Raw genomic sequence first — 557207 nt, forward strand, 5'->3', positions numbered from 1 at the left:
CTATTAACAAAATTTAGTTCATAATTAAAAAACTACCCCAAAGGGAATCTCTAGGACCATGATTTCACTCCTGAATTCTTTCAAACATTTAAAGAAGAATTAACACCGATTTTACACAATCTGTTCCAGAAAACAGAGGAGGAAAGAATACTTCCCAACTCATTTAATGAAGTCAGTATTACCCTGCTAACAAAAACGAAGACAATGCGAAAAAAAAATAGAAAAGAAAAAAAAAAGAAAATGAAAAAGAAAAACCTACAGACTAGTGTATATATCCTTCATGCATATAGACAGTATGTATATATCCCTCATGCATATAGATGCAAAAATTCTTTTTTCTCTGCTAATTTAGTTTTATTTTACAATTTCAGTTTTATTGAGGTATAACTGACATATAGAATTGTAAGATATTTCAAAAATTCTTAACAAAATATTAACAAAGAGATTTCAGCAATTTATAAAAACAATTATACACCATGATCATATAAAGTTTGTTCTAAGGATGCAAGGTTGTTTCAACATTCCAAAATCAATTAGTGTAATCTGCTATATCAACAAAATCACAAGATTGTATCAATTGATATAGAAAAGCATTTGACACATTTCAACATCTATTCATGATAAAAACTCCTAGGTAACTAGGAATAGAGGAGAACTTCTTCAACTTGAAAGAGAACATTTACAAAAAACCTGTAGCTAACATCGTACTTAGTGGTGAAAGATTAGATCCTTTCCCCTTAAGATCAGGAACAAGGCAAAGATGTCTGCTCTCACTGCTGCTATTCAACATAGTACCAGCAGTTCTAGCTACTAAGTGAAAAAGCAAGGTGCAAGATAGTGTGTAAATTATGTTATCTTTCTGTAAGGAAAGTATGGAAAACAGGAATAAATATATTTGCATTTCCTTATGTTTGCATAAAGAAATATAGAAAACTAATGAAATGATTACCTATAAAGAGGGTGTGGGAGTTAGAATTCTCTGTATATTTTTATACTTATTTTATACCACTTAATGTTCTTTTGACTTTTGAACCAATGTAAACATTCAACATATTAAAAGCCAGTTCAGGTGGTAGGGAGGGAGTGGGAATGGGGAATGACTATTGATGTGAATGGGGTTTCTCTTAATGATATTGAAAATGTTCTAAAATTAGATGGTGGAGATGGTTGCACAACTCTGTGAATATGCTAAAACCACAGAACTCTACACTTTAAATGGTGAATTTTATGGTATATGAAATGTATCCTGATAAAGTTGGAAAAAAAGGGCACACATGCACACCAAAAATTTCAGAAATGAAGAGGAGATAGACTCAAGATAAAGCAAAGACAATAGGAAAATAACATGGAAGATTTGATGCCCTTAAATCCAGAACTTTCTAAAAACATCTAGAAAATACAATTAAACAGCACTGGCTCAAGGAGGAAGAAAAAAACCCTAATAATATTTAAAGAAACTAAATTATTAGTAAACAATACTTTGTAAATGAAACAACAGACTGAGGTAAGTTTAATAAAACTTTTAAGGAGAAGATCATTTCAGGGTTATATAGAATCTGGAAAAAAATACTCTCCAATTCAAATTTTAATACTAAAATAACCGAGATACTAAAACTAGACAAAATTAGAAGAAAAGTAAATCATAGGCCAATCTACTCCTGAACATGGGTGCAAAACCCTTCTAAGTAAAATATCAGCAAACTGAATCAAAGCAATATATATATTAATATAAGCATGTCAAGGTTGTAATATTCCAGAAACTCAATGTTGAGTTAGAAAGTCTACTAGTGAATTCAACACATTAATAGGCTGAGGGAGAAAATAGCAAATGATATTCTCAATACATGCACACAAAGAATTTGATAAAATTCAAAAGCTGCTCATGATTAAAAAGAAACAAAACCCTGGGCTTCCCTGGTTGCGCGGTGGTTAAGAATCCACCTGCCAATGCAGGGGACACAGGTTTGAGCCCTGGTCCAGGGAGATCCCACATGACACAGAGCAACTAAGCCCATGTACCACAACTACTGAGCCTGAGCTCTAGAGCCCGTGAGCCACAACTACTGAAGCCCATGTGCCTAGGGCCTGTGCTCCGCAACAGGAGAGGCCGTGGTGATGAGGGGCCCGTGCACCACAGCGAGGGGTAGCCCCCACTCGGCAACTAGAGGAAGCCCATGCACAGCAGCGAAGACCCAACACAGCCAAAAATAAATAAATAGATTAAAAAAAAAAAACCCTAATGAACTTTTGGCAAATTAGAAATAGAAGAAGCTATATACTATATGGCAAACTTTACACTCCAGGGTGAAATGCTAGAGGTAGTTCTTAGCCAATCAGGAATAAGATTGGATACCCAGTGTGCTCTTTCCATCTGGTATTGTCCTATAGGTCCCAGACAGTGCAGACAAAGAAGAAAAAGAAATTCAACATAAAGGATTAGAAAAAGGAAACCAAATAGTAATTATTGTCTGATGATATGCTTGTATAAATAGACCCCCTCCCTCCATTTAGAGACAGAAGACTGGAATTTATAAGGTAGTTTAGCAAGCTGCTGGATATATAATCAATAAACAAAAATCAATTGTCTTTGTATATACTCCAAAAAACAATGAAAATAAATAAATCTACTAAGGCAACAAAAATATGGGGTGGTTAACAATAAAGTCACAAATATTTTGCAAGGGACTTTTAAATGTCACAGTTCCAACAGCCTTGGGTCCAACCCAGGCATGGCAATGGAGGAGAGAAAAGGTGGAGTCTGGGGCTGTCACCTCAGGCACAGTCTTCTGCTGTGGGATTTTCTGGTACCAGCCTCCAAGATAGAGTCAGAATGTCTTGAGTTAAAGAGAATATTAAGTAGAGCAGCGGTCCCCAACATTTTTGGCACCAGGAGCCAGTTTTGTGGAAGACAATTTTTCCATGGACCTGGTGGCGGGGGAATATGATGGTTCAGGCGGTAATGCGAGTGATGGAGAGCGGCAGATGAAGATTCGCTTACTCGCCCACCGCTCACCTCCTGCTGCGCAGCCGGTTTCTAACAGGCTGCGGACCGGTATGGGGGTTGGGGATCCCTGAAATAGAGGACGTAGGAATCTGCCCAGCAGCGACTATCCTAAAAGCTGGACCACTTCATCCTGCTTTCCCCTAGTTGCAGCTGGTGGCGTTGATCCAGCAGGGGCATCTCCAATCCCACCTAGACCACTCACCCTCACCAGATGTGCCTGCCGGGCCCAAGGGGAACAAAGGGCTTTGGCGGCCGGCCTGGTATGTTCCAGCCTCAAGCTTCCATACATATTTTTAAGATAAATTTAATTTTGTGAATAGGTAATACATTTGTATTGTTAACCAAACCAAACCAAAAAACCTTGGTGATGGGTTACAGATGGGACACAGAGCTTGGAGCAGGAAGCAGCTTATTTGGAGTGAGCATCACTGGCTGTCTCAGGGCTGCTGTCCCAGCATCCCTTTCCTTTGTAGCTATCTTCTGCCTCATTCTCTCACTCTTCCCTTTATCCTTTGACTCTGTCTCCTGTAAAAACTGCATTCTCTGGCAACCTCCTAGAGGAAGGAAGAACAAAGACAGCGTTTCCTTAAACTGCTCTTCCACCTGAGAAGACAGCCCAGCTCCTCCTGTTCCCTGGGCCTGATGTGACCAAGAGGCAGGTGATGGGTCTAGCTGAACTCCAGGGCAGATTTCTCCTTGTGTTCCTGACCCCAGTCCCACCCCGTGAGCCATTATTGCCTTCCCTACATGGGGGGACAGGCAATGGGCGACCGTGGGAGCACGACTAGCCCATCAGGGTTGTCTACACCAGAGATGTGGGGGACTTCAGAATGGAGGTAGTTGATCTTCTTTGGTTGCTGGGGTGCAGGTGAGGGAAGCCACCATGAGGGGTGTAGTCCTGGTTTAGGAGCAGATGGGAAGGGGCATTATGGTCCAACAGCAGCACTGCAAAGGCATGAAGGCAAAATGTGCTTGGGGCCCACATTTCAGACAGGGTTCAAAGCCTTCCTGGTCAGGAATGCACTGCCTGGCCGGCACAGACAGAAGAGGACTACTGCACTCACAGTGTTTCCTTTCCATGTGTGCTCCCTCCTGGGGACCTGGGAGGGACTGGGGAGGAGACCTGTGTGGGTGGCTGAAAGGCCAGGGTCCCAGGATAAGGAGAGCCTGAGAGCAGAGATCTGGCAGAAAGCGAGGAGCCTCCTCCCCCCAGTCACTTGGATCCTGTTTGGGACCCTGGGCAGGGGTGGCAGCTAGTTGTCACCGTGGTCTTGGGACTGAGCCTGGAGCAGGGCTGGGGGCTCTGCTCACCCAGTCCCCTGACCTTGTGTGGCTCAGTGAGTTTCTGAACTATATGCCACTGCCCATTAAAAGCACCCCAAATTGTCCAGAGCAAGAAGGTGGTATGTTGTGATAATAGTCTCAAATTTCTGGAGTGGGCAGTGGCCTTGGGTTGTTGGTCTTGTCATTCCAAGGACAGGGAGAGGGGTTGTTCCTCTGGGTAGTGATGGATTAATGACAAACCTTAGGAGTCTGGGTGTCCTTGCCCTTTAAATCAAGCCCCAACATAGAATTTAGCATTTTCATTCTGATTGGAATTTAGGGCTTATTATTGCCACTAGAGCCATCCCAGAGAGTGTGGCTTAAATGTCAAGATATATTTTTCAGGTGCATAAGACACCAAAGATCACAGCTGTCTGGAAGAGTGAATTTTAATTAGCAAAGGGATCCCATAAAATCTCACCAGCCCTGATGAAACAGCCATGCCAGGCTTTGTTCAGCCCCGGTATTTATTACATACTCAGATGGCTGGTGATAGTATCCAAAGGACCTCGGGACTGTGTTAGTGGGAACCGGTTTTAACTTTCAAACCTTATCTGTCAAGTCCCTTATGCCAAATACCTCTGGAGAAAGAAAGAGGGCTGCATAAAGGCACTCTATGAATACCTAATAGTGTAGTGTTGCCCCTAGGGTCTTCCATGCACTGTGCTTCCTTAGCAGTTAATTTATATGGTCTAGAAAGAATTTGTTCTTTGAGGGCTTGGGGAGCCACTCACATTTGGAAAGGAGCCCCGTTACTAGTTCTTACTTCATTTTCCCTCACACCTGCTTTCTCTACTCCCACTCTTTGAGTCCTCAGCACTGCCAGAGAAAGCCAAGGGTATCCCCTTCTTTGATGCCAGCAAAGACTCATCCAGTTCAGTGACAGTCCAGCCAGCCCTGCCCTGGTAGCTGGGTACTCAGAGATGAGTGGGGATGTCTTATGCTTTGAAGAACGCACAGTCTCCTGATGTGTAAGCAAGCCGACTGTGACACTGAGTGACAAGGTACCCTGGCTACAGTGTGACTGAGGTAGGCAGTGAACACAGAAGAAAACTGAGGAAGGTGTGTGAGTGTGTGTGTTGGGAAGGTGGTGAACTCACTAAGTAAGAGCTGGATTTTACAAGATGAATAAGACTTTACTAAGCAAAAGAGGGGATATTACTACCGACGTTACAGAAATAAAAAGATTATAAAGGAATATTATGAACAGCTATTCGTCAATAAATTAGATAACAGATGAAATGAACAAATTCTAGGAAGACGAAGTGCAAAAGCTGACTCAGGAGGAACTCGAAAATCTGAACAGACCTACAGCACATAAACAGATTGACAACAAAATCACAGGCAGCAAAAGGAAAAAGAGGTAAGTTGTACTTTGTCAAGAACTTTTGCGTTGTGAAGGACACCATCAAACATGTAAAAATATTTGTATATACGATAGGGCCTTGTATTTAAAATATTGAAGAACTCTTACATTTTACTAAGAAAAGACAAATAACCCAATTAAAATGGGCAAATGGGGAATTCCCTGATGGTCCAGTGGTTAGGACTCCACGCTTCCACTGCAAGGAGCACAGGTTTGATCCCTGGTTGGGGAACTAAGATCCTGCATGCTGTGCTGCATGGCCAAAAAAAAAAAAAAAGGACAAATGATCAGAATATACATTTCTTCAAAGAAGATATACAAGTGGCTAATAAACACATAAAAAGATGTTCAACATCATTAGCTATCATGGAAATGAGAGTAACATCGACATATATACTCTACCAATGTAAAATAGATAGCTAGTGGGAAGCAGCAACATAGCACAGGGAGATCAGCTCGGTGCTTTGCGATGACCTAGAGGGGTGGGATAGGGAGGGTGGGAGGGAGGCTCAAGAGGGAGGGGATATGGGGATATATATATACATACAGCTGATTCACTTTGTTATACAGCAGAAACTAACACAACATTGTAAAGCAATTATACTCCAATAAAGATCTATTAAAAAAAAAAAACCACAATGAGAACCACTTCATACTTGGCTTGGCTAGAATAAAAAAGTCACATAACAACAAGTGTTGGTGAGAATGTGGAGAAATTGGAACCTTCATATACTGATGGTGGGAACATAAAACAGTACAGTCATTTGGGAAGACAATATGGCAATTCCTTGAAAGGTGAAACATGGAGTTACAATATGACCCAACAATTCCACTCCTAGGTATATACCCAACAAAAGTAAAAACATGTTCACACAAAAACTTGTACAGGCATACCTTGGAGATATTGTGGGTTCGGTTCCTGAATACCATAATATAGAGAGTCACATGAATGTTTTGGTTTCCCAGTGCATATAAAAGTTATGTTAACACTATAGTCTATTAAGTGTGTAATAGCCTTACATTAAAAAAACAATGTATATACCTTAATTGAAAAATACTTTATTGCTAAAAATTGCTAACCATAATCTGAGCCTTCAGTGAGTCGTAATCTTTTTGCAATAGTAACGTCAAAGATCGCTGATCACAGGTCGCCATAACAAACATAATAATGAAAAATTTTGAAATATTGGGAGAATTACTAAAATGTGACACAGAGACACAAAGTGAGCAAATGCTGTTGGAAAAATGGCACCAATAGACTTGCTCAACACAGGGTTGCCATAAACCTTCAATCTGTAAAAATTTCAATATCCTTGAAGGCAATAAAGTGAAGTACAATAAAATGAGGTATACCTGTACAGGAATATTCATAGTAGTTTTATTCATAATAGCCCCAAAGTGGAAACAACTCCAAAATCCATCAACTGATGAATGGAACAAAATATGGTATACTCATACAGTAGAATATTATTTGGCAATAAAAAGGAATAAAGTTCTGATATATGTGACAGCATGGATAAACCTTGAAAACATTATGTTATGTGAAAGAAATCAGTCATAAAAGACCAATTATATGATTCCATTTATATGAAACGTTCAGAAGAGGCAAATTTACAGAGACAGAAAGTAGATTACTGGTTGTTTAGGACTGGAGGGGAAAAGGGGGTGAAGGCTAATGGGTATGGAGGTTTGGGGGAAAGTAATGAAAATGTTCTAAAATTGATTTTGGTCATGGTTCATAACTCTGTGACACACTAAAAACCATTGAATTGTACACTTTAAAAAGGTGAACTTCATGGTATGTTAATTGTATCTCAGTAAAATTGTTAATAAAAAAAGAATTCACTAAGCAGTAAGAAGAGCGTGCTGGGCTGGGGAACGGCATTATAAATGGGTGTGTTTGGGAACTTGGAACATTTGATGTGATGATGGCAGCTGGCAGTGAGTTGGGGGCACTGGTGTAGCAGAAAACGAGAGCAGTGGGCATGGGCTGGAGCACATAGGCTGTGGTGCCTGGATTTTCTTTGAAGGCCATGAAAAACATGAACAGGAGGGTGGTAAGCAGAAGAAAGACTACTCCAGAATGAAGAGCATGTGGCTGAGGCCAGGGCTGAACCGGGGCAGTTGGTGTCAGGCATGGGGAATAGGAGGTGGATTTCAGAGCCAGGTGGAAGGTACTAATCTTTTCACAGCTTTCTTGATTTTATTTTAATTGGAAAAGATGACAGAAAAACTCAAAATGGAATTTGAAAACAAACCAACAAATGAAAAGCCTCTGAACAGTCCTCCCTACCTTCAATGAATGCTCCTTTTCCTTGGAGAGTTGTGGCTGGGGATCACCGTCAAGCTACTTAACTCTTTTTTTTAAATTGATTTTTAAAATTGAAGTATGGTTGATTTACAATGTTGTGTTAATTTCTGCTGTATGCAAAGTGACTCAGTTATACACATACATACATTATTTTTTATATTCTTTTCCATTATGGTTTATCCCAGAATATTGAATATAGCTCCCTGTGCTATACAGTAGGACCTTGCTGCTTATCCATTCTATACGTAATAGTTTGCAACTACTAACCCCAAACTCCCAGTCCATCCTGCCCTCAACTCCCACCTTTTGTAACCACAAGTCTGTTCTCTATGTCTGTGAGTCTGGTTCTGTTTTGTAGAGAGGTTCATTTGTGCCATATTTTAGATTCCACATATAAGTGTGGTATCATATGGTATTTGATACCATGTCATATGGTATTTGTCTTTCTCTTCCAGACTTACTTCACTTAGTATGATAATCTCTGGTTGCATCCATGTTGCTGAAAATGGCATTATTTTATTCTTTTTTTATGGCTGAGTGATATTCCATTGTATGTATGTATCATATCTTCTTTATCCTTCATCTGTTGGTAGACATTTACATTGTTTCCGTGTCTTGGCTATTGTGAATAGTGTTGCTATGAATATAGGGGTGCATGTACCTTTTTGAATTATAGTTTTGTCCAGATATATGCCCAGGAGTGGAATTGCTGGATGATACGGCAATTCTATTTTTAGTTTTCTGAGGAACCTCCATACTGTTTTCCACAGTGGCTGCACCAACTGACATCCCTGCCAACAGTGTAGGAGGGTTCCCTTTTCTCCACACCCTCTCCAGCATTTGTTATTTGTAGACGTTTTAATAATGGCCATTCTAACCAGTGTGAGGGGGTATGCCGTTATAGTTTTGATTTGCATTTCTCTAATAATTAACCATGTTGAGCATCTTTTCATGTGCCTATTGACCATCTGTATGTCTGCTTTGGAGAAATGTCTACTTAGGTCTTCTGCCCATTTTTCGATTGGGTTGTTTGTTTTTTTGTTGTTGAGTTGTATGAGCTGTTTGTATATTTTGGAAATTAAGCCCTTGTTGGTCGCATCATTTGCAAATATTTTTTCCCATTCCATAGGTTGTCTTTTCATTTTGTTGATGGTTTCCTTTGTTGTGCAAAAGCTTGTAAGTTTGATTATGTCCCATTTGTTTATTTTTGTTTTTATTTTTACTGCCTTGGGAAACTGACCTAAGAAAATATTGATACGATTTATGTCAGAGAATATTTTGCTTATGATCACTTCTAGGAGTTTTACAGTGTCTTGTCTTTAAGTCTTTAAGCCATTTTGAGTTTATTTTTGTGCATGGTGTGAGGGTGTGTTCTAACTTCATTGATTTACATGCAGCTGTCCAACTTTCTCAGCACCACTTGCTGAAGAGACTATCTTTTCCCGTTATATATTCTTGCCTCCTTTGTCAAAGATTAATTGACCATAGGTGTGTGGGTTTATTTCTGGACTTTCTATTCTGTTCCATTGATGTATGTCTGTTTTTGTGCCAGTATCATACTGTTTTGATTACTGTAGCTTTATAGTATTGTCTGAAGTCTGGGGTTATGCCTCCTGCTTTGTTCTTTTCCCTCAGGATTGCTTTGGCAATTCTGGGCCTTTTATGGTTCCATGTAAATTTTAGGATTATTTGTTGTAGTTTTGTGAAAAATGTCATAGGTAATTTGATAGGGAACGCTTTAATTCTGTAGATTGCTTTGGGTGGTATGGCCATTTTAACGATATTAATTCTTCCAATCAAGAGCATGAGATATCTTTCTGTTTCTTTAAATCATCTTTAATTTCCATTATGAAAATTTTATAGTTCTCAGCATATAAGTCTTTCACCTCCTTGGTGAGGGTTATTCCTAAGGCTACTTCTTGAAGCCTCGGTGTCCTACCTCGGTGTCCTAGCCTACCTGCCTGAGAGCCGTAGTGAATGTTAAATGTGATAGTATATGTATGTCACTTAGCACTGGTCCCAGAATAAAATGAGGGCCAAATAAAGACCCATTCTTGCCCACACATGTGGTTACTTCTTGTATATTTGGAAGGATGAGATGGATCTCATTCTGAGTTCTTCTTTCCCTTAATTGGGCATCATCTGTGTTTTTTTCATACTGTGTGTTTGTCTGTGTGTGTTTCTGTTTGTTGATATTGAGGAGGAGTTTTTTTTTTAAGTGGGAAGATGCACAAAAGAGACTATTTACTTTAAGCTTTTATTTATTTATTTTTAATTAATTAATTAATCCTTATTTTGGTCTCCTGCACTGTCATGGAGAAGAGATGTGAGCTTAAGGTTTTAATATTCATGTGTCTATTATTCTTTATATCTTCTGTAATTTTTGCTTTATGAATATTGATGCTATGTTATTTGTTATTTAGGTATCAGTATCTATGTTGAGAATTGCACCTTTGACCATAACAAAGGGCCAGTCTTCATATTAATTAATGTTTTCCACCATGAACCCAACCTCCTTTATACTTTTTCTCCTGCATTTCTGATATAAGTTGTTCATACTTTTATGTTTATCTTTCCCAATTATTCTGTTTTAGTTATATCTCTTGTACCTAGAGTGGAGTGGGATGTGGCTTTTTGGGACATTTTTGATTGCATAGGTTTTTTTTTTAGAATTACAAAAAAATTATTTATTTATTTTTGGCTGCGTTGGGTCTTTGTTGCTGTGCACGGGCTTCCTCTAGTTGCAGTGAGCGGGGGCTACTCTTCATTGTGGTGCACGGAATTCTCATTGCGGTGGCTTCTTTTGTTTCGGAGCACGGGCTCTAGGCACGCAGGCTTCAGTAGTTGTGGGTTGCGGGCTTTAGAGCTCAGGCTCAGTAGTTATGGCTCAAGGGCTTAGTTGCTCCACGGCATGTGGAATCTTCCCGGACCAGGGCTTGAACCTGTGTCCCCTGCATTGGCAGGTGGATTCTTAACCACTGCGCCACCAGAGAAGTCCCAATTGTGTATTAATCTATGTACTAGCCCACATGACAAGTGTGTTTTGTCTTAGTTCTGTCATATAATTTAGTTTTTTAGGCTGTTAAAAAACTCCGTATATTATGTCTTTTTATGTGTATTTCTTCCGATAATTAGAAAGGTATCTATTATTATTATTGTTTTTATTGAGATAAAATTGACATGTAACATTGTATGAGCTTTAGGTGTACAACATAATGATTTGATATACGTACTACTTAGTCTTTATATCATTTTAAGGCCACATCCGCATTCTATTGTGCTGGTGTGTCATCATTGCTTTTTAGTAAATCTTGTGTGGTAGACTGAGATTGTCTCTAATTTTGCAGAGATGCTCTAAGCATCTCTGTGTTTACTCCTGGTTTTAGTCAGGACTCTTTGGTTGTAAGTGACAAAGATGACTTGAGTAGATGAGGGATATTGGTCCCTAGGCCTCCTGGGGGAAGGGCCTTGCCCAGGAGCCCCATGTGCACCAGTGCACAGATTTCATCATGCCCTTGCCAGCATCCAGAGCTACCATTTAACTTTCCTATTCTTTGCTAATTTAATGGGTGTAAAATGAAACTTCAATGTAGCTTTAATTTTAATAGCAAGGGGTGAAGATATCTATGGATTGTTTGGTGTGGGCTCTTTCTCCTGTGGTGGGACTGTGTTTATTCCTTAGCTACTGCCCATGGGGCTGCTTTCAGACTGTGCCGGAGAATTGGGGCACAGGGCCTGGCCTCCACGTGGTCTTCCCATTTCTCAAGAATATACAGAGCACGTCTCCAACTGTGTAGCAAAGGCCAGTGTGTTCTGCTCCCACCATGGGGCCAGCTCTGTTTCTGTGGGCTGCCTGAGAGGGGCCAAGGAGGTGATAAGTGAAAATCCATCACAACTTCTGGAACCAACTCAAAGGACACACTCGCTGCAGGAACACCAGCAGGACTCAGCCAAGCTCAGAGATGTTGTCAGGAGAATGATTCCATTTCAGCAGATGCAGTCCTTGTGTGGGGAGGTCTTTGGAGGATAGCTTACAAAAAGCCTAAAAACTGTCTGAAAGGTATTTGTGTAGGAGGAGAGAAGGAGAAGGGAATTTGGTCTTTGCTTGAATCCAGTGTCCTTTGTGTTCTTCTTTTGTGGGGTGTCTGTGCAGCAGCTTCACCCTCAATTGTTTATTTTCCTCTTTTGGACAGAGCTGTGAGCAAAACATGACAAGTGGTGCTTGGTGTGGCAGGAGTATAAATCAGTAGTGGGACCTTGGTTTACACAGTGTCTTATACAGTGTCATCTATGTCTTATACATATGTCTTTTACTTGAATAACAACCTTTAGATTTCAGGAATTCCTGAGTGTGCTTCAGTTTTCTAAAATCTTTGAATGGAAAATGGTTTATAAGATGAATAGAAAATTTTATCTGATTAGTAATATTTTTCCTTATTAGAATTTTGGATTTCATCTCTGCAGTGTAACTGCAGGCACATGCCCTGGGTCTCAGGTACGTTTGGGTGTCGGGATCCCTTTGCAAGAGCAGCAAAGAGGTTTGGTGTGAAAAATAAATCCTCACCCAAAATGAAAGTTCCTCTGCTCTGATTTCTCTCATAAGTTGGATCTTATTTGCTTTCTATTTTTCAGAAATTCCTCAAAGTATGTGGTCCATCAAGAGCATCATTTTTATTTCCCCATATTGTTGGGGGGACTTATTCATTTGAAAATGCTGTTTTCTCCTGCTATTTCTTAGCTATTTTGGAAGTAGGGGATATGATATGAATATGGTTCACCATCTTGAATTGGCCATCTCTGTTTGGCTCATTTAGCTTTAAATATTTGATCCATGAGAACATTATTTTAGTGAAAGGAGTATGGTTGTGACCTGGCATTAAATTTTTAGTATTATTTTTAACTGATTAAATTTCCAGTTGTCTTAATGCCTTTTATTGAATGAGCTATGTTTGCCCTCTGATTCAATGGTTCTCCTCTAACACATATCAAATCCCTGCTTGTACTTATACTATTTCTGAACTCCCTTGTCTGCCCTGATTTCTCCTTCTTGGCGGTGGTGCTGGGTGGGTTTATCACATCCAGGAGAGAGTGCTAGTCCTGCTTTGTTACTTTTGGTTTCCAGAAATTTCCTGGATATAACTTTATTTTCCTTCTGATAGATTGGCTTTTATTTAAATGCCAACATTTTATTTATTTTTTAATATTTATTTATTTATTTATTTGATTGCACAGGTCTTAGTTGTGGCTTGCAGGCTCCTTAGCTGTGGCTCGCCAGCTCCTTAGTTTCAGCACATGGGCTTGTTAGTTGCGGCTCCAGGGCTCCTTAGTTGTAGCATATGAACTCTCAGTTACAGCATACATGTGAGATCTAGTTCCCTGACCAGGGATTGAACCCAGGTCCCTTGCACTGGAAGCATGGAGTCTTATCCACTATGCTGCCAGGAAAGTCCCAATATTGGCTTTTAAATCTCTTCCTTTTCCAAAAAAAAAAAGAGAAGAAAAAAGTAGAACAAGATACTATCCTAAACCAGAAAGAAAGAAAGGAAGGAAGGAAGGAAGGAAGGGAGGAAGGAAGGAAGGAAGGAAATATCAAACCAAACCAAACTTCAAACCCAACCAAATCCTGTTAGGATTTTGTTTAGGATTGAATTAAGCTTATAGTTAATATGGGAGAGAATTGAGATCTGTATTAGTTTTCTAGACTTCAATGACAAATTGCCACAAACTACATGGCTTAGAACAACAGAAATGTAATCTCTCACAGTTATGGAGGCCAGAGGTTTGAAATCAAGGGGTCAGCAGGCCCTGCTCTTTCTGAAGTATCTAGAAGAGAATGTGGTCCATGCCTTCCTCTTAGCGTCTGGTGGTTACTGGCAGTTCTTGGCATTTATTGACTTGTAGACATGATTCCAATCTCTGTCTCTGTCATCACATGGTGCTCTCCCTGTGTGTCTCTTGCCTTTTTCTTATGACACCAGTTGTTTTAGATTAGTTGTTTTAGACCCTACTCCAGTATGACCTCATATTAACTAATTACATCTTCAATGATCCTATTTCCTAATAAAGTCACACTCTGAGGATTCAGGGAGAATATAAATTTTGGGAGGACACCCAAACCCTGTAGAACATTTTTAAAATTTGTATCAGTATTGTATTCAAGAACAAGGTATGTCTATTTATTCAGGTCCTCCTTTACATCATTTAATATTTTTTTCATACAGTTCATTCCTAGTTGAAAATTTTTTTGTCCTTTTTGTGAATGATATAGTTTCTTCTGTTACACAAGCTAGTTGGTATTGTTCTATGGGAAATCAATCTTGTTTTGGATATAGATTTTATAACTCAGTGTATTATCTTATTATTTTTAGTAACTTTCAGTGAGTTCTCTTGAGTTTTACAGGTTTGTAATTGTATCATCTACAAATAATGATACTATTGCCAACTCTTTAAGAATAGTTAAACTTTGTATTTTGTTCTCACATTTAATTGTGAGATTCCAGACTTTGGCTAAAGTGGTATTTTGAGGTCTTCACCTTCTAGAGTTACTTCTCATCTGGATGGAGCTTGGGGTGGTGAGAAGACAGCTCAGGTTTTCGGGGTAAGGCAGGCCACTCCTCAGGCCAACCACTGTCAGCATTAGAATCCACCAGGGCCTCTGGGAGCTACTCCTGCACCCCTGGCAGGCAAGTACCAGGGGTGGACAGCTGCTTATGCCTGCCCTGAATCTATGACTCCTACCTTTGTAGGGTAGTAGACCTCACTCCTCCCCCATCCAAGTCCATGTTTTAGGCTGACTCCAGTACTCTAGGTATGGCCAGTCACTGTATTCCATTCCCTGGGAATGGCAATTCACTTGGGGCAGGGGTGGGGGGTTGCACTCGACTCAAGCCAGGGCTGGGCAAGCTAATTTTGGGACTCTTTTTTTTTTTGTGCTACGCGGGCCTCTCACTGTTGTGGCCCCTCCCGTTGTGGAGCACAGGCTCTGGACGCGCAGGCTCAGCGGCCATGGCTCACGGGCCTAACCGCTCCGCAGCATGTGGGATCTTCCCGGACCGGGGCACGAACCCGTGTCCCCTGCATCGGCAGGCAGACTCTCAACCACTGCGCCACCAGGGAAGCCCTTGGGACTCTTTTTTATGAGGAAGTCTCTGCCTTGTGAACCTGAGATGGGGAAAGAGTAGCCCTGAAACTACTAGGGCTACACATGAAGGACAGCCTGCCTGAGGCTCAAACTAGCAATAATGACACCAAGTTATAACAGCATCATTTACTTATCTGGATGCAGCCACACCTGCAACTAGTTACTCTTAGATTTTTAAGGTACATGAGCCAATAAAGACCTTTTCAGTTATGTCATCTTGAGTTAAGTTTTCCACTTTCAACTGGAAGACACTTGAAAGACATTCACCCTATTAATCTCTTGTCTTAAGCTTGGGAGGTTAAACCCAGGGCTGTACTCACCTGCTGTTCAAAAACAGTGTGGTCATGAGACATTTTGTATTTACTCACTCAAATAATACGTGTCGAGCACCTACTATGTACAAGTGCTGTTCAAGCCCTCGGGATACATCAGAGATCAAAACAGAAAATGATTCCTACCTTCATGGAGCTCACTTTTTAGTGGGGAAAGTGGGTAATAAGCACTAAAAATTAATGAATAAATTATCTAAGATGCTAGAATATGATCAGTGCTGTGGGAAGGCAAAGAAGGGTAAAGTAAGGGGGATGAAGATGTGTTTTCGGCGTTAAAAAGGGTGGTCAGGTTAGGCCTCATTGAGAAGGTACTTTTTGGGCAACAGTAGGTGGGGCATGAGGTCTGTTACTGGAACACCCTCCACCCCCTGAACTTGGGGCAGGGAGGAGGTGGTAGAGATGGAGAAGCAGGTGGGTTTGCTGAGGATAATTAGGAGCTAGAGCTGGCAGGACTGTGTGATGAGCAGGACACCAGGGAGGAGGGCAAGGGAGGTTTGAGATGACTCCTAGGTCTGGGCCATTTGTCAGATGGGCCTGGATAGAGCAGGGAACTCCTGTCCTCAGGCAAGAGCTGAGTGTGTTGAATTGCGGTGTCCTGGAGACACCTAGGAGATCTGGACAGGCCCTGCCTCCCATGGGGCTGGTCTCATGGACTGGGCCCTGGTGTCCTTTCCATTATGTCTTGGCTGCTGTGTGCCTGTGGTCAGCATCCCTCTATATGCATGGGTGCTCGAGCTGGGAAGTGGGCTGGACAGTTGTGGGCCTGGTCTCAGGCCTGTCAGCTCCTGGTCCCCTCCCACTCTCCCTGCCCACTCCTGCGCTCAGCTGCGGGCCAGGCTCAGCCGCTACCCTTGTGTCTGGCCTTGGACGGGGACCCGGAGTCTGTTTCCCTCTTGGGCAGGCAAATCCAGAGCACCTGCACTGAGAGTGCCAGGACTGCGCCGGGGGTCTCCCAGGACTCCTTTCCCTCTCCTCTCTCCTCCCTCAGCCAGCACCCACGAAGTCCACACACTCCTGTTCATGTTTGTTGTTCACATTTCTCTGACGGATTTATTTGCCCTCATTTGCATAAGAAATACCACACTCCCCAACTTAATGAGCAGGCCCATCTGGCAGCGCAGGCCTCCTCTCGGCTGAGAGCTGTGCGGCCGTGAGCTGTTATAATTAGGCTGTTCCCTTTCAGGATTGAGGAAGGACTGTCCGAGCGAGCAGGTTCTTGACACAGCCCCTGAACCAGGGCTGTCCGCAGGGGGCCAGAGCCGGCTCCCTGGGCTGCTGGCTGTTTCACCCGTACGCCCATCTGTTTGTGCCGTCTGGGTTGGCCCTGCTTCTCCTGAACTGTCCTTGGCTGGGCCAGGGCTTGGCCACCATCAAAGTAGGCATTTCATAGTAATATTGCAGAATCAAGCTGGTAGCAACCTCATGGCCACTTGGTTGAGCTTGTCCCAGGATGGAAGCACTGGAATCCTAAAATATGATGTCTTGGAAGGGATGCTCTGGAAATTCAGCTCTGGGCAGTGCTTAACTGAGCTATGTCAGAGATGACACTCCAGAGAATGTGCCCTAATCTCTCAGATGTCACTCTGATGACCTCCATACTAACCCCTCACCCGCCCATGGCTTCCATCCACAATGGTTACTGCCCATTCCTCTGTGCCAAGCAGGCTCCGTGCTGGCCTCAGAAGAGGTGAGAGACTCCAGCCTCATGGGGGTGGGAGCTTTAGGACACAGGCACCCCCATGTGAAGATGTACTGCTAGAATCGGGTGAGGGTTGAGGGAGCCCGGCCAGAAGAACGTCTGTGTCTGACTTGAGTGGGTCATGCCTGGTCCAGCACTGGGGAGTGTGCCCCCGGTCTGCCTGCCTGAGTGCAGAGTGCCAAGCCACACTTCTCTGCCCCAGGCTGCCTTAAAGCTTGGCTTCATCATGGCTATCCTGGCTCCACTCCTGCCCCCTGCCCACTCCAGGAGTCCTGTGTGCTTAGTGAGCACTTCTTGCCTTATTTCTAGTACTGAGATAAAAATTCATGCTGCTAAATGAGCAATTTCCAATAAGGGGTGATGGAACCACCAAGTATCCTAGGAGGGTGGGACAGGGGAGAACAGTGGTTGGAGAAGGTGGCAGTGGGTGGCATGCTGCAGTTCATTTTCCCTCCTTTTTGCCTACAGGAAGGCTCAGGGGAAATAGTAAGTCAAAGGGAAAATATGCTAAGTTCTAAGCTGGCAGCTGGAGAGAGACTGAAGGGCTCCTGTGAGTGCTCCTGAAGGCTAGAAGGGGATGGAACTGTGCCTGGACCCCTGAGACTGAAATCTGGGCTTGAGGAGGAGGATCCTGATGCTGGAAAGAGCACGAGGGGCCTGAGCGGTGACCGGTGAGAGTTAGTAAGTTCCTTAGTCTTAGTGTTTCTTCCAACTGAATTCTATATTTGTATTTTTAGAAAATTGAGGTATCATGACAAAGTGCATAAAGTGCACTCATATCATGACCAAGCAGGACCCTATAGGGCCTTCCTGGGACAGATTCACCCCACCCCCCAAACTCCGCCTGCCTCATGTTTGCAGAAAAACTTTAGTCTCCTGGGCCTTCCAAAGAATAAATTTAATCAGAGAAGTGAGAAAATGCAGAAACAAAGGAAAACAGTCAAGCAAGTCAAAATGATATTAGTTTAGCCATTAAACAAAGTCAAGGACATTTAGTTCCTCCTCAAGAGCTATAGATAATATTCTGAGCCATATCCTTTGAGCTGTTTTGCAGATACTGAAACCCCCACCATGTGGAAGAAGTTAACTGTATGCTACTCACAAACACCTAGACCCCAGAATGGTTGGAACTGGAAGGTTGATGATGTTGACTCCCAATTACCTCACCACCAACCAAGCAGAAGAATGTCCATGAGCTGATCACCCACCTCACAACACTCTCCCTCACCCTGCCTTTAAAAAAGCCATCGGTGGGGGGGGGGGGGGGCTTCCCTGGTGGTGGAGTGGTTGAGAGTCTGCCTGCCGATGTGGGGGACGTGGGTTCGTGCCCTGGTCTGGGAGGATCCCACGTGCTGCGGAGCAGCTGGGCCCGTGAGCCATGGCCGCTGAGCCTGCGCATCTGGAGCCTGTGCTCCGCAGCGGGAGAGGCCGCAGTGGTGAGAGGCCCGCGTACCGCAAAAAAAAAAAAAAAAATGCCATCGGGGGTTCAGATTTTTTGAGCATTAGCCACCTGGACTCCTTGTTGGTGCCTGCAATATATGCTGCATTTTCCTTCACCACAACCCTGTATCAATAGATTGACTTTCCTGCACATGGGCAAGCCAATCCAAGTTTGGTTCAGTAACAATATTAAGCAGATCTTTACAGTGAATATCTCTACCTGCATAGAGAGGCTTATCAGCACTCTGTAAGGCTCCTATACTAATTACATTTTTACTTTCAGTATTTTATCATGCTTTGACACCTTCTGATGCTTTGCTGGCTGGAGTGATACTGCCCCTTCCAGCCTAAAGGCAGCAAACAACTTGTCTATAAGAGTGTCTTTTATATGCAAACCAACCAATCCAAACTGCTTCCTTTATCTAACTCACAGGTTAAGCCAATATCCCCCTGCCCTAACTCACCCCCGGGACAGGAACCAGACAGCTAGAGACCATCCCCATAGTCCAGAGCTTGCCAAAATTATTCAAACTATCCAATCCTAAACTTGCCTACTTGCCTCTCCCATTTCTTCCCTGGGAACCACAATATGAGCACTGGCCATGCTTTCCTCTGGGTCCTTCTGCCTCCTGACCAACCTGGTGCTTCCCTAGGTGGCCCTGCATGGCCTGGCATGCCCTCTTCTCTTGGGAACTGTAAGTAGTAAACTTTTCTTTCAAAGGCAGTTGTCTCTCTGTCTGTCACCATAGCATATCTGATTAAAAACAAAATTCCATTTCAAGACAGCCCCCATCATGTCCCTTCCTAGTCTATATACTCCTCCATCCCAAGATGTACCACTGTTGTGATTTCTATTATAACAGGTTTGCCTGTTCTTGTCCTTTATATAAATAAAGTCATTCAGTGTATTCTCTTTTGTGTCTGGCTTCTTTCACTTGGCATAATAAGATTCATCCATGTTACTGAGACTATTCCTTTCTCTCTCTCTGTCTCTCATAGTATTCCATTATATACATAGGTCACAATTTACTCATTTCTTTGTTGATGGGTATTTGAGTTTTTGACAGTTTCACTCCCTCTCTATACCTATTTCTCATAGAGTTTCACACTTCATTGTTATTAGACTCTTTGTCAACTATGAAGTAAATTTCAAGTATCTTACAAGTCACAACTGTGTGTGTTTTGTATTCTGTCTCTTAGAGCCCAGTGCCTAGTAACAGCTATTCTACATCCACTTAGCAAATAGTTCTTGAGAACCTACCATGTGCCAAGGTGTTGTCCTAGGTGCTGGACTACCTCCCACAGGGGGCTGCATTCTAGTGGCGATGGTGGTAGTGGGAAGAACAGATAGCAAATAAGCAAGAAAATAGATCATATAATTTCAAGAAATGGTATACATGAAGGAGAAACTAAAGCAGGGTGAGAGTATTCAGTGTATGTGTGGCAGTGATTATTACAGGCCAGGAAGTCAGGGCAGTGCTCTCTGACAAAGTGCTTTTTAAATCAGATACCTGAATGCAGTGGGGGCGGAAGCCCTGTGGGAGAAGAGCATTCTAGACAGAAGGGAATAGCATGTGAAAAGGCCCTGAGGCAGAGACATACTCTGTTAAGGTGCAGCAAGAAACTGAGAAGGGCTGGAGAAATAGACCTGAGGGGGAGAGTGGTAGAAGTGTGATCATATGGCCCTGGACTTGACAGATTGACTGACAGACACACTAAAAGTTATTCAGACTTAAGTATGTGGAATACATTCTATTGAAAAAGATCTAAGCTTGTCTGTTCAAAGAAAACAACTGATAGTATTTGTGGCTGAAGAGAAAATTTGAACTTTCAAGTGAAAATTAGAAATTTGGGAAACATGTACCTACCACTGTGAGTTTAACAGCTTCTCAATACATAACTTTTCTGATGAGATTAATGATGATTTAATGAATGTGATTTTTGATATTGTTTAAAGCAACGTGTCGACATTTGGAAGCTCTGTATGATTTAGAGAACCAGTGTTTTCCAAATGGCCATGCATCATGTTTCTGTTGAGAAGACAGTCCTCCACTGGGGCTTTCTCCCACTCCCGCAGGTCTCACTGGGTGTGCCAAGAATGCAAGTCCTGATAATCTCTTTATTCAAGCTGTTTCTCGGAATTGTTTGTAGTGAGCTGCCTTGAAGGATGAGGCACTGTCTCCCTTTAGGTCAAAGAGCAGGCTTGCTTGCTGTGTGCTATAAAAGACATCGGTTCCCAAGCTCAGGGTCTGTCACTTGCAACACAAACCCACTGCTAGTGTAGCATCTATCTGGGCTGCTCTGCATCACCTCTGTGGGACTTGAGGGGCGAAGAGAAGTGCTGTAAACAGGTTGATGCTTACAGTGCTTGCTGTAGAAGCATGCTGCGAGTAATAAAGTCCTTTGTCTCTGACAAAGGAATCTCATGTCTTTTGCCAGCATTCATGAAACAGCAACAAGCTGATTTAGTACATTATAAGTAGGATAAAGTCAATCCCAGTCCTGACAGTTACAAAATCATGCATGGGCAAAGGACCCATTCAAAGTACAAGACAGAAAAGTGAATTTTAATGGAACAGAGTACAAAACAAAGCTTACTGCTGAGGTTTCAAAGTTCACACTGCAACCAGCAGGGCTGGTGGTAGGTGGAAGGAATGAAGTGCAGGCACCTCACACCCTTGAGAATGAGTGCCTCCTTGAGTTTGTACCCTGAGTGCCTCACTCACCCTTGTTCTGGCCCTGGCAACTAATCTTTAAGAAACAGCTTCTTTAAAAAAATTTTTTTGAGGAACCTCCATACTGTCTTCACATATATATGTGGAATATAAAAAAATAAAACAAACAAACAAATTAAAGACAAACAGACTCACAGATACAGAGAACAAACTATCGGTTACCAGTGGGGAGAGCACTGGGAGGAGAGGTAAAATAGGTCAAGGGGGTTAAGAGGCACAAACTACTATATATAAAATAAATACAGAGAAAACCATAATTCAAAAAAACACATGCACCTCAATGTTCATAGCAGCACTATTTACAATAGCCAGGATATGGAAGCAACCTAAATGTCCATTGACAGAGGAATGGATAAAGATGATGTGGTACATATATACAATGGAATATTACTCAGCCACAAAAAAAATGAAATTGGGTCATTTGTAGAGACGTGGATGGACCTAGAGAGTGTCATGCAGAGTGAAGTAAGTCAGAAAGAGAAAAGCAAATATCATGTGGAATCCAGAAAAATGGTATAGATGGTCTTATTTGCAAAGCAGAAATAGAGACACAGATGTAGAGAACAAATGTATGGATACCAAGGGGAAAAGGGGTGGGGTGGGAGGAATTGGGAAACTGGGATTGACATATATACATTATTGGTACTATGTATAAAATAGACAACAGATGGGAACATACTGTATAGCACAGGGAACTCTACCCAATGCACTGTGGTAACCTAAATGGGAGGGAAGTCCAAAAGGGAGGGGATATCTGTATGTGTATGGCTGATTCATTTTGTGCAGTGGAGGCTAACACGACATTGTAAAGCATACTCCAATAAAAATTAATTAAAAAAATAAAACAAGTTACAAGGATGTAATGTACAGCACAGGGAATACAGTCAATATTTTGTAATAACTTAGGAGTATAATCTATAAAAATATCGAATTACTATGTTGTACACCTGAAACTAATATAATATTATAAGTCAACTATACTTCAGTTAAAAAAAAAGAATGAAACAGCTTCTTGTTGAGTTCTGGTGTAGAATCAAGTAAGAATATCCGTAATTCTCTGAAAAAGCTATTAAAATACTCCTCTCTTTTCTAGTTGCATCTCTGCGGGAGTCCTGAGCTGCTTCTTATGCTCTAACCAAACAACACATCATAACAAACTGAAGCAGTAACAAAGATGGGAACCCAGCTGCCTCTCTTAATCCAGGCATTAAAGAGATTTGCAAAACTACTAAACAATGGCATACTTTGAGCTACATTTTCTCATTTGTCTCAGAAAATATAGCTAGTCTTTACTAAAAAATGTGTTATTTACAAAACCATGCAACGGGCTTATTATTGTTATTTTTAAACTGAGTTAAGGAATAAATGTTTTTAAAATGTCTCAGTTTAAAATTTTAATGTGGTAAACATTGATGGGTGTAACTCACACAAAACAAAAATTCTTTGAGGTTCTCAATAATTTTTTTTTTTCTTTTGCGGTACACGGGCCTCTCACTGTTGTGGCCTCTCCCGTTGTGGAGCACAGGCTCAGTGGCCATGGCTCAAGGGTCCAACCGCTCCGCGGCATGTGGGATCTTCCCGGACCGGGGCACGAACCCGTGTCCCCTGCATCGGCAAATGGACTCTCAACTACTGCACCACCAGGGAAGCCCAATAGTTTTTAAGTGTACAGGTGTCTTGAGATCAAAAAGTTTGAGAACTGCTGGTCTAAACGTTTAAACGTTATGAATCAAGCTAATGAATTGCTAAATAAAATATGTTGTTGCTCCAGCCTTGAAAAATAAATCTCTAAAATGGCCTGGAAATCCAGATTTAAATTGAGAAATATTTTTTTTATAAGTTAATTTTATTTCCTTTTAAAAAAAATAAATTTATTTATTTATTTTTGGCTGCGTTGGGTCTTTGTTGCTGCGCGCGGGCTTTCTCTAGTTGCGACTATTGGGGGCTACTCTTCCTTGTGGTGCGTGGGCTTCTCATTGCGGTGGCTTCTCGTGTTGTGGATCACGGGCTCTAGGTGTGCCGGCTTCAGTAGTTGTGGCACATGGGCTCAGTAGTTGTGGCTCACAGGCTCTTGAGTTCAGGCTCAGTAGTTGCGGCACATGGGCTTAGTTGCTCCGCAGCATGTGGGATCTGCCCAGACCAGGGGTTGAACTCATGTCCCTTGCATTGGCAGGCGGATTCTTAAACACTGCACCACCAGGGAAGTCCCCTGATTTTATTTCTTACTCAAAAAAAATTTTTTTTTGGCCACGCCACATGGCTTGCGGGATCTTAGTTCTCCAACCAGGGATTGAACCCCTGTCCCTTGCAGTGGAAGTGCGCAGTCCTAACTGCTGGACTGCTGGGAATTCCCCAAATTGAGAATTGTTGAACTCATCAGAGTTCTATGCTGGAGCGTGGTGGAGAGGGGAACTGTGGCCTGGCATCACCCTCTCTCCTCACCCCAGTTTCTAGTCACCTCTGAAAACAGAGGCTTTTTGGTCACCCTCTAGGACAGATCCATGCAAGAGGCCTGCACAGGTCCTGAAAGTGAGCTTGGGCTTTGGGGTCAGGACCTGTGGAGTCTGGGAGACCCAGAGCACAGTCTGGAGGGTAAGGGAGTGGGCTTGGGTGGACACCTCCCCTTGACCCCGTAGATACCTCATCCCATGGAAAAGGACATGGCTAGAAGTTAAGTCTGAAAGGAAAGTGCAGGGTAGGTTCTAACAGGAGTCCTGCTCCCTAGCAGTTGTCTTGGTACTTAGCACCCAGTATAAAGCCTTGCTGACTGATTGGAAGATTCCAGGGCAGCACTGGAGCCTGTGTTCTCTATACCTGCCATCAAGGCCCTTCTTGACGCTGGGCTGGTCACTTCATTTCTCCTGGTCTGCACTTCCTTGTGTTAAGACTTGGCGGGTTGATAGGAGTGTCCCCAAGTGCTCTCTTGGGGGTCACTTTCATTCTAAGAGTCTATGATTTCCGAATTGTTGTTGAGACCCTGATAACCTATACGCTGAATGGATTTAGCTGGTTGATTAGAGAAAAAGTGTTTTTTCTTTTTTTTGGAAAAAAATGAATAGAAATATTTATGAAGACTTCTTTCTTAAATTACACTGCTATCTATTTAGCACAGGAGCCAAGTGAGATAGACTCATACTGAACCGGAAAATAAGACTATTTCTCTCATACATGTTTTTAGTCAGTTACATTTTCAAAGTAAAATTTAAAGGATACAATCATCTTTCAGAAAATAGCTTGGAAGTGTAATCTGGTCGGGGGGATGGCCATTACAAAATCACTCCTACTGATTTTTTCAGATTTTCATACAAATACTACATGGTACAGGTAGGGTCTGAGGGCAATGTCTGGACACAGTCTGTTACAGTTAAGCAATACTTTGTGAAGCCTGTTTTGTGGAATTCACCATGGGCAACAACAAAGAAATAAAATGTACAGAACTACCTTCAGAAAGCTTACTTTCTGCTAAGAGAAATCCATCTATTTATCCATCTGTCCATCCATCCATCCATTCGTCCATTTCTCAATCTTCCCATTTGTTCATACATCTACCTATTCTGTCCATCTATCTATCCATCTACCTATCACCTACTCATTCACTACTCATCCATCCATTCATCTATTTACTTATCTATCATCTTTCTATCAATCTATCTATCCATCTGTCTATCCCTACCATCCAACTACCCATCAATTCATCTATTTATTCCATCCATCCGTCCATCCATTTATCCATCCAGCAGATATTTGGATCCTCTATCTGAGAGGAGCCAAACCTCATATAGGTCATGTTGTTGGGTGATTAGAAAACACCTCTGGGTTTCTAGGAACTGGCTGTGCCCTGGCCCTCTTCATTAAGTTTGGTGAAGGAAGTCACTGTAGCCTGACACAGTAGAGGCAGATGTGTCTGCTCCCTTAGCCAAAGGAACAATGTGGTTATTAGTTCAACAGGTAAATATGTCAATAGGAAAAAAATGTCAGTCATGTGACTAGGAGCAATATTAATTTCTCATATAGACCTGATAATGGTGAATGAATCTTCACTCTGGACATTTTGGAAGTGAGCAATCTGCATCCCAGAGGGGAAGACCCTGTGACTCCCACCCTTTCCCCGCCAACTGGTCCAGAACTACCACAACCCCAGAGTCAGCAGACCATGAAGCAAACATCTCAGCAGGCTGGGAATGCCCAAGTGTCTCTGATCTTGGGTCTCTGCCACTCATGGGAGGGGCAGGGTCAAAAGTAAGGAAGTGGGGTACACAGATGGGCCAAGTTTAAGACACAGTCCACACTTGGGGCAGGAGAGGTGGTAGATTGCCCACTCTCCCTCAACTCAAAGGTCTGAGCAGAATCCCAATGGAATGGTGGAGTGGCCATCCCAAAGAAAGGGACGTTGGGAGAGGACAGCAGATGTTCACTCCCTGGTCACCTATGGGCAAGTGTTCTACCAGCAGGACTCCCATCCGGGATCTGCCCCTGCATCCACATTTGAATACCTATCTCCCAACTGCTAACAAGTGGGCACAGCTTGTTCTACATGCTGCGGTGTGTTTTTGCAGCAGCTGTCGCCTCCCAACATAGGTCACATCCCAGAGGCCTGGCTCTCCCCATTATGCTGGGTCACCTCATGCAGCTGGAGGGAAGCCATGACTTGTTCCTGCTGTCTCTGAGGATGAAGGGCCTGTCAAACCCTCCATCTGCTCATCCCTACAATGCCATGGCCTCAAGAGGGAGACGTGACGGGTAGGTGGCAGAGTGCTGGCATAGTTCTAGACTGGGGCCTTGTGCCTGCTGTCCAAGGCTGGTTAGTATTTACTGAGTAAAAGTCATTGCCCTGGAGACGCGGGGTTTATTGACACTGAGAGATGAATGCTGTCTGGTCTGTGGGTCTGCAGAGAAAGCCTCCTGTGTTTCTGGGCAGAATCTCAGGGAGAAGATGTCTGCCAGAGGCTGGCAAAGCAGGGGGTACAGTGGGTGGCTGGAGGTGGCCTGGGCACAGGAGGCAGGTGGGCACTGCATTTGTGCTCTGAACAGCCTGGGGTCTGGGAAGCTGCCTGCAGGTTTGCCCTGAGTGACAAGTCCTGGCTTCAGGATCTGCCTTCCTCTAATTTTCCTTTCATCTGGGGCCAGCTCTGCCCTGGTCCCTTCAAGGATTTCTGTGTTGGGCTCAGCCCTAGGTCCTGGGAGGGAGGGTCTAGCGACACCCTAGTCCCATACCTGGGGTCTCTGAAATCAGGATCGCTTTTGACCTGGGTGGTTGGGTCTTGCCCTGGGTCCCCCAGGCCCTCCACACTTTGGGGTGCCTTTCTTGAAATTGTCTAAGTGCCTTGGACCAGCTGGCAGATGTGACCAGGAGGTGCTCTCCAAGCCTGAACAGGACTTGTGTGGGCCTTGAGCCCTATTTTTCTCCCTTGGGCACGGTCTGGCCCTGTACCCAAAGTGTGGAGTTGACCATATGCCTCAAGGGGCCCCAGGACTCAGGCTGATGGTCATTCTGCAGGCCCTATGGCTGGGCCCTGGTTCTAGGAAGGTGACCTAGTAAGTAAATGCTTCCCACTGGCTGGTGTGATCTTCATTTTGTGCAGTCAGGTGAGGTTGGGCTGCCAGAATGATGCTGACATGCTGATTTTGGGTGACTCAAATAGTTTACATAGACAGAGTCCCCATAAAAGATATTTTCCCAAGGGCCTGCACACCCTCACCTTCAGCAACTCACAAGCTGTCTGCGTGGTACCAGTAAATGCCTAAGCACCCCACCATCTTCCCCCATTCTCGACCCCTCTTTCCAGCACAACCCCTGGGCAGACTGTCGGTTGCTTGTCCAATGGCTTTTTCTCCATCCCCAACTTATCTTTTGTAGCCATCACCCTGACTTTGATCAGAAGAGTTCTGGTGGGTGCCAGGCAGTCTTCACTCCCCTTGGCCACTCTCTGCTCCACCCGTCTCTGTGCCTGGCATTGAGGGACTGTAGGAATGGTCCATGTCCCCATCTGTCTGTGTCCCATGGGTGTCGGCACCTGCCACCTCCCTGGGCAGCTGCTGGGTCTGGGCATCCCCTGTTGCCATGGCCAGCCTGCCCCAGACAATGGATGTCTGTGAGGACAGGTTCGACGTGTGCAGGGGCCACAGAGTGGAAACTTCACCCGGGTGACAGATGCTTCCTTCCAGACAGCAGATAAATATCGATCTTAAATTCCAGAATAAAAGCATCCACTTATCTGGAAAATGTCAGAAAGAAGAATGGCTGCCCTTTGCCGAGCTGAGCCCTGCAGGGATCGGGAGGGAACTGAGGAGGGCGAGATGCATGCCAGGTTGGCTCAGGGGAGTCCACTTGTTCACTCCGGAAGGAAAGGACAGCGGTGGCCTCCCCCACAGGGTGGTCTTGAGGCCTGGGATCACTGGGCCTGGGCATCAGGGAAGGCGGCAGTGTGGTGGGGAGAGGGAGTGGGTGTGCCAGATCTGGCTGGAAGACTTGTTCTGCTAGATGTCACCCACAGTGATGAACTGCTAACTTGACATCAAAGCCTGGGTATTTGGCACCTCTGAAGAGGGCTGCCCTGGGCTGACATCCTGCTGGCTCATCAGCAGGAGCTGGGGGGAGCCGCTCCTTGCGGGGGCCTGGTATTCTCCAGCTGCCCACAGTCCTGGGCGAGGCTGTCTCCCGGCCTGCTGGCCTGCCTGGCCCCAGTGGGCATCCTGGCTGGGGGCCCAGTACTCTGCTGTGAGCCCTCCATCAGGCCAGGTGGGCTCCAGGTTGGTTCACACCATTCCCACCTCTGCTCCTTTCTCTCGGGATGGCTCCCTTTCTGGAGCTTCTCTCCTTTCCTTTCCGCCCTGGTTCTCACCATTTAACACAGCTCTGCTTGATTCCGAGGCTATGGGCGTTCTTTCTTGCCTTGCTGCAAGCTCCCCACAGTATCTCTTTGTCTATGGATCTTGTTCCAGAGTCAGATTGTGCTGGAAGCCCCACCCCTTCCAGGGCCTATCCCACATCTCAGTCAGGAAAACCTAAAATGCCAAGCAGCCCTCTTCCTGCCCAGTGTCCTTCCCCAGGCAATGCACACGACAGCACATGCTCCGTTACCAGCACTGAAGGCCCAGGAACATCTTCCTCACAGCCCTCCTAGTGTGATTGGTGGTGGCTGCTGGACAGCCCTAGACTAAATTCTGTGAGGGCTGGGCCTGCATGCTCTGTAACCCCAGTGCCTGGAAGAGTGCCCAGGGTAGCCAGGTGCCCAGGAAATATTTGTGGGAGGAACTGCTACAGAAAGACTGCATTAGTCTGCTTGGGCTGGGTTGCTTAGGCAACAGAAAGTTATTTTCTTCCATTTCTGGAGGCTGGAAGTCCAAGATCAAGGTGTCGGCAGAGTTGGTTCCTTCTGAGGGTTGTCTCCTCAGCTTGTAGAGTGCTGTCTTCTCCCTGTGTCTTCACATCATCTTCCCTCTGTGCACGTCTGTGTCCTAATCTCCTCTTTGTATAAGGACCCCAGTCATATTGGATTAGGACCCACCCACATGGCTTCATTTTCACCCATGCAGGTGGGGCTGTCACACACTGCTAGCAGCCACTGCTCTTGGCCCTCAGGGATGGTGCAGCTGACAGACTGTGGGTCTTGTGGGGATGTCCCAGGTGGTCAAAGTGGTGTGGACAGCTGGCTTGTTCATGAACTCCCCCTCCCCATGGGTAAGTTTGCCTGGGGCTGGAGATTCTGCCTGAGCAGGTGGGACCACGAGCCACTGCCTCCAAGTTCACCCTGTTGATGTAACTTCACCAGTGATTTCCTCACTTTGATGAGGTCTGGACATGTCCTTGCCAGTATTCATGATATGTTTGGGTGGCGCCTTAGGTCACCATCACTTACCATTTCAAAACTCATGGATCTCTGTGGACATTTGTGGAGAAAATATTAAACTCCACCCTCTTGAACTTTTTTTTTTTTTTTTTTTTTTTTTTTTTTTGCTGTACGCGGGCCTTTCCCGTCGCGGAGCACAGGCTCCGGACGCGCAGGCTCAGCGGCCATGGCTCAGGGGCCCAGCCGCTCCGCGGCATGTGGGATCTTCCCGGACCGGGGCACGAACCCGCATCCCCTGCATCGGCAGGCGGACTCTCAACCACTGCGCCACCAGGGAAGCCCCACCCTCTTGAACTTTTAAATGAACATGTAGCTTTCACGAGAAAGATGCATTTCTGCCATCATAAAAATTAACGTGTATGTGGACACCTCTCCCTCAGTAAAATTTGAAATGCTGAGCTGACGTGAAAGACAGATGTCTACCCTGTATCTGGTGCCGGCACAAGACGCTGCCTGTATGCCATTTCACTGAATGCCCAAAACAACTTCATGAGGCAGATTGCATTTCCAGTCCCATTTTATAGACAAAGAAATTGAGACCCGGCAGGGTTGGGCACCTTCCTGAGGTCACATGGCTAAAGAGTGCTGGGGCCCAGCCTCAGCCACCAAGCTGCCCTGTGAAGGATAACAAGGACCACCGTGGCCTGGGGAGGCTGAGAAGGAGGAGCTACTGCTGCCACGATTTAGGACTTCACAGCGGAGCTTCTTCTGAAATGTCTGAGGGCAAACCCCATACCTAGATTCTCTTTTCAGGCTCACAGCAGGCTGGTCGTCATGTCAAAGTTCAAGCTGGCAGACAGAGTTGATTAGATTTGACTTTATCTCTGGCTTTGAATTATTCATGCCTCTACCATAATTTCCCCCGGACTAATTTAATAATGCACAGCAGCAGGAGGGTGCCTGGGTGCGTGGCTCTGCACCGTGCTGACCCAGGACTCCAATAATGTCCCCTGGGCAAAGGCTGCCTTGGGTACCTTTCCTTTATTTATTTATTTTTAACATCTTTATTGGAGTATAATTGCTTTACAATGGTGTGTTAGTTTCTGCTGTATAAAAAAGTGAATCAGCTATACGTATACATACATCCCCATATCTCCTCCCTCTTGTGTCTCCCTCCCACCCTCCCTATCCCACCCCTCTAGGTGGTCACAAAGCACTGAGCTGATCTCCCTGTGCCATGCAGCTGCTTCCCACTAGCTATCTATTTTACATTTGGTAGTGTATATATGTCCATGCCTCTCTCTTGCTTTGTCACAGCTTACCTTTCCCCCTCCCCATATCCTCAAGTCCATTCTCTAGTAGGTCTGTGTCTGTATTACTATCTTACCCCTAGGTTCTGCATGACATTTTTTTCCTTAAATTCCATATATATGTGTTAGCATACGGTATTTGTCTTTCTCTTTCTGACTTCACTCTGTATGACAGACTCTAGGTCTATCCACCTCATTACAAATAGCTCAATATCGTTTCTTTTTATGGCTGAGTAATATTCCATTGTATATATGTGCCACATCTTCTTTACCCATTCATCTGTTGATGGACATTTAGGTTGCTTCTATGTCCTGGCTATTGTAAATGGAGCTGCAATGAACATTTTGGTACATGACTCTTCTTGAATTATGTTTTTTTCAGGGTATATGCCCAGTAGTGGGATTGCTGGGTCGTATGGTAGTTCTATTTGTAGTTTTTTAAGGAACCTCCATACTGTTTTCCATAGTGGCTGTATCAATTTACTTTCTCACCAACAGTGCAAGAGTGTTCCCTTTTCTCCACATCCGCTTCAGCATTTATTGTTTGTAGATTTTTTGATGATGGCCGTTCTGACAGGTGTGAGGTGATACCTCATCGTAGTTCTGATTTGCATTTCTCTCACGATTAGTAATGTTGAGCATTCTTTCATGTGTTTGTTGGCAATCTGTATATCTTCTTTGGAGAAATGTCTATTTAGGTCTTCTGCCCATTTTTGGATTGGGTTGTTTGTTTTTTTGATATTGAGCTGCATGAGCCGCTTATAAATTTTGGAGATTAATCCTTTGTCAGTTGCTTCGTTTGCAAATATTTTCTCCCATTCTGAGGGTTGTCTTTTGGTCTTGTTTATGATGTCCTTTGCTGTGCAAAAGCTTTTAAGTTTCATTAGGTCCCATTTGTTTGGTTTTCTTTCCATTTCTCTAGGAGGTGGGTCAAAAAGGATCTTGCTGTGATTTATGTCATAGAGTGTTCTGCCTATGTTTTCCTTTAAGAGTTTGATAGTTTCTGGCCTTACATTTAGGTCTTTAATGCATTTTGAGCTTATTTTTGTGTATGGTGTTAGGGAGTGTTCTAATTTCATTCTTTTACATGTAGCTGTCCAGTTTTCCCAGCACCACTTATTGAAGAGGCTGTCTTTTCTCAATTGTATATTCTTCAGGCACCTTTCCTTTAAAGTGAAGCCCTCTCTGAGTGTGCTGGACTTGGGAACCCTGCCTGGGCATCCCAGAGTTCCAGGAACCTCCATCTTCCTGTGTCCCTGGCCTGAGACTCCCGCCCCCAGCCCTGTGTCCTGTCTCCCTGCAGGACTCCTGTGCTCGGCACCTGGCCGTGCTTCTGGAGCCCTGGACTCTGCTTCCATCACCCCCGGTCCAGGCCACACACCCCACAGCCCCAGAGGTGTGCGATAAACTACTCCAGTCACAATGCTCTCCTGTTCCAGATCCTTCGGGAGCTACCTCCCTATCTTGGGCAAAGGTCCAAGCTTGTTAGCTTGGCATTCAGGCCCTAGCCTACAGGGTCAGCCATTCTCCTGTCCTGCTCCCTACTGTGTGGAGCTGCTTGAAGGGCCAGCATACCTGCTGCTGTATCCCCTGGTCGAGGGCAGCTTCTTCCTTGGGAGGAGCACAAGGCCTGGCTGAGGGCCACTGGTCCTGACCACAGAGCTGACCCCAATCTTGGGCTACGAAGAGTTGGCGGACTGCCTCAGGAGCCCTGCAAGACCCACCCCCCTCAGGCCAAGTGAGGTGCTGCCTGGGGCCCTGGCAGCTGGTCTTCTCATTCTGCCGGGGCTCCGGATGCTGGACCATACCTCCCACCAGCTAGGGAACAGATAGAGGTCCAGAGCCAGAGTGAACGCTTCTCTGTGGCCTTCAGAGGGAACAGAGAGAGGCCCAGGGCATGAAGGGGACAGCAAGGATCAAAGCCAGCATCTTTTCAGTGGTTGCCATTTGCTGGGAGCTGTGGTGAAGGCTCTTCATGGATTGTCCCATTGACCCGACAACCTATCAGGTGGGTTCTGCTACCGTTCCCATTTTATTGAGGGGGACACTAAAGCACAGAGAGGTTAAGTGACTCTTCCAGAGTCGCACAGCATTGCAGCCAGAACCTTGGTGTGCCTGATTTCAAAACCTTTTCTGTTGGTTGTTACCAGGAGGTGCCAGGAGGGAGAGATAACTTCAGTGTCCTCATCCAGAATTGGAGAGGGCTGGGCTGCAAGGTTTCATTCACTCCCATCCATCCTTTCTTCCCTCCTCCCTTCCTCCCTTCCATCTATCCATGCATGCACCATCAAGCATTACTGAGCATTTACCACATGCCAGGTCCCATAATGGGTACTGGGAACCTAGACATGAATTGGGCCCAGTGTCTGCCCATGAGACTCCCAGGATGGGCAGAAAGAATAAAGTCCACTTAGAGCTGGGGACACCCTGAGGGTGCCTTGGTAAAAAGGGGCATGGTCTCCCTGGAGAAGGTGTAGTGGCAGGGCTGGCTCTGACCCTTCACTCTGGGAGGTGCCCAGGTGGTGAGCAGTCGCTAGGCAGGGCCTGGCACCCGTCATTCCTCTTGTCCCGTCCCCCTCGCTGACCCCACCTACAGTCTTGTCCCTGTGCTTGCTGATAGGATGAGGTCTGCATCTGGGGACACTGGTCTCTTTTGTCCCCAGGCTAACCTGGCTGATGGAGAGGATGGAGAGGCTTATTGGATTATGGGGGTGGGGCACAGAGCTGCCTTGAGTGGAGGCTGAGACCTGGTGATGAGGATGCTGTAGCAGGTCATGGGGGAATAGAGGTTAGTGGGAGGTCAGCACAGGATGGGGTGGCCTCAGGCCACAGGGCCATAGGGCATCTGATGGGGGTGGGGAGATTCTCAGTCCTTGTAGGACAGGGGGTTTGTCCCAGGCTGCACAAAAATGGACACCGATAGGTGATTGATGAAGAAGAAACCCTGGTGTGGGGTTGGGGAGGGGATGTCAGGGATGGTGCCCCTGATGGACACAGGACTGTGTTGTGTGGGGATGTCACAGAGTGTTACTGAGGAGCAGAACTGTGTAGTGGGTAGAGAGCAGAGGCTCAGGGTGACTGTGGAAGATGAATAATGGCCCATTCCCCAAGAAGTCCCCATTCTAATCCCAGGAACCTTTGAATGTTACCTTATATGGCAAAAGAGACTTTGCAGATGTGATTAAATTAAGGCTCTGGAGATGGGAAGATTATCTTGGATTATCCACATGGGCCCTAAGTGTAATTATCAAAGTCCTCATAAGAGGGAGGCAGAGGGAGATGTGATGACAGGAGATGTGACAGTGGGAGCAGAGACCGAAGTGCTTTGAGGATGGAGGAAGCCAAGGTAGCCACTAGAAGCTGAAAAAGGTAAGGAATGGATTCTTCCCAGAGCCTCCAGAAGGAACCAGTCTGTCCACACCTTGACTGGAGCCCTGTGAGACTGACTTTAGACTCCTGACTGAAAGAGCTGTAAGAGGATAAATTTGTGTTGTTCTAAGCCACTGAATTTGTGGTAATTTATTACAGTGGCAATAGGAAGCAAATACAGTGACCATGCTCAGGGTGATCCAACTGTGTGGAAAGGTCACATTATAAGAGGTAGAGAGCCAGTACAGTGGAGGGCATGATTATCCTCTGTGCATGCCACTGGGATCTCAGTGTTTGGGCATCAGTTCTGGACTCTACACTCTGAAGGACAGAGACAAATCGGAGGGGAATGGCCACTTTAGTGGGGGTGTGTTTGTCCAGTCTCTCTCCTCTGAGAACTGCTCACAACCCCTCCCAAGGATGGATCACGATAGCTAACTTTATGCCACATGTGACTGTCGCATTGATCACACTTGGTCTGGCCAGGATGGACATTTGACCCTAGCTCGGTCGAGCTGATGTTCTCTTCTGGGAGTCTATAGTTGAAGCAGGTTCTTGTTGAGTCTGGGCTAGTTGGTAAATTGAGGTGAGGTGAACTCAGACCTCTCACACACTCAGAGAGGCAGAGGAAAGAAGGTGCTGATAGTGAGGTGCTGTGAGCTGCAGAGAGGGACCTGAGGCCCATGGCCCTCTGACTCACAGGCATAAATTTGTTTGTGATAACCTCTTATCTTTTTTTTTGAAAGTTTTTGTTAAGACAGAGTTCTCATGACATAAAACTCACTGTTTTAAAGCGTACAATTCAGTGTATGAACAATTCATAATGTACAATTCATAGGGTACAATTCATAATGTTGTGCATCCGTCCCCTGTATCTCATTCCAGAACATTTCCATCATCCCCCAAACAATCCCTGTACCCATTAGCAGTCACTCTCTCTTCACTCAGCCCCTAGCAACTGCTCATGTATTTTCTGTCAGTATAGATTTGGGTGTTTCATATAAACGGAATCAGGTGCTCTGTGGCCTTTTGTGTCTGGCTTCTTAACATGTTTTTGAGGTTCATCCATGTTGTAGCACGTGTCAGTAATTTAGTCCTTTTTATGGCTGAATAATATTCCATTGTATGGGGAGAAAACATTTGCAAATGAAGCAACTGACAAAGGATTAATCTCCTAAATATACAAGCAGCTCATGCAGTTTAATATCAAAAAAACAAACAACCCAATCCAAAAATGAGCAGAAGACTTAAACAGACATTTCTCCAAAGTAGATATACAGATTGCCAACAAATGTATGAAATGATGCTCAACATCACTAATCATTAGAGAAATGCAAATTAAAACCACAATGAAGTAACATCTCACACTGGTCAAAATGGCCATCATCAAAATATCTAGAAACAATAAATGCTGGAGAGGGTGTGGAGAAAAGGGAACCCTCTTGCACTGTTGGTGGGAATGTAAATTGATACAGCCACTATGGAGAACAGTATGGAGGTTCCTTAAAAAACTTAAAATAGAACTACCATACGACCCAGCAATCCCACTACGGGGCATATATCCCGAGAAAACCATAATTCAAAAAGAGTCATGTACCAAAATGTTCATTGCAGCACTATTTACAATAGCCAGGACACTGAAACAACCTAAGTGTCCATCGACAGATGAATGGATAAAGAAGATGTGGCACATATACACAATGGAATATTACTCAGTCATAAAAAGGAGCGAAATTGAGTTATTTGTAATGAGGTGGATGGATTTAGAGTCTGTTATACAGAGTGAAGTAAGTCAGAAAGAGAAAAACAAATACCGTATGCTCACACATATATATGGAATCTAAAAAAAACAGGTTCTTCAGAACCTAGGGGCAGGACAGAAATAAAGACACAGACATAGAGAATGGACTTGAGGACACGGGGAGGGGGAAGGGTAAGCTGGGACGAAGTGAGAGAGTGGCATGGACATATATACACTACCAAAGGTAAAATAGATAGCTAGTGGGAAGCAGCTGCATAGCACAGGAGATCAGCTCGGTGCTTTGTGACCACCTAGAGGGGTGGGATAGGGAGGGCGGGAGGGAGACGCAAGAGGGAGGAGATATGGGGATATATGTATATGTATAGCTGATTCACTTTTTTATACAGCAGAAACTAACACAGCATTGTAAAGCAATTATACTCCAATAAAGATGTTAAAAAAAAAGAGAAACAAATACCGTATGCTAATGCACATATATGAAATCTAAAAAAATGGTACTGATGAACCTAGTAGCAGGGCGGGAATAAAGACACAGACATAGAGAATGGACTTGAGGACCAAGGGGAGAAGGGGAAGCTGGGATGAAGTGAGAGAGTAGCATGGACATATACACTATCAAATGTAAAATGGATGGCTAGTGGGAAGCTGCTGCATAGCACAGGGAGATCAGTTTGATGTTTTGTGATGATCTAGAGGGATGGGATAGGAAGGGTGGGAGGGAGGTTCAAGTGGGATGGGATATGGGGATATATGTATACATATAGCTGATTCACTTTGTTGTATAGCAGAAACTAACACACCATTGTAAAGCAATTATACTCCAATAAAGATATAAAACATATTCCATTGTATGAATAGATCACATTTTGTTGATCCATTCATCCATTGATGGACATTTGGCTTGTTCTCCCTTTTTGCCACTATGAATAATGCTGCTAGAACATTTGTATGCAAGTTTCTGTTTGGATGGGTTTTCAGTTCTTTTGAGTCAATCCCTATGGATAGAATTGCTGGGTCATATGGTAACTCTATGTTTAACTTTTTGTCCTCTTGTCTTTTGAATGTCTGGAAGATCTTTAGTGATATCTTCTTTTCCATTTCTGACATTATTTTCTGGTTCCTTTTTTTCTGGCTCAAGCTCCTCAGGCTTTATCACTTTTATTTTGCTTTTCAATGAACCAACTTTTGGCTTAGCTGATCCTCTTTATTGCATAGCTTAAAATTTTAATTAACATATGCTTATGTTTTATCATCTCTTTCATTTTACTTTCTTTGATTTATTTTCCTGTTATTTTCAGCCTTGTCTTTTGTATTACTTGTGTTTAAAACCATAGTTCCAAGTAAGCATGCCTTCAATTGCAATCTCACAAATTTTGTTATGTGGTATATTCATTAAGTCCAACATATTTTCTAACTTACATTATGATTTTTCTTTTTGATCCATGAATTATTTCAATGTGTGTTTTTCAGTTTTCAGACAGCAGCTCCTTCCCTCTTGAAGCTCTCAAAGTGTCACTCAGGGTCTCAGTAGCGAATGTATTTTTTGTCAAATGACTACAAATTTAGAAGCTTACAGCAACACCTGTTCATTAGCTCACAGATGTGTAGGTCAAAGGTCTGGCACTAGGGGACAGGGTCCTCTGCACTAGGGGACAGGGTCTTACCAGGCTGAAATCAGGGTGTTGGCCAGGTTGCATTTCACTTGGAGCTCAGTGTCAGCTTTCAGTCTCATTCAAGTCTTTGGCAGAATTCATTTCCTTGCATTTGTAAGACTGAGGTCCCTGTTTCCTTGTTGGCTGTCAGCCATGGGCCATCCTCATCTCCTAAAGGCTGCCTGTGTTTCCTGCCATAGAGCCCCCTTCATCTTCCAAGCCAGCAAGAGAGAACCTTCCCCCACAGAGAATCTCTCTCACACTTTGAATCTCCTTTGCCAGAAGAACACTGTCCCTTTTAAGGACTCATCTGATTAGGTCTGGCCCACCAAGGATAATCGACTGATTTGGAAAATCAATCACATTTGCAAATTCACTTCACAGAAGCACCTAGATGAATGTTTGAATAAACCAGAGAAGGTAGGTATACACCAGGGGCAGGGATCTTGGAGCTTATTTAGAATTCTGGCTACCACTGTGGGTAGCAAAGGGGACACCTCTCAGACCTCCATCCTCCCTCAGGTCCTGGCAAGGGAGTTATTTATTATCTTCTTAGCTTTATGATGCAGTCTAACAGATTTTAAAATTTTTGGTTCAGTTTTTCTGCTTTTCCTCAGTGGGATGGTTGGTCCACATTACAGACCCATCATTATTGGAAGTAGAAGCTCTTCTATTCTTGATTAAAAACAACAACAACAAAACCCCCAACCAACTAAACTCTTAGGAATAAAAGAAAACTTTCTTAATTTGATAAAGAATGTCTGCCAGAAATCTAAAGCAAATATCACATGTAAGGGTGAAATATTAGGTTGATTCCTATTAAAAGTCAGGATTGAGATAAGTTCAAGTTCTCCGTCACTGCTTCTAGCTAAAAACTGGAATCTTGGAAATAAAAAAGCTAAAATTGCAAAGGAAGAGAAAAAAACCCTGTCATTATTTGTGGGTAGATATGATCCTCTACCTAGGAAATCCAAGAGCTTCAATCACCTGTCAAATTACTAGAGTTAGAGAGTTCAGCAAACTGGCAAAATAGAAGATCACCCTAAAAATCAACAGCACTCCTAACTGCAGCATTAACTAATTAAAAACATAATAGAAACAAGATACCAATGGCAATAGCTATGGAATACTGGAAATGCCTGGGAATGAATCTAACAAAACTTGAGAGGATTCAAATGTTGGAAATCATAAACCTTACTGAAAAGCATAACAAAAAATTTCAGTCAATGGAGAGAAATGTCACATTCAACGATGGAAATATCCAATATCCTGAAGACTTCATTCTCCTCAAATATAACTTCAATGACAATCTCAATCAAAATCTTAGTAGGGAGGATTTTTTTTGTGAAGCCTGTCAAACTGATCCCAAAATTCATGTGGAAGACACCATGGGTAAGAATGAAATGTTTCTGAAAAATAATGACAACAGGGCTCTTCCAGGTATTTCTAGAGAGTGAGGGACTCTAGAGTGTGCAATAGTGTGGTGTTGGCACAAGAAACAGAACAGCTGTGGGGCTAGGAGGAGGCCAGTGTGATCCATGCACTTATGGGAACTTAGTGCAAAATAGAGGTGGCATTTCCAATCCATGGGAAGAACTTTTTTTCTTTTTTTTTTAAGCAAATAGGGTAAGGTCAATTGGCTCTTTGCATCAGTCAGGGCATACTCAGGAAAGGAAAAGAGTATTCATAATAGAAGGAATTGAATGCAGGGAACTGGTTACACAGTGATGGAAGTAGCTGGGGAGTAGGGGGCAGAGATGCAGCCAGGTCTGGCCTAGGTTGGAGGGATAAAGTGGGTTGGGGTCAGCTGGCAGAGGCTGGGCGCACAGTAGGCTTACCTAGGGAGAGCCAGGGCCACAGAGCAGGTGTGGTTTGTTCCAGAGAGGCTACCTAGGCAGAGTGGGAGGGGCAAAACACCCTGGCTTTCCTTTCCTCCTACTCTCCAATCTCCTGCCAGTGCTTCCTGTAGCCTGAGCCTAGCTGGAAGCTAGGTGACATGGTGGGGCAGGGAGATGCAGTCTGCAGGGTCAGCTCTGCATGGGGCAGGGTCAAGCAGAGGAAGGGCCAGGATGCAGCTGGAGGCAAACAGGCAAGACTGGCAAACTATACTCTTGGGAGAAAAAAAAGTTAGATCTCTATTTCATGGCTTTAAAAAAATAAATTCCAGATCAATCGAACACCTAAAAGTAAGAAACGAAAGAATTGAAGCATTAAAGAAATATAGGAGAATATGGTTACAACCCTGGAGCACACAATGCTTTAAAGAACACACAAATTAAAAATAAACCATAAAGAAAGGACTGATACAATTTGTATTATGAAACTGAAATCTGCCATGGTGGTCTAGTGGTTAAGACTCCGAGCTTCCACTGCAGGGGGCACGGGTTTGATCTCTGGTTGGGGAATTAATATCCCACATGCCAGGCAGCACGGCCAAAAAAAAAAAGAAAGACAAAGGATTAATACTAGAATATGTAAGTAAGCACTTCTACAAATTGGTAATAAAAAGACAACGCAACCCAAGAAGGAAAAGTGGCAATTCCAAGAAGAGAAAATGAGGAAATTCTAAGATGGGAAACTACAAATAGATAATAAAAATGAAATGATGGCCAATTTCACTAGGTATTGGGAAAATGCAAATTAAAACAAGTGAGACACCATTTTAGGTAAACACAAGGGATAAAGTAATAACTGCAGGTGAGGGTGTGTGACGGAGACTGAAACATACCCCATTACCCACATCCCGTTTTTTGACAATGACCAGACCCCACACATTCAGCTTCACACAGGGCATCCCAGAATAAAGGCTGCATTTCAGTCTCCTTTGCAACTAAGTGTGGCCTCGTGGGTAGGTTCAGGCAATGACGTATAAGGAGAAGGGTTGAAGGGCAATTTCTGGAGTCTTCCTTGAAGATAGTCTGTGGGTACCCTTTGCCCCTCTTTTTTGTCCTTTCCTTCTTCCTAATGCTGGGAATGCAGTTGTGATGGCTGGAACTGGAGCATCAATTGGGAGACCTAGGAAAGGGAGGTCAGGTATGATGGAGCCACCAGGTGGGTCCCTGGGGATTTGGGGAAGCAGCCCCAGCCTGCCCACCTCTGGGTTTTGAGAGAGGCCTACACTTCTATCTTGTCTGTTTTCAATTCCTGTTACTCTTAGCCAAATGGATTCCCAACTGGTACAGGGCATAGATGAGGACAGACATTGTTATAGGCTGAATTGTTGTCTTCCCTAAAATTTATATGTTGAAGTCTTAGCTCCCAGTACCTCAGAATGGGACTGTACGAAGTAAAAATGAGGTCACGTGAGTGTGCACTAATCCAATATGACTGGTGTCCTTAAAACAAGAGGAGATTAGGACACAGACACGCCCAGAGGGGTGACCATGTTTGGACACAGCGAGAAGGTGGCCATCTACAAGCCAGGGAGAGAGGCCTCAGGAGAAACCAACTCTGCTGACACCTCGATCTTGGACTTCCAGCTTCCTGAACTGTGAGAAAATAGACTTCTGTTGCTGAAGCCTCCTAGTCTGTGGTCTCTGGCCTGAGCAGACTGACACAGGCACGCTGGCAGGCAGTTGGGCTGTTTATGAAAGTTAAAGCAGCTTCTACTCTTTGATGCAACGATCTGCTTCTCCTAGTGCAGAGGATACTCATGCCAAAACCTGGAGCTGTGCTTGGCTTGCAGCAGGTGCTGACTAAATAGTTGTTTCAATGTGTGAATCGTGCATAAAGCTCTTGGCCACAGTATTATCCACGTGAGCGTTAGCATGTGGACAAATGTCCAGATACACACATATACCCATGCCGTGCTGACAGTGGCACTTACCCCAGCAAAGGGAATGCTGGGCTTGGACTGCTCATGGGTACCTATAGCTTTATCCATTGTGTTTCAAATGGTTGAGAATATCAGATAACTAAGCAGACTTCAACCTCTCCCTCTCCGCTCAGCAGTGGGCAGTGGGCACAGCAGAGGCCGTCCCTGGCTCACAGCCGCCACCCTGCTGCCCTGAGCTGAATTTTGGGCATGCTTGAGTTGGCTTGGCCAGAACTGGGGCACTGGCTCTCCACTGGGTCCACATGCTTCGGAAGGCAGGGTGCCTTCTGACCGGTGCCTGGAGTGGGAAGTTGGATCTTCAGGGCATGGGTGGTAGGTCTGTCCACTGCACCCGGCGGGGAGCTCCCACCTGGTTGTGCTGCTCAGGGTGGGGGTGGGGCAGATGGTGTTGGCCCTGTTGCCCACAGATCTGGCCTCCTCATTGGCTTCCTTGTCTCTCCCCGTCATGGAGTCTGCTCTTGGCAGGCCTGCCTCTGGGCTGCCTCCCTGCCCTTCTGGCCTGGAGTGGCTGGCCTTGCACCCAGCAAAATCAGTGCATGTCTCCTAGAGTTCACGGCCGGATTACAACCCAGGGAGAGTGGCTGGAAGTTTACAGCAGCCCACCAACATCTAAGGGCCACCTCAGCCAGCTATGAGGAACTGACTGAGCCACACGCTGGGGTTTCAAAGAGACTTTCTCAAGCCCCAGTTTTCCTTTGTGCATGATGCAAACCTTCAGGAGTACATGGCAAGTACTTGCTGAAATTCAAACTCTGAAGGTGGGAATCAGAGCAGGCTGGGTGGCTTCCCAGGCCTGGCCCTGAAATGGTCCGGAGGTCTGTGTCCACAGACACCCCTGCCAGCCAGAGGGCAAGTGAGTGGGGACAGTGGTCCCAGTATGGACAGCTGGTGTAGATCGGCACCTGTCACAGGTAGGGGGCTGTGACCGTCCCTGCTGTGCTTACTTCAGTGGGGACTTAAATTACTTTCAGCGACTCACACAGAAAATGGAACCCATCCCAAATCCCCTGCCAGCCACCAGGAAAAAGAATTAAGCAGAAAACACAAATGTTCCCATTATTTCCTTTCTCCTGTGGGCCTAGAGGTCTGGAGGACAGGAAGGGAAATGAATTGCTGTCTCCTTCTGTCCAGAAGTCACTTTTCTCTGGGAGCCTCATCCTGCCCCATCTCTATGCCCTGAAGCTGCTGGGAGGAGAGAAGTCACCGTCTTGGGGTAGCTGTGCTTCTCTTTCATCCTGCAGCATGAATGTGTGACCAGACTCTGCCTCTGTCTCTGCCTTTCCAGACCCACTGGTGACCCCAGGCCCTGGACCCCAGCCAGCCTGGACAGGAGGATTCAGCTGGCAGGGCTGTGGGAGGCTGAGCCCTGTGTGTCCGTGATGCCAGCGTCCTGGGTACCCTGGACTGGTAGGAGCTGCCGCCCTACCTGGGGGTCTGTCCACAGGACCAGCCGCCACCTCGGTTACCAGTGTTCTGATGGCCTTGCGGTTTGCCCAGTGCTTCAGCTTGCTCCACAGTGCCTGGATCTTGTCACTAGCTGGGCCCTATTCTGGTGAGAACCACCTGGGGCACTTTCCAATCCTGAAGGTCCCCCACCCTGTCCCACGGCCTCCTCAGACCCAGCCCACCTCTGCGTTTTGTCTGGGACACTGGGTGGGGGAAGGGTCCCCTCTCCTCATTAACCTGAATAGCTCTTTCGGCTGGATCCTGCCTGGCTGCCATCTCTCCTTCCCGCCAGCTGGACAGGACTGCACAGGGCACGTGCCCTTCTTCCTGGTGGGCTGTCATGGAGGGGCGTGGGACCAGGGCACTGGCCAGGGGCAATATGGCCCCTGGATTCTGCAGCCTGGGCAGTGGGGCAGTAGCCTTCCTGGATCCGACACAAGGTCAGAGAGGCTGCCCCTCAGGGTGATGAGAGGAGGAGTGTAGCTGGGAGCTGGGCTACCCAGAAATGCTCAGAAGAGCTGTTCATCCAGGAAGTAGTGAGGGGCGGGGTCCTGGTGGGCCGGGTGGTGAGGACAGGCAGGGTCTGAGAGCTGCTTCCCGGCTCTGAGTGGGGCAGGCCCAGGAAGGTTCTGTGGGATCCAGGGGAGCTGCAGGTCCTGATGGGGACATTGTGGATATGACTCTGAGGCTGTGTGCAGACCACCTGCTGCAGCCAGAGAGGCAGGCCCGGGCTCTCTGAGCCTCTACTTTCCCATCTGTGGAAAGGGGATGGTAACATTTACTTTGGAGCTGGTGCTGTACTTCAGTAAGATAAAGGCTATGAAGTCCCCAGCACTGGCCCAGGGCCAGAAGGACCCAACCGGCCTTTCAGCAGGGAAGGCAAAGGCTCAGAAATGAATTCCTCACAAGGAAAACCCAAGTCCCACTCAGGCTGACCGTTCTCTTGGGTCCCTCCTGGCATCTCACCCTCTCTGTAATGAACGTTGTTGTGTGTGCCAGGTGGACGCCTGCAAAGAGCCTTACCTACAACTTCTCAGTTGCTCCTTCCACAGCCCTGGGAAATGGGGGCTGGAATGCTCTTGGTTTTATGGATGACACCCCTGAAGGTCAGTCCGGGAGGCTCTGCACCCTGCCCGTGGTCATTTCGTGGGGAAGTGCAGAGGTGAATTTGAGAGCCAGCCACACACTCGAGGAGTTAAAGGCAGGCTAGCCCAGGCAGATTAGCCCAGGAGGAGCCTTTGCCCAGGGGAGGGACTGGGCACCAACTTTTGTCCTGGGAGAAGGGGGTGGAATGGGGAATGAGCGCCTGTGTGTGGAACCCCAGAGGTCCTGTGAGGGCCCCAGAGCGGACGTGTGGGATGTTCTGAAGATATCTATTCTCTAAGGGTCCCCAGAGAGGCTCAGAGACTAGAAGTGATTTTTTTTTTCCCTTGAAACTAATTACTATGTTGAGATTTAGAGATTTAGGGTTCATGGAAATGTTTAAGCCCCTGGGAGTGGAATTCAGGTATCTCTCTTTGTGTTTCCCTCCTTGGTTCCTGTCTGAAGACTTACACAGAGAATCCTTCCTGCTCCCCTTGTGAGGGGCTTTGGCTTCCCGAGCCAAGAGCATGGGGTGCTGACTTAGGAGAGGGCAGCGTGACTGTGCCCAGGTGCCTGGGAGGGATCAGTGCCCACAGTGAGGCCAGAATTCTGGCAAGGTGAGCAGGGAAGGCAGGGCAGGCTTGAAAATGCAAGAGTGGACAAAGGAAAGCCCTGCCTTTTCCCTTGCCCATCTACTTGGTCCCTGACCAACAACCACCTTCATCAGCCTCCTGTGTGTCCTTCCAGTGTCTCTTTAGGGACATACACACAGATGCAGCTGTGTTGTCTCCCTCACCCTCCAGCTTCCTCACATAGCAGGTAACTACTATATACTCTTACTTATATGGCACCCTGGAAATCTTTCCAGATTGATACCTAGAGTGCATCCTCGTCCTTTTTATAAATAGCTGCTGCATCAGTCAGGGGCCTGGCAGGAAACAGATGGCTCACTTAAATTGGGCAATTTGAGGAGTGTTTACTGAAAGAGATTCTTTACAGAGGTGAGGGCAGGACATAGGGAAGTCATAAGCCTTCATCCTTACCGTCCAAGGTCAGAGGGGTGAGGGGAAAGGGGGAGAGACAGGTGAATAGGGCCGCCTGGCAGGAGCCATGACCTTTGGTTAAGGGTGCAGCCAGGCTTGGTGACCCTGCAGGAGGTAATAAAGACTCCTACCTCTCTCTTCCTGCATCCCCTCCCCGATGGCTGAACCAGACCTGAACTTAGAGGGCAATGCAGCCATTGTCCCATACCACAGCTTTCAGGGGCCCTGAACAGGGTGAAGGGTGGACAGTGAATCTGAATGGGCAAATGGGTTTTGCATGTTCTTCTAGTTTGCTGGGCCATACTCATTTTTTTTTTTAAACAAGTAGCTTTGCTTAGATTTCCAATCTGTTGCTCTTAACACATGCAGGCATATGTAAAAGATACATTTCCAGAAGTGAAATTGCTAGGTCAAAGGGTAAATGCATTTGCTGTTTTGATAACCATCGTCAAATTGCCTTCCATGGGGAGGTACCTCTTCCCACATAGTTTCCCCAGCAAAGGGTATTGTCAAATATGTATTTCTGCCAAGCTGATAGTGAGAAGACACCGTAGGGCTAATTTGTATTTCTCTTAATGAGTGAATCGGGTATCTTTCTATGTCTGAGGTCCCTTTGTATTTCACTGTCTGTTCCTGTCCTTCGTCATTTTTTCCCTATTGCATTATTGATCATTTTCTTATTAGTTTCCAAGAGCTCTTCATATATTAGGGATATTAGCCCTCTGACAGTGATCTGAGCTGCAAATAGTTTTTCCCAGATGGTCTCTTGACTTTGCTTATAGTGATTTTTGCTCTGCAGAAGTTTTTGATCTTTGTGTTATCAATCTTTTACGGTTGTTCAATTTTGAGTCATAGTTTTTTTTTGCTGTACGCGGGCCTCCCACTGTTGTGGCCTCTCCCATTGCGGAGCACAGGCTCCGGATGCGCAGGCTCAGCGGCCATGGTTCACAGGCCTAGCCTCTCCTTGGCATGTGGGATCTTCCCAGACCGGGGCATGAACCCGTGACCCCTGCATCGGCAGGCAGACTCCCAACCACTGCACCACCAGGGAAGCCCTTGAGTCATAGTTTGAAAAGCCTTCCTCGCTTCAAGTTGTAAAGCTTGATTATTCCCACATTTTTGTGGTTTCATATATACATTAAAATTTTTGATTCATTTAGAGATTGTCCTGATGTATGGTGTGAGGGATGGATCTAACCTGATCTTTTTCCAGAAAACTGCCAATCTCTCCCAACATCATTTATTCAAGAGTTCATCTTTACTAAAGGAGATGCTACTTTTATCATTGACTGACCTCCTGTGTATGTTTGGGTCTCCAGCTGCTCTCTTGGTCTGTCTCCATTGTATCTGCATATTGCCACACCGATTTGATATTAAGGTGTTACAGTGTTTTAATATCTGATAAAGTGGTTTCCTCTCATTGCTTCTTTTCAGTGTTTCAGGTACTTTTAAAGCTTGCATTTGCAAACTGAAGATTGATTAGGCATATACTTTCCTCGTTTCCGTGGGCTGTGCCTCCCTGCCCTTCTCCTCCAGGTGGATATCCAATGGCAGAGGGTACCTTTAATCGGCAAGTTTATTTTTCAGCTGCTGTGTGTTCAAAATTGAATAAGGAAGAAGAAAATAATGTTTTTGGACACCACATTTGTGATGTAAGATGTAAGCCGGCCACACCATGTCCAGCCCTGCTCTTTCCCCTGCCTGTCCTCACTTACCCTGGCTCTCTTTGGGCACTGTAGATGTACCCTGTACCCTCCTCCACAGGCCTGCTTTTCCTCTGTTTCCAGGGCCTCATCCCTCCTCACCTCCCTCAGCAGGCCTCTGCCTAAAAGCCCTTCTCTCAGAGGTCACTGTCCTTTATCTACATGATTACTAGATAGATGTCTGTGTCCCTAGGTGGGGGTTTCCTGGGGGCAGGTCCATGTCTCTGGCCCAGGGTGTTGCTAGGTGCCCAGTTATCTAAAACTCAGTGTGCCTACACTAGCTCACTGCCTTTCTTCCCACACCCTGTGGCCAGGCCCCATCGATTGCTCTTCTGTGGCCCTTGTCTCCCCTAGGGGCACCTCTACTCACGGGCAGTTCACACAGCCCACATGCCTCCCTCTTCTGTCCTCTGTCTACTGCTCACTCCATGTTCCACCCTCCCAATTCCACCTCTCAAATGTGTCTTGTATGGGTATCTCTCCCTTTATCTGCGTGGAACTTCCGCCAACTGGCCAATTCCTCTTCCTTCTTGAATTGCTCCTTCCTGGCAAGGACCCTTCTGGTCTGCTGTCCAGAGGCTGTCAACATGATCTTTCTAGAATGCGCATCTATCAGGGTCATTTCCCTGACTAATGCTGCTCATGGTCTCCCCATGGCTTTCAGGATGAAGCTCAAACTCAGTGGCTTGGCATCAGTTTACCTCACCAGCACCCCAGGCCATCTTCACAGAGGCTTTCTCCTAACCCTTCACCTGACCCGCAGCCCCTCAGCCTTCAGGTCTCAGGATCTGTGTTACGTTCTCTGGGAAGACCCTTCTGGCCCACAGGTCTGGGTTGGAGGCCCACAGATCTGGGTTGGAGGTCTCCTGAGTGTGCAGCATAACCATGGCCTGGGAGGGCCGATCCTTACTGGACAACCTGGATCCTAGTGCCTGGAATGTTGGAGGAGCTTATTCTTACCTAAATTAAGAAATTAAAGCCCAGAAATCAGGACAGCAGCAGTTGATAGAGAAGTATAATGTTTTTTAGGAACATCTTTGGATCTGCCCCTTGGCACTGAAATGCTCTCTCAGCGTCTGAAGGGCTTAAGGAAGAGTGGGCAACAAGCCAGCCCTGTAGACAATTGAAATGAGCCCAGGCAAAAGCTTCCATAATGCGTGTGCCACACTGCCAGTCCCCAGAGATCCATGAAAGATGGATTATGTTTTCAGCAGGAAGAAAAGAAATTTGTCATCTCCAGTACTGGGAGCCAAGGTCACCCTGACTGTGGAGTTGCCTTCTTGATGACACCAGGAGTGTCCCTCAGGTGTTGGGAGAGGCGGGGGGTCTTGGAGGCCAGAGGGGCAGGCACTTCAGATTATCACTACCTCCTGGGAGGGGTGACACTTCTGGAGGGTCCCTGGCATGACTGAGGAGGGGCCCAGGGCAACCCTCTTCCCAGGGGGCCTCCCCGCATGCATGCCCCTCACTTGTGGTGGTGGCATCTCCAGAGAACCGTGGCTCCCACCCACCCCAGCCCCTGGTGCTCCTGGGGTCTCCAGCCCCGTCCCTGAAGACCATGCTCCCATCTCTCCTACGGGCAAGAGTTGCCAACACACAGTGACCAGAGAATATGGCCTAAAAAGGCAAAGGCTGGACAGTTATTGAACGTGGTATAAAATACTGAGATCCATTCTTTTTTTTTTTGCGGTACGCAGGCCTCTCACTGCTGCGGCCTCTCCCATTGCGGAGCACAGGCTCCAGACGCGCAGGCTCAATGGCCACGGCTCATGGGCCTAGCCGCTCCGTGGCATGTGGGATCTTCCCGGACCGGGGCACAAACCCGTGTCCCCTGCATCAGCAGGCGGACTCTCAACCACTGCGCCATCAGGGAAGCCCCTGAGATCCATTCTTAAAGCCCTGACATTACTGTCCACCTAGCTGCTCCTTGTGCCCCTTCCTCCTTGTCTGTCAACTCCAGGGGCTTTACCCTCTTCCCCACCCGGTCTCAGCTTCTTATAGAGAACACGCTCAGCTGGGAGTTCCACCTTCTTGCAGCCCAGGGGAAGATACTGCTCCATCTTTGAGGCTCAGCATCCCCATGAGAGCTGGCAAGAGGGGGTACAAGCCTGGGTCAGACACTCAAAGCAGCTGTCTGACAGGAGGGGGCTGTCCCTGGTACTCACGGCTCCCAAGAGGCTTGGGACAGGGAGGGAGTCTGAGTTAGCCTGGGAGCACTAACTGGGCAGTAGATGTCCAGGAAACGTTGTTTCCCAAGGATCCTTCAGTGGGGACAGCGGTTGAGCCTTGGGTGTGAGGGGTAAAGTGAACAGTTGGTGCAGACGGCGGGGTACAGGCATGCAGGTGGTGACTATAAGCAGGACCAGAGCAGCAAGTGCCCCAAGCCAAGAGTGTAGGAAGTCAGGACTGACTGCCTGGTGGGAGGGCAGGGCAGGGTACTTGACCTTGAAAGATGTGAGGATTTTGACAGCTGCGCGTGTGCAAGGAGGGCTCTTCAGGCCTGAGCAAAGAGGAGGAGAAGGAAGGTGCTGGGTTTGTATGGGTACACAAACGGGTGATTTGTGTTAGAGGTGAAAACGGGCAAGAAACACACAAAGAGGCCTCAACCCAATTATAATCAAAGGATGCAAATTAAAGCAATAAAAAGATGCTTTTCCCCTGCAAATATTAAGTAGGCAAAGATAAAACCAAATTAGAATGGGAGTTGGGAGATTGACCCTCTCACCAGTGTAGGCTGAGTTGATGTGGTGACGGGTGTAGAAAGCCGGAAAATGTCTATATGCCTTACCCTACTTCCAGGATACTTTTCTAAGGATATAATTAAGACTGGGCATCAACATTTAGCTCTACAAATTTTCATCAAAGCACTGTTTATGACCACATAGAAGTCTCAGTGTTTAACAGAGAATTGGTTGAGTAAACTTTGATCATTAAAAATCTTGCAGTAAAAGAACAGTTATTAATGGGAGAAAATGTTCCTGATAAGCTGTTAGGTGGGAACAGCAGGCTATAAAACAGGGTGAACAGAGTGAGGTGGGTTTTGTAGAAATGGACATAGGCACGTATGTGTGTGTGTCTTTCTCACTTCCAGCAACAGGACGCGGGGCTCTGTGGGCTCCTTCCTCCTTGATTGTCCTCTAGTGGGTGACTCTCTGAAGTGGCCACAGGTGCCCACTGAGCAGGGCCTGCCTCTTGGACTGCCCCGCCTTGCCTCGCAGGCGTTTTGGAGAACTGGTGCCTTGCCTGGGGGAACTGGGCACACACCCAGCTAATAATAAAAGGGGCACTTTGATTTGCCATGTACCACTGTCCTCCCCTTCCTATGGCTTCCTCGAAAACCTTGTGGGCAGGGGATGGCTGGCTCAGGAAAGGTTCTAGTGTTTCCCAATCCTGCCATAATTTATGCTTATATTTTTGAATACTTGCTTTCAATTTTAAAGTTTAAAAGGCACAAAAGGGTGCAGAGTGAAAATACGATTTCTAACCATGTCTTCTAGTCCACCAGAACCACCCAGCATTATCAGTTTCTTGTGTAGCCTGCCAGAAATGTTTTAGAAATCTGATGAATATTCAGACAATTACATGTATGTAACCTCCCCTCCAGCGGCTTTCACATGACTGATAGTGCATTGTACCTGCTGCTCTGCAGCTGTCTTTCATTTAATGATGTGACTTGATGATGACTGCATACCAGTTCATGGAGAGGGTCCTTGATTGTGGCTGCATAATATTTCACGACACGCAAGCACCATTATTTATTTAACAGTACGCGTTTAGGTTGTTTCCCATCTTTTGCTATTACAGTGAAGAAGCCTTTGCACAAGCAAATTTGAACATCTGTGACACTCTGTGTAGGATAAGACCACAGAAGTGGGCAAAGCTTTGTATCTTGGAAAGTTGGGTCAAAATTACCAAAGTATCTTCCACAGAGGATGTACCAATTTACACCCCACCACCATTTTCCACCCCGTTTGCCATCACAGTCAGTCCTCAGACTTTTAAATTTATTTATTTTTGGCTGTGTTGGGTCTTCGTTTCTGTGCGAGGGCTTTCTCTAGTTGTGGCAAGCGGGGGCCACTCCTCATCGTGATGCGCGGGCCTCTCACTATCGCGGCCTCTCTTGTTGCGGAGCACAGGGTCCAGACGCGCAGGCTCAGTAATTGTGGCTCACGGGCCCAGTTGCTCCGCGGCATGTGGGATCTTCCCAGACCAGGACTCGAACCTGTGTCCCCTGCATTAGCAGTCAGATTCTCAACCACTGCGCCACCAGGGAAGCCCAGTCCTCAGACTTTTTGATCTTTGTAAAATAGTTTAAAATTGTTTCACTTATTATGGAAGGTGAATATCTTTCAATTTTTAAAAAGAATTGTGAATTATAGCACACATACAGAGAATTATACAAAACATTTATACAGTTAAAATGAATAATTATGAATAAACGCTCAGATAACCAACAATTAAATCAGGAATTCAAAGAGACTAGCACCCTAGGATCCACTCCCACTGTGTGCGCTCTCTCCTGTCTTAAGGTCCTCTTCACCCATAGGTAGCCACTCTCCTGAATCCTGTGATGGTTCTATTCTTTGAGTGGTCCCCCCAGAAATCACTGCACATCCTTAACTTATCAAAGCCTGTGGTTAATCAATACCTCCATCTTCCTCTGAGATGACACAGACCATTGAACACTTGTGTCGTTTACGCCCACCCCCAACTTATACATTATTGTGGTCATATATTTTAACTTTACCTCAGCTCTTTTTGTGTATTAGGAAATTATCTCTTTTTTGGTGATATGAGTTGCAAATATTTCCCTCCAGTTTGTCTTTTTAAGTTTTTATTTTGACCGTAGTAGTTTTGCCATGAAGAATTTTCCCAACTATATATGTATTAATCAAGAGAGACTAGCAGGTTTTTTTCACCAGAATGAGAGCAGCCACAACCAATGTTAGTGGTGGAATTATGGCTCATTTTTTTTGTGTTTTTCTTTTGCCTTTTTAAAGTTGCTGGGTTGTGTGTGTATTTTTTTTTTTTTGTATTGAGAATATATTACTTTTGTAATCAGAAAGAAATATAGCAGGTGCCATAAAAGTAGAGTTGTTCATCTATAGCAGGACTGTCCAGGGCCTCGTGAACCTGGGGTGCTGATGGAGTCACTTTGCATCAAGGCTCAGGTGGGTTTGGGTTCTGTCTTCCTCCCACCCTGGTCACTGCAGTCCCCAGGGTCTTGGTCTCTCCCATGATCTCCCCAGCTGTTTCTGGCAGATCCAAACAGGGCTCTGAGGGGTCTTCACCTGTCAGTCCAAGATGCCCCATGCTGCTGGCATCTGCAACCTCAAAACTCCCTACCAGGCTGCCCCAACACATGCCAGCACCCCTGGTCCTCAGGGGATTGTCCTGAGATGAGTCACGAGAGCTGGGTGGCCCCTTGACTCTGTGGCACCTCCTGAAAGCCGAATAATTGCAGGCAGCTTTAGTTGAAACTTTTCTCTTTCCCTCTATAAACTTTACGTCCCCATGCTACACCCAGTAGGTGCTTAGTTAATGCTTTCAGACTAAAGGTATGAGGGAGTGAAGATCTGAAGATCTGGGCGTTCAAAGCAGGAGTGGATGGAACTTGCAAGGTCCAGGGACATCCTGAGGAGGGCTTGCTGGCATTCTACTCCACCAAGCAGGAGGGGCCCCTGGGACATAGTCATTGGAGATCTCTCCCCAGAGCGGGGTGGGGGGTGCTATTCTGAGGGTATGAGCAGGAGCAGGAGAGGCTGGGTGCCATTCCCAGGGCGAAGCAGCTATACAGTCTCCTCATCATCCAGGTGTGGGAGCAGGGGGTCTAGAACCTTTCTTGTCCCACCCACTCACTCCCCCGCCCCTGCTTCCAAGCCCACAGCTCAGGAGGAACACCCATCAATCCTTACCTCCCATTGTCCTTGCATTGCCTTTCCTTGGGAGACGTTCCTGGGAAACATACCCTGGGATGTCTCCTGGGTAATCGTGTGTGTGTGTGTGTTTTTTTTTTTTTTTTTTTTGCGGTACGCGGGCTTCTCACTGTTGTGGCCTCTCCCGTTGCGGAGCACAGGCTCCGGACGCGCAGGCTCAGCGGCCATGGCTCACGGGCCTAGCCGCTCCGCGGCATGTGGGATCCTCCCGGACCGGGGCACGAACCCGTGTCCCCTGCATCAGCAGGCGGACTCTCAACCACTGCGCCACCAGGGAAGCCCCCGTGTGTGTGTTTTAATGTAACCAACCCTGAAACTTCCAGCAGACAGGTTTCTTTTTCTGGTGAGCTGCTAGAAAACGTTGGGACACATTTGTGGCTCGCTATAGCAAGCTTAGGGCTCATTTGGCCTTTGTTTTCAAGTTAGCCTTCTTTCTTGTTCCTCTTTATGTCCCTACCCTTGTTTTTCTTTCATTTTTGGCTCCCACATTTAATTTATGCGGTCTTGTTATATATGTGTATCCTTGTAAGCACCTTAAATCCTTTCCAGAAACGTTGGGTAGAAATCATAAATACCATTTCTATCTTCATCCGGAGTCTGGAGGTGGGTAAACATCTCAGTGACAGCCCGTCTTATTAACCCTTACCTGGGCAGGCAGAGCGATTACTCCTGGGCAGAGCGGGCCGTGGGGTCCAGAAGCTTCCCCTGAAAGCCACAGAGAGGTCCTGAGGAGGGGGCTGGTGGAGGGGAAGATCCGCTTTGGGTTGAGTGAAGGTGCCGGGTTTACGTAGGGGCCGTGGAGCCTGGGGGTGGTGGTTGGGAGCCAGGCACATGTGCTGCCGAGGGCCATTGGGGACCCTGGGTTTCTGTGGGGTGACTCTCCAGCCACCTCAGCCCCCCGGGTACTTGATTTTCACTGGTCTGGGATAGGCTTGTTTGGCAGTAGGATGAAAAGAAAGGTTGCTATGGGTGCTGACAGGAGAGTAGCTGAAGGGCTTAGCCACTGTTCCAGGCTAGGCAGGGCAGGAAGAGAGGTTGGGGAGTGTTGATAAGACCCAGTCAGGATGGGGGGAACCCCATCGGCTGGGATGAGGAGTTCAGGATCACTTCTTAGTGGTGGTGCTGTCCTGGGTGGTGAGAAGTTTTCGGGTTGGCCTCAGGAGAGGCTGGCTGAAGTGGTGTGGCAGGAGGGCCACTGGCTGCATGGATGGGTCACCCCTCTGGACACTGATCTCTCCTTGGGGGTGGCAGCGGCAGGGTGGGTCAGTGAGGAGGGGTACAGGGTGGTAGAAGTGCGTGGGCAGCCCTCCCAGGCTGGTGGAAGGACATTGTGGTTGGGTCTATGGCTTTTCCTGTCCAGCAGCCATTTTCCCCTTCTCCCAGGGACAGTGCTGAGATGCCTCTGGGAACCCGCCTCCCCTCTCACCTCCATTCTCAGATCACATGGCCTCAGCAGGGCTCCACCTCTTTTTCACAGCTTCAGTGTGAGGCCCTTCCACCAAGTTGGTTCCGTTGTACTGAATCCTGTGACTCATTTGGGAACTTCTGGGAAGAGATGCTTTCTTTCTTTTTGAACTTGAATTGGGAAGATGAGGCCCTGAAACTACTAGTAGCCACATTCTCACCATGAGGATGCTGAGGGCACAACCATCTGGAGTCGACTGGAGACAGGAATATAGAGACTAGAGGAATAGCAGATGTTTTGAGTCCCCAAATCCAGCTGCACCTGAAGATCATATTTTTTCTTTTCCTTTCTTTTTTTTTAAATTGAAGTATAGTTGATTTACAATGTTGTGTTAGTTTCAGGTGTACAGCAAAGTGAGTCAGATTATATATATATATATACACACATATATGTGTGTATATATATATGTGTGTGTGCGTATATATATATATATATTTTTTATTTTTTTTGCGGTACGCGGGCCTCTCACTGTTGTGGCCTCTCCCGTTGTGGAGCACAGGCGCCGGATGCACAGGCTCAGCGGCCATGGCTCATGAGCCCAGCCTCTCTGCGGCATGTGGGATCTTCCCGGACCGGGGCACGAACCTGCGTCCCCTGCATCGGCAGGTGGACCCTCAACCACTGTGCCACCAGGGAAGCCCCATCCATGTTTTTATGTGTATTAGTAGCTTAAAAAAAATTGCTGAGTAGTATTCCATTTTATGAATTATCGTGTCATGGACATATGAGTTTTTTCCAGTTTGGGGCAATTATCAGTAAAGATGCATTAAACATTCTTTTTTTAAAAAAATTTATTTTATTTATTTTTTTTATACAGCAGGTTCTTATTAGTTATCTGTTTTATACATGTTAGTGTATATATGTCAGTCCTAATCTTCCAGTTCATTCCTCCCACCCCACCCCCTGTTAAAGACGCATTAAACATTCTTAAGCAAGTATTTTTGTGGAAATGTTTTCATTTCTCTTGGGTAACCACCTAAGAGTAGAATTGTTGTCTCATAGGATATGTTTATGTTATACAGTTTTCCCTTGGTATCTGCAGGGGATTGGTTCCAGGACCTCTGTGGATACCAAAATCTGAAGATGCTCAAGTCCCTTATATAAAATGGAGTAGTATTTGCATATAACCTACGAACATCCTCACATATACTTTAAATCATCTGTACATTACTATGCTATGTAAATAGTTGTTAATACAATGTAAACACCATGTAAATACTATGTGGACAGTTGCTGGTGTGCGGCAAATTCAAGTTTTGCTTTTTAAAACTTTCTGGAATTTTTTTCCTGAATATTTTTGACCTGTGGTTGGTTGACTCCTCAGATGTGGAACATATGGATATAGAAGGCTGACTGTGTTACAAAATGCCAAACGGTTTTCTAGAGAGCTTCCACCATTTTCACTTGAGCAATGCATTGGAGTTTCTGCTGCTCTACATCCTCATCAACACTTGGTGTTGTCAGACTTCTAAATTTTAGCCAACTTACTGGGTGTGAGGTAGTATTTCCTTGTGGCTTTAATTTGTGTTTCCACAGATGGCTTTGAACACTGGAATGGCATGCTTGGACAGGACCTTTGACCGAGTCTCTACATTAAGGATCTCCTGGAGTGAATTGGCCTGGTTGCCCCACCTCTTTCTTTTGAGATCCTGGCTCCCAGCTTCTCTTCTCTCCCCTGTTCTCCCCAACTCCCAGTCCCTCTCAGAAGGATGTGTGGCTCCAGCACCTGCAGGTTGGTCTGCGTGTCCATTGAGAAATGGGGGCCAAAGTCCTTGTCAGAAGCTTCTCAGGGACACAAGCCAGGGGACGCGGGGACTCAAGGCCAGCCCAGTGCAGTAGTGTCTGCCCTTGGCAACTGCCGGCCCCCGGAAGTGGGGGCTGGGGCTTGTTTTCAGAGACAACTTCTCAGGGTGGTTTCTGCTGGGGAGGGCACTCCATACCAGGGCCACCGTGGTCACTGTGGGTCCCAGAGTCCCCTCCCACTGCCCCAGTTTCTAGATGTCACGCTCTCCTCGCTCTCTGCCTTCCTCTCTTTCAGGGCCCCTGGCTCCTCAAGCCCCGCATGTAGAGCCTCCTCTCCTTTCTCATCTCTCTCCCCTTGGTGGTCTCAGCTCTGGCTCTGGGTTCCGAGGGCCTGGGGGAGCCAGCAAGTCCTGGCTCCCTCACTCGGGTACTGGGGGTTGCTGGGCTATGTGCTTGGCTCTGGGCCTTGGTTTCCTCGTCTGTAGGCTGGGACAATGACAATCTTCCTCATGGGTTGGTGTGAGGATTAGAAGGGGCGTCCCACCATGGAGAGTGCACACAGCTGGGCCACTTCTAAACTCAATCTGTCCAGACTCAGGACACCTTGTCGTCTGAGAGGGGGAGGCCAAACACTGAGGCTGCTCTCAGGGTGTCTCCACTGCGGGCTGTGAGGGGCATCCCACTTGGCCACTCATGGTGATTTCCTGCATCCATCCTGTGGTGTCCTCTGGAATTGCAGCACTATCTCCTCACCCCCCCACAGTGTCCTTCTCACTCACTCTCACTTCCTGACACTTGCCTGTGTTCTCCCTCCTGCTTCCTCTTCTCTTCTCCCTTTCCCACCTGTCTCACCTGACCCACCTGTCTTTCCTGATCCACCTGTCACACCTGAGCCAGCTCACCTGAAATGTCCATCTCCGTGCCTGCCAGGCTGAGCTCAGTCCACTGCGGTCATGGAGAGTGCAGGTACCTGGTGCATGGGTGGGGCCTAGTCTGAGTGTGTGTCCCCAGCACCGGCTCAGGAGCGTTCTTCCCTTGTCCACCCTCAGGTCCTAGTTCAGTGACAATCGGGAGGCATACAGGGGGGCATCTGTGGGGGCCTGCAGGGCCCCAAGGGGCCGGAGAGCCCTGCAGAGAAGGGGCGTGGGGGCAGCACAGTACCACAGTGCACTGACTTTTCACAATTCATCTTTTCTTTTCCATCTCTTCACAGAGCCTCAGAGGACAGGACCATGGCAGACAATGGGGTGCCTCATTTCTTGGAGAACTGCCCCAGAACCTGCTGGAGGGAGTAGAACTTAGGGCTCCTCCCCTGACCCCCACCAAGCACACTGGCCTAGGCAGGCTCCTTTCTGCTGGCCCCTATCCCAGCGCAGGGCCCTCCCAACTCTGCTCCTTTTGGGTCCCCAGGGCAGAGGCTTTGGGGGCCAGGGTGGGAGTAGAGATGGGCTGGGGTGGGGCTGGGCAGGAGTGGATTGGCCCCTTTTTATTTACTAGGATTTGTGTTTTGAAATTGTGTTGCAAGGCCCACTAAGAAGACCAGCAATGCCAGGGACCAGCATAGAATTCCTTTGCTGACCTGACTCTGAGTCCTACCCCCACCGCGAGGCCGGATAGACCAGGAGCCCCGCAGTGGCTGTCCTGCAGACCTTGCTGGGGGTGAGGGCTATTCAGGAGGAGGTGCATGAGAAGGTGGGCAGTGTGTGGCCTGACCTCAGGCACTGTCATCCTGCTGGGGATACGGCTGTGGCAGATCGACTGATGGACCAGGCCTGCCCTTGAGACATTAAACTGTCCGTCAGGCAGGGGAAGCAGACACTGTCTGTCCTGCCTGAACGGCCAACATTTGAAAGCCATGGATTGCATGGTGTGAAGACAAGAGTCCTGGTGGCTCTGCCAGGGAATGGGACAGGGATGGGCCCAACCCTCCAGAGAGCAAAGGGACACTGCCAGTCAGACAGAGCATGGCCAGAGTCCCTGCAATGTCACCCCTGATGCTGTTCGTCCTGGCTGGCATGGGCACCCCAGGGCGTCAGGGCCATCCTGAGCTCTGCCCCAGTGAGAAGCCGTGAATCCCAGGGATGCATAGTGCTGTAGCTGGGCCTTCACTCAGGGCTGAGTGGAAAAGTCAGAAATGGGGAGGTTGTTCTACAATGTAATGTCAATAAAAGACCCCCCTCCCCATCTCACAAGGACATTCAAAGTGCAAAGACATACAGCAAAGGCCCCAGATGCTGACCATGGCATTTGAGAGGTGGGGCAGGAGCGGGGATGCAAGGGGACAGAGAAATCACAGAATGAGTCATGGGCCTGTGGACCCTTATGGGATGGAAGCCACAGAATGAGGAATCTGAACTCAACCCCTTCTCTCTAAAGCCCAAAGCATGATGAACAAACAAGCAAGTAATTGTAGATCTCACAATTGCTTGGAGGAACTCAATGTGGAGAGAAAGGGATGGGAAGGAAGCATGTGAGGTGAGGCCACGGTCAGTGGGTGCTCAGGGAGCATCTGGGTGGGGTGGAGGTGAAGGGTCCCTCTGTTGGGAGCTTCCATGGGTCACAAGCAGCTGGGAAGGTTGGCTTCTCCCCATCTTGCGTGCACCCCCTGCTTCTCCCAACTCAGGTTCCAAGTCGGAATTGTTATTTAATCTTCCCTGACTCCACAGGTGGGGCGTAGGCCTCAGCATAAATGCTGTTGTGCATTTGGGTCTCAGAGCGTTTTTCTGTGAAATTAGGGTCAGGGCTCAACCTGGGATTCAGCATCCAGGAGGTGGCTCTGTCCTGTGACTCTGCCCCCTGTTGATGAGGACGGCCTCTCTCCATTTGGTTCTGACTTGCCTGCTTTCCCAGAGCCCACCCTCCTGCCTGCTCCCCAGCAAGGGGGGAGGTGGGTCCTTGGGTTTCAAGGTCATTAGGTGGGTCAAGGCCTCAGAGCTGTGGCAAGCAATAGCTTTGGGGATTGCCATGGCTTCTGATAATACCAGAAATTGGACTAACACCTCCTGGGGCACTTCCATTTGTGCCATTACATTTGGTGCTCATTCCTGCCTGTGCATTCATGTCCCCATTTTAGAAATGAGGGAGCTGAAGCTTAGTGGGGGAGGGCACTTGGAAAGGCCACCAAAGCCAAGGGGCAGTAGTCAGACTGGGTGTGGGGCTGCTACTGTTCCCTTACCGATGGCTTGTCTGTCCCAGGCTCCAGGCTTAGGGCCTGTGGGAAGGCTGTCAGGCTGCCAGGATCCCAGGAGTGGTGATGAAGCTGTGATGGAGCCGCGTCCCAGGCCTGCTGTGCCCAGAGCCTCTAATTGCTGGGAGCTGGCCAACTCAAAGGACAGGACGGTTATTGCAGATCTGGCGGAGTGTCCTATTCCTTTGGGTGTCGTTTTTTTCCATTGCAATTGAAACGACTTCACTCCTTGCATGACTGGGGCTGGCCTCTCCTGGCCTTGAGCAGCTGAGCTGGCCAAGGGAAACTCTGACTTGCTTGGGCTGCCTGGAAGTGTGGTGCTGTCACATCTTCAGCAGCTGGGTCTTTCCCTGGTGGTGACCTCAGGGGTGGGCCCCAGCCAAAGCCCTGGGCCCTGGGCAGGCGTCTGGGTCTGGCTTCCTGGTCCTGAATTTCCTGCCAGGGCCAGCTGTGGTTCTCATCTCTGCCTTGGGCCACCCGGGAGGAATGCGCAGCCTCTAGTGTCAACCTGACCTAGACTCCCACCCTAGTCGAGGGATCTGGACATAGGGAGCTTCAGCCAGGGCCTAGCTGAGGCTGCTGGACCTGCGTGCTCGGTAGTCTGAGCAGAAAGTAGGACCCCAAGTCGGGAGCATGAAGAGAGGAAGAGGCACTGGCTCAGTGCAGTCCTTCCTGGGACTCAGTGCAGTCCATCCTGGGCACAGTGCAGTCCATCCTGGGCGCAGGGGTGTCAGGCTGGGCTCCTGTTCCTGCACGTGGGACAGCTGGCATGGAGACGTGTGCTCTCACTCCTGCCTGGCACAGGCAGCTGAGTGGGGCTTTCCTGGTATCAGGGAGGATCTGGCCTGCCGCTTGCTCTTGTGTGCCACCTCTTAGAGGTCTTGATCCTTGGGCTCCCCGGAGAAAGCAGACCCGCGCTGAGCTTCAGCCATAGCAGGGCCTGGGAGTCTGGGGGATGATGGGAAGGTCTGAGCTGGCTGGAGCTCTGCCACCAAGAGCCCAGGGAGAATCTGCAAGGGACCACACTACACCCCTGAGCCTGCCTCTGCCATCTCTGGGACGTTCCAAATGGACACTCAGGCCTCCTCTGAGGGCCTGTTTGGAGCAATCAGTCTTCCAGCAGGAGGCAGGGTCCACTCAGGTGGAGCAAATAGAGGGAGGGAAATGAAGGCACCCTTGGGAGTAGGGAGGATTTGGGGCCGTAACAGTGAGGGGGTGGTACTGTCCTGGATGAGCAGGGCCAAGAAAAGACGCAGGCAACTTTTTTTTTTTTGCGGTATGCAGGCCTCTCACTGTCGTGGCCTCTCCTGTTGCGGAGCACAGGCTCCGGACGTGCAGGCTCAGCGGCCACGGCTCACGGGCCCAGCTGCTCCGCAGCATGTGGGATCTTCCCGGACCGGGGCACGAACCCGCGTCCCCTGCATCGGCAGGCGGACTCTCAACCACTGCACCACCAGGGAAGCCTGGCAATTTTTAATTAAATGTACTTCTAGCAAGTTTGGATAACGGGTTTCTAAAAGGGTATAGTAGAGAAGCAGCAAATTCATGTGTGTGATTGTGTGAGTGTGTCTGTGAGGTATGAGTATGCAGGCCTGCGACACTCTACCCCAACCCATACCCTCTACTGCCCCACCAACGCTGTCATCCTCGTACTGGATTAAGGCACTGTGTCCTTTAATTCCTCTATGCCTTCCCCAGGATCCTGCACATAGGAGCTCATCTGAAAATACCTATGGAGTAAATGATTCAATGAATAAATACGTTAATAATTGCAGCAGAAAGGGAAAAATGTCAGTCTGATATGTAAGAAAGGAAATAAAAGGAAAAAAGCCAATAAAAGCAGATGAGAGAAATATAAAGGCATTGCAATGTGGGACTCATCAGAGCAGCAGCCACGCATTCTATACAGCTGGAAGGATCCCGAGATGGGCCTCGTTCACCATTGGACTGATGGTCAGTTGGAAGCCTTGTTTCATCTCCTCCTCTGACTCTCTTGCCATTTTCATTCCGGTTCCCAGACACACTCACTTCTTCCTTTTGGTCTGAACATGCCAATAGCTTCATGTCATTTGGCTTTTGCTCATGCTGATCCTTCTATGTGGAATATCCTGCCTCGTTGACCTTATAAATTCTTCTTCAAGGTCAAGTCAAATGCCTTCTCCTTTGTATAATACAGCTCCCACTCCCAATTTATCCTCCCACTGGGACCCCACCGTGAGCTAATTACCTTATTCCCACTGCAGCAACTCAGACAGGCTTCTAGCCAGTCATTTCCACGGCTCACTGTGATGGTCTGGTTTTGCGTCCTCCTCTCCCATGAGTTCTTCCGGGGTTAAGAGCATTGTCTAATTCTTCTTGTAGAAACTCAACAAATTTGTTGAATCAAATCGAAGTTTGGGTATTTAAAGTCTCAGGTCTTTCAGAAATATGGCTAGTGAGAAAATCACGCCCCAAGGATCCAATGTATTTGAAGTTTTCTTTCAAAGTTTTAGGACGTAAGACCCATAAAGGTAGAGAACTGGCTTAAACCATTTCAAGGGAATTTGTCCAGCATTAGACCAAGATGCCTTATAGGACAGAACTATTTTTCAATAGCAGGAAGTTGAACTGTTAAACTGGACATGCTGGAAGCCCAAGGCTGCTCATGTCAATTTTACTTTCTTCCTCTCTCATTCCCTGGCTTTTAGAAGTGTCATTCGTTATTGTTTAATTCAAAATAGTTTCCAACCCTCAGGCCGCTGAGTTCAGCCAGTATTTACTGGGCCTGTGCCCTGAGTCAGGTCCACTCTGGATGCTGAGCTTGGAGCTGTGTGAGGCCCACTTCCTGCAATGGGCTGCTCACCCTCGGTAGAGGAGGTGGGAGCAGTGGTGAGAGGGGTGGGTGAGCACAAAGGCCAGGGTGTCTGGGAGGCGGAGGCTGCAGGAGGCAACACGGGGGTGTGCATGGTGCAGAGGTTGGTGCATGCAGGGAGATGAGGGTTCAAAGCCTGGCTCCCAGGCTGCTGGCTGGTTGAGGTGGCTGCTCTCCTCTCCGTGCTTTGTGTCGTCATCCGTAAAGAGAGTGAATGTCATGGAGTGCTTAGCATGGGGCTGGCACCAGGCGGGACTCAGGACATGGGGCTGTGCTTATTATGAAGCTGTCTGGGATTACATCACTGTGAAGAGGGAGGCATGGGGGCCTGAAGACAGAGGCCACATGCTCAGCCTCACTCCATGACCCTGCTCAGTCCTTCTGCATCCTGCCATCGGGCCCCCTGCCACCAACAAGTCCTGCTCTGCTGCTAGGGCTCTGGCGCAGGGGCGAACCTGGTGGGGTCCAGGGTGTCGCCCCAAGGTGAACATCAGTCTCTGAGTGTGTCCGTGCTTTGAGCTCTCTGGTGCTCAGGCTTCAGGGGAGGCTGTGAGGGAATCCAGATACGCCTTCAGGGAGGGTGAGGAACAGGCCAGAGCTGGAGGAGTTCCTGGAGATCGGCTTAGTGTCTGTCACAGCCAAGACTTCCCTCTCTGAGGAGTGATCTAGAGCCCAGAGCTTCTGCATCATCCCAGACCACGCTTGCTCACAGGCCCTGGCTGTCTTCTTCCCTCTCCAGAGTCCATGCAGAGCTCAGACCCAACCGGGGGGCCCTACTGTCCCTGCCGCCTCAGTGTCTCAGGATTCCCGTGGGTGGAACCGATGCTGCTGCCGTCCTTGCATGCTGGGGCTTCGGGGACCGTGGCCTTCCCAAGATAGGCCTCTGAGGGCGGCTGTCAGTGACAGAGAAACTTTTTTTACAGATGGAAGCACTAATTAAGACATTTGAATGTCTTCCATATTCCTAATTCTTTGTTCTTTTCCTTTATGTAATAGAGAAGATCCTGTCTAGCTCATTACCAGCTGGTCTAGTAAACATCTAGAGACTATAAGCGTATTTTATTTTAATTCCCTGAGCCTCAGGATTATGGAAACAAGATGGTAGGGGGAAGGGCTCTGCAATGAGGCTGGAAAGAAATGCTCTTCGAGAAGGGGTCACTTGGAAGCAAGTAGTCGGTTTACTTTGATTGTTGGAGCGATTTAGAGTTTTTGACTGGGACCCAGGAAAGATTGAGACCAATTTGGAGGAACAGATGGGCGGAGCCTGAGCTGCTGCCTGGTTGACGGGAAGGCAGGTTTGAGCCAGTCAATTAAACACATTTCTCCTTAATAAACGTGGCAAAACTGCATGAAAATATGAGTTATTTTCTAAGTTGCATGAATCAAAGTCTGGCAAGGGGCCTGAGAGGCAAGAGCTGTTTGCTCTGTGACAGACATGCACACAGACTCCTGATGCCGGCTCTGGGTTTAACTCATACAGGGAATGTGGCCCGCTTTCCAGAACAGGGCTCCCGAGCCAGCCAGGGTAGCAGCAGTGGATGCTGACCTACAGGCCGGCAGGAGAAGGGCAGGTGCCACGGCAGGGGTGAGGCCGCCCACTGGGAGGAGCTGCGGATGAAGGGCCACAGGCAGGCCGGGCCCCAGCTCAGCTGCGTGGACCCCATCAGGGTGAGGCCTTGAGGCTGCCTGCCCTGGGCTCAGGGCTCCAATGTGTCCGAGTGCCCCAGCTATTTTAGCGTGGACTGAGGTGGGCCTGCAGAGGCCCAGTGAGAAGGCTGAGGCTGGCAGCTTCCCCCGTGTCCTCCCAGTGGGTCACTCCCAGGTCTGACCTCTGTGCTGGAAGAGCAGGGTCTGGCAGCAGCCTGCTCTGCTAACATCCAAGGTGTGTGGGGGTGGTGAGGCCGTCCAGCTTTCCAGGGTCCAGCAGCAAGGGCCCACTCCATGATCTGGCTTTTGGAAGGTTCTGGTACCTCCGTGAATAAGCCTGACATGTTGTTCTCAAAGTGGGCACCCCTAGGATGTCACTACCTAGAGGGGAAGCAGAGTCAGCATCTCCTGGGGCCGTCCGTTACATGCCTGTCCCACCTCCCACAAGTGCTCCCTAGAGACGTCCTCTCCACCCCTCTGCACTTGGCCCGGTGGCTCTAGGAGGGAGGTGTGGCTGGGACTTCTGCCCACACAGCCCTGGGGGCGGGGCTGGCCACCCTGGGAACTAGGCTGAGGATACTGCCTGGATGGGAGAAGCCAGAGCTGCTATGTCCTGTCCCCACTCCCCACAGGTGGCATTTCTCTCTGCTTAGCTGGCCTTAGAGTGCCTGCTTGGCCTTATTAAGAACTGGGATCCACCATAAGTGCTAATTCCCCACTCTTAACCCACAGTGTAGCGTTTACAGTGAAGAGAAACTCATTAGGGCCGAGCACTTCCCAGGCTGAGGAAGTGCTGGGCTCATTAGGGAGGCCAAATCCATCCTGATGGTTCTAATGAGCTGTGAAAACCACTCAGGACAAGGAGGATTAGCAGAGAGGGTGTCTTCAAATTCCCAGAGGAGAGTTTTCTGCCTAATTTTGGAGTCCACAGGCCCAGGCATTTCATGGGAAGGGGGCTAGCAAACCAGGCCTTATCTTCTGCAAATCTAAATTGAGCCTTGGGGACAAAATTCTCCCACAGAGGAGGTGCCACTGTCCTGGATCTCTCAGCTTTTGGTGGGGAAGGAGAAATGAGGTGGGAGGGGATGGGGGCCAGGCTGTAAGGCCGCCAGGTCCTCAGAATAAGGTGGGGCGCTCAGGCACTGGGACTGTGGTACTTGGGTAGGGACATGGATGGTGGCCATCAGGAGTGCAGACGGGGCCTGGCTGGCCAGACTGGGGCTCTGGCTAGCTCCTGGTTCAAGGAGGTGGGTCCATGGGGAGAGAGGTCCTGAATGGAAGGGTGTGAGATCTGTGTCAGTTTATTCTCAGAGACCTATCCCTGATGGGCTTAAGGGGGAAACATGAGCCAGTAATGGGAGAGGCTGGTGCAGTCAGGCCCGGCTCCCATCTTGTCGGCAGGGATCAGTTCCCTGGTCCTTCTCAGCCCCCTGAACCCTGAACTCTCTGCAGCTCCTTCTGCAGGGACATGCTCCTCTTCCAGGACCTTGGCAGTTCTGGCTCCTGTTTCTGCCTTACTCAGCCCAGTGGGTGGAGAGGGCCTCTTGCTTAGAACTTCAGGAAATGCCCCAACCATGAGACTCATCACACTGGCCGTGCCCTCCCTGAGCTGGGGGCCAAGTTCAGTCACATTGTTGATTCTCATATGGAAGTGAGGAGGCTGTGGGCACCGGTAGAGCCAACCCCAAGTGACCCTTGAGTAGAAACACTCAAACCCCTGCAGAACATCTGGTTCTCCCACCAAAAGTTTACTGCAGGTACGGGAACACAGGGACCACGGGGTGACCAGGCATGCAGGGGTTGGGTCCTCTTTCTGGAAGGCAGGCAGCTACTTTCCAAATGCTGGCAGCCTCCTCCCCAACCCAGGATAATGATCCGTGCCCCTTGGTTCAGGTCAGCATGGTCAGGTGTCTGTGGGTCTAGTGGCCTGAAGGCCGTGTGCTCCCCCGTGTATATATATAAGTGATGGCAAGTCTCCAACTCACAGACACATCTGTGCCCTCTTGTTTCTCAGCTCATAGACCCTCCATGGAATTTCTCAGCTCACAGACCCTCCATGGAATTTATCAGCTCACAGACCCTCTGCAGAGTTTCTCCCTTCATTCTCTTGGCGTCCCTGACAGAGCAACCTCCTATGTTTCTTTCTACTCTGTTGACTTCTCCTTCTCAGTCTCCCTTTCTCCCTCTTCCTCTTTTACACAATCTTTAAACTGAGTCTCAGTCCTTGGCTTTCTTTCCTTCTCACTTTGAACCATCTCCAGGCAAAGCTGTCCAGCTGTGACTGTAAGACGCTTTATAGGCTGACGACCCTCGACTCTGTATCTCCAGCCTTGAGGTTTGGACTCACCCACTTGACATTTCAATTGGTCCCAGACTTGCACTTGCTTTCTCCTGTCCCATCTGCTCCTCCTCCTGTCCTCCCCGTGTGAGCAAATCCTTCAGTTGCTCCATCTAGAAACCTGGGGCAAGCCTGCACCAGACACCCCTGTGAGCTGGCTGGGGCTGCCAGCCAGGAGCTGAGTGCTGCAGTGTTCCCAGGCTTTGCACAGGCATGGCCCAAAGCAGACTCGCTCTGGATTGGAGCTTTCCATGGGTGTCCCTCCTAGTTCCTATTATCTTACTAGCACCTCCAACAAGTCACCGAGGAAGGGGATTTTGAGTGCCAAGCGTCTGGAACAGGAAAAAGGAGTCCAGAGTGTTGGGGGCTTCTTGGCACCCAAGCAAGGAAACATTGATTTGGAAGTGCTGGTTCTTCCCCTTGCTCTTGTCACAGAAGCTGCCAAAGTGTACCAGGAAGTCATTCTGGACATCTCTTTGCACAACTGCCCATATCCAAACAATCCCAAGTGCTGTTTGTCTTACCTCTCAGATGGATCTCAAACCCACACTTTTTCCTCCCTCTCCCTGTGACCTCTGGGCCAAGTCATCATTTTCTCTCTCCTGGACTCTGTAGTGGCCTCTAACTCATCTCCCTGTATCTTCTTCAGTCTGTTCTCCACTCAGCAACGATCACAGTCCCTGGCACCTAGTAGGTTCTCAATTAGTGTTTATGTTATGGAGGGAGGAAATTCCTCTCTGTGGGTCAGCAGGACCAAGTGGATGAGCTTTGCTTCTAAAGGTATATTTCATGCCCCTGGATGGTGGGGATTATTGCTACTATTTTTTGCCTTACTGGGAAGAAAAAGAACAACTCTTTGTTATCAAAACCGGAGAGGAACTACTGTTTTGTCAGAGCAGGTAGGAATTACAATGAGGACAGTTGATGTGTCACCCACAGGTCCACCAACTTCGTGATTGGAATGATCTCTACTCATCTCTGCAAGTCTTGTCCTGTGCTTTTTTTAACTTTTAATTTTGAAATAATTAACAGGAAGTTGCAAAAATTGTATATAGAGTCCCTTGTAGGCTTTCCCCAGCTTTCCCCAATGGTGACATCTTATATAACTGCAGTACAATATTAAACCCAGGGAACTGACATTGGTATAATACTATTAACTAGACTACAGACCTTATTCAGTTCTCACCATTTTTTAATGATGAGAACTGAATAAGGTCTGCAGTTTTAATTTTTTTTTAAAGAACTTTATTTAAAAAATTTTTTTTTAAAGAACTTTATTTTTTAAATTATTTATTTATTTTTTGATATGGACAATTTTTAAAGTCTTTATTGAATTTATTACAATATTGCTTCTGTTTTATGTTTCAGTTTTTTGGCCGAGAAGCATGTGGGATCTTAGCTCCCCGACCAGGGATCGAACCTGCACTCCCTGCATTGGAAGGCCTAGTCTTAACAAGTGGACCTCCAGGGAAGTCCCAGGTCTGTAGTTTTTAACTTGCAATAATGTATGTGTGTGTGTGTGTGTGTGTGTGTGTGTGTGTGTGTGTATGTGTGTGTGTAGTTCTGTGCAGTTTTATCCCATGTATAGACCACCACCACAATCAAGACACAGAACTATGAGATGCCAGTAGCTGTAGTCTTGGGCATGCAAAACAAGTCACCAGGAGGAATTTTCTCCATGTTAACATTACCAAGAAAAACCACAAGCTACATCCTGTATTAACATAATTGCCAAGTTTGCCTGAGAATGAAATACTCATTTTCATGTTGTTTTTCAGGTACTCATACTCTCTTCCTTCAGTTACATCATTTGATGCATAGCTAGAAGATGTGTGTATGAAAGAGAAAAAATACATGGTAAAAATATCTTTATTGTAATTATTGTGAGAGAAAACACCCTATAAAAGAAATAATACTAGCAAATACCTGGTAGTGTTTACTATGTGTTCAGGCACAGTAAAGCTTAAAAAAAAAATCCATCATCACAAATGTCACCTTGTGTCACCTCTTTGTATTCACACCCCTGCCTCCCCTCTCCCTGTCTCTGTCCCCAGCTACTACTGATTTGTCCTCCATCTCTATAGTTCTGCCATTTTGAGAATGTTATACAAATGGAATAATATAGTGTGTACACTTTTAGATTGACTTTTTTTCCACTTAGCATAATTACCTTAAGACCCATAAGGTTGTTGCATGTATCAATAATTTATTCCTTTTTGTTGCTGAATAGTGTTCCTTTCTATGGATGTACCAGAATTTATTCAATCATTATGAATAAATGTTCTATGAATATTCATGTACAGGTTTTTGTGCAAACATCAGTTTTCATTTCTCTGGTATAAATGTCCAAGCATGCAAGGACTGGGTTGTGTGCTAAGTGCATGTTTAGTTTTGTGAGTAACTGACAGTTTTCTAGAGTGGCTGTACCATTTTATGTTCTCACCAGCAATGGATGAGAGGTCCTGTTTCTCTGCATTCTTGCTAGCATTCGGTATTATTGCTATCTTTTATTATAGTTGTTTTAATACGTACATAGTGATGTCTCATCCTGGGTTTTCTTTGCATTTCCCTAATGGCTAATGATGCTGAACATTTTTTTCATGCTCTTACTTGCCATCTTTATCTTTGGCGAAATATCTATTCATGTCTTTTGCCCATTTTGTAATTGGGTTGTTTGTTTTGTTCTTTTACCATTGAGGTTTGTTTTTTTTTAATAGTAAAATATGCATACCAATAACCAGTAAACTTCTCTTCTTTCTTTTGATATTTTTCACAGTAATATAAGTTGATATACACCCAGAAGTCTGTGTAACATACCCATATCAGGGATTAGTTAGGGTGAATATGGTAGCTGCTATAATAAATAACCTCCACTTTGAGAGTTTAAACACAATAAACATTATTTCTTGCTCACACAAAGCCAGAAGTGTGTTGGGTGGTTCTTTTCAGCAGCTTTTGCTAAGCAGTGACTGTGGGATCTGGGTACCTTCCATCCTGATACTCTATCAGCTGGATCACATGGCCTCCAAAGTAGCTCTGGATAGGTAGAGAGAGAAGGGAAATACACAGGATTTTATTTTTTATGACCAGTTCTAGTGGTGGTATACATTCCTCCAGCTTACATCTCATTGGCCAGAATTTAGTGACCTGATCCCAAACCAACTTCAAGGGAGACTAGGAGTGTGCTCTTCTGTGTGTCCTGGAAGACATAGTAGGTTGGGTGAACACTGGGCCCATTTCTGTCATTATTGAGGCATAAGATGGAGTGTTGTGGAGCACACCGTGTTTGCTCAGGTGATACTTGGCTCACAGCTCCAAGGTGCCTTCGGCATCAAGCCTTGGATGAAAGGGATTATCACCACTGCATCTACTACCTTTTTAAAATGCTTCTATCCATATAGACTAAAATATAAGCCTATATTTTATTTTATTTTTAAAAAATTTATTTTGTATTGGAGTATAGTTAATTTACAATCTTATTTTCAAGTGTACAGCAAAGTGATTCAGTTATACATACATCTATTCTTTTTCAGATTCTTTTCCCATATAGGTTATTACAGAGTATTGAGTAGATTTCCCTGTGCTATACAGCAAGTCCTTGTTGATTATCTATCTTATATATAGTAGTGTGTATATGTTAATCCCAGACTCCCAATTTATCCCTCTCCCCCCACCTTTCCCCTTTGGTAACCATAAATTTGTTTTCTAAGTCTGTGAGTCTGTTTCTGTTTTGTAAATAAGTTCAGTTATACCATTTTTTTAGATCACACATATAAGTGATATCATATGATATTTGTCTTTCTCTGTCTGACTTACCTCACTTAATAAGATAATCTCTAGGTCCATCCATGTTGCTGCATATGACATTATTTCATTCTTTTAAATGGCTGAATAATATTCTATTGTATATATGTACCACATCGTCTTTATCCATTCTTCTGTTGATGGACATTAAGGTTGCTTCCATGTCCTGGCTATTGTAAATAGTGCTGCTATGAACATAGGGGTGAATGTATCTTTTTGAATTATGGATTTTTTTTCTGGATATATGCCCAGGAGTGGGATTGCTGGATAATATGGTAGCTCTATTTTTAGTTTTTAAGGAACCTCCATACTGTTCTCCATAGTGGCTCACCAATTTACATTCCCACCAACAGTGTAGCAGGGTTCCCGTTTCTCCACACCCCTCCAATATTTATTGTTTGTAGATTTTTTGATGATGGCCATTCTGACTGGTGTGAGGTGATATCTCTTTGTAGCTTTGATTTGCATTTCTCTAATAATTAGCGAAGCTGAGCATCTTTTCATGTGCTTTTTGGACATCTGTATGTCTTCTTGAGAGAAATGTCTGTTTAGATCTTCTGCCCATTTTTTGATTGGGTTGTTTGTTATTTGACATAGAGCTGCTGAGCTGTTGTATATTTTGGAAATTAATCCCTTGTTGGTCACATCATTTGCAAATATTTTCTCCCATTCTGTTGGTTGTCTTTTAGTTTTGTTTAGGGTTTCCTGTGCTGTGCAAAAGCTTTTTTTTTTTTTTTTTTTTTTTTTTTTTTTGTGGTACACGGGCCTCTCACTATTGTGGCCTCTCCCGTTGCGAAGCACAGGCCCCGGACGCGCAGGCTCAGCGGCCATGGTTCACAGGCCCAGCCGCTCCGCAGCATGTGGGATCTTCTTGGATCGGGCCACGAACCCGTGTCCCCTGCATCGTCAGGCGGACTTTCAACCACTGCACCACCAGGGAAACCCTGTGCACAAGCTTTTAAGATTAACTGGTCCCATTGGTTTATATTTTTTTCATTACTCTGGGTGGTGGATCCAAAAAGATATGCTGCAACTTATGTCAAAGAGTGTTCTGCCTATATTTTCCTCTAAGAGTTTATAGTATCCAGATTTACATTTAGGTCTTTAACCCATTTTGAGTTTATTTTTGTGTATGGTGTTAGAGAATGTTCAAATTTCATTCTTTTACATGTGGCTGTCCAGTTTTCCCAGCACCACTTATTGAACAGGCTGTCTTTTCTCCACTGTGTATTCTTACTTTTTGGTGTAGATTAATTGACGGTAGGTGTGTGGGATTATTTCTGGGTTATCTATCCTGTTCCATTGAACTATAATTCTGTCTTTGTGCCAGTACTGTACTGCTTTGATTACTATAGTTTTATAGTATAGTCTGAAGTCAGGGGGCCTGATTCCTCCAGCTCCATTTTTCTCTCTCAGGAATGCTTTGGCTATTTGGGGTCTTTGGTTTTCATACAAATTAAAATTTTTTTTGTTCTAGTTCTGTGAAAAATGCCATTGGCAATTTGATAAAGATTGCATTGAACCTGTACATTGCCTTGGGGAGTATAGTCATTTTGACAATATTGATTTCTCCAATCCAAGAACATGGTTTATCTTTCCATCTGTTCATGTCATCTTTGATTTCTTTCATCAGTGTCTTATAGTTTTCTGAGTAGAGGGCTTTTGGATCCTTAGGTAGATTTATTCCTAAGTATTTTATTCTTTTTGATGCAATGGTAAATGGGATTGTTTCCTTAATTTCTCTTTCTGACCTTTTGTTGTTAGTGTCTAAGATGCAAGATATTTCTATGTATTAATTTTGTATCCTGCAACTTCATCAAATTCATTGATGAAATCTAGTGGTTTTCTGGTAGCATCTTTAGAATTTTCTATGTATAGTATCATGTCATCTTCAGATAGTGACAGTTTAACTTCTTCTTTTCCAATTTGTATTCCTTTTATTTCTTTTTCTTCTCTGATCACTGTGGCTAGGATTTCCAAAACTATTTTGAATAAAAGTGGCAAGAGAGGACATCCTTGTCTTGTTCCTGATCTTAGAGGAAATGCTCATCTTTTCACTACTGAGTGTGATGTTAGCTGTGGGTTTGTCATATATGGCCTTTATTATGTTGAGGTATGTTCCCTCTATGCCCACTATCTGGAGAGTTTTTATCATAAATCAGTTTTGAATTTTGTCAAAAGCTTTTTCTGCATCTATTGAGATGATCATATGGTTTTATTCTTCAATTTGTTGATGTGGTGCATCACACTGATTGATTTCCAGATATTGAAAAATCCTTGCATCCCTGGGATAATCCCACTTGATTGTGGTATACAATTCTTTTAATGTATTATTGGATTTGGCTTGCTAGTATTTTGTTGAACATTTTTGCATCTATGTTCATCAGTGATATAGGCCTATAATTTTCTTTTTTTTGTGTGGTATCTTTGTCTGATTTTGGTATCAGGGAGTTGGTGGACTTATAGAATGAGTTTGGGAGTTTTCCTTCCCCTGCAATTTTTTTTGGAACAGTTTCAGAAGGATAGGTGTTAGCTCTTCTCTAAATGTTTGATAGAATTCACCTCAGAAGCCATCTGGTCCTGGACTTTTGTTTGTTGGGAGTTTTAAAATCACAGTTTCAATTTCAGTGCTTGTGATTGGTCTGTTCAAATTTTCTATTTCTTTCTGGTTCAGTCTTGGGAGATTGTACCTTTCTGAGAATTTGTCCATTTCTCTAGGTTGTCCATTTTATTGGCATATAGTTGTTTGCAGTAGTCTCTATGATCCTTTGTATTTCTTTGATGTCCATTGTAATTCTCCTTTTTCATTTCTAATTTCATTGGTTTGAGCCCTCTCCCATTTTTTCTTGATGAGTCTGACTAAAGGTTTATCAACTTTATTTATCTTCTTAAAGAACCAGCTTTTAGTTTCATTGATCTTTGCTATTGTTTTCTTCATCTCTATTTTATTTATTTCTGCTCTGATCTTTATGATTTCTTTCCTTCTATTAACTTTAGGTTTCATTTGTTCTTCTTTCTCTAGTTGCTTTAGGTATAAGTTTAGGTGGTTTATTTGAGATTTTTCTTATTTCCCGAGGTAAGATTGTATTGCTATAAACTTCCCTCTTATGGGATGCTTTTGCTGCATCCCATAGGTTTTGGATTGCCATGTTTTCGTTTTCATTTGTCTCTAGGTATTTTCTGATTTCCTCTTTGATTTCTTCAGTGATCCACTGGTTTGTAGTAGCATATTGCTTAGCCTCGACATGTGTGTGTTTTTTGCAATTTTTTTCTTGTAGATGATTTCTAATCTCATAACGTTGTGGTTGGAAAAGATGCTTGATATGATTTCAATTTTATTAAATTTACTGAGGCTTGCTTTGTGACCCAGCATGTGAACTAGCCTGGAGAATGTTCCATGTGCACTTGAAAAGAGTGTATATTCTGCTGCTTTCAGATAGAATGCTCTATAAATGACATTTAAATCCATCTGGTCTAATGTGTCATTTAAGGCTAGTGTTCCCTTATTGATTTTCTGTCTGGCTGATCTGTCTGTTGATATAAGTGGGGTGTTAAAGTTCCCCACTATTACTGTATTACTGTCAATTTCTCCTTTCAGGACCGTTAGCATTTGCCTTACATATTGAGGTTCCCGTAGGTTGGGTACATATATATTTACAATTGTTATATCTTCTTCTTGGATTGATTCCTTGATCATTATGTAGTGTTCTTCTTTGTCTCATGTAAGAGTCTTTATTTAAAGTCTATTTTATCTGATGTGAGTGTTGCTACTCCAGCTTTCTTTTGATCTCCATTTGCATGGAATATCTTTTTTTTTTAACGACTTTATTGGAGTATAACTGCTTTGCAACGGTGTGTTAGTTTCTGTTTATAACAAAGTGAATCAGCTATACATATACATATATCCCCATATCACCTCCCTCTTGCGTCTCCCTTCCAACCTCCCTATCCCACCCCTCTACATGGTCACAAAGCACCAAGCTAATCTCCCTGTTCTATGTGGCTGCTTCCCACTAGCTATCTATTTTACATTTGGTAGTGTATATGTGCCCATGCCACTCTCTCACTTCATCCCAGCTTACCCGTCCCCCCTCCCCGTGTCCTCAAGTCCATTCTCTATGTCTGTGTCTTTATTCCTGTCCTGCCCCTAGGTTCATCAAAACCATTTTTGTTTTTAGATTCTATATATATGTGTTAGCATATGGTATTTATTTTTTTCTTTCTGACTTACTTCACTCTGTATGACAGTCTCTAGGTCCATCCACCTCACTACAAATAGCTCAATTTCATTTCTTTTATGGCCAAGTAATATTCCATTGTATATATGTACCACATCTTCTTTATGCATGCATCTGTCCATGGACACTTAGGTTGCTTCCATGTCCTGGCTATTGTAAATAGAGCTGCAATGAACATTATGGTACAGGACTTTTTTTTTTTTTAAACTTTTTTATTGGAGTATAATTGCTTTAAAATGGTGTGTTAGTTTCTTCTTTATAACAAAGTGAATCAGTTATACATATACATATATCCCCATATCTCTTCTCTCTTGCAGCTACCTCCCTCCCAACCTCCCTATCCCACCCTTCTAGCTGGTCACAAAGCACAGAGCTGATCTCCCTGTGCTATGCGACTGCTTCCCACTACCTCTCTATTTTACATTTGGTAGTGTTTATATGTCCAGATATATACTACTACTCTCTCACTTTGTCACAGCTTACCCTTTACCCTCCCCATATCCTTAAGTCCATTCTCTAGTAGGTCTGTGTCTTTATTTTCATCTTGCCCCTAGGTTATTCATGACCATTTCTTTTTTTTTTTTTAGATTCCATATATATGTGTTAGCATACAGTATTTGTTTTTCTCTTTCTGACTTACTTCACTCTGTATGACAGACTCTAGGTCCATCCACCTCACTACAAATAACTCAATTTTGTTTCTCTTTATGGCTGAGTACTATTCCATTGTATATATGTGCCACATCTTTTTTATCCATTCAGCTGTCAATGGACACTTCGGTTGCTTCCATCTCCTGGCTATTGTAAATAGAGCTGCAATGAACATTATGGTACATGACTCTTTTTGAATGATGGTTTTCTCAGGGTATATGCCCAGTAGTGGGATTGCTGGGTTGTATGGTAGTTTTATTTTTAGTTTTTTAAGGAACCTCCATACTGTTCTCCATAGTGGCTGCATCAATTTACATTCCCACCAACAGCGCAAAAGGGTTCGCTTTTCTCCACACACTCTCCAGCATTTATTGTTTGTAGATTTTTTTGATGATGGCCATTCTGACCGGTGTGATGTGATACTTCATTGTAGTTTTTTTTTTTTTTTTTTGCAGTACACGGGCCTCTCACTGTTGTGGCCTCTCCCATTGCAGAGCACAGGCTCCAGACGCGCAGGCCCAGTGACCATGGATCATGGGCCCAGCCACTCTGTGGCATGTGGGATCTTCCCGGACCAGGGCATGAATCTGTGTCCCCTGCATTGGCAGGTGGACTCTTAACCACTGCACCACCAGGGAAGCCCTCTCATTGTAGTTTTGATTTGCATTCCTCTAATGATTAGTGATGTTGAGCATCCTTTCAAGTGTTTGTTGACAATCTGTATATCTTCTTTGGAGAAATGTCTATTTAGGTATTTTGCCCATTTGGGTTGGGTTGTTTGTCTTTTTGATATTGAGCTGCATGAGCTGCTTGTAAATTTTGGAGCTTAATACCTTGTCTGTTGCTTCATTTGCAAATATTTTCTCCCATTCTGAGGGTTGTCATTTCATCTTGTTTATGGTTTCCTTTGCTGTGCAAAAGCTTTGCAGTTTCATTAGGTCCCATTTGTTATTTTTATATCCATTTCTCTAGGAGGTGGGTCATAAATGCTCTAGCTGTGATTTATGTCATAGAGTGGTCTGCCTTTGTTTTCCTCTAAGAGTTTTATAGTGTCTGGCCTTACATTTAGGTCTTTAATCCATTTTAAGTTTATTTTTCTGTGTGCTGTTAGGGAGTGTTCTAATTTCATTCTTTTACATGTAGCTGTCCAGTTTTCCCAGCACCACTTATTGAAGAGGCTGTCTTTTCTCCACTGTATATTCTTGCCTCCTTTGTTAAAGATAAGGTGACCATATGTGTGTGAGTTTATCTCTGGGCTTTCTATCCTGTTCCATTGATCTATAGTTCTGTTTTTGTGCCAGTACCATACTGTCTTGATTACTGTAGCTTTGTAGTATAGTCTGAAGTCAGGGAGCCTGATTCCTCCAGCTCCGTTTTTCTTTTTCAAGATTGCTTTGGCTATTCAGGCCCTCTTGTGTTTGCATACAAATTGTGAAATTTTTTGTTCATTGTGAAAAATGTCATTGGCAGTTTGATAGGGTTGCACTGAATCTGTAGATTGCTTTGGGTAGTAGAGTCATTTTCACAATGTTGATTCTTCCAGTCCAAGACATGGTATATCTCTCCATCTGTTTGTATCATCTTTAATTTCTTTCATCAGCGTGTTATAGTTTTCTGCATACAGGTCTTTTGTCTCCTTAAATAGGTTTATTCCTAGGTATTTTATTCTTTCTGTTGCAATGGTAAATGGAATTGTTTCCTTAATAGGAATAGGAATTATTCCTATTCCTTGCATTCCTTAATAGGAATGCAAGAGGTTTCTGTGCATTAATTTTGTACCCTGCTACTTTACCTAATTCGTTAATCAGCTCTAATTGTTTTCTGGTAGTATCTTTAGGATTCTTTATGTATAATATCATGTAATCTACAAACAGTGACAGCTTTACTTCTTCTTTTCCGATTTGGATTCCTTTTATTTCTTTTTGTTCTCTGATTGCCGTGGCTAAAACTTCCAAAACTATGTTGAATAATAGTGGTGAGAGTGGGAACCCTTGTCTTGTTCCTGATCTTAGAGGAAATGGTTTCAGTTTTTCACCAATGAGAATGATGTTGGCTGTGGGTTTGTCATATATGGCCTTTATTATATTGAGGTAAGTTCCCTCTATGCCTACTTTCTGGAAGGTTTTTTGTCATAAATGGGTGTTGAATTTTCTCGAAAGCTTTTTCTGCATCTATTGAGATGATCATATAGTTTTTCTCCTTCAATTTGGTAATATGGTTTGTCACATTGATTGATTTATGTATATTGAAGAATCCTTGCATTCCTGGGATAAACCCCACTTGATCATGTTGTATGATCCTTTTAATGTGCTGTTGGATTCTGTTTGAGAGTATTTTGTTAAGGATGTTTGCAACTATGTTCATCAGTGATTTTGGCCTGTAATTTTCATTTTTTGTGACATCTTTGTCTGGTTTTGGTATCAGGGTGATGGTGGCCTCATAGAATGAGTTTGGGAGTCTTCCTCCCTCTGCTATATTTTGGAAGTTTCAGAAGTATAGGTGTTAGCTCTTCTCTAAAAGTTTGATAGAATGCGCCTCTGACGCCATCTGGTCCTGGGCTTTTGTTTGTTGGAAGATTTTTAATCACAGTCTCAATTTCAGTGCTTGTGATTTGTCTGTTTGTATTTTCTATTTCTTCCTGGTTCAGTCTCGGAATATTGTGCTTTTCTAAGAATTTGTCCATTTCTTCCAGGTTGTCCATTTTATTGACGTATAGTTGCTTGTAGTAATCTCTCATGGTCCTTTGTATTTCTGCAGTGTCAGTTGTTACTTCTCCTTTTTCATTTCTAATTCTATTGATTTGAGTCTTCTCCCTTTTTTTCTTGATGAGTCTGGCTAATGGTTTATCAATTTTGTTTATCTTCTCAAAGAACCAGCTTTTAGTTTTATTGATCTTTGCTATCATTTCCTTCATATCTTTTTCATTTATTTCTGATCTGATCTTTATGATTTCTTTCCTTCTGCTAACTTTGGGTTTTTTTTGTTCTTCTTTCTCTAATTGCTTTAGGTGTAAGGTTAGTTCGTTTATTTGAGGTATTTCTTGTTTCTTGAGGTAGGATTGTATTGCTATAAACTTCCCTCTTAGACCTGCTTTTGCTGCCTCCCATAGGTTTGGGGTCGTCATATATTCATTGTCATTTGTTTCTAGGTATTTTTGACTTCCTCTTTGATTTCTTCAGTGATCTCTTGCTTATTTAGTAGTGTATTGTTTGGCCTTCATGTGTTTGTATTTTTTACAGATTTTTTCCTGTAATTGATATCTAGTCTCATGGCACTGTGCTCGGAAAAGGTACTTGATACATTTTTAATTTTCTTAAATTTACCAGGTTTGATATGTGACCCAAGATATGATCTATCCTGGAAAATATTCCGTGAGCAATTGAGAAGAAGGTGTATTCTGCTCTTTTTGTATGGAATGTCCTATACATATCAATTAAGTCCATCTTGCTTAATGTATCATTTAAAGCTTGTGTTTCTTTATTTATTTTCATTTTGGATGATATCTCCATTAGTGAAAGTGAGGTGTTAAAGTCCCCTACTATGATTTTGTTACTGTTGATTTCCCCTTCTATGGCTGTTAGCCTTTGTCTTATGTATTGAGGTGCTCCTAAGGTGTGCGCATAAATATTTACAATTGTTATATCTTCTTCTTGGTTTGAACCCTTGACCATTATGCAGTGTCCTCCTTTGTCTCTTGTAATCGTCTTTATATTAAAGTCTATTTTGTCTGATATGAGAATTGCTACTCCAGCTTCTTTTGATTTCCATTTGCATGGAATATCTTTTTCCATCCCCTCACTTTCAGTCTGTATGTGTCCCTAGGTATGAAGTGGGTCTCTTGCAGACAGCATATATACAGGTCTTGTTTTTGTATCCATTCAGCCAGTGTATGTGTTTTGGGAGGAGCAATTAATCCATTTACATTTAAGGTAGTTATTGATATGTATGTTCTTCTTACCATTTTCTTAATTGTTTTGGGTTTGTTATTTTAAGTCTTTTCCTTCTCTTGTGTTTCCTGCCTAGAGAAATTCCTTTAGCATTTGTTGTAAAGCTGGTTTGGTGGTGCTGAATTCTCTTAGATTTTGCTTGTCTGTAAAGGTTTTAATTTCTCCATGAAATCTGAATGAGATTCTTGCTGGGTAGAGTAATCTTGGGTGTAGGTTTTCCCCTTTCATCACTTTAAATATGTCCTGCCACTCCCTTCTGGCTTGCAGAGTTCCTGCTGAAAGACAGCTGTTAACCTTATGGGGATTCCCTTGTATGTTTTTCCCTTGCTGCTTTTAATATTTTTTCTTTGTATTTAATTTTTGATAGTTTGATTAATATGTGTCTTGGCATGTTTCTCCTTGGATTTATCCTGTATGGGACTCTCTGTGCTTCCTGGACTTGACTGACTATTTCCTTTCCCATAGTAAGGAAGTTTTCGACTATAATCTCTTCAAGTACTTTCTCAGTCCCTTTCTTTTTCTCTTCTTCTGGGAGCCCTATATTTCAATTGTTGGTGCATTTAATGCTGTCCCAGAGATCTCTGAGACTGTCCTCAATTCTTTTCATTCTTTTTTCTTTATTCTGCTATGCTGTAGTTATTTCCACTATTTTATCTTCCAGATTACTTATCCATTCTTCTGCATCAGTTGTTCTACTGTTGATTCCTTCTAGAGAATTTTAAATTTCATTTATTTTGTTGTTCATCACTGTTTGTTTACTCTTTAGTTCTTCTAGGTCCTTGTTAAACGTTTCTTGTATTTTCTCCATTCTATTTCCAAGATTTTGGATTATCTTTACTATCATTATTCTGAATTCTTTCTCAGGTAGACTGCCTATTTCCTCTTCATTTGTTTGGTCTGGTGGGTTTTTACCTTGCTCCTTCATCTGCTGTGTGTTCCTCTGTCTTCTTATTTTGCTTAACTTACTATGTTTGGGGTCTCCTTTTCACAGGCTGCAGGTTCGTAGTTCCCGTTGTTTTTGGTTTCTGTCCCCAGTAGCTACGGTTGGTTCAGTGTGTTGTGTAGGCTTCCTGGTAGAGGGGACTGGTGCCTGTGTTCTGGTGGATGAGGCTGGATCTTGTCTTTCTGGGGGCAGGACCCTGTCCGGTGGTGTGTTTTTGGGTGTCTGTGACCTTATTATGATTTTAGGCAGCCTATCTGCTAATGGGTGGGGTTGTGTTCCTGTATTGCTAGTTGTTTGGCATAGGGTGTCCAACATTGTAGCTTGCTGGTCATTGAGTGGAGCTGGGTCTTAGCATTGAGATGGACATCTCTGGGAGAGCTTTTGCTGGGAGAGCTTTTGCTGTTTGATATTACGTGGAGCTGGGAGGTCTCTGGTGGACCAATATCCTGAAATCAGCTCTCCCACCTCAGAGGCACAGGTCTGACACCCAGCCAGAGCACCAAGACCTTGTCAGCCACATGGCTCTTCTTTTGGGCTTAGTGTAGTTTCATTTGCCTGTAGTGGCTGTGTGAAGAAGCCTCACACCTAACACACGGGATTAGTGTTCCCAGCGAAGAACTGCTGCGAGCAACATCACAACTTGGCGTGCAGCCCTGTGGAAGAGTGCTGCCCAGGACACCTCAATTCAAGATGGCCTGCATGGAATATCTTTTTCCATATCCTCACTTTCAGTCTGTATGTGTCCCTAGATCTGAAGTGGGTCTCTTGCAGACAGCATATATACGGGTCTTGTTTTTGAATCCATTCAGCCAGTCTCTGTCTTTTGGTTGGAGTATTCAATCCATTTACATTTAAGGTAGTTATGATATGTATGTTCTTATTGCAATTTTGTTAATTGTTTTGTGTTGGTAGGCCTTTTTTCTTCCCTTCCTCTTTTGTTTTCTTCTCTTGTGATTTTTTGTTTTCTTCTCTTGTGATTCTTCTCTTGTGATTTTCTTATCTTTACTGTTGTGTTTGGATTCCTTTGTGTGTGTGTGTGTGTGTGTGTGTGTGTGTGTGTAGCTATTGTAGATTTTTGGTTTGTGGTTACCATGAGGTTTTGATATAGCAGTCTGTGTGTGTATTTGTGTGTGTGTGTGTGTGTATATATATATATGTGTGTGTGTGTGTGTGTGTGTGTGTGTGTGTTAAGTTGCTGATCTCTTAATTTCAAATTTATTTCAAATATCCTACGTTTATACTCTCTTCTTCTCATGATTGTTGGTTTTGATATCATATTTGTGTGTGGATGATTTCCTACCTTTACTGTATGTTTGCCTTTACTGGTGGGCTTTCTCATTCATAATTTTGTTGTTTCTAGTTGTGACCTTTTCTTTTCCACTTAGAGAAGTTCCTTTAGCATTTGTTTTAAAGCTGGTCTGGTGGTGCTGAATTCTCTCAGCTTTTGCTTCTTTGTAAAGTTTTTGATTTCTTCATGGAATCTGAAGGAGAGCCTTGTTGGGTAGAGTATTCTTTTTTTTTAAACATTTTATTTTATATTGGAGTATAGTTGATTAACAATGTTGCGTTAATTTCAGGTGTACACCAAGGTGATTCAGTTATACAAACACATGTATGTATTCTTTTTTCAAAATATTTTCCCAGTTAGGTTGTTACATAATATTGAGCAGAGTTCCCTGTGCTATACAATAAATCCTTTTTGGTTATCCATTTTAAACTAACGCATATATATGGAATCTAAAAAAAAAAAATTGTACTGATGAACCTAGTTGCAGGACGGGAATAAAGAGGTAGACATAGAGAATGGACTTGATGTTATGAGGTGGGAGGGAGAGAATGGACTTGATGTTATGGGGTGGGAGGGTGAAGATGGGACAAAGTGAGAGTAGCATCAACATAGCTACACTACTGAATGTAAAATAGTTGACTGGTGGGAAGCAGCAGCATAGCACAGGGAGATCGGCTTGGTGTTTTGCGATGACCTAGAGGGGTGGGATAGGGAGAATGGTAGGGAGGCTCAAGAGGGAGGGGATATGGGCACATGTGTATGCATATGGCTGACTCATTTTGTTGTGTAACAGAAACTAACACGGTATTGCGAAGCAATTATACTCCAATAAAGGTCTATTAAAAACAAACAAACAAACAAACAAACAAATAAATAAAGCAGTGTGTACATGTCAATCTGAGACTTCCTAACTATCCCTCTGCCTCACATTTCCCCCCTGGTAACCATAAGTTCATTCTCTAAGTCTGTGAGTCTATTTCTATTTTGTAAATAAGTTCATTTGTATCATTTTTCTTAGGTTCTGCATATAAGTGATATCATACGATATTTCTCTTTCTCTGTTTGATGTACATCACTCAATATGACAATCTCTAGGTCCATCCATGTTGCTGCAAATGGCATTATTTCATTCTTTTTAATGGCTGAATAATATTCTATTGTATATATGTACCACATATTCTCTATCCATTCTTCTGTTGATGGACATTTAGGTTGCTTCCATGTCCTAGCTATTGTAAACAGCACTGCAATGAACATTGTGGTGCATGTACCCTTTGAACCAAGTTTTTCTCTGGGTATATGCCTAGGAGTGGGATTGCAGGATCATATGGTAGCTCTATTTTTAGTTTCTTAAGGAACCTCCATACTGTTTTCCATAGTGGCTGCACCAATTTACATTCCCCCCAACAGTGTAGGAGGGTTCCCTTCTCTCCACACCCTCTCCAGCACTTATTATTTGTGGATTTTTTGATGATAGCCATTCTGACTGGTGTGAGGTGATATCTCATTGTAGTTTTGATTTGCATTTCTCTAATAATTAGTGATGTTGAACATCTTTTCATGAGCCTCTTGGCAATCTGTATGTCTTCTATGGAGAAATGTCTATTTAGGTCACCTGCCCATTTTTTGATTGGGTTGCTTGTTTTGACGATATTAAGTCACAAGATCTGTTTGTAAATTTTGGAGACTAATCCCTTGTAGGTCACATCATTTGCAAATATTTTCTCCCATTCTGTGGGTTGTCTCTTCATTTTGTTTATTGAGTCTTTTGCTGTGCAAAAGCTTTTGAGTTTAATTAGGTCCCATTTCTTTATTTTTGTTTTTATTTCCATTACTCTGGGAGATGGATCAAAAAAGACATTGCTACAATTTATGTGAGAGAGGGTTCTGCCTATATTTTCCTCTAAGAGTTTTATAGTATCTGGTCTCACATTTAGGTCTTTAATCCATTTTGAATTTATATTTGTGTATTATGTTAAAGAATGTTCTAATTTCATTTTTTTACATGTAGCTGTCCAGTTTTTCCAGCACCATTTATTGAAGATACTGTCTTACCTCCATTGTATAGTCTTGCCTTCTTTGTCATAGATCAATTGACCATAAGTGTGTGGGTTTATTTCTGGGCTTTCTATCTTTTTCCATTTATCTATGTTTCTATTTTTGTGCCAGTACCATACTTTTTTGATGACTATAGCTTTGTGGTATAGTCTGAAGCCAGGGAGCCTGATTCCTCCAGCTCCATTTTTCTTTCTCAAGATTGCTTTGCCTATTTGGGGTCTTTTGTGTCTACATACGAATTTTAAGATTTTTTGTTCTAGTTTTGTGAAAAATGCCAGTGGTAATTTGATAGGGACTGAATTGAATCTGTAGATTACCTTGGGTAATATAGCCATTTTGACGGTATTGATTCTTTCAATCCAAGAACATGGTATATCTCTCAATCTGTTTGTGTCGTCTTCAGTTTCTTTCATCAGCATCTTATAGTTTTCAGAGAACAGGTCTTTTGTGTCCTTAGGTAGGTTTATTCCTAGGTATTTTATTCTTTTTGATGTGATCGTAAATGGGATTGTTTCTTGAATTTATTTTTCGGATCTTTTGTTGTTAGTGTATAGAAATGCAACAGATTTCTGTGTATTAATTTTGTAACCTGCAACGTTACCAAATTCACTGATGAGCTCTAGTAGTTTACTGGTAGCATCTTTAGGATTGTCTATGTATAGTATCATGTCATCTGCAAACAGTGACAATTTAACTTATTTTCCAATTTGGATTCCTTTTATTTGATTTTGTTCTCTGATATCCATAGCTAGGACTTCCAAAACTATGTTGAATAAAAGTGCGAGAGTGGACATCCTTGTCTTGTTCCTGATCTTAGAGGAAATGTTTTTAGCTTTTCACCATTGAGTATGATGTTAGCTGTAGGTGTGTTGGATATGGCCTTTATCATGTTGAGGTACGTTCCCTCTATGCCCACTTTCTGAGGAGTTTTTATCATAAATTTGTGTTGAATTTTGTCAAAAGGTTTTCCTGCATCTATTGAGATGGTCATACTGTTTTTATTCTTCAGTTTGTTGATGTGGTGTATCACACCGATTGATTTGTGGATGTTGAAAATTCCTTGCATCCCTGGAATAAATCCCACTTGATCATGGTGTATGATCCTTTTAATGTGCTGCTGGATCCTGTTTGCTAGTATTTTGTTGAGGATTTTGGCTTCTATATTCATCAGTGATATTGGCCTATACTTTTCCTTTTTGTGGTATCTTTGTCTGGTTTTGGTATCAAGGTGATGGTGGCTTCATAGAATGAGTTTGGGAGTTTTCCTTCCTCTGCAATTTTTTGAAACAGTTTCAGAAGGATAGGTATTAGCTCTTGTCTAAATGTTTGATAGAATTTGCCCCTGCAGCCATCTGGTCCTGGACTTTTTTTTGTTGGGAGTTTTAAAATCACAGTTTCAAATTCAGTACTTGTGATTGGTCTGTTCATATTTTCTACTTCCTTCTGGTTCGGTCTTGGGAGATTGTACTTTTCTAAGAATTTGTCCATTTCTTCCAGGTTGTCTGTTTTATTGGCATACAGTTGCTTGTAATTGTCTCTTATGATCCTTTGTATTTCTGCGGTGTCTGTTGTAACTTCTCCTTTTTCATTTCTGATTTTATTGACTTGAGTCCTCTCTCTTTTTTTCTTGGTGAGTCTGGTTAAGGATTTATCAATTTTGTTTATCTTTTCAAAGAACAAGCTTTTGCTTTCATTGATCTTTGCTATTGTTTTCTTCATCTCTATTTCATTTATTTCTACTCTGATCTTTATAATTTATTTCCTTCTACTAACTTTAGGTTTTGTTTTTTCTTCTTTCTCTAGTTGCTTTACGTGGAAGCTTAGGTTGCTTACTTGAGAATTTTCTTGCTCCCTGAAGTAAGATTGTATTGCCACAAACTTCCTTCTTAGAAGTGATTTTGCTGCATCCCATAGACTTTGGATTGTTGTGCTTTTGTTTTCATTTGTCTCTGGGTAGTTTTTGATTTCTTCAGTGATCCATTGGTTGTTTAGTAACAGATTGTTTAGTCTCCATGTGTTTGTGTTTTTTACAGTTTTTTTTCCCTTGTAGTTGATTTCTAACCTCATAGCATTGTGGTCAGAAAAGATGCTTGATATGGTCACCTTATCTTTGATAAAGGAGGCAGGAATGTACAGTGGAGAAAGGACAGCCTCTTCAATAAATGGTGCTGGGAAAACTGGACAGGTACATGTAAAAGTATGAGGTTAGATCACTCCTTAACACCATACACAAAAATAAGCTCAAAATGGATTAAAGACCTAAATGTAAGGCCAGAAACTATCAAATTCTTAGAGGAAAACATAGGCAGAACACTCTATGACATAAATCACAGCAAGATCCTTTTTGACCCACCTCCTAGAGAAATGGAAATAAAAACAAAAATAAACAAATGGGACCTAATGAAACTGCAAAGCTTTTGCACAGCAAAGGAAACCATAAACAAGACCAAAAGACAAGCCTCAGATTGGGAGAAAATATTTGCAAATGAAGCAACTGACAAAGGATTAATCTCCAAAATTTATAAGCAGCTCATGCAGCTCAATAATAAAAAAACAAACAACCCAATCCAAAAATGGGCAGAAGACCTAAATAGACATTCCTCCAAGGAAGATATACAGATTGCCAACAAACACATAAAAGAATGCTCAACATCATTAATCATTAGGGAAATGCAAATCAAAACTACAATGAGATATCATCTCGCACCAGTCAGAATGGCCATCATCAAAAAATCTAGAAACAATAAATGCTGGAGAGGGTGTGGAGAAAAGGGAACACTCTTGCACTGCTGGTGGGAGAACAGTATGGAGGTTCCTTAAAAAACTACAAATAGAACTACCATATGACCCAGCAATCCCACTACTGGGCATATACCCTGAGAAAACCATAATTCAAAAAGAGTCATGTACCACAATGTTCATTGCAGCTCTATTTACAATAGCCAGGAGATGGAAACAACCTAAGTGCCCATCATTGGATGAATGGATAAAGAGGATGTGGCACATATATACAATGGAATAGTATTCAGCCATAAAAAGAAATGATATTGAGCTATTTGTAATGAGGTGGATAGACCTAGAGACTGTCATACAGAGTGAAGTAAGTCAGAAAGAGAAAGACAAATACCGTATGCTAACACATATATATGGAATTTAAGAAAAAAAATGTCATGAAGAACCTAGGCATAAGACAGGAATAAAGACACAGACCTACTGGAGAATGGATTTGAGGATATGGGGAGGGGGAAGGGTAAGCTGTGACAAAGCGAGAGAGAGGCATGGACATATATACACTACCAAACGTAAGGTAGATAGCTAGTGGGAAGCAGCCGCATAGCACAGGGATATCAGCTCGGTGCTTTGTGACTGCCTGGAGGGGTGGGATAGGGAGGGTGGGAGGGAGGAAGATGCAAGAAGGAAGAGATATGGGAACATATGTATATGTATAACTGATTCACTTTGTTATAAAGCAGGAACTAACACACCATTGTAAAGCAATTATACCCCAATAAAGATGTTAAAAAAAAAAAAGAAAGAAAGGGAAAATATAAATTTCCAATCTAAAAAAGAAAGAAGAAAAGGTGCTTGGTATGATTTCAATTTTCTTAAGTTTACTGAGGCTTACTTTGTGGCCCAGCATGTGGTCAATCCTGGAGCATGTTCCCATGTGCACATGAGAAGAATATGTATTCTGCTGCTTTTGGATGGAATGCTCTATAAATGTCATTTGAGCCATCTGGTATATTATGCCTTTTAAGCCCTGTGTTCCCTTATTGATTTTCTGCCTGGATGATATGTCCGTTGATGTTAAGTGGGGTGATAAAAACCGCATCTATTATTGTGTTAATGTCTATTTCTCTCTTTATGGCTGTTAATATTTGCCTTATATATTGAGGAGTTCCTATGTTGGGTGCATATATATTTACAATTGTTATATCTTCTTCTTGGATTGATCCCTTGATCATTATGTAGAGTCTTTTTTGTCTCATAACAGTCTTTATTTTAAAGTCTGTTTTGTCTGATGTGGGTATTGCCACTCCAGCTTTCTTTTGATCTCCATTTGCATGGAATACCTTTCTCCGTCCCCCCGCTTTCAGTCTGTATGTGTCCCTAGATCTGAAGTGGGTCTCCTGTAGACAGCATATATATGGATCTTGTTTTTGAATCCATTCAACCAGTCTATGTCTTTTATTTGGAGCTTTTAATCCATTTACATTTAAGGTAATTATTGATATGTAAGTTCCTATTTTCATTTTTTCCCTTTTTTCTTTAGAACACAGTGAATTGCTTTTATTTTGGTATGCATCCACATCTCAACATTTAGTGGTCCTGAACAGAAAAGTGGAAAAACACAGCAGTTTGCTAGGAATCTTGGGGATCTGCCATGCACACCGAGTTCTTTCTTAATCTCTGGTGAGGGCCATGAGAAGCAGCAGCACCAAAACCAAAGTATGCACTGAATTCAAGTTTCTTTTTATTCCAGTTCTCAGATTCCAAAGTAGATCCAAATGGATTGCAAGGATGACCAAATGAGAGCCCTGCTTAAAATTTCTTCAATTCTTAAAAGCAAAAGTAATTATAGGAAAACATTTCAGAGAGGTCACATGTGCTTACAGGTGTCTTCTGTGGCCTTTCTCCAAGTTTAATTACCAAGGACTTTGAGAGCTGGCAGGTCTGAGTAACACTGGTGGCTTGCTCTTTTTACCTTAGCAAAACCTGAGCTAAAAAAACACATCAGCTGATGATGACAGCAGAGGGTGGCAAGGCTGAGAACCCAATATTCATTTCCCAGGTGGGTGGAAAGTAAATAAATGTGGTTCCAAAACTAAATGAGGGAGGTCAGAGACTCTCTCCAACCTTACCTGATGGCTTCTGGCCAAAGCATGGAAGTGTCATGGAAAGTGTTGGGTGGTGCATGGGCAAAAAGTGACTTGAGGAGGTTAAAGGAAAAAGTGGGGGGAGAAGATTTGGGGAAAGCCCTGAATTCCTCACCAAAGTCCAATTTCAGAGGGGAGAAGTGGGGGTTACAATCTATGCTTCAGCCAAGGGTGGTAGTGGGGAGTGGGGAAAAGGATGATGGCTTGGAAGGAGAGCACCATTTAACACACTTAGAAAGAAACCAGGGATGCAGACAAACCACCCCCACACACCCAGGAGTAGTCCCACAGGCTGTGACATGAAACCTTCACATCTGCTCTAACTAGCCACTCCAAGATGGAGGGCTCTTGCAGGGAAGGAGGGAGGCAGAGGGAGGGAAAGGGGGAGAAGGCAGAGGCCCCAGGCCATGTGATCAGCAGCAAAGTGATTGTGTGATGTGTCTTTTCACATTTGAGTTAGATATGCCCCACCAGTTTTGATGGGAATCAATTTAAATATACTTTCTTGATCCCAGAAGTTCAACTATTTGGACAGTGGTTACACTTGACAGGTTGGTTTGTTATAGCACAACATATATTTTAAATGGGCAAAAATTTAGTACCATTTACAGTATCTTAAGATAAACTGCCTTTGAATGGGAGCTTCCTTTCCAGTACTTTGAGGTCTATAAGATGTATCTAGAAAATTTACTACTGTGGAGAATGAAGACTGCTTAAATCAAATGGGTGGGGGTACGGGAGGGCCTGTGGCTTCCTTCTTTTTGATTAATTGCTGTAACACTGTCCTTCAGGCAGCTGAGGGAGTTTCATATTTTATTTAGACATCATTAAGCACTGAAGCTGTTGCAGGAAAACTTTGATGTTCTATGAGTTCTGTCATTTTGTTAGCACTGATATGGCTCTTGGGTTCACCACTCCATTAGAATTATTAACTCCATTCATATTAGTTTTTGTTACAAATCTTACAAAGGTGGGTGCTTCTGGATATTTAGGTCCACATTCTATTTTAAGGCTGTATATTCGGTTTTCATAAATTGTTCTTGGAGTCCCAATTATCATCCCTGTCCATCTTGTAAGTGTCTTGTCTTCATCATCTTCTAGACCCCAGCTAACTGTGCCATCTCCTACTCCTTTCTGACCTTCTTTGAGCTCTTCCAACAGTCGGAAATTGTGAGGGACTTTTACTCCTGAGCCTGTGATGGCTGCCATCTTGCTTCGCTGTTGCTCCCTATTGCCATTTTCTTAATTGTTTTGGGTTTGTTTTTGTAGGTCTTTTTTCTTACCTTCCTCTCTTGCTCTCTTCTCTTGTGGTTTGATGACAATCTTTAGTGTGGTGTTTGGGTTGCTTTTTCTTTTTTGTGTGTATATGTGTTGTAGTCTTTACGTTTGCTGTTCCTATGAGGTTTTGATATAGCAGTCTAGTCTATATATGTACAAGATTGTTTTACGTTTCTGGTCTCTTTTCCGCCTAGAGAAGTCTTTAGCATTTACTGCAGAGCTGGTCTGGTGATGCTGAATTCTCTTAGCTTTTGCTTGTCTGTGAAGCTTTTGATTTCTCCATCAAATCTGAATGAGAGCCTTGCTGGGTAGAGTATTCTTGGTTGTAGCTTCTTCCCTTTTATCACTTAAATATATCATGACGCTCCCTTCTGGCCTGCAGAATTTCTGCTGAAAAATCAGCTGATAACCTTATGGGAGTTCCCTTGTATGTTATATGTCATTTTTCCCTTGTTGCTTTTAATATATTTTGTTTGTCTTTAATTTTTGTCAGTTTGATTATTATGTGTCTCAGTGTGTTCCTCCTTGGGTTTATCCTGCCTGGGACTCTCTGTGCTCCCTGGACTTGTGTGACTGTTTCCTTTCCCATGTTAGGGAAGTTTTCAGCTATTACCTCTTCAAATATTTTCTCAGGTACTTTCTTTCTCTCTTCTCCTTCTGGGACCCCTAAAATATAAATTTTGGTGCAGTTAATGTTGTCCCAGAGGTCCCTTAAACTGTCCTCATTTCTTTTTTTCTTTTTTCTTTATTCTGTTCTGTGGCAGTGATTTCCACCAATCTGTCTTCCAGGTCACTTATCCGTTCTTCTGCCTCATTTATTCTGCTATTGATTCCTTCTAGTGTATTCTTCATTTCAGCTATTGTATTGTTGAACTCTGTTTGTTTGTTCTTTAGATCTTCTACCTCTTTGTTGAACATTTCTTGTATCTTCTCTATCCTTGCCTCCATTCTTTTTCTGAGATCTTGGATCTTCTTTACTATCATTACTCTGAATTCTTTTTCAGGTATATTGCCTATCTCCACTTCACTTAGTTGTTCTGCTGGGGTTTTATCTTGTTCCTTCATCTGGGGCATATTCCTCTGCCATCTCATTTGTCTAACTTTCTGTGTTTGCAGTCTCTGTTCCGCAGGCTGCAGGACTGTAGTTCCTCTTGCTTCTGATGTCTGCCCCTGGTGGGTGAGGCTGACCAAAGAGGCTTCTGCAGGATTCCTGGTGGGATGGACTGGTGGCTGCCCACTGGTGGGTGGAGATGGGTCTTGTCCCTCTGATGGGTAGGGCCGTGTCAAGGGGTTCATTTAGATGCAGCTGTGGCCTCAGGAAGACTTTAGGCAGTCTGTCTTCTGATGGGTGGGTCTGTGGTCCTTCCCTGTTGGTTGCTTGGCCTGAGGCACTCCAGCACTGAAGCTTTCAGGCTGTTTTGTAGGGCTAGGTCTTGGTGTCATAATGGCGGCCCCCTGGAGAACTCATGCTGATGAGTATTCCCCAGTATCTTCTCCACCTGTGTCCTTGTCCCCACAAAGAGCCACAGCCACCCTCAGCCTCCCCAGGAGACCCTGCAAGACCATCAGGTAGGTCAGGCTCAGGATCCTATGAAGTCACTGCTTTCCCCCTGCTTCCTGGTGTGCACAAGACCTTGTGTGCACCCTCCAAGAGTAGCGTTCCTGTTTCTCCCAGTCCTGTGGAGTTCCTGTGATCAAACTCCACTGGCCTTCAAAGCCAAATGCTCCGGGGGCTCCTCCTCTTGATGCCAGACCCCCAGACTGGGAGCCTGATGTGGGGATCAAAACTCTCACTCCTTTGGGAGAACCTCTGCAATATATTTATTTTCCAGTTTGTGGGCCGCCCTCCCAGCTGGAATGGGATTTGATTGTATAATGAATGTGCCCCTCCTACCATACCATTGTGGCTTCTTCTTTGTTTGTGATGTAGAATATCCTTTTTTGGTAGGTTCCAGTATTTTTTTTCCAATGACTGCTCAGCAGTTAGTTGTGATTTTGGTGTTTTCGTGAGAGGAGGTGAGCTCAAGCCCTTCTACTCTGCCATCTTGTCTCCAACCTCTGCATCTACTGCTCATCACACTAGTTTCCAGAGAGGATGCTGGGCCCTGACAAGGACCTTTATTTGGATCAAATAAGGAGTTGGAATGATGGTAATTGGTGTCATTGTTTTCTTCTTCTTTTTTTTTTTTTCTAGCATCTGCATCCAATAAAGAGCCTTAAAAATGTATCTGTTCCTAAGAACATATAATGCAATTATCCCACTGGGTGGGGTCAGAAGGGTTGGGGAATGGTCGTCCTCATGCCATGGATTCTCTAGCTTGGTTTGCAAACTGGTAGCACATAAGTGTCATGCAGTTAACAAGAATGCTGCATTTGCCATATATGGTGTTTTTATATACATGTAAAAAACCCAGAAATAGAAAAATTAGAATCACTGGATCAGTAAAATCATATTTAGTAAGAGTTTATTGTGCATGTAAGAACAGTTTGTGAACTGGGAGCTCTCAAACCAGCAGTGGAATGAGGCACAGAGGTATGTTATAGGTCAATTTATATAGTGAAAATGCAGAGGCTGCTTATGTTTTACAATGATTGGTTATATAGCATTAGAGTTTTCTTAGTGATAAAAGATTGGTTAAAAGAAGATACCTCATGCCAATTTTGGGCAACAGTTTATGTTTCATTTATGATTTTCGCAGGCCAGAAGTGGCCCAGTGTTTTGTTTTGTTTTGTTTTGTTTTTTTGCGGTACGCGTACCTCTCACTGCTGTGGCCTCTCCCGTTGCGGAGCACAGGCTCTGGACGCCCAGGCTCAGCGGCCATGGCTCACGGGCCCAGCTGCTCCACGGCACGTGGGATCCTCCTGGACCGGGGCATGAACCCGTGTCCCTTGCATCGGCAGGCAGACTCTCAACCACTGCGCCACCAGGGAAGCCCTGGCCCAGTGTTTTTGCTTACTTCTTTAGAATAAGCTAAATTGTTTCACTTATGTGGCTTAGTGTTTTTTCTGCTCAGGAAATTTTCAAGTTTGCTTTCCATTTTGTATTTTACTTTGTATCTATCTGCAATTATTGTTTATTTATTTGTTTATACACCCATGTAACTGCCATCTCAAGATAGAGGACATTTCCATTATCCCAAACAGTTCCAAGGTGCCACTTCCCAGTTAAGCCCAGTTAAACTCCCTTTCTCCAAGGCAAGAACTGTTCTGACATCTACACCACAGCTTAGTTTTGCTGTCCTAGAGCTTCATGTAAATGAATTGTAGATACTCTTTTGTGCCTGACTTCTTTCAGTCAGCATAATGTTTATCATCCATGTTGGTACATGTATCAGTACTTTGATTCACTTTATTGCTGAGTACTATTCCATTGTATGAATATACCACAATTTATTTGTTTACTTGATGATAAACATTTGGATTGTTTCCAGTTTGGGGCTATTATCAATCAAGTTGTTATACAACTTTCTATGCAATTCTTTTTTTTTTTAATTGAAGTACAGTTGATTTACAATATTGTGTTAGTTTCAGGTGTACAGTAAAGTGATTTGGATATATATGTCCAATTCTTTTCCATTATAGGTTATTACAAGATATTGAATATAGTTCCCTGTGCTATACAGTGAATCCTTGTTTTTTATTTTATATATAATAGTATGTATCTGTTAATTCCATACTCCTAATTTATCCCTCTCTCCCTTTCCTCTTTGGTAACCATAAGTTTGTTTTCTATGTCTGTGAGTCTGTTTCTGTTTTATAAATAAGTTCAGTTGTACTATTTTTTAGATTCTACATATAATTGATATCATATAATACTTGTCTGTCTCTGTCTGATTTACTTCACTTAGTAGTATAGTCTTTAGGTTCATCCATGCTGCTGCAAATGGTATTATTTAATTCTTTTTTTATGGCTGAGTAGTATTCCATTGTGTGTGTGTGTGTGTGTATATATATATATATATATATATACATCACATCTTTTTTTTTTTTACATCTTTATTGGAGTATAATTGCTTTACAATGGTGTGTTAGTTTCTGCTTTATAACAAAGTGAATCAGTTATACATATACATATGTTCCCATATCTCTTCCTTCTTGCGTCTCCCTCCCTCCCACTCTCCCTATCCCACCCCTCTAGGTGGTCACAAAGCACCGAGCTGATCTCCCTGTGCTATGCGGCTGCTTCCCACTAGCTATCTATTTTATGTTTGGTAGTGTATACATGTCCATGCCACTCTCTCACTTTGTCACAGCTTACCCTTCCCCCTCCCCATATCCTCAAGTCCATTCTCTAGTAGGTCTGTGTCTTTATTCCCATCTTACCCCTAGGTCCTTCATGACCTTTCTTTTTTTTTTCTTAGATTCCATATATATGTGTTAGCATACGGTATTTGTCTTTCTCTTTCTGACTTACTTCACTCTGTATGACAGACTCTAGGTCCACCCACCTCACTACAAATAACTCAATTTCGTTTCTTTTTATGGCTGAGTAATATTCCATTGTATATATGTGCCATATCTTCTTTATCCATTCATCCGATGATGGACACTTAGGTTGCTTCCATCTCCGGGCTATTGTAAATAGAGCTGCAATGAACATTTTGGTACATGACTCTTTTTGAATTATGGTTTTCTCAGGGTATATGCCCAGTAGTGGGATTGCTGGGTCGTATGGTAGTTCTATTTGTAGTTTTTTTTTTTTTTTTTTTGTGGTACGCGGGCCTCTCACTGTTGTGGCCTCTCCCGTTGCGGAGCACAGGCTCTGGACGCGCAGGCTCAGCGGCCATGGCTCATGGGTCCAGCCGCTCCGCAGCATGTGGGATCTTCCCAGACCGGGGCACGAACCCATGTCCCCTGCATCGGCAGGCGGACTCTCAACCACTGCACCACCAGGGAAGCCCTATTTGTAGTTTTTTAAGGAACCTCCATACAGTTCTCCATAGGGGCTGTATCAATTGATGGTTTTCCTTTGTATTATTCTTGAGTTCCTTTCTGTTTGGTTTTTGTGAATCTAATGTATGTTTTGATTTGTGGTTACCCTGGCTTTCAACTATGTTAACATAACTATACTTTCTTTAGACTGGTAGTCATATAAGCTCAAACACATTCTAAAAGATCTATATTTTCTTACTCCCCTCCCCCACATTTTGTGATTTTGATGTTCTATTTTAAATCTTCATGTTTATCCTTTTGCTGGTCATTGTAGTTATAATTATTTTCACAGAATTTTTTTAAATATATGTATTAGCTTATTTAAATGATCTTAAATCCTTTTATGTATTTGCCTTTCCCACTGTAGTTTACCCCTTCACATAGATTCTTGGTTCTTTTCTATTTAGAGAAAACCTTTCAGTATGTCTTTTAGGATATGTTTATTCTATATTCTTTTAGCTTTTGCTTATCTGAGAAATTCTTTCTTGCTCTTTTTATTCTAAATGGTGATCTTGCTGGGTAGAGTACCCCAGGTTTCAGGTTTTTTCCTTTCAGGATTTTGAATATATCTTGCCACTCCCTCTGGCCTGCAAAGTTTCTGTAGACAAATCAGCTGATAGCTTTCTGGGGGTTCCCTTGAAACTGACTCTTTGTTTTTCTCTTGCTGCCTTTGGAATCCTCTCTTTAACAACTTTTGCTATTTTAATTATGATATGCCTTGGTGTGTGTCTGCTTGGGTTCATCTTGTTTGGGATCCTCTGTGCTTCCTTTACCTGGATATCTTTCTCCTTCTTTGGGTTTGGGAATTTTTCAGGCAAAATTTCTTCAAATACAATTTTTTTTTTTTTTTTTTTGCGGTACGCAGGCCTCTCACCGCTGTGGCCTCTCCCGCTGTGGAGCACAGGCTCCGGACGCGCAGGCCCAGTGGCCATGGCCCACGGGCCCAGCCGCCCCGCGGCACGCAGGAGGCCCCCGGACTGGGGCATGAACCCGCGTTGCCCCACATCGACAGGCGGACTCTCAACCACTGTGCCACCATGGAAGCCCTCTTCAAATACATTTTTAATCCCCTTTTCTCTTTCTTCTCCTTCTGAGATTACTATTATGTGTAGATTGTCATGCTTCATATTATCCCATAAATCTTGTATGTTGATTTCATTTTTTAAAAATTTGTCTTTCTGGGGAATTCCCTGGCAGTCCAGTGGTTAGGACTCCATGCTTCCACTGCCAGGGGCCTGGGTTTGATCCCTCATTGGGTAACTAAGATCCTGCCAGCCACTCAGAGCTGCTAAATGTCTTTCTGTCTGTTCTGTTTTTAAAAAATATTTATTTATTTATTTAGTTGCACTAGATCTTAGTTGTGTCAGGCAGGCTCTTTAGTTGTGGCTTGTAGGCTCCTTAGTTGAGGCACATGGGCTCCTTAGTTGCGGCACATGAACTCTTAGTTGTGGCATGCATGTGGGATCTAGTTCCCTGACCAGGGATTGAAGCCAGACCCCCTACACTGGAAGCGTGGTGTTTTATCCACTGCACCACCAGGGAAGTCCCCTGTCTCCTGTTCTGATTGGGTGATTTCCATTATTCTGTCTTTTAGATCACTTATTTGTTCTTCTGCATTATTTAGTTTGCTATTGCCTTTAGCTCAGTTTTCATCTTGGTAATTGAGTGGTCTAATTTTGAGTGGTCTTTATAGTTTCTAGTTCCTTGTTACAGTGGTCTGCATTTCTAACAATAGTCTTTCTTAATTCCTTCAGCATTTTTATCTCCCTTTTGAACTTGGGGTCTGGTAGACTGGAGAAGTCTGTTTCTTTGTTTGTTCTTTCAGCAGATTTCTCTTGTTCTTTTAATTGGGAATAGTTCCTCTGCATTTTCATTTTACTTATATTTCTCTGACTGTGAATTTAGGAGAAACAGTTATCTACTGTGGTCTTAAAGGGCTGTTTTCATGTGGGAGCAACCTTGTGTAGACTGTGTGCACCCAATATTTTTGGTGTGAGGGTTGTTTTTGGTGTGGCTGTTTGCTATGTCTTTCCTCAGGGTGTGCTGTCCTTGTCCCCTTGATAAGGGGTGTGTTGGCATTGTGGTGACCAGAGCCTGCACTGGATGTTGGGCAGGGCCTCCTCTTTGCTCTGTGGTTGTCACATCCCCATTGGGGGCAGGATCTGCTCCCCAGCTGTTGGAGTAGAAGCCCCCAGATCTGATTCTAAGCTGTAGTGTAAAGTAGGTGGTACTGGACTGCTCCCTCTGGGAAAGGAGCCACTGTGTATTCTTCCCCAGGAGGTGTCTAGTGGGATGTGCAACTCTGTGATGCCACCTGCCACCCGGTGTGCACACCCACAAAGATCACTGTTGCTGGCGTTGCCCTCGGGGGCCACCTCCCCCATGGTAGTGCCAGAAATTGGCTCAGATAACCCTCAGGCATATGTGTGCACTCAAAAAGCTGAGGAGGAAACCCACCAAAGCCATGCCCCTGCATCCACATAGGGATTGCCGGTAATCAGCTCAGATTTCAGCCCCTCCTCCAAGTGTGTATGCCCACAAAGTTCGCAAAATCCATGGTGGCCAGAGCCATGCCCACTCTGAGCATGCTGATAATGAGGCTGCTAAGGTGGACCTGCCCCCTCCCTTTCCTTGTTGACAATGGGGCTCCTACGGCAGACCTGTGCTTGTCCTGTGTGCACACCCAGTTGTCACCCTGGCCACACTTCACGCCCTTTGGACTGTCTCTGTGCAGCCAAATCAAATCCTCTCCCTGGGTCTGTTCCCTGAAGCCCCAGTCACTGTGCACACCAACAGGCACATGTCTTGCACTGGGAAGGGTGGTGATGTGACCAGGACCATCTGTGCTGGCCTCTCTTTACCCTGTGGAGCACAGGCCATCTCCCACACTCTCCTCTCAAGCCTCTGAAGCTCTCTATCTGTCTGAGTGGACCTCTCAGCTGGTGAAAGAGATTCCTAGGGTTAGGGAACATTTCCTCTTCCACAGCTCCCTCCCAGGGGCACAGTTCCTGTCCTGATTCCTTTTCTTCTCCCTTTCCCCTTCATCCTACCTGGTTATGTGGGGATCGTTCTTGCAGTTTTGGTTGTACGAGATCTTCTGCAGGTTTTCAGTAGGTATTCCATGAGAATTGTTCCACATGTAGATGTATTTTTGATGCATTTGTTGGAGGAGGCCAGCTCCACATCCCTCTACTCCTCCATCTTGATCTACACCTATGCAAGTCTTTTTATGGACATATGCTTTATTTTTTTTTTGGTTGAATACCTATGGCTAGAATGTTGGGTTATAGGGGAGGTATACGTTCAATTTCCTAAGAAATTGTCAAACTGTTTCTCAAAGTGGTTTTATAATTTTATATTCTCACCAGAAATGTATGACAGTCCCAATTGCTTTATATTCCCTCCAGTATTTGGGATTTTCAGTCTTTTTAGTATTAGCCATTCTAGTGGGTGTGTGGTAATATTTCATTGTTGTTTTAATTTGCATTTCATTTATGAGAATGTTGAACATTTTCATGTGCTTATTGGATATTCATGTATCTTCTTTTATGTAATGTCTATTCCAATCTTTTGCCCACTTAAAAACTGGTAACCATTGTAATGGGTCATTTGTCTCCTTATATACTTGTAAGAGTTCTGTATATATTCTGGATATAAGACCTTTGTCAGGTGAATAAATTACAAATATTTTCTCCTCATCTATGGCTTTCCTTTTCACTTCATTAATGGTGTCTTTTGGAGAGTCTATGTTTCTAATTTTTATAAATCAGTTAAAAATTTTATTGTTAGTGCTTATTATATTCTATCTAAGACAACTTTAATTATCCCAAGGTCATGAAGATTTCCACCAACGTTTTCTTCCAGACGTTTTGTAGTTTCTTTTTTTTAATTGACAGAATTCAAAATATAACAATAATTCAGTAAATTTTTTCAATACAGGTATACTAATGAGAAAATGGAATTTTATTTTGGGGATAATATTTTGCTTATTGTGATTCAAAGTTATGTTTCTTATCAAAATCTGTTGCAAATGCTGATCAGTAGTGATATTTTATGTATTTCATTTTTGATAATGTCTCTTCACGTAGATAGGTACTGCTGAGTACTGATACTGTCCATGAGCATATGATTTTTTCCCATTTAATATTTTTATTGAGATATAATTCACATAACATAAAACTCATTATTTTAAAGTGTACAAGTCAGGGTTTTTCAGCATATTCAATATGTTGTACAACTATCAGCACTATCTAATTCTGGAACACTTCCATCAACCCCACAGAGAAACCCTGTACTTAGTAGTCAGTCTCAATTTTCCCCTCTTCTCATTCCTTGGCAACTACTAATCTACTTTCTGTCTCTATCGATTTACCTATTCTGGACATTTCATATAAACAGAATCATAAAATCTGTGGCTTTTTATGTCTCGCTTCTTTCATTTAGGATAATGTTTTCAGAGTTCATCCACATTGTAGCATGTGAAAGTACTTCATTCTTTTTTATGGATGAATAATATTCCATTGTTTGGATATGCTATGTATTGTTTATCCATTCATCAGTTGTTGGACATATAGGTTTTTTCCACTTTTTGCCTATTATGAATAATGCTGCTATGAACATTCATGTACAAGTTTTTGTGTGAAAATATGTTTTAAGTTTTCATTGGTATAGTCCCTGAAATGATTGAGTCATATGTCAACTCTGTGTTTAAATGAAGAAGTACCACACTGTTTTCCACAACAGCCAAATCATTTTACATTCCCACCAGCAAGACACAGGATTCCAGTTGTTCTACATCCTTGCCAAAATTTGCTATTTCTTTCCCTCTATCCTTCCTTCTTTTCTCTTTCTTTCTTTCTTTCTTTCTTTCTTTCTTTCTTTCTTTCTTTCTTTCTTTCTTTCTTTCTTTCTTTCTTTCATCATCTTTCTGTCTTCCTTTCTTTCCATCTGAGTGGCTTTCAAGTGGTGTTTTGGTGGTTTGATTTGCATTTTTCTAATGACTAATGATGTTGAGCATCATTTCATGTTCTTATTGACCATTTGTATACCTTCTTATAGTTTTAGTATTCGTATCTATCATCAATTTTATTATTTTTTGTGTTTGGTATGAGGTAAGAGCTGAGATTCATTTTTTTTCTCCACTCATATGTCTAGTTGATCTAGCCCATTTGTTGAAAAAACTTCTTAAGTTGTCCCCTGGGGTAAGCAGAGTAAGGACTCTACAAAGATGTCCACATCCTAATTCCTTGAATATTACATTATATAGCAAAAGAGGAATTAAGGTAGCAGGTGAAATTAAAGTTGCTTATCAGTTGACCTTATGATAAGGATATTATCCTGGATTATCTGAGTGAATTCAGTGTGATCACAGAGGTCCTTAAATGAGGAAGAGGGAGACAGAAGAGGAGGTCAGAGTGATGTAATGTGCTAAGAAATTGGCCTACTATAGCTGGCTTTGAAAATGGAGGAAGGCGCCATATGCCTCTAGAATGTAGGCAGCCTCTAGAAGCTAGAAAGGAAACATTTTCCCTAGGGTCTCTAGAAAGGAATGATGTCCTGGTGACTCCTTGATTTTAGCCTGGTTAGATCCATTGGGACTCTTGAATTGACAAATTGTAAGATAATAAATTTGCATTGTTTTAAACACTAAACTTGTGGTAGTTTGTTATAGCAGCCATAGAAAACCAATATTTTCCCCAAGATTCCTGCCCTCTGGTATACATGCTCTGTATAATCCCTTCCCCTTGGGTGTGATTAAGATTTATGAATATGATGGGTGATCATTCCTGTGATTATGTAATGCTATATGGCAGAAGAGATTTTGCAGATGTACTGAAGGTCTTCAATCAATTAACTTTGGGTCAATCAAAAGGAAGGTTATCTTCTATTGGCCTGACCTTAAAAGAGGTCAGAGAGATTCAAAGTGAAAGAGATTCTCTTGTTGGCTTGAAGAAGCAAACTGTTACATTAAGGAGAACACCACATAACAGAGAACAGTAAGTGGCCTCTAGGAACTAAAAGCTTCAGTCCTACAACTGCAAGGAATTAAATTCTTCCAACAACATGAATGAGCTTGGAACAAGAGTCCAAGTTCCATATGAGAATGCAAGCTGGTGGACAGCTTGATTTTAGCCTTTTGAAAACTTAAGCAGAGAACCCAGGTACCACACTAGGGCTTCTGACCTACAGAAATATGTGAAACATATAACTATATATAAAATAATATATCAGTATTGGGTTTTTTTGTTTTTTTCTACATCTTTATTGGAGTATAATTGCTTTACAATGGGGCATTAGTTTCTGCTTTATAACAAAGTGAATCAGTTATACGTATACATATGTTCCCATGTCTCCTCCCTTTTGCGTCTCCCTCCCTCCCACCCTCCCTATCCCACCCATCCAGGTGGTCACAAGGCACCGACCTGATCTCCCTGTGCTATGCGGCTGCTTCCCACTAGCTATCTATTTTACGTTTGGTAGTGTATATATGTCCATGCCACTCTCTCACTTTGTCACAGCTTACCTTTCCCCTTCCCCATATCTTCAAGTCCATTCTCTAGTAGGTCTGTGTCTTTATTCCTGTCTTACTCCTAGGTTCTTCATGACATTTTTTTTTTTTTTTAGAGATGTGAGATGATATCTCATTGTAGTTTTGATATGCATTTCTCTAATGATTAATGATGTTGAGCATTCTTTCATGTGTTTGTTGGCAATCTGTATATCTTCTTTGGAGAAATGTCTATTTATGTCTTCTGCCCATTTTTGGATTAGATTTTTTTGTTGTTGTTTTTATTGAGCTGCATGAGCTGCTTATAAATTTTGGAGATTAATCATTTGTCAGTTGCTCCATTTGCATATATTTTCTCCCATTCTGAGGGTTGTCTTTTGGTCTTGTTTATGGTTTCCTTTGCTGTGCAAAAGATTTGAAGTTTCATTAGGTCCCATTTGTTTATTTTTGTTTTTATTTCCATTTCTCTAAGAGGTGGATCAAAAAGGATCTTGCTGTGATTTATGTCATAGAGTGTTCTGCCTATGTTTTTCTCTAAGAGTTTGATAGTTTCTGGCCTTACATTTAGGTCTTTAATCCATTTTGAGCTTATTTTTGTGTATGGTGTTAGGGAGTGTTCTAATCTCATTCTTTTACATGTACCTGTCCAGTTTTCCCAGCACCACTTATTGAAGAGGCTGTACTTTCTCCACTGTACATTCCTGCCTCCTTTGTCATAGATAAGGTGAACATATGTGTGTGAGTTTATCTCTGGGCTTTCTATCCTGTTCCATTGATCTATATTTCTGTTTTTGTGCCAGTACCATACTGTCTTGATTACTGTAGCTTTGTAGTATAGTCTGAAGTCAGGGAGCCTGATTCCTCCAGCTCCGTTTTACATTCTCAAGATTGCTTTGGCCATTCGGGGTCTTTTGTATTTCCATACAAATTGTGAAATTTTTGCTCCAGTTCTGTGAAAAATGCCAGTGGTAGTTTGATAGGGATTGCATTGAATCTGTAGATTGCTTTGGGTAGTAGAGTCATTTTCACAATCTTGATTCTTCCAATCCAAGAACATGGTATATCTCTCCATCTATTTGTATCATCTTTAATTTCTTTCAACAGTGTCTTATAATTTTCTGCATACAGGTCTTTGTTTGCTTAGGTAGGTTTATTCCTAGATATTTTATTCTTTTTGTTGCAGTGGTAAATGGGAGTGTTTTCTTGATTTCACTTTCAGATTTTTCATCATTAGTGTATAGGAATGCCAGAGATTTCTGTGCATTAATTTTGTATCCTTCTACTTTACCAAATTCATTGATTAGCTCTAGTAGCTTTCTGGTAGCATCTTTAGGATTCTCTATGTATAATATCATGTCATCTGCAAACAGTGACAGCTTTACTTCTTCTTTTCCGATTTGGATTTCTTTTATTTCCTTTTCTTCTCTGATTGCTGTGGCTAAAACTTCCAAAACTATGTTGAATAAGAGTGGTGAGAGTGGGCAACCTTGTCTTGTTCCTGATCTTAGTGGAAATGCTTTCAGTTTCCCACCATTGAGGATGATGTTGGCTGTGGGTTTGTCATATATGGCCTTTATTATGTTGAGGAAAGTTCCCTCTATGCCTACTTTCTGCAGGGTTTTTATCATAAATGGGTGTTGAATTTTGTCAAAAGCTTTCTCTGCATCTATTGAGATGACCATATGGTTTTTCTCCTTCAAATTGTTAATATGGTGTATCACGTTGATTGATCTGCGTATATTGAAGAATCCTTGCATTTCTGGAATAAACCCCACTTGATCATGTTGTATGATCCTTTTAATGTGCTGTTGGATTCTGTTTGCTAGTATGTTGTTGAGGATTTTTGCATCTATGTTCATCAGTGATATTGGCCCGTAGTTTTCTTTCTTTGTGACATCCTTGTCTGGTTTTGGTATCAAGGTGATGGTGGTCTCGTAGAATGAGTTTGGGAGTATTCCTCCCTCTGCTATATTTGGAAGAGTTTGAGAAGGATAGGTGTTAGCTATTCTCTAAGTGTTTGATCAAATTCGCCTGTGAAGCCATCTGGTCCTGGGCTTTTGTTTGTTGGAAGATCTTTAATCACAGTTTCAATTTCAGTGCTTGTGATTGGTCTGTTCATATTTTCTATTTTTCCTGATTCAGTCTTGACAGGTTGTGCATTTCTAAGAATTTGTCCATTTCTTCCAGGTTGTCCATTTTATTGGCATAGAGTTGCTTGTAGTAATATCTCTTGATCTTTCTGCAGTGTCAGTTGTTACTTCTCCTTTTTCATTTCTAATTCTATTGATTTGAGTCTTCTACCTTTTTTTCTTGATGAGTCTGGCTAATGGTTAATCAATTTTGTTTATCTTCTCAAAGAACCAGCTTTTAGTTTTATTGATCTTTGCTATCGTTTCCTTCATTTCTTTTTCATTTATTTCTGATCTGATCTTTATGACTTCTTTCCTTCTGCTAACTTTGGGGTTTTTTGGTTCTTTCTCTAATTGCTTTAGGTGCAAGGTTTGGTTGTTTATTTGAGATGTTTCCTGTTTTTTAAGGTAGGATTGTATTGCTATAAACTTCCCTCTTAGAACTTCTTTTGCTGCATCCCATAGGTTTTGGGTCATTTTGTCTCCATTGTCATTTGTTTCTAGGTATTTTTTGATTTCCTCTTTGATTTCTTCCGTGATCACTTCGTTATTAAATTGTGTATTGTTTAGCCTCCACGTGTTTGTATTTTTTACAGATCTTTTCCTGTAATTGATATCTAGTCTCATAGCATTGTGGTCGGAAAAGATACTTGATACAATTTCAATTTTCTTAAATTTACCAAGGCTTGATTTGTGACCCAAGATATGATCTATCCTGCAGAATGTTCCATGAGCCCTTGAGAAAAGTGTGTATTCTGTTGTTTTGGGGTGGAATGTCCTATAAATATCAATTAAGTCCATCTTGTTTAATGTATCATTTAAAGCTTGTGTTTCCTTATTTATTTTCATTTTGGATGATTTGTCCATTGGTGAAAGTGGGGTGGTAAAGTCCCCTACTATGAATGTGTTACTGTCGATTTACCCTTTTATGGCTGTTAGTGTTTCCTTATGTATTGAGGTGCTCCTATGTTAGGTGCATAAATATTTACAATTGTTATATCTTCTTCCTGGATCGATCCCTTGATCATTATGTAGTGTCCTTCTTTGTCTCTTCTAATAGTCTTTATTTTAAAGTCTATTTTGTCTGATATGAGAATTGCTACTCCAGCTTTCTTTTGGTTTCCATTTGCATGGAATATCTTTTTCCATCCCCTTACTTTCAGTCTGTATGTGTCTCTAGGTCTGAAGTGGGTCACTTGTAGACAGCATATATATGGGTGTTGTTTTTGTATCCATTCAGGCAGTCTGTGTCTTTTGGTTGGAGCATTTAATCCATTTACATTTAAGGTAATTATCGATATGTATGTTCCTATTCCCATTTTCTTAATTGTTTTGGGTTTGTTATTGTAGGTCTTTTCCTTCTCTTGTGTTTCTTGCCAAAGATGTACCTTTAGCATTTGTTGTAAAGCTGGTTTGGTGGTGCTTAACTCTCTCGGCTTTTGCTTGTCTGTAAAAGTTTTAATTTCTCCATCAAATCTGAATGAGATCCTTGATGGGTAGAGTAATCTTGGTTGTAGGTTTCTCTCCTTCCTCATTTTAAATATGTCCTGCCAGTCCCTTCTGGCTTGCAGAGTTTCTGCTGAAAAATCAGCTGTTAACCTTATGAGGATTCCCTTGTGTGTTATTTGTTTTTTTTCCCTTGCTGCTTTTAATATGTTTTCTTAGTATTTAATTTTTGACAGTTTGATTAGTATGTGTCTTGGGGTGTTTCTCCTTGGATTCATCCTGTATGGGACTCTCTGTGCTTCCTGGACTTGATTAACTATTTCCTTTCCCATATTAGGGAAGTTTTCAACTATAATCTCTTCAAATATTTTCTCAGTCCTTTTCTTTTTCTCTTCTTCTTCTGGAACCCCTATAATTCGAATGTTGGTGCATTTAATGTTGTCCCAGAGGTCTCTGAGACTGTCCTCAGTTCTTGTCATTCTTTTTTCTTTATTCTGCTCTGCAGCAGTTATTTCCATTATTTTATCTTCCAGGTCACTTATCTGTTCTTCTGCGTCAGTTATTCTGCTATTGATCCCATTTAGAGTATTTTTAATTTCATTTATTGTGTTGTTCATCGTTGCTTGTTTCACCTTTAGTTCTTCTAGGTCCTTTTTAAATGTTTCTTGAATTTTCTCTATTCTGTTTCCAAGATTTTGGATCATCTTTACTATCATTATTCTGAATTCTTTGTCAGGTAGACTGCCTATTTCCTCTTCCTTTGTTAGGTATGGGGGGTTTTTATCTTGCTCCTTCAACTGCTGTGTGTTTTTCTGTCTTCTCATTTTGCTTATCTTACTGTGTTTGAGGTCTCCTTTTTGCAGGCTGCAGGTTCGTAGTTTCTGTTGTTTTTGGTGTCTGTCCCCAGTGGCTAAAGTTGGTTCAGTGGGTTGTGTAGGCTTCCTGGTGGAGGGGACTAGTGCCTGTGTTCTGGTGCATGAGGCTGGATCTTGTCTTTCTGGTGGGCAGGTCCACGTCTGGTGGTGTGTTTTGGGGTGTCTGTTGACTTATTATGATTTTAGGCCGCCTCTCTGCTAATGGGTGAGGTTGTGTTCCTGTCTTGCTAGTTGTTTGGCATAGGGTGTCCAGCACTGTAGCTTGCTGGTCATTGAGTGAAGCTGGGTGCTGGTGTTGAGATGGAGATCTCTGGGAGATTTTCGCCATTTGATATTATGTGGAGCTGGGAGGTCTCTTGTGGACCAGTGTCCTGAAGTTGGCTCTCCCACCTCAGAGGCACAGCACTGACTCCTGGCTGCAGCACCAAGAGGCTTTCATCCACACGGCTCAGAATAAAAGGGAGGAAAAGTAGAAAGAAAGGAAGAAAGAAAGAAAGAGGATAAAATAAAATAAAATAAAGTAAGATAAAATAAAGTTATTAAGATAAAAAATTATTAAGAAAAAAATTTTTTTAAAAGAAAAAAAAACGGACAGATAGAACACTAGGACAAATGGTGAAAGCAAAGCTATACAGACAAAATCTCACACAAAAGCATACACATACACACTCAGAAAAAGAGGAAAAGGGGAAAAAATAATATATCTTGCTCTCAAGGTCCACCTTCTCAATTTTCGATATTTCGTTGTCTATTCATGTATTCCACAGATGCAGGGTACTTCAAGTTGATTGTGGAGCTTTAATCCACTGCTTCTGAGGCTTCTGGGAGAGATTTCCTTTTCTCTTCTTTGTTTGCACAGCTCCCGTGGCTCAGCTTTGGATTTGGCCCTGCCTCTTAGCGCGGCTCGCGCCCATCTCTGGAGCTCCTTTAAGCAGCGCTCTTAATCCCCTCTCCTCGCGCACCAGGAAAAGAAGAGGGAAGAAAAAGTCTCTTGCCTCTTCTGCAGGTCCAGACTTTTCCCCGGACTCCCTCCCGGCTAGCTGTGGTGCACTAACCCCTTCAGGCTGTGTTCACACTGCCAACCCCAGTCCTCTCCCTGCGCTCCAACCAAAGCCTGAGCCTCAGTTCACAGCCCTGCTCCCCGCGGTGGGTGAGCAGACAACCCTCTTGTGCTGGTGACCAGTCGGCACCGATCCTCTGTGTGGGAATCTCTCCGCTTTGCCCTCTGTACCCCTGTTGCTGTGCTCTCCTCCTCAGCTCGAAGCTTCCCCGCTCAGCCACCCACAGTCTCCGCCCGCAAAGGGGCTTCCTAGTGTGTGGAAACCTTTCCTCCTTCACAGCTCCCTCCCCCTGGTGCAGGTCCCGTCCTTATTCATTCGTCTCTGTTTATTCTTTTTTCTTTTGCCCTACCCAGGTATGTGGGGAGTTTCTTGCCTTTTGGGAGGTCTGAGGTCTTCTGCCAGCGTTCAGTAGGTGTTCTGTAGGAGTTGTTCCACGTGTAGATGTATTTCTGATGTATCTGTGGGGAGGAAGGTCATCTCCACGTCTTACTCTTCCCCCTCTTTCTCAGTATTGTTTTAAGCTGCTAAATTTGTGCTAATTCGTCATGCAGTGATGGGAAAACAATGTATTTCCCATTGACTTGCCTTAGCAATGCATTGTTGAAAATCAATTGAGCATGTATGTCTGGGTCTATTTCTGGATTCTGTTCTTTCCCATTGATCAGTTTGTCTGTCTTTTTACCGAAACTACTATCATTTGGCTTATCATAGCTTTATAGTACATCTTTAAAATTAGATACTAGGAGTCCTCCAACTTTGTTATTCTTTTTCAAAATTGTTTGGCTATTTTACGTCCTGTGTATTTTCATATAAATAGTAGAATCAACTTTTCATTTGTACAAAAAATGCTTGCTGGAATTTTGAATTGAATTATGGTTGACCATTGAACAACACTCCATGAAGTGGAAAATCCAAGTATAACTTTACAGTTGTCCCTCCGTGTCCATGGTTCCATACTGGCAGGGTCAACCAACTGTGGATTATATATTTCTGTAGTCTGTATTTATTGAAACAAATCTGCATATAAGTGGACCTGCTCAGTCTAAAACAGGGTTGTTCAAGGGTCAGCTGGAAGTTGAATTTGAAGATCGATTTGGGGAATTTTGACAGCTTAACAATATTGAGTCTTCTGATTCATGAACATGGTATATATTTCCATTAGTTTTAGTCTCCTTTAATTTCTTTCTTTTAGTGGGGAGATCTAATTAGCTTTATTCAGTGATTCAGGAATCAGGCAGCATCCCATCTAGTAAATAGAAGGATGCTCAAGGGGTTGCATAAATGGAAGGTTTTATAATCAGAAGGAGGGTAGGGAAGAAGGTATTAGCAAAAGAAAAGAAAGGATTTTTTCAGGCCAGACCATCTTCCTTTAGGGGGAAGGGAACAGCAGAGGTCTTCATGATGCAGATAACCCCACTAGTGTTGATCCTGAAATTTCAGATTACGTGTTTAAAATTCACATTCCAGGGACTTCCCTGGTAGCGCAGTGGTTAAGAATCCACCTGCTAATGCAGGGGACATGGATTTGAGCCCTGGTCCAGGAAGATCCCACATGTCACAGAGCAACTAAGCCCATGTGCCACAACTACTGAGCCAGTGCTCTAGAGCCCACGAACCACAACTGAGCCTGCATGCCGCAACGACTGAAGCCCGTGAGCCTAGAGCCCATGCTCTGTAACAAGAGAAGCCACTGCAATGAGAAGCCTGTGTACCACAAGGAAGAGTAGCCTCCGCTCGCCACAACTAGAGAAAGCCCACGCACAGCAATGAAGACAAAACATGGCCAAAATAATAAATAAATAAATAAATAAATAAAATAAAATTCACATTCCTAGCTCTCTTTGTGCCTAGCACAGCCATGGCTCATGTCTCCCCTAATCATTTTCCTAAGGAACAGACTTAAGTATGCCCTAACAGGAGATGAAATAAAGATCTGCCTGCAGTGTTTCATTAAGATTGATGGCAATGTCTGCACTGTTATAACCTACCCCACTTTTTTATGGACATCATCAGCATTGGAGAGACTGGAGAGAATTTTCGTCTGATCTATGACACCAAGTGTCGCTTTGCTGTCCATTGTATTACACCTGAGGAGGCCAAGTACAAGTTGTGCAAAGTGAGAAGGATCTTTGTGGGGACAAAAGGAATCCTTCATCTGATGACCCATGGTGCTTGCACCGCCTGCTACCCTGATCCCCTCATCAAGGTGAATGACACCATTCAAATTGATTTGGAGACTGGCAAGATTACTAATTTCATCTAATTTGACACTGGTAACCTGTGCATGGTGACTGGAGGTGCTAACCTGGGAAGAATTGGTGTGATCAACAACCGGGAGAGACATCCTGGTTCTTCTGATGTAGTTCATGTGAAAGATGTCAATGGTAACAGCTTTGCCACTGGGCTCTCCAAGATTTTCGTTATTGGCAAAGGCAACAAACCATGGATCTCTCTTCCCCATGGAAAGGGTATCTGCCTTACCATTGCTGAGGAGAGGGACAAGAGACTGGCGGCCAAACAAAGTAGTGGATAAAATGATCTCTAGGTGACATGATTGGAAAAGCCTTTGTACTTAATTAAAGATAATACCACATTAAAAAAATAAAATTCACATTCCTAGGAGAGGCTGAAACTGCAATGATGTCTTGGTTTGCTGTTCTGGGAGCAAATTACTCCATTTTGGGCTTTTTTTAAAACAATGCCAATTATATCTCAAGAAAAAGTCAGTATTTCCCTAATTTTAATGTGTGAAGGAAGGTCTCCTTTAATTTCTGTTAGCAGTGTTTTATAATTTTCAGTATGGAGATCTTAGGTATCTTTTGTTAAATGTGTTTCTATGTATTTAATATTTTTTCATGCTATTGTAAATCAAAAAAAATTTATATTCCAAGTTTTATTGCTAGCATATAGAAATACATATATTGTTAACATATAGAAATACAATTATTTTTGTTTTTACCCTTGTATCTGTGACTTTGCTAAATTTGTTTCTTAATTTTAGTAGTTTTGTGTAGATTCTTTAGGATTGTCTATGTAGACAATCACATTTTCTATGAACAAAGGCAGTTTTATTGACTTCCTTTCATTCTTTTTGCCTTTTAGTCATTTTTCATGCTTTATTGAAGTATACAGGACCTCTAGCATAATGTTCAGTAGAAGTTGTGAGAGTGTCATGCAGTATATCACATAGTATGATACTAATTGTAGTTTTTTCATAAATGCCATTTATCAAATTGAGGAAATACATTTCTATTTCTAGTTTGCTGAGAGTTTTGGTCATGAATTGGTGTTAAGTTTTGTCAAATTCTTTTCCTGCGTCTATTAAAATGGCTATATGATTTTCCTTATTTATTTCACTAACAGGATGAATTACAGATTTGTTTTTGATTCAACATTCAAAAACTTGCATTTCTTAGAATCCACTTGGCCATGATATATAATCATTTTTATATGTTGCAGGATTCTATTTATTAATATTTTATTGAGGAATTTTTCTTCTGTGTAAGATTGGTAATTTTCTTCCTTAAATATTTGATAGGACTCACCAATGAAATCATCTAGGCCTGTAGTTTTCTTTGTGGGAAGTTCTTGGTTATGATTATTTAACAGATTTATGTTGTGGTAGATGATCTCCAAAGCTGGATGTCATCCAATTCTTCCCTTTCTGTGTGCATACCTCTACATGCATCACCCTCACTTGAGGCTGGGGTGGTCTTTTATTTATTTTTTAACATCTTTATTAGAGTATAATTGCTTTACAATGTTGTGTTAGTTTCTGCTGTACAATAAAGTGAATCAGCTATATGTATACATTTATCTCCATATCCCCTCCCCCTTGAGCTTCCCTCCCACCCTCCGTATCCCATCCCTCTAGGTCGTCACAAAGCATTGAGCTGATCTCCCTGTGCTATACAGCAGCTTGCCACTAGCTATTTTACCTTTGTTAGGGTATATATGTCAATACTACTCTCACTTTGTTCCACCTTCCCCTTCCTGCCCTGTGTCCTCAAGTCTGTTCTCTATGTCTGCGTCTTTATTCCTGTCCTGCCACTAGGTTCATCAGTAACATTTTTCTAGATTCCATATATATACGTTAGCATACAGTATTTGTTTTTCTCTTTCTGACTTACTTCACTCTGTATGACAGACTCTAGGTCCATCCACCTCACTACGAGTAACTCAATTTTGTTCCTTTTAATGGCTGAGTAATATTCCATTGTATATATATGCCACATCTTCTTTATCCATTCATCTGTTGATGAAAAATTAGGTTGCTTCCATGTCCTGGCTATGCAATGAACATAGTGGTACATGTCTCTTTTTGAATTATGGTTTTCTCAGGGTATATGCCCTGTAGTGGGATTGCTGGGTCGTATGGTAGTTCTATTTTATTTATTTATTTAATTTTTGGCTGTGTTGGGTCTTCATTTCTGTGTGAGGGCTTTCTGTAGTTGTGGCAAGTGGGGGCCACTCTTCATTGCAGTGTGCAGACCTCTCACTATCGCGGCCTCTCTTGTTGTGGAGGCTCCAGACGCGCAGGCTCAGTAGTTGTGGCTCATGGGCCTAGTTGCTCTGCGGCATGTGGGATCTTCCCAGACCAGGATTCGAACCCATGTCCCCTGCATTAGCAGGCAGATTCTCAACCACTGTGCCACCAGGGAAGCCCTATTTTTAGTTTTTTAAGGAACCTCCATACTGTTCTCCATAGTGGCTGTATCAATTTACATTCCCACCAACAGTGCAGGAGGGTTCCCTTTTCTCCACACCATCTCCAGTATTTATTGTTTCCAGATTTTTTGATGATGGCCATTCTGACCAGTGTGAGGTGATGCCTCATTGTCATCTTTGATTTGCATTTCTCTAATGATTAGTGATGTTGAGCATCATTTCATATGTTTGTTGGCAATCTGTTTGTCTTCTCTGGAGAAATATCTATTTAGCTCTTCTGCCCATTTTTGGATTGGGTTTTTTTTTTTTTTTGATATTGAGCTGCATGAGCTGATTGTATATTTTGGGGATTAGTCCTTTGTCAGTTGCTTCTTCTGCAAATATTTTCTCCCATTCTGAGGGTTGTCTTTTCATCTTGTTTATGGTTTCCTTTGCTGTGCAAAAGATTTGAAGTTTCATTAGGTCCCATTTGTTTATTTTTGTTTTTATTTCCATTTCTCTAGGAGGTGGGTCAAAAAGGATCTGGCTGTGATTTATGTCATAGAGTGTTGTGCCTATGTTTTCCTCTAAGAGTTTTATAGTGTCTGGCCTTACATTTAGGTCATTTAATCCATTTGAGTTTATTTTTTATGGTGTTAGGAAGTGTTCTGATTTTATTCTTTTACATGAAGCTGTCCAGTTCTTCCAGTTCCACTTTTTGAAGAGGCTGTCTTTTCTCCATTGTATATTCCTGCCTCCTTTGTCATAGATAAGGTGAACATATGTGTGTGAGTTTATCTCTGGGCTTTCTATCCTGTTCCATTGATCTATATTTCTGTTTTTGTGCCAGTTCCATATTGCCTTGATTACTGTAGCTTTGTAGTATAGTCTGAAGTCAGGGAGCCTGATTCCTCCAATTCCATTTTTCTTTCTCAAGATTTCTTTAGCTATTCAGGGTCTTTCGTGTTTCCATACAAATTGTGGAATTTTTTTTTCTAGTTCTGTTAAAAATACCATTGGTAATATGATAGGGATTGGATTGAATCTGTAGATTGCTTTGGGTAGTATAATTTTCACTATGTTGATTCTTCTGATCCAAGAACATGGTATCTCCCCATCTGTCTCTATCATCTTTGACTTTTTTTTTTTTTTTTGGCAGTACACAGGCCTCTCACTGCTGCGGCCTCACCCACTGCAGAGCACAGGCTCCAGACGCACAGGCCCAGCGGCCATGGCTCACGGGCCCAGCCGCTCCATGGCATGCGGGATCCTCCCAGACCAGGACACGAACAAGTGTCCCCTGCATCAGCAGGCAGACTCCCAACCACTGCACCACCAGGGAAGCCCTATCATCTTTGATTTATTTCATCAGTGTCTTACATAAAGACAAAAGACAGGTCTTTTGCCTCTTTATGTAGGTTTATTCCTAGGTATTTTATTCTTTTTGTTGTAGTGGTAAATGGGAGTGTTTCCTTAATTTCTCTTTCTGATTTTTCATTGTCAGTGTATAGGAATGCAAGAGCTTTCTGTGCATTAATTTTGTATCCTGTTACTTTACCAGATTCATTGATTACCTCTAGTAGTTTTCTGATAGCATCTTTAGGAATCTCTATGTATAGTATCATGTCACCTGCAAACAGTGACAGTTTTACTTCTTCTTTTCCAATTTGCATTCTTTTTATTTCTTTTTCTTCTCTGATTACCATGGCTAAAACTTCCAAAACTATGTTAAATAATAGTGGTGAGAGTGGGCACCCTTGTCTTGTCCCTGACCTTAGAGGAAATGTTTTCAGTTTTTCACCATTGAGAATGATGTTTGCTGTGGGTTTGTCGTATATGGCTTTTATTATGTTGAGGAAGGTTCCCTCTATGCCCACTTTCTGGTTAGTTTTTATCATAAATGGGTGTTGAATTTTGTCAAATGCTTTTTCTGCATCTGAGTTTATCATATGGTTTTTATCTTTCAATTTGTTAATATGGTTTATCACACTGATTGATTTACGTATATCGACGAATCCTTGCATTCTTGGGATAAACCCCGCTTGATCATGGTGTATGATCCTTTTAATGTGCTGTTGGATTCTGTTGGCTAGTATTTTGTTGATATTTTTGCATCTATGTTCATCAGTGATATTGACCCTTAATTTCCTTTTTTTGTGACATCTTTGTCTGGTTTTGGTATCAGGGTGATGGTGGCCTCGTAGAATGAGTTTGGGAGTGTTCCTCCGTCTGCTATATATTGGAAGAGTTTGAGAAGGATAGGTGTCAGCTCTTTCTAAATGTTTGATCAAATTCACCTGTGAAGCCATCTGGTCCTGGGCTTTTGTTTGTTGGAAGATTTTTACTCACAGTTTCAATTTCAGTGCTTGTGATTGGTCTGTTCATAATTTCTATTTTTTCCTGGTTCAGTCTTGGAAGTTTGTACTTTTCTGAGAATTTGTCCATTTCTTCCAGGTTGTCATTTTTATTGGCATATAGTTCCTTGTAGGAATCTCTCAAGATCCTTTGTATTTCTGCAGTGTCAGTTGTTACTTCTCCTTTTTCATTTCAATTCTATTGATTTGAGTCTTCTCCCTTTTTTTCCTGATGATTCTGGCTAATGTTTTATCAATTTTGTTTATCTTCTCAAAGAACCAGCCTTTAGTTTTTTTGATCTTTTCTATCATTTCCTTCATTTCTTTTTCATTTATTTCTGATCTGATTTTTATTATTTCTTTCTGCTAACTTTAGGTGTTTTTTTTGTTGTTGTTCTTCTTCTTTCTCTAGTTGCTTTCTTTAGTTGCTTCTTCTTTCTCTTCTTTCTCTAGTTACCTTTAGTAAGGTTAGGTTGTTTATTTGTGATTTTTCTTGTTTCTTGAGGTAGGATTGTATTGCTACCAACTTCCCTGTTAGAACTGCTTTTGCTCCATCCCATAGGTTTTGGGTTGTTGTATTTTCATTGTCATTTGTTCTTAGGTATTTTTAAATTTCCTGTTTGATTTCTTCAGTGATCTCTTGGTTATTTAGTAGGGTGTGGTTTAGCCTCCATGTGTTTGTATTTTTTACAGTTTTTTCCCCCTGTAATTGATATCTAGTCTCATAGCGCTGTTGTCAGAAAAGATGCTTGATACAATTTCAATTTTCTTAAATTTACCAAGGCTTGATTTGAGACCCAAGATGTGATCTATCCTGGAGAATGTTCTGTGTGCACTTGAGAAGAAATTTTCTTCTGTTGTTTTTGGATGGAATGTCCTGTGGATATCAATTAAGTCCATCTGGTCTAATATGTTATTTAAGGCTTCTGTTTTTTTATTTATTTTATGTTTGGATGATCTGTCCATTGGTGTAAGTGGGGTGTTAAAGTCCCCTACTATTATTATGTTACTGTCAATTTTCCCTCTTATGACTGTTAGCATTTGCCTTATGTATTGATGTGCTCCTATGTTGGATGAATAAATATTTAAAATTGTTATATCTTCTTCCTGGATCGATCCCTTGATCATTATGTAGTGTCCTTCCTTGGCTCTTGTAATAGTCTTTATTTTAAATCCCATTTTCTCTGATATGAGTATTGCCACTCCAGTTTTCTTTTGATTTCCATTTGCATGGAATATCTTTCTCCATCCCCTCAGTTTCAGTCTGTATGTGTCCCTAGGTGTGAAGTGGGTCTCTTGTAGACCACATATTTATGGATCTTGTTTTTGTATCCATTCAGTCAGTCTGTGTCTTTTGGTTGGAGAATATAATCCATTTACATTTAAGGTAATTATTGATATGTATGTTCCTATTACCATTTTCTTAATTGTTTTGGGTTTGTTTTTGTAAGTCTTTTCCTTCTCTTGTGTTTTCTGTCTAGAGAAGTTCCTTTAGCATTTGTTGTAAAGCTGGTTTGGTGGTGTTGAATTCTCTTAGCTTTCCCTTGTCTGTGGAGCTTTTGATTTCTCCATTGAATCTGAATGAGATCCTTGCTGGGTAGAGTAATGTTGGTTGTAGGTTTTTCCCTTCTGTTAATTTAAATGTGTCCTGCTACTCCCTTCTGGCCTGCAAAGTTTCTGCTGAAAGATCAGCTGTTAACCTCATGGATATTCCCTTGTATGTTATTTGTTGCTTTTCCCTTGCTGCTTTTAATATTGTTTGTTTGTTTAATTTTTGTTAGTGTGATTAATATGTGTCTTGGCATGTTTCTCCGTGGGTTTATCCTGTATGGGACTTTCTGTGCTTCCTGGATTGATTATTTCCTTTCCCATATTGGGGAAGTTTTTGACTATGATCTCTTTAAATATTTTCTCAGACCCTTCTCCTTCTGGGACCCCTATAATTCGAATGTTAGTGCGTTTAACTTTGTCTAGAGATCTCTGAGGCTGTCCTCAATTCTTTTCATTCTTTTTTCTGCTTTGTGGCAGTTATTTCCACCATTCTATCTTGCAGCTCACTTTTTCCTTCTTCTGCCTCAGTTATCCTGCTATCGATTCCTTCTAGAGTATTTTTAACTTCAGTTATTGTGTTGTTCATTACTGTTTGTTTGTTCTTTTGTTTTTCTAGATCCTTGTTAAACGTTTCTTGTATTTTTTCCATTCCATTTCTGGGACTTTGGATCATCTTTACTATCATTACTCTTAATTCCTTTTCTGGTAGTTTGCTTATTTGCTCTTCATTTATTTGGTCTTGTGAGTTTTTATCTTGCTCCATTGCCTGCAAGATATTTCTCTGTCTTCTCATTTTGTCTAATTACAGTGTTTGAGGTCACCTGTCCCTAGGCTGCAGAGTCGTAGTTCTTCTTGCTTCTGTTTTTTGCCTTTGGTGGTGAGGTTGGTCCAGTGGCTTGAATAGGCTTCTTGATGGGAGGGACTGGTGCCTGTGTTCTGGTGGGTGGAACTGAGTCTTTTCCCTCTGATGAGTAGGGCTATGACAGGTGGTGTGTTTTGGGGTGTCTGTGAGCTTATTATGACTTTAGGTAGTCTGTGTATTGATGAGTGGGTTTGTGTTCCTGTCTTGTTTTTTGTTTGGTGTGAGGTGTCCAGCACTGGGAGCTGCAGGCAGTTTGGTGGAGCTGGGTCTTGGATTCAGATAGAGGCCTCCGAGAGAGCTCTCAGTGATTAATCGTCCCTGGGGCCATGAATTCTCTAGTGGTCCAGCATCCTGGACTTGGTGCTCCCACCCTAGAGCCTCAGGCCTGACTTCAATTTGGGGAATGAAGACCCTGCAAGTTGCTCATCCCAGTAATAAAGGGGAGTAAAAAAACTTTTTTTAATTAAAAAAATGATAACAAACCCCCAGACAAATGGTAAATAGTAAAATCAAACAAACAAAAAGAAACAAGGAAATATGCACACACACAAAAGAAACAAAAACAACCAAATAAAACAAAAATCAAGAGAACAACCAGACAAACAAAAGAACCCAAGAACAAAATCAAACAATTAAAAAGAAAACTAACAAAAACACAAAACCAAAAAACAAAACCAAAGCAGAGTGAGGCTGGGGTGATTAAGACTTACTTTGACAAATGGAATACGGGAAAGCGATGCTGTGTCAGTTCCAGATGTATCCCTTAAGAGCACTGGCCACTCATTCTTTCCCTCTCAAACTCAGCCACAATGTAGAAAATATGACTACTCTGAGGTTGCATTGCTAAGAGGGAGCACAAGAGGAGAGACCATCTGAAGGAGCACTGAGGTACCGGACATATGACTAATGCATCCATGGACCTTCCAGCTTGGCCCAGCTGCTGGCTGAAAGTGGCAGGGTGAGTCATCCCAGCCAACACCATTTGGAGGAGAAGAATCACCCAACTGAAGTCAATTATTTTAGCAACAGCTAAATGATTGTGATTTTTGTTATTTTAAGTTGCTAAGTTTGCGGACTGGTTATGAAGCAATAGGATACTGAAAAGTAGGGCTTTCCATGTTTTCTCATTTTTCGTGTGTCACTTTTGGTTGTGTTTCAAGGAATGTGTCCATTTCATCTAAATTGTTGAGTTTATTATCATAAAGTTGTTTATAATATTTCCTTATTCTTTAAATATCTGTTGACTTTGTAGTGATATCTTCTATTTTTGATGTTTTGTAAGTTTTCCTCTTTTTCTTGATTAGTTTTGCAGGGTTTTTAAAAATTTTTGTTAATCATTTCAAAGAGCTATATTTTGGCTTTATTTTTTTTTATTTGCTTGTTTTTTATTTAATTGATTTTGGCTTTTTATCATTTCTTTCTCTCTACTCATTGTGGCATTAATATGTTCTTCCTTTTTAGATTGTTAAGGTGTAAATTTGAACTACTGATTCTTTTATATGAAAATATATTTTTAACATCTTTATTGGAGTATAATTGCTTTACAATGGTGTGTTAGTTTCTTCTTTATAACAAAGTGAATCAGCTATACATATACATATATCCCCATACCTCATCCCTCTTGTGTCTCCCTCCCTCCCACCCTCCTTATCCCACCCCTCTAGGTGGTCACAAAACACTGAGTTGATCTCCCTGTGCTATGCAGCTGCTTCCCACTAGCTATCTATTTTACATTTGGTAGTGTATATAAGTCCATGCCACTCTTTCACTTCGTCCCAGCTTACCCTTCCCCCTCCCCATGTCCTCATGTCCATTCTCTACGTCTGCGTCTTTATTCCTGTCCTGCCTCTAGGTTCTTCAGAGCCTCTTTTTTTAGATTCCATATATATGTGTTAGCATATGCTATTTGTTTTTCTCTTTCTGTCTTACTTCACTCTGTATGACAGACTCTAGGTTCATCCACCTCACTACAAATAACTCAATTTCATTTCTTTTTATGGCTAATATTCCACTGTATATATGTGCCACATCTTCTTTATTCACTGTCGATGGACACTTAGGTTGCTTCCATGTCCTAGCTATTGTAAATAGAGCTGCAATGAATGAACTATTGATTTTTAATCTTTGCTTTTTTTCTATTATAGACATTTATAACTGTATATTTCCTTGTAGGCACTGCTTTAACCTCATTCCATAAAATTTGTTATTTTTTGTTTTCATCATCATTCAGTTAAACTATTTTCTAATTTCCCTACTAATTTTTTGTCATGAGTTATTTAAAAGAATGATGCTTACTTTCCAAATATTTGGGAGGATTTTCTAGGTATCTATTGTTCTTGATTTTTAATCTAATTCCATTGTGCTCAGGAAACATACTCTGGAAGATTTTAATCTTTTGCATTTTACTGAGACTTGTTTTATTACTCAGCATATGGTCAATTTTAGTAAATGTTCATGTGCACTTGAAAAAAATGTGTATTTTAAACTTGTTTAGTGAAATATTCTGAAAATGTCAGTTAAATCAAGATTGTTGATAATGTTGTTCAGATCTTTTATATCTTTACTATTTTTTTGTCTCCTCATTCTGCAAATTACTGAGGTAGAGGTGTCAAAATCTCCAGTCATGATCAGGAAATTGTCTATTTTTCTCTTTCCTTTAGTCAGTTTTTGCTTTATGAATTTTGAAGCTCGGTTATTATGTATAAAGTTAAGATTTTAATGACTTCTTCCTGAGCTAACTCTTTTGTTATTATGAAATGTCCCCCTTTATCTGTGGAAATACTCTTTGCCTTGAAGTCTACTTCATCTTATTTTAATATAACCATACCAGATTTCTTAGTTTTACCATTTTCACCTTTTTCCATCCTTTTACCTTCAATCTGTGTCTTTATATTTCACATTCATGGAGTTGGGTATTGTTTTTAAAAAGTTTACTCTGACAATCATTTCCTTTGAACTAGAGTATTCAGCTCATTTTTACTAAATTATATAGTGGATTTTAAGTCTAATATCTAGTTTATTTTTTTTTAATTTTATTATTTTTGGCTGCATTGGCTCTTAGTTGTGGCATGCAGGATCTTCGTTGAGGCATGCGGGATCTTTCGTTGTGGCATGTGGGCTCTTCATTGTGGTGCATAGGCTTCTCTCTAGTTGTGGCATGCAGGTTTTCTCTCTCTAGTTGTGGCGCCTGGGCTCCAGAGCACATGGGCTCTGTAGTTTGCAGCACGCAGGCTCTAGTTGAGATGCGCGAGCTCAGTAGTTTTGGCACACGGACTTAGTTGCCCCACGGCATGTGGGATCTTAGTTCCTTGACCAGGGATCAAACCTGAGTCCCCTGTATTGCAAGGCAGATTCTCTACCACTGGACCAGGGAAGTCCCTTGTTATTTGTTTTATATTTTTTCCATCTGCGTTGTGTTCCTCTTCCTCTTTTGTAGGCTTCTTTTGGATTAATTGAATAGTTTGTATTCTTTTTTCATCTCCTTTATTGGCATCAAAGCTATTCCTCTTTTTTATTTTTTATTAGTTGCTTTAAGGATTATAATATGTGTTCTTAATTTATCACAGTCTAATTATAATTATTATTGCTTCACTTCACACATTATTATTCACACTTCGCAAATATAAGAAACTAATAGCAGTATAACTTCATTTTCCTCTTCATCCTTTGTGATATTTTCATAATTTTAATTATATGCATATTATAAATCTCAATTTGTAATGCTATTATTTTCACTTTAAATGGACATTTGTCTTTTAAGGAAATTAAGGGGAAAGCTAGTGTTTTTAATTTACATTTAACATTTTTCAGTATTTGTCATTTCTTCCTATAGATCTGTGTTTCCATTTGGTATCATTTATCTTTAGCTTAAGAACTCTTTTTAGTAGTTCTTATAGTGCAGGTCTGCTGGTAAACAATTCTTTCAACTTTTAAAAAATCTGAAATGTCTTTATTTCACCCTCATTTTTAAAGAATATTTTTGTTGGATACAAAATTCTTAGATTACAATTTTTTCTTTCTTCATTTCAGTGTTATTCTGTGATCTTCTAGTCTCCATTGTTTCTAATGAGAAGGTGATTGTCTTTGTGTCAGTGCTTCTGCGTATTTATTTTGTCATTTTGCCCTGGTTGCTTTCAAAGTTTTCTCTTCATCTTTGGTTTTCAGCAGTTTGATTATAATGTACTTACTTGTAGTTTTCACTGTATTTATCCTGTTTGGGGGTTCGTTTAGTTTCTTGAATTGGCAAGTTGATGCTTTTCACTACATTTAGGAAAATTTCAATCATTATTTTTTCAAAAAATTGTTTCTTTCCTATTCTTTCTCTGCTTTCCTCTGAGACTTGAATTGGACTTAGACTATTTAACATTGTCCCACAGGTCACTGGGACTCTGTTCATGTTTTTAAATTTAAAAAAAATCTTTTTCAGAGTGGAAATTTTTATGAATCTATCTCTAGTTCATTTACTCTTTCTCTTGTCATCTTATATTTGCTTTTAAGCCAATCTAGTACATTTTTGATTTCTGATATTTTCTTTTCAGTTATAGAATTTCCATTTGTTTCTTTTTCATAATTTCTGTTTCTCTGTGGACATTTCTTATATGTTCACTCATTAGGACAATATTTTTCTTTAAGTTTTTAACATATTTGGAATAGCTTTTAAAAAAAATCCTTGTGTGCTGATTCTAACATCTGAGTCATCTCAGGATCTGTTTCTAACTGTTTTTTTTTCTTGATTATGAGTCATATTTTTTGCTCTTTGCATGCCTAGTAATTTTTTACTGTATCCCTGGACATTGTAAGTTATACATTTTAAGGAATCTGGCTTATTTTTTTTCTTTAAAGAGTTTTGAGTTTTGTTCTGGCAGACAGTTAATTTACTGGTAGCTCTCCTTGATCCTTTCAAGGATTAGTTTTAGGCTTTGCTAGGGCAGGGCTGTTGTATTTATCTGTTGCTCTGTAACAAATTACTTGGGGTAACTTAGCACTTTAAAACAACTTTTATTATCACACCATTTCTGAGGATCAGCAATCTGGGAGTGACTTGGTTTGATGGTTCTGGCTCAGGGTCTCTTATGACGTTGCAATCAAACCATCATTTGGGGCTGTAGTCATCTAAGGCTCCATCATAGTTGCAAAATATGCTTTCAAGAGCACTCGTGCTTATTGGCAGATCTCTTTCCACTGCTGGCTATGACAGAGGCCTCTGTCCCTCTTCATTTGGGCTTCTCCATGGGGGGGGACTAGACAAAGGTATGAATAACAGGTGAGGATCATTGGGGAGGGGCTACCAGCTGCTACAAGGGTCTAGAGTAGCACTTACTCTAGGTTAGGGTTTCTCAACCTTGACAATATTGACATTTTGGGCTGGAAAATTCTTCACTGTGTGGGATTATCTTGTGTACTGTAGGATGTTTAGCAACATCCCTGGCTCTACACACTAGATGGCAGTAGTGCTTCCTATCATGACAGTGAAAAAAGGTCTCCAGACTTTACCAAATATCCTTTGGGGGAGGGGCAAAAATCACCTCTTCCCTCCAACTGGCAGCTACTTCTCTAGGACCCGAATCTTATTTGTGAGATGTGGGATAAATATTCTGTCACAGATGAATGTCTTAATGAGGTCTCTTTAATCTGGTTGGGCTAGAACTCCAGTGACTCCTAGCACTGTGTGACCTTTAGTATTGCAGCTCTGCTTTCAACCATGTGTCAACTGCTTTCTGCTGTGTCTTTCTGTCTTTCTCTGTACATGTGCAGCCCAGGTCTCATCCAGTTCCCTTCTCTATGCTACTCAACTTTTTTTTGTAAATTAATTAATTAATTAATTTTTTGGCTGCATTGGGTTTTCATTGTTGCACGTGGGCTTTCTCTCATTTCGGTGAGTGGACATTTTACTCTTTGTTGCAGTACACGGGCTTCTCATTGTGGTGGCTTCTCACGTTGTGGAGCATGGGCTTTAGGTGCGTGGGCTTCAGTAGTTGTGGCACGTGGGCTCAGTAGTTGTGGCTCGTGGGCTCTAGAGTGCAGACTCAGTAGTTTTGGCTCATGGGCTTAGCTGCTCCACGGCATGTGGGATCTTCCTGGACCAGGACTCGAACCCATATCCCCTGCCTTGGCAGGCAGATTCTTAACCACTGCACCACCAGGGAAGTCCTGCTACTCAACTCTTCACGTTTTGGGTGCTTCAACAGCCCCAAACTCTTATTTCTGCCTTTTCAACTCAACATTTGCACTCTCTCTGCTATTTGTGCTCTCTCTGCTATTTGTGCTGGGGCTCCTTCTTTGCCGTGGTCAGGAAATTGTCCTAGGTCAAGAGCCAGACAGCACATGGGGCTCACCTGATATGCTTCCTTCTCTTAGGGGTTGCAATCCTGAGCTGGCTACAACAATGCTTTACAGCATTTTCCTTAGGTATTTTGTCCTGTTATATCTATTTATGGCAGAATGGCAAGTGTGATGACAATTATTCCATTGTGGCTGAAGGTACACATTCTCAACATATTGTTGTTGTTGTTTTTAAAGGAACCAACATTCGAAAATCAGAAGATCTCACTGCTCTGGAGAATCACATGGGACTGACAAATGACAGTATTTGTCCAGACTGATGGTTGCTGTTCATCTTCACATTTATGCTGTTGTTTTTCTTATTTCTATGAATCCAAGTGCCTCCACCTCTGTGTCTCACAAAAAATGGAAAGATGTTCTGAGTGGACAGTGTGGTTTTTCTCACACATGTCCAACCTCACTTGTTTTTGTCATCCACACTTGAGCTGGTAACCCATTTTCCTGAAATTTAGGGAAAGATGAGATCCAGGGGAAGAAAACATTCTGGTGTCATCTGTCTTGTCCATAAATAAAGCTTGGAGACTGTATGATTTGAGCCAGTGCATCTCCCATGAATTCATTGGGCTGGGGTTATCCACATGGTCACCACCAGGCAATTAAATGAACAGACTTCCTGAGGGGTTGGCTCTGATGTGGTTGTCTGAGTCTACTCAGAAGCTATTCATTTTCCCGAGGGCTCTGGAAAGAGACCCTTCAGTAGCACGTTACTGAAAGAAAACTCAAAGAGGAGAATAACTGTGCTTCACCATATCAGGGTCATCTTCTGAATCAGATCCCATTTCACCCTGTCTAGGGGTTCTGAAGGAGCAAGAACAGGCTCTATCCTAAATGCAGACCAGTGGCGTATCCCGCAGGAGGTCCCTGTGCACAAAATCAGGACAATCATCACTGAATCCATAAAAGCAGGAAGAGCGTTAAACTGCACTTAAGTGGGGTTTGTACACTTGAATGCCCAGAGGGGCCAGATATGCAACATAAATGAATCAAGCTAGATGTCGAACAAAATATAGTGGAGGGGTCTGTGGCCCCTGGAGGGCACCTTTCCTGGTTGGGCAATCCATTTACAGAAGTTTAAAACATGGAGCCAGTCAAACAAATCCACACCTGGGTTTACAGATCTGGTTCACATTCTTTATTAGTTCAGTGGAAGACACTGTTGCCAGTTTTCCCTGGGGGCATCAGCTGTCTTGTCGGGATGTGCACAGTATGGAGGAGGCTAGTTTCAGTAGCTTGGGCCATTCCTGGGGGATTTGGGTTGTGCCCAAGGGCAAAGAGCCCAGCATGAGCTTCATGGTCTGGACTGGATGGCTACTCTGAGCTGTCCCCTGACGGAGGAGTCCTGCCCCTCAGGATCTCATGCCTTAGGGAATGCACTCTTCTGAGAACTTTTCTCTTTTTGTTGGAGTTGTGTGATGCTCAGTGAGAGCAGGGCTGCGGAGGGGAGTGGAGGGGAGTGAAGGGAGCTCCAGGTCATCCAGTCATTCACCATGAACTGACACTTTCCCTCAGACCATCCTAGTGGGCCTGACCCTAGCCTGCCGAGCTATGGTACACACCAATGCTGCAGTCTGAGTTGCACAGGGAGGAATGGGGGACAGGCCCACCTGAGCCCATGGGGCCAGGAGGAGAGATCACACTGAAATCCCTTCACCCCATTTCTTGGCCACAGCAAGTAGCCCTCCTCCACCCTGCAGCCATCTCTCCTGTGTACACAGTCAGAAAATCCCTCTTTTCCCTGCAGTCTCACTTTAGCTCTTCACATGCAGAGGTGTCTCCACTTTTTCTGCAAACAGTTCCCAGCAGGGCTGGGATAGAGCTAGTGGCCCAGGCTAGTTTTTCATCCTCCCCACCTGATTGGTTACCTTACAGTGTCTTCCTGGCTTCTCTAGATTTTTCTTGGTGTTCATGAGAAAACTGTGCACACTAGTCTTTTAAATATTATATTTTTTATAAAGTGCTGAACTTAAGTATTTTACTAGGTTCAGAAAAAACAGTCCAATGCTTACGTAAGATTTTTAAAAAATGATCAGAAAACTAGGAATAGACAGAAACTTCTTTAACTTCATAACAACTTTTATATTTCAAAAGCCTTCAGCAAATAGGATACTTGGTGAAAACATATGTACTATGAACAAGGCTGGGTGATAAGGCCCATCCCCACTGTTAACACCACATTTAAGGTTTTGGCACCAATGCTCTGTAGAATGGAAATGTCATAAGACCTGTCAGAATTGGAAGGAAAAAATTAAATCCTCATTACAAGAAAAGAATAGCATCACATATATATTAAACTCAGCCCAATCAACAGACAAAATAATAGAACCAACAAGTTGCTTAAGCAATTTTCTGGATGCACAATCAGCCTACAGACAGCAACAGCCTCCCTCTATATCAGCAACAACCATCTAAAAAGTAAGAAATCATTGAGCTTCCTGGTTGGTGACCATGTCGAGGTGCTGGGAAGGTGCTGCACCTGGAGAAAGCATGGAAACTCTGTGCCCTTTCCCCACACATCACCTAATGCATCTCTTCCATACAACTGTTCCTGAGTTGTATCCTTTATAGTAAACCAATAAACAGACTGAAGGCAAAGCCTATAATACCTTTTCTAAAACAGAGTTCTCTTTTTATTGATTCAATTTTGGGGTGGAAAATACAGAAGCCTCCTTGGTTTATACATGACTTTGTAAGGGAATCAGTACTTACAGGGCTATTGAAATTCCAGGTATTGAAGCAATAGCAGAATTACACCTGGACTACAAATGAACAGGGTTCTCTTCAAACAATCCAAAAACAGCTGGCTACTAGCCAGATCCTCCATTGGTCCTGTCAAATGATGAGACATTGCGAACCAAATAAATTATCTTTACTGAAAAAGAAATGAGGAAACATATATGCAGCAAATGTACTGGACAGATGTTGATATTCAAAAAATACCATAAAGTGCTTTATAGGAACAAATTCTTAATGAAAAATGACCAAGAAATTTTAAAAAAGTCACCATTTGCAATAGCAAAAAAGCATCCAGAAGTCAGCCTAACAAAGAATGCAGAGGACTTTTCTGTAGAAAAATGGAAACTTCTAGTAAAGGACATAAAAGGAGACATTCCTACATGGAGAGATTACTGTGTATATGGGTGAGATTTCTTACTGCTACAAGGCTTTCAAGTCTCCCAGATTCATCTAGGTATTGAATGTAATCCAGATCAAAATTTCAGCTGGAATTGTTCAGGAAAGCAACAAACTCATTGCCAAATGTATATGGAAGAATCAAGGTATAAGAAGAGGTGAGTCACTCCACGCCAAACACATGTAGGTTTTTCCACTGCTTCTCATGTGATGAGGTTTCCAGACCCTACACTATCCTAGGCCTCCACCTTAGTATATTCCAGTTCATCAAAATCCTTCATAAATTGCTTTTCCAAGTAGCAAATTCAATACCATTATGGTCACCACAAGATAGAGGAGGGCCACGAGCCTCCAACTAGGTACGCTGGAGTAATGGAAATGGCAGAAGCCTTGGAGTCTGGTAGCTGTGGTGGGACACCCCCCAGCTCTGATCCAACTTCCATCTGTCACTCAGCCTACACTCTAAGGAGGTGAATTTAACAAGCTTACCATGATTGGGGCATTTCCATCCCTTCTTTTCTTTCACGTTCAATCCTTTCCTACTCTTTGTCTTCACATATTACTTGGTTCTTTCCTTCTATCCTCTTTATTTTTAATACACTGATTTAGAACCAGTGTTCTTTTTTTTTTTTTCTTTTTGGCTGAGTTTGGGTCTTTGTTGCTGCTCGTGGGCTTTCTCTAGTTGTGCCGAGTGGGGGCTACTTTTTGTTGTGGTGCATGGGCTTCTCATTGTGGTGGCTTCTCTTGTTGCAGAGCACGGGTTCTAGGTGGCGGGCTTCAGTAGTTGCTGCATGTGGACTCAGTAGTTGCGGCTTGCGGGACCTAGAGCATGTGGGCTTCAGTAGTTGTGGCTTGCGGGCTCTAGTGCGCAGGCTCAGTAGTTGTGGTGCACAGGCTTAGTTGCTCCACGGCGTGTGGGATCTTCCCGGACCAGGGATTGAACCCATGTCCCCTGCATTGGCAGGTGGATTCTTAACCACCGCGCCACCAGGGAAGTCCCTATCCTCTTTATTTTTAAAAGAGGTGGAAATATAAAAGCAAAAATGGAGGTGAATGAGAAAGGAATCTGTGCAGGTATGAAAAAGTTTTTTATAGCAATTTTATAAAAATTAGGCACACAGAGTATTTCCAATTACTAAATAAACTATAAATCAATCTAGTTTGCTAATTGGACTTCTCCAAGGGCATTGCGAAAGCCCAAGAGAAAGAACACTGAACCCATTGCAGATGAAAGGAACAGACCTGCTTACCACCCAGTGTCCACCAGTGAAGCCAGGAAAGGTCTGGAGAGGGGAGGAACTTCTGGAGGATTCCTGGCTGGAAAAACCGCTTAGACAGGGCAAGGGTTACTGAGGAGATAGAGGGCCTGCAGGTTAACGGTGCTTTCCTCAAGGTCACTGGCCCTCTGCAGCACTTGAGAGGTGAAGGTTGAGGCATATTAACCAGAGGAACTCGTGATATCTTAAAAGAATTTGAGAGCTAAGTCATATAGGTCTCAACTGTTGTAGACAAATAATAAATCAGAATGTCTTTCAAAATTAAAAAAAAAAAAAGAAGAGCTAAGTCAATCTTTCAAAATTTCTCCGTCACAGCATGTCATGGAGGCTGTGGTCCTGGTCATGGGATAGACTTGGGATGTCAATAGTATGAAATAGAGAACTTGAAACAGGCCTGGTATTCATGGGAATTTGGTATACAAGTGACACCACAAAGAAAGGGGGAAAGGACAAGTTGTTCAGTGGATGACGCTGGGAAAACTGGCTCACTTTAAAACTGGACTCTACTCCAATATCCCATGTGGTCTCTGGATGGATTAAAGGCTGACAGATGGAGGGCAAAGCTTTAAAGCCGGCAGAAGATTATGCAGGACAACATCTTTGAGATCTAGAGTGGTAGACAGACTTTGTAAACAAAACTCACCACAATGCAAACCCGAGGTGAAAAATTGATGCTTTTGGCGAAATCAAAATTAAGTATATCTGTTCAGTGAAGAACTCCACAGCCCAAGTCAAGAGAGGGCAGACTGGGAGGAGACATTTGTGATGCCTGCAACTGCTAAGGGATTACTTTTTAGAATACAAGAAGGTCTTCGGCCAGTCAGTAAGAGAAAGGCATGCAACCCAATAAAAAAATGGGAAAGGAAAGGAAGAGGCATTTCTTATAAGGAGATGATGCCCAAATGGCCAGCAAGTGTCTGAAGAGATTTAAACACATCAAGGATCAAAGAAAGACAAAGCAACAGTAAGATGCCACTGGACATCCAGCAGAGTGACAATATTGAAAAGGTGGATGATACCAAGTGTCAGTGGGGTGTGTGCTAGGATTTTCAGGCATGACTGGTTGGGGTGTGGTTCTGGCAACTATTACACAGAGTTTTGTGGACATGCCCTTTGACCCAGGAATACTAGAGAAGTGTTCACAGGGATGCCTGAGGGGACATGCATGGCTATGTTTATTATGGCATCGTTTCTGAGGCAGAATGCTGGAGATAGGCTCCAGGATCCCAGCCAAGAGAACGTTACATGCTCGATGTAGCAGATGCAAAATGCCATGTATGAAGCAGCACGAAGAAACACTGAATGAGTTATTCATACAGTTCCATAGACAGAGCTCAAAAAACGTGTTAAAAGAAGAAAGTAGGAATGGAATGGAGTTTGTAGCCCAAAATTGTTTATGTAAGGCAACATGAGGAGGGTTCCATGCACACTTCACAGGGAAGCCTGCCTCTTTAAGGTCGGATCAGACATGTTAGAGAATGTGCTTATGGAGGGAGGCCGCGGAGGGGGGTTAGTAAGTAGGGAAAAATTAAGTGGAATAAAATAAATCAGGGGCTTGCATGCATCTGTGTTAACAGAGCTGTGATCTGAGGAGTATGGTTTTAGCACAAATATCTGAAGCTGAAGTTCAAATAAATGAGGAAATGAATAGGCAAGCAAGTTCCAGGTTTTAAAATAAATTCACAAGTCATCTGTCCCTATGTGGAGGAACCATTAAATAAATGTAGGTGGGGAAATTGGCTTTTAATCTAGGGAGAAAGGAAATCTTAATCCAGTCGTATCCCAGACATCATGATGAATTCCTCATGCTTTCAAATGTAATTAAAACAGTGAAAAGGCAAAGTGCTTGCATGTTGTCTCAACTCCGGAAGGAAGAAAATGCTGAGTGACAGGGGTGGTAATATGAGGATATAGATTTTAAACATGCTTACTATGTGTTAGGAACTATGTACTGTGCAATGAATTTTACATGGATGGTTCTTTTTATTGCTCATGATCATCAGCTGCTATCCATTGTACAGATGATGCTCTTGACTGGAGAGTTAAGGATCTTGCCTGAAATCATGGAGCAACGGCTTGACCAGCTTGGAACTCAGCCCGCCAGCCTCAGAGCCTGTGCCTTGACCCCGTGATGTGACGAGCATTGGGATAACAGCAAAACAGAGGTGGCTCTGCAAATGGAACACAACCAAGATAAAAAGCAGGAACAGATGGGAAATAGCGGGTTCCATAACGATGATAGGAAAATTAATATAAACATAAGGGCTTGTTACAACTCTCATCCTCCAGGACACAGTGTCCAAAGCAAGTGAAAAAGGAATTTACTTAAACGGAAACTAAAGCAGTAAACCAATGTCTCAAGAGGTTTCACTTTAAGTCATTAAAAAATGCCAACTAATAATGTATTTTCCCCTTACCCAGTTATTGTTATAAAAAAATAAGCACATGCCATAAAACTTTGTGTTACTGAGAATGTGGGGGACAGGCACATCCACGCACAGCTGGTGGAAGCCAAACATGTATGCAACTAATTTGGGGAGCAAACACCGCTTGAAGTGGAACGAAAATGCAACAGTGTTTCTCTTCTACTTTCCCCTTAATATGTATTTGGTTGGAGGACGTCTTGCCCTCTACACATGTGGGCAGGTCCCATGCCCTCTTAGTTCTCTCTCAGGTGACAGGTCTCCCGCAGACTCCATTCAGAAATCAGCACGACCAGTTCAAGGTTGTGACTAAACTCTTAATTCGGCAGAATGTTCCATTTTCTGCCTGTCCCCAGGTTGGGCTGACTTCTGGTTGGAGTCCTACCATGGGAAGCTGGTGGGGTTGCCACCTGCTCTGTTCCTCCCCCTGGAGCTTCTCTCCCAACCTTGCCAGTCAGGGTGGGTGGGCTGGCTGCCTGTTCTTGGCCTGGCCGGTGTTGGGCTGTATCTCTCACGTGTGCTGTTTGATGGTTGCTGGAAGGTTCCAGCTCTGTGACCATGGGGTTCTTGGGATGGAAAGTCCCCTATCCCACGGGTCCCTCAGGAAGAGACAAAGCTTTCCTCAGGAGGGGGCAGTGTAAGGGTGGGTGGTCGGGCGCTGCTGCAGTTGTTCAGCAGGTGAGCCATGTGCTTTTTCCTCTGCCAGCCCCTCCTCTTGTCTTCAGCTTCTGGTTCCTGCAGGTTCATTGTGTGCAGACTCCCCCTGAGCTCCTCATCCCCTCGGCCTGGGGGTTCTGTGTTCCACCACATCTGGTCACCAGGAACATCCTTCATCCTTGGTCCTGATGCAGCGGGAGGCAGGCTGTTCCTAGTACAGCAGCCCCCTCCAAAATCTGCTTCTATGACCATGATACTGGGCCCACGATTGGCTGGCACTGGCTCCCAAGTGGGAGTCAGGCATCAGTCCTCAGTGTCCAAGGCCTCCAGGTGGCCTCATGGAAGTGCCCTCAGTAGACTAGAGGTGAAGGAGGTGGCACTCCACACCCCTCCACCTTGGAGGGGGCAGCATTCATAATATGAAAGTGGCTCCAAATGTACTCCAATCCTTCAAAATCCTCTCTCAGCACCTTTATATTCTTCTAGTTGGTGAGGAGGTTCCGTAGGAATTGGGATGCAGGCTGAATTTGGGGTACCCACCTACTTTTGAATTCCTCATTGCTTCCATCTGGGACTGACCATTAATTAGGCTTACATGTTGGAACACTAGTGTGTGCTGGGCATACCACCAGAAGGTTCTGAGTATACAAATGTGCCTATGATATGGCCTTTGTCTTGAGCATTCAAGGAAGCAGACTGGATGCGGGGGGTAGGAAAGGACCAAGGAGACATCTGCCTGATGACACCAGGATGAAATTCATGGAGTTGATGGCATGTGTACCAGGCCCATGTCCAGGATTGGGCTATGGGGTCCACTAGGAATTTCTGTAAGTGACAGAAAATCCCACTTAAACTGGCTTAAATTCTAAAGGGAATTTATTGGCTCATGTTACTGACAAGTCCAGAGAGACTGGCTGCAGGTGAGGTGCAACTCACCATTCCAGTGACATCACTAGGAACCAGCTCCAGTCCTCTGGGATTCTCTTGGCTTTGCTCCCTCTGAATGCTGGGTTCATCCTTAGCCTGGCTCCCACCATGGCAGCTCCCGACCATACATTCTCACACCGCTCCCTCCTGCAGAAGAGCTCTATCTCTTCCTAAGGTACCCATGGGATAGAGGGACTTTCCATCCCAGAACCCCGAGGATCACTCTGATTGGACCCACTTAGGCCAGGGACATGCAACGTGCTGGCTCTCTTAAGTCCTAGTTTCCTGCTTTGTCCTGGTCAGGGGCAATTGGGAAAAGGTGACCAGCAAGGTGAAGGGCAGAAGCAGCAGTGGGAAGCCTGCTCATGTTGCAGCAGAGTGACTTTTACATCGTGGCATTAGCTCTCCACCTTACAGGCAGCTAACTGCTTTGCCTAAGGTCGCATCAAGAATTAGTGAATATGGACCCATGTCTGAAGACTCTGAAGCCCAAGTTCTTGCTACCCTTCTGCCTCCTTCTGGGTCCAGGGGTGCCCTCTGGCCTGGTCAGGGACTGGGAGGTACACAGACCAGGGCATGAAGCTTCTATTCTTGGAGGACAGGAGGGCATGTGGAGCTGGGGGTGGTGGGGAGCCCAAGAAGGGTGGTCTAGTCTGGATAACAGGCCTTGAAGGTCAGGCTAAGGCAGTTGCCCTTTATCTTGTAAGACTTGGGGAGTGATGGGCAGGTTTCAGTGAGGAAGTAGAGGGATTGGCTCCAGGTTTTGAAGAGAGCGCCAGGGCTCTGGGCGGATGGATCAGAGGCAGGATGGGCACTAAGACACAATGGCTGTGGTGACACCTGGGACTATATACCTGGGCTCTTCCTCCCGCAATTCCTGGTTATTGGCGTCCATGGCAGCACCTCCAGCTTTGCCCGAGCTCGATTTGGAGGCAGAGCCTTTGCCCGGATGCTGAGCTCTGGGAGAACCAGTCACCATCGTGTCCCTGACAGTTCACATCCTGTTGATGCTGGAAGGGATACCTATTCTCTGTTACTGATCAGGGGATGTTCTGTGTCCATCTCACGCCCTACCTCCTGGTCCTGCGTCCTCTTCTCTCAGCCTCCTCTTCGTGCTGCTCACCAGCCTGAGTAGATGAGAATTTTTCCCCAAATAATCATATAGGATCTAGTATGTCCTTTCCTAAAACAATGGAGAAATTGTGGCTAAATTGAGGACATCCAAACCCTCTCCTGAATTCCTGACAAAAATCTACCCAGAGTGATGTCCAAACCCCTTAGACTGGCTGAGTCATTCCCCTTCTCCAGCTTCACCCACAGCCCCATGCTGCTCCATGTCAAAGGCATTCAACTCAGCTCCCCTCCCTTACCAGGTCACATGCTTCGATACCTGCCTGGCTTCGCACAGGTACCCCACAAGACAGGGACCCTGCAGGGGCTGCATGTTTGTTCTCTTCTGAAGTTGCAGGCTGTTTTATGAAAACCCGCCTCCTCCAGGCACATCTCTTGCTCTGTGATGAAGGTCTCCCTCGGTCACATAAATGGGAGGTGAGACATTTTCACAGTTCTGGGACTCAGTAACTGGGCTGAAGTCCTCCCCTTCTAGACCTGCCCCCGTCTGGGCTTTTCTCTTTTCAGACCTAGCTCAAAGGCTCTCAGAATCAAACTATTGCTGTACCCAAGGGACCCTGGACCTAGGAGTGGCATGCCCGGACCGTCCTCTGTCTGTCTGTGGGGTCTCCCTCAGACCAGCTTCTTCCCCAGAGGTACGGCTATCCCCTTTTTTCATATGAGGAAACTGAGGCTCAGAGACATAAAGAGACTCTAAGAGGCCAGGTCACCAGCCTGCAGAGTCAAATCTGGGTCAGGGTCTACCAGGCTCCCAAACCTGAGTTCTTCCCTCCAAAAATGCCATTCATTACCCATGGCCAAGACCATTCTTGGAAATCAAACAATAAATTGTAAAAACAAGATAAGGGAAGCATGCTAGATGAAATGAACTGACAGCTTCCATGATAAAAGGCTGAGATAAAACAGGAAAAGAACTACAAAATTTTTTTAAACTTAAAAGTACAAGAGTAAATGACATTGGCTAATGGAATAAACAATACAGAAGAAATAGTAAAATAGGGTAATTAAAAAAATGTGACTCTGGTTGGGAAGAGGGGAATGGGTTGGCAGCACAGTCCAGATGAGCCTGGGGTGGGCTCCTGCCATCTGCCTCCTTCCCCAGGGCCAGTGGCTGGCAGCCCCACCTGGCAGGGCACCAATGGAAGGTCTCACTGCTGACCAGGCTCTCTTTGCTCTGGAATTAGGTACCCCAACCACACAAGCTGATGTCCAGTAGCAGTTCTGACCAGACAGGGAGGGGATGGCCCAGAATCTCCACTGGGTCTGGGTTAGCACCCACTTCTGTAGCTGGTCTCTTTGCAGGATGATAATACCTTCCCGATTCAAGTAGCTGCATCTCCATAAAACATCCTGCACATATTTACAGACTCATATCTTAGCTGCTCGCATTTCAGACAGGACTCCCTGCAGTTTACCCTGATCTAAGAGGATTCACTACCTGCTAGGAAGGCAGCAGAACCCAAGCGCCCCACTCGGTGGGCTCTTTGGCCTAGACACCTTTCTCAGCCTTGCCTGCTGGGGGTTGGTCTCTGGCCCAGGAGGTGAGCCCAGGGGAGCCCTGAGTGTAGGCTTCAGGATCAGTGGCTCCAGCCCGAACTGGCTGGACTCTGGTGTCTGAGAGCAGCATCTTCTCAGTAGCCTGCAGACAAGAGGATGCGCGTGTTGTTGCTGGGATACGGTGGAGACCGGGGAAGCAAGGCCTGGCTGATTGTCAGCCAAAGCATTGATTTTTAGCAAGGGGCTCTGCAGGCTCCTGTGTCTGGGCAGACCTGGGGCTGGCTGCCAGGGGGCTCAGCTCTGAAACAAGCTTTGAAAGAGAAACCTGTTGTGGGAGGCTTCAGTCCTTGGAGGGCAAGGACCAGTTTAGCCCGAACATGCCCCTCTTTGGTTGTCACTTCCTCATCCAGCACCTTCTCTGTGCTGGCATCAGGGAGGGAACAATTTACTCCTACCTTCATGAACCCTGCTTCTAGTGGGGGGACCAACAAGGCCCAGGCAGTGCAGGTGCTGAGAAGGTGGTGGAGAAAATAAGCAACTGCAGTGATGGGAGGCAGACAGCACTATGGCTGGGTGACCTTGGATGGTTGCCTAACCTCTCTGAGCCTCAGTTTTCTCATCTGTAACATGAGGATGATAAAAATGGTGTGTGCCTCAGAGGGTTGTTGAGAGAATTACATGAGATAAGGGGTAAGGCACTTCGAATATTGCCCACACATAACAAGTGCTCGACAAGTGTTATGGGCTGAATTGTGTCCCCCAAAATTCATGTGTTGAAATCCTAGCCCCCAGTACCTCGGTCGGAATGGGACTGCATTTGGAGACAAGGTCTTTAAAGAGATGGCAAGTTTAAAATGAGGGTGTTAGGATGGGCCCTAATCCAGTATGACTGGTGTCCTTATAAGAAGAGGAGATTAGGAAACAGAGGAAAGATCATGTGAGGACACAGGGAGAAGACAGACATCCACAAGCAAGGAGAGAGGCCTCAGAAGAAACAAATCTTGGCCACGCTTTGATTTTGCACTTCCAGTCTCCAGAACCATGAGGAAATAGATTTCTGCTGTTTAAGCCACCTGATCTGGTACTTTGTTATAGCAGCCCTGCGAATTAATACAAGTGTTAACTACAAGCATAGGTTGTTTTATTGCAACTTCGCAGTTACTGCAGTTTTTACAAATTGAAGGTTTGTGGCAACCCTGTGTTGTTGGATTATAGTTAGAATTTTTTTAGCAATAAAGTATTTTTTAACTAAGGTGTGCACATTTTTTAAATACAATGCTATGGCACATTTAATAGACTACAGTATAGTGTAAATGTAACTATTATGTGAACTGGGAAACCAAAAAATTCGTGGGACTTGCTTTATTTCAATATTTGCTTTATTGTGATGGTCTGGAACTGAACCCTCAGTATCTCTGAGGTCTACCTATACTGTTGTTATTTCCTTGCCCCAGCACTCAGCCCAGGGACACACAGCAGGCGTTGGGGAGTTTGTGGATGGAACCCTCAAGAGTAGATGAGCCTACAAAGTGGCAGGCTGCAATGAGGTGAGCAGCACGGGAACCCTGGTGAGCCAAAGGCCCTCCTTGTAGTGAGAGTGGCAGGCTCCCAGGGGCGTGGCCCCAGGGAAAGAGAAGGAGGTGGGGAGGAGGGAGAGGAGGGGGAAGAGGGGGAGGGGAGGGGGGAGGGGGAGGGGAAGGGGGAGGAGTCTTCTGTTGTTGCTGTCTATAAATGGCATCATCTGCACTGCAGCACTGTGACTTGCATTCACCACATAGACAGTGAGAGCAGAAATCTGTGCTGTTGGTCTGCAGGTTCTCCCTCTCAGTGTGGGGGGCAGCTTATTCAGCTGGTCTACTGTTGATTGGGCATCACTGTTGTTCCCATTCTTCTTCTCTTACACACAACGCTGAAGGGAGCAATCTTGCACAGCCCCCCTTGGGCACATGGGCAAGACTTTTCTCATCCAGGTGGGTATGAAGAACTGCTGGCTTGTAGGGCACATGGATTATTTATTTTAATTTTAATAGATTTTTCCTTTAGACTCATCTTTTTAATGGTAACCTAAAAGTCAAAGTAAGGGGGCTTCCCTGGTGGCGCAGTGGTTGAGAGTCCACCTGCTGATGCAGGGGACGCGGGTTCGTGCCCTGGTCCGGGAAGGTCCCACATGCCACAGAGCGGCTGGGCCCGTGAGCCATGGCTGCTGAGCCTGCGCGTCCGGAGCCTGTGCTCTGCAACGGGAGAGGCCACAACAGTGAGAGGCCTGTGTACTGCAAAAAAAAGAAAAGTCAAAGTAAGGGACCAGCAGGGTCTGTGTTCAGAAGCTTGGTGGGGCCCTGACATCCCTTAAGGCAGGTCACTGCAAGAAGGTACTATGAAGGGGCTACAGGCCCCTCCACCATTTTTTCATATAGTCTCAGTGGTTGGGGACCCTGTGGGTGACAGAGGCAGATCATTGCTTCCAGCATATGGATAGATGCTGGGAACTGGGGGAAAGGAACTGCTCAGTCCCCCTAAAATCTGCGGGCAGCTCCTCCACTGCCTCCACTGCATGCTCAAGCCTGCTCCTCGTCTCCCTTCTGGCTGGTACCATGTTTATGATCGTCACCCTGGGTGATGAGCAACCCAGAAGAGGGCCTGGTCACTGCTTTCCTTGATGACCATCGTATATCAGACCTGGATCCTGAGACCCTCCCCCTCTTCCCTCTCCATGTGGGGGATGCTGAGGTGGGCACGCATCAAGTACTCCTTGCCCCCAGGAAGGACTTAAGACTCCAAATGAACTCAAGTAGATTCAATAAGCCAGGCTGCCCTGATTTATATTCCCGCAGCAGCTTGGGAGAGGACCCATTTCCTGCGGTCTGGCAATGCCATTCCCGGCTGAGGAGTGACAGATGCTGGCTGGTGGTTTTTCTGCACATCCCTGGCTATGGGTGAGGCCCTGCATATTTGCCCTGGTTTATGTGGGCCTCTTCTCCTGTCGAATGGGTAGGATTGGGGCAGAAACTAGAGGTGGGAATTCCAGGTGGAAGAAGAAGCCCAGGCAAAGCAGAGAGGCAGGGTCATACGAGGTGTCTTCCAAGAACAGGGGCAGTGCTGAGGGCTGGAAGGTGAGGCCAGTTTGAGGCACAGAGGGCGGGTGGGGTGGCAGCCTGCAGGTCTGGAAGTGCAGGGAAGGACCTGGGCCCAACCCTGAGGGCGGAGGGAGTCAGGAGGACGAGGGAGGAAGGTGGGCTCCCAGGCTGCTGCAGGGTGGATTGGGAGCTGGGGGTGAGAGGGGGGAGGCAGCAGCCTGCCTAGAGCAGCCAGAGTGTGGCCAGGCAGTGGGACCAGTGAGGGGAGTGGCCTGAGAGGCCATGCAGGGGTAGCCCCAGGGGACAGTTGACTGACAGGTGTCGAGGTAGAGGTAGGGGGTGCTGAGGCTCTGAAGTGACAGCAGCGCCCTGCAGCACTGGCCCAGGAGACCACTCAGGGCTTCCTGGACGTCAAGCCTGCTGAGCCATTCCTTCCACTGGCCCCAGCATGGCCTGCCGGTAGTGGCCGGCAGCTTCTGCAAGCAGCTGGTGCTATGCCCAGATTGACTGGTGCCCCATGGATGAGGCAGCCCTCATGTTTGCCCCGAGGAAGGGAGTGGGGTCCCCTCCAAGCCACCTCAGGCCTTCTGTTTGTCCAGCGATAGGAAAAGAGGGCTGAGCCTGCTCCAACTGCCTCGGGCTCTGTAAGTCTCTCTGACTTGCAGAGAGGCCTTGTGGAAATAGCCCTGAACCAGGTTCCTGGAGCAGCCAGTCTAGGGGGCCCCTGGTGCTCACCAGTGAGCCGTTGGGAGCATGGGAGGAGAAACTGTTTGGGGTGGGAAATGTGGCTTTAGAGCCTGACAATTGTTGGTAGCAGACCAGTATTATCTTGGGAATTCTGTGTCAGGGAATTCACCAGGGTCATTGCCTTGGGGATGGGGAGGGACCATCTGCGGAGCTGTCCCGCCCCTCGCACCTGTGATATGCTGGGAGGTGGGAAGGTCAGCAGGAATGTGTTTCCTGGTTGGCTATTTGCTCTGTAACTTTGTCCCACCCTTCACTGGGGTGGGGTCACAAACTCAAAAGTCCCCAGGCCAAGTGGCCCTGCAGGGCAGTGGTGGGGGAGCTCAAGCCTGGTGGAGAGGGAGTGGCGTTTCTTTTTCTTTTTTGTTTTTCACTATTAAAGTCTTTTATTTGAATAACTCTTTTTTTTTTTTTACATCTTTATTGGAGTATAATTGCTTTACAATGGTGTGTTAGTTTCTGCTTTATAACAAAGTGAATCAGTTATACATATACATATGTTCCCATATCTCTTCCTTCTTGCATCTTCCTCCCTCCCACCCTCCCTATCCCACCCCTCTAGGTGGTCACAAAGCACCGAGCTGATCTCCCTGTGCTATGTGGCTGCTTCCCACTAGCTATCTACCTTATGTTTGGTAGTGTATATATGTCCATGAAGAACCTAGGGGTAAGACAGGAATAAAGACACAGACCTACTAGAGAATGGACTTGAGGATGTGGGGAGGGGGAAGGGTAAGCTGTGACAAAGCGAGTGGCGTTTCCTGGCTCGGGGCTTCAGCTGGTTACTGCATCAGGACATGGGCCCTTGGATGCCTACTCTTGATTTTTCAAGAGAAGCTGCAAATCCAGATTTCCATGTGAAATCCTTTTGTATTTATTTGCCAGGGCTGCCATAACAAAATACCATAGACTGGGGAACTTAAACAATAGAAATTTATTTTTTCATCGTTCTGGAGGCTGGAAGTCCAAGATCCAGGTGGCGGCAGCCTTGGTTCTTCCACTCTCCTTGGCTTGCAGGTGGTCTTCTCACTGTGTCCTCACATGGTTACCTGTCTATGTGTACATCCCTGGTGTCTCTCTGTGTGTGCAAATTTCCTCTTCTTATAAGGACACCAGCAAGATAGGATTAGGGCCCATCCATATGACCTCATTTTATCTTATGTCTCTTTAAAGACACTATCTCCAAATACAGTCACTTCTGAGGTACTGAGGGTGAGAACTCCAATGCATGAATTTCTGGGGAGACACAACTCAGGCACCACATTCCCTAACGGTTAAATGTTGGCTTTCATTTAAAAAAATTCAAAAGCTCTGTAGGGGCAAACGAACTTGCCCGTGAATTGGATTGGGCTTGTGAATGGTCTTTTTGAGGCCTCTGATTTCAGGTCTGACCTCAGACCCCCAGGAGCTCCCAGGTGTGATCCGGACTTGTGCACAGGTAACTTTAGCCCCAACCACAGGGTGCTGTGCATTTGAGCTCTGGGGATGAAGATCCTGCCCCCACTGCTGAATGAGCTGAGGAAGGAAAGAGCTGCAGAGGAAGGGAGATAAACTGAGCACCTATTATGTGCTGATGCTGTGCCAGGCACTGGTGACCCAGATGTGCGTCAGACACCCCTACCCCATCTGAGGGGCACACAGGGGCTTCCCTGGAGGCCTGCACAGGGCATGGGTGGGTGCTCAGATGAGCAGGAGCCTAGTATGACCTTCGTGTGGGGTTGGGATGAGGGCGGCAGGATCGTGGGGCAGCAAGAAGTCTGGCTGGATGAAAGGCAGGATGGTGCATCTTCTCATGTGTTCTGACCCGTCCATTGTGGGCTCTGATGTCAGTCTCAGAGCCTCCTGATGTTCTAGTCCAGCCTGCAGAAATGAGGGGCTGGAATAGACTTTCTCTAGGTCCCATGGGCTCCTCTCACCTATCTGCGCCGGAGTGGACATTGGGAAGTGGAGGGGAGTGAGCGAGATGGGCCTGAGCGGGCTGAGGGCGGGGCTGAGTATCACCCATCTCTCTGCACCCTCCCTGTGAAACCGAGAGGGATCATCTGTTAGATCCGTTACCCCTGTAACCTGCCTTCACAGATCAAGCTCATTTTAATTTTTGCTACCAAAAAACTTGCATGTCCTCCAAGAGCTCATGCAGCCTAAACAATGTTTGCCTGAGTTGTTTTCCAGGAACTTGGAGTCAGCTGTGTCTAGTTTGAGCTCCAGCCAGTTAAGGCTGATTAAGACCACCGACCCTGCAACTGGGCCCCTGCGAATGTCCACTCAATGACCTTTCGACATCAGAGGGCTGAACACTCCACCCTCAGTGTGCGCCACCCCTGCCACCTTCTGATCATGCATCCCATGGAGAAGCCTGTCGCTAAGTTGCACCTGCGCAGAACAACGATTATCTCACCTTTTTCTTATCTCCAATAAACTTTCCCCACGTTCTTCATGCCTCAGACCAGCCTGATTCTTTATCCCATAAATATCCCGAACCCCTCACCTTCCAGGAGGCCAGTTTGAAATTTCTTCTCCCGTCTTCTTGCTTGGCTGCCTCATGTATAAACTCATTCTCTGCTTTAGCGTTTGGCTTGCTGTGTGTCGGGTAGACACACCTAGTTTCATAAAACTGGGGTCTCAGGCCCGGCGAGGTCCAGGGCTGGGCCATGCAGAGCCATGGGAAGGAGTCGTTGACTCCAGCCAAGGGTACATGAGGCTGCGCCTGGGCAGCACTGCACAGGGCTGAGAAGGAGACGCACGGGGATCATCTGCTCACTTGGCCTTTCACAAACCAGTGTTTGGCTAGCGTGGGAGAATGGGAGACAAGGTGTGCTTTCCTTACCAGAAGCGAGCGTGACTCGGGAGCTTGGAGAAGTGGACCACTTCCTGCAGGACGAGGGCGCTGCATGGGTATGGGCTGGGGGCCCATGGACACTTCCCAGTACTTTTACAGTGTTACCCTGAGTGTGTGTCACTGCACTGTTTGTGTGTGGTTACAATAATTCTGGGTCCCATATCCTCAGAGAGAGTGACTGGGGACAGGTACCCCAGGCCCTCCCTGCTCATGGGGGCTCATATAGGCTCTGCTCCCCCTCTCTTCGGAGGCCTGAGCCTGAGGTGCTGCTGCCCCAGGCTGGCGGCTCCATCTTGGCTCATTCTACCTTCCCTTGCATCCTCCCCCAGCCCCTACCCAGCCCGAGGGGCGGCCTGGGGAGCTTGCATGTTCAGAGCTGTGGTAGACAGACTGCTTTCCTCACTATCTCTGCATGTCAGCCTGAATGGGCATGAGGCCCATTTGTCAGGTGGGGAAAGTGAGGCTCAGAAGATTTCTCATATGGTATCAGCAGAGCCCACGACCCTGCCCTGCCTCCCGTCCCCAGCTGAAGGCAAAGGTGGAGGGGGCTGGTACACTGGCCCAGAGAGGAGAGAATGCGGGATGGCGAGGAAGAAGAGAATGGCCTGGTCCCAGAGGCAGGATGAGAAAATGCCCTGGAGGAGGCAATGAGGCTCAGCTGGGACCTTCCAGTGAGTTCCAGTCCCTCGAAACCCAAGACAATGTTGATGGTGCTGTGCTCGCCTGGCTCTCTGTCCTCTGCCCACACCAGGGCTCCTGGGCCACCCCAGCCTCTCTCTGCTGGTGGCCTGTGCCTGTATCTCTCCAGTCTGAGCAGGGGGACACAGGGAATATGGACAGAGGAGAGCCAGGGCCCTGAAATTTCCAGGCTGTTGGCCCAGTGTGGGATCCGTTAACCCTTTCATTGATAATCTGGGCAGCGAGGAGGGGGATACCTCCATTAGAGCCGGAATTAACCCACTGGAGGCCGTTTCACGCATCTCATCAGAGGAGAAATGCCCAGAGGTGCTGAGGCCTACAGGACGCAGGGTGCCGGTTTGAGAGTAGGAGCTGAGGGGTCTCCTCTTGGGGAGAACCTGAGTCTTGAGGCCTCAGGGCCCCAGCATGGCTGACCCATCCAGTCTGCTGACCTTGTCTGTGTCCTCACCTAGGCTGGCCCTTTGGTAACAAGCAGTCTCGTGGTTACTTTCCATGTCACATACTGTGTCTTTTAAATACCTTTAGGTGTCCCGTCCAGCGTATTCATCACCATTTCTATAATAAGATGCCTCCTGCCCTGCTGGGGTGCTGTCTGCCTGGGGAAGGGGTTGGGTTGTCTTCCTCTCTCTGTCACTCACTGGGCGGTACAGTGGTGGGGAGCTGGGCCAGCTGGGAGCGTTCACAGGTGAGGGCCACTGCTGAGAGATGGCCCTGCTGTTCACCGATTCTTGGAATCTTTACCCCAGCCCCATGGCCCCCCCACTCCTTGTTGCAGCAGGGAGTCTCCAGATGCATACTCCTGACCCCCTCTGACTAGCAGGCCACCCTCTGGGGCAGGACTCCGTGTGAAAGGACCCCCACAGGGGTCCCACCCCAGTCTCGAGGCTCTACTGCTCTGAGGCCATCCTCTCGCATTCACACCCTGGAAGAAAGTGAGGGGCCCAAAGTCAGAGAACTGGTTCATAGGAATTCCCTTGAAAACCTGCTCTGTTACGTGGCTCCCTCTTGGGGCTCCCAAAGCCTTTAAACATGTTTTCTAATTACCGTTTATAAGATGGAGCTGCTTGTTCAGGCTTTTACTGGACCACTCAGATTATCTTAGAGCTAAAAGGACTTAGGGAGTCGGCCCAGTTGATCTCCTAAATTTACAGGTAGGGAAACGGAGGCCCAGAGGGGAAGGGGCATGCCTAAGGTGATGGCTACTTGATGGCAGAGCTGGGCTGGAATGGAATCCCTGTCGAGTTGCTTATATGAGCTCAGAGATCCCTTTTTTTGTTTGTTTGTTTTTGCAGTACGTGGGCCTCTCACTGCTGTGGCCTCTCCCGTTGCAGAGCACAGGCTCCGGACGCACAGGCTCAGCGGCCATGGCTCACATTCTCAGCCGCTCCGCAGCACGTGGGATCTTCCCGGACTAGGGCACGAACCCGTGTCCCCTGCATCGGCAGGCGGACTCAACCACTGTGCCACCAGGGAAGCCCAGGGATCCCTTTTAAAGGCATTTAAAGGCCACAACCCTGGTGCTGTTCACAACCGCTGGCCGCTGCTCTTCCCACCCTAGTCCTCCGGTCACTCCATCCACACGGCTCTCCCTGAATCAGCTTGAGAGCTGTTGCTGAGTCCTCTGTGTGGCCTCTCCTGCTTTTCATCCCCTCCCCTCCCCGCCCTCTTCTCCAGCCTCATTCAGTTAATGCATATCCAGAGCTCATGGCCTCAGGAAAGCCTTCTCTGACCCCTCAGTCTCCATCGGGTGCCCCAGGGGCCTGTACACACACACAACCACTTCAGCCTCCTCTCTGGTGGTCAGGAGGTGCTGATTAAAACAATGAGGTGCCATGGTCACATATCAGATTAGCAAAAATGATGTGGGAGAAGGGCCACTCGTGCACACAGCTGATGGAAGTGAGAATTGTTCGGTCCTTTTGGAAAAGGCTAGTGACATCTGTTAAACTTAAAATACACATTAACTTTAACTTGCAATCCCACCCTGGGATTTTATTCTGTAGAAATAAAAGCACCAGCCTACAAGGAAATAAGGCTGTTTATTGCAGGACTGCTGGTAGAAACACAGACACACACACACACACACACACACACACACACACACACACAGCCTGCAAACAACCTAAAGATGTCAATAAATTTGGAAGTGGTTGACAAACTGCAGCTATGGGCTTTCAACCAGCTGCTAAGAGAAGGCAAGAAGGCAGTAGGTACCTCGAGTTACCAGCCTGGAGGGATGGCTATGATGTGTCAGCAAGTGAGAACTGTTAGTCGCTGATATGTATGATGTGATTCCACCTTTGACAAACCTTCAAAGACCCTTCCATGTCCTTGAGGGTGGGCTGTGCCAGAGCTGGGAGTCACCAGGGGTGAGGGTGTAGCACAGAGAGAGGCAAGAGAGGCAGGTGGCTTCGATGGGGCAAGGAGACCCCCAGGTTGGGATTCTGAGACTGGACTCTAAAAGGAGGTGAGTGCAGCCATTAGGGCTGGGGTCCAAGGCCAGGGTGGACCCAGCACCAGCTGACCTGCCCTTGACTGCACCAGAGCTCCTCTCTCCCCCAGGGTGATGGTGGTCCTGGAGCAAGGCTGGGCTGGCTGGTGGTGATGTGAGGGAGGAAGAATTGTAGGAGTTAGGAGACAAAGTCAAGGTCATAGCCCTGACCTTTAACTCCTATTTGATCTGGGACAGCTCCTTACTTGCTCGCTAAGTTTGTATTTCATGGGATTTCATGCCATGCTCATAAAGGATCCAGTCGAGATACACAATTAGCTGGTTAGTTGGACCATTATTCTGGATGAATTGTGTCCCCCCAAATTTCAGGTGTTGAAACCCTAACCTCCAGAGTGACTATTTGGAGATAGGACTTTTAAGGGGGTAATTAAGGTTAAATGAGGCCATAAGGGTGAGCTCTGATCTGATAGAACTGGTGTCCTTATAAAACAGGAACAGACACTAGAGACAGATGTGTGTGTGTGTACAGAGAAGAGGCCATGTGAGGGCACAGAGTGAAGGCAGCAGTCTGCATGCCAGGAAGACAGACTTCACCAGAAGTGGACAATGCTAGTACCCTGATCTCAGACTTCCAGCCTCCAGAATTGTGAGAAAATAAATACTGTTGTTTAAGCCACCCAGTCTGTAGTATTTTGTTATGGCAGCCTGAGTAGACTAATACAGCCATTAAACCGGGCAATTCAGGATTAACTTCTTTTGTGACTTAACAGGCACACTCTAAGTCAGAACTGTTAGGGTGGTACAGGGGACATTTACTGTTTTGTGGCCACTTATACCCCTTTACTATGGGTCATATAATTAGGGTGAAATTGACCCAGCCCTGGCTTAGAGGGTGAATCACATGGCCCAGTCCTGGCCTCTCAGTGAATTTCACCATCTTTACCATGGGGTGGATTCAGGAATGGGCATCTGACCCCATTTGGGCCCATCGGATACTTGGGACTCAATCTGAGCTCTTGGGGGCAGCACCAGTTTTCCCTCAGTGTTTGAGGTTGTGAGAATGTGAAGCTACAACTGCAGCAGCCTTCTTGGCACCATGAAGAGACTTCTTGCCTAAGAAGGGAGTGACCCAAAGGAAGAGGGGAAGAAAGTTGTAGGGAAAAAACCTGGGTTATGGGGACATAATTTCATATGTCTAAGGCCAAACTATCCCTGGATTTTTAATTTTGTCAAGCAATAAATTCCCTTTTTGCCCGAGTCAGTTCCTGTCACTTGTTATATAACCATGACTGAGCCACCAGTTCTTCTCAACCTCTGATCCTTCCTGTGGTTGGGTGGGACCCCTCTGCTGTCCTGACATGGAGTGGGCTCCCTACTTATCTAGTGACTAGTTTTGGTACACTAGGTGTCTTTCTGACTTCCAGCCCTAGAGCTGAAACAGCCCTGTGGGCGAGAATTGCACCCAACCTCTGAGAACTTTGCAGGAGGAAGATACGTTGAAAGGCGTATCAGAGCATTTCCCTTCAGGAAGGCAAGCCGAGAGCTGAGTCTCCATGGCCCAACTTTAATTTAACTGACAATTTTAAAAATCAAAACCAGCGCCTGGGCATTTAGAATGTCTGTCTTCCTGGTTTAATTTCATGGGGATTGTGTTAGGGCTTTTGATAAAATGTTTCATTTTGAAGGGCTGGTTTCATCAAAGCAGGGCTTTCCTTTACAGGGTCAGCTCCACCCATAAAAGACATTTTCATTACAAAAAAGTGGCGCCTGGCTTGGAATTAATTGTAGGTTCAGAGAGCAGAGAGGAAATGCCTGTGCCCTTTGGTGATCCCTCATGGTCCCTGAGGAGGCAATATAGCTGAAATCTGGAGTAATTTCTTGAACACATCATGCATGGTCACACCTCCTGACTTTGTCCATGCTGCTGCCTCTCCTTGGATGTCCTCCCTCTGCTCATGGCAGGCAAAATCCCATGCTTGCTGGCATACCTCTGCCAATTCTGGGTGTGGTCTTGAGCAGCTCCCGTGGTTTGCCAGGGCTGGTTGGTTGCAAAATGGTGTAAATATGACCTTATTTGCAGGTATGATTTAATTTGAAGACTTCGAGATGAGGACATTGTCCAGATTTATCTGAAGGGGCCCTAAATACAATTACAAGTGTCCACATAACGGGGAGACTGAGGGAGTTTTGACACAAACACACACAAGCCATGAGATCAAGGAGGCAGAGACTGGAGTGATGCAGCCACAAGCCAAGAACTGCTGGCAGCCACGAGAAGCTGGGAGAATTGAGGAATGGAGTTTCCCCTAGAGTCTCTGGGGACAGCTTGGCTCTGCTGATGCCTTGATTTCGGCCTCTGGAACTGGGAGAGAATACGTTTCTGTTATTTTGAGCCACCTGTTTGGTGTTGATTTGTTGTAGCAGCCATAGGCCACTAATACAGAAGGGAAGGCCATCTGAACTATCTTGAGCAAACCAGGGACTTTGTGTTGAGTATGGTGGAGGGGGTAATTCGTGAAACCCAGAGTGGAAAGAGCATTCTACCCTCCTAGGGCTGGAAGCAGGGCCAGAGAGATGCCGGTGACCTGACAGCCCTTTACCTGCTTCCGTCTATCTCCCCCTCACTCTCCCTGGTTTCCTCGTGCATCATATGCTCCATTCTTTTCTAACCAGAAGGAGAAGAAAGTGGGAGGTTCACAGGGAAGAGATACTTGCTTTTTTTTCACATGATTTGGAATTGTTTCACTTGTTACGACAACTGGTACTTTCATAATCTGAAAAATGTCAAATAAGGAAAATTGAATCTAAGATCTTTCCCAGTTCCACGCCCATCTCTTTGTCCATGCCTTGTGCTACATCACTTTGCAACTTCTCCCTCTAGAATGGAATAGGTGTTCTGTCCCATTCATGTGGCTTTCCTGGCCCATGGAACATGGGTGGAAGTGACCGTGTGCTGGTTTGGAGCCCAGTCCACAAGGGGCATCGTGCTCTCACGCTCAGCCTCCTGGAAGCTCCTGACCTCCTCCATGAGATGGGCTTCCCCTGGGCCCCAGGGTGCACATACAGGGAGTAGAGCTGTGGGCCTGAGCAGACATTATTGTTGTTCTAAGTTTCCAGGTTCTAAGGTGGTTCAATATCCAGTGTTACTATGGCAGTGGGTAACTGCTACAGAAATTGGTACCTTGATAAGAAACCTGCAATATGTGGCATTGGCTTTGGAACCAGAAAGTGTTATAGGTGGCTGGGAAAATAATGGCATGTGTTATGGAGTAGCAGAACATTTGCTGAAAGGGAAAGTGTACCTAATACACTTGTGGCCTTGGGCTGGGACTGTCCAGGTAGAATGTTGCAGGCACGAGCAGGCTCCTGCTGTCTGCATTTAATATGGAACTACAAAGAAGAGACAGCTCAGGAAAAACCTGGCCAGATCTCAGAAAGAATTATAGGGAAGGAAGAAAGTTTGGAAAATCTGGGACTTACTGGGTTGAAAAATAAAACTATTTCTAATCTCCAGCTTCTCCATTCAATAAGAGAGTCTCAAATTAAGCACAGCCTGAGAGAAAAGTCAAATCAAGGGCATGGCTATTAAGATATAGCTTGGGGGTCTAGAGTGAATCAAAGGCATAGCACTTGCACTCATGTGAAGGCCTCTGGAAGGATTAAATGGTGCCAAGAAGTTACTAAAAGATCAGTGGTGTGGTCCCGCAGCAGCCTGAGTTTCCCACAGTACCTGTAATTAAATACAGAGAGAGACATGTCTTACAATGAATTGTGAATATGGCTTTTGGCACATGATATCAAATATATAGGAAATCCACAATTTTTGAGAGGGCTGTATTGGCAAAAGCCCACCAATCCAGACCAAAAGAGACTCAGATTATTCAAGATGGAAAAAAAAATCTCTGGGCCACTAATTTGTTATGGGCAAGATGCAGGCTGAGAAAATATTCAGCTGCCATGAAGGGCATATTTTGGAGTGTCCTTCTCAGAAGTGACCAAGGAAAATGATGGAGAAGGAAGGATATCCTAGAGAGTAGAGCCAAGAACCACTGACAACAAGGGACTGAGGATCCAGGCCCAGGGAGTGAACCTGGAGCCTAATCCCAGAACATTCCCTACTCCAGGGTAGCAGTTCCTGGCAACGTTTCTCCAACAGGACGTAAGAACTGCTGTGGACCAGTGACTGTTTGGGGCCTCCTGTCCTCCTCCTTTTTGAATGGGAGTGTTTTTTCCGTGATCTGTCCCTGTTCTACCATGGCGTATCGGGGCTGTGTGTGAGACATTGGAGGGGAGGAGGGGTGCAAACAGCTTCTCCTTTTGTTGCATAGGTCCCAGGAGCAAGGCGAGCTGCATTCAGATCTGACTTAGACTATGAGATTCTCATCTTCAAGCTTGACGCCATGATTGGGTGTCTTGGGTGAGAATGAGTGTATTTTGCAAGTGGGAGGGTCTTGAGTAACTATATCCAAGAGGGCAGTTTGTGGTAGATTTTATCATTATTCCCAATTCCTCACGCATCCTGTAGTGGTTTCCTAGAGTTGCCATAACAAATTACCACAAACTTGGGTGGCTTTAAACAACAGAGACATTGTTTCATGGTTCTGGAGGCCAGAAATCTGAAATCAAGGTGTCAGCAAGGTTAGTTTCTTCTCTGAGGGAGAATCTGTCCCATGACTCTCTCCTAGCTTATAGTGGTTGCCAACAATCCTTGGCATTTCTGCCTCTACTGTCACATGGCGTTCTCCCTGTGTGTCTCCATCCCCTTGTCTCTTCTTATAAGGACACTGGTGACATTGGATTAGAGGTGGACTCTGATTCCTTATGACTTCATCTTAACTAATTACATCTGCAAAGACCCCATTTCCAAATAAGGTCCCTTTCTGAGGTTCTGGGCAGACATGCATTTTTTTGGGGGAACACGATTCAGTCTACTACACGTCCCTATATTCACACCCTTTGCCCTGTGACTCTGCAGCTTCCCTCTCCAGGATGGAGAGTATATCTGTGTCATTCACGGGGCTTGTCCATGTGTCTCACGTGACCAAGAGACGTGGGTGAAACAAACTGTGGGCCAGTTTGGAGCCCAGGTCTTAGAGGCATCGTGCATTCATGCTTATCCTTCTGGAAGCCTCTGATCTCCTCCGTGAGATGAGCTTCCCCTCAGAGCTGCTGTCCCTGCACCTTGGCCTACATATAAGCTGCCCCAGCTGGCCCGCAGACCTGCCCTGTCAGGAGAGCTGCCTTGGCCAGGCTGAAGAGCTGTGAGCCAGGGGATAACCCTTGTTGTCTTTCTCTACTAGGTTCTAGGGTGCTTTGTGAGGCAGTGTTCTTGGGACAAGAGTTAATCAATATGGTGGGAAAGGGGCAGCTTTTTCCAAGCCCTGCTCTGGCTACCATGCTGAAATGTGAGCCCAGTGTTGCCAGAGTATATTATTTTATCAAAAGGAGACAAGAATCTAGATTTCAAATCCATAATCTCCTAATTTTTATATGTGTGTATCTGATTCAATTAAAAATATCACTGTGCTTTCCCAACCAGACACACCTGAGGTTAGGATTCCGCCTGTAAGCTTCCAGCTTATGGCCTGGGCAGACTGGCCTGGCCAGGGGGATCCCTTTGCTCAGCTGCTTCCTGTCAGAGGAAGCATCCTGGGCAGATCCTGACTCGAGGAGGAGAGGGTCCTTCTATGTGACACAGAACCCAAGTGGGCCCAGCAGCAACCGAGGATTCCCATCAGGAGGAAGTACAGAGCCTGTCTCTGCAGATGGTCGTGCATAGGATGATAAGACCATTTAGGGGATCTGTCATCTTGGTGCCTTTCTGCCCCTTACAAGGGCATCTCAGTTTATGCTGTTAAGAAATATTTGGCAAGAAGATGCCCATGGTATTTCTTTTACAAAAATGGTGGAGTTTCAGGGATTGCTCTAAAAAACCAAACCAAACCAAATAAAGCCAAAATAATTACTGGAGAAGGGGGGAAGTCAAACACCACCAAGGTGAAGTTGATTTTACTGGATGAACATCTCACTTAAATTTAAATTGAGTCCAAGTTCATTTTCTCTCCCAGACTTCTAGAAGGTGGCATTCAAAATGTTTACACTTGTTTCATCTGCCTTTTTACTTAGCCCTGGTCCCCCACCTCCTTCCCTTCACTTCACACTTATCGTTGCGTTGCACACATATGCTCCACTTTATATTTACATATATCGAATTTTTATATATGTCTTGTGAAATATGCCAGACGAAGAATGAAACGGTCCTGAAACAGCTGGAAAATTATGCAACAGCGAGGAGATTGGGCACATTCACATTCTGTACTGCAAAGTTGCACAACAGACCAAGTTTGTTACAAGTGAAGCTGGGAGGTTTTTATTTTTTCTCCAGGGTGACAGCTTGCATGGTGGAGTAGGCTTTCTGCAGAAGGCATTTCCTCAGGAGCCTCAAACTCCCCTCGAAGGGAGAGGCGAGGCTGGAGCTGCACTGGGAGCACAGAGGCTGCAGCCCAGGGGAGGCTATCGAAGGGCTGGAGGCAACTCCAGTGGTCTGGTGAGGTCAAGGCCAAAGGTCCAGTGAGACTGAAGTCCAAGGTCCAGCAAGACTGAGGCCCAGTTTCTAGTGAGAGAAGGTCTGGCCTTTTGGAGGCATCCATGTCCCTGCTGCCTTGTGCTGGGAAATCCTGGGGACAGAGAGCCTCTGATGGATCTGGAGCCAAGTGGTCCCTCACTGCCTGCTGCTCCCAAAGCTCAGGGTCTTCGGCTGCCCAGCACCACCCTGGTTCTGCAATTCTCAGGTCTCTCCCATGCCCCAGGAAGATTCAGGAGAGTAGGGCCTTGGGCCCTCAGACCAGGGCTGGGTCATCCCTGGAGCCATCAGGTCCTGCAACACTGCTTGGCTGTGTACCTCGTCTGTGTCTCACAGGTTAGAGCCAATGAATCCTGCAACTGAGTTCAAAATCTCCATTGCCGACATCCAGTGGTGGGGGGAAGGCTTTACTATGTATACATTAAAAAGATCCTAGGGTCTCAGTCAACCTCAGGTATAACAGGGTGACCGGTAATGTAATTTGGCTGCTCAACAATTTAAGATAACATTATGGTCAGCAGTGACCTTCTGTCTGGGCTCGGTCTGACAGCCTGTGTGGAGTAGGGAGCCTGGCACGTGCTGGAGGAGGGACTCCCCATCAGAGGGTCTGTGGTGCAGGTCAGGATGAATACGGACACCACAGCACAGCCCCATGGGGAAGGGAAGAGCCTCTGTGAAGCTGGAGCCCAGCCCTTGGCACAGGGTTTGAATTTACCCAGAGACATGGGCAGGGCTATTGGGCTCTCCCCAGTAATGATGGGGAAAATCAGGGGTTCTGTGCTCTGAGGGGGACTGAGAACAGAAAGCCTGTTGGGGGCTTTGGCTGCCCCAGCAAGCAGGCCAGTGGCTCCTGGGTGAGCTGGCAGGTCCTGTTCACGGCCTTCGTGGCCAGGGCAGGCCAGGACATGGCAGAGCCCGTAGGCCGGCCAAGGCTGGGGACCTGCTACAGTGTGGACCCTGCGGAGGGTTGCTAAAGAGTCTGGGGCTCAGCTGAGAACTTGGGCTGCCGCGGCCACTCAGAACGGAGATGGGAATTGCCGTGGGGGAACAGTGCTGCTGGACTCATTCAGTTTCCTCTTTCTCATTTTCAGAAATGCAATTAGGGAGGCCAAGGCCCTGCGTGGGCTCTGGAGCAAGTGTCTGTGTATCTGGGTCTGTGCGTGTCTGTGGGGTCAGCGTGCGTCTGTGTGCTTGTTTGTGCACATGTATCACTCACTACATGTATGTGGCACTGTGTGTGTGTGTGAGAGAGTATGTGTGTGTGCATGCACACGTGTTCATAGGTGCAAATGAACACTCTTGCCTCCCATCTCTCGGGACAGTCGTCTATCAGGTGCCTCGAACTGGCTTCCTGCTTTCCATTCATATGAACTTGTTGTCAAGTCCCCAGACCTTGAAGTGACAGTTCTCCTGCGGCGCTCCCCAAAACCTGCACCCCCAGGTCCCCTCCACCTCTGCTCCCAGTATCCCACAGTAGCAGCCTGTGCTTTCAGACTCATCTTTGGAGGGCCCTGTATTCTCAGCCAGGGGGAACAATCTTGGTGGGCAGCAGGGGGCCAATGGTGCCAGGTGGGGACCATGAAAAAGAGTGTCTTGCAAAGTTCCAGCAACCTGAGGCCCTCGTGGAGGTCCTGAGTGAGCATAGCAGAGAAACCTGGGATGGGGAGGGGATGCAAAGGCAATTTGTGCTGGAGAGCTTCCCCCATAGGCTGCAGGTGCCTCAAAGGCCATGCAGGGGCTGGTTGAGCACAGAAGCCCTTGTTCTAGCCTCCCCATCTGAAGAAACCAGAGGTGGGCCCTGCAGTGCAGGGTGGTGGCCCTGATACTCCCTTAATGAAGCCAGCTGGGTGGAGACCATGACGTCAGGAAAGCATCTAAAGGCTGTGCTGGCCCTCAGATCTGGCTCAAGCCTGCCTGTGGCCTGCCTTACGGCCTGCCTTACGGCCTAGTGTGGCCAGATGTGCTTTTTTTTTTTTTTCTCCAAGAGAAGCGAGAGGTGCATATTTTAATGAGATATCTTTTGATTTTTTAAAAAATCTTAGCAAATAGTTTGAGTTAACAAACAAAACCCTGTGGGCTGCTAGTTGGCAGCCCCTTATGCATCAGTTATGATACTTGACTTTATAAGCACTAGCTAATGACTCCACTGCTTTAGGCAAAAAACAGGGGCTGATAGGAAGGAGGCTCCGAAGGCCTCAGAGGAGCACTCAGAGAAGCTCACTTTGTGGGTGATGAGTTCTCTGGCTCTGGAGTGAGTCATGAGGTCTGGTCTGGCTCTGTCCCTGGGGGCTATCATCTCTAAGGCTCAGCTTCTTCATCTGAAAGTGGGAATGTTGCATTTCCACCTGGTGGGATGTAGTAAGGATCAAGGGAGGTAGTTTATTTAAGAGCTCTGCTAATTCACCAACAGAGCTGCGGGCTTGCAGGGAATACTGTGATTGACAAAACACAGCCTGGTACATAGAGGTGCTTCCCAAGGGCACACTGCCCCCGGTGTCTTCACTGGGAAGAGGAAACTGTGGGGCCCATGTTGGCCAGTCATATTTGACCAGGGCACACAGGGATGGTCACGGGACATGGATGTGTGAGATCCTTGTCCTGAAAAGGGAGCCAGGAAGCCCCAGGACTCACCATTGTCCTAGTGAGTGCTCCCAGCTCCCAGAGCATTTTGAGATGAACACGATCTTGCTTCATTCTCCTACTTAAATCTCCCACTTAGAACAAAATGCAACCTGCAGGCCAAGGCCCTGCCTCATCTATGATCCCCTGGTTGCCTCTCTCTCTTCATCTCTTCCTTCTTTCACTACCTTCTGGCTTCACCACTCTTCTTTCCCTGGAGCAGTAAAAGCTCTTTCCTGCCTTAGGGCCTTTACGTGTGCTGGTCTCTCTGCTTGAGATGTTCATTGCTTAGATTGCCCTTTTCTGGTTACTTCTCTCTGATCAGCTTTCAGCTTTCCTCCATCTTCCTCTCCCTTGTCCCATGCATTCTATATCATGAACCTCGTTTTATTTTCTTCATAGCATCTATCTTTCAAATTTATCTTATTTTTTTAAAATTCACTCTGCAAATATTTACTGAGTGCCCACTATGTGCCAGGCTGTTTTTTGTCAATCACAGTATTTCCTGCAATTCTTCAGCAAGGTTCCTTATTAGGCCATGGCATCCCAGTCACCCATGTCCTGCAGTACAGCCAAGGTTTAGTTCTAAAGTCAGTGATGATATGAAAAAAGCACGTGGTCAACATACTTTGGAAAATTTCCAATCCACACAGCTTTGCATCTATAGGCCAATGCTGAACTACGCACAGCTGGGTACAGGGAGTGATGGAGAGCAAAACTAGCTAAGGTATGGAGGGCTTCATATTGTGTTAAATCATTTAATTCTCCAAGCCACTCTGTGAAGTAGGTGATATTACACTGCTCATTATACAGTTTAAGAAACTGAGGCATGGGGAGGATAAGTAAGTTTCTCAAGGTCACATGATTGGAAAGTGACTGACAGAGCCCGAGCAACCTGTCGCAGGGCTGCTATGAGGAGTTGAAATCAAATATCCTGGAGAGCCATCATGAAATTCCCCTCCCAGCAGCCCTCAGGGAGCAAGGCCTCCACTGCCCAGGATGGCAACACTGACAGGGTATGGGAGGGAACACTCTCATTAGGAGATCTGCCTTGTTATTCTAAAGTAATACCTATGTTTTCAGCTGCCAGTGTGAATTGAGGGCTCTCACGTTCATCCTGCATTGAAAATGAGGGTGTGCCAGGCCCCAAGCTCTTCCTGACCCTGGGAGGAAGGCGTGTGGTCCCAGCCCTGCAGATGAGGAAACGGAGAGTGGAGAGACTGGGCACCATGTGAGATCACAGTGTGCAAGGGGCTGGAGATGCTCCATCTGACTTTTGGGAGAGAAAGTCACTAGACTCAACAGCTCAATTTCAGGCCTGATCCTAAGGGTGTTGCCACTGTGCCAGAGACAGGTGGCCAGGTCTGGGCTAGAGGGCGTGGCAGGGAAGAGGGGCAGATTCCTTTTCCTAATGAGAGGGTAGATGGAGCGATGACTGCTTTGTTGTGGGGGTAAGGGAAAGGAGGGGCCTCAGATGCCCCTGGGGCCCAGGAGGGAGAAGAGGTGCCAGATGTGAGCCCAGGAGGCTGCGGGTGGGGTGGAGGTGGGGGCTGTGAGGAGCTGGGTCTCTGAGACACCTCGATGGAGATGCCTAGGGGTTACTGTATTTACAGGTGGATGGACCTGGCTGGGGTGGTCTGTGAATAGACTCTTGAACCCATGGGAAAGGGTAAGATTGCCCAGGATGGGTGGGGCTGGGACATAGGTGAAGAGGAGTCATGTGTATGAAGAGAGAGTGGCATCCATTGGGACTGGCCCTGAGGAGTGGCCAGAGGCTTTGGGGACAGTGTGAAGGGTAAAGCCCTTTCCTGAGGGGCAGCCTGGAGCCAGATTTGTAGAGAGCATGCAAGGGATGATTTATTTTACCCAAAACAAAAAAAACCTTTAAAACATTGCAGAAAAGATACAGGTATATCTCTCTTATTTATTTATTTTTTGAATGATCAAAAGATGGGGACACTAATTTGCAGGGCTCCACTTTAAATATCCTGCAGACTTTGTGTCGGGTCTCAGCATTTCTTCAGAGGAGGAACCATCTGAAACTGGGAGGGAGACAGTCAAGAAGCACCCTCCTGTTAGCGATGGGGACTTTGCTAAGGGAGAGGCCTCCTAGCACCCCCCAGAGGGGCAGAGGGTCCCCAGGGAGTCTCCAACAGCAGCAGTGATGGCCAAAGGCCCTCAACCCTGCATCCAGAATTTCTTCCCACTGGGTCTTGGCCTTTGGATTCCATGGTTAGTGCTACTGCCAGCCCCAGCCAGAAGCTTTAGCCTCTTTAAGGCCCACATCCTAGATGCCGTGAACCCTGCAGGGTTAGGCAGGACTGCAGTGGAAGGAACTTGACAAAAAGAGAAGGCAATCGAGAGAGAATAAAGCTCTGGAGGCCAGGGATCCTGGGGTTTAGCAGGGCATTGGCCAGGGCCACCCGTTGACATGCCCCAGATTGTAAGTGAGGAAATGTCCAGTTAAACTTACAAAGGATTTGAACACAAAATACCACAATGTAATAGGATTGTGTCCTTCACAAGTTACATACAGGATTTATATGTAAAGAAATTAATTCTCCAGGCTCTGTAGATGATGTCATCTGGGAATGGGATAAACAAAAAGTCCAGTGAAGAACATAGTCTTTCAACAGACGGGGTAAGCCGGGGACTGTGCCATGCTCTCATTTGGACATAAGGGCAAGCGAAGTGCTGGGGGGCATTGGGGCTGACCCCTAACATGTTTCTGTCCCAGATTGTTACACCCCCGCCCCTTGTCAGCAGCTGGTTCAGCAATGGGCATGTGAGCCAGTCTTGGCCCACAGATCAGAGGGGAGTCAGCTGGTCCAACTGGGAGAGGGGAGGACACCTGCATGTGGTTTGGTCATCCTGCTACCTGGTTGAGCTCCGGAGCTGTCATACCCGCAGACCTCCCGCATTTCCTTATGGTTTAAGCAGGCTGGGTTATTTGCATCCAGGGGCATCTTAAGGGACCCAGAGGCCTTTCTCAAATGGGAAGCCTGGACCAAATGTCCCTCCTGACTTCTGTGAGAGGCCAGACACAGCTAGACCCTGATCCAAGTAGACCCAGCACCTCACTACCTGCCACATCCAGACATCTCCTTGAAAAATCTTGGGCCTTGCTCTCTCTCTGCCATGTTGAGCACTTGTTGACAGTCACAGATGGGCACTGAGCTTTATCTTTCCCCAGGTCGTTACTGCTTAGATTGAGCCTGAGCCTCCAGCTTGTGTCTCCCTGTAGAAGTGTTGAATGAGCCAGGATCCCCAAGCCTCCAAACCTCAAGCACCTTGCTTTTTACTTCCAGGCAGAACTGACTGCAGTGGGGGTGGGACACCTCTGTGTGAAACATGGCAATGAAAACAATTGTTGTCTGGACACCACCTACATTTCCTCTTTTGCCTGACACAGATCCCTGTCCGGGGATGCTCAAGAAACTGCAAGAACCACACCCCCAAAGGCCACCTGGCCACCATATTCTGCTTAATTAGCATTATTGCTTACCAAGGCCGCTCCTGGCCAGAACTCTGCCTGTGCATCTGACGGGGCCACTGCACCCGCTGTTTGCCAACAGCAGAGGGGGGCAGAACTGCTGTCTTCAGAGGCCCTTTGACAAGGTCGCCAAGTCCTCACGGCTTGTTATGCTCAGCATACGGGTCCCCAGAGGACTAGAAAAGTCTAGATCCCTTCCCACAACCCCCGGGAGCTTGCTTCTCGGGAGAGAGGGCAACGAACCCTCACTACTTCCATCTGCTTGTAGCCTGCAGTGCGGGCAGGTCCTGCCAAGGATGGTGACCTCGTCAAAGGGCAGAAGCACTTCTAGTTTCCATGTGGCCGCCAGGGGACAGGAATGGCTCTGATGAAGTCTGTGCTGGCACATGTGGCCCGGAAGTCAGAGATGGGCTGAGAGCCCCGCTTCTCCTTTTCAGAATAACGCAGGGCACTGCTCCCACCAGAGAGCTTGGGCAGGCACAGGGCAAGAAACGTTTCTTAACGTTCCTGCTTGGAGGCATGTGTGGTGATTTATGACACCCAAGATGACCAGGAAATGTGCCCATCTCTTTCTGCTCCTCACGTTGTTGGGAAGATTTTAAAGGGGCTGGAGGGCTCAAGCTCACCCTGAGTTGTTCTCATCCCTTCCCCACAACATGGGGCTGTTCTAGATCAGCGTTGCAACTCATCCTTCAGGGATCAGACTGGTAACAACCATGAACAAAAGGCAGGTATAGGACAATAGGGAGTGGTAGGGACTGTCAAGTAGGAGCGTGAAAGCCAGACCTAAGGACACTCAAGTTCAATTAAAATCAAATACACATGACATGCACTTAATAAGTGTTCCAGCTGAGTTTGTTCTGTGGTCCTTGGGTTGTCTTTGGGATCTAGACTGAATAAGTAGACTTGAACAAAGAACCACTGGGGATTTCTGTGTTCCACTTTCACCTGAAGTAGAAGAAGGGGGAACAGAGAGGCAAGCACCAGTGGGTGGGGTAGCCTTTTCCAGAAGAGGAATAAGAGAGATCTGAACCATGGAGGTTTGAAGAAGTAGGGGTGACTCTTGTTTTTTTTTTTTTTTGAGCTGAGGACAAGTGATCAGGAAGCTGGGATGAGTCCACAAGGGCCCCCCACATGGAGGATTCAACCATAAACTGTGATGCATGTGTGCTTGGTTCTTCCACTCAGCCTAGAGGGGTGTCATTGTAGGGACTAAAGATGGGATGGTTAAGGGCCGTGGTCTGCCTTCCACTCATGAGGGGTCTCTGTCTGGGTGGAGCCCCAAGAAGCTGGGAGTAATTTGGGAAGGAACAGTTGCCAGGAGTGACTCAGGAGTGTCAGAGAGACAAACCTTCTTTCCAAAAAGATATTCTAGAGCTGGTTTTCCAAAGTGTGCAACATAATTTTGTTACATGGACCCATCAGAAAATATCATCAACTTGCGAAGTGAGAGAGTCGGTCATTTTCAATTCTCCTTTTGTCCTTCTGATTGCATCAAAGGAAAGGGCTTTGCTTCTTCTAGTCTGTCTCACCACTTTTCCAACACTTGTTAATCAGCTTCAGCCTCCGTGCCTTTTGCAGGCAATAGTATTTACAATTTGATAACAGCTTTTTGTTTCATGTATTTATTTTTGGCAGTTATCTTTGATTTATGGCAAGATGTTGGCTTTCCCATTTACGGTAGTGATTTAAAGTCTCCTTTAAAAACTTAAGTACAGTATAAAGAAATAATGGTGGTGGTAGGAGGATTATGGTAGTCACCATAAACCTGGCAGGGAAGCAAGTGAGGTAGTAGAACATCACCCTCATCAAATAGGTGAGGCTGCTGCTTGGGTCTCATTCATCTTTTGAGGCGGATGAAAGCATGACAGCCACAGGGGGAATGAGTGGAAGTGTCGTGGATTCCAAGACAGCACCTAGCTGGACCCAACTCTGGGCTGCCTGGCTTCCTCAGCCTTCAGGGTTCGACCCATGCCACTTCTTCTTCGACCCATGCCAAGTCCTCCAGGATACCTGGCTCTGGAGTCATCTCTCTTCCCATACACTGATCCCCATCCACTTTCTCTGGAACCATCAGAGGTTACAAAAGTGGATGCCTTCTGTGGGTAAGGGAAGGGAACCTACAGCAACCTGCAGGGCATTTGCCCCACTTAATGGCTGATAAGCAGAAATGCAGGCCCAGTGTGGTCACACTTTCCAATTTCTCAAAAGAAGTCAGAAGTCTAAATTCTTATGTGAAATGTTACCATTTTTAACACTGACAACAGATGTTCACCATGCCTGGGGGCTGGATCCTGTTTGGGCACCCTCAGGGGTCACAGAGGAAAGCTTCCAGGTGAAGATGGCCATCAAGCTTCAGTGCCCTCTGAAAATGATGGGTCCTGAAAATGATGGAACTGAGAATATGAAATCACAGCTAGAGCAAGTTGTGTAAGTCATGTGTTATACCCATAAGACTGGGCCCTTCTGGTGGGCAGGGAGGGACCTGAGTCATCAGGCCCTGCCTGACCAAGGCCAGCCCCAAAGCACTGGCCACACAGGCCTGGGGCAGAGTGAATGAGAAAATCCAAAAGGACAGGTGTCCACCCTCCAGGGAAGTGAGGCAGAAGTCTGGGGTCACATAGCAGAGGTGTTCCCACAGACACATGCTTGGGAGTGGGCTCCCAAGGGGAGGGAAGGCCATTGTGCTGGGGGACAGTAGACTTGGTGGGACAGGCAATGAGGATTGTGCTGGAGAGGAGTCCGGCTGGGAATGGGCTTTGACAGCAAACTGGCTCCAGGGTGGAGAGGGATGCCTTGGATGCTGAGTTGGGAAAGGTGGGCAGAGTGTAGAGAGGCTATTTCAGGCAGAGCCTGGGGGTGTGCAAAGACCAGGCGTCTAGACTCCCATGTAGGATTCAGGACAGGTGAGGGAGGCAACCTGACTGAGCTCTAGCAGGTGGAGCCCAGGTCTAGGTGGAGGAGACTGTGCTCAGAGGCTGCAATGGAGGGTTGGGGAGGCAGACGGAGGGGGAGAGGGACTTCAGGCAAAGAGGAGCTGGAGACTGAGGGAAACTTGCCTCTCTCTGTAAGGGTAAAAGTTGATCTTTGGGGTGGCTCTTGTGGTGCATGCACCCTCCTGGTAAAACTGTTTTTCAGCCTCTGGGGTCTCTAACTGGTCAAAAGGCCTGGCTCAGCCCCATGGACCAGTAATCAGGCCTCCCCACCCCTTCCCAGCTCTGCTCCCTATCCTGCCCCCAGGGCGCACAGAGAGGGAGAGGCGGCCCCTCGCGCCCCAGGGCTGACGGTTGGGACCCGGGTGCTCCGAGGACTCTTTGGGTGGGGATGCTCGGGCGGGCTTTAGCTCCTCCGAGGTTTCGCGCCACGAGTGCGCGGGGCGCCGCAGAGGGTGGCCAGCAGCGGGGCTCTCCCGACCCGGCCCGCGGCGTTTTTACGCCGCCGCCTCGGGGTGTCTCTGCTTCGTTACGAGCCGGGAACCGCGGCGGCGACGGCGCGAGGAGGGGAGCGGGCGGTGGCGGCGGTGGCGGCGGTGGCGGCGGCGGCAGCGGCGGCCGCGCCAAGAAGCGCCGGGTCACCGCAGGCTGAGGCGCCCGCCGTCCCCGCCCTCCCCCTCTCTCGCCTTCTCCCTCCCTCCCGCCTCCCTCTCTCGCTCGCTCCTTCCCTCTCCCCGCCTCCCTCCGCTCTCCCCCGCCCTCCTCTCCGCGCCTCGCCTCCTCCGCCCCGCGCCCTGCGGTGCTGCAGCTGCGGGCGGCTCCAGCTGCCCCCAGATGTGGGCTGGGCGGCGCGCGGGGAACTTTCGCGCCGGCTGCGAGTGCGGGGCCCCGGCTGCGGTCCGGCTGCCATGGATCCGCCGGCGGGAGCCGCTCGCCGCCTGCTCTGCCCCGCGCTGCTGCTGCTACTGCTGCCGCTCCTGCTACCGCCGCTGCCCGCGGACGCCCGGCTCGCCGCCGCCGCCGACCCCCCAGGTAGGTGCGGCGCGGCCCTCACGCTTCGCGACCCCAGTCGGCCGGGCTCCTCCCCGCCCTGCGTGCCTCACCGCCCCCTCCCCAGGCGTCGTCCAGCCTGACTTGGGCAAACTCCGCGCGCCCCGCCCGGGGCCAAGTTGGCCAACTTCGGGGCCGGGTTGGTCGCGCAGGGGGCGCCCTGCGGCGCACCTGGGCGTCTCGGGTTGCGGGGAGCCTCGGAGCGCTCGCGGCTCCCGGGACGCGGAGCGTGGAGACGGAGGGCCGGGAAAGCCCCGCGGCGGAGAGCGCAGCGCCAGCCCCAGCGTGTCCGGGGGAGCCAGGGAGAGGCTGCGCCCCGGCTCGCGTCCGGGGACGCTCGGGAGGAGTCGGGTGCGGAGCGCGCCGCCTTGGGCCCTCAGGATTGGCTGGGGCGACCCGGAGGGGATCCTCGAAGATCTGAGGGACCCTCCTTCACCCTCCCTGCCCTCGGGCACGCGGGGAGGGTGGCCGGCAGCGGGCTAACCCGGAGCTGTACACGGAGGACTGGCCGCCAGTGCCCGGGGGAGCCGAGTCCTCGCCGCTCCGGAGGCGAGCGGTGAGGGCAGTCGGGCGGCGGGGACTGCTGAAGGGGTAGAGGCATACGGGTAGGGGGCCAGCCGGGAATGGCTTCGGAGCAGCCCCACGTACTGCCGAGGACGGTAGGTTCAAGGGGTGGAGGATGCTCTGACCGGGCCGTCCCTTGGGGAACTGCGAGGAGCCGCGGAGCCCCAACCCGGAACGGGGCAGAGTGCAGAGCTCTTGGCTGGGCGGGTTCTAGAGGGGGTCGGCCCGGGGTCGGCGGGGGTCGGGAGTGGCGGCCCTGTTAACGCCCCTTCCCGGTTGGAAGAAGGCTAGTTTCTGGGGGTTGCCTAGCGGAATGCCCTTCCCTTCGCAGTGGGGGAGGGGTTTGTGAGGATGCTGGACTCGGTGGCGGGGCCCTGGGGTTCCCAGGTCTCGACTGGTCTAACGTCCCTTCCCATTGCAGGCTGGCCCCAGGGGCACGGAGCGGAGCGCATCCTGGCGGTGCCGGTGCGCACTGACGCTCAGGGCCTCTTGGTGTCCCACGTGGTGTCGGCGGCGACGGAGCAGGCTGGGGTACGGGCCCGCAGGGCCGCCCCTGTCCAGATCCCGGGTTTCTCTGGAGGCAGCGAGGAGGACCCTGGCGGCCGCCTCTTCTACAATGTCACGGTCTTCGGCCGAGACCTGCACCTGCGGCTGCGGCCCAATGCCCGCCTCGTAGCGCCCGGGGCCACGGTGGAGTGGCAGAGCGAGTCGGGCGCCACCCGCGTGGAGCCCCTGCTTGGGACCTGCCTCTACGTCGGAGACGTGGCCGGCCTGGCTGAAGCCTCCTCTGTGGCGCTCAGCAACTGCGACGGGCTGGTGAGTACGCACTTCTCTCCCTTCTTTCTGTCCATTGCCCTCTCCTGGGCTTTGGAAGCTGTTTATCTGGGAGGCCCCTGGGAGGGCAAGGCCTGTATTGAAGACCTTCTCTGCACCCTTGTGCTTAGGGACCACTGGGTGCAGACTGAAGGGGTTGGCTCTAAGGCAAGTTGTTTCAATTGGACCGAGAGGGTGATTTATGCAGAGGGAAGGCCACATTTCCAAAGCACTTATCAAGTAGCAAAGTGTGGTCTCCCTTATGCCTGCAGGCACAGGTCTTCATCTTGCATCCAGGTGTGTGTATATCTCTGTGAGTGCGTGCGTCTGCACATGTGTTTTGGAATGGGTACTAGTATCTGAGTACCTGTGTACTTGTGTGAACATGTGAATGTGCCATTGTGTCTTGTCCACATGTGTATCTGCAGGTTTCTGTTCATTTGTGTGTCCGTGTGTGTTGCTGTGCATTGTGGCATGTGTGACATTTGTGTGGGGGCATGTGTGCTGGCAGTTGGTCTTCTCGTTTCTGTGTGTGCAAGTGGTGCCAGCCTAGGGACCAGGCAGTGGTGCTGAAATACCCAGTTATCCCTCTGCCCCCTGGCTGACCGGGAACCACTGATTTTTATGCTGTGGTTTCCTGTTGGACTTCAGCTGGTTATTTGAAAAGTTGGTTTTCTCTCTCTATTTTGAGCCAAGGGGAGCATTTGGAAATGCAAGCTCTGGTGCCCATGGGAAGGCCCTGAAGGACAGGAGAGGCTGGGGAGTGGGTCCCTTTTGGGACTGCCTGGGCCACTTAATGTGACCAGAGCCCTGGGAAGTTCTCCTGCTTCTGAGGGCCTAGGGGGACCATGGCCTGGCATAAGGGGTCCTTGGAGGAAGCCTGGATCAATGCTCAGGGAGGAGGCTGACATTGGCAGTGCTCCGTCCGGCCACCCTGAGGCCTGACACGTGGCAGAAGCCACTGCAGTTTTCTATTTTGGATTGGGTGTGTGGTGGTCAGGCTGGCTGTGCTGGCCAGACATCTGAAGCCGCCCACCATGGGTTCCGTTCTAATTGCTGCTCAGGGGACTCCTACTCTTAGCAAGTGGCCTCTCTCCCAGTCCTGCTGGCCCCTAAGCCCCCTGTCCTCCGTCTCGCCCTGCAGGCTGCAGAGCCAGCAATTACACGGAACCCCACAACCGCTGGCGTTCTTTTTATGGAGACACAGGAAATGTCACTTGTTGCTTCGGAAAATCACTGCCTTTGGCTGGATTTAGTTAGAACCTGGGTGTACTGCAAACAACTATAAATGTCCTTGGAGGAGTTGGGTTAACACGGTGCAGCCCTTTATATCCTTGTTGCCTCTGAGGCTGCCCTGGACCTCATACGTGTGTCTCATTTTACACTGGAGGTGAATTTCCTAAATAAAAGGAAATTGGTGCTGGGGGCTCGGGGGGGTGGCCTGGGCTGGGGTGGGGGAGTTGACATGGAGGTAGTCTGTTGCTGGGCCAACTCCTGTGTGCTAAGTAATACTTGATGGAGAGCATTTCAGGGAGGCTTTGTACATGCATCGTTCATTCTGTGATTTGTTTGTTCAGCCAGCACCTCCAAGCGCCATTGTCTACTGTGCTGGTCAGAGATGTAGCTGGCCTGGTGCCCACCTGGGGCACACATGCTCAGCTGATGGGCTGGGGCCCACTCTGGTCAGGGCTTGGAAAACGTGCTCCTGGCGGCTATTTGAAGAATGAGTTGCCGGGGGCAAATGCACATAGAGAAGAGCATATGCAGAGAAGTACCAGGTGTGTATCGGCTTGGTCAGAACAGGTGCAGTGAGATGTCACGTGTACTGGACACACACCGGCAGAAGTGCAAGACACAGCTGGAGAGAAGACTGGAGTTGGAAGAGGGACTGGCGTCTACCTGAGTGGCCTTGAATGTTGTCAGTGAAAACTGGCCTTGAGATAGTGGGGCAGCATCATTAGTTCTTCTTCTCTTTTTCCTTCTTTCTTTTTCGCGTGTGTGTGTCTGTTCTGATCTTATACACTTAATTCCTTAGCCCGTGAAGTCCCTCTGTTGCATCAGTGATAGGCCCACTTGCTAAGGGCCCGGGGTTTAAACATCATGTTTCTGGTCCTCAGAGACCCTGTGGGGGAGGATTCTTCATCCCTGGTTTACAGATGGGCAGCTGAGGTTCTGGGAGGTTGAGTGACTTGCCCAAGGCCACACAGCCTGTGGTGGCAGGAGTCTGGCCTGGTTCTGTCCAGCCCCTTCTGCCATGGTGCTCCCAAGTCTGGGTGGGTAGAAGCACCTGAGGTGTAGTAATAGAAGCTGCAATCCCTAGGCACTCCCTCTCAATAGTCATTACAAGGCTACATGCATCTCATCCTCCCAGCAGCCATGCCACACAGTACCCCTTCCTCTGCAGCCCTACTCTTCCTTCACAGATAGTGAAACACACTGAAGCAGGTGTGTCAGGCTGCAGTGTGTGCAGATCCCCAAGGATCTTGTTAAAATTCAGATTCTGAGTCTGTATGTCTGGGGTGGGGTTCAAGGTTCTGCATTTTTAATAAGCTACCAGGCTTGTGCTCCTGGGCTTTGGGACTGCCCTTTGAGAAGCAAAGCGCTACACCCCCATTGCTGCAAAGGAGTACTACAGGATTACACCACAAGTTTCTCTGGGCAAATGCGGTTCAGTGGACAACTGGTGTGGGAAACGCTGCACCTTTGCTTTCAGCCTGGGAGATTTAAGGAGGCCCACTGGGTTCTCTGAGAAGTTCTGTAATAAAGAAACCTCTTGAACTCCATGTAATGCAGTACTTCCCATGCAGATGGGACCATCAACACCTTCTTTGCAGAACATGTGGAACTAGCCTTCCTGGAAGACGTGTGGAGAAACCATGGAGCAGGGTCACAGCAGGCAGCTGTGGTCTTACAGCTTAAGTTTAGATGCTTAGGTGGGACAAGCCTCTCCCAAGAGCCATAGGCCCTTTCAGGCCTATCGTCCTGCTCCTGGCCTGGGACACACATTTGCTCATATACTTGCTTGGTCCCGAATTTGTTTCTCTGCCTTAAAGGAAGGCGGTAGTAGCTTTGTTTTCTGTGGACTGGAGTCTCCTAATCTATTCAGCCCGAGGGGATTCTTAGGATCAGCATCCTTTCAGTCACAAGCGAAGGAAAACTCAAGTCAAATTAGTTTAAACAGAAACGGGCAATTAGCAGCTCACATAATGGTCAGTCTTTAGGCATGGCTGGATCCAGGTGCTCCTGTCATTAGGACTCTTGCTGTCTCTTGCCTCTGCCTTCTTATGTGTTGGCTTTGTTCTCAGGTGGAGTCCTTCTGTGGTAAGTCAAGGGGCCCCACCGGTGCTGGCTGACATCTTTTTCTGATAATTCCAGCTGAGTCCTGGGTAGCACTCTCTTCAGGCTGGGGCCAGATGCTCCCATGAGAATCAGGACATGAGGTTTGCAGAACCCCATGGATGGAGAGTGTAAGGGGTTCTGCTCCCTATAATAATATGAGGTTGGAACCTGGGTGTGCCAAGGTGAAAATTCTACTAGAATCAGGTAGACGTACAGATTCAGGAAATGCCACATGCTTCATAAGACATACCATATACTTTATTTCCAGAGAGGTTGGTAGGTGTAGTTTCCAGGTTCTTTTACGGTCACTAGACAGGTATTGTTCATCATATTCACAGGGAAAGGTTAACATCTGCCTTTTCACAATGGGTGAGAAAGTAATGCTTAACAAAGGATTCTTGTATATCTCATTGCTATGGAAGAGTTTTCTAGTACCTCTCAGGCCACATGATAGGTGTACTAATTTCACATCATTCTTACATGCTCATTAAAAACCCAATGAGAAGCCTGTTGACATAAAAAGTAATAACAGAACTTCACAGTTCACTGTGCCCTTATTATGTGCCAGGCTTTCTTCTGAGCACCTTATGCTGTATCACCTTGATTAATCCTCACAGCACCCTATGGTATATGCTGATATTATCCCCATTTTACAGATGAATAAACCGAGATAGCTTACTTCAAGCTTTGCAGTCTGTATTTAAACGCATGTCTGTTTGGTTCCAAGCCCAGCTCACTACATGTTATTGCATTTTTTGCACACCAACAAAAAGAATAAAAATGAAGAAATGCATTTCTTTAAAACATTTCTAGTCAACTCCTGGAGACCTTCTCAGTCAGCGGCATTGACTGTTGTCAGTGTCAGTGAGTGGGAGCTGAGAGCAGGTCTGGTGGCCAAGTGTCTTGGTGACTTGGCGCTGACTTGCTCTGGACCGCAGCTCCTTTCAGGTGGCCTGAGTCCTCATGGCTAGGTGATGGCAGTGGGGACTCCAGTAGGATGGAAGCACCCAGCCATACCTCTGTCTCCTTCATGCAGTGCAGCTCAGGGGACCTCTCTGGCCTGATGTTTCTAGTTGGCAAGGCCATTGGTGGAAGAGTCCATGGGCTGGGCAGTGACTCTGTGAGGCAGGCTCAAGGGTTGCTGCCTTGTGGGCTGGCGCTCCCCTGCTGGGCTGCCATCCTGGCCAGGCACCTGCTCTGTATAGTCTTGATGGGCATTAAAAGTCACTAAGGGCCACAGAGAGAAGTCATTTCCTGGACTAAGGGACTGAATTAATTGAGTTTCATTTCTCCTAAAAAGGCTGCTATCTTTTAGGCCACACACTGGGCTCCAGCTGGTTCAGGTGCTGGAATGTGGAGGGCAGGTGCAGCAGGCTTGAGCTGCAGGGCTGGGGGTGAGAGGTATGTGGGACTTGCAACTGCCCTTTGTAGGGTCTTCCTACCTTTCACCTTGCCTTGGCAGTGCCTGGAGGGCAATGGGAAGGTCTCAGGAACACCAAAGAGGGGCTGCGGGAACGTCCGGGTTCCCTGGGTGTTGGGGCTGCTCAGGTCAGAGGAGCAGAGGTACCTGCTTGGCCCCTGTTCTTGGCAGTCTACACAGCTGCCCAGGGTGGTCTCAGCCTCCTCCATGGCTTATTATTCTCCTTGTTGTTTAAGACTCATTCAGTTTAAGTGGCAGAAAACCAATTTGGATGAAACAAACAAGGGATGTCATGGGCCCAGTTATCCTTGGGGTCCTAAGGAGTTCCAGCTTCAGGCGTGGCTGGATCTAGCGGATTCAGGGCTGCTTTTAGAACATGCTTTCTGCCTTTCAGCTCTGTCAGTGTCTGTGTTCATCTCAGGATGGCTCTCCCCATGTGGGGTCCACCAGCAGCTCCTGGCTTAACTTGTCTTCCACGGTAGCAATGTCTTGGAAATGGAGAGCACTCCTTTTTGGATGGTTCTTGCTAGAGTCCTGGAGAGGGTTCTGTTGGGTCCTACTTAGGTTATAGGCCCACCTTTAAATCAATCACTGTGATGTGGGCCTGGCCAGAGTCTCTTGCCCCTCTTTGGGGTTGAGAGTGAGGGTCAGGTCCCCAAACTCTGGAATGGATTGGGGTTTTATCATAAAAGCAAGAGGAAGGACCAGTGTGCTGGGCTGCCACTCTCCACCCAGACTTCAAGCCCTGCATCTGGCCCGAATCTCTTTCTGTGCTCCAGACTTGCCTGCCCAGCTGCCTTGGGGGCTCTTTCCCTGAGTGACCCCATGCTTCTGAAATGGAACACAGGTCTCTCTACTCTCTTCCAGACCTCACCCTTCACTTGGGCAGGAATCCCAGGATCGCCCTTCCCCTCCCACTCCATGACTGCCACATCCAGCCAGTCATCGTCCTAGACATATCCGGACGTCATCCCAGTTCCCATCTTTCCACCACACTTAACTCCAAGCCCCGACTTCTGCCCATGTGATCCTTAGCCACTCCAAATTGGAGCAACTCTTTCCCACCACAGCTGCCAGACTGATTTTTGTCACTCCTTTGCTTAAGACCTTTCTTAAGTGGTGGTCTTAAGTCTTTCTTAAGTGGTGGTCTTAAGTGGTTCTTATTGCCCTTAAAAAAAATCCAAACCCAGAAAAAAAAAATTCAAAACCTGACATACAAGGCCTTTCATGACCTGACCCAGTAGCCTTCAGCCTTGTCTGTCACTGTGTCCCGCCTCATGCCTGTGCTCCAGTCACATCAAGCTTTCAGTTTCTCCACCACTGGACACTCCCATCCTAGGGTCTTTGCACAGGCTGTGCCCTCGCCTGGACCACTCTTATCCCTCCCTCTTTACCTGGCTCACTCTGTAGGGCTCAGCTAAATGGCACTTCATCCAGGAAGCTGTCCTGGACATTCACATGCCACGTTGTACCCCATGCTTCTTCGGTAACTTGTACTATGAGCAACTTGTACCTGGGCCCACAGGGCCATGCTGCACCTGGGTGGAGCTCAGCTAGGGGCCATGAAATGAGTGTGCCTGGGGAGTGGGGGCTGGAAGCCTGTGAAGTTCCTTGCCCCCTAAGACCCTGTGCCCCATGCCCAGGGGTGGCCCACCTCTCCTTGTATGCTTTGCTGCAGACCCCAGAATGTCCACACTCAGTGGGGTAGGCCCCCTTGGAGAACGGCCAAAAGCTCTGCTTCCTTTCCCGCAGGAAAGCACTTGTGCACACGTGTGGTTTTGCACAGTTTTCTTGCCCCCACTTTGGGGTTCATGAAACGTGAGTTCAAAACCCGTGGTCTAAATGAAACTAAGTAAGGAGGGAAGCCCCTCTGGGCCTGTTTGGAGGAGGGTTGGAGGTGGTGAAGAGACCTTGGACTGGGCTCTGGCAGGTCATCATGCAACTCTGGGCAAATACTCCCACCATGAGCCTCGGTTTGTCCAGTGACAAGTGGGGCTGCATCAATTATTTCTGAGACCCTTCTAGGGCAACTCTGGGTTTCTTAGGGGCCAAATGGGGACAAGTTGAGGGATCGGGCTGATGGAGAGGTGGGGACCCTGGCTAGTCTATGCCCTGCCTCCCTTGATAGATTGTTGGCCCTCAGGAGCATGGGCTCCTTGCTGCCGGACCTATGGATGTTTCTTCAGAGAAGCTGCATTTCTGAGTCGGTTGATATCACGTGGGCAAATGACTCCAGTGTGAATCCAGTGAGCTCTGAGGTCCCCTGACTGGGCCTCCAGAGGCATATGTGGAAATGTTGAGAGCTATGCTGGCAGCAGGATCATTAGATGGGCCTGGGCTCCCTGAAGGCAGGGGCTGTCTTCGAGAACTTGCTGAGAACCCAGCCTTACTTCATCACAGCTACCCCATGCCCTCTTCTGGGGCATCCACAACTTCCTGTCTGGCCTCCTCACCACTTCTCACTGAGTGCCATTTGGCGGGAGGGAAGCGGCTTCCCAGGGGCTCTTCCCTGCTGGGACTGGGGAGGGATGTGCACTGACCTGTGGCTGCCATGGTGGAGGCTGGCTTGTCAGGAGTTTGTGCTAGGGATGGCAGAGCAGCAGCCCACGGCCCCTGCCCACCTCATGGTGGCCCCTCAGAATGGTGTAGGCATGTCTGTGGTCTGAAACCCAGACTCAGCAGGCTTCAGCAAATATGGCATCTGAAGGCACTTACAGTTGTCCAAATCTTAGAGACAGGGGGTAGAGTGGAGGTTGTCAGGGGCTGAAGGAAGGAGATGGGGCGTTGTTGTTTCGTGGATACAGAACTTCAGTTTTACAAGAAGGAAAGAGTTCTGGAGATAGATGGTGGTGATCGTTGCACAACATTATGAATATATTTAATACCACTGAATTGTACACTTAAAAGTGGTTAAGATGGTAAATTTTATGTTACACGTTTTTATTTTATTTTTAATATTTATTTATTTGGTTGTGCCGGGTTTTAGTTGCGGCTCGTGGGCTCCTTAGTTGTGGCTCACTGGCTCCTTAGTTGTAGTACGTGACTCCTTAGTTGTGGCAGGTAGGCTCCTTAGTTGTGGCTCGTCGGCTCCTTAGTTGTGGCATGCAAACTCTTAGTTGCGGCATGCCTGTGGAATCTAGTTCCCTGCCCAGGGATTGAACCCAGGCCCCCTGCATTGGAAACGCGGAGTCTTATCCACTGCACCACCAGGGAAGTCCCTGTTATATGTATTTTACCACACACACACAAAAGGCATCTGAGGACTGGTGGGATTGGGTAGGTAATTCAGGGGTGGAGTGGTGCCCCTGCTCACCCAGCTCCCTCTCCCCAGTGTGACTCTGTTCCTTGGTGGACCATTGGCTGTAGTTGCACCCACACCCTCACATTCCCCAGGTATAACCAGGTGCAAAGGGAAACAGACTACTTTTTGGAGGTTCCTGCTACAGTTCTGATTTCACTCTGAATGGACAGGCTTAGGTCATGGGACCTTTCCATAGCCAATCACTGTGGCCCAGCAATGCACAGTGCAGGAGCATAGTGAAGCCTGACTAGACCCCTCATGAAGGCCAGCATAGCTGGTCACCGATCTCTGAGCCTCAGCCCAAGGAGGCCAGCTCTTTCTGGACCGTCTTCTGTCACATTGCCATCCCTGCCCTGACTCCACTGCCTGGTTGTGTGTTTATGACATTGGTTCCCGAGTGTAAGGATGCTGCTCCTTCAGGTGTTGGCAGGTTTCAGGTTTCCCCTGCCTGATGGCCAGCCTTGACTGCCTATCCCCCCATATCCCCAGCACTTAGTGAGTGAGGAGTGACCCAGCATCAGCTGGGAGGCGGGGGAAGGCTGGGTCTTCACCCAGGCCTGCTGTGAGGACCACAAATGCCACAACCTGCGTGAGTAGAGAAGTCATCGAAGGGCTCATCTGCTCTGAGCCACAGGGATGCCCCCTGTCCCCCCCACCATGGCCTGGTGTGTCCACTCAGCATAGAGGATGGCTTTGCTGTGTGGTGGCCTGAGCTGTGGCCTGGGCCTCCTCATTCTGGTCTCTGAGATCTGTAGGGTCAAGTATGCATGGGGCCTCTCTTGGGACCATGGGTCTGTACTGGCAGGCAGATGTGTCCTTGCTTATCCCTACTGCCCTCCTGCACTCGGGCAGGCTGGGGGGTTTTGTGTTGCTGCCAGAACACAGCAGGCTGCTGGTGTGTGTGAATGTGTGTGCATGTTCCTATACACGGGATGTGTGTGTATATGTATGTGGAAATGTGTGCATGTGTATGCATATCTGTATGAGTATGATGTGTGTGCCTGTGAGTGTGTGTGGGTATCTGTGCGTGTGCCTGTGTGCATTTAAGTAAGCACGTGTGCGAGTGTGTGTATTCAAGTGTGAGTGTGCATGTGTGGTCATGTATGTTCTTGGCAGGGGTTTCCTGCAGGGGAGGGGACTGAGGTGGGATGGAGGTACTTAGGGGACGACTCCAGCCCCCTGAATCTTGGTGCCGCCTTGAGCCCCCCCTCCCCACAGTGGCAGGCATTCTGGAATGGGAGGGCCCAGGTAGGAACCTCTCGCTCTGCTGCCTATGTTTCGTATTAAATGTCAGCTGTCCATTGGGTCTGCTGTGCTGCCATTAATATGGAGCAGTTATTACTGAGCCTGGAGCCGGCTCCTCAGGCTGATGCGTGAATTTCAGTTACACTGCATGTCTACTCCAGGGCCTGTGGAGAGGGGCACACAGCTTCTGCTCCGAGGCAGAGGAAACCCTAGCGTCTAGGACCAAGGCTCAGGCAGGCTCTGCACTGCCCTACCCTGCCCTTTACATTTCAGTGTTTGCCATGGTGAGCAGTGGACTTATTGTGGGCTGGAGGCTGCCATGTCACATGGTCAGCTTTTCCCTGCGCAGCTGGGCAGCCTGGACAAGGGCCACAAACACTGCCAAATATCAGTTCCTTGGATTGCCAACCTCACTGGGCTTTGGAAGGGTGGGTGCACTTAGCCCAGGCCCCGGGTTTGGGAAGTGTTGGCCGTTCCTGTGTTTCATTGCATCTAAGGTGCCATCAATTATAGGGCGCCACAAGAAAGAGGGGACACTCCCAACTAAACCACACCACTGCACCTTAACCGTAGTCCCGTGAGGCGTAGGCATCAGCCACCCCGCCTCTAGTTGCTCTGAGTGGTGGGCTGTTTTTCCTGGCTTGCTCACTTTGCTTACTTAGTGTGTGACTGGCTTCGTCCACTTCTGGGTGTCTTCCTCTCTTTGGCAAAGGAATGAGGTTGCAGTCCTTCCTCCAGGGACATTTCTCATGATGCCAAAGCTATACACTCTGTTGTCTCCGTGCCTTTCTGCATACACTGTAATTTTTTACATCACAGTGTGACTTCTTGAAGACATTTTGGGTGGGAAGGGTCTCAACACAAGAAATGCTGACCCTACAAGTAACTCAAGCGAAGTAACGGCAGTACGAAACACCGTGGCAGAGTTGGTGTGTGCCAGGCAATGCCAGCCACCCCATGGCTGCTGCCAGCTGCTGGCAGTGATAAGACCCATTGATTTCATCCTGAGTTTAGATGTGGTAAATGTGAAAAATGGGTGTCTTAGAGTCCCAGACACATAGTTTTATTATGATGATGATGTTACAAGTGATTTCAGGACCTAAGAGCCGGCACGTAATTCCCATGCTGGGGAAGCAGGGCAGCGGCAGAGACTGGGCTGTTCAAACTGGAGGGACAAGCCCTTGCCAGCTCTGTGAGCAGAACATTCAAAGATTTATCTTTGAGGGACTTCCCTGATGGGACGCGGGTTTGATCCCTGGTCGGGGAACTAAGATCCCACATGCCACGGGGCAACTAAACCCGCGCACCACAAAGAGGATCCCGCGTGCCGCAACGAGGATCCTGTGTGCTGCAATGAGGATCCCGCGTGCCGCAACAAGGATCCCACGTGCCGCAACTAACACATGGCACAGCCAAACAGTAAAAACGACAACAAGAAAAGATTCATCTTTGAGCCTGGATATTTCTCCTTTGAAGACAGGGATTGGAACCACATGGCAAATAAGGTGTATTTATGTTTCACACAAGGTATGTCTAAGGCTCAGCGGTGGCCAGTCTGATTGACACAGAGCTTCTGGAGGTATGATAGAAACTGGCTCAAGAGCTGTGAGTATGTATAATTTTTTAAATGAATTATGCCACATACTGTCTCCAGTCAGTTGCAAATGAAACCTCAGGTCTGATATCACAGATAAATTCTTTTTTTCTTTCATCCTCTTCTTGTACCAGTACTGAATTCTGTTCATTATAAGAGCTTTAAAGCTCTAATATCTAAAGTACTGGCTACTTGACAGCTGTGCTGTTCACTACTATGGTAGCTACAAGCCACTTGAAGCTGTTGGCTATTTGAGATGTGGCTGGTCTGAACTGAGAGGTGCTCTTGAGTGTAAAATATACTCCAGAATTCAAAGACTTAGTACCCAAAAAAAGAATAAATAAAATATCTAATTGATAAATTTAAAGTATTGATTACAGGTTAAAATAATAATAGATTGGATGTATTGGGTTAAGTAAAATATATTGCCAAAATTAATTTCACCTTTTTTTTTTAACATGGCTACATGTGACATTCTTATTACATTTCTGCTGGATACTGATGCTTTGAAACATCTGGCTGGATACTCCCCATTTCGCTGTTATTCTTTTGCAAAATTTTCTTGGCTGGTCACATCTGTTTATTTTTTCAATTGAATTTTAGAATTGTTTTGTCAGGTTAGAAAAATCCCTTGTGAATTTGATTGACATTAAATTAAACTTAGAAACCAATTAAAGGAGGAATGGACAAAATTTGTAGTATTTACCAGGAACATGGTGTGTTTTTCGATCGATTTAATTCTGCTTTGATGTTGCTTAGTAAAGTATTAAACATTTTTTATATGGGTCACCTATTGTTTTAAATCACGGCCATTTCAAGGATTTTTTTCTTTTTGCCATTGTGAATTGAATCATTTCCATCTATCACTGGTATACAGGATGGCTATTGATTTTTTTTTTTTTTTTTTTTTTAATGTTTATTTTTTATTAGAATATAGTTGATTTACAATGTGTAGTTGATTTACAGTGTTTTGTTAGTTTCAGGTATACAGCAAAGGGATTCAGTTATATGTATACACATATCCATTCTTTTTCAGATTTTTTTTCCCATATAGCTTATTACAGATCATTGAGCAGAGTTCCCTATGCTATACAGTGTGTCCTTGTTGATTATCTATTTTACATATGGTAGTGTGCGTATGTTAATCCCAAACTCCTAATTTTATCCCTCCCCCCGACTTTCCCCTTTGATAAGTTTGTTTTCAAACTCTGTCTGTTTCTGTTTTGTAAATAAGTTCATTTGTATCGTTTTTTTAGATTCCACATATAAGTGACATCATAAGATATTTGTCTTTTCTGTCTGACTTATTCCACTTAGTTATGATATTCCCTAGTTGCATCCATGTTGTTGCAAATGGCATTATTTTGTTCTTTTTATGTCTGAGTAATATTACTCAGGCTATTGATTTTTATATAATTATCTTTTATCAGGATGCTTGATTGAACTCATTAATTTTTTTGTTTTGAACTCATTAATTCTAATACATCTTTGTGAATTCCCTTGGGTTTTCTGTGTATACAGTTGTACTGTCTGTAGACTATGGTAATTCTGGAGGCTCATTTTCAATCTGTGCCATCTAGAACCTTTGGAGTAACGTTAAGTAACAGCAGCGGCTTTGCGTATCCCTTTCTGCACCTGACTCTGATGGGGACACCCCTGGCGTTTCTCTGCTTGCTCGTGGACTAAGATGGATTTCATGCGAAGGCAGTATCCTTTGAATTCTAGTTTTCATCAGCAAAGGAGCTGAAATCTAGATAAAATATGTCTAACCCTCACACTGCCACCACCCTCCTTAAAGGCTAAAGGCATTGCAGCTCCCAGGGGCTGTGTCTCCTGCTGTCCTGGACCTCAGAGCTGTTGCCAGTTCTCCTCAGTTGCAAGCTTGCTGGCCCAGAATACAAGCCAGCCCCTGTGTACAGCTGTCAGCCACTCACAGGAAGCGTTTGTGGGGTGTGGGGAGCTTTGCCGAGGAAGGTGGAGGAGGCTGCACCGCCCAGCCGTGCAGGTGGTTCCCTGTAGAACAGGGACAGGTTCTTAGAAAGCCCATCGGTGGGGGAATTGTCATTTTGAAGGCAGGTTCCCCTCCTCTCAGTGATGTCTCTCCCATCCTCCAATTTCTCTGGGGCAAGCCTCCTGGCTTCTCCTCTCCTGAGTCTTACAGAAGACTTTGTCCCCCTTTCTGAGTCACTGGTACCTGCCGACCCAGGCCCCCTACGTCCCGCTGTTACCTTTATTCCCACATGCTTCTAGAAGGTCTTTTTCCAAAGACTGTTGCCCCCTAGAGGATATCTGTGGCCTGTAAAAATAAATTTGTTTTCCATCATGTTATCTGTCTGCCCACAGACAGGCATGGGTTTTGGGCAGCTTTGAACAATGCCTGTGCCTAGGTCTCACCCTGAGAGATTCTGACTCATCAGACCTGGGCAGGACCTGGGGGTCAGGAGGTGTGAGGACAGAACCAGGTTCAGGACCCTGCACTTCTTTTGCTGGCCTGTGACCCTCAGTTTCCCTACTTGCGATGCCACCTGCCTCAGAGGGCGTCTGTCTGTGAGGGAGTGACAGGGAATGAGGCTGGCTGGCCTCAGTCCAAAGGAATGTTGTGGGGAGATTGGGGCGAAAGGAGATGATGGCCAAGAGGGACGGCCAGGCCTCCAGGTGGCCTGGGACCAGGGGAGCTGCCTTTGGGGTGGTGGCTCCTGACCCTCTCTGCCCTGGGTCCCTCACCTAGGAATTCAGAGGGAGGACACCCTGCCTTTCATGGCCATTCCAAAGGCTGGCTCTGCACGCTGCAGGCACGTGGAACTCAGTGGACACTGATGCCACAGATCCTGTCAGCAGGGTAGGCACAGGGACGTCCTGCTCCTTGAAGCCCCCCCAACCAGACCACAGGCCCTATGAGGCTCCCAACCTTATCCCCTCCCTTCTGCTCCCTGCACCCGCCGGCTGGCCATTAGCCACTGGCCTGAGCTCACTAGCTCCAAGCTGGGGTCTGGGCAATCCGGGTGTGTGGGTCCATCACAGCCTGGAGTGGCTTGTCTGAGACCCGCATGCACAGAGCAAGGAGAGGTCCTGGCTCCGGGCTCAGCTCAGCTGACAGAGGGCGGACCTGTGTCTCCTGAGCAGCTACTAAACAGGGAGAGGTGGAGGGTCTGGGGGTAGTGCTGGATCCTGGCTCAAAGGCCCCTGGCATCCCTTCTCTCCCTCTCTCTTCCCCGCCTTACCCTTCCCTCCCCTCCCCTCTTGTCCCTTGCTTCCCCTCTGTCTCCTTCTCTCTTCCCCCATCCTCCCCTTCACTCCTCACTCCACCCCTCCCTCCCTCCTTTTTTCTCCCCTCTTCTCTTTCCTCCCTTCTTTCCACTCCCTCCCTCCCCCTCCCTTCCTTTCCCTCCTCCCTCTGTCCTCCCCTTCTTTCCCAGAGTAAGGGGAGCCCCCTTCGTCACCCTGGATGACCCTTCCTGGGTGACCTTCCTGGGCAGTGGGCTCTTCATCGCTGGCCTCAGGCTGGCCTGCATTGTCCTATTTACAGTCACCTCCTGTGATGCTCACAAGCTCCCACCGGCATCAGGCACACTCAGGGAAGGCGACATTATCCCGCCGTACTTGGAGGAAAGCAGGGCTCAGAGAGGCGGGCAATGACCTAGCTCAGGTCACACAAAGTCCAGAGCCTGGGCTCCTTCTGCTGTACTTGGAGCTCTGGATCCAGCCCCTGTGATCCTCAGAGGTGCACATCACCCCCGCCCCCCCCCCCCACACCATCCACACAAACAGGGTTAATTGCAACTGGGGGAGGGCTGAGTTCTTGGTGCACTTCCCAGCAAATGAGGTCAAGGCCTTGCTCTGCCTTGCTGGAGCAGCCCCCACTTCAGATAGTGTGGCCTGGCCTTTGGGTGCCATCTTTCCTGCCAGGGTGCCCAGGCCCTTGCTGACTGTGTCCTTACTAGGGAGGCTGGTCAGACCAAGCTGTGTTCCTGCCCCAGGGGTGCCATAGAAGGTTGTGCAGGTGGTGTCCTGCACAAGGGCATCCGGGCAAGGGGACGAATGAGGTTGGCTTCTGCTCAGTGTCTGGAGTAGAAGGCAGAGGGTGGCCAAAGCTGAGTGGTGGACACCAGAGGGACAGGAAGGGTGTGCCAGACATCTGCCCCCACCATCAATGTCACTGGAGTTGCTGCATTCTTCTCTCTGAGGAGCCCCTGGGTCTGCAGGATTTGGAGTACAAGAACCAAAGCCAGGGCCAGTCGCAGGGGGCTGCTCTCTGTGGATGATGGCTCTGGTGACCTGGGTGGATATTCTGGGACTGGGCATGATGGGGGAGGGCAGATGGTAGGCTCTGTCCAGGGGTCAGCTTGTCCAGCTTGGGGGCAGGGTCCTCGAAGTCCTCCCCAACCTGAAGGTGCTCCTTGGTTCCAGTGGAATGAGCTCGGCTCCTGAGTACAGGGGTTGGGCTGGGCCCCTCGGCCCTGGGCATTTGCTTTGGGTTAATTATATGGGTGTGGGTATGATCCTTCCTATTGTTGCTGAAACTTGTATTTCTGTGATAACTGGTGGTTGCTCCTCACCAACCCCCTCCCCCCTCCCCCCTCCCTCACATGCCTTTTCCTCTTCTGAAGCTGGCTGGTCCTCCTTGGGGCTAAACATTAACCCTTTGTTATCTTGGGCAGATTTATATTCATGAAGTTTCCTTTCTTATTTTACCTTGATGACTTTCATTTCTTCTGGTCAACTCTGCCAGCCCCTTCCTGTTGATTTCTTCTGTTTATTTAAGCTGTAGAATATAATCAGCCTTTCAAAGAAGTGCTTCAGAGTTTTTGATTTTTTTCTGATTTGAATTTAAAATATTTAACTTCTTTAATTCCAGTGAAGTGTGTTTCCTGTACTGTATAAGGTATTGGTGTTAAGTATTTATTTTTTCTAAATTGCCTCTCTGGGGTCTCAGCACCATTCATTTACTAATTCACCCTTCCTCCTGACTTTGGGGTGCATATTCCCTATCTATGAAGTTCATGGAAGTGATCTGGCTTATTTCTGGCCTTTCTGCTCTTCTTCTTGCAACAGGACTAGGGTCTTTTAATTACTTTTGCTTAACAATATGTTGTGATACCTAATAGGGCAAGTATCACCATCCTGGTGCTTTGTGACCACCTAGAGGGGTGGGATAGGAAGGGTGGGAGGGAGGGAGACACAAGAGGGAAGAGATATGGGAACATATGTATATGTATAACTGATTCACTTTGTTATAAAGCAGAAACTAACACACCATTGTAAAGCAATTATACTCCAATAAAGATGTTAAAAAAATGGCTATTTTTGTCCATTTTTCAAATGGATTTTGGGTTTGTTTTCTTATGGTTTTAAACAATATCATAAAAGGATCTTTATTTTGGATGATATTGCATGCTTAAATTAGTGTCCAGCATGCAGCAGGGCCTCAGCAAATCTTTACTGAACAAGTGAATGACATCTTCATGATGGTTAATTTTCTCAGGGAAATAAGAACATTAATTCAAATCTTTTAAAATATATCCCTTATTTACTACCAAGAGTTAGAATTTTATTGCCATTGTGAACAGGATCTTTTCCATTATATTTTATAGTAGGTTATTATAGATGTCTAGGAACATTTTTAATCTAAGATACAGCAGGTGATCCTTTACTCAGAACAGCTGGGACCTACTTGTTCCAGATTAATAATATTCTCAGAGTTTAGACACTTTCATTCCCAAAGAGCCAACGGAAATAAAAACAGTATGTGAGTACAAATTATGTATGCATTTACACAATTGCAGCTAAACACACGACAGCCATTGTTGACCTACCAAACTCAAGCTCCATCAGGCTTCACTGGTTCCTTCTCATTTGCTCCCAATGACTTGAATCTTCCTCTTGCACTTCAGCAAAATCAATCTTCCATTATCATAGTGGCACAGATGCAAAACGTGGATAATCACAAAAAATCCTTTTAAAATAAATCTCTCGATTGGATGTTTCCCATGTTTGCACTCTAGATATGCAAGTTTCCATATTTATTGCGCATCTAGGCATTTTCATGAACTTCCATATTATTATGTTTGTCCTTTTTGGTGGATTATTTTTGCAGGAGAGGATTTTCTAAGTATGCAGTTATTTCTGCAATTCATAATATTTTCGCATCTTTTTCAATATTTATTCATTTTATGTCTTATTACGTTGGTTAGAGTATAAAATTGAATTTTAGTAATTTTGTGTGGGAGCCACAACCATGTCTTCAGATCACCTGGCCTGCCGCCATCTACGGGAGAGCAGGACCAGGTCCTGCTTCTCTTTCTGCGAATGCTGCAGACAGTGGACCTAAAGTGGACAAGTCTGGGTGGAAGTGATCTCCCATCTTCACTTACCCTTGGTGGAGCAACTTTTCTTTTCCTGGTCTGTTGCATCAAGTAGAGCTTGAGCATAGAACATGGACGTGTGGTGGTTTTGCGGGGGATGAGTAGAAGTGACTGGTGGGCCCCCATTAGGCCCACCATTAGGTCAGGGAGTCTCTCTCAGCCCAGTGTGGCCTGTTAGGTGTCCCCTACAGCCAAGGAGCTGTGCACCCGGGCAGAATTGTTTGCAGGGCTGGCAGGAAAATGACTGTCTTTGAAAGACTGTCCTGAGTTTCAGCTGGGGAAGTGGTTCAGTGAGACACTTTCAGGGGAGGGCTGGCAGGTAGATCCAGATGTATAACCTGAAACTCTGAAGGGAATGAATGAATCTGAACTTTGAAACCCTGTTTTGAGTCCCTGCCTTGCCCCTTAGCAGTGTAATAATTTCTGAACTTCAGTGTTCTCATCGTGCAGGGCGGAGTTTGCAAACTGGCGGGCTGTGTGCCATGTCCACCCACAGATGAGTTTTGTTTGGCCTTCCCAGTGTTTGACAAATTTCTCACAGAGCTCCAGATTTCCAGTTTCTCTGGAGGACCTGGGAGAGCTGTTAGGCCTGTATTCCAGAGGGCTGGAACTGAGCAGGGCCAGAGCCCTCCAGAGGGATCTCACAGCCTCAGCACCACGCTCTCTGCTGCCCCCTGTGGTCCCCCCCGCCCACCGCCCCCCGCCCTCCCGTCTCAGTCACTATCATTTCCTGCGTGGGCCTTGTGTCGGCACCTGAGCATTTCTCTTATGCTGCGGTGGATGCTGGAGTGGTTCTGCAGCTGGTCGTCTCTTCCTCCCACCTCTGTCTCAGGATTTCGGCTTACAGACCATTGTCTCTGTGTGAGGCCGAGTGCGCTAGTCAGATGCGGTCCCGCCCCATGTTTGATTCTGGCTCCCTTATTCGCAGAGCCTCCTATTTCTCATCTGTGAAAGGTAAATTTGATGGCAGCAAACAGTCTGGTGGGTTATTATGAGGATTCAGTGAAGTGAGGCCCACGGCTGGCACTTAGTAGCGAATGGCCCTTGTTACTACGAGGTAGTATTTTCCTTATGGTGCTGTTAGGAAGAACCAAAGTGTGAAAGTACTTGGAGACGCATGAAGTGCAGTGCAGATATTCATCACTTCTGAGTGCTCCGTGGGCTGGGCTTGGGCTGGGTGGGCGGAGTGGGGAGGCAGGGCTGGGGGCCGGCAGGCCCCTGGGTAGGATGCTCTCCCTGCCCCAGGCCATAACCAGCCTGGGACGGTTATGTTGCCAGATGAGGCCGTGACTATTCTGAAATGGAATTCCTGGGTTAGAATAAGGAGAACAGATGTTTACTGGACGAGGCCAAGAGCCGCTGACATCACTGAGAGCCCGTCAGGACACAGACTGCAGCCCAGTATCCTCCGTGCCTTCCTGCCGACACAGCATTCCTGGGGCAGCTGCCAGGGCTGGGGGTGGACACACACACACACACACACACACACACACACACCCACACACACACACCCCCCAAATCCTCCCCACCTGAATACAATTAGCCAGGATGTGGGAAAGATTTCCAGCCTGGAAGGAGAGAAGACTGTCTTGTTGGCAGGCAGACTGGGGAGGGGAAATTCAGGGCAGGTTGGTGAGTAGACTCTGTAAGACAGAGGAGCAGGTTTTGGGGGTGAAGAGCTGTCTGGAGCCACTGGACAGGGAAGGGGGGGACATGTCCTTTCCTCCCACCATCCCCTGAGGGGGAGAGCCTGTCCCCTAATTTCTTCTTTGGACGTGAATCTGGAGGGTGTGACTGAGAGGCTGAGCCGTCGCTCCTGTGCTTTCACCAACACCTGTGCAGCTGGTGCTGCTGCCCTGTCCCTTCCAGAAGGCCATCCCCAGGTCCAGACCCCTGCCACTGCAAGTACAGAAAACCCAGTGTGAACCAACTCAGGCCAGAAGGGGATGCTCAGGCCTTCTGCCCTGTTTCAGCTCCACTTCCCTCCTCCTTGGCTTGGCCTCAGCAGGCTCTCCCCAGAAAGGAGCTGCAGGCTCACCTTGCACCAACTGCCGGCCCAGCAGAAAGACCTTCTTTTCTCCTGGGGTTTCAGCAAGCATCCTGAGTCTGTTTCTTATTGGCTTAGGCTAGGTCATGAGTCAAGCTTTGAGCAATCACTGTGGCCAGGGCAGGGAGCAGGGCTTCCACTGGCCAGGCCTGGTCACTTGTCCGCTGGCTCCAGGGGGTAGAGTCTATGGTCTGAAGCGCTGGGACACAGACAGGGAGCACTGCTCCGCCCTCCCATTTCTCCTGCTCTTGTCTGCCTTGCCGTGCCTTCCCCCTGAGTGCCTCCAATGGCTTCTTCATCCACTGGGTAAAGCACAAGCCCGGAGACCAGCATTTAAGACCCCTCATGACCAGGCAGCATTTCTGACTTAGTTTACCCACCTCCCTCTCTTCCATCCTGTGGGCCTGGGACAAGAGCTTTCAAAGATCATACATTTCCATCAAGGTATGGGAATGTAGGCTCTGCCCATGTTGAAAATAGCCCTTGTCGCAGCACTAGGAGGGAGCTGATTGTCTGGGCTGCAGTTAAAACTAAAAACAATATGAGGGTGAGAAGTTTTAACTGGGGCCTAAGACAAGTCAAGGGTGCGATTGGGCAAGGAAGCTGGGATTCTGTGGGCCCATCTGGGGTTGCACTGGGAGAGCAGATGGAGTGGGGGGGGTCTCCAAGGACCTCTGTGCCTTTGTCTTAAGTGCTGGGAATCCCACATGCCTGGCCGACTCCTCACCATCCCTGTTCCAGGAGGCCTTGCCTGTTCTCTGTGTCATGGCAGGTGACACAGCTGCATCACAGCACCCATTTTCTGGCCTACAGACTCCTTCTGTGTCATGAACCTTAGCAGTCTGTTGAGGCCCATGGACCCTTTATCAGAATAATGTTTTGGGGACTTCCCTGGTGGTCCAGTGGTTAAGAATCCGCCTTCCAATGCAGGGGACGAGAGTTCGATCCTTGGTCGGGGAGCTAAGATCCCATGTGCCTCAGGGCAACTAAGCCTGCGCCATAACTACTGAGCCTGCACGCTCTAGAGCCCACGTGCCACAACGAAAGATCCCGTGTGCTGCAACTAAGACCCAACGCAGCCAAATAAATAATTTAAAAAAAAGAATAATGTTTTTAAGGCATAATTTAAAATACAAAGAACACCAATACTATTGAAATAAAGCTGTTAACATTGAAAACAATTTATAATACAGCAGTACGTGTGCTTTAAAATTTTTTATTGTCATCATGCTTTTTTCTTTTTTTTGGTAATGGTTTATTGAGATATAATTCACATACCTTACATTTCACCCATTTAAAATAAAATTCAATGGCTTTAGTATGTTTACAGAGTTGTGCAACCATCACCCACCAGTTTTAGAACACGTTCGTCACCCCCAAAAGAAACCCCATACCCTTTGGCTATCGCACCCAATTGCCCTGTCCCCCCAGTCCCCGAGAACCACTAATCTACCTTCTGACTCTATAGACTTGCTTATACGGAACTCTCCGTATAAATGGAATCACACAATATTTATCCTTTTGTTTTCAAGGTTCTTCCATGTTGTAGCATGTGTCAGAACTTCCTTACTTTTTATGGACAAATAATATTCCATGGTATGGGTAGACCTCAATTTTTAAAATTGATTCATTCATCGGTCAGTGGACATTTGGGTTGTTTCCACATTTTGGCTCTTATAAACAGTGCCACCATGAACATTTGTGTGCCAGTGTTTCATGTGCTTTTCAATTAATGCATGAAATAACAAGACCCAGCTGCATGTGTCACAACCTCTGTCATTTGAATCGTGCTGTTGTGTAAACGCCACTTGGTCTCATCCACACCAGCGGGAGTGAGAGACGCATAGCCCGGTCATGGCTGTCGTGATGGGCACAGGTTCTGCTACTTCTGCTGGGCTTGCTGCCTCCGCCCAGGGTGGAAGGAAATGTCAGTTGCTTTAAGAGCCATCCGGGAAGCTCCCCGAGGGCAGTGGTAGACTTCTTGCTGTGGCTGCCCAGTGCCTGGCACCTGGTACAGTGGCACAGAAAGACCTTGGTGAGTGCTGTGGCCTGTGGCGGGATGGAGTGTCCAGATCAAGGTGGTTGCTGTCCTGCTCTGCTCTCAGCCTGCTGTGAGGGGTGATGTCCTGCTACCGTTTCCTCCCCCCAGGTGTTCTCTGTGACTCTGGCTTGGGAGTCCTGCAGCTGGAAGGTGGGGGGCCCAGGCCCTCCTCGACTGCTGGGGACCCCTTCCCTTCACTGTCTTCCCGCTTGCCAGGTCATTTCCCTTCACAGCTGCTTAGGAGGGAACACCACCACAGGCTTGTCAGCAGGGGACTGCCAATGGATTGTACATCAGACACACAGACCCAGCTCCCTGCCACCAGCTGAGGGCACTGGGCCTCTGTCACTTCTTGTGCAGTCCCTGCCAGCCACGGGGCTGCTGAGGGTTCCTCGGCTGTGTGGTGGCCATGGCTCCTGCCTCTGGGGTGGGCTCAGCCTGGGAGGCTTGGGTTCTGCCTCCTGCTTACGGGCAGGATCCAGTCCTCCTGGCCCCATGCGGGCACTGAGGAGGGAGAGCACCCATGACTGGGAGAAGCCTTGCCAGGCACCTTTCCTTGGGGACACCTGCAGTTGAGGATCAGGCTTCAGCCTATGTATGAGAGACCAACTCTCCCCGTGGCGCTCCTTCTCAGGCCCCCGCTGGAAGGAGCTCTAACCACTCCAGCTCCTCAAATGCTGTGCTTGGGTTAATACCCTGCCTGGCCTGGGCCCCACCTGCCTGTGGAGCTGCCAAGGTCCTTGTCTCCCAGAGGGGCCTCCTGTCCTGCTTTTTGTATTTCAGAGGCAGCCAGAGGCTTCTCTGACTCTGTGGTTGGTAGCAGCCTTGCTGAGCCATCTAGAATTGGCTCCCGGCCTCCCCGTGTCCCCTGGGTGTCTTATGTGGCAATGCAGCTCTATTTCAGGGACTGCGGGAGCCCTGGGATTGCTTCAGGGGTTGCCCCAAATTGAGGAGATAGCTCACAGCCTGTAGTGGGGACCTGGTGGTGGAGGGAGGACTGGGCTCCGGGCTCACTCCTTTGTGACCTCAGGCAGGTCACTTCACTTCTTGGAGCCTCCGGGGCTTCAACCATGAGGCTGCAAGTGAGGACTAATCCAAGGAGGGGTTGGGCTGGGGGCACAGCCTCTGGTCCTCTCCCCACGTGTACATCTCCCATCAGATCTTGGGAGGCCCGGCACCAGCGGTATTGGAATGGTTTTAAGTGGTTTACAATGTTTTTTTTTTTCTGTCTGTCTTAAATCCAAGAGTGCCTGTGCATTGAAAACAGAATGCATAAATAAACCAAAGGAAGAAAATTGAAATACCTTGTAATCCCATCAACATTTTACTGTGTGTTTTGCACATATATGCACATGTGTACAAACATACTTATAAAAAAAGCCATATTGTACATCCTGTAATCTGCTTTTGTTCTCTCTCTCTATATATGTATATATAAAATGAACATATTTCTGGATCATTTTATGTTCTGCCTTAATGTTTGGGCCAGAGGCAGCAGAATCTATTTAGGAAATGTGGAGAGGCCTGGGTGCTGGCAGATGTGGACCCGGTAGGTGAGGGAGAGGATGAGGAGAAACACTCCCAGGCCTCTGACTTGGGTGGGTGGGAGGAAGGGTGAGAGGCGCGCTGGCTGGCAAGGAGGAGCAGCTTGGAGGAGAGCGTGTAGCTGGGGCAGTTTCCCAGGAGGCGTCCTGAGGCAGTTAGAAGTGCAGGTTCTATGTGCAGGAACAGAGTCTGGGCAGAGCTCACGAGGGAGCTGTCTGTGCAGAGGGCTGAGGGTGCCATTGCCTAGGGAGGGTGAGCACCAAAGGAGAGAAAGGCAGGAGGAGGACACTGCCTGGCCCTTCACCACCTCGGGGACAAGTGGGGGAGGCAGTGGACACCTGAGACACACAGGGTGCGCTGCTGTGCTAATGGATGAGAGAGATTTAAGGGCGTGGGGCTCGGTGAGGCAGGAGGCTCCCAGATGCAGTGCGCGCGAGGTCCATCATCAGAGAGGGGGCTTTGCAGATGTCAGGACCAGGGTGTGGGGAGCGGGTGGAAGTGAGACTGACCAGGGGAGGGGCCAGGGAGAGGTAAGGAAATGGAGGAAAGAGGGTGCATCATGGGGACAGATGCTGTAGCCGGGGGAGATGTCCGGGTGAAGAGGACTTTTCCTTTTTGAAAGATTTGAATGTACATATGTGCATGTAGTAGTCACATGTGCACATATGTATATGTGTGTTTGACCTCTGCCTCTTTGTACAGAGGAATTTGTTTTTGGACACTTAAAAATTTTTTTTAATTTTAATTTTTTTATTGAGGTATAATTGACATACAATATTATATTAGTTACAGGTGTACAATATAATGATTCAACTTTTTATATATTGCAAAATGATTATCAAAATAAGTCTCATTAATATCTGTCACCGTGGTTACATGCTCAGAGGATTTTAGTTGGCTTAAGTTTGGTCATAGATGGAGGACAAGGATTTAGGAGAGAGGGAAAGTTTGAAGATATGGAAAAGAACGGGTGTATTAGTCAGGAGTTATTCTGCAAGTGTCAGAAATCCAAATGAAATTGGCTTAAAGAAAGAAGAATTTATTGGTTAATAAGTCTGAAAAAAAATACAGGGCTGACTAACTTCAGGTATGGCTGGATCCAGGTAACCAAATAAAGTTTTGGTCTCTCACTTTTCTCCAGCTCTTGGCTCTACTCCCCTCAGTGTTAATTTCATTCATGCTCTTTTATTCATGTATGAAAAAAAGGCTGCAGGCAGGGTCTACCTCACATTCGTACAGTTTAACAACCCCAGGGGAAACAGCTCTTCTTTTCTAATAGTTACAGCAATAATTTCTGGATTTAATCTGATGGACTAGTGTCAAGTCCTCATCCCTGAGCTGTGTTTACTGCGGTTGGGTTGGCCTGACCTGGGTCATGTGCCCCCTTTCCCCCCATGTGACCTGGGGGGAGGCAGCAGGGAGTGGCTTCTGACAAACACAGGGCTGTGTTATCAGAAGGAAGGCCATGGACTCTAGACAGGCCTGAGGTCCCCAAGCAAGAGGCGGGGCTGGGATCGGGAGCCCTAGATGGCTGGAGGAGGCAGTTGCTGCCCCACAGGATGGAAGGAAAGAGAAGGATGAGGATAGAGGGCAGGAGGGAGTTTCCTTGTGGCCTCCCCTCACTCACTGGGCAGGGCAGGTACACCGAGGTTGCCAATGAGGCTGTGCAGCTCTCCTGGGAGTTGGCTGGCCCTAGAAGGAGAGTATTAGGCTGGGGGAGGTTGACCGACCACTGGCCACCTTGGGAACCTTCAGGCTGGGCAGCTAGAGTGGGCTGAATGCAGAACAACACGCACCAGGGCAGGCAGGGCTGTCTGCCTACCTCAGGAACCAGAGACCAGGAATTATCAGGGCCAGTCCGAGGTGGGGTACATTGGATAGGAAGGTGCTGGCCAACAGAGAGACAGGCAAGAGTGCCGGGGAGCCAGGCGTGACCAAGCTGCCCAGGAGAGGCTCACGGGGGCTGAGCCCATCCTGCAGACATGCTTTGTGTGACTGTCACTGAAAAGACGGGCACAGCCCTGCTTGGCAGAGGGTGGGGGGTTTTATTCTGCTGGATGAATGTGGGCAGGGTAGAGGTGGGGAGACAGGATTGAACATTTCAGAGAGTGGTAAGAACCGTGAAAATAGGTAAGCAGATAAAGAGGCCAAGAGCAGCTAACAGGGTGAGCGTATGTGCATGCGAGTGCATGTAGGTGCATGTGTGACACCTGTGCAGGAACAACACGTGCATGCACTTGTGTATGTGTAAACACATGTACGTTTGATGGATGTGTGCACACGTGTAATGTGTTGTGTGGGTGCACATGTGTGCATGTGATACATGTGTACAAGTGCCTGTGTGGTGCATGTGGATGCATGTGTGAGGCATGTGTGAGTGCACATGGGTGTACATGCATGTATGTGGTGCACGTGTACGTGTCAAAGGGCATCGCTGCTGGGCACCTGCAGTCGTAACTGAGAACAACCTATAATCTTTCACAAGACCTCACTTATGGCTGGAGGAAAACAGAAGAGAAATAACATGCAGGGGGAAAGCAAAGTCAACATGGCAAACATCGACCCTTTCCCCAAGTGCACAGTTGAAGAAGGCTTTCCTGCCCAGTGGCTGGTTCTGTCTGTGACCTGCTCCTTCGGGTTGTGGTCTGACCTTCCTGGATGGCCCTTCAGCCCTCTCCCCGAGAAGAGGCCAGGGCTCAACGTCTCAGGGCCCAAGAGAGTAACATCAGTGCTCCTCCCAGGAAGTTGCCCTGGAGGACAGCTCCAGCCTGAGCCAAGGGGCCTCAGGGTTGCCCCCAAGCCCGGGTCCAGGGCGGGAGCTGTCCTCTGCTGCATGGGAACGAATGCCAGCTGCTGGGCTGTGCCCCTTGTCTCTCACTGTTCAGTTTCAAAAAGAGGAGGCCCAGTGTTGCTGGAGCACCTCCAGCATGCACTTGGTTTATTCCCCCCTTGCAATCTTGTTGAGAAAGGACTGGAAGCAGCTGTAGCAGGCACATTCTCCAAAAGGGGTCTGTGGTGGGGCCTCTCCCCGTGACAGGGCCCATGGCCTTCCTGGCCCTGTCTGCCCCATGTCTCTCCCTCACGCTGTCTCTTCCTGTCCCCATCTCATGTCTGGCTCCCCCTCTGCCTCTGCTCCCTCTCCTGGCTTCAGTCTCATGCCGTTTTAATGAGGGCTTGGCCTCCTGTGTGGGGAGGCTCAGCAGCAGTGCATTTAATTAATAATCTTACATTGCAATTCTTCAGAGTAAACGCTGCCATTTTATTCTTCACTAATTGGAAGAGGCTAGTTAAGCTCAGAGATGAATGGCCCTTTCTGCTGGGGATATGTTAGCCCAGGATCTCCGTCTGGGTGGCCATGCCAGGCTGGGCCCTGTGGGCCCTGGGGTGGGGCTCTGAGCTAGGAGGGCAGAAGGGCTGGCCTGCCTCACCTGCCTGGTCCAGGGAGGGCCGTTTTCTAGTGGCCAGGGCAGCCATCTGGCCCAGGATCAGCCTGCTCGAGACCTGGGGAGGGCTTGCAAGTGGGGATCCTGCTGGGGGGGCAGGGCTTGGACTCCCTGTTGCCCATTCTTCGTGTCCCAGCTCTGTGTCAGCCCTGGGCAAGGCCCCCAAGGACCCCAGAAAACTTCAGTCTACACCCGCCTCCTGCTCACTGTGACCCAGCCCTATCTCCACCCTGCGTGCCTGCACCACTCTCCTCACCTGGCCAGGGCGTCCTGCCTGGTGCTGGCCACATGGCAGGTCCTCAGTGAGATGTGTGCTGAGATGGACGTTCCCCTAACAAGCATAAGCTCCGAGTTGCACTGGCTGTTAGAGAAACATCAGTTACCCCAGTGCTGCGGTGCTGCCGGTCACCTGTGGGGAGGCAGCAGCGAGGAGGCTGGTCTGCTGTGTATGCGGGCAAGGAGCACCCACTGGGTGGCCGCCCACCCTGTGCTCCAGGCCTTGAGATCTCCCCGAGACGCAGACGCGCAGGGCACCATCCTGCGAGATAAGACGTCTTAAAGTACCACCATGTCCGTCTGGAGGAGAAAGGTCAAATGAACTGCATACCCCGTGTTGAGCAGAGCAGCCTCGAGGAGTGAGGTGGAGGCGTGGGCACAGTGGTGGACAAGGGTGCACAGGTAGAAGTGGAAGGGAGGAGTGGACGGCAGGCTGACACACCAGTGATGCCCAGGAGAGTATGTTTACGTAATACTTGTGTAATTAATGCAAGAAAGTAAGTGAGGTTTCCCTGTAATTATTGGGGCACGTGGTGTTGAATGCCACCAGCACTCCTGGAAAGTCCCAGTGTGCGTGTCCAGCCAGTGAGCCCAGTGGTCCTCGATGGCCACAGAGCTCTTGGCTGTGGTCCAAGGCGTGAGATCCTGTTTCCTTCCCACAGTTGGCCTCCCCTCTGGACAGTTGGGTGGCAGCAGGGTGATGTGAGAAAAGTGGGGAGGGACGCCCACTCAGCTCCTTTGTGTCCCTGGGGTCTCCCTCCCTGTGGATGAGGTTCGCTGCGGACCAGTGTCATCGCCTCCTTGGACATCCACCTGTTTGTGTGTCTCTCTCTCTATGTGAAGCTGTGCTCTGGGCTTTTGGGGTCTTCATGCTCCCTCCCTGTTGCGTTGGTGACAGAAATTGGGGTCAGAAGTGCACCACCTGAGCAGGCTGGCCCCGCGGTGTGATATTGTATTGTGATGTCAGCTGCCCTGCCAGGGACTTCAGGGACAAGGACGGCTCAAGCCAGAGCCCAAGCACAGGTTTATGAGGAATTATCAGGTAGCCATCAGGAAGAAAGAAACCAAGGGGGAAGAGCTGACAGCTGCTGGCTGCAGGCTGGCTCCAGTGGCCCACAGGTGGCCTCTGGGCAGAGCTGGCAGGAGGGTGGGGCTCTGCTTTTGTCCTTGCATTACTGCACTTGTATGTTGCTGAGAGTTAGCTGGAATTTCTTTCTTTCCTTCCTTTTGTGGTTTCCTCCTTCCCTCTTCCCTCCCTTCTTCTTTCTCTTTCCTTCCTTCCTCCCCCATCCTTTATTCAACCTCATTTCTCCATCCTTCCTTTGCCCAGACCTTGTGGAAACTGTGAAGAGGCAGTGTTCTCTGGGAGCACAGTGTCCTGGAGACAGCATCCGGCGGGTCTGAAATCCCAGGGAGTAAGGGGGTGTTCTGTGGGTGGGAACCCCTAAGGGACTTAGGCAGGAACCTCACGTGCTCACGGTGGTGTGAGTCCTCTGACACAGTGGCTGGGACTCTCTCAGAGGCCCCGCATTCCACCTGCTAAAGTGTCCCCCAAGATGCTGACCCCCTGGGTCACTGGGTCTCTTTTGCTCTGGTGTGGCCTCTGCCACTGCCCACCCTCCTGAGGGGACTTGGCTGTTCTCTGCTGCCTCTGCTGTTACCCTGGCCTCAGGGAATGGGCTGTGTCCTTCCTCCCCACCGCCCCGCCCCCCACGAGACCCTTTTCTTGAATTCTTTGCAAATATTACTTCCTGATACTTGTCTCTTGTCTGTCACCACTGGTGCTTGGTTCTGATCCTAGAGTCTCATGTCTGAAGATGCTTTCCTCTGTATTGATCTGCTCTTTCTCTCTGGGAGAGCTGTCAGAACTTTCTCTTTGTCTTTGATATTCTTGGGCTTCATGATAATGTGTCTAGGTGGTTTTTTTCCTTAGATATGTCTTGATCAGCTAGCTCTCTGTGAATCCACTGAAGTTGAAATCTTTCATCTAATTTTGCGAAATTCTTGGCCATTATTTCTTCAAATGTTTCTTCTTTCTCTCCCTTTTTCTACTTCATGTGGACGATGTGGGTTCATCTACATCGTTTAAGTTTTCTCATATGCCTTCTCTGTCTTGACCCCTGAGCATCCGGAGTGAGTGCTCCCACCACACCCTCAGCTTCTGACTTGGTTGGTTGGCTCATTCTTTGTGCTATTCTGTGCAGTGACTAGGTCTTTTTCTAATTATAAACATTTGTCCTAACCAGGTTTTTTTGTAGCTGCTCGTTCCTGCTCTGTGTTCCCAATGTTGTTTGTTACCTCTTTGAGAATACATATTATCTTTATTTCAATTTTCCCTCATCAGTAGGCTGTTCTGGGCATGGCTTTTCTTTTAAAGCAGTACTGCTCAGATCAGATGGACCTCTTATTCCCCAGGGAGTATGACCATGGCTGGTTATGTGGGTGGAGGGCTCACGTCCTTTCTTGTGAATGGGACAAGGGAGGTGGGGAGGAATGTCCCCGGACCTGGCTTTCTTCCCACCCCTGTGTGCACCTCCTGACCCCAGCTCCCATTTCCTGACCCTTGATCCCGGCTCCCTGGATTAACAGTGGCAGGAATGAATGCACTTGGGGACACCTCCACTTTACTGACAGGAGTGCAGTCAGCTGGCCTCAGGACCTTGACATGACCCTTGCACAGTGATCTGGTCTCAGTGCATTCCAGAACGTGGGGTATTTAGTCTTATCCATGGTCACCTTGTGATGTGCATCTTGGGAAGAGCTCTCTGGGGTGGGGTAGAGGCCGTGCCAGACAGACAGGGCGTGGGCTGAGGCCCTTGGAGGAATAGGAGAGAGAGATGTGAGGCTAGTGCTGAGGCAGGGACAGGGAGAGGAGGGGTGGTTGTGGTGGTGGCAGATAATTGGGAAGTGGTAGGGTTGCGTCTTGGGGACATGAGTGGGAGGGAGGAGGAATCCAGGACAACTTCCAGGCTCCTGGCTCGCATGACTGGGAGGAAGGCACACGGCTGACTGTGATTAGGCTCCCAGGGAGGGGAGGAGCAGAGTAGAGAGGAAGAGGAGAGTTTCTGTCTGGATAGGCTGGGCTTGAGGCTCCTAGGGCCATGCTGAGGGAGCGTCCTGTGTTCCAGTGGCTCTTGGTTGGCCCTGGCACAGGGAGGTGTGGGGACCCCGGACAACTGGGTGGAGAGTCGGCTGTCATGGAGGCTGGGGCAGGACATGACCTGGATGTACAGAGGCCATGAGGACCAGGTGGAAGGGAGCAGCCCCCAGAGCTGGGGGTTGGGTTCTGGCCGGGGTCACCCCCGATGGGCTCTGTGACCTGGCAGGCACATTGGCCTCTAAAGGCTTTGTTTCCCTTATCTATAAAATGGGGCCATAATCCATGGAGATGTGGCAGAGTACACGCCATGAGAGGAGGGACATGGCCTGGGGCCTGCGGAGGGGCAAGCAGACAGGAGGGCTTGTGAGCCCGGGGGCTCTGAGTAAAGCTCGGTGGACTTATTACTCTTATTTCAAAAGGGATGGGAAAACAGTGTCTGTGCTGGCCACGATGAGGGAGGAGGAGCAGCCCTGTCCCTGCCCACTTCCCTGCACCCCCCTTCCACTGCCTGCACTCACTTAGCTCAGAGTTGGCACCTGCCCAGCTCTGAGTGAGACGTGGCAGCCAGGAGGCTGAGGCCCAGCCAAGCCCCAGATGGCTGGTGAGAGGTGCTTCCCAAGAGCTGAGTGAGACAAGGACAGGGGCCGACCTGGCGGGGACAGGAAGGGGCCCGGAGCCCAGGAAGTGCCATCCCTGGGCCTGGCTTTGGCATAGCCCTGACTGCTCTGAGTGGGTGCAGAAGCACGGCACTCAGGGGTGGGCCATGGGTGGCAGTGTGTGTGTTGCGTGCAGGGAGCCGTCATCAGGTTCTGGTCGGGAACCCCGAGTCCCAGAGCTGACACCCTGGCTCTGGTCAGGGACCCCTCTGGCTCCCCCTCTGGCTCTGTGTGGTATATGAGTGTGTGTGTTCACGGGTGGGTGTGAATGGACGTGAGGATACGTGCAAGCGTGAGAATGCATTTTGAGTGTATGTGTGTGTGTCTGTGTGTCTGGGTGTGTGAGTGCATGTGTGGGTGTGAGTGTGTGTGAATGTGAGGATGCCCATTAATATAAGAGTATGCGAGGGAGGTCTAGAGACCTCCCTTAGTGTGATCAGGGTCCCAGTGCCCCTTCTGGCATCTCTACTTCTTCTGCATGGCAAGGTGTCCACTGTTCACATTCTTCTCTGTGGCTGGACCTTTGCCGACAGGTTTATGTCTGATTCTTTGTGTGTTGCTCACAGCTGGCTGACCCTGGCCACTCACTACGTCTCTGTGCAGGGCCTGTGCCTGCCCTTAGGTTACTGAGAGCAGTGAGAGCACTCGGAGAGGGGCTGGGCTTACAGCCCAGCTCAGGACAGTGCAGAACCAGAGGCGTGTTCAGCCAGAGGCTAGCTCCTCCTGGGCCAGGAGGGCTGGGCCCTGAGCGGAAGTGGGCAAGGCTTTCCTGATCAGAGGGGTTGGGGAGGATCGGCATCTGGGCAAACATCTGTTGAACATATGCATTTTTTCCTTATATAATCTGGTTTGGAAGAATTGTTTCCTGTTGTTGTTGAGCCGGTGGACAGCAAGCACTGGTCCTGCTCTCAGGGGGGTCCTTGGCCCTACCCCAAAGTGGAAGAGAGGGGCCAAAGGCCATGAGGAATGAGCTAGCTGGTGGGCGGCAGTGGACTGGGGCAGGTGGGTGGCTTGGTCCTGGGTGCTGTGTGGTGAGGGTGGGCAGCCTGTTCAGGATAAGGCCTCCCTGACCCCACAGTGTGGCCTTGGTGTGGTGTGTTGGCCCTCTTACCATCACCAGGAGGCCAACCAAGGCCCTGGGGCTCCCGCTTCTCCAGCTTCCTCTCCCTTGGGCCTTTGCCAGCCCGAGAGATTCCTCTCATTTTACTGCTGGGGTAAGTGAGACTCGGTGAACAGGAAGAGCTTCACTACCCAGGCCACACAGCTGGTAAGGCGGGGTGTGGTTCAGCAGCCCAGGCTCCTCCAGGGGCCCTCTGCTGGTCTTCAAGGGGCCCAGAAGAGTGTAGAGTGGCATGTCCCAGACTTATTTTAAATTAAATTTTATTTTTTTAAATAAAAATTGTATATATTTAAGGTATACATGATGATTTGATATACATATACATAGTGAAGTGATTATTCCAGTAATCATACAGACAAATGGATGGATAAAGAATTGTGACATATATATATATATATATATATGAGAATATTATTTGTTCTTAAAAAAGAAGGAGATCCTGCCATTTGTGACAACGTGGATGAACCTGGAAGACATTAGGCTAAGTGAAATAAGCCAGACAGAGAAAGAAAAACACTGCATGAGCTCACTGATATGTGGAATCTAAAAAAGTCAAATACATAGAAGCAGAAAGTAGAACAGTGGTTACCAGGGGCTGAGGTGGTGGAGGAAATGGGAAGATGTTGGTCAGAGGTGTAAAGTTGCAGTTATGCAGGATGAAGAAGTGCAGAGATCTAATGTACAGCATGCACATTATAGTTAATGATACTGTACTGGGATTCCCTGGTGGCGCAGTGGTTGAGAGTCCGCCTGCCAATGCAGGGGACATGGGTTCGTGCCCCGGTCTGGGAAGATCCCACATGCTGCGGAGCGGCTGGGCCCGTGAGCCATGGCCGCTGAGCCTGCCCATCCGGAGCCTGTGCTCTGCAACGGGAGAGGCCACAACAGTGAGAGGCCCGCATACCACAAAAAACAAACAAACAAAAAAAACCCAACTGTACTGAATGCTGGAAAATTGCTAACAGGGTAGATTTCAGGTGCTGTCACAAAACACACACACACACACGCGCGCACACACACACACACCCTTAAAGGTAACTATGTCGCAGACTTTAATAAGCATCAGATCACCTAGGAACTTGCAATAATGTAGGTTCTGGTTCTCGGGTCTGTAGTGGAGCTGGGATTCCTCATTTCTAACAAGCTCCCAGGTGACACACTGTGGTCTGGGGCTGCTGACACACTCACTGGGCCCACCACTCCCAGGAAGAGGCACTTCTCTGGGAGGGCTCGAGGCTTCACCCCCTCCCTCCCCATTGATGCACATTTTGAGAGAATTTATTCTGTGAATACAGTTAAAAAATTCCTTCCAAGTATTTGTCTAGAAAAAGAAAATGAGGTGATCTATTGCGTGGGGTCTGCAGTGGGTGATTATCACATCACAGGGATTTCCAAGGCCCCTTGCCCTCCTGCACCCTTGTTCTGGGAGCAGTGGTGGCTGCCTGATGCCCACCTTCTGCCTGCTCGTGGGGCTACGCAGCTCCCCTGCCAGCTGGTGTGCGTGGCCTTTCCAGCTGGCATTTCAAGTGCTTTCTCCCGGTGCTGCTGAGTTCTGCGGATCCCCGAGGCGGTCATTTGTCAGATGGTCCTGGTGCCTCCCGACATCCCTTCAGATTCTCCTGCTGCTAAGATAATCCATGTCAGACAACTCCCAGTGCCTGTCTTCCCGCCTCCAAGCAAGCAACCCGAATGTTTTATACACCAGAGAGAAATCAGAGCACCAGAATTCTCAATATAAACATTTATTTTACACTTCCTCTTGTATATGCCCTGCTCATGCCAGAAGGCAGTGAACTTGGCCCATTGTGTGAGACGGTGACCTTGAGAAGGAAGCCCCATGCAAGTAGGGGAAATGGAGTCTTCAAAGGTGAAGCGACTTTCCCATATTTATTGACCACCTCTGAGGTGCTAGGCACTGGTCTGGGGGCTGCGGGTCCAGCAAGGAAGACTCCACTCTCCTGGGGTCTTCTGGTTGGAGGGCAGACAGTGACCCAGTAAAGAACCCGCATGTCGATTATTGGGAAATGGTGTTATGAAAAATATAGAACAGGATGGCAGAATAGAGTGTGACAGGGAAGGAGCACTTATAGCCAAGGTCCTTCTGCGGAGGAGATATTTGAGTTGAGACCTGGACTTCCAGGTCAAAGGAGCAGCAGGTGTAAAGGCCCTGGGGCAGGAACTAAGTTGAAGCGTGCTAAGGACAGAAAGAAGGTATCTGTGGCAGGAACTTTGAGTGAAGGAGAAGTCAGGTGACAGAGCAGTCATGTTGTGGGAAGCCTCTGGAGGATTTGGGGACAGGTCTGATTCATGTTTCAGAAATTCCATTGGGCAACTATGTGGAGAATGAGGTCACATGGGCTCAGTGTGCCCTGGCTCCCAGCCTGGAGTGCTCCATGGCACTGTCAGCAAACAGTGCAGCCTGCCCTGGGAAGCCACTGCAGATTGGTGGGCTCCAGGACTGGGCTCCTTAAGCTGTTGAGCAAAACTTCTGCTGTGTCACAGAGCTTTCCTCGCATGATGAGCAATGTCTCCCCTGGGCCAGTCTGGTGCTGGAACCCTGGGATGGCTGATGGGCTTCGTGGAGGGTAGTGATACCCTCACAGCACCTGCTGGGGTGGACGGCAGTGCACAGCAGGGACAGGTGACCTGGAGGCAAAGGTGCTGTGTGGGTGCCAGTGTTTGCCCCATACTGGCAGTGGGAGTTTGGGCTGGGCTCAGGCTGGCTGGCCGCTGGCTCATCTCAGGGTTCACCTCCCTTTGTTGTCCCTGGTGAATGCTCATCCTCTGCTATGTACTGGGCTCTCTCACCAGCCCCAAGGACTCAGGCCCAGGGTTGAAGCTTCTGGGGATATAACAAGGGTGGGACTGGCTTCCTGGGATGGGCTTCTCAGCTCATCCCCCACCTGGCAGCTGGCTGACCCCTATATGCCTTCTGGCCTCTTGCCCAGCTATGCTCCCTGAGGCCCTAGGGCCCTAGATCCAGTTGGGCCTTGTCCCAGGACAAGTGCTGTGTCCTCAGAGGGGCCCTTCCTGAGAGTCTCCAGTGCAGAATACTGTCCCAGCACCTGCAGGAGTACTTGGTGCTATAGGAGACCATCTCACAGCTTTGTTCCTCCTGGAGTGTCAGTTCCAAGGTCAGGTTCATCTGCATGGCTTTCTGCTAGCATGGGGCCTGGCTGTAGAGATGAGCAGTCCAGCAAGGCTGGAGGATGGAGCAGGGGCTCCCTGCTTTCCCTGCAGCTTGTTCCCTGGGCATCTTCCTTCCCGCAAGAACATAGGCTTGGAGGAGAACTCTGGGGCCTCTTCCTGCCCATAGGCTGCCCTGGCCCCAAGGGTCTGTGAGTGTTGGGTGTGTGTGAATGTGTGTGTGAGCAAGCATAAGTGTGGGCCCTGAGAGAGTGTGCAAGCATCTGTTTGAGTGGTGTGCTTATGTGCCTGTGAGTGTGTGTTTGCACATGTGAGTGGTGTGTGAGCATAAATTTGTGGTGTATGTCTATGTGCCTGTGTTTAAGTGGTATGTGTGTGAGACTGTGCACTGTGAATGTGTGTGTGTATGTTTATATATGTACATCCATGTGAGTGCATGTATTTGAGTATGTGTGTATGTGATTATGATGATATGTATGTGTGTGGTGTGTGTTTGTATGTATGTGCGCGTGAGTGTGATGATGTGTATATGCACATGTGAGCGTGTGTGCATGTGTGTGTTCTAAGCTGCCAGGCCAGCTTGCTCCCAGACAAATCTAACTGTGCCCTGTGGCCTGGGTGGGGCCCCTGCATTGAGCCTTCGTGTCTCCTGTGCCAGTGCCATCTCATCTCATGAGGGCGAGGATTGGGAATCCTGTGTGTGCAGCCCGGCCTCACCCTACGGGGCCCTGACCACCAGGGTTAGCCTTGGAGATTTCACGGCAGGGTTTTCTCTTTTGAAAAAAATTCTAATTGCAGTGAATTCATCTGCTCTCATTATATTTTAGTCACCCAAATCATTTGAATATGTTCTTTTTGTAAAGCCTACAGCTGTGCAGATTAGGCCAAAGCCCTGGCTGGTCCGCCCAGACTCTTAGCCCCCACCCCTTTGAGAGAATGGAGGCCCTAGAAAAATATCTTTCTAGATCTTTTTCTATGTGTTTACATGCTCCTAAATGCACTTTGAGAAAAATACATAGAATTGTTTGTATATTTCTCTCCTCCCTTTAAAAATATTACATATATATTTAAAACACATTCTATAATTGTCATCCTGTAATTTGCATTTTTCACTCAAAAGTATATCCCGGGGACCTCGCCATGTTGATATGCAGAGATTGAACTCATTTTATAACCCCTCACCCAGCATTGTATCAGGTGGATACCTCACAGAATATTTAATGGGTCCCTGTGGTTGGGTACTTGGGTCACTTCCAGCTTTTTGCCATTAAAAGCGAAGCTCAGTGAGCCCGTCTCCTGGTGCTCTGAGGTGGCAGTTGTGTCTGTAGGGTGGATATCATGAGTGGAACTGCTGGAACAGAGCCTGTGGGTGTTTTAATGATCAGAGATTCGGTGTGGTGGGCTGGTTCTTGCAGGTCTAGCTTTCCCGTGCATGGGGAGTGGGGGCACTAAGGGGGCTGTTTCTAGCCTCTCCCACAGCACATTATTTGCTCACTGAATTTTCTCCTTACTGCCCTCCTTACCCTGCTCTTCCTCCCACTTTCTGTCTAGGCCCAAGGTTGTGTCTGTAGAAGGAAGAGGGGGACATTGGAGTTGGGCCCTGAAGGTTGTGTAAGAGTTTGACAAGTGGGGATGAGCGTCAGGGTATTCCAGAAGCTGTGCAGAGGCAGCCAGATTTTTAGCTTTCTGAACCCCAAGTGTGGAGGGGTGTAGAATGTGATAGGGCTCGAGAGGCAGAGGCCAAGCACACAGGCCCTGGGTGTGAGCTATGGGAGACCTGGCCCTTCCATCCAGTGGTTATCAACCTCCTGTCCCTCCTTAGGACACTAGTGAAGCTCACAGACAAGGTTCACTCATGGGCATTTGTAAGCACAAGTTGTATTTTCCCTGGCCTCACTCAGGACAGTTGCTGAGAAAGCCAACCAGTGAGTGTGGTAGGATTCCAGAGGCATCTCAGACCTATCTGCTCTGGCTTGTTGCAAATCAGAGTCAGCACCACCCTCTCTGTGCCATGTCTCTCACTGCTAGCTGCACCACCTTAGAAGCTGTGGCCCTTGGCTGAGGTGCATGATTACAGTTTTCTGGGGACATACACCTGGGTCCTGGCCATATTTGCTGTCTGCAGAACCCCCATCGACCTCAACTTCATGGATCTATGTGTCTATCCTTTTGCCAGCACCACACTGTCTTGATTACTATAGCTAAATTGCCTATAGCCTAATGGCTTTGATATTGGGCAGAGTGATTGGCCCCACTTTATGCTTCTTTTTCAAAATTGTCATAGCTAATTCTAGTTCCTTTGCTTTTCCATATAAATTTTAGAATAATTTTGTCTATATCTGTAAAAAGTCCTGCTCATATTTTTGTTGGAATTGCCTTAAATCTATAGACCAGTTTACAGAGTACTGACATCTTCACTATTTTGAGTTTTTCAATCCATGAACATAGTATATATCTTCATTTATTTAGTTCCTTTAAAATTTCTTTTTATAAGCATTTTTTAGTTTTCAGGATACAAATCCTGCATATGTATTTTAGATTTATATCTAAGTTTTTTTTTTTTTTTTTTTTTTTTCCGATATGCGGGCCTCTCACTGTTGTGGCCTCTCCCGCTGCGGAGCACAGGCTCTGGACGCTCAGGCTCAGTGGCCATGGCTCACGGGCCCAGCCGCTCTGCGGCGTGTGGGATCTTCCTGGACCGGGGCACGAACCGGTGTCCCCTGCATCTGCAGGCGGACTCTCAACCACTGCGCCACCAGGGAAGTCCCAGTATTTTGTTTTTAAGTGTTGTAAATGGCTTACTTTTTTTTTGTCTCCAAGAGTTTATTGCTAGAATATAGACATATGATTGATTTATTGTGTTTTGACCTTGTATCCTGTTACCTTACTAAACTCATTTGTTATTTCTAGAATTTCCTATTATAGATTCTTTGAGGTTTTTTACATATACAATCATGTTATCTGGGAATAGGGACAGTTGTATTTCTTCCCTTCCAATCTGTATGCCTTGTATTTATTTTTCTTGCCTTACTGCACTGTCTAGGACTTCCACTACAATGCTGAATAAGAGTAGGGAGAATGTTGCCTATCTTAGGGGGTAAAATATCCAGTCCTTCATGATTATCATGTTAACTTTAGGGTTTATTGGTAGATGCTATTTATCAGGTTGAGAAAGTTATTTTCTAAATTAGTTAGCTGAGAGTTTAAAATTTTTACTAAAAAATGAATGTTAAATTTTATCAAATTCTTTTTCTGCACCAGTTGATATGACAATGTGTTTTTTCTGTTTTAGTCTGTTAATATGGTAGATTACATTGACTTTAAAATATTGTACCAGCCTACATTCCAGGTAAAATTCTTCTTGTTTGTGATGTATTATACTTTTTATTCATTGCTAGATTAGATGCACCAATTTTTGTTTCAGACTTTTGCCTCTATGTTCTTGAGGGAAATTGGTCTATAATTGTTTTCCCCTGAACTTTCTTTGTCTGGTTTTAGTATCAGGGTAATGTTGGCTTCATAAAAGGAGTTGAGAAGTGTTCCCTCCTCTTCTATTTTCTAAAAGAGATTGTGTAGCATTGGTGACATTTCTTCCTTAAATATTTGGTAGAATTTGCCAGTAAAATAGTCTGGGCCTGAAGATTTCTTTTTTGGAAGCTTTTTGACTGTGAGTTCAATTTCTTTGATAGTTATAGGACTTTCAGGCTTTCTACTTTATCTTGGGGTGAGTTTTGGTAGTTTGTGGTTTTTGAGGAAATCATGAATTTCGTCAAAGTTGAATTATGTGCACAGATTTGTTTGTAGTGTTCCTTTATCTTTTTAATGCCTATGAAGTCTTTAGTGATATCCTTTAAAAAATTCCTGACTATTGTTAATTTATATGCTCTTTGCTTTTTAAAAAAATGTTAGGGCTTCCCTGGTGGTTGTGAGTCCGCCTGCCGATGCAGGGGACGCGGGTTCGTGCCCCGGTCCGGGAAGATCCCACATGCTGCGGAGCGGCTGGGACCGTGAACCATGGCCGCTGAGCCTGCACGTCCGGAGCCTGTGCTCCACAACGGGAGAGGCCACAACAGTGAGAGACCCGTGTACCGCAAAAAAAAAAAAAAAAAAAAAAAAGTTAGTCTTGATAGAGATTTATCAATTTTATTGATCTTTACAAAGAACCAGTTTTTGGCTTCATTGATTTTTCTCTATTATTTTTGTGTATTCAGATTCATTGATTTTTTTACTCTAATTTTTATTTCCTTCCTTCTGCTTGCTTTGGGTTTATTTTGCTGTTATATTTCTAACTATTGAACATTTTTTAGTATTTAAACTTATCTTTGTGTTTGACTGTAACTCTTTGTGTAGTTGTTTTAGTGGTTGCTCTAGGGATTACAATAAATATACTTAACTTTTCACTGTCTACTTAGAACCAATATTTTTACAACTTCAATTTGAATGTTGAAACTTTAGCATCATATAGGTCCCTTTACTCTACCTCCTCTCTGTTCTAGTTGTATTTTATACAAATACATACAGCGACCTCGCCATTAGACAATATTATAATTCTTACTTATAATAGTCTATTATATTTTTCCAGATATTTACTGTTTCCATTGTTCTTCCCTTATTCCTGATGTGCAAAATTTTCTTCTAGTATCATTTCCCTTCTGTCTGAAGAACTTCCTTAGGCAACTATTTTAGGGTAGGTCTACTGGTAATAAGTTCTCTTAGTTTTTCTTCCTCTGAGAATGTCTTTATGTCACCATAATTCTTGAAGGATATCTTTGCTGGAAATAGAATTCTGTGTTGGTAGTTCTTTTCTTTCAGCATGTTAAAAATGTTTTCCCACTTCCTTTAGACTCCATGGTTTTGATAAGAAATCTGTGCTAATTTGAATAATTTTTCCCCCTATAAGTAATGTACTGTTTTTCTTTGGCTGCTTTCAAGACTTTCCTTTTGTCTATAGTTTTCAAAATTTGATTATAACATGTAAGAGTAGAATTCTTTGGATTTATCCTGTTTGAGGTTCACTGTGCTATTGAATCTGTAAGTTTGTATCTTTCACCACATTTGGGAAGTTTTCAGCCATTATTTGTTCAATTATTTTTTATCACTGTACTCTTTCTCTTCTCCTGAAACACTGATGACATCAATGTTAGATTCTTTTGGTATTTTATCACAGGTCCCTAAGGCTCCTTTCATTATAAAAATACTTTTTCTCTCTGCTGTTCAAATTGGATAATTTCTGTGAATCTGTCTTCAAGTTCACTGTTGACTCATTCCTTTGTTATCTCCATTCTGCTGTTGAGCCTGTTCAGTGAGGTGGTTTTTTTCTGTTTGTTTGGGTTTTTTTGGTTATTGTATTTTTCAGTTATAAAGTTTCCATTTTGTTCTTTATTTTATATCTTATATTTCTTTCTGATACTATCTTTCCATTCACAGCAAGAGTTTTTCCCCTTACATTATAGAGACTTTTTATGACAGCTGCCTAAAAATCTTTGTCAGATAATTCCAACATATGTGTTATCTCAGTGTTGATATCTGTCAATTGTCTTTTCCTATGCAAGTTGAGATTTTCCTGGTTCTTCAGATGCCAAGTTATTTTGGACTGGATCCTGGACATTTTGATACTATGCTATGAAACTTTTGGTTTTATTTAAATGCTATGGTCTTATTTAAGTTCTATGGAGAAGGTCGATATTTTTATTTTATTAGATAATTGACCCAGCTAAGTTCAGACTGCAAGTTGCAACCTGCCTTCTATGGATTGTGGTTTCAATGTCAGGTCCATTTTTGAAGCCTCTGCAGTGCTATTTTTATCCATCCCATGTGTGCACCACCCACTAGCCAGTCTGGGACCTGGGCATTGTTTTGTTTCATAATTCAGTTCCCAAAGCCTGTAGTGTGTTGTTTAGAGTCAGATCCATGGATGCACAGCTCAGGGGTGAGCCCAGGAGATTATAAACAACTTATGACATCAGTTTCCCAAGCTCCACTTTGTCAACCATCTCCCTAGTATTTTCCAGTTTCCTGGTGCTCCCTAAGCCTTTCTGGCCAGAAAGTTGGGGCTCTCTTTACCCTGCTCTGTTGCACACTTCCTGCAACTGCATGAGAGGACACAGAAAGAAAAGAGCAACAGGTGTTTGCTTCACCTTCCTAGGACCACAGTTACTCTAATCAGAGAGTAAGGCTCCCCTCTCTCTTATTTTTTGAGTGTGCTGCCAAGGACTGGAATGTGAGAGAATGGAGAAGAGAAAAGGGAAATAAAAAAGAAAAATGGGGGATTTCCCCCACTCTGAGTATTAGGAGGTCCTTTCTGTCTCCTTGACCCACAACTAGAGGGCTTCTCTCAGCTCTTTCTGTCTGCAACCCCGTGCCCACTTCTGGGGTTTCACCTGCCTCGTATCCAGACTGAGAGATACTGGAAGATTAAAAAAATAGTAAACTCACTGTCAGTTTGGTGGTACTTCAGATTCTGGTCTTCTTCCTCCAGTTGCATGTTATTGTTTACTTTTCAGAGTCCTCAAATAGTTGCTCCATGCCTTCAGTCCATATTATGTAGCTGCATTCAGCGGGAGAGACAAGGCGAAGTGTGCTTACTCCATCTTACCTGGAACCAGAACTGGAACCTCACTCTTAGGAGACCTTTTGTGTGTTGGGTAGTTTATAATCTGGGGTGGGACTTTATCCACAGAAACACAGGCATGACTAGCTACCTGGGTAAGGGCATTTCATAGAGAGAGGGGAGGGAGGCTTTGTACCTCTTCCTCACTTACCCCCTGCTTTCGTACTTGCTGCCCTGCAATTCTTACAGCACGCCCAGAGCAAATGAGATGGGAATCAGATCTCATCAGGCCCTGCCTAAGACCTCCTGGGGGCTTCCCACTACAGAGAGGAGAAATGGGAACTAACCACAGCTGATGAGGCTCTACTCCATCTGTCTGGACCACTACTCATGACCTCATGACCTGCCCACCATCCAATCACATTGGCCTTCTTTCCCTTCCTCAAACATGTCAGGTTCATTCTGGCCTCAGGGCATTTGCATTTGCTGTTCCCTCTGCCTGGAACCTGCTTCCCTAGATCTCTGAATAGCTGGCTCCTTGTCATTTGGGCCTCAGCTCCAATGTCACCTCTTCTGGGAACCTCTCCCTGCCCCCATTCCCACGACATTGCCCAGCACTGTTATCTTCATGGTTCTGTCACTCTCTTATATTTCCCTATTTCCTGCTTGCTTGTTTGCTGCCCATTTTCACCACTAGGAGGTGGTGCCCATGGTCTGCATCCAGCTCCAGGTCACAGATGTTGGCCATGTGTGTGCATGTGTGTGGATACATCTATATGGTGTTGCTGTCAAGGTTGGTTTGGGGAGCTAGATGCCCTGGACCCCAGGCCCTCAGGGATCCTTCCTGGTCCAGAGGACCCCAGTAGGAGGCAGCTCTCCTCTGCTGAGAATCTTGGTGACCTCAGCTTGGGGTGCCCTGGCCTGACCACCTCATTTATTTTCATAAATGTGGTTGGGTAAGAGGCAGACATCCTGGCAGCCCAACCTCTGCTGAGGGCTCTGCCCCAAGTGATGCCTGCATGGGTTTTCAATTCACTCTACACTTTCCTTCCTAAAACTGGCCACAGGCTGGCTGAAGGGCCATGCTGAGTGGGCCTGACTTTCCAGGCTCCTTTCAGGGAGTCCCTGAACCCAGAGCCTGGGTTGCTTCAGAGGGTGCCGACAGGCTGGGTGTGTGGGCCCAGCTTGTCTGGAGCTGTAGGAGGCTTTTTCTTTCTCCTCTCCCCAGCATCCCCCACTGTTGTCTAGGTCTCTGGCTGTTCCCTCCCTCTTAAAGCCTCCACTGGGTACGAGGACACTTCCAGGGGTTTCTGTCTTAATTTGTATTCCTTTCCCAGGAAGTGGGTTGGATTCAAGTTCTGCATCAAATCCAGAATTCAGCATACCCAAACCCAAAGCATTCATGAAGGAGACACTTTAAATTCACTTCAGTCCCTCAGTTACTCAGGCGCTATGCTGAGGAGGGAGAACTCTGTACAGCTTTGCATCTGGGTGGCATCCATGAGCCACACGGCAAGCCTCTGGGGACCCCTGTCACAGTGTTTGGTGGGGGAAGAGTCAGCTTTGGGGTCAGCAGACCTGGGTCGGCCAGTCATTAGCTGTCTGACTCTGAAAGAATCATATAACCTTACTTCAGCTTCCCAATCTGTAAAATGGGAATAATGATGCTGAGCTCACTAACTTTGCCTTCATCATCTTGTTTTTATTCCTTAACAACTCTGTAAAGTAGGTAATATTGTTCCATTTTACATGTAAAAACACTGAGGCTAAAAAAGGTCAAATAGCTCAGAAGTGACAGGGCAGGGATTTGATCTAGAAGCCTCATACAGGTCTCAGCGGGGCCCAGTTTGCTCTTTCTTCCAGCCTGGGGGATTCGGGGATGGCACAGCCAGGTTGAGCCTCTGAGCAATGCCCTCTGCTTTCTAGGGCTTTTTCTTGTGGGGGCAGGGATAGGCTAGGCCCCCAGAGCCTATCCCAGGTCACAGTGGGGTGTTCTTGCAGTGGGACCAATGTGTCCTTTTTGGCTAGGCTGAGGAGTTAAGTGATTTCCAGAAGGCTTGTGCTCTGTGGGGCCTTCTGGCTTTTAGCATCTCTATTCTGGCTCTGTACAGAGGAAGGGTTTTTTTCCAGAGTCCAAGCAATAACACTTTCTCTGTCTGCTGGATTGTCCTACCCAGATTGCTTCTGAATTAAGTTTTATGTATGAGGCCTTTTCAATAATATCATTGTGTTTATTTGGATCTTGGCTTTGAAGTGCGTTTCTGAGTGTGCACATCATTCCCCCAGAACCAGAGTCTTTGATAAAGGGATTTACCCTAAGTTCAAGAAACATTTGCTTAAGCCTGCTGTGCTAAAAAAAAAAATGCCTTTGCTTGGTGCTAGGGACACAGAAGGGAAAGGGTCTGCCCTGTCCTTAGGCAGGTCACAGTCAGGGGAGGAGGACAAGAAAACCAGCCAAAAATGGTGTTGCAAAAGCAACATCACTGGGGCCTGTAAGAGGATGTTATTATTTCTTTTTTCTTTCCTTTTTTTTTAGTTTTCTATTATGTTCACCATTAAAAGTTTTTTTTGAGCATATAAATATATGCTTATTGTAAACCAAAAACATCAAACAGTGTAGAGAAGTATAAGGAAGAAGATTAAAAACATGAAATCCTACCATTTTGACACAGCCACTATGGGAAGCAGAATAATAGCCTCCAAAGAGCCCATGTCCAAGTCTCTGGGACCTGTAGACATGTTCTGTTATGTGGCAAGGGGGAATCAATGGTGCAGGTAGAAGTGAGGTTTTAATCAGCTGAGTTCACGGTAAGGAGGCTCTCCTGGATTGTCCAGTACCCCAATGTAATCACAAGTCTTTTTAAACGTGGAAGAGGGAGGCAGAAGAGGAGATCAGAGTGAGAGAGAGATTTGAAGATGCTGGCTTTAAGGATGGAGGAAGGGACCACAAGCCAAGGAATGTGGTAGCCTCTAGAAGCTGGAAAAGGCAAGGAAACAAATTCTCTCCTAGAGCTTCGTGAGGGAACTTAGCCCTGCTGACACCTTGATTTTAGCCCAGTGAGACCCATGTTGGACTTCTGACCTCTAGAACTATAGAATAATAAGGTGTGTTTGCAGTAATTTGTTACACCAGCCACAGAAATGAATGTAGCCACCATTGATATTTTGGGGACCATTTTCCTTTCTTTTTACATATATGTATTTTTTCATAAATGGGATTCATATCACACATGTTATTTTAATTATTTACTTTAGGTTCGTTTTTCTTCTTTCTGCCTTCTTGAGTGTCCACTTCATTTATTATCATTCTGTTCCTATAATTATGGAGCATTTGAGGCTGTGAATTTGCTTCTGGTGGCAGCTTTGTTCTCACCTACTAACTTTATTATGCTGAATTCTCATTGTCATTTAAAAAAGTATTTGTGCTTTTGATTTGAATAACCTGAGTTATTTAGGGGAAAGTTTAAAAAACTTCCAAGTGGTTGGGTGTTAGGTTGTTCCTTTAATGTTACTTCCTAGTACAAGCCAAGTGTTTTTAGATCTCAGTTCCTGCGGGTTTAAATCAGGTTTCTTCACCCATTCAATGACACCCACCTCTAGCCATCCCAGACTCAGTTTCCTGCAAGGGCCTGCTTCTACTTCCACCCCAACACGATCAAACACTTCTGGGCATCTCTGGATTCTATCTCAGTTCCAGAGAGCCTGTCTGCGCCCTCCTGCCAGGTGTCTGGACATCCATAGTTCCCAGCCAGCACCCCAGGCTCCATGGAGCTTTGGGCACCTTCCTCAGCTGCCAAACTCCAGAGGAAGGAGAAGAGCCAGTCTCCATGGAGACTTGGCAGAGACGCCCTGGTCCAGGCCAACACATTCTGAGTTATGAGCATGGCAGACAACCTGGGTGCTATGAGCCTTTGGGAATTTCTGAAATTGCCCTTGTCTCTGGTGTTTGCTCAGCTTTGTAAATGTTAGGGGGCTTTCAAGGCAATGCATATTCTATGTTACAAGACTAATGCAGTAAGAGGGAACCTGTAGCCTCTGGTGCCATGGAAACCAAAGGGGACCAGAGAGAAGCTCATAGAGAGTAGTGAGAAGTCCCTGAAGGTTGGGCAGAGGACATGGGTGTTGGACGTGCAGGGTAGGAGATGTAGATCTAGGGCCAACACAGGCCAGCATGCTCGGAAGGGTGGGTGAGGGGGAGCAGAGGTTTTGGTGGTAACTGGAGGGAGAGGCAGGGTTTTCTTGCTTAGAACTGGAGAGACAGACCCTAGAGTGCTGCTGGCCTGAGAGAAAGGAGTCCTGGAGTAGAGGTGGCTGAAGATGCAGCTGGGCAAGGGACAAGGAATGCCATGCAATTCTTGGGCAAGTCAGGGTGGTGGAGCATTGTGGGTTGTCTTGGCTCAGAGGAATTCCTCCTCCTATGAGACTGCATAAAAGGGGGTGAGGGGGCCATGCCACTAGCGGTTTCATCAGTTGGTGGGTGGAGAGTTGGGCATTATGCCCCATGATGCCAGAGCAGGGGCTCTTGAGAGAGGGCCCTAGGACACAGTCCAGGCTCTGAATGTTGGGGCAGTGGGTGTGAGGAGGGCAGGTAAAGAGACAGGCCTCGCAGGCCCTGCTGGGGGGTGGGAACCTCTGGCCAGGGAGCGTAGGCAGGAGAGGGGCCAGGTGGGGACAGCCCCCTCGCCTCTTGAGAAGCAGCATCTGGTGGGGGTCTAGGTTGTGGCTTTGTGAGGCGGCAGGTTGGGAGGCCGAGGATGAGGGGCTTGGGGGGCCAGGGTGACAGATCAGGGCTTTTAGCCTGGGCTGGCTGGAGCAGCTGGATCAATTTTTGTAAATGCTTCCATGTGCTTTCAGTCAGAAGTTGTCATGTCCACTCGTAAATCAGCCCTACTTGTTTTGTTATTAAAATAACCTGTGCCTCTCTGCTCCTGTCAGAAGATCTGTCATCAGCTGAAGCATGCCATGGAAGTCCCACCAACACTGTCTTTTGGTCATTCTCTCCTCATATTTCTAACAGTGGCAGATGTTGCATTACTTGCTTTGCAAACTTTGTGGCTATTTTCACCATGAATTGTCAATAAAATAGGGGTCTCAGAGATATTTCATGCTTCTTGATCTGAATTCTCTGTTTATGATATTAAAGATCCCTTGCTTTCTCTGAGTACATTTTCTTTGTCTATCTTTTGGCATTTTTACTTATATTTTAAACAGCATTGTCATTTATTTTTTAAAACTTAACCTAATTACAAGGAAAAAAATTTTTATAACTATCGGGGCTGGCCAAAAGTTTCATTTGGGTTTTGCCATGAGATGTTACGGCAAAACCCGAACGAACTTTTTGGCCAACCCAATATTTGAGGTAATGGATGTTAACCAGACTTATCGTGGTGATCGTTTCGAAATTTATGTATGTCAAGTCATTATGCTGTACACCTTGAACTTGTACAGTACTGCATGCCAATTATATCTCAATAAAACAGAGAAAAGACCCCAAACTGATCGATCTTTAACCGGAGGGTAAACCCATTGCTAGTTATTAGTGATCCACGTGGTCTTGGTGTTTTCATTGTTTCTTGGCCTGTATCTATAAGTGTGACTTGTCCCCCAACCCCCAGGAGCACACAGGGGAGCTGGTCTCACCAGACACTGCACCCTGACCCTCACTTTGCAGCCGCCCCCCCACCCCCTTACCTCCGTCCTGCCCTCTCAGGACCCTGTCCGCCCAGCCCAGCCCAGCTCCACCTGCCCTGCCTTCTTGTCCTTCCTCATCCAACCTGGATGCCCGCCACTGCTCCTCTTTATGCTTAGGCCTCCCCGGTCCTTGTCTTCTTTAATGAATCACTGGGCCAAACCCTATCCCACCCCCTCACTTTCCTGCCTGTAAGCAGGAGAAACTCTCCAGTCTAGCTGAAGGCTCTACCTTTAAATTCCTGACTGCAGGCCTCAGGCTGGTAGTGTCCCCTCCTGGTGGGACGGCCCTTCCCGCTGCTCCGGGACCCTGTCAGCCCACCTGCTCAAAAGCTGCTCTCTGTCTCTCCCTTAGTTCCCCCTTGAAGGCCATTTCCCACTTCAGGGCACATTAGGCCTGGTACTGCTGCTAAACCGTAGCCCGCCAGTCCCTGGGGTTACTGGCCAGTTCCCCGCTCTCTCAGAAGTGTTGCCTCCATCCTCCACTTCCTCCACTGCCCCCTTGCATCATCGAAAGTGTCCAGACACGGTCCCCCCCAACCATGGGGTGTGGTCATTCGTCTGTCCCATGTCTCAGGCCTCCCATGCTCCCTCCCTGCCATCACAGTGTTGACCTCGGCACCCCGTCTCCTGGCTTTCTTCCCACTCCACTGGCCCTCTTCTACCCCCCTGGCCATGGCGGGAGTCCTGGAGGCTTGACCCCTTCTCCTTTCCCTGCACCTCCTCCCAGAGCCATCGTGACCATCCTCCAGCATTTGATGGCTTGGCTGCCTTTTCCCTGAGGTCGGTCTTGACTCTATGTGCCTGCTCGCCCACTCATGAGGGCAGTAATTCCAGAATGGAAGTCTTGACTCCTCCCACCCAGCTCCTTCAACCTCAACCCCCAAATCAAACCAAAAAAAGGCTCCAGTCCTGCCTCCAATCCTGAGCTTTTACCATCTCGGTAATGGCACCCCCATGCAGGGGCTTCCACTGGGGGGCTTGGCCTTGGTCTTGATCTCTACCGTCCCTGCCCTACCACTGGTCCTTAGCAAGTCTCCTCATGCTGCCTCCAAAGGGTGCCTCGAAGCTGGCACTTCCACAGCCGCGTCAGATCACCCTCCCCTCCTGAACACCCTCTGTTGGACACCACTGTTTTCAGAGGAAATCCCACAGCTCTGGCCAGGGCCCAGCAGCCCTCCCGCTGTCTCGCCTCCCCCTCCCCTGCCTGCGAATGTCACAACTCAGCTTGGCCCAGCTCCTTTCTGCCCTGGGCCTCAGCCTGCATCTTCCCTTCCTTAGGTCTCAGCAAAGATTTGTTAATTCATGGTTTTTAAATTCTTTTCTTATCTTTTGTTATCTAGACTATGTTTTCGACTTTGTTCCCTTCTGCAGTGACTTCTTATAAGATACACATCCTGTTATTATCCTGCTAGCTATTATCTTTCAGTTTTTAAAACCTTCTTAAACTTAAGTTGCCTTAAGAATTAAACAAAGCCATGGACTGTTTCTGTTCAAAAGGACGGGAGCATCTCACTTCCAACCATATACAAACCCAACTGATTTCACTGTGGATAGAGTATGGATTTCTTATACTTGTTATCACTACGTTTTAAAAAATTAATATGCATCTTCTATTTCAATAGTTGTCTTTGATTTCTGTGTTAAGTTTCACAAGTGTTCTAGGATGATGTAGACCTGCATAGTCCTGGGCAGTTGTTTGCATTGCTGCTTCTGGCTTAAGCCTTCCCTGTCTACCAGTTCCTTCTCCTTCCTCCCCGGCTGGCTGGGGGCCCTCCTGGTGGCAGGGCATCCCTCTTGTAGCCAGAACGGTGACCCTCTCCACGGGGCGTGATATCCTCGGCAGGTCTGTGAGCCACGTGTATGGTCCCCAGACCACTGCCCAGCAGGGTGTTTCCTCCTGAGATGGGGTGTCCTGGGTTGGAGGGTCCTTCCCTCTTCATGGGGCAGCCTCCTCCCTAGGCCCGTGGTCTACACGCCCCCTCGTTCCCAGCACAGATCTATCAGGTTGTTTCAGTTGGAAACAACTGAATGTTTAGGGCCTGTGTGTGGAGGGTGGCCTCAATGGGCCATCCCTAAATTCCTTTCAGAGCACCCAGTCATCCCACTCTGACTCTTTCCTCCTGTCTGGGACCGCCCACAGCAGCAGTGGTGGCGGGGGCGGGGGCGGGGGCGGGTGAGGTGGGGGGGTGCATGCCTTGCTCAGAGTGTTCTGGGCGGGTCTTGGATTCTGTGTGCCTGAGTCTGTCATGGTTGCGGGGAGCAGGCTAACCCTGTGTGCTTCAGGGCGGGAACGGGGCTGGCGTGGTGGAGTCCCATCCTGAACCGGAGAGATGGGACCAGCACCGTGAGACAGTACGGCTCTGTGGGAATGCCTATCAGCCAGGGTCCCGGAGGACCCGGGAGTCCGTTGGCATACCTCATTGAGTCTTGGGCAGGATTAGGGAACCCACAGGGTGGGTGGAGCTCAGGGACCACCGACAGTGGGAGCCGGGACTGCTGCTGGACCTGCAGGGCCAAGCAGAGAGAAAAGCCTCTCTCCAGCCGCTGACTTCCTGTTGGCACCAACTTTTGCCAAGATAGCCGGGGAGAGGCCACCCACCCTGTCAGCCTCCAGCGCAGGACAGGACAGAGGTGAAGCGGGTTGGGTGGCAGAAGGAGAACAACCAGCCCCGAGTTTCAACCTGAAAGGAGAGAAGCCGGGGCCACATTCTCTCTGTCTTTTCAAAGTTAGCTTTCCTTCCCAATCCAGAGCCTATTTATTCAGCACCTTTTGCTGGATGCTGTCACATTGTGAGGATGACAAACCAAACAGCAGCCTCCAGGAGGGTGCTAGAGGCCTGGTTTTGGAGCAGAAACCAATGCACCATGCAGCCAGCAGGAGCCCTCCCAGCTCCCACCCCTGCCCTGATCACCTGGGAGGCAGTAGTGACGGGCAGACAGAAAGGGTAGCAGCACTGGACGTCTGCACATGGAATTTCTTTTCTTCCTTCTTTAGACGGCCTCGGTGGGTCTCCACATTTGTGTGAAAAACAGTTATCATATTGAGTGTCTACAAAACCCACATCTATTCAACCTGATGGGGGAATGGAGGGCTATTCAGGGATAATCTTAACATTTCCTGCTGACTCTATATCCCTCCCCACTCGGCCAGCAAGCCTGCCTTAGAAGCTGGGGCGCTGTGCTGAGGCCACCCTGTGGGTTTGGCTGCAGCGATGTTGCTGGTGGGGACAGGGCCAGGGCCTGGGGCAGCCCTGCCACTTCCCAGAGCCTGTGGTACCATGGGTGTACCGGGGTCACCACTCCTGAGCTCCACAAACTACCTGCCTGAGGTTATGCCGAGCAGATCAGACTGGCTGGGGCAGCTTGGCATCCCTGGGCCAGGCTGGGCCCAGCATCCCCAGGCGTGTTCCTGCTAGGACCATGCTCAGAACATAGGTGGAGCTCCCAGTCAGGGTCGCCTCATCCCTGTTCATTGGATCGAGTTGCTAAGGAAAAGAGCATTAACTGAAAATAATTGGCCGGATGGATGTGTTTCTGGGCTGTCAGCTCTGGCTACAGGCTACACACCTCCATCAGCACCACACACCCGTGTCCCAGGGATTAGGCTGAGTGCTCAGGATGCACCAACACCTAAAGAAACAAACAACTATACAAAACAAGACAACTCTGGAAAGCAACTTCTATTTCCCATCCTGGCCTGGGTCCTATCAGGCCATTGGCACATCCTGGTCCACAGCCATGGAAAACTAATGTCCCTCCATGTCATGGCCTGTTAGCCATTGCCACACTCTGGTCCACGGTGAAGGGAAGGTGATGTCCCACATATGTCTGAGCCCAGGGCCCTGAGAGACCATATTATGAGGGAAAACACTGTTCACGCTGAGATGTCAATTTTCGCTTCAAGTCTGATTTCTGACCTGTAAACCAAGCCTGCGAGAACAAGAGGGTCCTCATGTGTGAATTGGCTAATTAATCTGACTTACTTAGAGGGACTCATAGCGCCCCGGACTCTTTTGTGAAGATTAGCACTTTTCGAAGAAGTGCAAGTTTGTGAAGATTAGCACTTTTCGAAGAAAGCAACACCATGAATGTCGTGCCCCCTTTTTCGGGAGAGCAGAGGGATGAGGGGCCAGACTATTTTCCCGCATCTACCTGTCTGTAAACAAGGAGGGAGGCTGTGGTTAGCATTTAGTCCGTGTGTGTGAAAGAGGAGCCACGGGCCCTCACCTGGTGAGGTCACAGTGCCAGGGGCTGCAGGGGCCGTGGCTGGGGACCTCTGGTGCTCAGAGCTCCTGACAGCCTCTAGGAAGACGACGGGAACAGAGGTTGGCAGTGTCAGGCAGATCCCACCTTACTTAAGCAGAAGGGAATTAAAGGCAAGGCTTGGGGACTGGTGGTGGAGACTTGGAAATGGGGTGCCTTGGAGATCCCCAGCCAGAGCCTCAGGAGCTGCGTGGGCAGTGGTCAGGGCTCCAGGGTGGGGCTTGGGGCTCGGGTTGGCCACACTGTAGTTCTTCTGTCTCAGATGTACATTCCAGGAAGAGAGCGTCACAGTGGGTGAGATGGCTCCCACCTCTCCCCACCCAGGGTCCTTTTTAACGATTCTTCTAGACTGTTTCCAGAGGTATGGCTGTCTCTAGGGTGTCCAGGGGTCCTGGGAAGATATTTTTTTCAGGGCCCTTGTCTATATAAACAATTTGATTAAAGTATATTCCAAGATCCACGAGCTCATGTGGGGTGTCGTGATATATTGATGCAGATGTAGAGGAATGGGGAAGAAGGGGTGCCAGCCTGTTTGTTTACTGTCCAATCCATGCAGCAAAGATCCTTCTTAGTGTGTACTCACTGTCTCTTCCTGTTTGGGTCCAGGAAGCATCTCTTTGTGTTCTTTATTGTCGAGTGTTCTGTTCCTATCTAATTTCATGTATCTCCGACAGTGAGGGGAAAAATAGCAATGTGGTTATTACTTACAGTGCATGGCTCTATGGAACCTGCTTATGTAGAGATGCCAGAGATCTCTTGATTCCACATTCCCGAAAATTCTATGTATTTAGTGCTGGTTACGTATGGTGTTTCTGCTGACTCAGTTTCATCCGTCCATCTGGAAATGCTGGCTTCTATGGCGCTCTCATGCTTTGTTGATGATGACCACCAGTTCAGTTCTGACCCAGGGTATGCAGGAAAATGTGAACCATTGTGCTTTTCTGGTCATATTAAATTTACCGTTTGGAACTTTATAGTGTAAGCAAGGAACCACACATCCAGCCACATCTTCCTGACAGTCCTTGGGCTGTTATCCCGCACCCTAGACTAGGATCTCCTCCCTGCCTTCTGCACGCTGCCACCAGCAGATAGAGAGAAGAGCCGCCCCATCTGTGCAAGGCTTGCCGTCCCTCGGCAGACCAACCTGTGAGAGTGTGGCATTCAGTGTGGCTCAGATGCAAGAGAGGACTCAGGGCAAGAGCTTCCAAAGCCCTCAAAGCTGATGAGTGTGGCCAGCCCCCGAAGCCTGCCCGCACGTGGCCTGGAGTCTGTGAGCCACCACCCTGGGCACACAGGGCAAAGGATGCCTGCCGCTGGGTGCTGGGGACTGGAGGTGCCACTGAAGCTGAAGCACGGGTGGATGAGAGCCAATGCCCGAGCCTACACATGCATCTCAAATGGAAGGCCAGGCCATTGGCACCAGAGCCTAGAGCTCTGGACTCACTCTGTGTCTGATGTGAAGGAGAGTCACCAAAAGGAGACTGTCAGCACTGCTCTGGTGGCTCAGCCCCATGCACGTCCATGAAGGAAATACCCCTTCAGCTAGTGGGAGTGACTTGCTTGCCCGGGACCCTGGGACAACCTCTCAGACACGAGTCCTGGAGTTCCTGGGGCACCTGGTGGGCTGCGTGTGCATGACAGAGGGTTGGAGAGTGTCCAGAGGGCAGCAACAGGGCGCATGTGGGTACTGGTCAGGTGTAGGCCTCTGCCTGAGAGCACTGCTATGGCCACAGAGTTTTCCTTGGTGTTTGTGGAACATGCCAGGCTTACTTCCTCCTCAGGGCCTTTGCACTCGCTGCCCTGTCCCCTGGAACTCACCACTCTGGCGCGGTCCATTACTAGACTCTGGATGCCGCAGAGAAGCCCAGTATGCCTGTTCCAGGGGAGAGGCAGCCAACACACACCCAGCAAGTGTCTAGTGATCAGTGAAGAATGAACTAGCCAGAGGGTGCCAAGAACGGCCTGGGGTGCATGCCATTTTATGTGTTTAAGCTTTTTATTTTAAAATAGCTTTAGACATAGAGCAAAGTTGCAGAAACAGCATAGAGATTTCCTGTGTGCCCTTCCCCCAAGCTTCGCTATGTTAATGTGTCTGTGACCTGGAACGATGATTGAAACCAGGAGGTTCACCTTGAACAATGTTGTGTCATCACTTAGAAACCAGACTGCGTCTGAATTTCACCTATTGTCCGACTCCTGTCCCTTTTGTGGTTTGGGATCCCATGCAGAATCCCATGTGGCATTCAGTTGTTGTGTCTCTGAGGTGTTCTCCTGACTGAGATAGTTCCTCAGTCTCTCATTCCTGGCCCCAGCTCTTTTGAAGAGGACTGGTCAGTTATTTTGTATAATGGGCCTGCGTCTGGGCTTGGCTGGTGTTTCCTCAGGTTAGACTGAGTTATGCGTTTGGGGCATCAATATCACGGAAGAGTTGTTGGCTCCACATCGTGCCACACGATGTCGAATTGTCTTGCTGCTGGAGACAATAATCCTCATCACTTTCAGAACTCCCTCTGCTGCCCTTATCTGTGGGGTTCTCCTCTGTAAACTTACTGGTTTTTCCTTTCGAATTCATAAATATCTTGTGAGGAGGTACTTGGAGATTATGCAAGCATTCTGTTTCTCGTCGTATTTTCACCCACTGATTTTAGCACCCGTGGGTGATTCTTATCTGCGACGATCCTTACTGTGGTATTTACCTTTGTGATTTTCTGTCTCCATCATTTCTTCTACATTTATTAATTGCATTCCACTGTGAGGAAGAACTGCTGTTCCTCCCCATTTATTTATTATTCAGTTATTTATTTATTTTTACATCTTTATTGGAGTATAATTGCTTTACAATGCTGTGTTAGTTTCTGCTTTATAACAAAGTGAATCAGTTATACATATACATATGTTCCCATATCTCTTCTCTTTTGCGTCTCCCTCCCACCCTCCCTACCCCACCCCTATAGATGGTCACAAAGCACCGAGCTGATATCCCTGTGCTATGCGGCTGCTTCCCACTAGCTATCTACCTTACGTTTGGTAGTGTATATATGTTCATACCTCTCTCTCGCTTTGTCACAGCTCACCCTTCCCCCTCCCCATATCCTCAAGTCCGTTCTCCAGTAGGTCTGTGTCTTTATTCATGTCTTACCCCTAGGTTCTTCATGACATTTTTTTTTCTTAAATTCCATATATATGTGTTAGCATACGGGATTTGTCTTTCTGACTTACTTCACTCTGTATGACAGACTCTAGATCTATCCACCTCATTACAAATAGCTCAATTTCGTTTCTTTTTATGGCTGAGTAATATTCCATTGTATATATGTGCCACATCTTCTTTATCCATTCATCCGATGATGGGCACTTAGGTTGTTTCCATCTCCGGGCTATTGTAAATAGAGCTGCAATGAACATTTTGGTACATGACTCTTTTTGAATTATGGTTTTCTCAGGGTATATGCCCAGTAGTGGGATTGCTGGGTCATATGGTAGTTCTATTTTTAGTTTTTTAAGGAACCTCCATACTGTTCTCCAAAGTGGCTGTGCCAATTCACATTCCCACCAGCAGTGCAGGAGTGTTCCCTTTTCTCCACACCCTCTCCAGCAGTTATTGTTTCTAGATTTTTTGATGATGGCCATTCTGACTGGTGTGAGATGATATCTCATTGTAGTTTTCATTTGCATTTCTCTAATGATTAATGATGTTGAGCATTCCTTCATGTGCTTGTTGGCAGTCTGTATATCTTCTTTGGAGAAATGTCTATTTAGGTGTTCTGCCCATTTTTGGATTGGGTTGTTTGTTTTTTGGACATTGAGCTGCATGAGCTGCTTGTAAATTTTGGTTATTAATCCTTTGTCAGTTGCTTCATTTGCAAATATTTTCTCCCATTCTGAGGATTGTCTTTTGGTCTTGTTTATGGTTTCCTTTGCTGTGCAAAAGCTTTGCAGTTTCATTAGGTCCCATTTGTTTATTTTTGTTTTTATTTCCATTTCTCTAGGATGTGGGTCAAAAAGCATCTTGCTGTGATTTATGTCATAGACTGTTCTTTCAGTTTTTCACCATTGAGGACGATGTTGGCTGTGGGTTTGTCATATATGGCTGTGGGTTTGTCATATATGGCCTTTATTATGTTGAGGAAAGTTCCCTCTATGCCTACTTTCTGCAGGGTTTTTATCATAAATGGGTGTTGAATTTTGTCAAAAGCTTTCTCTGCGTCTATTGAGATGACCATATGGTTTTTCTCCTTCAATTTGTTAATATGGTGTATCACATTGATTGATTTGCATATATTGAAGAATCCTTGTATTCCTGGAATAAACCCCGCTTGATCATGGTGTTTGATCCTTTTAATGTGCTGTTGGATTCAGTTTGCTAGTATTTTGTTGAGGATTTTTGCATCTATGTTCATCAGTGATATTGGCCTGTAGTTTTCTTTCTTTGTGACATCCTTGTCTGGTTTTGGTATCAGGGTGATGGTGGCCTCGTAGAGTGAGTTTGGGAGCGTTCCTCTCTCTGCTATATTTTGGAAGAGATTGAGAAGGATAAGTATTAGCTCTTCTCTAAATGTTTGATAGAATTCGCCTGTGAAGCCATCTGGTCCTGGGTTTTGTTTGTTGGGAGATTTTTAATCACAGTTTGAATTTCAGTGCTTGTGATTGGTCTGTTCATATTTTCTATTTCTTCCTGATTCAGTCTTGACAGGTTGTGCATTTCTAAGAGTTTGTCCATTTCTTCCAGGTTGTCCATTTTATTGGCATAGAGTTGCTTGTAGTAATCTCTCCTGATCTTTTGTATTTCTTCAGTGTCAGTTGTTACTTCTCCTTTTTCATTTCTAATTCTATTGATTTGAGTCTTCTCCCTTTTTTCTTGATTTGTCTGGCTAATGGTTTATTAATTTTGTTTATCTTCTCAAAGAACCAGCTTTTAGTTCTATTGATCTTTGCTATCCTTTCCTTCATTTCTTTTTCATTTATTTCTGATCTGAACTTTATGATTTCTTTCCTCCTGCTAACTCTGGGGTTTTTTGTTCTTCTTTCTCTAATTGCTTTAGGTGCAAGGTTAGGTTGTTTATTTGAGATATTTCCTGTATCTTAAGGTAGAATTGTATTGCTATAAACTTCCCTCTTAGAACTGCTTTTGCTGCATCCCATAGGTTTTGGGTCATTGTGTCTCCATTGTTATTTGTTTCTAGGTATTTTTTATTTCCTCTTTGATTTCTCAAGTGATCACTTCGTTATTAAGTAGTGTATTGTTTAACCTCCATGTGTTTGTATTTTTTACAGATCTTCTCCTGTAATTAATATCTAGTCTCATAGCATTGTGGTCGGAAAAGATACTTGATACAATTTCAATTTTCTTAAATTTACCAAGGCTTGATTTGTGACCCAAGATATGACCTATCCTGGAGAATGTTCCATGAGCACTTGAGAAAAATGTGTATTCTGTTGTTTTTGGATGGAGTGTCCTATAAATATCAATTAAGTACATCTTTTTTAATGTATCATTTAAAGCTTGTGTTTCCTTATTTATTTTCATTTTGGATGATCTGTCCATTGGTGAAAGTGGGGTGGTAAAGTCCCCTAGTATGAATGTGTTACTGTCGATTTACCCTTTTATGGCTGTTAGTGTTTGCTCTGTGTATTGAGGTGCTCCTATTTTAGGTGCATAAATATTTACAATTGTTATATCTTCTTCTTGGATCGATCCCTTGATCATTATGTAGTGTCCCTCTTTGTCTCTTCTAACAGTTTTTATTTTAAAGTCTATTATGTCTGATATGAGAATTTCTACTCCAGCTTTCTTTTGGTTTCCATTTGCATGGAATATCTTTTTCCATTCCCTCACTTTCAGTCTGTATGTATCTCTAGGTCTGAAGTGGGTCTCTTGTAGACAGCATATATATGGGTGTTGTTTTTGTATCCATTCAGGCAGTCTGTGTCTTTTGGTTGGAGCATTTAATCCATTTACATTTAAGGTAACTATCGATATGTATGTTCCTATTCCCATTTTCTTAATTGTTTTGTGTTTGTTATTCTAGGTCTTTTCCTTCTCTTGTGTTTCTTGCCTAGAGAAGAATCTTTAGCATTTGTTGTATAGCTGGTTTGGTGGTGCTGAACTCTCTCAGCTTTTCCTTGTCTGTAAAGGTTTTAATTTGTCCATCAAATCTGAATGAAATCCTTGCTGGGCAGAGTAATCTTGGTTGTGGGTTTTCTCCTTCATCACTTTAAATATGTCCTGCCAGTCCCTTCTGGCTTGCAGAGTTTCTGCTGAAAGATCAGCTGTTAACCTTATGGGGATTCCCTTGTGTGTTATTTGTTGTTTTTCCCTTGCTGCTTTTAACATGTTTTCTTTGTATTTAATTTTTGACAGTTTGATTAATATGTGTCTTGGCATGTTTCTCCTTGGATTTATCTTGTATGAGACTCTGTGCTTCCTGGACTTGATTAACTATTTCCTTTCCCATATTAGGGAAGTTTTCAACTATAATCTCTTCAAATATTTTCTCAGTCCCTTTCTTTTTCTCTTCTTCTTCTGGAACCCCTATAATTCGAACGTTGGTGCATTTAATGTTGTCCCAGAAGTCTCTGAGACTGTCCTCAGTTCTTTTCATTCTTTTTTCTTTATTCTGCTCTGCAGTAGTTATTTCCACTATTTTATCTTCCACGTCACTTATCCGTTCTTCTGCCTCAGTTTTTCTGCTACTGATCCCTTCTAGAGTATTTTTAATTTCATTTATTGTGTTGTTCATCGTTGCTTGTTTCATCTTTAGTTCTTCTAGGTCCTTTTTAAATGTTTCTTGCATTTTCTCTATTCTGTTTCCAAGATTTTGGATCATCTTTACTATCATTATTCTGAATTCTTTTTCAGGTAGACTGCCTATTTCCTCTTCATTTATTAGGTCTGGTGGGTTTTTATCTTGCTCCTTCATCTGCTGTGTGTTTTTCTGTCTTCTCATTTTGCTTATCTTACTGTGTTTGAGGTCTCCTTTTTGCAGGCTGCAGGTTCGTCGTTCCCGTTGTTTTTGGTATGTGTCCCCGGTGGCTAAAGTTGGTTCAGTGGGTTGTGTAGGCTTCCTGGTGGAGGGGACTAGTGCCTGTGTTCTGGTGCATGAGGCTGGATCTTGTCTTTCTGGTGGGCAGGTCCACGTCTGGTCGTGTGTTTTTGGGTGTCTGTGGCCTTATTATGATTTTACGTAGCCTCTTTGCTAATGGATGGGGTTGTGTTCCTGTCTTGCTAGTTGTTTAGCATAGGGTGTCCAGCACTGTAGCTTACTGGTCGTTGAGTGAAGCTGGGTGCTGGTGTTGAGTTGGAGATCTCTGGGAGATTTTCGCTGTTTGATATTACGTGGAGTTGGGAGGTCTCTTGTGGACTAGTGTCCTGAAGTTGGCTCTCCTACCTTAGAGGCACAGCACTGATTCCTGTGTGCAGCACCAAGAGCCTATCATCCACAAGACTCAGAATAAAAGGGAGAAAAAGTAGAAAGAAAGAAGGAAAGAAAGAGGATAAAAGAAAAGAAAATAAAGTAAGGTAAAATAAAATAATTAAAATTAAAAAATAATTATTAAGAAAATTTTTTTTAAAAAAGTAAAACAACAACAACAACAAAAAACGGACGGATAGAACCCTAGGACAAATGGTGAAAGCAAAGCTATGCAGACAAAATCACACACAGAAGCATCCACATACACACTCACAAAAAGAGGAAAAGGAGAAAAAATAAGAAATCATGCTCTCAAAGTCCACCTCCTCAATTTGTGATGATTCGTTGTCTATTCATGTATTCCACAGATGCAGAGTACATCAAGTTGATTGTAGAGATTTAATCCACTGCTCCTGAGGCTGCTGGGAGAGGTTTCCCTTTCTCTTCTTTGTTCGCACAGCTCCCGGGTTTCAGCTTTGGATTTGGCCCCGCCTCTGCGTGTAGGTCGCTGGAGGGCGTCTGTTCTTCGCTCAGACAGGACGGGGTTAAAGGAGCAGCTGATTCGGGGTCTCTGGCTCACTCAGGCCGGGGGGAGGGAGGGGTACGGAGTTCGGGGCAAGCCTGCGGCGGCAGAGGCCGGCGTAACGTTGCACTGGCCTGAGGCGCGCCATGTGTTCTCCCGGGGAAGTTGTCCCTGGATCCCGGGACCCTGGCAGTGGCGGGCTGCACAGGCTCCCCGGAAGGGAGGTGTGGAGAGTGACCTGTGCTTGCACACAGGCTTCTTGGTGGCGGCAGCAGCAGCCTTAGCGTCTCATGCCCGTCTCTGGGGTCCGCGGTGATAGCCGCGGCTCGCACCCGTCTCTGGAGCTCCTTTAAGCAGCGCTCTTAATCCCCTCTCCTCGCGCACCAGGAAACAAAGAGGGAAGAAAAAGTCTCTTGCTGCTTTGGCAGGTCTAGACTTTTCCCCGGACTCCCTGCCGGCTAGCCGTGTTGCACTAGCCCCCTTCAGGCTGTGTTCACGCCGCCAACCCCAGTCCTCTCCCTGCGCTCGGACCGAAGCCCGAGCCTCAGCTCCCAGCCCCGCCTGCCCTGGCGGGTGAGCAGACAAGCCTCTCAGGCTGGTGAGTGCTGGTTGGTACCAATTCTCTGTGCGGGAATCTCTCCGCTTTGCCCTCCGCACCCCTGTTGCTGTGCTCTCCTCCACGGCCCCGAAGCTCCCCCGCTCCGCCACCCGCAGTCTCCGCCTGCGAAGGGGCTTCTAGTGTGTGGAAACCTTTCCTCCTTCACGGCTCCCTCCCACTGGTGCAGGTCCCATCCCTATTTTTTTGTCTCTGTTTATTCTTTTTTCTTTTGCCCTACACAGGTACGTGGGGGCGTTTCTTGCCTTTTGGGAGGTCTGAGGTCTTCTGCCAGCGTTCAGTAGGTGTTCTGTAGGAGTTGTTCCACGTGTAGATGTATTTCTGATGTATCTGTGGGGAGGAAGGTGATCTCCATGTCTTACTCTTCTGCCATCTTGCCCCTCTCTCCACTGATTTAATTTTATATGATTCTTTTTGAGGATATAGGCTTGGTGAACCTGCTACTGTTGGAGGGTCTCCTGCAGAGGCGGGGGGAAGCTATGGCTCACCAAGGGACAAGGACACTGGCAGCAGAAGTTCTGGGAAGTACTCCTTGGCTTAGGCCTGCCAGATCGTGCCATGAGCCGCACCAAAAAGCCAGTTATTTATTTATACCAGTATGGACTTGTGGATATGTATTTTATTCTATGGGTTATAACCTGTTACTATTATTATTTGTTATTTTGTTAAAGTTATCCCAGATTTGGCAAATGAGAGCACCTTCAATTTGGATCCTCTATCCTTTTGACGTGCTTGGGTATGATTTAAAAAGTTGTTTTTTCATTATGGTAAAATACACTTAACCAAAGCTTTGCCATCTTAAACCATTTTTAAGAGCACAGCTCAGTGGTGTTAAATACATTCATATTTTTGTGCACCTATTACCATCATCCATCCCTGTAACTCTTTGCATCTTGTGAAACCAAAACTCTATACCCATTAAGCAATAACTCCCCACTTCCCCGTTCCTCCCATCCCCTAGCAACCACTGTTCTGCTTTCTGTCTCTAGGATATCAGTGAATTCATACAGTATCTGTATTTTTGTGATTGTCTGGTCTCACTTAGCCTAATGTCTTCAAGGTCCATCAAGGTTGTAGCATGTGTCAGAATCTCCTTTTTTTTTTTTCCGGTACACGGGCCTCTCACTGCTGTGGTCTCTCCCGTTGCGGAGCACAGGCTCCGGGCACGCAGGCTCAGCAGCCATGGCTTACGGGCCCAGCCGCTCAATGGCATGTGGGATCTTCCTGGACCAGGGCATGAACCCACGTCCTCTGCATCAGCAGGCGGACTCTCAACCACTGTGCCACCAGGGAAGCCCTCCTTTCTTTTTAAAGCTGAATAATATTCCATTGTATGTGTATGCCACATTTTGCTATCCATTCATACGTTGAGGGACACTTGGGTTGCTTACCCATTTTAGCTATTGTGAATAATGTTGCTGTGAACATGGGTGTACAAATATCTCTTTGAGACCCTGCTTTCAGTTCTTTTGGGTACATACTCAGAAGTGGAATTTCTGAGTCATAAGGTAGTTCTATTTTTAATTTTGAGGAACCGCCATACTGTTTCCTACAGTGGCTGCATCATTTCACGTGGGGTGGTGAGACAAGCTGTCTTTGAAGACGGAGCATTGTTGTGAGTGGAGCCGTGAAGGAGGGGAGGCACTCCCAGGGCTGTGAGAGATGGCTGGAGCAGCAGTCTCCTCTTAGGGTTGGCCTGGGGTACATGTGGTCTGTACCTGCTTGGAGCTGCTGTCAGCTCTCCTGCCGGCTTCCAGTGGAGACCCCAAGAGCCAGGCTGGGCGCTGCCGGTGGGCAGGCTATGTTGCCGTGTGTGTGTGCCATGCCATGCCATGCCCGGGTTTCCATGGGTGAATTTGGAGTAGGGAGGGGACCAGACATCTGTCTGATGTCACCTTTTATACTCTGGGACTCTACCACTGTCTCCCAGTGCAACACATGGGGGTCCCCTGTTGGGAGCAGGAGCCTATGGGGCACTTGATTCCATGTGGGAACGTCCCCTGAATTCCCCGCGGCATCCAGTGACAGTGGGCCCACTGAGCCTGCCTTTATTTTGGATGTAGTGCCTTTGGTCATTGTTGGCCCTGCTGCTCAGGCCCCATGTCTAGGCAGTGATGACTCACAGAAGGGCCCAGGGGCATATGGGCTGCCATCCTGGCTCTGGAATTAATAAACATCTCAAGGTCACTGGTGCTGGGACCCATTCCCTAACCCAAGACCTCAATGCTTGACGAGGGAGGATGCAGCGTAGGCAGAATCTGAGGGCCTGTGGAGTAGCCTGGCCACAGCCCAGAGAACCTGGCCCTTATAGCCCTGTCTTTCCCCATAAATAAACCAGACAAGATCCTTCATCAGATGGTGTGGCCTGATTTTTGTTTTGGGAAATCTGGACAAGAAGGGACAGTGGAAAGCCTTGGGCCCTGGCAGGGCTGCCCACCCAGGAGAAGCAGCTGGACAGGCTGACAGAGGACGGTTGGCGGTCAGCCTGCCCCGGATACCACCGCAAGCCCTAGAGATCCGAGCAGGAAAAGAAGCCGGATTCCAAAGAAACCAAAGTCAGGCAGGGCGCCAGGTTCTCTGTGAGCGTGAGGCCTGAGGTGCCCGGAGAGGGGCTGGTTGCCCAGAGACCCAGGGAGGCGATGGCCTGTGGTGAACACGGAAAGCCAGGCTCCTCTGCCCGGAAAACTTCACGACCTGGGTGCCCAGCAGGTGTGGGCCCATAGGACACCCCCCAACCTCACCCTTGTGACATTGCCTTCTACCTTTGGGGAAACTGAGGCTCAGGAGGAGGAAGGCTGAGCCAGCACCGCAGAGTGAAGCACAGGGACTTGCTTTGGGGTCTGAGTGGTAGCCTGCGCTTTCCCTGCCAGGGTTTTTGTGTCTCTGAGGGACACATCCGTTGGGCAGTGCATCTTCCCCTTGCTGCTCTGAGCAAGACCTAGTGTCCCTGCTTCCTGCTGTGGCCCTGGCTGCTCCCACCCTGCCCCCACCCCAACCAGATCTGTGTTAAGGGGATTCTGGGTTGAGGCTGTAGGCTTCCCATGGAGTCTAGCTGCCCCACAGCAACCTGGGTAGCAGCCCGGCCCACCAAACCAACTTTCGTCCATCAGCCAGGCCACTGGACCATTGGTGAGCCCGTGTCTCCCCTCTGGCCGAGTGGATCCTCCTGGAGCAGCATCCCACGTGGAAAGGAGCAGGACACTGCCTCCTGGGCCCCTGGAACTGAGGGCTTCCTTTCTAGAAGGGGCGTTGCATCTTCAGATGTTCTGCCCATCTAGAGTTACATCCCCATGTCTTCCACAGCTGGGTGGGCTCAGCCTTGGGAGCCCATAAAATTCTGGGATACTGTGGACATGTGGGGAGCCCCTTGCCAGGAGCCTTAGCTCCTCTCTGCAAGAGTGGAGGACTGATGCCAGCCTGGAGCTGCCCCAAGTGGGGCTCTGGAGCAAGGCTCCCTCTGGTTCCCAGAAAGGGAGTTGGGTTGGAAGGCAGGGTCCTCACATGTGCTTATCTGGCTGTGCAGCATTCCCATCCCCTTGGGCCTGCGCTCACTGCTCTGTCTCATGGGAGTGAGAATGTCCACTCTAGAAGGAGGGAGTGTCAGGAGTCCCATGAGGCCAGCCTTGGGTGTGCTCCAACTTGCCTGAATGCTGGCCCACTTGGGTGTGACTCAGGGGTTGACCCTCCTTTCTGCTGCCCAGAGTCACTCTCTGAGCAGCAGACCTGCCCAGCTCTGTCATTCTGGGCCCAGGGACCACCTGGCACCCCTGCCAGCAGCCAGCTCTGAATCTGGGCAGCATTGGTGCATGGAGGCTGTTCTGGGCTAAATTGTGTCCCCTCAACCCCCATTCAAATGTTGAGGTCCTAACCCCTGGTACCTCAGAATGTGACTCCCAAACAGGAGATAAGTTCTTTCCAGGTGTTAACTAAGTTACATTGAGGTCATGTGGGTGGGGCCCTAATCCAATGTGACTTCCTGTTTAAGAGGAAATTTGGACACAGACAAACATAGAGGGGTGACCATGTGAGGACACAAGGAGAAGATGGCCCCCTAAAAGCCAAGGAGAGAGGCCTCAGAAGAAACCAGCCCTGCTGATAACCCTCCTGATATCTTGATCTCTGACTTCCAGCCTCCACGACTGTGAGAAGATAAATTTCTGCTGTTGAAGCCACCCAGACTGCAGTATTTTGTTGAGGCAGCCTGAGCAGACTAAGGCAGAGGTAATGGAGGAGGTGCTGGCCCTGGCATCTTGTGGGAGGATGTGTGTCAAAAGCTTTTTCCTGGAGCATCGGAGCTGGCAGGTGTGGAGTGAGCCAGTTTGAATGCCAAGGGGTAGTCCTGGGGTTGCCAGGCACATGAGCCTTGTGGGCTTTGCTTGCCAGCGTGAGTCTCCAGGAGGTCCAGGATGACTGAGTGAAAGTGTGTGCAGAGTCTGGGGCTTCATGGGTACAGGTGGTTGGTGACACCTTCGCCCAGGGCCCCTGCCACCAGTAACATTGCTTATGGGGATATTAGCCCCTTCATAGCAGTCCTCAGCACCTCAAATAACACACATCTAGGGAAAAAGCAGACATCGGTGCTGTTAGGCAAGTGCCCCAGCTCCCCAGCCCCCGACCAGACCCTGACTGGACCAAGCTGGGGGTGGTGGTGGGGCTCAGACATGCTGGTCCCAGCCAAGTCGGAGGATGGGAGGAAGGGCAGGGTGTGCATGGCCTCCAAGGAGGCAGGGAGGCCTGCTGGGACAGCAGTGCAAATGTGTTGGGTTCTAGCTGGTGGTGTGTGTGTTATGCAGGCTGGGATGCCCTAGGGTTGGGTGCCAGCTCAGGGGAGTGTCTGTTGACAGACCTTGACATTGATCAAGGAACTTGGACCTTATCCTGTTAGCTCACTTCCAGCTTGAGTCTCAAGGCCACAGTCTGCTGGGGCCCAGCTGGTGAGATATGAGAAAGAAAAATTCCACTTTTTGATATTTTGGCAAATGTTCCTACAGCAAGAGTCATTTTTCTTCTCCAGTGGCGAGCTCCCTGTTATTTATGTGAATGTTAATTTGTGACTGGGGACATTCCCCGACACGGTCTTCATGCTGAGCAAGACCTGGGGAATGTCAGCCAGAGCATCTGGCAGGGATGGGTGTCAGGTCTTGTGATGGATGGGCAGGCCTGCTGTGGTCCTGGGGTCTGCGCCTGACCTGCTGACCCCTGTCTCTTGGCCAGGCTGGGAGACCAGCTCCTGGAGGCCCTCCCCGGCACTGGTGTGGACTCTCACAGACTGGACAGGCCAGCTCCCGTGGGAGCCATCCTGGTGCTGCCTGATTTAGTGAGAACACTGACTGGCCAGGCCCTACTTTGGTCTCTGTGAAGGGTTCTTGTCAGCATCTTGTTTATCCTATTTTTTTCTCCCTTATCTTTCTCTCCCTGCCCCTTTCCCCCTTCCCTGCTCCTTTCTTTAAACAAATTGTCTGTTTTGATGTGTGCCTTTTGTTAAAAAATCCAAAAAAACAAAAAACCTTGAAAACTACAGAAAATACTAATAAAAAAGCAAAACTCACTCCAAACCTTGACACTGTTAACTCTTTGTTATATGTGTGTCCAGACAACTCTCATTTCATCTTACTAATAATGATGATGTCGGGCTAGTTTATTATGCAGTGTGCCAGGTGCTTTATCTGGTTTAACCCTCAAACCAACTGTGCAATTACTTCTATTATCCTTGTTGTACCCTGGCAACACTGAAGCTCAGAGTCCACAGTTAGCCAGTGCTGAAGACAGCATTTGAATCAAAGCCGAGTGACTTGGTGGACTTGCCCTGCATTGTTAGGCTGTGCTGGCATTAGGCACGGAGACACAGATGACTTTACATAAGTGCATCATAATACTGGAGATGGGCCTGCCTTCCTTAGTCAACAATATGACATGGATATATTTGTTCCTTAAGTGGTGAAAAGCCTCCCCTGTAAAACTCTTTTGGCCTGGCCTTTTTTGTCGTTTTTTTTGGCAAGTCATAGAGATTTTTGGAAGTAATCTGACCATTTACATTTATTATTATAACAGATATATTTATTGTTACTTTTGTCAACTTACTTATTTTTTTTGTTTTTATGCTTTTTTTGCTGTTTTTCTATTTGCTGTATGATCTGTTCTCCATCTTCAGTTATTCAGAAGGAATATATTAATTTTTCTAATTGTGACTTTTTTAGTATTCTTAAACTTATGGCTATCAACTTTAGCTGCTTGTCAGTAACTATTGATCCTTCTATGGAAATTTAAGAAATTAATGCAGTTAACTACTTCTTCTACCTCCTCTACCCTTTTCTTTCATTTTTGCTGACTTGTTTGACAATTTTTGCCCCACGTTATTAAAGTCAAATTATGAATTATTTTTACATTGCATAGATTTCCTTTCCAGAATATATGGTAAATGACTTCTGGTTTGTAACCATAATTATCACAGCAGAATGGATGAAGAGGTCAATTCTGGTATTTTAACCTGTGATTTCCCTATTTGTGGGGACTAGATTTTAGATTTTTAATTCAAGTCTGGGCTGCATTAAGTGGCAGGTGAGGAATGATGGAGAGAGATGTAAAGTGGAGCTGAGGTGGATGCTATTGAGAGGATTCTCTCTAGCAGTAGAGGTGAGTACAGTGCCTCTATACACCACAGCTTCCTAAGGCTCTGATTTGCTCAAGGTCACATATCTGGTTAGTCTGCAGAATTAAGGTTCCCATCCCAATCTCTTGGTTTCTAATGCAGTGTTCTCTCTAGGCAAGCATTCCTCGAGGGTTAGCATAAGAGGTGAATTAATGTGACACCAAACATGAGATTAAAAAACATTGTATTCTGTCACAATCCCAGTTGGCTTCTTGTCAGGAATTGACAAGCTAAAATTCATATGAAGATACAAGAAATCCAAAATAGTCAAAATAATGTTGAGAAAGAAGAATGAGGTTAGAGAACTCACTTTCTGATTTCAAAACTTACTACAAAGTTATAGTAGTCAAGACTGTGTGGTACTGGCAGAATGATAAACATATAGATCAATGAAATAGAACTGAGAATCCAGAAATAACTTCACATTGATTTTTGACAAGAGTGCCAAGACATCAGTGGAGGAAAGAATAGTCTTTTCAACAAATGGTGCTGGGACAACTGGATATCCACAAGCAAAAGAATGAAGTTGGATCCCTACCTCATACCATAGAAAGATTAACTCAAAATGGATCATAGATCTAAATATAAGATCTAAAACTATAAAACTCTTAAAAAATGTAGGAGTAAATCTTTATTATTTTGGTTTAGGCAAAGCCTTAGATATGACAGCAAGAGCACACAAATGATAAAAGAAAAAATAGATAAGGTGGACTTTATGAATGTCCTTTATAACTTCAAAGAACACCACCAAGAAAGTCAAAAGATAACCTACAGAATGATAGAAAATATTTGCACATTGTATATCTAATAGGGAATTGTATCTAGAATATATAAAGAACTCTCACAATTCAAAAAGGAAATTAATCCAATTAAAAGATGAGCAGTGAGTCTAAATAGTCATTTTTCCAAAGAAGAGAAACACATGGCCAATAAGCGCATGAAAAGATGCCCAGCATCCTTAGTTATCAGGAAAATTTTAATCCAAACCGCAATGGGATATCACTCCATACACATGGGGATGGCTAGGAGAAAAAAGGTAGATAATAACAGCTGTTGGTGAGGACGTGGAGAAATTGGAACACTGCTGGTGGGAATGTAAAATGGTGCAGCTCGTTTGGGAAACAGTCTGGCACAGAGTTACCATATAACCCAACAATTCCATTCCTAGATATGTGCTCAAGAAAAATGAAAACATATGTCCACACAAAAACTTGTGCTTACATGTTCAAAGTGGCATTATTCATAAAAGCCAAAAAGTGGAAACAACCCAAATGTCCGTCAACCAGCGAATGGGTAAATAAAATGTGGTATATCTGTAAAATGGAGTATTATTGGACAATAAAAGTGAATTTAAGTACTGACCTTATTTGGAATCTTGAAAACATTTTACTAGGTGAATGAAACCAGTGACAAAAGGTCACATACTATATGATTCAATTTATATGAAGTGTCCAGAATAAGGAAATCCATAGAGAAAGAAAGTAGATTAGCGGTTGCAGGGGCTAGTGCGTGGCAGCAGGGTCGGTGGGGGTATTGGGAGAAAATGGGGAGGGACCGTAGATGTGTACGGGGTTTCTTTTTGGGGTGTTTTGAAAATATTCTAGAATCGATTGCGGTGATAGTTGAATTGTACAGTGTAAGTGAATGAATTGTATGATATGTGAATTATAGCCCAGTAAAGCTGTTATATATTTTAAAAAGCATGAGTTTCATAGTGAGAAAATTATTCCCTTTTTAACTCTATTTTAAGCTTTCTGATTGAGTCAAGGATAGTCTCAGTTTGATACTAACAGATCTTTAATACCTCTGTAATTGTTTATAAGGGGAGAGATCAGGATTCAGGCTCAGAGTCTTAGCAGTTAGGAATATCGAGCTAGAATTTAACAAAGTTGAGTAAGGCAAAAACTGCAATGGTGGTGAAGAGAATGCTGGGGTTTGGTGCCCTCCCTGCTGGATCTGCTGGGGGCCAGTGTTGGGAGGGCAAGGCTATGTTCCCAAGACTGTTCCTGCCCCGCTGGGAAATCTGAGCAGTAGTTTAACTTCTTTGAACCTTAGAGTCCTCTGGAAATGAAATGTTTTGCCTTAAAGAATTTTAGGGGGGTTTGAATTCACACTGTATTTGAAGGCTCCTGTAGAACACCTGGCTTACAGTGGGGACTGAAGCCCAGGGGTCACACAGGTGGCACCACGCCCCTAATTTGCAGGTCATCTGGCTCCGCTCCTCACTTTGCAGTTAAGGGGGCTGCAGAGGGAACAGGGCTGGCCCAAGACCAGGATTTGGAGCCAGGTCTCCTGGCTCTGCATCCAGTGATTGCTCCCTGTGGCCATCTCTCCCTCCACCTTGCCCTTCAAAGTGGGGTCTGGCCTTCCTTAGCACCCGGCTGAGCACAGGGCTTAATGGTTTTGAGCCTCAGAAACTGACTCTGGCCATCTTAAGGCCAAAGAGGGACTTTCTGGAGCAAAGGATCCAGAGGTCCTGAAACCAGTTCCAAGAAGGGGCATGACCTGTCAAGTGAACTTGTCGGGGCTCTGTGGCGCTCAGGGATGACTCTGTTTGTGGTCACTCAGCTCAGTAGAACCCTGCAAGGCCCAGTTCCAGCCATAGCTTCCCCTCTGAACTGGGAGGACAGGCTGTGGCCTACACACCAGGAGGAGGAATGGCTTTCCAAGAGGAAGGAGGGGTGTGGATGGCACATGGCGAGGCCCCGTGGATCCACCAAATGAGGCAGAGAGCAGGGGAGGCAAGGGCATCCATAGACAGACCGCTCCAGAAGGTGATGTTCTGGAAGGGTTAGAACAGTAGCTGACAGAGACACAGGGGAGAAGACAAATGACTCCATGGAATTGCTGTCACTTGCTAGTGGCCAGTTCACCCCAAGAGATGGCTGGTGCTACTTTTGGAAAAGTGGAAAAATCAATATGCAAAACATCTGCTGTGATGCTGAACTGTGAAGGAGCCCTTAGTAGCTAGGATGGAGGGATGTAAATCCAATGGGATTTGGTTCTAATTCCTATGAGGGGTCAGCGGTTGGGGTCCAGTCCCCTCCCCATCAAGCTTCCAGGGTTGCCCTTGTCTTCCCCAGGGAGCTGGGAGGGGAAAGAGTGCCCAAGCAGGCTGGGTGAGATGCCCTGGAAGTGGCAGACCCCGTTTTGGCAGTGTCACCACTACACCATCATCAGACCAGGCCCCGCCATGTGGCCTCTCTCCCTGCAGGGGAGGCTGGTGCCCAACTGAATCTCATGGGTTCATTACCAAAAGGAAGAATGGAAGAAAGGATACAGTTCTCTTGGAGCTAAAATATCTCCAGGAGTAGGAATCTTACCAGATGCCAGCATTTTGGGGGAATTCCTGTGGCAAGAGAGTGTGTGTGTGTGTTTGTGTGTGTGTGCACATGCATGTGTATCAGAGCAAGGTTGAGTCTGGGGCAAATGTGAGCTGATGCAGATGCATGCTGTCTTGTCCTCTATCAAAATCTAGATCCTTCTGTTTTTGGAGCAACTTCTTTTTTTCTCTCTATTCTTGATTGTCACTTCTGCAACCTTGACAGACACCTGACAGTCTTGGTGCCGGAGGTTGCAAGAATGACAAGGCTGAGTGACAGACCTGGTCCCCATCACACACACGCAGGTGCCTGCCACATGCTGCAGCCTGTGGCTTCCACTGAAGGAGCCAGTGGGGATGGCAAACTGGGCACCTCACACATAGGACCAGGATGCACACTTGCTTGCCTGTGAGACCCCAACACTGAGAGTGTCAGTATCTCTAGTGCTTTAAAATTCAAAGTAACAGAGGATATCTGTCAAGCCTCTTGATTCTGATAAATGTTTAACTTTTAGTTTCCATTTCTAGTGACTACTTCATCAAAAACCAAACAGCAGGGAATTCCCTGGTGGTCCAGTGGTGAGGACTTGGTGCTTTCACTGCCAGGGCCCAGGTTCAACCCCTGGTCAGGGAACTAAGATGCCACAATCCGTGTGGTGCAGCTTAAAAAAAAAAAAAAAAAGTAAAAAACCAAACAACAAAGGAACAGGGCATAGAGGAAGGAGGAGGTAGGGCAGGCATCTTATAATTCACCAAGATCTGAGAACTAGTGATTTGATTTGATGACCAAAGAACTGCCAGATTCCAGGCCTCTGTGGAGCCACCTGAGGTTCGAGAATAGAGTCCTCCCATGAGCCTCCCTCCTGGCCACGTTAGGCTGACAGTCACAGAGTTCAAGAGCAGAGTGGATTTCAGGTGAGAGCCAGGGTCTGGGTGTCAGCCCCTCCGTGGAACACCAGTCTGGACAGACACGGGCAGGCTCCTGATTGAATGCCCTTCATCTCAGTGTGCTTCAGAGACTTCTTTAATATTTACCAAGTGGGGAGAAGAAACTGATTCTTATTAATAAAAATTACATGTAAAACCAGATATACTTACCACTGGCAGCAGGAAAATCAAAGTCCTGGAAAAAACTCAGCAAAACATAGCCCACGTTCTGTACCTTGTCCTCTTGTCAATTTTCTTTTGCAGTTTTTCAGACAGATTATTCCTGGCATGCATACTAAAATGCTTGAAAATCAGGCAATAAAAGGAACCCTGCTTTCTTTGTGGAGGGCCCCTCACCAGGCAGTACTCTGGCCAATGGCCTTGAGGGGTGATCAGCCGCTGGGCTCAGGTGGTCATCCATTGCTCCTGGGACGGTCAGTGCTGGTCTTGAGGTGGCCTCAGGGTGACCGAATGCTGGTCTGGGGTGGTCATCCACTGGTCTCGAGTGGTGACCTTCTGCTCTTGGGGCAGGTGCCATCCATGTTCATCAATGTGACCCCCAGTTATGTTCCACAGTACCTGTCAGAGACGGGCTGTTGCTGGTGAGGGGTATAACTTCTCCATGAGAGAACCGTCAATTTGAAGTCTCTGGTTACACGAGGAAACCTGAGTAAACTGGTGCCATACTTCCGATTTATCTCAGGGCACTTCATTGCCCTTCAGATGGGCCCTTGGGAGGTTCCCTGCCAGGCATCTTGACCAACTTGGGCCCTGGCTTCCTGACAACAGCAAGGTAGAGGTCAGCATCAAAGAGATCCAGTGTCCGTTCGTCAGCCCAGCAGCCTTTCATCATAAGGCCGGTCAAGGAGAAGAACCCGACTCCTGTGTACGGGGAGACTCCAAATTGTCCTGGGGTCTCTCAGGCCAGAGAGGACTGCTCCTCACCAGATTGGCTTCTGGGTCATTGTCACGCTGGGTCCCTCCAGAACAACCCCAGGATGCTGGGCCTGTGGCATAGATGGCTCTAAGCCTGGGGTACAAGTGTCCCTCCAGAAGAGGGGGCTGCCCTGCTGGACCCTGATGCCCCAGTGCCCTGCCTTAATTGTCAGGATAGGCCTGGTCTCCACCCAGGAGATACTCATTCCATTTGGGGCAGGCCTTCCCGCCCCTCAGTCTCAGTTTTCTCCTTTGGAAAGCAAGCAGGTGGATGACATCACTTGGGTTGCAGAGTACTTCTTACGTGTGCCCTGGTTCTGAGTGCCTCCCAGGCTGCATATGCTCCTGCAGCAACCACATGAGGGGAGGGAGAACCGCCCCCCTTTACAGGCGAGTAATTGGAGGCCCAGGAGCTTTGGCACCTGGGCCGAGGCAACCTGGCTAGACAGAAATGGTGCCGGGAACTCAGAACACCAGACTCCCAAACCGTTCACCTGCTGCCACCCTGCCACATGTCCTTGAATGGGTTCCATTAATTAGAGGGGTTTGAGACACCAGTCTTCCCCCAAACCACAAACATGGGAAATGTCAATGGCTGCGTAGAGAAATGTTTACTATTGTAAACACTTTTTTTTTAAACATCTTTATTGGGGTATAATTGCTTTACAATGGTGTGTTAGTTTCTGCTTTATAACAAAGTGAATCAGTTATACATATACATATGTTCCCATATCTCTTGCATCTCCCTCCCTCCCACCCTCCCTATCCCACCCCTTCAGGTGGTCACAAAGCACCGAGCTGATATCCCTGTGCTATGCGGCTGCTTCCCACTAGCTATCTACCTTACGTTTGTTAGTGTATATATGTCCATGCCTAACCATGTGCCAGTAGAAGGGGATGGCCCACAGTATACTCACCCTGCCATCTGTCTCTCTCTCAGAGAACACGTCCTGCAGTTTTGGGGTCATTTATTTACTCATCTTGCAAACATTTGCTCACCCTCTCCAGGCCTGGAAGGGCCCTGGGACCCAGGGATGAGTCAGAGTGTGGGGGCTTGCAGGGTTCCCATGGGTCCTTCCTCTCCTGTATCTTCCCACAGTCTGGTGACCTTGGTGTCCCAATCTTGGCCCTCATCGCTCTGGCTCCTGCCCTTCCTCTTTGTCCTGGACCCCTTCCCCAGAAGTCCAAGATGCCTTAAACCTGTGTCCCCAGGGGTCTGCAGCTCTTGCGCCTCATTCTGTGCTGTTCAGTGAATGGCCACCCACTTCAGCCCACTACCCACTGGGACCATGTATTAATTTCCTGCAGCTGTTGGAAATTACTGAAAACAATAGAAACTTTCTCTCTCACAGGTCTGGAGGCCAAAGTAGTTGCTGGCAGGGCTGTATACCCTCTGGATGCTCAAGGGGAGAACCCTAAAGGGGACCTCTGGCCACTGCCAGCTAAGCGGATGGACAACAGGAAATGCCGGCCTTTCTGATGTTTTGAGAGAATCTGGAAATCTGCTCATTTACGTGGAACCCTCTGATTCTTAAGTCGGAGCAACTAATTCAAGCTTTTAAAACCCCCTGAGTGAAATCACTAAGTTGATGTGTTAGGGGACCCCAGCCTCCATCCCCCAACAAAGATGATTAATTAAACAGCTATCCATGAACAAAAACAACTCTAGGAGAGCTCAGGAGTCCACTTAAGGAACTTCAGTAACACAGTGGAACAAAAAACTTGAGAATAACTACACAAGAAGAGAGGGAAGATAGCTTCATTCTGCCTGCATCATCCTGTCATCCCCAGCAAGAAAGAGTTTCCCTCACTGGGAAAGGGAGAGTGGGGTGAGCGACCAGTTTCCCTAGCCTCTTTGGGCACCGCACAAAGGACCCACTTTGGTTTCACCCCACCCAGAGACCAGCAAAGGTGAGATGAATAGAAACAGCTAGGAACAAGGAAGAAGGACAGGGGCTCCCACCAGCCATGTAGTGGGAGCGACCATGGTTCTTTGTGGCCTGCTCTGCAGAGGACCCCAGCAACTTTCACTACTGAAGAAACCAATGGCCAGCACAGCTGCTGCAAACCTCCTGCAGATTTTAGAGCTGAGGTTTTGCTCTACAGGTTTTTGCATTCACAGATACCAGGCACCTGAGCCCTCTTGCTTCCTCCATCCCCACCCCGTCCTCAACAAGGATCTGCACGGGCAACTGGCCCAGGCCTCTGCAGCTGCATAAGTGCAAAACGCCAGACTAGACCACTATGGTTGACCCCTACCACTGTGCATACACTCAGGACTAGCCTCCAGCTGTGCACAGGTATGCCATCAACCTGATTCCCATCACCAGCCTCCACTGCCATGTGTGCCCCCATGGTGAGACCCTGCAGCCCTAAGAGTGCACATCAACAGCCAGGGCTCAGGTAGCTGCTAGTGTGCCCACAGTTGACACTTGTCCTTCCTGCTGGCCCTGACCCTTGTCATGAGTGTGTCTGCAGCTGGACACTGCTACTACCCAGGCACCTGCAGCTGGCCCCTGAAGCTGTGTATGTGCATACCACTGGTTCTGACCACCACCACTGCATAACCTGGTCTCTAGCTGCTGGACCTGGAGGCCCCACTGAAGACCTCGAGAGTCCTTGCAGCCATTGTGGACTCCCTGCAGCAATTGTCACCAAGGACCACACAACTGTTGATGTCATGGATCTAGCAGCCTGAGCCAATGAGACATCACCTCTCCTCTGGACCCAAAGCCACCATACTCCCCACACTTGGTGCTCTGCATCACTAGATCCAGTGTGCCCCCCACCCCACTGCAGGTGAAGGTCTTTCTTACTGAAGTCAGTCCATAAAATCTGGAAATGTGCAGAAAGCTATGCAAGGCACAGAGATTTTGAAGAATTGGGGAAACATCACATCATCAAAGGAACACAGTAAATTTCCAGTAACTGACCCACAAGAAATGAGATACATGAATTGCCTGACAAAAAAATCAAAATTATTGTTCTAAAGATGCTCAGAAAGCTACAGGATAACACAGATAAACAATTTAATGAAATCAGGAAAACAATACAAGAACAAAATGAAAATTTCAACAAAGAAATATAAAACATAAAAAGAACCAAACAAAATTTTGGAGCTGAAGAATTCAATGGCTGAAGAATTCAATAGAGAGCATCAACACCAGCTGGACCAAGCAGAAGAGAAAATCAGTGAACTAGAAGACAGATCATTTGAAATTATCTAATCAGTGGAGCAGGAAGAAAAAAGAATAAAAAGGAATGAGGAAACCTATGGGGCTCATTAAGAGAAACAATCTATGCATTATTGAAGCCCAAGAAGGAAAATAGGGGGAGAAAGTGGCAGAGGGTTTATTTAAAGAAACAGTAGCTGAGAACTTCCCAAACCTTGGAGAGAGATTTAGACATCTAAGTTCATGAAGCTACTAGGTCACCCCAAAATGATCTTCTCCAAGACACATTATAATAAACTATCTAAAAGCAAAGACAAAGAGATCATTTTAAAAGCAGCAAGAGAAAAAATTTCTGTCATACAAGAGAATCCCAATAAGGCCATGAGTGGATTTCTCAGCAGAAACCTTGCAGGCCAGGAGAGAGTAGAATGATATATTCAAAGTTCTGAAAGGAAAAAACTACCAACAAAGAATGCTTTACTTGGCAAAGTGTCTTTCAGAAATGAAGGCAAGATAAAGACTTTCCCACACAAACAAAAAGAGAGCTTATTACTACTAGATCTACCTTATGAGATATGCTGAAAGGAGTTCTTTAAGCTGAAGCAAAATGACACTAATTAGTAATATGAAAACACGTGAATATATATAACGCACTGGTAAAGGTAGGTATATAGTCAACTTCAGAATACTCTAATTCTGTAATATGGTGGTGTGTTAACTACTTAACTCTAGTATACAGGTTAAAGAACCAAAGTATTACAAATAGCTATAGCTACGATGATTTGTTAATGGATACACAATATAAAAATATGTAAATTGTAATGTCAAAAACATAAAATGTGGAGGTGAGGAATAAAAGTTCAGGGGTTTTGCATGCAGTTGAAATTAAATTGTTATTAACTTAAAATAAACTGTTATATCTCTAAGATGTTTCAAATAAGCCTCAGAGTAACCAAAAACCTTTATACACACAAGATAAAAATACACACAAGATACAGAGAAGGGAATCAAAGTACACCACTACAGAAAGTCATCAATTCACAAAGGAAGACAGCAAGAGAGGAAGAAAGGAATTTAAAAAAGTCCAAAAATAATTAACAAGATGGCTTTGGTAAGTCCTTACTTATCAATAATTACTTTAAATGTAAGTGGGTTAAATTCTCCAATCAAAAGATACAGAGTGGCTGAATAGATTAAAACAAACAAACAAACAAAACAAAACAAAAAAAAAAACCAAGACCCAACTATATGCTGCCAACAAGAGATTCACTTCAGCTTTAAGGACACACATAAGCTCAAAGTGAAGGGCTGGAAAAAAATATTCCATGGAAAGGGAAACCAAAAGAGAGCAGGGGTAAGCTATACTTACATAAGACAAAACAGACTAAGTCAAAAAACTGTAACAAGAAACAAAGTAGGTCATTATATAATGATAAAGTGGTAATTCATCATGAGAATATAACAATTGTAAATATATATGCACCCAACATCAAAGCACCTAAATATATTAATCAAATAGTAATAGATCTGAAAGAAGAAATAGACAACAATACAATAACAGTAGGAGACTTCAGTGCCCCACTTTCAGCAATGGATAGATCATCCAGACAGAAAATCAATAAGAAAACATCGGACTTGAGCTATACTGTAGGCCAAATGGCCCTAACAGATATTTAACAGAACATTCCACCCAACAGTAGCAGGATACACAGTTTTCTCAAGCCTGCATGCAACAATTTCCAGGATAGGTCATATATTATTAGGTCAAAAAACGAGTCTTAGCAAATTTAAAAGACTGACATCATACCAAGTAACTATTCTGACTACAATGGTATGAAACTAGAAATCAGTAACAGGAGGAAAACTGGAAAATTCACAATACATAGAAATTAATACACTCCTGAACAACCACTGGGTCAAAGAAGAAATCAAAAGGGAATAAAGAAAATATCTTGAAACAAACAAAAATGGAAACACAGCATACCAAAACTTATGTGACACAGCAAAAGCAGTTCTGAGAGGAAAGTTTATAGCAATAAATGCCTACAATAAAAAAGAAAGATCTCAAATAAACAACCTAACTTTATATCTCAAGGAACTAGGAAAAGATGAACAAACTAATCCCAAAGTTAGCAGAAGGAAGGAAGTAACAAAGATCAAAGTAGCAATAAGTGAAATAGAAAATAGAAAAACAGTGAAAAATATAAACAAAACTAAGATTTGGATTTTTTGAAAAAATAAAATTGACAAACGTTTAGCTAGACTTACCAAGAAAAAGAGAAGACTCATAATAAATGAAAGAGGAGACATTACAACTGATATTACAGAAATATAAAGGATCATAAGAGACTACTATGAATACGTATACACCAACAAGTTGACCAACCTAGAAGAAATGGATAAATTGCTAGAATCATACAACCTACCAAGACTGAATCATGAAGAAATAGATAATCTGAACAGACCAATAATGAGTAAGGAGATTGAATCAGTAATCAAAAATCTCCAAACAAAGAAAAGCCCAAGACTACATGATGTCATGGGTAAATTCTACCAAACATTTACTGAAGAATTAATGTCAACCCTCCTCAAACTCTTCCAAAAATTTAAAGAGGAGGGAACACTCCTAAACTCATTTTTATGAGGCCAGCATTATCCTAATACCAAAGCCAGGTAAGGACACTATAAGAAAAGAAAACTACAGGCGAATATCCCTGATGAATATAGATGAAAAAATTCTTGACAAAATATTAGCAAACCAAATTCAACAGTACATTTAAAAGATTATACACCATGATCAAGTGGGATTCATCCCTGGGATGCAAGTTTGGTTCAACATATGCAAATCAATAGATGTGATATACCACCTTAATAGAATGAAAAATAAAATTTATATGAACGTTTCAATAGGTGCAGAAAAATCACTTGACGAAATTCAACATCTTTCATGATAAAAACTCTAAACAAATTAAGTATAGAAGGAACATACCTCAACATAATAAAGACCATATGTGACAGCCCATAGCTAATATCATACTCAGTGGTGAATAGTTGAAAGCTTTCTGTCTAAGATCATGAATAAGACAAGGGTGCCCATTCTCACCTCTCCTATTCAAAATAGTACTGGAACTTGCTTTCTTGCCAGAGCAAGGAAAAGAAATAAAAGACATCCAAATAGGAAAAGAAGTAGTAAACTTATCCCTGTTTCCTTATGACATGATCTTGTATGTAGAAAATTCTAAAGACTCCACCAAAAAAACTGTTAGAACTAATTAACAAATTCAGTAAAGTTTTAGGATACAGAATCAACATACAAAAGTCAGTTGCATTTCTATACACTAATAGTGAAGTATCTGAAAAAGAAATAAAGGAAACATTTCCATTTACAATAGCATCTAATATAGTAAAATACTTAGGGATAAATTTACCCAAAGAAGTGAAAGATCTGTGCACCGAACACTATAAGATACTGATTAAAGATATTGAAGACACAAATAAATGGAAAGTTATACTGTGTTCATGGATCAGAAGAGTTAATATTGTTAAAATATCCATAGTGCCCCAAACCATTTATATATTCAATGCAGTCCCCATCAAAATTACAAATTCCAATAGAAAAAAAAATCCTAAAATTTTTATGGAACCACAAAAGACCTCAAATAGCCAAAGCAATCTTGAGACAGAACAAAGTTGGAGGCATCACACTTCCTGATTTCAAACTATATTACAAAGCTATAGTAATCAAAACAGTATGGTCCTGACATAGAAACAGACACATAGACCAAGGGAACAGAATCAAGACCCCAGAAATAATCCTATGCATATACAGTCAACTTATATTTGACAAGGGAGCCAAGAATAATTAATGTGAAAATCTGGTCTTTTCAATAAATGGTGCTGGGAAAACTGAATATTCACATGCAAAAGAATGAAATTGGACCCCTGTCCTACATCACTCACAAAAATTAAATGGATTAATTTGGTAATGGATTAAAGACTTAAACCTAAGACCTGAGACCATAAAACTCTTAGAAGAATACATAGGGGAAAAGCTCCTTGGCATTGGTCTTGCCAATGATTTTTTGGCTATTACACCAAAGCATAAGCAATAAAAGCAAAAATCAACAAGTGGGACTACACCACACTATAAAACTTCTGCATAGCAAAGGAACTATCAACAAGATGAAAAGGCAACCTAGAGAATGAGAGAAAATATTTGCAAACCTCTTATTGGATAAGGGATTAATATCCAAAATATAGAAGGAACTCATACAACTCAAAAGCCATATATATATCAATTTAAAGTGGGCAAAAGACCCAAACAAACATTTTTCCAAAGAAGACATACAAATGGGCAATAAGTATGTAAAAAGGTGCTCAATATTACTAATCATCAGGGAAACACAAGTTAAAACCACAATGAGATATCATGCCACATCTGTTAGAATAGTTATGAAAAAGACAAGAGATAACAAGTGTTGGTGAGGATGTGGAGAAAGGAAACCCTTGTGCACTGTTGATGGGAATGAAAATTGGTTTAGTCACTATGGAAACCAATATGGAAGTTCCTCAAAAAATTAAAAATAGAACTACCATGTGACTAACAATCCCACTTCTGGCAATGTGCCCAAAGAAAATGAAAACAGGATACTGAAGAGATATCTGTACTCCCATGTTTATTACACCATTATTCACAATGGACATGGAAACAATCCAAATGTCTATCTGTGGATGACAAATTGATAAAGAAATGTGGTACATACGTACAATGGAATATTATTCAGCCTTTATAAAGAAGAAGATCCTGCCATTTGCAACAAAATGGCTGAAACTGGAGGATATTATACTAAGTGAAATAAACTAGACACAGAAAGACAAATACTGCAAGATCTCACTTACGTGTAGAATCTAGAATGGTCAAACTCATAGAAGTAGAGTGTCAGATGGTGATTGCCAGGGGCTGGAGGGAGGAGGAAATGGGAGGTGATTGTCAGACAGCACAGAATTTCAGTTATGCAAGATAAGTAAGTTCTGGAGATCTTTTATATAGCACAGTGCCTATAACAATATTCTATCAAAAAATATCATATACTTAAATTTTGCTAAGATGGTTGATATTACATGTAGTGTTCTTACCACAAAAAAATGATAACAATAAAAAGGGTGGGAGGATACTGTGAGAGGTGATGGATATGTTTATGGCCTTCATGGTGGTGATGGTTTCATGAATGTATACCATTCCCAAACTCACTGAGTTGTATATATTAACTATGTACATCTTTTTACATGTCAGTCATGCCTCAAAAAAGTGGTTTTAAAAAACCCCTAAACCCCGAGTGGGTCATAAGTGTGTGATCTAAAGGAAATACATCTGCAGGTTGACACAGTGGGGACTCCTAGTGTAAGACTATTGGTTTATGGATAATGGACCAAAAAATCAAAAGTGTGGGAGCTGGATGGGGCAGTGATGGCAGGATGGCCTCAAGGGGAGGGCAGGGCCATGTACCTGCAGTAGGGGCATGGCATTTGGGGGTCTGAGCCAAGCACTGAAGGGAGAATTAGAGTTTACCGGATGGCCAAGGCTGGGGGCAGGAGCAGGGCCTCCCAAGCTGAGGGCTTTGTGGGTTCAGGAGCCTGAAGGCCAGGCAGTGTGCACTGTATTGGATGGACAGGACTGTTTCAACGACTGGTGTGAGGTGTGAGCTGGGGGCAAAGAGGACAGTGGCAGGCTGAGAGCCTTGGATGCCGGAGTACAGAGTAGCCTGAATCCTGATGGGGACAAGGGTTCATCGAGGGCTTTGCAGCATGGAAGAGCCATAGCCAGTTTTGGGGGAGGCTTCGGTTGCTGTAGAGTCTGGGCTGGTGACTGTTGCGGATACAAGGATAGACAGCGGGGACTGTGGCCAGCTGCAGTGGCGCGTGCTCCATCCGTAGTGTCCACTGCTGTGTGCCATGCACTGTGGCCAGAGCCTGCATTTTCCAAGGAAAGATGGAATCCCATTTTTGAAACATGAAATCTCATCATTTTGAGTGTTGGGTTCAGAACTTTGAAAACACTCTTTGGGTCCAACTGAACATATCTGTGGCAGATTCAGTCCTGACAGTTTTGGCCTTTGTCTTGGACTTTGGGCTCCTGGGGGTGAAGGTGGGGGATAACCCAGGCAAGAACCCCTTCCTCAGACAGGGTTCATCACCCCCAAATGGCTCTGGCCTTGGTGGCTGGAAGTGGAGCTTCTGGAATGATGGGGCCTCTAGGCCCACCTGTTTGTGCCCTTCAGCCTGGGGTTCAAGCCTTGCACCTAGCTGCGGTGCTGGGCAGTGTTCACTGGGCCCTGCTCAGCCAGGTTGGAGGTTCTGCTCTCTGCAGCCCTCCTCACTGCTTCTCTTCCTTGGTCTGCTGTGCGCTGGGAATTTGAACTGTCTCATCTTTGCCCTGCAGGCTGGCCTGATCCGTATGGAGGAGGAGGAGTTCTTTATCGAGCCCCTGGAGAAGGGTCTGGCGGCAAATGAGACTGAGCAGGGCCGTGTGCATGTGGTGTATCGCCGGCCGCCCACCTCCAGACCCCCTCCTCTGGGGGGGCCACAGGCCCTGGACACAGGTAAGGCTGCTGCAGGTGGGAGGGTTGCATGGTGGACCCTGAATGTCCCCCCTGGGGAACCCAGGCGCCCTTTCTATAGCTCTGATCCCACGTCAAGGCTGAGACCCGCCCTTGCTGACCACATAGCACAGTGGGCATGCTGGGATGCTGGGTCAGGGACCTCTGCTTTGGGTGTATGTGGGCCATAAGCTTGTAGGTCTGAGGCCTCCACAGCAGGCAGTAAAGGCTGCCTGAGGGTCTTACCTTTGGCTGTCTGAGGGCTGGCAAGTGTCAGGGAAGAGGCAAGACCCAGACCAGGCCTGTACGCTGGCCTGAGTCTCGCGCCTGTGTCTCTGAGCCTATGCCTATGAAGAAGATGTCTGCTGCCCCCTTGCCCCCATCCCTAGCCTCTTTCCCCTGCCTCTGTGCTGTGCTTTCCCTGCAGTGGTGATCACACCTCCCTGGCTGCTCACAGAAAAGGCCCTGAGTGCTTCTTTGGCCCCGATTGGACCCTGCTCCCTCTGGGAGACAGCTCAGATGCCAGGAGAGGAGGGAAGTGCTCCACAAAGACCCCAGAAGTGCTCCCAGCAGCCTCAGCAACCTATGCACAGACTCATATGGTTTTATCTTTTTCAGCTTAGAATCAAAGTGCGCTCTGGGCCCAGGAGCATGGAAGGAGCTACTGGGCAGGCGGTGCAGCCTCTCAGAGCCCTCCAGGAGGACACACCTACCCTCAGCCCAAACCTCCCCAGCATTCTCAGGATCTCAGGTCCCGGGCTTCAGTGAGGCCAGGTTGGGGTCTGGCTGTGGTCCTGGCAGTGCCCAGGCTCTGTGCTTGGCTCTTGCAGGGTGGGCTTAGCCCTCAGTTTTGGGTTCTAGATTCCTGGCTGTGCTCGCCCATCACCAGGGCAGGTGGCAGCAGACAGGGCATTGAGGCCTGGGTCTTGAGTCAGGCTCATCTGCATGTTTACAGTGAGCCCCGGAGGCCCTGCTGGGCCAGCCCAGCTATGCTGTGATTAGCCGAGACACCCCCATTGCCCCAAGTAGCCTTGGCTCATTTAATTTAGGTCTCTCTGAGTTCCCAGCTGGCAGATCAATTGGGTACGGCCTGGCAAGGCACCATTCTAATTTCAAGGAATGGTATCAGATACTTTTGCAAAGGAATTGTCCCATCAGGAATCCCAGTGCTCTTCAGAGCCGATCAATACTTCCAGCTGCCCCTTATTCCCAGATGATGAATCGTAGGTCTCCTGCCAACAGTGGAGGGGGCACCCCAGGCGCTGCCCATCTGGCCTTCCCCAGCTTCAGCCCCTCCTACCTCTTTCCCACCCTTGGGCTTCTTTCTCTGCATGGGGAGGAATGGAGAGTAATCCCATTGGGTGAGGGCAGGAGTGGAAATGGGGCAAGGGAAGTGCCCCAGACCAGGGATCAGGGCCCTGGTGTTGCTCCTCGCTGGCTGTCTGCCCTTGGGCAAGTTTGGGCCCCTGGCCTCTGCCTTCTCATCTGTCCTGTGGGATTAGGAATGCCTGTGTCTCACAGAGCTGAGGACCTGGCCACTTTGGGCTTGATCTCTACCGGAAGATTCAGGGGGTTCCCTGGGGGCCCACTTAGGCTGGGTGTGGTGAAGCCTGCACAGTGAGGCTGCCAGGTACCCTGGGCCAGGGTGCCAATCCCAAATTCAATGTGGTACCTATCTCCTGAACATGGCAGCCCTCCTTCATGGCCTGATGGGCCTTGCCTTATTTCCTGGGCTTCTGTTGGCCTTTGGCATCTTCTCTTGAATCCTTCCCCCAACCTTCTCATCTGGCTATCTCTCGTGAGAGCTTGGAACTCAGAACACAGGAAAGGAATTTCAAACTCAGGATAAGCCCAGAAACCATTGACCTTAGAAGGGGGAAGGCCAATTGCATGGGTCTGGGGCTGAGGCTGCACTGAAATGGGGTGGGATGAGCTCTAGACCTCAGCCCGGGGCTGTGGGTGTGTAGGCTGAAGGCTGTGGGCCGAGGGCAGTAGATCTCGGCCACAGGCCCAGAGTCTGGCGCCAGACCCCCTTTCCTTGACCTCCCTGCCCAGTGTCAGCGTGACCCTGTGTGGGTGACTTTTCCACAGAAAGCACATTTCTCCCTGCATGTGCTTGATTGTTTCCACTGGGCCCAGGGCTGAGGCCCACTCACTGACTGGAGGCGGTCCAGACATATTTTATGCTGGAGCTGGTCTGAGGGCCTGCGGTGACCCCCGACAGTCGTGCTCTCCGTCAGCCAGGCCTTGTCAGGGCCCACGGTGGCAGCTGGGAGATATGTAAAAGGAGTGTCCTTGGCTAAGCATGTTTGCTCTGTGCTCTTTCCTGCAAGAGGACATGGCCTACTGGGCACAGAACACCAGGACCTCCATGCAAAGGCTCTCAGGATGTGTGTGTGAGTGTGTGTGTATAAGGGTAGGAGACCCTTTCTTCTGGTGAATTCTGATGGGAACCCTGATATGTCAATGTGGCTCTGGCCAAAGAAGGCAGGAGGTACTGACTGGAAGTTTTCTCGTGCCCCCGCAGGGCAACTTCTGGAAGCAGGTTTGAAATACCCTGGCCATTTATCAGTGGACAATGGATATAATGGGTCCTCAGAGGAAGGGGAAGGGGAAACACCTGTCCTGGGCCTCCTGGTCTGGGAGATTAGCATCTGGCTGGGTGTGGGTGTGCTAGTTGGGGTGGGGGTGCCTGCGGAGGGTGGTGAGGGTATGGGTGAGGGGACCTGTGGGATGGGGTGTTTGTGGGAACGTGTGTTGTACACAGCTCTTCCAGAGCACTGAGACACGCTGCCATTGCCCTGTTTTCCCTGAGCAGCCAACAGGCTTCCTGGGGTGGTCTCAGGGGCTCCCGGACCCTCAGAGCATCATTGTCACTAATGGTCTCCATCATCTTAGTTCAGCTACTGGGTTGCAGACTGCCCAGGGAAAGGATGGAAAATGATGCTTTTAGCGTGTCTTCCAGGACTCAGGCCACGGTTAGAGGTTGCACTGGGTAGCTTAGCCCACAGCAATGTCACCCTCAGGCCCTGGAGGAGTACCAGGGTGGGCAAGGGACTGAAGGAGACCAGGATGACTTTTTTTCCCTCACTGGACTCACAGGTGTTGCGGAAGTGTCTCTGCTTCGCTCTGCTGGGCCTGGGAGCCTGGCTGGGCCAGAAGGGCAGGGCTCCAAGGCCAGGGTGCCAGTGTGGCCTTTTGGGGAGAGGAGGTTCAGGCATCTCCAGGCCTCTGCTGGACTGGACCTTTCCCCAGCACCCTGAGTCCCTTTCTCAGCCTTCCCCAGAGCCAGCCCTGTGCCCAGGGCCGTATGTTGGGAGGTGTGCTGTGTAACATTGGTCTCTCTAGCGTTTGCACTTGTGTGCATGCATGTGCGTTTGCATTTGTATACAAGCATGGAGAGAGCCTCACTCCCAGTTCTAGGCCACTGCCTGAGCACCACCCTGGCTGCCATCTGTTAACACTGTCTGGGGTTGTTGAGGGGGAGCCAGGGCCAGTGGGTACAGGATAAGGAGCTCAGCCCTGCTCACAGCTTGCACTGGGTGATCCTGGCATGTCATGCCCCTCTGAGTCCCAGGCTGCTATGACACATTACCACCAACTGGGTGGCTTAAAACAACAGCACTTCATTCTCTCATAGTTTGGGAGGGCAGAAGTCTGAAGTCAGTCAGTGTCACTGGGCTGAAATCAAGGTGTCAGCCGGGCTGGTTCCCTCTGGAGGCTCTAAGGCGAATCTGTTCGTTGCCTCTCCCAGCTTCTGGTGGCTGCTGGCATTCCTTGGCTTGTGGCTGCACCACTCCAATCTCTGCCTTTGTGGTCACATCACCTCCTCTTCTTCTGTGTGATGTCAATCTCCCTCTGCCTCCCTCTTATAAAGGATGCGGGTAATGGCATTGGGATTCACCCTGATAATTAGAGTGATCTCCACCTCTCAAGATCCATAATCTAATCACATCTACAAAGTCCTTTTTTGCCATGTAGGATAACATTCACAGGTCCTAGTGATTAGAATCTGGTATGTTTGGGGGCCACCATTCAGCTTATACAGGAAGCAAATTAGCCTCCCTTTCAAGGCTGGCTATGCAATGAATGGGGTACACACCCATGGAGGAGAAACACTATAAGTACCCTTCACTCCTTCTCAGGGGACAGTGCTCAGGCACAGCCCAGGCAGACCCCTTGCCCCTCTTCTGCCTCTGCTGGACCCTAGTGCCATCTCAGCCAGACTGTGAGGCCTGGTGTGCTATGGTTGGTCTGACCCTAAGACCTAGTGCGCGGAGATGTGGCCTTGCTGGTCACACCAAGGAGGACTGAACTTGGGACTCTGGGAAAGTCCCCACTGTGTGGGAAAGACCCCTGGGTCACATACTGGGCATGTGGTCTCTCTGTCAGGCACATTTGCAAGAAGTTCTGCCATCCCAAGACAAGGGCTGCAAACTCAAGAGACCTGCAGTGCCCGGCAGGCAATGCCAATGAGGACAATGGCAGAGGGTAAGAAAAAGAATTACACCCACCCTTGGCCTGGCATTAATTTTCCTGCTTTTCATATAAACACGGACACAGAGAGAATGTCTCTGCTAAAATGGAAACGGCAGTGTGAGTGCAGTGGCACATGGCATTTGGCCCTGGCCTCACTGTGGGCACAGCACAGATGACAGACTTTGTCCACAAGGGCAGCCCCTCCTGAGCTCCCCTGACCAAGACCTGGTGGGACTGTGGGCCTGGGGCAGCCAATCCTCTTACTGTCAAGAGAATCCAGACATCAGAACTTTTATTTGAACCCTCCTGATTTTAAATTGTTGCTTCAAATTTCTGAAAAGCACCACATGGGCCAAATAAAACATGACCCCCATTGGCAACATGTGCTTTATGAGAGGCAGAGGTAGACGTGTCCTTTACCCTCCTCCACAGGCCTACTGAAGTCCCTGGGCATAGCCTTGGGACCAAGGAAGGGCTGTGAGCTCCTGCTAGGCAGGTGGTACCCCGTCCCGTGAGCTGCTGCTGGGCTGCAGTGTCTCCCACCCTGCCTTGCACTTGGCCCTGGGCTGAAGGAAGAGAAGCCAGACAGCTCAGTGTCTGTGACCTTGGCTGCCTCCTTCTCGGAAACAGCCAGTGCCAAGCCTTTGCCCGCTGCTGTCAGGCTGCGGCGTCCTCCCTGGCGGGCAGAGGAGACATGCTGCCCTCGGGAGCGCTCTGCCCTGCTGCTGCCAAGGAAAGCCTGTGAGGAGGGAAGGGCAGGGTGCCAGTGCTGCGTGGCTTCTCCACGTGGCCAAGCATGGCCAGCCCGCGCAGTCTCCACCCGGCGGCCTGTAGCCCTTCCTCCCCTCCTGACCTGCTCGTGTCTCTGCCCCGTCCCATTGCCTTGAGCCACATAGTTTTCTGGGCTGCTGAGGAACCAGGAGTGAAGCTCATGTAGGCCCTCAGGGCAGGAGCCAGAGGGCTGGAGCTGATGCTGGGAGCTCAAAGAGGCTGTGTGGTGTCCTGCAGGCAGCCCCAGCAGGGAAGGGGCCTGACAGATAGTGCTGTATTTCAGCCAGCCTGCTGAAGGAGGCCAGAGTGATGGTGCAGGGAGAGTGCAGCCCTGTCAGGACAGGCCATGGGTGGGAAGTGGGCAAGGCTCCACTTGGTGGTAGTAGGTTGCCAGGCATACCTTGGTGATGCAGTGGGTATGAGTCATAAGGGAGAGGGCCCAGTCAAGGGTGAGGCCTGGTGGGGGGTGAGGGGTGGATAATGGGGCAGGTGATGTGGAGGGGTCACTAACTTGCTGGAAGCCAGATTGGGGAGGCTTTCTGTGCTATAGCGGTTTATGTCGTAGTGTCCTGTTGCCACTGTAACAAGTTACCATAAACTCAGTGGCTTAAAAAAACACAGATTTATTCTCTTATAGTTCTGGAGGTTAGAAGTCCAAAATGGATCTTAAGGGGCTAAAATCAAGGTGTCAGCAATGCTGGTTCCCTCCGGAGGCTCGAGAGGGGAATCTGTTCCTTGCCTCTCCCAGCTTCTGGTGGCTGCCGGCATTCATTGGCATGTGGCTGCATCACTCTAACCTCTGCTCTGTGGTCACAGTGTCTTCTCATCTATAGTAAGTTTCTCTCCGTTTCCCTTTTTTTTATTTTTTAAATTTTTATTTGTATTTTTTTACATCTTTATTGGAGTATAAATGCTTTACAATGGTGTGTTAGTTTCTGCTTTATAACAAAGTGAATCAGTTATACATATACATATATTCCCATATCTCTTCCATCTTGCATCTCCCTCCCTCCCACCCTCCCTATCCCACCCCTCCAGGCGGTCACAAAGCACCGAGCTGATCTCCTTGTGCTATGCAGCTGCTTCCCGCTAGCTATCTATTTTATGTTTGGTAGTGTATATATGTCCATGCCACTCTCTCACTTTGTCACAGCTTACCCTTCCCCCTCCCCATATCCTCCAGTCCATTCTCCAGTAGGTCTCTGTCTTTATTACTGTCTTACCCCTAGATTCTTCATGACATTTTTTTCTCTTAAATTCCATATATATGTGTTAGCATATGGTATTTGTCTTTCTCTTTCTGACTTACTTCACTCTGTATCACAGACTCTAGGTCCATCCACCTCATTACAAATAGCTCAATTTCGTTTCTTTTTATGGCTGAGTAATATTCCATTGTATATATGTGCCACATCTTCTTTAGCCATTCATCCGATGATGGACACTTAGGTTGCTTCCATCTCCGGGCTATTGTAAATAGAGCTGCAATGAACATTTTGGTACATGACTCTTTTTGAATTATCGTTTTCTCAGGGTATATGCCCAGTAGTGGGATTGCTGAGTCATATGGTAGTTCTATTTGTAGTTTTTTAAGGAACCTCCATACTGTTCTCCATAGTGCCTGTACCAATTCACATTCCCACCAGCAGTGCAAGAGTGTTCCCTTTTCTCCACACCCTCTCCAGCAGTTATTGTTTCTAGATTTTTTGATGATGGCCATTCTGACTGGTGTGAGATGATATCTCATTGTAGTTTTCATTTGCATTTCTCTAATGATTAATGATGTTGAGCATTCTTTCATGTGTTTGTTGGCAGTCTGTATATCTTCTTTGGAGAAATGTCTATTTAGGTCTTCTGCCCATTTTTGGATTGGGTTGTTTGTTTTTTTTGTTATTGAGCTGCATGAGCTGCTTGTAAATTTTGGAGATTGATCCTTTGTCATTTGCTTCATTTGCAAATATTTTTTCCCATTCTGAGGGTTGTCTTTTGGTCTTGTTTATGGTTTCCTTTGCTGTGCAGAAGCTTTGCAGTTTCATTAGGTCCCATTTGTTTATTTTGGTTTTTATTTCCATTTCTCTAGGAGGTGGGTCAAAAAGGATCTTGCTGTGATTTATGTCATAGAGTGTTTTGCCTATGTTTTCCTCTAAGAGTTTGATAGTTTCTGGCCTTACATTTAGGTCTTTAATCCATTTTGAGCTTATTTTTGTGTATGGTGTTAGGCGGTGATCTAATCTCATACTTTTACATGTACCTGTCCAGTTTTCCCAGCACCACTTATTGAAGAGGCTGTCCTTTCTCCACTGTACATTCCTGCCTCCTTTATCAAAGATAAGGTGACCATATGTGCATGGGTTTATCTCTGGGCTTTCTATCCTGCTCCATTGATCTATATTTCTGTTTTTGTGCCAGGACCATACTGTCTTGATTACTGTAGCTTTGTAGTATAGTCTGAAGTCAGGGAGCCTGATTCCTCCAGCTCCGTTTTTCATTCTCAATATTGCTTTGGCTATTCGGAGTCTTTTGTGTTTCCATACAAATTGTGAAATTTTTTGTTCTAGTTCTGTGAAAAACGCCAGTGGTAGTTTGATAGAGATTGCATTGAATCTGTAGATTGCTTTGGGTAGTAGAGTCATTTTCACAATGTTGATTCTTCCAATCCAAGAACATGGTATATCTCTCCATCTATTTGTATCATCTTTAATTTCTTTCATCAGTGTCTTATAATTTTCTGCATACAGGTCTTTTGTCTCCTTAGGTAGGTTTATTCCTAGATATTTTATTCTTTTGTTGCAGTGGTAAATGGGAGTGTTTTCTTGATTTCACTTTCAGATTTTTCATCATTAGTGTATAGGAATGCCAGAGATTTCTGTGCATTACTTTTGTATCCTGCTACTTTACCAAATTCATTGATTAGCTCTAGTAGTTTTCTGGTAGCATCTTTAGGATTCTCTATGTATAATATCATGTCATCTGCAAACAGTGACAGCTTTAATTCTTCTTTTCTGATTTGGATTCTTTTTATTTCCTTTTCTTCTCTGATTGCTGTGGCTAAAACTTCCAAAACTATGTTGAATAAGAGTGGTGTGAGTGGGCAACCTTGTCTTGTTCCTGATCTTAGTGGAAATGCTTTCAGTTTTTCACCATTGAGGACGATGTTGGCTGTGGGTTTGTCATATATGGCCCTTATTATGTTGAGGAAAGTTCCCTCTATGCCTACTTTCTGGAGGGTTTTTATCATAAATGGGTGTTGAATTTTGTCAAAAGCTTTCTCTGCATCTATTGAGATGACCATATGGTTTTTCTCCTTCAATTTGTTAATATGGTGTATCACATTGATTGATTTGCGTATATTGAAGAATCCTTGCATTCCTGGAATAAACCCCACTTGATCATGTTGTATGATCCTTTTAATGTGCTGTTGGACTCTGTTTGCTAGTATTTTGTTGAGGATTTTTGCATCTATGTTCATCAGTGATATTGGCCTGTAGTTTTCTTTCTTTGTGACATCCTTGTCTGGTTTTGGTATCAGGGTGATGGTGGCCTCGTAGAATGAGTTTGGGAGTGTTCCTCCGTCTGCTATATTTTGGAAGAGTTTGAGAAAGATAGGTGTTAGCTCTTCTCTAAATGTTTGATAGAATTCGCCTGTGAAGCCATCTGGTCCTGAGTTTTGTTTGTTGGAAGATTTTTAATCACAGTTTGAATTTCAGTGCTTGTGATTGGTCTGTTCATATTTCCTATTTCTTCCTGATTCAGTCTTGGCAGGTTGTGCATTTCTAAGAATTTGTCCATTTCTTCCAGGTTGTCCATTTTATTGGTATAGAGTTGCTTGTAGTAATCTCTCATGATCTTTTGTATTTCTTCAGTGTCAGTTGTTACTTCTCCTTTTTCATTTCTAATTCTATTGATTTGAGTCTTCTCCCTTTCTCTCATGTTGAGTCTGGCTAATGGTTTATCAATTTTGTTTATCTTCCCCAAGGACCAGCTTTTAGTTTTATTGATCTTTGCTATCGTTTCCTTCATTTCTTTCTCATTTATTTCTGATCTGATCTTTATGATTTCTTTCCTTCTGCTAACTTTGGGGGTTTTTTGTTCTTCTTTCTCTAATTACTTTAGGTGCAAGGTTAGGTTGTTTATTCGAGATGTTTCCTGTTTCTTAAGGTAGGACTGTATTGCTATAAACTTCCCTCTCAGAACTTCTTTTGCTGCATCCCATAGATTTTGGGTCGTTGTGTCTCCATTGTCATTTGTTTCTAGGTATATTCTGATTTCCTCTTTGATTTCTTCAGTGATCACTTCGTTATTAAGTAGTGTATTGTTTAGCCCCCAAGTGTTTGTATTTTTTACAGATCTTTTCCTGTAATTGATATCTAGTCTCATAGTGTTGTGGTTGGAAAAGATACTTGATACAATTTCAATTTTCTTAAATTTACCAAGGCTTGATTTGTGACCCAAGGTATGATCTATCCTGGAGAATGTTCCATGAGCACTTGAGAAAAATGTGTATTCTGTTGTTTTTGGATGGAGTGTCCTATAAATATCAATTAAGTCATCTTGTTTAATGTATCATTTAAAGCTTGTGTTTCTGTATTTATTTTCATTTTGGGTGATCTGTCCATTGGTGAAAGTGGGATGTTAAAGTCCCCTACTATGAATGTGTTACTGTTGATTTCCCCTTTTATGGCTGTTAGTATTTGCCTTATGTATTGAGGTGCTCCTATGTTAGGTGCATAAATATTTACAATTGTTGTATCTTCTTCTTGGATCAATCCCTTGATCATTATGTAGTGTCCTTCTTTGTCTCTTCTAATAGTCTTTATTTTAAAATCTATTTTGTCTGTTATGAGAATTGCTACTCCAGCTTTCTTTTGGTTTCCATTTGCATGGAATATCTTTTTCCATTCCCTCACTTTCAGTCTGTATGTATCTCTAGGTCTGAAGTGGGTCTCTTGTAGACAGCATATATATGGGTGTTGTTTTTGTATCCATTCAGCCAGTCTGTGTCTTTTGATGGCAGCATTTAATCCATTTACATTTAAGGTAATTATCGATATGTATGTTCCTATTCCCATTTTCTTAATTGTTTTGGGTTTGTTATTGTAGGTCTTTTCCTTCTCTTGTGTTTCTTGCCTAGAGAAGTTCCTTTAGCATTTGTTGTAAAGCTGGTTCGGTGGTGCTGAACTCTCTCAGCTTTTCCTTGTCTGTAAAGGTTTTAATTTCTCCATCAAATTTGAATGAGATCCTTGCTGGGTAGAGTAATCTTGGTTGTAGGTTTTTCTCCTTCATCACTTTACATATGTCCTGCCAGTCCCTTCTGGCTTGCAGAGTTTCTGCTGAAAGATCAGCTGTTAACCTTATGGGGATTCCCTTGTATGTTATTTGTTGTTTTTCCCTTGCTGCTTTTAATATGTTTTCTTTGTATTTAATTTTTGACAGTTTGATTAATATGTGTCTTGGCATGTTTCTCCTTGGATTTATCCTGTATGGGACTCTCTGTGCTTCCTGGACTTGATTAACTATTTCCTTTCCCATACTAGGGAAGTTTTCGACTATAATCTCTTCAAATATTTTCTCAGTCCCTTTGTTTTTCCCTTCTTCTTCTGGAATCCCTATAATTTTAATGTTGGTGCATTTAATGTTGTCCCGGAGGTCTCTGAGACTGTCCTCAGTTCTTTTCATTCTTTTTTTTTAATTCTGCTCTGCAGTAGTTATTTCCACTATTTTATCTTCCAAGTCACTGATCTGTTCTTCTGTCTCAGTTATTCTGCTATTGATCCCATCTAGAGTGTTTGTAATTTCATTTATTGTGTTGTTCATCATTGCTTGTTTCATCTTTAGTTCTTCTAGGTCCCTGTTAAATGTTTCTTGCATTTTCTCTATTCTATTTCCAAGATTTTGGATCATCTTTACTATCATTATTCTGAATTCTTTTTCAGGTAGACTGCCTATTTCCTCTTCATTTGTTAGGTATGGTGGATTTTTATCTTGCTCCTTCATCTGCTGTGTGTTTTTCTGTCTTCTCATTTTGCTTATCTTACTGTGTTTGAGGTCTCCTTTTTGCAGGCTGCAGGTTCGTAGTTCCCGTTGTTTTTGGTGTGTGTCCCCAGTGGCTAAAGTTGGTTCAGTGGGTTGTGTAGGCTTCCTGGTGGAGGGGACTAGTGGCTGTGTTCTGGTGGATGAGGCTGGATCTTGTCTTTCTGGTGAGCAGGTCCACGTCTGTTGGTGTGTTTTTAGGTGTCTGTGAACTTATTATGATTTTAGGCAGCCTCTCTGCTAATGGGTGGGGTTGTGTTCCTGTCTTGCTAGTTTTTTGACATAGGATGTCCAGCACTGTAGCTTGCTGGTCTTTAAGTGAAGCTGGGTGCTGGTGTTGAGATGGAGATCTCTAGGAGATTTTCACCGTTTGATATTATGTGGTGCTGGGAGGTCTCTTGTGGACTAGTGTCCTGAAGTTGGCTCTCCCACCTCAGAGGCACAGCACTGACTCCTGGCTGCAGCACCAAGAGCCTTTCATCCACACGGCTCGGATGGACAGCTCTCCCTCTTCGTGCTGGGTATGTCCGCTGCCTGCTGCGTGCCCGTTGGCACCTGCACTCCGTGACACCGCTTTCCCCTGTCCACTCCACTTGTCTCTCCCAGGGGTGTTCTGCGCCTGCCTGGCTGCCTCCAAGCCCGTCTTCATCAGCGTCAGTAGTGTGTAGACTTGCAGAGGGTGGCCAGCGTCCGACCCTCCGGCCGGACCTTGGCTGCTTCCCTTTCGTACCCGCCACCTACCCGTGAGCCCCAGCGACCGGCAGATGTTCACCATCAGCAGCAGCGCCTCAGTCTTCTAACCTTGATAGTTCTCGAGCTTTGGTGGTGGATTTCTGTGTGGATTGTTCTTTTAATTAACTTCCCTTGGAGAAGTGGTTTAAGTGTCAGCCGAGGGCAGGAGTGAAACCCTAGACGAAGTGCTGCTGATTTCCTTTGAGTTTGTTCCCTGTTTTCCTTTTATAAAGACACTTGTGATTACATTTGGCTCACCGGGATAATCCAGAATTTTCTCATTTCAAGATCCTTACCTGCATCACATCTCAAGATCCTTACCTGCATCACTCTCTTGAGCAGAGTCTCTGTTTTACTTATAACAGATATAACAAAAGTTTAATATCCTAACTATATAAAGAGCTCCCAGAGATCAATATAAAGAATTACAAATTATCTGAAAAAACAACTGAGCCACAGATATTAAGAGGCAAATAGGAAATGCATTAACAGAGGGAAATACAGATCGTTAATAAGCATCTGCAGTCTCTTTAGCCATATAAGGCTATACTCACAGGTTCTGGGGATTAGGATGTGACATCCTGGGGGCCATGATTCAGCCTATGTGATATCAAAGTGTTGAAGGCTGAGGTCCTGGCAGAAGTGGAAGAGAGGCCCTTGGCAGGCTTTGCACCCTGATTCCCAGATCTGGCCAGAGTCCAAGTGCTGGGACCTCTCTCTGTGTCCCCAACCCAGGTACTTCCTGAGCCATTTGCAGGAGCCTGCGGCCTGGCCTGGCACTTTCAGGTGGTGACCCAGGGGCTCTCCCACTGGACTTGACCAGTGCCCTGCCCAGCCGGCCATTGCCAGCTCACTGAATTGCAGCTGAAAGTCTGGGCACCTCAGTGCTAGATGCCCAGGGCCTTCTCAGTTCCTCTTCCTCATTCCACCCCTGAGCTGTGCCTACAGCTCGGGGATGAGAGGAAACCGAAAGAGAAGCACCGATTGTGAAACCCAAGGCAGTTGGCCCGACCACTGCCGGGGGGCGTGTTTCCGAGCGGAGTGCATCCTTGGCAGAGGCCTCAGTGCTCCCACTGCTTGCGGCCGGCCCCCTGCACAGCTGTTGGAGATGCCATTGTGGTGATGTGGTCACATGCTGGGGAGGTGGGCGAGGGGCCAGTGCTGGGACAGCCGAGGCTGCACATTCTCTGAGGCCTGATGCTGTCTGGGGTCAGACTTAGGAGACCACTCTAGAGCTGTTGGCTGAGCTGAGGGACTTTCTGACTGGGGTCTGTGGCCTGGGGGCTCTTCCGAGGGGCTATGAAGGCAGAGGTGATGCCTGCAACCAGGCAAGGGCTTGGGCCCGCCTCATCCTGCAGTGGAGACTTGCCTGGTGTGCCCCCCTCCTTCCTGCTGCCCAAATGCAGTCTGTGACGATACTGGACCTGGCTGGCACAGCCCACGAGCTCAGCTCCTCTCCTAGACAAAATTCACTGATACGCTTTCTTTCTTCCCCTTGGATTGTGTAGTGAATGTTCCCCAAAGAGCTTTCTGTCGGCACGTGGTAACCACGCCGGGCTTCCAGATAACACAACGTCTCAGGAGCAAAGCTGTGCTCTGCTCTGGGTGCGTCTGGAGTTTAATTAGCAAGAGTGGTGTGCCTGGTTGTCACATCGGCTGTGGGCTCTGCGGGTCTGCTCTTTGCAGGTCCCCAGCACAGCAGACCGGGATGTTTCTGGGAGAGACATGATGTCTCCAGTGGCAACTTTACAGGTCTGTGGCATTTGTGCTTCACGTTTCGGCCGGCCTGCCAGGGTGGGAGCAGCTGGGCCCGAACATCCATCGGGACCCTGACAAGGTTCCCTCCACACCCCATGGGGCAATTGTGAAAGAGATCTGGGCTTTCTGCATGCTGTATCTACATGATGGGGGACAGGGGGACAGGTGTCCCACAATGGGTCCCTGGACAGAGGCCTCTCAGAGAAGCGGTGGGCCCTGATGACAGGTGAGAGTCACTGGGTCCCAGCGTAAGAGGGATCGGGCTGCAGAGACAGCTCCAGGGACGTATGGAGGGGAGAGAAGGCCCTTCCCCAGAAGCAGTGAGGCTGGGCATAGCTCAGAAGCTGGGTTTGGGCCCGAGGTCCAAACTCTGCCAGTTTGGACCAGTCGGAGACCTCTGACCAAGGCCTGTTTCCTCTAAGAATTATCTGCGGGTTGGCAAACACTTCAGCCAGCTCCAAGCCTGAAGCGTTTTCTATAAAAATTTCCAACTTTCCTTGACCTATTTCTCTTTCAGATTAATACCAAGCAGTGCTGTGCACTTGGCCCTGAAGGAACTCTGAGCTGGGAAAAGGTCATGCAATTAGACGGAAGTGTTGGTGTCTGGCTCTCTCTCCCTCCCCCGCTCAGGCTTTATTCTTCTCTCCCTCAGTCTGGCCCTCTCTTTCACCCACACATACTCATGCGCACACGTTTGGAACCTGGGCTGGATTTTTGAGTTGGGATGTTTCTCCCAGAGCTCTTGACCTGGCTCCACTGGCCTGGGCTCAATCTTGGGGTGTGGGCTTCACCTTGACCTGGAGCAAGGCCTCAGGGAGTATGACTGGAGCTCATGGGAGAGCCTGGTGGCAGAGTCCAGCTGGGGTACCTTTCGAGGGGTGTCCAGGCAAGATGAAGGTGCACACTTGGTATGAGGTCAGGGCTCAGGTGATAGCTTGTAGGATGGCACAGGATTCAGGGGAGTCCAGGGCCAGGACCTGGTGGAGGAGGTGGCCTGGGAGCTGGGCTTGCATAGGGAGGAGGGTGGGGCTGACCTGGACTGGAAGGGACCAGGCGCCTAGTGATGTTCCCAGTCGTGGGGGGAACAATAAGAATAACAGTAGTACTCCTTGATGGAGCACTCAGGCTCAAGGGCAGGCACCCTGCCCACTGCTGCAGAGAATGGTAAAGCCATGAACAAAGCAAAAGCCAGGAAAGTGTAGACTGAGTCGGGGGGAGGTTTTCTGGGTCAGAGACAAGATGCACCTGGCTGGTGGGAGGGCCCAGCCTGCGAGACTGATCCAGACAGAGGGGACGTAAACACTTGGCACTCTCTGAGGCAGGAGTCACCCCAGTGTGGCCGAGGGGCAGAAAGAGGGCCACATACCTGGCGCTGGGGGATTAATGGGGAGAGAAGAAGGGCTGGGCCTGGAGCGGTGGGGAGGGCTGGATTGTGTCCAGTCGTGAAGGAGGTGAGTTCTTATTCTCCTCGCAGTGGGAAGCCTTTGGAGGACTCTCAGTGGGGAGAGTGGCTGCAGGAAGGTCCTTGGGGGTCGGGCCCTGGGTGGTCCTGGTGGCCGATGACAGATGGCCAAGTAGATGATTTCAGGATGCTTTTGGAGGTAGGGCTCACAGGACGTGGGCGTGAGGGAAGGATCGAGGACGGCTCCTGGCTTTTGAAAGGCCTGGGCTACTGGGAGGATGGTTGTGACACAGCCTGAGGTGGGGATGCTGGGGGAGGAGAGGCAGGTCAGGCGGCCCGGCCAAGTGCAGAAGCCAGAATTGGGGCCCAACCCTCAGACTTCAGATCTGTGACCCTGAAGCTGTGACCCTCCTGCTGTTCCTTGCTGCCCTGGCTCAGAGGAAGGGATTTCCCAGGAGAGGTAGTGCTGGCCATGGGCCAAGCCCATTTGGCTTCCAGACTCTTGCGGAAGGGGACAGGGATCCCAGACTTGACCCCATACAGGTGGGCAGGCTCTGGGGTGTGCTCCCAGCCGCTCTTGCCCCGGGAGTCAGAGGCCCTGCTCTGTGGGACGGGGTAGCTGGGCATAGTGTAAAGTCTAGAGTCCCTTGGACGTGCATGTGTCCCGGCCTCTATGGTAGCCCAGGTCCTCCTTCCCAGCCTGCCACTTTGGCGAGGGGGCCCGGACCTGCTGGGGTGGATGGCAGCTTGTGAGAGTGGGCATGATGGGCTGTGTGCCTGCTTCTCGGGCCCTCCAGGCAGAGGTCTGCTGTCCACCCAGTGGGCTGGGGGCAGTGCTGACCAGCTGCTCACACAGCCTGGATGGTAGTAATGACCCTGCCCTTTGTGCAACCTCTCTTGGAATTTGAATTTGGGGACCTCCTGGCCAGGGGGCCTCAGTTCTTCTCCTGTGAATACGTATCTGTGGCTGACCCTGCAGGGTACGGCCTGAGCCAGCCCGGACACCCTCGAGCCCTGGCTGTAAACAGGGAGTACTTGCTGTGTGACCGAAATAATTAAGGGATCCAAGCGCGACAGACTCACAGTTCTGGGGCAGAGACAGACTGGTTTCCCACTGCAGCTCCCAGAGACACCAAGTCCTTACCAGCACAGGGGCTTTGCCAGCTGATACTTTGCTGATCCAGCAGTGAAGCAGTGCTGCTTTTTGCTTTAATTTGTGCTGCTTTTATGGTCGGCAAGGACAAATGATCTCCCCGCGTTTGATTACTTTGTGTGTCTCCTCTTCCTGTTTAAGTCCTTTGCCTGTTCATCTCCTGGGGTCTTTTATATCAGAATAAGCCCTTTATCTGCTTTAGATATTGACTTTCTGTCATGTTTGATACAAGCCTTTTCCCCAGGCTGTATTTCCCTTTTCCTTTTCAGTTGTTAGTTTTTGTTGCACAAAAGCCAGTGTTTCCATAGCCCAGTCTGTGGGTGAGTCTTTTCCCCCATTAGAGCCGGTCAGTCGTTTGGGGACACGTACCTTTATTGAGGGCCTGTGTGAGGACAGGCGCTCTGCATCTGTGTGTCATTTAATCTGTATGGCAGCCCTGGGAGCAGACAGAGAACCGGGCCCAGGAGCACTGCTGTGTGAACAATAATGAGAATACAAGGCAGAGGAGAACGCAGCATTGGTGGAGCTCACCTCTGCAGGTGTCCCCAGAGCGCTGCAGGCACATCATCTCATGGATTCTTTTTTTTTTTTTTGGTGTGTGTGTGTGTGTGTGTGTGTGTGTGTGTGTGTGTGTGTGTGGTACGTGGGCCTCTCACTGTTGTGGCCTCTCCCGTTGCGGAGCACAGGCTCCGGACACACAGGCTCAGCGGCCATGGCTCACGGGCCCAGCCGCTCCGCGGCATGTGGGATCTTCCCGGACCGGGGCACGAACCCATGTCCCCTGCATCGGCAGGCGGACTGTCAACCACTGCGCCACCGGGGAAGCCCTCTCATGGATTCTTGTAACGACTCCATGGGCTTGGTTGGTGCCATCATGGTGCTCACTTTACAGATGAGGAAACTGAGGTGCTGACTGTCACAGCTCATGAGTTGTAGAGCCACAGTTGAAGCCAGGCTGTCCACTCTTGTGTGGGCAGGGAGAAGAAGGCTGGGAGCCAGGACTGCCTGGCCCCCTGTGCAGCACCTCCTGTCCACCCCCAAAGCCTGGGCCCCACCTGAAGGCTGGCCATCTTTGGGACACCTGGGGCTTTCCGAGCCCTGAGGCTCTGCCTACTGGCTGCAGGAACTGAGGCCCAGAGAGGGTGAGTGAGGAAGTGTCTCAGGTCATTTAGCACATCAGCTGTGGGGAGAATCTTTTGCTTGCTGCAAAATTCCCAGCATTGGGTGGGTTGCCTGGCACATAGTTGCTGCTTAAATATCCATGAAAAGAAAGAAGGAACTTGGCTGCCTGGAAAGCCTGGCCACACATTTATCATTCCTGAGGGAGCTGTTGTCCCTGGCAGGCACTTGAGGGCTTGCCACTGAAGCCCACTTTTACTGTTCCAATAGCTCTTACACTCCTGGCTTCAGATTCTTGGGTTTGTGCAGGTGGGACGTTGCTGGGGCCTCAGGCCGCCCCTGGGATGTCAGGTGGTTGTGCACCTTCACTGCTGCACTGGGGAGATGAGCTGGGCAACAATGCCTGGGGGCCAGGCGGAGGTCAGCCTCGCTTCGCCCAGTGCACTCTGGCTACCATTCAAAGACCGTGCTGTTGTCTTTCCACATATTCCCAGTGGAAACCATATCCCATGTACTCATTTGTTCAATTCATTCAACTGATATTTACTTATGGCCCACACAGGGCCTGGCACTGGACCAGGCACTGGTACTCTGGGAACCAGACAGACACAGCATCCCCAAGCCCAGTGCCATACAGCTCATGGTGAACTGGTGGGTCTGCAAATGCCTGCACAGTTAGAAACAGTGGGAGATGCCACAAAGTGACCACACAGTAACTGGAGGCTGGAGTTGAGATCTGAAGTGTGGATTGCAGTTCACTAGGAGGCGGGCGGGGGGGCAGCAGGGGTGAGTGTCCTGAGGGGAGTGGACTTAGCCTGTTTAGGGGTCCAGCAGGAGGGACTGGTGAGGGCAGAGGGGTCTGAGGTGGGCTGTCTTGGTGCGGAGGAGTGGTCCTCTACTCTAAGTAGAGAAGCAGCGTGGCCCGGTTACTTTGGAGGAGGGTGAGAGGAGAAGAGGCATGAAGCCAGGAGGAGGCTGCCGCCATGAGCCCGGAGAGAGACTGTGGCCTGGGCAGGGTGGCCCTGGGAGTGGAGAGGGATGGCCAGATGCAACATAGAGCGATAGAGCAGCAAGAGTCTTGTGGGTCCTGTTAGGTATTCCCCATGGTGGTCAGAGGGGATTGCTGCCCACTGGGCAGAACCACATTCCGATCCAGGCTCACAGGGTCCTCCCAGGATCAGGGAGGAGCCAGAACCACAGTTCCCAGCCAGGCCCCTCCCATCCCTACCTCTGCCCAACTCTGGCCCTGCAGATCCAGGTTGGTGATGCTTGCCAGAATCATCTTTGTTGAGGTCCAGGCCTGGGAAGGTCTTTGTGTTTCTGGGCTTCTTTTTATTTTAAGGCTTCTATCCAGATCTCTCTGAACTCATGTTTGGGAGGAGTAAAAATGCCATCTGCGGATTCCTGGCTGAGGAGAAATGCTGCCTTGGGCCAACTGCAGGGACTTTGGCGGGGGGGCATGCCACAGGGGCCAGTATCACCCTCTTTATTCTCAGTGCTTTGGTGGTTCATGGGCCAGGGCCAGGGCTGGACAGGCATAGGGGGACAAGTAGGCTTGGCAGGTGATGGAGTCAGGGAAACAAAGAGCTGGGGCACCAGACCAGTCTGCTGATGTCCAACAGAGTAAGGGACCAAGGGCTGCCCTGGGATCCCCAGAGCCCCCAGGTGCGAGCCCCTAGTGGCCTGTGGGAAGTGGGATTCAGGGGGTCAAGTTGACTGAAGTTCAGTACAGATTGTTTGGGTCCAGGAGCTCAAGGGGGCTCAGGCTGGGGACAAGGGGAATGATGGCTTGCTCGACCCCACCCACCCAACCCAGAGCCACAGTTGTGGGCAGCCACAGGCTGGGATGCAGGCATAGTGTGCCCAGTGCCCAGACTCAGGAGGGGTGGGCTGGGTGGGCAGCAACACAGACCCCGGATGGGCCAGAACCCCCAAGGACAAGAGCTCATCTCCTTGCCACCTTGCGCAGAGCCTGGGGTCAGCTATCTGTGGAGGGCAGTGAGGGGCATATTTCTGCAGGGGTCTCCGATACCAGCATCGCTGGGGTGCAGGCCAATGTGGGGTCAGTCACAGGAGGGATTCCGGTTTCTCAGGAGTAGCCGGAAATTGTGATTTTATGTAAAACCTTTTCATTTTCAAATGTTGGCAGCTAATTCAAAATTTTCGAAAGCTGTGTATGAGCCAAGCAGGCCCCTGGCAGCAGCAGGGGTGAGAGGGTCACAGGATGGCTTCAGTACCAGGGAACCCAAGACCACGGTGACCCTGTGTGGCTGGGACCGAGCTCTTGATGTGGCGGGTGATGCCACGGAGTTGAAATGCACTTCAGAGGAATTTTTATTTTCCTTTCGGGAACGTTGCGAGAGACCTTTCCAGCGGTTCCGTTTCTGTGAGGAGAGATCTGCTGTCGTTGTGTTTTTCTTGGAGGCTGCTGGGGAAGCCCATCTGCAGAGCATTAGTGGGAAGGGCGTGTGGCTGGGGAGGCTCCATCCCAGGCCTCCAGACAGAGTCTGGGTGGGGGGGGGAGGGGTTTGTTTGGGATCAGCCCCCAGACCCCTGGAGATGGGCCCCCTGCCCACCAGGTGCTGGGCCCGCCCCGCCCCACTGGCCAGGCCGCATGGGGCTGAGGGGACAGACCCTGTGCTCATTGCATCTTGGTGCCGAGTGCCAGGGGCCTGAAGTTCTGCTTCCCCAGAATGATCGTCCCTTCTCAGGGTCCCTGCAGCTTGGGGAGCAAAGATCAGTTGTAGGTGCTAGAGGACTCTGGTCAGTGACTTCCCTGGTGGTCCAGTGGTTAAGAATCCGCCCTCCAATGCAGGGGACGCAGGTTCGATCTCTGGTCAGGGAACTATGATCCCACATGCCACGGGGCAACTAAACCTGCACATCGCAACTACTGAGCCTGCACCCCACAACTAGAGAGCCCACATGCTGCAACTACTGAGCCCATGCGTTCTGGAGCCCACGCACCACAACTAGAGAGCCCACACGCCACAACTACTGAGCCTTCGTACTCTGGACCCCACACGACACAACTAGAGAGAAGCCAGAGTGCCGCAACGAAAGACCCCATGTGCCACAATGGAGATCCCGCATGTCACAACTAAGACCTGATGCAGCCACACAGAAAGAAAGAAAGAAAGAAAAGAAAGAAAGAAAGGAAGGAAGGAAGGAAGAAAGAAAGATAGAAAGAAAGAAAGAAAGAGAAAGAAAGAAAGAAAGAAGGAAAGAAAGAAAGAAAGAAAGGACTATGGTCAAATGACTGAGCTCCTCTGTTCTGGGCTGTGTCCCAGAAGCTACTTACATTCTTGGCAAAGTCACCAGTAGGACAAAACAGAGCTTGTGCTTGTCCTGGGACCTTGGACTGGGAAGGACACAAGGTCTTCACATGCAGAGAAGAGAACGCACCTTGGGCTACCTCAGAAAATTCAGTTTGGGCCCTTGGTGACAGAGACAGCAGGCGCCAGGGCCCAAGTCCCCCTCTCTTGGTGTCTTCAGTTCCTGGAACGTGTGGGTGCTCCTCAAGGGCTATGGTGGCCCAGAGGGAGTGAGGGAGCCGAGGAGCTCAGCATGGCCCTGGCTTGTTGGTCCCTGCTCTGGCCCAACCTCAGTTTCCCCATTTATAAAATCAGGGGCATTGGACCAAAGCCAGGCTCATCTGTTAGCTTACAGGCTGTATCCCCATAACCTACCCCCCTCCCCGCATGTGTTATTTGATTTACACAATGTCTTCAAAAACTGTGAGAGTACACTTAAAAGTCAGGAGGTTTCACATTAAAATCTCAATTTTCAGTTTCTCAGAAAGATCAGAAGGCCCAGCAACCCTGGCCCTGTTCCTGAAGACTATATTTATAGGGAGGTGCCAGACCTCTTCTCCCCAGTTTTTCCTGTCTGGCTGCCCGCCTCACGTTGGCCCCACCTGCCCTCGTTGGCAAAGGAGAGAGACTCCAGGACAAAGATGACCTCTGGTCGGTAGTTATACACTCACAAACTCTCTGTCTCTCACACACACATGTACACACAGAGGTGTACATATGCACACACGTGTGCACACACATGCACATGCACACACATATGTACAGCGCAGACACATCTACATCTTTATGGAATGAACCTTGAGACCCTGAGGGGTTTCCCAGGTCCCTTTCCCTTTGGACACCCAAGACCCAAGTGAGGGATCACAGGACTAGACATCCTGGGGCATAAGGACTCACTGTGCCCTGGGCCGAGCTGGCTGCTGGGCCCTCAGCCTGAGCGAGAGGCACCTGTGCTACCACCTGAAGGGGACGTGGGGCTGCAGTACTCTGAGGGCAGAACAAGACCCTCCAGGTCTCTGCAGGAAGAAGGACAGCCTCTGAGGGAGCTCACCATGGTGGGCACAGGCCAAGCTGTGGGAGGCACTGCGGGACAGTGATGGGGAACTGATGGGGTGATTTGCCAAAGCTTATGTGTGGGGACGTAGGCAGCTCCTGGGCCTGCCAGATTGGCCTGGGAGCTTCTGTGCAAAGGGACTTTCTAGGGCTGGTGGCCTGGTGGGTAGAGGGCGATTGTGCCCGCGTGTTCCAGGCCCTGGCAGCCTGGCCCCGCATCTGCTTCTGCAGAGTCACCTGCTCCCCTTGGATTCTGGCAGCAGGAGAGAGGGAGATTCTGGCCTCTTGTGTAATTCGTGTTTGTGTCACGTGTGGCTCCCGCAGTGGCTGAGGGCCAATTCCCTGAGAACACAGTGGTTTTCCCACCTGCTGTGCCTTGAGAGGAGGCAGAACAGGTCCCAGTTGCACTGTCTTTGGGAGCCAGCCCTGCCTCAGGGATTTGCCAACCTGCTCTGAGCTAGGACCTGGCTGGCTCCCAGGAGAGGAAGCAGTAGTGGGGGGACATGGATGGAGGGAAGGTGGGGGAGAAGGTTGATCTAAATCCAGCCCACTCTCAGACCCAGAGACCACATCAGCTGCTCCAGCCCTGTCCCATCTCCCCAGCCTCAGACCCACACCCCAGAGCCCTCCTGGAGGTTTTTGCCAGGAGGCTGTGATGCCCCAGTCTTGAGTCAGACACCCCCAGGCCCAAATCCAAGCCCCAGCTCTGAGCCATTGAACAGTCCTCTGCTCCCTCCTCAGGCTCTGGTTGCTTTGAGTTACTGTGGATTCCAAATTCAGGGACGGAGAGCCCTGCAGGCCTGGCCTAAACTGAGTGCACAGTAGCTGAATTCAAGTTTGAATCTCCCCTCTGATGGGCAGGCTCCTTCTCCTGTCCAGCTTCGGTGACTCCCTTGGCATTGCTGATCCCCAAAGAAGGTGTCCTGGGCTATTATCTTCAGCCCCTCCCTCACCCTCTGGAACTGATCTGTGAACAAGCCTAACCAGTTCTACCCTTAAAATGCCTAGAAATCGCACTACCACCATTTCTGCCCCTGACTTTGTTCCCTGATTCGGTGGTCATGGACGCAAAGAATTCACTTTCCAGTGTCAGAGTCCATTCATTCACTTGTTCATTCACTCATCCATTCATTCACTCATCATTTACTCATTAATTCATTCACTCACTCATTAGTTTATTCACTCACTCATCCATCCATCTGTCCGTCCATCCATCCATCTAACAAGTGTTTGCAAGCACCCCTGTGCCAGCCCTGTGCTGAGCATTGCACATGCACAATCTGGTCTCTGCTTCTGAGGAGTCCTGGTTTAGGGGAGAGGCAGAGAAGGGGATGAACCATGACAAGTGCTGCTAACATGCTGTAGAGGCCCAGGGCGTGAGCAGCTGATGTTACCCTGGTGGGGTGAGCTCCAGGAAGCTCATCAGAGCGTGGCTGCCAGGCCCCAAGGCCAAGTGGCTGTGCTAGGGCTCCAGAGACAAGAGCAGGGTGTGCTAGCTCAAAGCACAGACTCTGAGGTCTTGCTACCTGGTTTAAATCCTGGCTTCTCCCTCCACCTCTGTGCCTCTGTTTCCTCATCAGAAAAATGGAGGTAGGGGATTTCTACCTGGTAGGGTTGTTGGGTGGATTAGTCCCCATTAAACTTGTGAAGAGCCCAGTGTGGGCCTGCTGTGTGCTGAGCACTGAAGTGTTGCCTTGAGCAGAAGGGAAGCCCCACACCTGTCTGTGGCCACCAGACTGTCAGGCTCCTTCTCACAGGTTGCCACCCACACTATATTTTTTCAGCAGATGGTTGCTGGGCTGCTGTCCTGTGCCCATTTCAGGCGGGCTCTGGGTGGGGCAGACTTGGGCCAGACCATTTTGCCCTCCTGCCTTGTCAGGTCAGGTGAGGGGAGCAGGTGCAGTGCAGGGCCATGGGTCCTGATGTACAGGGGGCACTGAGGCCCTGGGGGAGCATTGGGGGGCGTCATTGACTCTGCCTGCTGCACCAAGACAGGCTTCCTGGAGAATGTGGCACTGGGTAGTCCTGAAACATGGTAGAACCTCTCATCAGAGCCTTCCCTGTGCACCCAGGACTTTATACACTGAGCGGAAGATGCGAACTGCCAGCCATAGAGCTTGTCAGACCCCGTGGTATGTTTATCACAGTGACACACAATAAACTGAACAAACTGAACTAATATTTAAGAGGATTTATATACACATATGGATTTCCAGCTTTCCATGAGAGATCAGGACCCCTGGCAGCACCGGGCCTGCACTACGTTCCCTTGTGTCTCCAGTGGGTAAGGTGCTGAGGGCCCCTGGGTGGGGGGAAGTGTGCTCCTTTCCCAGTCCCCACCATTTCTACTGACTCCCTGGCCTGGAGTCTGGGGCTCAGGATCCTTCATCATCGTGCCCTGTTGTCTTTTTTTTTTTTAGTCAAAATATATTTCTCTGGGCCTTTGATGCTATCACAAGTTGATATAGGACAGCCAAGCAGAGAAGGCCTGTGAGAGGCAGTGTGTGCGAGACCTGGTGGCGTAGAGCGTATTCTTAGGGCTTGATTTGCAGCCTTCCAGCTGGTGTCACTCATTTTTGTCTCCCCTGGACTCCTGTTAACATTTGAGTTGCTCCCCCTGGTCTTTATTTTTTTGTGACATAAAATTCATGTAACATAAGATGCATAACATTTTAACCAGTTAAAAATGTATATAATCCAGTGGCTTTTAGAATATTCACAACGTTGTGCAACTATCAGTACCATTTAGTTCCAGAACATTTTCATCCCCCCAGATGGAAACCCTGTACCCACCCCCACTAGCAGTCACTCCCCATCCCCCCCTCCCCTCAGCCCCTGGCAACTATTAATTGACTTCCTGTCTCTATGGATCTGCCTATTCTGGACACTTCGTTTAAATGAACTCACACAATATGTGGCTTTCTGGGTCTGGCTTTACTCCTGGTCTTTGAAAATAATCTGTTTTGCTGGTGTGCAAGCCCGTGGTTTACCCCATCCCGTGCCAGCTCAATCTTGTCCCTTGTGGGTCTCTGATGCCCTTGCCCGTGCCCTGGTTCTTCTGGGCAGGTGGTCGTGCTGTATCTTCTAGAGCCTCGTGCCTGTGACACTGACCACTCTTCAGGCTCCTGGCAGGGGCAGTGGACCAGCCTCCTGGCTCTTTCTTCTGACTTGCCTATGACTATAACCACTTCTCTATTGATTCCAGGTACTCTCTAGAAACAGGCATGAAGAAGCTTTACTTCTTTCTTCAGAAAACATTTAGTTTAAGGCTCTGTCACATACATTTTCTAAGCCAGTCCCCAGGGAGGGTGTGTAGTTCCAGGGCCCCTCTTCATGGGAGTATAAGGTACCCAGTGACATGAATGTAAAATGCTACTACTGCTGCTGCTCTTTGAATCCACAAAGTAGCACTCAGCGGCAGAAGGAAGGCCCTGCTGGGGCAGGGTTCAGGGCCTGCCTGCATCTCACATGCCTAAAATAGGCAGTTACGTGCTTTTATGAATCCCAGGGGCATGACACAGTAGGGAGCAGTGGGGACTGTGGTAAAAAAAAAAAATCCAGCACATTTCCATCAAAGGAGTGGCCTCCTCCACACTCCTGAAATGAGTTCTGTGTTGACTCTGAAGTGGCCCTTGAGGTTCCTCCCAAGAAGACATGCTCACACTGGCACGGATCAGCTCTGGACAAGTTCTAAACCAGGAAACGTGGAATCTGAGAAATAACACCACCAACCCCCACTACACCCCCATTCCCAAAGAGAAAATACCCAAACTATGAGAGCCCCCTACGGAGGCCAACCTGGTGCTGGTATTCAGATCTGGAGCTGGTGTGGACATTGTGTGTCTGTGTGTGCACATGTATGCACATGTCCATGGGCTGCAGTCAGGGCCCGGCCGGCCAGCATAGCCATGAAAGGGTGTGTTAGAGAAAAGGGGGTATCATTTTTTCAAGAAGAGTTAGGAGAACAGGGAAGCCAAAACAATGAGACAGAATAATAGAGGAATATGGGAGAAACAAATCTAAATTGATCAATTATCAGAGTAAATGTAAATGGATTAAACTCACCTGTTCAAAGGCAGATGTTGTCATATTAGAGGAACAAAACCAAACCAAAACCCAAAATCTAAAATCCAGCTCTGTGCTACCACCAGAGCTACGAGTGCAAAGGCAGGAAAAGGTTGAAAGGAAAAGAATGGAAACAAATATCAGGCAACCCAAGGCAGGCTGTCACATCAATCTCAGACTCCATGGACTCGAGGCATTTTCAGGGAAGGATGGGTCACGATCTAATGAGGACAGGTTCATTTCCCCAAGATGACAGAACAGTTTTAAAGGTTCACTCATTCAATAAAGCAGCCTCAATGTATTTGATGTAAACTTTGTTAGAAATAGAGGAATTGACAAATCTATCCTCATTTTGGGAGATTTTCAGCCATTCTTTTCCAATTAGTGTTGGATTAAGTCGACGGAAAATCAACAAAGACAAGAAAAGTTCTGAATAACACAAATAACGAGCTTGATTTAATGGAAGTAGATAGATTTTTCATCTGATGAGTAGAGGTCCCTCATTCTTCTCAAGCACATGTATAACTCCCATGAAAAAAAATTAATCAATTAAGTGCAAGTCTCATGTAAATTAAAAGAATAATTATGATGATAATTATGATGTCCTGTTCCCTCACCATCATGCCTGTAAGCTAGAAATGAATAACCCCCCAAATAAAAATCCCCATTATTTGGAAATAAAAAAACTCAAGTAATTCATGGATCAAAGAAGGAATAATAATGAAACTTCAAGGATACTTAAAACTGAATGATAATAAAAGCACTAAGTATCAAAACTTGGATGGAAATTTACAATAGAAAAGAAAAAAGCTGCAAATTAAAGAAATAAATTTCCAATATAAGAAGTTAGAAAAAAGCAAAAGTTACCCAAAGGAAGTAGAAGGGGAAAGATAATACAAGATAATATCAGAAATCAATGAACCAGAAAACCTCTCTCTTCTGATGACTGTTGCTATTACAAGGATGCAGGGTCAGTGTTGCCAGATCTTTTGGTTTTTCAACAGAAGTCAGAAATTTGTAATTCTGCAAGAAATTTCTGTGTTAAAAAAATATGATGTGGGCCATTCAAAACATGTCGGTAGCCTAAATTGGGCCTGTGCACCTCTTTTATGAGCCCTGCCTTCTTTTAAACAGCCCTTGGAGGGGCTGTTCACCTCATTTAACGGGGGACGACAAAGGTGACTCAAGGAGAATGGCCAACCTGATTCTGGGCAGGAACTGAGCCTCAGCCCCAGGCCCTGCTCCCAGGGACCCGGGAGCCACCTCTGCACACAATACCTCCCCCGGGGCGGTCTTCTCCACTATGAGTTTTTGTGTTGACATATATTTTCTTTACTATTGGGTACAAACCTAGAATTGCTGGGTCATATGGTAACTCTACTTTTATCCTTTTGAGAAAAGTGCCAGACTGTTTTCCAGCATGTCCTGAGCATGATGTCCCCTTTCCTGGGGATTGGTGGGGGGTGGTGTCAGGGCCGGTTACCATCCCCAAAACATTTCTAGGTCTATGGATGTGTGCTCAGCTCACTGTGAGTTCTCAGACTTCATCTCAGGGCTCCTGTGTGGTTGCCTGAGAAGGCCTGCTGCTTGTTCCTCATTAGCAGGAGCCAGCCTCTCCTTGTGCAGGTTTCTGTCTCTCGTCTGAGGACGTGATGTTCTCAGGCCCCGGCCTGTTGGTTTTATCCAGAAACTGGGGAGGCGGCGGAGAAGGTTTGAGTTCTGCTTCTTTTGGCTGGAGAATAATTTCCACATTGGGTCTGTGTTGAAGTGAATCCCTAATTGGCAGAAATACAATTCCTGAGGCTTTTCTGGGATAGCAAGCTCAAATCTTCCCTGGCTGCCGAGCCTTTACACAGCTTTACTTCCAGTATCATGTGGATGTTCTTTTCACATAACACAGTTCATGATGTTTCACAAGGGCCTGGAGAGATAGGAAGAACCCCATAAATGGGTTGGAAATGGGAGGCTCAGAGATGGCACTTGAAGGAGCTGGGACTTGAACCTAGGCCTGTCTGATGCAGAAAGTGGGCTCTTTTTGCTACTCTAGCTTTAGGTACTTCCTGAGCCCCCAGGAGTTGATGAGAGAGAGGACAAGCTGATGAGGTCTTTGCCTCTCCCCCTGACGAACCCTGGATGTCTCTGGGTCTTTCTTGTTCAGTCAGCCAGGGCCCCTCTGGCAGAAGCCACCTGTGAGAGCAGAATGGAAGGTGCCCATGGGCTGACTACAGCTTTTGGAATACAAGCAGAAGCTGTTATATGAGGGAGTTAGTATGGTGAGGAAGAGTGTACTTGTCTCTCACCAGAAGGACTCACCCCCCTTTGTGGTGAGAACTCAACTAACCCAGTGGCCTCCCACGACTTTGCACTGTGCAGCACTGAACAGCCACAAAGCAGGACCAAGAGGCCTTGTTAGCTGGTGCTTGAAGTGTGGGTGGTCATGTGGGTCACCACCAAGTATCACCTGGGGTCTGGTCCTGACTGGGAATGTCTCAGAGAAATCGGAGGTCAAGGGGCAGGTTATTCTTTTACTTTTTCTTTATTATAGGCTTATTGAGATATGATTCATATGCTATAATTCACCCATTCTAAGTATACAATTCTATGAGTTTTGGGGTAGTCACAGAGTTGTGCAACCATCATCACAATCTACTTCTGAACATTTTCATTGCCCCCCAAAGAAACCGCTTACTCATTAGCACTTATTTCCCATTTCCCCCCAAGAAGTTTTACTTTCTTCCTTTCCAGTTAGATACCTTTTATTTCTCTTTTGTGCCTAATTGCTCTGGCTAGAACTTCTAGCATTATGTTGAATAGCAGTAGCAAAAGTGGGCTTCCTTGTCTGCTTCCTGATCTTAGAGGAAAAGCTTTCAGTCTTTTACCATTGAGTATGATGTTAGTTGTGGGTTTTATCATGACTTTTGTCACGTTGAAGGAGTTCCCTACTATTCCTAGTCTATTAAGTGTTTTTATCATGAAGGGTGTTGAATTTTGCCAAATCCTTTTCCTGCGTCAATTGAGATGATCATATGTTTTATTTTCCTCCATTCTGTTAATGTGGTGTATTACGTTGATTGATTTTTGTATTTTGAACCACCCTTGCATTCCTGGAATAAATCTCACATGGTCGTGGTGAGATTTTTTGGAAGAGTTTGACAAGGATTGGTGTTAATTCTTCTTTAAATGATTGGTAGAATTTACCAGTGAAGCAGTCCAGTCCTGGATTTTCTTTAATGGGGATTTTTCAATACTAATTTTGTCTCTTTTGTTATAGATCTGTTCACATCTTCTATTAATCCTTGAGTTGATTTTGGTGGTTTGTGTGTTTCCAGGGATTATTTTCATTTCATCTAGGTTATCTAATTTGTTACTATATAATTGTTCATAGTATTCTCTTATAATTCTTTTTATTTCTATAAAGTCAGTAGTAATGTCCCTGCTTTTGTTTCTGATTTTAGTAATTTGAGCCTTCTCTCTTTATCTTGGTCAGTCTAGCTAAATTTTGTCAGTTTCAAAGAACCAACTTTTGGTTCCATTGATTCTTCCTATTATTTTTCTATTCTATATTTTGTTTATGTCTGTTTTAGTCTATATTATTTCCTTTCTTCTGCCAGTCTTGGTTTTAGTTTGCTCTCCTTCTTGTAGTTCCTTAAGGTGTACGTTAGTTATTGATTTGAGACCTTTATTTTTTTTTAATGTAGGAGTTTACAGCTATAGATTTTCTGATGAGTACTGCATTTGCTATATCCCATAAGTTTTGAGTATGTTGTATTTCTCTCAAGATATTTTCTAATTCCCTTGGTAATTTCTTATTTGACCCATTGGTTGTTTAAGAGTGTGTTGCTTAATTTACATATGTTTGTGAATTCTTCCAGTTTTTGTTCTGTTACTGATTTCTAATTTTATTCCACTGTGGCTGAAGAAGATACTTCATTTGAATTCAGTCTTTCAAACTTTATTGAGACTTATTTTGTGGCCTAACATATGGTCTTTTGGAGAAAGTTCCATTATATATAAGAAGGATGTATAGTCTGCTGTTTGGGGGTGGGGTGCTCTGTATATGTCTGTTAGGTCTAGTTAGTTTATAGTGTTGTTTAAGTCCTCTGTTTTCTTACTGATCTTCTGGATGGTTGTTCTATCCATTACTGAAAGTGGAGTATGTTTATACAAACTATAAATGGAGCATAACCTTTAAAAATTGTGAATCACTATATTGTACATTTGTAACATATAATATTGTACATCAACTATAGTCCAATTTTAAAAAAAAGAAAGTGGAGTATTGAAGTCTCCTCCAACTACTAATGTAGAACTGTCTATTCCTCCCTTCAATTCTGTCATGGTTTTCTTCGTATATTTTGGAACTTTGTTGTTAGATGCAGATGTGTTTATCATTTTTATATCTTCTTGATGGATTGGTCCTTTCATCAATATATAATGTTCTTCTTTGTTATAAACATTTTTTACTAAAAGTCTATTTTGTCTGATATTAGTATAGCTACCTGAGATCTCTTTTTGCTTACTATTTGCATGGAATTTGTTCTTCCAACCTTTCACTTTGATCTATTTGTGTATTTGGGTCAAAATTGGGTCTCTTATAGACAGCACGTAGCTGAATCGTGGTTTTTTAAAAAATCCATTTTGCCAGTCTCTGCCTTTTAATTGAAGAGTTTAATTCATTTACCTTTAAAGTAATTACTGATAAGGAAGGGCTTACTTCTGCCATTTGCTATTTGTTTTCTATATTTCATATCTTTTTGTTCCTAAGTTCCACCAGTACTGCTTTTTTGTGTTTAATTTATTTTTTCTAGTGTACTGTTTTGTGTCTCTTCTTGTTTCCTTATCTGTATATTTTTAAGTCATTTTCTTAGTGGGGATTATAATTATTATCTTAAATGTATAAAAAATTAGTTTGAATGAATACCAACTTAGCTTCAACAATATACAAAAACTATGCTCCTATACACCTTGGTCTCCCCCACATTTTATGATATTATTGTCACAAATTACATCTTTATACATTGCATGCCCTTTAACATAGATAACTGCTGTTTTATGCATTTGTCTATTAAATAACATAGAAAAAAAGAGGAGTTACAAACCAAGAATATGTTGTTCTTTATTTTTCATATAGATTGGAGTTATTGTCTAGTGCCCATTTATTTTAACTGACAGGACTTCCTTTAACATTTCTTGGATGGCAGGCTGATTAGTAATAGATTCCCTCAGTTTTTGTTTATCTGGTAATGTCTTAATTTTTCCTTCATTTTTGAAGAATAGTTCTGCTGGATATAGAATTCTTGCTTGACAATATTTTTCTTTCAGTACTTTAAATATCAATATGTCATCCCTCTGTTTCTATCATCCCTCCATAGTTTCTGATAAGAAATCAGCTGTTAATCTCATTGAAGATCCCTTGTAAGTGTGGAGTTGCTTCTCTCTTGTTGCTTTTAAGATTCTCTTTTTGACTTTGATTTTTGACAATTTGATTATAATGTGTCTCAGAATGTATCTCTTTGAGTTTATCCAACTTGGAGATCCTTAGCTGTGTAGATTCATGTTTTATCAAATTTGGGAATTTTTTGACCATTGTATCTTTAAATATTCTTTCTGCTCTTTCTCTCTTGCCTCTCTTTCTGGGACTCCCATTAAGTGTATGTTGGTGCACATGGGGGTTTCCCACAGGTCTCCTAGATTCTGTTCACTTTTCTTCATTCTTTTTTCCTTCTGCTCCTCATACTGGGTAAGTGGCCTATCTTTAAGTTTACTGATTTGCTCACAACTGTTGTTGAACCTATCTAGTGAATTTTTCATTTTAGTTATTATACTTTTCAACTTCAGAATTTCTTTTGGTACTTTTTCTAATTTCTACCTCTATATTGACATTCTCTATTTGGTGAGACATCTTTCTCCTGGTTTGCTTTAGGTCTTTGTCCATGGTTTCCTTTAGCTATTTGAGCATATTTAAGACAGTTGATTTAAAGTTAAGTCCAGTGTCTGGACTTCCTCAGGGAAAGTTTCTCTTAATTTCTTTTCTTCCTGAGAATGGGCCATACTTTCTTATTTCTTTGCATGCCTCATAATAAGTTTTTGCCGGAAACTGAACATTTTGAGTATTATAATGTGGCAACTCTGGAAATCAGATTTGCCTCCCTCCCCAGGGTTTGTTGTGGCTTGTTGTGGGTTTTTGTTGTTTGCCTAGTGACTTTTTTAAACTATATTTTTAAAACCCTATACCCTTTGTTGTGTGTGGCCATTGAAATCTCTGTCCTGTTAGCTAGTGGTTTGACGGATTTTGGTAAATACCCTGGGCCAAGGGAGAAATAATACTCTTTCAGTCTTTCCAGATGGGCTCTGTGTGGCAGCACTCCTTCAATGCTTAGCCTATTTAACTATTTAAATTCTGTCTTTTTTTTTTTTACATCTTTATTGGAGTATAATTGCTTTACAATGGTGTGTTAATTTCTGCTTTATAACAAAGTGAATCAGTTATACATATACATATGTTCCCATATCTCTTCCCTCTTGCGTCTCCCTCCCTCCCACCCTCCCTATCCCACCCCTCCAGGCAGTCACAAAGCACAAAGCTGATCTCCCTGTGCTATGCGGCTGCTTCTCACTAGCTATCTACCTTACGTTTGGTAGTGTATATATACTAGAGAATGGACTTGAGGATATGGGGAGGGGGAAGGGTAAGCTGTGACAAAGCGAGAGAGAGGCATGGACATATAAACTGTCTTAACCTTCACTTCCTACTGCATGGAGCATAAGGGTCAACCAGAGGTGAAAGCTTTGGGTCTTCTCAGGTCTTTTTGGGCATTTATCTAGCCCTGGGTATGTGTGTGGCCTTCCAGATTCCTTGGTATATGTGGGAGTTTTCCAAAGACCTTATTTCTCCAAGTATCTTCTTCCCCAGCCTCTTCTTTCCCAGGCTTTTTGATTTGTGTATTGCTTGCATTGCCCTGACTGTTGTCCCTTGTCCCAAGTGGCTGTGGCTAATACATTTGCCTTTAAATGCTTTCAACAAACACTGCCCAGGAAGCCACTTCAGCCCTGGGGAAGGTCCAAAGCAGGAGAAACAGAAGCAAGCCCTTGAGCTGATCTTTCAAGGAGCCACCAGATAGGTCAAAACACAAAATCACAATTCTTTGGGAATAGGGTTCATATTGTTCTCACTGGTACCAACAACCTGCCCCAGGAATGTGGGCTGCCTTCTTCATGGCCAGCTTTGAGGTGGGGAGTAGGGGATGGTAAGTGGATAAATTAAAATGCCACAGCACTCTCTTACTGAAATTCAGCAGCGTCTTTCTTCATTAAGCATTTCCCTTGTAAATTTTTTGTCAAATTCTGGAGTTCCAAAAAAGTTGATTCTGACAGATTTTACCAGGTTATTTGTTGCTTTTGTGGAGAGACAGATTTTTGGAGTACCCTACTCTGCTGTTTTAGTGATGTCCTCTCCCTTACCATATACATCTCATCAGAATGGACTTCAGATTTGTTAACAATTCCAGTGAGCTTTGAAATGTTACTCCTATGTAACTCTATTTCTCCTTGCCCTCTTTGAACTATTGTTCCTATACATCTTATATTAATTTTCCTTCTTTCCTTTTTTTAAAAAAATTAATTTTTTTTTGGCTGTGTTGGGTCTTCATTGCTGTGCGTGGGCTTTCTCTAGTTGTGGCAACTGGGATCTACTCTTCGTTGCAGTGCGTGAGCTTCTCACTGTGGTGGCTTCTCTGTTGCGGAGCACAGGCTCTAGGCATGCAGACTTCAGTAGTTGCAGCACGTGGGCTCAGTAGTTGTGGTTCACAGGCTCTAGAGCACAGGCTCAGTAGTTGTGGCGCACGGGCTTAGTTGCTCTGCGGCATGTGGGATCTTCCCAGACCAGGGCTCGAACCTGTGTCCCCTGCATTGGCAGGTGGATTCTTAACCACTGTGCCACCAGGGAAGTCCCTATATTAGTTTTCTACTGCTGCTGTAACAAATTACCACAAATTTAGTGGCTTAAATAATACAGTCTTATTGACTTACAGTTCTGGAGGTCAGAAGTGTGAAATGAGTCTCACTGGGCTAAAATCAAGATATTGGCAGGGCTTTGTTCCTTACAGAGACTTTAGGGGAGAATCTGTTTACTTGCCCTTTCCAGCTTCTGGAGGCCACCTGCCTTCTTTGGCTTATGTTCCCTTGCCTCCAACTTCAAGCCAGTAACACCAGGCCAAGTACTTCTCATGCTGTCATTTCTCTGGTTCTCTCTCTTCTGCCTCCCTCTTCCACCTTTAAGGACCCTTGTTATTACATTGGGCTCACCTGGCTAATCCAGGAAAATTTCACTATCTTAAAGTCATCTGATTTGCAACCTTAATTTCCCTTTACCATATAACCTTACATATACATAGGGTCTGGGAATTACATATGGGCATCTTTCAAGGGCTGTAATTCTTCCTACCACACATTTGTATATTTTACACATAAAATATACACATCTGTATATTTTATAAACCCAACAACACATTATTTTATATAATTTTATGCTTGAAGAAGCTGAGAAAAGAAAGGAGAACAAGTATATATATTTATAGTTTGTTATATTAACCATTTTATTTACCATTTCTTACTCTTTTCATTTTGCTGCCATATGGTATCATTTCCTTACTTCAACATGGCTTTGTTCCCATCTACCTCCTTTGTGCTCTTATTGTCAAATTACATTTCTATATGACACAGAACCAACAATACAATTATATGCATATTGTTTTATAAAATTGCTTTTTAAGTCAGTTAAGGGAAGAAAGAAGAAATATACATTTATACTCTCTTTATAATTGTATAATTACCTTTACCAGTGCTCTTTGTTTTTTTGTGAGAATTTGAATTAATATCTGGAGTCACTTACTTTCAGCCTGAAGAACTTCATTTAAGATGTCTTGTAAGTACTTACAATTTCACTCAGTTTTTGTTTACCTGGGACTGCCTATATTTCATGACTTCATTTTATGAAAGATAGCTTTGCTGGGTATGTTTCTTGATTGATGGATATTTTTCTTTCAGCACTTTGAATATGCCACTCCACTTCCCTTCTGGTTTCCATTACTTCTGACAAGAAGTCAACTGTGAATCATACTGGGGCTCCCTTATGCGTGGCAAGTTGTTTCTCTTGCTGCTTTCACATTTTTCTCTTTGTTATTGTATTTCAGCATTTTCACTATGATGTCTCTGGGTGTGGATCTCTTTGAATTTGTCCTACTTGGAGTTTTTTGGGGTTTTTGGATAGATAGATAATATTTTCCATCAAATTTAGGAATTTTTCAGCCACTATTTCTTCTATTTTCTTCCATGCCTTTCTCTCTGTCTTCTCCTTTTGGTACTTCCATTATGCATATAGTTGTGTCCTTAATGATGTTCCCCCTTTCTCTTAGGTTCTGTTCAATTTTCTTCATTCTTTTTCTCTCTGTCCTTCAATTCACATAAATGTCCTCTGCCAATTCAAATATACTCTTGTGCCCTTTGCTAATTGTACTTTTCAACTCCAGAATTCCCATTTGGTTCTTTTTTTATCATTTCTATCTCTCTCTTTTCTAAAAAATATTTATTTGGCTGTACTGCGTCTTAGTTGCGGCACGTGGGATCTTGTTGCAGCATGTGAGATCTTCAGTTGCAGCATGTGGGATCTTTAGTTGTGGCATGTGGGATCTTTAGTTGTGGCATGTGGGATCTTTAGTTGCGGCATGCGGTATCTTTTAGTTGTGATATGTAGGCTCTTAGTCGCGACATGTGGGATCTAGTTCCCTGACCAGGGATTGAACCCTGGCCCTCTGCATTGGGAGCGTGGAGTCTTAACCACTGGACCACCAGGGAAGTCCCTATAATTTCTATCTCTTTATTGACACTCTTTAGTTGATGAGACATTGTCATAATACATAGCTCCTTTACTTCTGTATGCTTGATTTCCTTTAGTTTTTTTAATGTATTTAAAATGGCTCCCTTGAAATCTTTGTTAAATCTAACATCTGGGCCCTCTCACAGGCAGTTTCTGTTGCCCACTTTTTGTTCCTGTATTTGGATCACACTTTCTCTTTTCTTTGCATTTCTCTCTCTCTCTCTCTCTCTCTCTCGCTCTCTCTCTCGCTCTCTCTCGCTCTCTCTCTGTTTTTTTAAAACTGGACATTTTAGGTAATGTATTATAATAACTCTGGATGCTGATTCTCCTCCCCTACTCTGGGGCTTATTTTGGTTGATGTTTGCTTGTTTATTTGTTTCTTGACCTGGCTAGACTATTGTAGTGAAGTCTAGTTCCCAGCAGTATGAAGCCTCTGATGTTGCTCCTCAGAGGGCACAGCCTTGAGCATGTGCACAGTCACCCTGGGACAATAGTGGCTTTAGTGGGGCTCTTTGACTCTCTCTCTCTCTCTCTCTCTCTCATCTCTCTATTGGCTCTCTGCCTCATTTGGTATCACCCCCAGCTGTTAGGCTCCACTAATTGATGCCTGATTATTATTTTTGACAATGCCTGGGAACAATAAATTGCTTTATAGTCTGGTCCAATTGAATTTTAGTAGGGCTAGTTTTTGAGGCAAGTCTTTGAGATCTCTTCTACCTGTAGGAGGAGGCTTCATAACTGTCTATTTTCCTGATTCTCTTTAGAAAACTATCAGGCTTATGTTTAACTTGTTGCCCATAGAGCTACCAGCCTCATCTTATATGCTTACCACCAAAATCTGTATTGTTGTTGAGAGCATGCTCAGGCTTGAACTTGTCCACACCCTGATTCAAATAAAGTCAGCCTTTTGGGGAGAGTTTCAGAGTGTTCTGTTCTTAGGAACTGTCTTTCTCCAGTGAAAATCTGTGAGCCACTCTGCCCCCATGCTAGGCAGGGGAAGTAGCCTCCGAGCTTCTTAGCTTGCCTTTCCCAACATGGAATCTTTTTCCTACAGACAAGCTGGGGTGAGGATTGGGACCCCAGTATTCTCATTTTGCTGTACCTATAGTAGAGCCTCTTCCCTTTGAGTGAGGGTTGGATAGAGGAAGGGAGCCACTGACCTTTCAGCCAGACTCACCAGGAATTTTGCCTCTGCCACTTGGAGTTGGTGGCCAGCCTATTCCAGTGAGATACTGTATCCGTTGACTGGAATCTGATGGGAGAGGAAGCTCCATCTTCTTGGCCACATCCACCCATCATGGTAGAGCTTCCTTTTGATTTGGTGAGGATGGGATGGGGTGGGGAGAGTAGGGAGTGGGTTATGGTTCAAGTGCCACAGACTCTTGCTGTTCTTACTGAGTTTTTTTTTAAAACGAAGATTCAGTAGATTTCTTGAATAAATGATGTTTCTTCATTTGCTCTATGCCCTTAGGACAATTTCCAGAGGCTTTAGATTACTGTTGTTGGTTTTCTTTTTAACTATTTTTGCCAGTTATTGTTTTGCTGAGAAATGGGTCCATGGGATTTCTCACACCACCATTCTAGAAGTGGAATTTGGGACAGGTCATTCTTAATCTTTCTTAGGGCCACAGCAGTGAGGAAGATAGAGGACCCTGTATCTGTCGGGGTCCTTCAAAGTGTAAGTGATAGAGACACAAATCTAATTAAGCCAGAAAAGGAAATGTACTGGCGCACAAGATTGAGACAGTGTGCACAGCTGGCCCAAAGGACGCTGCCAAGGCTCTGTCTCTCCCTCTCTTTCCTGACTTGGCTGTCTTCTGCACAGACATTCCCTCAAGTTGGCTCTCCACATAAGCAGCCCCAGGCTTGTGCTGTGAACTTCCTGACCCGGGAAGGGGCTCTTTCCCCAACAGAAAGAGGGGTGCTGGCTTGAAAAATTAACAAATAGCCTCTAGTTGCCCCTTTTAAAAAGTGCACACAGACAGGTACACACACAATTTTGTGTACAATTAATTTTCACCTGCTGTAAATCTCTTTCACATACTCAGAACGTAAAAACAAACTTTTTGAGAGTTATAGCTCCTTTAACTGCACATTTCATGCAAAATGATTGGTCACTTCCTGAAACACTGAAACAAATGCAAATTGCACAAGTAAAAGAAAGAGCAAACTTGAATCTTGCCCCAAACTGGTTTAAGAGGCTGCTATCATTCGACTTTAATAAATTGAAATTACAGAATGGCCTTTGACATGGCAATTTTCACGTTATTTTGGACATGAAATTGATTTTGATCTGTTTTGATGGCCATGAGACTGAAAACTCTGACTCACAAAAGTGCAGTATAACAGACCGATCGCCCCTGGCTCTGCTGGAAGAGGGGATGCCTCGCTGGGCTGATTTGCTGTGGCCTCACTTTCCATGAGTGTGAGGTCATCTCTGGCAGGTGTGCCTCACGGAGGCTGCCTGGGGCGCAAGCACTGGCCGCTGGTCGGGGTCACATAGGAGGGCTGCCTGGGACGAGGAAGTGTCCGCACTGTCCTAAGGAGTTTCCGAGTGTCTGCACACTGTCTTGGTTGACATGGTGACGAGACTTGCTGCTCAGCCCAGCCTGCAGCGGCCTGGCCTCTGCCTCTGGAGGGTTCACCCCTCTTTTCCTCTCACACTTCAGTTTCTTCTTGGCCAAAGGACATCATTGTTCTCCAGCAGCTCCCACAAAGGGCCTGGGTTTACCTCATCCATGCAGCCAAGCCCATCTGTCAGCAAAACCAAGACTCAAGCTAAGTCACCCCACCCAATTCTCCTGAGAATTGGGTTTGCTCCTCCTTCACCGACCCTGAGACCCCCCTTCCGACTTGGGCTGAGTGCATCAGAGTTGTGTTCTGGGAAGTCTATCAAGTACTGCCAGGAGTTCCACTTCCCTTTCTGGACAAAAAACCCCAGAAGAGATGGGATGTGAACTCTAAATTTGAGACTGTTTATAGTTTCCACAGCAGTGACCAAGGCTTGTGTCAGTGCCTCTCACAGCAGTGGCTGCCGGGTGGAGGGCAGCAAGGCACAGGGAGCTGGAGCTTCTGCCTCACAGTGCGACAATCCCGCACCATCACGGGAGCTCATCGGACAGAGAGTCGGGTGCCGCAAAACTTCCCGCCGGTTCTCTGATGCCTTCAGACATGGTCTTTACCATCACTCACCCTGGGTGATCTGGCCCCCTTGCCTCTCTGATCCTATTTTCCTCCTGGCCTCCCTGCCCGGCACAGGCTCTTCCTCCTTCCTGGATGCTCTTTCATCAGATGCTCCCATGACTCCCTCTCTCCCCTCATTCAGGTCTTTGCCCACGTGCCCTCTTTCGGTGAGAGCTACCTGGACCACTAGAATATTTTGTAACCTACCTACCCCCACCCCCACCTTCTTGGCCCTGGCACTCCCAATCCTTCTGCTCTCCATTTTCTTTCTCTCCCGGGGCAGCTGCTCCCCCTACCAGAGTCAAGCCAACCCTGGGCAGAGGGCTGGGCAGGATGCAAGGCCCAGTGATACCTGGAAGCTAGGGTGTGGCAGGGGGGCTTCATGGCTGAGCACCATTTCAGGGCTGGGGGCAGAGGCTTTTCCTGTCTGATCTGTGCAGCTGGTACAGGAGGGCAGCTGGGACCAGGACTAGGGCTGGTGGGCACAGAGGTGACAGGAGGCAGGGCTGAGGCTGAAAGATATCTGAGAAGGGCTGAACCAGATGAGGGGCAACCTGTGCCATGGTCGAGCAATCTTGGTTCAGAGGGATCTACTCTAGGATTTACTAGGGACTACTATTGGGACTAGTAAGAGCTCTGCCTGGACTCACATGGTTCATGGGGTTGGATGGGGTGGGGGGGTCCAGAAATAGACAGGACCAAACTGGTGGGTGTCAGTACTGGATTCTTCTTCTTTTCTTTTTTTTAGTTTACTTTTGGCTGTGTTGGGCCTTCATTGCTGCACGCGGGCTTTCTCTAGTTGCGGCGAGCGGGGGCTACTCTTCGCTGCGGTGTGTGGGCTTCTCATTGCAGTTGCTTCTCTTGTTGCGGAGCACGGGCTCTAGGCGTGCGGGCTCAGGAGTTGTGGTGAGTGGGCCCAATAGTCGTGGTGAGTGGGGTCAGTAGTTGTGGCGCACGGGTTTGGTTGCTCTACGGCATGTGGGATCTTCCCGGACCAGGGCTCGAACCCATGTCCCCTGCATTGGCAGGCGGATTCTTAACCATTGCGCCACCAGGGAAGTCCCAGGACTGGATTCTATCTGAGGTTTGGGAAGAGGTGGTCCACCCCTCTTCCTGCCTCCCTTCCCCCTCCCCTTTCCCTGCCAAGGCAAGGCGTGGCACCCAAGCCCTTCCAGTGGCTCTGGGTGGACACCTGGGCTCAGGATGGGAAGAAGGCCCTCTCCTCCATTACCTAGAACTTTGGGCAGCACCAACCCCAACAGGCTGAGACGAAGAGCAGGTGAATTTCTTTAAGGCCTCCCAGCTGATTCTCTTTGGTGTCCATCTGATTTGCATTTGGCCTGGGCCTGTCACAGTTGGCAGAACTTGGACACACACAGAGAGATGGGCACTTGGTTCCATAGGCACGAAGGACCTCTCTCTGTTTCACACACCCTGAGCATTTCATGCTGTCCCGTAACATGAGGGCAGGCTCTTTTTCTTGCTCTTTGTTGATGCCTTCATCCTGTCATGCATAAGTCTTCACTGAGATCTTCCTCTCGGCTAGCGCTGGTGGTCCAGAGATGAATCCAACACACACTTTTCCTTCAGGAGCTCTTGAATTTAACAATTCCTTGTGATCAGTGTTTTAACGGAGGAAAGTGCAGGGAGCTATGAGAGTCTAGAAACGGGAGTGACTTTCTCTGTTTGCAGGGGCGATGAACTGAGCATGGGCCTGGATTTTAAAGACTGAATAGGAGTCTGTCAGAAAAGGCAGGGGTGGACATTCCGGGCAGAGCAAGCAGTGTTTTCTAGGACCCACGGCTGTAAATGCATTGCAGGGCACAGCGTCAGGCCCGTCAGCAGCCCCTGGCCAGTGAGGCTTCCACTTCTGGGGGTCTGGGTTGCCCAGGAACTGCTGCAGGGCCTACAGACATGGGCAGGTCTGTGCAGAGGCTGCTGCCAACCAGGTGGAGGTAATGAGGCGTGACCTCAGCCCCCCCGAGGGGGAGAAGGGGCAGATTATGAGGAACAGAGGGGAAAGGTGCCAGGGATGTGATGACTTCATGGTTGTGGATGGGAGATGGGTGATGGGCGGCATCTGCTAGGATTAGGGTAGGAGAGGCGCCAGTTCTCCTGGGGCTTGTTGACATGGAGATGCTTAGGGGCAGTTGCGCGCAGCTAGGTAGCAGGTCTGGAGCCCAAGGGCAGTGCAGGCTGCAGATGGGCAGGCACCTTCAGCCTTCACATGGTCCTGTAGGTGGAGGCAGCAGACAGGAAGGAGGGGAGCGGAGAGTGAGTGTAAAGCCCAGAGGATGCACAGCCCTCCGTGGTGAACAGATCTGGGTGTGGGGGGCCAGAGTCACCCGAACTCTGTCTCCTGTGGGGATCCAGCTTCACTCCCTCTCTGAGCTTAGCCATGCAGAGCTGGCAGATTTCACCCAGGACTTCCTACCTGGGAGATGAGATTCAGCACGTGCAGAATTCCCTATAGAGTGGGGGTTAAGTCCCTAGGTGCCTGGGCTGTAGGGAAGTGATGTCTCTGGGCGCCTGCTGTGGACAGCTGTGCAACAGGGAGGTTGAATGGTGGCAGACAGCATGAATGGAGTCTGACTGCCCTGGGAGGATGAGACACCCCCAGAATCAGTGGGGAGCCAGGGGGCCAGGCTGGAGAAGGACCTGGGAGCCAGGCAGCTTGGGTCCTCACTGCAGGAGGGGCTCGACAGCTGTGAGCCCTTTTTGGTGACTACACAGCTTTTTTGTCTCCTGACTCGCCTGGTTCAAGCGGGTGTCCAGTGAGAGAGGGATGCCCTGCTAGAGGAAGGTTGTGTGCACATGAGGGACCAGGGATTCCTGGGAACAAAATTGGGGTGCTTCTCCAGGAAAGGGGAGATGCTGATCAGTCCCCCAAACCTTGGTGTCTGGTCCATGGCACCTGCTCAGCACCCAGGGGTCTCTGTGTGAGGAAGGACATGTGTGTGTAGGAGTGTGGGTCCAAGCACAGGGTACATGGCCGTGGACTGGGATGTGCCTGACTCCCTTTCATTTTTTGAAAGCCCCACTGTATTAAAAGGTGAAGGAGTGCCACAGAGGTACATTTTAAGTGTGTGCATGAACTAAAGGAAGTCTTGTACCAGATGCAGACACACTGCCGGGCACCAGTGCCAACCAAGTCCATGGTTTCCAACAGGCAGGGGTTCCAGAGAAGGGACCCCAGGTCTTCCCCTCCAAACCCCACCCTCTCTGTGCACCTGTATGCACAGCCTCCTGGCATAACGTCACAGGTATATATTTGATGTGTATCTGATTCCAGGTCTCCCTCTGGCCTCTGCAGGAGCAGGCCCTGGATAGATCCTTGTGTACATTGCCTCACAGCAGAGCCCAGGGGAGCATTTTAGGGTGCATGCCTTGTGAGTATCTGGTTGAGCACTCATGATGCCCACTGGCCCAGAGAGGGCCAGGCCGTACTTTCTAGTCCCCCCACCTGCCCACCTTGCCTGCTAGCTGGCCCCATCTGCCCACCTGGACCTCCTCTGCTGAACCACTTAATCCTGCAGCGTATTTCCTCCGACAGGCCAGCCCATCGATCGAGACTCTCAGGGACTTGATTACAGTGCTTTCTAACAAAGTCAAAAGCAAATTTCCACGAGAGGTTTATAGTTAAGTAATTATGGTGCTTGGTGTATGTGTGCCAAGGCACAGGAATGTGTGGGGCAAGCATGTCAAGAGAAATCATCAGAAAATTAAACGAGGAAGAAGGAAGGTGAGCATTAGTGAGAGAGCCTGGCAGGCGGGCAGGGGCTCCCAGGAGCCTGGAACAGGGTGAGAAAGGGGAGTTGTAAAAACGAGCCATTTCACGCTTAATTACCATTTCCCATAAAGTACCTGAAGAGTGATGATACGCATTGAACTTGGACAATTAATGTAATTAAACATTCCTGGTGCCTGCGACCCATTTCCTGCCTGGGGATGTCTTTGGAAGCAGAAGTGATTCTTCTTGGAGGTGATTTCAAGAGCAGCCTGGGAAGGAGGGTTTCCTAGAGGGCTGGACCTTGGGGGATGCTGCCCCTGAGCCCCACTTGGGGGCAGGACCCCTCAAAAGAGCTTTTGCTGGCAGCAGTTGGAGGCCCAGGCCAGGTTGGATACCACTGACCGATGGAGAAAGAAACAGGGGTCTGAGGTTTGTGACCAATTCCCATATTTTGCTCAGTTCCAAGCCATTTGAATCTGACTCTGGCTGTCACCTTCTTTCCCTCAATTCTCTGACAGAGGGCCTTTAAGGCCCCCTCACTCCCTGAGCCTCAGCTGTTTTATGTGCATTGAACATGTACTCTGTGGGCTGTTGCCAAGATCATTATGCCTATTTTTCATATGGGGAAACCTAGGCCCAGAGAGGGTGTGGCTTAGCCACGTCTCACAGCTGGGAGGTGGCCTTGCTAGGATCGGAACCCAGGGTGCCTCTCAGGTGTGGGCAGGGAGCACAGGGTCTCGCTGGACTGGCAGGATTTGTCTGGCCAGGGTCAGTGCTCACTGCTAAGACTTCCATCCAGACGACGAGACCCAGTGCTCACCTTGGAAGGGGTACGAGGTTGAGTGGCTGTAGACCTAGAACCAGGTAACAGGTGTGAAGGCACCACCTCTGGGGTCTCCTGTAGATGCTCAGGATCAGCCTGGAGGTGCAGTGAACACCACCTTCGTTTGGTTGGTTGGGATCCTGCTGGTGCCAAGGGCGGGGCCGGCAGACCCAGACACGTCTGGTGGGTGCTTCAGCCATGGGCACGCTTGCTGCTCAGAGAGGCGTCAGATAGCCAGATGCAAGGAAGCAGCCACGCTGGGCTGAGAGCCGGGACCTGTGGCAGGGACTCCTTCCATCTCACACCCAGGCTGGCCTTGGACTGCCAGTGGGTAGAGGGAGCCCCTGCCCGGCCCGTGCTGCTGGAGGCATGCACTGTGGTGAGGCGGCCCCCATCTGGACTGCCAGGCTGGAGAGGACAGGACAGCGGGCTGGTGCCCAGACAGGATCCTGGGGAGTGGGCAGGAGTCAGTAATGATGCTTCTCACTCTCTGTCTGCCTTTGTAGTCACTTTGATGTCCCTTTCCCCTTATGCATCCCGGAAGCCAAACCCCGTGGCTTACATACACCCAGACCCCAGACCACCGTCCAGCCCAGCCCTCTCTCTGTGCCCCAGACCCCTCATACTCAAGTGTTTAGTGGACGTCTGTCTTTGGGGCCCTTCAGGAGCCTCAGGCCCAACATGCCCCGACTGGCCTCCCCTCTTCCACGTGACTCCTCCCAAGGATCCCCTTCTGCTGCAAAGGGCTTCCCAGGGTAGCGGGATGCCCAGTTCAGTCCCCCACTCCCTGCATCACATCATAACAGTGATGCTGCCTCTCAGCCCTCTGTGTGCTTGTCCACATGCCGTATCCACCTGCTGCCCCATTCCACCTCCTTACAGAAGCTGCCACTTCTCTTGCCACGTCCTCCGGATGACACCCGGCTCCTTCACACAGTGGCCTCTCCGATGGCTTCTGCCCCTCTGCCCTCCTCCCTGGCTTCACCCCTCCTTGGCTTTCCATGCCACACCCTGCTTATGGCTTCCCTCACTCACCACACCGGAATATGTTTCCACCAACACGTGCTCCTGATCCACACATTTTAATTTTGGCAATCTGAGCAGGTATTTCTTTTATTAAGGGTGACTTAATAGAGCACTGCTTAATATTAAGCACAATGCTTAATAGAGCATTGACTTGAAAGAGCACTTTACTTTTTGAGGACATCAAGCCTTTGTGTGTAGTGCACATGATGTTGGGTGATTCCTTGGCTGTGTGTGGGACTGAGCCAAGACCCCTGAGAGAGGAACAGCCTGGGGCACACTGAGTGTTTGTTGCTGTGTGGATAACCAGCGGGATATAATGAGTCCTTGTGTGAGGACCCCACAACAAATCACAGCCACCAGAACCCAGCTTCGAGGAGAAAGGGATACTGGTAAACAGTGGATGAAGCTTTGGGCCGGTAAGTTTCAGCCACCATGAGGCTGCGGACTGTAGACTCAGTCTGGCTTGTTAGACCCTGACCATCCCACAGGCTTCGCAGGCAGGTAGGAGGGGCCCCTAGGAAATGGGCGTGCCCGGTACGGAGCTGAGGTCGCAGACTGACCTAGGAGCCCAGCTTTGGCTAGTTTCATCAGGCGGTGCAGGGCTCACATTGTTTTTAATTGCCTTCTGATATCTAAAGAACAGAGACTTCACATGCAAATCCAGATTTCAGACTTCTTTATAAACATAAGGGCCAGTAACACAGACCTACACTCTGCTAGCCACTGCCTTCCGGCCATTCCACCCCCCCACCTCCCCCACCCCTCCCTGCCCCCGCTGTGCCCCCTCATACCTGGCCCAAGACGGCACTGCCACCTGGCTTCTCTTAGGGGAGCAATATTTCTCAGTTAAGAGTGAAAAAAACAAGAGATAAGCCAAGAGGTCCCCCTGTTTCCAGGAAAAATGAGATAACATTTCTTTCTGGAAATACAGACCATTTCTCTCTGTTCGATATGTAAACAAGGTGTGTCTTGGTCAAAGAGAGAAAGGGGACATTGTGACATGCCCAGCCTAGCCACCTGCCGGCCCTGCAGGCACCGAATCCTTGCCGCTGGCACAGCAGGGACCCTGAGGGCTGGGGAGCCCCAGTGAGGGTCGCTTTGGAGTGACGTATGGCCTGTGGCTGGGGCCGGCGGTATGTTCTCAGGTGGCTCCTGCAGGCCGTCGGGATGTGCCAGCAGCCGTGGCAGTGGCTCTCCCAGGAGAAGAGGGAAGGTCAGTAACAGCAGCACCCACTGCACGGCCAAGCTGGCGTGAACATGCAGCACCTCCCAGCCCCTAACCTCCCAGCCGCCCCCGTTCTTTTCTCCCGTAAACCACGGCCAGGAAAGAAGTAGACGCACCTCCCTTCAAGGTGCTGCCTGCACCTGCTCCTACCAAGGAAATGCTGGCTGTGGCTTCTTCCATGCGTGCAGCCCGGCGGGCTCTCCCAGCCTCAGTTGCTCAGACATAGCGTAAGAGAGACAGTCGTTTTCCATGTATCCAACAGGTGGTTTTGGCCCCCGGCTTATTGATTTGTTTTTGCCGAGCCCCTCTGGGTGTCTGGAGACCTGGAGAGAGGTCAAAGGGGGCCTCAGTCTTCCAGGAATTCCCCACAGAGGGTGTGTGTGTGTTGTGAATGAGCATGTGTGCATGTGTGTGTGAGTGCATGTGTGCACTTGTGTGCACGCATGTGAATGTGTGTGTGTCGGGGAACAAGTGAGAGCAAGTCAGCAAGTCTGTGAAGGTGACGTAGCCCTGGAGGGCTGTAGTGGAGGTGATTCTTCAGGTAAAAGGGGCCTGGCAGATCACTGGGACTGAAATACTGGAGGAGTGAATGAACCAATGAATGAATGAATGAAAACATAGGTTTGGGGGGCCAGGGAAGGAGCCACTAACTCAGCCTGGTGGAGGGAATGGGGAGGGGCAGCCAGTCAGGAACTTCCCAAACAGGAGGAAGGTTGGTGCTGGACCTTCAGGGAGGGGCAGGATTTGCCAGGCAGACAGTGGTAGCTGGGTCTGGCACTCTGGCTGTTGCTGCCCCAGGGAGCAGCGTGTGCAAGCTTTAGGGGTGGGAGATGCCAGCAAGTGGAGACGGGCAGGTGGGCCGGGGTGGGGTCGTCTAGGGCTTCCTGTCCTACTTGGAACTGCAGGAGACGGGAGCAGCGGGCCCCAGCAGCCCTCTTGGTGTCTGCCTGCTGCACTGGCTGGGTGCCCTGTGCAGTCCACAGCACGCACAGCTGTGATGGTGGCCCCAGTGTCCTGCAGGGCCAGGCAGGAGCACTGTGGTCCATCAGTTGACTTGCACAGACCCTGGCTGGGTCACATCTGCTTTTAAACCAGGAGAGGAAACCCCAGACATTTTAAAGTAGAATGTGATGTTTCTTGTAGTCTCTGTGCACCCAGCCACTGGCCTGTCCTATGGAGCCCTTGGGGTGTCTAGGGCAGCCAGGAGCCTGGTGAACTGGTCCTGTGCCATCCTGTCTGCAGAAAGGGCAGCCCTTGGTGGCCACGGGACTCGGGCTTGGAGTGCATCCCCCGCACCGCCCCCCAGTCTGTTAGGAAAGACCCATGTAAGGCTGCATCATGGATTAAATTTACAGCGTTCAGCACTTGCTCTGATTTCTCATTTCCTCCCTTCTTTAGAAGGGACTGATCAAATTAAGCCCTATCGACACCGTGGTCTGACAGGAGGCTTGGCACTGTGTAGGGAGCACAGGGAGTGTCCCTCCATGACCACCGTGGAAGCACGGCAGTCCCGGGTCTCCAGGGAGTTCCTCCTCGGTGACTGCAGGCTGTGGCCTTTCGAGGCAGGGAGCATCACGGGAGAGGGACATGTGGGGTCCATCAGGGCTAATCAGTGTCCCCTCCCCAGCCCCACAGGCTTCTGAACCCACCGAGCTCACACAGGAAGACAACAGGAGGAAAACCCAGTGTCTGCGGGCCTGGGTGATATGGCTGGGGCCCACGGCCGGCTGAACCGGGGGCCTCTCAGTGCCATCTCCTGTCTCTGCACCTTGCGATTTACCCGTGGCAGAGGTGGGTCTCTTGCTGGTGGAGGATGGAGAAAGGCCAGAAAGACAGAGAGGAAGGCCGAGCCTGCCTGGGGAGGGAGGGCCGACATCTCCCTGCCGCCCACTGGGAGGCTGGGGGCTGCAGGCTCCCAGTTCCTGGGCCAGCAGCGTGCAAGAAAGGAGGAGCACCAGCCCTCTGCGGAGCGCTTTTCCGGGCAGACCCAAGGTGACCACTCCTCCAGGTGTCCCTTGCCCACCCAGAGGCCGTGGGCGTGGAGAGTCCCATGAATCTCCCCGAATGTCAGTCAAAAGACCTCAGCCTCCAGGGCTGCCCCACTGCCCTTCTGGCCCCAGTCATGAGGGTGGCAGGGGCAGTCCCTGGTCACTGGCTCTGCTCTCTGAGCAGGCCCTGGACAGGAATAGACACGAGGAACATCAGGCAGCAGACCATCTCTCCTGTCAGAAATCCCTGCTCCCTCAGCCTTGCCCAACCTGGGATCTTTGGAATCATTCTGTCCATTTTCCTGCTCAGTCCACGGAAAGATTTTTTTTTTTTTTTTTGGTCACGCGGCATGCAGGATCTTAGTTCCCTGACCAGGGATCGAACCTGTGCCCGCTGCAGTGGAAGCACGGAGTCATAACCACTGGACAGCCAGGGGAGTCCACTGAAAGATTTTAAAGCAGTAGGGCCCCATGCTTGTGCACCCACCGAGCATGCACTTATGAGCGGAGTCCATGCAAAGGGCACCCTCACCCCCAGAACTGTGCAGGGTACCACTGAGTGTGGTGGCCCTGAATATGGGCCCTCGGCATCTCCCTCCTACCGTCCAGCACACACTCTCCTTTAAAATATCTAAAAGTTCCAGTTCAGAGCGAAACACCAACAATACAAAGAGTGAGGCGGGCAGGGATGCTGAGCAGCTAAGGCTACTTTATGCTGCCAGAGGAACGCCGTCCTGCCTCTCTCGGTCCTCGTTAGAGCCCCACACCTCAGGGCTGTGAGCGGACACGGTGAGGCGGAGTGTGGGTCTTTGTGCTACAGGGTCATGGTGGGTGTGGCTGTGGGATGAGGTCTCCAGTTTGGCGGGGTACCCCTGGAGCTTTCAGCTGCCTCTTGTCTACCAGCCCCAGTGCAGCTGGCTCTGAGTGGTGCTGTCCGGGGTTCAGGTGCAGTGGGCTGGATTCTGGGGTCAGACACCTTACCTGCCGCCCTTGATGCCATGAGGCAGTGGCTGGAGCATGACCTTCCTGGGTTTGTCCCTCCATCTTCATAGGAGGAAGTCCAGCCTGGCTCCACGGGACTGGTGTGAAGAATAAATAAGGGATGTCCGTAAAGCCCCGATGTTGCCGATGTCATCTTCATCGTCAACAGTGGGAGACCTTTTCCCATCACGCTGCTGATGGGGGTGTCTGGAGGATTCTCCCTCCTGGAAGGTGGCTTGATGCTACAGTGTGGCTCATCCTGCATTGCCACCCTGGGTCCCAACGTCAGCTGGGGGGAGCCATTTGTCCTGGCCCCAGCCCCTCTGTGTGACAGGCTCCAGGTAGGAAGGACCAGGATGGGTACAGCAGGTGGCAGGGAACAGGGGACAATGCCCCGGGCTGGGGGTGGGGGTATGGGCAGGCTGCTGAGAGTTCCTGCACCCATGATCATGGTCTGGCAGGAGAGGGCCTTGAGCAGGGCTCTGCAGCACCCTGCACCTGCTGCATCTGTTGGCACCAGACCCCTCTCAAAGCACCAGGAACACCACCCTGCAGTGTCCTTGCCCACCCTGCATGACATGGGGCTCAATATCTGAAAAGACGAAGGGCCCAATAGGAGAAACAGTTTGGCAGCTGGAGAGAAATGCTTTGGAACTTGGATTTGGAGAATCCAAAGACTGAGTAGCTGTTTCCTGGTGGAGGCATGAACTAGGGCAATGACAGAGGGATGGAGGTGGGGGCAGGTTCAGAGACGCTTAGGATGAGGATGGAGCCGACTGTGTGGGTTCGGGAGAAGCAGTCCCTCATCCTGGTGTGGGCCTGGTGCCCTGCAGGTGCCATGGCCCCAGGTGGGCACTGCAACTGAAGGGGTGGGGTGGGGCGTGGAGGAGGCATTCAGTCCTGGAATTCTGAGTGTGGGGTGCTTGAGGGCCTTCCAGGGAGCGATGCCTAGGAGGTCGCTGAATGTCCAAATCTAGGACTCTGGAATGCGTGTGGGGCTGACGACAGGGATTTCTCTGTCAGTGACGCACTTGTACAAGCTGTGCCTGGACACAGAAACCATGAGGACTGTGGCCCCTCGACATTGGCCATCAGCGCCCCACTTGCCAGCCTCTCACTTCCCCTACATTCAAAGCGAAATCCCAGGGAATCCTCCCTTCTGTCGGGACCTGTGGGTGTCTGTGTTTTGTTCTGAAGTTCACAGTAAATATTTTCATTAAACGATCTGCCAGCCTCTCCATTGTATCCCGCCATCTGGCTGCTGAGTGCTGGTGAGAGGCAGTATAGAGGTAACTCAGGGGCAGTTTCCCTTCCCTCAGCTGACTGCCGCAGAAAGGACTTTGGTGCCCTGGAGGCTGAGGCCGGTTTTAGGGACCTGCCTGCCTTGGCCGTGTGCAAGAGCTCACCAGGGAAGGACTCTTAGTCCCCGGACCCCAGGGGCCTGGTTACTGAAGGAGACCTCATGTGTCCCTGGGGCTGGGTGGGCTTCAGAAGGCGGCTGGAGCATGGGTCGGGGGGGCGAGCAGGTGCAGAGGAGCCTAGGCCATTCAGCTGGTGCGGGAGTATAGGGCAGGCCAAGGCTGTGTGAGGGCTGAGGACGGCAGGCCCTGGGCCCCGCTGCAAGGAGCTCCTGGCCATTCAGGCGGCTCCGCCGGTTTGGGCCTAACCTCAGTGGCCTCAACACTTCTGCAGGCACCCTCACTTCCCAAGGACACGTATCTGTGGAGGGCTGAACCAGATCCTGGCCCCTTTCTCTCGGCCACATACCGTAAATTCACAGTGGACTTTCTCTGCCCCATCTACACTGGGGTCGCTCTAAAAGTAGGAGGTGCAACAGGGCAGCACCATGTGACACTAACAGTCTGAGGGCACTCTGGCTACAAAACCAAAAGCTGGTGTCTAGCTTAGGCCAGTGCATGAGATGTGTGTGTGTATGTCAGGACTCTTGCAGTTTCAAGACAGAAATCCAAATGAATCGACTCAAAGAGCTGGAGAGTCCAGGGGTATATCAGCTTCAGGTACAGCTGAAATAGGGACCTAAGGGGTATCACCTGTTCCCTTCATCTCTCCGCTCTGCTTCTCCTGGGAGGAAGCGATGTCCAGCAGCCCCTGGCCCACTTTGTACACCACAGCAATCCCAGCAGAGAGAAAGGAGAGGGTGTCTTCCCAGGTACTCCAACAAATGCTTGGCATTGGGGTTCATTGGCCAGTCTGGGCCATGTGGGCACTCCTGGACCTGGGGGTACAGTGGGGTTGGCTCCCTCTGAGCCATGTGAACTGGGAGGGGGGAGTGGTTCACCAAAGGAAAATCAGGGAGCAGCACCCAGAGAAGGAGCGGGTCACCACGCAGCACAGCTCTAGGTGGCTCTGTTCATCTCCAGCAGGGAAGGGGGTTGCTGGGCAGGCCAGGTGTTTTATGTCCACCACCGAGGAGCATCATTGCCCCATCCCTGGGAGGGCATTCCCTGGGCGCAGTTTCTTTCCCCTTCTCAAGAGCTCCCATTTCCCCCTGGAGGTGCTAGAAGTTACCCTTCTAGCAAGCCTGGACTCCAGACAATTTATGCATCTTCCAGCTCTTGTCTCAGATTCGGTGCAGCTGTTACTGGTGTGGCCCTGATGGATGAGTGCCGAGGGGCTGGCCTGGCCCCAGCAGCCCTCCCCCTCCTCCTTTCCACCTCAAGTCATAAAAATGATACTGGCTGCCAGAGTTGCAAAAATTAATTCCGATTTGGTAATAAAGTTAGAAAGGGCTGGGATGAAATAATCCTAATGAGCTTCTTTTAGTAAAGCTCACCAGTGGGGCTCTGTGCTGATGGCCCCCGTGGGGCTGAGTCTCTTTCTGCTCCCAGAGCCTCCAAAGAGACAGCCTGCTTCCAAACAGGGCTTTTGCTGTGTCCTAATTATGCTTCTATGTAAACATATTTTATCTTAATGATCATCTTTAGGGGAATTTGCAGTCACAGAGGGCTTGTTTCTCTGTCGTTAATAAATAGAGAGGATGACTTTCCTCCAGATGATCTCCCCTAGGTGGAGGTGCCAGGGTACTCCTATGGGCTGCTGGTGCCCAGGACCCTGGGCCCGGTCCACTGCCCCTGCAGGGGCCTGCACTGGTTGCGGAAGGAGAGCACTGGCTGCGGAAGGGCTTGCCTCTGACCCTGGTCTAGTTCCATAAGTGTCACTCTCCCGTTCTTCACAATACGGCAGTTTCTGCTCTGCAGGGCAGTTGTAGGGATTCGAGCTTCAGGGGTGCCTGAGCACTGGGGAAGGGAGAGTAATTTGTTCTCATCCACATAGCAGGGCCCTCAGCACACCCACCCATCCACCCATGTGCTTGTCCAGCAGAGGCCAGGCGTGTGAAAACTGCTCATGGGCAATGGGCAGTCGTAGGGGGACCTGGAAAGTGCACTGGCCTTGGAGTTCACAGCTTGCCTAACGCGGAGATCATAAAAAAGCATTTAGCTGAACTTTCTTCTAGCAATTTTATGACTTCATTTTCATCATCCCAGGTCAACAATCGGCCAGGAACTGGTTTTTGCTTAAGGTGTGAAGCCAGGGTTTGACCTTTTCCTCCTTTATCTAACCAGTTGTCCCAACATCATTAAAAAAAAAGAAACCATTTATCTCCACAACCAGCTTTCTCTCCTTTTCCCTTGCAATGAGCAACCATTCTAAGGTGATCAAAAGGTATCCTTTTGTTAGTGTATATTTTTGCAAAATCAGTGTTGGTCTTTGACAGTGTTTTTAATTGACAAATGGTACTGCATTGTATCTCATTCTGACTCTAAGATCCATCTGTCTATGTGGATGTCAAACTTCAAACCTCTGCGTAGCACTGTGTGGAGTGCACATGCCGCATTTGCCTCTCTCGCCCACTGATGACACCCAGGTTGCCTCCAACTCCCCCCAACATACCCAAACAACATTGCCATGAACAGCTCTCAGTTGCCTCCTGAGAGACCTGTGTGAGCTTGACCATCTGCGTGCCTAGTCCAGGGGACAGAAAAATTGCCCATGGGGCAAGGGTAAGTACAGGGAGGGGACTGGGATATCCTAAGGACACCCTATGTCTTTAGGACGTAGAGTGAAATTATTGGGCTATCAGGTTCTTACACATTGTTGAGTAAGTATTGCCAGATTGCCAGGATATCCACACCTGCTCCACTTCCACCATTTACCAAGTCATCCAGTTTACTCACTATTTTATTATTTGATCAGCTATTTAAAATTTACATATAAATGAATATCAAAGGTGATTAATATTATTTTCTTTCACATCTTTATTGGAGTATAATTGCTTTCCAGTGTTGTGTTAGTTTCTGCTGTACAGCAAAGTGAATCAGCTGTATGTATACATATATCCCCATATCTCCTCCCTCTTGCGTCTCCCTCCCTCCCACCCTCCCTATCCCACCCTTCTAGGTGCTCACAAAGCACTGAGCTGATCTCCCTTTGCTATGTGGCTGCTTCCCACTAGCCATCCATTTTACATTTGGTAGTGTATATATGTCAATGTTACTCTCTCACTTCATCCCAACTTACCCTTCCCCCTCCCTGTGTCCTCAAGTCCGTTCTCTATGTCTGCGTCTTTATTTCTGCCCTGCCACTAGGTTCATCAGTACTGCTTTTTTAAATTCCATATGTATGCGTTAGCATACGGTATTTGTTTCTCTCTTTCTGACTTACTTCACTCTGTATGACAGATTCTATGTCCATCCACCTCACTACAAATAACTCAGTTTTATGCCTTTTTATGGCTCAGTAATGTTCCATTGTATATATGTGCCACATCTTCTTTATCCATTCAACTATTGAGGGACATTTAGGTTGCTTCCATGTCCTGGTTATTGTAAATAGAGCTGAAATGAACATGTCTCTTTTTGAATTATGGTTTTCTCAGGGTATATGCCCTGTAGTGGGATTGCTGGGTCGTATGGTAGTTCTTCTTTTAGTTTTTTAAGGAACCTCTATACTGTTCTCCATAGTGGCTGTATCAATTTACATTCCCACCAACAGTGCAGGAGGGTTCCCTTTTCTACACACCCTCTCCAGCATTTATTGTTTCTTGATTTTTTAATGATGGCCATTCTTACCAGTGTGAGGTGATACCTCACTGTGGTTTTGGTTTGTATTTCTCTAATGATTAGTGATGTTGAGCATCATTTCATATGTTTGTTGGCAATCTGTATGTCTTCTTTGGAGAAAAGTCTATTTAGGTCTTCTGCCCATTTTTGGATTGGGCTGTATGTTTTTGTGATATTGAGCTGCATGAGCTGCTTGTATATTTTGGAGATTAATCCTTTGTTAGTTGCTTCATTTGCAAATATTTTCTCCCATTCTGAGGGTTGTCTTTTGGTCTTGTTTATGGTTTCCTTTGCTGTGCAAAAGCTTTTAAGTTTCATTAGGTCCCATTTATTTATTTTTGTTTTTATTTCCCTTACTCTAGGAAGTAGGTAAAAAAGGATCTTGCTGTGATTTATGTCATACAATGTTCTGCCTATGTTTTCCTCTAAGAGTTTTATAGTGTCTGGCCTTACATTTAGGTCTTTAATCCATTTTGAGTTTATTTTTGTGTATGGTGTTAGGGTGTGTTCTAATTTCATTCTTTTACATGTAGCTGTCCATTTTTCCCTGCACCACTTATTGAAGAGGCTGTCTTTTCTCCATTGTATATTCTTGCCTCCTTTATCAAAGATAAAGTGACCATATGTGCGTGGGTTTATCTCTGGGCTTTCTATCTTGTTCCACTGATCTATATTTCTCTTTCTGTGTCAGTACCATAGTGTCTTGATTACTGTAGCTTTGTAGTATAGTCTGAAGTCAGGGAACCTAATTCCTCCAGCTCCGTTTTTCTTTCTCAAGATTGCTTTGGCTATTTGGGATCTTTTGTGTTTCCATACAAATTGTAAAATTTCTTTTTCTAGTTCTATGAAAAATGCCATTGGTAATTTGATAGGGATTGCATTGAACCTGTAGATTGCTTTGGGTAGTATAGTCATTTTCACAATATTGACTCTTCCAATCCAGGAGCCTGGTATATCTCTCCATCTGTTTATGTTATTTTTGATTTCTTTCATCAGTGTTTTATAGTTTTCTGAGTACAGGTCTTTTGCCTCCTTAGGTAGGTTTGTTCCTAGGTATTTTGTTCTTCTTGTTGTGATGGTAAATGGGATTATTTCTTTAATTTCTCTTTCTGATCTTTTGTTGTTAGTGCATAGGAATGCAAGAGATTTCTGTGCATTAATTTTGTATCCTGAAACCTTACCAAACTCATTGATTAGTTCTAGTAGTTTTCTGGTGGCATCTTTAGGATTTTCTATGTATAGTATCATGTCATTGGCAAACAGTGACAATTTCACTTCTTTTCCAACCTGTATTCCTTTTATTTCTTTTTCTTCTCTGATTTCTATGGCTAGGACTTCCAATACTGTGTTGAATAATAGTGGTGAGAGTAGACATCCTTGTCTTGTTCCTGATCTTAGAGGAAATGCTTTCAGTTTTTCATTATTGAGAATGATGTTTGCTGTGGTTTGTCATATATGACTTTTATTATGTTGAGGTAGGTTCCCTCTATGCCCACTTTCTGGAGAGTTTTTATCATAAATGGCCGTTGAATTTTGTCAAAAGTTTTTTCCTGCATCTATTGAGATGACTATATGGTTTTTATTCTTTAATTTGTTAATATGGTGTGTCACATTGATTGTTTTGCGTATATTGAAGAATCCTTGCATCCTTGGTGTAAATCCCACTTGATCATGGTGTATCATCCTTTTAATGTGCTGTTGGATTCTGTTTGCTAGTATTTTGTTGAGGATTTTTGCATCTATGTTCATCACTGATGTTGGTCTATAATTTTCTTTTTTTGTGATATCTTTGTCTGGTTTTGGTATCAGGGTGGTAGTGGCCTCGTGGAATGAGTTTGGGAGTGTTCCTCCCTCTGCAATTTTTTGGAAGAATTTGAGAAGGATAGGTGTTAACTCTTCTCTAAATGTTTGATAGAATTAGCCTGTGAATCCATCTGGTCCTGGACTTTTGCTTGTTGGAAGATTTTTAATTACAGTTTTGATTTCATTACCTGTGATTGGTCTATTTATATTTTCTAATTCTCCCTGGTTCAGTCTTGGAGGGTTGTACTTTTCCAGGAAGTTTTTCATTTCTTTCATGTTGTCCATTTTTTTGGCATATAGTTGCTTGTAGCAGTCTCTTATGATCTTTTGTATTTCTGTGGTGTCAGTTGTAATCTCTCCTTTTTCATTTCTAATTTTATTGATTTGTGTCCTCTCCCTTTTTTTCTTGTTGAGTCTGGCTAAAGGTTTATCAATTTTTTTATATTCTCAAAGAACCAACTTTTAGTTTTATTGACCTTTGCTATTGTTTTGTTTGTTTCTATTTCATTTATATCTGCTCTGATCTTTATGATTTCTTTCCTTCTACTAATTTTGGGTTTTCTTTGTTCTTCTTTTTCTAGTTGCTTTAGGTGTAAGGTTAGATTGTTTATTTGAGATTTTTCTTGTCTCTTTACGTGAGCTTGATTTGCTATGAACTTCTCTCTTTGAACTGCTTTTGCTGCATCCCATAGGTTTTGGATCATTGTGTTTTCATTGTCATTTGTTTCTAGGTATTTTTGGATTTACTCTCTGATTTCTTCAGAGATCTCTTGGTTATTTAGCTGTTCACTGTTTAGCCTCCATGTATTTGTTTTTTACTGTTTTTTTCCTGTAATTGATTTCTAATCTCATAGCATTGTGGTCAAAAAAGATGCTTGATACAATTTCAATTTCTTAAATTTTCCAAGGTTTGATTTGTGACCCAAAATGTGGTCTATTCTAGAGAATGTTGTGTGTACACTTGAGAAGAAAGTGTATTCTTCCACTTTTGGGTAGAATGTCCTAAAACTATCAATTAAGTCTATCTGGTCTGTTGTGTCATTTAAAGCTTGTCTTTCCTTATTTATTTTCTGTCTGGATGATCTGTCTATTGGTGTAAGTGGGGTGTTAAAGTCCCCCACTATTGTTGTGTTACTGTCAATTTTTCCTTTTATGGCTGTTAGCATTTGCCTTATGTATTGAGGTGCTCCTATGTTGGGTGCATACATATTTATAATTGTTATGTTTTCTTCTTGGATTGATCCCTTGATCATTATGTGGTGTCCTTCCTTATCTCTTTTAACAGACTTAATTTAAAGTCTATTTTATCTGATATGAGTATTACTACTCCAGCTTTCTTGTGATTTCCATTTGCATGGAATATCTTTTTCCATCCCCTCACTTTCAGTCTGTATGTGTCCCTAGGTCTGAAGTGGGTCTCTTGTAGACAGCATACATAAAGGTCTTGTTTTTGTATCCATTCAGCCAGTCTGTGTCTTTTGGTTGGAGCATTTAATCCATTTACATTCAAGGTGATTATCACTATGTATGTTCCTATTACCATTTTCTTAATTGATTTGGGTTTGTTTTTGTGGGTCTTTTTATTCTCTTGTGTTTCCTGCTTAGAGAAGTTCCTTTAGCACTTGTTGTAAAGCTGGTTTGGTGGTGCTGAATTCTCTTAGCTTTTGCTTTTCTGTAAAGATTTTGATTTCTCCATCGAATCTGAATGAGATCCTTGCTGGGTAGAGTAATCTTGGTTGTAGGTTTTCCCCTTTCATCCCTTTAAATATGTCCTACCACTTCCTTCTGTATTGCAGAGTTTTTGCTGAAAGATCAGCTGTTAACCTTATGGGGATTCCCTTGTATGTTATTTGTTGCTTTTCCCTTGCTGCTTTTAATATTTTTTTCTTTGCATTTAATTTTTGATAGTTTGATTAATACGTGTCTCGGCATGTTTCTCTTTGGGTTTATCCTGTATGGGACTCTCCGTTCTTCCTGGACTTGATTGACTATTTCCTTTACCATGTTAGGGAAGTTTTTGGCTATAATCTCTTCAAATATTTTCTCAGACCCTTTCTTTTTCTCTTTTTCTTCTGGGACCCCTATAATTTTAATGTTGGTGCATTTAATGTTGTCCCAGAGGTCTCTGAGACTGTCCTCAATTCCTTTTTTTTTTATAAATTTATTTATTAAAAAATTTTTTTTTGGCTGTGTTGGGTCTTCATTGCTACACAAGGGCTTTCTCTAGTTGTGGCGAGTGGGGGCTACTCTTCCTCGCAGTACGTAGCCTTCTCATTGTGGTGGCTTCTCTTGTTGTGGAGCACAGGCTCTAGAGTGCAGCCTCAGTAGTCATGATGCATGGGCTTAGTTGCTCTGTGGCATGTGGGAACTTCCCGGAGTTGCTCTGTGGCATGTGGGATCTTCCTGGACCAGGGCTCGAACCCATGTCCCCTGCATTGGCAGATTCTTAACCACTGTGCCACCAGGCAAGTCCCCATCCTCAATTCTTTTCATTCTTTTTTCTTTATTCTGCTCCCTGGCAGTTATTTCCACCATTTTATCTTCCAGTTCACTTATCTATTCTTCTGCCTCAGTTATTCTGCTATTGATTCCTTCTAGAGTGTTTTTAATTTCAGTTATTGTGTTGTTCATCGCTGTTTGTTTGCTGTTTTGTTCTTCTAGATCCTTGTTGAATGTTTCTTGTATTTTCTCCATTTTGTTTCCAAGATTTTGGATCATCTTTACTCTCATTATTCTGAATTCTTTTTCAGGTAGGTTGCTTATCTCATCTTCATTTATTTGGTCTTGTAGGTTTTTACCTTGCTCCTTCGTCTGTAACATTTTTTTTGTTGTTTCATTTTTTTTTTTGATGGGTGGGGCTGTATTCCTGTCTTACTGGTTATTTGGCCTGAGGCATCCAGCACTGGAGTTTGCAGGCAGTTGGATAGAACTGGGTCTTTGTTGCTGAGATGAGGACCTCTGGGAGGCCTCACTCCAATTAATATTTCCTGGGGTCTGAGGCTCTCAGTTAGTCCAGTAGTTTGGACTTGGAGCTCCCACCACAGGAGCTTGGGCCTGACCTCCAGCTTGGGAACCAAGATCCCACAAGCTGTGTGGCATTGCAAAAAAAAAAAAAGAAAAGAAAACAAAAAGGAACAATACAATAACAAAGAATAAGAAACAAAATAAAATTAGAAAGATAAAAAATATATTAGGAAAAATAAAAATATAATTGAAACACCTGCAAAAAGGTAAAATAAAACCACAACAGAAAAAGGAAAAAATATGGGGGGGGGGGGGGGGGAAACAAGCCAAAAGGAGCAGAACAATAACAAAGTATAAGGAATAAAATAAAATTAGAAAAATAAAAGATTTATTAGAAATACAAAAATATAAATGAATCAACATGGTAAAGCAGAACCCCAATCTAAAAGAGAAAAAAAGAAAGAAAAAAAAAAAAGCCTTGGCTATGGGGGGCGTTTAGTTGGGGGTGGAACTTAGGCAGGGGGGTGACATTTGAGTGTGGGGCGGGGCCTAGGCTCAGGACCCAACCAGCAGGAAAAGGCCTTGGGGGCGGGGCCTAGGCCAGTGATGTTCAAGCATGGGGCAGCGCCTCTGCTTAGGACCTGTGTGGAAGGGGAGAGGCAGCACCTCCAAAGGAGGGCCTCTTGAGTGTGGAGTTCTGGAGTTTGGAGGTAAGGCCCTGAGTGAGGGTGTGTGGGTGGGGTTTAGGCCCAGCGTGTTGGAGGGGGTCTCCGAGTGTAGAGGTAGGGCCCTGGGTGGGGGTGTAGGGGCGGGGCTTGGACTCTGCATGGCAGGAGGGAGGCTCTGAGGGCAGAGGTTTAGGCCCTGGAGCCCAGGAGGCTCCCCCTAAGTGGGCAGGAAAAGTGCTGGCCGTGTGCCCTTCTGTTCCTCCGCCCCCCCACATGGTCTCCCCCAGGGTCTCCCTCATCCCTGCTGGACCCCTAACCATGGGTGGGTCCCGCTGGGTATAGGAACTCCTTCCCTCCCCCAGCCGTTCCTCAGGGGTGCCAGTCCTGTAGGTCCGGCCTTTACTTCTGCTCCCCTTTCCCTCCCTCCCACTCCTTCAGGACCCGCGTGGCTGGACGGGACCTAGGTGGGCCTGGATCAGGCCCTGGATCTCAGCAGGCTCCCAGGGGCCCAAGTGGGCAGGGGAAATCTGGCCACGCTCCCTTTTGATCCTCTGCCCTCCCAGTGTTCCCCCAATTTCCCCCTTCAGGCGTGGGATCCCTTCCCCTCCCCCCAGCCACCCCTCAGGGGTGCCAGTCCCATCCCGACTCCACTTCTCCTCCCTCACTAACCACCACGGCCCACGTCCTACCCAGTCACTGGGGGTTCCTCCCACCCCCTTAGGTGTCCATGGTCCCCCACTGGTGCCTGGTAGGTGCCCTAGTTGTGCGGAGACACGAATTCCGCTATCTTGTCTGCTATCTTGACTCCGCCCTCCCAAAGGTGATTAATATTAAAACAAAGGGCAAGCACACACCATTCATGCAAGGAGTGGGCAGCACTGTCTCCGCTGGGCAGAGGCTCCAGGAGGAGGTGAGTGAAGCAGTCTTGGGTCATGGTCTGACTTCCGCTTCTCTGGGAGGTGACAAGGCCCTTTCTGGGGAACTCATGAGCAAGGTCATGAGTGAGTCTTGGGAAACAGTGGGCTCTCCACAGTCGGGTGCCTGGCAAGACCGAGGTGTAGACCAGGTGCTGGACATGCAGCAGACGTCCGGTCAGTGAGAGTGGGCTGCTCTGTCTTTTCTATATCTGAGCCCACCGTGGTCTACCTCCCGCTCTCAGGGAAAAGCTGGAAACTTCTGTGAGTGATATGCGTGTTTTCAGCAGAGCCTGAGGGGAGAGACCCTCATCAGCACATGGTCAAGACAAGCCAAGTACTGATGAGAATCTGGGCCAAGTTCTCCTGGGCTTTCTGTCCTCGGGTTAAGAAGATGGCCTGATGGAAGGGGGTCTTGGTGATGACAGTCCATATGCTGGGTCACACTGCTGCAGTGAGGCTCAGTTGCCCTCCACAGCTGCTGCAGAGCTGCCACCTTGGGATCACTTTTCACCATCCTCCAGGGGATTCCCTCCTCATCTCTCGTGTTGGGTTTCCTTTATCTCTAGTCTTCCACTTTCTTGGTTACCTCTTTTGTTTTGAAGGAGCACATCCTTCAGTACCTTCAAAGGGGTGCTGGACAGATAAAATTTTAGACAACTTACTTGTCTGGAGATATCTTTCATACTTGTTGAGAACTTGTCTGGGTATAGAAATTTTGAAGGCTTTGCTCTATTGTTTTCCTGCTTCTAATGCTGGTTTGGGGAAGTCTACAGCCATTCTGCTTCCAATCCTTTGTGACCTCTTCTGTAACTGCTTCCCCCGGCCCCCTCTTATTCTCTGTGAAAGTTTGTAGAAATTTCCTTGTGTTCTGAAATTTCATGATGATGTGCCATGGTGCTGGTCTGTTTTCATCTGCTGAGTTGGGTGCTAACTGGGCTCTTTCAGTCTGGGAGCACCTTTTAGTTGTAGGAAATTTTCTTGAGTAATTTCGTTAATTCTTTCCTTTCTGTTTTCTCCTTTTCTTAAAAAAAATTATTTATTTATTTATTTATTTTTGGCTGCATTAGGTCTTTGTTGCTGTGCGCAGGCTTTTTCTAGTTGCAGCGAGTGGGGGCTACTCTTCGTTGCGGTGCGTGGACTTCTCATTGTGGTGGCTTCTCTTGTTGTGGAGCATGGGTTCTAGGCACGGGGGCTTCAGTAGTTGTGGCACATGGGCTGTAGACCGCAGGCTAGGTAGTTGTGGCGCATGGGCTTAGTTGCTCCATGGCACGTAGGATCTTCCCGGACCAGGGCTTGAACTCGTGTCCCCTGCATTGGCAGGTGGATTCTTAACGGCTGCATCACCAGGGAAGTCCCTCTCCTTTCTTTTTGGAGCTTCTAGTATATGGATGATACACCTCTGGTCTGGTGCTCCAATTTTCTTATCTTTTTTCCTGATGGTTCAAGTCTCTTGGTCTTACTGTTTTACTTTCTGGGAGATTTTTCAACTTTGTCCTCCTAATCCTTTCATTAAGTTTTTTTATTTCTGCTGAAATGTTTTTAATTTCAAAGAACCCTTTTGATTGTTCTCATTTTGTTCTTGTTTAGTGAATGCAATATTTCCTTCTACCTCTCAGGGGTCACTAATGATAGGTTTCCCCACCTTCCTAGGTAGTCTTTTTTTCCTCCATTTTCCTCATTTTGATTGTTGTGTTGTATCTTGGTCTCCATCTGTTGAGTCTGGGACTAATCCCAGAGAGCTGGAGATCCTTGGCTGGCTGCTCCTGTGTAAAGTTGGGCAACAAAAGAGGTGACTGGGAGCTTGATGCAGGTAGTTGAGGGAACCATGGACAGTAATATTGCCTTTTGTTCTTTGGTCAGATTCCCTAGAGAAGCCTCCTTCCAACTTCCTGCCTGAGGGGTAAAGGCTTGACTACCAACGTTCTGGGAGTGGATTGTGGGCTAGTGTCTCAGCATTCGTTTCATTTTCCTGTTCTTAGCATAATGGTACCTGTGCTCTCAACTACACCTGGTGCCTGCAGCCCAGAAACCTTCTTTTCCACCTTTTTGAGAGAGAATGAGCTTCCAGACCAATGCAGTGTTAGTTATTGGGCTGTTACTGGGACACAGGGTGTGGGGAGGGGATTTGGCATTGGCCATCAGCTAGTCCTTATTTCAATCCACCCATCATCCCACTTCCAGAGGTACTTGGTGCCTTTGGAGGATTCTGCAGTACAGACTGGAAGAGTCTTGGCCAGCTTCTCAGATATACTAAGTCCATCGCCACATGGCCACCTGCTTTCCAGCTTACAACAGTTCTGTTATTTTCTTCCTCTCCTTCTCCCCCTGTCCGTGTAGGCTTGTGATTAAAAAAAAAAAATCATACCTTTCCTAAAGTTGTAATGGGGTTCCAGGGAGGAGCAAAATTAGATGTATGTGTTCAATGCATTTTTACTCAAGGTCCCTCCTATGCTTGAATTTGTGTTTAGACATTGTATTCAGTTCCAAAATCCGTCTTTTCATGACACTCGTACCACTGTGATCTAATTAATGTTATTTTGTAGTGTCTTCTGAAATTTTGAAAGGTAAATACCTCCTTGTTATTATTCCTTTTTAATATTTTTTCTGGCTATTCTCTCATATGTAGTCTTCCAGTTGAACTTCGGAATTATTCTGTTGGATTTTAACAGTTTTTTGATGGAGACTGTGTTAAATTTATAGATTAATTTGGAGGAAAATCAACCAGCAATCCAGGATAGTGTCATTGTGTCTCCAATTACTGAGGTCTTCTTTTGTTTTGAGGGAGAGCTTTGACTATATTTTATTACTCTCTGTGTAGTCTTCATACATTCCTTATTTTTGTTTATACCTAGATATTTTGTAGGGTTTGTTCCTATAGTCAATAATCCTCTTTTCCCATTCTCTTTCCTAGCTGGTCACTGTTATGTACAAGAAAGGTATTGATCTTTGCATACTGATTCTATGTAAGATGAGAATTAACTATTTCTTGTAGGTTTGGTAAAACTCTTCTATAAAACATTCTGGGCTTTTCTTTGACTGCTTTTTTCCATTTCTTCTAAGGTTTATTCAGGTTTTCTACTTGAGCCAACAGTTAGTGTGTATATTCTCTATTTAGTCTAGGCTTATTAGAACTGTGCTTTTAATTTCTGGTGTTTAGGGTTTGAGGGTCCTCCTTGTTTTCTCTGATTTTGCTCTATGGTAGCAGCTGTGGACATGATTTTTGAGTTCCTTTTTGTCCTAACATACAGTCAGATTTGGAACTTGTTCTGCACGTGCTTGAACAGGACACATTTTATGGTTGTTGGGCTTAAACATTAGGTTGCTTTAGTAATTCAAATCTTCTACAGTAATGCAAATCCTGCCGAATGTTTTACCTAATTCACCTGTTTCTTTCTGGAATAGATGTATTAAAAAGCACATAGCACTGTGGCTTTGCCTATTTCTCTCTGTATCAGGTTGAAGCTCTGTTAGGTGAAAAAAGTTCATATCTTTTATATCTTCTCAATGAATTGTTTATCAGTTTGTACCCTTAATGCCTTGGATTATATTTTATCTCATGAATGTAGTTACGCCTGGTTTCTTTTTGTTGGCAATTACATGGTAACTCTCTCTTCACCCCGTTTGTCTGAACTCCTCCTGGGTAATTTTGTTGTAGTTACACCTTGTATAAGTAACTTACAGCAGGATTTTGTGCCAGCTCCTGCTCCTTTGCCAGCCACCTGACTTTTGCTCCTGCTGCCCACCCCCCTCTGCCGCCCCCAGCCTGGGCTTCCTGGCCCTGCTGTACCTGCCTCTCCTTCCAGTCCAGCTCCCAGCTCCCAAGGGCACCCTCCGCCTCCCCACTGCTGGCCCTGTGCTCCCTCCCATCGTATCTCTGCACTGGCTCCTACCCCTCACAGCCCTGCGATTATCTGTGAGGCACTGAGGCATACAAGACCCTGGGCCCCTGTCTTCTGAGCGGCCTTCCACTCAAGTGGAGAAGACAGATAATGCCCAAGTAAATTCACAGATGACATTCGAACTGCAAATGGTGGTGTGTTCCATGAAGGAAGACACTGGGGGAAGGGAGAGCCTATTTTAATTTAGAATGAAATAAGGCAAGTTGCCCTGAGGAGGGGACATTTCAGCTGACACTTGGAGATGAAAGGGAGGAAGCCCAGTGAGGAATGAGGGGAAGATCATTCCATGAAGAGGGGACAGCAATCTTTCCCATCACTGAGCAGTGGCGTCTCAAGGCTCCATGCCCCTCCTCCCCTTGTCGGTGTGCAGCTGGCCCTGAGCGGGGAGGCAGAGGGGGACCAACACATCTGAGTCCACTGCAGGAGGCAGTGGGTCCCTGGCACCAAGGGCTGCAGGTCCCCTTCCCTCTAGACCTTTTGGGGGGGCTTCTGCTGGACCTGATAGTGTTGCAGGAAGGGGGACCCCTTCCAGGGCCCGAGAGTGGGCTCTTGTCTAACACTCGGAAATGAATTGTCCGACGAGACATACATGCTGACAAAGCAAGAGACTCTATTGGGAAGGGGCAGCCCAGTGGAGAGCAGCAGGATAAGGGAACCCAGGAGAGCTGCTCTGCCACGTGGCTCGCAGTCTCAGGTTTTACGGTGATGGAATTAGTTTCTGGGTTGTCTCTGGCCAATCATTCTGACTCAGGGTCCTTCCTGGTGGCCCATGCATCGCTCAGCCAGGATGGATTCCAGCGAGGAGGAATCTGAGAGGTTGGGAGGACATATGGACTGGCATCTCCTTTTGACCTTTCCCAAATTCTTCCAGTTGGTGGTGGCCTGTTAGTTTTGTGTTCCTTACCAGGACCTCCTGTCATAAAACATCTCATGCAGGGCTTCCCTGGTGGCGCAGTGGTTGAGAGTCCGCCTGCCGATGCAGGGGACACGGGTTCGTGCCCTGGTCCAGAAAGATCCCACATGCCGCAGAGCGGCTGGGCCCGTGAGCCATGGCCGCTGAGCCTGCGCGTCCGGAGCCTGTGCTCTGCAACGGGAGAGGCCAAAGCAGTGAGAGGCCTGCGTACTGCAAAAAAAAAAAAAAAAAAAGGAATTTTTTGCAAATGGTTACCTGGCCAGGGTGGGCAGTTTTGGTCAGTGGTTCCCCTAACAATAGGAAGGTTAAGTTTGGGCAGGAGCAGCAGCAGAAAGGACATCCTAGGAGAGGCCAGTGCAGCAAAGGCCTGGGCGTGGGATTTGCACAGGGACAGCAAACACCCAGGCACCCTTGAACCTACAGAGCCAGCACTTGCTGCATGATGCTCCCATGGCATTTACAGACTCAGGTCCCTGGGGTTTCTCTTCTCGGGAATAAACATGCTTGTTTCTATCAGCTTCAGTTTTCCCACACCATCCCTTGGTGCTGGTGAAGTACACAGGTCCCTCTGGGGCACATTAACAACTTTGGATGACATGACTTGGGCTGGGTTCCAGCCCCTTCTCTGTGGTGTGACTTGTCTGAGTCACTTAATCTTCCTGGGGTTCCTTGATGCTAAAACGGGGACAGTAATGAGGATGGTGTGGAGCCTCCCGTTTGCTGTGAGGATCAGATGGCTGCTGGACATAGCGGAGGTTTGTTACTGTGAGGGGCTGTGCACATGCCCCACCCTGCCCCCAGATGCAGGGGCAGCAGGGGGCAGCAGGTTCTGGCAGGGGCATGTGATTCAGGGGCTGTGGCTGCTGTGACCCACTTATTCCCCTGGAGGGCAGGTACTTCAGGATGCCCTGGATGCAGTTCTGCTTCCCCTATTCCGTCCTCTCCACAGACTGTTATTGACTCTTTGAGGAATTCTGTCCGACCCTCTGTAGAGACTCTAAAATGAGGGACAGCTTTTGGAAGCTTCCTGTTGTGTCATCGTTTGCCTGAGACATGAACAGTCCAGAAAGGTCTCCCCAGCACAGGGAATGCCAGGAACTAAAATCCCTGCGGTTACCCATTGAGAAGATAGGGTCCTGCCATAGACACCTCCGCTCAGGGAAGCCTCGGCCTACCGGGGTCCAGTCTTCTCCCATCTACCATGGATCAGCCACCCAGGGGGGACCAGTGGCTTCTCCTTGTGGGGAGGCTGTGCACAGAGGGCGATTGAGTCAGGAGCCAGGGCAGCATTGTCCTCCCACCTCAGCAGGAGATGGGCAGTGCCAGCTGCTCGTTAGTGGGTCAGTTACAAGCATGCAAGAGCTCCAGGGGGAGGAGGGGAGGGTGACAGAGAGGTCTGAGGGACCGAGAAGAACTGAGGCCTTTAGAGCAAGGAGGCAGCCCAGTGCAGGTGGACGGGCCCTGAAGGCTGGGATTGGTTTCAGAGAATCACTAGGCAGCCAGCTGAGAACCCAAGCAGGACTCAGCCTGAGGGATAGGCCCGCTAGAACCAGAGTGTGGTTGGGATCTCTGCGTGGCCTAGCCTTTAGGATCGGGCCCATTGTAGGGAGAGTCAGGAGACATCCAAGAATGACAAGGTGGAACGACAGCCTGGCTGCTGGGTCCCATCAACACTCATGTGGCCCCAGGTCTGGGTGCCTGGCAGACCCTGCTGACCTTGGAGCTGTTCCCTACGTCCTGCCAGGCCTGAGCAGGGCTTGGGCTTCCAAGGACCCGACTGTAGGGTGGGGCTGTCACCTTCAAGGTGCCCCGAGCAGCCCTGTCTTCCTCCCTTCATCTGCACTTTACTTTGGATTTGGACACATCTCTATAGGGGCTGGGCCTTGGGGGGGTGTTCTAGAACATAATGTCCAAGCCACCCTCTAAAATTATCATGCTCAAGATAATAATGATAACAATAATTATGCTTGTGGTGAAATTAACATTTCTAATGCATTCTTAGAAAACATTGCTGTTTTTAATGGGCTTGTAACATACAATTTAGTTAAAAACTGAGCTTGCGGGCTTCCCTGGTGGCACAGTGGTTGAGAGTCCGCCTGCCGATGCAGGGGACACGGGTTCGTGCCCCGGTCCGGAAAGATCCCACATGCCGCGGAGTGGCTGGGCCTGTGAGCCATGGCCGCTGAGCCTGCGCATCTGGAGCCTGTGCTCCGCAACGGGAGAGGCCACAGCAGTGAGAGGCCCGTGTACTGCAAAAAAAAAAAAAAAAAAAAAAAAAAAACAACACAAAAAACTGAGCTTGTTCAGCAGAAGCAGCTACAAGATGTACCCTAGCCAGCCCTGGCCTGGTGGCAGCCCCATTCCCTCCCCCAGAAAATGTCAAGAGGAGTCACTGCACGGTGACTTCTTGGGTTAGGGTTGGGGGCACACTCTGATGCCTTCAGAGGTTAAGTGGGCAGCAAGGGCGGCAGGCCAGGCAGCGGGCCCCTGTGTCCTGTTTCCAGGCATGGCTGTCACTCCACAGCTCAGTGTAAACTCCCCTCCCCCTCTACAGTGACTCCATTTCTTAATTTCTCAGATAAGCTGGCTATTCTAGGTTTTAACATGAAATCTCCAAATTTTGAAATACTGTCAACCAAATAAGGTATTTAAAAAACACCACATGGCCCTAACAGGCACCCCCATGGTCTGGTTTTGCTCAGGGACCACCTGTCAGTGACCCCTGGCTTGACAGGGGCAGGGGGTAACATCCAGCCTCTTCCCTGGGAAGAGCTTTTTATGGAAATTACCATCTTTCTGCTTCCCAAGGTGGTTCTGAAGGTGAGCTGTCCCTGCTTGTTGAAAATGCAAAGAAATAAATGTGTAAAAATAGAGTAGCAATTCCTCAAACCCACTGTCAGGTTTAAGTAGCTGATGTTTCCCCTGGGAGCAGCAAGGATGGCCCTGAATTACCTCCAGACAGCACAGCAGAAGGATGAGCTCTGCACTGGCGCTCTCCCTGGATTGGTCCTGGGCAGTGCCTGCCGTGTGCATGTGTGTGCGTGTGTGTGGAGTGTGTGTGTGCCTGTGCATACGGGGTGGACATGGGGGACTACAGGGCTGGGGCGGGGGCACAAGGACCCCAGGAGGTAAGGAATGCCAGCAGATGCTCAGCCCTGGCACTAGCCCATTCCTCTTTTCTGTGCAGCCCTTCCCCCTCTGCTGCTCCTTCACTCCCATTTTTCCTTCCATAGCCAGGTTGCAGGTTTGTGCCTGAAACCTAACAGACAGCAGGTGTAAAGAAGAGAGCTTCTGGCTGGCTGGGGAGCTCTCTCAGTCTTGTGGTCTGTAAAATGGAGGCAATAACGCACATCAGAGAGGCCTGTTGTCAGCACTGGATGAGGAGACATACTCGGAGGGCCTGGCTGCCTCACTGTGCCTCCAGAGGAGACCGGGGAAAAGAGCTTAGGGGACAAGTGAGAAGAATTGTTCTGGAAGACTCTTTAGTGATGTCATGATAACCTGAGGTCCTAGGTCCTTCCCAGGGCAAGAGTCTCTGAGACACACCTGTTCCTCCCCCTACCAGGAGTGCCAAGGAGGGGCAGGACCCTAGGGTCAAGGACCTGGCGTGGACACATAGACCAGCGCAGGGTTGTGAGGGGCTTCCAGAGGCTTTGGCACTGGGACTAATTGGACAGTGTGGTCTGTGGCTGCCGGCAATGCTGAAGGTCGGCCTGGCCAGCTCAGCTGCAATCCTGAGAGGTAGGGGCCAGGATTGGTCCATGGTGGGCTCCAGGCCCAGTGGGAAAGTAGAAGGGGATTGAGACAGATGCTGCAGCCCTGCAGATGGTGCAATGACATCCTGGGGTCCTGGGCCTGATGCAATCCAGCCCCTGGCCCCCTCAGCTGTGGCCCCTAAGGCCCCATGCCCCAGATGGTCTGCCCCGCTCTGAGCCAGGTGTTTAGCCTGTGGGGGACGGAGTGAGCCCCTGCCAGGCAGACTGTGGGGGAGTTGTCATAAAAGGGGCTCATCCTGATTCCTGCATGATTCAGTCAGGCAACCTTTCATCTCTTTGGCACTTGGCATCAGGGGCAGGCACAGTTCTGGGGTCGCGGTCACCCATGGCTTGGCCCCAACCCAGGAGTTGAGTGGGCGGGCCTGGCACAGAGATGAGGGACCTAGCTCCAACCAGGGACTGAGCAGAAAGTTCCAGAAGAGGAGCTGTCTGAAAAGACACTGTGAAACACATACCACCTGGGCTGGGCCTCAGTTTCTCCGGTTATAAATGGGGAGACCAGCCTGGGAGACCAGCTCTTTGGCACTGGGTGGCCCTTGGGGAGTGTGCGAGTGTGTGAATGGGTGAAAAGAGTCCACCCTGCCCATTCAGCTTCCCACCCTCTCTGTTCACTGCTGGGTGCCAAACCTGGCCTCTGTGATGGCCGAGCTGTGGATTTGCATGCTGCTGGGTCTGAGCTGACTTGGTACATCACTGCTGCCCTCTCTGAACCTCAGTTTGCTCTCCTTTGAAATGGGGACAGAAATACCCTCGGTTAGGGTGCTGTGATGATGACAAGCTGATGGCCAAGCTGGCACCTGGCAGGTGCCGAGTTGCATCTGAGTGGGGTTTTGTCCTGCTGCGGTGTCCCTGGTAAGCCTGGGCTGCTGCTACAGGCTTTGTCCTCTCTCCTTCCAGGGATCTTCCCGGGCAGCCTGGACAGCTTCAGCCGTGCCCTGGGCATCCTGGAGGAGCGAGTCAACAGCTCCAGGCAGAGGGTGCGCAGACATGCTGCCGACGACGACTACAACATCGAGGTCCTGCTGGGGGTGGATGACTCTGTGGTCCAGTTCCACGGGAAGGAGCATGTGCAGAAGTACCTGCTCACCCTCATGAACATTGTGAGTGGGGGTAGGGTGGCAGGGGCAGGGCACTGGGGGTGGGGCTGGGAGGCTAGGGGTGCAGGTGGGCCAGGGCAGCTGTGCTTGCCACGGTTTCCTGGTGGAGCTGGGGGTGAGTGACATGGTCACAGGGAGGCTGTCTGGGTCTACAGGTGAGAAAAGGTGACCCTCCCATCGATTTTGTTGAACCTCAGTTTTCTCCTCTGCAAAGGGCGGGTGGAGGAGGGTGGTTCTGACTTGGCAAGGCTGTTTACATGCTAAGGCAGCTTTCCAGAAACTCGTCATTTGTGTACCGGTTTTCTTAATTTTTCATCATACCCACATGGTATAGGCTGTGTATTTTCCTGTAAATCAACTGACTTTTTTTAAAACTTAAAATTATTTACAAAGGCAACCTCGCTTTATTGTAAAGGTAACCTAGAAGTAAAATGTAAAGCGATGTTATTCAAATCCAGCTAGACAGTCCTGCCTTCTGCCGGATCTGCACCACAGCCCGCGATGTTCAAATGGGAGATTAGTGTGTGTTAGAGAGGAGGACAGACAGACCGACACCCATCCGAGGTTTCTCCTTGAGGTAGTTAGAGGAAGTGAAGATGGAAGAGAGCATCCGTTTCTCCCTGTGAGGTTGGGCTCCTTAACTGGGTGACTGGGCGCCACCTAAGCCTCCTGTGGCACCACGGGACACCTGCCCTGTCTACCCAATCCTGAGAGATTAAGCTGTTACCCCTCCCCTCATTCCAGCCCCTTCCACCCCAGGAGGTATAGGACGCTGACCTTGTAGAAAATGCAGTTCCTGCCTCTGCCCGGGGTGGTGTGGAGATCCTGCCCCTCACTGCCTGGTGCCTCAGTTGAGCCCTGCTGGGAGAATATTAGGGGTTGGAGGGAGATGCAGTGGGCCTGCAACCAGGACACGCTGTGGGCCCAGCATTGTGGGAGGAGTGGATTTGTGGAAGGAAGCCTGGGCTTGTAGGGGGCTGTTTGTGGGCAGGGAAGCCCAGGGGATAGGGGGCTCTACAGCAGGCAGGGCTGCTCCCCAACCTGTCAGTGAACTGGGTCCTCCAGAGGTCCAGCTGGTGGTGAGCAGTGAGGGGGTAGGACATTTACTCCTGGCCTGGTTCTCAGCTCTGCTTCCTGGGCCATGGTGAGCCCCTGGGAATTCAGCTGATCCTTGGGCAAGACCTCCCAGAGCCCTAGTGAAGAGATAGGTCAGGGGCAAGAAGGAGGATATGAATGAGCTGGTCACTGGACCAGGAGTAAACCCCTGCCTGCCGGCCTGTCTTCCTCTCCACCTGCCTTAGGTAAGTCACTGACCCTCTGGAATGCAGCCATCTCATCTGCAAAGCAGGGCCGAAGTCTGTTTGCAGATGTTATTTTATTTTGGAGAGTGGTGTCACACTTAATCTCACTTATTTTTGAAAAGTAGCTTTAATATAATAATAGTAATAATAATACCATGATGGCTACAAATATTGAGCTCTTAATATGTGAATCTGTGTGCCAGGCTTGTGCTAGTCACTTATCATGCATTATCTTTGGAAATCTTCACACGAACTATAAAATTGGTAGATATAAAATCTTGTCTGCCTTCAAAATATACGTCTTTCCCCAAGTATTATACTGCCCTCCAACCCAGCGGACAAAAGGACTGGTTGTGGCATTCGAGAGTCCTGAATCCTGGTAAACTACTTGTTTCTTCACACCGGAATTAGCATACATCCCACAGAGTAAGAGCTCAGTCTCATAAGATGGGCCCCCCTTCAAATGCCGAGCTCAACTCCCAGGTTGTCAGCTGTGCTTCTTACCAACCAGCTCCTCAAGTTCAATAATTTGCTAGAACGGTTCACAGAACTCAGGAAACCACTTTACTTACTGTCGTCGGTTTATTATAAAGCACACAACTGAGGAACAGCTAAATGGAAGAATGCACAGGGCAAGGCATGGGGAAGGTGCGTGGAGCTTCCATGGCCTCTCTGGATGCACCACCATCCCAGCAACTCGATGTGTTCACCAACCTGGAAGCTCTCCAGACTTCATTGTTTAGGGTTTTTATGGAGGTTTTATTTTGCAGGCATGATTGGTGAAATCACTGGCCATGGGTGATTGAACTCAATCTCCAGCTTTTCTCTCCTCCCTGAAAGCTGGGGGTGGGCCTGAAAGTTCCAACTCTCTAATCATACAGTTGGTTCCTCTGGCTACCAGCCCCCAACCTGAACTATCTAGGGGCCCACCAAGAATCGCTTCATTAACATAAACTCAGGTAAGGTTGAAAGGGGCACATTATGAATAACAAAAGATGCTCCTCTCACCCCTATCCTTAAGGAAATTACAAGTGTTTTATGTGCCAGGAATGAGGGGCAGAGACCAGATATGTATTTCTTATTATTTTGCACCTGGGTTACCCCTGACCCCACCACTACCAGGTATGTCACTGAGAATGGGCTTCAGTCTTCTAAGCCTTGGTTTTCTCATCTTTAAAATGGGCAATAATTTTCACCTTGAGTTGTCGGTGAGGATTGAATGAGATAATGAAGGTGAACGTGCTTTACAGTCTCTAAATAAATGTGGTTTTGCTATCATGACGATGACAATATTTAGTTTAGCGACAGCAGGTTTAGAATTATTCTTGACAAGTACAGCAAAGACTCTGAGTGTCTTCCTGAGGCTGGTGGATCAAATCCGCCTTTTGCCTGGTGTGGAGGGTCCCTCTGTCGCACACACCTTATGCCCATGAGCTGGTAGGAGGAAGTCTAGAACTTTGTCTTGGTTTTGCCAGTTAACTTCAATGTATTCGTTTACACCCCCGTGATCCAACTGTACCTCAATTTTGGATAAGGGTGTGGTTTGGTTAGTTTCTTGAAAAGCATGAGAAATATAAAAATTCTTAAATTGAAACAAATTTGATCATAACAGAAAGGGATTTTAGGAGATGAATCGGAGGAGCTGAGAAAGAGTACTTGGGCCGTGTCTTTTTTCCGCTGCTGCGTCATGCAAGTGGTGCTTGTTCCAGGCACAGCGGCTGGTCCTGCAGAGACAGAAGGCCTGGTGGACACTTCTGGGCTCAGGGAGACACGGCAGTGGGGGGTGTCTGTACCTCCAACCTGAGCTCCCACAGTAAGAGTGCAGTGTGGTTGAGGGAGGTGAGGGCCCCTGCTTGGATCCTGTGTTGCCTTGACAATACCCTCTAAGGCTCAGTGTCTTCATCCAGGGTACATGCATGCCCTGGGAAGAGTCCCTGGGGATGATCTAAGGTACATGAGCCCTTTGGTGGTCTTGGGGAGGAGGGGGATTGAGGAGGCAGGAATATTTGAGAAAAGATAAGCTTCTTTAGCAGTGCTGTCCGATAGAACTTTCTGCATTGCTAGAAATGCTCTAATTCTGCATGTCCAATACAACAGCCACTAGCCACCCTGACCCTTGAGCGCTTTAAATGTGGCATGTAATTGAAGAACTGAAATTTTAATTTAATTACGTTCCAATAGAATTTAAAACAAATTTTAATTATGAAAATATATATAAAATTTACCATCTTCACTGTTTATAAGGGAGCAGTTCAGTGACATTAAGTATACTCACATTATTATGCACCCATCACCACCACCCATCTCCAGAACTCTCTTCATCTTACAAAACTGACACTCTGTACCGTTAAACAATAACTCCCATTGCTCCCTCTCCCCAGCCCTTGGGAAGCACGATTCTACTTTCTGCCTGCTGTGCCCTTCCTCTGAACTTGACCAGCACATGGCGCTAAATGGCAGTGTGGGTGGCCCTGGGTGTGGGGGCCTTTAGACCCGGTAGGTGCTGGCCCACCTGAAGCTGCAGCCAGAGCCCCATGTGACCCTACAAGGCCTGGCCAGGGTAGGGCTCCCTCTTCTTGTAAGCGCACAGCTGGTCTTGGGGCTTCCCAGCATTTGGAGCCAAAGCAGCAACGTGCAGGACAGATGTGGCAGCAGCTGACCCAGACTGTGCTCCAAGTGAGGCATTTGGTCAGCAGTGAGGACAGCCAGGACCAGGATGGAAGTATTCCCAGCTCCCAAGGCTGGGGGCCAGCCCTGGGCGGACAGTCTGTCCCCTGAGGGAGGTCACAGAAGCCCTGGGAGGAGGGTCAGGTGGGGGGTCCCGATGGCAAAAGACCTGGGGAATGTGGGCTCCAAGGAGCAGCAGAGGCCAAGGTGTCGGGCCAGGTGTCGGCGTGGCTCAGCCCTGGCAGCTCTAAGCCAGCTTGGTCTCCCTCATCGTTCAGTTATTCTGCTTGCAGGACTCCCTTTGGGGTCTCTTTGTGGCAGACCCTGGTCTGGGACGTGGGTCCTGGTGTGACACCGACATTTCAGGTTCATCAGATATCCACATGCTCCCCTCCCTTCAATTTCCCAGCCTCCCTTGCACCTCATTTTTGGGGCTGTGTGGCTAGTTTTAGCTAACGGCCTGTGTGGAAGGAAATGACATAGGTCGCCTCTTGGCCAAGGCAGTTGAGAGCCAATGTGTCCACTTCCTCTCTCTCTGTCCTACCACAGTGACCTTGGAAGTCACGTGTCCCAGTAGCTGCAGCTGCAAAATGGGGCAGGGCCGCCCAACCTGCATAAGCCTGTGATGTGTGCAAGGAAACACACACCAGCCTTTACTGTATTAAGCCACTGAAATGTGGTAGATTCTCTGTTAACTGCAACACAGCCCATCCTATTCTAACACACACAGCTCCTGTCCATACAGTACAATCAGCAAATATTTACTGGGCATCAACTCTATGTCAGCCGTGAAATAGGGCCAATGTGGGGAACAAGGGGCCCAAGTAAGAGGGGAAGTTGGAGGCAAGGAAGGCCAGTCAATAGAGGAACTTGGATGTGACTCTAAGGGCAGTAGGAAATTGCTAGAGGTGCTACTTCCTTCCAACATTAATGGGCAAGACATTTAATGCCCATTTTTTCATAGGAAAATGGGAATTAATCCATCCCTCTTTCCACCTCAGACTCTCGAGGGTCAGAAGGGTTGGAAATATTTGCTGAGCATTTCGAGAGAGCCACCTGGATGTAGAAGGGGTCTCATGGTGTTCAGAACCCTCCCACAAACCCATTCAAGCACCTCTTTCGAGGTCCAGTTTCCTTCTTTTCTTCCTCAAGTCTAGAAAAGTAACATTCTTTGTTTATTAAAATATGCTATATTTAACATGTACCATATACTATTTATGATGGAAAATTAGAATATATTCATATAGGTTTGTGAATGTTTTCTCCTATCAATTATTGCCTAGTACTTCATTTTAATGATGGCATAACATTGCACCACGTGACTGTAGCATACTTTTTAGGTAATTGATTATTTATATTACTCATGTAACAAAATTTATTTCCCTTTTAGATGTTAGTTTGGCCACTAATAGTAATGAATATCATTATAGCTGAAACTATTACTCATCTTTACTATTTCCTTAAACTAAGTTCCTAAAAGTACAATTCTTGGTCCACAGTTATGTGCAGTTTAAAGTTTTCTGTGTCAGAAAGCTTTCTGTTCATTTTCACCTATTCATGTTCCATTGAGTAAATGCCCATCTCCTCACCTCTTCACACCACCAAATCCTTTTTAGCTTTGGCAGTTTGATAGCTACAACAGGGATATACTTTTGTTGTAAGTTGTAGGTATTTGATGGTAAGGAGGTCCCATTTAAATATATATATATATATATATATATATATATATATATTTTAAAACAGTGATCATCTTATATTTTTATGATTGGCCTATTCATGTTTTTTATTCCACTGGGACTTTAGCTTCTTTTGTGTTAATCTGAAGAACTGTTATATTAAAATAGGTTAATTTTTTGTCGGATGTTTGTGTGGGAAATGTTTTCCCCAGTTTTGTTGTTGGCCTTTTGTTGTATTTTGTTTGGGGTTGGTTGGTTGATGGCTTACATTTTTGTGTGTTGTCATGTCCTGAGATCTTTTCCTCCCTGGTTTTTCCCTTGGGGGCTGTCTTTGGCATTTCATGCCCTCTCCAGAAGTTAATCTTCTTGGAGTTTCTTTCTGTTTGCCCCCAACAGTGACTCCCATGGCCTGTTGTCAGCAGCATCATTTCCCAAACCCCAGTCCTCACTGACCACCTGACGATTCTTGCTGTGCATTCAGCTGCGGCAACCCCACACCCAGAATGTCTCCTGGGTACAAAACTCCCGGGGCCAAGTGCAAACTGAAAATGTGGTTCTCTTATTCAAAGAGCAGGAAAAAGTGTCATAAGACGTACCTATACAAAGCCTTTTCCTTTCGTATACAGTCTTTCAACTTGTCAAGATTTTAAAATTTTCTATTTATTATCACTCTAAGCGAAGAAAAATTAGGATTTTTAATTATAATCATGCATTTTACCATTCATCTTTATATTGTACAAGGCCTGTTTTAAATGCAGATATTAGAACATTTAACCAGCATGGGGAATCACCAAAATTAAACAGATTTGTACTTTATGGCTTGTGCCCGAAGGGTGCTGCAGGCTTACCAGAAGTTCAGACAAAGCACCAACCAGACTTAAGAAGGTTGGGAGGAGGAAGACAGGCCCCCCCAGGAGTGGAGCCATGAGGGAGCACTCCCTGAGGGCCCCCGGTCCTGGCCAGTGATGCAGGGCGTGCCCCCGGGGCCTGACAGCTGCCTGTCCTGTCTCCCGACAGCTGCCACTGAAAGAACACAGGGCATCTCCCAGCCCCAACCCAGGTCATGCCCTGCCCCAAGATGCCTCAGGGCACATGTGTCCACCTGACCATCCCTGCACCTGCATGCAGGCCCCTGTAGTGGGGGAAGACAAGAGCCTGTCCTGTGGAAGTGGGACCACGTGTGAGCCAAGGCTTCCCTGTCCCAGCGGATTTCACTCACAAAACACAAATTCAAAGATAAAATAATGAATTTCAAGATGGTAACCACAGAGCGTTAAGCCCAAGTGCAGAGCCCTCTTGGGCGTGGGCCCTGGTCACTCGCCCCTGAACCCAGGAACCTGAGCCTGTGCTTCCTGCCTCAGGCCCCGTTCTTATGGCCCCATCCCCATCCTCTACTCATCTGGAGGCTCAGCTCAAACCTACCACCGCTCTCAGCTCTCTGCCCAGATGAAGAAAGCTGGTGCCTTCTGAGCACTGAGGCCAGGCTGTGGGCTGAGGCCTCATCCCTTGGGGTCCTCTGCACTGATTTTTACCTCTCGTACACCATAGCCTTGAGATTGCTGGCAAACCCAGGATGAGGCCCTGTGTCCTGGGCCCAGGGTCCTTTAACCAGGCCAGAGAAGCTGGGACCCCTTGGGGAAGGCTGCCGGAGAGCCTCATCCACATGTTTGAGGGAGGAGGGGTCTCGATCCCACCACCAGTAGGCTGTGAGGATGGAGCGGGGAGCACTGGCAGATGTGCGGCCCCTCCAGCCATGCTGGCTCCTCCAGGGCCCATGCCCCACACTGCTGCTGGGTCCCGCCTTGGTCCCCTACTTAGGTGTGCCTCTCCAGCGCTGGCCTCCCCCTGCCGCCATCCCGTTCCTGCTCCTCCCGAGTCTTCAACTGTGGCTCATCTTCTGACCTTCACCAGGCTCAGCCCTGAGGACAAGGAACTACCCGCTGCCAGGGCCGCCCTCTGCACTGGGAACTGCGGTCCTGTTGACCCCTCTTCCTTGGAAACGGAAGGGGTCCTTGGACCCCTCTTCCCTGGAGCTCCCAGGCTGGGAGGCAGTCAACACTCCTGAATGTGCCTGCTGCTGACTCTGGTACCAGCCCTTGAGCTAGTCTGTGCTTTCAAACTCAGTGCTGTGGCAGTGCAAGCCTGGCACCCCAAGGAGCCATGCAGTGACGCAGCCCTCATGTTCGCGGCACCTCCAGTTACCTTGTCAGGCGTGGACAGTGGGTCTTCTCTGGGCTCAGGTGAATGGGAGGCCAGGGAGGAATGCCTTCGGGGAAGACTCGAGAGCCATTATTAAAGTAATATGTTTACAAATGCACTTTAAAAAGTAAAACCTATTCATGCCAAGACTTCAAGAAATATAAAACTTAGGCACAAGACTAGTGCTTCCTATATGGCTTATAGCATTTAACTAAAGCATTAATTTCAATCCTACACTTCCCTGAGCAACCAGAGGCCTTGGTGGTTGCTCGGGCTCTCAGGATCCATAGAGACCTAGCACTGCTGCCTGACTGAGCTGCTGGTCCGCTTGCACTCCTTCTAGATGTGAGACAGGCCAGTGTGTTGGGTGATGACCTGCCCCAGAAGACGGCTCTTTGCTCGTGGGAGCACATCCTCTCAGCAGGCCTGCCAGAGGCTGCCGAGGCCACGGTACAGATGTGAGGTGTCTCCCCCTAAAGTGCCACTTTTTCCGAATGGCAAGCATTTTAAAACATCAATTTTATATGAAAGTAAACTGGGACATATTACTGAGTTAAAGCAAAATTCGCCTGAATTTTTCAAGATAAACTGGAACATCCAAAGCAGGGTTGCCAAAACTATAGCCCAAATCCGGCCCATCATCTGTTTTTGAAAATAAAGTTTTATTGGGACGTGGCCATGACATTCATTTATGAATTGTCTATGGCTGCTTTTGTACTACAATGGTGGAGCTGAGTAGTTGGGACAGAGACCATACGGCCCACAAAACCACTATCTGGGTCTCAAGAAGTATTCTCTCTCAGGGTGTAAAGAAATCTTCTACTTGCTTAGGGCTCACCTTGAGCTGTGGCCCCAGCGCTTTATAGTTGCATTTGCCTCCCACTGTTGTCAGTGCACACGGGCATACGCGTTAGGGAAGCACTGGGCGTAGAATGAGGACCAGCTTTGGAGTCAGAAGCAGTTGCATCCTAATCCTGGCGTTTACCTACCTGGCAAAGTTCCCGCCTTGCCCTAAACTTGGTTTCTTCATCTTTAAACCTCCCGCACACTCTGATCCATAAAGACTGGCACACTCACTGACAAGAGGTACCCCCCGGAGACAAGCTCCCTCTCTCCCTCTTCAGGCCTCTGAGCCCCGGCAGCTAGAGCAACCCTTTCTTGCTGGCCATTGCAGGAACCTCACACGTGAGCTGAGCTCCACCCTCTGCCTGCTCAGACCCCAGCACACCCCCACCCCAGCTTTGCCAGCTGAATGGGTCTGTGAGGTCACTTTGGGGATTCTTTTTAAAGCAACTGAGTGAGCATTTTAAAACAACATAGTAGGAGGAGCAAGATTTCTGGGTCAGCAGATCTGCCCCTCCCACCTGGGCTAATTGCTCAGGTTCTGGAAGAATTTCTGCCCCCACCCCCACCCCAAGCATCTCTTCTGTCAGGGGCAGACACACTCCTTAGGCTCATGGAGAACATGGGATCCAAAGGGGCTTCTGAGCTTTCAGAGCCGAGGCCATACCCTTTGACCCTTCCTAGTGTGGGATCAGTCCTCTGTACAGTATGTTCTTAAACATTTTTTGTTGAATGATTTCTGTCTGTGCCAGGATTCAGATATTTTCCCTCTTTTCTTTTCTAATTTAATCCAGAAATTGGCCTGGGCTCACCAAAGCCTTGCCAGGATTTGCAAACAATCAGAGGCACATGGGCTCCAGTTCTCATCAACTTCCAAGAATGCTGGGGACACGTGGTGATGGTGGGGAAGGCAGTGACAGGACAGGAATGTTTTCTGCTCTCTCGGGGGTGATCTTGTGAACTGACCACAGAGCTGCAAACCCGCCAGGGGGAAAGCGCAGACCCAAGTCCCATTCACGTGTCTCTGGCTCTGGTTCCTGGGGAAGAGAAAAACATCTCTGAAACTGGACACTAAAACTTGGTTCCCTTAAGCTGAAGGGAAGCAAGCAGCGCTCCTGGGGCAAGAGAGACACATTTGGGTTTGGGCCTGGCCGTAGCAAAGGATGTGAGGATGCGGAGAAGAAGTTCCCACTGTCATACGGCAGCTCCCCAGGCCCCAGGGTCTGCTGGTGCTGTGGCCACAGCCGGACGTTCCTGGCACTGTTCCTCTTCCTCATGCTTGTCCCGCTGGCCTGAGAGCATGGCCCTGTGTGCCACCAGGAAGTATGACTATCAGGGCCAGCAGTGTGTGAGGCTGATACAGTACTTAGAAGAGGGCAGCGCTCTCAGGTGCTGACAGGAGCCAGGCAGGAGGCCTAATCAGGGTGTCCAGGCTGTGGACAATAGGGAGTGGTGGGGACTGGGGCAACAGGAGAGGCTACACCTCTGGAGATCCCCTCCTGGGTTCCATTCACTTGTGGTCATTTAGGAATAAACAGGCACACTCTTGTGAGCTCCCCACCCCACCCCGCCGAGAAGCTGGAAATCCAGCTTTTACAGGATATCTAATTACTTTTCAACGTTGGCAACAAATTGAAATTAAGACCTCACACTGCACTAGTGAATCAGAACATGACTGGCCGGTCAGCGGGTGGATTTTTCCTTCAGGCCTAGAAGAAAGGAAGCGACTGCCTGCCCTGCCCTGCTGTATGCCGTGATGGGGGATAATTAGTGCCACCTCCTAGGGCTGTTGTGAGCATGGCTTGAGTTAAACACCAGAAAAGTGCTTAGTGGCACTCTGGGCACATGGAGAGCATGCCTCAAGTATGAGCTGTCCCCGGTCATGTATTCGCTCCTTGGGCGCTCTCAGAACCCTGGTCTAAATGGGCCCCACTCTGGGCACTGGGGTGCAGAAGCAGGCAGTCGTGTTCCTGTGCTCAGAGAGATTGGAACACGGGAGGGGTGGGGAGCAGGGCAAGGAATACGTAATTTCATCCTGGTTAATATGCCTGCTGATCATGCAAGTACCACAGGGTCACAGGGAAGGGTGCCCCAGATGAGGGCCCCTTGCGCTGCCCCTAGTGCAGAGGCAGAGTTGACCAGGAGGGGAGCATGGTGTAAAGGCTCAGCGGCATCTCCACATCACAGTGCAAGGTTGGGCCCGACTGGAGTGTAGGGTGCTTGGGGAGAGGCAGGAATGAGGTTGGCAAAGCCTTCTGTGCCAGGCTAAGGGGCTTGGGATCCACCAACATACTGTCAGGGGAGTCATGAGTTTGCTTTGGGGTCTAAAGAGACAGAAACATCTCTCTTAGGGAGTTTGGGGTTCATGCGTTTTACTATTGGAAATGCCTCTCCCTATGGCCTAAGAGGCTGAGTTTTCACACATGCTGGCCCCAGGCAAGGAGGCACTTATACGATGGCTCTACGTTGCCCTGGTGGCCCTGTGAGGTTCCCTTTCCTGGGTAAGGTCACTGAGGCTCAGAGAGGCTGGGTGGCACAGGTAGGGTGTGGAAGATGAGATTCCCATACCTGTGTGGCCTGGGTGCGAGTCCTCTCCCCGCTGCCCACAGCCCCGACTGTCTTTTCCATCTATGACTCTCCTGGCTCTTCCCCTTGGCTTCTTCATCTGTTGTGTCTTCCTGTTCTCTCTAGGGTTTGCTCACCTACCCACCCACTCATTCACTTAGTGCATGTCTCTAGAACATCTGCTATGTGCCAGACAACAGTTCTAGGTGCTGAAAATGTCATGTTAGCAGGCCTGAGGCCCTGCCTGCACGAAGTCACATTCCAGTGGGGACGGGGGTGGACAGTAGATGCCCCCTCCTCCCAGGGATGATGATGCAAGCGGAGAACGTTCTGCTGGGGGGAGCCGAGGCCTGTCCTTACCTCTGCCTCTTCTTCCCTGAAGTGTGCAGCACTCTCCTGCCTCCTGGACTCCCCCACACCTCCCTTCCCACTCTGGGAGGCCCCCTGACAGCTGATGAGGGAAGCCTCAGAGCAGCCTGTCCTTGGCCTCCCTGGGGAGCTGGCAGTTGTCAAAGCAGGAGTGAGAGTCCCCCCCGAACGAGGAGGGCCGGGTAGCGTCACTCCTTGGTGACAGCTCTGGGCAGCTGCAGAGCTTGTCTCCCGCAAGCTCCAGCAAGGTGACAGCCGAGCCAGAAGAGCAGAGAGCACCACTTCCCATCTGGCTGTCCCTCCCATCCAGGTTCCTCCTTGGCTGCCCCCTGTGCTGCAGGAGTTGTAGCTGAGTGACCCTTGAGTTCTCCTCCACTGCCCAGGGGGCCCTTTGTTGGCATGTCTCAGGGGGGTTAGGGGTTCACACAAAGATGCCAGAAAGTTAATGTCAGATTCAGAGGGTCTACTTACCTGGTTTTGCATGTTCAGCACCTGGCGACGAGCCAGGCACAGAGTAGGTGTTGAGGAAATGTCTTGTGAATGAACAAATCAATGAGTAAATGAATTCTCATAGAGTGACTGTGGTCCCACCGACTCCCATAAAAAATAGGCTCTATCTGGGACTTCCCTGGTGGTCCAGTGTGTAAGACTCCGTGCTCCCAATGCAGGGGGTCCGGGTTCAGTCCCCAGTCAGGGAACTAGATCCCACGTGCATGCTACAACTAAGAGCCCACATGCTGCAACTAAAAGATCCCGCATGCCGCAACTCAGACCCAGTGCAGCCAAAATAATAAATAAATAAATATTTTTTTAAAAAATAGGCTTTATCTGTCCGTGGAAAAGAAGTACCAGTAGCATAAGTGTTCTTGTCCCTTCTTCCTTGATGCTCAAGGCTGTTTGTCTCCACCATAGATGCTGGAAGTTTGAATCACTAGGTCGTAGGAATGTACAGTTTTAATTTCAGCAGATTTGCCAAATTGCTCCCCAGAGCCCTTTGCCCTGGTTCCCACGCATACTCACATGGGTGAATCTCCCAGTTTCTCTGAGCCTCTGTTCCCCAGTAGGTAAACAGGGGTAGTAATGCTCACTTGCAGGGTGCAGGAGGTGAGAGGTAGTGCTGTGAGGAGGCACCTGGCACAGGTCTGGGAAGGTCAGAGCTGACCAACGAGGTGCAGCCGTTGTTCCTTCATCCACGACATCTGCCAAACCAGCCCAGCTCTTGTCCTCGAGAAGCTTGTCTCTCTTGGGGACACACTGGCTTGCCTTAGCGCAGCCAGGAGGACAAGGGCCTGGCTGGGGAGGTCAGAGCCGAGGTGAGCCTTGAGCTGATTGACCACAAGTTGGCACTTCCGAAGTGGACAAGGTGGGGAGGGTGCAATTCTGTGTAGACCTTCAGCGTGTCCTGGGAATGGGAGGCCTGGAGTGGGACAGACATGGGGGTGCAGGGCAGGGAGGCCTCGGAGGGTAGAGCTGGCCAGAACGGGGGAGCTTGAATTGATCCTGAAGCTTTGGGAGCCAGCTGGGTTCTAGGCATTGAGGATGCAACAGCTAAGGATGCAGAAGAGCCCCCAGCTCTCAGTGGGCACAGACAGGTCCAGCGGAGGGAGGTGGCAGTTAGCAGACTAACAAACAAATGAAGGGATATGAGGCCGTGATGGTGCAGCAGAGGGAACGGCCTGGAGGATCCTCGAGCAGCATCCATGTGAGCCCAGCAAGCTCTGGGGGGATGTCCACTGTACACGCAGAGTGAGTGGGAGGCAGCCAGCTGCGGGGGTGGGGCAGTCCTCATGCCCCTCCCCACCTTAGCCTAGCAATGAGACGGGCCTTGTGGGCTCCCATGGCCCTTCCGACCCTGAAGTGACCTGGGGCAGGTACTTGCGTGTCCAAGAACTCAGCCCTTCTGCCTTTGGTTCTGGGCTCCCTGTGTAGCAGGGTATGTTCATCCACCTTCTCAGCTGCCTATTTGTTCTCTTCTTCCACGTTTCCGGGCGCCTGTTCCCAGCCTGGGCCCAGGTGGTTAACACACCCTGCCCGGGGACAGAGGCTGGCAAAGACAGTGCAGCTGCTCAAACAGAATCTCGTGGTGCGAGGGGCCATGTGCTGCACGCAGGACAGGAGTGTTTCCCACTGTGTTCCGAGGTGACTCCTTACATTCTGGGTGTTAGGAATAGTGCCGAGGGATTTCACTCTGGAGGAAGGATATATTCGCAGCAGACAACTCTGGCAGTGAGCTGTGATGCTGCAAGGAGGGTTGCTCTGAAGCTTGCGAAGTTTTCTGGGAGGCTCACCTTTCCTGGTGAGCCCCTTGCCTTTGCCAAAGGCACAGGTGACAGTGTGAACGGTCAGGGTTTCCTTAGTCTCTTCTGTGTCAGTGCCTGGTAGGCAGGATCCCTCCCTTCTTCCTCATCACGTGGGGGACCCTGGGGCCCTAGTGGCAGTAGGGAGAGGCTGGCCTGAGACCTCGTCATTTTTGCTGTCAGGTCTGGCCCCAGACTCTTTACCTGGACTGCTCCGGTATGCTGAGCCCCACTTGGTCCAGGTCTGGTGCCGTGATGACCCATCCAGTCTGAAGCCTCTCCCACCCTGACCAGTGTAAGCAGGAGCTTCTGGAGCCCACACACACCTCTCAGGGGCTGGGGCTGGGGGTGTTCCAGGCCAGTTTACTCCCAGGAGACCCTCCCGTTTCTCACCTCCTGCTAGAGCCACCTTGGGAGGGGACTCTGCTCTTGCAATGTGGTCTCATCTTAGGGTCCAAGTGGGGAGCAGGACCTGTAGCTCTCAGGATCTGTGTTTGACCCTAAAGGTGTGTGAGGGGCAGCAGCAGGGGTGGGGGGCCATAACCCTGGATCTGACTTCCTGCCTCTCCTCAGCCTCCTCCCCTAACCTACATGAACCAGGGCAGTTGCTTCTCCCCTGTTCCCCTCCCCAGGGACCTCCCAGGTGCCATGGCTCCCCTCTCCATGGTGGCATTTTCCCTCTTTCTTTCCTTGGGTCACATGGTGATAGGGAAGCAGAAGAATATGAATTATAGGAGGGACGAAAAATCATTGTTTTTTCTAATGACATGCTGGTGCCCAGTTGCTCACATCACAGGGGTGGGGTCGTGCTCACAGGCTCTGAGACAGGGATGGGGTGGGGGGCCGGGGAGGATGCCATGAGGTGTCGCCACCAGGGGCCTCCCTGAAGTGCTTCCTCTGGAGGAGACCCCAAGCCAGGCCCTCAGGGCTCTGGTCAGGGAGGGCTGAGGAGCTCATGGGTGACATCCCAGTGCTCTCCAGGGCCAGGGCCGCTGCCAACAAGAATCAAGATCCCTGCCTTCTCTCTTCTCCTTCCTGTCTGTGCCCTCCAAACTGGCCTTGGGGGGACGGTGGGCTCTAGCCTTTGGCCTCAGATGAGTTATTCTGTGTCCTGCGGCCTCAGCAGGGTCCGTCCTTCCCTGTTCTGTGGCATTATCCCTTTCTGATGAGCTCTCGCGTGATGAGTGGGAAGGTTGGGCCCCAAGTGGTGGTGTGGCTGTTGGTTACCCTGTGGTGGAGCTGGCAGGGAGAACCCCAGGTCTGGGTCACACACGGATACCTGGTGAGTCCCAGCATGGGCTCTGGAAAACAGCCTGGCTGTGCACTGCAGTCCAGGCAGGCCTTTCCCGGTGGCCCTGAGGAGAGCCCAGGGTGGGCCCAGAGAAAGGACTCAGGGTATTTGACCTTCTGTCATTTGATGACAGCTCTACTGAGTCTGTGCTGTGTGCCTGGGATTTTGCTGGATGCTCTAAATATAGTGTTGAGGTCGGTCCTCCATACAGCCTGAGAGGCTAGAACTAGTGTTGCCTCCATTTCACAGATAAGGAAGCTGTGGCTCAAACAGGAAAAGTACCAAACCCAAGTCACAGGGTAAGATGGTGGCCGAGCCCACCCTGGAACCCATGCAACCTGATGAAGTGACGAGGTATGGGCAGCTTCTTGGAAGGAATCAGCGCCAACATGGGCAGCTGTTTAAGGCATCTTTGTTCCTTCATTTGCACAGTAAACGTTTGTTGAGCCTCCACCTAGATTCAAGGCACCTACTTGCCTGGGGGTGGAGGAGCCCGTCCCCACCCTGGGGACCTGCAGAGTTGTCCCCAGGCCCAGGAGAGTGTGGCCTCATGCAGGATTGGGGACTGAACGGTTTCACCTTCGTGAGAGGAGTCACAGTGGGGGCCCTGGGGGCTGAAGAAGGGGCTCCACCTGCCTCCCATTTTTGTGCACAGTACGTACGACCTTAGTAACTCCTGTCCTGCCCATTTGCATTTCATGACAGTTTGATATTTTGAGCAGAGGCCAGAGTCATGTTTGTTCTTGCTTTGCCTACGAAGCATTTGCTGAGAAACGAGTGGTAAAGAAGATCTGCAAAGGGAATGTTTATTCTCACAATGAGACTGGGCTTTTGCAGTCCCATTTATGTGTCATGAGATGCACACGAATGAAAATACTCACTGGAAGCCCGCAGACTTTCTGCCCCAGGTTCTACAGCACTTTCTTCACCTCCACCTCCACCGTGGCAGTCCAAGCCTTCTCCTGGGGGGCTCAGAGAGACCAGCCTTCTTCCCAGTTATGTCAAGGGTTCCTGGAGAAGCCACAGAGCAAAACGGGCTATGTGCCTACCTCCTGAGGCCCCACGACAGACTCCTCCAGACCTGGCTTCTCCCCGCAGGGTGCTCGGGCTCCTTCTTAGTTGCCAAAGCTTGGCTCAAGGGAAGAGGTGGTAACTTTCCTGAAAGTTGGACGTAGGGGTTGGGAACCCAAACAGCCTCTCTGCCCCTGCCTGCCTAGTAGGAGCCCCACGACCTGGACCAGCCCCTCTGTCCTGACCTGTCCCTCCACCCTGGTAGGGGAGAAAGTCACCTCTGCCCAGTAGCCTCAGGGCACCTGCCAGGGCTCAGTGGTTGCCCAGGGCAGAACTCTGCCACAAAGAAAGCAAACTTTTACATTATCATGCAGAGCTTGTGTCCTTCCTTATTGTCTATTCCAGAACACAAACTTGGCTGCATCTTTGCATAAGCAAAAGGCGCATTACGATGTATTTCCCCAAACAAGAGAGCTCTTGGCCTCTCTCTGCACAGAGAAGGGCTGCGGCTTTGAACCTTTTCCCCAAGGTTTAAAGATTCCAGGATCAATTTCTCAGACAGGGCTCAAGGACGTTGTCCCTGCTTCCCCTCCTCCTGCGGTCTCAGCAGAGGTGAGCACACAGGCCTCGGGAGGGCAGGTGGGGGTGGGGAGGCACTTGGGCACTTAGCTGGGTCTTTGATCGTTACAGGGCATCATGCACCCTGCTGCTGTCACACATTTTGCCCATTTCCTCTTGTTTCACGTTTACCAACGTTATTCACTCATTCACGCATTCAGAACTCTTTACTGAGCACCTACTGTGTGCTTGACACTGCTAGGGACACAGCAGTGACTGAGGAGGAGGGATGCCTCCACATCAAGTGCATAGTCCAGTCTGGGAACAACTACTTTAAGGGCTCACTTTGAACAGGGGACAGTCGTGCTGGGGGAGGAGGATGAGAAACCAGAGGGCACTGCAAGTGCAAAGGCCCTGAGGTAGGGATGGGCTCCCTGCGTAAGGAGCTCACAGGTCAGTGACTGGACCATGGTGAGCAAGGCGAGGGCAACCTGAGAAGAGGGAGCAGGGCTTTGATTTTATCCCAGTTGCAGTGGGAAGGCCCTGTGGTGGCAGTAGGGGGAGGGTAACTGCCCTCCTCCTTTGAAATACATCTATTGCTCTTTGTTTTTTCAAATGCTCTTGTATGGGAAGCAGCGGCATAGCACAGGGAGATCAGCTCGGTGCTTTGTGACCGCCTGGAGGGGTGGGATAGGGAGGGTGGGAGGGAGGGAGATGCAAGAGGGAAGAGATATGGGAATATATGTATATGTAAAACTGATTCACTTTGTTATAAAGCAGAAACTAACACACCATTGTAAAGCAATTATACTCCAATAAAGATGTAAAAAAAAAAGAATCCGCCTGCCAATGCGGAGGGCACAAGTTCGATCACTGGTCCAGAAAGATTCCATGTGCCATGAAGCAACTAAGCCCGTGCGCCACAAAAAAAAAAAAGAATTCAGAGGCTGGAGAGGGAACTCCAGGTATGAACCATAGCACAAGCAGCAGGAGAGGGCAGCTGGCTTCCGAGAAGGCAGAGCTGTCAAGAGTGAGGGTTCCTGGAGGAAAGTAGCTGAAGTGGAGCTCAGAGAAGCCAGCCAGGGCCAGCTTAGAGAGGGCCCCAAGTGCCAGGCTGAGGGCTGAGGCCTGCTCCTGAAGGCACCGGGGAGCCATTGAGGGTTTCAGGCAGAGGAAGCAGGAGGTCAGACCTTTTCTGAGTGGTGACCATCGTGAAGAATGACCGTGGGGGAGACACGAGGTGGGAAGGTGCTGCTTCCTTGTCTACCTGTGGAGGAGATGGAATGGGAGTCAAGGGACGGGGGGGAGTTGGGAGGGAGATGTTTAGAAGCTGCCTTCTGTCTTTGTGGCTCTTTGTGCCATGTCTGTTAGCTCTCTGCTTGGCGGAAATGTTGTAGCTGTGTCCCTATTATGGAGGCAAGTGTTTTACTGGGCATCTTACTTATTCCCGGGGGTCTCTACACCACAGCGGGCCCTGCTGGCTTCTGGCCTCACTGGCAGCACCTGTGGAGTGGGATGCAGCTGGCCTCAGGGGGCTATGGCAATTTCACAGCCCCCCGAAAAGTTGGCGTGGCCCTGGCGGGGCAGGGCAGGGCCCACTCCTCAGCAGAGCCAGCCTCCTCCATGGCCCACAAGCCCTGCATTCTGCCCTTTCTGTTCCTGATGAGTCGCAACGTGGGGATTGGGAGCCAGACACTGGAGGGGAACCCGTTTGCAGGTGGGGGGATTCTGCCACACCACCGTAATGAGCAAGAAGACGTCCCAGGCCACCTGGTCACTGTGGGGGTCCCACCCGCTTGGGAGGGGGCTGCAGGGGGCCGGGCCTCAGGTGAGGCCACTGGGAGGGCTTGTGAGTGGGAATCCAGGTTGGGAACGACCCAGAAGGTCCAGCAGTTGCCAAGAGGTGCCTGTGCTGTAGGGCGAGGCTGGGGCACACCCAGCTGGAAGCCCTTCCTCCCTAAGAGGAGCAAACTGTGTGCAGCTGTGTCCCTGTGTGGACGAGCAGAGGCTTCCTAGGAGAAAACAGTGAAAGGTGCACCACAGTGGAAGGCTACCAGGGAGGGCGGGGCTGGGGCATCTCGAGAGCAGGCCTGGCCTCCTTGCTGGCTATCTGCTGGGTGTGCTCCAGACGTGCCTTTTCTAGCTCCTCAGTAGTCCCGGAGGCCCAGTTGGTCTCTGAGGGCAGAGTCAGGGTGCCCAGCCCAATTGACAGGAGCTGGTGGCTGATGGGCAGCTCAGAAGACAGTGCTTCCCCAGCTGGGCCCTCGCTCAGCAGCCTGACACCCCCTGGCTCTGACTGCCTAGCCCTCACCCCCAGCAGGAGGTGGGCCTCTGCCTCGCAGAGTCCAGCGCCTGGTGGTGGGGATCCTAGGGTTCTGGCGCCCTCCTGTCTCTCATATCAGGAGTCAGGGTCAGGCCTGTCCAGCATCCAAGAAGGACACAAGACCCCTTACCCGAGATGAGAGTGGCTGCCATCGGCCCCAGTGGTGGGACCAGGAGAACAGGAGGATCCTGGGCCCCGATGGGCAGGGTCTGGGCCAGGAACTGAGAAGAAGCCCTGCATCTCCTTCCTCCCTTGGGGACCAGCCTCAGCTTCCTCATCTCTCAGGAGGGGCTGACACCCCTCCTTCTGGCCTCAAAGGGCTGTTGGGAGCATAAAATGAGGTAATTCTTTGAACTCAGCCCTGAATTCCTTCCAAATAACAATCTATCCTGCCACTGTCCCTGGATGCCCTAGGCATAGCTGGGAGCCGGACTCCATTTCAGCTCTCTGAAGCCACCCCTCCTTGACAAGAACCTGTCCCCTCCCAGGTCCCAGAAAGCAGGTTCAAGCTCTCTCTGTTTTCATCTTCTTCCCAAACATCGGGGCTGTTTTTACCCTCTCTGCCCCGCCCCGGCTCCCCACTCGAAGCATGACCTGGGAGTCAGAGTTGAAGGGAGTAAAGTGAAGCTGGCCATTCACTCCTGTCTCTCTCCCCTCTCTCCTCTCCTGCCCGCCCTCCCCCAACTCAACCCCAGATGCAGCAGGACCTCCCTGTGTCACTGCCTTCTTCCTTTCTACACCACGACTGTCAGTCAAACTCTGTGAGCCAAATCGGCGAGGCTCTGCTTGTGAAAAATAAAGCAATACTGTGGAGACAAGAAAATCCTCTCTCTTAAGAAAAAGTAGTTTTTAGGGCCGTTGTTTCACTGTGGACCAAAAAGTCTAGTTTGACCCTCAAAAGTGGGCAAGGACCTCCGTGTTTAGGGGGTGTACACCCCGTCACCGTGACCTCATGGGAGGCTGCGGGGCGATATGACTTAGCAGCAGTGACTAATACAGTTTTCCTGTTTTCACCAACATCATTCCATCATGCATGTGCGGAAGTCTAGTCCTCACAGAGCTTTGCGACATGGGGACTGTCATTCTTGTACAGAAGGGAAGGTCCGGCAGGGGTGAGTTGGCAGAGCCTCCCAGGGCTCACCTTGTCAGCTGCAGGTGCCACCTTGCTGGTAGGTGGCTCTCAGTGCCAGCGTCCACCCTCTCCAGACCCATGCACCGAGTCACAGTGACCATCCCGTAGGGCTATCAGTCGTCCCTTCCCTGCAGGAAAGCCAGGTCAGGGCAGAGAAACAAATTATAATTGGAAGGTAGATGTGTGGGCAGGAGGCTTCCAGCAGGGACCGCTGGAAGGCTGGTGGCCTCCCTGGACCCCACCGTGCACATTAGCTCTGCCTTCCCATTGGTGCCGTCTCAACACACAGCAACGGTGACAGGAGCCACCAGGCTCCTTGTCTAGCATGCCCCATGTGTCTGCCTGTCCCATCCATCACGAATTGATTTTCCTTGCTAACGCTCAGATTTCCCAAAGGGTTTTCCTACTGTTTATAGGTAGCAATTACCATTGCTCAGATAGAGATTCTAAAAGCTGGGATTCAGGGGGAGGATGGCACTGGCCTGAGATGACAGAGTGGGCTCTGGGAGGCACGCTTGGTGGGGTCTGCCCTCACAAAGGGTAGGTCAGCAGCCTCTGGGCTCGGTCTGCATACAGGGAGGGGTTGCATGGCCAGTTCGTGCCTCTCCACTGAGTGATGGTATGAGTGGATCCGTTCTTTTGACGAGTGTGTCCTGAGTATCTGCTGTGTGCTGCTGCGTCCTGGGTGCTGGAGACATGCTGGGAAAATACAGGTGGCCATGCAACTCACAGTCCCTTTGGGGACACAGAGAGCTCAGGAAGCAATGGACCCTGGTGCTGGCTGGGAAGGAGATCAGACCTGGGGGCCCTTCCAGGAGGAAGCAGCCACGAGGCTGGGCCTCCAGAAGAGTAGGGTTTTGTCAGGAAGCGAACGAATGAAGTGGGTGGCAATGAGGTGGCCGTTTCAGGTAAGATCCCGAGAGCACATGAGGGTGGGAAGGAAGACTTTGTCGGCCCTGAGCCCAGGGTTAACCTGACTAGTGTTTCCAGAAATTCATGCTGGCTGTGCTGTGGGGAAGGAAGTGTTCCTCACCTTTCTTGTGCAGTGGACCCCTTTGACATCTGGTGAGGCCCCTGGGCACCTGCACCAATAATGTTTGTAAATGTAAAATATTAAATACATGATAATAAAAGAGTGAAGAAATACAAATGAAGCCAATAGTATGAGTCGCAGTTATCAAAACAGAACACAATTTTGTGATATAGCAATATCTGTTCTTAATTAAGACATTAAAAATTAGATCTGTTGGTGTGTCTAGAATGACCCCCCCTTTCCAAGTTGTGATGAGTGTAGACGACATTTCACAACCACCAGCAGCAACTGAGGAGTGATTTCTGCCAGTGACAGTCCCGGCATTGCCCCTGTCACTGGGGTTTGTGGCCTGCGTTCTCCCTGAAAGAAAGGCCATGTTGCATTTACAGTGGTCAGTGTCCCCATCCCAGTGTAGGCTCCAGGTGGAGAATCCCTGAGTTGGTGGGAGGGGCTGCTGAGGAGGGAGTGGCAATATCCTGGCAGGGGTTAGAGGGAAAGGAAGGGATGGATTCAGAGTTGGTGGTGATGCCTGGGTATAAAGTGTGGCAAAGAGGAAGGAGTGGGGCTGGGTCCCAGGGTTCTGGCCTGGGGCCTAGCTGGGTGGTGATGCCATTTGCAAAGCCAGAGCTCGTCCTTGGGCCTGTGGTTTCTGCTGACACGTCCCTGGTTGTCTTTCAGGTCAATGAGATTTATCACGATGAGTCCTTGGGGGCCCACATCAATGTCGTCCTGGTGCGGATAATCCTGCTGAGCTACGGGAAGGTGAGTGGGCGCTGCAGGCTGGTGCCTTCCAGACACACCAGAGCCCCCGCCGCTGTGGGATGAATGGGGCCCTCCAGTGAGATGCAGGCCTCCTATAAAAGCCTTTGTGTTGGCCAAAACCACCCTACCTCTCCCTGGCTGCCCTGTGGTTCCTACAGGAAACAAGGAGCTTGTGAGCCACGCCTACTCTGCTTTCAGCCTCACTCCTTTTAAAATTTAGGGTTTTTTTATTTTAAGAAGAAAAATTTTATTTCAAACAGGTTCAGTGGTATGTGCGCTACAGCAAAGGCTGGTTGTAGCAGTTTCCTTTCAAACCTGTGCTGATGTATAAATTAGATGTTATTTGGGAATGATTAATTTCTGGTAAAAGGTAGATTCAATCCAACATTATGCCAATTTTTACACTTATTGTAGACCCTATTTTAGTACTAGAGGTTAAATTTTCATCACCAAAAAATGAGAATAACCTTACAGCTACTCCTAAGGTAATGAGCTATGCAATTAATTCCTCACTATTGCTTGGAAAATATACCCCTAGGTTGTTAAGAGAAATTCCAGCTCCATCCAAATCTATTATTTAATTCTTCAGTCATCACCTACTGTTGGCTTGATTGTCACTCCTCTTCTTATTTGACCCCAACCAATTGAATGTCAGTGTTTCTCAACTCTTTGGCTAAGGGCAATTTTTTCTCCTACTTCTGTGCACACAGGGTTAGTCAAAACGATTTTGTCCAAATCAGCTTTGACTGCACTAACTCTTCCTCCTGTCGGCAGGGATCCTATGTTCACCATAAGCACTTCATTCTTAGACAGCTTTTGCACTTTTGCTGCTTTCTGGTCTCCTTCAGTGCGTACACCTAGAAGCCGTCTAAGCAGGAAATAGGAAATTTCCAATTCTGTGAGGATTTCAGGTAAAGCTCCAACTGCGCCATTCTGTCAGCCCGGCACAAAGTGGGGCCAATTTTTCTTCCAACTCCAATAAGACCTCCTGGAGCAGCAAACTGAAGATCATTATGCTCTGCGAAAAGCAATACAATTTTGGAAAAGATGGGTTTACACATGAGTTTTCCTTCACTATCTTTGGAAACAATACCAGGTCTGACTTCTGTCTCCTGGCCCAACTTTAATACTCCTTTTAGAATACTACCACCAGCTACACCCCCCTTAAGGTCATCAACCTCACAGCCAGGTTTGTTGACATCAAAGGATCTAACAACAATAAGTCGGGGTTCTGAAGTAAAGTCTCTTGGGGGTACTGGAATTTTCTTTACTAGGTACTCGCAGACGACTTCAATATTGTATTTTAGCTGAGTAGAAATTGGAATAATAGGAGCTCCTTCTGCTACTGTACCTTGTACAAATGCAAGCATCTGTTCATACTGTTCTTTAGCCTGGCTTTCTTTTACCGAATCAATTTTATTCTGTAGAATCAGAATATGCTTCAGTTTCATGATTTCAGTAGCAGTCAGGTGTTCAGCAGTCTGAGGCTGAGGACAAGACTCGTTACCAGCTATCAACAGAAGAGCTGCATCCATCACTGCGGCACCGTTCACCCTAGTAGCCATCAAAATATCGTGGCCAGGACAGTCAACAAAGGAAACACGTCTGACTAATTTGAAGTTCCCTTTGGTCCCTGGAATGTCTGTAGGAAACTCATCAGGTGTACTACTTCCACGGGATCTATAACATTCTGGCCAAGGACAACTTGGGTCGTCAAGTTTATATATCTTAGCATTAGCATAGCCAAGTTTGACTGTAATATTTCTTTCTAGTTCATCTTTGAACCTGACAATGTGAACTCCAGAAATAGCTCTTACAACCCTAGATTTCCCATGAGCTACATGACCAATTGTACCTATATTAATTGTGCACTGTCTGCTGATAACTTCATGTGAAAGTGGCATCAACTTGGTAACATCCAAAGTGTTGAGATCTTGCTGAAAAAGGTGCGGCTGCCCTCAAGTCACACAAGCCTCACGCCCCCCACCCCCCACCCAGCCCTGCTATCTTGCCTGGAGGCTAAAATTTAGGTTTTGTTATTATTCAAGTTTGGTGAGACCAACAGATCAGGAGGTGACTGCCATGTGTTTTTTTGTTTGTTTGTTTTTTTGCGGTACGCGGGCCTCTCACTGTTGTGGCCTCTCCGGTTGCGGAGCACAGGCCCTGGACGCGCAGGCTCAGCGGCCATGGCTCACGGGCCCAGCCGCTCCGCGGCATGTGGGATCTTCCCGGACCGGGGCACGAACCCGTGTCCCCTGCATCGGCAGGCGGACTCTCAACCACTGCGCCACCAGGGAAGCCCGCCTGCCGTGGTTTTTTTACCCACAGTTTCTGGCCATGCAGGGCCGCACTGGAAACACCATGGTTGGTCAGGAGGCCTAAGGAAGGAGAAGGAAACTGTGGGCGAGCACCTTTATTGTGGTTTCCTCAGGAAGGACAAGGTAAGGTGGGGTAAGCAGGCTTAGGATTGGCCGGTGTGAATAATTTTCAGCAGGCTCAGGAGCATTGGGGGCTGCCCTAGTTGTTTGGTACCTGGCCCTAGTGATTTGCACAGGGGATAGTGGGCTGGAGTGTGAGAGCCCAATGAAGGAGGGGGCTGGGGGTGTGGACTCTGAATTGGTTGGTTTGCATTTGAAAAGCATATGATCCAGAATTAGTTGTTTACTGTCTCTAGGAATTGGCTGACCCTGGGAGGAGCAGTTCCTCCCAGGTCAGCAAGGCCCTGGATGTCAAAGCATCAGAAACAACCTGTGTCCTGCTCTTCTCATGCCACGTAGCTGCTGTTCTAACTGAGCAGTCTTGTCCTTCTTACTTCCCTTTGTTGTGAAACTTGGAACCGTCTTTCCTAGCAGCATGCACGGGTCTGTGCACCAGGATTAGAAAGCCCCCAGGCACAAAGACCTGAGATGGAAAAATAAGGGGGTGCCTGAAAGGAGAGCTGGTGAGGAAGGAAGGAGCCCCATGGTGATGGCCAGTGTGGACTGAGCAAGTGCCTATGCCAGGCAGCTCGGGAACACTTTACACGAAATTATCTCACTTCGTCCAAGGACAGATGGGGAAGTGGAGCTATGAGGATCCCACTTCACAGATAAGGACACTGAGGTTTAAGGCAGTTCAGTGGCATGAGTAGCCAGTGGTATTTGGCTCCTCAGGAGTCCAGCTTCTCACCCTGGCAGCCAAATTCTGGAGTCCGTGGTCTGACCCCACGCAGTATGAAGAAAGTCAAGTCATAATAAGATGAGGCACATAAGGCATAGTAAATTATGCAAAGGGTTCTGCCTGCCGATGCAGGGGACACGGGTTCGTGCCCCGGTCCGGGAAGATCCCACATGCCGCGGAGCAGCTGGGCCCGTGAGCCATGGCCGCTGAGCCTGCGCGTCCGGAGCCTGTGCTCTGCAACGGGAGAGGCCGCAACAGTGAGAGGCGTGCGTACCGCAAAAAAAAAAAAAGAAAGTTGTGAATTATGCAAAGGGTTAACTCCTCTACTCAAAGAGAGAGAATCTCAGTCTCACAAAATAAAATCGAACTGCACACAATGTACAAGGCCTGCAGTACAGAAATGACAATGAAGGACTTTATGGCTGGTCAAATTCCAGGAACAGTGGACCTTGAGCCCACTCTTCCTACCCTGGGAAGTGTGTCACTCTAAAGTGATGGAAGCGACCACAGTGAGGATAGCAGTCATGGTCCTTCATGCCCCATGGAGAACATAAAGTATACCAAAGTGGACTGTCAGATCAAGGGAGAAATTTGCAAAAACCTTACTGCAGGAGTCTTTCAAACCCTTTTCAAGACCTTTAACAGATCACATTTTAAAAGGCATAGGAGTTTCCCGTACCTCCAGTATCCTTGTTGCTTAAAAAAAAAAAAAAAAAAAAAAGCCTTCTCAGTTCAAGCCTTCTTTAATAAGTTATTCAGTCATTTATAGCCAATAAAAAATTTTCATGATTTTTAAGAGACAGTATCCCTGCATTGATATCTTCTGTCTAGAGCTGCACTGTCCAGTCCAGCAGGCACTAGACACATGTGGCTACTGAGCACTTGAAATGTACTTAGTCCAAACTGAGATGTTCTGTAAGTATAAAACATATGCCTGGTTTCAAAGACTTAGTACAAAAAAAAAAAAAAGGAGAGATGTAAGATACTTTCTTAATAATTTGATATTAATGAAATAATGTTTTGGATATATTGGAGTAAATAAAATATTTTATTAAGTTAAAAAAAGGCATAGGAGTTTCAAGTAATATAGTGGATAAAGTTAAATTAGTAGTTATATCATTTTTTCCCCTTGCCCTATGGAAAAATGTGCCTTCTTTTTGAGGAATCATAGAACACTTAAAAATTACAGAAGTACTTTAGGTCATAAAGAAAATTTTAGTGAGTTTTATTTATTTATTTTATTTTTTAATTAATTAATTTTTTTTTTTGCGGTACATGGGCCTCTCACTGTTGTGGCCTCTCCCGTTGCGGAGCACAGGCTCCGGACACACAGGCTCAGCGGCCATGGCTCACGGGCCCAGCCGCTCCGTGGCATGTGGGATTTTCCCGGACCAGGGCACGAACCCGTTTCCCCTGCATCAGCAGGCGGACTCTCAACCACTGTGCCACCAGGGAAGCCCTTAGTGAATTTTATACAGCAAAAATAGTTTGGGCTATTCTCTGACTCGGTGCTCTAAAACTAGGTGGAGGGAAGGGATATATAAAAAGAATAAATCCAGTCTCTTTGAAAAAAAAAAATCTCCTAGGAAGAATAATATTAGACCCTCAGTTGCAAACTATTGGGAAAACTAATGAAAACAAGAGTACTACAGATCAAAACCTGTGGGGTGTGGCCAAAGCTGTATTCATAGGCAGGTGCTTCCCAAGATCACACAGAGCGAATGAAAACAAGTTAACCCTGTATTCAGCTCGGTAAGTTAGAACAGATGTTGACAACCACCCAAAACCAAAAACCTAAAGAAAGTAAAAATAAGGAAATAGTTCAGAAAAAAGCAGAAATCAATACATTAGAAAATAGAAAGAAACAATAGGATCAATCAAGAGGAGAGCCTTGGAAAAAGCAAATCTCTGGCATATTCAGTCTAGAAGAAAAGAGAGGAAGCATAAACTAAAAGAAAGAGTGCGTATAATGCAGCCCACAGTGGGATGCTTATCCCAGCTGAAGAGAAAGCTTTGGAGGAGGTTGCTGCCCTAGGCAGCTCTTGGGAGATCTCCACCTGGGCCTTCTCCCCATCCCTCGACTCTGACACCCAGTGGTGGTCAATGGAGGAGGAGTGTGCACACCTTCTTCTGCATGTAAGCAGGCAGGTTTGTGGCATGGCGGTGCACTCTGGACATGCAGACACAGTACACAGCCAGGGAAGGCTGGGGTGGCCCAGGCCCAGTGACACAGTTCCAGCCTCCGTCCTTGGAACGTCCCATGGGACTTTGCCCATCCCCACTGGAGCAGCCATCAACATGTTCGCCATCCCTTCCCCTCCTCAGGCTGGGTCCTACCAGTCCCTCCATTCCTGGCCTGAGACCCCCTTAGCATCCTCCAGGGTCTGAGGAATTTTTAGGTGTGTAGTGTGAGGGATGGGCATGATTATATCCAACCCCCTCCCCACTTTCTACCTCTGGAGAGGGGACGTGGGAAACTTCACGTTGTGGGGTAGGAAGGGGAGGAGAGCCACCAAGTGGTCTGAGCCTTAAAAAAAAAAATTGGAGAATTGTGCATGGTTAATTGCTTACCAGCACTGGCAAAGCTTTGGCTCTTATTTCACCTAAAAACTGTCTGGTTCCTTCTCCCAGTGTTGATTACTCAATGGAACAAAGCCTTGTTTATTTTAACTACTTCCTGGCAGGCTCTGTGCTAAATTGCCCCCACCCAAAGCTGTTTCTTCTTGTTCTTCTTTCCTTAAGTGTCACAGGCAGGTAGAAACCTGGTAGAAACCAGGTAGAAAACCTGAAGGTGAGATGTTGAGAACCTCCGTCAGGGACCTGGAAATCCTGGGAAACAAGGATTTCCTGGGGAAATGGGAATATTTCAAAGCTGACTCCAAAAAATGTAGAAAATACCACAATAAGCCTCATAACCATGGTGGGAACTCAAATTCTTCTCTGTTTTCAAAGTTATCCTAAAATTACCTCTAAATAGAGAGTCGGATAATATATTTTTGCCAGTCTATTCTTATTCATTTGCAAGGAATTATTAAGCAAAGATAATGCAATACCACATAAACTGTTTCAGAATATATATATATATATATATGTTCTGAAATCCACCCAATTTATCTTTATAGCCAACATGATTCCTACACACAAAGCTGCCAAAGGTAGCATATCTAAGACAAAGTACAGACCTGTTTCACTTCTAAAAATAGATGTAGGAATTCCTGAGGCTTTAAGCATTTAATTCAATAATGCATAAAGAGAAACTCTCACTATGATAAAATAGGGTTTATTCTAGGAATGTGATGATTGTTTAATATTAGAAAGTCTGTTCATATAATTCATCAGATCCATTTGCCTAATGACAAAGTTCGTCATCTAACAAATACTTTTAAAAAATATATTTATTTATTTATTTGGTTGTGCTGGGTCTTAGCGCAGGGTCACGTGCGGCACGTGGGATCTTTTAGTTGGGCATGCAGGATCTTTAGTTGAGGCATGTGGGATCTAGTTCCCCAACCAGGGATCGAACCCGGGCCTCCTGCATTGGGAGCGCAGAGTCTTAGCCACTGGACCATTAGGGAAGTCCCTAACAAATACTTTTTGAGGGTTTTTTGTGCCAAGCACTGTGCCGTGTCACTGACGTGGTCCCTGACCTCAGGGGCTGCTCTAGAGCAGAGGTGCAGACAAAAAAACAGTTACAACTGAGGGCCCAGGGACTTGGTCAGGGCAAGGGAGGCAGGCAATCTTATTTAGAGATTAGGGCAAGTGACTGGAGGCAGTGACTTTTCAGCCATGGGGAGGGAGTGAAAGGGGGAAGAACCAGCACAGGGAGCGGTGGCTTAGGAGAGGGTGGGAGGCATCAAAGGGAGGACCTTAGTGAGCTGTCCTGGGACCGTGGCCACAGGGTGAAGAAAGGAGAGAAGATGAAAGAGAACTTTAGGAGGCCAAACCAGGAGCGGGTGGGTGCTACACGGGTGAATGTGGAGGGACACTGAGTCCGTGCCTTGGGCAACCTGGTAGATGATAATGCTGACCCCTGAGATGGAGAGCACGGAGCTGGGGGGAAGTGGCATGTGGGGGAGAAAGGCAGTGAGCTCAGGGGATACGTGCTGAGTTTGAGGTGCTTTGTGCCATCCCAGTGGAGATAGCCAGGGAGATGCTGGCATGGGGAACTGGAGCCTGGAGAGAAGAGATGAGCGTGTTTTGCAAAGGCATGGATGGGGGTGCACAGAGAAGCACACCGACTCGGGGGCACCTGAGAAAGAGCCCCAGGGGGCTCTGCTGAAGGCACCAGCAGGGCAAGGAGTGTGATCAGCTCCATAGGAACTGAGAGGGTATCTCATGGTTTTTAAAAGATCTGTGAAACTAGTAACAGATGGTAACATGACAACCCAAATTTTATTTAAAGGTAGAAAAAGAAGCACATTGTCCCTAAAAGTGTTCTGCATAGCTAATTCTCAGGATGTTCATAGATGTTTTCACAGGAGAATAGAGGGGTTCCATGGTCAAATGAGTCTGGGAAATGCTTATAAAACAAAGTAAAACAGGTATTCCTGACAGCAAAATTTCTCAGAGACTTTACTATGAAAATGTGCAGGGTGAATCTCTAGGAGATGGATCAGTATGCATGGTTTCTCCAAACTATTTCTCAACAGAACCCTTTTCCTCATGGAATCAACATTCTACAGAATTTGCTTTGGGACATGCTGCTCTTATGAAACAGTTACAGTAAAATTGGCAACAAGAAAGAGACGCATAACTTTGTTACTGAGGTTTTGGAATTCTGGACAATGTCGTATGACATGAAACCAGTATCAAGGAGAACAGATAAAATTATAATTGTTTGCTAATAATTATGTGCCCGGAAAACCTAAAAGAATCCATCAGAAAACCAAGGAGTTTAGTGACATGGCCAAATATAAGATAATTACACAAAACCCAATAATTTCTGTGTGAACCCACAATGCCCTGGTAGTAAAGATAATAGGGAAAGAAAGTTCCCTTAACGATAGTAACCAAAAATATAAAATACCTGGAATAGTCCTAACAAGACAGCTATAAGACCGACGTATAGGAAGAAAATTGCACATTGTTAATGATAGGAAAAAAATAAAAATAAATGAAGAGACATATGCTATTCCTTACGGGAACACTGGGTATAGTAGTGATGTTGACTTTTCCCAGATTAATAATTGGAAACTTGATGAAATGATTCTAACATTCATCTAGAAGCATAAACAGTCAAGAATGGCTGGGAAAACCTTGAAAGCCAAGCAAATAAAAAGGATTTACTTCAAATACCTTGTAAAGCAAAAATAATTAAAATATACTATATTTGCATAAGCATTAACAGATCAACTGAATAAAATATATAGCTCTGAAAATACCTCTCATATAAATAGCATGCGATAAATATAAATGGAATGGTTATAAAGTGTTATAAATAAATCTGTGATAAATATAAATTTCATATATAGCAAATTAAATACATCAGATGATAAACATAGGCCAATAAAATTCAACTAGTTAAACCATACAAATCAAGAAGAAAATATTCATTGTCAAGGACTTCCTAAGCATAAATACAGTCGAAGGGATTGTAAAGAGGAGGATAGATATATTTGAATACTTAAAATATAAAGTCATCAAAAAACACAAACAGGGGCTTCCCTGGTAGTGCAGTGGTTGAGAGTCTGCCTGCCGATGCAGGGGACACGGGTTCGTGCCCCGGTCCGGGAAGATCCCACATGCCGCGGAGCGGCTGGGCCTGTGAGCCATGGCTGCTGAGCCTGCGCGCCCGGAGCCTGTGCTCCTCAACGGGAGAGGCCACAGCAGGGAGAGGCCCGCGTACCGCAAAAAAAAAAAAAAAAAAAAAAAAACACAAACAAAGGGCAAACCACAATCAGGAAAAGCATTTGCAATATGGAAAAGATATCCTAATATATGAAGAGCCCTAGGAAAAACAGAATTGGCAATGGACATAAGCAATTAACTGAAGAAAAAATACAAATGGCAAAAAAAGAGAAAACATTGAACTTTACTATTAATCAAAGAAATAAACGTTTACCATTTTAAAAGCATCAGCTGTGTTAAGATTAAGACGAGGGATTTACTGCTGGCTTGGGTGAACGCAGCAGTACACTCCTCTGGTACGAGCATAAATGTGTACACATTTCTGGAAAGAAATGTGGCAGTTTGTCATTTCCCTTAAAAATGTTCTTCATGTTTGCCCCCAGTCATTCGTTTCTATGATTCTATTCCAAAGCAGTTAACAGAGCTGTGGATGAAGTTTTAGGAACAAGACAAAAGCCAGGGCCTTATTTCTAAGTGTAAACAACTGGAAGCAATGTAAATTGTCTGCCAATAGGGGTCTAGTTAAATAAATTACACTATGTCTATGTGGTAGATTATTAGACTGCCAATAAATCCCATTTTCAAAGCACGTTTAAGGGCTTGGGGAAATGGTTACAGCATGAAGTCAAGTTTGTTGGCTTTTCGGAAAAAAGGATATAAGCTTACAGTAGTAGGATCTCAATTTTGTTTGCAAGTATCTACACAGAAGGGACTGAAGGAATACATCAAACGTGAATAGTACTTATCTCTGGGTAGTAGGTGATGGATTTTTATTTTCTTCTTTGTACTTTACTGAATTTTCTTAATTTATCATGATAAGGATGTTTCCTTTATAATTGAAATAGTGCATTTTTAATTATGGAAAATTTGTTTATATTTTTAAAAAATCATTTAAAAATGGTAGAGTCCAAGTAATTCTGTGTAACTGAATGCTAGCATCTGGGGAAGGGTCTCCAGTGGCATGCCACAGGGCTCTGTCACGTCCAACATTTTATTTCTGATTTGAAGGAGCATGTAGAAAGGACTTCATGCTTTTGCTTGGCACCTCTTCTCTGTGGTGGCTTGGAGGCACTTGGAGAGGGATCTCTGTTCTTCTGCCTGGGAACTCTGTCACCTGAGTGTCTGTGGAAACTTTGGGTGAGCCATCTTGGCCAGAGGGAGGATGCAGGCTGCCACAAGTATGTGGCCTTACCTACAGGTGAGGCTGTATTACCCAGGTGTTGCAGGCACCTCCCTCATGGCCATGACCAGTCTGGTCCTTTATGTTCCACCTCGTAGGGAGGGGTTCTGCTTTGCGTGACCCATGTTGGTACCCTCCGAGTCCCCCATAGGCAGAGTGAGGGTAAGGGAAGCGGGCATGGACCCCATTGTGAGGCTATGGCCTACTCTTCCTGGGGACAGTATGGGGAGGAGGGCAGGCCATGGGGCTGCCTCGAGCCCATGGCCAACAAGACGGGTGGCCACAGCACGCTTGGGCAAGTGGAGCAGCTTCAATGAGACCAGGACCAATACAGTGAGAAGTGAGAGGGCACAGGGGGACCAACGCCTCCCTCGCCTCCGTGACTTCCCACTGGGAAGGAGTTTGGGAATCCATGATGGTGAGGCGACAGGAAGGGAGAATGTGGAACTGGATGAGTGCTTTCAGAACCGAGTCCAGGCTGCACCCACTGCACCCCAGCAGGGCTCGGCAGACCAGCCTTAGACTTCTGCTGATGACCTCAGAGGTGTCAAGATAAAAGAGGTACCAGGATGTGGAGTTAGAACCCCACATCCATCCCCAGCCCCTGAAGCCTGGCCGGGAAGGACAACATGCTGCCACCCCTCTGCTGGCCCCCAGCCCCTGATGGCAGCGGGGCTGACCAGTCTCTTGTAGCAAAGCCCACCCCACACTCTGCCCAGCTTCTCCCACCTCCCCACCCCACCTCTTCTCGGGAAGCCATGGGGGAGGCTGGCGCCCATCAGGGCCTCTGTGTCCTGGGGGATTCCAGAAAGTTATAGGGCCAGACTTGGTCCTCCTCCAGCGAGTGGCAGGATTGTGAGTGGGGAGTGGAGTCCAGGGTGTGAATCTCACTTTCCCTAGGGAGGACACACTGCAGAAGCACAGGTAGGGGGAGAGTAGAGTTAGGAGGACATGGCTGGCCAACCACATCCAGGAGGGCTGGCACTAGACAGATATCCGGACGCAGAGGGACTGTGGCCCCACCTGCTGGCCCATCGTCTCTGGAACGGAGCATTCTGTGCCTTGCACAGAGCATAGGAGCCTAGGGACAGTGCGGTGTGTTTGGCTGTGGGCTCAGGAGCAACCCCTGTGGGAAAGGAGGGGTCGTTCCACCGACCTGGAGCAATCAGACCATAAGTCTGAACATGACAGTCCGTGGAGAGTAGCTGTCAGGGCCAAGGGTGCCAAGCCAGACACACAGAACGCCTCAGAGCCAAAGGTCGCATCACGGACCAATATTTCTGTAAGTACATCTAAAAGGAATTTTCTAGAAAAGGGAAATGTGACAAAAACCAAGATTATACAAAAATACCGGCCCCTGGGCTTCCCTGGTGGCGCAGTGGTGGAGAGTCCGCCTGCCGATGCAGGGGACACGGGTTCGTGCCCCGGTCCGGGAAGATCCCACATGCCACGGAGCGGCTAGGCCCGTGAGCCATGGCCGCTGAGCCTACGCGTCCGGAGCCTGTGCTCCGCAACGGGAGAGGCCACAACAGTGAGAGGCCCGCGTACCACAAAAAAAAAAAAAAAAAAAAAAAATACCGGCCCCGACTTTTTATTATTAAATTCCACAGACATAAAATCACTCCATCAAACTGCTATAAAAGTTTCCCATTTCTGTGCTTGTGCTTATCTCGTTGTGGGCGATAAGTTTGTGTCCACTGGTCACAGACTCCACTTGGCACAGTGCTGGGGATGAGGCCCTGTTTTTAGGTGTCCGAGGGACCTCAGGGAAGTGGGAAGCATGCCTCCTGAGCAGGTGGATCCTGGGACCTGCCTGCCTGCTCCCAGGACTGGAGCAACAGCTCCCCATGAACTCACCAGTAAACAAGATTGTTTCGGAGTGGTGAGCGCCATGGGGTGCCCTGGATGGGGTGACCCAGCAGGAGACTGCCTGGCTGGGATTCACGCAAATGGAATGAGCTCTGCTTGTTCAAGGAAAAGCCAGGAGGGGCTTCTAGATGGGATTGGGGAGTAGAGTTTGGCTCACGGAGAGGATGGATTCTGATGAGCTGCTCCTCAAGGAGCCACACATTTCCTGTCAGTGAGTGAGGCCCTGTCCCTGGAAGACTTTAAGCATAGCAAGGCCGAGGTGACTGGAGCCAGGAGCCCTGCCAGGAGAGGGGCCTGAGCTGTGTCCCCCAAGGCCTGGCCAGAAGCGCTCTAGGGGCTGTGAGGCCGAGACCCAGACTTGGGGCAGAAAGTGGCCCGGTATTCAGATGCTGTTATTTATTCCAAGCTGTGATGGAAAGAGAGCAGCTTCCGTACCCTGCACTCCCCCTGTGCCTGTCCCCAGGCCTCGCCAAGGCTCCAGTGGGGATAAAATCAGTAGCACTTGTGCAAGTGACATGTTGTTTGTCTTCCAGCTTATGAGAAGCCTCTGAGTTATCTCAAGTTTTGCCTAAAACAACGTTTTTCTCCATTTCTTAAAAAAAAAAAAAACACACACAGCAGAAGAAAAGAGATTATCTTATTTTATACAATATGCCATCAGCCAGGGAGCAGAACACCGGCAACACTTGAGGGTTGCATAGCAACTGGCTTTTCAATTGATTTTTTTTTTTTTGAGAAGGCACCAAAGCTACTGAACTGTTCTCATTTTAAATATTTCCTAAGATGATTAAAATCAAAGCAAATGGAAATCAGAGACTTGGGGACAATCAAAGAACATAAGGTATCTTGTCAGGTCAAGACAAAATATGGAATGCTCTTAGAAATTTTTCAGCGTTGGAGGGGAAGGGTCTGGGAAATTCTGACTGTGAGTCTCTTAGGGGAAGGCAAGAGAAGAGAATGCTGGGGCAGGGCTCAGTGTTCAAGGACCCAGTGCCACCATCTGCTTACTGCATGTCCTGGGCCATTGCCTACCTGCTCTGGACCTCCGCTTCCCTGACTGTGTGAGGGGCAGTGTAGGGGATTCAGAACACCCCAGGGACAGCCCCTGGTTTCCCCAGAGTCTGGGTCCCAGCCCCCAATCAGATGGGGGCCAAGCATGGTGTCCAGCCCCCACCCCCACCCCCAGTCATTGCGGCCCACCTCCTGAGCCAGACTCTCCATGGTCCAGAGAAGAACAGGAAGCATTAGGGCCAGATGTGCCCCATAGGCTTGAGCTGGGAAGGTTCATGTGAAGAATCCTGAGCTGGCTTTCTCTGGGAATAGCTTCCCAGCCTCTGGGAGGATGTCTGGAATGTTCCTTGATGATATGGGGGTCCTGAGCAGAGAAATAAGGATCATGCCTTCCAGCCCTCACTGGTATTGGGGTTGCCTGTCATGAGGTTTGAGCTCCAGGCACCGCCTTGTCCACTGGAGCTGCCTGGAGAAGACCCCCAGCCTCGGGGGAGCCTGTGCTGCACCCAGCCTGGGGCTTGGTGTTAATTCTGGCCCTGTTGATCCTTGTGGGACCTTCAGTGAGCTATTTACTCTCACTGAGCCTTAGTGTCCCCTGTAAGGGGAGTGCACACTAGCAATGACAACAGGAACAAGGGTATTCATACAGTCACAGCCTGCAGTGCCCTCTTTGGCTCAGACCCTGTCTGCAGCCCCTTATGTGATGTCACACACTTCACCCTCACAGCAGCTCTCTGGGGCAGTCACCTCATCACCTTTACCTGCCAGGACAGGTGAGTGGCCTACCGAGGTCACACAGCGGTGAGCAGCTTTGCTGGGCTGTTATTCCACAGGCTGGGGAACATGAGCTCCGGGCTCTTTGGCTATGCTCCCCCCAGAGGGCATTTTGCTGCCTCCCACCCTGGGGATGCTTGTGGCATGTAGCAGCTAGAGGCTGGGATGCTGCTCAGCGTCCTTCAGTGCACAGGACAGTCCCCACCGCAGAGAATCACCTGGCCCCAAGGGCCAGCAGTACCAAGGTTGAGAATTGACCTCTGCTTTCTTTTTTTTTTTTAATTTATTTTTATTTTATTATTATTTTTTTAATATCTTTATTGGGGTATAATTGCTTTACAATGGTGTGTTAGTTTCTGCTTTATAACAAAGTGAATCAGTTATACATATACATATGTTCCCATATCTCTTCCCTCTTGGACCTCTGCTTTCTTGAACCCAGCCGATCTGGACTCCACTCTGTGCACGCTGTCCTGTTTTGTGCATCTTTGGGAGGGCGGATTGGGCAGGAGACGCTCTGGGGTCATGGCAGTTGAGAAGGCTTCGGTGGGCTTCAGCTGGATCCATGGGACATGAGCCAAGGGGCAGAGACAAAGAACATTGTGGGTGCTGATCACCATGGACAGAAGCGCCTGAGCTCCCAGCTCGGTGCTGCGGTTGTGCCCACTTTGCAGATGGGAAGCCCAGGACAGTGAGGTAACTTGTCCAAGAACACAGGGCAGATGACAGATGTGCAGGCCTCCAACCCCAGGGCCCTGAGCTGCCCAGGTGAGCCCCACCTGCCACTTGCAGGTGCCCTGGTGGGCAGGGTTTGTGGTCTGAGGGGCTCCCTGATATGCCCCCAAGCCTGCAGAGCCTCCAGGCTGCTGGTCCCACTTTTCTCCTGTCTCCTTGACTGAGGGAGGTAAGAGCATAAATGTAATTCAGCTCATTCTGGAGCAAACAATGGAAATGTCAGAGAGCAGTGATAGGAGCAGAACTTTCTGCTCAGATCTTAACTGATTTGTTTAATGTGGGACCACAGAGGCTGTCAGGGGCTTCCGTGGTCCCCCTTGAACCCGTGCCCTGGCGTCTCAGAGCAGAGCCCTGGCATCCAGGCGTCCCACCGGCTGAGGCCCCGCGCTGCTGTTCCTGCGGCAGCAGCGCCACCTGGTGGCCACCTTGGCTCTCGCCCTTCCTTTCTTGTCCCGCCTGCCTAGGGGAGATGGCCCTGCAGACAGAACACCTTCAGAGGTGGCGTGGCTTCCAGGCCCACCTCCACCTCTTTCTAGCGGTAGGACTTGGGGTGAGTTACTTCAGTTGTCTGAGACACGGTTTCTCATCCGGAGAACAGGTCAATAACAGCATCTATATCTTAAGGCAATTATACATTTTAAATTAGATGATACGTGTGAACGCAGAGCCCACTGCTACCACCGAGCCCCAGGGTGCATAAATGCCCTGTGTACTGTAAAAACAGTTCCATGCACTATGGACAGCTGGCACCCTTGGCTCCCTCGGGAGGAGGGAGGCTGGTCTGTGAGATGCCGGCTGGTTCTGGGGCCACTCCTTTACTGGGCCTGGGGTGCTGCCCCCTGGAACACCATGGCCCTCTGTGCAGTCCTCAGCCCAGCACAGGTGGGAACAGGCAGAGAAGCCAATGCAAAAAGGAGCAGATAGACAACTTTGGGGCCAGGAGGATGCAGATGACTCCAGTGAGATGGGTGTGAGAATCTTAACTGCAATAGCAACTGTCTCAGCCTCTCTCCATCACTTCTGAAGGAGAAATAGACACGTCTCCTTTCCTCGCTCAGATGAGGACTACAGCTCACGTGCTGTGTGATACATAGCAAAGGCACGGGGTGGAGGCGTCTGAGGGCTGTGGATGTGGGCCGGGTGGCAGAGGAGTATGGGGAGATCTCACTAGAGCCCAAGTGACCCTCGTGGGTGCCCAGACCTCCCTTCTGGGCCCTCTGCCTGGACATCTCTGTCTGTGAGGAGCCCTTCAAGGCAGGCGGAACCTATGGGAAGGCTGGCAGCTCTCAGGAAGTAGGAGAAGTAGGTAGAGGAAAGGCTGAGCCTGGGGTGCTGGCTTCTGCCTAGAAGCTCGTGGGTGGTTGTTTGGAGGCTGCCACTAGGCAAGCCTGCTTCGGCCGTTTTTTCGTTCTTTTGAACCTCAGTTCTACTGACCTAACTTGAGTCCCAGGCTGCCTCTGGACTGTTCCCCCAGGAGCTGCACCCCGAGAAGCAGGAGAGCTCCCCAAAGGAAAACTGCTGAACTTTTACCGAGGAAACAAGCTGGGCCCAAAAGGATGATCCCCGGCCTGTGTCCCGGCATGCTGCAGACCCCACCTTTCCCTGCGAGTGTGTGGTCCTCTCCCCATGCCTCCTCTGCAAGCCCCACTGCCAGAAACCATCCTCCTTCTCTTACCAGGCGACACCTCTCTTGCTCATCTCCTGCCACCCCGTGGTCCTGACTGCTGAGACATTACACCAGACAACACCCCCATCCATCTCAGCAAATGTCCCCCTCCCCTCCCCCCCCCCCTCCTCACTGACTCAGAGAGCTCTTTCTAAAATGCACATGCATCTGGCACCTGCCACAGAGCACAAGGCACACTGCACCCTCCTGAACTCTCCAGACGCTATGAGGATCCCAGCCCTTAGCTCCTTGGTGGCCATCTGAGATGGGTCAGATCCTTGAGAAAGTTGGGACATGAGCAGAGAAATAGGAAGTACAGCAGCTCTGCACCTTGGATGCCGGAACACTGACATCACCCTCCTCCTCCATGTCTCAGGGTCCTGTCTAGGCTGCAGGTCCCAGGGCCCAGCGCATGGCCATTGTTTTCTGTGACCTGCCTCCCCAGGGCCACCTCGTCCTGGTGTAGCCCCTCCAAGCCCTTCTCTCTGCCCCTTCTCTTGGGGAGTCTCCTCAGAACCCAAAAGCCAGGAGGGGGTCCCAGACAACTTCTGCTCTGGACCCTGCAATGCAAACCCCCATGGGGCTGGAGAACGGAAGTGGCAGGCTGTTTCTTGGAGTGGAGGAAGGAAGACGAGGCAAGAACAAAACACAAATCAATATTTCAATAAATTATCCTATCCTGCCGCAGCAGTGAGATCACGGTGGCTGCTGAGAGGGGCTGGGAACCTGGGCTGAACCCAGGAGCCTGGGAGGCAAGTGTCTGGGAGGCAAGAGGTGCTCGCCAGTGTGCCAGTGTCGGGTCCAACCTGCTAAGGCCTTTTCTCCAGGGTTCTCAACCTGGTAACCTGAGAGATGTGTTTTCTTTTGTCCACAGAACTTATTTTAACTTGAGTCCGTGTTTTCCAGGAGGTACGCTTCTTTGTAAAATGTGAACATTGGCCTGAGTAGTCAGATCTGGCAGCCCTGGGCTCTATCCATTGCATGCCATGCCGATGGGACTGGCGCTGAGTGTTGTTGCCCCTTCAGCTGGGCGTAGGCTCCTTGGTTGGCCACAGTCCTCGCCACTCCTTATCCCCCCAACTTCTTTACCATAACAGGGAAATACTCTTCTGGAACCCTACCCCTTCTGAACTGGCAAATGAAAGACAGACTCGTTTTTCCTTAGAACCAACCTGCCTCACTGACGTACATCACCGGCCTTGGCCTGTGGGCATTTGGGTTTGCAACGCCCACCCACACGTCCCACGAGCCCACCCGCTGAGCAGTCAGGCCTCTCTCTGAGTCCCCAGCTTGTTTGTTCTCACCCTGTTTCAGCCTTTGCCTCTGTCCCCAACTCCATGGCCTTATTTCTGCTCTCTGGCCCTGACACAGTGTGTCTTTCTGACTGGGCTCTTGACTCCTTGTCAAAGATGTGACCAGAGCTTCTCTCCCACTGGTGTTGGACATACCAGCTGGACCCTGGAGAACAGCCACTGGCTTTCCTTTGCCAGCCAGTGCCCTTGACTGAGCTTCCCACGATTCTCCAAGGAGGAAGTCCCCTGCTCGTGCTCTTTCAGCTGCAAGTGACAACAACACAACTCAAATTGACTTTCATGGGAGGAATTTCCTGACACACAATATATGAGACACATATGTGCTGCAGACAGCTTCTGGAATGGCCCCTGGTGAGCCCACATCTTGGTATTCACTCCCCGGTGTGGTCCCCTCCCTGTGGGTTTGGGCAGGACTGAGATTTGCATCTAAATGGACTGAGACTTCTGTCTTGGATGTGCCCTATCAGTGCTATCTCTTGGGTCACTCGTGCTGGGGGGAGCAAGCTGCCCCGTGTGACTGCTTTGTGGTGAGGTCCATGTGCCCGTGAGGAACTGGATCCTGCCAGTAACCACGTGAGTGAATGTGGGAGTGGGTCTTCGGATGAGATTGCAGCCCCAGTCTCAGCTGCCAGCACTCTCATGGGAGACCTTGAGCCAGAAGACCCCGCTAGATTGCCTTTGGATTCCTAACCCAGAAGCCATGAGATAAGTGTTTGAGGTTTTTCAGACCATAAAGTTTGGAAGTAACTCATTTTGTGGCAATAGATAACAAACAGGCCTGGGGTAGACTGGCCTCAGGCCTGGGGGAGCCAGGTGGTTGTGTGAAGATACCAGGAACTGACCTCTCTCCACCCCAGGCCCTGCTCTATCTATGCTGGCTTCTTCCTCCCCTGGGGTCTCCTCCCCTAGTGGCAGCTCCAGGCTTGCAGTCTCACACCTTTCCAACTCCTTGGCCCCAACCATCCTTTGCTGGGAAGGTGCAGGGTGGGGTTGGCTGGGCCTGAGCCCTCCCACCCCTGAGCCTAGGGTCAGACCCAGATTAACAGAGAGGATATTTTACCAAAGGGGGACTGGGCTGCTGTTGTCAGAAGAGCCCAGGCAAAAGTAGCCACAATCTACCAGGGGAACAATCCCCTGATGTTTGGGCTGAGAGACATGGCCCTGAGGGAAACAAGGCCCTTTTGTTGGAGATGGACTAACAAGGCTCTGAACTGGTTTGGGACTTTGTGGAGCCGGGGGAGTCCCACTCCAGTGGGGGCTCTACGGCCATCCTTGATCAAGTGGTCATCAGTGGCCTTTGTGATCACCCTCTGATCGGGACTTGGGCTGGCAATCTGAAGCCCAGTGGGGTCCATACTCAAGCACCAAATCAGATCCACCCATGAGGGTCCCTTCCTTCTCATTCCACCCAAAGGTCCTTCCCTAGAAAGGAGAGTCTTTCACTCACTTCCTCCTCCAGAGCTGTGGCCTCTCAAGGTTTTCTGGAGACAGTGATCACCTGGCAGGGTCTTGAGCTACCTGCTTGGATGAGATATAGATGCCACGTCCCCTTCCTTTGCCCTTTCTGTGTCAGGCGGGGTGGGCCGTGCTGTGCTGCAGAAACAAACAAGCTCCATGTCCCCGCAGTTTACAACAACAAAGATTGATTTCCCCCTCACACTTGTATGTTCATTGTGAATTGGCAGAGGACTCTGGTCTCATTGTCACTCAAGGCTTAGGTGACAGAGCAGCTACCATCTCAACATGCTGGTTCACATGCCAACAAGGAGAGATCTCTGGAGGCGCTCACGTGGGCAATTAAGTGCTTGGACCGGGAAGAGACACACGTCACTTTTACTCACAGCTAATTGGCCAGAGCTCGTCACATGCTTCTCCGAATCACAAGGGGGGCAGGAGTGTACCTCCCTTCCCCTTTTCCAGCATCCTCTGGGCTGTCCACCTCTGTGCCAATGTCTAACAGGTCCTGGCCACCAGACCTCTCGCTCCAGTCTATGACTGACTTCATTAGGACTCAACTACATCTTTTTTTTTTCTTTTTTAAAAAAATTTATTTATTTTATTTTATTTATTTTTGGCTGCGTTGGGTCTTTGTTGCTGTGCGCGGGCTTTCTCTAGTTGCGGTGAGCAGGGGCTACTCTTCGTTGAGGCACACGGGCTTCTCATTGCGGTGGCTTCTCTTGTTGCGGGGCATGGGCTGTAGGTGCGTGGGCTTCAGTAGTTGTGGCACGCAGGCTCAGTAGTTGTGGCTCTCAGGCTCTAGAGTGCAGGCTCAGTAGTTGTGGTGCACAGGCTTAGTTGCTCTGCGGCATGTGGAATCTTCCCAGACTAGGGCTCAAACCTGTGTCCCCTGCATTGGCAGGCAGATTCTTAACCACTGTGCCACCAGGGAAGCCCCTCAACTATATCTTATTAAAACAAGTAATCTCATCTCTCAGGAGCAATTGGCTCTGTGCTTAGGACTTGGGAACTGGTCTGCCATCTTTTAAGCCATTGACTTGGGTAACTCACGAGATGCCTGGTAATGACTAGTCCTCCCTGGCCTTGAATCGTTCTTCCTTCTTCTGCAACATGCTGGCTTACTAACAATACCCTATATCTTATTCTCTGCTACTTATACACAAAAAGAGAAATATGTGGCTCTGCTTGATGGATATATTTATGCAAGAGAAGAGACAAAACATCTGCTTACGTGTCTACCAAAGAATGCATAGTTCTACTTTATGGACAGATGTATCCTTAAAGTGGAAAAGAACGTGCCCAGTACTCTCTGCCTAGAGGGAACCACTTTGATGGTGGGAGTATGTGGTGAGAGCAGAAACTGGAGTGTCTGCTGTGAGGATTGTGGAGAGAAAAGGGATGAGTGCAGCTTATAGGAGACTTGATTTTGAGATGATACAGTGTATGTTTTATTTGTGGAGGAAGTTTAGGGCAGTGGATTGAATATAAACTTTGGTTTCAGGCTTCCTAGCTGTGTAACCTGGGGCAAGTTACTTGACCTCTCTGAGCCTCAGTTTCTTGCCTCTTCGGGTGGTTGTGAAGACTGAATGAGAGAGTGAATGCCAATGCCATGGTGCAGATCAGGCTGCAGTGCTGCCAGTTTAGCAGCCAGCCTTGGCTAGTAGGTATGTGTCATGACACAAAATGGAATGTGGTTGCTCCCAGTGGCTTCCTGTCCGTGGATCCTGAGGGAATTATCCCTGTGCTCCTGTTCCTTATGTGGCTCCTTTGCTGTATCTGCTGCAAGGTTTTTCCCTCCCTTGTGTCGTTTTCTGCAAATAGCTTCTATCAAGGGGAAAGCGCAGGTCTCTGGGCTTGTAGTCATACTGGGAGTTCTGTCTCCCCTGTCCTGGAGCCTGCCAGAACGTAAGCTCTTCAGGGTGACCGAGGTTCATTGCATTTGCCTCCTGGCCAGGGCCTGCACAGAGCAGGGGCTGAATAGGATGCAGGGGCCCTGGAGGTGGGGTGGGCTGAATGGACTCTTTGAGGCTTTAGACGGCCTCAGAGCTTGGCTCCCACGTCTCACGTGAAATTGTGCAGTGACTTTGTGTGGAAACTCGTGCAGGTATGTGGAAAGGCCGGGGAGCCTTTCCATCCACTCAGGAGCATGGAGCGAAGTGGGAGGGGGTCTTGAGAACGGACTGGGCTTAGCGCCACCTGGCCCAGGTCCCCGGTAGATGGGGTCTGCTCAGCTCCCATCAGGACCACCAGACGCCAACCCCTCTGTTTGTCTCTCCTGCCCCTGCAGTCCCTGAGCCTCATTGAGATTGGGAACCCCTCTCAGAGTCTGGAGAACGTTTGCCGCTGGGCCTACCTCCAGCAGAAGCCAGACTCCGGCCACGATGAGTACCATGATCATGCCATATTCCTCACACGGCAGGACTTCGGGCCTTCAGGCATGCAAGGTGAGCCCCTGGCCCTGCGAGGGCCCCCTGGCAACTGTGGCCCGGGCTGGGAAGGGTGTCTGGGCAAGCGGGCCTGTGTCGAGGGGGAAGGGTAAGTGCTAGTGACCTCCTAGCTCTTGCAAACCACCAGGAACTCTGACCTTTCCCCCAGGAAACTGCATCTCTGGGAGGGACAGAGAGGACCAAAGGTAGTGAAATGGGCAGAGTCTGGGGCTGGCAGCCTCAACCCAGACAGGATCTGAGGCTGGGTTTCAGAGTTTTTTGCTTCCTCCAGCTTTCACAAAACAAATTTGAATAAATTTTCAATCTTTAACAGTTAAGAAACTTTACTTAAAAATCCAAACTGTATAAAACAGATCTAAAAGAAAAAATTGAAGGTCTACGATCATCGTTGAAGATTTTCACACATAGCAAGGCCGCACACCACACTGTGACGGATCTCTTGCAGTGAATGTTGAGTGAAATAAGCCAGTCAGAGAAGAATATATACTTATGATTCCATTTATTTCAAGTTTGGAAGTGAGCAAAATGAATCTGTGGTGTTAACAGTCAGGAGTGGTCAGGAGGGAGGGAGTCGCTGTTGGAAGAAAGAAGAGGCTTCTGCAGTGTGGGGACAGTTTTATTTCTTGATCAGGGAGGTGGCTACACAGGTGTGATCACTTTGTGATAATTCACTAGTTGTGTCCTTATGATTTGTGCATTCTTATGGCGTATATTATACTTCAAAAGAAAGAGCTTTAACGACCTATATAAAAATGTATATTCAGGGGAGTGGACCCTGTTTCACTTCACCCCCATCCTCTACAGATAGTCGTTTTTATTAGTTTCTAGTTGATCATTCCAGTGATCCTTTTTTTTTTTTTTTTCCGGTACGCGGGCCTCTCACTGTTGTGGTCTCTCCCATTGCGGAGCACAGGCTCCGGACACGCAGGCCTAGCGGCCATGGCTCACAGGCCCAGCCGCTCTGCGGCATGTGGGATCCTCCCGGACTGGGGCACGAACCTGTGTCCCCTGCATCGGCAGGCGGACTCTGAACCACTGTGCCATCAGGGAAGCCCCAGTGATCCTTTTTATAAAAATAAGCATATTTATCTGATATAGGTGCTGATTCCTTCCAGCACTTTCTTCCATGACTTATTTCATATGCACCGCTCTGCTCTCTTAACCTGCAGCTTCTCTCTGCCAACCACTTGTCATATTCACGTAAATAGAAAGACTTCTTAAGTGACCCCTGATCAGAGCTAGGATTAGTTCATGTTAACAGAACACCTCTGAGGCACTACTGTTGCCCCCTTTGCCGTGCAGATCAGCACCACAGTGGGAAGCAGGTGGGAACAGAGGGTGTGACCCCAGATCCCACCAAGCACAGAATACGGCTCCTAGTTGGTGTGGGTGCCTCCCCACTGGGAGGGGGCTGCTAGCTCCCCTTCAAGCCCTACACCAGTGTGGCCAGCTGACAGACAGAGCACCCTGTCTGCCCTTGGTCCAAGTGAGAGCTCTAATAGGGAGCAGAATTGTTCCATAGGAGAGAAGCCAATACAACCTTTGTATTAAGTGACCTCATTCTTCATTTAAAAATGTGAAAGGATAGCCAAGGATTACCAGACATGAAAAAAACGATAGGATGAAAAGGATGGACCAAGATGCAAAATAAAATTATAAAACTGACGCCAGAGGAAACAGATAATTTAAAGAAGGGAAAAGTACAGTTTATAAAGTAATATCCCCAGAATGAGGGACTATATCTGTAAACCCAGAACAGATTGCAAGGAAGAATTAGAGAACAAAGGGTTTTCATTAAATTAAAGATTTGACGGTGTCGACTAAAAAATTAAATGCCCAACCTAAAGGCTGAGTCACAGAAATTTTTAGGACTTCAAGCCCGGGAGGCAGCATCTCAAGTAACCCTGAGAGAACTGCTTCGAGGAGGCGAGGGGGTAGCTAGGATACACAGGAGTTTTGCACCAAAGGGCAGGTAATAAGAACAAAAGATTACTGTTAATTAAAGAATACTAGAAACCTCAAGTTAAGGCGTTTACTGCTTTTCTGTGTATGGGAAAATGCAAGAGTCTGGGCTCACTGAAGTCATTCCTTTGATATGCACCTCAGCTATCTGGAGCCAGTATCCTGTGTTTTCATATCCAGAGTTTCCTCAGGGCTCACCGTGGGGATTGGCTGAAGTCTGATGGCTGCTAGAAGACAGGTATTCTTTGCCTCAGGGTTCACCAGCTCACTGGTGGTGGCTGCAATCGCTGATTACTGTGACATCCTTTGTGGCAGGCAATATTCCATTTCTCAGTGGGTAAAATAGAAAATTCAAAAGCTGAAATAAAAAGTCTACGGATCGGGCTTCCCTGGTGGCGCAGTGGTTGAGAGTCCACCTGCCGATGCAGGGGACACGGGTTCGTGCCCCGGTCTGGGAAGATCCCACATGCCACGGAGCGGCTGCGCCCGTGAGCCATGGCCTCTGAGCCTGCGCGTCAGGAACCTGTGCTCCGCAACGGGAGACGCCACAACAGTGAGAGGCCCGCGTACTGCAAAAAAAAAAAAAAAAAAAAAAAAAAAAGTCAACGGATCCAAAAAGATTAAAATATGAGAGAAAAGTTGATGTAGAGGCTCAATCCAGGAAATACAATATCTATCTAAAAAGATTTCCAAAAAGAAAATAACAGCAGAATAAAATAAGAGGGAAGGATATAAAGCAAATAATACAGATACATTTTCAAGTCTTCAGATCCTAAAAGTTCATGTAACGCTAATGTAGGTGAATGAGAAATACTCATACTGAGGCACATATTCATGTGCAAGCTTTGCATGCAAAGGACAAAGAGAAGACCACAAAGGTTTGCTCTGGCGCTGATTGGAGAACAATCATCTCAAAATCTACAGAGCAAAGAATGCTTTACGACATAGATTTTCCTGTTTATTAGAAGGGAAAAAGACAATACGATGCTTTTACAGACAAGTCTGAAACCAGCACTCCCCCCTCACACTTCCTTCCCTTCTGTGCTTTTCTCTGGGAGCACGTTGCCTGGGACCTCCCTGTGGGGTCTCAGAAGAGTGAGACTGAGTCGGGGGTGTTGACTTAAAAAAGAATATATTCACAACGTGAGAGTTGCGAGTTAAGTTTTATTGGGGGCAAAATGAGGACTGCAGCCCGGGAGGACAGCGTTTCAGAAAACTCTGAGAAACTGCTCCAAGGAGGCGAGGGGAGGAGCTAGGATATAGAGGAGTTTTGCAACAAAGAGCAGGTAATTGGGAACATCAAAAGATTGTTGTTAAATAAAGAGAACCAGAGATCTCAAGGTAAGGAATTTAGCGCTTTTCTATGTATGGGAAGATGCAAGAGTCTGGGCTCACTAAAGTCATTCCTTTGATATGCACCTTAGCTATCTGGGGCCAGTATTTTTGAGTTTCCTCAGCGCTCACAGCAGGGAGTGGCTGCAGTCTGATGGCTGCTAGATGGCAGGTATTCTTTTCAGCCCTGAGTTTCCTCAGGCCTCACCAGTTCATGTTGGAGGGCTGCAATCATTGGTGACTGTGACATCCTTTGTTTATTAATATGGCAGGAAATATTCCATTTATAAATATTCCATTTATCAGAGGACAGGATGGCTTCTCACTTGGTGGGCCACTAGGACGCCCAGGCTTCTAAACAGAGGCCCCCTCTGGCACACAGAGGTCTGTATGTACTTCTGTATCTTGTCCAGGGGCAAGTGGCTAGGCCCTGTTCTCTGGATTTCCTCCATTTTGGGTGGGGTCATCATGTACTCCCATCACCCTCCCCATCCCCATGGGTGAGAATGTTGTCTTGTAAGGCTTCCCTGGGGACATCTTAAGACACCCCATGATCAGGCTCAGCCTAGTCAAGGGGGGTCATTCTTCCACGAACCAGCCATGACACAGGGAGGCCTTCCTGGCCTTCCTGCCTGGGTGGTTCAGGCTCATTCCTCAGCCCTGCCCTCATTCCCTGTCAGGCTCCATTCCCGACTTCTTCCTTGGACCACACACTCTAATTGGGCTGGCAAAACCCACTGTGTCTCCTTACTGTTACCTGTGAATTCAGTGGCTCTTCAGAAGCCCTTGAAGGGGTGGGGTGGGCCCACAGGGCTGCTGGAGGGCCCGTGGCATCTCATGTCGGGGGTTGGCCTGCTGCAGCTGCTCCTCCCCATTCTCCATCTTGCCCAGGACAGACCCCTGGACCCCTCAGCAGGAATGTGGCTCATAATCTCCTCAGTCAGAGTGCAGAGTTGCCGGGCCAAGGGCTCCGAGGGCCCCGTCGTCTGTGGCTGGTCTGCCCCCCAATCCACGCAGCCAGTCCCCTCTACATGACTCAGCAGGGCAGCGTAGCACCTTGGCTATCCTTGCCTGACCTGCCCCGGAACAGCTCAGGGCCACCCTCACTGTAGCCTTCTGTGCACTATGGAAATCCATCCAGTTGAGGACCCAGAGAAGGACCTATGGACCATGAGGGAGCCAGGGAAGGTCCCGAGGGAGTGGGCTCAGGGTATGGTGCCGGGCACCGGGGCCAGGGTTCCTGCAGCACCAGGGGCAGGTGTGGAGACAATGTGCTACCCAGGGGCCAGAAGGCCACCCAGCCAAGCGGGGGGAGGAGCGCGGGAGGTGGCCTGAAAGGGAATAGCGGGAAGGAGGTGGCAGAAAGCCTTAGCAGGTGAGACCTGGGCTCGGGAAACTGAGCTTGCTGCGGTGTGGCCACAGACGGGCAGGGCCGAGGCCCGCTGCCCTGGGGGAGGGGACAGGTCATCTCCTGAGCCGTGCCAGCCACGGGGGCAGTTGGCTCTGCTCATTCGCTCTGGGGGTGTTGGGGTCAGGGCCCCCAGATTTGGGCAGGACTCCGAGCCTGGGACCTGGAGCCACCCTTTGTCCCCTTCCAGGCTATGCTCCTGTCACTGGGATGTGCCACCCCGTCCGCAGCTGCACCCTGAACCACGAGGACGGCTTCTCCTCAGCGTTCGTGGTGGCCCATGAGACTGGCCACGTGTAAGTGGACTCACCATCCTTGTTGTCTGAGGAAGGTCGGGGTTCAAAGGGCCCCGCTTCTCCTCTGTGCCCTGAGAGGGAGAGGCCCTGTATGAAAAGCCCTTGGGATGTGATGTCCTGTCTCCGTGCTGCACAGGACGAGCTGGAGGCCACTTTCTGCTGAAGGCCCCAGGCAGGAGCTAGGGGCTTTCCACCCATCATGCCATTCAAGCACCTGGGCAGGGTGGGGTTCTTCTTACCCCATTTTACAGATGTGTAACTGAGGCTCCGAGGGAGCCTTCCCCAGGAGCACAGAGCTGGAGTTGGGGAAGTTACTCCGCCTGGGTGTGCATGCCGCTGGGTGTGTAGAGAGGGCTGTGGCTGCCTCTGCCTCCACCGCATTCTCATGTAACAGTGCTCTGCCTTGGGGACAGGATACCTGAGGGGGCTGCTGCTGGATGCTGTCACCTCAGAGTGCCCCTGACTTTAAAGTTAGCTGGTAGCAAATGGGTACCACCTTGCTCAGGGCAGACCAAGCCAACTAAGGTGGGGGGGCAGCTCGGGGAGGTTAGGGGTGCCCTCTGAGCATTAGGGTGGGGTGGAGCTGACAGGTGAGTGCGGCCAGGTGAGGGTCCAGTGAGGCTGCCTTGTCTTCCCGCACAGGCTGGGCATGGAGCATGATGGGCAGGGCAACCGCTGCGGCGATGAGGTGCGGTTGGGCAGCATCATGGCGCCCCTGGTGCAGGCAGCCTTCCATCGCTTCCACTGGTCCCGCTGCAGCCAGCAGGAGCTGAGCCGCTACCTGCAGTGAGTACCACCTGTATCTCCCAAAGACGAACCCGAAGTGCCGGTCTCAGCGCCTCCAGCCTGAGGTGCAAGGAAGGGGAGAGGGGGACAGCAGTACGGGACGGGGGTATCCCATTGTTGGGGGCTAGGTTTTGGATGGAAAGTGGTTATGACAGCTGCACCTTTAATGGACGCCTGGTCCTGGGTAGCTTATGCCAAAGAAAACAGGTGCAGCAGGGAAACTGAGGCAGCACAGCCTAGGGCTGGGGTGTGCAGGCAGGCCCACCCCCGAGGCTCCATGAGGGGCCTCAGTTGCCTCCTGGGCTGGATGGCCAGTCCTGTTGAAGGCAGCTTGTGGCACCCATGTGTCCCCTCCCAGCTCCTATGACTGCCTGCGGGATGACCCCTTCACCCACGACTGGCCAGCGCTGCCCCAGCTCCCGGGGCTGCACTACTCCATGAACGAACAGTGCCGCTTTGACTTCGGCCTTGGCTACATGATGTGTACCGCGGTGAGTGTCGGAGCCCACGACACCTCCGAGGGTTGGGCGGGGGGAGTCTGCCCCAGATCGGCCTGGCTTCCTGGGAGGCGGCTGGTGTTGGGTGGCTCCCTGGCACAGAGTGGAGCAGCCCTCCAAAACAGCAGCCTCTCCCTCCATACCCACTGGTCTTTCCCCAGTCTGCACCCAGTGCCCTCCTGGCTGGCCCAGACATGGCTTTAGGAGGGATTGAGGCAGTGGAGTGTTCAGCAGGTGAACAGTGGGTGCTCATGGGACCCTGCAATGACCGCCCCTCCTGCCTGGGCCAGAGGAAGGCCACCAAGCCTTCATGCCAAGCACACTTGTGCCCAGCTTTCTGTCCAGGCTCCGTGAGAGGTGCAGCCACCAAGGTCTGGAGGCCGGGGAGGCCAAGCAGCCTGCAAAGATGTGAAGCATCGTACTGTCTGCTCGAGGTCCTCACAGCCCCAGAATCACACAGAGCTCAGGGCACCACACAGGCCTGTCATGGGTGGACAAGTCATTTCTGGCTCTGCAGCAGTGCAAGAGGACCCTGGGCGACAGGGCGGCACCCCTGGAGGGTCCCTGAAGTGGGAGGTGGCCTGGCTAGCTGCTGATGCTCTCTTCTAGTTCCGGACCTTTGACCCTTGCAAGCAGCTGTGGTGCAGCCACCCTGACAACCCTTACTTTTGCAAGACGAAGAAGGGGCCTCCCCTGGATGGGACCATGTGTGCACCTGGCAAGGTGAGTTGGGGCAGAGGGCAGGCACTGTGACATGCACAGATCTCCAGGGACAGGCCCTGCAGGGCCCTCGGAGTGGGGCCAGGGGTCTTCTCAGGGGACCCCTTCCTCATTTCTAACAACCCCACCCTCCACAGCTTCTGCCCCATGCACTCTTTCTTCTACGGGAGGGAACCTGGTGTCTCAGAGTTCCTCAATGTGCTTCAAGCCCCACTGCAGGAATCCCCTCCTCTGAGGACCAGTTTCAGGGTTCCAGCAGCCTTCCATCTCCCCCTGCACACTATGGGTGACTGGGTCACCTCCTCTTGAGGCCAATATTGGCCAACATTCTGGTGACCACGGGATCCTCAGGCCCAGCATCAGGCTTGGCCTTTCTATCCTCTGGCGCCTTGGTGTTTGGTCCCTGGTGGGCAGACTTGTCCCTGGAGGTAGCTGGATGGCCACCCACCAGCGCCTGCCTGCTGCCCCAGGCCCTCTTCCCACCTTCCCACCTCCTACTTCCAAAGCAGCAGAACAAAGGGCTTCTCCTTCCAGTCCAGACTCGGGCCTGATTCTCATTGGTTCAGATGAAATCGCACTCCCACTCCTCCGCCAAGCACTTGCTAGGGGGCTGGCTTATGCAGGTGAGCCTAAGCCTAATCCAGGAGGATTCAGCCCAGGGAAGACACGCAGACACAGCAGCACCCAGTGAGGCCCAGGAGAGGACTCCAGCACATGTCCCCCAGAGTCAGGCCTAGAAAGGCACCCAAACCCCCTGAGCCTGAGGTTCCTACACCGCAGGTCTTAAATTCTGCTTTATTTTAGAAGCCCTGGCAGAGCTCCTTAAAGTTATGGATTTCCAGGTCCACCCTGAAGATTTTGATTGGGGATGAGGACTGAGAATTGTTTTGTTTGGTTCTTTATTTGTAAAATTATGGTAAAGTTCGCATAACTTAAAATTCATCACTTTAACCACTTTCAGTGGCTTTTAGTACCTTCACAATGTTGTGCAACCATCACCACTATCTAGTTTCCAAAACTTTTCATCACGCCAAAGAGAGACTTCATTAAGCAGTGGCTCCCCATTTCTCTCCTCTCTCCAGCTCCTGGCAACCACTAATCTGCTTTCTCTGTCTATGGGTTTGCTTATTTTGGAATTTCATGTAAGTGGAATGATACAATATGTGCCTTTTGTGTCTGGCCTTTTTCACTTAGCATAATAACTTCAAGGTTCATCTGTGTTGGAGCAGATATCAGTGCTTCATTCCTTTTTGGGGCCAAATAACATTCCACTGTATGGATAGACCACATTTGTTTATTGTTTGATGGACATTTGGGTTTTTTCCACCTCTTGGTGTTTGTGAATAGTGCTGCTAATGAACATTCATGCGTATGTTTCTTAGAAGACATGGGAAACGGTATTTTTAAGAGATGCCCCAGGTGATTTAGCTGTGCCCCTAGACTTAATGAACTGTCAGAAGTTGGAAATGAAATGTTGTTAGAAATACTCCAGGGACTTAGTAATGCCAGAACTGACCTCTTAGCCCTGCTCCCCACAGGAGCTCGAGGGAGGGAACGGGGCCCCCAAACATTTGCTATAACCCCAGTGGGGAGCCCAGTAAGTGCTAAACTGATGAATGAGACTAGCTCAGCATGGCCTCCTTCCCCGGTCTGCCCCTCCAAGTCCAGCCCTGGGTGGAGAGAAGGAGTGGGAGCAGACCCTGCACAGTGTGCTCGCCCAGGGGTGTGTGTGGCTGGTCTTCACCCACAGGACCACTGACCACTACAAAATGTGGGCCAGAGAGTGCCTGACCGCCAGCTGATTGGCCCACTTCTCCTGGGCGGGGTTGGGGGTGGGCGTGGGGTCTGGTGAGGAAGGTGGGCAGATGTGGCCAAAGTACCCTTTCTCACAGAAAACACTGACTCAGTGACGACCTTTCACTCTTTTTGGTGGTAGGACCCTTAGTTCATTTAGCCCAGTAAAAACCCCATCATTTTATGTATTAAAAAACAGTCTTGTGCTGATTGAGGGGGTGGAGATGGGGCTTAGCTCAGCCTGCCCTCGTGCACAAGGAGCATAGGTAGAAAGCTGACCTAGGTGAGGGATTCCTGGTGTGTGTGTGGAGTGGGGCTGGAGGGGCAAAGGGAGAGAGGAGGATGGGAAGGGGGAGAGAGGAGGACGGGAAGGGCACCTCCCGGGGGGCCTATCAGAATCCTCTGCCTCTATGAGTTTCTTATTGCAACGTAATCTTATATTTGGAAAGCAATCATCCTTTGTCTCTCCCTTTCCTGCAAGAACAGCCACAGGGCCCAGGAGAGAGGAGAGGCAGAAGGGAGCAGGGGGAAAGTCTAGGCAGGTTGGAGAAATAGCAGGTCATCTCAGGGACCAGGGCTTTGCCAAGCTCAGCTGTCCCTTTCCGTCCCTCTCTGCCCCCATTGCAAGACCCCTGGCAGGGGGTCACACAGCACTCAGGCTCTGCCTGGGGTCCTCATGTCCACAGTGGGTCATCCCAAGCGCATTCTCCCCTCTTGGCCTCCAGCACTGGATTATATCCCTGCTTACTCACAGTTTCCTACACCCACCATTTCCCAGAGACAGAACAATGTATCTGTATTCCATCCGCAGAGATGACCTGGGGAGAAGGAACAAAACTACAGACGAGCCAACTCCACTGCCTGCCCCTCAGTTGGATGGCTTTTTCATTGTCTGCCTGTGTTCCCACAATGGGGTGTGAAGGGTGCAGAGTGCATGTGTTGGTGAGATCAAGTGGAGAGGGATGAGGGCCAGTGGGCACACGGCTTTCTCATGGAATCAGGAGTTGTGGGCAGGCGTGTTTGGCTGAGAGGGGAGAGGTGAGCTCGTTGCTCTTGGACATAGATGTGGGCAGCGGACCTGAGGATTAGACTGATTAGTCACCTCAGCTTCATATCCATCCATCCATCCATGTGTCAGGCTCCCTCTGCCTCCATCAGACCTCGCTGTCTGTGGGGGTTGGCCACGAACGTGACGAGGCAGCCATGACATGGTGGTGAGGAACGGGTTGGGGAGGGGCCTGTCGGGAGCTCAGAGAGGCTTTCTGGTCAGCGGCCCCAGCCAAATCTCAAAGGGTGGAGAGACGTGGGACCAGTGCTTCAGGCGGGGGGACCTCATTGGGCGGGAGCATGATGAGGACGGCTGGGGAGGGTGGATGAGAGGAGCATGATGTTTTAAAATATAATGTGTCAGTAGAAAAGTTGAGGTACAGTAGGGCCAACAGATCAAAACAATTGCCATTGACAAGATAGTGTGTTCCTCACAAATCCCAAAGGGAGGGGCCACACCACACCGTGGCGGGGGGGCGGGGGGGGGCTGTCGGGCACACAGGGAAGCATCAGGATCAGTTGGAGAGCAGAGGGCGGCAGGAACTTCAGTTTCTGCAGAAAGGAATGGCAAGGCAAGGTAAGCAGGCTTAGGTTTGGCTGCTGTGAATAATTTCAGTGCGCTCTGGGCCATAGGGGCTGCCCCTAGTTGTCTGGTACCTGACTGGCCCTGGAGTGATTAGGATGGAGGATGGTGGCCTGGAATTTAGGAGCCCTGATGAAGGAGGTGGCTCTGTGCGCTCTGGATTGATTGGTTTGCACTTGAAAATTGCACTTGTGGATGAGTTGTTTACTATTTCTAGGAACTGGCTAACCCTGGGAGGGACGGTGCCCCCAGGGTCAGCAAGGCCCGGAAGTTGAAGCATCAGAATCCAGAAAACAAAAGACCCGATTAACACACACGGCTCCGCAGGAGACTGGGTGATGGTGGGAGAGAGGGAAGGACTGATTGAACTGATGATGGCTGTTCCTGAGCCTGCTTCATCACCTGCCCTGTCCAGGGTGCTGGGGACATGGCTCAGATCTGCTCTCAGACAGGTGCACCCTGTGGCCACACAGTGTATGCCCTGGATACCCTGGAGGCAGGGTCAGGCCAAGCACAGAGGGTCCCCCCAGGTGCCTCTACCCTGCAGGCCAGGCTTGTGGGCTCACCTTGCCCTCCTTGCCTGAGCCAGGGTCAGGGTCATGGGCGGGGTGCAGATCCAGCTGGGTCAGGATGGCTCCTGCGTCAGTGTGTCTTGTCAGGGAAGAGTCCTTCACGTGTCTCACATTCACCAGCAGTGTCTTGGGGAAGCAACGCCCACCCTAAGTTTTCATGAATTCAGAAGGACTGTTTCAGAAACATGTGCCACGGTGCTTATCCAGAGTGCAGAGGCCCTGTGATGCCCCATGTTTTGCTGCATAGTCGAGAACTGGCAGGCAGGCCTAGCAACAGGGACAGCGCATGGGCTGGGCATGGGAGTTTAAGCCCTGGGTCCTCCCTCCTCATTGTGTGACCTTGAGCCATCCTTTACCCCTCGGGTGAGTCACCTAAGTGTCCAACTCAGTTATCCTCACATCCCAGGCTCCTGGCACATGGTACCAGCTTGGGACATGCTGGCGGGTGGAGAACGGAAACCCAGGATCACAGTGGTTCAGAAATGCTAAATGTGCACTTCCTGAAAAGAACAGTCTGCCTTTCAGGCTTTCAGACCAACCTGGCAGTGTTCCCAGCCCTGCTTAGGTACACCAGCGCTCTCCGTACCAGAGGCAGCCCTGGTCAGGATTGTCCATGGGTACGTGTGGGCTCTGAATTCACTCATGACATGTGACTTTGTGCTTTTAAATGTTTAAACCTCTCTATTGGATGAAATATTTGTAGGCATTTAAACATACGTTTATAAAGCATTTTAATAATATTAAACATGTTTCTTTTATAATAACACTGAGGCATCAGAGTATAAAATTGTTCATTTGGGATAATTGCACTCTTTTAAATGCTCATCATCATCCAGGAGTAAATAAACCAAATATTAGAGGGACAGCTTCTGCATGGTGGAATTAAGGGTGATTTTCCTGTCTTTCTGCTTTGCCTTGTTTTCATATTTTCTACAGTGCATGTGTGTTGCCTCTGTGCGTTTGGTTGGACCCAAGTCTGCGGAGGAGGTGATCCATCACACCATAGGCCTGTGGAGTGTCCTGAGTTGTCCCATGCCCAGCTCCCCATTTACAAACTGGGGACCAATTTGTTCAGTGGGGAAAGGGGGACCACTATGTGGCCTCCGCCATCCCTCCGGCCCTTGGTTCCCATGCCCACCAGTGATTTAGAGGCTGGACCCCGTCACAACCTTCAGAGGTGCCAGGACCCTTCCCATCCTCTCTGTCTTAGTCGATGGGGGCTGCTATAACAAAAAGCCAGAGACTAGGGTGGCTTAAACAACAGACACTTATTCCTTACAGTTCTGGAGGCTGGAAATCCGAGATCAGGGTGTCGGCGTGGTCGGATTCTGGTGAGGGTTGCAGACTGCCATCTTCTCTCCCTGTCCTTACAATTTGGAGAGGGAAATCATCTCTCTCTTGTCTTCTTTTAAAGGCACTAATCTCATTCATGAGGACTCCATCCTAATCACCTCCCAAAGGCGCCACATTCTAATACCATCACTTTGGGTTTAGGCTTCAACATGTGAATTTTGGGGCACACAAATATTCAGTCCACAGCATTCCCCTGCCTGGGCCCTCCTCCTTTCCTTCCAGCCCTCCCCTTGCTCCACCAGCTGAGGGGGACACTAACAAGAATTTCTGTGGGTCTTTCCCTTCCCTGGTTGAGTGAGGGGAGCTCTGAGGTGAGAGATGAGGTAACTGTGGCCCGGGAAGGATGTGAACAGCATCACTGGTGACCTGGAGCCAGGCCTGCCGGACCCCAGGTAGCTCATGACTGTGCTTGTTGGCCATGTGCCCGGGTGCCCAATCTGGTGGTGGTGGAGCTCTTGATCACTTGCCCAGAGCCCGGGAAGGAGAATCCAGGGAATGGCAGCCTCTGCAGAGCCTCCTGTGGGCTCAGACTGGTGCAAAGGCAGGCCTGGTTGGGAGGAGTGAGAGGCCTGTGTAAGGAAGAAGAGGCAAGGTGGGCTCCCAAGCAGAGAGGTGCACAGATCTAGGGAGACAAGAGCCGAGAACCAGGAGGGATACATGGGAGCAACGTGGGCATGGAGACGGGAGCTTGGCTGCCCTGGAAATGGGCTCTGAGACAGAGATCTGATGGCAAGGTGTTTCCTGCGGAGCATGCTCAGTATCAACACCTGCAGAGAGAGAGAGTCATTGAACAGTGGTGTGGTCAACATAGGTTCAGCCTACCCTGCCCGGCGCTCCGGGCTGGCCTTTCAGAGTGGTCCCCCACCTTGACCTCTGGCCGTGGCTGTCCCCAGGAAAAGGGCATGACTCCGGGCTAGGCAGCTGTCTTTGGCTGAGGGCATCTCCTATAAAGGGATTCAACTGTCAGCCATGAGCAACAAGCAGCTCTCCACGGCTGGGGGAGTGAGCGTCTCTGTTCTGCAGGGGGATCCCTGCATTACTGCAGGGGTGGGGAAGGAAATGGAGCTAGGGCTTCTTTCGCAGAGGAGCTCCCAAAGGCAGCGTGGTCTGTTCAGAGAGCAGTCAGTGCTCCCGTACCTGGTGTGGCAGTGGGAGATGGAGCAGGGTTGGTGTGTAGGAGCCAGGCCACAGGGCTAGTCTAAATCCTGCAGCAGTGGGGAACCCCAGAAGGTTTTGAGAAGGGAGCAGAGATGGGTTTACCATAAAGCTGACGATGTATGAGCTTCAGGGCCCCATACTTGCATAAGCCCCTTCCAGGGCCCTGGGACAGGTCTCGCAATGTGTTCACATGGTCATATCTTTTCACTGACCATAATCAATTAGGATCACTCCTCCTTCCCCTCTGATACATTTCTCCTGTTGACATTAGAGGGGCCGTGGGTGTTTTGTGGCTTTGGCTAAGGATAAATTGGATTTGGGGTATATTTATTGGTTTATTTACATGGTTTTTAGTACCTTATGTGTACGGTTAGGTTGTTGTTTCTATACAGGTGTAAGAATAGCTTCTAGAAATACTCTTACGGCCTCTGTGCCAACTCACCCAGGGTTGTTGCAGAATATGTGCTGTGTTTAGCACAGTCTCCTCAATTGATTGGAGAAAAGGGGCCTCACATATACTAGAGGTTGTGATTACTTCTATCTTTGCAATAGTTTGTTTTCTTTTAGGGTTTGTCTTGTAGATGGGACACTAACACAGATCCACCTTGGATACTTCTTTGGAAATGCTAAGTTTAATAAGATGGTTCGTTTATTTAAAAACTGTCCAGACCTCCAAACATACACATTACAAAACACAAGGAGCACTAAAAATAATTTTCAAAGTCCAGGAGAGAAACCTGAATGCAGATGGGATGCAAAATGTTTATTCAAAATGTTGATAAAGCTGTTACTAGTTTAACTGCAATTTTGAAAGTTGTTTCAGAATGCTTCAATAAAGTAAGGGAGAAACGACAGACTTCTGATTTAGATATATGTATAAAGATACCTTCTTTTACCATTTTCAAATATATTTATTAAAGAAAATTCAGATAAAAATCAGTAGAAAATAAATAGAAGTTTAAAGTGAGTAAAGAAATCAGTAGCAATAAATCTGACTTCAAAAATTTAATTATAACGAAATAAGTTTTCAGATCAAACTAAAGCATTCATTAGGAGGAAGAGATAAATATCAAAGCGAAATAAGTAACAGGCTCTTGAAGCATTTAACAATGCAGTTAATGAAGAGGAGGGAATCAGATGAACACATTGGAAAAGCATTTAAATTTCTTTCTGATTTTGACATGAAATGTTGACAACATCAAAGGCAATGTAAAGCTCAGAATATTGCCCCTACAATAAGAATGTTGACAGCAACAGTTACTGAGTTGCTAATCCAAAAAGCATTTTAAATCAAGCTCTGACCAAGAAAACCTGAAATACCCTGAAATCCATATCCAGAAGCACACTAGATAGCAAATTTGATCATCTACATGTTCACATAACATCACCAATAACTTCTCTAAATTACTGAAAATTAAAAAATATTTTGCTCAACCTTCTAGAGCACACATACCAACCCCACCTGCCACCTGTTTTATTTTCCCCTAACAGTTTCATCAAGATGTGACTCACATATAAATTCACCCATTTAAAATGTACAGTTCAATGGTTTTCAGTATATTCACAGAGTTGTACAGCCATCACAACAATCAAATTTTGGAACATTTTTGTCACTCCAAAGAGAAGCCCCGTAACCATTAGCAGTCACTCCGATTCATCCCCCCTCCCCCTTAATCCTCGGCAATCACTAATCTACTTTCTGTCTCCTTAGATTTGCCTCTTCTGAACATTTCATACAAATGGAATTGTACAATGTGCATCCTTCTGTGACTGGCTTCGTTCAGTTAGCATAATGTTTTCATGGTTCATCCAGGTTGTATTATGTGTCAGTACTTTATTCCTTTTCGTTGCTCTATAATAATTCATAGTATACATATACTGTTTTTTATTTATCCATTTATTAGTTGATGGACATTTGAGCTGCTACCTCTTTTCAGCTATTATGAGAAATGCTGCTATCAACATTTGTGTTCAAGTTATTGCGTGGATGTATCATTTTTCTTGAATATGTGTCTAGGAGTGGAATTGTTGGCTCTTATAGTAACACTATTTTTAACATTTTGAGAAACTGCCAAACTCGTTCCCAAAGCAGCTGTACCTTTTTACATTCCTACTAACAATTTCTCCACGTCCTCACCAAACCTTATTACCTGTGTTTTTATTATAACCATCCCAGTGGATGTGAAGTGTTATCTCATTGTGGTTTTGAGCACCTTTACATGGACTTAATGGCAACTTGTATATATCTTTTTTGGATAAATGTCTATTCATTATCCTTTGCTTATTTTTTAATTGAGGTATCTTTTTATTATCAAGTTATAATCATTCTTTATACATTCTGGGTACAAATCCCTTATCAGACTGCTCAGATATATGGTTTGCAAATATTTTCTCCCATTATGTGGGTTGTCTTTTCACTTTCATGATTGTATCATTTGATGTACAAAAGCTTTTAACTTTGGTGAAGTCCAATTTAGATATTCTTTCTTTTGTCACTCGTGTTTTGGTGTTGTAACTAAGAAACCATTGCCATTAGGTCAAGAAGATGTATTCCTGCTCTTGCATTTGGATCTATGATCCATTTTCAGTTAATATTTGTGTAAGGTGTAAGGAAGGAGTCCAGCGTTATTCTTTTGCATGTGAATATCCAGTTGTCTCAGCACCATTTGTTGAAGAAGCTATTCTTTTTCCATTGAATCACTTGGTACCTTTGTTAAAAATCAGTTGATCATATGTAAAGGTTCTTTTAGGGACTCTGCATTCTGTTCCATGAATAATTTTGTCTGTCCTTATGGCAGGGCCACACTGTCTTGATTATTGTAGTTTTGTGGTAAGCTTTGAAATACAGAAGTCTGAGTCCTTCCACTTTGTTGTTTCTAAAGATTGTTTTGGCTATTTCTGATCCTTTGACATTTGATATGAATTTTAGGAGCTGTTTCTCAATTTCTGCAAAATTCCAGCGTAAGTGTTGCACTGAATCTACAGATCAATATGGGGAGTACAGGCAACCCTCGTTTTATTGGACTTTGCTTTATTGTGCTTTGCAGACATTACATTTTTTTTTTTTACAAATTGAAAGTTTGTGGCAGCCCTGCATTATCAGTTGATGGTTACCATTTTTTAGAGATTAAATATTTTAAATTAAGATATGTACATTTTTTAGCGATAAAATATTTTAAATTAAGATATGTACATTGTTGGGCTTCCCTGGTGGCGCAGTGGTTGAGAGTCCGCCTGCCGATGCAGGGGACACAGGTTCGTGCCCCGGTCCGGGAAGATCCCACATGCCGCGGAGCGGCTGGGCCCATGAGCCATGGCCGCTGAGCCTGCGCATCCGGAGCCTGTGCTCCGCAACGGGAGAGGCCACAACAGTGAGAGGCCCGCGTACCACAAAAAAAAAAAAAAAAATATATGTACATTGTTTTTTAAGACATAATGACACACTTAATAGACTACAGTATAGTGTAAACATAACTTTAACATGCACTGGGAAACCAAAAAAATTCATGTGACTCTCCTTATTTTGATATTTGCTTAATTGTGGTGGTCTGGAACCGAACCAGCAGTATCTCTGAGGTATGACTGTGCTGCCATATTAAACTCTGATCCATGAACATGGGATGTCTTTCCATTTACTTAGATCTTCAGTTTCTTTTGACAATGTTTTGTAGTTTTCAGTGTACTAGTTTTGCATTTTTTTCTTCAATTTATTCCTAAGGTTTTTTTCTTTTTCTTTTTTTTGATGCTATTGTAAATAGAATTGTTTTCTTTTTTTAACTCAAAATACTTCTAATTTCTTAGTTGAATTACAATGTTATGTTACTGCTGTACAGCAAAGTGACTCAGTTATACAAATATATATATATATATATATTCTTTTTCATATTCTTTTCCATTATGGTTTATCACAGGATATTGAATATAGCTCCCTGTGCTATACAGTAGGACCTTGTTTATCCATTCTATATATACCAGTTTGCATCTGCTAATCCCAAACTCCCAATCCAACCCTCTCCCACCCCCCTCCCCCTTGGCAACCACCAGTCTGTTCTCTATGTCCCTGATAGAATTGTTTTCTTAATTTCATTTTCAGTTCATTCATTGCTAGTTTATAGAAATACAATAGATTTTTGTATATTGACCTTGAATCCTGCAATCTCACTGAACTTTTAAAATTAACTTTAATAGTTTTTTGGTGGTTTCCATAGGACTTGCTATATAGAAGGTCAATTCATCTGCAAATAGAGATAGTTTTACTTCTTCCTTTCCAATCTGGATGCCCTTTACTTCTTTTTCTTGCCTAATTGTCCTGGCTAGAACGTTCAGTACAATGTTGACTAGAAGTGGTGTGATCAGACACCCTTGTCTTGCTTCTGATTAGGGGGAAAGCATTCATTCTTTTACCATTAAGCATGATGTTAGCTGGGGTATTTCACTGATGTCCTTTATCAGCTTGAGGAACTTCTAGTCCTGTCTTTTGAGTGCTTTTTTCAGGAAAGGATGTTGGATTTTGCCAGTTTCATCTTTTGAGTCGTGAGGTAATCATACAGTTTTTCCTTTATTCTGATGATATGGTTTATTACATTGATTGATTTTCAGATGTTAAACCTTGAATTCCTAGGATAAATTTCACTTGGTAATGGCGTATAATCTTTTACTATGGATTTGATTTGCTAGAATTTTGTTGAAGAATTTTTAAGTCTATTTTCATGAGATATTGTTCTGTAGTTTTTGTCTTTTGACATCTTTGATTTTTGTATTGGGGTAATATTAGCCTCATAGAATGAATTGGGAAAATCTTCTCTTCCGTTTTTTGAAAGAGTTTTTGAAGGATTGGTATTAATTTTTTTAAGTGTTTGGTAGAATTTATCAGTGAAGTCATCTGGCTTTGGCTATTTTTTGTGAGAAGTTTTAAATCACTAATTCAATCTCTTGTTATAGGTCTATTCCAATTTTTAGATCTTATTAAATCAGTTTTGGTAGTCTGTGTCTTTCTAGAAATTTGTCCATTTCCAGAACTCTGTCTTTTCATGTGGATTTGAATTATTCTCTGGTGTCACTTGCTTTCAGCCTAAATAGCTCCCTTTAGTATTTCTTTTTTTACAATTTTATTGGAGTATAGTTGATTTACAGTGTTGTGTTAGTTTCAGGTGTATAGCATAGTGATTCAGTTATACATATACATATATTCATTCTTTCTCAGTTTCTTTTCCCATATAGTTTATCATAGAATATTGAGTAGAGTTCCCTGTGCTATACAGTAGGTCCTTGTTGGTTATCTATTTTATATATAGTAGTGTGTGTATGTTAATCCCAAACTCCTAATTTAGTATTTCTTATATGGCAGGTCTGCTAGCGATGAATTCTCCCAGTTTTTGTTTATCTGGGAATATTTTTATTTCACTTTCATTGTTGAGAGGTAGTTTTGTTGGATATGATTCTTGGTTGACACCACTACCTCTGGCCTCCATTATTTCTGATTAAAGTCAGCTGTTAATCTTATTGGGCTTCCAGTGAGTCCTTTTGCTTCTTTTGACATTTTACCTTTGTCTTTCTATATTTGACTATATTGTGTCTGGGTGTGGATTTCTTTGCATTTAACTTACTTGGTTAAATTTCTTGGATGTACATGTTAATGTTTTTAATCAAATTTTGGAAGTTTTCAAACATTATTTCTTTGAATATTTTCTACTCCTTTCTCTGTGTCCTCTCCTTCTGGCACTTTTACTGTGCACATTTCAGTGAACTTATGGTCTTCCATGTTTCTCAGAGGCTCTGTTCATTTTTCTTTATTTTTTTCCCCCTCTTCTCTTCAGATTGCATAATTTCTATTGATCTATATTCAAGTTCATGGAGTCTTTTGTCAGCTCAAATCTACTACTGAGCCCTCTAGTGAATTTTTCATTTGTTTTTTTACTTTTAAACTACATAATTTCTTTTTCTTTTTGTTTGTGTTTTTTTAGTTTCTGTCTCTTTCCTGATGCCATTTGGTGAGGCATTGTTCTTTAGACATGGTTTCCTTTTGTTCTTTGAACATATTTATAACAGCTATTTTGAAATTTTTGTCTGCTAATTCTAACATTTGGGACTCCTCAAAGGCAGCTTCTGTTGCCTGCTTACTTTCCTGTGTATAGATTTCACTTTCCTGTTTCTTTTCACGTCTCAGAAATTTTTGTTGAAACTGGACATTTTAGATGATACATTGAAGAAACTCTGGATAGTGATTCCCCTAGACCTTGTTGTGCTGTTGTTTGCTTGTTTACCTGTTTATTTCTTTAGTGACTTGGATGCACTGTTTCAATAAATTTTATTTGCCCTGCAGCATGCAGCTGTTGATATTGCCCCTCAGAGATCACAGCCTTGGGCATATGCATAGTCACCCGGGCCACACAGCTTCCCACCTCCACCCCCAGAACAGTGGGATTAGCCAGGTTCTCTTTGTCTCTTTCTTTGATCTTCCAGCTAAACTTCTGGCTGTTCTGCCTCTATTGTTATCACACCCAATTAGTTTTCACTAGCTGCTAGCTGATGCTGTATAGTTTTTGATACAGTTGCCCTGGGGTACAACTTGTCTACAGCCTGACCTAATCAGATTCTGGACCCTTCACAGAGGCAGGGTGTTACCAATATTTGAGGCTTGCTCAGACTCCAGGAGGGCTCTTAGCTGTCTTTTCCCTGGTTACACTTCTAGTTGGTTTACCATTTCACTTGTTGCTTACTAGTATTGTGGAGCTACTGGCCTCCTCTTAGTTGCTCACTACCAAGATTTCTATTGTTTTTGACAATGCCCTTAGGCATGAACTTCCTCATGCTCTGTTCCAAATAAAGTTAGTCCTCTTAGGGTGAGCTACGGAGGTCTCAGTTCTGCCTCTCCCTCTGGGAAGACTACTGCACCACTGCGCTGGAGCTAGGAGCAGGGTGGTCCACTTACAGAGTGACACTCCTGGTCTACGAATAGGTCACTGAATAGAGATAGTAGCTTCTAGTCTTCTTGGCTTTTCCCTTTCAGCATGGAACCTCTGCCCTACAAGGAAGCCAGAGAAGGGGCTACTAGAGTACTGTATTCTTGGTTTGCCATACCTGGAGTAGAGCCTCCAGTCTGGGAGTGAGGACTGGGTGGGCAAAGGGAGTTCCCTGACTGGAGCAGATTTTCTGCAACACAGTGTTGGGAGGTATGGGAGATGCCAGTGGCCTGCCTTTCCCAGGGTGAAACTATAGCCCTAGACTGGGAGCTGAGGAGACGAAGACCTCTGTCTTTTAGGCAGTAAAGCCTCCATCACACTGAGATGGGGAAGGAATGGGAGAGGGTTGTGGCTCATATGTATAGACTTTTACTATTCTTACCAAAATTTAGTAAATTCTCTCCATTTGTTGTATTGACCTTAGGACAATTTCCAGATACTTTATTTTTTTTAATTGAAGTATAGTTGATTTACAATATTGTGTTAGTTTCAGGTTTACAGCAAAATGATTCAGTTATATATATTCTTTTTCAGATTCTTTTCCATTATAGGTTATTAAAAAATATTGAATATAGTTCCCCATGCTATACAGTCAGTAATTGTTGTCCAGATAATTTAAATGGTTTGTTTAGAAAATAATTTTCACCAGTTAAATAGTTGTTTTACTGAGGAGAAGGTTCACCAAGTTTCTTACAGCTCCATTCTAGAAGTTTCCATTTGCTGCCTGCTTTTGTAAACAAAGTTTTACTGGAATGCAGCCATATCCATTCATTTATATGTTGTCTGTAGCCACTTTCATGCTCTAATGGCAGAGTTGAATAGTTGAAATAGTGAGCATGTAGCCTGCAAAGACTAAAACAGTTACTATCTGGCCCTTACAGAAAAAGCTTGCTGAGGAATGACTGCATTATCTTCTATTCTCCCTATGGAATACAATCCTACAAAATTATTGTCATATGAAGAGGGCATGAAAGAGTATACAGTTAGAACTGCAGGAAATGTTGTGTCCATCAATCAATTTGAAAAAAATCGTTGTTCTCTGTTTTTGGTGGTTTGTGGTATTTGTCAGTTTTTAAATTTTTTGTTTTATATTTTCTAATTCTAAATCAATATTCCATTTTATACCAAACTTAGTATTTTTAATTTTGCAATCTTATTCAAATGGGCCCTAAATTGTATAAGCTTCCTCTCTGGACTAGTGATAGATTCAAGTTGTAGACCTGAGTTTCCTCTACTCCAATGTTCTACTTACTATATTCATGAATTTTTACCATGTCAACATATCACCTATCCTTCGTTTCCATATTTCTTTTAAATTGCTTATTTTTACTTAAACAGTAGACCTTACATGTCTCTAGAGTCACTGGCTTGATGTGCCGCTTACATCTTTATGAATGGTGCTGTGTGGGCACACCAGGCCGGGGGTTTCATCCTGCAGACACGGTGTGGGGTGGGCTTTGGCTGCGGGGACAGAGTAGGCTGAACAAGGCACTGAGGATGGTGGGAGACCAGGGTGGTGGTCAGGGGAAGCTGGGTGGGCCAACACCTTACCATGCCTCCCAGCGAAGTTCTGAGCTTCTAGGGGTGAGTAGGGCCTGTTCTCCCTGTGCCTCGAGGGCCAGGCAGTCATCACGGGCACTGCAGCTGAAGGGTGGGGGGCATGTGACCTTCTGTCTTTCAGCACTGCTTTAAAGGACACTGCATCTGGCTGACACCTGACATCCTCAAGCGAGATGGCAACTGGGGCGCCTGGAGTCCCTTCGGCTCCTGCTCACGTACCTGCGGCACAGGTGTGAAGTTCAGGACCCGTCAGTGCGACAACCCACAGTGAGTTGGCCCTGATGTTTCCCAGCCTTCCTCGGTGGCAGCTGCAGTCCCCAAGGGCCCTTGCTAGCCAACCCTATCCTGCAAGACCCCTGCGGATGTCAGTTCTGGAGACGATGTGAGGGCAGGCAGCTCTGGCCCCTTCTCATCTTCCTGGGAGGGACTGAGACTTAGAGAGTGGAGGGCTCATGCCACATAGCCTGCTGGGGCCAGAGCCAGCTCTGGAGACTTGGAAACCTGGTCTTCTGACCTGGTGGCCTAGGGCCATTCCTCCCACTTGGCCTGCATCCTACTCTAGACACCGACCTCCTCTGCTCTTCTTGGTTGAGGGCATCAGGAATAGGAGGTGAGGGCTTCCCTGGTGGCGCAGTGGTTGAGAGTCCGCCTGCCGATGCAGGGGAAGCGGGTTCGTGCCTCAGTCTGGGAGGATCCCACATGCCTCGGAGCGGCTGGGCCCATGAGCCATGGCCGCTGAGCCTGCGTGTCCGGAGCCTGTGCTCCGCGACGGGAGAGGCCACAACAGTGAGAGGCCCGCGTACCACACACACACACACAAAAGAATAGGAGGCGGAACAGAGATGGGGCAATGGGGTTAAAGAGGAGGGCTCTCTCGGGCCCCAGGATGCCGGGAGCCTGAGCAGGAGAGCAGCTGTTTGCAATCAGGCAAGAGGCAGGGTCAGTGACATGCCACCCATTCCCAGCTGCCCAGGGGAGAAACAGCCTGGAGAGGCTGCCTGAAGGCCCGCTGGATTCCCATCTCCATCCATGCTCCCCATCCTGCCTCCCAGGCAGGCCCCATCCCCTGTGCTATCCTCAGAGCTCCCCTAGGGCTATTACACTTGCCTCAAGATGAGATTGACAAGACAAGAAGTTAGAAGCTCAGAGGCTACAGTGTGCTGGGTGAGGACTTCCAGGTTCTGGTCCAGGGTGCGCAGTCAGAAGAGCAGATCTGGCCTGACAACCCCTCTCTCCCCCCACCAGGCCCTGACTCCTCGTGGTGTCTGATGCTGGGCTCTTGGGGTCCAGGGGACTCACCCCCAGGTCTGGCCCTGGGGGAGATCATGCAGGTTCTGGGTGCTCTATGTTCTGTCCCTCCCCACCTGCGCACTCTAGGGATTTTCTTACCCCTCTGGCTGGTTCAGCCTTCTTGGTGGCAGCAAGGGACAGGGGCAGCAGTGACGTGAGCAAAACGGCCAGAACTGCCTGCCATTCCATCTGTTCACAAACACCGTTGGGCCTGGAGAGTAGCTAACCCCTGGTCAGTGCCAGCATTCCGTGCACATCAGTGACCATCAGACAACACAGATGCGCCACACAGAGCTCTGAGCACGGTTCATTTATGCCAGCCTCAATTGCATCTGTGGGGAATACGCACAGCTGCAGCGCCCAGAGCATTTCAGAACCCACAGGCCCCACAGCAATGCCAGTGAGCCCCGTGGGCCTCCCCTTTCACGTGTCCTCCTGAAGATGACAGCTGGGCCTTAGGCTGCCCCATCTTTAGTTGCTGCTCCCTGGCTCAGTAGCTTTTCCTGGGACACTGTGGCCAGTGTGAAGACTCCTGAGGTTCCCAGCTGGGCCCCCGCTCACTGGATTGAGTTCCCTCTGTGTTCTTTGCCTCGCCACTCTTTTGATTGCAGAACTGCAAACAGTCTACAGCATGAGCTCAAGCTCTTCAATTTCTCTTCCTCCCTGGCCTCCCCTGAATTCTCCAACTCACATTCTCTTTTGGAATTATCATGGATTTCCATTTGAATCTGTATGGCTCCTGTCTGGGCTGGCCGGGGCTCCAGCGACAGCCCGACCCCTTCCTGCTTTTTCCTGCTGCACGATGCCCCTGGGCTCCCCAACCTACACCCAGGGCTGCACCCCCTCCTGGTGATGCTCTGGTTGGTATTGTCATTGGTCTGTGGTCCCATCAGTGGCCCTGGTGTAAATCTCAAAATCACCCTTTCTTTCATGGTCCCCATCAAACACTGAGGCTTCTTAGTTCTTTCTCCACAAATTTCTCAGATTGTTATTTCCACCGACTTCCCCTGAGAACATGGCACTGTGCAAGGAGCCTCATGGAAGCCAGCCCCTTCCATCATTCACTCTACAGTGCTATATGCTATACATCCATCATCACAGCAGAACATGACTTTTGCCCAAGTCTCGGGGGGGGCCTTGGGTTCTGCTTGGCTGAAGCTCCCCAGCTCCTCCCAGGGTGCTGGCCTGCCACACCCCATCACCCTGCCTGCCATGGGCACCTGTTGGCCACCAGCTGGTGCCTTTCCTGTGGGGTTAGTGCTTTGTGGACTGCTGGTGTTCTCAACAAAGTAAGGAAATTACAGAAACACGGCCCAAGTTTTCTTGAGGTGGAGGAAAGCTGGAGATGGAGTGTCCACTGTGTACCTGACGCTTGTTAAGAGCACTTGTAACAAGATTCCACTACTTCAGAATTGCTCTGAGTTCCCAGCGTGTGTGAGGCCCAGGCCCAGGCCCAGATGTAGGGGAGCTCACGCAGCTCCACCACCCTGGGGCTTATGGCCGGAGGCACAGCAGAACCTAAACACCCTGTTACAGCTCACTGTTGGTTCACCGCCACAGCTACAGGAGCTGGGATGGGGGTGGGGGGTGCACAGGGGCTGAGTAGATGCTCCCTTCCCATGGGGTCCCCGAGAGAGGATTACCAGTGCCTTCTACAGTGATGATCCAAGGCCCTGGAGGCTGGGGGATAGCCCAGGTCCTGCGGCTGGGACAGGGCAAGGCCGCGTCCCTTCACTCAGCAGAGCTGCCCCCTGACCCCCAAGGATCATGGATTCCCCCCAGATCCCACAAGTGGCACCCCGTGTGCTGGCCTCTTCCTGGCACCGAGCTGCAAGGCCTTTCTGCTTTCTTCTCCAGCCCAGCCAATGGGGGCCGCACCTGCTCAGGCCTTGCCTACGATTTCCAGCTCTGCAACTCCCAGGACTGCCCTGACGCCCTGGCTGACTTCCGTGAGGAGCAGTGCCGGCAATGGGACCTATACTTCGAGCATGGTGACGCCCAGCACCACTGGCTGCCCCACGAGCACCGGGATGGTGAGCCCTAAGGGGAGTGAGCGTTCAGTGTACAGGCCAGGGCTCACTGGACCACTGATTCTGCATGGGCATGCCAGCAGAGTCCACCCTGGGCAGGGTGGCTGCCGGCTTGGGGCTCACGGCAGGACTACAATCCCAGAAGAGCCAGACAACTGCACCTGGCCAAGGAGGCAGCGAAGAGGGCGGGGCCCAGCTGGCCCCAGGCTCCTGTGCTCGCCACCCAGTGGGCAAGGCTAGCGTTGCACCTTTACCCTGGCTCAGCCGTGAGGCGGAGGGCAGGGGCGGAGCCTGCCAAGGAATCGGGTTACTTCTGACCTCTCATCTTTCAGTGGGAGCTCTCAGTTCCAAGTGACTTGAACTGGTTTAAGCATCAAAAGGCATTTGTTGGCTCCTAGAACTGAAAAGTCTGGTAGTTTCGAGCATGAGAGTGTTTATATTTCATTTGGGTCCCCCTCCCACTAAATGATGGAGAAACAGTTTCTGTTCCTTCCAAGCATTGGGCAGAGGAGGGGAGTGGGGACTGGGGCATGCTCTGCTGTCTCCATCACCCCATGCGTGTCACACCTGCTGAGCACCTGTTGCAAGCCCCACGTGTGCATTCAAAGAGGCGGTGCCGGAGCAGACAGATCCCCCTCTCAGAGCGAGGCTTTGGTCTGGCGAAAAATCAAATAATGACGTGGTGTCATAGTGACCACGGAGGTAAATGCTGAGAAGGGAAGGTGCCAGAGACCCGAGACTGAATCAGGGGGCATCTCATTTGGGGTTTCAGAGGTTGACTGAAAAGGGTCTCCAGGTAGAGACCTGGCAAACAGCCATTTTCCCTTCCCCTCGATATGGGGGTCTCTGGGCAGGGCCTCGGGAATCTGAGACCTGGCTGCACCAACAACAGCCTGGCTCAGTTGGGAAAAGCTCTTCCTAAGTCCCACACAACAGGGTCATGAAGGGGGTTGCAGTTATCTGCCCCCTTTCGCTTTCTCTCCTGGCCCAGGGCAGGCATGTAGGGGGCTGGGTGAATCATAAGAAGACCCTCCTGGGTGAGAGTTTCTCCTTGCAGGGTGCTTCCCTTTAGCAAACTTGGGAAGGAAACTGCAAGCAAAGTGAGCGGTGCAGCTGGCCCTCCTCACCAACACCCCACTGCTTCCCTTCCAGCCAAAGAGAGATGCCACCTCTACTGTGAGTCCAAGGAGACTGGGGAGGTGGTGTCCATGAAGCGCATGGTGCATGATGGGACGCGCTGTTCTTACAAGGACGCCTTCAGCCTCTGCGTGCGCGGGGACTGCAGGGTGAGTGCCACGAGGCCAGTGCGGTGCCACAGGAGCAGGGGCAGCCGCAGCTCACGGCCTCCGCTTTTTGGGGCTTTGGGAGGATTCACTGAGGTTGAGCTTGCAAAGTGTTGCAAACAGCATCTAGATCAGGGCAGGCTCTCAGCAAATGTTGGTTCCCACCCCCTGCTCCCTACTGCCCCGCTCCATGACAAGCGTTCTCAGACTCGAGTCTGAGGAACCACCTGAGGAGCTTGGGGCTCCACCTCAGAGATTCTGCTTATGTAGGTTGAGGCTGTGGCCCAGAGCATGAGTTTTACCAGTTTTACCAGGTGATCTTGATGCACATGGTCCCTGGGGGACCCCTTGTGAAGGACTGCCATGTCCTTGCACTCCTCTGGGCACTGGACAGCTTACCCTCGATCAGGGTGGCCCACCATGGCTCTCGTTGGTTTGGCTCTTTGTAGAAATGCCCTGCTGTGTTTTCTGTTACTTTATTGTCTTTGGCTTCGATCTTAGGCTGTTACAAGAGACAACTGTGGGGCACACTCGGCATAAAATAGTAACATGAGTGCAGAACTGGCCCGTCCCCTAGAAATACCTGGAAGCCTCTGTGTAGATGAAACTGATTGTAGGTGTCCGAGAGGCTGATTGTCATCTCACCTTCCTGAGAAACGAGCATCCTCAGGATGTCCCTGGCAAAGAGCCTGGCAGAATGCCACAGGGCCCCTGGCAGAGACGGAGACAGGTGAGGCTGGAAGAGCAGGGAGGTGGGGTGTGGAGTAGCTGGAGGCAAGCTCAGGGATTCTCTCCAACCACGTGATTTCAGTAGGACTGCAGCCAGCAGGGAGGGCAGGCCATACAGTCTGCTCACACTCCAAACACTCAGCCAAATACTTAAGGACAGCAGTGTCTCCCCTGTACCTGAGGGGTTCTAATTGATGGAGGTGACCAAATGATGACACAGAGAAGTCAGTGCCATTGAAAGAAGAACTGATTACTTACATCTCCTGAGGGAAGGGTATGGCATGCTGTGCAGGGCCACATGGAGAAGCACCAGATTCAGCTGCGAGGCAGAGGGAGCAGGAGAAAGTCTGGGCCAAAGCTTTTATTGGGGTTTCCATGGGAAAGGCAAGGCAAGCAGAGTAAACAGCTTGGGATTGGCCAGTTTGAATAATTCTGGCAGGAGTGGTCTCTAGATTCCTGGTATCTGACCCTGGGATGATTTAGGGCAGAGACATATTGGCTTAGTGTGTGAGAGTTTGATAAAGGGAGGAATCAGTTGGTTTGTGTATGAAAGGTGTGCTTCCATTGCTGTCCCTAAGAACTGGCTAGCTCTTCTTGACTAGCAAGATTTTTAAGATGTCAAAACATCATAACACACAGAAAATATTAAAAACTCTGATTAAGAGAGGCCGTGGAGTGGGAAACATCTAGTAGTGGAAGTAGCTTTAGATGGCAGCTGTGCGTATGGTACAAACATAACAGGGAAGTAGGAACACTAATTCACCCTCTTGGTTAGTGGACGTGTCTAGAGCTTCACTCCTGACATTGACAACTGGAGAAGAATAGGGTATTTCATTAATTAATGGTGACTTTGAACAGATAACAGTAGAATGATAGAGTTTTGCATAATTAGAAAATGTTTACATTTATATATGGTCACATTGCAAAAGTTAGAAAACAAAGGAGACAGAAAGAACGAAAACACACAAAGGAAATGGGAGTGATAAGATGAAATGTAGGAGTCCTCACAATACATGTGAATGTGAAACTCTTAAAAGAATCTAATATCCAAGTGGATGCTGTCAATGAGAGAACATCAAAACACAATGACTCAGGAAGCTTCAAAGAGAAATGATAGCAAAAGACATGGCAGGAGAATAAAGACACACACACATACACACACACACACACCACACACACACAGAGCAGGGAATCAAGAATTAAATGAGGCCATAAAGATTCTGATTCCAATCCCAGTTTGGGGTATTTTCCCCTACCTGTCCAACAAGCAATTCTCTGACACCAGCTGTATGTTGTGGGCTGAAAAAAATTGCATAATGTGAGAGATGTTAGTTAAGTTTTATTTGGGGCAAAATGAGGACTATAGCTCTGAGGAGCTGCTCCAAAGAGGTAAGCGGAGGTCAGTATTATATGTGGTTTTAGTGAAAGCGGGTGCGTGCGGTCAAGCACACATCGTGGCGGAGGCTTGCTGCTGGTCACCAGGAGCAGATGTCACCATTAATGATTTTGGTGCTTTCTTAGATAGAAGATGCAAGAATTTATGGGTTCATAAAATCTTCTCCTGAAAATATCTAACTCTCTGAAGGCCTGTTCTGCCAGTTTTTCCCAGAGCACAAGAGTGCCTCATTCCTGATCTCCACCCTGAACTTTCTGGTGCGTTGAAGGTCAGCGACTGCAGTGGCTAGTGACCTAATCCTTGTAGAAGCAGAAGGCAAGTGCCAATTTTTAGTTGGCAGTGTCCTAAAATTTAACTCAGTTCTGACACTACCTACCCAGAGATAGCATCAGATCCCACAAGTTAAGGCCTCCGTCCTATAAGACGGCCCCCTGCCTTCAGATGCCAATCACAAGTCCAGGTTGTCACCTGTGCTTCTGATTAACAGGCTGTAGACTGGAGGTTCCAACAACCCCTTCCTTGGGTTCAATTAATTTGCTAGAGTGACTCTTAGACCTCAAAAAACAGTGACTAGATTACCAGTTTATTATAGAGGGATATAGCTCAGGAACAGGCAGATGGAAGATGCTTAGGGTAAGGTATGTAGGAAGGAATGGAGCTTCCAGGCCCTTCCAGAGCATGCTGCTGTCCCCAAATCTCTACGTGTTCACCAACCCAGAAGCTCTCCAAACCCCACCCTTTTGGGTTGTTATGGAGACTTCATTACAGGCATGACTGACTAAATAATGGGTCACTGACCACCTACTCAACCCCCCCCCCCATAAAGACAGCTTTATGGCTCTCACCACAGAAAATTCCAAGGGTTTTAGGAGGTCTAGCCAGAAACTGGATGAAGACCAAATATATATATATATATATATATATATCTCATAAATCACAATATCACAACTGCCCTGGCTGGACAGGAGGTTCTCCCCTCCCTCCCTTCCTCTCCCTCCTCCCCTCTTTCTCTTCCCTCCTCCTCAGCATCAGCTTCATCCTTCAGGCAACGTGTGACTGTTTACAAGGACCATATCCTCTCATCTGGGCAACAGCCCTGGCAGGCCTTGCTGCTCTGACTCCATGTCACAAATGTGGAAACAAACTCGAAGTTTCTCTGAGACTGCATTGCCAGGAAGTGGCTCTGTAGCCCCTTCATAGTCTAGAGACCCTGCCCTCAAAGGTTTTTGTAAGACAAAAGTCAGAAATCAAAGAGCAAGACTAACAGAATATTGTGAAGCAATAAAAAAAATTTTTAAAGTGTGTATTTTAAAAAAGCAAAAATAAAATACAAAAAAGATGTATCAAAAAAAATAAATAAACCAAAGAGCAAAGGGAAAGGAAGCAGTCTCACAAGAGGCGGTGATAGGCGGATCCTGAGGGGTGAATTGGCTCTGGGCTTCCTGGCAGCCAGGGCAAAGAGGGAAACCTGTGGTGCTATGGTGCACTCAGATCAGACAGCGAGCAGACCAGCTAGGAGGAGAGGTTGTCTTCCCTGCTGAGTGTGGTCATGGATATGAAAGTGGCCTCAGGCAGTGTGTTCAGACCCAGGGTCTGCTCCCCACAGAGCTCTGGGGCCCTGGGAATGGTGTGCTATCGGCAGGGCTATAGAGAGTAACAGAACCGGAATTTGTTACTGCCTCTGCCAGGTGGCCCTGGGCAAGGAACGTCCCTGCTCTGTGTGGAACAATTTTCAATACTAGAGTGGACAGTGTTGAGAGGATTGGTTGAGAGAATGAAGGCAAAAGTGTTCCTACCAACTCCTGTCACCTCCTTCCCAGACACCCCGAGACAGACTGAAGAGGACATCGTTCCTGGGGGCAGTGTGAGGGAGGGACATCTTGGCCTAAGCTTTGGGTGCGAGCCATGGAGGGACCGCCTCTGGGGCTGCGCTGCGTGGACAGCCGGGAGAAGGGGCAGAGGCCATGTCTGATATGTCCATTAGGACACCAGCGTGCTGTGGCAGGGCAGCTTCAGGACCAGGCCCTGTTTAGGCTATACAGAGCCCTCCACAGGTCACACTGTCCAGACAAGTGGATGAGTGAGGGGGAAAGGCTGGTCCTTGGGTGGGCACACAGGGTCTGTCTTGCTCCAAAGCCCCCTCTCCTTCCCCTGCATCAGGAACTGCTAAGAAGGGGTGCCCTGACCTGGGCTGTGGAGGGAACAGGTAGGGAGAGGGAGTCTCGAGTGTACACTGCACCTCCCCACCCCTCTGCAGAAGGTGGGCTGCGACGGGGTGATCGGCTCCAGCAAGCAGGAGGACAAGTGTGGTGTGTGTGGAGGGGACAATTCCCACTGCAAGGTGGTCAAGGGCACATTCACACGCTCGCCCAAGAAGCTCGGTGAGTGCGCCCCTCCCTCCCCCTTCCCAGGGCACCCAGGCCTGAATGTCTACAGCACCTGGCCGGGTGGCTCTGACCGGGTTCTCAGATGTTTGCGGGAGAGGGGGTGTAAGTCTGGGAGGGTGAGGTGGAGAGAGAATCAGGTCAGGGGCAGCTGCGCCAGGCCCCAGGGTGGGCAGGGACAGGGACAATGCCAGGGTATATGTGCACAGGGTGGGTCTTAGAAGTCTTTACTTGAGGGCACCCTCCCCAGCCCTCCAAGGCTTTCCGGTCGCCAGCTGGCCTCCCTTGCTTGCTACCCCCAGCCACCTGTCAGCAGGACTTTGATGGGCTGTCAGTGCAGCCTGTGGCCTAGGGACATGTAAGCCTGTCCCCACAGGGCCACAGGATGGGGCTGGGGAACTTGGGGTCCCTGGCCAAGGTGGGCTCTGGGAAAACAGACCGCTTGGTGAGCCTCCTTCCACAGTGGTACCTCCGTCTGGCTTCGGTGCTCTGGGTGGGCTTGCAGCAGCGGACTGCTCTACCTCTGTCCAAAATGGTGAGAAGCCACTTTGGTTCACCTCTTTTGGAAGAAGGCCATGGAACAAACCTGCCAGACTCCACTCAGAGCTGGTGCCAGGGTGCCAGGAGCTGACCTTCTGCATCGCCCCACGTGAGCAGGCTGTCTTCAGTTTGCGGATTAAGCCGCCGAGGTCCAGGGAGGGCAAGCAGCTTGCTGAAGGCCTCCCTCCTGGATGTGGCATCTTAGCTCCGTGCCCAGGTGTGACTCCAGGCACACTCACGAGGACGCCCACTAAGTTTTCAATGGAGGGGGCTGAAGGAGCCCCTGGATTTGAAGATGAGCAAAGGGCTGTGGCTGGCTGGGATGTACTAGCTTTCCCGTGGACCCCTCTCTGGGTGGGCAGTCAGAGCCCGTAAAACACTGGGGGCTCTGGAACCACCTTCGAGGGCAAGGCCCTCCTGGCATTGTCTGCATTCGACGGCCTCTCCCTTCTCATTTGGCTTTGTCTCCCCACATCCCAACAAAGGTTACATCAAGATGTTTGAGATCCCGGCAGGAGCCAGACACCTGCTTATCCAGGAGGCAGACACCACCAGCCACCACCTGGGTGAGTGTCGGAGCCCAGGCAGTGCGGTGAATCTGCAGCCTGACTCTTCCAGGGATCAGGGGCCCAGCTGAGAGGCGTGGCTGCAGCCCCATCTCCCCTGTCCCTGGCCTGGCCCACCTGGTGGACGTCTCCTGGAGTCATTTCCCAATGGAGAGGCCAGGGGTTGGGATCAGAGGGCTTCCCTGGCAGCAGCTGTGGAGGGACATGTGTTTAAAACATGCCACACCTCCCCACCCTAAGTCCATCTCGAGGCCAAGGGGGAAGCCCTCTGTCCACTGGAAGGCAGGCAAGGTCCTTAAGCAGCGGCTGCTAAGGCCAGCTTGTAGATGGGCTTCTATGACGTATTTGCATTTTTTCATTTAGTTTCATTTTAAATTCAAGTGATTCTTTTGGAATAGGGATTCCTGGCATCTGTTGAAAATTTGGATGTTCTAACAACTCTGAGTGCCCCCTTCTCACATGGCAGCCCCCTGTGGGGCTGCGCTCCTCCAGGCTGCCTAGGGCTCCTCAAAGGGGCTTCACCCATCCATGCCCCCCACCAAGATGTAAGGCCGAAGGAGGAAGTGAAGTAGGAAGTAGGTCACTGAGGGGACCCCATACAAGTCTCTTCCTCCAATTTGGGCCCTGACCTTCCTCCCTGTGCCCTGGAGGCCAGACTGGGTCAGGGGCTCCATGACTGCCTCCATCTGGCCCCCGCCACTGACGCGAGACAGACAACCACTCTTTTTAATATGAATTTTTCTTTCTTCCTTATTTTAAGAGGAGACTTTATGTTGCTATCCCAAAATGCAAAGCCAGTGGCACTTGCCTTCAGTAGAAGGCAAATATGAAAGTTGATCCCTGAAAAAAAAGACACTTCTATCTAAACACTGTTTCCTGCTCTCCCTGCACAAGAGGAGGGAGGGTTATTGACAAGCTGAGGACCTCCTGGCGCCCGCTGAGGCTCTCAGGGGATTCCAGGAGACTTGTGAAGGGAATGATTTCCTAACTCTGTGATCCCATGATTTTTGTGCCCAGTCTGTGACACCACCTAAAATTTTCCAGCAGACACCTTCCGCTGTGGGAAGCGTGGGGCTTCCTGACCAGTGGATTCTCGGCTCCTAGACATTCTTTGTGGATGCCTAGTGGCCTGAGTGGTCCCCGGGCCAGGTCAGGCCTCTTTTGGTTGTAGGGAACTGGTGGGGACCCAGGCCGAGCCACAGTTACCAGCAGGGTAGGTAGGGAGACATATGGGACGTATGCTCACCCCAGGAAAGGAAGCCCTCACCCAGCCCTGTGCCCTGGTGTCCAGCAGATGCCCCTCACCCGGGGGGCTGGGACAGGGAGGGCAGTGGCTCTGAGAGCCCACTGAGTGTTCCAAGTAGACAGCAAGTAGGTGGCCTTGATGCCTGCCGAGTCCCTTGCCATGTAGCATCTCCTTCAGGGCCTGAGGAGCAGATCCAGGAAAGGGCCCTGGGCCTGGCAGAAGGGCAGGGTTAGAGGGAAACTTAGTTTTGGCTGAGAGACAAAGGGCAAGTCAGGTTCCCAAGGTGATTTGGACTGTCAGTGGGACTGACGGGCCCCTGGCAGAAGACAACTGGGAGACGAGGGGCTCTGCTCCCTGTAACTCCCCCAACCTGTTCAAACCAGCATACCCTGCCAGCCTTCCCGCAGTTCTGCCCCTGGGTGACACTGGCTGTCTTCTGCCATTCTCAGCCGTCAAGAACCTGGAAACAGGCAAGTTCATTTTAAATGAAGAGAATGATGTGGATCCCAACTCCAAATCCTTCATTGCCATGGGTGTGGAGTGGGAGTACCGGGATGAGGATGGCCGGGAGACGCTGCAGACCATGGGCCCCCTCCACGGGACCATCACTGTGCTGGTAAGTCGAGGCAGGGGCCAGGCCCACTGCGTCCTGGCTGCCCAGACAGGGGGCAAGTAGCTGCTAGGGAAGGGATGGAGGGGTGCCTGGGAACCCTGAGCCTCCCTGCATACTTCGGACCATGCTCTGAACGGCCTCTCTGGCCTGACTTTTGGACCAAGGGTCTCTATCTCTGTGTCAGAGCAAGGAACAGACATGGAGCCACCAGTTGGGCTCTGGGCCCTGTATCGACCCCTGGGTGACTAAAGACAAAATCCCCTGCAAGCGATTAGGTTTCCCCCTCTGGGTGACATTCATGACCACTTTTCATCATGCTTATTCATGTCTACCACTGTATCCAAACCCAGCCACTCTCTGGGGGTGAACAATGGGGCTCAGGAAATTGGACTGCTAGACCCAGGTCACGCTAGACTTTGTCCCTGAACAGGACTGGACCCCAGGTCTCCTGAGTCCAGGACCACAGGCTGCTCCTGGTGATGGGAGTACAGAGGGGGCTTGATTTCCTGATTCACTTATTAAAAATTAACTTTAATTGCATACATAATACATTTTATCAGTAAAAAAAGTTAAAACACTACAGGTAAGGCTCAGATGACTTTTGCCCCTCCGTTAAGGTGAGCACACCATGGTTGGGTTCAGGCACCCGGACCCAGCGTCCCACACCAGAGTGCGCAGCTGTGGGGATGGGGTGTTTCATGTGCGCCGTGCTCTGCTCTGCTCACCTCGGCTGCATGTACTCTGCATCCCCAGAAACGCCTTTGGTGCCCTGCCTTTGTCAGTGCCTATACAGTCAGGCTTCAGTATCTGCCATTTCTGTATTGGTAAATTCACCTACTGAAAGTATGTCTAATCCCAAAATCAGTACAGGCATACCTCAGGAGATACTGCAGGATCGGTTCCAGACCACCGCAGTAAAGTGAATATGGCAATAACGCAAGTCACGTGAACGTTTTGGTTTCCCAGTGTGTGTGATAGCCTTAGGTCTAAGGAAAACAATGTACATACCTTGATTAAAAGTACAAAGCAAAAAATCAGTTACAACAATAACATCAAAGATCACTGATCAGAGATCACCATAATAAAAGTAATAATAATGAAAAAGTTTGAAATATTGTGGGAATTACCAAAATGTGACCCAAAGACACAAAGTGAGTAAATCCTGTTGACAAATGGCACCAATAGACTTGCTAGATGTGGGGCTGCCACAAAAGTTTAATCTGTAAATAAACGGGGCTTCCCTGGTGGCGCAGTGGTTGAGAGTCCGCCTGCCGATGCAGGGGACACAGGTTCGTGCCCCGGTTCGGGAAGATCCCACATGCCGCGGAGTGGCTGGGCCTGTGAGTCATGGCTGCTGAGCCTGCGCGTCCGGAGCCTGTGCTCCGCAATGAGAGAGGCCACAACAGTGAGAGGCCCGCATACCGCAAAAAAGAAAAGAAACCCAAAAAAACGTAATATCTGCAAAGCGCAGTAAAACAAAGCGCCGTAAAGCAAGGTCTGCCTGTACTTGCAGTGGAGCAGGGGAAAATGTGAGGAGGCGGAAACAGGCAAGGCCCTGCTTCTTGTTTCAGCTGCTACTGCAAACAAGCGTCTTTTTCACACTCTATTTACTGCCATGTTGTCCGCATTTTTGTGCTTTTGGGGGATGATTTCATTGTTTAAAATGGCCCCAAGCATGGGTCTGGTGTTCCTCTGATCAGGAAGCTGCAGGTTTACCCTAAGGAGAGAGCGCATGTGTTAGATGAGCTGCGTCCAGGCACAAGTAACCAGGTGCTGGCCGTGAGTTCAGTGTTAATGAATCAATGGCATGTACTAATTAAGGTGTCTTTAAACAGAAACGCACATAGAATAAGCTTATGCATTGACTGTTAATGAAACTGTCACGACCAGAGGTTCGCAGGCCCTGATGCCATGTTCCCCTGCGAGCAGCGGTTCAGTACTGGCAGATTCGGTGTTTGCCGGGACTTTCTAGAACCTGAGTACCGTGACTAATGAGACTTGGCCGCGCATGTTCCTCGGGCTGACTTTCCTAACCTGGTCGCCGAGGGAGGGTGGTGGTGGGCAGACACATTCACGTCCGTCTCCGGGGCAGGTCATCCCGCAGGGGGACGCCCGCATCTCGCTGACCTACAAATACATGATCCATGAGGACTCGCTCAATGTGGACGGCAACAATGTCCTGGAGGACAATTCCGTGGGCTACGAGTGGGCCCTGAAGAAGTGGTCTCCCTGCTCCAAGCCCTGCGGTGGAGGTGAGGGGCCTTCTCAGAGTTGGGGCCCCAGAGGAGGTCGGGGCCGAGCGGGAGGGGTCTCCTGGATGAGGAGCTTCCTAAGTCCATGGTCCCTGCTGACCGCCTGGCATGAGGGATGTGCCAGGTATGAGAACACTAGACCCAAACCAGTGACCTTTGCCTGGATGACAAGGGCCTAGCCCCACTAGGGAGGTGCCAGAGGGTGGGCAGGAAGAGCAGGTGCTCAGGGCAGCCAGGGGGCATGTGTGGGGCTTGGATGACACCAGCACCCACCTGCATGGTGTGAGAGGGAGGTTCGGCCTGGCGGGAGGTTGCTGTGAGGGTGTGGCTTGGATGGATTACTGTGACACCACGAGGCAGGTCACAGGAAAGGCTCAGGCCATGCTGGAGACCAATGAAGAGGCCCCCTCTACAGAGATCCCTCCTAAGATCCCTCCTTTCCGAATGCAGAAAGGCCTTGCCTCCCTGGGGCAGGGCTGGGTGCAGAGAGGTCCCACCTGCTTTGGACCTCAAAGAGTCCACAGTTGGGTGGAACATAACAGACAGACAGGAAGTTCTGATCTGCTCAGTGTAGTCACTGCTCCTATGGGGCTGGAGGAGATAAAAGGCAGGAGAAGAGAGCTCAGCCTACAAGAGCAGGTGGCCAGGACAGAACTCCTTCAGGTGCCATGAAGTGTCCCACACCTAGACAACAGAGGGAGTTTGCCCAGTGGGCGGGGCACCCACTGCCAGGCCCAGGCAGATGGAGGGCTCATCTTCCAGTGCTCCTGCCTGGGCGGATGGCACCCCAGGCTTCCACTGAGCCTCCCGGCCCCCTGGATTTTATCAGCACATCCTGTTGAGTCTCCCTCCTGTGTATCTCTTGGACGCATCTGCTGTTACCATCTTCCCAGTCCTGGCACCATCCTCGCTACCCAGCTGGCCCCGTGTGTCCACTCTTGCCCTCAGAGTGACCTATTAAAGGGGCAGATCAGACCATACCCCTTTCTGTGATCACAGTTTTCAGCAGCTCCTTCTGCTCTTGGGATAAAAAACAAAATTCTCCTCATGGCCTCCAAGGTACAAGCAACTTGCTGACTTCTCCCACTGCCGTTGGCACCCCCAACCCTTGCTCACTCAGCCCTGTCCACACTGGCCTTAAGTGCTTTTCCTGGACACGCCGTGCTCCTGCCTCAGGGCCTCTGCATAGGCCATCTCCTCCCCAGGGAGCCCCTTCCACCGCTTTCCCACTAAATCAGCACACCTCCATCCTCTGTTTCCCGGGACACACCCAGATGCCCAGGCTAGATCAGGCTGCCCAGTCATATTCTCTCATGTCTAACCCACTAGGTTGAGGTTTTGAGACTTGGCACTGTTGACATTCTGGAGTCTATCATTTTCCATTGTGGGGGGTAGTCCCGTGCATTGTAGGATGCTGAGCAACATCCCCAGCCTCTACCTGTTAGATGTCGGTGGCCTCTCCTCCCCCAGTTGTGACAACTAAGTGTCCCAGACATCGCCAGATGTCCCCGGGGTAAAATCTCCACCAGCTGAGAACTGCTACACTAGACTGGCTGGAGGAGCCTGGCAGGCTGTATTCCATGTTTAGCCAGGTCCTCAGAGCACATTAATTCAAGGTGGAGTAAATGACTAAACAATGGGAGAGGAAATAGAACCTTCCCTCCTGCCCCAGGAAGCCAGCCAAAGGGCAGGAGAGAAGGGGGCTACTCTCCCTGGCCTGTCACCCTCACTTGGCCTGGGATGCTGGGTAGACACCAGGCTAGATGTGTCCCTGCTCGACCCCCCCACCCCATTAGCAGGGCGGGGAGAACGGGGCTACGTGACCTGAGGAGCCACCCCTCCACGCCTGCTGGAGGGCCCATACTGTCCCACTGAGCCCCCTCGAGCTCTCGTCTTCAGGGTCCCAGTTCACCAAGTATGGCTGCCGCCGGAGGCTGGACCACAAGATGGTGCACCGAGGCTTCTGCGACTCCCTCTCGAAGCCTAAAGCCATCCGCCGGGCTTGCAACCCACAGGAGTGCTCCCAGCCCGTGTGAGTGCCAGGACTCCCCGGCCCCCAGCCCCACTAGAGGAGGGGAGGGAGAGCCCTGGGGCTCCTGTGAAGGGTGGTGCAGGATCGGGTTCCCTGGATGCTCTGAGCCTCACGTGCCCTGAGACGTTTGACAGATTCTTCCTCACTCACCACGTTCTATGGAGTCTAAGATGTTGCAGGCTGTGCAGTGCTCCCCTGCTTCAGACCTGCTAGACGGAAACAATAATGTGCATCTTAGAAATGACAACAAGTGGTAATGCTCAGATGGGGAAACTGAGGCTCCGAGGGTGCAGGGCTTGCTTCTGGTCCGGTGGTAGATGTTTCCCAAGCAGCTCATTCCAGAGGCTGAGGCCTTGGAATGGCCACAGCCATGACCCTTTGGCTCCGGGGTTTGACAGGGCTGCATTTCTGGGCCCAGGTTCCTTTTTCAGGACCCTGAGTGGGGAAGATGGTGGGTAAAAGGCAGGTGGGGGCCGTTCGGGGACAGGTGCTGAGTGTGTCCATGCTGCTGCCCGGAAGGGTTGGTGATGTCAGCGGAAGCTGAGGCCAGAGGGCAGAGCCAGGAGCCTAAGAGGAGACAGAGGCCGGCTGTCCATGGCCACATCCCAATCAGGATCTCCCAGCCGTGGGCATGCTTGGGGTTCATCGTCGGCAGGCCCTCAGGCGGGGGCCCAGCTAGCCTCCAGGGCACCTTCCTGACAGTAGGTAAAGATGCGCCTGGAGGAGCAGGCTGCCTTGCTTCTGTCCACCAGGGCCTCAGCCAGGGTGATTCTCCAGGGGCTGACCGTGTGCTGCTCTGCCCTGACAGGTGGGTCACGGGCGAGTGGGAGGCATGCAGTCAGAGCTGTGGGCGGACGGGCATGCAGGTTCGCTCTGTGCGCTGCGTTCAGCCCCTGCACAACAACACCACCCGCTCCGTGCACACCAAGCACTGCAATGACGCCCGACCCGAGGGCCGCCGGGCCTGCAACCGTGAGCTCTGTCCCGGTCGGTGGCGGGCCGGACCCTGGTCACAGGTAAGCAGTGCCCCGGCCCTGTGTCCTCAGCCCCCAAACCAAGCTTGGGTGGGACTGAAGTGGCCAGGGCGTTGCACCTGGGCCTGGATGCAGTTCTTGCCCTGGGCCACATCCCGTAGGTCTCAGGGCACCCGTGGTTCCACATGGCTATGGGAAACTCAGTGGAATGTGTATCTTCACTCTGCAGGGTAGAGGCTCCCATGCTCCTGGGGACAGGACCCCCAGGAGACTGGGGACAGCCTGGGCTCCAGGAAACAAAGGGAAGCCTGGGCTTTTGTCTCTGGGGGCCAGAGGTGTGGCTAGAAGGCCGGTCAGACTTGCAGGAGGAAACACGGGCAAGGGAGGACTTAGACTTGGACTGGAAAGGATAGTCTCGGGCTGCAGGAGCCGTTCTGGGGTCAGAGCTGAGCTGATGTGAGCACTGACATCCAGCCCCCGGGCCTGGTGGGTCAGGAGTTGCCAGGACCAACCTTGGGCTCAAAGATTTGCTCAGAAGTTGCTGTAGTCATGGTTAGGCTTTATTACAATGAAAGCACACAGCGTAGAATCAGCACAGGGAAAAAGTGTTTCGGTGAAGTCTGGAGGAAACCAGGCACAAACATCTAGGTGCCCAGGATGTTCACTGGGGATCAGTCACATAGGCATCAGGTGCCTGCGTGACTGACATCACTTACTGAAGCCCCAGACCCCAGAGCGAAAGCGGATGCTCACCGTAAATCATCTTGTTGGTGTAAACCAACCGAACAAATTGGTGCAGCCTGATCGGAGGCCTCAGGCACGCAAAAACGCTCTTACCAGACAGACCATTCCATGAACTTGGTTCCCAGGAGTTGCCCAAGGGCCAGCCCTGAAAATAGGCCTTTCTTGGGACTGGGCAGGTTTGAGCAACCCCGTCTGCTGAGTCAACCCTTTGTCACACACAAGGCGAACACTTGAGAATCATCCTTTAGCAGGGCTGGGTTGAGTTGTGAGCAGAGCCACGAGTCTGGGCATGACTGCTCATTCGGGTCCCTCCCAATGTGGTGAGGCCAAGGGGGCCCGAGACTGGAGGGGACAGTGAGGGTGCTGGTGGTGTAGAACCTTGTGTCCAGAGGGAGGGAGGGTCCTCTGCCGAAGCCTCCTGGACCCAGGCAGAGCTTTCCCAGTGGCCCCCAGTGCATAGCAGTTCTTCTGGGCCTTGGGCCTCCTCTAGCCAGAGGAGGGAGGTGCTCGCTGAGAAGCCAGAAGTGCCAGGCCCTATCTGGCCCTGCATATTTGTTCTCTCTAACTCACTCTAGAGCCCAGGAGATTGAAGCAGCTGCCCGGGGCTAGGGCTAGGCAGGGCAGGCCTCTAGCTCACCCTCTACCCTTTGTGCCTCCCCACCTTCCGCGTATTGTGGGGTCACCCGCTTGGGGAGCCCTTTCAGACCCAGCCTAGCATGGGAAGCGGGCCCTGACTGGTAACGCTCTGCCTGCAGTGTTCGGTAACCTGTGGCAACGGCACCCAGGAACGGCCGGTGCTCTGCCGAACCATGGACGACAGCTTCGGTGTCTGCCGGGAGGAGCGGCCTGAGACGGCCAGGATCTGCAGGCTTGGCCCCTGTCCCCGTAAGCCTTCTGCATGCAGCAAGCCCAGGGGAGGGCGGCGGTCCAGGCAAATGCGGCTCTTCCCACAACTGGTCGAACTCAGCATCTGTGAACTTGAAGGAGAAGCTAAGCCCGCCCAGGCCTAGGCTGGGACCTTTCTCTGGCAGGAAATGGAAGGAACTGGCATTTGCCATGCTCATCTCCAGGCCAGGCCCTAGTGAAGGATGGCGTGGACTCAGTCCATCCCTGCCTTCCTGACACTCCCTTTTGGTCTGGGAGACAGAAACCGGATTCACAGTGACTGCACATCGGGGCTCAGCCCATGCCCATGCGAGTAGGGGGTGCCTGTATGAGTAGGGGGCGCCTGTCGCCCTTCAAGGAGAGCAACCAGAATGCTGGCTGCATGTAGATGCCTGGCCAAGTGCTGGACACACGTCAGCTCTTTCGGTCCCCACAACCGTTGAAGACGTAGATCCAGTCATGAGTCCCTTCTGCGGAGCAGGGAGCTCGGGGGGTCAGGTGTGCCTCCCCCAGCTGAGGAGAGGGTAGATCCAGGATTCACTTGTTCCCTGCACTTCCAGAGCCAGCACTCAGGGCACTGCTCAGCCCAGAGCAGGGCACGGTGGGGACTTGGAGGGCAGTACAGACATAAGGAGGTGCTGGTAGGGCCTGCGTGTGGGGATAGTAGCTGAAGCTACTCTGCGTAGCTGAGACCCGGATGCTTGGTGTGGGAGAGGCAGGACTGGGCCTGGACAGGGTGCTTGGGGCCCATCTGTGCCGAGGGAGGCCTTGCAGGCCACACTGGGGAGTTGGGGCCCTCCTGTCACCCCCTCCCTGGGATGCCAGAATCCAGGGGGCCCTTCTGCCTGGGGTAGGTGGGTTGGGTGCCCAGACCTGGTGCCCCAGCAGCCAAGACTCCTTTCTTTTCCCTCTAGGAAACGTCTCCGATCCCTCCAAGAAGAGCTACGTAGTTCAATGGCTGTCCCGACCAGACCCCAACTCACCAGTCCAGAAGACCTCGTCAAGTAACCGGCCCATTTATAACTCTGTCTCTGCCCTCCAGTGCATGCCCTGCGCCTTGTGGAGCTTGCCGTGGGCTCCCCTCCTCTCTTTCTATGGAAAACTGCCCTGACTCTTCCTGAGCGCTCTCTTGGTTGAATCTGTTTTCTCCGGGCCTCTGTGCTCGGCTGTCCCCTTTGGAGCCGCCTGGCCGGGAGGGCCAGTCTCGCAGCGGCACGGCCCGGGGCACCGGCCTCTTGTGGGGGTGCCAGGACCTCGCGGTGATGGCTTTTAAAGGGGCAAAGATCTGTCGCGGTGCTGGAGGGGCCAGAGGCCAAAGTTTGAATGTGACCACTTGGTGACCGCCTTGCGGGGCCACATCCCTCCAGGCTGGAGCTGCGGGTCGGAAATCGAGGCGGAGCCCGCCCGTTCTCTTTCAAACGCCGCTTACCAGCGAGGCAAGGCCAGAGGGGTCTCACGGGTGTGCAGTTTTGTTTCGCCATCCTGGGCGCCCGGCCCGTTTCCGGCAGTGTGTCGGCGGCTCCCTGGCCACCTCTGCTGTTGCTGCTGCTGCTGACCCTGTGCTGTGTGTCCTCCTGACTCGTGTGACTGTGGCCTGCTTCCTGTGGCCTTTGTGTCCAGCTCACACAACCCTTGGCCCCCGTACCCTGTCCCCTTGGGGGTTCAGGTCAAGCAGAGGAGGCAGGGGACGTGTCCCCGCAGTGGGACATCAGGACACACCACCACTTGCATTTTCTGTCCATTCGCTCCAATGGCCTTTCTCATCGTGCACACACGACCCTGTGCACGGGCGCGAGAGAGTGAGAGTGAAAGGCTGTCTCATGTGGATGCGGCCACCTACCCATGTGAACAACTACAGAATTACCTCAATTTTTATCGCTTTTTTGCTTAGATAAAACTATGTAGAAGATGCCTTAAAGTTGAAAGGTAACAGAATTGGCTGCTAGCAACCCAGGCAGGAGGCAGGCAGTGCAATCTAGAGGGAGGTGGCCCGCTCATCCACCTTTGGTCAAGGGTAAGGCTTCCCAGTCCAGTCTGTACAGGGCCCCAGGCACAGGCTCACCTCTGTGGAAAGGAGACCCGCTCCATGGCCTGAGCGGCCCTTCGGCACTGACTGTTGTTGGAGCCCCGGGCACTCTGCTGCCGGCGCTGCCTTACACCAGAGGGCGACTGGCCTGGCCCTGGGCGTGACCAGTGTAGCACTCCCGCCGGTCACCCCTCACTCTCCCCAGCCCCGTCCCCTGTTCATAGCATCCCCGCTGGACAGCTCCCAGCCCTCCCCTGGCACTAGTTACTGTTATGTAAATACTCGGTGTAACCCATACTAATTCTCATGACTGTTAACTTCCAACTTTGACTTAGGCAATGCGAGTGACATGAGTGACTCTGGGAAGGTGCAATACGGAATATGCACTTTGGTTTATCAGGGATATTTTATTAGTGTTTTGTATGTATTCAATGACGTATTATATAGGTTCCATTGTCGTTGCTTTTCTGGTTTTTTTATGAGACAACGTTAGTGTGTGCCAAAGTGACTGTGAAAATGACCTTTTACTCTTACTAACAGTGGAAAGACTTCCTGTCATGCATCCCACAAATAAACTCAATAAAAGTTCAGTGAAACTGGGTGCTTGGGTCTGGCACGCTGCTGCCTCCTTCTCTTCATCTCTGTGACCAACGGTGCTGCAGGGCTGCAGGTGCCGTTCTGGTCCATTACTTCCTTGGTTTCTGATTCCAGTGACTTTTCTGTCCCCCTTACCCTGCCCAACGTAGATACTGAGGGCCCCTCCCCCACTGAGGCATGTGCCCCCTCCTCAGGCATTTTTCAAAATGTGACAGCAGCTCGTGCAGACACCCCACCGGCATTCTGAGTTTTGAATCCTTAGTGCTAAACAAGCACCTTGCAGGAACACCTTGGCTGTCTCCTTGTGGATAAGTTCTCACGGTTGGGAAAAGGGCCCCATGTGAGCTTCTCCCCATCTTTGGGATCCCAGCCCATGGAGTGGGAATATGGGGTTAGTAGCTGAGACAGTGTCCAGGTCACCATGCCCTGAGCCACCATCAGGCCACTACCCTGGCTCCGGGCACAGCTGTCAGCCTTGGGTTACCTGTTCAGGGAGGGAACAAGTCTGTCTTAGGAGAGTCTTAGGAGAGTCTGGGTTGGGAGAAGGGCAAGGCAGCCGAAGGTCTGAGCGCCTGGCCTGTGACATTTACACACGGGTGTGCTCAGCTGTGCCTGCCTTGTCTCCCAAGGCCTACCCTCAGGAGCCACAGGGCCTGTGTGTCCACTCCCCTTGCTGACAAGAACCACACAGCAGGTCAGGGTCCAACCAGGGACCTCCTAATCTGGGGCCTGGGCCATGTCCTGCCAGGGGGCATCTCTCCCTCCCTTTCCCATGAAGGGGTCCTGTTCCAGGGAGGAGGGAGGCCATGAGAAAGGACAACCACCCAGCGCCATGGAGATGGGCATCAGGACACAGGGCCGGGTTCCAGATGCCAGCCTTCGGGTGGGGTCACAGTAGCTGTGGCTGGGGTCAGCCTGCCCAGAGCTCTGATCATTGAAAGACTCCCAACTCAAGAGACGGGAGACCAAGACAACTGTGTCTGATGAACTGCGTCCACTAAGTCTCCTTGCCCAAACAGATCAGGAGAAATACCTGCTGAGGGAACCTTGCCTAGAGCTGTGGGCAGACCACCAACAGGGCTGCTCCGATAAAACTTTGATTACAAAACCAGGTGGAGGGACCGACTTGGCCCACAAGAGTGGTTGGCAGACCCTTACCCTAGACTGATGTGACACCCGCTTCTCGGATCCCAGCCTGGTGAAAGACAAGTGAGGGAGATGCTTGTTATTTGTGTGAAGGAAGAGACACAGGTGACAGGAGAGGGTGTCTGTGTGGCAGGGGTGACCCCAGTCCCAGCAGCACGGCTAGGCCTGGCTGCATCCTTGTTGAGGCCTATGCCTCTGGCCTCCCCGCCCCAGCTGATGGCCAAAGCCTGGGGGAGATGCTGCACCTAGTATTACCAAAGCCCCCTTGTATCTCCTTGAGGGCTGTCATGGTGGTTTCCACACGCTTACCCCAGTGACTGCCAGGGAGCGGGGAGGGACCAGGAGGGGAGAAGGGAGCAGGGGCTCTGAGCATGACCCACCCAGCTTCAAACAGGACTGTTCTGGTTTCATCTGTCTCAGATATTGGATATCTGTGTAAAATTTTATCCAAGGTTTTAAAACCCTGAAAGCCACATCTCAGCATCTTTTAGTCTGATTTCTGGAATCGACCCTCAGCACAAGGCCATCTGCCTTTCCCCTCCACATGTGGGCCTATTTCTCCATCTCAAGGTTAGGAAGACCAGGGCTTTTCCTAAACAGCCTATCTGTCCTTATCTCTTCATACCCTGGGTCCTGCACCTAGTCATGTTTCCTCCTTATTTTGGCTCAGAGTCCAGGTTGGGTCCCTCTCTAATGATACGTGCCTCTGTGTATTCTTCCCTGTAGCACTGACATTCTAAAATCCATGATTTCCTTGTTTTGGACTTGCTCAATTATTCACATTGGTCTTTTTCACCTTTATGCATTCTTCAATTCACTGTTCTAGGCTCTGGTATAAAGGTGCATCCAGATACAGCTCGGGGCTCTGCCTTTTGGAGCTTCAAGATAATGAAAAAGTCAGGCATTAGTTACCTTATCCAACAACTAAATGTGGACTTGGTAGCTGGGATGGAATGCTGGGAAAGGGAGACCCATGGCACCATAAGACCACATACTGGGGGATTTAACCTGCAAGGGAAGTCAAGGGATGCTTGCCTGAGGAAGATGTGTTTCAGCTGAGCCTCGGGGATAAGAGGAAGAGGGGAGGCACAGTATGTGCAAAGGCCCTGTGGCCACAGAGAGCACACTGCAGAGCAAGGCAATCAAGGCCTGAATGAGACTGGAGAGGTGAAGGGGACGGGTCCTCGCCCTGAAAACAATGGAGGAGCAATACAAGGGCTTCAGTCTGGACGGTGACAAGGTCACATCTCCGGCTGAAGAACATCATTCTGCTTGCAGCAGGATAGCTAGATAAGAAGGAGGAAGAATGGAGACAGGCAGGCAGAAAGGAAGCTCTTACCACGTTGCAGCCAAGAGGCAAGGTAGCTTGGCACTGTGGAGGCAGGAGAGAGGGGAGCGTGGACACATCTGAGAGCATCAGGGGAAATACTGACAGACCTGGAGATGACCGCACAGGGGATGCCCGGGGTCTGGCTTGTGCACATGAAGGGCCATTCTCTGAGATGGGTGGTACCAGTGAAGGCCATGGGCTAGGGCCAGACATGTGGAATCCACTTTTGGGACCACAGGAGTTGAGGGGTATCTAGTAGCCTGTTGTGTCCAAGTGTTTGAAGCTCCAGGAGTTTGAGGTTGGTGTCCAACTAAGTAGGTTGCCAGCCTGTAAGGGAAAATTATAAGCTGGAGCAATGGCCATGCAGAGGGCAGATGTCAGAACCACGGGCCCTGAATGGGAGAGGGCCTGCCTGTCTGTTATTGTGAGAACTTTCAGTGAGCTAGCATAGCTTCACATGCAGATGTAGAACGTGCCCTGCGTTAATGCACAGAGTAACCACGTCAGATGTGGTCGCCATCAGTGGCTGCCCCTTCCCTCCCTCCTTCCTTCCCACCTCCCCTCTTTCCTTCCTTTAAATAGATGAGTTCACCTGGGAGACTGAGGGGAAAGGAGGGCACAGCAGAGGTTTATGTGGGAAAAGTTTGAAATGCCCATTATGAAGAATAGAGAGTGACTGAGCAGGGCACATAGTTGGAGGGTTGGGCCCATTGAAGTCAGTGATCAGGAATTTATAATGGACCAAATATCCCCTGTTATACTGTTAAATGACTTATTCTTTTATGTTGAATGAATTTTTGTAAATCATCTCAATTTTTGTGTTGTGTGTGAAATTAGGTGTTAAGGGAAAGGGAAGGGGGTAAAAATTCAGGAAGAAGACAGAGAGTGAGAACAAGAGGAGTTGGATGGGTCATATTAATACAGCTGCAGCCAGGGTTGGAGCCAGGCCAGGGAGAAGACAGCCATGAGAAAAGAGGGAAAGAGAGAGACAACTATGGCCTCTGCAGAGAGTCAGGGCTCTCCATACAAGACAGACCGTGGATGACCAGATCTTGGGTGGGAAAGAAAGGGGAGGATGTGCTGGGCAGAAGAATTAGTCTATGTGAAGGCATCAAGCTCTGGAGCACTTTGGAAAATGGCCAGAAGCTCAATGTTGCAGGGCCACGTGGTGGATGAAGCAGTGGCAGGACATAAGGCTCTCAAGTAAGTTGAGGCAAGTGGAAGAAATCCCAGATAAGTCTGCATGATTTTTAATTTCTATTTAGTCCCTTTTCAGAAACAAAGATCATCTGGAGAGTCTGGGTGAGGATGGGAACAAAATGTGGAGGAGTATGGTGAGGCCACAGCCAAGGCTCTGGGATGCGCTCTTTTGGGTGTTAGGAATTGGTTCTTTTAGGTTTAATTTTGTTAGAGTTACTGCTTAAAGATTACTGTAGAGTCAAACTGTGCCAAAGAATGTCATTGGGGTTACCACTGGGCTATCAAATGTGAACATCTGATAAAGTCCCATTCTTTAAGATGAGCTTGGAATCACTCCCTGAGAATAGACAGGCCTCATTTCTGCCTCAGACTTTGAGAGATACTGAAAAACTTGCACTCAGTCAGGGCCTGCTTGGAGGAGGGGAGCATTGCTCACAGCTTGTGTGGCAGCACTCAAGGGTGGGGTCCCCGGATCCACTCTGCCCAAAGGCTGCCCGATATCAAAACCACACAGGCTTTCTGTGTGAGCTCGCTTGCCTCTGTGCTGTCTCTGGGCTCTTTCAAATGCCTCCTCCAGAAAACTGCTTCCTGTGGGGGAACAAGGTCCCCCTTACCTGTCCTTTTGTTATTTGTCCCACTTTTCTCTTTCAGAGGGCCGCTGCCAAGGTGACAAGTCAATGTTCTGTAGGATGGAAGTCTTGTCTCGCTATTGCTCCATCCCAGGCTACAATAAGCTGTGCTGCAAATCCTGTAACCTGCAAGACAACCTCACCAATGTGGACGACAGGGCAGAACCACCCTCTGGGAAGCACAATGACATTGAAGAGCTCATGCCCACCCTCCCAGTGCCCACTCTAGTCATGGAGGTGCAGCCTCCGCCAGGCACACCCCTGGAGGTGCCTCTCAATACTTCCAGCACCAGTGCCACCGAGGACCATCCGGAAACCAACGCTGTGGATGTGCCCTACAAAATCCAGGGCCTGGAGGATGAAGTCCAGCCACCCAACCTAATCCCTCGACGACCGAGCCCATACGAAAAGACCAGGAACCAAAGAATCCAAGAGCTCATTGATGAGATGAGGAAGAAAGAGATGCTCGGAAAGTTCTAATAAAATGGAAAGATAGCATCAATAGCATTTTTTTTTTCTTGCTTATAGAGATATTCCATGGGATGGCAACTCCTGTGTTGTGGAGATGAAGTCAGATTCCTGATTCCAAAAGATTTGGGGAAAACAAAGAGGGAGAATAATGTAAAAAGGGAAAAAATATATATATATATATATGTCCTGTACTGAGGTGGAGTGTGGGTTGGAGAGGAATATAGAGGTTCTACAACCCCCATTGATGAGGGAAGGCAGGAGGGATAACTCGGAGAGAGAAAACGTTTGCCCCAAGTTTCTGAGCAAGTGATTGGGAATCTTCTTTTCCTTGTGGTGACCACCTTGCTGGAGACACAGGACATTTCCTGCCAATCTGCAGACTGAGACACAAGCCCCATGGGACTCTTGGGAGAAACGATGATTTATTTACTAAGTGACCAGTCACTCAGATGAGTGCGGTGAAGTGGAGGCCATGAACTCCAGTCTTCGAGGTGGTGAGGCAGGTGATGAAGATGAGTGTGGTGGCCAGCTGGCACTCCCAGGCTCTCCCAGGCCTCTTTTATCTTCACTAACCCCGGCCTTGCTTGTCGCCTCTGGCCAGCCTGGCCTCAGACCCGGGGCTCCCCAGAGAGGCTCTCCCCTTCCCCAAGTGCACTGGAAGGATGAGGGAGGCATGCACTCTGCTGGAAAGTCCAGTGAGTGGGCAAGGCTCACTTTTTTGTGTGTGTGAACATGCAGCTTAAACTTCCCAAAATTACAAGACCCAAGCACATTAGCTCCTTAGCTGGGCCTAGCCTGCCATGTAATTCTGAAGCTTTTCATGTCCAGGAAAGTTCTAAAGCCTTTGTATTCTCACCAGTCATAGATCTTAGAGAACTCTTTCTTATTTCATTCCCCATTCTGTGGATGAGAATACTGGGCTCACGATAGGTGCTAAAACCCTTTATCGGAACCTGTGCATGTGTGTGTGTGCGAACCTCTGCAAGAGGTCCAAGGGACAGAGTAAGGGGGTAAGAAACAGTGAAGGGACATCTGGGATGATGCTTAACCTTCCAAATGGTTGAAAACTAGCCTCCCCATCTCCCCAGCATAGCCTACCTCTCTCCCCTCTGCCACCATGTTCCACACTTGCTCATACATGTCCCAGTGTCTCCAAGGAGCTTGCTGGCTCCTAAGAACCAAACTGGAGAAACCTTTCTGAATTCTCTCATAGTATCACTTCTTTAACAAGATGTAGTGTGAAGCACTTCTGCACCCTCGTCTCTTTATCATTAGGAAATGTATCCACGGCTTTCCCTCGTTGGTTGAACCCATGACAGCTGGTGCTACTCACGGGCTGAAGGGCTGGGCAGTGCTTGCTTGGGTCCATCCTAGAATGTCGAGGAAGCTCCGGACTAACCCTAGCCAGAGTATTACTCAGTTTACCCAGCTTGGGGGCCACAGAATGGGAACACTCCCTTCTCAGATCACAGCAGAGCAGGGCTGTGTGTCTTGGGGGCTGGAAGACTTTGGGGGGGGGCCCAGGTGGGACACACCCAGGGGGATCTCTCTTCTGCTGCAGGAAGAAAGATGCCCTCTGGGAACTGTAGGCCAAGTGGGCACGGCCCCATATGCCATACTCAGTGCCTTGGGCCATATATCCACAAAGTTCTCTAGACTAGATGGTCCTCAGAAGTCTCTCTGTGTATGAAGGCAGTGTTCACCCGCTCTGAGACACTGCAAATTTCCACTGAGCTTGAGACAGGTGGAGAGCTGGCTTAGCAACAGTCCGGAGCTTCCAGAGCTAGCTGAGAGGCTTCTGCAGCCTGGGGAAGGCAGAGGATGTCTTTGAGCCAAGGTTTCCCAACACCAGGTTGAGACTCAGAGGTCCTCTTTGTCCACTGCTCTGCAAAGTCAGCTGAGGGGCCCAAGAGTCACTTCATGTTCGTGGGAAGACTAGTGCTGGAGTTTTGGGACCTGGCTCTCTGATCTACTCCTTTTGGAAAACCCATGGAATTTCACATATAAGCCTTTCATGTGTACTATAAAGTTGTTTGTTTGTTTGTCTGGAGTATATTATAAATGGTGCTCAATAGCAAAGTCTTTATCAGATGAAGCATTACGACTATGTACTCCTGTCTGACAGGCAGCTGCCACATGGGTCATTTTGGTGCTGAACTCACATCACAACATTTTATCTTACTGATGATAGCAATCAGTACGTTTGTTTTTCTGTATAGTAAAATTTGGCTCCTTGGTTTTATAACTTATTAAAGTCAAAACGTCTGTGTTTTTGCACATCATGCCTGTGTTTGTTTGTTACCTTGACTACACTTGTCCCCCATTCCCAGCCTAAACTTGGGCAGACAGAAGGATATGCTTCCCTCACAAAGCCAAGAGATGTGGAGGGACACCAGTAGGCAGTGAACCAAGGCTGCACAAGTCAGGATCCCATGAGGGGCGAGAGGTGCCCAGAAGGACCAACCTCCCTCCCAGCTCCCCGTGGAGTCAGTTCTCCAGGCAACACGACTTAGCCAAAGGCTCCCAAGTCAACCTTAGTTCAAGGAGGAGACACCTCCTCCTCCCTGACTGCAATCCCTTCTCTCGTATAATTAGGTTTCCAGAAAAAAAATACTAGATGTTGAGGTAAATTTTAAATTCAGAAAAACAGCAAATAACTTTTGAGTATGAAAATGGAACACACTTATACTAAAAGTTATTTTTTGTTTCTCTGAAACTCACATTTAACCGAGAATCTTGAAATTTTATTTGCTACATTTGGTAACCCTACTTACAATCAGTATTCTACTTTTAAAGACAGGTGCATGCTCTCTGGTCCTCTGATATTAGCAGGTATTGGGGAGGAGGGAGGTTGAAGGACAGAAGAGGTGATTTCTTCTGCTACCCTGACCAAGCAGGAATCAGGCAATGTCACAGTGCCGGGGAGAGGGAACAATCAGAAATCTTATTAGTTTGTACAGGGGTTATACGTGGCTTAGGAATACACAGTATTTCTCCTTGTTCTTTGCTATAATTTGTTTTGACTCCCTTTTTAAAAAATATTTATTTATTTATTTATTTATTTATCTTTGGCAGCGTTCGGTCTTCGTTGTTGCACAAGGGCTTTCTCTAGTTGCGGCGAGTGGGGGCTACACTTTGTTGTGGTGCACGGGCTTCTCATTGCGGTGGCTTCTCTTGTGGCAGAGCACAGGCTATAGGTGCACGGGCTCAGTAGTTGCAGCACGTGGGCTCAGTAGTTGCGGCTCTCAGGCTCTAGAGCACAGGCTCAGCAGTTGTGGCGCACGGGCTTAGTTGCCCCACAGCATGTGGGATCTTCCCGGATCAGGGCTCGAACCCATGTCCCCTGCATTGGCAGGCAGACTCTTAACCACTGCGCCACTAGGGAAACCCCTTGACTCTGTTTTTATAGTACAGTTGGTTATTTACAACGGGGAAGAGGAACTCGGAATGGGTATGTGTGAATGTGTGTGTTAGCAGTGGAGAGAAAGAGCCTTGGGTGAGCAGAAACTGGCTGGGACTAAATACCTGGCAAAGGTAACTCATAACTGGATAACCCAGCAAGGTTATTTTAGAAAACAGGCCCTGGGTTGTAGAGGAAGTGGTAAGGAAGGCCCAATCCATGCTTCCTGAAGAATGTTGATAAATGGTTAGGAGGAGCCAAATGATGCCATTACTGAGGATTTGGCCACCACTCCCTCCTCTGGGCACCGTGTGAGTCCCTGATTTGCATGCACAGAGCAGCCATGCCATGGTCATACCCAGGGGTTTATACTCCACTGTGAATTCTTAGCCCAGGGGAACACAGTACACTCCCGTTTAGAGGCTGTGTAGCCAATTCCCCCCGAACCTCATGACCCCACACTGTTGTTGCTTCATCTTTGGGGGCTCCCTCAGGGACTAACCTCAAATACACATAAAAGTTACACAAAGACAGTGTGTGAGTGCCCCACGGGGCACCGAAGCAACAAATGCCTTGGTTCAAAAAAGATTCTTCTAGTTTCTTTAGGTGAACACTTAGATCACTGATTTTCCACCTTTCTTTTTTAAAACTCCATGCATTTATGGCTATAAATTTCCATCTATACAGCTGTAGCTGCACCCCACAAAATTTGGTATTTCATACATTTTTTGTCATTTCATTCCAACTAGTTTCTAGCTTCCATTGTGACTTCCTCTTTCACCTAAGAGTTATTAAGCATGTTGCTTAATTTCCAAACATTAGGGGGTATTCTGGTTATGGATTGTTACAGATTTCTAGCTTATTTTATTGTGGTCAGAAAACATTTTGGGGCATATTCCAACTCTTTGAAATTGGTTGAGGCTGGCTTCATGGCCCATGATGTGGTCAGTTTTTTTTGTTTTGTTTTGTTTTTATTGCACATGTGCTTGAAAGAATATGCAACTGGTAATTGTTTTTTATTTATTTATTTATTTAGGTTGCGGCACATGGGATCCTTGTTGCGGCATGCAGGCTCTTAGTTGCGGCATGCAGGCTTCTTAGTTGTGGCACTCAGACTTCTTAGTTGCGGCATGCATGTGGGATCTAGTTCCCTGACCAGGGATCAAACCCGGGCCCCCTACATTGGGAATGCAGAGTCTTACCTATTGGACCACCAGGAAAGTCCCACAACTGGCAATTGTTGAATACAGTATTCTATATAGGTCTGTGATGTCAAATTGGTTAATTTATTATTCAGATCTTTTGTATCTTGACTTAGTTTTCTTCTTGTTCTATTAATTTGATAGAGAGCTGTTTTAATACCTCCCACTGATTGTGGATTTTTCTATTTCTCCTTGCAGTTTTATCCATTTTTGCCCTTCTTTTTAAAAAATAAGCTATTTTACTATTTTGAAGTCTCATAATGGGAGCATACAAATTTCTAATTGTATCTCTTGTTGGTAACATTATCCTTTCATCCTTATGAATTGATCAATTTTATTAAAAAAATTTGAAAATTTCCCCCCTAATATTAGTATAGCTATATCAGCTTTTTTTTTTTGGTTAGTGGTTGCACAATATAACTTCTTCCATTCTTTTACTTGCAAATTTCCTAGATCTTATGTGTGCTATTTGTACTTTGTAAACATATAATTTTCAATATCATCTAACACTTTAATCTTTTGATTAGACCATTTAGTCTATTACATTTAATGTCATCACTGACACCAGTGCCCTTCTTCTACCTTCTTTTGTGCTATTTGTGATCTGTAATTTTTTTTTCTCTTCTTTCTTGCCTTCCTTTGGATTGGGTGCTTTTTTTTCCATTCCATCTTAGCCCTATGGTAGTTTTGAAGCTACATACTACTTTTCTCTTATTTTAATGAGTATTCAAGACATTTCAACACACACTTTTAATTTACCATAATCTATTATTCTTCTTAAAGTGACCTTCTTTCCAACAATGCAAATCCTTAGAATAGTGGTCTCAAGCTCTATGTGATGAAAGATAAATTTTTAAAATTTTCATTTCATCATGGACTAATAAAATATAAAGGAATTAATAGAAAAATAAGTAAAAAAGCAAAAAGATATACAAAATACAAGCTTAATTTTAAAATAATTTTGAGGTATAATTGACGTACAATAAACCACACATACTTAGGTGTACAATTTGACAAGTTTTGAAATATATACAAATGGGAAGTTATCACCACAATCAAGATAGTGAATATACCCATCACACCCAGTAGTTTCTTCCCACCCCTTTGTAATCTCCCTCCCCTTCATTCCTATCTCCAAGCAACCACTGATCTTCTTTGTGTCACTACAGATTAGTTTTCATTTTCTAGAATTTCATAAAAATAGAATTAAACAGTATTTACTCTCTCTTGCTGCTTCCAGCCAGTATAATTATTTTTCACATTCATACATGTTATTGCATATATCAGTAGTTCATTCCCTTTTATTACTGAGTAGTATTCTATTGTATGAATACATTACTGTTGGTTTATCCATTCAGCAGTTGATGGACATTTGGGTTGTTTATAACTTGTGGCTTTTACAAACAAAGATCTATGATCATTTGTGTATAGGTCTTTGTATGATGTGTGTATTCCTTTAAGCAAAACACCTAGGAGTAGAATGGCTGGATCATATGGGAGGTGTATGTTTAACTTTTTAACCAGCAGCATATGAGACTTCCAGTTCATCTACACCAAGTGTCACCAACACTTGATACGGTCAATCTTTTAAATTTTAGCCATTCTAAAAGACATCTAGTAGATATCTCATTGTAGTTTTAATCTGCATTTCCTTACTGAATAATGATGTTGAGCATCTTTTCATATCCTTACTTGCCATAGGTAGATAAATCACTCGATCAACAAATAGATGTAGATTGATCAATAGATAGATAGATGATAGATAGAGAGATACAGATTGATCAATTTTCTTTAGTGAGGTGTATGTCAAATCTTGCCAAATTTTCATTGCGTTATTCGTTTTCTTATTTAGTTTGGAGAGTTCTTTATATATTATAAATACAAGTAATTTATCAGATGCATGCTTTGCAAATTTTCTACCAGTTTGTGGCTTATCTCCTCATTCTCTTAACAATGTATTTTGAGGAGCATAAGTTTTAATAAAGTTCAACTTATCAATTTGTTCTTTCATGGACTGTACTTTTCATGTTGTGTCTAAGAAATCTTTGCCTAACCTAAGGCCACAAAGATTTTCTTATATGTTTTGTTCTATAAGTTTTATATTCTTAGATTTTATATCTATAACTATGATATATTTTGAGTTAATTTTTGTATATGAAGTGAAATATGGATCCAAGTTCACCTTTTTGCATATGGATATCCAAATGTTGCAGCACTGTTTTTTGAAAAGATTATCCTTTCTCCACTAAATTACCAAAGGTCATGAAAATTTCCTCTTACTTTTGTTCCCTAAAAACTGAATAGTTTTTGCTCTCACATTTAGGGCTATTCTCCATTTTGATTTAGTATTTGAATGTGGTGTGACATTAGGATCTAAACTCATCTTTTTTGCATGTGGATATCCACCTTGCTGTATCATTTGTTAAAAGACTGCCTTTTCCCTGTAGTCCCTGTTAAAAGACTACCTTTTCCTTGGCGTATTTCCCAAAGTCAGGTTTTTCTCTAAATTCCGTTTCATTGATCTATGTCTTTCCTTACACTAGTACTACACTGTCTTGAGTATTATGGATTTTAGTAAGTTTTGAAATCAGAAAGTGTAACTCCTTTAACTTTGTTCTTTGTTTTACATCTTTATTGGAGTATAATTGCTTTACAATGGTGTGTTAGTTTCTGCTTTATAACAAAGTGAATCAGTTATACATATTACATATGTTCCCATATCACTTCCCTCTTGCGTCTCCCTCCCTCCCACCCTCCCTATCCCACCCCTCCAGGCAGTCACAAAGCACTGAGCTGATCTCCCTGTGCTATGCGGCTGCTTCCCACTAGCTATCTACCTTATGTTTGGTAGTGTATATATGTCCATGCCTCTCTCTCGCTTTGTCACAGCTTACCCTTCCCCCTCCCCATATCCTCAAGTCCATTCTCTAGTAGGTTTGTGTCTTTATTCCTGTCTTACCCTTAGGTTCTTCATGACTTTTTTTTTCTTAAATTCCACATATATGTGTTAGCATACGGTATTTGTCTTTCTCTTTCTGACTTACTTCACTCTGTATGACAGACTCTAGGTCTATCCACCTCATTACAAATAGCTCAATTGTTCTTCTTTTTGAAAATTGTTTGGCTCTTCTGAGTCCTTTGTATATATTTCCACATAAATTTTTTTTTTTTTTTGCGGTACGCGGGCCTCTCACTGTTGTGGCCTCTCCCGTTGCGGAGCACAGGCTCCGGACGCGCAGGCTCAGCGGCCATGGCTCACGGGCCTAGCAGCTCCGCAGCATGTGGGATCTTCCCAGACTGGGGCACGAACCCGTGTCCCCTGCATCGGCAGGCAGACTCTCAACCACTGCGCCACCAGGGAAGCCCTCCACATAAATTTTTAAATCAGCTTATCAATTTTTTCAAAAAGGCCTCCTGGAATTTGAGAGGATTACACTGAATCTATTGATCAATTTGGGAAAAATTGACATCTTGACAGTATTGTGCCCTCCAATCCATGAACACAGAATATCTATTTAGATCTTCTATAATTTCTCTCAGCAACATTTTTTAGTTTTTGATATACAAGTCTTGCATATTTTTTGTTAAATTTATTTCTAAGCATTTTATTCTCTCAATGCTATTGTAAATAGAAATATGTTTTCTTAATTTTATTTTCAGATCGTTCATTACTAGTATATAGAAGTACAATAGTTTTTTGTTATTCTAATCTTGGGTTCTCCAACTTGCTAAACATATTAACTAGTTTTGGTTTTTGTTTTTGTTTTGTTTTTGGTGTGGATTCTTTTTTTTTTTTTTTTTTTTTTTTTTGCGGTATGTGGGCCTCTCACTGTTATGGCCTCTCCCGTTGCGGAGCACAGGCTCCAGACACCCAGGCTCAGAGGCCATGGTTCACGGGCCCAGCCGCTCCACGGCATGTGGGATCTTCCCGGACCGGGGCACGAACCCATGTCCCCTGCATTGGCAGGCGGACTCTCAACCACTGCGCCACCAGGGAAGCCCCCTGGTGTGGATTCTTTAGTATTTTCTACATACAGGATCATGCCGTCTATGAATACAGTTTTACATCTTCTTGTTCCATCTAGACTTCCTTTTTTTCATCGTTGGACTGGCTAGAACTTCCAAACAATGCTAAATAGAAGTGGCAAGAATGGGTATCCTTGTCTTGCTCTTGATCTCACGGGAAAAGCATACAGTTTTTCACCATGAAGTATGATGCTAGCTGTGGGCTTTTTGTAGATACACTTCTTTAGATGAAGGAAGGTACCTTATAGTCCTAGTTCACTGAGAGTGTTTATCATGAGTGGTATCGGATTTTGTCAAATACTTTTTCTGCATCTATTTAGATGGTCATGTGTTTTTTGTCGTTTATCCTTTCATCATTGTATTAACTAATTTTCAAATGTTAAATCAACCTTGTATTCCAGATCTACATCCAATTTGGTCGTGGTCTGTAATTCTTTTTCTCTATTCCTGAATTTGGTTTCTTAATATTTTTTTTTGAGGGTGATTGTACCTATATCCCATAGTTTTCTCATCATGTCTGGCTTTGGTATCAGAGAATGCTGGCCACATAGAATGAGTTGGGAAGTGTTCCCTCCTATTCTATTTTGTAGAAGAGTTTGTGAAGAAGTGATATTATTTCTTTTATTTTTATGTTTGATAAAATTCATGAGTGAAGACATCTGGCCTGAGCTTTTTCTTATACCAAGATTTTAAATTACAAATAAGTTTCTTTACTTATTATAGGTCGATTTCTTCTTGGATCAGTTTTGGTAGTTTGTGTCTTTCTAGGAATTTGTCCATTTCATCTAAATTATCTAATTTGTTGGCATACAGTTATTCATAATATTCCCTTATAATCTTTTTGTCTGTTTCAGAGTCAGTAATGACATCCTCTTTTTTACTCCTTATTTTGGCAATTTGTATTCTTTCTTTTTTTCTTGGTTAATCTAGTTCAAGCTTTTTCAATTTTGTTGGTCTTATCAAAGAACCAATATTTGGTTTCACTGATTTTTCTCTCTTGCTTTTCTATTTTCTATTTTCAGTTTTCATCTAATATATTTCCTTTTTTCTCCTTGCTTGAGATTAGTTTGCTCTTCTGGTTTCTTTTTTTTTTTAATCCAGCATTTTTGTTTTTTAAACTTTATTTTCATAGAACATATTTTCACATTAGAAAGTCCCACAGTGGGAAAATAATAATTTATTACCAATAGTTTTATATTTGTGGACAGGTTATTTTAGGACAAATAAACACATTTGAGGATCAGGTCTTAGTTTAGAATCTGCAATATTTTGACACATCAGCAAGGGGGATCTCTTCCCTAAACGGGACTTACCTATATTTAGAACCTCTCCACACTCTTTTTCCTATGATTTAGAAATTAGTAATGTGAGATATCAGCACTTCCCAATTTTAAAGTTTCCCCAGGACATGTAACTATCAGTAGCTGGTACCAACTGAACAGAGGAGTAAGTTTTCAAAAATTAAACACTGTTTAATTTTCTGCAAAATCTTTACTTATGAATTAACAGTTTTTTCCTTATTCATCATTCTCAAGACAAATGTAGAAACTTGATCATGTATTGATAGTAAGAAAGCTGAATTTACTCTAAGAGGTTGATAAATTAAAAGGCCAAAGCTCATATATAATGTTAAGTTATACTCTGAGTCTTGTGAGAAGCTGGGAGACAACCCCATTAACGCATCGGAACGCAGAACTCAGTCTTACAATTTCTCAGATACAAGTCCTCTCAAACCTTGTCCTCAAAGATTAACCTCTGAAAATAACCATGTGATTAGGATAAAGGTTTGTCTCACCAATGGCTTATATGTTATTTCAGTGGAATGGCATGGCAGAGCAGAGGCAAAGAGTTGTACAACCAGTTCTTAAGATATTAAGTCATAAAGCCCAGGGCTTCCACAGCATGACAACAGCTTTCAGATGCCCACATCATGATAGCTGAAATAACAAGGCACAGCAAAGTTTAGAGCTGAGCATCTGAAAGGCCTGCCTTGGTAGCTTTCTGAGATGTACCGCACAGACAGAGTCAGCAACAACTTGTCCAAGGCCCCAGTGACTACGTAGAACATGGGCTGAAGCCAGGAGTCCATCGCAGAGCAAGGATTCAAATACACAGCTGGAAGCAGGCCCAGGAGCAAACACTGACAACCCTCTCACCAGTCCAGGGTAGAGATGCAGCTTTGGAACCAGGATGGCGGCTGGGTAACAAGTAAATGTGCTGTGCTCCACAACATTCTGGGGTGGGCTGGTCCTGGAGAAATGCTGAGACATGAGTAGGTATGACCACTGGGTTTGAAGGAACAGACCTCAGTCTCCTTGGGCATGATAGAGGACACTCAGCCTCCAGAGAACCACCGTCTTGCTCCCAAGGCCTCAAGGTCATCCAGTAACCTAGAAGCAGTTATCTTCTTCTGGTTTCTTAACATGAAAGCTTACATTTGTTTATGTTATTGATTTGAGACCCTTCTTGTTTTCTAATATAGCCATTTACAGTTATAAAATTTCTCTCATGAGCTATGTTAGCTGAATTCCATAAATTTTGATATGTCATGTTTCATTGCATTCAGTTCAAATATTTTAAAAGTTCACTTGTGATTTCTTTGGTCTATGGATTATTTAAAAGTGCGTTTTAAATTTTCCAAATATTTGGATATCTCCCAATTTTTTAATTCTGTTGATTCTAATTTAATTTCACTGTGGTTAAAAAAAGAACTACTTTGTATTATTTCAATCCTTTTAAATGTATTGAGACTTTTTATGGCCTTGTATATGGTTTACCCATACATAGTTCATGTGTGTCTGAAAATAATGTGTTTTCTGCTATTATTGGGTAGAGTGTTCTGTTGATGTCAGGTCAACTTGGTTGATAATGTTGTTTAAGTTTTCCAGTGGCCATGGTTCACCTCTCTGAGTTCTAATCCTCTCCCTGAAGTTGGCTAAGAATTTCTAAATATCCTTTTAGCTATTTGATACTTTCAAGAGTTTCGTTTTCCTTGTTCAGTCTTTTTAGTTGCTTTTAACAGGATGTTTGGCCTGAATTATCTAATCTGACAATTCTGGAATCCCATTATCAATTTTTAAGACAGGGTTGTCTAGTTTTATCTGTTGGAATTAGGCTAGGTACCATTTCTAATAACATTAGAAAAACTTTTTTTTGTGTGTGTGTGATATGCGGGCCTCTCACTGTTGTGACCTCTCCCATTGCGGAACACAGGCTCCGGATGCGCAGGCTCAGCAGCCATGGCTCACGGGCCTAGCCGCTCCGCGGCATGTGGGATCTTCCCGGACCGGGGCACGAACCCGTGTCCCCTGCATCGGCAGGCGGACTCTCAACCACTGCGCCACCAGGGAAAGCCTAGGCAAACTTTTAACACAAGGTTTTACCGGTAAAAGAGAAGAGAACTCAAAGCCTTTAAATCCTTACCAAAGTGCCCAAATATAACAATTCTTTCTCTATTCCTAAATCAATTTAAACTAAAATTTTTATATATAAAGAATTATAATTCTATGTAGATAGTTGGCTTCCTACTATTAATGTTTCAAAAAACATTACTGGATAAAGAAAGGTCATCATATAAATATTATAAAAATGTAAAATTTCAATTAACCAGGTTAATACAGCAAAAGTTGTCATAACTTCAAGGAGAAATTGACAAAGTCCCCATCCTAAGGAGAACATTGAACATGTCTCAGTAATTAATAGATCAGTAGTGAAAAGAAAACAATAATATATAGAATATTTGAATAATACAATAAACAAGCTTGATCTAAGTAACACACATATATCTCTGTTCCCCCAACAATTGAACAACTCACATTCTTTTCAAATACTATGACATATTTATGAAAATTGATGATATATAGGGCCATTAAGGAAGAATAAGAAATTGAATAGATTTAGTAATTAATCTAACCTAACTACAGGTAATTAAATTAGAAATCAACATCTAAAAATTAATTTAAAACATACATTTGAAATGCAAAAACTCACACTTCTAAATAGCTCACAGGTCGAAAATCATATTGAAAATTAGGAAATACTTATAATTGAATATCACTTACCAAAACTTGTGAAATGCAGTCAAGGAAGTGCTTGGAGGTTCTTATGGTCTTAAATACAAAAATTAGAAAAGAAAAAAGTTTGAAAATAAATTAATGAACTATGTAACAGAGTAAACCCAAAGAAAGTAGAAGGAAATAAATAACCAATATTATTTATAAGGATAGAATTTAATTAATAGAAAAGAAATTTTAAAAGATCAACAAAGCCAAAAGTTCATTTAATATTTACCGACTCTGGTAATAATGATCAAGGATTAAAGACAGGACGTACAAATCAACAACTTTAGGAATAAAAAGCAGAACTTAATATTGAAAAGGTAGAGATTAAAAGGTTTATAAATAAATAATATGAACAAATTAATGCCAAAAAATTGAAAATAATTAAATGAATAAATTCTTAGAAAAATAAAATTTGTCAACATTTACATAAGGAGAAATAGAAAACCTAGTTAGAATTATAATCATGAAAGGAATTGAACTTGCAATTCAAAATAGTCCACAAATAAAATACCAGGCTCAGACAAGCAGACAATTCTAACATCATACATATTCTTCTAGGTAATAGGAACAGAAGGAAGCATTTTTCAGTTTATTCCATGAAGTTAAGATAACTATCTTACCAAAAATAGATAAGGACCAGAAAAAAAAAAAAAAGCACAAGAAAATTGCATGGATGCAAAAATCCTAACCCCAGTATCACTAGACCATATCCAGTCATGGACCAAAAAGATGCTCTATAAGACTAAGTTAGGTTTATTCCCAGAAATTAAGGATGATTTAACTTTAAACCTATTGATTTCCAAGCAAGATGGTGAACTAGCATGAGTTTCCAGCTTCCTCCCCGCTGTAACTCTAGAGTAGGTACAAAACTGACATGGGATTATTGACCTGATGAATGAACATAGATACTATGAGAATGCCTGAGAAGGCTGTTTTGAAGTGGTACAAGTGTGCCTGTGGCAGAGGGTTAGTTTGTTTTCTGTTTTGTTGGGTTTTTTTTGTTTTTTCAAAACTTTGGGGTGTGGAGCAGCCAGTCCCCTCAGTGAGAAGACAGTGTTAGGCGAGAGTTTATAACTTTTACCTCTTTCTTCCCATACCTTGCTTTGGACTGATCATTTTCTGCTGCATTCACCCAGAAATTATTAGCAATAGCTCAGGCTAGATGATGTCAGTTGTGACAGGTCAGGATAGCATTTAAACCCAATGAAAATGAGAAACTGGTGGAAAGAGGTGCAGATTGGTCAGCTCCACTCCCTTCTAACCCTGAGGCAGCTGGACTGAAAGCTAAGAAGAGAGACTTCTGGTCTCAGCTCTGACATGTGAAGAGTTTGGAAGCCATCACTCCCATTCTCACAACCACATAAAAGCTAAACAGACTGAAAATCAATGACTGTTCTTAGATCCATCAGAGAATTGAGGTCAGAGGGCACATTTTGTCACCCTGGAACTCAAGTGACAAGTGACTACAGAGAATTGCAGCCAAGATCAGCTTACTGGGAGCAGAAGCTTCTGGAGCCAGTAACTGATAGAAATATTTAAATGGTAGTTGACAAACTTCTAGAGGCAGTGTGTGGACTGGTTTAAGGGTGGGGTCCACAGTCTTAGGGAGTCCCCCACTCTCCTGCGTTTTACTTCCAGAAACCTCACTGGTTCTCACAGTGAAGATGTGAGAAAAATCCCCTTGTGCTTCTGGCAGCAAGAAGGGAAAAGTAGTCCTTTTGAAATATGCCTAGGAGAAAAGTTACCATTTTAAAATACACGCATAGTGTCCTCTAAAATAGAGGTCTGCCTTCAAGAGCAGTACTTGATCAGAAACTTATCTGACCTGGAGAAAGGCAATTAGACAAAGTCAGCCCCTTCCAGCCTCCTCTCTAGGGGGAGGAAGAAAAGACTAACAATGCCTCTGAAAGTCACAGCCCAGGGACCCAGACCCACTAAAAAACAGACTTAATCAGGAGATTTTATTTATTTATTTGTTTGTTTGTTTGTTTATTTAGGCTGTGCCGGGTCTTCATTGCAGCATGCAGGATCTTCACTGCAGCATGCAGGATTTTTTTTAGTTGCAGAACGCAGGATCTTTTAGGTACGGCATGCGAACTCTTAGTTGCAGCATGCATGTGGGATCTAGTTCCCTAACCAGGGACTGAACCTGGGCCCCCCACATCGGGAGCTCGGAGTCTTACCCACTGGACCACCAGGGAAGTCCCTAATCATGAGATTACAGAATTGCTTCCCCTCCCCCACACCTTCCCACCACATCATTAGGGCCCCAGTATAAAAATCGTGGATTACAACTGAGAGAGCTGCAAGACAGACTCTCCCTAAGAAGAAATTCTGAAGAAACCCAGAGACAACAGGGAAGCAAAAAACAAACAAAACAAAACACACACACACACACACACACACACGTGGAAACTAGAGGAAAATAAAGCCTCTGGCACCTATAGCTACAGCGGATTAGAGGTCTAGGAGCCCAGCTCCTAGAGATTAACACAAAAGCCTGTGTACCTCACTTCCTATTACCATATACATCAAGTGCAGCTTGAAACAAAAAATTACAAGGCATGCTAGGGCTTCCCTGGTGGCGCAGTTGTTGAGAGTCTGCCTGCCGATGCAGGGGACACAGGTTCATGCCCCAGTCCGGGAAGATTCCACATGCCGCGGAGCGGCTAGGCCCGTGAGCCATGGCCGCTGAGCCTGCGCGTCCGGAGCCTGTGCTCCGCAACGGGAGAGGCCACAACAGAGAGAGGCCTGCGTACAGCAAAAAAAAAAAAGATTAAAAGGCAAGAGAAAACAGTCTGAAGAGAGAAAGCAAGTGTCAGAATCAGACTCAGAAAGGACACAGATTTTGGAGTTATCACATAGGGAATTTAAAATAACTATGATTTATATGATAATGACTCAAATTGAAAGTAGACAACATGTAAAAACTTATGGGTGATATAAGCAGAGAGATTGAAACTCTAAAAAAAAAATCAAAAGAAAATGCTGAAATCGAAAACACTGCAGCAGAAGTGAAGAATGCCTTTGATGGGTTCAACAGTAGACTGGACAGAGCCAAAGAAAAGATAAATGAGCTTGAAGATAAGTGAATAGAAACTTCCCAAACTGAAATGCAAAGAGGAAAAAGAATGAACAAAATGGAATAGGACCTTCTTATAAAGTCTTCTTTCTGCATAGAACATGTCCTGCTTCTCAATTGCCTCAAGATCTCTGCCTAAGAGTATTTACTCAAGGAAGCCCACTCTGACCTCATACCATGCTCTGGAGTACTTACAATTTTCTAATCAATGCTTTGTGATAGTCGGTGGTTTTCTTTAATAGCATCTATCAAAATTGTAATTTAAGGATTACTTCTGTACATGTACACTACCATCCACAATTACGAACGTATTACTACGCTAGGCTTTCCAAGAAAAAGAAACTATACCTCTAGAAAAACATTTTTTTTTCAGATTTTGGACAACAGGCAATACAGAACTCTAATCCCCAAGTGAAAGGAAACAGAAGTAAGCCCTTAATAGCCCAGCTTTTTACCTGGAGGCACTTTTCAGACCATGGTTAAGAGAAAAAGAGTCCAATCAGAAAACAACAGTGTTACCGAGCTGAAAAGACATAAATCAAAGATCAGAGCTAGCTGCTGAGGTGTTAGGAATTTGTGGTGCAACTACAAGAATAGAAGGTAGCTGCACAGAGATGTAGCTCCAGAAGTCTGCAGGGGTGCTCGAGTTTTGGGCTGATATGCTGCAGATATGTGGTGAAAAAGTGCCTGAGGAAGGGCAAAAAAAAAAAAAAAAAAAAAAAAATCAAGTAGCTGGGAGATGTGAAATAAATGAAGATTCTGGAGTTGACACAAGGCTGGGAGACACTGAAGTTTCAGATAGCTGGAGATAAGAGACCTTGATGAAAGCCCAAGCATTCAGTTGATGGCTTAGAAGGACAGCCTCAGGAGCTTCTAGCCCTAAGTAAAGGGCACTCTAGACCCAACTCCTAGAGACTGAATGTTTGTGTTCCTCCCCAGATTCATAGTCCCCAGTGTGATGGTATTTAGAGGTGAGGCCTCTGGGAGGTGATTAGGTCATTAGGTTGGAGCCCTCATGAATGGAACCTTATAAAAGAGGTCTCACCACCTAGAGGGGTGGGATAGGGAGGGTGAGAGGAAGAGAGATGCAAGAGGGAAGAGATATGGGGACATATGTAAATGTAAAACTGATTCACTTTGTTATAAAGCAGAAACTAACACACCATTGTAAAGCAATTATACTCCAATAAAGATGTTAAAAAAAAAAAAAGGTCCCAGGGATCTTCTTCAAACCTCCCACCATGTGAAGACACAAGGAAAAGATGGCCATCTGTGAACATGGAAGCGGCCAGGAACCTTGATTTTGGACTCCCGACCTCCAGAACTGTGAGAAATAAATGTCTGCTGTTTATAAGCCCAGTCTGTTGTTGCTTAGTTATAGCAGCCCCAACTAAGACATACCTCTAAAGGTATGTCAGTGGACTAGAATAGGGCCCAGAGATAGAACCACACATACATAATCAACTGATTTTTTTAAAGGTACAGAAGCGGGCTTCCCTGGTGGCGCAGTGGTCAAGAATCCGCCTGCCAATACAGGGGACACGGGTTCGAGACCTGGTCCGGGAAGATGCCACAGAGCAACTAAGCCCGTCCGCCACACTACTGAGCCTGCGCTCTTAGAGCCTGCGAGCCACAACTACTGAGCCCGCGTGCCACAACCACTGAAGCCCATGCACCTAGAGCCCGTGCTCCGCAACAAGAGAAGTCACCTCAATGAGAAGCCTGTGCACCACAATGAAGAGTAGACCCCGCTCGCCGCAACTAGAGAAAGCCTGCGTGCAGCAACAAAGACCCAACACAGCCAAAAGTAAATAAATAAATATTTTTAAAAATAAAAAGGTACAAAAGCAATTAAATGTAGAAAGGATAGCCCTTTTCAAGAAATGGTGCTGAAACAGCTGGATATCCATGTGCAAACAAAAACTAAGCTAAACCGAGAAACAATAAAGCATTATATGTCAATTATACCTCAAGTTAAAAAATTAATGAAGCAATAAACAAACAAGAAAAGCCTTATACCTCACACCCTATATAGAAATTAACTCAAGGTGGATCATAGACTTAAATATAAAATACATAGTTATAAAACTGCTAGAAGAAAGCATAGGAGAAAATCTTTGTAGCATTGGGTTAGGTAAAAATTCCTTAGATATGATTTATAATTTTTTTTTTTTTTTTGCGGTGTGCGGGCCTCTCACTGTTGTGGCCTCTCCCGTTGCGGAGCACAGGCTCCGGATGCGCAGGCTCAGCGGCCATGGCTCACGGGCCTAGCCGCTCTGCGGCATGTGGGATCTTCCCGGACAGAGGCACGAACCCGTGTCCCCTGCATCAGCAGGCAGACTCTCAACCACTGTGCCAACAGGGATTAAAGGATTTATGGACTTCTAATATTGGCTCCATATTTACCACATGGCACACTATATTTCAGATGTAGTAATCTGGAGCACTAGAAAAAATGGTTATTATTACTTATGAAATGTTCTTGGATCTTCTAATATAATCAGTGGATTACTTTTGCTTTGCTAGAGACACTTTAAAAATAAAAAGTGAAGCTGCATAACTGGGATAAGATATTTGCAAATCAATTATTTGACAGAGATTTGTTTGCAGAATATATACAAACTCTCCAGGCTCAGCATTAAACAAAGAAACCCACAAACTGGGCAAAGATTTGAACAGACTCTTCACTAAAGAAGATGAATGGATGGCAAATAAGTATGTGAAAAATAATCAAAGTCATTAGTCATTAGAGAAATGCATTTAAAAACTACAATGGGATAATATTACCAACCTATTAGTATGATTAAAATGAAAAAAAACAAATAAACAAAACAAATACACCTGGACAATACCAAGTGCTGGTAAGGATATGGAGTGATAATGCAAAATGGAACGACTAGTTGACAAGCAGTTTGGCAGCCTCCTGTTAGGTTAAACATTTATTTCCAACATGACCTAGCAATCCTATTCCTAGACAGTTACCCAGTAAAAATAAAAATAACCTCTCTCTCTCTCTCTCTCTCTCTCTCACACACACACACACACACACACACACACACACACACAAAATAGAACAGGAGATCTAAGACTAAGGAGATCTAAGACTAAGAAGATCTAAGATGAAAAGTATAATATATGCATAATGGAAATACCAGAAGAAGAAAGGGAGAATGGAGCAGAAGAAATATTTGAAGTAATGGTGGCTGAGAATTTACCAAAATCAAATGACAGACACTAAATCATAGACCAAGGAAGCTCAGAGAACAGGCAGGATCAATACCCCCAAATCTAACACCTACCTACGCATTCAAACTGCAGAAAACCAACAAAAAAAGGGGGGGGGGGGAAATGCCAGAGAGACAAAAACACATTATTTATAGAAGAACAAGAAAAATGATATCAGCTTCTCACAACAAACCATGAACCCATGGAGAGTGGAGTGAAATATTCAAAGTGCTGAAAGAAAAAACCCCACCAATCTAGAATTCTGTACTCAGTAAAATTCTTATTTAAAAGTGAAGGAGAAATACAGAGTTGCTCAGACAAACAAAAATTGAGATAATTGTCACCAGAAGACCTTCCTTGAACAAAGTATTAAAAGAAGTTCTTTGAAGAGAAAGAAAATGATATAGGTCAGAAACTCAGATCTACATAACAAAAGGCAGAGCATCAGAGAAGGAATAGATGAATGTAAAATAAAATCTTCTGTTTTTCTCATTCTTAATTGATCCAACAGATAACTGTTTGTCCGAAGTAATAAGAACAACAATGTATTGAGTGATTATTTCCTATGGATAAGTGAAATAAATGGCAGCAATGTAATTAGGGATGCAAGAATATTGTTTTAATACTACATTGTGAAGTAGTAGTATAGTATCATTTGAAAGTGAACACAACATTAGTTGTAAACCTATATTGCAAACTCTAGGGCAACCTCTAAAATTTTTTTAAAAGTAGTACAATTGATATGCTAAAAAAGGAGAGAAAATGGAATCATATAAAATGCTCAATTAAAATCAGAAAAGGCAGAAAAGAGGGGAAAATAAGAAATAAAGAACAAGTGCAATAAATAGCAGACAGTTACAAACATGGTAGATATTAATCCAATGATACCAATAATCACTTTCAATGAGAATAGTCTAAATCTACCAACTAAAAGACAGAGACTGAAAATGGACAAAAAACAAGACCCAACTATACATTGTCTACAAGAAACTCACTTTAATTATAAACACACAGAATAAAAATAAAAGGATGAAGCATGATATACATGCTAACACTAATCAAAAGAAAGCTGGAGTAGCCATATTAATTTCAGACAAAGCAAACTTCAGAACAAAGAAAATTATCAGGAACACACAGGGGTATTACATAACGATAAAGGGATCAATTCTCAAAGAAAACATAACAATCCTTAATGTGTATGCACCTAACAATAGAGCATCAAAACAGGTGAGGCAAAAACTGATAGAACTGCAAAGAGAAATAGACAAATATACTATTACAGTTACAGACCTCAACAACAGCAAATGATAGATCCAACAGACCGAAATTCAGTATGCACATAAATCAACTCAACAGCACCATCAATCAACTGGATCTAATGGACACTATAAAATACTTCATTCAAAAACACAGAATACATACTCTTCTCTAGCTCACATGAAATAGTCACCAAGATGGACCACATTCTGAGCCATAAAATGCACCTTGAAAAATTTAAAAAAATAGAAATCATACAAAGTATGCCCTAATGCAAAACTTAATTAAACTAGAAATTGATAATAGAAAGACAGCTGGAAATTCCCCCAAACATTTGGAGATTAAACAGTGCACTTCTATAAAGAGCACATGGGTCAAAGGAAAAGGCTCAAAAGAAAATAAAAGTACTTTGAACTAAATGAAAGTGAAAATACAAGTTACCTGATTTGTGGGATGCAGTGAAAGAAGTGTTTAGAGGGAAAATTATACCTTTCAATGCATATATTACAAGAGAAGAAAGTTTAATAATTCAATAATTCAAGGTTTCACCTGAGGAAACTAGAAAACAAAGAGCAATATAAACCTTTATTGCAGAAGGAAAGAAATAAGAGGAAAAATAAATAATAAAAACTGGAGCAGAAGTCAATAAGATTGAAAACAGGAAATCAAAAAAGAAAATCAACAAAACCAAAAGCTGGTTCTTTGAAAAGATCGATAAAATTAATAAACCTCTAGCCAGGCTGAGCAAGAAAAAAAAAAGAAGACACAGTATTCTTGCTCACCGGGAAATAATGAAGAGAAGAATTTCTGACATGGAATATCTCATCACAGCATAATTTCTTCATGATAATTAAAAATTGAAAATGACACTGCAACATAAGTAAGTTTCTGAATGGATCATTTGTCAGCTAATCAAGGAAATCTGTTTACTGATGATAAGTTAATTAAATCACATTTAATTGCAGCAGCTAAAGAAATATTTCCAGAGAAAATAAACTTGTTTAAGCCTTTCAGTGAGAACAATTGTTCAAAAAGTTGAGGGCATTGTGAGCAATGTCAATAGTCAGTTAAAGATATGGGTTTTTAAAAATAAATTTATTGATTGATTTATTGATTTATGGCTGCATTGGGTCTTCGTTGTTGCATGCGGGCTTTCTCTAGTTGTGGCGAGAGGGGGCTGCTCTTCGTGTGGTGCGTGGGCTTCTCATTGTGGTGGTTTCTCTTCTTATGGAACACTAGGCGCATGGGCTCAGTAGTTGTGGCACACAGACTCAGTAGTTGTGGCTCGCGGGGTCTAGGGCACTGGCTCAGTAATTGTGGCACATGGGCTTAGTTGCTCTGCAGCATGTGGGATCTTCCTGCACCAGAGATTGAACCCGTGTCCCCTGCATTGGCAGGCGGATTCTTAACCACTGCACCACCAGGGAAGTCCCAAGGCATATGGTTTTAAGTGGTTTTCCTTGGCTCTTGATGAATCAACAGATGTCAATGACACTGCTTGATTGTTGTTTATTTGATGAGTCACTATTGCGTTTAAAACAACTGAAGAATCAGCCTCTATAAATAGTCTGTGTGGAACAACTATAAACAAACCAGAATATTTTTAAAGTTGAAAAAATGCTCAGGATAACCTGAAGTGGAATCTGCTGTGTTCCAGCTGATGATAGTAAAAATATGTAAAGAGCAGAAGGAGGCTTAGTTGAACAAACTTACAAAGCTTGTGAAAATGTAAGGTTTTTTTAAACCTGTGGATATTCATCAGCAGGTAACATGCAGAAAATATTTGAGCTTATCATGTCTTATTGAACAAGTAGTGGCAACACTGAACTTTACTTGCTCTTGGGGACTTAACTATTGTCAGTTCCGTGATTTTTTTTTTTTTTTTCAGAAATAGAAGCTGAATACCCTGTCTTGCTCTGCTACATAGCAGTTAAATGTCAGCAGTAGTGAAGTTTTATTGCAATTTTTTTCACCTCAAGGCTGGGGATGAAATTTTTCTGAAAGTGAATTGTATTCGATCACTATTTTAAACACGGCATGGCTTTGGAAATTAGCTTTTCCTGCAAACTTAATAAATGTTCCTCAATGGATTCAATTGCCTAAAATTACAAGGCAAGTGAGAGCTTATATGTAAAAATATGTAAAACTTATTCTGGGGCTTCCCTGGTGGCGCAGTGGTTGGGAGTCCGCCTGCCGATGCAGGGGACACGGGTTCGTGCCCCGGTCCAGGAAGATCCCACATGCCGCGGAGTGGCTGGGCCCGTGAGCCATGGCCGCTGAGCCTGCTCGTCCAGAGCCTGTGCTCCGCAACGGGAGAGGCCACAGCAGTGAGAGGCCCGCGTACCGCAAACAAAACAAAACAAAAAACGTATTCTGCTGTAGCCACATAGCACAGGGAGATCAGCTCAGTGCTTTGTGTCCACCTAGAGGGGGTGGGATAGGGAGGGTGGGAGGGAGACGCAAGAGGGAGGAGATATGGGGGTGTATGTGTATGTACAGCTGATTCACTTTGTTATAGAGCAGAAACTAACACACCATTGTAAAGCAATTATACTCCTATAAAGATGTTAAAAAAATTTATTCTGCTGTAAAGTCATTTCAACAACAATTAATATTTGAATCACAAGTAATGTTAAGGTGCTTTATACATGTTCCATGCTGTCAAAATTTAAAAGAAAAAGTGATATCTCCACTCCCACAAATATTCTCTGCAGATATAGTTTCTGAGCACAAACTTCAGTTCAGCAGTGCTTTTTTTTTTGGATCTCAGTGCAGGTACAAAGGAAATTTCCGTATTCCCAAATCCATTTAACAGTACAATGGAGGAGCATCTACCTAATCTTCTATTGGAAATAATCTTCAGTGTAATGATACGTTAAAAGGAAAATGTCAAACGAATAATCTAACGGATTATAAATGACTTTCAAGCAATGAATATGTGCAATTAAGATCATATGCTCAAATTGGGAGACTGGGATTGACACATATATATTATTGATACTATGTATAAAATGGACAACTGATGGGAACATGCTGCATAGCACAGGGAACTCACCTAGTGCAGTGTAGTAACCTAAATGGGAGGGAAGTCCAAAAGGGAGGGGATATCTGTATGTGCATGGCTGATACATTTTGCTGTGCAGTGGAGGCTAACACAACATTATAAAGCAACCATACTCCAATAAAAATTAATTTAAAAAATTAAAAAAATAAAATCATGTGCTCATGGACTGATATCTGTATTTGGCAATACCTAAATGTGAAAGAACATTTTCAAAGATGAAATACATAAAACTTCATTATAGATCAACATTAACAGATAAGCATTTGCAATCAATTTTTTACAACTTTACTAAGACAGAATTCACATGCCATGCAATTCATCCGTTTAAAGTGTACAATCCAATGCTCTTTAGTATATTTTCAAAGTTGTGCAACCATTAGTACAATCAATTGTAGAACATTTTCATCATCCAAAAACGAATTCCGTATCCATTAGCAGTCACCTCATATTTTTCCAACCATCCAAGCCCTTGGCAACCAATAATCTATTTTCTGTTTCTATGGATTTGCTTATTCTGATCATCAAATATAAATGGAACTATACAATACATGATCCTTTGTGACTGGCTTCCTTCACTTAGCACAATGTTTTCAAGGTCGATCCATATTGTAGAATATATCAGTGTTTCACTTCTTTTTCTTGCCAAATAATATTCCATTGCATGAATATACCACATTTCACTTATTCATTCATCAGTTGGTGAATATTCGGTTGTTTCCATTTATTGACTGTTGTGAATAATGAGTATACAGGTACAAAATTTTCAATGGATGTATGTTTTCATTTCTCTTGGGTATATACTTAGCTGTGGAATTGCTGAGTCATATGGTAACTCTATATTTAAGCTTTCAGGAAAATGTCAAATTATTTTCCAAAGAGGTGACACCATGTTATACTCCAACCAGAAGTGTATGAGAGTTCCAATTTTTCTCCATGATTGTCAACACTTTTTATTACCTCTCTTTCATTCTAACCATCCTCGTGGGTGTGAAGTGGAATCTCCTTGTAGTTTTGACTTACATTTCCTTGATGGCTAATGAGGTTGAGTATATTTTCATGTGTTTTTGGCCATTTGAATATCTTCTTTGGAGAAATATCTTTTCAGATAATTTGCCCACTTTTATTTGAGTTATTTATCTTATTATTGAGTTGTAGTAGTTCTTTATATATTCTAGACAGTACATTAGCAGATAATATAATTTGCAAAATTTCTCTTCCATTCTATGGACTATATTTGTACTTCCTTGATGGTGTCCTTTAGTTCACAGACATTTTAAATTTTGGTGACATTCAATTTATGCATTTTTTTCTTTTGTTTTTGTGGTTTTGGTGTCATATCTATGAAACCACTGCCTAATCCAAGGTCACAAAGATTAATGCCTATATTTTCTTCTAAGAGTTCTATCATTTTGGCTCTTACATTTAGGTCTTTGATACATTTTGAGTTAATTTTCATATATGGTGAGGTAGGGATCCAACTTTACTCTTTTGCATCCAGTTGTCCCAGCACCATTTGTTGAAAGACTATTCCCACTGGATTATCTTGGTATAGTCAATTTTAATGATAGGGAATACTAACTTTAAGCAAAACAGTTATTCCCTCCCACAAAAGATTTGTAAAATATAACAACTGTACTCAATTGTTGTGTTTTGAATTTCATCATTAAAAATTTGTGGAAATTTGTTTCTTTCTTGCAATACAATAAATATAAGTATCTACATAACATCCTTGATTTTGCCTCTTGGTCCACAAAACCTAGAATATTTACTGTCTAGCCCCAGAAGTTTGCTGGTTTCTGATTCCTGATCATTATACAATGTCTTCCATGGTGAATCTTAGATCAGCTACATGCTACAGGACTCAAATTATTGTATAACTTTTAAGTCACTATTGAATTACTTATGACATTTCAGAAACAACTCACATCTACAACACTAATAAATGCTTAGTATGATATACATGCAGTTCATTACAGCACAGCTATCACCAATACTGTTTTGGAGCTCAAGTTGCAGAGCCATACACATTCTAGATCAAGAGGAGGATATTTCATATTGATGCTAGGTTGAGGATCAATAGGGAGCTGCACTGCTTGGGATAGCCTTTCACCCTATAAACTTTTTGCTGTGCTGGGATCCCAGACCCAAGGAGAGTGATATTGCCTTTCTTTTCCTCTGGGAGCAAATTCTTCCCTGGGTTCCATTACACTTGCTATCTCCCATCTCTTCACTTGTTGTAGGTGGGAGCAGATTGCCTCTTTGTCTTATAGGGGCAGTGTTATGCTGACCCTAAGAAACCAATTTTCCTTCCAGAGGGAGCAGCTTTTTCCAAGATAAGCATGGATTCTCCTGCCTTTTAAAGGTAGTTCAACTTTGATCCCAGTCTAGGTTTTCAGAGTGCATCTCCAGTTTCAGCCTCTTCATTAACTTTGTTAAGTATCAATATAATTTATATAATATAGCAATATTATAATTGTGTTATAGCTATAAAACTATATAATAAGTTATTAAGTATAACTTATAACATATTTAACAAATAAAGCCCTTTAAAATATCTGTTAATTCTGGTGTGGTAAATATGACTTCTGTGGTTGAAGGAAGAAATAACTGGGGGAAGTGGGTGGAGCACAATACAAAGCTATCATAGCAAACAGTGTTACAAGTAATCACATGAAGCAAACTAATCTCTCTACAAGTTACTCTCCCAACAAGACATAAAAAGGCCACCAGCACCTTGTTTGGTGTTCATCATACAACTCTTTATCTTTTACACCAGGACCTCCTAAGTACTAATTATAGGGTTGAGAGAAAGCGTTATTTTCATCCTGCATTGATTCTGACAAGGTTTATTCTCACTTATCCTGCCACAGTCTTCTTTAAAGATCTTTCTTATAAGAGGGAAGAGCAAGGGTTGGGATAGGGAATGGGAGAACAAATTCACTAGGGGACACAGGATGTAGATCAATAATAGTGAGAAAGCTTCTTGCATTAAGTAACTAATTGCCGGGGATTCAATGTAGGAACTTCTTGGTACAATAATGAGTGGAAATCACTCAGCAGACACATAGACAGGTGAGGCAGTTTTCTTTGGTTTAGGATATTTCAGTGATATAAATGAAAATATTCTGTCAACTCATCTGGTCCATACCTATATATCTACTTATCTATATGTGTATATAGTTATTTTTACAGATATATAAAACTAGGATCCAGAAAGGGTATCAAACTTTCCCAAGTTCACAACAGTGAGTGGTAAAAACTAGCTCTTTTAACTCGTCTTTTGATTCTGAAAACAATTTTTCTTCTATATATTAGAATTGTGTTTGAAACCAAAACATCTTCACAAAGTTTTTCTGTAGCTTCACTTGTAAACCCTAGCATTTTCCCATATGGGCCGTGATATCCTTCACTTGTAAGATTTCTGTTCTACCTTCACTTTTCCTCATTAGGTGTGGCCTTGCAGGGTTACACGTGAACTCTATACCAACTTCACTTTTCCATTAGCTGTGAATTCTGATATAAATTCAGACTCATTTTTTTTTTCTCTTGGTTGCTTTTGTCATATTAACTGAGGCACAAGATTCACCTCGTTGGTCTTGAAATGCCTAGCTCCTCCATTGTTCACCCATAGTATAATGCAACATCATGCAGACACACACAAACGCACAGGTCCTAAACAGACACAAATGTTTTTCTTGTTTTTAAAACATGTTTAAAATTTACATACAATAAATTTGCATTTTCTTAGAGTTCTATGAGTTTTAACACTTTCACACTATAGATCCGTGTAAGTACTACTAACCAGGATATATAACAGTTCTATCCCCCAGAAAACTCTCTTGTGCTATTGTTTTCTAGTCAAACTCTCTCTTCACCCCTAGTCCCTGGCAACCACAGATCTAGTCTCTGTGCCTATAGTTTTTGCCTTTTACATAGTGCCATATAAATGAAATCATATAGCGTATAAGCTTTGTGACAGGCTTCTTTCACATAGCATAATGCCTTTGACACTCATCCACGTAGAATGTATCAACAGTTCATACCTTTTTATTGCTAAGTGGTATTCTAATATATGGATGTACCACAGTCTGTTTAACCAGTCTATTTCTGGACTCTCTTTCTGTCCCATTAATTCACATGTCTATTCTTTCACCAATATCAGTGTCTTTATTACTGTAGCTTTGTAGTAAGACTTAAAGTTGAGTATTTTGAGTCCTTCAACTTTTTCTGCTTTTTCAAAATTGTTTTGGCTACCCTATTTCCTTTGCCTCCCCACTTAAATTTTAGAATCAGCTTGTCTGTATCTACAAAAAAATTCTACTGAAATTTTTATTCAAATTGCGTTAAATCTGTAGAATAAATTGATGAAAACTGCCATACTAACTATATTGTCTTCCAACTTGTAAACATGGTATGTCTCTCCATTTATTTAGATCTTTGTCATTCATCAACATTTTGTAGTTTGCAGTATTTTTATCTATGTACAATATTTCTTTACTTTCCACTTTTTTCCTTTCAGAGTTACTGCAAACGCAGTATTTGTTTAAATTCATTTTCTAATTGTTCATTGCGAGTACACAAATACAAAAATTTTTACATGTTAATCTAGTATCTTGTGACCTTGTTAAACTCATTAGTTCTAAGAGTTTTCTTGTTGATTCCTTGGGAGAATCACGTCATCTTTGAATAGAGGCCATTTAATTTCTTCCTTTATAAACTGAATGCCTTTTTTTTTGCCTGATTGCATTACAAGGACTTCCAGTATGAAGTCAGTTAGGAGTGTTCAGAGTGGACATCATGACTTGTTCCTGATCTTAACCCCATTCACTTGATCACCATTAAGCATGATGTTAGTTGTGAGTTTTTGGTAGATGTCCTTTATTAGGTTAATTTCTCTTTTATTTGTAATATTCTGAGTTTTTATCATAAATGGATAATTTTGTCAAAATTTTTTTCTGCATCAATTGATATGATCATTTTTTTTTTTCTGTTTCTAGTTCAGTTTGGATATATGTCAACCTATCTTCAGTTTACTGACTCTTTTCCCTGTCATCTCTATTCTGCTACTAAGTCCTTCCAATGATTTTTTTTTTTTTTTTTGGTAAATTTTGTGACTGTATTTTTCAGTTCTAAAATTTCCATTTGGTTCCTTTTAATATGTTATTTTCCTGCTGAGAATTTTGAAGTTTCCATTCAAGAATGCTCACATTTTTGGAAACATTTTTATAACACCTACTTTATAATTTCAACATTTGTGTCATCTTGGGGCACTGCCTGTTTTCTTTTTCCTTATGAATTGTTGCAATTTTCCTGATTTTTATACTTTGTGCAATTCTGCATTATATCCTGTGCATTTTGAATGAGACTCTGGGTCCAGATCAGGGGTGAGTCTGGGATTATATACACAACTTTATGAGATGGCTTTCCTGAGTTTTCTTTTCTGTCACCACCCTGACACATTCCAGCTCCCAGGGGCCACTTCTATGCCTGGTCTTCTGGTTAAAATACCAAGGCTTTAGGTTCTCCTCTCTGGTACACACCTAATGGATATATCTACCTCCAGGTCCAAGTAGCAAAAAGATAGTGAGAGAAGAAAAGCAGTGGGGATTCTTCCAACCTTTTGGCCCACAGTTCCTCTGACCAGAGATAAGGGTTCTCCTCTCTCAGAGGTTTAGATGTCTGTTCAACCACCAGTGTCCTCACCATAGTAATGTCTGGGAGTGCCAGACTGGCCTTATTTCAAAATCTGGTTTCCTTCCCAAATCTGCCTGCTACCATTACTTTTCAGGATCCTCAGGCAGCGGCTCCATGCATTCTCTAGGATTTTTAGTCAGATTTAGTGGGAGATATAAGGTGGTGTGTGCTTATTCCATAAGGTGGAACCAGAACCAACCAAAGTTATTTCCAATGATTATATCCATATGGGATAAACTCTCAAACAGGAAATTTATAAGTACAAAGGAAGAATATTGACTGGAAGTTTCATATTCATCACTTTTCCAATCACATTTTGCCTCAATTTTTTATTAAAATTTTAACATACAGAGAAGTTTAGAGAATGACCAATGAACATAACTATATCCTCCACAAAGAGTCAACAACAGTTGACTAATTTTGACATATTTATTTGAAATATGCTGCAAACATCATGACTCTTCAAACTTGAAAACTTTTGCATGCATCTCCTAAGAATAAGGATATTGTCCTTTATACCTCAATACCCCCATTATACCTAGGAAAATTAAACATACCACATTATCTAATACCAATTCTATCCTCGTATTTCCCCAAGTGTCCCCCCAAATGTCCTTACAGTTGTTCTGATTTTTCTGAATCAGATCCCAAATAAGAGTCACACCTTGCAGTTGGTTATATCTCGAGTGTCTTAATCTAGAAGACTCCATTTTTTGTTTTATTACATTGGCTTTTTGAAAAGTCCAGACAAGCTGTCATGTGTAGTAACTCACATTCTGGGTTTAATTCCTTACTATGTAATTCAACTTGTTCCTCTATTCCTTGTATTTCTTGTGACAGGAAGATCAGTCTAGATAAGAGATTTAATTAGATTTTCATCAAAATTTTTTTGGCAAGAATACATCACAATGATCATGTGTACTTCATACTGCATCTTGTCACGAGTCACATGTCAGGTTGTCCCACTAGTAGAGAAATTAAGTTTGACAGCCAGATCTCTCCATTATAAAGGCATATCCTTCCTTTGCAATTGGTATCTGTGATCTTTTGACATCATGTAAATAATGTTTGTTAATTTTTTTTCACCTAATAGGGTTTCCCCATCAATTGAACATGCCTGATTTAATTACAGTAAGGGTTGTAAGATGGTGATTTTTCTAAATCTATCACTCCATGTACAATGAAAGACATTCTTCAAGTAAGTACATAAAGAGCTTTTTCTTTTCTCTATTTTTTCATTATAGGTTAATTTTATTTTACTTAACATGTTATAACCAATTACTGTGATTATTCTTTTTGATGTTTAAATTGTCCTAAATTTGACCTGTGGGAGCTCCTTTAAATTGTCCCCCAGGTCCTTCTGACATTATCCCATTAGTCTCTGCATGCTTTGTTTCATTAAAAATATTCCAGGCATACCTTACATTTTCCATGTTCCAAATATGGAATCAGCCATTTCTCCAAGGAGCCCTAGTTCCTTTTAGTGGGAAATGGCATTTAGAAACCAAAATCTTCGTACTAAGTTTGGTCACTGCTATTGGGTAATCAAATATGTTTTTATCTAGAATATCTTGCAAATGGCTCTGTATGATGTTAAAAACTGGGGTTTAAAATCTTCATTTTCCTTATAAATATACTTAAATATATAAGAAAACACTTTTTTTGGCCATGTCATGCAGCTTGCGGAATCTTAGTTCCCTGACCAGGGATGGAACTAGGGCCCTGGCAGTGAAAGCACTGACACCTAACCACTGGACCACCAGGGAATTCCCAAGAAAACACTTTCTAATGAACTAAGACAAGTCAAATGCTGAATGCTTGAGTTTAATTCTAAAACCTTTCTCAGATAGAGAGTTCTAGATAATTTTACTAGAACAATTTTTTGAATGATACCAATTGTGAAAGTAAAATATAAAATTGGAGGAAGTAGGCCCAGAGGAAAATGAAATCTTTTTAAAAAACACGGAAAATGTTTGGATAAGCAGTTTTAACTGATGATTAGAATGTTTAATAATAAAATATTCATGTATCACTTTACACAAAAGAAGTCCTAAAAGATGTGTAAACAAAAATAAACAAAAAGGCAATCTTGTACGTGAAACCCCCAAATGCAATTTCACCATCCATACCTCAGCTGGGTTTCAGGATTTATGTAGTTACTAAAACAGCAGGTATAATTAGGGACATATAATAAAAAGGAAAAACATGATTTTAAGTCAATTATTAAGATTAAAGTCAGGGGGAACTTGTCAAACATAAAAATAAAACTGATTAAATTAATGCAATTGTGCCTAACCAGTTTACAAAACAAATAGCTTTGGGACTTGGACTCTTGGGACTTGAGGTTGGAAATGAACCTAAAATTACCACAGAAAACTGAAGACCTAGATTCTAGTCTTAACGCTACTCAATAAGCTCAATTTCTTCATTAGTAAAATGAAAGGCTATAAATAAACTAAATTAAAATCTCTCCTGGCTCTAATGAGCTACCAGGTGTATAATCAGATTCTGGAAATATATCCCTTCTGCAACCTATAAGAGAGTATTTGCATGACAGTCTCTCCATTTGTTTCAGTTTACTCCAACTTCTAAAGACTATTCAGCAATCATATCATATAAAAAATAATATAAGGAAAAGGAAGAGACACCACTGGGCAAAATTTTAATTTTCAAAACTAAATTCTAAGTTAATAAAACCACATTTTTTAATCATCAAAGACTTTTGGGAAAAATATACATATAATCCAAAATTCTGTGTGTGTATATATACACATGCATACATACACATTTATGTGGATATATGTATAAGTATAGATTGCTGGTGAGGCAGTTCATAAAAAGTGAGCTTGATTATTTCCATGTGAAAATCTAAATTTAAAGAAGTCCTTTCTATTTTTAGCTTCTCTTTATGAGAGAAAGCATGTCCTACATCTGTCTGCCATTTTAGAAAATAAGGCTCCATACTTATTCACGTTATTAATAACTCAATGACTATTTTTAAAAGAAAATTCATATTGAAGATTACTGTTAGAAAGGGAATAAAATCTAATGAAGGAAATAAAACTTACATTCCATTATTTTCATGTTTTTTAAACTTAGGACTTTTACATTTTTCTATGAATTTAAAATTTTTATGTTTTTAGAAACCTTAGAATTTACTGGTTCTTATAAAATTTGACAAGTCAGTACTCTTAATATTCGTTGATTAATTTTACCGTTACTTAATGGTAACTATTTTCTTTAGAAGAAGAAGAAAAAAAAAAGACGATCTATCAGAAGTCTGTGCTCTATTTATTATTCTCCTGATTATTCTCCAATGAGAAATCTTAAATTATTTGAGAGATGAATTAAACCTCACAGGGCTTTTCTCCTCTAAGAAATTCTCTGATCCCATATTCCTTCCATTTATAGAGTTTTTCTTTATTGTGAACTTTTTTGTGTCTACAAAGGTTTGATCTGTAACTGTAGGCTTTCCCACATTCCACACATTTATAGAGTTTCTCTCCAGTATGGATTCTCTCATGTTCAGTTAGGAATGAATACTGGCTGAAAGCTTTTCCACACCGATTACACTGATAGGGTTTCTCTCCAGTATGAATTCTCTGATGCCTATAAAGGTTAGATTTGCAACCAAGGGCTTTCCCACATTCTCCACATGTGTAAAGTTTTTCCCCAGTATGAATTTTCTGATGTTCATTAAAGGATGAATACTGGTTGAAGGCTTTCCCACATTCATTACAGTGATATGGTTTTTGTCCAGTATGAATACGCTGATGTTCAATAAGGGTTGAGATGCGAGTGAAGTTTCTCCCACATTCCAAGCATTTACACAGTTGTTCTCCAGTATGAAGCCTCTGATGTTCAGCCAGGGATGTAAACTGGATGTAACTTTTCCCACATTCACTACATTTATAGGGTTTCTCACCTGTATGGATTCTTTGATGTCTATGAAGTTTTGCTCTACAATTGAAGGCCTTCTCACATTCTCCACATTTATAGAGTTTCTCTCCAGTATGAATTCTCTGATGTACAGTGAGGGTTGAACACTGGCTAAAGGCTTTACCACATTCCTTGCACTGATAGGGTTTCTCTCCAGTATGCACTCTCAGATGTTTGATAAGGGTTGAACTACTGCTAAATGCTTTCTCACATTCATTACATTTGTAAGGTTTCTCTCCAGTATGAATTCTCTGATGGGCAAGAAGGGATGATCTGTGGCTGAAGGTTTTCCCACACTCATTACATTTGTAAGGTTTCTCACCAGTATGAATTCTCTGGTGTTCAGTAAGATGTAGACTCTGGTTGAAGCTTTTTCCATATTCACTGTAAATATGAGCTTTTTCTCCTGGGTAAATCTGGAAACATCTCATTAGATCAAAATTCTGTTTAAAATCTCCCCCAGAAGTATAATATATATTGGGTATTCTTTCTATAGGAGCACTTTGTTGTCTAACAAGAACTGTATTTATAAATAAGCCTTTCCCTAATTCAAGACTTGTCTGGTTTCCAGCTTCACTGATGGTTTTTTTGTGTGAGGCCATCATTTGCCTAAGAGGTTTCTTCTGTTGCTCTTGCTGTCTCCTGCCCTCAAATTCCAAAGTTTCTCCAAACGTGACATCCAAGTGACCAAACTTAATGGATTTTTTCTTTATTAGTCCTTGAGATGTTTCTTCTATAGAAATGTCCTGTTCAGGAGGCAATGCTTCTATTTCAGGCCATGTCTTGAAACCTGGAATAAATCAGAAGAATTAATGGCTCCTCTGCTGAAGAGATAAATATGCATCAGTGGGACAAAAACATTGGCAATGATACATATAAAAGAGGTTTGATACCATCTGATCTCAAATATGAACTTGAATCTGGAGAAAAACAAAATGGAATGGAAGGAGAAGTAAATAGGTTAAGGAATAGTGTGGGAGAATACAGTGGACAAATTAACAGTGACAGTGAAGACACTGCCACTTGAGAGAAATAAAGGTAGGAATCTTTTGAGAATAATGAAAGTCTACAAGAGATGTGAAGTTCTGAAGTATGCCCAAGCTCCAAGCTCAGATCTGATTCTAAGTGAAAAGATTTAGTTTGAGCTGATTCTAAGAAACTCTGAGTTAACTCTTAGCTTACTTTAATCAATCCATGATTGAAAATAGATTAAAATTAGATCACTGTAATTAGGTAATTGTATGTACTTAAATAAACTATACAACTTAAGTAAAATATAGGTTATTTATGTTAATAAAATCCATCCAGCTTTAGTATTAAAATATATTTTATTAAAATTAAATAAGAACAAGAAATACAGGCTATAAATCTGTATACAAATATAGATTTTTCTTAATGATCCATGGAAAACCTAACAGTTTGGATTTTCAAGGATCAACCAAGGTACTTTCTTTTTTTATCCTTTCCCACAATATGACCTTCCCTGCCCATCTAGAAACTTACCCTACTACTCTAATCTCATTTACTTACAGAAACTCAATTATTTAAGCCTAAATAATCCACCTCTTTCTTAGAATTTCAAAACACATTTTCAAAATATTTAATTACTTAACATATATATAAAGTCTGTGAAAATAATTCAAGTATTTGTTCCAGGAGAGCAGAGGATATGTCTTATGATGATTTGTTAATTCCTTATTGTGTACAAGTACACAATTAGAATGTCTTAGATTAAAAAAAAAAAAATGAACGAGCACAGGGAATGAGGTGCAAAAGTTATTCTGAAGGTCAGGTGACCCTGAAAAGGAAAAGAGATTCTCTCTTCTCTTACTGGACTCCTGAGACTCAATCAGTCATTTATTGAACAAATACTGAATAATCAGCAATGATAATATGAAATAAATAAATGGCCAAACAATAATAGTTCATTTCTACATGATGTGAGAAGCCTCAACTGCATAATTCAGGTTTGAGGTTCAGAGAATGAAGATACAAATATCAACAATATTAGTAAAGAATGGTTGTATGAAGGAAGATGGACAATAGAGATGGGTTGGATTTCAATAGAAAAAGAAAAGAGGACCCTGTGAGTCAGAAAGAAGGCCTGTCAAAGTCATCTGTGGGTAAAGTAAACCTATTTAGGGGAGGCTTATTGACTAAAGAAGGAAATCCAGGTTGGAATTAGTTAAAATTTTGGTTAAGCACAGTGAGGACAAATATAGAGTTACTGAATAACTAGTAGAAGAATTTAGAAAAATCTAGATAACAGAAGGTGTCATAAGTTCTTAGACAGATAATAATAAGACAAAAGTGGTCATATTTGGTAAACTGAACAGCTTGGATCAGAGGAAGGACAGAATGGAATCTGAAAAATAACGTAGCTGCAATGATCTGGCTGGACTGAGTACTTTGAGCCTCACTGGCACTGAGTTAATCACAGAGGCAACTCAATTCAATTAAAATTGAATTTGAAAAAAATTTTTAAATATTACTAAAGCCAATATATTAGATGCTAGAGGCAAAAATTCAAAGACCTGGCCTCTCCCTTAAGTATGCACAATCTTATTAGAAAAATACCTAATACTAATAAATATAAACACAATAACTATAATTCATCATGATAGATACCATAATAAATGTGCTCAAGGTATGTAGAAAGTGATATATGAACACAAATGATGGAAAATTAATGCTGACTGGGAAGATAAGGAAAACCTACAGATAAGAGTAGCATTTTAGGTAGACAGATGGATCTTGAAGGATAAGTAGTCTTCCAGTGGATAAGATGGAAGAGGTGACTCAAGCTGAAGGAATAACACACAAATGATAATGAGTACACAGATATGGCCAGAACACTGATCTGAAGTGGAAGTGGCCATTGATGAGACCATAAAGGAATATGGAGACAGGCTATGAAGTAGGTTTAATGTCACATTAAGCAATCTTACTTTACTCCAAGGAAAACAGAGAAACAATGAAGTCCCTTGAGGTATAGGGTTAACACCTGAGTTTCAAAAAGATCACTGTGCTGATGGCATGGAAGGTGGGTGAGGAGAGGCTCAGAGACGGTAGGTAACTTTCCCATAGCTCATAAAACTTGTAAGTAGTGGTAAAGTGAAATTTGGAATGTCTAAATTCAAACCATGATCTTGAATGTTATACTGCACTGCTTACTAACTCTTTATTTGTAGAAAACTGTATTTTAATAAAGTTGAAAACTATTTGTTGAGAGAAGAGTGAAAAAAAGATGTTAACAAAAGCAAGAATCATAGATTAAAGGTTAAGCCACAAAGACGGAAGCAAAATATTGGCAAATCTATGTCCTATGGTGAATAGAAATGACATTGGTGATCTATTTAGGTTTCTTTCATCAGATTTCAGCTTTCTAGCTCTGTGACCAAAGTACTTTAAGATCTTTGATACTCTGTTTCTTCAGATATAAAAAGAAGTATATAAATTTGATCATCTTTAAGTGATCCTCCAATCCTGACAACCTACAGTTTTATGATAAAGACCAACTAGATTAGACTAGGCTAGAAGACTGGTCAGCAAACTATGGATCTCTGGACCAAATTCAGCTGCCACCTGTTTTTGTAAAGTTCTATTAGAATACAGCCACACCTATTCGTCTAAGTACTGTCTCTGGCTGCTTTTGCACTACAACCACAGAGTTAAATGGTTGCAACAGAGACCTTATGGCCCCCAAAGCCAAAATATTTACAATCTGGCCCTTTATAGGAAAAGTTTGCTGACCCCTGGACTAGAAAGGCTACAGTGGTTATGTTAATGACAGCTGATTGAATATAATAGTGGGAGATGACAACCCAGTCTCCAAGAAAATAAAAGGGAAATGTTAAGAAATCAGAGACAAAGGAATGTTGACAATACTTTGAAATGTGTGGGTGGTAAAAGAAATGAAAAAAATTATAAAAAATTCAAAATATGGCAGAAGGTGTAAAGTATTTAATATCTATCAGACATGAACATGTGTTAATGCAGATGGAAAGAAAACCATGAAGACCAAGAGGCCAAAGACGGTAGAAGAACATGAGTGAGGCTGCAAAAAAAGGGAAAGGGAAAGAGAATGCAGGGAGTGGTATGAGAAGGAAGATGTCAATACAAGGACCTTCTTGATGCAAAGAAAACCATTACAACCAAGGAGCCTTGTCAAGGGGTCCTGAGCATTTCAATAAGGCTCAGAATTTCCAGGAAAGTTTTCAGAGTACTCCTCATGACCTGCTCATGTATAAAGACACTTGTGCCCACCCCCCAGTCACTTACTCACCTAGGCAGGTATCTTGAGGGATTTCTCTTTCCACCATACAGGGATCTTCTCCATGTTGCAACTTGCAGATCAACTTTGGCATTGAAAATGGAATCCCTGCTCATGAGTAAGGAAATGGAGTTTGAACAAATGGCATGAAGAGCAACCCCAGAACTAACTAACTGGAGCCTATAGGGCAGAGAAGGCAGCATAAGCACTCCTGAGGGGGACTGAGGCCTTTAGGGGGATGGAGGAAACAATATAGGGCCCTGGCTATGAATCCCTCTAAGATGGGAGTCCTACATGTTTTTCAGAATCTAAACTGGGCTCTAGTCATTGGAGTAGGAGGGAACTGATCAGGAGGTGGGCGGGAGGAAGGCAGAGGATGAATAGCAGCATGAAGGGCATCACAACAAACAGGTACACTTTCAATTCTACACCAATTTTTCCTTTCCCAGGGGCACACAGGATAGAAACCTGCAGACTCTGAACCTCAGAGGGAGCTCTAAAGTGCTCCCACGGCAGACTCTCCATGACAAGCAAGGCTCCTTACCCAGCGAGACCAGGGTGCTGTAGTTCTCCAGCATCACCTCCCGGTACAAGGTTCTCTGGGCAGAGTCCAGGTGCAACCACTCGTTCCGGCTGAAGAGCACAGCTATATCTCTAAACGTCACTGACTCCTGTAATGGCAAACCCATTCCTGTTCACCCAGGAACATCGTCTCCTCTGGAAGACTTGGTAAGAAGGTGACACTGGGATGTGTAGCAACCATTCTGAAAATGTCTCAGGATTCTAAATATTTCAAAGCAACTATTTATGTTATTTTTGGAACCACCCATCAACTATTAAACAAACATTTATTGAGTACCCACTTGGAGCAAAGACACATGGCATGTGCTGTGATATGGAAAAAAGGGCAAATTTCCTGCCAAGAGGGAATTTATATCCCACCCTGGGATCTGTCAGAGTAACTGAACACATCCATTTACCTCCCTCCCACTCAAAATCCAAATTAAATGAAAGGAAAAAAATCAGAGAACATTTAGAGTAGTGCTGGAAAACTAGGGAAAATATCATTAGTAGAACAGAAATAAAAAGGAATTTCTGAGACATAAAGCAAATAATAAAAATAATACTAGTTAATGTTTATTGAATACTTATATGTTAGGGACTATGATAGAAACTTTGTATACAGTAACCCATTTAAGTTTCACAGACATTCTATTAGGAAGATAATATAATTAAAACATTTTGCAGATAAAGAAACAGTTCAGAAGGTTACAAAATTTTCCCAAGGTAAAACTGTTAGAGTGGTGGAGCTTCTAACTGAATTCAGATAGACAGGTCTCTAAGATATATTGTCAGATGGGTTTCCATTGACTACGAAAATTAAAAGAACCAAACTACCTGCAAGACTATAGAGGTGCAAAAGGGAACTGCTGAGAAGGTAAGTTCTTCCAAAAGAATCCCAGTTAAACCCCAAAATGTAAGAAAGCAGAGGTTGGACAGCCACCAATTCTTGTATGAAAGAGTCTAAGGGAGTAACAGTACAATGCTTAGTGGGTATTTTGTTGAGAATCTGTCAAAATGTAAAAGGTATATTACTTTAACCTTGCATTTCTAAATACTTCTAGGATTCTACTTCAAGGAATAATCACACACTGTGTAGGGATATTTGTTCAAGGATGTTCACTAAAACATTACTTTTAAGTTAATGGTTATGGTAGGCTGAATAATAAACCTGTAAACATTATACATATGACAAAGGGACTCCGAGGATCTGCTGAAGGGTTTTGAGAGGGGGCGATTATTCTGGATTATTATCCAGGGTGATCTATAACGGTCCTTATAAGAAGAACACAAAAGGAATCAGAGTCAGAAGAAGAGAAGGCTATATGATGATGGAAGTAGAGACTGAAGTGATATGCTTTGAAGATGGTTGAAAGGGCCATAAACCAAGGAACATAGGGGGCCACCAGAAGGTGAAAACAAGGCCAGGAAACAGATTTTCACCCCAGAGCCTCCAGAAAGAAGTAGCCCTGCTGAGAACTGGACCTTAAGCTAGTGAAACTGATTTCACACTTCTGACCTCCACAACTGTAGGAGAATAAATTAATGTTATTTTAAGCCATAGAGTTTGTGGTAATTTGTTACAGAAACAATGGGAAACTAATACAATGGTGAAAATTTGAAGACAACCTACGTTATCAATAAGGGAATTTATACTGCATAAGCAGTATAAGCAATTTATACTGCATTTAGTCCATGAAATGTTATATAGCCATTAAATAGAATGAGATAGATTTGTATGCCTGACATCGGAATTTGACCGTGATATACTACTGATTCATATGAAAAAGCAAGCTGCCAGTCTGTATGTGTTGAAACATTCTTTATCTATATATATATGTGCATACAAAAATATCTGAAAGAATACAACAAGCTGTCCACCCAGATTACTCTTTGATATTTTAGAAAGGGACAGAAAGGCAACCTTTCACTTATGTTATACCATTCAATTAGGCTTACATTTTTTTACAGGGTGTATGCTTGTTTTGAAATTTTTTTAGATTCCACTTTAATTTACATGTTCACCTTTAGCTATACCTCTTTGCATTTTTAGTGGTTGCTGAGAATTATAATACACATTCTTAGTTCTTTATAGTGTATTTAGAGCTAATATATGATTTCACATAGAATGCAAGAACCTCGCAAACATATGGTTCTTCTTCATGCTACAGTTATTACAAAGATTTTCTCAGTTCATATAGTTGACAGGACACATCAGACTGCTCTGAGACTACTCATGGAAGGCAAAGGGTACAATGCAGCAAGATAAACACTGTGCAGGAAAGTCTTTATGGAAGTCAGAGATATTCCATGTGCAATCTCCCCTTATCCGCACGCACAGAGTATGCTGTGTCTCTGGAGCTATATAAGAAATTTTGGTTTAGGGGAGCTCAAAGGAGAAACGCTCGGCAGGGGCCTTTTGTGTATCAAGCAAGGCTTGTCAAACCATATAGGCCAGCTGCAAACCAGCAGTGAAGAAGATGACCCCGGGGGTGGTCAGTGGCATTTAAGGACCACATCCACTTCCCTTATCTTGGCCAGTAATCAAAAACAGCCATCCAGGCATCCCTAGAGACAAAGATAGAGCTTTTCCAAAGATAAAGATAGAGCTTTTCCAGTCCAGACGTAAATAAATTCTATATCTACGGTAGTTATATGCATTACATCCATTTACACGATAAACTCCATAACACAGTATTATACTTTTGCTTTAAACAATCATATCATCTTAAAGAAACTGAGAAGAAAAATTAGTTATATATTTCTATAATATAAATATATTTATCCAGACAAATATAAATATATATATATATTTATATTTATCCATTTCTAATACTCTTCATTTCCTTCCTAAGATTAGGTCTGGTATTATTTCCTTTTAACTTGAAGAACTTCTTTTAGAATATCCTGTAGTGCAGGCCTGCTGACAATGAATTAGCTTTGTTTTCTTTTATCTGAAAATGCCTTTATTTCATCTTCATTCTTTTTTTTTTTTTTTTGGTACGTGGGCCTCTCTCTGTTGTGGCCTCTCCCTTTGCTGAGCACAGGCTCCAGACGTGCAGGCTCAGTGGCCATGGCTCACAGGCCTAGCCGCTCCGCGGCATGTAGGATCTTCCCGGACCAGGGCACGAACCCATGTCCCCTGCATTGGCAGGTGGACTCTCAACCACTGCGCCACCAGGGAAGCCCCATCTTCATTCTTGAAGAATATTTTCATTGGTTATAGAATTCTGGGTTGACAGTTTTTTTCTTTCAGCATATAAAAGGTCATTATTGTTTTCTGGCCACTGTTGTTTCTCATGAGGAGCCAATGGACATTCAAATATTGATTCTCCGTATGTAATGTGATTTTTTTTCTGTCTGCTTTAAAATCTTTGGTTTTCAGTGATTTGTCTATGACTTCTCTGCCTAATATCATAGGCACTAGCCACAAATGGATATTAAGTGCTTAAAATGTGGCTAGTCTGAATTGTGATGTGCTGTTACATATACACACCAGAATATATACTAGAAAATATTTATATATACACAAATAAATATATATACATATGATATTTCAATAATAATTTTGTACTTATTACATGTTGAAATAATATTTTGGGTATACTGTGTTAAGTAAAATATTAAAGTTAATTTATCTGCTTCTGTTTATTTTTTAATGTGACTACTAAAAAGTTCAAAAAAATGTTTTACTTGAAGTATGGTTGATTTACAGTGTTGTGCCACTCTCTGCTGTACAGCAAAGTGACTCAGTTATACACATATAGATGTTCTTTTTTATATTATACACATATAGACATTCTTTTTTTTATATTCTTTTCCACTGTGGAATATCACAGGATATTCAGTATAGCTCCCTGCACTATACAGTAGGACCTTGTTGTTTCTCCATCCTATATATAATAGTTTACATCTGCTAATCCCAAACTCTCAGTCCTTCCCTCCCATACCCTCCTCCCCCTTGGCAATGACAAGTCTGTTCTCTATGTCTATGAATCTGTTTGTTTTGTAGATAAGCTCATTTGTGCCATATTTTAGATTCCACATGTAAGTGATATCATGTGATATTTGTCTTTCTCTTTCTGACTTACTTCACTTAGTACAATAATCTCTAGTTGCACCCATGTTGCTGCAAATGGCATTATTTCGTTCTTTTTTAAGGCTGAGTAGTATTCCATTGTATATATGTACCACATCTCCTTTATCCATTCATCCATCAATGGACATGTTTCCATGTTTAGGCTATTGTGACGAGTGCTGATATGAACATAGGGGTGCAAGTATCTTTTTGAATTATAATTTTGTCTGGGTATATGCCCAGGAGTGGGATTGCTGGATCATATGGTAATTCTATTTTTAGTTTTCTGAGGAACCTCCACACTGTTTTTCACAGTGGCTGCACCAACTGACATCCGCACCAGCAGTGTAGGAGGGGTCCTTTTTCTCCACACCCTCTCCAGCATTTGTTATTTGTAGACTTTTTAACATTGGCCATTCTGACTGGTGTGAGATGGTACCTCATTGTAGTTTTGATTTGCATTTCTCTAATAACTAGTGACACTGAGCATCTTTTCATGTGCCTACTGGCCATCTGTATGTCTCCTTTGGAGAAATGTCTATTAAGGTCTTCTGCTCATTTTTCAATTGGTTTGTTTTGTTGTTGCTGTTGTCGAGTTGTATGAACTGTTTGTATATTTTGAAGATTAAGCCCTTGTTAGTCTTATCATTTGCAAATATTTTCTCCCATTCTGTAGGTTGTTTTTTCATTTTTTAATGGTTTTTTATGGTATCCTTTGCTGTGCAAAAGCTTGTAAGTTTGATTAGGCCCCATCTGTTTATTTTTATTTCTATTGCCTTGGGAGACTGACTTAAGAAAACATTGGTACAATTTATGTCAGAGAATGTTTTGCCTATGCTTTCTCCTAGGAGTTTTATGGTGTCACATCTTATGTTTATGTCTTTAAGCCATTTTAAGTTTATTTTTGTGCATGGTGTGAGAGTGTGTTCTAACTTCATTGGTTTACATGCAGCTGTCTAACTTTCCCAGCACCACTTCCTGAAAGACCATCTTTTTTCCCATTTTATATTCTTGCTTTGTTGAAGATTAATTGACTGTGTGGGTTTATTTCTGGGCTCTCTATTCTGTTCCATTGATCCATATGGCTGTTTTTGTACCAATACCACACTGTTTTGATTACTGTAGCTCTGTAGTATTGTCTGAAGTCTGGGAGAGTTATGTCCCCTGCTTTTGTTCCCCTCAGGATTGCTTTGGCAAGTCTGGGTTTTATGGTTCCACATAAATTTTTGGATTATTTGTTCTAGTTCTGTGAAAAATGTCATGGGTATTTTGATAGGGATTGCATTAAATCTGTAGATTGCTTTTGGTAGAATGCCATTTTAACAATATTAATTCTTCCGATCCAAGAGCATGGGATATCTTTCCATTTCTTTGAATCCTCTTTAATTTCCTTTATTAATGTCTTATTGTTCTCAGTGTACAAGTATTTCACCTCCTTGGTCAGGTTTATTCCCAGGTATTTTATTTTTGGGGGGTGCTACTTTAAAAGGTTTTTTTTTTACATTCCCTTTCCGATATTTCATTTTTAGTGTGCAGAAATGCAACCAAGGGACTTCCCTGGTGGTCCAGTGGTAAAGAATCTGCCTTCCAATGCAGGGGATGCAGGTTCAATCCCTGGTCAGTGAACTAAGATCCCACATGCCATGGGGCAACTAAGCCCGTGCACCACAACTACTGAGCCTGCTCTTCAACTAGAGAGCCTGTGTGTCACAAACTACAGAGCCTACACACTCTGGAGTCCACACACCACAACTACAGAGCCCACGTGCCCTAGAGCCTGCATGCCACAACCAGAGAGAGAAAACATGCATGCCACAACTAGCAAGAAGCCCATGCACCACAATGAAGAGCCCACACACCACAACAAAAGATCCCACATGCCACAATGAAGACCCGACACAGCCAAAAAAAAAAAAAATGCAACTGATTTTTGAATGTTAATCTTGTATTCTGCTACTTTGCTGAATTCATTTATTAGATCTAGTAGCTCCTGTGTTGGGTCCTTAGGGTTTCCTATATATAGTATCATGTCATCTGCATATGACGATTTTACCTCTTCCCTTCCAATTTGGATATCTTTTATTCCTTTTTCTTGTCCGATTGCTGTGGCTAGGACTTCCAATACTATGTTGAATAGAAGTGGTGAGAGTTGGCATCCTTGTCTTGTTCCAGATTTTAGTGGGAAGGCTTTTAGCTCTTCACCATTGAGTATTATATTGGCTGTGAGTTTGTCATAAATGGCTTTAATTAAGTTCAGATATTCCCCTATTCCCACTTTTGTAAGAGTTTTTATCATGGATGGATGTTGAATTTTGTTGAACGCTTTTTCTGCATCTATTGAGATGGTCATGTGGTTTTTTACTTTTCTTTTGTTAATGTGGTGTATTACATTAATTGATTTGCGAGTGTAGAACCATCCTTGTGAAGCTGGGATGAATCCCACTTGGTCATGGTGTATGATCTTTTTTATGTGTTGTTGGATTTGGTTTGCTAATATTTTGTTGAGATTTTTTGCATCTATATTCATCAAAGATATTGCCCTGTAATTTCCTTTTTTGGTGGTGTCTTTGTCTGGTTTCGGTATCAGGGTGATGATGGCTTCATAGAACGTCTTTGGGAGTATTCCCTCCTCTTCAATCTTTTGGAAGAGTTTGAGAAGAATCAGTTTAAGTTCTTCTTTATATGTTTGGTAGAATTCGCCTGTGAAGCCATCCGGTCCTGGACTTTTGTTTGTAAGGAGTTTTTTTAAATTACAGATTCTATTTCACGTCTAGTGATTGGTCTGTTCAAATCATCTATTTCTTCTTGATTCAATTTCAGTGGGCTGTATGTTTCTAGAAAGTTGTCCATTTCTTCTAGGTTGTCAAATGTGTTGGCATATAATTGTTCATAGTATTCTCTTATGGTTTTTTGTATTTCTGCAGTATCAGTTGAGATTTCTCTTTTTTCATTTCTTATTTTGTTTATTTGGGTTCTCTCTCTTTTCTTCTTGGTGAGTCTGGCCAGAGGTTTTTTTATTTTGTTTACCCTTTCAAAGAACCAGCTCTTGGTTTTATTGATTATTTTCTACTTTTAAAAAAATCTCTATTTTATTTATTTCCTCCCTGATCTTTATTATTTCCTTCCTTCTGCTGACTTTAGGTTTTGTTTGTTCTTCTTTTTCTGATTCTTTTAGGTGGTAGGTTTGGTTGTTTACCAGAGATTCTTCTTGTTTTTTTGATGATGGCCTGTATCACTGTGAACTTCCAGCTAAGAACTGCTTTTGCTGCAACCCATAGATTTTGTATGGTTGTGTTTTCATTGACATTTGTCTCAAGGTATTTTTTAAAATTTTCTTTTTGATTTCCTCGTTGACCCACTGGATTTTTAGTGGCATGTTGTTTAGTATCTATGTAGTTGTTTTTTTCTCATTTCTTTTCCTGTGGTTGATTTCTAGTTTCATGCCATTGTGATCAGAGAAGATGCTTGAAATAATTTCTATACTCTTAAATTTGCTGAGGTTAGTTTTGTGCCCTAGCATGTGGCCAATCGTAGAGAATGTTCTGTGTGCGCTTGAAAAGAGTGTGTACTCCATTTTGTTTTGTTTTGGAGGTAACGTCCTGAAAATATCAATTAAGTCTAACTGCTCTATTGTATCATTTAGGATCTCTGTTGCCTTACTGATTCTCTGTCTGGAAGATCTGTCCATTGATGTGAGTGGGGTGTTAAAGTCTCCTACTATTATTGTATTCCCACTGATTTCTCCTTTTATGTCTGTAGGTATTTGTTTTATGTATTTGGGTGCTGCTACATTAAGTGCATATAAGTTGATGAGGTAATATCCTCTACTTGTATTGATCCTTTTATCATTATATAGTGTCCTTCTTTATCTTTCCTTATAGTCTTTACTTTAAAGTCTACTTTGTCTGATATGAGTATTGCAACTCCTGCTTTCTTGTCATTTCCATCTGCCTGAAATATCTTTTTCCACTCCCTCACTTTCAATCTACATGTGTCCTGGGACTTCCCTGGTGACACAGTGGTTAAGACTCCACACTCCCAATGCAGGTGGCCTGGGTTCAATCCCTGGTCAGGGAACTAGATCCCACATGCATGCCACAACTAAGAGTTTGCATGCCACAACTAAGGAGCCCGTGTGCTGCAACTAAGGAGCCTATGTGTCACAACTAAGTAGCCAGTGAACTGCAACTAAGGAGCCCTTGAGCCACAACTAAGGAGCCCACCTGCTGCAACTAAGGAGCTCACCTGCTGAAACTAAGACCCAGAACCAAATTAAATTAAAAAAACTATGTGTGTCCTTTGCTCTAAGGTGGGTCTCCTGTAGGCAGCATATTGTAGGCTTTTGGTGTTTTTTTATTCAGTCTGACACTCTATGTCTTTTGATTGGAGTATTCAGTCCATTGACATTTAAGGTAATTATCGACACATATGCATTTATTGCCATTTCAAACCTGTTTTTCCAGTAGATTCTTTGTTTCTTCTTTGTTCCTTTTTCTTTTTGTGATTTGATGATTTCCTTTTATTTTATGTTTGTGTTCTCTTCTTTTCAGTTTTTGTGAGTCTACTGTGTTTTTGATTTGTGGGTTGTCCCATTTTTCAAGTATGTTAACCCCTTACTATATCTGCTTGCTTTAGACTGATAGTCATACAGTCTCAAACATATTCAAAAAAAGAAAAAGAAAGAAAAAGAATCTGCATTTTCTTACTCTCCTTCCCCATGTTTTATGATTTTGATGTCCCTTTTTACATCTTCATGTCTATCCCTTTGCTGTTGCTTATGTTTAATCATTGCTTTCACAAATAGCTTTTTTTTTTCTTTTTGATCTGTATACTAGCTAATTTAAGTGATTTACTTTCCAATTGTGATCTCCTCCTACCTATATCTTCTTGCTTCTTTTCTAGAGATGACCTTTCAGTATTTCTTTTAGGATAGGTTTAGTATTGTTGTATTCTTTTAGTTTTTGCTTGTCTAAGAACTTCTTTATTTCCTCTCCTATTCTAAATGATAATCTTGCTTGGCAGAGTATTCTAGGCTGGAAATTTTTCTCTTTCAAGCCTTTGAATACATTTTGTTACTTCCTGCTGGCCTGCATTGCTTCTGTAGAGAAATCAGCTGATAGCCTTATGGGGTTCCCTTGTAATTAACTCTTTGTTTTTCCTCTTGCTGCCTTTAGAATCCTCTCTATAACTTTTGCCAATTTTATTATAATGTCTTGGTGTAGGTCTGTTTGGGTTCATCTTATTTGGGACACTCTGTGCTTCCTGGATCTGGATATCTGTTTCCTTCTTTATGTTTGGGAGGTTTTCAGCCATAATAGCTTCAAATACATTTTCAATCCCCTTTTCTCTTTCTTCTCCTTCTGGAATCCCTACTATGCATAGATTGGCCTACTTTATATTATCCCATATGTCTCATATTGCTTTCATTTTTTTTCATTTGGCTTTTGTCTGGTGTTTGATTGGATAATTTCCATTCTACCTTTCAGGTCACTTATTCTTTCTTCTGCATTAATCGTTCTTCTTCTTTGCCTTGAGCTCAGCTTTCATCTCGGCAAATGAATTTTCTAATTTTTCTTGGCTCCTTCTTATAGTTTCTAGTTCCTTTTCACAGTAATCTGCATTTCTGTCAATAGCCTTTCTTAATTACTTATTTTCATTGCCTCCTTTTTGAACTCATTGTCTGTTAGACTGAAGAGGTCTGTTTCATGGTTTGTTCCTTCAGGGGAATTCTCTTGGTCTTTAACTGAGAGTGGTTCCTCTGCTTCTTCCTTTTGCTTATATTTCTCTTACTCTGTGAGTTTAGGAGAAACAAATATCTACTGTAGTCTTGGAGGGCTATTTATATGTGGGAGCTTCCCTGCATAGCTTGTGTGGGTTTAATATTTTTTCAGTGTGAGGGCTGTTTTTGGTTTGGATGCTTGCCAACTCTTTCCTCAGCATGTGCTGGCCATTATCCCCTTGATGGGGGTGTGCAGGTGCATGGACTGCGCGCACACTCCCAGGAAGGCAGGGGTAGCAGTTGGCTCCCGGTCGCGGGTCCCTCAGCAAGGGCAGCTAGCTGCACATACTCCTGGGGAGGCAGGGGCAGTGGATGGCACTTGGCTGTGGGACTCTTGGCAGCTGCAGGAGATTGCATGCACCCCTGGGGAGGTGGGGACAGTGGCACCAGGTCACAGGACCCCTGGCATTGGTGGGCTGCGCATACTCCCAGGAAGGTAGGGACAGCGACCTGCACCTGCTCATAGGACCCTTGGTGGCGGCAGCAGTCCACGCCCACCTCTGGGGTCTGAGATGGCAGCAGTGGCTTGTACCTGCCCCTGTAGCTTGTGTAGGTGGTGCCCTGCTGCCTGAGAGCACTAGGAGAAAGAAACTCCTATGGTGGGCATGCCCCTCTCCTCATATGCCCCCCAACAATGGTGTCTTGCCTCTCTGGTGGGCCCAGGCTTCTTCCTGGATTCCTTTGGTTGTGGCGCACCACACCCTAGCCCCCTCAGGCTATCTTTGCTTAGCCAACCCTTGTCTTCTCCCCAGGGTCTGACCTCCAAAGCCTGAGTGTCAGCACACAGCCCCTGCCCACCCCAACAGACGAGCTTCTCAGGCTGGGGAGTGCCTGTCAACACCAATTGTCTGTGCAGGTCTGTCTCTCTGCTTTGCCCTCTGCAAACCTGCTGCTGTGCTCTCCTCTGAGGCTCCAAAGCTCCCCCTGTGTCCTGGCTGACCTCCCACCAGTGAGGGGACTTCTCCATTTGTGGAAACCCTTCCTCTTTTATAGCTCTCTCCCAGTGGTGCAGGTCCTGTACCAATTTGCTTCTCTCCCTCTCTTTTTTTTTTCTTTTGTCCTATCCAGTTATGTGGAGATTTTCTTGCCCTTTTGGAAGTCTGAGGTCTTCTGCCTGCATTCAGTAGATGTTCTGTGAGAGTCGTTCCACATGTAGATGTATTTTTGATGTATCTCTGTGGAGAAGGTGAGGTCCGCATCCTACTCCTCTGCCATCTGGATCCGCTCCCCCAAAATTTTAAACATGTGACTTGCATTCATGGTTCACATTATATTCCTGTTACACAGCACTGGTCAATGATGTGCCTAGCTGTGGTTTCCCTTGTATTTATTCTGCTTGAGGTTCAGTGAGTGTAGTCAATCTGTAAATATCTGTTTTTGTTTTTTTTTAAACAAATTTGGGAAAATTTTGGCCATTATTTCAATATATTTTCTGTCCCATTCTCTCTCTCTCCTCTTCTTCTTGAATTCCAACTACATGTATCTTAGACCTGTAACATTGTTTTACTGGTAACTGAAGCTTTTTATCCCTATTCTTCAGTTAGGACATTTTCTGTTGATATATCTACAAGTTTACTAACATTTTCTTATGTTCGTTTCCAAAGGTTAAGCCTATTCAGTGATTCTTTTTATGTTTCAGATATTTTATTCTTCAGTTACAAAATTTCTATTACTTTTTCATAGTCTCTAGTTCTCTGCTTGGATTTCCTATTGACTTATTTATTGCATGCATATTCTCCTTTAAATCCCTGCACATAGTTATAACAGTGGTTTTAAAATCTGCCGGCTGCAGAGAAAGACAAATAACATATGATACTGCTTATATGTGGAGGCTAAAAAAAGGGTACAAAGTGAATTTATCTACAAAACAGAAAGAGTTACAGACGTAGAAAACAAACTTATGGTTACCAGGGGGCAAGGGGTGGGGGGAGGGATAAATTTGAAGATTGGGATTGACATATACACACTACTATATATAAAATAGGTAACTAATAAGGACCTACTGTATAGCACAGGGAACTCTACTCAATACTCTGTAATGGCCTATATGGGAAAAGAATCTAAAAAAGAGTGTATATATGTACATGTATAACTGATTCACTTTGCTGTACAACTGAAACTAACACAACATTGTAAATCAACTACACTCCAATAAAAATTTTAAAATATAAAAATAAAATAATATCTGCCCACTAATTCCAGCATCTGAGTCATCTTGGGTTTGGTCTCTGCTGATTGCCTTTCTCTTGAATATTGGTCACATTTTCCCATCTCTTCATATGTCTACCTTATCCTGGACATTGTATAGTTTATAATGTAGACTCTGGATTTTGTTATGTTTCTTTAAGAAGTACTGATTTTTTTTTAAGCAGGTAGTTAATTTAGCAGTGCTCAAATATCAAACTCTGTCATCTCAGTAATAGGCAGCAGCAAAAATCTCTCTTCAGTTCTTTGTTGGGTTACTGTGAGTCTGTCTTGTGCATGGTGTGGTTCAGGGGTCAGCCAGAGATTTGGGCAGAGTTTATGCACAGGATACAGGGCTCCCCCTCTCTGGCTCTCTCCTTTTTAAGGCCCCTCCACTTTCCAGATGCTAAGGTTGCCCCAAACTCTGTCTTGTGATTCTTCATGATAGTAAGATTACAGGTTTCTAATCAAGTTTTAACCATTCTGTTGGTGCTGACTGTGGCCTGTCCCTAGGCAAAAGCTGTAAAAACTAGAATATTTACCCTGTGACAGTCTCTTCAGCCAAATGTAGACAGTTGTCCAATATCTGTCTGCTTTTGGTTTCTCTTCAATGCCTTCAGGTGGTTGTTTCTCATATTTTGTCCAGAGCTTGGTTCTCATCCACAGATGAATTGGTCTGATAGGAGCTATTCTTCTATTGTCAGAAGCTGGAAGCCCATGTATTACTTTTTAAGTATAAAACAAAATATTCAGTGAGTCTAGGCAAGTTCATGAGATATCAAGAAATAACAAAATGACGGAATCCTAGAAATGCAGACCTGAAAGATCTCAATCATCTAGACTTGTTGCTCTCATGAGTGTATGGTATCCTTCCCCTTCCCCAGGTTAAGTTTGGAGATGTGTGAGGGCCTTTTTCTTTCTCACAATGACTAAGGGATTTGCTAGTGGCATTTAAGGGAAGGGATCAAGGTTGTTAATCATTTAAATATGCTCAAGACAGTCCTGCACAATGAAAGATGGCTCCATCCAAAATGCTAAAATGACCCCATTTAGAAACACTGGTGGGACTTCCCTGGTGGTGCAGTGGTTAAGAATCTGCCTGCCAATGCAGGGGACAAGGGTTCAAGCCCTGGCCTGCACGCAGCAATGAAGACCCAATGCAGCCAAAAATTAATTAAGTAAGTAAGTAAGTAATTAAAAAAAAAAAGAAACACTGGTAATCTAAGCTGTATTTTAAAGGTGTAAAATACAACTCTGGGTTTCAGCAGGTAGCTTCATAAGAAGTATATCTGTCAAGTTTCTTCGGTTTCAAGCAACAGAAATGGACTCTGGCTCATGTACAAAGAAAATGGACAGGGGAGCTGTAAGAGCATTGATAGTCACAGAACTAGGCTTGGAAAATGAGCATAAACCAGGGAGGCCAGGCAACATTCTGGACTACAGTCAGGATCACACTAGAAAACCAGACTTGTGAGAACACTATTGCTATTGAAAACTGGACGGTACAGCCTTACCACCACTCCCACACCCAGTAGACAGACTCTGCTTTTGCTGAGCTCCTCCTCCTCCTTCCTCTACAAACTCAATGTTACTGCTGCTGCCACAACCACCAGAGTGCACTCTACATTGTTCCTGTTCCTTTACATTCCTAGCTTCTGTCTCAAAGTCCACGGTGAGTACAACTAAATGACCAAACTTGGATCACACACCTGTACTTGATGTATAATGGAAGCTGGAAAATCAAGTATATGGTCATTTTAGCCTCTCGAATGTGAAGTGGTCTCTTTTTCCTACTAAGACTGAAAAAGAGGAGAATTCCCCAAACACAGGAATATGGTTTAGATATTATGCAGTCAAAAAATATCTGCTGGGGCTTCCCTGGTGGCGCAGTGGTTGAGAGTCTGCCTGCCGATGCAGGGGACACGGGTTCGTGCCCTGGGCCGGGAAGATCCCACATGCCGCGGAGCAGCTGGGCCCGTGAGCCATGGCCGCTGAGCTTGCACGTCCGGAGCCTGTGCTCCGCAACGGGAGAGGCCGCAACAGTGAGAGGCCCAAGTACCGCAAAAAAAAAAAAAAAAAAAAAATCTGCTGTATGCTAACTCCCTATTTACTTAAATTTCTAGTTCTGGGTCATGGCCTCCTTGAGAAAAGCTGCTTAGCTCTGCTGGGACTAGAACAGGTAACCTGGGTGTTTGGAACCAGGGTCAGCCATGGGCTCAGAGATTCTGCTTCAGCCTAGCCTTTATTAGGCTTACAGACCACACACTCTATAATCCAGAGATCACAGGAAAGGCCTTACAGAGAGAGGCCACAGAACTATGTCAAATATGTTTGAATTGAAAGAATGAATGGGATGATAGGAAAAGCAATCTTTCTATAGGACCCAATGAAAGGGCTTAATTATGAGCTGAATTATCCCTCCCACCCATTCATATGTTTAAGTCCTAATCTCTAGTACCCTCAGAATCTGGAGTTAAGGTCTTTAAAGAGGTATTTAAGTTAAAAGATTGTCTTTAGATTGGGCCCTAATTCAGTATGTCTGGTGTCCTTATAAGAGGAGATTAGGACACAGACAGGCACATGCACAGAGGTAAGACCATGTGAGGACACTGAGAATGCAGCCTTTCTACAAGCCAAGCAGACAGGCCTCAGAAGAAACCAAACCTGCCAACATCTTGATCTTAGACTTATATCCTCTAGGACTGTGAGAAAATAAATTTCTTTTGCTTAAGCCTGTGACATTTTGTTACAGCAGCCTGAGCAGGCTTCTTGCTGCCGTAAGCAGAATACCCATGGCAACCCCACATTCTATCTTTACTTCCAGTCCCATTTCCCTGGGCCTTAGAACACTCCCACCAAAATGACATTCTTTTCCTTTTTAAATTTCACTAGCTTTTAAAAAAGTGCACAGATTAAACATAAACACTTTAGAAAAATCTGAAAAAAACTGAAAACAAAAAGAACAAAATATATATCACACTAAATCCTATTACAGACAGGTTTTAAGAACATATTACAAAATTCATATCCAATTGCATATCCATGTGTTCTTTTGGCCATTTATTTAAACAAGAGGAAAACAGACACATGCTAAAGAATATGAAGAGCACAAAAGAGCACACAGTGATATGTTAGCAGCTCCATCCTATAGGTAACTGGTATCAAGTTTTTATTCTTTCTTTCCAGAAATGTTTTGTGCAAATACACATATGTATTCTTGTTTTTAATGGAAAAATTCTGAATGTTTAACTTGTATCTTACAGATCTTGCCACATCTGCATATACACACCTTATTGTTTTTAACAACTACATGATATATGCCATTGTACAGATACCAAAACTTATTTACCATTTCCTTTATTGATGGGTATTTAGATGGTTTCTGTTTTTTGCTGTCACATACAATGCACAATGACCATTCTCATGCAGATATCTCTGGGTATGTGTACATCTATATTTATAAGATAAACTGGTAGAGGTTGAACTATTGGCTCAAAGTATATGTGCATTTTAAATTCTGACAGATGTGGCAGATTGTACTTTCCCAAGATGACCACACCAATATACCTCCCATATCACGTGCTCTTCTATAATGTGACATTGACACTTCTCCCACCAAGAAGTGAGGTCTATGTTTCCTTCCTTTCAATCTGTGCAGGGGATTCTAGGTGCTGTGACCAGTAGAATTCAGTGAAGTAATGTTATGTGACTTCTGAGGAAAGAATACGCTTTCCACCTGGCTCACTTGATGTTCACCCTTGGAATCTGGCCACCATATTGTAAGCCCAAGACACACAAAGGGACTACAAGTGGATGTTTAATCCAACAGCCCTAGCTAAGGTCTCAGCCATGAGCTGGCATCAACTACTATACATGTGAGTGAAAGACACTTCAGATGATTCTAGCCTCTAAACTTTGAGTCTTTCAGCTGAGACCCCAGGCTTTGTACAGGAGAGAGAAGTTGTCTCTGCTGCCTGTCTGTATTCCTGACCCAGAGAAACTGTGAAAAATAATAAATGATTATTGTTTCATGCCCTTAAGTTTCTTATTGATATATCATATATATCCTCCCATGTTAAAAATACAACATTTAAATTTGATCATTTAAAATTACTTGATAATTAGAATACCAGGAGGAAAAGAAAAAGAGAATAAAATAAAAGGAATATTTGAAATAATAATGGCTGAGAATTTTCCAAAATTAGTGACAGACACAAACCACAGATCCAGGAAGTCCAGAGAATGCCAAAAAGGATAAAAACCAAAAATGTACACCTAAGCATATCATATTCAAATGCCAAACACCAAAGATAAGGAGAAAACACATGTTACCCATAGAGGAACAAGGGTAAGAATTACAGTGGATTTTCTCATTAGAAACCACACAAATAAGAAGAGAAATATTTAAAATATTTAAAGAAAATGCCAATCTACAATTCCATATTCAAGGAATTCAAAAGGGATGAGAAATAAACTTTCTCAAACAAGCAAAAACTTCATTACCAGCAGACCTGCCGTGCAAGAAAATGAAGAACCAAGTTCTCCAGGGAGAAAAGAAAATAATGCAGGTCAGAAACGTGAATCTACACTAAGGAAGAGTGACAAAGAAGAAATAAGCCAAGGTATTTTCTTATTCTTAGTTGATCTAAAAGATAACTGTTTGCTTAAAGTAATAATAACAATGAATTGGGTGATTATAGCATAGGATGAGTAAAATGACTGATAGTAATGCCATAAGGGATGGGTGGGAGGAATTGGGATTACTCTATTACAAGGTATTTGTAATACCTAGGAAGTAACATAGTATTATTCAAAGGTAGACTTAGATTAGTGGTAATTTATATGGCAAACTGCAGGACAACCATTAATTTAAAATAAAAAAGAAGTATTACTGATATGTAGAGACAGTACGAAGATTTGCAGTTGCCAGAAGTTTGGAGTGGGGCAGGGGAAGATGGTTGAATAGGTGAAGCAAAGGGAAATTTTTAGTGAAACTATTCTGTATGATATTGTAATGGTGGATACATGACACAAGGCATTTTTGAAAACTTATAGAAGTTTACAACACAAAGAGTTAAACTTAATGTATGCAAATTTAAAAAAATCATTTAGGATGTTGGGGGGGGGGTCCCAGAATGGAACACAGAATCTGACACAATGATCTAAATATAATACAAATGTATGACAAAAACCAGTGAAGGAGGTGGTGGAAAAGGTGCTGACCTTACTAACTTTGGAAGTGAGTGGGGTCTGTAAGACAAAAGGAACTGCACATAAGTACTGTACTCTGGTTAATAAAGTAGTTTTCTGGGCAGTATGGATTAACAATTCAGATACTACTACACATGCAGACTGGAACTGAATGGTTAAAGTCAAAGGATGGCAGATGGTGGGAGCTAGGTTTCTCACTGTTGTTGGAATGGCACGTTATAAGTAAGGAAGGGGAGCAGGCTAGAATGATCCGTGTGGTAATAAATTAGAGTTGGAGACATTAGTATGAACGAATATGTAGCTTAACACAGACACAAGTGGTTACATATAGAAATATACACACACACATACACTCACACATGGTTACATATAAAATATTTATACACACACACAGAGGTTAGTATATACATATATTCCCTTGCTCTGTCAGGTGAGAGAATCTAAAAGCAAAGACACCCCAGTAGCAATGAGTAAACCTAAGGCCTAAATCTTGCTTTCTAATACGATTCTCCAAGAAAAGAAACTAAGGCCACTAGAGAAATAGATGATTTCTGGGCCAGGGAAGACACAAAATAAGCCTAGAGCACCTTACAGTACCAAAAGTAAGGAAGTGCTCCAAAAACAAAACAAAAAACTACACAGTCATAAGGGTATGTCAAAGGGACAGAGGAACAAACTGAAAGAGCTCCCACTGGCCAAAGACGGAACAATTTGAGCAACAAAATAAAGCAGTATTAGATTATAACCCAAAATATAAAATAAGCATCTGTGAGTCTGTACTGATATAAATGGGGGAGAAGCGACAATCCTCCATTTAGAATTCCAAATAATTTATGTAGATTCTCTGCCCTCAAGGAGATGGAGCATAACTCTCTACTCCTTATGTGTGGGCTGCACATAGTGACTTCTTTCCAAAGAGGACAGTGTGGGAAGATGGAAAAAGAGAGGAAGTTTACCGCGGAGAAACCTGGCAAACACACTTCAGTCAGGTGATCAGGTCAATATCAACAGTGATGAGTCATGTTATTTAATATGTAGTTTTGATGCTGTGATGAGAATTACACTTTACCTCTGTGGTCTTCCTCCCCAAAACCTATAACTTCAGCCTAACATTAAGAAAAATATCAGACAAATCACAATAGAGGAACATTCTACAAAACATCTAACCAATGCTCCTCAAAACTGTTATGGTCATCAAAAATGAGGAAAGGCTGAGAAACTGAGAGCCAGGAGGAGCCTAAGGAAACATGACAGCTAAACATAATATGTGATCCTGGATGGGATCCTGCAACAGAAAAAGGACTTTAAATAAAAACTAAAGAAATCTGAATAAAGTATGGACTTTAGTTAATGATAGTATATCAACACTGGCTCATTAATTACAACAAATGTTTCATAATAATGGAAGATGTTAGTAACAGGGAAAACTGGGTGCAGGGTATACGGTAATTATGGTACTATCTTTGCAATTTTTCTCTAAATCTAAAACTATCCTAAAAAATAATTTTAAAAAATAGTGACAATCACAAAAACAAATACTGATTTACTACAAAAAAAAAGTTAATTGACAAACTATGACTATAAATCAATAAACACCAAGTCCTATGTATCTTTTCCCCACAAGGTAAATTATATGCTGCATGGAAACAGAAGAGAATAAAGAATATTTGTAAAATCTGAAAATATCCTGCTTTTTCCAAAAATTGTTTATTTGCTATTTGATTTTTCTAACAGACAGCAGAGAGAAATTCACGTCTGAGGACCGTTAATGAGCAAAGAAGTTGATATTGAATATTACGACTGAACTGATTCAAATGGGGTAATGAGACCTGTGATTGGGTCACCTCGGGGTCTCTAAGAGACTTAATTAAAAGGGTTAGATACTGAATTAGTGGTCCACAAAAACTGGCTCTGAGTTGCAAACATACTTCTCTACATCTTCCTTTAGCTAAAATCAAGTCAGTCTCTCCAGCTTGGGAGTGTGGGAAAGCTCAGACAGTGAAAGCTGGGTTTTGCTTTGCACTGCATTTTGCTGGTTTTATATTTTGGTTTCCTGAAACACCCATCTTCTTGTAATTAAAGAATCAAAGTAAAGTGTAGCCTAGTGAGGAGATATGTACCAAATTTGGCAGGTCCTAAACTAATGCTGCTGTTGCTGTTACTAATGGCAGTGACAGGCAGCATTTACTGAGATTTAATATGTACTATGAGCTGTTCTTAGCACTTTACATATACTTTCTTAGAGCATGTTAACTGTATAGACTGTTTTGTTGGGGTTCAAAAGCCAGCTGTACTACCTTGATTAAGTTACTTGCTTCTCTGTGCCTCAGTTTCCTCATGTGTAAAATGCAGATATTAGCAGCCCTCTTGTAAGGATTAAATGAGGCATGTGTATTACTAACCACACTTACAAATGAGGAAATGAGGCACAGAGGGAGAAAATAATTTGCCCAGTCACATCTCTAGCCTGCATGTGAACTCCAAAAATCAACTTCCAGAGTTCACATTTTTAACCTGTGGGCTACCACTACTTTTTAGAAAAGCAGCCAGTGACAAACAGAAGGAAAGGAAGCTGCTATTGGGGGCAAGATGGGACTTCCATGTGGAAATATTGCATAAGAGTTTGGGAATGACAGACTGGATCTTTAGGAAAAACTTCAGGCCTGGGGAGAGAAATTTGAGAAAGATCCTCAGAAAACTGAGGGTTAAGTAATGAAAACAAATCTCAAAAGGGGGAAGACCAAAAAACAAGAGCCCAGGAGGGGAGTCTGAAGTAGCAGGGAAAAAAACAATCATAGAAGGAGATAGAGGCATCAGTCAGATAGATGAGAAGGACATTTGGACGGCTTAGTATCTAGTTGCACTAGACAGAGGAACTCCCAATAAAGAGGGAGCCCTCTGTCCTCCCCAGTGCCAGTCTCAGAGCCCAGGCCACGTTGAACTCCTTCTGTGATGCCCATCAGGTATCAGTCCTGACCTTTAGTATTAGCTCAAAATAACTCCACTTCTTGAATCTCTTCCCTGAATCCTCTTGGACATTCATTCCTAAGATCAGGACCAAAAACTCCCTGAAGACAGAAATAACAACTTTCCTCTTTGTACCTCCAGTGCCCTACACAGTATCCTGTACATTGTCATGCTCAATATCTGTTGAGGGTGTCTCTTCTGGCCCTTCCATGGCTTTGCTCCAAGTGACACTATATCATCTGTGAAAATAAAGACTCCCTAATACTCCATACTCCTCACCAAGCACTTATCCTATCTGGAAGCCTATGTTCAGAGCTGACTCAATCTTTGGTCATGAAATGACTTTGGGGTGAATTAAGAGTGACCTCTGTCTGGGGACAGAGGATGCACATTCCTCAGCAACCCCTTGATAAGGCCAGGACCATGGGAAAAACCCATCAGGCTCTGGATTCTCAATAGTTTTCACTGGAAAGCAAAGTACCTGGACAAAGAATGGAAATATGTCCACCATCTCTGAACACAGAAGGCAATTCATTAAAAAGACAAAATTTACTTACTGTCACCTGAGCAGGCAGCAAATCCACAGCCATTCTTTCCTTCTTAGTTTTCCTGTCAAGGGAGAGCAGCGTGCTTGATAAGGTAGGTCTGCAGAGAGAAAAAGGTATTGTGAAGAACTCTGGCGTCAAGGGATGGCTTGGAGAAAGGAAGATACAACCACCCATAATGTCCATCAGGTCCCTACAAAGCCACCCCACATAAATGATGCAAACCAAGTGTGTGCCTACTAAGCCAATGAAGTTCTAAGACAATTTGCCAACCTCCACCTCCTCCTTGTATTAACCATACTTCTAATTTCCATAAACTGATGCTTTAACATCCATCTGGGATCTATTAGCTACATCTAAGCGAACTGTGACTCACCACAGATTTCTGGAGTCCTTAAGATAGCTTTAAACTACACACTCAGACAGTCACAGCAAGTGTGAGATTCCTGGGCTCCCACTTTCAAACATAGCTAGCCAATCCTAAGCCCATTTGCCCTGCCTCACCTTTTCCTTCCTGAAGAAACCACAATAAAGGAACTTGCCCACATGTGCCCTCTCTTTCTCTGCGGAATGACCAATGCAGGCGCTCCTGAGTGGCTCCTTCCTGGAGTGCTGTGCTCTTCCTAGGGAACTCTCACACAATGCACGCCATATTGCTTGCCACTCCCAAACACAAATTCCACAGGTGCCACCTCTTGCAGCATCCACAGCTCCAAATAGTCCTTTGCTCTTCATATACAAACCCCAACAGGGAAAACAAGGTAAGAGGAGCAGCCAGACAACCGTCAGAGAAGAGCCGTGGCCACAGCTGCCTGCATTGGCCGCCTAAGTTTGCAGCGGGTTCTACAGGTATAGCACCTGGCATGAAAGCTCAACAAGCTGAGTATGCTGGATAAACTCAGCCAGGGAAGGGAAGCTGCTGTACAAGTATCATAGTTACTCTATGATGCACATCTTCTGCCCGCCAGAAATCTTGCATGCTTTACATGTATTATTTAATCCTCACAACGACTCTAAAAAATATTGCTACTCCGTATTACGGATGTGAGAAAGACTGAGAACCAGGGAGTCTAGTGACCTGTCCAAAGAAACAAAACTGGTAAGTAGTAGAGGCAAAAAGTGACCATGGTCTGAGTCCAAGGCTGGCAAATTACCTCTTCACTCTGTGCCTCATTTTCTTCATCTGTAAAACGGGGACCTACCTGTTATCTGAGGATGAAATGAGTTAATTCATCCAAGGCGCCAGACTAGCGCCCGGCACACATGAAGTCTCCTTAGGCATTAGCTTTTGTTTTCATTGTCTGTTTCATTTAGAAGTCTCAGAAAAGCCAGCCACAAAAGACCCCCACTGACAGCAGTCCCGGGCCCGCCCCAGCTCACCTGGAAGGGGTGCTCCCCCCCCCCGCGAGTCTGGGGGGTAGGGGGTGGGGAGGGAGGGAGCGACGCCCTCGAAGCACCGTGGCTCGGGCCGTGCAGCCAGCCTCCAGACCCACCCGCCCGTGGCGTCTCCCTGGTGCCCCAGCGCGCGTCCCCGCCCGGCCCGCGCACTTGCCAGCCCAGACGGTCACAGGCGCTGGCTCCGACCGCCACCCGAAAGAGGCAACCGGGAGCTTCTCAGTCCCAGGCACGGTGCCCTAGCAATTCCGGTATCACCCGCGCCAAAAGCCCCAGAAAGGCCGCGAGCCGTCCCCGCCGCCCCGCGAACCCAGGAGAACTACGACTCCCGGCATGCCTCTGGCCCCGCGCCGACTACACTTCCTAGGGGACGCCGCTGGCCGGCCACTTCCGAGAGGTGAAAGTTCTCGCCTCTGGGGAGCTCTTGGTCCCACAAAAGAGAACTTGATCAGAATTTTGGAAGACTTGTCCATGATGCTCCCCATTTTTCTAAATTTTGTTAAACATTCCTTTCATTAGCCTGATGAGTAGTAGGTCATATTGATACAAAACAGGGTTCTTGGCCTTCCCCAATCAATAGAAATTGACAAAAGGCCAGACAAGAAATTCAGGCAAGGCTTTATTGGGGCCCCTGCTGCAGCAGTGGGGAGCAAGAACAAGTAACAGGTTTCCTTGCTCACTTGCTTGGGGGGAGGGGTAGCTTGTTCCTTATATGGGGTGAGGGTAGGGGTGTGTCCAGGGGGTCCAGCGGGAGGGGTGGCTTAGGTGGTTTGCCCACCCCTTAGATGGTGTTGTGTGCAGGGGACATGGGCAGTAGCTTGCTTTTGCTCTGGGCTCTTCAAAAGTGGTAGTTGGGTTTTTTGGTCTCTTTATATCTTTTGTCCAGAATTTGCTCCAACTGCACATGCAAGCAGTTATTTTTAGTCCCATATAGTTTCTTTGTACTTTGTTGCTGGAGGAGAGGTGTGCCCAGGTGCAAGCATTGCAGCACTACAGCAAAAGGTCCCAGTCCCAGTCTGTCTCAATATGTATGTGTCCCTAAAACAGTAAGTGTTTACTTTTGCAAGGTGTTTGATATTTATATAAACAGAATCTGCTATATGTTCTTCTGTGACTTACATGCTCAACATGAACACTTATTAGGTTCACCTATCTTGATATATGAAAACTTCATTTTCACTGCTGTATGATTCCATTATTCATTCATTGAACAAAGAAAAGTATATTTAACACCTGTCTTGCGCCTGGCATTGTTGTAGATGCTAGAAATAGACCAGTAAATAAACCTGGCAAAACCTCTGCATTCATGCAGCTTAAATTCTCATGGGAGAGAAAGAAGAAAAATAATAACAAAAATAACTCAGCCATAAAAAAGAATGAAATAATGCCATTTGCAGCAACATGGATAGACCTAGAGATTATCATACTAAGTGAAGTAAGTCAGGCAGAGAAAAACAAATACCATATGATATCATTTATATGTGGAATCTAAAAAATGATACAAATGAATTTATTTACAAAACAGAAACAGACTCACAGACACAGAAAACAAATTTATAGTTACACCAAAGGGAAAAGGGGTGGAGGAGGGATAAATCAGAAGTTTGCGACTAGCAGATACAAACTACTATATATAAAATAAACAAGGTCCTACTGTATAACACAGGGAACTATATTCAATATTGTGTAATAAACTATAAAGGAAAATAATCTGAAAAAGAATATGTATAGCTGCATAGCTGAATCACTTTTCTGTACACCAGAAACTAACACAACATTGTAAATCAACTATACTTCAGTAAAGTAAATAAATAAATAGTATGTGTTTGGAAAGTGATGAGTACTAACAAGAACAAGAAAGGGGAATAGGAACCTTGGTGGGAGAGGAATTTTACAATTTTACACAAAGTGATTATGAAACATTTGACCAACAAGGTGACATTTGAAGAAGAACCTGCAGAAGATGAGAAGTGAGCCAAGCTAAATATCTGGGGAAAGGCTTTCTGATAGACTAACAAGCAGATGCCCTGAGGTGGGAGCATGCCTGGCGTGTTTAAGGAACAATAAGGAAAACAGAAATAAGGAGGGAAAGAGAAGAAGGGGATCAGCGGCAAGAGGACTAGAATTTATAGGCTCTTATTTGTCATTATGTCACTGGATTTTATTCTCAAGAGAATGCTCTGGGCACTGGAGAGACATACTCTTATGTCCATTTTTTTTTAGTGATCATGCTGACTGCTGTGCCGAGAATAAACTAAAAGTTCAAAGTAAGAAGTAGAGAGACTAGGACTAGTTAGAAGGCTATTGTGGTAAATCTGTGAGAGAAAACAGCAGTTTGGACTGAGTAGAAGTTATGAGAAGTGGTTGGAAAAAGTAAAAATTCAAAATATGGAAAAGATGAAGATGTTAAGAACATTGGAATATAATGTTTTTCAACTATGAATTATATATATTCCTTTTAAATTGTCCTGGTAATATTACACTTTAAAAAATATTCTTTATGTTCTGTTTTTCTGGTTATAAAAATTAAGGATTAGCTTATCTCTTGACTTCCTTTTGTTGACCTAAAACAAATAGACTGCCAGTTTTTTCTCCAGCGAAAATGTGTTTATTCAGGATTAGCAAAGAATTGCAATTTGGGGTCTGTAAATATGGTTGTGCAAGTCCTCAGCAAAAATGGAGAGGAGAACTTTTTTATAGAGGGGAAAAGGAAGTTGAGAGGGCTATAAAGAAAGAGCCCATGGCTTTTTCATTGGCTGAGTCCTAACAGACTCTCATTGGCTGAGCTCCTTCCAGGAAAGAAGGGGAAGTCTTTTCTTTTCCTGTTGGGCTCTTCCTATTGTAGGGGTGAGAGCACTCCCTTCTAGTCTCCATTTCTATTTAATTGAGTTTTCTGTTTATTAATTTCTTACACTTTAAACCAAATGCAATTTAATTTTCTGTCCCATTTAAAATTTTAAAAAATATGAGCTAATAGGCCTATCTAATTTTAGTACTTCCATATTCCATTTTCTCTCTCAACTATGAATTTTGGCAATTTCCTTGAGTTTTATAATTTATATTTATTTGTAATTAAATTTATATTTAATCTGTTTCTCTATTGACCATGTCTATACCATCACTTCCTTAATTTTCTCTTTTGGTCTTGACATTTCTGGGTTTTTTCACATTGATACAGCCTAGTTTTTATTTGTGTCCTCTCAGTTATTCCATGGGCCTCTTTTACTTAGTTTTCTGGAGATATCTGAGGCCAATTTCATTTTTCTTCTCTTATAGGTAATCTTCTTCTGTTTATTTATTTCTGTACATTGACTTTTATAAACCCCCCCTTTATTTCCTGTATCTTTAAGTATTTCTATTTTTTTCCCTGTATCTAGCAATTGGTTTTTTCCATTATTATTATTTTTTTTAACATCTTTATTGGGGTATAATTGCTTTACAATGGTGTGTTAGTTTCTGCTTTATAACAAAGTGAATCAGTTATACATATACATATGTTGCCATATCTCTTCCCTCTTGCATCTCCCTCCCTCACACTCTCCCTATCCCACCCCTCCAGGCGGTCACAAAGCAACGAGCTGATATCCCTGTGCTATGCGGCTGCTTCCCACTAGCTATCTACCTTACGTTTGGTAGTGTATATATGTCCATGCCTCTCTCTCGCTTTGTCACAGCTCACCCTTCCCCCTCCCCACATCCTCAAGTCCGTTCTCCAGTAGGTCTGTGTCTTTATTCCTGTCTTACCCCTAGGTTCTTCATGACATTTTTTTTTCTTAAATTCCATATATATGTGTTAGCATATGGTATTTGTCTTTCTCTTTCTGACTTACTTCACTCTGTATGACAGACCCTAGGTCTATCCACCTCATTACAAATAGCTCAATTTCGTTTCTCTTTATGGCTGAGTAATATTCCATTGTATATATGTGCCACATCTTCTTTATCCATTCATCCGATGATGGACACTTAGGTTGTTTCCAACTCCAGGCTATTGAAAATAGAGCTGCAATGAACATTTTGGTACATGACTCTTTTTGAATTATGGTTTTCTCAGGGTATATGCCCAGTAGTGGGATTGCTGGGTCATATGGTAGTTCTATTTGTAGCTTTTTAAGGAATCTGCGTACTGTTCTCCATAGTGGCTGTACCAATTCACATTCCCACCAGCAGTGAAAGAGGGTTCCCTTTTCTCCACAGCCTCTCCAGCAGTTATTGTTTCTAGATTTTTTGATGATGGCCATTCTGACTGGTGTGAGATGATATCTCATTGTAGTTTTGATTTGCATTTCCCTAATGATTAATGATGTTGAGAATTCTTTCATATGTTTGTTGGCAGTCTGTATATCTTCTTTGGAGAAATGTCTATTTAGGTCTTCTGCCCATTTTTGGATTGGGTTGTTTGTTTCTTTGTTATTGAGCTGCATGAGCTGCTTGTAAATTTTGGAAATTAATCCTTTGTCAGTTGCTTCATTTGCAAGTATTTTCTCCCATTCTGAGGGTTGTCTTTTGGTCTTGTTTATGGTTTCCTTTGCTGTGCAAAAGCTTTGAAGTTTCATTAGGTCCCATTTGTTTATTTTTGTTTTTATTTCCATTTCTCTAGGAGGTGGGTCAAAAAGGATCTTGCTGTGATTTATGTCATAAAGTGTTCTGCCTATGTTTTCCTCTAAGAGTTTGATAGTTTCTGGCCTTATATTTAGGTCTTTAATCCATTTTGAGCTTATTTTTGTGTATGGTGTTAGGGAGTGATCTAATCTCATACTTTTACATGTACCTGTCCAGTTTTCTCAGCACCACTTATTGAAGAGGCTGTCCTTTCTCCACTGTACAATCCTGCCTCCTTTATCAAAGATAAGGTGACCATATGTGCATGGGTTTATCTCTGGACTTTCTATCCTGTTCCATTGATCTATCTTTCTGTTTCTGTGCCAGTACCATACTGTCTTGATTACTGTAGCTTTGTAGTATAGTCTGAAGTCAGGGAGCCTGATTCCTCCAGCTCCATTTTTCGTTCTCAAGATTGCTTTGGCTATTTGGGGTCTTTTGTGTTTCCATACAAATTGTGTAATTTTTTGTTCTAGGTCTGTGAAAAACGCCAGTGGTAGTTTGATAGGGATTGCATTGAATCTGTAGATTGCTTTGGGTAGTAGAGTCATTTTCACAATGTTGATTCTTCCAATCCAAGAACATGGTATATCTCTCCATCTATTTGTATCATCTTTAATTTCTTTCATCAGTGTCTTATAATTTTCTGCATACAGGTCTTTTGTCTCCTTAGGTAGGTTTATTCCTAGATATTTTATTCTTTTTGTTGCAATGGTAAATGGGAGTGTTTTCTTGAATTCACTTTCAGATTTTCATTATTAGTGTATAGGAATGCCAGAGATTTCTGTGCATTAATTTGGTATCCTGCAACTTTACCAAATTCATTGATTAGCTGTAGTTGTATTTTGGTAGCATCTTTAGGATTCTCTATGTATAGTATCATGTCATCTGCAAACAGTGACAGCTTTACTTCTTCTTTTCTGATTTGGATTCCTTTTATTTCCTTTTCTTCTCTGATTGCTGTGGCTAAAACTTCAAAAACTATGTTGAATAAGAATGGTGAGAGTGGGCAACCTTGTCTTGTTCCTGATCTTAGTGGAAATGCTTTCAGCTTTCACCATTGAGGATGATGTTGGCTGTGGGCTTGTCATATTTGGCCTTTATTATGTTGAGGAAAGTTCCCTCTATGCCTGCTTTCTGCAGGGATTTTATCATAAATCGGTGTTGAATTTTGTCAAAAGCTTTCTCTGCATCTATTGAGATGATCATATGGTTTTTCTCCTTCAATTTGTTAATATGGTTTATCACATTGATTGATTTGCGTATATTGAAGAATCCTTGCATTCCTGGAATAAATCCCACTTGATCATGGTGTATTGTCCTTTTAATGTGCTGTTGGATTCTGTTTGCTAGTATTTTGTTGAGGATTTTGGCATCTATGTTCATCAGTGATATTGGCCTGTAGTTTTCTTTCTTTGTGACATCCTTTTCTGGTTTTGGTATCAAGGTGATGGTGGCCTTGTAGAATGAATTTGGGAGTGTTCCTCCCTCTGCTATATTTTGGAAGAGTTTGAGAGGGATAGGTTTTAGCTCTTCTCTAAATGTTTGATAGAATTCACCTGTGAAGCCATCTGGTCCTGGGCTTTTGTTTGTTGGAAGATTTTTAATCACAGTTTCAATTTCAGTGCTTGTGATTGGTCTGTTCATATTTTCTATTTCTTCCTGATTCAGTCTTGGCAGGTTGTACATTTCTAAGAATTTGTTCATTTCTTCCAGGTTGTCCATTTTATTGGCATAGAGTTGCTTGTAGTAATCTCTCATGATCTTTTGTATTTCTGCAGTGTCAGTTGTTACTTCTCCTTTTTCATTTCTAATCCTATTGATTTGAGTCTTCTCCCTTTTTTTCTTGATGAGTCTGGCTAATGGTTTATCTATTTTGTTTATTTTCTCAAAGAACCAGCATTTAGTTTTATTGATCTTTGTTATTGTTTCCTTCATTTCTTTTTCATTTATTTATGATCTGGGTTTTTTCCATTATTATTGTCTGGGGCACAAAGAAAGGATAAGACTCTGTTCTATTTTTTTCTGCTTTCTTCATTGGCAACATATTAAACGGTTATTCTTGATGTCTGGCTTTCATGTCAATGTGCAAACCTCACACTTAATTCTTTGTCCTTTCCTCCATTTTCTGGGAGGAATCTTCAAATTTATCTTCCAAGCTTACAGAATCCAGTTTACAAAGTGACTATCCTTCTCCACTTTCTCTTTCTAATGTAGTTTATCCTTTTAAAAGAAGTGACCATCTACTTTGTTTGAAAAAATGTCTGCACTGCATATGATATCCATGAAATAGTAAGTAACCCAATATCCTGACCCAGCAGGTTCCTTGGGTCCATTGTGGTGTAACTGAAGGTGGACTATTTTTTTCCTTCCTTCCTCCCTCCCTTCCTCCCTTTTTCCCTTCCTTTTCTGTACAATGGGGAAATTAAAAGAATAATTTTAGAAAACGGAAAATGGGAATTCTTCCCAAGTATTCAAAATTTGAAAGGCTAAATTGAAGTACATGCATAGTGTTTAAAATTAAATTACAGCTCCTCTTCCATCTTATTCTCTTAATCAGCTGATTATCTTAACAACATCCATCCCTGTGTACATGTGGAATTGAGGTTGATGGACTGGCTAGATTGGGGAGACACAAGGGTGTATACTGTTTAAAATGCCATACAGATACTACTGCAAACCTGAGTGATAGAAACATGCAATAAGTTATTTATATCTTCCTGTCCTGTATGAACTCATAGAAGTTTAAAGGATTTTTGTAAAAGCACATTTAAGAATGACTGCAAATATTTGTTTAGAAAAAATAATCCCATTGACCTAAGTGAAGAAATGTGCAGGCTGGATGGTATTGAAGAACAGGAATCCAAGCTGTAATTCTATCCTGGTTTTTCCATCACAACTTTTATGGGGTGAGTCATGAAAACATACAATTTTTTATTGTGTATAATCTATTTGCTTGAAAGAAACTGAAGCTCTGCTAGCTTGTTTCCCTTTGCCCATATCTTGCTACTGAAGCAGAGATCACAAAGCAAATGTTGGAGCACTGGCTGCTTTTAGACTTCTTGCCACAGGCATGACAAGGTTTTGCTCTGTTACAGAAACAACAAACTTTTTTGGATATGGCACATAATAAGCACTTAAAGAATATTGTTGGAATAAAGAGAAATAAAAATCAGGAAGAAATTCTGTGGAAATTGGATAACAAAAATGTTTCTTCAGGTAATTCTTGGAGGTGAGGTAGCGATGGTGGTATAATCTAAAACTTCCATCATATCCTTTAAAAAAACAATAAAGAATATGCAACAGAAAAGAGAAGAGGTAGTGGTGTTCCTAAAATTGATATTAAAACCACCACCAGAAAGAGAAAGTACAGCCTATGTGTGAAAATATGCAAAAGTTTACAGTGTATAAGAGAACTATATGTAAGTACTTAAAAGTACATGCAGGACATATAAACAACTTCCATAGCTCAATAACAACAACAACAAAACAATGCAATTAAAAAATGGGCCGGGGACTTCCCTGGTGGTCCAGTGGGTAAGACTCTGTGCTCCTAATGCAGGGGGCCTGGGTTCGATCCCTGGTCAGAGAACTAGATCCCGCATGCCTGCTGCAACTAAGAGTTCGCATGCTGCAACTAAGAAGACCGCATGCTGCAACTAAAAAATATGCTGCATGCCGCAACGAAGATCCTGTGTGCTGCAACTAAGACCCAGCGCAGTCATAATTAATTAATTAAAATCATTAAATAAATGGTTAAAAAAAACAAAAATGGGCAAAGGTTTCAAATAGACAGCTCTCCAAATAAGATATACAAATGGCCAATAAGCATCTTAAAAGATGCTCAATATCCCTAGTCATTAGAGGAACACAACTCATAACCACAATGAGATACCACTTCACACCTGTTAGAATGGCTATTATATATAAAAAAAAAATAGCAACTGTTAACAAGTGTTGGTGAAGATGTAGAAGAATCCACATTCAAACTAGAACCCTTGTGCATTGCTGATGAGAATGTGAAATGCTGCAGCCGCTGTGGAAAACAGTTTGACGGTGTCTTATAAAGGTTAATATTCACTTCTCAAATAACTATGCAATCCCACACTCTTAGGTATTTACACGAGGAGTAATGAAAACTTAATGTTCACACAAAAACCTGTATCCAATTGTTTGTAGCAGCTTTATTCATAACTTCCAAAAATCGGAAATAACCCAATTGTTCCTCAAGTGGAGAATGGATAAACAAACTGTGGTACATTCATATAATGGACTACCACTCAGCAATTAAAAGGTGCAAAATACTGATACAACAACATGGGGGAAATCTCAAATGTACTAGCCTAAGAAAAAGCAGCCAGACATACGATATTCTATAAAGGCAAAACTATAGGGAAAGTAATTGAAAGCACGGAGTCAAACAGATACTTGTATGCCAGTGCTCATGGCAGCATTATTTACAATAGCCAAAAGGTGGAAGCAACTCAAATGTCCATTGACAGATGAATGGACAAACAAAATGTGGTCTATACATACAATGGAATTTTATTCAGCCTTTAAAAAAGGAAGGAAATCCTGATAACATGCTACAACGTGGATGAATCTTTAAGACATTACCCTAAGTGAAATAAGCCAAACACAAAAAGAAATATATTGTATGATTCCACTTATATGAACTAGCTAGAAAAGGCAAATTATTGGAGACAGAAAGCAGAATAGAGGTTACCAAGGGCTGAGGGAAGGGGAAAATGGAGAGTTACTCAATGAGTACAGGGTTTCTGTTTGAGATGAAGAAAAAGTTCTAGAAATACATTTTGGTGATAGTTACACCCACATTGTGAATGCACTCAATGCTACTGTACACGTTAAAATGGTTAAATGATACATTTTAAGCTATAAATATTTTACAAAATTTTTTTAAGTATATGCAGGATGCAAGGAGGCATTAGTGGGAAGGTAATGCTTCGGGGGAACATTGTTAACAGAAAATAGAGGTGTGGAAACCATGTTTCAAGGGGGAAAGTAGCAAGAGGAGGAAATATAAGATACTGCAGAAGAAAAAGAGAAAATCCCCCCACTTATTTTTGACCCCACAATTCTTCTCCCCAACCCTCAAGTCATCTAGTTAATAAATCATACTTTGCTACACAGCAAGAAGTAGGTGTACTTGAATTACAAATCTTGGACACAATTCCAAGCTTGTTGTGACAGAAAGGACACAGATACCAGCTTGCAGGGAATCTCAGAGGCTAAGTATGTGACAATTTCAGCATCAAAATAAATAATATTAGCAGATTACAGTCCATTGAATATAATAAGAAACTGTGCTTCCAGAGTCATAGAAACAAATAGAAGATAAAACTCTTCCCTAAAGTAGAAAGCCAGTTAATAAGTGTAGAAGGAATGATGGAATTAGATAATTTCCATTTGGAAACCATTATAATAATAATTGATTACAGCAAGTGCCATCAATAGATGCTAAAACTAGTGGAGGGGAGTTTGACCAGTAAAAATATACATGCATACACTCTAGGATTTCCTCTCAAGGTACTAAAGATTACGATGAGAAAAACGGTAACTTTACAGTGGGAAATTAGGTTGATACCACCTTAACCAACAGAGCAAAGTTAAATTTCCCAGGAACAGGTTAACTCAACATCACAAGCCTCCTAATGTGATAATATAATGTACTGAGATGAATATCATATTACTTTGGTGACTTTCTTACCAAAAAGCAAAATCTAATCATGAGGAAATATTTGATAAATTCAATGGAGCGACAGCTGAGAAATAAAATGATCTATTCATTTCACAGATCTCTTCATGAGAAAACATGTTTGATAATGTAACCCAAAGCGCTTGAAAAGATGAATATTTTAAATAATTTAATCACTTTGAACACTGTAAATATATCAGGCATGTCAATTATCACAAAACTTAAAGCATAGTTTGCTTTTTCAGGCTGCTTTGAAAATGGCCTATTAAGAAGCTATGAAAATGGACATTTTTCTCTTTTGCCTAGATTCTGAACAAGTCTCTGAGAATAAGAGAAATTAGGTAAAGAAAAACCTATCGATAGCTTAATGATGATTGTTACTTCTTTGCCTTGTTCTCTTATGATGCACATGTTTTGGTTTACTACGTTTCCTTACTTGTGATAGGAACCAATATTCTCTTCCTCTGGTGATCTAGGGAGATGAATGAGAAGGGGAAGGTGCAGACAGGAGGGAGATGTTGATGGTTCTGTTAATGAGACACATTTAAATTTAACAGTGGCCTGAAGAATGTTAATCACTTTGGAATAGCCCTTGGTACAACATCTGAGGTCATTACATCTTAAACTTTATCCTAAACTTTATCCTTAAACTATTTGTTCCTTAAACTTTATCTTAAACTACATGTTCACTTTATCCAGGGTGATCAGGCATGAAGATGTCTGCTTTATTCTCTCTCAAATCACGCAGTACAGTGTTGGACCAAAAATTTATACTTAATTATTTTTACTGACATACACACTGGCCATCATTCTAGCTGGCCTGGGCAGCCTCTTCTTGACAAGGGAGCCTCTTTCAGGCATCAAGCAAGCTGAGGAATTCTCTGCTCCTTCCCAAGTCATTTCCTTGCCTCACACCCTGAGGTAATTACCATCCAGAATTTTGTGTTTATGTGGTAGTCACCAAATATGGTCACCCAATGAACCATGCCCCCTGGTATTAATGCCCTTCTATAATCTTCTCCCCTTGAATCTGGGCCAAATCTGTGAATAATTTTTGATCAATAATATTCAGCAGAATTAATGTTGTGACTTCCAAAACTGAGTTATAAGATTTGCCACTTCTACCTACGTCGCTCAGAATGCTTGCTCTAGGGACACTCCCTCTCAGAAACCAGCCACCTTTCTGTGAGAAGCTCAAGCCACACAGAAGCCCAACTATGCTCCCACCTGGCAGTCATCAACAACGGCCCGCCACCTTGGGTATCAAGCCCAGTCGTGCCTTTAGCCCCAGCTGCCACTTGAACGCAAACACATTAGACACTCTAAGTAAGAATTGCCCAGCTGAGCCCAAACGTGGAACCAAGACAGATATTAATAACTTGTTTTTTAAGCCAGTAAATTTTGGGGAGAGTTGTTACACAGTAGTGGATAATGTGGACCATGAACAACAAAATGGAGTTACTTATGTCAAAGGGATCTAAAATGGAGCCAGGAGGCCACTAAGGAAGTAGAACTTACACACATCCACCCCCAGATGCAATACAAACTTTTGACACAGCCATCCTGAGACCATCTGGAACTTTTTTTTTTTATGGAACTTGTTTTCTTTTCTCCCTCGAGACCACAGCTTAGCAACCAATCTGCTGTCCCCAAGTGACTGAATGCCACCAATCGTAGTTCTCTAAAAATAACGTGTATATAATGTTACTGGGATGTTTTTGTCTGTTGTTTTTATAAACCCTAGCCATTTTTTATTTCCCTCCGAACATATTTGAGTGGCTGCTAGAATCTATGCCTCTCGAGTTGCAATTCTTAGGACCTCAAACAAACTCTTTTTTCTTATTTGCAGTCTTCTGCATTTTGGGGGTTAACAATAACTAAAACACTGTCTCATCCAATCACTTGCTGTTTTTATGATCTTCACTACATGTACATATCACTTAGTATAAACTTAATTTTGCAAAAAAATGATATACCACATGTAGCTTCCTATGACTTTAGAATTCAGCATGTTTTACAATTCATCAAAGTTTTGTATATAGCTTTGGTTCATCAATTTTCATTGCTGTTTACCGTGTTAATACTCTAAAGTGTATCCATTCTCCTACTAATGGACATTCAGAAGACTACTTCCAAATATTTGCTATTATGATCAGTATGTCTTTACACATAATTCTTGGTGCTCATCTGCAAACATTTATGTAGCATGTATAGGTGCCTGTGTATTACAACAAGCAGGTGTTCAACTTTGCAAGATGTCATGACCTGTATCAATTTATACTCCCACTAGTAGAGTATGAATGCCAGTTATTCCACATACATTCCAAAACTCAGTATTGTCATACATCTTATATTTGCTCATGTGTACTTTAAAATCATGCCTGTGGTCCTAATCTACATTTTTAAACTAATGAAGTTAAGCATCTTTTCATGTTTTTGGAAATTTGTATTTCCTCTTCTATGAAATAAGTAGTCATGTATTCAGATCACTTTTTTCTATTGTTTTTCTTTTTTGTTGTTGTTCTTTATTAATTTTTTACTATTTATTTGGTTGTGCCGGGTCTTAGCTGTGGCAGGCAGGCTCCGTAGTTGCAGCTCACCAGCTCCCTAGTTGAAGCATGCATGTGGGATCTAGTTCCCTGAACAGGGATTGAACCCACGTCCCCTGCATTGGGAGTGCGGAGTCTTATCCACTGTGCCACCAGGGAAGTCCCAAGTTTTTCTTTTTAATTGATCCATACAAATTATTCAAAATTTCCAGAAAACATATTGGGCATGCTGTGGAAAGATTTCCTTCTGTTTTGTGTCTTGATTTTTCATTTCCTTTTTGGTATATTTTGATAAGCATAAGTTCCTTATTTCAATGTGAGCAAATAATATAAATATTTTATATACCTTATTTGTATCCTGTTTTAAAAAATCCTTCCCTATCTTGAGGTCATAAAGTTATTCCTTACATATTCTTCCAAAATCATATAACTCTTGATATGGTGAGGGTAGGCATCCATTTTTTTTTTTTTTTTTTTTTGTATGTGCATGAACCATTTCTGCTTCTTAGAACCATTATTGGGTAGTTCATTCTTTCCCCATACTCATCATGTCATGAATACTTCTAACCTTTTATTATTTTTTTCAGCAGGTTTTTTGTTAAATACCTTTTTATCTGGTTAGAAAGTTCCTTTCTACTGCTGCTTGGCTAAAAGTTTTTATCATGAGTAGGTACTGAGTATTTTGGGTTTTTTCCTACATGTATTGAGATGAACATATGGACTTCCGTTAATATTAAGGTAGTGCACAGCACCTGTAAGTTTCCTAATGTTAAAATAACCCATGCATTCCCATGAAAATTCTGTATTTATCATGTGTTATCTATGTTTAGGTACTTTGGTTTACATTTGCTAATGCTTTGTTTGGATTTTTACATTTCTGTTGATAGATGATATTGGCCTGCAATTTTTCTGTCTTGTATTTTCCTTGTCTGATTTTTGTACTGGGTTATATTAGAATCATCTGAAAGATCCTGCAAAAGACTTAATCTGTTACACTCAAGTTTGATAGACCTCGCCTTAAAAATAACTAGGCTTAATATTTTGCGTGATTTTATTTAATTTTTTGATGATTTTAGGACTATTGATACTTAGGGAATGCTATTGTCTGAAAGTTTGTGTCCCCTCAAAATTCATGTTGAAATTCAACTCCAAAGGTGATGGTATTAGGAAGTGGGGCATTGGGTGATGATGATCATGAGGGTACCTCCCTCATGAATAGATCAATGACCTTATAAAAGAGGTCCCTGACAGCTCCCTCACCATGTGAGGACACAGTGAGAAGTCACCAGACATGAACCAGGAAGAGGGTTAACCACAATACAGCCATGCTGGTGCCTTGATCTTGGACTCCCCAGCCATAATCGTGAGAAATAAATTTCTGTTGTTTATAAGCTACCCAGTCTCTGGTATTTTGGTATAGCACTCCAAACTAAGATAGGGAAGTTATGTGTTTCCTAGGAATTTTCCTTAGGTAATTAGAGAATTTAAAAGAATGGTTGTTGGGAAAGAGACATTGCAGGTAGAGTACTAAATGACCCAGAAGAGTTTGTTCCTCACAAGTCTGAAACAATGAGACTGATTAGCCCTAGGAGGCAAAGCTGAATTCACTGATTTTTGCTTTGCTAAATCTCCATCCGAAATAATAACATTTTGGAGTTTTTGTTTTGTTTTGTTTTAGCACCTTGGCAAATAGAAAAAAAAACTAACAGTTTTTAAAATGAAATGAGTATTCCTGTCCTTAACTGCTTGTCTACTCCTGATAAAATTGGCAAAACTGGATGTTAACCTCTGAACTTCTGTGAAGCTCAACAATTTTAGTATGACTTGTTTTTAGCTTGCTCAAATTATTGTTCACATTTTAGAAATGCTTTACTGGGATAAATAACTTGTTAAAACACATAGCCCATTTTTTGGAGGAAAAAGCATCTGAACTTAGAGCCTGAATTTTTGTCTAGTGGCCCTCAGAGTGTGCAAGGGAGAGAGCATCACGTGATGGAGGTGAAGGTAGAATTTAAGAGTGAAAGTTATCTTGTTCACTTGACTTCCTAGGACAACCCAAGTTCCATGTTGTTCCTGGGCCTTACTGGTGGCTGGTAACCAGAGAACTCAAGGAAGCAGGTACAACCTGGGGGCCAAGAGTCATACTCCCTATGGCTACATTGCAAGATGATTTTTAACAACATTTATCAGTAAATTAACTTGCAAAAGCAGTTATCTAAACAACCTCTAATTCTCAGCTTAATACAGCAAAGGTAATCAACTTATGAGAAAAACAAGTGAAATATCATGCCTTCCGTGATTTGAAATCATGTGACTTTAGATCTGATTCAGAGTTTGGAATAGTTGGGGAGAAAACTCAAAGGACTTATACCTGCAGTTTACAGAGTGATTTTACTTTCAGGTGAATGGCTTAGGAAGCAGGGGAGAAATAACTCAAAAGTTTTAACAACCACCAAGTACAGAAGTTGCTTTTAAACTCTTACAAAAACAAATTTTAGTGACAGTGAGGTAGCTCCAGGTCACCTGCTTACATTTCCTCTCCAATACATTCTTCTTAGTACAACTGGCTTGCGTAACACTCAAATGCAGTTTCAAAAAAATAGAATACTAGATTAATCTGAAGTCTGGATTTTATGGCTGCACTTTTCCATAAATCAACATGCTTCCCAGTGATGCCTGTGAAAGCTGGTGGCTGTTATCATACATCACTAGAAAGAAAATAAAATACTAACCCTTTGACCTGACAAATTTTCTATTTTATAGTCAGTAATAACTTAAGAATATATGAAAACAACATCTTATAGAAGCTTTCCTAATATTCCTAAGGTTATCTTGCATCATAAAGTCTCTGATGTTTGATGAGGTCTAAATTCTGAAGTTTAATTCACAATTAACTAATCTTCATGATTTTCTCCCCAAGATGAATTCTTTGATATTTCATGTGGAATTAACTTCAGTTGGAAGGTTTTTCCCCATGCATTTAACTTATAGTTTTTCTCCAGTATGAGTCCTCTGATGATTTGTAAGGGATGAGCTCTGACTGAAAGCTTTCCCACATTCTTTACATTTATAAGGCTTTTCTCCTGTATGAATTCTCGTATGTGTCATAAGGGATGAACTCTGTCTAAAGGCTTTCCCACATACTTTACAGTTATATGGTTTCTCTCCAGTATGAATTCTCTGGTGCTGAATGAGAGCTGAGCTTTGGTTGAAGGCTTTTTCACAGTCATTACATTTATAAGGTTTCTCTCCAGTATGAATTTTTCGATGAGTATTAACTGCTGAGTGGGAACTGAAGGCCTTTCCACATTCCTTACAGTTATATGGTTTCTCTCCAGTATGGATTCTGTTGTGTATATTAAGCCGTGAAATCCAGGAGAAAGCTTTCCCACATTCATTACATTTGTAAGGTTTTTCTCCAGTATGAATTCTTTGATGTTGTATAAGAGCTGAGCTTTGGCTGAAGGCTTTCCCACATTCTTTACAGGCATAAGGTTTCTCACCAGTGTGAATTCTCTGATGTATAATAAGAGCTGAGTGGTAACTAAATACTTTTCCACACTCATTACAATTAAAGGGTTTCTCTCCAGTATGAATTCTATGGTGTCTACTTAGCCGCGATATTGAAGTAAAGGCTTTCCCACACTGACTACATTCATACGGTTTCTCTCCAGTATGAATTCTATGATGCTGAATGAGAGATGAGCACTGGCTAAAGGCTCTCCCACATTCATTACACTTGTAGGGCTTTTCTCCAGTATGAATTCGCTGGTGATTATTAAGGGATGAACTACCTTTAAATGTTTTTCCACATTCATTACATTTATAGGGTCTCTCTCCAGTATGCATTCTCTGATGTCCAATGAGAGATGTAGTGAAACTGAAGGCTTTTCCACATTCACTACATATATAAGGCTTCTCTCCAGTATGAACTCTCAAGTGCTGAGTTAGAGATGAGCTTTGGCTAAAAGCTTTCCTACATTCCTTACATTTATAGAGCTTCTCTCCAGTATGGATTCTCTGATGTTTACTCAGAGAAGAACTGTGGAGGAAGATTTTCCCGCAGATACTACACTTGTAACACTTACGCACTGTGTTGATTCCCAGCTGTTTAAATAGAATTGAATACTGCTGTGAACAGGGTTTCCTTCCTCTGGAAACAATTCTGGGTTTTCTAATAAGTGATAATTTTAGATCAAGATTTTCCCCAAGGTCAATACCTGTAAAGCTCTTCTCCTTCATACAGGTTTTCTTGATGGTAACTAAGACTCCCCTCAAAGGTCTGTTCTTTTTGCCTTGCTGATTCTCTAGTTTTTCCTCATTTATGTAAATTTCTCCCAACTTGAAGTCAAAAGGACCATCACCTATGAGTTGATTCATTACTTCCTGATTTTCTTCTTCAGAAACTGTGGTTTCAAACAAGCTCTCCCATCCTAAAATAAATGAAACATGTAAGTCTCTGTTGCACTGAGAATAAAGAAAAATGACATCAACATATACAAGGATGGCTAACAAATGTATCCTGCGAGTCCTTAGAAAAGGATGAAAAAAGAAGAGCAAGAGAAACAAGCAGGATGGAAGATGTGCCTGGGTGGGAAAGGGTCTGAAGAAACCTATGTGTGGGTGGGCTGAGTAACTGAGAGGGCAGCTCTTCCAGTAGAGCCAGGCCTGATCTAGTAACAAAGCAGAGGTCAGCAGGGTATACAGCATTTCTGTGTACAGCAGGTTGTACTGTTATTCAGCTTCATCTCCCAGGTCAGCCACCAGTGTACTCAAGCCAAATCCAAGAGAAAACTGCAGAGGGGCTATAAACAAAAAGTGGAAGAAGCACTGCCCTTAAAAGGCTCTTTGAAACACCAGACCTCAGCTACTGAAGTTCTGGGACTCATTTGAGTGCTATGCATAATGTTGTAATGAACTTCACTGACTCACTCAGACAATATCTACTGAGTATCCACTGTGTATTACCATGCAAAGGTCAAGACTCAGGGTTACGGGGAACATGCCAGATAAGAGTCCAATTTTCACAAGGTTTACATTCTAGTAGCCAACACTGACAATAACCAAGTAACCAAATAAAGTATTGGGAGTAATGAGAACTGTAAGAAAATATACAAAAACAAGGCAATGTGTAGTATGAGTGAACAACCTGATATTTTAAACTGGGTGGTGAGGAAATAAAATTAAACATGAGATCTAAATAACACACAAGAGCTGGCCATGAAAAAACATGCATATAAAGATGATTCCACCTAGAAAGAAGAGCCATTACAAAGGCACTAAGGCAGGAGTAAGCTTCGTGTGTTTGCAGATAAAGAACAAGTGTGGCCTAGGCAAGAGGGAACTAGGGGAGAGTGCTACAATGGGAGGAAATGAGGTGGGCAGGGGCCACATCATGTGGCATCTTGTAAGATATAAGAATGTGTTTGGAATTTCTTCTAAGGATCACTGGGGGATGGTTGTGTGACAAATGGGCTGTAATTGGGGGCAGAGGAAAACAGAACAAAGACAGGTATAGAGCAGCCAATTAGGAGGCTGCCACAGTCTTCCTGGAGGAAGGTGATGGCAGTCTGCACTGGCATGGTAGCAGAATCACGCACACTGAGATATTTTAAAGGCAGAGATGACAGGTATGTTCACCTGTGAATAGGGGGTACAGAATAAGTGAGAAGACTCAAGAATGATGGCTTTTGGCTTGGGGAACTCAATGGAGATGGGTGCCATATAGGAAATACTGCGAGAAGACTACATTTTTGAAAATGATTTTCTGTCTACCTTTTTGATCACTTAGGATACAGTGCAAGAAATGGGATCACTGATTCAAAAGGAATGAATGTACCCTATGAAAGAGCTTTCATTTTCTTAACTAAAAAGGAAATATATAATCATTGTAAGAAAAATTAAGAAAATACAGAAAACTATAAAAATGAAAATACAGTTCACCCCTAAACACCTCATGCAAATATAATCACTGCTATGTGTGGAATTCAGCTCACCAAAATTTTTCTGTATATAAAGAAAACATTTTTACATAAAAAATTAAAGTGGTTAAAACTTCCCCCTCCCCCACTTCACTTAAAAAAAAATCATGAATTCCATGTCCATAAATGTAGGCTGACATCATCGTTTTGATGGCTGCATAATATTCCAGTACATGAATATATCATATTTAATAAATCTCCTTTGGAGTCATTTAGCTTTAGTTACTCCTAGTAATGCCTCATGTTATAACAAACATTCTTTTACACTATCTTTGCAACTTTGCACAATTATGGAATTATTTTCTTAAGATAAATTTCTAAGCCTGGGATTGATTTTAATAAAGCCAGAAAGACTTCCAATCAAAATCCCACTAAAGATATTGCTTATTGCTCAGAACAGTAGCAAAACACTGGATGTGTATTTCTTAACCTTTGGTAATATTCCCTATTAAAGAGAAAAATGGTATCTCATTGCTTTAGTTTGAATTTCATTGATTTATAATGAAGTTGAGTAGTTTTTCAAGAAATCTTTTTAATCATAATGCTCATGCCTTTGTGCTATAATTATTCAGACCTTCTTCCCCTTATATTTACTTTTGTATTCCATAGCCATGACAGCAATATTAATAGGGAAAAATGGGAAACTAAAATTTCCAAAAGGAAGATTGTTTAATAAAATATGGCTTAACAATACACTAGAGTTCTTTCAATGAAGTAGACCTCTATTCAATGATGGCTAAATAATTGAATGACATTCATAATTAAAAACAAATTCAAGAACAATATGTATAATCAATCTGTTTCTCTGCGTGCATGTGTCTTTCTCTCTCATGTACAAATACACTCAAACAAATATTCACAGTCTGAAAAGATAAATAGTAAAATATTAACAATGGCTCAGCACAGTTGGTAAAATGTCAAGTGAATCTCCTTTTTTTACTCCTCTTTTTTTACAATAGCATGCACACCTTAAACAAATTTAAAATAATTAATTTTTTTTAATGCTTGCAAAAGAGGAACACAGTCAATTTGAAACTAATGATTTCTTTGCCAACTAGAAAGCTCACAGCCAAATTTGAAACTCATCCTTGGCTACCATCCCGGTTCTTATAATAGATACATTTATTTTCTACAGTTCTGATTGAATTTCTATTTTATTATATTGTTATTCTTACAGTGAGGCTTCTCCAATTGTCCATGGAATATGGCAGAATATATTTTAGTATGTGGTAGAAAAAAGATCCCTGAACTGAAAAAAGACTTGGGTCTTCAAAGCAAAGGGCCCCGTGAATGCCAAATAATATTAAAAACAAAAACAAAAAAGTCAAACCTCCTTGATATAACTTAATGAAACTTCTGAATTCCAAAGACAAAGAGGATATCTTATAATATTCTAGACAGAAGACAAAAAACGGGGAAAATGTTTTCTATACAGGAAACAGAGGGGAAAAAAACTCCAGAGGACTTTTAATCAACAATACTCAGTGCCCCAACACAGTGGAGCAAAGTCTGAACAATTCTTGGGAATAAAAACTGATGCCAGAACTCTAGATCCCAAACATAATTCCCACAGGAGAGGTAAAAGAATTGATATTAGACATGCACAAATACAGTACACATGAACCTTTCTGAAAACATTACTCAGTAAATATTCTAGTCAGACCAAAGGAAAAAATCTGAAGACAGAGTTCATGAATAGAAACACAAGACTGAACTGACATAGAAAGGCTATCTCTTGCTATCAAGAGAAATAAATTCTGGACAAGCAGCAAAACTCAAAAAGCGAGCCATCCCCTGGTGTCAGAAACAAAGACAATATTCAAAGTAGAACAGAAAGCAAGAGCTTATGATTCAGCAACCCACAGGGATTTTAGAGATTGAGAGATATGTCCTAGAAGCCAGGGTCTGGAACATATTAGTTTAAAATTTTTCACACAAAAGAATTAGGGAAAAGGCATGTTGAACATCTGCAAACCTTCTGCCTGAATTCAGTAATTGTTACCACTTTGCTAACCTTGCTTTCTCTCTCTTGCATAGTACAAAATATACATGCAACTTTTTGTTTGTTTATTTTTTCTTTTTTTGTATTTTTTTTAGCTGAAACGTGTAAAAAGTTACAGATAAGTCAAAGCAAAAACCCAAGATGGGACAACGAGAAATGCACTGTAGTGATAAAAGGTTTGTTCAGACCATAAAAAGAAAATAATTTAAGAAAATAATCAATCCAGTAAAAGCAAGAAAAAAGGGGGAAGATATGTATCACAAACCTTTACACATTACATACTGCATTACATATTCTGCATTCAAATTACAAAGGACATATGACAAAAATGCAACCCATATTGGAAGAATTCAACTCTCCCTCTGAACCTGCTGTACCAAGTACTCAAAAAGGTCAAATGAGGATATGCCCTTCCCAGCATTTCTCATCTGGCCTGGTACATCAAGGAGGGCCTTCATCAGTATCTCCTGCGTGCAGCCTCCTCACTGATCAGCAAAGCCCAAGCAGTCAGAAAATGCTATACCCATTTCCCAATTACTGTCACTCACCTAGACATGTGCTTTGAGAAACTCCATTTTCCACCATCCAGGGGTCTTCCCCTTGCTCTAACTGGAGGATAACTTTTGGTTTGGAAAACAGAATCCCTGTTCATGAGCAAGAAAGAGAATGAATCCATGGTGCAGACATGAGTGGCCAGTCTGACACTCAGATCCAGCCCCAGAGTCTGGGGCAGAGGGACAGTTGAGAGGAAAGAGATTTGTTCTGAGAAGGGTTTAAAATTGGGCTCCCAGAGGATGGCCAGGAGGTGGTCTCAGGAAGAAAGTTAGGGCTCTGGCTGTGCACTCCTCTAAGCTGGAACCTCCTGTGAGACCCAGAGGGACAGAGTTCAGGGGACAGAAGACAGGAAAAGCACAGAGAGGATGCCCATCACCAATTCTACCAAGCCAAGACTTGTCCCGGCGGCCAAGGGCAATAGCAACCGCTACTTTCTGAGTCCACCTGTGGGCTGAACCTGGCCATGCCGTCCAACTGTCCTCCCTGGAGAGGGCACCAAGGTGCTCCCCCAGCAGATTCTACATCACAAGGAAAGGTCCTTACCCAGCGAGAACAGAGTGCTGTAGTTCTCCAACATCACCTCCTGGTACAAGGTTCTCTGCGCAGAGTCCAGATGCAACCACTCATCCCGGCTGAAGAACACAGCCACATCCCTGAACGTCACAGACTCCTGTAACAGAAACCCATTCTTGCTCACCCAGGGCCATACCCTCTGTGGGATGACTGGGCAGCAACACTGTCACCACTCTAGGTTCTGAGCATTTCAGGCTGAATACTTCCTTACCACCCCTCAATTACTGATCACATATATATTTGTCACCTACCTACTGTCAGTGGTGCACTGTGTCCCCAGAAAAATGAAACACAGCAGCCAAACAAGGTAAAGCACTTGAAATAATTAAATAAAATCAGAATGACGGAAACACTGAACTCTAGACATGGACATGTACAATCACCTAGACCAAACTCATTTTACAGGTGAGACATGAGAATTGGGTTTTAGAAGGTTTTAGAGCCTCCAATACACTCACTCAAGGAGGGATAGGTGTGCTTGGATTCTGTCATCACCGTGGGCCATCTGTGTCCCGGGCAAGAGGACACTGACAGTCACAGTAAGGGAGGCTCGGAGAATGCCTCAAGCATGGCTTTCCCAGGAGTGGGCCCAGCGTGGTGAGCTGCACAATCTTTGAAGAGCCAGGTGAGAAGGCTGCAGTTGGGACTCTCTCTCCCCACCACAGAAGTCTTTGTTCTACCTCTCTCTGATACCAAGCAGGACCCTGTGGGGCCCTGCTGTATACAAAGAGCCTTTCCATGTCCCCCATTTCTTGTTTGTAGAAAAAGGGCTTCAGCTTCCTAGACCTTCCTGAACACCAAAGAGCATATTCAAACAGTTGCTAATCAAGGAAGTGAGGGAATGCAGAAACAAAGGAACAGACAAACAAAGGAAACTGTTTCTGTTGTCAAGAAACAACAGTGCAGCCAAAAAGTAGGGTCCTGGTTCCTGCTCAAGGGACATACATAACAATGTATCTTTGAGTTCTTCTGCAGGAACTAAGGCCCCCATCCAGGTAGAGAATGTTACTTAAGGCTGAGCACAAGAGTCCTGGACACTGCCCTGTTACCTCACCACCAACCAATCAGAAGAAAGTCACACACTCTGCAGCCCTCACCCCAAATTTTCCCTAAAAAAACTTATCTCCGAAAACAGTCAGGGAGTTCAAGTTTTTTTTAACAAGCCATCCTTTCTCCGTGCTTGGCCCTGCAATAAACCTTTTCCACTCCAAACTCCGACGTTTTGGTTAGTTTTGCCTCACTGTGCATCAGGGACACGAACTTGCCTTCAGTAACATCTCCCGCTTCACTGCATCACAAGTCACCTCTTTTAAAGTAGTGGCCCCTTTCTTTTATTATTAAGAATCTTTTTTTTTAAGCAACTTAGGAATAAGCAAAAGAAAAAGGAATGTTAATCTAACTTTCTACCACTAGAAACAAGGTTTATTAACTTCTTGTTGTATGTTCTTTCAGACTTTTACATGATAATATGGCTCTAAGTTTAAACAAAAATAAAATGTTACACAGGTAACTTTATCTAACAACATTTTTTATTTGCTGCCCAGCATCTCACTGTATAGATTACTTATAGATTATTAGATGGTTTACTTAACTAATCTACTGGTGGGCATTTAGGTAACTAAGCTACTGGTGGGCATTTAGGTTGTTTCCATTTTTGTAACCCTAAAAATTCTGGATTGAGCATCCCTGCACATCACAAAAAAGTGTGCAAAGTCTATTTCCTTAGGACACATTTCTAGAGGCAGAAATACTTCCACACTTTCTCTTTATCCCCAAAACCCAGAAAGGAGATCACAAGGCCAGGGATGTTCTCTGACTGATAAGGGCAAAAACAAAACTAAGAGGCTGTTGGAAATAAGTGAGAAGACTCCCACTCCAATCTCCATTTTCTTTCTGAATTTCTTTCTTCATCCTTACCAAATGTATGTAAATCTTTTTAATAGCTAAATAAACCATCTGTCAGTCTCACAACTCAGGACTGTTTCCTCAAGGACCTGGCAACCATTTCTTTGAATGCGCCAACATTCCCAATTCCTGGGAGGAGATGGGCCTAACTTGTCACCTGACAAATTTCCAAATTGCGAAATTGGGTTATAGCACTTACCTATATAAGAATGAGTTTTCTGTCTTTGCACTGTCTTTAGTGGATTGCCTGTGATGCACATTACATTCTGGCTTAATGTTTATTCAATAATAAAAGTGTTTTCTTTCTCTTCTACCTTTGTGGAAAGGTTTCCTGGGTTGGGAAGAGATTATGTTTTTAATTATAGTTCCCCAAATGAAAGGGCAAAGAAGGGAAAAAAATCACTGTGGACCAGATGCTTCCCACTTCAGGGAAGGCTCACTTCCCGAATCTGTCCCCGCAAACCACTGCCCAAATTGCGACTTCTTTTCCTTTCACCATCTGTACAAGCCTAATCCTGCTTGCATGTGCAAAATCGCACAATAGGAGGGAGTATCCCTGACCACACCTGCTGACTCAGAGGTCTTCTTTCTAGGATCTTCTTAGAAAATCACCTGGACCCTCACCAGGTATTACTGGAGTAGACTGGTTCTCAATACCTTGAGGATAGAGACCTTCCTCTTCGATTTCCTAGCATTATGGAAAGATCTGACTCCCCCATGTCTCTACCCTCCCCACGGCAAAACAGACCTGGATCCCACACAAAGCTCTGGGTGTGGCACTGGCATGGGGCCTGTGGGCCCATTCATTTCCTAGTCAACAAGCACTAACTGTTACGTAGAAAATTCAAAATGAGACTGGCCCTGCAGCAAAGGAAACACCTTCTTTCTGAAGTTCCTCAACTACCAGGCCTTCTAGTCCCTCAATGGGCTTCATTACCTAGAAAAGCTCAACAATGGATGAAGCATGTTCCCCACCTCTGAACCCAGAAGGTAGTTCAAGAAAGAAGCCTTCACATACCAGAGCCTGGGCTGGCAACAATCTTGTGGCCATGTCTCCCTCCTGCTGCTCCTCTTGGGGAAGGCACCTGAAACGTTGAAAGAAACTGTGAGGTCTCTCCATCCTGTCTGCACTCCCGTCCTCATCAGGGTTAGGCTAGGTTGAGAAGTCTCCACACACTGAGCACCTTGCAGAAGGAAACCAGAAGGAACCTGGAAGCCTAGGCATTCCTGAGTGGGAGGGGCCCTGTGCTTGACCACCAAAACCAGGAGTGGGCAGTAAGAAGACTGCCAGTCACTGGGCCTGCTACCTTTCAGCCAGTGGTTTATGAATAAAGAGGAATCAAACTAAGGGCTTAGAACTATCTGATATGCATTAACAGTGTAAAGGGCAGTCACACCGGGCTCACAGAAATGTTTAATCATTGAGAAATGACATAAATATTCCACACACCTGCATTTAGGTACTTTGAGCTACAGTAATTATGATATAATAATTCTTCAAAAGTCATTTTAAGAATTGATGTCCTTTTCAGAAATAGTCAACCAAAAATTAGCTGTGTTTTGGAAACTGTGTTTCCTTTCGAAGAAAGAGTTATCAAAGCTCCTTAAACGTAAAAGGAAACATTACCTATCCACCTTCCCTACTCCCACACCCCCAAAAATACAAGACTTAGAAGAAATAGCTTCGTTGGCTAGAAATGAATTTAAAATTTAGAGAAAAGGGAAGTAACTTTGCAAGCGTACAAAATTACTCTAAACAAAAAAGTAAACAGTTAAATCACTTAGGATTCACTCTAGAACAATGTCAAAAAACAAGGTTGGCCAAAACGGATAAACATAAAGTTTAAACTCTAGGGGGGAAAAAACCAACCAACGGAAAAAGGTGAAAACCGCCCCAGGGTTCACGAACCCTGAAAACAAGGCACAGCTTGCTGCAATCTCTTTTCGAGTGCCGTTTCTCCAGGAGCCTTGCCCCAGGCATAGGCCCAGCTGTCGGGCGGGGAGACTCCCCGGGCAACGCCCCCTCCTCGGGCTGCGTTCACCTGCCAAGGCCGCCTGGGCTAGCACGCCCAGAGCTGGGGCTCGCGCCGCGGCTGGCCTTCTGTCCTGGCCCCGCCGTAGGAGGCGCACACCCCGGGCCCATTCTCACCGGCAGTCTGTACCTGGGCTCGCCAGGACGGGGACTCGAAGCTGCGGCCCTTACTGCAGGCAAGGGGAACACCTAGAGCAGGGATATTTGTTGTCGCCGCCGCCGCCGCCAGGCCGCCGGACAAAAATGCGCGTGCGCAAAGGAGAACCGCAGAGCTTTTCCTTTCGAACTATACTTCCCAGACGTCTGCACTCTACGGCACTCTACGGGGTACGAGAAGGGCCAACGGTGGGAAGGCTAGAGTCTTGCTAGAAAAAGCAGTCTTGCTAGAAGGCAGAGGAAGTTGGAGCCTCTGCTGTAACCACATGTCCTCTCGCGCACCCTTTTTATTCATAATTATGATGACAATGATGGTAGGAGGGAAAGTGAATATGTAATAGAAAATGTGGACGACTAGACGTTTGCTGCTCCTTATTGGTTATTGAGAAAACTTAGAATCTAACAAATTTTTGAATTAAAAAAATTGTCTAAATTTTGTAGCCTATGATAAAAGATATATTTTTTAACTGACACATTGGGTAAAAACAAAAACATAGACCTAGTATTGCCCTTTTCATGACACTCATTACTTCTTTTAAAAGGGTTCCTTTAAATTGTAAAGCTTGTCTTCCAGTATTGACTGTACTTCCCTTCTTTACAACTGCATCCTCATTGTCTGGCACTGTACATACCAAATAATACGTATTCAATAAGTGTTGAATGAATGCTTTTTAAAATATCCACCATTACGGTTTACAAAAACAGACCTAAAATCAAAGGGTACCTTAAGGTAGAAAATAAAGAGATGAATTAAGATATACCCGGAAAAATAATATGTAAAAGAAATCTGGGATCACAATGTTACAAAGACAAGTATATTTCAAAGTAAAAATAGTTAAGTTGGACAAAATAGGTTGTTATGTATCGATAAAAGATAACAATACACATTACTAACCATTAGGGAAATGCAAATCAAAACCACAATGAGCTATCACTTTATACCCATTAGGATAGCTGCTATCAAAACAAACAAAGACAAAAACAAAATAATACAGAAAAAAACAAGTGTTGGTGGGACTTGTTGAAATTGAATCCTTGTGAATTGCTGGTGACAATGTAAAATGGTGCAGCTGCTGTGGAAAATAGTACGGCGTGTCGACTTTAAAAAATGCACAACGTGCAAGTTGTGAGTCAAGTTTTATTTGGGGCGAAATGAGGACTATAGCCTGGGAGATAGCATTTCAGATAGCTCTGAGAAACTGCTCCAAAGAGGTATTGGGGGAGGTCAGTATATTTGTGATTTTGGTGAAGGGGGAGTACATGCAATCAAGCACATATTTTTTTGCAGAAGGTTTCTGCTAGTCACGAGGAGCAATCATCACCATGAAGGTGCTTAGTGCTTTTCTAGATATTAGGAGATGCAAGAATTGGACTCATAAAATTGTCTCCTGAAAATATCTGACTATCTGAAGACATGTTCTGCCAGTTTTTCCCAGAGCACAGAGTGCCTCATTTCTGCTCTCCACCCTGAATTCCTTTCAGGGGGTGTTGAAAGTCAGCAGCTGCAGCAGCACATCTACCTTGTAGAGGTAGATGGCAAGTGCCAATGGCAAGTGCCAATTTGTAGTTGACAGGCGGTTCCTCAAAAAATTAAAAATAGAATTACCATATAATCCAGCAATTCCACTTCTAGGTATATTCCCCAAAGAATTGAAAGCAAGGACTCAAGCAGGTATTTGTACACTAATGTTCACGGCAACATTATTCACAGTAGTCAAAAGGTAGAAACAACTGAAGTGTCAATGAATGGATGAATGGATAAACAAAATGTGGTCTATCCGTACAATGAAGTATTATTCAGCCATAAAATGAAGGAAAATCCAATACATGCTACAACATGGATGAATCTTGAAGACATGCAAAGTAAAATAAGGCAGACACAAAAGGACAAAAATTGTATGATTCCACCTATGTGAGGTATCTAGAAGAGTCAGATTCATAGAAGGAAAGTAGAATAGTGGTTACCAATGGTTGAAGGAAGAGTGAAATGAGGATTTATTGTTTAATGGGTACAGAGTTTCAGTTTGGGATAATGAAAATTTTCTGGAGGTGACTAGTGGTGATGATTGCACAACAATGTAAATATGCTTAATGCTATTAAGCTATATACTTAAAAATGATTAAAATGGTAAATTTTATGTTATATGTATTTTACCACAATAAAATATAAAATAAAATAACAATTATGAACCATTACTGGCAAGACAGCATTGAGATTTACAAAGTAAAAACAAGGTGGCAGACTGAATACACATAATTACCTCCTTTTTTTCTCTTCATATTCTTTAAAATAATAAAAACACATGTATAATTTGAAAAGTAATAAAAACCACACAACTCTAGAAAAATATCACCAGAACACCAGAAATTGATAATCTTGGAAGGCATGCAGCAGATATGTGCCCTGAGAGACAAAGGCCATCTAACAGAGCCATATGTCTCCTTGCATGGCCCTGCAATAAACCTTTTTCTGCTCCAAACTCCGACTTTTCTGTTTGTTTGGCATATGAACTTGTGTTGGGTAACAAAAGTATTTACACAGATTATAGTTCCTAGAATAGCTCTGATGGAATTAATTACAAATATAATTCATTACAAAATCAAAGAAAGTAAAATTTGTATGGATTACAAGGAAATGAAGTAAGTAAATTAATCAGTAAAACATTTGAGTCAAAATTAATGTTGAGGCATATTGTGAGGGTAATTAATCATGCAATTAAAACCCAAAATATTACAAAAGAGAGTGGCAAAGAGAATATGGTAGCAGGTTAGTGTTCTTGATTATTCAGGAGAATGACATAATTTCAGAAATAAGTTTTAAAAATCTTTAAATGTGTATGTTAAATATTCAATAGAACCCACTAAGCAAATCAATATATGAATATCTAACCAGCCACTGCATAATCTTTTTATTTGTAGGTTCAAATCTTACTTATTTATTTATTTTTATAATTTTTATTGGAGTATAGTTGATTTACAATGTTGTGTTGTTTCAGGTGTACAACAAAGTGAATCAGCTATACACATACATATATCCACTCTTCTTTAGATTCTTTTCCCATATAGGTCATTACAGAGTATTGATTAGGGTTACCTGCGCTATACAGTAGGTCTTTATTAGTTATCTATTTTATAAATAGTAATGTGTATATGTCAATCCCTGTCTCCTAATTTATCCATCCTCCCCTTCCCCATGGGAACTATACGTTTTTGTTTCACTTTGTTTTTGTTTTTAAAAAGAATTGTTTATTTACTGGACCTGGGGCAGATTAGATACACAACCAATTTTAAATTTACATCTTTTAACTCAATTTTGAAGTGTTTTCACACACACACACACACACACGCACACAAATTTGCATGCAACAGTTGTCCTAAGGTAAAACACAGTCACCATAAACTGTTGCAAGTATTTTCACCCAAGGTTGAAAAATTGTTTATCCTGAACATGAAAAACTGTAACAGATTTAAATTAATTATATAAAACTTGTTACTTGTAGTTTTCCCCTTGCAAAGATACAAAAAAAATGTACAAGTAACTAATATACATCAGTCACAACATAATCCTGGATCATCGCCACACCAAAACTAGATGCTTCTTTAATTTTAACCCATCATCAGAGGCCAAGAGAAAGTCATTTTGTTTTATACGAAACAAAATTCACATGTGCCAAAAATGAAAGACCCAAGAAAAACAAACACCCTAGTGCTGACAGTAATGCTCAGTACACTAATTAAACAGTGGCCAAAATGCAACTGATCAAAAATAAAATAGTGGCTGTATATCACTGCAAAGAAATCCAAGAGGCTTTTAACCCTTTGGCATCAGAAATCCAGATTTTTCCAATTATGTGAACGCATACCTCCTCCATGCTAAGAGTAGAGAAAGTGGATAGGCCATCATAGAAAGAAAAAGAACTACCGTTCACTGCAACACCCAGAGAATTGGCTTTAATAGCAACTTCTTAAAAGGTTAGGCAGAAACCAAAAAATGGTTATTAGCTGCTTGTGTCAACAATTTTAAGTGGAGGTGATTGAGTTCTAAGGTTCAAAGTAAAACTTTAAAGGGGAAAAAGTTGTTGGTTTAAGTCTTATCTTTAAAGCAAAAACAAGATAGACAAAGTATAAAAGTACCAACCTGGTAGCATACTCTAGTCACACAGCTCTGCCATTAGGCTGGATAGAAAATGTCAAGATTCAGATTGTTGTTTCTGATAAGTACTCAACAAAATGAATCTTTAATGACTTGAACTGCAGGATTAGGGATCCCAAGAATGCAGTCATTTTTAGTAAAGTACTATCAGTAAAGTACAATCCTGACCAGACTGCATTTTATTATAAAAACAAAGGAAAGAAGATATAATAAGGACTATGCACCTATATTCCACTTACAGTGCTTGAGTTCTGGAAGGACCTGTATAATGGAGGAAGAATTCAAATATGAAATCATGCCATCACATGTCAAATTTCACTATGACTTTCCTAAAAAATGTTTCTCCCCAATATATATTAATCACAAAGAAACATAATCTGTGAATGTACAGTTTAGAAAATAAAAACATAGAAACTAATGACATTATTACAACCAAGACGTTTGGTAAACAGCGAATTATGAGTTTGGGATCATTAGAAAAAGCCTTTATAAACAACCCTCTGGACTTCAAAAAAGTCTCTTCAGGAGTGGAAGGATGTGCTCTCAATCCCTCTTGTGAGAGCACCGGAATCACAACTGGCTGCTTGACAATCATCGACAGTGCGACACTGGAGCTCACCAGGGAAGATGCCCCACATCCAGAGACAGAGGAGAGACCGCAGTGTGATGGTGGGAGGGGTGCAATCACAGTAGGGTCGAGTCCCATAACTGCTGGGTGGGTGACTCACAGATTGCAGAACACTTGTACCACAGAAGTCCACGAAATAGAATGAAGTTTCTGAGCCCCACGTCAGGCTTCCCAACCTGGGGGTCCAGCAATGGGAGAAGGAATTCCTAGAGAATCAGACTTTGAAGGCTGCTGGGATTTGATTGCAGGACTTCGACAGGACTGGAGGAGGCAGGGACTCCATTCCTGGAGGGCACACACAGAGTCGTGTGTGCATCGGGACCCAGGAGGGGGAGCAGGGACACCAGGGGAGACTGAGTCAGGCCTGCCTGCTGGTGTTGGGGGGGTCTCCTGCAAAGACAGGGGGCAGGCGGCTGTGGCTCACCATGGAGATGGGGACAATGGCAGCGGGAGTTCTGGGAAGTGCAACATGGCGTGAGCCTTCAAAGAGACTGTCATTGGCCCCACAAAGGAGCCCGAATGGGCTCCAGTGTTGAGTTGCCTCAGGCCAAACAACCAACAGGGAGGGAACCCAGCCCCACCCATCAGCAGTCAAGTGGATTAAAGTTTTACTGAGCTCTGTCCACCACCAGTCCCTTCCATCAGGAAACTTGCACAAGCCTCTTAGATAGCCTCATCCACCAGAGGGCAGACAGCAGAATCAAGGAGAACTACAATCCTGCAGCCTGTGGAACAAAAACCACATTCACAGAAAGATAGACAAGATGAAAAGGCAGAGAGAGGGCTATGTACCAGATGAAGGAACAAGATGAAACCCCAGAAAAACAATTAAATGAAGTGGAGACAGGCAACCTTCCAGAAAAAGAATTCAAAATAATGACAGTGAAGATGATCCAGGACATTGGAAAAAGAATGGAGGCAAAGATTGAGAAGCTGCAAGAAATGTTTAACAAAGACCTAGAAGAATTAAAGAACAAACAAACAGAGATGAACAATACAATGACTGAAATGAAAACTACACTAGAAGGAATCAATAGCAGAATAACTGAGGCAGAAGAACGGATAAGTGACCTGGAAGACAAAATGGTGGAATTCACTGCTGTGGAACAGAATAAAGAAAAAAGAAAGAAAAGAAATGAAGACCGCCTAAGAGACATCTGGGACAACATTAAATGCAACAACATTTGCATTATAGGGGTCCCAGAAGGAGAAGAGAGAGAGATGGGACCAGAGGAAATATTTCAAGAGAATATAGCTGAAAACTTCCCTAACATGGGGAAGGAAATAGCCACCCAAGTCCAGGAAATGCAGCGAGTCCCATAGAAGATAAACTCAAGGAGAAACACACCGAGACACAGAGTAATCAAATTGGCAAAAAATAAGACAAAGAAAAATGATTGAAAGCAGCAAGGGAAAAATGACAAATAACATACAAGGGAACTCCCATAAGGTTAACAGCTGATTTCTCAGCAGAAATTCTACAAGCCAGAAGGGAGTGGCATGATATACTTAAAGTGATGAAAGGGAAGGACCTAAAACCAAGATTACTCTACCCAGAAAGGATCTCATTCAGGTTTGATGGAGAAATCAAAAGCTTTACAGACAAACAAAAGGTAAGAGAAATCAGCATCACCAAAGCAGCTCTACAACAAATGCTAAAGGAATTTCTCTAAGTGGGAAACACAAGAGAAGAAAAGGACCTACAAAAACAAACCCAAAACAATTAAGACAATGGTCATAGGAACATACATATCAATAATTACCTTAAATGTGAATGGATTAAATGATCCAACCAAAAGACACAGGAGTGCTGAATGGATACAAAAACAAGACCCATATATATGCTGTCTACAAGAGACCCACTTCAGACCTAGGGACACATAGACTGTAAGTGAGGGGATAGAAAAAGATATTCCATGCAAATGGAAATCAAAAGAAAGCTGGAGTAGCAATACTCATATCAGATAAAATAGACTTTAAAATAAAGAATGTTACAAGAGACAAGGCAGGACACTACATAATGATCAAGGGATCAATCCAAGAAGAAGATATAACAATTATAAATATATATGCACCCAACATAGGAGCACCTCAATACATAAAGATACTACTAACAGCCATAAAAGAGGAAATCGACAGTAACATAATAATAGTGAGGGACTTTAACACCTCACTGACACCAATGGACAGATCACCCAAAGTGAAAATAAATAAGGAAACACAAGCTTTAAATGACACAATAGACCAGATAGATTTAATTGATATTTATAGGACATTCCATCCAAAAACAGCAAATTACACTTTCTTCTCAAGTGTGCATGGAACATTCTCCAGGATAGATCACATCTTGGGTAACAAATCAAGTCTCAGTAAATTTATAAAATTTAAATCATATCAAGTATCTTTTCTGACCACAAAGCTATGAGATTAGAAATCAGTTACAGGGAACAAAACATAAAAAACAGGGCTTCCCTGGTGGCGCAGCAGTTGAGAGTCCACCTGCCGATGCAGGGGACACGGGTTCCTGCCCCGGTCCGGGAGGATCCCACATGCCACAGAGCAGCTGGGCCCGTGAGCCATGGCCGCTGAGCCTGCGCGTCCGGAGCCTGTGCTCCGCAACGGGAGTAGGCCATAACAGTAAGAGGCCCGCGTACCGCAAGAAACAAAATCAACAACAACAACAAAAAAAACATAAAAAACACAAACAAATGGAGGCTAAATAATACGTTATCAAATAACCAAGAGATCACTGAAGAAATCAAAGAAGAAATCAAAAAATACATAGAGAGAAACGACAATGAAAACACGATGATCCAAAACCTACGGGATACAGCAAAAGCAGTTCTAAGAGGGAAGTTTATAGCTATACAAGCCTACCTCAAGAAACAAGAAAAATCACAAATAAACAATCTAACCTTACACCTAAAGGAGGTAGAGAAAGAGGAACAAACAAAACCCAAACTTAGTAGAAGGAAAGAAATCATAAAGATCAGAGCAGAAATAAATGAAATAGAAACAAAGAAAACAATAGCAAAGATCAATAAAACTAAAAGCTGGTTCTTTGAAGAGATTAACAAAATTGATAAACCATTAGCCAGACTCATCATGAAAAAGAGGGAGAGGACTCAAATCAATAAAATTAAAAAAAAGGAGAAGTTACAGCAGACACCGAAGAAATACAAAGCATCCTAAGAGACTATTACAAGCAACTCTATGCCAATAGAATGGACAACCTGGAAGAAATGGATAAATTCTTAGAAATGTATAACCTTCCAAGACTGAACCAGGAAGAAATAGAAAATATAAACAGACCAATCACAAGTAATGAAATTGAAACTGTGATTAAATATCTTCCAACAGGGCTTCCCTGGTGGCAGAGTGTTTGAGAGTCCGCCTGTCGATGCAGAGGACATGGGTTCATGCCCCGGTCCGGGAGGGTCCCCCATGCCATGGAGTGGCTAGGCTGGTGAGCCATGGCTGCTGAGCCTGTGCAACTGGAGCCTGTGCTCCGCAACGGGAGAGGCCCCAACAGTGAGAGGCCCGCGTACCCCAAAAAAAAAAAAAAAAAAAAAAAAAAAAATCTTCCAACAAACAAAAGTCCAGGACCAGATGGCTTCACAGGTGAATTCTATCAATCATTTAGAGAAGAGCTAACACCCATCCTTCTCAAACTCTTCCAAAAAATTGCAGAGGAAGGAACACTCCCAAACTCATTCTATGAGGCTGCCATCACCCTGATACCAAAACCAGACAAAGATACTACCAAAAAAGAAAATTACAGACCCATATCACTGATGAATATAGATGCAAAAATCCTCAGCAAAATACTAGCAAACAGAATCCAACAACACATTAAAGGATCATACACCATGGTCAAGTGGGATTTATGCCAGGGATGCAAGGATTCTTCAATACATGCAAATCAATCAGTGTGATACACCATATTAACAAATTGAAGAAGAAAAACCATATGATCATCTCAATAGATACAGGAAAAGCTTTTGACAAAATTCAACACCCATTCATGATAAAAACTCTCCAGAAAGTAGGCAGAGAGGGAGCCTACCTCAACATAATAAAGGCCATATACAACAAACCCACAGCAAACATCATTCTCAATGGTGAAAAACTGAAAGCATTTCCTCTAGGATCAGGAACAAGACAAGGATATCCACTCTCACCACTATTATTCAACATAGTTTTGGAAGTCCTAGCCATGGCAGTCAGAGAAGAAAAAGAAATCCAAATTGGAAAATAAGTAAAACTTTCACTGTTTGCAGATGACATGATACTATACATAAAGAATCCTAAGATGCCACCAGAAAACTACTAGAGCTAATCAGTGAATTTGGTAAAGTTGCAGGATACAAAATTAATACACAGAAGTCCCTGTCATTCCTATACACTAATGATGAAAAATCTGAAAGAGAAATTAAGGAAACACTCCCATTTACCATTGCAACAAAAAGAATAAAATACCTAGGAGTAAACCCACCTAGGGAGACAAAAGACCTGTATGCAGAAAACTATAAGACACTGATGAAAAAAATTAAAGATGATACCAGCAGATGGAGAGATATACCATGTTCTTTGATTGGAAGAATCAATATTGTGAAAATGGCTATATTACCCAAAGCAATCTACAGATTCAATGCAATCCCTATCAAATTACCAATGGCATTTTTTCTTACAGAACTATTACAAAAAATCTTAAAATTTGTATGGAGACACAAAAGACCCCAAATAGCCAAAGCAGTCTTGAGGGAAAAAAACGGAGCTGGAGGAATCAGGCTCCCTGACTTCAGACTATCCTACAAAGCTACGGTAATTAAGACAATATGGTACTGGCACAAAAACAGAAACATAGATCAATGGAACAAGATAGAAAGCCCAGAGATAAACCCATGCACCTATGGTCAACTAATCTATGACAAAAGAGACAAGGATATAAAATGGAGAAAAGACAGTCTCCTCAATAAGTGGTGCTGGGAAAACTGGACAGCTACATGTAAAAGAATGAAATTAGAACACTCCCTAACACCATATACAAAAATAAACTCAAAATGGATTATAGACCTAATTGTAAGACTGGACACTACAAAATTCTTACAGGAAAAGATAGGAAGAACACTCTTTCACATAAATCCCAGCAAGATCTTTTTTGATCCTCCTCCTAGAGTAACAAAAATAAACAAATGGGACCAAATGAAACTTCAAAGCTTTTACAGAGCAAAGGAAACCATAAACGAGATGAAAAGGCAACCCTCAGAATGGGAGAAAATATTTGCAAATGAATCAATGGACAAAGCATTAACCTCCAAAATATATAAACAGCTCATGAAGCTCAATATTAAGAAAACAAACAACCCAATCCAAAAATGGGCAGAAGCCCAAAATAGACATTTCTCCAAAGAAGACATACAGATGGCCAAGAAGCACATGAAAAGCTGCTCAACATCACTAATTATTAGAGAAATGCAAATCAAAACTACAATGAGGTATCACCTCACACCAGTTAGAATGGGCATCATCAGAAAATCTACAAACAACAAATGTTGGAGAGGGTGTGGAGAAAAGGGAACCCTCTTGCACTGTTGGTGGGAATTTAAATTGATACAGCCACTATGGAGAACAGTATGGAGGTTCCTTAAAAAGCTAAAAATAGAATTACCAAATTTTTCAGCAATCCCACTACTGGGAATATACCCAGAGAAAACCATAATTCAAAAAGACACATTCACCCCAATGTTCATTGCAGCACTATTTACAAGTGCCAGGTCATGGAAGCAACCTAAATGCCCATCAACAGACGAATGGATAAAGAAGTTGTGGTACTTATATACAATGGAATATTACTCAGCCATAAAAAGGAACAAAATTGGGTCACTTGTTGAGAAGTGGTTGAATCTAGAGACTGTCATACAGAGTGAAATAAGTCAGAAAGAGAAAAACAAATATTGTATATTAACGCATGCATGTGGAACCTAGAAAAATGGTACAGATGAACTGGTTTGCAGGGCAGAAATTGAGACACAGATGTAGGGAACAAACGTATGGACACTAAGTGGGGAAATCCACGGTGGGGTGGGGTTGGTGGGGTGATGAATTGGACGATTGGGATTGACATGTATACACTGATGTGTATAAAATTGATGACTAATAAGAACATGCTGTATAAAAAAAATTAAATAAAATTCAAAAATTAAAAAAATATATTAGGACACACAAACTAGCAATACATAAAAATGGTAATAATATATGATAACCATGTTGGGCTTTTCCAGAATACAGATAATTTTAACTCTAAAAATAATGTGATTCACCACATTAACAGATTAAAGAAGAAAATACACACACACACACACACACACACACACACACACACACACACACACAAAATCTCTTCAGGTAGTAGATCTGTCCCAATGTCATGGTAACTAGAACAAGAGCTTCAAAGAAGGACCAAAGGACCACTCTGCTGTTTGTTCTGCCATTGATTGCTCTGTGTATTCTCTCCCGAACTTCCATGTATTCCTGTTCATGCTTTACAGCTGTCATCGCCACTGTGAGCTCATTAATCGTTTCTTCTAGCTTGTTCTGGTGAGCTTCTGTTTCCATGTTTTGTCCTTTGGGTGCCTCCTCAATATCAATGGTGAACATCACTATTTTTGGAGTCATGGTGGACATCCTATTGCTGAAACAAAACTTACATGTTCCATCCATGTGAGCAGCAAATGTGTATTTCCCACTGGACTCCCAGTCTTCCTTATAAATTCCTTTATTATCAGGCCCTGTAATCTCCACGTCAATGCCCAGGAAGATGCCCTCGGCCACCTCGAAGTTGAGGCCCATCTTGGTGCCCGAGGTGACCCGCTCGAAGAAGCACTCCTCTGCATGCACGTCAATGCTGACGAAGTAGTCCAAGGCCATGGCCAGGATGGCAGCCAGGAGCACCAGCAGCTCAGCGAGTGTCACCATGGTGGGGCTGGGGCCAAAACCAGGACCGGGACTCTGGCCTCCAGAGCCGCCATCGCTGCCACCACCACCTCAGCCCATAAGTTTGTTTTCTACATCTGTGACTCTATTTCTGTTTGTAAATAAGTTCATTTTGTACCTTTTTTTTTTTTTAGATTCCACATATAGGCGATATCATATGATATTTGTCTTTCTGTGACTGACTTACTTCACTCAGTATGACAATCTCTAGGTCCATCCATGTTGCTGCAAATGGCAGCAACATTACTTCATTCTTTTTTTTTATGGCTTAGTAATATATCACATTTTCTTTATCCATTCATCTGTCGATGGATATTTAGGTTGCTTCCATGTCTTGGCTATTGTAAATACTACTGCAATGAACATTGGGGTGCACGTATCTTATTTTATATTTTTAAAATTAATTTTCATTGGAGTATAGTTGCTTTAGCATGTATCTTTTCAAAGTAGCATGTATACTTTTCAAAGTATATTCTCCAGATATATGCCCAGCAGTGGGATTGCTGAATCATATGGTAGCTCTATTTTTAGTTTTTTAAGGAACCTCCATACTGTTCTCCATAATGGTTGTACCAATTTACATTACAACCAACAACGTAGGAGGGTTCCCTTTTCTCCACACCCTCTTCAGCACTTACTGTCTGTAGATTTTTTGATGATGGCTATCCTCACCACTGTGAGGTGATACCTCTTTGTAGTTTTGATTTGCATTTCTCTAATAATTAGTGATGTTGAGCATCTTTTCATGTGCTTTTTGACCATCTGTATGTCTTCTTTGGAGAAATGTCCATCTAGATCATCGTCCTTTTTTTTTTTTTTGGCGGTATGCAGGCCTCTCACTGTTGTAGCCTCTCCCCTTGCGGAGCACAGGCTCGGACGTGCAAGCTCAGCGGCCATGGCTCACGGGCCTAGCCGCTCCGCAGCATGTGGGATCTTCCCAGACTGGGGCATGAACCTGTGTCCCCCGCATCGACAGGCAGACTCTCAACTACTGCGCCACCAGGGAAGCCCTGCCCATTTTTTGATTGGGTCATTTTTTTTAATATATTGAGCTGCATGATGTGCTTTGTATATTTTGGAGATTAATTCCCTTGTCTGTCACTTCATTAGCAAATGTTTTCTCCCATTCTATGGGTTGTCTTTTCTTTTTGTTTATGGGTTCCTTTGCTGTGCAAAAGCTTTTAAGTTTCATTAGGTCCCATTTATTTATTTTTGTTTTTATTTTCCATACTGTAGGAGGTGGATCAAAAAAGATATTCCTGCAATTTATGTCAGAGAATGTTCTGCCTACGTTTTCCCCTAAGAGTTTTATAGTATCTGGCCTTACATTTAGGTCTTTAATACATTTTGAGTTTATTTTTGTGTATGGTGTTAGGGAGTGTTCTAATTTTATTCTTTTACGTGTAGCTGTTCAGTTTTCCTAGCACTACTTATTGAAGAGGCTGTCTTTTCTCCATTGTATATTCTTGCCTCCTTTGTCATAGATTAGTTGACCATAGGTGCATGGGTTTATCTCTGGAGTTTCTATAGTGTTCCATTAATCAATATTTCTGTTTTTGTGTCAGTAACAAACTTTTTTGATTACTGTAGATTTGTAGTATAGTCTGAAGTCAGGGAGTCTGATTCCTTCAGCTCCGTTTTTCTTTCTCAGGTTTGCATGGGTTATTCGGGGTCTTTTGTGTTTCCATACAAATTGTAAAATTTTTGTTCTAATTCTGTTGAAAAAGTCATTGGTAATTTGATAGAGATTGCATTGAATCTGTAGAGTGCTTTGGATAGGATAGTTATTTTGACAATATTGATTCTTCCCATCCAAGAACATGGTGTATCTCTCCATCTATTTGTGTCATCTTTCATTTCTTTTATCAGCATCTCAGCCTTAAGAGTACAGGTTTTTTGCCTCCTTAGGTAGGTTTATTCCTAGCTATTTTATTATTTTTGATGCGATGGTACATGGGATTGTTTCCTTAATTTATATTTCTGATATTTTGTTGTTAGTGTATAGAAATGCAGCAGATTTCTGTGTATTAATTTTGTATCCTGCAACATTACCAAATTCATTGATGAGCTCTAGTAGTTTTCTGGTAGTGTCTGTAGGACTTTCTATGTAGAGCATCATGTCATCTGCAAACAGTGATAGTTTTACTTCTTCTTTTCCAATTTGGACTCCTTTTATTTCTTTTTCTTTTCTGATTGCTGTGGCTAGAACCTCCAAAATTAAGTTGAATAAAAGTGGTGAGAGTGGACATCTTTGTCTTATTCCTGATCTTAGAGGAAATGCTTTCAGTTTTTCACCACTGAGAATGATGTGAGCTGTGAGTTTGTTGTATATGGCCTTTATTATGTTGAGGTATATTCCCTCTGTGCCAGCTCTCTGGATAGTTTTTATCATAAATGGGTTTTGAATTTTGTCAAAAGCTTTTTCTGAAGCTATTGAGATGATCATATGGTTTTTATTATTTTTTAATGTGGTGTATCTCATTGATTGATTTGCATATATTGAAGAATCCTTGCATTCCTGGGATAAATTCCACTTGATCGTGGTATATGATCCTTTTGATTTGTTGTTGGATTCAGGTTGCTTGTATTTTTTTTGAGGATTTTTGCATTTATGTTCATCAGTGATGTTGCCCTGTAATTTTCTTCTTTTGTGGTATCTTTTTCTGGTTTGGGTATCTGGGATATGGTGGCCTCATAGAATGAGCTTGGTAGTGTTCCTTCCTCTGAAATTTTTTGGAGTATCAGAAGGATAGCTATTAACTCTTCTCTAAATGTTTGAGAGAATTCGCCTGTGAAGCAATCTGGTCCTGGACTTTTGTTTGTTGGAAGTTTTAAAATCACAGTTTTGATTTTAATACATGTGATTTGTCTGTTCATATTTTCGATTTCTTTTTGGTTCAGTCTTGGGAGATTGTACCTTTCTAAGAATTTGTCCATTTCTTCTAGGTTGTCCAGTTTATTGGTGTATAGTTGCTTGTAGTAGTCTCTTATAATCCTTGTATTTCTATGATATCAGTTGTAACTTCTCCTTTTTCATTTCTAATTTTATTGAATTGAGCTCTCTCCCTTTATCTCCTTATGAGTCTAGCTAAAGGTTTATCAATTTTGTTTATCTTTTCAAAGAAGCAGCTTGTAGTTTCATTGATCTTTTCTATTGTTTTCTTCATCTCTATTTCAACTATTTATGCTTTGATCTTTATGATTTCTTTCCTTCTACTAACTTTAGGTTTAGTTTGTTCTTCTTTCTCTAGTTACATTAGGTATAAGGTTAGGCTGTTTATTTGGGATTTTTCTTGTTTCCTGAGATAAGATTGTATTTCTATAAACGCCCATCTTAGAGCTGCTTTTGCTGTGCCCCATAGGTTTTGGATTGTCATGTTTTCATTTTCAATTGCCTCTAGGTATTTCCTCTTTGATTTCTTCAGTGATCCATTGATTGTTTAGTAGCATATTGTTTAGCCTCCACGTGCTTGTGTTTTTTATAGTTTTTTCTTATAATTTATTTCTCATCTCATAGCATTGTGGCTGGAAAAGTTGCTTGATATGATTTCAGTTTTCTTAAATTTACTGAGGCTTGGTTTGTGACCCAAGATGTGAACTATCCTGGAGAATATTCCATGTGCACTTGAGAAGAATGTGTATTCTGCTGCTTTCAGATGGAATGCTCTATAAATAGCAATTAAGTCCATCTGATCTAATGTGTTATTTAAGGCTTGTTTTTCCTTACTGATTTTCTGTCTGGATGATCTGTCCATTGGTGTAAGTGGGGTGTTAAATTTCCCTGCTATTATTGTGTTGCTGTCCATTTCCCCGTTTATGGCTGTTAGCATTTGCCTTATATATTGAGTACTCCTATGTTGGGTGCATATATATTTACAATTGTTATATTTTCTTCTTGGTTTGATCCCATGATCATTAGGTAGTGTCCTTCCTTGTCTCTTGTAACAGTCTCTATTTTAAAGTCTACTTTTTATGATATGAGTACTGCTACTCCAGCTTTCTTTTGATTTCCATTTGCAAGGAATATCTTTTTCTATCCCCTCACTTTCAGTCAGTATGTGTTCCTAGGTCTGAAGTGGGTCTCTTTGTAAACAGCATATATATGGGTCTTGTTTTTGTATCCATTCAGCCAATCTATGTCTTTTGGTTAGAGCATTTAATCCATTTATATTTAAGGTAATTATCAGTATGTATGTTCCTATTGCCATTTTCTCAATTGTTTTGGATTTTTTTATTGTTGGTCTGCTTTTGTTCTCTTCTCTTGTGATTTGATGACCATCTTTAGTGCTGTGTTTGGGTTGCTTTTTCTTTTTGTGTGTGTATCTATTGCTGTTTTTTGTTTGCAGTTTCCATGAAGTTTTGATGTAGCAGTCTGTATATGTACAAGGCTGTTTTGAGTTGCTGGTCTCTTAATTTCAAATGCATTTCCCATTTCCTGTATTTGTACTATCCTCTTTTCATGGTTGCTTGTTTTGATATCATATATGTGTATGATAATTCCCTACTATTACTTTATGTTTGCCTTTACTCATGAGCTTTCCCATTTGTGATTTTCTTATTTCTAGTTGTGGCCTCTTTTTTTCCCTCTTGCTTAGAGAAGTTCCTGTAGCATTTGTTGTAAGCCTGGTTTGGTGGTGCTGAATTCCCTTAGCTTTTGCTTGTTTGTAAAGCTTTTGATTTCTCCTTCAAATCTGAATGAGAACCTTGCTGAGTAGAGTATTCTTGGTTGTAGGTTTTTCCCTTTAATAACTTTAAATATATAATGCCACTCCCTTCCAGCCTGTAGTTTCTGCTGAAAAATCAGCCGATAACTTTACGGGGATTCCCTTGTATGTTGCTTTTCCTTTGTTTCTTTTAATAATTTTTCTTTGTATTTAATTTTTGTGAGTTTGATTAATATGTGTCTCAGTGTGTTCCTCCTTGGGTTTATCCTGTATGAGACTTTCTGTGCTTCCTGGACTTGGGTGACTGTTTCCTCTCCCATGTTAGAGAATTTTTTGGCTATAATCTCTTCAAATATTTTCTCAGGCCCTTTTCCTTTCTCTTCTTCTCCTGGGACCCTTATAAGTTCAAGTTCCCTTGTTTCTCCTGGAATTTACCTCTACATTTCCAAATTAAATAAAACAAAAGCAAAAGCAAACTTATGTTGCTATTTTTCTACTTTAAGATATTAAATATCTCAGGCTTCCCTGGTGGTGCAGAAGTTGGGAGTCCGCCTGCTGATGTAGGGGACATGGGTTTGTGTCCCGGTCTGGGAGAATCCCACATGCTGTGTAGCGGCTGGGCCCGTGAGACATGGCCGCTGAGCCTGTGCCTCCAGAGCCTGTGCTCCACAGCAGGAGAGGCCACAACAGTGAGAGGACTGCGTACACAAAAAAAAAAAAAAAAAAAAGATATTAAATATCTTAATGTTTTATCCATGGTTTCATTTGTTTCTATTTTTTTTAATTTAGGAAATATTTGGTACAATGGTTAGGAAGTATAACTTGGTATCCTTCTTTGTAGAATGCAGAAAGTACTAGTAACTACCATTGACTTGTGAGGATTAAATGATCTAAAGTACAAAAAGCATTTAGAGCCCCAGCAAATGTAACCACTATACAAATATTAGACATTATTATACTATTATTGCCATTATGTTTTTAATCTCCATTCTCAATCCAATCCTCCAACACTCCCTCCACCACCACCACCCCGCCACCAGTGGTAACCATTCTCCTGGATTCATGTTGGTGTGTTTAAAGTTGTCCCAGAAGTCCCTGAGACTGTCCTCATTTCTTTTCATTCTTCATTCTGTTCTGTGGCAGTGATTTCCACCACTCTGTCTTCCATGTCACTTATATGTTCTTCTGCCTCAGTTATTCTGCTATTGATTCCTTCTAGTGCATTCTTCATTTCAGTTATTGTGCTATTCATCTCTGTTTGTTTTTTCTTTAAATCTTCTACGTGTTTGTTCAGCATTACTTGTATCTTCTTGGTCTGTGCCTCCATTCTTTTTTTTTCCTTTTTTTTTTTTTTTGCGGTACGCGGGCCTCTCACTATTGTGGCCTCTCCCATTGCGGAGCACAGGCTCTGGAGGCACAGGCTCAGCGGCCATGGCTCATGGGCCCAGCCGCCCCACAGCATGTGGAATCCTACCAGACCGGGGCACGAACTTGTGTCCCCCGCATTGGCAGGTGGACTCTCAACCACTGTGCCACCAGGGAAGCCCTGTGACTCCATTCTTTATCTGAGATTTTGAATCGTCTTTACTATCATTACTCTGAATTCTTTTTCAGGTAGATTGCCTATCTCCTCTTCATTTAGTTGTTCTTGTGGTTTTTTCTTGTTCCACTGTCTGCAACACATTTCTCTGTTGTCTCATTTTGTCCAACTTTCTGTGTTTGTGGTCTCCTTTACACAGGCTGCAGGATTGTAGTTCTTGCTTCTTGTGTCTTCCCCTGGTGGGTGAGGTTGGTCCAGAGGCTTGTTTAGGCATCCTGGTTGGAGGGACTGGTGCCTGCCCTCTGGTGGGTGGAGCTGGGTCTTTCCCCTCTGGTGAGGGGGACCATGTAAAGGAGTGTGTTTTGAGGTGGCTATGAGCTCAGCACGACTTTAGGCAGCCTGTCTGCTGCTGGGTGGGGCTGTGTTCCTATCTTATTGGTTGTATGGCCTGAAGCTTTCCAGCACTTGGAGTCTGCATGTTGTAGAGTGGGGCCAGGCCTCGGTGCCAAATTGGGAGAGCTCAGGCTGATCAACATTCCCAGAGGCCTCTACTACCAGTGTACTTGCCCCCACAGTGATCTACAGCTGACCCTTACCTATCTGTGGGACCCTCCAAAACCCCTAGGTAGGTCTAGCTCAGGTTCTTGTGGAGGTACAGCTTTGTGCTGGTCCCAGTGCACATGAAACCTGTGTGTGCCCTCCAAGAGTGGAGTCTTTGTTTCCCCCAGCCCTGTGGGGCTCCTGCACTAAAGCTCCACTGGCCATCAAGGCTAAATGCTCTGGGGGTTCTTCCCCCCAATACCAGACCATCAGGTACTCTTGGAGGGCTATTTTTATGTGAGAATATCCCTGTGTAGCCTGTGTGGGTTTAATATTTTTTGGTGCAAGGGCTGTTTTTAGTATAGAAGTCTGCCACCTCTTTCCTCAGTTTATGCTGCCATTATCCCCTTGATAGGAGGTGCAAATGATGTTGTGGTGACCAGAGCCTGCACTGGATATTGAGCAGGGCCTCCCTTTTGCTCTGTGGTTGTCACTGCCCTGTCAGGGGCTGGGTCCGCTCCCTAGTTGTTGGAGTAGAGGACCCCAGATCTGTTTCATAGCTGTGTTTCTGATCTGTGGTGTGAGGTAGGTGGGATTGGAGCACTCCCACTGGGAGAGAAGACACTGAGTGTTCCTCCTCTGGAGATGTTCACCTGTGGGTGTGCTCTGTTGTGTCACCTTTCACCTGTTGTGTGAACTCTCTGATTTCACTGTTGTTGGCACTGCTCTTGGCCCCATCTTAACTGTGAGTATGTCAGCAATTGGTCCTGGTGCCTCTCAGATGTTGTTTTCAGCAGACCACCAGTATAGACCCACTGAAGTCAGGTCCCTGATTGCAGTAATCATGGATCTAGACCTGCTCTGGGTGAGTGGGGGCAACTCAGACTCTAGCCTGGCCCAACCCCTGCATGTACGTGCCCACAAAGTGCATAGCTACTAAAGCTAGACCTGTCTTGGCTGTGGGAGCACTCATTGCCTGTTCAGATGTTCTGCAGGCACTGAGTTTACAAAGTCGGTAGCGGGGGTGTAAATCTGCAATTTGTACAGTTGTGAGAGATTTCAGCTCTTCTTCCTTAGTTGCATGGCCCCTGGGGTTCAGCTGTGGTTTCAGCCCCACCTCTGCATATGGGCCACCCACAGGCATCTACTCCCAAGTATGCCCTGGAGCACAAAAGCCCACCCTACGGGGGACGGGGTGCGGAGGAGGAGGAGGCAGCCAGGGGCATGAGAGCCTGCCCTGGTGGGAGCACTTTCTAGTGTCCAAGGAGGCAGGGACCAGTGCATGGAGATAGAGGCTGCAATGGCAGCCCTGCCCTTTGCACATCATTCAGCAATGGCACTTCGCTTCTATGGCAGTCTGGACTTCCTCCACGAGCATTCCTGGTTGCAGAGCTCCTCACTCCTGTACCCTCAGTCTATCTCTGTACAGCCAACAGCAGTCCTTTCCCTGGGTCTACTCTCCAATCCCCGTTTTCCATCACCCAGACCCCGTCCACACCAGCAGCCACATGTCTCAGGTTGGGGCGCACATGGCTGTGGCACAGACCATCTGTGTAGGTCTCACTCTGTCCTACCTGCCACAGATTGGTTGCTGCGCTCTCCTCCGAGCCCCCAAAGCTCCTCTTCTGTTCTAGCTGATCTCCCTGCTGGTGAGGGGGCTTCCCAAGATGCGGGAACCTCTCCTCTCCTTCAGCTCCCTCCCAGGGTTGAGGTTCCGTCCTGCTTCCTTTCCTCTTCCTTTTCCCTTCTTCTTTTTTTTCATCCTACTCAGTTACACGAGGATCTTTCTTGTCCTTTTAGGTGTCTAATTTCCTCTACTAGTGTTCAGCAGGTGCTCTGTATTTTTTCCACTTGTATTCTTTAAAGATTTGATTTGATTTTTATTTTTTTGGCTGTGTTGGGTCTTTGTTGCTGCGTGCAGGCTTTCTCTTGTTGTGGCAAGTGGGGGCTACTCTTTGTGCGGTGCACAGTCTTCTCATTATGGTGGCTTCTCTTGTTGTGAAGCATGGGCTCTAGGAGCTCAGGCTGAAGTAGTTGCAGCACGCGGGCTCATTAACTGTGGCATGTGGGCTCTAGAGCACAGGCTCAGTAGTTGTGGCACACAGGCTTAGTTGCTCTTTGGCATGTGGGATCTTCCCAGACCAGGGATTGAACCTGTGTCCCCTACATTGGCAGGTGGATTCTTATCCACTGAGCCACCAGGGAAGTCCCTGTGGATGTATTCTTGATGCATATGTGAGGAGAGGTAAACTCCCCGTCCTCCTACTCCTCTGCCATCTTGATTCCCCTGAGTAATGTTAAACTACATTCAACATTCTTTTTTAATATAAATTACTTTATTTATTATAGTAATTATATCTTTACAATCAAAGTTGTCTTTTCACTATGTTCTGTTAACAAGAAATTAAATGGTAGTTATAAGCAAATTTGGTTGCCTAGGAAACAAAAATTGTATATTCAGTTTAACAGAAATAAAAGAATTCGTGTCTGAAAATGCAAGATTGTTTGTTACATAGCCTTTGGCCTTGCAATTACAGTATAAAAAAGTTCAGTTTCAAAGTGACAATTACTTGTGTTGTTTGAGCTTTAAGGGTTGGAATGTTAAGTACAACATCAGCTCCTTAAAGACAAAGCAAAGTGATCTATGATATGTCTCCCCTGCAAGAGGGTATTTACATATACAATTAACATGAAAATCTTGTATCAGACTTCAGTGGGAGATTCTTCAGCATATCTTATCCAGCATATTCATAGTCCTATACCTGGTACGTACCTTGCCAACCTCACTTTCCCACATATGGAAGTATAGGTTCTCACGTACACATGGTAATAGAAAATAAAATCACTAAGTTAGCACTCTAAATTTCAGTTCTAAGTCTCCTTGTTGATATTAGTACTTAAGTATGCTGGCCGTAATAAGATAGACTGGGACCTGGGACCCTTTACCGGAGTGCTTGCACTTGCACCTGGACAAAGGTCTCCTCCAGCAACAAAATACAAAGAAACTAAATGGGACTAAAAATAACAACACTCTTGTGCAATTGGGGCAATTATGAACAATAAACTATAAAAAGTGCACAAACTAACAGCCACTTCTGAGGTTCCCTGAGCAAAAGCAGGGTACTGTGCATGATCCCTGCACACAGCACCACCAAATGGGTGGGCAGACGACCTAAGCCACTCCTCTGGCTGGACCCACTGGTCTGCCCCATCTTCACTCCATTTAAGGAACCAGCTTGCTCCTGCTACCCCTTGGGGTGTGAGCAAGGGAACCTGTTACTTGTTTTTGCTCCCTCATGTCCCACCAGTCCCAATAAAGCCTTGCCTGAATTTCTCATCTGGCCTCATAAATTTCCATTGATTAAAGAGTTCAAGAACCCAGGTTGGTATCAGTAATACTACTCCACGAGATGCAGACAGCAAAAAATACATTCCAGGATTTTGGAGGTAGTTGAGGGGAAACAAAAGCACTGATGAGCTAGAATCAATAAGGATGTTAAACTGCCAACCACTAAAGTGTTAATTTGGTCCTTGGCTGAGGTTTCTCGGAAGAGGCCTGTGGTCCAAGCCACTGGTGCCTTAGGTCCTGGTAGAAAAGTTCTCCTTTAGGGTGTTTCTTCACTCTCACCAAGCCCACTCAAAGCCTAGCCAGTACTACCTCCCAAGGTCTCAGGTTCACGCCTCCAAACGCAGAAATGTTGGATGGGCTGGCATGTCCCAGGGCAGTGGGTGGGCGCTCAGAACTAGGGCACCCTAAAGCCCAGCTCTTCTCCCCACCTAGAGCAGCTAGGCAGCCCTGGTGCCACACCCCCACCCGGATTCTGTGCAGAGGCTCAGGGCCCAGGCAAGACTTGTGGAGAAGGTGGAGACCTCCAGGGCCGGCTCTCAATTATCTTATTGAGATTTTTTAAAATGTTGCTTCAAAGAACTTAAGTGGAAAAGCCTTTTGCCTAACATGTGAACTGGGAAATATCAGAAATCAAAGTTTGGTTCTCAAAAAAAAAAAGGTTTTTCCTGTCTCTATCTACTGTAAAGGACTAGAAAGAATGACAATCCAATAGCAATAACAAATTATGGTCTCTAAGTAGCATTTAATAAAAAAAAGTTTCCATAGAGAAATGGCTGATTACAAATCCAAGACAGGGAGTTCACAAAATAAGTCTGGTGCTTGAAAGCTGGAAAACTATCCATGACTACTGGGTCATGTCAAAAGGACATAGGAACCAACTTGAAGAGTTTCCGTTGGACAAAGATGGAAAAATTTGGACATCAGAAAAGAATATTAACTGCAATGGATTGAAATGCATCTGATGCCAGAAAAATCTGTTTACCTGTGCTTCTGGCTAAGACAGAGTAAAAGGAACTAGAGTTATCTTCCCACCTTAAACAACAGCAATAACAAAAAACACAGATGAGATATATGAAATAATATTTTCTAGACACAAGACATCAGGCGACAAAGGACATTGGTTCCTGAGAGACAAGAAACAAAGGAGAAGAGCCCTACAAAACCGTCCAAGCTTACTTCTTTGACAGAGTTTTCAGGTCAAGGCACAATAAAAGCATTTGCAAAACCCAACATCCATTTCTGATTAAAAACACTCACCAAACTGGAAATAGAAAGGAGCTTCCTCATCTGCAATGTTAACAGTAGGTTTTACAGCTAACATCATGCTTGATGATAAAAGACAAAATGCTCTACAATCAGGAGCAACACAGGGATGTCACTCTCATTACTTCTATTCGTCATTTTAGTGGAGGTTCTAGTCACTGCAATAAGGCAAGAAAAAGAGAGAAAAGGCATCAAGGTTGGTAAGGAAAAAGTAAAACTACCTTTATTTGCAACCAACACGATATTCTTTATAGGAAAATCTGATGGAATCTATGAAAAGGTTACTAGAACTAGAAAGTAAGCTTAGCAAGATTGCAGTATACCACTAGGTTGCAGTCAGCCACTATAATTCGGAAAAGGCAAGGAAATGGATTCTAATCTAGAGTCAGTGTGAGTTCGGCTCAGTGAAACAATTTTTTTGGACTTCTGACCTCCAGAACTATAAGAGAACAAATTTATGTTTTTTTAAGCCACTGAATTTCAGCAGCAATACACCTATTAAAATTATTTAAATAATTTTTTTAAAGATAATACAAAATGCTGGTGAAATGTGAGGCAACTAGAGCTCTCATACTTTGGAAAACAGTGTGTCAGTTTCTATAAAGTTGAACATACACTTATCATATGACTCAGCAATCTCACTTCTAGGTTACTCAATAGAAATGAAAATATATGTCCATACAAAAATCTGTATGAAAAATTTACAGCAGCTTTATTCATAATAACCCATAATTGGAAACACAAATGTCCACCCACTGATAAATGAATAAACAAATTTTGGTATACATTTTTCTTTAAAAAAACCACTACCATTACATGCAATAATGTAGATGAATCTCAAAAGCATTATGTTAAGTGAAATAAGCAAGACAGAAAAAGGATACATAGTGTATAATTCCCTTTATACAACAAACAAGAAAATGCAAAACTATATGGACAGAAATCAAATCAGTGGTTCCCTGGTGCGGGGAGTAGAAGGAGAAGGAAGGGATTGACTGCCAAGGGGCACAAGGGAACTTTTTGTGGTGATGTAAATGTTCTACATCTCGATTTTTCTGGCAATTACATGACTGTAGGCCAAGATTCAACAAACAACATTGAAAATAGGTGTATTCTACTGTAAGTAAATTATGCTTCAATAAACCTGAATTTTAAAAATGAGTACATCCCTGAAAAAAAAGCAATTAATATAATCACTCATATTAAAAAATGAAAGGAGAAAGGGACTTCCCTCATGGTCCAGTGGTTAAAACTCTGCGCTCCCAGTGCAGGGGGCCTGGGTTTGATCCCTGGTCAGGGAACAAGATCTCACATGCCGCAACTAAAAGATCCTGCATGCTGCAACGGGGATCCCGCGTGCCACAACTAGGAATCAGTGCAGCCAAATAAATTAATATGTATTTTTTCTAAAAATTAAGGGGGGCCCAGTCTTACCTAAGGGGCCCCACACTTTTAAAAAAATGAAAGGAGAAAAATCACATGGTCATCTAAATAGATGCAAAAGTTTCATGAAATTTAACAACCATTCATAATAAAAATTTGCAGCAAATTAGGATAGAAGGGAACTCAATCTGATACTGGATTTCTCTCAAATCCCTCCACGTTACCACCATTCCAAATGATGAAATAGTGAAAAAAAATTTTCCTTTTGAGATCATGAATAGGACAATGGTTCTGGTATCATCCCTTCTATTTGAGTTTTTAAGAGATCATAAACAATCAAGAGTGGTTAAAAAAATAAAGGCATAAGGATTTAATGAAAGTAATCACATTATTTGTAGGTGATATGCTTCTGTATATACACAATCCAGCATATTCTACTGATAATTATTAGAATTAATGAGTTAGTGAAATTGATAGCTGTAAAACTGATATAAAATAATTTGTTTTCCTATATATCAGCCACAAACTATCAAAAAGTGAAATAAAAGAGACACCATTTATAATAGCATCAAAAATATGCAGTCCTTAAGAATAAATCTAACAAAGATGTTCAAGGCCTCGATGAAGAAAATTATAAAACTTTATTGGCAGATATTTTAAAAATTTAAATAAATGGAGAGAGAGACCATATTCACAAATTAGAAACCTAAAAATTGTAAGTATGTTCAATTACCCCCAAAAGATTTACCAATTCAGTGCAATCCCAACAGGTTGTTTGCTGAAGTTAACAGGTTGATACTAAAATTTGTATCAGCGTGCGTAGGGTCAAGAATAGTGAGGACAATAATGAAATAGAAGTATATGGGAGGAATTGCTCTCTAAGATACCAAGCCTTATGATAAAGATAGAATAGTTATGACATGTGTTGTTGCAAGATTACATAAACAGATGAGTGAAATGAATTGAAGAGCCCAAACACATACCTATGTGTAATTGGCCACTTAATATATGACAGTTTTAGCATGGCAGATCACTGAGGAAAGCATGAACTACTCAATGAATGGAATTTGGATAGTTGGATACCATATGGAAAAGAAAAAAAGAAACTGGATCCTGCATCAGTCTATTTAGAAGAAGTTATGCTATAGTTAACAACCCCAATATCTCAGTTGTTCTCAAATTTTAGCTCACATAGGAATCATCTGGAGGACTAATTGAAACACATTTCCTGGTCTCACCCCCAGAGACACAAAAAATGTTTGAATAAATGAGTAAATGGGTGAGAATAGATAAATCACTCATGCAGTTATTATAGAAACTCTGTCTTCAAGGGAGTGGAACATAACTTCCTTCCAAAGAGGACAGTACAGGAAGGTTTAAAGAAAAAAAAAGAATAACTTGACAGTGGAGAATCATGACAACACATGTCAGCCAGATGATTCAGGTCAACATCAATAGTTGTAAATTATGTTGATAGTATGTACCCTTGAAACAATGTAATGAAAACAGCACTTTACCTCTGTGGTCTTCCTCCCAAAAACCCATAACCCCAGCCTAGCAATGAGAAAAACATCCAAAAAATCACAATAAGGGGAGACTCTACAAAATGCCTGACCAGTATTCCTCAAAACTATCAAGATCATCAAAAATAAGGAAAGTCTGAGAGTGTCACAGCAAAAAGGAGCCTAAGGAGGACATGACAACTAAGTGTAATTTTTCATGGATGGGATCCTGGAATGGAAAAAACTTAAGAAATTATTCTGAATAAAGTATGAACTTTAGTTAATAATAATTTATCAGTATTGGTTCATTAATTGTGTGAATGCAAGATGTTCATACTATGGGTTGAGTTGTATGGTAACTGTACTATTTTTGCAACTTTTCTATAAATCTAAACTATTCTAAAATAAAAATTTATTTTAAAAATGAGTCCTGGCCCAATATAAGGAGTTAGCTTTAATTTTAAGCAGAAGAGCATTATATGTGTTTAAATATTTTCATAGAACAGTTAGGATTTCTTTGATTTATAAAACATTTTCTCATATTCTTATTTTCATTTATATTTCCTTTTTGTAAAAAAAAAAAAATAGTCCTTTCTTTTCCTGCTTATCTCTGTAAGCTATAAGAAAAAAATGAGACAGACTTTGAAATGGACCAAAAAGTTTACTGAATGTCCTTTTGGGTTATTTAAGCCTTTCATTGTCTTTCAGCCATTTCACAGTTCTGAAAGTTGTAAAAAATTGTTAATAATGCAAGCTGTTCTTATTTACAGAAATGCAAATAAATTGTGTCTGGGGAGTGCAATTGATTCTGCATTCCTATGAATAGAAACTTTGTGCATCTATTTGTAGATCCAGATTTCCACATTCTGGATTTGCCTATATATGTGTGGTCCTTTGAATTTTCCTGTGAGTTGATTTTAAAATCTTACTTTTTCCCTCATTAGTTAATAAGTTAAATAAAATCCTTGGCATGCATTCATTTTATATTTCTATGAGAGCCATGGTCTTACCTGTTTTTTTTATTCCTTAACAAGGCCTTTGTGTTTCTCTCATTTTCTGAATCATTCAAATATTTTATTAGGCTTTTAATTTTTCTTATAATCCTTCATGATATTCAGAAATTTAAAATACTTTTGTAACTCAAGTATCACAATATTTTCTGTGTCATTTATGCCATTGAGGAAAACATAAAAAAACCTTTACCATTCAGAGACCAGCTAGATCTCGCATATTTTTATTCTAATTATATTTTTCAGTAAATTCTTTCTATCAAAAAAATGCATGCATATAGTATATATGTCAAATGGGAGGGGCAATTTTTACCATCAAAAAGCAGGGCCCTATACAGCTCCTTCCTAAAATGGAGTACCACATCTAGAGGAAACCTCTTTCAAGTTCCCTTGTTTCTCCTGGAATTTACCTCTACATTTCCAAATTAATGAAACAAAAGCAAAAGCAAACTTATGCTGCTATTTTTCTACTTTAAGATATTAAATACTGACAATGTTTTATCCATGGTTTCATTTGTTTTTAATTTAGGAATTATTTGGTACAATGGTTCGGAAGCATATCTTGGTCTCCTTTGTAGAATGCAGAAAGTACTAGTAAATACCTATGGACTTGTGAGGATTAAATGAGCTAAAGAATAAAAAGCACTTAGAACACTGGCAAATTTTAAACACTATACAAGTATTAGACATTATTATACTATTATTGTCATTATTTTTTACCTCCATTCTCAATCCAACCATCAACACCCCTCCTCCCCTCCCCCCACACCAGTGATACCATTCTCCTGGATTCATTTTTATTATACCATTGCTTTTTAAAAACAAATATTACAAATACGTATCCCTAAAATATCTGCCTAGTCTCCCGTAGTTAAATGTTTTTCTCATTGCCTTGTTTGGAAGCTTCATCTATCTTAATACACGTGACTGAAGTTCTTAATTTTCATTGTTCTTTGGGATGCCATTGTGTGACTTTACTACAATTTATTTATCCATTATTCTGTCAGTTGTCCTATGGTCGCCACTCCTACTACACAGCCTGCACCCATGCCTTCATAGGGAGTTCCCTCTGATCAGTGGACAAAGGAAAAGAAAATTTGGGCCTGGTTTGCAGATGGTTCTGCACAATATGGAGGCATCACTGGAAGTGTTTCAGTAAGAACAAAACAGATTCTGTATCTGTGGCTCCAGTCAGATATCCAGTAATACAAATTAGCTTCAAGTCATACATACTTAACAAAAGAGGTTGAGGAGTGAGGAAGGGGCGGGGCCCAGGGGGGAGAGGGAAGGAGAAGAAACAAAGAATTGAACATGCATGCAGGCTTTTCCATACCACCTTCAGTGCTAACCTGCTTCAGAGGGAAAGTAAAAGTAGGCAAGAATGAGCAGCCATGGATTATTGAACTGTTACCAGCACCATGCTTTTCAGCAACATTTCAGCAGAGTTTGAAACACTTCTTACAGCAAAACCATTACAACAGACTCCCCAAACGACTTTTAACCACCTCAAGCTAACATCCAATTAATTTTAAACATTGGTATCAAATTAAATTTAAACAATTAGAAAAAGTAAAAATGATACCACTTATGCCTCTACAGTGTGATTAACCTTTTTCTTAGATGCTTGCATCACCTAGGAGTCTAATCACTTTTGACTGTTCAATAAAATTTCCATTTCTAATGGTGATCTTGCCACATCTGGCAGGAGACAATACAGTAAAGCTGAAAAAGCCTCTATGCAGTCCTGTTAGTGTCTTAAAGAGCTAAAAACTGGGACCAGTAAAATCCACAGAAATTCACCCTTGCCTTTAAGAACTTTCGAAAACTGTTTAAAAAACAAACCAACAAACAAAAAACACAACAGGGCAGGAACCTAAATTCTGAGACCAAATGTAAAAGTCAGATCTGGTGGTTCTCAGTGACAATGGGGGAATTTCCAATAGGGGTGGGATGGGAAGGTATGGGGTGGTCAGAGATGGTTTCTCTTGTTGGCTTTTATGTCTCACTGATTTTCATCTTCCACATCCTGCAGCGCTTCTTTATTCTGCTCTTCACCATCAACCTGCATGTCTTAAGTCCATACTGTCCTGGGCATCACTGGAAGTGGATAGTTGCAGCACTACTCCTCCTTTCTGGGACATCCCTGAAGGACTTAGGTGAAGGGAAATCCTCCCTGTAGAACTTTAGCAGTGCACCTAGTTGTTCACTTTGTTTGGAAGAAGAAATGGCCAGATGTGAGGTTATATACCTATTCATGGGCTGTGGCCATTGGTTTGGCTGGATGGTCGGGGAATTGGAAGGAACGTGATTGGAAAATTGATGACAAGGAAATCTGGGGAAGAGATACATGGATATATTTTCTGAATGAGCAAAAAATGTGAAGGTATTTGTGTCCATGTGATTTCTCACCAAAGGGTGACTTCAGCAGAGGAGAATTTCAATAATCAAGTGGATAAGGTAATCTGTTCTGTGGAAACCAGTCAGTATCTTTCTCTAACCACCTCTGTCATCAACCAATGGGCTCATGAGCAAAGTTGTCATGGTAGCAAAGATGGGGGTTACATGTGGGCTCAGCAGCATGGACTTCTACTCACCAAGCCCGACCTGGCTATGGCCATTGTTGAATGCCCTATCTGCCAGCAGTAGAGGCCAACACTGAGTCCTTGATATAGCACCATTCCCATGGTGATCAGGTAGTTTGATGCTTTATCCACCATTATAGTATTCCACACAGCATTGTTTGTGATCAAAGAACTCACTTCAGAGCAAGTGAAGTGTGGCTATGGGCCCATGCTCATAGAATTTGTTGGTCTTACCATATTTCTCACAATCCTAAAGTAGCCAGCTTGATAGAATGGCCTTTTGAAGATCTAGTTACATTGCCAACTAGGTGAATACCTAGCAGGGCTGAGGCAAGTTTCTCCCTAAGGCTGTATATGCTCTGAATCAGCATCCAATATACAGTTCGGTTTTTCCCATAGCCAAAATTCACAGGTCCAGGAACCAAGGGGAGGAAATGGGAAATAGCGGCACCCTCCACTATTACCCCTAGTAACCCACGAGCAAATTTTTTGCTTCCTGTTCCTGCAAACTTACATTCTACTGGACTAGAGGTCTTTGTTCCAGAGGGAGGAAAACTTTCACCGGAAGACACAATGATTCCATTGAACTGGAAGTTAAGATGGTCACTTTGAGTTCCTCATGACTCTGTATCATCAGGCAAAGAAGAGTTATGATGTTGGCTGGGTGATTGATCCTGACTACCAAGGGGAAATTAAACAGTTACTCCAAGTGGACATAAAGAAGGGTATGTCTGGAATACAGGAGATCCCTTAGGATGTCTTTAGTATTACGGTGTCCTGCAATTAAGGTCAGTGGAAAACTACAACAAGCAAATCCAGGCAGGATTACTAATTGCCCAGACTCTTTAGGAATGAAGGTTTAGGTCACCCAACCACATCAGAAACTGATACCAGCTGAGGTGCTGATTGAAAGCAAAGGGAATACAAAATGGGTAGTAGAAGATTGTTATAAATACCAACTATGACCAAGTGAAGAGTTATAGAAATGAGGACTGTAATATTATGAGTTCATTTTTTGGTTATGAATATGTTTTCTTCCTTATCTTATACTCTTATCATGTAACATAAGATGTATTGATTTTATATCATAGTATTTAAGTTACAAGATATCAGGAAGAGTAAACATTCCTCAAGGACATTACCTACTCTTTTTTGGAAGGGCTTAGTGAGTTTTTGATTGTAGGCAGGATACTTGTATCATTTGGGGTAGAAGTATGACCTTGTTACTGTCTTTATTTAGAGATTGAATATGGTTTAAAGAGATGCATATGGGGGCCAAGTTGACAAAGTGTGGTTAATTTATTGTTTCAGTTTGAATAGGCCATAGGGCGCCCTGATATTTGGTCAAACATTATTCTGGGTATGTCTGTGAAGGTGTTTCTAGATGAGATGAACATTTGAATTGGCAGACTGAGTAAAGCAGATTACCCTGCATGATGTAAGTGGGCCTCATCCAATCAATTGAAGGCCAGAATAGAAGAAAAAGGCTGATTCTCCCATGATGAACAAGGAACTTCTGCCTGACTGTCTTAAGATGGAACATTGGTCTTTCCCTGCCTTCAGATTCAGACTGAAACATTGACTGTTTTTGGATCTTGAGGTTCTTTGTTTTTGTTCTGGAATTTTTCCCATGGGCTCTCCTAGTTCTCAAACCTTTGAAATCGAACTGAAATTACACCATCATCTCTCCCGGTCCTCCAGCTTGTCAATTGTATATCTTGAGACTTCTCAGCCCCCATAATCACATGAGCCAATTCCTCTTAATATAGTCATGTTCTGTTTCTATGGAGAACCCCAAATAATACAGTAGACAATCATATATATAAATGATGAGAGTTGTATTTTTTTAATTTTATTTAATTTATTTTTTTATACAGCAGGTTCTTCTTATTAGTTATCAATTTTATACACATCAGTGTATACATGTCAATCCCAATCACCCAATTCATCACACCTCCACCCCCACCCCACTGTGGCTTTCCCCCCTTAGTGTCCATACGTTTGTTCTCTACATCTGTGTCTCAATTTCTGCCCTGAAAACTGGTTCATCTGTACCATTTTTCTAAGTTCCACATACATGCGTTAATATACGATATTTGTTTTTCTCTTTCTGACTCACTTCACTTTGTATGACGGTCTCTAGATCCATCCACGTCTCAAAAAAAGACCCAATTTCATTCCTTTTTTTGGCTGAATAATATTCCATTGTATATATGTACCACAACTTCCTTTTTTAAAGTTTTTTTAAAAAACAGCTTTATTGAAATATAATTTACATAACATAAAATTCATGCATTTAAATTGCACAATTACAAACACCACAGTCAATTTTAGAATGTTTTACTCACCTCAAAGAGAAATCTATCCCGTTAGCTATTACTTCCTATTTTATTGTCTTCATTTTGCTTGTTTTAGGTTTAGGTTGCACTTTGTTTCCTATTTTCGTAATTTGGAAAGTAAGGTTGTTGATTTCAGATGTTACTTCTATTCTAAGGGAGGCATCTACCAGTATAAATGTCCTTCTAGCTGCATCTGATAAATTTTGGCATGCTGTGTCTTCACTTTTACTCAGTTCAAAATATTTTCTAGGGCTTCCCTGGTGGCGCAGTGGTTGAGAGTCCACCTGCCGTTGCAGGGGACACGGGTTCGTGCCCCGGTCTGGAAAGATCACACATGCCGCGGAGCGGCTGGGCCCATGAGCCATGGCTGCTGAGCCTGCGTGTCCAGAGCCTGTGCTCTGCAACGGGAGAGGCCACAATAGTGAGAGGCCCACGTATCACAAAAAAAAAATTTTCTAATTTCCCTTTCGATTTCTTATTTGAGCCATTGGTTATTTAGGATTGTGTTGTTTAGTTTCTACATATTTATGAACTTACCAAATTCTATTTGTTATTGATTTCTAAATCAATTCCTTTGTGGTTTGAGAACATATTTTGTATGTTTTTTCTATTTTGTTGAGGTTTGTTTTATGTTCTAGGGTATGATCTACACTGCAGAATATTCATTGTACCACAACTTCTTTATCCATTCGTCTATCGATGGGCATTTAGGTTGCTTCCATGACCTGGCACTTGTAAATAGTGCTGCAATGAACATTGGGGTGCATGTATCTTTTTGAATTATGGTTTTCTCTGGGTATATTCCCAGTAGTGGGATTGCTGAAAAGTATGGTAATTCTATTTTTAGCTTTTTAAGGAACCTCCATACTGTTCTCCATAGTGGCTGTATCAATTTACATTCCCACCAACAGTGCAAGAGGGTTCCCTTTTCTCCACACCCTCTCCAACATTTGTTGTTTGTAGATTTTCTGATGATGCCCATTCTAACTGGTGTGAGGTGATACCTCATCGTAGTTTTGATTTGCATTTCTCTAATATTTAGTGATGTTGAGCAGCTTTTCATGTGCTTCTTGGCCATCTGTATGTCTTCTTTGGAGAAATGTCTATTTTGGGCTTCTGCCCGTTTGTGGATTGGGTTGTTTGTTTTCTTAATATTGAGCTGTGTGAGCTGTTTATATATTTTGGAGATTAATCCTTAGTCCCTTGATTCATTTGCAAATATTTTCTCCCATTCTGAGGGTTGTCTTTTCCTCTTGTTAATGGTTTCCTTTTCTGTGCAAAAGCTTTGAAGTTTCATTTGATCCCATTTGTTTTTGTTTTTATTTCACTTACTCTAGGAGGTGGATCAAAAAAATCTTGCTGTGATTTATGTCAAAGAGTGTTCTTCCTATCTTTTCCTCTAAGAGTTTTATAGTGTCTGGTCTTACATTTAGGTCTCTAATCCATTTTGAGTTTATTCTTGTGTATGTTGTTTGGGAGTGCTCTAATTTCATTCTTTTACATGTAGCTGTCCAGTTTTCCCAGCACCACTTATTGAAGAGACTGTCTTTTCCCCATTGTATATCCTTGCCTCCTTTGTCATAGATTAGTTGGCCATAGGTACGTGGGTTTATCTCTGGGATTTCTATCTTGTTCCATTGATCTATGTTTCTGATTTTGTGCCAGTACCATATTGTCTTGATTACTGTAGCTTTGTAGGATAGTCTGAAGTCAGGGAGTCTGATTCCTCCAGCTCCATTTTCTTCCCTCAAGACTGCCTTAGCTATTTGGGGTCTTTTTTGTCTCCATACAAATTTTAAGATTTTTTGTTCTAGTTCTGTAAAAAATGTCATTGGTAATTTGATAAGGATTGCATTGAATCTGTACATTGCTTTGGGTAGTATAGTCACTTTCACAATATTGATTCTTCCAAACCAAGAACATGGTATATCTCTCCATCTGCTGGTATCATCTTTAATTTCTTTCATCAGTGTCTTGTAGTTTTCTGCATACAGGTCTTTTGTCTCCCTAGGTAGGTTTACTCCTAGGTATTTTATTCTTTCTGTTGCAATGGTAAATGGGAGTGTTTCCTTAATTTCTCTTTCAGATTTTTCATCATTAGTGTATAGGAATGACAGAGATTTCTGTGCATTAATTTTGTATCCTGCTACTTTACCAAATTCATTGATTAGTTGTAGTAGTTTTCTGGTGGCATCATTAGGGTTATCTATGTATAGTATCATGTCATCTGCAAACAGTGACAGCTTTACTTCTTCTTTTCCAATTTGGATTCCTTTTATTTCTTTTTCCTCTCTGACTGCTGTAGCTAGGACTTCCAAAACTATGTTGAATAATAGTGGTGAGAGTGGACATCCTTGTCTTGTTCCTGATCTCAGAGGAAACGCTTTCACTTTTTCACCATTGAGAATGATGTTTGCTGTGGGTTTGTCATATATGGCCTTTATTATGTTGAGGTAGGCTCCCTCTCTGCCCACTTGCTGGAGAGTTTTTATCATAAATGGGTGTTGAATCTTGTCAAAAGCTTTCCCTGCATCTATTGAGATGATCATATGGTTTTTCTTCTTCAGTTTGTTAATACAGGATATCACATTTATTGATTTGCGTATATTGAAGAATCTTTGCATCACTGGGATAAATCCCACTTGACCATGGTGTATGATCCTTTTAATGTGTTGGTGGATTCTGTTTGCTAGTATTTTGTTGAGGATTTTTGCATCTATATTCATCAGCGATATTGGTCTGTAATTTTCTTTTTTTGTAGTATCTTTGTCTGCTTTTGGTATCAGGGTGATGGTGGCCTCATAGAATGAGTTTGGGAGTGTTCCTTCCTCTGCAAATTTTTGGAAGAGTTTGAGAAGGATAGGTGTTAGGTCTTCTCTAAATGTTTGATAGAATTCACCTGTGAAGCCATCTGGTCCTACACTTTTGTTTTTTGGAAGATTTTTAACCATAATTTCAATTTCATTACTTGTGATTTGTCTGTTTATATTTTCTATTTCTTCCTGGTTCAGTCTTGGAAGGTTATACCTTTCTAAGAATTTGTCCTTTACTTCCAGTTTGTCCATTCTATTGACATAGAGTTGCTTGTAGTAGTCTCTTAGGATGCTTTGTATTTCTGCGGTGTCTGTTGTAAGTTCTCCTTTTTCATTTCTAATTTTATTGATTTGAGTCCTCTCCCTCTTTTTCGTGATGAGTCTGGCTAATGGTTTATCAATTTTGTTTTTCATCTCAAAGACCCAGCTTTTAGTTTTACTGATCTTTGCTATTATTTTCTTTGTTTCTATTTCATTTATTTCTGCTCCGATCTTTATGATTTCTTTCCTTCTACTAATTTTGGGGTTTTTTGGTTCCTCTTTCTCTACCTCCTTTAGGTGTAAGGTTAGATTGTTTATTTGCGATTTTTCTTGTTTCTTGAGGTAGGTTTGTATAGCTATAAACTTCCCTCTTAGAACTGCTTTTGCTGCATCCCATAGGTTTTGGATTGTCGTGTTTTCATTGTCATTTGTCTCTAGGTATTTTTGGAATTCCTCTTTGATTAAATCTAAATCTATCTGGTTTATTGTGTCATTTAAAGCTTGTGTTTCCTTACTTATTTTCACTTTGGATGATCTGTCCATTGGTGTAAGTGAGGTGTTAAAGTCTCCCACTATTATTGTGTTACTGTCGATTTCCTCTTTTATAGCTGTTAGTAGTTTCCTTATGTATTGAGGTGCTCCTATGTGGGGTGCATATATATTTATAATTGTTATATCTTCTTCTTGGATTGATCCCTTGATCATTATGTAGTGTCCTGCCTTGTCTCTTGTAACATTCTTTATTTTAATGTCTATTTTATCTGATATGAGCATTGCTACTCCAGCTTTCTTTTGATTTCCATTTGCATGGAATATCTTTTTCTATCCTCTCACTTACAGTCTGTATGTGTCTCTAGGTCTGAAGTGGGTCTCTTGTAGACAGCATATATATGGGTCTTGTTTTTGTATCCATTCAGCACTCCTGTGTCTTTTGGTTGGAGCATTTAATCCATTCACATTTAAGGTAATATCGATATCTATGTTCCTATGACCATTGTCTTAATTGTTTTGGGTTTGTTTTTGTAGGTCCTTTTCTTCTCTTGTGTTTCCCACTTAGAGAAATTCCTTTAGCATTTGTTGTAGAGCTGCTTTGGTGGTGCTGAATTCTCTTACCTTTTGCTTGTCTGTAAAGCTTTTGATTTCTCTTTCGAACCTTAGTGAGATCCTTGCTGGGTAGAGTAATCTTGATTTTAGGTTCTTCCCTTTCATCACTTTAAGTATATCATGCCACTCCCTTCTGGCTTGTAGAATTTCTGCTGAGAAATCAGCTGTTAACCTTATGGGAGTTCTCTTGAATGTTATTTGTCATTTTTCCCTTGCTGCTTTCAATAATTTTTCTTTGTCTTTAATTTTTGCCGATTTGATTACTATGTGTCTCAGTGTGTTTCTCCTTGGGTTTATCTTGTATGGGATTCACTGAACTTCCTGGACTTGGGTGGCTATTTCCTTTCCCATGTTAGGGAAGTTTTTGACTATATTCTCTTCAAACATTTCCTCTGGTCCCACCTCTCTCTCTTCTCCTTCTGGGACCCCTATAATGCTAATGTTGTTGCCTTTAATGTTGTCCCAGATGTCTCTTAGGCAGTCTTCATTTCTTTTCTTTCTTTTTTCTTTATTCTGTTCCACAGCAGTGAATTCCACCATTTTGTCCTCTAGGTCACTTATCCGTTCTTCTGCCTCAGTTATTCTGCTATTGATTCCTTCTAGTGTAGTTTTCATTTCAGTCATTGTATTGTTCATCTCTGTTTGTTTGTTCTTTAATTCTTCTAGGTCTTTGTTAAACATTTCTTGCAGCTTCTCGATCTTTGCCTCCATTCTTTTTCCGAGATTGGATCATCTTCACTATCATTATTCTGAGTTCTTTTTCTGGAAGTTTGCCTATCTCCACTTCATTTAGTTGTTTTTCTGGGGTTTCATCTTGTTCCTTCATCTGGTACATAGTCCTCTGCCTTTTCATCTTGTCTATCTTTCTGTGAATATGGTTTTTGTTCCACAGGCTGCAGGATTGTGGTTCTTCTTGATTCTGCTGTGTATGTGCCCTCTGGTGGATGAGGCTATCTAAGAGGCTTGTGCAAATTTCCTGATGGGAGGGACTGGTGGTGGGTAGAGCTGACTCTTGCTCTGGTGGGCAGAGCTCAGTAAAACTTTAACCCTTTTGACTGCTGATGGGTGGGGCTAGGTTCCCTGCCTTTAGTTGCTTGGTCTGAAGCAAACCAACACTGGAGCCTACCTGGGCTCTTTGGTGGGGCTAGTGGCAGAGTCTGGGGGGGCTCATGCCAAGGAGTACTTCCCAGAACTTCTTGTGCCAGTGTCCTTGTCCCCACAGTGAGCCACAGCCACCCTCCATCTCTGCAGGATACCCTCCAACACTAGCACTTAGGTCTGGTTCAGTCTCCTATGGGGTCAGTGCTTCTTCCCCGTGGGTCCCAGTGCGCACACTACTTTGTTTGTACCCTCCAGGAGTGGAGTCTCTGTTTCCCCTAGTCCTGTCAAAGTCCTGCAATCAAACCCCATTAGCCTTCAAAGTCTGATTATCTAGGAATTCCTCCTCCTGTTTTCAGACCCCCAGGTTGGGAACCCTGTTGTGGAGCTCAGAACCTTCACTCCAGTGAGTGGACTTCTGTGGTATAAGTGTTCTCCAGTCTGTGAGTCACCCACCCAGCTGTTATGGGATTTGATTTTACTGTGATTGCACCCCTCCTACCTTCTCATTGTGGCTTCTGCTTTGTCTTTGGATGTGGGGTATCTTTTTTCATGAGTTGCAGTGTCTTCCTGTTGATGATTGTCCAGCAGCTATTTGTGATTCTGGTGTTCTCAGAAGAGGGAGTGAGAGCACATGCTTCTACTCCACCATCTTGGTTCAGGCTCCTCTCTCCGTAAAGGGGACATCCTCAAGGCTGCCCATGGAATAGCAGTTGTCTCCAGGGTTGACAGCTCCGGTGAGTACCTAATGCAGATGCATCTCTGGAGCCCCGGCTGGCCAGGTGGATGCACTAGAGACTCAACAAGCCCCGCTCTCTGCTCTCTTCCACCCACAAGAGTGCTTCCCACTCCACCTCCCTCGGGACCCACCCTGCTGTGGCTCAGGCTTAAGGCCTCGCCCCCTTTTGCCTTCCCCCATCCTGGTCCCAGGCGTGGGAGCTCCTCAACCGCTTCCACCACAGCTGCTGCCATCGCCAGGATCACCACTTGGCTGCGGAAGTGCCCGGATGCTCCCCGATAGTTGTATATTTTTTAATTAGATTATTATGCTTATTTTTCTTGCACTGACTAGGACCCCCTACAGGGGGTGATAATTGGAATTACAGTTGACCCTTGAACAACACAGCTTTGAAATCATGGGCCCACTTATACACAGACTTTTTTTTTCAGTGAATTCGTACTACAGAACTACACAGTCTGTGGTTGGTTCAATCTGTGGATACAGGTCAGTCGTTAAACATAAAGTTATACATGTGAAGGGGGTCAGTGTCCCTAAACCCTGTATTGTTAAGGATCAACTGTATTGTCTTCTTCTGGTTTTAAAGGAAATAAACACTTGAAATGACTCATCACTGAATACAATTTTTTCTGGAGGATGTTGGTAGATAATTTTATCAGGTTAAAGAAGATCCATAGATTACTAAGTTTTTAAAATTATGAATGAATATTGGATATTCTCAAATGCTTTTTCACATCCATTTAGATAATGTTTTTTCCTTTAATCTGTTAATGCCATGAATTACATTAATAATTTCCTAAGTCCTTAATCTGCTAAAGTGCATTTCTGGGACAAACCAGTCTTGATAATGATATTTTTATGTTCTTCAGCTTGCAAATGTTTGACAAGGATTTTTGTATTTGTGCTCCTTGGTTTAGATGTAAATTTTATTTCTTGTCCTAGGTAATTATTAATATTTATATTATATAAAATATATATAATATATTTTATAATATATTATAAAATATATTGTAAGATGTTTTCTTTGTCTATTTTGAATTTTTGTGAAGAATATGTTCTGCTGCAACAGGTGCTTCTGTATTATGGATCAGTTTAGTGTGATGTGGAAGGTTTCTTGGTTCATAGGAGATTTTTTCCTCTAGCACATTAATATGTTAGTCTTAACTAAGAGGATTCTGAGTGAAGGTAAACCAACACAGCTGAGAGCAGTGCAATTGGAGAAAATAGGACTGTTCCTGATATGCCTTTAATTCTCACAATCTCTCTCCTAACTCAGTGTGGCCACATGCTTTCTCTCTCAGAAACACTTCTGAGTCTTCATGACTCAGTGGCATCAACCCTTCATCAATTTCTCTTTATCCAACGTACTTTCACCCCCCCTTTTTTTTTTTTTTTTTGGGTCACACCACACGGCTTATGGAATCTCAGTTCCCTGGCCAGGAATTGAACCCTGGCCACAGCAGTGAAAGCGCTGAATCCTAACCACTAGACCACCAGGGAACTCCCACTTTCACCTTTCTTAATAGGAGAAATTCTCTCTCTCTCTCACTTTCTCTCTCTCTCTCATGCGTGTGCATATATAGGTATCTAATAACTAATTATGTCTTTTAAATTATGCTGTTTTTTATTAGGATTGTTCCAAACCTGCTAAGGTTTGAGTGTTCTGTTCAAATCCTATTCTTCCCATAACTCCAGTTTTATTTTTTGGTCTGAATTTTTACTCAACAGAAGATTTTTCAGAGATATCTATACTGTACTCCTGCAGAAGCACCTATATTCACTCCTTGATTAATTTGTGTCATCTGTCTGTACCTGAAGTCTCCAATTGCTGTCTCCTCTGCCTGGTAGATATCAACATTGCTTTATCACACTTTTCATTCAGTCTCTGCCCAAGTACCACCTGCCATAGAGATCTACATATCAAACTGGTTATCCACTTGCAAAAAATTGAAGTTGAACCTCTGCCACACACCTGAGGTGTACCTCAGAGATATCACAGGTTTGGTTCCAGACCACTGCAATAAAGTGAATATTGCAGGAAAGCAAGTCACACAACTTTTTTTGGTTTTCCAGTACATATAAAAGTTTTGTTCACCCCATACTGTAATCTATTAAGTGTGTAATAGCATTATGTCAAAACAATGTACATACCTTCATTAAAAAATACCTTATCACTGGGCTTCCCTGGTGGCGCAGTGGTTGAAAGTCTGGCTGCCGATGCAGGGGACACGGGTTCGTGCCCCGGTCCAGGAAGATCCCACATGCCACGGAGTGGCTGGGCCCATGAGCCATGGCCGCTGACCCTGCGCGTCTGGAGCCTGTGCTCCGCAACGGGAGAGGCCACAACAGTGAGAGGCCCGCGTACCGCAAAAAAAAAAAAAAAAAAAAAAAAAAAAAATCCTTATTGCTAAAAAATGCTAAACATCATCAGCCTTCAGCAAGTCATAATCTTTTTGCTGGTGGAGGCTTTTGCCTTGATGTTGATGGCTGCTGACCAATCAGGGTGGTGTTTGCCGAAGTTTGGGGATGGCTGTGGTAATTTCTTAAAATAAGGCAAGATGACGTTTGCCACATTCATTGACTTCCTTTCACAAATGATTTCTCTGTAGCATGCAATGATAGCATTTTACTTGGAGTAGAGATTCTTTAAAAATTGGAATCAATCCTCCCAAACCCTGCCACTGCCTTATCAACTAAGTTTATGTAATATGTAATATTCTTAATCCTCTGTTGTCATTTCAACAATCTTCACAGCATCTTTACCAGGAATAGATTCCATCTCAAGAAACCACTTTCCTTGCTCATCCACATGAAACAACTCTTCCTCCATTAAAGTTTTACCATGAGATTGCAGTGATTCAATCACATATTCAGCCTCCACTTATAATTTTAATTCTCTTCCTATTTCTGCCACATCTGCAGTGACTTCCTCCACTAAAATCTTGAACCTCTCCAAGTCATCCATAGGGTTGGAATCAACTTCTTCCAAACTATTGTTAATGTTGATATTTTGACATCTTCCCATGAATCACAAATATTCTTAATAGCATCTAAAATGGTGAATACTTTTCAGAAGGTTTTCGACTTACTTTGCCCAAATCCATCAGAGGAATCACTATTTATGGCAACTATAGACTTGCAAGACGTACTTATTAAATAATAAGACTTGAAAGTTCAAATTACTCCTTGTTCCATGGGCTGCAGAATGGATGTTGTGTTAAAGGCATGAAAACAATATTAATCTCATTCTACATCTCTATCAGAGCTCAGGGGTGACCAGATGTATTGTCAATGAGCAATAATATTTTGAGAAGAATCTTTTCTTTCTGAGTGGTGGGTTTCAACCGTGGGCTTAAAATATTCAGTAAACCGTGGGGTAAATAGTTGTGTTGTCATCCAGGCTTTGTTGTTCCATTTATAGAACATAAGCAGAGTAGATTTAGTGTAATTTTTAAGGGCCCTAGGATTTGGGGAATAGTAAATAAGCTCTGGCTTCAACTCAAACTCACCAGATGATTGATTCTTCCAGCTCCATTTTTCTTTCTCAGGATTGCTTTGGCTATTTGGGGTCTTTTGTGTTTTCATACAAATGTAAAATTTTTTTGTACTACATCTGTGAAAAACGCCATGGTAATTTGATATGGATTGCTTTGAATCTGTAGATAACCTTGGGTAATCATTTTGACAATATTGATTCTTCCAGTCCAAGAACATGGTATATCTTTCCATCTATTTGTGTCATCTTTGGTTTCTTTTTTATTTAACATCTTTATTGGAGTATAATTGCTTTACAATGGTGTGTTAGTTTCTGCTTTATAACAAAGTGAATCAGTTATACATATACATATGTTCCCATATCTGTTCCCTCTTGCATCTCCCTCCCTCCCACCCTCCTATCCAACCTCTCTAGGTGGTCACAAAGCGCTGAGCTGATCTCCCTGTGCTATGCGGCTGCTTCCCACTAGCTATCTATTTTACGTTTGGTAGTGCATATATGTCCATGCCACTCTCTCGCTTTGTCACAGCTTACCCCTCTCCCTCCCCATATCCTCAAGTCCATTCTCTAGTAGGTCTGTGTCTTTATTCCCGTCTTGCCCCTAGGTTCTTCATGACCATTTTTTTCCCTTAGGTTCCATATATATGTGTTAGCATACGGTATTTGTTTTTCTCTTTCTGACTTACTTCACTCTGGATGACAGACACTAGATTCATCCACCTCACTACAAATAACTCAATTTCATTTCTTTTTATGGCTGAGTAATATTCCATTGTATATATGTGCCACATCTTCTTTCTCCATTCATCTGTTGATGGACCCTTAGGTTGCTTCCATGTCCTGGCTATTGTAAATAGAGCTGCAATGAACATTTTGGTACATGACTCTTTTTGAATTATGATTTTCTCAGGGTATATGCCCAGTAGTGGGATTGCTGGGTCCTATGATAGTTCTATTTGTAGTTTTTTAAGGAAACTCCATACTGTTCTCCATAGTGGCTGTATCAACTTACATTCCCACCAACAGTTCAAGAGGCTTCCCTTTTCTCCACACCCTCTCCAGAATTTATTGTTTGTAGATTTTATGATAATGGCCTTTCTGACCTGAATGAGATGATATCTCATTGTAGTTTTGATTTGCATTTCTCTAATGATTAATGATGTTGAGCATCCTTTCATGTGTTTGTTGGCAATCTGTATATCTTCTTTGGAGAAATGTCTATTTTGGTCTTCTGCCTATTTTTGGATTGGGTTTTTTGTTTTTCTGATATTGAGCTGAATGAGCCACTTGTAAATTTTGGAGATTAATCCTCTGTCAGTTGCTTCATTTGCAAATATTTTCTCCCATTCTGAGGGTTGTCTTTTTGTCTTGTTTATGGTTTCCTTTGCTGTGCAAAACCTTTCCAGTTTCAATAGGTCCCATTTGTTTATTTTTGTTTTTATTTCCATTTCCCTAGGACGTGGGTCAAAAAGGATCTTGCTGTGATTTATGTCACAGAGTGTTCTGCCTATGTTTTCCTCTAAGAGTTTTATAGTGTCTGGCCTTACATTGAGGTCTTTAATCCATTTTGAGCTTATTTTTTTTTATGGTGTTAAGGAGTGTTCTAATTTCATACTTTTAAATGTACCTGTTCAGTTTTCCCAGCACCACTTAATGAAGAGGCTGTCCTTTCTCCACTGTACATTTCTGCCTCCTTTATCAAAGATAAGGTGACCATAATTGTGTGGGTTTATCTCTGGGCTTTCTATCCTGTTCCATTGATCTATCTTTCTGTTTTTGTGCCAGTACCATACTGTCTTGATTACTGTAGCTTTGTAGTATAGTCTGAAGTCAGGGAGCCTGATTCCTCCAGCTCCTTTTTTCGTTCTCAAGATTGCTTTGGCTATTCGGGGTCTTTTGTGTTTCCATACAAATTGTGAAATTTTTTGTTCTACTTCTGTGAAAAACGCCAGTGGTAGTTTGATAGGGATTGCATTGAATCTATAGATTGCTTTGGGTAGTAGAGTCATTTTCACAATGTTGATTCTTCCAATCCAAGGACATGGTATATCTCTCCATCTATTTGTATCATCTTTAATTTCTTTCATCAGTGTCTTATAATTTTCTGCATACAGGTCTTTTGTCTCCTTAGGTAGGTTTATTCCTAGATATTTTATTCTTTTTATTGCAATGGTAAATGGGAGTGTTTTCTTGATTTCACTTTCAGATTTTTCATCATTAGTATATAGGAATTCCAGAGATTTCTGTGCATTAATTTTGTATCCTGCCACTTTACCAAATTCACTGATTAGCTCTAGTAGTTTTCTGGTAGCATCTTTAGGATTCTCTATGTATAGTATCATGTCATCTGCAAACAGTGACAGCTTTACCTCTTCTTTTCCGATTTGGATTCCTTTTATTTCCTTTTCTTCTCTGATTGCTCTGGCTAAAACTTCAAAAACTATGTTGAATAAGAGTGGTGAGAGTGGGCAACCTTGTCTTGTTCCTGATCTTAGTGGAAATGCTTTCAGTTTTTCACCATTGAGGATGATGTTTGCTGTGGGCTTGTCATATATGGCCTTTATTATGTTGAGGAAAGTTCCCTCTATGCCTGCTTTCTGCAGGTTTTTTATCATAAGTGGGTGTTGAATTTTGTCAAAAGCTTTCTCTGCATCTATTGAGATGATCATATGGTTTTTCTCCTTCAATTTGTTAATATGGTTTATCACATTGATAGATTTGCGTATATTGAAGAATCCTTGCATTCCTGGAATAAACCCCACTAGATCATGGTGTATGATCCTTTTAATGTGCTGTTGGATTCTGTTTGCTAGTATTTTGTTGAGGATTTTTGCATCTATGTTCATCAGTGGTATTGGCCTGTAGTTTTCTTTCTTTGTGACATTCTTTTCTGGTTTTGGTATCAAGGTGATGGTGGCCTCATAGAAGGAATTTGGGAGTGTTCCTCCCTCTGCTATATTTTGGAAGAGTTTGAGAAGGATAGGTGATAGCTCTTCTCTAAATGTTTGATAGAATTCACCTGTGAAGCCATCTGGTCCTGGGCTTTTGTTTGTTGGAAGATTTTTAATCACAGTTTCAATTTCAGTGCTTGTGATTGGTCTGTTCATATTTTCTATTTCTTCCTGATTCAGTCTTGGCAGGTTGTGCATTTCTAAGAATTTGTCCATTTCTTCCAGATTGTCCATTTTATTGGTATAGAGTTGCTTGTAGTAATCTCTCATGATCTTTTTTATTTCTGCAGTGTCAGTTGTTACCTCTCCTTTTTCATTTCTAATTCTATTGATTTGAGTCTTCTCCCTTTTTTTCTTGATGAGTCTGGCTAGTGGTTTATCTATTTTGTTTATCTTCTCAAAGATCCAGCTTTTAGTTTTATTGATCTTTGTTATTGTTTCCTTCATTTCTTTTTCATTTATTTCTGATCTGATTTTTATGATTTCTTTCCTTCTGCTAGCTTTGGGGTTTTTTTGTTCTTCTTTCTCTAATTGCTTGAGGTGCAAGGCTAGGTTGTTTATTCGAGATGTTTCCTGCTTCTTAAGGTGGGCTTGTATTGCTATAAACTTCCCCCTTAGAACTGCTCTTGCTGCATTCCATAGGTTTTGGGTCGTTGTGTCTCCATTGTCATTTGTTTCTAGGTATTTTTTAATTTCCTCTTTGATTTCATCAGTGATCATTTCATTATTAAGTAGTGTATTGTTTAGCCTCCATGTGTTTGTAGTTTTTACAGATCTTTTTCTCGAATTGATATCTAGTCTCATGGCATTGTTGTCCGAAAAGATACTTGATACAATTTCAATTTTCTTAAATTTACCAAGGCTTGATTTGTGACCCAAGATATGATCTATCCTGGAGAATGTTCCATGAGCACTTGAGAAAAATGTGTATTCTTTTGTTTTTTGGATGGAGTGTCCTATAAATATCAATTAAGTCCATCTTGTTTAATATATCATTTAAAGCTTGTGTTTCCTTATTTATTTTCATTTTGGATGATCTGTCCATGGGTGAAAGTGGGGTGTTTAAGTCCCCTACTATGAATGTGTTACTGTCGATTTCCCCTTTTATGGCTGTTAGTATTTGCCTTATGTATTGAGGTGCTCCTATGTTGGGTGCATAAATATTTACAATTGTTATATCTTCTTCTTGGATCGATCCCTTGATCATTATGTAGTGTCCTTCTTTGTCTCTTTTAATAGTCCTTATTTTAAAGTCTATTTTGTCTGATATGAGAATTGCTACTCCAGCTTTCTTTTGGTTTCCATTTGCATGGAATATCTTTTTCCATCCCCATACTTTCAGTCTGTATGTGTCTCTAGGTCTGAAGTGGGTCTCCTGTAGACAGCATATATAAGGGTCTTGTTTTTGTATCCATTCAGCCAATCTGTGTCTTTTGGTGGGAGCATTTAGTCCATTTACATTTAAGGTAATTATCGATATGTATGTTCCTATTCCCATTTTCTAAATTGTTTTGGGTTCATTATTATAGGTCTTTTCCTTCTCTTGTGTTTCTTGCCTAGAGAAGATCCTTTAGCATTTGTTGTAAAGCTGGTTTGGTGATGCTGAACTCTCTCAGCTTTTGCTTGTCTGTAAAGGTTTTAATTTCTCCATCAAATCTGAATGAGATCCTTGCTGGGTAGAGTAGTCTTGGCTGCAGGTTGTTCTCCTTCATCACTTTCAGTATGTCCTGCCACTCCCTTCTGGCTTGTAGGGTTTCTGCTGAGAGATCAGCTGTTAACCTTATGGGGATTCCCTTATGTGTTATTTGTTGTTTTTCCCTTGCTGCTTTTAATATGCTTTCTTTGTATTTAATTTTTGACAGTTTGATTAATATGTGTCTTGGCATGTTTTTCCTTGGATTTATCCTGTATGGGACTCTCTGTGTTTCCTGGACTTCATTAACTATTTCCTTTCCCATATTAGGGAAGTTTTCAACTATAATCTCTTCAAATATTTTCTCAGTCCCTTTCTTTTTCTCTTCTTCTTCTGGAATCCCTATAATTCGAATGTTGGTGCATTTAATGTTGTCTGAGACTGTCCTCAGTTCTTTTCATTCTTTTTTCTTTATTCTGCTCTGCAGTAGTTATTTCCACTATTTTATCTTCCAGGTCACTTATCCGTTCTTCTGCCTCAGTTATTCTGCTATTGATCCCATCTAGAGTACTTTTAATTTCATTTATTGTGTTGTTCATCATTGCTTGTTTCATCTTTATTTCTTCTAGGTCCTTGTTAACTGTTTCTTGCATTTTGTCCATTCTATTTCCAATATTTCGGATCATCCTTACTACCATTATTCTGAATTCTTTTTCAGGTAGACTGCCTATTTCCTCTTCATTTGTTAGGTCTGGTGCATTTTTATCTTGCTCCTTTATCTGCTGTGTGTTTTTCTGTCTTTTCATTTTGCTTATCTTACTGTGTTTGGGGTCTCCTTTTTGCAGACTGCAGGTTCGTAGTTCCCGCTGTTTTAGATGTCTGTCTCCAGTGGCTAAGGTTGGTTCAGTGGGTTGTGTAGGCTTCCTGGTGGAGGGGACTAGTGCCTGTGTTGTGGTGGATGAGGCTGGATCTTGTCCTCTAATGGGCAGGTTCACATCTGGTGGTGTGTTTTGGGGTGTCTGTGGCCTTATTATGATTTTAGGCAGCCTCTCTGCTAATGGGTGGGGTTGTGTTCCTGTTTTGCTAGTTGTTTGGCATAGGTTGTCCAGCACTGTGGCTTGCTGGTCATTGAGTGAAGCTGGGTGCTTGTGTTAAGATGGAGGTCTCTGGGAGATTTTCGCCATTTGATATTATGTGGAGTTGGGAGGTCTCTTGTTGATCAGTGTCCTGAAGTTGGCTCTCCCACCTCAGAGGCAGAGCCCTGACTCCTGGCTGGAGCACCAAGAGCCTTTCATCCACACGGCTCAGAATAAAAGGGAGAAAAAGTAGAGGGAATTAGTAGAAGTATGAGGAAAGAAAGAAGGAAAGGAGGGAAGGGAGAAAGAAAGAAAGAAAGGAGCAAAGAAGGAAAGAAGGCAAGAAGGAAAGAAAGGAGGGAGGGAGGAGGGAAGGAAGGAGGGAAAGAAGGAAAAAAGAAAGAAAGAAGATACAGTAAAAATAAAATAAAGTATAATAAAGTTATTGAATTAAAAAATTCTTATTTAGAAAAAAAAAGGGATGGATAGAACCTTAGGACAAATGTTGGAAGCAAAGCTATACAGACAAAATCTTACACAGAAGCATACACATACACCCTCACTAAAAGAGGTAAAGGGGGAAAAATCATAAATCTTGCTCTCAGAGACCACCTCCTCAATTTGGGATGATTCGTTGTCTAAAGGAGGGAAGGAAGGAAGGAAGGGAAGAAAGAAAGAAAGAAAGAAAGAACGAAGGTAAAGTATAATAACGTTATTAAAATTAATTATTAAGAAAAAATTTTTTTAAAAAACCATGGACGGATAGAACCCTAGGACAAATGGTGGAAGCAAGACTATACAGACAAGATCTCACACAGAAGCATACACATACACATTCACAAAAAGAGGAAAAGGGGAAAAAATCATAGATCTTGCTCCTAAAGTCCACTTCCTTAATTTGGGATGATTGGTTGTCTATTCAGGTATTCCACAGTTGCAGGGTATATCAAGTTGATTGTGGAGCTTTAATCCGCTGCTTCTGAGGCTGCTGGGAGAGATTTCCCTTTCTCTTCTTTGTTCTCACAGCTCACCGGGGCTCAGCTTTGGATTTGGCCCTGCCTCTGCGTGTAGGTCGCTGGAGGGCGTCTGTTTTTTGCTCAGACAGGACGGGGTTAAAGGAGCCGCTGATTCGGGGGCTCTGGCGCACTCAGGCCGGCGGGGAGGGAGGGGCACGGAGTGCGGGGCGGGCCTGTGGCGGCAAAGGCCGGCGTGAATTTGCACCAGCCTGAGGCCCGCCGTGCGTTCTCCCGGGGAAGTTGTCCCTGGATCCCGGGACCCTGGCAGTGGCGGGCTGCACAGGCTCCCGGGAGGGGCGGTGTGGAGAGTGACCTGTGCTCGCACACAGGCCCCTTGGTGGCGGCAGCAGCAGCCTTAGCGTCTCCCGCCCGTCTCTGGGGTCCGCGCTTTTAGCCGCGGCTCGCGCCCGTCTCTGGAGTTCCTTTAAGCAGCGTTCTTAAACCCCTCTCCTCACGCACCAGGAAACAAAGAGGGAAGAAAAAGTCTCTTGCCTCTTTGGCAGGTGCAGACTTTTCCCCGGACTCCCTCCCGGCTAGCCGTGGTGCACTAACCACTTCAAGGCTATGTTCAAGCCGCCAACCCCAGTCCTCTCCCTGCGCTCCGCTCCGTCCGAAACCGAAACCCGAGCCTCAGAGCCTCAGCTCGCAGCCCCGCCCGCCCCGGCGGGTGAGCAGACAAGCCTCTCGGGCTGGTGAGTGACGGTCGGCACCGATCCTCTGTGCGGGAATCCCCCCGCTTTGCCCTCCGCACCCGTTGCTGTGCATTCCTCCGCGGCTTCGAAGCTCCCCCCTCCGCCTCCCGCAGTCTCCGCCCACGAAGGGGCTTCCTAGTGTGTGGAAACTTTTCCTCCTTCACAGCTCCCTCCCACTGGTGCAGGTGCTGTCCCTATTCTTTTGTCTCTGTTTTTTTTTTTTTTTTCTTTTGCCCTACCCAGGTATGTGGGGAGTTTCTTGCCTTTTGGGAGGTCTGAGGTCTTCTGCCAGCCTTCAGTAGGTGCTCTGTAGGAGTTGTTCCACCTGTAGATGTATTTCTGGTGTATCTGTGGGGAGGAAGGTGATCTCTGCGTCTTACTCTTCCGCCATCTTCAAGGTCCCCCCCTACAGTCTATTTTGTTTGATACGAGTATTTCTACTCCAGCTTTCTTTTACTTCCACTTGCATGGAATAACTTTTTCCATCCCCTTGCTTTCAGTCTGTATGTGTCCCTAGATCTGAAGTGGGTCTATTGTAGGCAGCATATATATGGCTCTTGTTTTTGTATCCATTCAGCCAATCCATGTCTTTTGGTTGGAGCATTTAATCCATTTACATTTAAAGTAATTATTGATATGTATGTTCTTATTGCCATTTTGTTAATTGTTTTGGATTTGGTTTTGTAGGGGTTTTTTTTCCTTTCCTCTTTTGTTCTATTCTCTTGTGATTTGATGACTATCTTTAGTGTTGTGTTTGGATTTCTTTTTCTGTTTTGTATGTATATCCATTATAGATTTTTGGTTTGCAGTTACCATAAGGTGTTGGTACAGCAGTCTATATAAACACATGATTGTTTTAAGTTGCTGATCTTTAAGTTTCAAATGCATTTCAAATATCCTGCATTTGTACTCTCCTCTCACAATTACTGGTTTAGATATCATATTTGTGTGTGGATGGTTTCCTACCTTTACTTTATGTTTGCCTTTAGAGCTTCCCATCATAATTTTCTTGTTTCTAGTTGTGGCCTTTTCTTTTCCACCTAGACAAGTTCCAAGGCTAGTTTGGTGGTGCTGAATTCTTTTAGGTTTTGTTTGTCTATATAGCTTTTGATTTCTCCATCAAATCTGAATGAGAGCCTTGTTGGATAGAGTATTCTTGGTTGTAAGTTTTTCCATTTCATCAATTTAAGTATATCATGACTCTCCCTTCTGGCCTACAGAATTTCTGCTGAAAAATCAGCTGATAACCTATGGGGATTACCTTGTATGTTATTTGCTGCTTTTCCCTTGTTGCTTTTAAAATTTCTCTCCATATTTAATTTAATTTTTTTTTTTTTTTTTTTTTGCGGTACGCGGGCCTCTCACTGTTGTGGCCTCTTATGTTGTGGAGCACAGGCTCCAGATGTGCAGGCTCAGTGGCCATGGCTCACGGGCCCAGCCACTCCATGGCATGTGGGATCTTCCTGGACCGGGGCACAAACCCATGTCCCCTGCATCAGCAGGCAGACTCTCAACCACTGCGTCAGCAGGGAAGCCCTCTCCATATTTATTTTTTGTCAACTTTATTACTGTGTTTCTCAGCATGTCCCTCCTTGGATTAATCCTCTCTGGGACTCTCTGCACTTCTTGGACTTCGGTGACTGTTTCTTTTCCCATGTTAGCGAAGTTTTCAACTATTATTTCTTCAAATATTATCTCAGGCCCTTTCTCTCTCTCTTCTCCTTCTGGGACCCCTATAATGTGAATATTGGTGCATTTGATGTTGTTCCAGAGGCCTCTTAAACTGTCCTCATTTCTTTTCATTATTTTCTTCTTTATGCTGTTCTGTGGCAGTGATTTCCACCACTCTGTCTTCCATGTCACTTATATGTTCTTCTGCCTCATTTATTCTTCTATTGATTTCTTACAGTGTATTTTTCATTTCAGTTATTGTACTCTTCAACTCTGTTAGGTTGTTCTTTATATTTTCTCTTTGTTAAAAATTTCTTGTAACCTCTCACTCTGTACATCCATTCTTTTCCCAAGCTCTTGGATCACCTTTATGATCATTACTCTGAACTTTTTCTCAGGTAGATTACCTCTCTCCATGTCACTTAGCTGTTCTTCTGCTGTTTTATCTTGTTCCTTCATCTGGAACATATTCCTTTGCCCTTTCATTTTGTTTAAATTTCTATTTGTATTTTTATGTATGTGGAAGGTTAGTTACGTTTCTTGACCTTTGAGAAGTGGCCCTCTCTAAGGATGTCCTATGTGTCCCAGAAGTACACTCCCCTCTCTTCACTCAAGGGCCAGGGACCAGCGGGTCCCCAGGTAGGTTCTGACTTGTGTTTGCAGACTCAGTTCCACTAGCTGTGGGATTTTAGTTTTCTTGCTTCTGGTGTCTGTACCCTGGTGGGTGAGGCTGGTCTAGAGGTTTGTGCAGGCTTCCTGGTGGGAGGGACTGGTGCCTGCTCTCTTTTGGGTGGAGCTGGATCTTGGCCCTCTGATGGGCAGGACCATGTCAAGGGGTGTATCTAGAGGTGTCTGTGGTCTCAGGAAGTCTTTAGGCAGCTTTCCTGCTGATGGGTGGAGCTGTGCTCCTGCTCTGCTGGTTGCATGACCTGAGGCATCCCAGCACTGAGCCTACAGGCTGTTGCATTGGACCAGTGCTAACAACCCAAGCAAGATGTCAGCCTCTAGCAAGAATTCATGCAGATGAATACTCCCTGATATTTTTGCCATCAGTGTCTATGTCCCCATGGTGAACCATAGCTCCCCCTTGCCTCCCCAGGAGACCCTCCAAGACAAGCAGGTAGGTTTGGCCCAGGCTCCTGTGAATTTACTGCTTTTCTCCTGGGTTCTGGTGTGCATGAGATTTTGTGTATACCCTTTAAAAGTGGAGTCTCTGTTTCTCCCTGTCCTGTGGAGCTCCTGCAGTTAAGCCCTGTTGGCCTTCAAAGCCAGATGCTCTGGGGGCTCATTTTCTCAATGCAGTGCCACCAGGCTGGGGAGCCTGATGTGGGGCTCAGGACTCTCACTCCCTCCTGTGGGAGAACTTCTGCAATATAATTATTCTCCAGTTTGTGTGTTGCCCACCTGGGGGGTATAGGATTTGATTATATAATGAGTGTGCCTCTCCTACCAACTCGTTTTGGTTTCTTCTTTATGTCTTTGGATGTAGAATATCTTTTTTGGTAGGTTCCAGTCTTTTTTATTGATGGTTGTTCAGCAGTTAGTTGTGATTTTGCTGTGCCCATAGAGGAGGTGAGCTTCTACTCCACCATCAGAAGTTATGGGAAACAGTGAAAGCAGTGTTCAGAGGGGAATTTATATTTGTAAACAACTTGGATGAGCTGAACTGTAGACTGGTCACAGCTGAGGAAAGAATTAGATCACTTGAATATAGGTCAGTATTTCCCAAACTATAGAGGACTGAATGTAAAAACTATCTGACAGTGGACTTCTCTGAGTAACCAGCAAGTATTTATTTTCTTGCTTTACCAGGGGTTGCCTGCAGGCCCTGGGTGGGGCTTGGTTTGGGTGGGTGGAATGGGGCAAACAGGGCACAGCTGGAGCCTGCAGGGTGCGCTAAGTGGTCTCAGGTATGTTCAGGCAGTAACTGCAGGTCCTATGGAGGCACAAGGAGAGGGTCGGTTGGGATTCACCAAGCCCCATGGGTGGCTCAGAGAACCATGGACTCAGGCCCAAGGCATTTCTGCTGCAAACACTCTTCCCAGAGGAAGCCTCAGCTGGGGGTTTTTCATAAATTCCCTTTACCATGTTCTATTTCTAGTTTTCTGAATATTTTGAACAGTAAAAGAGTGTTGGACTTCCCTGGTGGTGCAGTGGTTAAGAATCTGCCTGCTAATGCAGGGGACATGGGTTCAATCCCTGGTCCAGGAAGATCCTACATGCTGCAGAGCAGATAAGCCCATGTGTCAAAACTACTGAGCCTGCACTATAGAGACCGCAAGCCACAACTACTGAGCCTGCATGCCACAATTAGTGAAGTCCACCTGCCTAGAGCCTGTGCTCCACAACAAGAGAAGCCACCGCAATGAGAAACCCACACACCACAATGAAGAGTGGACCCCACTCGCCACAACTAGAGAAAGCCTGCGCACACCATTGAAGACCCAAAGCAGCCAAAAATAAATAAATAAATAAATAAATTTTTTGAAAAAGGATACCTAGAATTCACACACAAAAAAGACTTTAAAAAAATAGTAAAACGGTGTTCAGTTTTGTCAAATGCTTTTTCTGCATCAATTGAGATGATAATATATATTTTTTTCTTTCATTGTATTACATACTGTATTATATTGATTGATTTTCTTATGCTGAACCACTCTGCATTCTTGGCATAAGTCCCATGTACTCATGGTGCACAATCCTTTTTATCCACTGTCAGATTCAGTGTTGTTAGTATTCTGTCGAGAGGGTTTTGGATTTATAAGAGATATTGGTCTATAGTTTTCCTCTACATCAGTCTTTGACTGGCTTGGTATCAGGTTAATGCTGGCCTCATACAAAGGTTTAGAAAGTGCTTTTTCCTTTCTATTTTCAGAAGAGTTTGAGGAGGATTGTTGTTAATCTTTAACTGTTTGGTAGAATTCACCCAGAGAAGCCATCTGACCCTGGATTTTTCTTTCTTGGAAAATTTTTCATTACTGATAATACTATATATCTGTTATGATTTTCTATTTCCTTTTGAGTCAGTTTTGGTAGTTTATTTCAGCTAGGTTATCTAATTTGTCAGTGTACAATTGTCCGTAGTGTTCTCTTATAACCCTTTTTATCTCCGTGAGGTTAGTAGTACTGTCCCCACTTTTATTTCATCTTTTTTTTATATATCTTTATTGGAGTATAATTGCTTTACAATGTTATGTTACTTTCTGTTGTACAACAAAGTCAATCAGCTATAAATATACATATATCCCCAAATCCCCTCCCTCTTGAGCCTCCTTCGCATCCTCCCTATCCCACCCTCTAGGTCATCACAAAGCATTGAGCTGATCTCCCTGTGCTACACAGCAGCTTCCCACAATCCATCCAATTTATATTTGGTGGTTTATGTAGGTCAAAGCTACTCTTTCACTTCGTCCTAGCTTACCCTTCCCTCCCTGTGTCAAGTCCATTCTCTACATCTGCGTCTTCATTCCTGCCCTACCACTAGGTCCATCAGTACTGTTTTTACATTCCATATATGTGCGTTAGGATATGGTATTTGTTTTTCCCTTTCTGACTGTATGACAGACTCTAGGTCCGTGCACTTTATTACAAATAACTTACTTTCATTCCTTTTTATGGCTGAGTAATATTCAATTGCATATATGTGCCCACATCTTCTTTATCCATTTATCTGGACATTTTTTTTTTATTTATGGACATTTAGGTTGTTTCCATGTCCTGGCAATTGTAAATAGTGCTGCAGTGAACATTGCGGTACCTGACTGTTTTTGAATTATGGTTTTCTCAGGGTATATGCCCAGTAGTGGGATTGCTGTGTCATATTGTAGTTCTAGTTTTAGTTTTTTAAGGAACCTCCATATTCTTCTCCATAGTGGCTGTATCAATTCACATTCCCACCAAAAGTGCTGGAGGGTAACTTTTTCCCCACAACCTCTCCAGCATTTATTGTTTGTAGATTATTTTTATAATGGATATTCTGACTGATGTGAGGTGATACCTCATTGTGGTTTTGATTTGAATTTCTCTAATGATTAGTGATGTTGAGCATCTTTTCATATGTTTGTTGGCAATCTGTATGTCTTCTTTGGAGAAATGTCTATTTAGGTCTCCTGCCCATTTTTGGATTGGGTTGTTTGTTTTTTTGATATTGAACTGTATAAGCTGCTTGTATATTTGGGAGATTAATCCTTTGTCAGTTCCTTCATTTGCAAATATTTTCTCCCATTTTGAGGGTTGTCTTTTGTCTTGTTTATGGTTTCCTTTGCTGTGCAAAAGCGTTTAAGTTTCATAAAGTCCCATTTGTTATTTTTGATTTTACTTCCATTACTCTAGGAGGTGGGTCTAAAAAGATCTTGCTGTGACTTATGTCAAAGAGTGTTCTGCCTATGTTTTCCTCTAAGAGTTTTAATAGTGTCTGGCCTTACATTTAGGTCTTTAATCATTTTGAGTTTATTTTTGTGTATGGTGTTAGGAAGTGTTCTAATTGTATCCTTTTACATGTAGCTGTCCAGTTTTCCCAGCTCCACTTATTCAAGAGGTCATCTTTCATTCATTGTATATTCTTGCCTCCTTTGTCAAAGATAAGGTGACCATATATGTGTGGGTTTATCTCTGGGTTTTCTATCCTGTTCCATTGATCTATATTTCTGTTTTTGTGCCAGTACCATACTGTCTTGACTACTATAGCTTTGTAGTATAGTCTGAAGTCAGGGAGCCTGATTCCTCCAGCTCTCCTTTACTTTCTCAAGATTGCTTTGGTTATTCGGGGACTTTTGTGTTTCCATACAAATTGTAAAATTTTTTGTTCTAGCTCTGTTAGGAATGCCATTGGCGATTTGATAGGGCTTGCATTGAATCTGCAGATTACTTTGGGTAGTATAGTCATTTTCACAACGTTGATTCTTCTGACCCAAGAACATGGTCTCTCTCTCCATTTGTTTGTATCATCTTTGATTTCTTTCATCAGTGTCTTATAATTTCCTGCATACAGGTCTTTATTCTCGTTAGGTAGGTTTATTCCATGTATTTTATTCTTTTTGTTGCAATGGGACTGTTTCCTTGATTTCTCTTTCTGATTTTTCATTGTTAGTGTATAGAAATGCAAGAGATTTTGGTGCATTAATTTTGTATCCTTCTACTTTACCAAATTCATTGATTAGCTCTAGTAGATTTCTGGTGGCATCTTTAGGATTTTCTATGTATAGTATCATGTCATCTGCAAACAGTGACAGTTTTACTTCTTCTTTTCCAGTTTGGATTCCTTTTATTTCTTTTTCTCCTCTCATTGCTGTGGCTAAAACTTCCAAAACCATGTAGAATAATAGTGGTGATAGTGGGCATCCTTGTCTTGTTCCTGACCTAAGATGAAATGCTTTGTTTTTCACCATTGAGAATGATGTTGGCTGTGGGTTTGTCATATATGTCTTTTATTATGTTGAGGTAGGTTCCCTCTCTGCCCACTTTCTGGAGAATTTTTATCATAAATGGGTTTTGAATTTTTTCAAAAGCTTTTTCTGCATCTATTGAGATTATCATATGGTTTTTATCTTTCAGTTTGTTAATATGGTGTATCACATTGATTGATTTGTGTATACTGAAGAATCCTTACATTCCTGGGATAAACCCCACTTGATCATGGTGTATGATCCTTTTAATGTGGTGTTGTATTCTGTAATGTGGTGTTGGATTCTGTTTGCTAGTATTTTGTTGAGGATTTTTGCATCTATGTTCATCAGTGACACTGGCCTGTAATTTTCCTTTTTTTGTGTGTGTGACATCTTTGTCTTGTTTTGGTATAAGGGTGATGGTGGCCTCATAGAATGAGTTTGGGAGAGTTCCTCCCTCTGCTATATTTTGGAAGAGTTTGAGGAGGATTGGTGTTAGCTCGTCTCTAAATGTTTGATAGAATTCTCCTGTGAAGCAATCTGACCCTGGGCTTTTGTTTGTTGGAAGACTTTAAATCACAGTTTCAGTTTAAGTGCTTGTGATTGGTCTGTTCATGTTTTCTAATTCATCCTGGTTCAGTCTTGGAAGGTTGTACTTTTCTAAGAATTTGTCCATTTCTTCCATGTTATCCATTTCATTGGCATATAGTTGCTGGTAGTAATCTTTCATGATCCTTTGTATTTCTGCAGTGTCAGTTGTTACTTCTCCTTTTTCATTTCTAATTCTATTGATTTGAGTCTTCTCCCTTTTTTTCCTGTTGAGTCTGGCTAATGGTTTATCAATTTTGTTTATCTTCTCAAAGAACAACCTTTTAGATTTATTGATCTTTGCTATCATTTCCTTCATTTCTTTTTCATTTATTTCTGATCTGATCTTTATGATTTCCTTCATTCTGCTAAGTTTGGGGGGTTTTTTTTGTTCTTCTTTCTCTAATTGCTTTAGGTGTAAGTTTAAGTTGTTTATTTGAGATTTTTCTTGTTTCTTGAGGTAGGATTGTATTGCTATAAACTTCCATTTTAGAACTGCTTTTGCTGCATCCCATAGGTTTTGGGTCAGTGTGTTTTCATTGTCATTTTTTTCTAGGTATTTTTTGATATCCTCTTTGATTTCTTCAGTGATATCTTGGTTGTTTAATAGCATATTGTTTAACCTCCATGTGTTTGTATATTTTACAGGCTTTTTCCTGCAATTGATATCTAATCTCATAGCGTTTTGGTCAGAAAAGATGCTTGATATGATTTCAATTTTCTTAAATTTACCAAGGCTTGATTTGTGACCCAAGATGTGATCTATCCTGAAGAATGTTCCATGTGCACTTGAGTGTATTCTGTTGCTTTTCATGGAATGTCCTATAAATATCAATTAAGTCCATCTGGTTTAATGTGTCATTTAAAGCTTGTATTTCCTTATTTATTTTCTGTTGGATTATCTCTCCATTGGTGTAAGTGGGGTGTTAAAGTCACCTACAATTATTGTGCTGCTGTTGATTTCCCCTTTTATGGCTGTTAGCATTTGCCTTATGTATTGAGGTGCTCCTATTTTGGGTGCATAGATATTTACAATTGTTATATCTTCTTCTTGGATTGAAAAAGAAGATATAACTACTCCAGCTTTGTTTTGATTTCCATTTGCATGGAATATCTTTTTCCATCCCCTCATTTTCAGTTGGTATGTGTACCTAGGTCTGAAGTGAGTCTCTTGTAGACAGCATATATATGGGCTTGTTTTTGTAGCCATTCAGCCAGTCTGTGTCTTTTGGTTGGGGAATTTAATCCATTTACATTTAAGGTAATTATCATTATGTATGTTCCTATTACCATTTTCTTAATTGTTTTTGGTTTGTTTTTGTAAGTCTTTTCCTTCTCTTGTGTTTCCTGTGTAGAGAAGTTCCTTTAGCATTTGTTGTAAAGCTGGTTTGGTGGTGCTGAATTCTCTTAACTTTTGCTTGTCTGTAAACTTTTGATTTCTCCATCGAATCTGAATGAGATCCTTGCTGGGTAGAGTAATCTGGTTGTAGGTTTTTCCCTTTCTTCACTTTAAATATATCTTGCCATTCCCTTCTGGCCTGTAGTTTCTGCTGAAAGATCAGCTGTTAACCTTATGGGGATTCCCTTGTATGTTACTTGCTGCTTTTAATACTTTTTCTTTGTGTATAATTTTTGTTAATTTGATTAATATGTGTCTTGGCGTGTTTCTTCTTGGGTTTATCCTGTATGGGATTCTCTGCACTTCCTGGGCTTTATTTACTATTTCCTTTCCCATGTTGGGGAAGTTTTCAACTATAATCTCTTCAAATATTTTCTCAGACCCTTTCTTTTTTCCTTCTTCTTCTGGGACCCCTATAATTCAAATGTTGGTGTGCTCAATGTTGTCACAGAGGTCTCTGAGACAGTCCTCCATTCTTTTCATTCTTTTTTCTTTATTCTGCTCTGTGGCAGTTATTTCCACCATTCTGTCTTCTAGCTCACTTTTTCATTCTTCTGCCTCAGTTATTCTGCTATTGATTCCTTCTCGAGTATTTTTAATTTCAGTTATTGTGTTGTTCACCTCTGTTTGTTTGCTCTTTAGTTCTTCTAGGTCCTTGTTATACGTTTCTTGTATTTTCTCTGTTCTATTTCCAAGATTTTGGATCATCTTTCCTATCATTACTCTGAATTCTTTTTCAGGTAGTTTGCCTATTTCTTCTTCATTTATTTGGTCTTGTGGGTATTTATCTTGCTCCTTTGCCTGTAAGATATTTCTCTGTCTTCTCATTTTGTCTAATTTACAGTATTTGAGGTCTCCTTTCCCTAGGCTGCAGCATTGTAGTTCCTCTTGCTTCTGTTCTCTGCCCCCAGTGGTGGGGTTGGCCCAGTGTCTTGTGTAGGCTTCCTGATGGAAGGGACTGCTACCTGCATTCTGGTAGCAATGTAGAAACAGAAATATATATAAAAAAAGAAAATATATTAAAGAAAGAAAAAGATAAGCAAAACCCTGGAAAAAATGGTAAAAACAAACAAAAATAGAAACAAAGAAACACACACACACACACGTAAAAGAAACAAAAATAGAGCCAAATACAACAAAAAGCAAGAGAACAACCAGACAAATAGAAGAACTCAAAAAATGAAATCAAACAATCAGGACTAAAACTAACAAAAACACATAACTTAAAAACAAAACAAAAGCAGTGTGCCAACTGAAGAATAAAGCAAGGAAACAGAACAAACTGATAAAAATGATTTAAAATAACAATAATAAAATAAAAAGGGAAAAACACTGGACAACAGAAAAGCAAAGTAGAAATATAAACATAAATATATATATGAAAGAGAGAGAGGAAGAAAACAATAAAGGAAAAAACAGAACAACAGAAGAGGAAAGTAAAAATAGAAATGTTTTTAAAAAATTAAAATATGTTATAAAACACAGAGATCCCAAAAGAGTAAAAAAAAAAAAAAAAAAAAACCCACTAAAACAACAAACACCAAAAAAAAATTTAAAAAGAAACCAAAAAAAAAAAGAGCTAGAACAAACAACAGAATGAATCAAAATATCCTAAAATTAATAGTAATAATTATGCTTCCCTGGGGTCTCTGCTGTAAGTGTCCTTGAACATGCCATGAGCCACAGCCCACCTCCACCTCCCCAAGAAATTCTCCTCTGCCTCTGGGCTGGACTCTGGACCTGCTGTGGGCCCTGTGGGCACCATTCAGACTCTGATTCGGCCCAATTCCTGTGTGTGCTTGACCCCAAAGTCCACAGCTGCCAGAGCTAGACCATTTTCATCTGTGGGAACACTCATTGCCTACTCAGATATTCCATAGACACAGGGTCTACCTAGCTGATCACAGTGGGTTAATCTGCAGCTTGTACAGCTGATGGAAAGATTTTTGATCTTCTTCCTTAGTCACCCTGTCCCTGGGGTTCAGCTTTGGTTTTATCCCCACCTCTGCATGTGGTCCACCCACAGGAGTCTGGTCCTGAGGCTGCCTTGGAGCTCTTGGGTCTGCCCCTGTGAGGACCTGGCACAGAGGTGGTATGACTGCTTGGATCGCAGGAGCCCCAGTGGCACCAAATGCACAGGGAAGCCAGTGACCACAGGCACAAGAGATATGGCCCTAGTGAGAGATTTTTCTGGCACCTGGCATAAGGCACATGAGGGCCAACCCAAGCTGGGGTTTTTCTGGCACCCAGCAGCAGACATGCAAGGGCCAGCCCTGAGAGGACTTTTTTTTTTTATTGCCCTGCAGCTGGCATGTGAGGGTCAGCTCTGAGGGGGCTACTTTTATTGCTCAGCAGCCAGCGTACAAGAGCCAGCCCTGAGCAGGCTTCTTTTATTGTCATCGGCAGAAACCGGCATGTGGGGAGAGAGAGGTTACAATAATGGCTCCTCCCCCTGCGTGTGACTCAGCAGTAGCGCCCTGCTTTCATGGCAGTCCAGTCTCCCTCCATAGGCACTCCCTGCTGCAGATTTCCTCCCTCCTGCCCCATCAGTCTGTCTCCCCACAGCCAGCAGCAGTTCTTGCTCGGTGCCTGTTCTCCAATCCCCATGAACCAGCTCCCAGCCCCCTTGCACACTTGTGAACACACATCCCAGTCCATGGCACATAAAGCTGAGGTACGGACCATCTGTGTACTTCTCACTCTGTCCCGTCTGCTACAGATAAGCCAATTCACCCACTTATGACAGCCTCAAATGCTTCCCTTCTGTCCCAGTCCATTTCCCCATCGGAGGGGTGGTTTCCCTGTCAGAGAGGGGGTTTCTGCGAATTTGGAAATCTCTCTTCTGCTTCAGCAACCCCGTCCAAGGGTGCAGGTCCTGTCCCACTTCCTCTCCTCCTCCTTCTCCCTTCTTTTTTCCCATCCTACCCAATTATGCAGGGATATTTATAGTCCTTTCCAGTGTCCAAGGTCTTCTGCTAGTTTTCAGCCAGTGTTCTGTGAGTATTGTTGCATCTATAGATGTATTCCTTATGCATCCATGGAGAGAGATGAACTCCACGTCCACCTACTCCTCCACCATCTTGAATCTCCTCATACTTTGAGAGCACAGTTTTTAACCTAATATTTCCCCTTGCATATAAATCCTGCTCATGTCTCATAAATTTGTCAGATGTTGCATTTTCCCAAAAACTTCCTCCAATCCTGCTTTTATTAATCAAGGTTTTCCAGAGAAACAGAACAACAGGACACATGCATGCATGTGTGCACGCACCTATTTCATCTTAATTGTTTGCATCTTCTCCCTTTTTTTCTTAGTCTAGCTAAAGGTTTTTGAATTTTATTGATCTTGTCAAAGAACCAACTTGTGGTTTTACTCATTTTTATCATTTTTTCCTATTTTTCATTTCAATGATGCCTGCTCTAATCTTTAGTATTTTCTTTCTTCTTTCAATTTACTTTACTATTCTTTTTTTAGTTCTTTAGTATGTAAAATTAGGTTATTAATTTGAGATTGTCTTCTTTTTTAATGTAGGCATTTACAATGATAAATCTCCCCCTGAGCTCTGTTTATGCTGCCTTCCATAAGTTTGGTTATGTTGTGCTTTCATTTTCATTTCTCTCTCATGTTGGTATCCTTGGTGGTATCCCACAAACCTCTGTGGCTCTGTTCATTATTCTTCATTTCTTTTCTGCCCCTTCTTCCTTACATTGGATAATCTCAATTGTCCTGCAAGTTCTGCAAGTTCACTGATTCTTTCTTCTGCTCTCTCAAATCTGTTACTGAGCTTTTCTAGTGATTTCTTCATTTTAGGTATTATAATTTTCAGCTTTAGATTTTCTACTTGTTTCCTTTTTCTAATTTCTATCTCAATATTGATATCTTCTATTTGGTGAGGCATTGTTCTCATGCTTTCTTTTAGTTCTTTAGATGTGGTTTCTTTTAGCTCTTTGAACATTTTTAAAATAGATGATTTAATGGCTTTGTCTAGAAATTTCAATATCTGTTCTGCCTCAGAAACATTTTCGGTTGATTTATTTTTCTTTCCCCCATGAATGGGCCATACTTTCTTGTCTTTGCATGCCTCATTTTTTTGTTGTTGTTGTTCAAAACTGGATATTAAAATGTGATAGCTCTTAGAATCAGAGTTTCCCCTTCCCCAGGGTTTGTTGTTTTTATTTGTTTGTTGTACTTGTTTAGTGACTATTTTGAACTAGTTCTGTAAAGTCTGTACTCTTTGTTGCCTGTTGGTGAGCTTAGTGATCAGTTAATGACTGGATGGATGTTTATTCAAACACCTGGAACTAATAATCTCCCAGTCCTTGCCAAGAGGCTCTGGGTACATTTTGGTGTACACCTTCAGCACTCAGGCAGTTGATAACTCTGCCTTACCTTTGCTTCCTGCTTCTGCAGTGCCTCAAGGTCAGCCAGAGTTGAGGGCTTAGGGCTTTCTCATGTCTTTCCTCAGTATGTGCATAGGCTACACATGTGTGTGGACTTCTAGATTCCCAGGAATATGTCAGAGCCTTTCAAAGCTCCAGTAGTCATCTCAGTTGTCAGTTTTTAGAAAAGTCCTTATTTGGCTTGTCTATTTTTTGCTCCAACTGTTATCCATCACCTTAGCCACAATATTTTGACATTTGCTTGCAAATTTTTTTCACAAGTGCTCCCCAGGGAAAGACTTTTAGCACTGGTTGAGCACCAAATCAGGTAAAGTAAAGACAAGCCTTTCAAGTAGGGTCTTCCAGGGAACCATCAGATAGGTCAGACAGGTACACAACTTTGGGAACACAACTTTGTACTCTTATGTTTTAGGTGTGTCCTTTAAAAGCAACCCAAAATGGATTTTGTTTTACCCAACCTCAAATTTTTTTCTTTTAAAGGAAGCACTTAGTCCAATTACACTTATTCTAATTACTGATATATTTCAATTTAGTTCTCGCATCTTATTTTTCCTAATTGTTCTACATTTTCCATGTTTTAATATCTTTTAATTGTGAAAATAACACATAAATTTTAAAATGTAAGAGAATAAATGTGCAGTGTAACTCATTAGTATAAATCAAACACCTGTATGATCCTTAGCAGCACTAAGCATCCTCACAAACCACTTCCCTATTACAATCCTTCATTGCATTTATTTGTGGTTTTACCACTGAAGTATGTATCTCTAAACACTATAATTTACTTTGCCTACTTATGAATACTATGTAAAATGGAATCACAGTGTATGTATTCAACAATATGTAAGATGTGTTGTTATTCATAGTTTTGGCTCACTCATTTTTCTATGTAATATTCCAGTCCATTACATGAATATATCACAAGTTATTTATCCACTCTACTGTTAATTCACTTTTGATTTATTTTTAATTTTTTTCTCTAGTGAATAATAATACTTTGAATATTCTTTTGCATGCATCTATGCATTCATTTCTCCAGGGAATATACTTAGCAGTAAAATTGCTAAGAAATAGGGCATGTATATCTTCAACTTTAGTTATAATGCAAAACTGTGTTCCTTAGGATTATATCAATTTATCCTCCTACTAGCAGTGTCTAAGAATTCCTATTACTCCCCATCTGCATTAACACATGGAGTTTTCAGTTGCTAGTTGGCCTGCCCTGCTTATTGTAATTTTAAGTTAAATTTTCCTAATTTTTAATGAGGTTGAATAACTTTTCATTTGGTTTTTGATATTTTGATATCTTCTTTTTCGTGAAGTGACTGCTCAAATCTTTTGCCCATTTTTCTCATGTGTAATTTGTCTTTTTATTACTTTCTGGATACAGTTATTTGTTGGTTATATGAGTTTTAAATATATTCTCCCACTGTGGCTTTCCTTTTCACTCTCATTTTGTTGTCTTTTTCTCTTGTTTTGTTTTATAGAGAAAATAGTGTAATAAACTCCCATAAACCTATCACTTATCTTCTATAATTATCAACATTTTATCCTTATATCTTTTGATAGAGTTCTTAATTTTAAAGTTGTCGAATTATAGTTATAGTTATTATGGTTAGTACTTTTCATGTTCATTTTATGATATCTTTCCCTAAGGTCATGAAACATGCTCATATATAATCTTTTACCTGCTTTGTAAGTTTCCATTTCCTATTTAGGTCAATAATACATCTGGAATTAATTTTGGAATCTGGAATGAGGTACGGTTCAGGTTCCATTTATTTTCATATGGACACACGATTTTTCCACATTATTTACTGAAAAGATTGTCTTTTATCCAAATCTCTGCAGTGCCACTTTCCTCACTCTCTGTCACTCTTTCTCCCTCTTTCTCTCAGGCTCCAGCTGGCCCTCCAGAACCCAAATCAGGCCTACTAGTTGGGGTTCCTGACCCAAGTTGATACAGAGAAGGGGAATCCCATTCATACAACCAGCTAGTGCCTTGTTTGCATTCCTGGCCATGACCCTGAGGCTGACTCTGGGAACTGTCTGTGACTGTTTTCACACCACATCAGCAGAGTTGAATACTTATGACAGAAACTGTATGGTCTGCAAAGCCTAAAATATTTACTACCTGGCCTGCACTAGTTTTCTATTGCTGCTGCAACAAATTGCCACAAACTTAGTTATTTAAAACAACACAAATTTATCCTCCTACAAAGTTGTAAAATCAATATCACTGGGTCAAAATCAAGGTGTCAGCAGAACTGTGCTCCCTCAGGAGATTCTAGGGGGCAAACCATTTCCTCTTCTGTTCCAGGCTTTAGGGCTGTATTCCTCAGCTTGTGGCTCTTTTCTGCATCATCAAAGCCAGCATTTAGCATCTTCAAATCTCTCTCTGCTTCCATATTCACATCACCTTCTCTCTTATAAGGACCCTTATGCATACATGGGGCCCACCAGGATAATCGAGGATCATCTCTCCATCACAAATCCTTAATTTAATCACATCTGCAAAGTCCCCTTTGCCATATAAGGTAACATTCACAGGTCCTGGGGATTAGGACTCAGACAGATTGAGGTGGGCGGGGGGGTGGTGCATTATTTGGCCTACCATATGGCCCTTTTAAAAAAAGTGTTTTGCTGTGATCATCATACCTTGACACCGTGTATTATGGAGAAAATTCCATTAAATCTAAGTTCCATTAATTAAAAAAACTTTTTTCTGACTGCTGTTCTACACTATATCAGGGATAACTTCCCTGAGATTCATTCTATGGCTTTCCTCAATTTGATTTCTCTAATTTTGAAGAAAATGTATACTCTGGTTAAAGGTTTGCCATCATAAACAACAACAATAATTAGGCAGTATCTCCCAATGAATACCATGTTATTTAGCAAATAGTTCCCTTAAAATGAACAGTTTCTCAAGTATATTTCACACCTGAGTAATATCACTGAGTTCACAGTGTCAAATCCTTGGCTCAAGCTGCCTCTACTCACATCACAACTCATGTTATCAGTTATTATTGTCCCAAAGCAAAGGGCTGGCAGACTAGGGAGAAAGCTCATTTGCAAAGTTTTTCGAGGTGTTATGGGCTGATCTGTGTGTGTCACCCCCTGCCCCCGCACCCAAATTCGTATGTTGAAGTCCTAACCTCCAGTCCTAACCTCCGGTACCTCAGAATGTGACCTTATTTGCAGATAGAGTTGTTACAGAGGTAACCAAGGTGAAATGAGGTCTTTAGGGTGGGCCCTGTTCCCATATGATTGGTGTCTTTATAAGAAGTGGATTTGGATGTACAGAGGGAAACAATGTGGAGACACAGGGAGAAGACAAGCCAAGAAGAGAGGCCTGGGACAGATTCTTCCCTCACAGCCTCCAGACGGAACCAACCCTGCTGACACCTTGACTTCAGATTTCCAGGTTCCAGAACCATAAGACAATAAACATCTGTTGTTTAAGCCACCAGATCTGTGGTACTTTGTTGTGGCAGCTCTATCAAAATATATGTGGTGAGAGACTATTGCTTCCAAAGGAATTCCAGAGTTGGAATTCCCCAGGAACCGTAAAACCACATGTTCAAAATAAACAAATTGTCATTTCTGTAACACTCTCTTCCCTTTCTGCCAAGATTACATCTACAACAAGCAGGGGCGTGGTGGGAGGTGCAAAGAGAAATGTATAGTTAGAAAGATGTATATGCACTGATGTCATCTGTATAGCCCAGTGAGTAATAGCCTAGCTCAGAGTCAGCCTGACTTAGCTTCACTATCCCAACTCCGTTACTTAACGTTTGTGCAATCCTGGGTAAATTAGTTCCTTACCTCTCTGTGCTCCTCAGTACCTCAGTTTTCTCATCTGTAATATGGGGATGATACTGACACCAACTTCACAGAGAGTGTTGTGAGAATTAAGGAGATTTATATATATATATATATATATATATATATATATATTACACAGTAAGTGTAAGCTTTTAACACTCATTGTAATTATTTAATTACTACCCTCAACACTTCCTATAAGCCACAGAATAGAACATTATGGAGTCTAGACACTGGTACTCAAAACATTGAACTGAAAATTTTAAACTGTGGAATCTGCCATATTAAATTTCCCCCTTTACTGAATCTAACCAGGAGCTTGACCTAACCTCTCAAATCTCAAATGAAATTTTTGGCTTTCCTGTGTCCAAAACCAAAGTCTTGGTTTCTGCCCTCCTCTGATCTGCTCTGCCCTGGTCCTGGTCCTCACATGCTCACGGGTGGCTACTCCCTCCTCCCAGGTGCCCCAGCCATGATGCCCCCCTCTTCATCCTCAGAGCTGGTTCTTCCCCTTGCCTGGAACTCACCTACTTCTCTCCCCTTCCACCTCCCGCACTCTGGTCAGACACTCACCTCCCTCCTGTACCACTGTGAGGGCTACTGCCCCAGCTCCCTGGTGGTCCATCCTACACTCAGGGAACCAGTGAGATGCTCTCATCCTGTAAGTCAGGAACCTGTTTTGTGAAGTCAGCTGTGGCCCTGTCTAACCTGTCCTGAGCAGGGGAGGGCTGTGGGGGGCTGTGTGAGCCCAGCGGCAGGAACCTACTACCTCAAATGCCCAGTTTGTACAGACTTCTGCAACATCAAGCTTGGGGCCTAGCACCAGCTAAGTGCTCCATCCTTCCCAACTGGTAAAATGGGTGAAGGCCAAGCTGGACCTCCCAACTCTGCTGGGGACAGGTGCCTGGACAGCTCTGAAAACAGAGACAATCAGGGCCCTTGGATGTGGTGAGGGAAGGCAGAAGGGTGACATAGCTTTTGCTTGCTCCCTCTGCCAGCTTTGCCCAAATCCCTGTGGCTGCCCTAATCCACCCTCTCTAATGGAGCCCAAGCCGGCTCAGCCCCCCTTAGCACGAACTTGCTAATCCCTGGGGCTTGGAGCGCACCAGCTGTCTCCAGGATGCACTTTGCTCTCAGTGTCAGAAAGGCAAATCCAGGGCCTCAGATGGGGATGGTGGTAAAAGTGTCCATCACCTTGGCCCAAAACCTGAGATGAGGAAACTCAGGTACCAAGAGCCTCACACGGTGTGTCACTGCTTCAGACCCCAGAGCCAGGAAGGTTTTATGAACCGCCGGAAGAGCAACTCCTTAGGGTTCCATCATCAGATGCAAGAGGCAGGGGTGGGAACTGCAGGGCAAGCCTGCCCTGTCCCCTCCCTCCATCAAAGGCAGTGAGGGCTGCTCATTTCACACCAACCTGAGTACAAATCCTGATGCTGACACATGTCCACTGTGTGACCTTGGGTGAGTCACTTAACTCCTTGAGGTCTCTACTTCCCCAACTGTGAAATGGGCCTGATGGTAGAAGTCTCTTCTTTGTAGGGTTGTGTGTGTGCTACCATTAAAGGTCTGCTTGCTCCTGCCTTTTTCCAGCTCAGCCCTGTTCTCCCTCCTCCTGTTCAGGCGCAATCCTGTTTGCTCAGCCTGTGTTCCTTTCTCACTCCACTGATGGGTTTATTGCAGGGATTTGCAAGGAGAAAGCTGGGAAGTGCCTTAAGCAGCCTGAACCAAGACACTGGTGGCCAGAAGAGAGGAAGAGTAACAGAAAACGGGTAAGAGACAGAGAGAGAGACAATGAGAGAAAGGGACACTGAGAGAGATAGAATGAGACTGAGACAGAAAGAGAAGAAAGAGAGAAGGGAGAGGGGTGGGTAGAGAAAGCCGGAGACAG

General features: G+C 45.2%; 2 protein-coding genes and 5 pseudogenes across 10 annotated transcripts; 2 read left to right on the forward strand and 5 right to left on the reverse strand.

Annotated features, from left to right (window-relative positions):
* Positions 1-88082: 88082 nt before the first annotated feature.
* Positions 88083-88526, reverse strand: LOC109550327 (ubiquitin-conjugating enzyme E2 variant 1-like; annotated as a pseudogene).
* An 18885-nt stretch (positions 88527-107411) lies between these two features.
* Positions 107412-108079, forward strand: LOC101319089 (small ribosomal subunit protein eS4, X isoform-like; annotated as a pseudogene).
* A 50475-nt stretch (positions 108080-158554) lies between these two features.
* Positions 158555-405480, forward strand: ADAMTS2 (ADAM metallopeptidase with thrombospondin type 1 motif 2). Of its 2 annotated transcripts, XM_033853695.2 has the most exons (23): positions 158555-158811; positions 159815-160209; positions 241344-241503; positions 245893-245991; positions 311125-311327; positions 333268-333351; positions 354651-354807; positions 359703-359808; positions 360451-360594; positions 360953-361085; positions 361701-361814; positions 376962-377107; positions 379988-380163; positions 381313-381446; positions 385826-385949; positions 386978-387058; positions 388754-388920; positions 391010-391169; positions 393069-393201; positions 394010-394217; positions 395675-395804; positions 396719-396808; positions 402755-405480. In XM_033853695.2, the coding sequence occupies exons 1-23, from the start codon at positions 158688-158690 to the stop codon at positions 403210-403212; spliced, it is 3726 nt and encodes a 1241-aa protein (XP_033709586.1). In that variant the 5' UTR covers positions 158555-158687; the 3' UTR covers positions 403213-405480. The 2 variants fall into 2 exon arrangements, with proteins under 2 accessions (XP_033709586.1, XP_033709587.1); XM_033853696.2 differs by lacking the exon at positions 245893-245991 and having other exon boundaries at positions 158557-158811.
* On the reverse strand, positions 333937-335300 carry LOC101321458 (eukaryotic translation initiation factor 2 subunit 3 pseudogene; annotated as a pseudogene).
* A 7540-nt stretch (positions 405481-413020) lies between the features above and the next one.
* LOC101338764 (succinate dehydrogenase [ubiquinone] cytochrome b small subunit, mitochondrial pseudogene) lies at positions 413021-414616 on the reverse strand (annotated as a pseudogene).
* Positions 414617-426021: 11405 nt separating this feature from the next.
* LOC101338161 (uncharacterized) lies at positions 426022-489326 on the reverse strand. 8 transcript variants are annotated; one of them, XM_073802910.1, is made up of 7 exons: positions 489179-489309; positions 488048-488114; positions 485095-485221; positions 484545-484640; positions 479004-480446; positions 470808-470835; positions 426022-436522 (listed from the first exon to the last, which is right to left on the reverse strand). In XM_073802910.1, exons 2-7 carry the CDS (start codon positions 488078-488080, stop codon positions 435562-435564), a joined length of 2688 nt encoding a protein of 895 aa, XP_073659011.1. In that variant the 5' UTR covers positions 488081-488114; positions 489179-489309; the 3' UTR covers positions 426022-435561. The 8 variants fall into 8 exon arrangements, with proteins under 8 accessions (XP_073659011.1, XP_073659008.1, XP_073659004.1 ...); XM_073802907.1 differs by lacking the exons at positions 470808-470835; positions 479004-480446; positions 484545-484640; positions 485095-485221; positions 489179-489309 and adding exons at positions 440439-440534; positions 440971-441097; positions 461764-461851 and having other exon boundaries at positions 426022-436943; XM_073802903.1 differs by lacking the exons at positions 470808-470835; positions 479004-480446; positions 484545-484640; positions 488048-488114; positions 489179-489309 and adding exons at positions 440439-440534; positions 440971-441097; positions 461764-461851 and having other exon boundaries at positions 426022-436943; positions 485095-485219.
* On the reverse strand, positions 489229-500976 carry LOC109550326 (transmembrane emp24 domain-containing protein 2 pseudogene; annotated as a pseudogene).
* Between the last annotated feature and the right edge of the window lie 56231 nt (positions 500977-557207).

The sequence above is a fragment of the Tursiops truncatus genome, chromosome 3, assembly GCF_011762595.2.
Source record: "Tursiops truncatus isolate mTurTru1 chromosome 3, mTurTru1.mat.Y, whole genome shotgun sequence".
In the NCBI taxonomy this organism is placed as follows: Eukaryota; Metazoa; Chordata; class Mammalia; order Artiodactyla; family Delphinidae; genus Tursiops; species Tursiops truncatus.

What these genes read in the sequence shown, in the direction of transcription:
- LOC101338161 (XM_073802910.1), bottom strand. Translation starts at nt 488,080, where the DNA reads ATGGCCACAAGATTGTTGCCAGCCCAGGCTCTG. An exon ending in CAGCACTCTGTTCTCGCTGG is followed by an intron (nt 484,641 to 485,094) that starts GTAAGGACCTTT and finishes GCTCATGAACAG; the next exon opens with GGATTCTGTTTTCCAAACCA. An exon ending in TTCTCAAAGCACATGTCTAG is followed by an intron (nt 480,447 to 484,544) that starts GTGAGTGACAGT and finishes CATTTATTTTAG; the next exon opens with GATGGGAGAGCTTGTTTGAA.
- ADAMTS2 (XM_033853695.2), top strand. Translation starts at nt 158,688, where the DNA reads ATGGATCCGCCGGCGGGAGCCGCTCGCCGCCTGCTCTGCCCCGCGCTG. An exon ending in ACGCTCGCCCAAGAAGCTCG is followed by an intron (nt 385,950 to 386,977) that starts GTGAGTGCGCCC and finishes ATCCCAACAAAG; the next exon opens with GTTACATCAAGATGTTTGAG. An exon ending in CACCACCAGCCACCACCTGG is followed by an intron (nt 387,059 to 388,753) that starts GTGAGTGTCGGA and finishes TGCCATTCTCAG; the next exon opens with CCGTCAAGAACCTGGAAACA.